This window comes from Panthera pardus, unplaced genomic scaffold, assembly GCF_024362965.1.
Source record: "Panthera pardus isolate Hobbes unplaced genomic scaffold, ASM2436296v1 HiC_scaffold_16, whole genome shotgun sequence".
In the NCBI taxonomy this organism is placed as follows: domain Eukaryota; kingdom Metazoa; phylum Chordata; class Mammalia; order Carnivora; family Felidae; genus Panthera; species Panthera pardus.
The window spans coordinates 47,188,994-47,746,120 of record NW_026526721.1 but is presented as its reverse complement, the minus strand read 5'-3'; the positions used below and the strand labels follow the sequence as shown (position 1 = coordinate 47,746,120).

The 557,127-nt window shown below is 38.1% G+C and overlaps 5 protein-coding genes and 1 non-coding gene across 11 annotated transcripts; 1 reads left to right on the top strand and 5 right to left on the bottom strand.

Moving 5' to 3' along the window:
• Positions 1–8,067: 8,067 nt before the first annotated feature.
• On the bottom strand, positions 8,068–29,225 carry NIT2 (nitrilase family member 2). The gene is made up of 10 exons (XM_053903255.1): positions 28,554–29,225; positions 25,136–25,254; positions 23,522–23,642; positions 22,377–22,465; positions 15,922–16,015; positions 15,330–15,404; positions 14,183–14,261; positions 12,338–12,436; positions 10,139–10,194; positions 8,068–9,790 (listed from the first exon to the last, which is right to left on the bottom strand). Exons 1-10 carry the CDS (start codon positions 28,579–28,581, stop codon positions 9,699–9,701), a joined length of 852 nt encoding a protein of 283 aa, XP_053759230.1. The 5' UTR covers positions 28,582–29,225; the 3' UTR covers positions 8,068–9,698.
• A 3,589-nt stretch (positions 29,226–32,814) lies between these two features.
• Positions 32,815–90,776, bottom strand: TBC1D23 (TBC1 domain family member 23). Of its 2 annotated transcripts, XM_019448166.2 has the most exons (19): positions 90,515–90,776; positions 68,938–69,049; positions 67,470–67,575; positions 66,244–66,448; positions 62,207–62,330; positions 59,014–59,138; positions 58,874–58,920; positions 57,945–58,048; positions 56,217–56,339; positions 54,603–54,695; positions 50,875–51,045; positions 48,574–48,616; positions 46,761–46,870; positions 44,563–44,702; positions 43,126–43,170; positions 39,500–39,588; positions 37,030–37,165; positions 35,303–35,497; positions 32,815–34,484 (listed from the first exon to the last, which is right to left on the bottom strand). In XM_019448166.2, exons 1-19 carry the CDS (start codon positions 90,565–90,567, stop codon positions 34,403–34,405), a joined length of 2,103 nt encoding a protein of 700 aa, XP_019303711.1. In that variant the 5' UTR covers positions 90,568–90,776; the 3' UTR covers positions 32,815–34,402. The 2 variants fall into 2 exon arrangements, with proteins under 2 accessions (XP_019303711.1, XP_019303712.1); XM_019448167.2 differs by lacking the exon at positions 43,126–43,170 and having other exon boundaries at positions 90,515–90,748.
• Positions 90,777–126,579: 35,803 nt separating this feature from the next.
• On the bottom strand, positions 126,580–160,254 carry LOC109266309 (cell cycle control protein 50C-like). 2 transcript variants are annotated; one of them, XM_019448158.2, is made up of 8 exons: positions 158,908–160,254; positions 157,138–157,336; positions 153,200–153,310; positions 144,855–144,956; positions 143,778–143,865; positions 143,245–143,385; positions 129,699–129,908; positions 126,580–126,936 (listed from the first exon to the last, which is right to left on the bottom strand). In XM_019448158.2, coding segments are annotated over exons 1-8 (1,044 nt in total). In that variant the 5' UTR covers positions 158,910–160,254; the 3' UTR covers positions 126,580–126,745. The 2 variants fall into 2 exon arrangements, with proteins under 2 accessions (XP_019303703.1, XP_019303704.1); XM_019448159.2 differs by having other exon boundaries at positions 158,932–160,254.
• Positions 160,255–160,329: 75 nt separating this feature from the next.
• On the bottom strand, positions 160,330–539,908 carry CMSS1 (cms1 ribosomal small subunit homolog). Of its 3 annotated transcripts, none has more exons than XM_053903253.1 (11): positions 539,701–539,908; positions 388,175–388,276; positions 193,436–193,524; positions 177,670–177,741; positions 175,758–175,887; positions 172,251–172,310; positions 171,023–171,125; positions 167,818–167,878; positions 167,296–167,383; positions 162,020–162,108; positions 160,330–160,625 (listed from the first exon to the last, which is right to left on the bottom strand). In XM_053903253.1, exons 1-11 carry the CDS (start codon positions 539,762–539,764, stop codon positions 160,542–160,544), a joined length of 942 nt encoding a protein of 313 aa, XP_053759228.1. In that variant the 5' UTR covers positions 539,765–539,908; the 3' UTR covers positions 160,330–160,541. The 3 variants fall into 3 exon arrangements, with proteins under 3 accessions (XP_053759228.1, XP_053759229.1, XP_019303706.1); XM_053903254.1 differs by having other exon boundaries at positions 175,758–175,884; XM_019448161.1 differs by lacking the exon at positions 388,175–388,276.
• FILIP1L (filamin A interacting protein 1 like) lies at positions 232,620–533,987 on the top strand. Of its 2 annotated transcripts, XM_019448154.2 has the most exons (6): positions 232,620–233,071; positions 418,410–418,662; positions 419,390–419,563; positions 429,179–429,357; positions 508,841–511,616; positions 529,262–533,987. In XM_019448154.2, exons 2-6 carry the CDS (start codon positions 418,420–418,422, stop codon positions 529,451–529,453), a joined length of 3,564 nt encoding a protein of 1,187 aa, XP_019303699.1. In that variant the 5' UTR covers positions 232,620–233,071; positions 418,410–418,419; the 3' UTR covers positions 529,454–533,987. The 2 variants fall into 2 exon arrangements, with proteins under 2 accessions (XP_019303699.1, XP_019303702.1); XM_019448157.2 differs by lacking the exons at positions 232,620–233,071; positions 418,410–418,662; positions 419,390–419,563; positions 429,179–429,357 and adding an exon at positions 480,228–480,371.
• Positions 320,248–320,320, bottom strand: TRNAK-CUU (transfer RNA lysine (anticodon CUU)). The gene has a single exon. It is a non-coding gene; the product is annotated as a tRNA-Lys (tRNA).
• Positions 539,909–557,127: the final 17,219 nt, after the last annotated feature.

The following is a 557,127-nucleotide window of genomic DNA, read 5'->3' as shown; positions in this document are numbered from 1 at the left end:
CCATTTACTACCAAAACACACCCCACAGTGCTTAGGAGGCAACATAAAAGACATAAAAACTACTGTTAGTAGAGCAGATCATTGATCCTGAAACCTCAACTCTTTGTCTAAACCTTTTTTCACTTGGTAGACCTTGCACAGACCTAATTCTTGGTGGCAGCAAGAAGTCTTTCCCTAAACACCCACTTGATGTCACAATCTGACTAGTAGTCAGTTTAAACCCTGTAATGTTAGTAATTTACTCATTTGCGACCAATGCAAAACCCATTCTCTGTTAGCTCTCAGCTTTAAAAAGCTAGGCCAATGTTTAGGGCCACTTTCATGACTACCAGTATATCCTAGCTTATTTCAAAAAAGGACATAATTTTTGTAAGGGAGTCACTTCGATTAGTTAAGTGTGTTGCCTTATCTAAACTGCAGAAGAGACAGCCTAGGAAAATTGCCAGGAAATGGAGAATGACTACTAATGTGTATGCAATTTCTCTTTGGTGTGATTAAAATGTTCGAAAATTGACTGTGGCGATTGCCACACAATTCTATGAATATACTAAAACCACTGAATTGCAAACTTTAAAAAAATAAACTGCAGGAGAAAGACTGCAACATATGATAGCAGACTTCAAAGTATCATGCAAAAAAAGTATTACTGCCTAACTCAACAAAAAGTGAGGGATTACGGGGAATGACCTTTGAACAAAACATTTCATGGCCTTGAACTGCAGTGTTCTACTGTTTCAAGCAGACCAAATCCTGGGTTCATTTTGATCAGTATCACTTTATTAAAGGTAGAATCTGGGGCCATGTCACCACATACTGTATGAGAATAAAATGTAACACACTAATGTAGATGTCTACTTTATTCATTTACTTCACAGTCTTCGAATGCACCAGAAGGCAGGATCACCCAATATAACACCAAAAGGACAAGATGACTTGCATTTAATGAAATACAAAAACAAGTTCTAGTATCCACATGCTTTATCTGATATAGGAATGCTACATAAAGATAAAGTGTCCTTCCTTCTAGAGCTTCAACTAGATAGTTAAGTTGGCTTGTCCATTGGTTTCCAAACTATTCTGAGCTCTTTGGAGGAAATACCATAAGGTGTTTTTTGGGGACTAAGGGAATCCAAGGCAGAGGGCTCCTAGGCTCTCCACACCCACATCAGCCAGATCATTCTTTCATTATTGTTACAGACATAAGGTTTACTGCAAGATTTTCTATTAAAAAACTGTTGCAGGGCCACCTGGGTGGTTCAGTTAAGCATCCGACTCTGGATTTCAACTCACTGATTCATGAGCTTGAGGCCTGAGTCGGGCTCTGTGGAGGCTGCGTAACATTCTCTCTCCCTCTCTGCCCCTCCCTTGCTCACGCACTCATGCTCTCTCAAACTTTAAAAAATTTTTAAAATAAAATAAAAAATTGATCACACTAAAATTATAATGTTTACATTTTTTTAATGTTTATTTATTTTTGAGAGAGAAAGTGGGAGGGGCAGAGAGGAGGATAGAGGATTTGAAGCTGGCTCCGTGCTGAGAGCAGACAGCCCAATGTTGGGCTCAAACTCACAAACTGTGAGATCATGACTTGAGCTGAAGTCAGACACTTAACCAACTGAGCCACCCAGGTGCCCCTAAAACTACAAAGTTTAAATATTTGCCTGTGGGCCTACCAGGATACACAGCAGTGATTCTCAAAGTGTAGCTCACACTTACCTGAAAGTTTTGACATCCTTTAAAAGAATCTTTTAAAGTATTTAAAAATACTTTAAGTAAGCCTTTTAAAGTATTTTTTATAATATTATGAAGTTATTTGGGAACTTCTACTTCAGGCCAAGATGGAGTTACAGGGATCAGATTTACCCTCCCCTCCAAAATAGCTAAAGAAAAGACTATGTATGAAACAGTAGTTTTCAGACATCAGACCTCAGGACAGTGATCCTAAGAGAAGGTAAACAAAAGAAGTGAACCCTCTAATTGCTCTAGCTTATTAAGTTTCCAGGTTGTAGCACAGGGAACATGGCTGGAGGTTTAACAGTTTCCCTGAGTTGAGGAGGGAAAGTTGGCAGCCTTAGGAAGCAAAGATGGTAACAGTTCACAGGGCAGAGGTACTGGAGAGGAGAGAGTTGCATAAAGAGGAGGTTCAAGAGATCTGCAGAGAGCTGTGTTCACATCTTCAGCTAAGTACTGATCAGCACATGGATATGAGGAAACTACCTGAAGCACAGGCAGGAACCACTTGACAGTAACAAAGAAAAGACAGATACTGATATATCAGACACCAATAAAGAAAAAAATACACTGAAGACCCAGACACTAGCCAAAAGGAAGTATCAGGAAAAAGACTGGGTGGTGGGGGGCAGAGAGGAAGGGAACAATAGCATCATTGTTGATGGGACAGTTCCAAGAACCCTGATGTATGCATAATTAAGAAGGGTTCCTAATATTTTAAGAAATCATAGCTGATGTTCTAAATTGGATGAAAATTATAAAACCAAGGATGTAAGAATAGTAAAGAACTTCTAAGTACAAGATAACAACAACAAAAACTGCACTAAAGCACATCACAACAAGTTGTATAGAATTAATGATGAAGAGAAAAATCTTAAAAGCAGAGGAAAAAAAGGCATTATAGAGAGGGAGAAAGGATAATAATGACAGTACACTTTGCCTCTAGAATGCAAGCCAGAAAACAGTGTAGAAGCAAATTTAAAGCATTCAAAGGGGGGGAAATGGTGAATTCTATTATCAGCAAAACTATATTTTAAAAAATTAAAGCAGGGGCACCTGGGTGGCTCAGTAACTGAAGCATCCACTTCAGCTCAGGTCATGATCTTGTAGTTTCTGAGTTCGAGCCCTGTGTCGGGCTCTGTGCTGACAGTTCAGAGCCTGGAGCCTGGTTTGGATTCTGTGTCTCCCTTTCTCTCTGTCTCTCCCCCTCTTGTGCTCTCTCTCAAAAATAAACTTTAAAAAAATCTTTAAAAAATGAAAGCAAAATAAGAAATTTTCAGACACACAAAAGCTAAAAGAATAAATCACCAGCAGAGCTACACTACCGAAAATGTTAAAGTGGTTCAAGCAGAAAGAAAATGGATCTACGCTAAGGAAGAATATCAGAAATGGTAAATATGCTGGTAAACAAAAGATGTTTACGTGCTTTTTAAGTATCTTCAATAATTACTGGGTATTTAAAACAAAAATAGCAATGCATTGTGGGATTCATACATGTTGAAGTACAACGTATGACAATACAAAGGGAGGGGTAAAATGAAGTATAGTACTTTAAGATTCTTATATATCAAGTGGCATATTACTGTATAAATGTTGATTGTGATGTTAAAAATGTACACTATAAACCACAGAGCAACAAGTAAAATAACACAACAAAGAATTATAACTTGTAATCCAACAAAGGAGATAAAGTGAATCACAGAACAATATTTACTTAATCCAAGAGGAAGAAGAATAGGAGGAAAAAGTAAACAAAGAACAAATGGGATACAAAATAAAAAAGATGGTAGATTTAAATACAACCATATCAATAATCATAACAAATATAAATGGCCTAAATACCCCAATTAAAAGGCAGGGATTGTCAAACTGGATAAAAATGCATGACCCAGCTATATGCTGCTTAACAGAAACTCACTTTAAACATGAAGACACAAATAGGTTAAAATTAAAAGGTAAAATGGGCAAAAAACAGATACTTCAAATGGAAAAAGGGTCAATTCAGCAAGATGATATAACAGCCCTAAATATTTATGCACCTAATAAGAGACCTTCAAAAAACATGAAGCAAAAACTGATAGAAGTATAAAAATAGACAAATCCATAATTATACTGAAATATCAACACCTCTGTTGATACAAAAATTAGAAAATCAGTATAGACAGAGAAGACTATGTCACATTATCACCCAATGTGATTTAATTGACATCTATAGAATACTCTAAACCTAAAATTAAAATATACAATCTTTTTTAATTTTTTTTTAATTTATTTTTGAGAGAGACAGAGCATGAGCAGGGGAGAGGTAGGGGTAGACAGAGAGAGAGAGACACACAGAATCTGAAGCAGGCTCCAGGCTCTGAGCTGTCAGCACAGAGCCCAATGCAGGGATCAAACTCATAAACTGTGAGATCATGACCTGAGCTGAAGTCGCTTAACTGACTGAGCTACCCAGCTGCCCCAACATACACTCTTTTCAACTTCACATGGAACATTTACTAAGATAAAGCATACTCTGACCCATAAAACAGTCTCAATAAATTTAAAAGGATTCAAATTATACAAAGTATGTTATCTGGCCACAGTGGGATCAAATTAGAAATCAGTAACAGAAAGATTTGGAAAAATCCCCAAATCTTTAAAAACTAAATAACACACTGGGGTGCCTGGGTGGCTCAGTTGGTTAAGCGTCTGACTTTGACTCAGGTCATGATCTCACCGTTCCTGAGTTCAAGCCCCACATTGGGCTCTGTGCTGATAGTTCAGAGCTTAGAGCCTGCTTGGAATTCTGTATCTCCCTCTCTCTCTTCTTCTCCCCTGCTCATGTGCTCTTTCTCTCTCTCTCTCACTCAAAAATGAATAAACATTAAAAAAAAAAGATAAAAACTAAATAACACAAACAACCCTTGGATCACAGAAGATGACTAAGAAAAGTCAGTATTTTTTTATAATTGTTTTCATGTTTATTTTTGAGAGAGAGAGAGAGAGAAAGAGAGGACATGAGAGAATGAGCAGGGGAGGGGCGGAGAGAGAGAAGGAGACACAGTATCTGAACTAGGCTCCAGGCTCTGAGCTGTCAGCACAGAGCCTGACATGGGTCCTGAACTCCTCAGCTGTGAGATCATAACCTGAGCTGAAGTCCAATGCCTAACCAACTGAGCCACCCAGGCACCCCTAGAGGTTATTGAATGACAATGAAAACACAACATATCAAAGGTTGGGCATGCAATTAAAGCAATCCTGGGCCATTTATAGCACTAAACTAACCTATATTGGAAAGAAGGAAAGGTCTCCAATCAAAGATACTCAGCACACACTTTAAGAAAGTAGAAAAATAAGAGCAAATGAAACCAAAAGTAAGCAGAAGAAAATAAATGAGCAGAAATTGATGATATATCAAATCTGAAAAAAAAGGTTAAAAAAAATCAACGGAATAGGGGCAGCTGGGTGGCTCAGTCAGTTAAACATCCAACTTCGGCTCAGGTCATGATCTCGAAGTTCATGAGTTCGAGCCCCACAATGGGCTCTCTGCTGGCAGCTTGGAGCCTGGAGGCTGCCTCAGATTCTGTGTCTGCCTCTCTCTCTCTCTGCCCTCCCCTGCTTGTGCTCTGTCTCTCTCTCTCTTAAAAATAAACATTAAAAAAATTTAAAAAAACAAATCAATGGAATCAAAAAATGGTTCTATGAAAAAATCAATAAAATTGATAAACCTCCAATCAGAATAATCAAAATTAAGAGACAAGGTGCATATTATCACACAATTCTTAGACCACTAAAGAGAAGGAAATACTTCTCAAGTCATTTTATGAGGACAGCAGACTCTGGTACATAAACCAGAAAGAGGTATTACAAGAAAACAACAGACCAAACTCCCTTATGAACAGAGATGCAAAACTTCTTAAAACATTAGCAAATTAAATTTAACAATATATAACAAAGGACTTTAATTCATTATGGTCAAGTGAAGTTTATCCAAAGAATGGAAGGTTTTACACCTTCAAAATCAATCAATGTAATTCACAATATAAACAGTCTAAAGAAGAAAAAAAAGACATGTTTGTCTCAATGAAGACTGGAAAGGCATTTAAAAAATTCCAGCATCCTATCCTGATAAAAACTCTCCACACATAGCAATAAAAGGGAATTTCCCCAACCTGATAGATGGCATCTATGAAAGGTTACATGTTTTAACATCAGGACCAATACAACTTATGTCCACTCACTATTTCTACTCAACATTGTTCTGGAACTTCTAGCCAATGCCATAGGCCATAATTAAATGAAAGAAAGAATGAATAAATGAATAAATTATTTAATGAATAAATAAATATATAAATGAATGAATGAATAAATAGGAACCAGATTGGAAAGGAACAAGCCTATTTATTTTACAAACTGTCTTCATTTGCAGACATGATCATCTATGTAAAAAAAAAAAAACAAAAAAAAAAAAAACAAAAAGCATGCAAAATCTACCCCCAAAATGTTGCTAGAGTGAGTTTAGTGAGGTTGCAATATGTAAGATCAAATACAGGAATAAATTATATTTTTACTAGCTATGAAAAATTGGAAATTGAAGTTTCTAAAACAATACTATAGCATCAAAAATATGTAGTCCCTGTCGATAAATCTGACAAAAGATATATATTACCTTTACACTGAAACAAACAATCATTGCTAAGACAAATTAAAGGCCTAAATAAGGGAGAACATAGCTCACGTTCATGGGTTGATATTAAGATGTCAATTTTCCACAAAACTGTTCTATGGATTCAACATAATCCCAATCAAGATGCCAACAAGCTTTTCTTCTGTAGAAATTTACACTCTCATTCTGAAATTTATATGGGAATGTAAAAGACTTAAAATAGTCAAAACAAAAAAAGAGCTGGAAGACCAATACTTCCAGACTTTAGTATTTATTATAAAGCTACAATAATCAACAGTTATTTGTGTAAAAATAGATGAATAGATTGATGAAACAGGAGAACACAGAAGTAGATCAAGATAAATACAGCCAATTCTTTTTCCATAAAGCTGCCAAGGCAATTCAATGAGAATAAAATAATCTTTTCAACAAATGGTGCTGGACCAGCTGGATAGTTGGGGACGGGGGGTGGGGAGGGATGGGAAAGAAAGAAAAGAATCTTGACTCTTCACTCACACCATATATAGAAAACTAACTATTCAAAATGGATCATAGGACGCCTGGGTGGCTCAGTTGGTTAAGTGACCAACTCTTGATTTCAGCTCAGATCAGGGTCTCTGGTTAATGGGATCGAGCCCCAAGTCGGGCTCTGTGCTGGCAGTACAGAAACCTGCTTGATATTCTCTCTCCCCTCTCTCTGCCCTTCCCCCATTTGTGCTGTCTCACAAAATAAACTTAAAAAAAATGGATCATAGGCCCAAATGTAAGAGCTAAAAGTATAAAACTTTCAAAAGAAAACATAGGAAGTTAGTGACATCTAGTTTGGCAATTTCTTAAATACAACATTTTTTAAAAATAATTTATTGTCAAGTTAGCTAACATACAGTGTAAACAGTGTGCTCGTGGTTTCAGGGGTAGATTCCTGTGATTCATCGCTTACATACAACACCCAGTGCTCATCCCAACAAGTGCCCTCCTCAATGCCCATCCGTCAATTTACGCCTCTCCCCCCACTCCCCCCGCCATCAATCTTCAGTTTGGTCTCTGTATTTAAGCATCTCTTATGGTTTGCTTCCCTCCCTCTCTGTTTGTAACTATTTTTTCCTCTTCCCTTCCCCCATGGCCTTCTGTTTTCTCAACATAAAAAAGACAAACTGCAAAAGAAGAAAAAGCAATTAACTAGCCTTCACTGGTAATTAAAAACTTTTGCTCTGTAAACAATACTTTTTAAAAAAATGAAGACTTTTTTTTTTCTCAGACTTGGAGAATATATTTGTAAAACATGATATGCGACAGATGGTTTTTAACTAGAGTATATAAAGAACTGTTACTGATCAATACAAGGATAAATAACTGAACCAAAACAAGGGGAAAAGATATGAAGGGACACCTCACTGAAAAGGATACAGGAAAAGCAAAGGAAAAGATGACCAACACTATTAATCATCAGGAGAATACAAAGTAAAACCACAATGAAATCACATCACATGCACATTAAAAGAGCTAAAATCAAATTATCACACCAAATATTGGTGAGGACGCGGAGCAACCGGGACACTGACAGACGGATGGCAAGAAATAAAATGGCACAGTCACTTTGGAAAATAGTTTGGCAGTGAAATACACATAGGCCCCTGCCATTCCACTCCTAGATATTTACTCAAGAAAAATGAACAATTTGTGCAAAATGTTTTCTAGCAGCTTTATTTCTAATAGCCAAAAACTAAAAAGTCGAATGTCTATCAACAGGTGAACAGATAAATACAGTGGACTACCATTCAGCAATAAAAAAGAAATGAGTGATACACACAGGAATGAGTCCCCCAGTAATTACGATGAGTGAAAGAAGATGTAAAAAAGTATACATATGGCATGATTCCACTTTTGGGTTATTATAGAAAATTCAAACTAATCTACAGTGACAAAGCTGATCAGTGATCGCCTGGGGAGAAGAGTGGCTGAAGGGATTATATAACAGCTTAAGAAAACACCAGGGGAGGGTTCATTATCTTGATGAGAGCGCTTTCATGGATGTATACATGTGTCAAATTTTACCAAATTGTAGACTTAATTTTAAAACGTCATTTGCCTTTTTCACTCCTGTACTCCTCTGGGTATACAATGCCGGTTTCCAAGGGTTAAATGACACATGATGATATCATCACTCTTATAGCTAATAGAATGTGTGCTTGTGTATTATTTTAAGGTTTTGTTTTATTTTCCAGGATGATAAATATCTCTACATATGTAAACAGTGGTGTGCGAGAGCAGGATTACACCAGCTCACAAGTGCCCACTGTGCATCTATTTCCAACTCTGTGTTTAGAGGGGTCATGTTGATAGTCTGTACTTGGCCACAGTGAAAGTATTTATACCAAGGAAATTGGCAAATACTACTGCCAACTACTGCAAAATCAGGGCCTTTTTTTTTTTTTTTTTTTTTGGACAGCTGGTTGTTAAATGTTTATTAGCCCACCACCAACTGTAACATACATAAAAACAAAGTTCATTGGAATCGTTAATTTTTAATTGTGCAAAAGGATTCTGAAAACCACTAGGCTAAAACCACTAGCTTGCCTTCATCAAGCTAGAAAGTGTTACTAGGGAGAAAAGCAAAAAGACAAAGATATTTTCAGACACTCACCCCATCAGGAAAATCTTTTACAGAGACTCATACTTTAGTTGCCTTGACCAAATGCCACTGCTGCCATTCTTCCACAGGACTCCCTGTTGATACTGCCTTTTCTCTAAGACCAGGAGGGTCTGGGGTTGATTCATTGGCTCCTTCTTGAATTTGAAGAGCCCCAAGGCTGCCGGGAAGGGATGGGACTGCCATCTCCTCTAGCAAACACCAAGGGTCCATAACCTTGCTTTCCATAGCTACTCACAGACTAAAAATATAAACTTCAACGTCCTACTCAAAAGAGAGTGGCACCAGACCAAATTTTCTACGTAATGGATTCCAACCCCAGCAGTGAGATAAGCGGTATGTGACATAAATCTATTGGTACCAGGTGAAGCAACCACCAGGATACCAAGATCTGATACTTTCACCAACTGCTATGAAGCAACTTAGTATGGGAGTTACAGCCATCTCCTTTTCCTTCTGCTCGCAAGGCCAGCCTGAGCCCTTTTTAACTATCTAATATGGTGTGAAAAATATCATGTGCTGATGCTCCATCATCTCAATAGAGAGTTCCCAAGAAAGGAAAAGTCTGAAATTAGAAAAAGAAAAAATCTCCTTAAAGAATTCAACAGGGAGTTGATTACATTGCAGAAACATCATCCTGTTTTTCATGACATGTTAGAAGCATAAACCTTAGGGCTTTTTCGCCTCCACTGCATAAAGGTCTGATCGCTTCTGGCTAAAAATGGGGATTTGCTGGCGTATTTCAGCCAACCTCTTCAGGTCTGCAAAAACAGGAAAGTGTACTATTAATAGGATGTAACTCCTCACTAACCAATGAGAATTTCTTCCCCAAACAGTATAAAAACCACCAGAGGCTCGGCAAGTAACTCAGGAATATAGAGGCCTTGTCCAAAGGCACCGGGTGACCTGGCGGTCCCGCTGGAGTTATTTCAAACCAAACCAAGAAAACTCAACCAGAGTTATAGCCCCCAGGGTTTGGCCAGAGAACCAAGGATAAACGAGAAGGTGGCACAAGGGAGCCCCTCCAAGCGACAGGAGCTTCACAGCTAGGAATCACCTCAGACCAATGGGGATGCCAGAGACCTCAACCGTGCCGCAGCAGATCTTACCTATGTCTGAATACACGATGGTCTCTTCAGTGCCAGCCTTGGCAAGGACATCTCCCCTGAAAGAGATTTGTTAGGGAGTAGGTCACTAATGTTTGTGGGTATCAGGATCCCTATTCTTGTCCCACCTCGAAGGCCTCAGGGGAAGGAATCTGAGATTAAAGACAAGAAAGGAGGGGCATAAATTCCTGTTCCACCATTTAAGTAGCCATTTGGCCTTGTGCCAAGTCACCTGTACTCTCCATTTCCTAGTCTATAAAGTGGAAATCAGAGCTCTGTGAGGACTTAGATTAGATTACGGAGTATGTTCTGTAAACTGCCAACTGCTAGGAAGTGGTAGTTCCTCCATGATTATAAACCTCTGAAAACAGAGCTACCTGTAAGCAGCGGGAAGCTCTGTCCTGTCCCTTCATGAGTGCAGATCAGAAAGACCCCTTTCGGGAGGGTGGTCTGGCTCTGCTCCTTCCATGTTTTCCAAGGCAGGGGATGGTAAGGTTGGGTCTGAGCACAGCCCTGCACTGCCTGGATCTCCAGTCTTGTGCCTGTGGTCCCTGGGTCCCTATGTTATTGGGTTTCAGTTTTTGAAGGAAAGGTTTCAGCCTGGGGTCTGGATAGAAGTGGTGTGTAAAGCACACCCCAATAGGAGAGAAGCCTCACACTTAGAAACAGGAACACTCCTTCCCAAATCTGGGGAAAGGCTGATGTGGAAAAGATTCCAGTGCTGAGTCTCTTGGCCCAAAGCAGGGCTTCAAAAACATCTAGTGAAATGAAATTTCTCCAAAGCACAAAATAATCTGACCTAACAAACAATCTGATACAGTAATTGGTTCCATTTCCCAGATGGCCACAAACAAATTTTTGGCACAAATGAGCTACAAACATCATCATTAATGCCACTTAACTGAATTCATTTTTATTCTTTTCTATTTCTTCCCCATTTGCTCTGGCATTCAAAGATCTCCCTCTCTGGGTTAACCCCAGGCAGCCATTCCTGATGTCAATATAAGACCGAGGGCCCCAAGTCCTACAGATAGAATTCTGAAAAGAATAAAGTACAACTACTTTGTGTCAGAAGCAGCCAGCCTGATCAGCAATGAAGTTCATCAGGAGAACCCTAGCAGGGAAGCAGAGCTGCCCAGAAGGCCAGGAAGCCTGTCACTAACAAATGAACAGAGGAACTTGAACCAAGTTTAAGAAAATGTTCAAGACAACTTAATCCTTCCAGTCTGCCAGTGCCTTCCAAACCTAATATGCAGGAGGCTCCCTGGAATCTCTCACTGGTCTTATCTTCCAAGGCCTTCCCCTATCACATTCTTTCATCTTTGGGGCCTAGAAGGTCAGAAGAGAGAATTTCAGACACACCCCAGTGATATATAACCCTTCTCGGCCTTGTTACTGGCATATTTATCCTGAAATTATGTAAATACACAGCAGTATGTGTGTAATCATACAGATGTGTGAGTGGTATGGAATAAATCCGAGTTCTAAAGTCAGAAGTCCTGAATCTGAACACCAGTTCTGGCTATTTTATCCCACGAACTTCAATTCTACCATCTATAAACTGAGCTTAACATAGGAAAAGTCTCATTCACATGGAGGCCATGTGTGTGAAAGTGCTGTGGAAACCATTCAAGTACAGACCATGAGTTACGTACAGTAACATACAACTGGGTGTGCAGGTGGGAGAACTCCCATGCTGGCTTCTCTAAGACAATGCTTTACACTCTCACAGAGGACAAGGTCACAGTTTTGCTTAAATGAACCCATCCTCCCCCATCCTCTAATCATTATGCAGGGAGCAAAATCCTCACCCTATAACCCATTTCTGCTCTACAACTAATCACCTAGCTTAAATTTTAACCAAAAGCCAACAATCTGAGAGCCTCTTTTACTAAAATCACCCACCCATGACTGCTGTCGTGCTTCCCCCATGTGATCAAAGTCTGACTGATAACAAAAGCTACTGAGAAGCTCAGAAGAGGGCTAAGGTCAAATGCTCAATCAAGAAAGACAGCAGGCCCCGATTCTTTCTCACGTGGTTTCCAAGTGCAAGTGTCTCTCGCAGACGAAGTGGAGACCGAGGAGGTATGTGAGGATGAAGGGCTGGGAAGGGGCAGGGCTGGTGGGGAATCAGACAACCCACCCCCCCAGTGCAATCTCTCCCAAGCTCCTGGAGAGCCTTTCCCTGCTTAGCCAACTCACCAAGGACTCACAACAGTGCTGTGTCCCCAGGCAACATAGGAGGCCTGATCATCCCGGGCAGGAGATGCCGTGGCCACATATACCTGATTATCAACAGCCCTGTTGTCAACAGACAGAAAAGAGGTAATTCATATATTATAGATTGGCAACATTTTTCTATCCCAAGGGTACAGATCCTTCTTTTAAAAACTGGGACGGAGTGGGGGGTGCCTGGGTGGCTCAGTTCATTAAGCATCGGACTTCGGCTCAGGTCATGCTCTCACAGTTTCTGAGTTTGAGCCCCGTGTTGGACTCTGTACTGACAGCTCACAGCCTGGAGGCTGCTTCAGATTCTGTGTCTCCCTATCTGCCCCTCCCCTGCTCACGCACGCATGCTCTCTTTCTCTCTCTCTCTGAAAAATAAATAAACATTTAAAAAAGTCTTTTAAATAAAATAAAATAAAATAAAATAAAATAAAATAAAATAAAATAAAATAAAATAAAATAAAATAAAAACTGGGACAGGATAGGCTGGCTCAGACATGGAAGGGAACAAACGAAGCCATGAAACCCTCTCTTCTAAAAGTATACTTAATGCATAAGCCACTTCTCAACTGGGAGTGATTTTGCCCAGTAGGGCCATTTGCCAATGTCTGAAGACACTGACTCTGACTTTTTGACTTTCATGATGGGGGTTGCTATTGGCACCCGGAGGGTAGAGGTCAGGGATGCTACTAAACATCCTACAGTGCACAGAACAGCCCCTATAACAAAGAATGAGCTAGTCTAAAATGTTAATACTGCCACAGTTGAGATCCTGGCCTGAGCCAACCTTTTACCATATAAACGAGCAGATCCTCTCTGGTTAATCAAGTCAAGGTGGCCAGAGAGACTGGACTGGACTTGCTGGGGCCAAACACTTTGCAGGGCTGTGTGGCATCTCCATGCCTCCAGTGGCCACAGCCCCATCATCTCAAATTAGGTAAGAATTTCAGGTGGCAGGCTGGGTACATCAAGCCACCTCACCTGGGAGCATCCTGGGCTCAACCAACAGGTCCATGCCAGGCCATTCCGATATCTCCCAAGCTTTTCCTGCTCCCTACAAGACTGCATTAATTAATATTCATGGTATCAGACACCCCTACCCCATCTTCCACCAAGCAACCAACCAAACACCTCTGCTTCCTCCTCCAATAAAAATTGCCAACCTCTTTAGAAGTGAGAATAGTGGCCATATCTGGGCAAAGGAGAGGGTAGACGGAAGGAGCAAAGGGGAGCATTCTAGAGATCCGGAAGTGTTCTATATTGACCGCGGCCAGAGGTGCATACACATGTAAAAACTTCCCAACCTACAGACTTAAAATCAGTGTACTTTCCTCTAAGTATAGGATACCTCAACTAACAGAACTGTAACGGAGAGAGCCAGTGTCTCTGACCAATATTTCATGGTTTTCAGCACACTTTACACAGACACACAAGTCACACTCCTTTCCCCTTCCATATTACATCCACCTCAGCCATCTACCCTTCACCACTCACTCCTCAGCCTCAGGGACCCAGGTAACAGCTACTGGGACATGCCAAAGACACTATGCAATGCCTGGGATTCGCAGAATAGAAAAACAGTGTCTCGGCAGGGTATTCTAGGACTAGCAGAATGAGGTAAGGGCTGGGGTAGGAGAAGCATCGCGATCCAAGCAACATAGTCAACAGGGTGATTCATCCTTTCCCACTGCATCTGGATGTCAGGGCACCTGAGTCAGGGGCAGCATCCTGTATCAGGAAGGTTGGTTCTTCCCCCAGACTGGAAATCTCTGCAACAAGGCAACACTGACATTTGAAGGTGTGCCTGAGATGCTTTCTTACCGGCCTCGTTGAAGCAACTCCCAGTGGGCTGGTCCAGTGGTCAAATTAAAAGCTCCAGGATATACCAACAGCTGGCAGCCTTGAGACAGAACGGCCAGAGAAGAATGGGTGCAGGTTGACACCACCCCACACTCAGTCCCCATTTTGGTCCTTACCCAGTGGGGAACAAACTCAAACTCTCCCAAACCTAAAAAAAAAGATGTCCGCCAAGGTAGGATTCCTTTGGGGACACACACACGCTGCACATAGACATAGAAGAACAGTGCTATTGATGACCGAAACCACTGTATGTGACTTCACAGATTTCTGTCAGCACCATATGGCCAGCTCTGCGTGGCCAAGGACCACATTTTGTAATGCTTTTCAAATGAAATGAGGGGCAGAGTAGGTGCTCTAACACTTACTGACAGAAGTCAACAGAAACCGCCAACACAGAGCCTGTGCACCCCCCACCTGTTTTGCTGACCAGGCAGTCACAACGCCTGCACCCATTCCACTTGAAGTGACAGTCAAGTCCAAATCAGAGTAGCTTGGACAGTCTAGTGGGATGCTCCTATTTGTTGACTACCACATAAAGAGCTTTCTAAGCTCTCCTTCCTTAATCTCCACCCCATGCCTATGAAAAAATGGAGATCCATGCTGCTGTAAAGATTAAATAATTTACTCAAAGTATCATGTCCATTAAGGGAAAGAGCTGGAACCAGAACCCAGATCTTGTGACTTGGCTCCGTGCTCTTCCAGGACAGCAAGGACACTTGTTCTCTGGACCAGAATGTCACTGACTACATTTCTACTGTGCCCAACCTGCAGGACCACTGAGTGTGAAATCATGACAGGCACTATAGACCACATCCTCACTTCTAGCGGGCTCCAAGCTACTCTTTCCAAACACAGTAGCAAGAAGGGTTCGAGGGGCAGAGAAGATTTAGGAGCATGGCTCCTGCTTAGCTCCACGGTGTGCTGAAATGCAACCTCCAAACAGCTGTGCTGTCCACGTGCAGCAACGTCTGAGCAGCCGGGATGAGGGTGGACAGAGTAAGGCTTCTCCTCCGGTTTTTCTGACCAAGGGCTCCCTCCCTCTACCCACGAAGACCAGGCCGGAACCAAAGCTGGAAGCACCTCCACAGCACAACCTCGGTGATCTCACCTCTCTGCGCATAGATTTGTGCGAGCTCTGCGAAGCGGATGTCATAGCAAATGCCCAGGCCCACTCTGCAGTAAGCTGTTTTTCAAACAGAAAATGCACAAATGAAAAGTTAACCTCTTTTGCAACATGGCGTGGCAGGGTAAAGCCTCCATTTGAGATCACCAAACAATGAAGGTAATACATTACCCAGGGCCCATGGATGGAGAAAATGTACAAGCTTATGCCTGCTTGGATTTTCCCTCACGAAGACATCATTTATGTCAGCAGATTAGAAATAAGAAGTTCATTCTAATTGAATGCTTATTTCTATGTGGGAAGTATTCAATCACAGCCTGACAGATAAACTCTGGAAGTGATCATACGAATAGTCTGTGACCAAATGGCAGAGCAAAATCATGACAAACCCGTAGTTCTCCATTCAGCCCACTATTTCTAGATCTCTGGCCATTCTATACCCTTCTCATTTCTGGTCTTATAGTCAGGGTATGTAAAGAAGTCGGGGAGGAACATAAGAGAAAAAAAAAAAAGAAAAGAAAAGAACGCCTGGCCCTCGTCTACTGAGACTGCTGAAACAGGTGAACTTAGTACTTACGAGTATCAAATGTGGAGAAACTATCACCGGGACTCAACGTTTCAGATTCGTGAAATGTAATTTTCCCCGGAACGTCAATATCAAACAGATGGAGCTGCATCACAAGTAATGGATTTGGTTACCTCTTTTCCAGCAGGGTTCACGGCAGCAATTTACAAACGTCCTTCCATGCCCAGAAATAGGGATGCTCTAAGATCAACTATACGAATAGTAACCCCAACCTGCCCACAACCCAACCCACAAGCTGACATCTTATCAAAATGAGCTCTAATATACAAAACTGGAAAAAATCCACAAAGCAGTAGTTTTATGACACTTCTTTCCTATGTAGTACGCAAGGTGATATCTAGGTTTCTTACGGAAGGCAGCTAATGTGTTACTTTCTTATTCAGTATAAATGCTTACTGAAGTCTTCATCACAGAATCATAATCAAACTGACACATTGGCAGGAGAGGTGGAGAGTGGGTAATTAAAAATCGGTACAATTTTCCCAACTAAATGCAGCAATATATAAAAAGTGCAACACATCATCTGAAATTGGATTTATTCAAGGAAAGCACGTGTTAACATGAGGAAATCAATGTAATTTACTACAAATAGCTAACAAAATAAAGGAGAAAAGTCATATGAACATCTTAAGAGGTACATAATGAGCATTTGGCAAACTTCTAAATCCATTCATATTTTCAAAACAGAAGAAAAAAACTCTTCTGGGAAGGGTATTCCCTTACTCTGACATAGCATCTGCAAAAGTAAAAAAGGAAGGAACATCATACTTAACAGTGAAACATTAAAAGCCTTTTCATACTGAGATCAGGAACAAGACAAGGACTCCTCCTATTCAGAGGATCTCAGAGATCCTAACCCAAGCAACAAGGCAACAGAAAGGAATAAAAACCATGAGGATGAGAAAGATAAAATTAACTCTGTAATTATTCTCAGATGATATAACAATGTACCTACAAACTCCAAAAGAAATCTACAGCTGAATTATTGAAATTAAGGAGTTTAGCAAGGTTACAACATACAAGGTCAGTACTTTTAAAATTAGTTGTACTTCTATATACTAGCAAGAAACAGAAAATGAAAGGGCATCAAAAACCACCAATTAGGAATAAATCTAGCAAATGATATACAAGACTGTACCCAAAGCACTATAAAAACAATTCAAGAGAGGGGTGCCTGGGTGGCTCAGTCGGTTAAGCCTCCGACTTCAGCTCAGGTCACGATCTCACAGTCTGTGAGTTCGAGCCCCGCATCGGGCTCTGTGCTGACAGCTCAGAGCCTGGATCCTGCTTCAGATTCTGTGTCTCCCTCTCTCTCTGCCTCTCCCCTGCTCATGCTCTGTCCCTCTCTGTCTCAAAAGTAAATAAAAACATTTAAAAAAATTTTTTTAAAAAATTAAAAAAATTAAAAAAAAAACATTTCAAGAGAAATTTTTAAAAGCTTGAATGAACGGTGGGATATACACATTCATGGACTGGAAAACTCAATACTAAAAATATGCACTTCAAACAGTGAGGTTACTAGCACAAAAAGCTAGTTGTTTAGCCCCAAAGCTAACAACTTTAGATAGAACAGAGCAGCTGAGGGGTGCCTGGGTGGCTCAGTCGGTTAAACACTGGACTTCATCTCAGATCATGATCTTGTGGTGAGCCCCACGTTGGGCTCTGTGCTGACAGCTCAGAGCCTGGAACCTGTTTGGATTTGGATTTTGTGTCTCCTTCTCTCTCTGCCCCTCCCTCACTCATGCATGCACACGTGCTCTCTCTCAAAAGTAAACATTAAAAAAAAAAAAAAAAAAAAGAATGGAGAACCTGAAGTTACTGCCTACCTCACAAAGGAAAAAGAGTATGGTGTTTGAGTACAATGAAGTTAACTACTTACTAAAACAAAAAAATTCAACCCTTTTCAGAGTAATATAATAGAAGCTGGAATCTCAACAACATAGAATCTAATATGCAATCCAAAATTACTAGACACACAAATAAGAAAATGTTACCTAACTTTAAAGAAAACGTAATAATCAATGAAGCAGACCCCAGCCTGAGTCAGATGTGATAATTACCAAAAAGGAGCTATTAAACTAGGCTCAAGGGTATAAGGAGAAATATGCTCTTAATGAATAGACAAATAGGATATAATTAGTAGAGAAATAAAAGTTTATCTGAAATTTTAAAAGATTTCACTGGGATGGCACACAGGAGACTAGGGATTACAGAAGAAAGACTCTGAGAACTTGAAGACAGATGAATGGAAACTGTCCAAGCTGAAGAAGATAGAGGAAAAAGGTTGGAAAAACAAAAAACTGGAGTCTTGGAAACCTGGTTTGGTAGAACAGTATCAAAATTGAAGTCCAATAAGAGAATGGAACAGAAAGGCATTTAACAAAATAATGCCCCAACAGGACGAAAGAGTTAAATTTACAGATTAAAGAAGCACAAAGCAGGGCTCTGGGTGGCTCAGTCAGGCGTCTGACTTCAGGCTCAGGTCATGATCTCACAGTTTATGAGTTCGAGCCCTACATTGGGCTCTGTGCTGACAGCTCAGAGCCTGGAGCCTGCTTCAGATTCTGTGTCTCCCTCTCTCTCTGACCCTCACCTGCTCACACTATCTCTCTCTCAAAAATAAGTTTAAAAAATTTTTTTAAAAATAATAAATAAGCACAAAGCAAGAGAAATAAAAAGAAAACTATATCTACATAGGCACATCAGAGTCAAAACACTGAGAACTAAAGATTATGGAAAACATTTTGAAGGCAGACAGAAAAAAACCACGAATTACATACAGAACAACAATACAAATCACCACCGAATTCTTATCAGAAAAATGCTTAAAAAGAGGCTAGGAAATACATGAAAAACATTGCTCAAATTGCTAGGAGAGAAAAGAAAACTGTCAACCCAGAATTCTATTCCACCAAAAATATCTTTCAAGAATGAAGACAAAATAAAGATATATTCATAAACCAAAACTAAGAGCATTCCTACCTACCAGATCCTCACTACAAAAATTCTAAAGGAGGTCTTTCTGTTTGAAGGCAGATACCAGACAGAACTAGGATCTTTAGAAAGAAAAATACAAAGAAGCTAAATATTTCAGCAAACAAAATAATTTTATCTAAATTTCTTTACATACAAATGATTACTTAAAAACTTAGTGTTTTGTGGGATTTATTATGCAATACGTATGACAACTATAACAGAAAGAGGGGAGAAGGAAGGAAATTGATCTATATAATTGTGAAGTTCTTAAATTTCATATGAAATAGTAGGATATTAATTCTAAGTAGACTATGAAAAGATAGGGTGCGTATGGTAATCCTTAGGACAACAACTTAAAAAAAAAGCAACGAGGGGCGCCTGGGTGGCTCAGTCGGTTGGGCGGCCGTCTTCGGCTCAGGTCATGATCTCAGGGTCCGTGAGTTCAAGCCCCGCGTCGGGCTCTGAGCTGACAGCTCGGAGCCCGGAGCCTGCTTCAGATTCTGTGTCTCCCTCTCTCTCTGCCCCTCCCCCGCTCATGCTCTGTCTCTCTCTGTCTCAAAAAATAAATAAACATTAAAAAATACTTTAAAAAAAAAAAAAAAAAAAAGCAACGAGGTATAACTAAAAGCCAATAGTTAAATTAAAATGGAATTCTAAAAAATACTCAACTAAACCAAAAGAATGCTGGAAAGAGGAACAAAGAAAAAAAACACTAAAATGTCTAATGCCTAAATCAAACCATATCAAAAATTAAATATAAGTGAAGTCAGTGCTCCAGCTAAGAGGCAGAAATTGTCAAAATGAATAAAACAACAAGACCCAACTGTATGCTAGCTACAAGAGAATCATTTTAATTATAAAGATACACTGGACTTCAAGCTGTATTACAAAGCTGTAATCATCAAGACAGTATGGTACTGGCACAAAATCAGACACTCAGATCAATGGAACAGAAGAGAGAACCAAGAAATGGACCCACAAACGTATGGCCAACTAATCTTTGACAAAAGCAGGAAAGAATATCCAATGGAATCAAGACAGCTCTTCAGCAAGTGGTGCTGGGAAAACTGGACAGCGACATGCAGAAAAATGAACCTGGACCACCTTCTTACACCATACACAAATATAAACTCAAAACAGATGAAAGACCTAAATGTAAGACAGGAAGCCATCAAAATCCTCAAGGAGAAAGCACACAAAAACCTCTTTGACCTTGGCCACAGCAACTTCTTACTCAACATGTCTCCAGAGGCAAGGGAAACAAAAGCAAAAATGAACTATTGGGACTTCATCAAAATACAAAGGAAACACACAGCAAAGGAAACAATTAGCAAAACTAAAAGGCAACTGACAGAATGGGAGAAGATATTTGCAAAGGACATATCAGATAAAGGGTTAGTATCCAAAATCTATAAAGAACTTATCAAAATTAACACCCAAAAAACAAAGAATCCAGTGAAGAAATGGGCAAAAGACACGAATAGACACTTCTCAAAAGACAACATCCAGATGGCCAACCGACACATGAAAAAATGCTCAATATCACTCATCATCAGAGAAATACAAATCAAAACCACAATGAGATACCACCTCACACCTGTCAAAATGGCTAACATTAACAACTCAGGCAACAACAGATGTTGGCAAGGATGCGGAGAAAAAGGACCTCTTTGGCACTGCTGGTGGGAATGCAAACTGGTGCAGCCACTCTGGAAAACAGTATGGAGGTTCCTCAAAACATTAAAAATAGAACTACCCTATGACCCAGCAATTGCTCTACTAGGTATTTATCCAAGGGATACGGGTGTGCTGTTTCGAAGGGACACATGCACCCCAACGTTTATAGCAGAACTATCAACAATAGCCAAAGTATGGAAAGAGCCCAAATGTCCATCGACTGATGAATGGATAAAGTAGAAGTGGTGTGTGTATATATATACAATGGAGTATTATTCGGCAATCAAAAAGAATGAAATCTTGTCATTTGCAACGACGTGGATGGAATTAAAGGGTATTATGCTAAGCGAAATTAGTCGGAGAAAGACAAGTATCATATGACTTTACTCATATGATGACTTTTAAGATACAAAACAAATGAACATAAGGGAAGGGAAGCAAAAATAATATAAAAACAGGGAGGGGGACAAAACATAAGAGACTCAAATATGGAGAACAGAGGGTTACTGAAAGGGTTGCAGGAGGGGGGATGGGCTAAATGGGCAAGAGGCATTAAGGAATCTACCCCTGAAATCACTGTTGCACTATATGCTAACTAATTTGGATGTAAATTTAAAAAATAAATTAAATACACCTGCTAAAATAAATAAATAAATAAATAAAATACAAAGATACATTCAGGTTGAAAGTAAGGAATTAGAAAAAAAATGTACCATACAACAGTAAGTATAAGATTAGAATGGCCATGGCAATATCAGAGATAAACTTCAAGACAAAGATTATTGTGAGAAAGAAAGGGATTTCACAACAATAAAAGGATCAATACCCAAAGTATTTAACAATCTTCAATGTATTTGCATTTACCAAATGTCAACTGTTCCCAAAGTGATCTCTATTTTCAATGCAATTCTTTTTTTTTTTATCATTCTAAGTATTCGCTTTATTTATTTATTTTTAATTTAAATCCAAGTTAGTTAACATTTAGTGTAATTACGATTTCAGGAATAGAATTTAGTGATTCATCACTTACATATAATACCCAGTGCTCACCCCAACAAGTGCCCTCCTTAATGACCATCACCCATTTAGCCATCCCCCACCAACCTCCCCTCCAGCAACCCTTAGTTTGTTCTCTGTATTTAAGAGTCTCTTATGGTTTGTCTTCCTCTCTGTTTTTATCTTATTTTCGCTTCCCTTCTCTTATGTTCATCTGTTTTGTATCTTAAATTCCACATACAAGTGAAGTCATATGTTTGTTTTTCTCTGACTTATTTTGCTTAGCATCATACACCCTAGTTCCATCCACCTTGTTGCAAATGGCAAGATTTCATTCTTTTTGATCACTGAGTAATATTACATTGTATGTATGTGTGTATACATATGTATATATATATACATGTGTATATATATATATGTGTGTGTATATATATATACACATATATATATATAGTTACAGATATAGATATAAATATATTGATATATACACATATACCACATCTTCTTTACCCATTCATTAGTCGATAGACATTCGGGCTCTTTCCATACTTTGGCTATTGTCAATAGTGCACTATAAACACTGGGCAATTCTAATCAAAATTCCTACAGATTTTTCCTTTGCTGAAACTGACAGGCTAAGTCTAAAATTTATATCAAAATGCCAACAGCCAAGATTCGACAAGTTGACTATACCAACTAGTCAAACGCCCCACATGTGTAAAATTTGATGAGAGGAACTAGGGGATTTCACAGCAAATTCTCAAGAGGTAATGAGGCTTGCCACATTCCCTACTTACCTTTCTGTACTTTATCAGTAAAGTTCCATCAGGCCCAAACACAGCACAGGTGTTATAGAATTTCCCAGCATCCTCTTCAGGAACAGAACCTTTCATTGAGAAGAGAAACACAGGAGCAAAGAAAATATTCTGAATAAAGCACTCTTGTATGATAACAGGACAAACACTTGACAAACTGTCACTTGGGTCCAACAATAAAGCATACTATCTTCTAAGGGTTATTTAATTATGTTCTTTTTTGTCTTCTTTAATATGATGTTTCAGAGACAAACTCCAGAGTAGAGACGAAATGTAATTAAGTCAGATGCCAAAGACAGGTTCAAAAATAACCAAACTGGTTCTGAATTCTGCTTTGATCTTGAGCTACAAGATCTGTTAATCTATAACACTAGAGAAACACAGAGAATTCACTGTTGCTCAACTTCAAATCACCACGTCCTGCAAAGTAACTGTATCCCCATTAGGCCTCCTGATGGGAATGGAAGCCAATCCTGCCATCACTGAATGTAGTTCCCGCATTTCTTTTTTATTGCTTGTCTTTTCTTCACCTCTCATCTGTTTCTAATTCCAACATGTCATAACAGAGAATAATTTTGTTTGCTAGATCTATTGAACAGCTTTACTGTACTGATTTTTATTTAAGCAAATACATTTTAAAAATTTATTTTGAAACCACATTTATTTCAAAACCATACTTATAAAGCTACCTTGATATATGTGGCCTCTTTATGAGAAAACAAAATTTCCTAACATTGTATTAGTATAATGAAAGACACTCCAATACAGTGTTTTCTTTCCACATTTCCACCTGCCCTGTATTCCCATTCCTTCTCCAGGGAAAAGTCATCATTATCAGTTTGGTGCGTCTTTATACAATACTTACTATGTGCTACATATACAAACACATACAAAAATATATAACCTTTTGTGGCAGGGATTAATCTGAGAGTGCCTGTTCATATCATACGGAACGTGCTTCTTCCACATAACTGTGTCTTGAACATTCTTCCACATTATTACGTAAGATCCACCTCATTCTTTCAATGTCTGACTTACATGCTTTGTATTTCATTGTTTAAATGAAACAAAAATTATTTGGATGTTTCTCATGTTTAGGTCATTATACCTTGAGGGTAGGAAGTTACCTCCAATGAGATATATGCTGCACTCCTTTGCTACTTCAGAAAGCTTCTGTGTAGATTCACCAGGAATTTTCTCAGCATATTGGGGAAAATATTTCGTGCCATATGGACAATTAAAGCATTCCTAGAATAATGTTGGCAGAGAAAAGGGGGGGGGGGGGGGAAACCGTGAAAATAGCCCACCCATTTTAAACTTAAACTCAGAAGACACAGCTGCCTCCCTTAGCCCTGCTCTCAAAAGGGTAAAACACAGCCGATAAGAAAAACACTGGCATCCTAGGGCTAAAGAGCCTGTGGCCTCGAGCCGAACTTGACAGCTGGCTCAGGTTGGGCCAGAGGACACAAGTCATGTGTGCTCTCTCAGATCCCTGTCACCCCAGCTAATCCGCCTCTCCCTCGGTGTCCGCAGAACTCTGAGTTCCCACCCTGGGCACCTGAGCCCCATGACAACTGGGTTTAATCATAGGACTTCGGGTGTTAGAATGAATCCATTGGCTCAAAACTATATTATTAACTACGTAAAGCAATAAAGCCTGTGTTTGAAAAAATACAGAAATTTCTCATTTTCCAGGATATGCTATCTGCCGCAGCTCTGTGAGAAAAGAAAAGCAAAAACTAGACTTTGATTCTAATTCATCATTCACTGAGACTGTGCACCAGGCACTGTGCTAGCAAACTCAAACCTGAGGATCATCAGCTTACACAACACACGTTAGAGAGGACACATGCAGAATTAGGTGCTTTCATTCTCGCTCCTGGCAACTTAAAGCAACAAGTGACCGTGATCAGGCTACAGGCGAGTCCCATAACTGTGGCCATAAGGAAGACTGGATTCACATTAAGATCTCAAGCTCCCTTGTTAAAGATTCTGACTCACTGGCCACATCTGTGATGGACTGGAGCCTAAAACATAAGGTGGCCCTGAAAATTCTCTAGTCAATCTAAGCAGGGTTTACAAAGGGCCACCTCCTCCCCACAGCGCAAAAGGGAAAGTGGAAGAGGGGGCTGCCTGGAATAGTTCAACCACTGATCCCAGTAGTCCTTTGACCCAAAATGCAGTATAGGCGTGTCTTAGCATGAGCAGAACCCAGCTCTGAGCCAACACTACACCTGCTGACAAGCAAATGTGGTGCAACCTTTACCTGGTTCTGTTCTAAAAGCAATCACCTAGAAATACATGCAGAGCCCTACTGGCTTACTACAGGCTACCATATTTAGGAAGATACTGCAGGCTTCCTAAATGTCTCTAGTAATTTCCAGTTTTCAACCATTTGCTAAAAATGTTGGAGCCTTAGCACTACAATCAGTTATGTGTGCCATAGTCCTGGAAAGACTTACTTATACAAGGAAAGAAGGTAAGTATCCAAGGCACTGAGTATTCTATCTTTAAGTAAGCCACACAACTTACCAGGATTCTGAACATGATAGATGATCCCAAAGAGCTGTAAACACGCTGGCACATCCTATCACAAAGACCCTTAAACATGGAACAATCCTGGGGACCCACAAGACCCTGCTGGACCCCAGGACACAAGAAGACAACGAGAGGTAGCAGCCAGTATGCTACTGGATCAGAAGTTCCCAGAGGGCAGCGGCCACCTCCGCCTCCATACTTACTGGCAGAGAAACTATTTTGGCTCCTTGTGTTGCTGCCTCCCGCACGAGGCCACAAGCTCGAGTGAGGTTATCTGATTTGACGGAAGAAACCTGAAGCTGGATGAGGGCCAAGCGGAAAGCTGAGGACGAAGATACAAGAAAACAGCTGTCAGAAGACCTGACTCCTGGATCAAAGCAACTCTCAACCAGAGACAGATTCTGCACCCCCTCCCCAAGACATCTGACAACGTCACCACCGTTGGGGTGCCAGTAGCTTCTGGTGCGTAGGCATCAGGGACATTGCTAAACACGCCACAGTACACAACAGTCCTTCACAACAAAGAATTATCCAACCCACAAGGTGAATGATGTGGAGGCTGAGAAACCTGGGGATAGAGCAACATCTCTGGGCGAGGCCCCACGCCAGCACAAGAGCCTCAAGCAAAGCAGGCAGGGCCAGCTTCTTACATACTACTGACAACACGGCTTGAAGGAAGAATGAACTTGAAGATGGAACTGTCCCTCACAATTTGTTCTTGGGACTCAAGCTACCCCTGTTCCAGATACAGAGTGCATCTCAGTGCAGGTGAAATCCCTTGGAAACTACCCAGTGACCTGGGGCAGCCAGCCCAATGGAAGGGGAGTTGCCTGCCTCCACCTCCCCACCACCAGCTGGGGCAGGGCGCAAAGGTCCAGCGGCTGGAGGGAGGGAAGCCTGGCGGCTAAGGAGCTGCACATGTGCTTAGTCATTGGGCAGGGCCCCCGGCCACCTGTGAGGTTTTGCACTGGCGCCATGAATATTCCTGTGCCCCCAAAGAGCACAATATTAAGTGGCAAATAACACCACGAGAGGTTGCAAGGGAGACTGTTAGAAAAAGCTAACAGTGCTTTTTCCTGTTACTCGAGTAAGAGGCTCCATATTTTTATCAGGGACTGAGTCCCACAGAGCCAACAAGATTTGCCATCAGCCAAGAAGGTCAGGGGTTCTTCCAGGCTTATTCCTTCTTTGAGCTAATAACCACACCCTATATGTGCTTTTCCTATATTCTCTAGAGTTCTCTTGTAACTCTTATAGTCATCACCCACTGGTTAATAATTTTTTATATACAATTTCCCGTGTTCAAGTGACTGGTGTGGTTTCTACGTCCTGCCTGGACCCTGATTGATGCATAGTTTTTGCTCCTGGTCTGACGGGAGGCTACATTAAAGGATCAAAAGCACGTGGCAACCTATGAAGCTCTGCAAAACTTCAGGAATCTTCAGTAAAGGCCTTCCCTAGCTTCCCTCCCCCACCGCTGCTCTAGAAAAAACTAAGCTCTAGAACCTGAAAACCATTAGAGTTCTCCCTCTGGGTATCTGCTGTACTGGTGCAAATGTCCCCAGAAGAGGCAACACCGACAGACCCCGACCTCTGATGGCCTGTTTGGCCCACTGTGAACCCTAAAAGTAGGAAAACTCAGATGCTCCATTCCTTGGTGTATCTTAAAAACAGTGAGAAGAGCTAAATGTAACCCTGAATGTAGCTTGTTGAATAGTTTCAGAATCTGAATGAATACAAAGGAATCTAAAACAAGAAACGAAAGCTGGGATAACTTTGGAGCAAATTTTAGCTGTCACCAGAACATCACACAGACCTACTAAAAGTCTCCACGGTAACTCAGGAGCTGGGCTTTGTCTCTGCTCTGGAGGGATTAAAAGATGAATACACCATGGCTATGCTGAGAGTTTCCTCTCTCCCTCATCCTATCCAGAAAGTCCTGATCCAAGCTTGGGACTGTCTGACATTCTGCAGATTACCCACTCCACACAGGGGCTGAGACACGGAAAGGCTACCATCGGGAAGTTTCTTGATGTGGAAAACAATACTAGTCAATTCATCTCCTCAGCTGTAAAGTGAAAATTACAATGACTTTTAAGGTTCCTGGCTGCCCTAATATTCATCATCATCTAACAATGAAAGACTTACCAAAGGGGATTAAAAAAAAAAAAAAAAAAAAAGGATAAAACATAGTAAAGTGAAGGGACCAATGTGGGAAAAGCATACGGAATGTGCCAGGCCCTCTATACATGCAAACATCTGTGAAGCGTCATTAACACTATTTGGTAGATGAGGAAATTGCAGGGGGGAGGGAAGCTGCACAAAATCAGTGAACAAAGTCAGTGAGACAATCCAAGCCAAAATCTGGAACTGTAAAGCAGGACTGGAACCGCATTTGTTTGTTTCTGGGTGGGCCGGGGAGAGGTCATGTAACTTGAAAACACTCCTCAAGGAAATCAGACACCATCCTCAACACCATCACGAGCCACATCTCTCAAGCCCACCAGCCTCAGTCTCGTCCTGGCTCTTCAGAGACAGCAGGCACATCCAGAGGCAGGTGTGTAAAAGGACTTCCATACCCCGATCCTAACATTCAGTCAGCCACTGACTTGCTCCGAGCACTGGCAGGTTAAAATGAAAACCAGAGCACTTGCACAAACCTTAGCATCTAGTGGGGGCCTCGCAAGACCTCAGGAGGGGCAGTTGATGTCCAGGAAACTGAGGTTCAGAAAGATTAAATGACCTGTTGCCACGGACTGAGGCAAAACTGTATTAATCCAGGTCTCCAGACTAGGGGTCCAGGACACTCCAAAACCTCATGTAAAAGGATCGGGCAAAGACCTGGGGACAAAGAAAGATGGCTGGAAACGCCCCCTGGGGCTGATCCAGGATAGACTTGTGTAACATGTAATACCTAACCCGAAAGCTCAATGTCCAGGTGCAGAAACAGCTCGTCCAGTTTTTTCTGTTTGGGAAGAGAGCATTCTCCACTGGGTGTGACGGGCGGTGCAACATGGGGCAAGTTAATCAGGCCTCTTACCATACAGCCCAAATCAGAGAAAAACGATGCTTCATTTTCACATGACGGGGTTCAAAACACAAATAATTAGGATACATGCTTTTGCAAAACTCAAGTTAAAAAATCAATCTAAGGTGAATACAGTGAACGCGACACCCCTGGATAGTCTCGCTTTCTCATGCAAAACCTAACAGCCTCCAAGAATCCCACAAGGCAGAGGTTCCCACACTCGAGTAAGTCTCCTAATTACTGAAGGTGCAGTCTTCCGGTCGGGACGGGGAGAAGGGGGCGCGGAACTTGTGTGCACCCGTCTCCCTCCTCTTCCGGCGCAGGTGAATTTGCAGCCGGCGGTGCCGAAACGCAGCTAGAGGCACGGGACTCAGGAGGAGCCCTGCAGGGAGCAAGACGCGGGCCCTTCCGGTCGCGAGGCCTGGCGCTCCCGAAAGCCTGGACTCCCCGGGAGTGCGCCGGGCCGCGCTCCGCCACCCGAGACCTCAACCCCGCGGGCGCCGGGTCAGGAAAGGCCCGGGACGCGGCGGGGACACAAGCGGAGGCGAGGGGCTGAGCCGGCGATCCCTCCCCCGGGCCGCCGCGCTACTTACTGGCCATGGCTCTCTCGAGCAGCACCATGGGCGGCGCGGCCTGACCCGGTTCCCTGCGCGGAGAGCGGCGGCCCGGCGAGAGGCGGCGCAGAGCCGCACGCAGGACTTGGTGCGGCCGAGGCTCCGCCTCCGGACCGCCTCCCAGTCCCGCGGCTCTAGGGAGAGCGTGTGGTCTTTCCCGCGCTCCAACACCTGTTTAGGTGTCCGCTGTTGGCGCTACCAAGGAGCAAACCATGGACCAAGGAGAACCGACGAATAACAACACCACGCTCCAGTAAAAGGAATGCCTCGCAAGGCAAAGGGGTACATTGGAGTGGTGTTTAACAATTGGCCAGCGAAAGGATTGAACCTCTTGCTGGTTAGAGCACCTCTAGCCGGCAATAATACCGTATATGCTGATTGCCTTGGACTCCTTGAACAAGTCGCTCTGACTACTGGGGATGGAATGGGATGGAATGACCTACCATGGTTTAGTCACGCAAGACATCAGTGGGATCTGACCAGAAAGCTGCTAGGTCATGGGGGAGAGGAAAAGAGCGACAAACATTGTATCCTCAAAAATTCAGACCTCTTACATACTGAAATATGCTAATATTGTGTGAGGACTTTTGCATTTGTATTTTTTAGGATTGTTTGTGTGTGTGTGTCTCATGTCTTTGTGCTTTTTGTTGTCAGGTTTGGGGATCAAAAATCACAAAACTAATAAAATCTTGCCTTTTTTTTTTTTTTTTTTTAATGCTCTGTCCTGGTTTTTAAAAGGATACTCTAGAAGAGCCTGAGTAGCTCAGTCGGTTGAATTTCCCACTCTTGATTTAGGCTTGGGTCATGATCTCACAGTTTATGAGATCGGCCTGCGGGCAGCCTGCTTGGGATTCTCTCTCCCTCTGCCCTTCTTCCCTGTTTTCTCTGTCTCTCAAAAATAAATAAAAGGATACCCTTAAAACATTTTTGGAATAATTAGGGATATTTATGAACTGGATATTTGATGCTTTAATGAATTGTGTGATGATGACATTGTCATTATGCCAGACAATATCTTTACTCTGAGAAGTATTTGCTGAAGTATTTAAGGGTGAAATGTCAGAAAATCTGACTTGAACGTAAAAAGAAAATATGTGCTTATACAGAGACAAAGCAAAGGTGGCAAATTTAACAGGAGAAAATATAGCTGTTCATGTACTACTTTAAGACGTTTTTAAAAGTTTTTAAAACTTTCTTAAGCTGGGAGGAAATACATAGCAATTACACGTTCTATTTTTTTGAAGATTCAACAATCTGGACCTGGCTTTGTAGCAGGAAGATAATAATCTGTTAATTTCTGCTATGTTTAATTAGCCCGCTGAGATTCCTGCGTCAATACTGGCCACTTACAACCTGTCAAAAAAAAGGTCACCCATTTCATTTAGATTTGCAAGTTCACTGGCATAAAGTTGTATGTAACAGTGGTACCAAACATGGCTGGGCATGTTATTGGAACATCGAAGCGGAGACACCCAGTAGGCAGTTGGTCCTAAGCCTCAAACTCCCATATGCAGGCTGGAGGCTGATTTAGGAGTCATCAGCAATTTAAACTAAGACAAAACTCTGAATATGGGTGACAAGTTGCAAGTGGACTATGAAAGGCACAGGTATAAGAGGGGCCTGTGAAACCTGATAAGGGGCCACCTGAGAGGTAGGAAAACCAGGAGAGAAAGGGCCTTCAAGACCAAGAGTCTGTGGGCACTGTCTTCCCTACGTCGCATGCACGGAAGCCAGTGACTTGGATTCTAGGGAGGGAATGGTAAGAAACAATACAAACTGTTCTTGAACTTTCCTTTAGAACTTTATGGGCATAATGGAACCGTTAGTCACGGTTCCAGTTCTGGCTCTGACACTGATGTGATGTTAATACCTAAGGCAAATCATCTCATTCCCAGGAACTTTTCATCATCTGTAACACAAGAGGATTCAGAGGCAGAAGGTGAGAGGCTGGATGACCGAGTTTGCACAGTCCTCCTGTCACTTCACTCCGACTCTTCAACCACACAGCTCTGTCTTCACGTTTCCATATTCTCTTTTATCTGCCACTTGAAAAGTAGCCAAAGAATTAAACGACTACACTAAATGAATCTCCAGAGCCCAGATCAAAAGCTGGAAGTGCCAACCAAGTCTCACAGTTTTAATAACCATTGCCAGGCTGGTACTGATCAGATTTCTACTTTTACTCCAGAGGATCTATTCCAGCATCTCCAGCTGCCCAAAAGCCATCTGTTTACACGTCTTGACATCAATTTAAACTCAACCATCTGAAACTAATTTTATCATCTCTAAAAGAGCTTCTCCCAGGGACACCTGGGTGGATCAGTCGGTTAGGCCTCTGACTTCGGCTCAGGTCATGATCTCAGAATCTGTGACTTCAAGCCCCACGTCGGGCTCTGTGCTGACAGCTCGGAGCCTGGAGCCTGCCTCGGATTCTGTGTCTCCCTCTCTCTCTGCTCCTCCCCCACTCATGCTGTCTCTGTCTCTCACAAATAAAATTAGAAAAAAATAAAAAAAATAAAAGAGCTTCTCCCAGCTTTCCTCCTACATATAGGCACCACCATTTATGCTGTTTTCCAATTCTCCTAACTCCTCATGCCCTCCCCTGGAAAATCTAAATCACTTCTGTATCATTCTTTTTTCCTCCACCTCTGGTTAAGAACAGGGCCCTTCTTACTTTCCTGCAGTACCCCTTGATTGCTGCCTCCTTTTCTGTCCTTGTGACCACCATTCATGGCTAGGCCTTTCTCATTTTGGGGAGACTGCTTTTAGGCAACTTAACTGGCCTCCTTTCCCTCAGCATCTTATCCTCCAATCACTCTTCATATAGAAGTCAGTCTGGGGGGGCCTAAGTTCAATTTTTCAGGGTGAGGTAGTTACACAAATGACTAATATAGATGAAGGGCTGAAAATTAGAATTGGAATCATCTCCACAATAAGAACAGAAACTATCAAAGTGGATGAGATCTTAGGGGAATGTATGGTACTCCAAACAAAAGATCAAACTTCGGAATTACCAAATTGGGCTTAGAGCTTTGCACAAATGTCCATCGAGTGATGAATGGATAAATAAAATGTGATATATCCATACAATGGAATATTCTTCAGCCTTAAAAAGGAACGAAATTCTGACACATGCTACAACATGGATGATGCTTGAAAACATCATGCTAAGTGAAATAAGCCAGACACAAAAGCTACTTCTTGTAATGATTCCTTTTATCATGAAATGTCCAGAAGAGGCAAATCCACAAAGACAGACAGGAAATTAGCAGCTGCCAAGGACTGGAGGGAAAAGGGGAGTAACTGCTAACAGGTAGGAGGTTCTTTTTTGAGCAACCAAATGTTCTGAAATTAAATAATTGTGATGATTGCACAACTCTGAATTTGCTAAAAAGCACTTTGTAGACCCTTCAAAAAGGTGAACTTTATGGTATGTAGGTTATATTTCAACAATTTTTTAATGTTTATTTCTTTTTGAAAGAGAGCACACTAGCAAGTGGGGGAGGGACAGAGAGAGAAGGAGATACAGAATCTGAAGCAGGCTCTGAGCTGTCAGCAGAAAGTCTGATGCAGGACTGGGAACTTGTGAACCGTGAGATCATGACCTGAGCCAAAGTCAGACACTTAACTGACTGAGCCACCCAGGTGCCCTGAAGTGATTCGTTATCTTAAGTGATAATTCTCAGGGAGTAGGGAGGGAAGAGGGGATACCTTCCCTTTTCATTAACTCAATTTCTTTCAGCCTTGGTTTTCTAATCTTGGAAATACAGGAAATAGTAACAATCTCATAAAGTTGCAAACTCTGCAATCCTTGAGAGTCAGTAAGAGGTGAGTATCCCATAGTGAATTCTAGTTCTGTACTTAGTGGGCCAGTTAAGGAAGGATGAGCAGCCTTGTAAGTGCCTAGTACAATCAACAAAATGTATTTTTATTTCATACTCATGATTAGTAACTGTGATGTTATTTCAGAAGAAGAAACTAAAGTTCTGAGAATTTAAGTGGTTAAAGGTAGTAATTTATTCATGTGGAATTTAATGTCATTAGTTTTAAACTAACTCTTTCCCCCTCCCTATACAGATGAACACAAACAGGAATCTAATACTTTCAAACTTAAAACCTGAACATTAAATTCCACTGAAGGATAGTCCTCAAATTTCTGATTTTGTGTTATCTACACAGATTTGCAAATGGGGGCGGGGGGAGGGAGGGAGAGGGAGAGAGATTGTCATTAAGAACAAAGTTCTGAGCAAATTGTATTGGTTTATTTACAATTGTAATTTTATAAACAGTAACACAAACATCTTTACATTAATATTATGAAAAAAGTCCCATGGCTGAAATGGGCAAAAAATGGAGACTTCACGGCATTTGTAAAGGGGGCACCAAAAAGAAAGAAAAAAAGAAAAGAAAAAGAAAGCAACACAACCGTTGTGGGTAAAGTCATAAATATAGTATGCACCAGGTGCAATTTCACGCAAATGTCTTCAACCACTCAAGAAACCGCTTTTATTTAGATATTAGAATAAAATATCTTGAACTATGTTGCCTGTTATGTGCTTGATTTCCATTAAGTAAATTAAAATAACTGGCTATAAACAGTGTACATCTAAATATTTTTTCCTATAAACCCCTTAGAGATAATCCATTGCATTTTAGGACACAGCAGATTGTTAGGATTTGCTACTTCCCAAAAACACTTTATAAGGAGTCCTTCCATAGCCCCAAACACGTTCCCGATTTCTCTCACCAGATGTGTCTAATATAGACCTCAATAAATTAAATTGAGAAAGCTGCAAAGTAAAGCAGATCACTTTTTAGTTCTGTCAGATTAAGAACATAAAAATAGTTTCGAACCACTGGAACAGAAGACAAAAACCAAAGAAGAGTAAGAAATTTCAGAAAGAGCTGATAAAACAATTGTAGTTTATATAGCTCTCTGGTTATTTGGCTTTTATTTAAGTGGATATTCGTTGTGGTCACAGACCATAATCTCAGTAAGGATAAATCAATGTGTGCACAACAGCTGTTCTGAAATATCCCAAATCAAATATTCCACTTGTAATAAAGACCAATGACATTTTTATAGATACAACTCTGTCCCCCAAATGTTTATTTTAATCTTAATACGCCTACCTACTTATAATTTTAACCGCTCCTTAGAAACCAGTAGGATGAAGTTTAAGATCTGAAGCACTCAGTGTTCAAATCATTAGCTAATGGGAAGAGATGATTTAGAAACTGATACTCCAACATTTCACTAGCTGGACTGCATTTCTGGGTTGGCTGGAATCTTTATCTGCTTCGTTAAAAACATTTCACATTTTTTAAGAACAGAAACAGCAAGCTAATTATTAATCTATGTAATACTTTCAGTTTCTGATACTGCCAAGTGGATAAAACTAAATGTAGCAATTAAAGGGGTCTCTTCAACTAATTCTATCTCTAATTTTCAGTGAAGACATTGCAAGTATATATGTGCATGGATGTTTTTAAATCTGAAAGTGATGCATATTCCCTTTTAAAACACAGCTCTTCAAAACAGAACTGCATTCTGTACCCTTAGTTCACAAGGGTAGAGGGTCAGTTACCTCAAAGTCATTTAATAACTGACCTTTATAAATCATTTTACAAAACCGAAAATGCAAAAGAAAATTTAAGTAAAATTTTAGCTGTCTAGAAATTGATTATAATAATTTACACTTAGACCTGCAACTCAAGCACCCCCATGAGCAAATGAAAGGTCTTCTGTTAGTACGCAATCAGGAAAGTATGTCCATGTTTCTTTCTCTTGGTTGCCTCAATTTCTTTTGAAATAATTCTCTCTTATATTAACTTTCCAAAGCATCCAAAACTTTCATGATCTGTTGTTTAATGGCTTTAGTAGCGTCTCCTGCATTTGGAATCAAATACCTAAGGGGGAAAAAATATACATATATATTAACATAAATTGTTTTCCCTTCAGGCCTCAGCTTAGGTGACACTTCCAATGCAAAGCTTCCCCTAACCTACAAAGCCAGCAGACATACCTTCATATTTACTCCCCATAACTTATTTCAATACATACATGAAAGCATATTTGAAAGAAAGAAAATCTAAGTGTGCAAGCTGGTGACTCTTCATAGCCAAATGGAAGGAACCAGAGATCTGGAGTCAGGACAGCTCCATTTGGTCCTGTCACAAGCAAGGTGTGAGGATTTGGAAGTCATTCAACTCCTCTGGGCTTCACATTTTTACAGGATTATAAAAATGGTTTAGTTTCCAGATAAGTGAGGTCCTATGGCCCTTGATGCCCATCCATGAACTGTTTTGTCACTGGTCCACAATAAGATAAGGAGTTTGTGCCAGATTGTAAATTAAATATAACACTCAGCACGTTGCTTACTTCATGGATACTTTTTCAAAAGAATTTTTTGATGAACGGAAGTAGAAACACTGACTTATATTCTGAGACAAGCTTCTTATTTGATAAACCAGCATTTAGTGCAGCAATAGTATAAGGACCCTTCTGTCAAAAAGTTAATGAAATTAGCTACGAAACTTACTGAAACCATGTGTTAATAACTAATTGACATATGATTAAGGGTACGGAAGAAAAAGATAAGCAAAGAATACTAATTAAAAGTGGCTCAAGTCGCCTATGCCACCATCTATTCTCCAAAAGAGAGAAACAGTGTTTAATAATGAACTAATTCAATAATTCAGATAATACCATTCTAAGAAAATCTTACCTTTCAATTGCCAAGATTTCTATTCCTGAAGCACTGCTATTTCCGTACTTGAAAGTAATTAGCTCAGGATGCTTTTTTTTAGATGTAATTTTAACTACAGAATTTAGTGCTTGTCGAGACTGTATATAAGCCAATCCTTTCCGTGAAAGAATCTCCCTTAAACAGTACATGTGTGTTGCAGTAACCAACAGATGACTTAAGAGGCAAAAAAAACATTAAACAACAAAAAGAATTTTAGACACGTCATGCAAAACAGCTGTTACTTCAACCAAAAAAATATTCAACTCCAGATGAAATTACTTTTGAATTAAAATGAATCATCTATAAACAAATAAACTACCCAATAAAAGTTCTTAATTTTCCTTTAGTTGTATGGAAAATTAACATTTTATTAATAGGAAATCCTGTAACCGTTTAAGAGCAAAGTTTCTATTTTATGTAATAAAAAGTACAATACTATTAGAAATCATTAAAATAATATTTTTAGAATCTATTCTATATGGTATATGGAATACAGTCCTTTTCAAACTTTTTCACAATACTGCCTATATTCATAAACTACTCTCAGTCACTATACCATAGTGTATACTTTTCATCAAAGACCACTAAGCAATAGTTGGGCTGCCTTACATATTTTATAATATTCTGTAACTGGATCTTGAAGGTAAAATGGGCATGGTGTTATTAACACACCCCCTCCCTGTGTCTTAGCTCACTTTTAATGTAAGGCAATGATATACTCATACACATTTATGTAATACGGTAAAATCTTGGATTGTAACTTGTTCAGTCAGTGTCCCAGAAGATGAGCAAACCTTTCTAATACATTTTAACTTGATAAATGAGCGATGTCTTATGAGTAGTACATGATGCCAAACATCACATGATCGCAACTGAGCCAATGGTTCCTGAAATTCACTTTGATACACGAGTGCTCTGGATTACAAACTTGTTAGCAGAACGAATTATGCTCGCAAACCAAGGTTTTACTGTGCAGTAAAACTATAAAAGTCCAAAACGCAGGACACTCTGCAGAATACACAGCCTAGCCTCAAAAGAGTCATTCATCATGCAGAAAAGGGGAGGTGGTGGTAAAGGCAGAAGTACTGCTGCACACCGGCTGAAACTAAAGAGACTGACAGGCAAATACAATGCAGGAACCCTGACTAGCTATTGGATCAAAAAGGAAAAAAACGACTATAAATAATACTTTGGGGGCACCCTGAAAAATCTGAGTGTCACATGTATGTTGAATGATGTTCATTTTAAAGTTTTTAAAGAGTGATAATGCTATTTTAAAAACAGTCATAATGCTATTGAAGTTGTATAAGAGAATGCTCATATTCTTGGGAGATTTACACTAAAGCATTTTTGGGGGTTAAGGGTCATATCTGTAAGATTCTTCTGAATGGCTTGACAATAGAGAACTGTATGTGTATGTGTGTCTATAAATAGATATATAAATAGATTGGAAAAACACAAAAAGAAATTAAAATCTGGTGAATTGAGAGAGGCTTATAAAGATGTTCAATGTACTGTTTCTTCAACTTTTTAGAATATTTCAAAATAAAAAATTACATCAAAAATATTTTAAAAATCAAGACACATAATACAAGTTGACAAAGGAAAATTATATCTTATTGTACTTAAAGAAAATTTCTCCTGTGGTTAAGTTTTTTATTCCCCAAATTTAATTTTACTTCTGAAGAAGGCATTTAAAAAAGTACCTAGGAAACATGTGTCCACTTTCTTTCACTTCTTTACAAGGAAAATGATGCTTGACGTCTGGCTTGTTTATCCAAGTCTGAATGTTTACAACCTCTTTTCTGTCATCATCTGACATTGAAGAGCTGTCAATTTCATCTGAAAGAGTTTAAAGTGTTAAAAGTGGGAATTACCAACTTTAAAAATGAGACATTCCTTAATAGCCGGGAAAAAAAATTGAGTATTTTAAGCATACAGGTTGGGGGAAAAGAAAAAAACAATTCAAATCCTGTTACTATGTTTCCTTATGCCAATGGCATAATACAGAAATATTATTATGAAGCATTAGGCTACATGGTAAGAAAGGTGAAAATACTAAGAATACCCCGTAACACTGTGTGTCAACTATACTTAAATAAAAAATAAATAGGGGAGCCTGGGTGGCTCAGTCAGTTAAGCATCCGATTTCAGCTCAGGTCATGATCACATGGTTTGTCGGTTCGGGCCCTGCGTTGGGCTCTGTGCTGGCAGCTTGAGCCTGGAGCCTGCTTCAGATTCTGTGTCTCCCTCTCTTTCTGCCCCTCCCCTGCTCATACTCTGTCTCTCTCTTTCTCGAAAATGAATATTTAAAAAATTTTTTTAAATAATAAATAAATTAAGTAAGTAAGTAAGTAAGCAGGTAAGTAAGTGCGCCTAGATGGCTCCGTCAGTTAAGCACCCGAATTCAGCTCAGATCATGATCTCACAGTCCATTAGTTGGAGCCCCACGTCGGGCTCTGTGCTGACAGCCCAGAGCCTGGAGCCTGCTTTGGATCCTGTGTCTCCCTCTCTCTCTCTCTGCCCTTCCCCTACTCATGCTCTGTCTCTCTTTCTCTGTCAAAGATTTAAAAAAAAAAAACAAAAAATAAATAATGTAAATAAATTTTTTAAAGACTACACTGCCTGAGGAATTTCAACTTTTTTGCTTTATGTAACATGACTCTAATCTATGTCTAGACTATAGAAAGATGGCTAAATTGTCCAATAATAAGCATCTATCTTGAGGGCAAAGATGTTAGAGTTCTTTTTCTCTTGCTGTTTTTTGACTTTAAGAAAAACAACAAAAATCCATCCTTGGATAAATAAGTAAAAATCTCTACAGTAGCAGTAACATTTATATAAATAGTAGACCTTTCAACTGTATTCTTCTGCAACTGCTTCTTCACTCTGAACAGTGTAAAATTTATACATGTTGATACACGTAGCTCTAGTATTCTCATTTTCATTACTGTACAATTTCCCAAATACAAATATATGCATAAATATATGACACATGTATGTATACTATAGTTTATCCATCCATTTGCCTCTTGGGAATTAAAAGAGTTGAAATGAAAGTTATTAAAGAAAGGAGCCGAAATATTCAGGGACAGACTGATAAATAACAGGAAGATAGCAACAAAAATAGAAGGGAGAGGAGAAAAAGAAACAATGAGAAATAGCACACAGAAAATTTCATTTACTTCATTCAATGCAAGTTTTTAGGAAGGTGATTTTGTAAATATTTATTAAAATGTCAAATGTGGCTCCCTATAATCTATTAATCTTACTGCTAAGAATATAGCCTCTGTGTGTACTTACAAAAGTTCAGATAGTTATGTATAAAAATATCTATTGCCATTTGAAACAAACAAAAAACCTGAAAAACTACCAGTGTGAATTTTGAAAGACTGATTAAATAAATTATGGTGTGTTTATGTGATAGAAAGAGAACTAAGGTGGAATATGGGCTGAGATGGAAAATATACAGCATGTATTACTAAGTAGAAAAAACAAGGAGAAATTTGGGAAGGTTTTTTTTTATTTGCTACATTGATTTACTGCTTTATTTTTTCTAACCCAATACACATACTAACATTCATTATTATTACTTAACCAGGGTAATCTTGGCAGCAGCATTATGAAGCAAAGTAATAAATCATTTTTAAAAATATAAAGACAACCACAGACGATGATACAATTTGCCTGGTACAATATCCCCACCTTGTGGCCTTTTAGGATATTACCTCGAATTTAAAAAGGCTCTTTCCAGATGTCTCCATTTTGGAATTCCCTGAACTTTAGTCCCACAGCTCTCAATCACCCAGGTGGGTGGATCAAGGGGATTTAAATAAAATCCCATGGATTTAAATACTATTTCAACACGGATAATTCCCAGATCAGCACCACGTTATTAGACCTTCTCTCTTCATCTAAAGACTCCTATAATCAAATGCATACTCAGCATTTCTGCTTGAATTCTAACAGGCATAACTTAAGAGGTCTAAAACCAAACTCTTAGGAAAAAAACTAGAAAAAACTCTTAGGAAAAAAGAACAGACTCCCCAATCTCATCTACAGAATTTCATTGTGTCTTTTTTTTTTTTTTTTTAAAGTTCAGCTAGTCTCAGAATGATCTCTATAGTCATTCCTGGTGCCTAAGGAAAGCATCTACAGATAAGTTTATTACTACACCTGTGTCGTATTCTTCTTCATCCCCAATGCTGAAAACAGGCTTTACACCACGGTAAGGCTTGCCCACTCTGTCACTGCTGCTCACATGCCTATATTCAAAGAATTTTAGAGGGGAAATTATCACTTAAGAAGTTAACCGAAGATTTTTACCAAGTATCATTTGAATATTTATACAAAATGTATACATTCTTTGTTCCTCACCCCCATATACCACCCAGCTTTAGAACAGCTATCTATGTTAAGGAAACTGTAACAAGATAGGAAATTATGTTAGCAAAAGTGGCATAATGTCTTGACAGGCTGAATGTTTTCAATCTGTAAAAATTAAATTTTAAAACAATTTTATTATTCATATTAGAACTAGTGCTTAGATCTGTGTAGCTTTAGGGAAGTCATTTAACCTCTCTGATTCTATTTTCATATCTGTAAAGTGGTAGTTAACAACAGTACCTACCCTTCAAGGTTACTGTGAGAATTAAATTAGTTAATATTTTGTAAAGCTCTTAGAACAATGCCTGGCATCTAGATAGTACTATGCACATGCCTGTTAGGTAAAATAGATTATGGAACTGAATACTCCAATTCTAGGAGGGTTGTTAAGGTTTTCTTATATGGGGGCAAATATTTTTGGGGGATTTTGGGTGGATATAAAATGGGATTTTTCCTCCCATTTTTTTAAATCATAGTTTCAGTTGTACAATATGATTCAACAATTCTATATATTACCCAATGCTCACATTATAATCCTCCTTTTTTTTTTACTATTACTTTTGCTTTAATAGAAACTAACATGCTACTAGTTCTTTTACATAAATGTAAATAAACCATGAAAATTAATCTGCCTTTCTTTTTCAAGTGGCAGAAGCATAAACAATAAACTTGATTAGTTCTTGCAGGAAGTATAACCTCTCTCTTTTTTACTATAAAAATTTATAACTCAGTACTTTTCAGGTAATCTCAAACAAACCAAGAAGAAAAATTAAAATATTTCAACAAAATACATGTTGTTGTGGAAAAAGCACTGTATATTTGTAAGATAAAGGTTCCATCAAGATTATCTACAATGAAGAAAAACTGGCTTATTTTTATTTATTGATTGATTGATCATATATCAAGAGATAGTCCAACATGGAAAAAATTGGGGTTACACGTCTTTAATCTTAAATTCAATTTTTCCAGAATATAGAGATCGAATATGTATTTTAAATAATACATATCATCAATCAAAATCTTAATCATAACCTAATTTTGTTCAATGAGGCTTACTTAAATCCTTACTTCTCCCAGAACATTCCTCAATGGAACACTTACTAGAAAAACCAATGAGAGCTAAATGTATAACATTCTTTGGGAATTATAAGCTAATCAATACATAATTTACAGTTTAAGTTAAATCATAAAATCATTTTATTTTATGTTAAAACATATCTAATGTAAAGTTATCCAGTAAATTATCAAACTATACTCATTAGATAAAGTGAAATAAATAATTCAAATACCTATGAAACTCAGAATCAGCCTACTTATAAAAGACAAAGATAATACAGTTTTGTCTAAAAATACTTTAGTGCCATCTAGATTACAAAAATTTATGATTAAATTATTGGTTCTCTCCTGACATTAAAGCATAATTAAACTGATGTAACGTCGAAAGTAACAAGGATAATGTTTATAGTAAATGCATGAACCAGAATTCAAGTATGCAAAGTGAAAAGTTTTAAAAAAACTAATCATTATTGATCTACATTTATAATGCAAGGCAGTTTTTATAAAGATTGCTAAAGATTACTGGGTTATTAGTTCTTAAGTATTGGCTAAAAATTAATGAAATTTGGGGCGCCTGGGTGGCTCAGTCCGTTAAGCGCCAACTTCAGCTCAGGTCATGATCTGGCAGTTCGTGGGGTTCAAGCCCCATTTCAGGCTCTGTGCTGACAGCTAGGAGCCTGGAGCCTGCTTTGGATTCTGTGTCTCCCTCTCTCTCTCTGCCTCTCCCCCACTTGTACTCGGTCTCTCTCTCTCTCTCTCTTTCTCTCTCAAAAATAAACATTTAAAACAATTTAAAAATTAATGAAATTCACTGGACTTTTTAAAAAGCAGTATATTTATACTTTTTTAGTTGAAGTAATAACAGAAACATCTATAACATATTTTGACCAGGTTCTAATTTATTTACTGAGCTCAGAAAGAAACCCAATTCTAACTTTTCACTAAATTCTATTTTCAAAATAAATATATTTACCTGTAGATCAGAGAAAATAAGTTAAATTTTTATAAATTTAAGAATTTGGGAGAAAACCTGGGAGTTAAAATTAGACTAATTCAATGGTCCTATAACAAGAAAAGGTAGAAAGATGATTCACAAACAGATTATAATTTTAAAAGAAGCAAATGCCTTTAAAATAGTCTCAGGTAAAACTGTAATAGAAGCTCTGTAATTGGCATTGTGCAGGAATAGTTACAGTAAATAAAAACTCTTACCACTAAGTTAAGAGTGAACTAGTGCTTTTAAAAATGTTACTTCTAGTCACTGAAAACATTGAAATGACCAAAGAAAAATTCAACTCCATAATTCCAAAGCTTAATTTATATTTAAAATACAACTAGAATTTCTTTTAAAATCTCCATAGATATTGCTGTAATTGATATTCTAATTTAAACTGCTTAATGGGGCACTTTGGTCGCTCAGTTGGTTAGGTGTCTGATTCTTGATTTGGCTCAGGTCATGATCTCATGGTTCTTGGGATTGAGCCCCACGATGGGCTCTGCACTGACGGCATGGAACCTGCTTGGGATTCTCTCTCTCTCTCTCTCCCTCTCTCTCTCTCTTTCAGAATAAACTTAAAAAAAAAATAAACTGCAGAAAAATGCTGTAGGTATAAAAACTACAAAGCTATATAAAGGTATTAAGTTAGTAGAGTTCTTCTGTGCACCCTAATTGAAGATTCAGTAGATTTTTAAACTTTAGACTTCTATAATCTAATGACAAGTACCACATGTTACTAGGGACAGAGAAGGGATGGATTATACATTAACATGTCCACCATGACCTAATTTCTTTTATGGAAAACTAAAGAACTGTGGTTCTTTGGAACTGATTTAGATATGTGAAGTCACCAACCTAAATATACAAATCTAATTAAGAAAAGTCTTTTAAAAAATCATAAAATTACATAATATACTTGAATTAACAACAATTTTGAACTATGAACAATGCCCTTTGTTAGGTGCGATAATACTCTATACTGTTAGTGCAGGAAATAGAAATACATGATCTCCAACGCTAACACTCTGCCAACTCTGAGACTAATTATTTTCTTTGTTTCACTCCTCTCTTTCAGAATAAAAACGGCAGGTTTTATGAAGTTCTTGGATTTGAATGTACTTGATTTTCATCTGAGGAATGGAGATATAAAGAAGCATGCAAGGAAAAAAAATTAAAATGATCAAGCCAAAAAACAAATACAGCTCAATCAATATCACACACTCCTAAAAGCAGAATAAGAAAAATTCAGCATTTGAAAACAGCTGCATCAAATTTAAGCCAAGACAGTGTGAGGCTTATAGACAGCATGAGGCATGCTAAAGAAAAGGATGGTCCCGTAAAGCTGCTCTACTCATTGGCTTACCGCTCTGTACATGCTCTGTCTGGCCAAGGAAGATTGAAAGACATTCTATAGCAAATTGAGGTAGAGGACAGAACAAAATGATTATTAAAAACACAACAGCTTTAAAACAAAAATACAGTATAATCACTTTTTCTAACCCAGAGCATACATTATAAAGAAAATGTTTTGATCATCCCAAGTACAAAGAAAAATGAAGAAAAGCCACTTTCAAGTCAGAGTTATCACTTGTTCATTTTAAAATAAAATGTTAAATGTTCATGCTACCAAATGTAGCAATAGTACTCTAACTCAGAATGCACTGAAAGTAAAAAAGTTATAGGCTTTTGAGAACAGACATAATTTTAATGAGCAAAGAAGACTTTCAGGCTTGATAAAACACTTTAATATTATTTATGAGTTGACCATTTTAGACAGGTACAATTTTTTTGGATTTGTGAAAATAATCCATTCTTCCTTGCTATTTACTAAATGGGGGAAAATGTACTTTTGTATGCATAGGTACTATAACTAATAAAGTAACAACAGTAAATTCCTAACATTCAATTCTTAAAGTCAAAATATTTCAACTTTCCTAGGATACTGCAAAATAAGAAAGTGAAATTAATATCACACATTTTCAAGACCAGGTCTGCTTAAAAATAAATTCTATGCTGGAATTATTATGTTAGTTTTGAACTGTACAACAAGAAAGATGAATTAGACTAATACGTGGAGGAGAAAACATTGTGGACTCACAGTTCCAATAAGAAACACTGTAGCAGACATTCTTAAATTTATCAAACTGTGTCCTTCATTTGTAATTCGTGGGAAAACAGATGTCACTTATATTCTGTGGACAAAATTCTATGAAGAGCTAAACTCTTAAATTTAAGAAAATGGGTTTCTGGGGCAACTGGCTGGCTCAGTCAGTGGAGCAAGCATCCAGGTTGTGAGTTCGAGTCCCATGTTGGGTGTAGAGATTACTTTAAAAATGAATTAATTGATTAATTTTAAAAAAGAAAGAAAGAAAATAGGTTTCTGCTTTATTTAGCATGAACAAATTTTCTAGGTTATAAATTCCTGGAGGAGGAGAAGAGTTTCCTGCTTTGAGATTACTGCATTTAGTAGATGATTCCCATCCATTTGACATGTGGGAAACAGCTACTATATGAAGAATAATGCATATAATGGCATCTTAATATTTTTTTTAATGAATGGCATAAAAGGGCAGAATCATTATTTGAGTTTTATTCTGGCAGTAGGGGAAGAGAAATCTTTGCAGTCAAATGTTATAGCAATAAAGGACATCTTTGCAATTACAATGAAAACTGAAATTATCCAATTAAAAAATGTACTTTATGATTCTTTTCTAGAACATATTCAATTCAACCATCATTTACTATTAAGACACATGTCTTTAGTTACCCATCATAAACTCATACCAAATAAGCAACTCACCGGTCCACAGGAGTTGATGTGTTCTCAATAAAACTGATAACTTTTTCCCTGACATTAACAGATTTCGTCTTCAAAGCAACAGTCATTTTATTTACTAGTGATTTCATTCCTCTATCATTTGAGCCATTAGAAGATTCACCCTGAAAAAAAAAAAAAAAAAAAAGAACTTACTAATGAATTAACTGTTCTCCTAATGACTATCAGGCACACTACTGCTAAAGGTTATCTAGAGGTTATGGACTGAATTGTGTCCATATGTTAAAGTTCTAACTCCTAGTTCACCTTAGATAAAGACTGTACTCAGAGATATTAAACTAAGGCTGAGGTCATACAGGTGGGACCTAATCCAGTATGACTGGTGTCCTTACAAGAAGAGAAGGAGACCACATACACAGGACCATGTATATCCAGACAGACCAAAAAGGCAGTCATCTGCAAGCCAAAGAGAGAGGCCTGAGGATACATAATCAAACCTGCCAACCCTATGATTCCAGATCTGCAGCCTCCAGAACTAAACAAAATAGACCTCTGTGATTTAAGCCAACTACTTGGTTGTATTTCGTTATGGCAGCCTTAACCGACCTATATACTAGGTAAAACCATTTTAGGGATGGGAATTAGAAATGAAAAATGCGGATGTATGTTGTACATACAAACGTGTAAAGTCTGAAAATACCCTCCTTACTCAATAAAAAATTAAGTTACTGACCTTTTCTTAACTTCAATCATAAAATGTAAATCAGCAAATGTATAATCAGAATATCATTCATGTAGCTAAATTTTTAAACATTTATTCCTTGTAAAATTTTGCTGTTTAAATATTTTCACTTAGACTTTTAATTTTCTCAAGAAAACTATCCTTATGTACCTAATATAACAGATATGAGTATAATTCTTAAAATGTTTCATGGAATTGCTCCCATATTCGTTAGAGGGCAAACTGGCAATAGGTGTCAGTTTAAAAGTGTGCCTATCTTTTTTTTTATTTATATTTTTAGAGAGAAAGAGAGTGCACCCATTCGAGCAGGGGAGGGGTAGAGAGGAGAGAGAGAAACCCAAGCAGGCTCTGTGCTGTTAGTGCAGAGCTCAATGCAGGGCTTGACATCAGAACGGTGAGATGATGACCTGAGCCAAGATCAAGAGTCAGATGCTTAACCAACTGAGCCACCCAGGCGCCCCAAAAAGTATGCCTATCTTTTGCCCATTAATTCTTCTTCAGAACTTAAGAGAAAGAAATAATTAGAAAGCACTCTAGGACTTCAGTACTGTTGGATAGAAATTTATATAAATTTTAAAAAAATGCTTTAAAAATTTTTTTTAAGTTTTTATTTTACTTCTAGTTAGTTAACATATAGTGTAATATTAGATTCTGGTGGACAATACAGTGATTCAATACTTCCCATACAACACCCAGTGCTCATCATGACAAGTGTATTCCTTAATCCCCATTAAAATGTTAGAAAAAGCGGTGAGAAAAAGCAGAAAATAAATCTATATGTACACTCTGATCACCATTTTTAAAATAAAACACTAAAATACATATGCATTAAAAATATTTGAAGGAAATATTTCAAAGTATGAAAATATGAATAGCAGTTGTTTTCTTAGATCTTTCATATTTACATATGATGCTAAAATAAACATGTCATTTTCATTGTCATGTCATTTTCATTTTTAAGTGAAATAAATCATTAACTAACACAAAAACCACATTTCTATTTCCATATCCAAATTTGAAATCAAATTAAACTGAATATAGAAATTAAATTATTTGGTATTTTTCAATATAACACATCTTTAAGACAGTTTCTTTAACAGCCTCAATCATTGTTTTTTAAATCTGAAGAAACAAACTTGAACAGAATTACTTTCTACATTGTGGGTGGCAATATAAATTAGAAGAATGTTGTTTTTAAGGGCCATTGATATTTAAGCTGGGGCAGAAAACTGTCACTAGATGACACCGAGCTGCAGCTGGACAGGGAGAAATTTGAATTCAGCAAGTGGACCTCCAGAACTCCTGGCTAGTTTAGCTGTGCAGGCCTGTTCCATATAACATTAACCATGCAATAACACGACTCCTCACTATATGTGTTTGAAATATTTTGACTCCATTTCTGTTACAGTGAGCTTAATAGTTAGTCACATTTTCTGGGCATTTATCCAAATATGGTGACACATTCTACACATACACTTACATCAACAGAAGAATTGATACTGCTCCTTGAGCCTGAGGTACTAGCAATCCAATGGCCATATCCATTTTCTGGTCCATCCACATTAATATCTGCCAGGTGCTGTTGCAGTGCTTAAAATAAACAAGGGGAAAAAAACAACTCACGTATCAACCCCCTTTGGAAAGATTCATTACCAGAGAATATAATAAACATGTCATGGCTGAATGAAAGAGGATACAAAGACGTAATTACAGGTATTTTTTTCTGCACTTCAGTAATGAAGGACTCTAAGCTACAGAAAGCCGCCTTCTTCTCCTTCTAAAGCCCTCTGTACAACTACAGTTTTTCTTAATTGACAATAACTATATATAAATTTGATGCTTTCCTCTCTGGAAGTATTAAGAGATAATCTCAGCAACATTTTTATGATATAAAAAATTAAAAGAAAACCTATGGTGGCTTTTGTTTTACCATAAAGAGATATCAATTAATCTTTCCCATAATAAAGAAGGCATTAACTGCTATGGAAAGAGAGGTTATTCTTGGAAAAGAAATAATTCATAATTAGAAAAAAGCTTCTGGAACCTAGACTATACCATAAAAGACTGCTTTTCAGATACTTTTGATAGTAAGCTTAATAACCAAGTTCTGTATCACTGTCAAAATTCCTAATAAATACTGGGCCTAAAGGCCAATACTTGCTTAACACTATTAAAACAACCCCATTTGTAGATCACTCTGGGTATGAGCCCCAAAGATTGTGAGTTATCAGGCCATGATATACAGGAAATCATCATAATCCTTGTTAATATCGACAAAGAGGAAAAAGATCCTAATCTGTAAAAATTCTAAGTTATAAAACAAGAAGATTATATTAGGTCAGAACTTAATCCTTATGAGACTCTCATGATTCAAACTCAATTCTATTACTCAACAAATATTAATTTGATTTTATTATTAAAGGCTCTTTATTTCTTGATTGAAATATATTTGACCTATAACACTATGTAAACTTAAGGTGTTTAACATGTTGATTTACATACTGTAATATAATTTCCATTTCAGCAACAGTTAGTACCTCTATCAGATCAGATAATTACCATTTCTTCATGGTGGGAATAATTAAGATTTAGTCTCTTTGCAAGTTTGGTTATGATAATACTGTTGTCTACGTTCACTACACTTACAGTACTCTAGGACTTACTCATCTTTTAGTCACAAGTTTGTACCCTTAAATAATACAATTTGCAAAAAAGACAGGCTCTTTTTAAATCTTTTTATCCTGACCTAATCCTTCATAAATTCTCAAATACTTGCTTGCAGAGATTTTCTGTTATTTTACCATCCTGGATTGTCAGATATTGGTCTGAAGATTTGAAAACATCAGCTTATTTGTTTTATTCCATTCAGCCAATATTTTTTTAGCAGCTAATACTTTCAAGTATTTCAAAAACAAAATAACGATGAAACAAAAAAGCAAAGAGTATGAAAAATATTCCTCTTACCCATTTCCCAGTCCTATCTATTGCACCTTCTCCATAAAGACAAATCATGTGGACAGTTTTTCATGCCTCTTTACAAAAATGCTTTTTACAAATACAAGCTCATTAAACATATCTACTGAATTAGTCTTCCATTAAATATTTGCTCATTTCAATTGTCTATTATGTTTATCTGTTATCTATATGTGCTGCTGGCTTTCCCTTTTCTGAAAATACAGAATGTCTGAAGAGAGAGTTTATCCACTAACTAATCTGGTCACTCCCAATCAGCTCTGGTGATATAATTTCCTCTGAGAAATGGAAGCAAAGCAACAAATAAATTAAATCCTTACCCATAAAGCCTCCACTGGCAATGCTTACATATTCTTTGTTTTTCTGTAGCAAAAATAGAATTTAAATTATTCCAAAATGCAATTTAATCAAAACCTCTATAGCCCTATAAACACTGACACATGTTATATATAGTTATATATTAAGTTTCTGGACTTTTTGTTTTCTTTGACATCTGGGACTCTGGTATAGAGAGATACATACATTTACCTTGTATATTGTAAGGTCTGGCGCTTGGTGGAAAGAAGGAGACAACTTCATGACTACTATCAAGACTGTGATTTTATCTGTATTATAGTTCCAATAATATAATAACGAGTCAAACTAAAATCAGTTAATTGTATTTTTAGATATAATTAGAGTGATTTTTAAAAGATTTCAAAATATGTTGTATCTTTTATAAAAAGGAAATATAAAAACAATTATTCTAGCTAATTATGAATAAGAAATAATAGAATGTTACCATTTTACAAACTACTATAAAAATTAATGGATCTAAAGTGCACTGACAGAGAAAGAGACAAAAAAGAAAGATATGGGCAGTACATACCTCCTGACCAAAGTTCACACCACCCAGGACTTCCTGTCCGCCCCCGCTCCCAAAAAAGTAATCTGATCAAGTCTCTAGATCTAATTACCAACTTAGAGGAAATACCAGGGACATAACCTGATAAACACCACCATGTGAATGTAATTAGCAAAATCTAGTATGTGGGGGACCTGCTATAAGATAACGTAACCAGTTTTTCCAACAAATATCTGCAAGGAAAAAAAATTAGGAAAGGGAACCTATACATTAAAAGAGACTTAAAGGATGTCAACCAAGCAGAATGTCTTGTTTTGGATCCTGGGAAAATCAGAGAAACTTGAACAATAGTTAGGTATTTTTATAATAAAGTATAACGATAATGTGGTTTCATGTCTTTATAAAGAGTTTATAGGGTTCAACTCTATGTACTCTTGATTTTGTTTGAAAATTTCCATGATAAAAGTTGGGGGAAAACTTTCTAAAACCACATCAAGAACTTGAGTTATAAAAAATAAGTTCACAATATTTCAAATTCTTGCCATGTGATATGTTAATGTTCACAATCTATAGTTTATACCAGAGCATTTTTAAAATAGGCCAATTAAATTTGTAAGTAAAATGAGTCTGAGACCCTATTTTTGTTATTTTGTGTAAGTTTCTAAAATCTCTCCTTTAATAAGGTATAAAATTATCTTACAACCCTTCCCCCATATACCTTGTTCCTTCTCGTGTTTTGTCTTTTAAGGATTCTTTCCTTTAGACTTACTTTCTCAAAGCAGATTCCCAGTAAAGTACAACATGAACAGAAATGGATCCAAATTTAGTAGCTAGTGCAACACCATGCCTATGGTCTTGCTAATTCCGTAAGTCAGGGTCATATAAAATGAAGACTTTAATGTATAAAATACCAAAGAATACCTAACAAACAATTATTTTTATGAAGAAAGAGCCATCACTGAGAGAGGTTTTGTAGAGAAGATAGAGGAACAGGCTGCATAAAATCACTGATACAAATTAGACAACATTCAAACACAAAAAGGAAAGATGGCCAAGTATAATGAATAAATATACATGTATATTTATTCTATTTCAAAGTAAATATATTAAACTGAATTATGCAGTTACTGTAAAAAGTACTAGGGAATGAACAGACATAAACAGCAACGCAATAGAATAATACAGAAATAGATCCTGATGCACTGAGGAATTAAAAAGGTGGTATTTCGGGGCGCCTGGGTGGGTGGCTCAGTCAGTTAAGCATCCAATTTTGGCTCAGATCATGATTGCATGGTTCATGAGTTCGAGCCCCATGTCGGGCTCTGTGCTGACAGCTCAGAGCCTGGAGCCTGCTTCAGATTCTGTGTCTCCCTCTCTCTCTGCCCCTCCCCCACTTGTGTTCTGTCTCTGTCTCTGTCTCTGTCTGTCTCTCTCTCAAAAGTAAACGTTAAAAAAAATTTTTTTAAGGTGCTATTTCAAAGTGATAGCACAACTGGTTAGCTATCTGGGAAAATATTTTTTTTTTTTTATTCCTACCTCACTTATTACACAAAAATAAATTCCAGACGATTCAACACTTAAGCATAAAAAGTAAATCATAGAAACATGTAAGAAAAATCTCAAGAAGTCCTTTCTTGGCAAGACAGAAAACCTGTAAGCTGTAAAGAAAAACTTCATATAAATTTGACAATATAGATAACAGTACAAATTAACCTATGAGAACTTCCTAAAGATGATAGCAATAACCAAGCAAAACTGAAATAATCTGTCAACATACCTGTAAAAAGTGTGCCAGGACCATGTTCATGTACATGTCTTCTTCCTCTCTACCACTGCCCATAAAACAGAGGTGCTCCCCACCAGCAATGGAGCCGGATTCGATGGACTGCTTCTGTGCTTCCAGCAAAGATTTTACTGACTGTGCAAACTCAGACGGATTCTGGAGCATCTAGACAATTTTTAAAAACTAAAAATGTGGTAAACTTGTGTTTCACATACATTTCCAAATTTGAAATATTCTTCCAGACAGAAAATATTTACATAGCTACCATGAAAACAAAGGAAAAAAAGGCTTGGAAACAATCAGCAAAACTAAAAGGCAACCGACAGAATGGGAGAAGATATTTGCAAATGACATATCAGATAAAGGGTTAGTATCCAAAATCTATAAAGAACTTATCAAACTCAACACCCAGAAAGAATCCAGTGAAGAAATGGACAAAAGACATGAATAGACACTTCTCCAAAGAAGACATCCAGATGGCCAACCGACACATGAAAAAATGCTCAACATCACTCATCATCAGGGAAATACAAATCAAAACCACAATGAGATACCACCTCACACCTGTCCGAATGGCTAACATTAACAACTCAGGCAACAACAGATGTTGGCGAGGATGCGAAGAAAGGGGATCTCTTTGGCAATGCTGGTGGGAATGCAAGCTGGTGCCCCCACTCTGGGAAATAGTATGGAGGTTCCTCAAAAAACTAAAAATAGAACTACCCTACAACCCAGCAATGTCACTACTAGTCATTTATCCACGGGATACAGGTGTGCTGTTTCAAAGGGACACATGCACCCCCATGTTTATAGCAGCACCATCAACAATAGCCAAAGTATGGAAAGAGCCCAAATGTCCATCGACGGGTGAATGGATAAAGATGTGGTATATATATATATATATATATATATATATATATATATATATATATATATATACACACAATGGAGTATTACTCGGCAATCAAAAAGAATGAAATCTTGCCATCTGCAACTATGTGGATGGAACTGGAGGTAATTATGCTAAGTGAAATTAGTCAGAGAAAGACAAAAATCATATGAATTCACTCATATGAGGACTTTAAGAGACAAAACAGATGAACATAAGGGATGGGAAACAAAAAGAATATAAAAACAGGGAGGGGGACAAAACAGAAGAGACTCATAAATATGGAGAACAAACTGAGGGTTGTTAGAGGGGTTGTGGGAGGCGGGATGGGCTAAATGGGTAAGGGGCATTAAGGAATCTACTCCTGAAATCATTGCTTCACTATATGCTAACTAATTTGGATGTAAATTTTAAAAAATAAAAAATAAAATTAAGAAAAAAAAAAAGGGAAAAAGGCTCTTGTAAATAAAATCCCTGGGATAAGAGAAAATAAATGCATATAAATGTACCTATAATACATTAGAACAAAAGTTGAAGATTAAGAGAAAGATGAAACATGCAAAGAAAATATGCTAAGAAAAAATCTGGTTTGTTTCTTAAACAAGCTATGGTGTCATTAGGTATCATGACAAGAAAAGTTTAACACTGAGTGAAAGGGTCCATAGCTAAAAACAATACATTGAAACAAGGTATATTTTTTAGTTTCCACTTATATGGCAAACGATATACTTCTTAGAAGGCAGTCAGAAATAGTAGAAGCCAATTTATTTATTAGCACTACTCCAGGTACAAGAGTTAAAAGGACAAAAAAAGTTAATTTCTTTCCTTCAAGGAAACAGATATGCCAATAACTTCAAAAATTTGTTACAATGTTACAACAGGGCTACATAAAAAGCACAGTGACGCTGCTCCTGAGCGACTTGTCAGTTAGGTGTCTGACTTCGGTTTGGGTCATGATCTCATAGTTCACAGGTTTCAGCCCCACATTGGGCTCTCTGCTGTCAGTGCAGAGCCTACTTTGGATCCTCTGTCCTCCTCTCTCTGCTCCTCCCACTCTCTCTCTCTCAAAAATAAGTAAACAAAAAAAATACAGTGAAAATCCGAGAGAAAAACCGACAAACCACAGAAAAGCAATTTGTAGAAACAAAAAACAAAACAAAAAAAAGTAAACAGTGTACTTGCAAAAAGACGCTCAACATTACTAGTAATTACCACCTTGTAATTACTAACCTCAATGATGGTTTTTCACCCATCATTACTGTAAAATAAAATGTGCTATAATGCAATGTTGAAACATTCTCACTTAGTTATAAAGTGTAAGCTGGTTCAGTCTCTTTAAAGGGTGATAAAGCATTTCTAGTAATGTTTTATATACTCAACCCTCAAACCAACAGTTCTACTTTTAGTAGTCTATTTTATAGAAGTATTTGTACAAGTTCACAAAACATGTATAAGGATCTAACTGCAGCATTGTTCATTACAAGAAAACTGAAAATAACCCAAATGTACATCAATTGGGCAATAAATTATGGTATACCCGTACCATGGTCCACTATACAGTCATTAAAAAGAATGCACTTAGGAGCAATTGGCTGGTTCAGTCAGTAGAGCATGCAACTCTTGATCTTGGGGTCATGAGTTCAAGCCCCACGTTGGAGCTTACTTAAAAATAAATAAATAAATAAATAAATAAATAAATAAATAAATAAATAAATAAAGTGGGGATATTAAAAAAAGAATGTACTGAATGGACAGATCTCTAAGAAACAGTTTGGTGAAAAAATAAGTGAACGGTTAACTGAAAAATCAAGTAAAAAGAAAAAGGAAGCAAGAAATATATAAATATATACTAAAGGTCTGGAAGCTTAAACAAGCTGATAATAGCTCTGGAGACATTCTTTGAGTTTTCTGAAGAAAAAAATCAAGTTTTCCTGAATCACTTGAGCAAATTATTAAATAAGCATAAAAGAAAAACTAGGCCCTCCTAGGCAAACCAAGGATGAGAAAGGCTCAGGTTCACTTTCAGGATGCAAACAAGCTTGGATTACCTTCCTTAAAGCACCCAAAACTCTTTGAGTTGTTCTACCTCTATTTTCCCTAAGTTTCCTCTCAATACCACCTAAATTCCCCTCCATGCCTTTTCAGGCCTTAGCATCACCTTTTTCAGATGAGCTGGATGAAAGGCAGACTGCATAGTTAGCAAAAGGGCTTACTCCTCTTTCTTTCTTCCCTAATCTCTGAGGCTCTTATAACCAGAATGGGTTAAATGATGTCAGTCCTACTTCTACCAACTGCTCTAAGTATTCCTGACAATATTTAATTATTTACTTCACCTTCTCCTGTAAGTAAAGTGACCCTTGTATAAAAATTTTAACAAGTGAGCACTTGTATGCCACATACTATGCTTATTAAGTATTAGTTTATGCTTACGTACTCATGATGGAAAAAAAGGCTTATAGTAAAAATTTCTAGAATAATTACCCAGTTATAGAAAGAGCTTATATTTATAGAGTACTTACTAGATGCAAGGCACTATGCTAAGTGCTACATCAGACAATTCACAGTAAGAACTTTAGAATTTACTGACATAACAATGGTAAGCAATAGTAAGCCATACCTAACAGTGTTTGCATCTACCCTCATCATACCAAAAGAGTGTCCTGGGTGAAAAGGAAACCTGAGAACACTTTTGTTATAAGGGCAGAGACTCCCTCCTTAAGCAGAAAGAAAATGTCCCCAATCTAGTACATGTATATTTATTTCTGAGCTAAAGAAGAAAAACCTATTTATTCTCTTACTTTACTAAAAAATTTTAACTAGCATTTATACTAACCAGATCTGAATCTAAGTGGAAAGCAGTTGACAAATGCCCAGCATTATACTGTTCTGCAGGACGGCAATCCACCACAAAGAACCGGACTCCTTCCTAAGAGAAAACAACATGTGACAGACATACTGCAATTTGCCATGAGGGTTACATTTGACACAATATAGTATTACAATTAAGCAAAGAAGAGGGAATAGGTTTATTAAAAAAATGGATCTCACAGAATTAGGAGGACCCAATTAGCAGAGATACAGGAAAATAACCTCAAGATCTTTAAATAACTATATTTGTTTTGAACACTTTGTATATACCGTTCCTGACTAGAAAGTCTTAAAATATGTAGCAGGAGAATGTCATTTTGAGCTATAAAACTATACTGGAATTTAAAATTTTAATGTGTATGTTAAACGTATATTTTAAAACTATATAGTTATAAACACAGATATGGATATAATTCCTATTTCTGCAAATAAGTTTACAAAGTTGCCAACAATTAAATTCATAGAAGAACATCTTTTGGGGGTGAGAGGAGGTTCTGGAATGCCAGTTTGAACTGAGGAAGTTCACATGAGGATCTTTAAACTGGATTACAGGTTTTCATTTGTCTTTAATACTAGTTCTAATAAGAAAAACATGTGAAATGTTTGTTTTCAAAAGATCTATTGTAAAACACCTGTCTTTCCATGGCTGTTCTTCTTTCCTCCATCTTTGAAATACACCCCACCTTCCAAATACACATACTCATGGTTAACTGTTGCACTACTAGTAATAAACATATTGAAAAAAACTGGCTCATTAGATTTTTATGAAGATAGGAGACAGAGAATTATGGTATATCCTCAATTCTTTGTCAGATGCTTTATGGCATTAGACCATGTAATTCAATTAGCTGTATAATCACCCAGAATTTAATAAATGCTAAATTCACCCTTTTAAGTACTTTATACAATATTCTGTTGCTTTGCTAAAAGCAAAAGATTTGGCAATTTACAAAAACAGTTGTCAAGAATAATTCATTATTGACAATTAAAATCACATACAAGCTGGCAGTTTTAAAATAAGGATGTGGGGGGCGCCTGGGTGGCGCAGTCGGTTAAGCGTCCGACTTCAGCCAGGTCACGATCTCACGGTCCGTGAGTTCGAGCCCCGCGTCAGGCTCTGGGCTGATGGCTCAGAGCCTGGAGCCTGTTTCCGATTCTGTGTCTCCCTCTCTCTCTGTCCCTCCCCCGTTCATGCTCTGTCTCTCTCTGTCCCAAAAATAAACAAACGTTGAAAAAAAAAAAAAAAATAAGGATGTGGGAGCACCTGGATGGCTCAGTCAGTTGAGTGTCTGACTCGATTCCAGCTCAAGTCATGATCCCAGGGTCATGGATTGAGCCCCATGTTGGGCTCCGTGCTGAGCGTGGAGCCTGCTTGAATCTCTCTTCCTTCTGCCCCTAGTACCAAGTAATGCACACACCCTCCCTCTCTCTCTCTCTCTCTCAAATAAAAAATTTAAAAAATGAACATGTGGACAGAAGATTAAGCACATTAATCACTCACAACAAACAGGGAGGAAATGTTGGTTTTTGCATTTAAAAGGGACATTCCTCCAACAAACTGTGGGTTTTCTTTATTTACCCCTTGAAGCTGATTTGCTTGAAGGATCTCTGACACCGAGATGGCCAGACAAAGAGCCTGACTCAGGTCTGCATCGTCATCCTTAATTCCCAACAAACTACTACCAAATAGATGGTGATTATCCTGTTTGTAGAGAAATTTTTAAAACATTATGAAGAAAAAACAAAATCAATCTTTCTTTCAAAAAATATTCTTAATAAACCATGATGAAAAGAAAATAATTATATAACACCCTTGAGTCATGTGATTTTTAAAATTTAATATTGTATCATCTCAAATCTTATAGGCTAATGGCTACAAAAAGGCTATACAGAAAAAGTCCTTGTCAGAGTTCATACAAAATAAAAGGCGATGAAAAACTAAAACATTCTACATAGTTGTTTCCTATAATATCACCTATATACTATTAAACTATTTAATATCACCTATAAACTATCTAAAAATATTAAATTTTTAAATGGTTACTCACAACTTTTCATATTTTAACATAATAAAAACAAAAATAAGGCATAAGTTATGCAATATACTGATCTACAGCCTGGTTTAATTAGCAACTGCTAGTGCAGATTATTTACTAGGTCTGAAGAATAAAAGCTGTTCCTCTTACAAGACTGAAAAGAGTAAAACTTCTTTTTCATCCAGCATCCTAAACCACTACGCCATCATCTGAGTTGTCCCACTTTGTTAGCAGCTGAGGTGGTCTACATAAGGCAATTATTAAAATAGCTGAAATTAGTCCCTAGAAACAAATCTCTTTTTTAATTAATTAGTTTCAGGGGAAATGTTCTTAAAAGATTTTTCTTTTCTGCCTTTTGACACATATTATACTGAACATAATTTAACCTCATCTTGCTATTTCAGCGACATGACCACCAACTAGCAATTATTATTATAGAATGCCTAAAAACAAATAAATAAAAGACAATACTGCTCTCATGGGCACCTGAGGTCATAGACAAATCTGCTTATTTTATAAATGGTAATTCTGTGCCTCCTCCACTATTAGCTTTTGCTTCTTGGAGTTTTACTTTCTAGGACTCACACCACTCGTGTTTCTAATCTGGTGTCCTTTCATTTGAAAGCATTTGTCTGGCCTGAGAAAGGTTCTAAGTCTCTATGTGACTAAAGGACCTTTTGGTCACAACTCTGCATCATTAAAACTGTGCAAAGCTGAACTCCAGATAAAGGAGACATAATTATACATCCTCCATCAGATTTCTGTAATATTTAAAGTCAAGAAAGCACTAGCGTAAGAAATCTCTCCATTTTCTCACGATCAGAAATAATTAATAATCAGAGTGAGGTGAAATGGTTCTTAGCATATGTGTATGCTCTCTTTTCAATCTGTCCCTCCACTGGGGCAAGTATTTATAGTGAAAAATCACATAAAACTGCAACATAGATGACAGAAAAGAGGGGCACCTAGGTGGCCTAGTCAGTTAAGTGCCCAACTCTTGATTTCGGCTCAGGTCATGATTTCAAGGTTCATGAGATCAAGCCCCACCTAGGGCTCCACACTGACAGAACAGAGCCAGCTTGGGATTCTCTCTCTCCCTCTCTCTCTCTGCCCTTCCCTGCTCATGCATGCTCTCTCTCTCTCTCAAAATAAGTATTAAAAAAAAAAAAAAAGAATGACAATCTAGAGTATTTTAACTGAAGTGGACACAACATGAACAATAAAACAATGTACAAAATGTGAAATACTGAAGCTGGTAATTTGTCTTATACCTTCCTAAATGAAGCTGGTGTTTTACTGCAATAATACTGAGCCAGAGAGAAAAGGTCTTCTATATCTTCTAGATTCAAACTGAATGGAGTATTTTCTAAGAACTCTGAAAAACAATTACAGATATGAGAACATTTTTAAAAATTGTGGAAAATACAATCATGAACATTATTTATGTAGCAAAGCTAGAATATCTTCAACATAATAAAAACTACATAAATGGAATGTCAATAGTGAAGCCTTTAAAACTGCTTGAGGAGCAGTGGAGTTTCCCAAAGGAGCTGAGACTATTAATGCAATTCTGCTGTTAGTGAAAGATCGTTTCAGGCAATCAAATCATATTCATTAGCCTTGATTGCAGCACTGTGATTTATTTAACAAACACATGTTAAGTGCCAGGGCCCCTGGAAACAAAAAGTGACTAAGAAATAATTCCTGACTTAAGGAATTCTGTCTTGTGTGAGAAATGTGAAAATTAACCACTATAATGTTGTGAGATAAACATTATAATACAAATAATACAAAGTGGCAGTACAAAGAGGAAGTAATAACTAAATCTGTGTGAGGGCTAGAATGGCGAAAACCCAAAAAAAGTACCAAATTTCCACAATGAAAGTAATTATGAAATCTGAGTATTCAAAGGTAAATTAAGAAGGAAGAGGGGAGAAAGAGGAGGGCATCTGGTATGAACAATGAAACGTAAGAAACAGTATATGAAAAGGAACTGAAAGACTGAAAAAAACATGGAAGAAATGAATGAGGACGGCAAAATCAAGGGAAAATAGGCCTTAAGGTCTGTACCTACAGAGTGTATATGAGTTGAATGAAACCTCAGAGTTCTGTAGACTAATCTCTGAAATATACAGATGAGAAAACTGAGTTTTAGAAAATTAAGTGACGTGAAATATTTTCTCTACAGTAAGTTACTTACGGATAACTTCTTCTTTGCTATCAGACTCCTGTGCTAAAATAACTTCTCTGTAAAAGAGAAACAAATGAATTTGAGTTAAATATTAACAGAACATCCTGAGACTAGAAAGGCAAAAAAAATCTAAGCAACTTGATACTTACTTTGCATTAACAAGGATTATTAACATTAAGAAATAAATAAAAAATGGATCTGCTTGTTGTAGATATCCATCCCATATTGCCTGAGTGACTTCAATGGAACAGTAACATGCAAAAAGGCTTCCGAGCTGTAATCAGGAAATGAAATGAGACATAAACCACTGGAAATGACCTGTTCTTTTAAAAGTATGAAAACAAATGTGTAACATTATATCCAATTATCTGCACCTGATACTTAATGTGTAGCTTAATTTTAATGTATGTAATGCAAAGGCAGAATATGTAGATTCAAGGCATAATGACACCACTTACTAGCTGTGTGACTTAGGGCATATTACTTAACCTCTAAAACTCCCATTTCTACTTAAAAAGCGGGGGGTGGGGAGAATACCGCTACCTTTCTTCTACCATTGTTGTGGAGAGATAATTAACCTAGAGTATCTAAAGTCACTAATACATATATGCCATAACATAATAACTGGCATAACTACCACTATAAGGGTACCCAGCATAATTATTATGGTTCTTCACCTACAAGGTAACTGTAAGGATCAAACATGGTTAGTTAAGAACACAGAGTCAACTTTCAATGACAAGCAAGGTGACTTGCTGCCAAAGCTTACATGTCCATCATCTGAAATACATGAGACATTTATATCCCTGTGTTTCAGGAGCTCTGTGGTCTTCTCTCTTAAATAAAAGAGCTGTTTAATAAGTTTCTCTAGAGCCTGTGTTTTAAACTGCATAAACTCAGTGATATGTTTATTCAATTTTCATTAGCTACAGAAACAATTCCATTTAAGGGTTTAAATTGAAAACATTTTTAATGGCTAATGGGAACATATACATTGGTGCATATTTTGTGCCAGTACTAAACTACTGTCACATATCCTTTATTATCTCTTATTTAAAATAGTCTCACAACAGTCCTTCAACGTTGACATTTTTCTCCCCATTTTACATGTGAGGAAATAAACTGGTGTTAAACAACCTTCCCAAGCTCAAAGAGATAGTGAGTGGCAGTATTTACACTAGAAAAATGACCTGAGATTCCACAGCCCAAGCTAACTGCCATTACACTTCACCACAAAGCTTTTAAGTATAAAATGTTACTAATGTTTTTTTGTTGTTTTAAAAATTACTATTACAAATAAGATTACTATTACAAATACCAGGGGCACTTAGGTGGCTCAGTCAGTCGGTTAAGTGTCCGACTTTGGTTCAGGTTATGGTCTTGCAGTTTGTGAGTTCAAGTCCCCCATCGGGGTCTCTGCTGTCAGCACAGAGCCTGCTTCAGATCCTCTGTCCACCCCCCCGCCACCGGCCCCTTCCCCATTCTCTCTCTCAAAAATAAGTAAACTTTGAAAGAAAAAAAGGTTACTATTACAAATCCCAAAGATGTAAATACAAATAGAACTGCAATATATGCATACATGCAATATATGGCCATCATTAAAGTCACATAGCCAAACTACAGCTATCATTGCATTGCTCACAGTTGTAGGTCCCTCAAGGTTTAAGAATTAGCTTTAATGGTTTCATCTCATGATTAAAAAAAAAAAAAAAAAAAAAAAGACTCCATTCCATAGACATGATACTAATAGCAAGAACTAGTTGTGGCATTGACTGAAGAGAAACCAGTTGTTTTAGTACTTGGTAAAATCTACTACCAGAACTGAGGACTAATTCAGAGTTGTGGCAACAGAAAGAGCATTTCTGAGGCATGATGTGACAGCAGAGACCTCTAAAAGGCATCAGAATGCTTAGTTTTTTACTTGAATACAAATAAGTATGAATGGCAATATATGAATCTCAGTGAAACTACAATTTTATAGGTGTTTTATGATTTCAACTCAAAGTGATAAGACTGTGGCTGACACTAAAGAGTAGGCTGCTGCAGTCTGAGATTTAATATGACAGTTGAAACCAGTTAGGATTCTCTTAAGTATCTTTTCCTGATTGTTTACTCATCTCATCCCCTCTGAGGTAGGTATTATTATTATTCCCATTTTACAGATAAAGAAATTGAAGCTCAGAGGCTAAGTGTTTTAAATCACACAGTTAATAAGTGGAAGAAAGGAATCCTTTCTGAAGAAAGCTAGGTTAAGACATGATCAAAGAGTATGTTTAATTTCTGAATATATATTCTTCCAGGACTCAATCACTGTTTTAGAAAGATCTTCAAGTTAATTGAGAAGAGCAGTTCTCAAAGTGTAGTCTGAGGAGCCCTAGACATCCCCAAGAGTATTTTTTACAGGGGAGTCCACGAGGTCAAACTATTTTCATAATAACACGTGAACTTTAATTGCCTTTTTCATACTCGTTCTCTCACAAGTGAACAATACTTTTCCAAAGGCTACATGAATTGTGGTACCATCACAGACTGAATAAAGAAGCAGGTATGAGAATCTACCTATTTGTGATCAGCCGAATATTGAGATTTGCAAAAATATAAAACAATGTAACTATTCTGATTTTCTTTTGGAAAATACAGTTATTTTGCATTAGAAAAATAGGCTATTAATGTTAACATGTAATGGATTTATCACTACTTCTAAATGAATATTTAAATTTCTTAGTTTTAATTTCTAACCATCATAATCTGTATAAACTAGAGATCCTCAATAAACATGGGGTATAAAAAGTCCTGACACCAAAGGGTCTGAGAACCACTGACCCAGAATAATAAAACTTCCCATTCAAAATATATAGAATAACACAGCATTGAGATGTACTTCGTATTTCTTTATATTGATCATTTCTTACTGATCAATATAATCTTAAGTCATTTTCCTCATGTTTGGATATCAATTCTTATACACACCATCAACAATTTAATCACACAAAGTTTTAAAGTGAACTGATACATACCACATATTTACATATATTACATGCCTATATTAGCACATATTGCATACATATATCTCACAAATATTACATATGAATGTACTATCTATGCAATATGAGATACATGTAAAACAACAAAAGGCTAAACTTCATTTTAAATAATCTGAACTAACATGGTGAAGAACTAAAAAACCTATTTTGGAAGTAGCAATAATTTTACTCCTTTGGTTTAAGTAGTAACGGTCTATAATTTAGTACTTTTCTTTCTCTTCCTTGGGGGAAAATAAACCTAACTATAGTTTTATAGAAAGCTATTTTTCATTAAGTGTTCCTACTTTCACTTTATTACCCAGTTGAGTGCATAGGAGTCTGGAGTAATTTTCTTTGTATCAAGAAAAGAACAAAGCTCAGGCTCATGGTATTGGATGAGTAATCGGAAAAGATGAAATGGTCTTCCCTTCAGAGAACAATCCCTAAAAGACAAGAGAAGCAAGGTTTGCATTAATGGATCAGAAATGATCATATCAGTAACTAGTCCTCTTGCAACACCCACCTCCTTCTCCCCACCCCCCAAAATGCCTGAACACCACAGCATTCACAGAAAGCCTACATGATACATCAGCCAGAAATCTCTTGCTAACACCTAATATCCCTGATTTGACAGAAAGTTTGTAGAAACAGCAGGTCTACAGCCAACTCTAAGGAGATTCTCTCCAGCTCAACCCAGACAGCACTCAAAAGAAAGAACTACAGGGACCACTGGAAAGAGTGAGACCATTTAGGTTATTTTGACAAGTTCTACATCCCAAAAGGAGAACTATAGAGGTCTTAAAAAAAAAAAAAAAAAAAAAAAAAAAAAAAAATCCAGCTCTCTTCTTCCCCTCCAAATACAAGGAAACTCCTAGGAAGGCTTTAGGTTAGCTCCATAGTTAACATACTCAATTAGGAATGTCCTTTAGCAGAGGTAAAAGTCTAAAATGGCCACAGGTAACAAAATACTGGATCAAGAGCCTTAGTTGAAGTGGCCTGGGTACTAGTGCTCAGAATGAATCCCAAGAGGTACAAAACACTTTATTAAACAAGTATACTACTTCTTGCCTTCTTCCCTTGTGTCTAATGAATCAATAAAAATGTAAACAGCTCAAGGACAGGTGATCTCAATAAAAGTCAATATTTACTGAGAAAATATCACATGCCAGACACTGTAACAGGCACTTTACAAAGTTATCTAATTTTATCTTGACAAGCAACCCAATGAAACAGTTACTATTATTCTCCTCATTTTACAGATGAGAAAACTGAAGCTTAGCTGTGGGCAAGTAACTCACCCAAGGTCACATAGTTTAAAAAGTCAGCTAAGAGCTGTACACAAAAACTGTGCATTAAACTATCATGCCATACGACTCTTCTCTATATATAATTCAGTATTTCAACAAGCGGTATTTTGGTAGAAGCACAGTCTCTAAAAAAGCAAATTGTAAAGAAATTGAAATGAAGCAAAAGGCTTCATGTGAAAAAGCTAATGAAATGAATGTCACAGTTTTAACATAAAAGCACTGATAAAGAATATTGTCAAATGCTATTTAAGTAGGAACAATGAAAAACAATTTCTGCAAAACCAAGATCTGAGATCAATGCCAGGATTTGGTATGACTCTCTATCTACTTTTTTTTTTTTATATTGTAGATAACAGGGAAATTTTGTAGAGAAGGCCCTAGGCTGTTAATTCAGAAGCCCAGAGACAGAACTGGATTCATACTGGCAAGATTACCTCTTCCTTCATCTGAATACTTTCCCCACTCTAATAAATGCAAGGCAATTGACTGTTAAGGCAAGACACGGAAACCTTAGAGTAGGGACATAAAATTGTAGGAACCATTGCCTAGTATGTGTCCCTAGCAGGACATCTCAGGGAGTTAGCTACTGCAACAGCATCTATTCATTTAATAGCTCTGTACTGCAAAGCTACTCTCCACTGCAAGGCACTGTGCTCGACTTGACAGGATTCTACCCATGTTACACTGGATCTGTAATGAGAAGATACATTATAATGGAATTCTTCTAGCAGCATTTTGTGGGGCTGTATTCTATCCAGAGGCATTAATGCTGACCCTGCCTGGAGTGTTGTATTACATGTGGAACTCATAGAAACAGTACCTGGAGGAACCCAACAAGATAGTGTACTATACAACTCAGGGTAAAGCCCCCTCCCCTACTATTACTAACTACCACTACCAACATAGTCTCTAGAGAAAAAGTTGGAGCATCATGTCCCTTGCCATCACTAGCTCTGTTACACCAAGCAGTGGTAAAATACAAGCAGTTGAGAAACCTAGTGCAACTGAATGATTCGTAAGTATGAATTCCAGTCTTGCTCTACCACGACCACAGTCCTGATTCCCGGCATCTCTGGGTCTGTTTTATGTATATGAAGCACTGTGGCTTCAAGGTAGCAAAGAGGTTCTCTACCCTGGGGAGTTTTTAAAAAATATGCCTAAGCTCTACCTAGTGCACTTATAGTTGAAACTTCAAGGACCCACATGTTTTAAAAGTTCTTGGGCTAAACAGACATTTCCCCAAAGAAGATACACACACTGCCAGAAAGCACATGAAAGATGCTAAACATCACTGACTATCACAGAAATGCAAAGCAAAACCATAATGAGATATCACTTCACACTCATTAGTTTGGCTATAATAATTTTTTTTTTAATGTTGATAGTGGAAAAAGTGGGATCTTCATTCACTACTGGTGGAAATGTAAAATGATATACTTATGGAAAAGGCTGGCAATTCCTCAAAAGGTTAAACATAGAGTCACAATATAACTCAGCAATTTCACTTCTAGGTACATACCCAAGAGAAATGAAATACATGTCTACACAAAAACTTGTACACAAATGTTCATAGCAGCATTATTCATAACCAAAATGAATATAATCCAAATGTCCAACTGTTGTTGAAAATAATCCAAATGTCCAACTGTTGAATGAGTAAATAAAATGTGATATAGTCATGCAATGCATGTAAATTCACAGACACAGAATGATTGCCTCAGGAAAGTGGTTGCTTCAGGCTGACAGTGTTGGGGGAAAATGGAGAGTTGACTACTAATGGGTACAGGATTCCTTCTTGGAGATGAAAATGTTCTAAAAAATTTTGTGGTTATGGCTGCACAATCCTGTGACTATACTAAAAAACAATGAGCTATACACACACTAAAAGGATAAATTTTACGATCTGAAAATGGTATCTTGAGCTATTAAAGAAAAAGCTATTCAGTGGTTTCTAACAAGCAACCAGGGTGGAAAACTGTATTAGTTAAAACACAGGTGGCCATCCAAACTTAGGTTCAAATCTTGACTCAGACATACACCAGACGTGTAATCATGAGTAAGTCTTTAATCTCTTTCTTTGCCTCAGTTTTTGTACTTGTATATCAGAGATACCTACCCTTTAGCGGTCATAGTTTAAATAAGAAAACACACAAAGCACCTGCATTTAGTATAGTGTGTATCACAGAAAGCAGTAAAGAATGGTAGTCATTTAACTACCAAGCTCCAGAATAGCAGAGTTCTCTACTTTGGCTGCACATTGCAGTCAACTGAGAAGCTCTAAAAAAAACAATGATGTCTGGGTGCCCTTCTCAGAGATTTGATTTGATAGTCAGATATACAAATACGCATCAGGATTTTTAAGAGCTCCCTCAAAGACTCCAGTGTGCATCCAAAATTCCCTGTGCAGATTATGTCAAAAGTTCCTCTTCACTCTGAAATCCTGACTACCTAATCGGTAGCACAGGGAACTACAAGAATTCCTTCTGGCCTCATGGATGCAGCCCCTGCACTACCTCTCCTCTGGCCCTCCACACCTGCAACCATCTAAACATCTACCTATCTAGTCTCAGCCTAAGGGTCACTTGCCCAGGGAAGTCATCTCTGACCTCCAGGACAAGTTAGGTCGCCCCCACTGAATATGCCCTTAGCATTCTATATTTCATCTTCCTAATACTCAGCACACTCCTAATTACTCATTCAGTGCCTGCATATATAGGATTACTTTTCAAGCTGTAATGCTAGCACCTCACTTAAGGCAGCACTCCAAAAATTTTACTTTTCGTATAGACACTATAATGGTATTTTTATTTTATAAGGAAAGAAATTATAATAGGGATACTACCAAAAGATTGTACCAACTTTACAAGCATAAATTCTTAACCAAAGAACCCTTTAAAAAACGTTTACAACCACAGAAATAAAGTCAAATAACAGTTAAGATTCAAATACTTGAACCTTTTACTTTACCACCAAAGTAAATCTAACTTTAGTTCAAAACAAATCAGACTTTTATTCATTTAAAAACTATTATTACTAAAACGTGTTTTACCTGGGGATGTACTTATTCATGATAGCATAAAAGCAGTTGTATAAATCGCTGCGTGGCAACTGAAGATGCACCAATGGTTTCAGTAGATGTATCCAGCTGAGGGATGTGCTGTAGTTAATGTTACGTGATTTACAGTAAAAGGTGATTACGGATTCAATATCCAAAAGTAATTCTGTTGCTTTCTCTTGTGGCACTGAAAGCTGTTCTAGAAAATAAGTGTCAAAATTAAGTTACCAAGGGCCCGTTAGAGACTCAGTTATTGCAAGTAACACTTGTTTTCAAACACACAATACTTCCTTAGTGTACTCAGAGCATGACAAGGGCAAAAGAAAACTACGCAAAAGCATGTTTCCTTTTATTTAGTATTTACTAGCTATTCAGTATTTAACTCAATAATACTTGACCTATATATATGTTAAACATAAAAATGGGCAATCCGAGGTAGAGAGGTAGGAAAGATGCTTAACCCATATTCCTGGAAAGCAAAAAGGTGTTTTCTAAACAAAAGATTATCATCTACCCAATGATGGGCAGCTGTCACTATAGCTTTGTCAGAGAAGGTTATTAATTCTCTACCAATAAATTCCCTTTCCTTTGAATACACTAGCAATAATGTTTCTGTTGTGGTTAGTACACAAAAGCCTATCTAGTAAAATTTAAATTGTAATAAAAAGAAAAACAAAAAGACACTAAGGACTATAGATGAATTTAAAAATACAAACTAAATTCATTTAAGCTTGAAAAGACCTTGTGGAGTGACAGGAAACCTTTTCATCCATGACTTAAAATAGTTTTGTGGTTTTTTTTTTTATTATTACAGATCATTACCTATGATCTGCAAAAGTTTATAGGTAAACTTTTAGAACACAGACCCCTTTAATGTGAAGACTAAAGATCATACAGACCTTTTCACAAAAAAACAATTTTAAAACTGCAACAAAACTATAAAGGTACCAGAAGAACTGAACATATAAGCCAAAAAACAAAAAAAAAACAAAAAAAAAACAAAAAAAAAAACCCTACACTAAAAATTGGGCTCTCTTTCTTATAAATACTAGATATTACTTCATAAGAATTTCCAAAGAGAAGTCCTACGACTGTTTACTAGCCGTTCACAAATTTAACATATCCCAAACTGTAACAAGATGATTCTATTAAAGAGTAACTCTTCTACCTCAAAATATTATTTTCAAAATTTTTCAGTTTGAAACAATTATTAAACTTACCAATAAACTCTACACAATCTTTGTGAATGGCATTCTGTTCTGGCAAGTCTAAAATACCATCCCATGATGCCAAACTATCACCTTTTCCTGCAACATTTAGAGCAATCTGGAAAAAAGATAAAAGCAATTAGCTTTGTATGTCATGTCTCATTTTTAGAAAATATACTGTAATAATGGAAAGTCCTGAATTTTGAAATAATAATACATACTTCAAAGATTACAAAGTAATGTATTTACACTCCACCAAATGCTGATCCCTTCAGTCATATCATAATGAACACAATTATTTTAAATCTCCCTACATTAAATTTTACTACTTCATGTCAATCCAGTGAATAGCATACACAAATTTATTTCAGCAAACATCATCAATGTTATAGACTGAATGTTTGTGTCCTCCCACAAAATTCAGATGTTGAAACCTAATCCCCAATGCGATGTTATTTAGAGGTGAGGCCTTTGGGAGGTGATTAGGTCATGAGGGTGGAGCCCTCATAATGGAATTAGTGCCTTCATAAAAGAGACCCCAGAGAGCCCCTATCCCTTCAGCCATGTGAGGACACATTAAGGAATTATTATTTTTTTTAGTTTAATGGTATTATGCTTATTTTAAAAGTCTTTATCTTTTAGACTTTTGTACTAAAGTATTTTAGTGTGCTACCAAGGATTTGCTTTAAAATAATCCAGTGGGTGAGACAGGGAGGAAAGGATAGAGATATTAATCACACAAGACTGGCCAAATATTAACAGTTAAAACTAAGTGATGGGTCATGGGGGTTCATTATGTAAGTCTACTTTTGTATGTGTTTTAAATTTCTACAATAAAACATTCAGAATGCTATGTACAGTTATTATTCCATTTCTGTTACAGATATATGTGCAGAGAAGAAAAAATAAAAAGATATATACCAAGACATTATTATGTGTTTTACCCATAGGTGATAGACAGCAGATAGTTTTTATCTTATCTGCTGCTTGTATGTTTTAACAAACAGTATTTCTTTTGTAATCATAACAAAATCTTAATTTAAAATTAAAAAGTGACACATGCACTACAGAACAGATGAAGAGGAAAATAAAGCAAAGTAAAATGTCCTATAATTCCAACACACAGAGAGACCTATGTCCTCTCCCCACCTTGTCTTTAATATAGCTGAGATAATTCCATGTCTGCAATTATAAATCCTATTTTACTCATTGGTTGCATTTTCCCATTTCATTAAACAATCTTTATAAACACCATTTGTAATGACTACAAAAGAAAAAGCATTGCCCTTCAAAACCTGTATTATTAAATAACCAAACATGACAGAAACACACCATTTAAGTTGCTCTGTTTGATAAATTCTCTAGATGCAACATGGTCAGAAGATGATGAAGTTTTCTGCAACTTAGACAAATGAACATAAAAATTCTCAAATGTTATTCTTAAGTGATGACATTTTGCTTTAGTTTTCAGTTACTTTACCTTCCAAACTTTGGCCCTCAGATTAGCAGGTAGTGGTCTTCCCTGAATTATATTTCTCAAAGTTTCAAGATCACAACCTCCTGCTTCCAGAGCTTCTGCAAGATCTTTTTCCCTAAAAAACAAGTCCTTAATAGATCAATTCTACTTATTTTTTTCTTATTGAAGATTAATTTATAACCATGGCCTATTAAAGGCTGTGTGTGTCTACGAAGAAAAGGTTCTCAGCAGCCAAAATGTAATGCCAAGGCATACACAGCATTTTGTTTCCTTGGAAGGGAATCTAGGGTTTCATGCAATTTACTCTTATTTTGCACTTAGTTCTAACAAGCTCAGTTATGTTTTCTAAAATTAAAGAAATTTAAAAAGAGAAGACAGCACAAGCAGGATGACAGCACTTAAAAGTCACAGTAATATTACTATTCATGGTAGTAGTACTGACTCACACTTTATAGAGCACTATCTTTGTGCCAGGCAGTGTTCCAAATACTGTCCAGGTGTTATTTTGATTCTCACAACAACCCTATGAAGTAACCACAATCATCACTGGCCCCAGTTTACATATGCAAAAGTTGAAGCAAAGAGGGGTTATATAGTTTATGAACACTCATCTAGTAAGTATTCTAGCCAAGATTCCAATTTTAACAGTCTGGTTCCAGAATTTATGCTCCTGATATTATGCTAAATAGTGGCAAAGAGGAGAAATCATAAGATTCTGCCAAGAATTCAGTGCTGTATGGGAATACTTAGTACATAACTCACACAGGTATCATGCCTAGAGCTGTGCCTAGCTTACAGTAAGTGTCCAATAAATGTCAGATGAACAAAAAAAGTTCTAATGGCATCACCATTTTATATATATTATATATATATATATATAATATATATATTCTTTTAAAAAGAATACATCATTGAGTACATCAGCAAGCAGTTATGTACAGTCTGCTAGGTTTAAGGAGGAAATTAAACATGAAATAAATTTTATTTTTGTTTGTATATGGTTAAAAAGAATATATTTTTCAAAAACTTTCACAAACATTATGAATTGTTTTTTAGCCATGAAATAACCACTTAAAATAAGTAATTCTCTCAGAATTCTCAAAAGCTGAGTTTTAGTCATTGTTTATAATTTTAATGTACAATACATAAGAAATCTATATAAATAAAAATCCATAACTCAGCCAGACAATTTCTAAAAATCTTTGAAGCAGGCTGAAAGAGTCTCCCACTACAATCAGGAAACCAAGATTTTGTCACACTGGGGGTGGGGGTGAGGGGGGTGGGAAGATGGTTTTGAGGAAAATAATTTACTACCATTTCACATTCTCTTAATAAGATAATGTAAATCTCCCCTACTGACAGGATTCCAAGAATATTAGTTTAAATGGGTAAATTTACTAAAGTGTTACCCTCTTAAGGGAATGGAATTAAACGAAATATATATAATCACTTGGGATCATATTCAAAACAAAAGTAGTGATCAAATTTTAGCTACTACAAATTCATAAGAACAAGAATATAACTAGTAACCACGCAAGAAACATTTTTTTTTCCTTTTGCTATGTGGTCACCAAAGTGTTGGACAAGAAAGTGAGGGAAAAAGATTTCAAGTCCACTGTTCAGAAATGCTTCAGGCCTATAGTTGATAAAGAATGGGGTTTATCTCTTCTCATCTGGTCAAAATGTACAAGAGAGCCTGTTAGAATGTGAAAGGTTGTTTGTAACCATAAAACAAAGAAAATTTAATGTGATCTTTGAGAAATAAATACCATATTTTTAATGATTAAATATGTAAATGAACTGTAAATACCATCATATGAGATAGAATTCTTCTACCAAATAAATGAAGAACTAGAATTTTTCTATTTTTCAGGGCAAAAATCCTTGGTTTCTTTTTGAAGTAACTTTGCCAAATCCCTTACTTTTCCAGACAACAAAGTCGGTATTCTAGGGCAAAATGCCCAACCCTCGACATACTTTTTAAATCATAATAATGTACAAGCACATCCCTGTTGATACAGCTGCTGTTGTAGTCTTTGATGCTGCCCCCAGGGAACCACAAACATGGTCTCCAACAGTACAACCATGAGCAAGAAACCAGAATACGCTCCAACTTAAGTAGTAAAAGGCATCTCTCACAAACTAAATTAATGTTATCTTCTGAACAAAGTATTCAAAAGTTCAGTTATAAGACCTTCAACATTACAAATGCACTTGTAAAAAGTAGCAAAACAGCTGAAAATAGTGAAGTTAAATAATTCACGTAAGGGTCAAGTTCCTATCGAGAGATAGGAACTCTATGGCACTTAGCTCTCAAATAGAACTTTCCTTCCCCCTAAACCAAGTTTCCTTCTACTTTTGAGCAAGCAATACCTAACATTCAAAATCAAGACACATGTCTGGTGGGATATGATGGGGGGGGGGGGGGAGTTTATGTTTTTTTAAATCTTCTTTGAGGTGAGAATATTTAAAGTCAGAGCGGCTACAATGAACAAATTAGGACACTATAGACGCTGGAGAGGATGTGGAGAAACAGGAACCCTCTTGCACTGTTGGTGGGAAGGCAAACTGGTGCAGCCACTTTGGAAAACAGTGTGGAGGTTCCTCAAAAAATTAAAAATAGATCTACCCTATAACCCAGCAATAGCACTGCTAGGAATTTACCCAAGGGATACAGGAGTGCTGATGCATAGGGGCACCTGTACCCCAATGTTTATAGCAGCACTTTCAACAATAGCCAAATTATGGAAAAAGACTAAATGTCCATCAACTGATGAATGGATATAGAAGTTGTGGTTTATATACACAATGGAATACTACTTGGCAATGAGAAAGAATGAAATATGGCCTTTGGTAGCAACGTGGATGGAACTGGAGAGTGTTATGTTAAGTGAACAAGTCATACAGAGAAAGACAGATACCATATGTTTTCACTCTAATGTGGATCCTGAGAAACTTAACAGAAGACCATGGGGGAGGGGAAGGGGAAAAAAAAGTTACAGAGAGGGAAGGAGGCAAACCCTAAGAAACTCTTAAAAACAGAATAAACTGAGGGTTGATGGGGGGTGGGAGGGAGGGGAAAGTGGGTGATGGGCATTGAGGAGGGCACCTGTTGCGATGAGCACTGGGTGTTGTATGGAAACCAACTGACAACAAATGTCAAAATCAATCAATCAATCAATCAATCTTCTTTCATTATGGTGGCTTCTTACTAACCTCACAAGCCAAAGGTTGGTAGAAACGTACTGGGGATTCAGATAGCTCTTAAAATAGGAAAGTATAGGTCTTGTCCATTTATCCTAGTTAAATCTGGAAAATAAGTAACTGTCTACTTTGCTAGAAGGTTCAACACAAAGCAAATCCAAAGCTTTGGGGTTGCCAAGTAACAGAAATGCATCTCTTCCTAATTCTATGACATTGAAAACCGTACTATTTGTTAGTACGACACTACAGGTTATTGTTGATGATCTATCAAGGACACATTTTCAAAGCCTAAATAAAACAACAGAATTTCCCCTCAGCTGATGGTTTGTGGCAACATCACCTAAACACTGTAACCCAAGTTGCTTTAGAACTATAGCAAGGCAAACAATGTGACTAAATTCATATGAAGTTAATGTTTATTCAAACTAGCAACTGAATTTTTCTTCTTCAACCAAATGGTGAGTAACTTCTAGCATATGGAAGCATTTGCACAATGCAAGTTAAAGGGGTATGATGGGGGGGGGGGACATGAATTTTTAAGCACTACCAAATTAAATACAGATTTCTAAATGCTTCTAGGATTAATAAATTCAATTTAAATTTTTGTACATAATTATTTTCTGAATATACTGAATCCATTCAAAATTATCATTTTTAAAAGCAACTAGGATTATGCATGTTGTGTTCCTAAAAGTCAAAAAGTCAGAGAAAATCTGCCACCGAAACAAAAAAAAACTGTTTATTTCACTTTTTTCTAAATTGTTTTGCCCATAACCACATTCTAAAAATCTTCTTTTCCCTATAATTTCAAAATTTATTAAAACTTTAGCTGTACACACTCCAAACAGGAGGTGAAAACGCTTAGTTTATCTCTTATTTTTTTACATGTGTCTTTCTGCACTTAAACTCTACATCCATTATCAGCCATTCCACTCCTCCCCACCCTACTCCCAGCCTCTGGCAACCACTGATTTACTTTCTGTCCCTACACACTTACCTATTCTGGACATTTTATTTTTTAAAGTTTATTTATTTTTAAGTAATCTCTACACCCAATGTGGGGCTCAAATTCACAACCTCAAGATCAAGAGTCTCATGCTCTCCTAACTGAGCCAGTTAGGTGCCCCAATTCTGGACAGTTTATATATGGAATTTTATTTATGCAGTCTTTGTGTCTGGTTTCTTAGCATAATGTTTTCAAAGTCTATCTATGTTATAGCATGTATCAGTACATGTTTTTTATTGCCAAATAATATTCCACTGCATGTTATACTACATTTTATTTATCCATTCATCAGTTAATAAATATTAGAGTTGTTTTAACTTTTTAGCTATATGTCTCCTAATTTTGAAAATATGTACCAACAGTTCAACTACTTAAGTGTATGATGCATATGCATCATTTATTATTTATTCTTCTTAAGAAGGTCTGGAAGAATTTAAAAATCAATTCTATTAAAACTTCACACCTCAGAGTAGCAGAAGCATCTCCACACTTGGAGGGAGAGAGCCTGGCAGAATCAAGGTGTGTGTATGTGAACTGGGGGAGATAAAATGGCATAGACACGGAGGGGAAAGAACACTTTCTGTGGAGAGACAAAAGGGAGAGAAAGAAAGAGGGGTTGTGAAAGTGCAGCATCCAGTTAGCACAAAAGGAAAAACCTCTCTGGACCCTGGACAGGGGAAAGAGATATACAAAAGTACCAGTTTTTTGAGGGTTTTGTTTGTTTGCAAACAGCCTTTGGAGCTGAAATTTGGAGGTTTCATAAGTGACTGACTTTCTCTGGAGCGGAGCCAGGAGCCCTAGCACACGCTCCTGGGGAGAAGGGAGCCGGCCGAAGTGCACAGCCCGGTGTAGCGATCTCAGGGCACGCTAGGAGAGAATAGTCCCCTCTTCCAGAGTACTCTGGGAAGAGGGTTTATTGCCTCCCCAAGGACAAAAGACCCCGAGGGTACCAGCCAAAAAGCCTTTTATCAGCAGGACCGTGAGGCCCTACTCTGGAACAGGGGAGAGGAGCCACACAGAGCTGGGTCCTTTAAGACTCAAAGTTTTGAATCCCAACTGAGTGCCTAGAAGGAGCAGGAGAACTGTAGAGCAGGGAAAACTGACTGCCCTCGCTATTCTGAGGGCTGCCTGAACAGCGTGGGTTGAGACACCTGGGGTGGGGAGGAAAGAATGGGGTGTTTCCATTTTCCCCCCAACACCAACATGGTGGGACTTCAGAGAGCAGCACAGCAGCCCCCAGTGGAGGCAGGACACGCTTACACCAAACCCCGCCCCTCTGTGCCTGGTAACTGGTTGTTTATTGGAGCAAGACTGGCTGACCCAAAGCAGCTGGCCTCTCCTTCAGACCAGCACAGCCACCTGTCCCAGGCACCAACAGACATCTCTTTCTTTTTCTTTCCTTTTCTTTTTCTTTCCTCCCTCTTCTTCTTTTTTTCTTTTGGAATCAGGCTCATAGTTTCTGATTTGTTATGGTCAAACCAAACATACATACATATATACATATATATATATATATATATATATTTATAAATATATATTTTTATATTTATATATATTTATAAATATATATGAATTCTTATTTTATACATTTTTAATTATTTATATTTATATTATTTATTATATAATAATTTATATATAATATATATATTTTTTGATTAGGCATTTTTATTCTATTCTTTTATCATATTTTCTCTTTGTCTTCTTATTTTCCTTCCTCTTTCTCTGGAATTAGACTTATAGTTTTTTGATTCTCTATTTGGTTTTCTTTTCCCCCTTCATTTTTCTCTTTTTATGGAATTAGGCTCCCCGCCCCCGCGCTTTTTTTCCCCAGAGTTACTTCAACAACAAATCAAAGCACACCTAGTTAAAGGTCCAAACACTGCACCATTACAAGCTAGGAGGAGCTCTGCAGAGGACTGACCAGTGGGACAGAGCAGCCAAATGCAATAAAAGAGTACATGCAACATATGCCAAAAACACTTCCTGGAGTGCCAGGCCCCAGGCAGCATATGACTCCTTTTAAATATAGTAGTACTCAAAGGTGCAAGACACATAATAAGCTCTTAAAACACACAAAAGACAGAAACAGCCACAATGACAAAATGGAGGAATTCTCCCCAGAAGAAAGGTCAAGAAGAAATCAAAGCCAGAACATTACCCAAAACAGATATAAACAATATATGTGAACATACATTAGAAGAACAGTCATAAGATTAATAACCGGGCTTGAAAAAAAGCATACAAGACACCAGAGAAACTCTTGCTGTGGAGATCAAAGACCTAAGAACTAGTCAGGATGAATTTTAAAATGTTATAACTGAGATCCAAAATAAACTAGATACAGTGACAGTGAGGATGGAAAAAGCAGAGGAGATAATAGATAAAACAGAAGATAAAACCATGGAAAATAATGAAGCTGAAAAAAAGAGGGAAAGGAAATTACTAGATCATCAGAGGAGAATTAGAGAACTAAGTAATTCCATGAAACAAAACAATATCCGTATCATAGGAGCCCCAGGAGAAGAAGAGCAAGAGAAAGGGGCAGAAGGTTTATTTGAACAAATTATAGCTGAGAACTTCCCTAATCTGGGGAAGGAAACAGGCATCCAAATCCAAGAGGTACAGTGAACTCCCTTCCAAATCAACAAAAACAGGTCAACACCATGACGTATCATAATGAAACTGGCAAAATACATAGATAAAGAGAGAATTCTGAAAGCAGCTAGGGACAAAAGGTTCTTAACCTTCAAGAGTAGACACATAAGGTTAGTAGCAGACCTGCCCACTGAAACTTGGCAGGCCAGAAGTGAGTGGCAGGAAATATTCAATGTGCTGAATAGGAAAAGTGTGCAGCCAAGAATCCTTTATCCAGCAAGGCTGTCATTCAGAGTAGAAGGAGAGATAAAAGCTTTCCCAGACAAACAAAAACTAAAGGAGTTCATGATCACTAAACTAGCCCTGCAGGAGATCCTAAGGGGGACTCTGTGAGTGGAAACAGCAAAGACTACAAAGGACCAGAGGCATCACAACAAACATGAAATCTACAGATAACACAATGGCAATAAATTTGTATCTTTCAATAATCACTCTGAATGTAAATGGATTAAATGTCCCAATCAAAAGACATAGATATCAGAATGGATACAAAAAGTAAGATCTATCTCTATGCTGCCCATAGGAGACTCATTTTAGACCTAAGGACACCTGCAGATTGAAAGGGGGGGGGAGGGCTGGGTGGCTCAGTCAGTTAAGCATCCAACTTTGGCTCAGGTCATGATCTCGCGGTTTATGAGTTCGAGACCTGTGTTGCGCTCTGTGCTGACAGCTCGGAGCCTGGAGCCTGCTTTGGATTCTGTGTCTCCTCCTCTCTCTGCCCCTCCCATGCTCATGCTCTGCCTCTCTCTGTCTCTTAATAATAAATAAACATTAAAAAAAAAAAAGTGAGGGGATGGAAAACAATCTATCATGCTAATGGATATCAAAAGAAAGCCAGAGTAGCCATATTTGTATCAAACTAGATTTTAAAATAAAGACTGTAACAAGAGATGAAGAAAGGTATTAAATCATAATTAAGGGGTCTATCCATCAAGAAGAGCTAACAATTATAAATATTTATGCCCCCAACATAGAAGCACTCAAATATAAAAATCAATTAGTCACAAACATAAGCAAACATTGATAATAATACAATAATTGCAGGAGACTTTAATACTCCACTCACAACAATGGACAGATTATCTAGGCAGAAAATCAATAAGAAAACAATGGCTCTGAATGACACATTGGACCAGATGGACTTAACAGGTATATTTAGAACATTTCATCCTAAAGCAACATAATACACACTCTTATAGAGTGCATATGGAACATTCTCCAAAGTAGATCACATACTGGGTTACAAAACAGCCCTCAACAGGTACAAAAAGATTGAGATCATATCATGCATATTTTCAGATCACAATGTTATGAAACTTGAAATCAACAAGAAAAAAATAGAAAAACCCCCAAACACATGGAGGTTAAAACTTCACATCTATTAGAATGGCTATTATCAAAAAAAAGAAAGAAAGAAAGAAAGAAAGAAAGAAAGAAAGAACAAAAGAAAGAAAGAAAGAAGAAAAGAAAAGAAAAGGAAAGAAAAGAAAAGTGTTGGTGACAATGTGGAGAAAGTGAAACCTTGGGCACTACTGGTGGGAATGTAAAATGGTGTAGCCACCATGGAAAACAGTATGCCTATTCCCCCCAAAATTAAAATATAAAAATACTGTATGATCCAGCAATTCCACTTCTGGTTATATACCCAAAAGAAGTGAAAGCAGGGACTCAAACAGATATTTGTGGACCCACATTCATAACAGCATTTTTCATAGTACCCAAAGGTGGAGCGAACGCAAATATCCTTCAGTGGATAAATGAAATGGGATACACACACACACACACACACACACACACACACACACACACAAATATCCTTCAGTGGATAAATGAAATGGGATACACACACACACACACACACACACACAAATATCCTTCAGTGGATAAATTAAATGGCATACACACACACACACACAGAGGAATATTATTCAGTCTCAGAAAGGAAAGAAATTCTGACACATCTACAACGTGGATAAATCTTGCATACTTTATGCTAAGTGAAATAAGCCGGTCACAAAAACACAAATACTGTACTTATTTGAGGTATTTAGAATAGTCAAAATCACAGAGACAGAAAAAAAACAGTAGTTGTTAGGGACCGGAGGTGGGTCCGGGGTATGGCAATATCCATTAGAAAAAGAAACAAAATTGTGAAAGGTGGCTACTTCAGAGAAATGAGATGGGAAGGACATTTACTTTGCACATAGCATTAGTCAGTAAAGCATTAGTTAGTATATACATATGTATATGTATATATTAGGTTTATTTATTTTGAAACAGAGAGACAGAGAGAACAGGGGAGGGGCAGAGAGAGAGGGAGAGAGAGAGAAAATCCCAAGCAGAGTTTGCACTGTCAACGCAGAGCTCAACGCAGGGCTCAAACCCACGAACCATGAGATCAAGACCTGAGCTGAAGTCAAGAGTCAGAAGCCTAACCATTGAGCCACCCAGGTGCCCCAAGCTTGAGTATATTTATAATATTGATTATATTTATATCAATATTGTATTGATTATATTTGTAGTGTTGAATAATTTAAATACTTATGGATTCCTTTTTAACATTTATACTCTTTCAGTCAACAAAAATTGAGAATGAGTAAAATGATTCAGCTAAAAGCATGTTCAAAGCAGTGCTTATTATAACCATGAAAACAATGTAGCTCTCTTAAAATGAGGAACTGATTTAAATCAGTAGATGGAATACCAGGCAACAATTTAAAATGCTGAAAAACAATTAATGACATGGAAAATGTTCAACATATTAACCACAGTGTAAAGTGTAAAGTTTAAAACTAAGGGCAGTTTTAAAGTTAACATACAGCATATATATTCAAAAGAAATAGTATACTATTCCTACTCCCCACCCACTCTTTCCCACACACACGGGGAAACTATTTTAAAAATAATAAGGGATGCTTGGGTGGCTCAGTTGGTTGAGTGTCTGACTTCAGCTCAGGTCATGATCTCGTGGTCTGGTCTGTGAGTTCGAGCCCCACATCAGGCTCTGTGCTGACAGCTCAAAGCCTGGAGCCTACTTCCAATTCTGTGTCTCCCTCTCTCTCTGCCTCTCCCCCTTTTACACTCTGTCTCTCTCTCAAAAATAAACATTAAAAAAACCCTTTTTTTTGAGGGGCCAAAAAAAGATTTTTTTAATGGTCTAAGGTATATTATTGTTTGATAAAAATAAAAATTTAAAAGCTGCACTACTGAGGAAATCATTAAAAACCCAAAGCCTGCTATGTAAACATCCTAAACATGCTATTTCTACTGCATAGGATATTACTCAAACTTCTGAGTCTAGTAGCATTATTAAACAGAGCCAAGAGATAAAATGGACTCAGAACTTCTTGCATTCACGGATGTAAAGAACAATATAGCCTGTGATGATTATTCTCCTTTCCTCAAACATTTTCACCACATTTGTTTATTCAACAGGCCCTATACATGACCTACTCCCTTTCAAAAAGTCATCTCTCGGGGCACCTGGGTGGCTCAGCGGTTAAGCATCCGACTGTTGGTTTCAGCTCGGGTCATGATCTCATAGTTCATAGGTTCGAGCCCTGCATCAGGCTCCACACTGACAGAGAGGGGCCTGGTTGGGATTCTCTCTCTCTCTCTCTCTCTCTCTCTCTCTCTCTCTGCCCCTACCCTCCTTACACTCTCTGTCTCAAAATAAATAAACTTGAAAGCAAACAGTTAACTCTCTCCTTCCTTTTACAATTCAATTTCCTGAAAACAGTAGTCACCATTCATCTCTAACTTACTCTCTCCCCATTCACTTAAACCCTTTATCCCTCTACGGAAACTGCTCCAAAAAGTCATCAGTCATCTCAGTCCTTGTCCTCTTTACATATCTGCAAAGTTAGATTCTCTCCTTAAAACACTCTCCTTCAGTTCCCAGTAACTTTCCTATATCTCTCTCTAACCCTTGTTCTGAATTCTTTCCTTCCTTCCCAAAAGTACTCTTTTCTTCAAACCTTCAATAAATTATATTGAGCACCACTACCTGCTGGCGACTGTGTGAGGCACTGGAGATCTAGCAGTGAACAAAAAGTCCTGCTCTCAGGGTGCCTGCGTGGCTCAGTTGGTTGAGCGTCTGACTTTGGCTCAGGTCATGATCTCACTACTCATAGGTTCGAGCCCCACACTGGGCTCTGTGCTGACAGCTCAAAGCTTGTAGTATGCTTCAGACTCTGTGCCTCCCTCTCTCCCTGTCCCTCCCTCGCTCAAGTTCTGTTTCTCTCTCTCAAAAATAAACATGAAAACAAATTTTTTTTCTTTAAAAAGTCATGCTTCATGTAGCCTACATTCTAGCTGGCTATTCCAAGGTTTTATCACAAGTCCTATTATCTAAAACCCACTCATCAAAAGCAGCTCCTTTCTGAAGCGTAGTCTGTTGGAATTTGTTTGGCACAAACCTGTGATCAGTTACTTAAAACTCAAAAATGACCACCAACAGACTGTGTAACAGTGTCAAGTTGCACATATTAAGTTGTGGTTTCATGACTTACTTTGTGTTATTTCTTAATGCCCAACTCATGAGACATCAGCATCAAAAGCTTTGTCTGAACTTATTTTGCTATTGTTGGCACACTGGTTACAAATTACTACCATACCAATACTCCTTAATTAGTTCCTAAATATTTTGTGACATTTGTTAGAAATAGAAATAAGACAACTTTGTTACACATTCACTTGTACAGTAGACATACAGATGAAGTTCAGTGACCATAAGGTATGCATAACTTATAACTGCATAACTTATTTTTATTTTTTTTCATTTTTTAAATGTATTTGAATCCAAGTTAGTTAACATATAGTGTAATAATGATTTCAGGAGTAGAATTTAGTGATTCATCACTTACATAGAACACCCAGTGCTCATCCCAACAAGTGCCCTCCTTAATGCTCATCACCTGTTTAGCCCATCCCCCCCACCCAACACCCCTCCAGCAACCCTCAGTTTGTTCTCTGTATTTAAGAGTCTCATATGGTTTGCCTCCTTCTCTTTTTTTACCTTATTTTTCCTTCCCTTCCTCTATGTTCATCTGTTTTGTTTCTTAAATTCAACATATGAGTGAAATCATGTGGTATTTATCTTTCTCTGACTTATTTTTTTTAAGTAAGCTCTATGCAGGGCTTGAATCATGACCCTGAGATCAAGAATCACATGCTCTACCAAATGAGCCAGCCCGGTGCTTCACGTGTAACTTATTTCTAAATACCAATTTCGGGGCGTCTGGGTGGCTCAGTCAGTTAAGCATCCGAATTCGGCTCAGGTCATGATCCCATGGCTCATGAGTTTGAGCCCCACATCAGGCTCTGTGCTAACAGCTCAGAGCCTGGAGCCTGTTTCAGATTCTGTCTCCCTCCCTCTCTGCTCCTCCCCTGCTCGTGCTCTGTCTCTCAAAAATAAATAAACATTAAAAAAAATAAATAAATAAATGAATACCAATCTCAAACCATCAAAACTTTCTAACAACAAATAGTATGAGACACATTAAGAAATGGCCACAACGCCTTACAATCTGAGAGCACAATCTGGTAACTGTGAAATCTTGAAGTTCTGGATTTTTGTCAGAATCAACATACTTTTTACAGCATTTTAACAAGTTGTATATTTGAATGCCAAGGGAAAAAAACATCTCACTCACCAGTTTTAAAAAAAATTAGTGAAACTTTGTATCAGGATCAGATCCACAAAAGCAGTTTTGGGAGATTCCCTTATCAAATAATGCAATCCTCTCCAGAATTTGTTTAAGCGGGATCTTGTGCCAAGTTAAGAAAAGTGTAAATTTAGTCCTCTATGCTTGACAAGCCAAACAAAAAAATTGTATCTACAGTATTTCAGCACTGTGCAACAGGCAAAGGAGACAGATCACAGAACGCTGCTCTGTAAACTACTAAAATTAACTACAAATGGAACAGATGCTTTAAATCTTCAGACTTATTTTTGATCCATAATCCATGTAGATCAAATTGCACCAATGGTACCTACGGGGTGTGCCCCTTTTGCTATGAAAAAACTCAGGAATTTTTGCCTCAGCCAAACAAAAAAAGAAGAAGAAGAAGAAGAAGAGGAAGAAGAAGAAGAAGAAGAAGAAGAAGAAGAAGAAGAAGGGGAGGAGGAGGGGGAGGAGGAGAAGGAGGAAGAAGCTGTTTGTCATAACTTTACTTTAGATGTGTAATGTTGCAATGCATTTGCTGTAAGACTTTGCTTACAAAATGGAAGAACATCTTCTCTACTAATGAGAAGCTGACTTTACAGACTGCTCTAAATCCTTTCCTCTTTCATGCTTCCTTAAAATAAAAAGTTCCTAACATACTGTTCTTTTCTATACATATGAGGCGACTTTCCAGGACTTTCAATGCACAAAGAAAGGCACCAGATTATTTTCCCCCAATCGAAGCAGTGGTTTATTTGGAAAATAGAGTATGTCCTTTGCCCAAGAGAAAGAACGGGATGAAAGCAGCACAAGTCAACACAAAACAGCACATTACCTGCTTCTATCACGAATTTCCAATTTATCCAAAATGTAATGAGAGAAGAAACACTACCAATATTCCTTTCCCTGAAACCATCATTTTATTTATTTTAATATATTAAATATAACTTATTGTCAAATTGGTTTCCATACAACACCCAGTGCTCATTCCAACAGGAAACTATCATTTCAGAAAATAAAGGAACACTACTACAAGTGAGGTGACAACACTTTACATCATTTGGCAAGTCTTTCCAAGGGTGCTTTACCAATGAAGATTAATTTGGCAAAGAAATACATAACAGATTTTTTTAAAGCCTGGATTCCAACCATCAATGATAATTTATTTGACTAAAGAGAGTCTCATTTACTTTCATGTCAGTGGTTACGTGTAAATAGAATCTACAATACAAAGCTCAAGAATTTCTGGTATTTAATTACAGACCTATATGAAATAAATACATTCTTCTATGGGTCACTTTTATACTTCAAAACAAAAGCTAGAAATTCCCAAAACGGGAAAGTAACCACAGAGAGTTATTTTAAAACTAGGTTTCTTATTTCTCCAATATCCCTGAATAAAAACAACAGAAAAATTACTGAGCTAATAAAGTTAGTAAGCTGTATAATTACTTATGTTTTCTAATTAAATATCACTACTATACTCTCACAAACTATAAATAATAATTCTATTTTATATATGATTTAGATATATGTAATATAATTATATTACTTATATAATATATATTTAACATATAATTTATCATACAAATACATTTAAATATACAACATATATTATATATGTATATATTATCTAGGTGTACTATATAACCATAATATTTCAAGTTCAAAAAACTAATCTATTTTTGGCAAGGCTATGAGAACACATTATGAAAACTAAGGTACAAAGCTATAGTATATAATGTTCTGTATCACTTCCCACCGTATCAATCATGAATTGTCCCTTCTTGTGTATATAACACAGACAAGGTATGCATATCCTTACAGCTTTATAGGTGCCACAAGTAACAAATATATATGTTCAACAACGTACATCTTGGAATATTGTGGCTTTCAAAACACAAGACTGATTGAATATAGGAATACCATATTTTTAATTGGGCTCTTTCTAGGTGTCTGTTCAACTATATGTGAAATACATAACATATATGCATTCAACTTTAGAAAGAGCACAGGGCTTAAAGAGATATAAGTTCTACTAACTGGGTTTGTCACCTGACCACCCTAAGCCTGTCCTCTCATCTCTAACAAGAAAACTACAATAATCCATAACTTCCACTTCTCATAGAATTGTTGTAAGAGCCAAATGAGACAGCATATATAAGCATTACATACAAGATAAAGCCCTACACAAACATATATTCTTATATCTTCTTGCTAAAATTATTAAATATCACCATACCAATTAGTTTATGTAACAACTGCTTTAAACCAAGAAAAACACAAACTACAGCATTCCCACCCAACTATGGAATGCCGTATCAGCTTAGGAATAAGAAAAACTCCTTTAACCCTCAAGAAAAAGAAAGAAGACTTGAAACAAGTGATTTAATTACTGATCATTTTCTCAGCTCAGGTCAAAGGTTAGACTCTTAAAAACAAATGTACATCAAATTTCAGGAAATAAGTTTCTTAATATTGACTCCTAACTTACTGCTCTTGCATTTCCACAAGAAACAATTTCTCTTGTAAGCCTAACATAAGGGACTGATTTATCTTCCACTTATAATTCTCAATATCTAAGTCACTTCAAGCACTGTCCCTTTTCAAGCTGTGTAATCCTATTCTACTCTGCTAGAGTGTATAACTTCCCAAAACACCAATATTTAGGTATCTTTAGAAGATATCTTCACATATTATTTGAATACTACGGCTAAAAAGATGAAAACATTGAAGTGCCCAAGCAAGACAGAACACTGCGAACTCTGGTTTTAAATCTGTCTCAGTTTTTTCCTAAAACACTACACAGTAGCTTGAATATAACCAGTATTTAGTTAGTGTTTGCTGAATGCCTTATAACTGCTTTGCTAAACTCTATTTTGCTTTTTGATACATGAGGGAAGCCACTGTTTTTGGTTTATACCAAGTAGAATCCACAGTTTAGCATAAGCACCAGAAATGATTTGCCAAGCATATTTTATCAACTCTGTTCAGGAGACAGAAGTTGGCTGTGTGCATATTGCAGTACACTTAACTTGGTGTGCCAGAATTACCTAAGTTGCCTCCAAGATGGGGAAGGCACCTGTACTCTCTACAGTAAAACTAAATGATATTGGATCCATTTTTTGGCATTCAAAAACCAATTATTAACTCTTACCTGTGGATATTAAAACATCCACAGATGCAAAATCCTAGAAGTTAATTATTATTTAGGAATTACCTTTAAAAACAGTAAAATCTGAATTATAAGAAAAACATGAATGTAAATAGTATAAACAAGTTAAGTCTTCTTAATTTCTAATTGTTTCCTGCACTATACTTACAGCTTACCAAATCAAATAGTTGTTATTTAAAAACACCTAATTCAGGGCACCTGGGTGCCTCAGTCAGTGAAGCATCCAACTTTGGCTCAGGTCATGATCTCACAGTTTGTGAGTTCGAGCCCCGCGTCAGGCTCTGTGCTGACCACTCAGAGCCTGGAGCCTGCTTCGGATTTTGTGTCTCCCTCTCTCTTTCTGCCCCTCCCCTGCTTGTGTGATTTCTCTCTCTCAAAAATAAACAAACATCAAAAAAAACCAAACACCTAATTCAAGACGAGGTTTTTCTTCCTCTTCATTTTTTGTAAGGTAATATCTAGTCTGCCCAGAACCACAAGCTGTCAATATTCACCTTAAATGAGTTCCATTCTCTTTCATATTAAATGTATTTCTTTATTGATTATATCATTTTTGAAATTGCAATCACCTACTCCTTAAATCTTTCCTCATATTTCAATGCCTATGAAATGGGAAGCACTGAAAGCACTATATACAAAGTGCACAAAACTTTGAAAAAGACCCTATTATTCTCAAAACAATTCTATTCACATTTCAAATTAAGAATAGAAGCTTCTTTATGAACTGATACTTTTATAATTTTAAGAAGAGTTTAGCAATAAATTAAAATCACGACTTTAACGTGGATATTGTACAAAAATTTTAAACTAAACAAACTCAGAATACCAACAGTTGTTGTAAAATTAATATCTATACAAAAAAAATGTTTTACTTATTTTTGAGAGAGAGAGGGAGACAGTGTGTGTGCACACTCAAAGAGAGTGAGTGGAGGGGAGAGAGAGAGAGAGAGAGAGAGAGCGAGCGAGAGAGAGAGAGAGAGAGAGAGAGAGAGAATCTTAAGAAGGCTCCACTCCCAGCACAGAGTCTGACGCAGGGCTCAATCATACAACTGTGAGATCATGACCTGAACCAAATTCAAGAGTCAGACACTTAACTGACGGAGTCTCCCAGGCACCCCCAGAAAACATTTTTTAAATCATGACTAGATCTTTAAGCATTATGTCAGGAAGAAAGCCTCAGAAAATGAGAAACATGTTCAAATCCAAGGCCAATTTCTTCAATACCGAGAAGAGTAATTATCAATCTTTGAACTATAAAAATTTAACATGGTTAATTTTTACAAATCTGTAGCTTGTTTAAATTTAAATAATTTCAAACTCGTTGTAAATATTTTTAAAGTATTTCTCCATATGCTCTGAGCTAATGTGGCTGCAGTTTCAGAAAGTGAGCTGAGTATTTTTTGATATCCATGGTTTTCCATAAAAGTTGAGCATTATACAAGCAGAGCATTACACAGTTCACAAAAACAATGAAGTTAGAAAATGTATATGAAATGACAGCTTGGTATGTTATTGCACATGATTTGACAAAAGTTATGCAGACAATAAACATTTATTGAGCCACCTGCTATCAGCCACTGCACTTGAGAAGTTCACTATGTAAATAGCAATGATAAAACATGTAATCAAATAAATTATAGCATAATGTGTTAGGTGACAAAATATAACAGATTATATAACATATAGAGATACATTCCTCTGGCCAACTCATTTTGAGTTGCACATCATCCAGAACCTTACTGAAGAATGTGGTCCATGAACCAGCAGAATTGCCATAACTTAGAAGCTAGTCAGTCAGAAATACAGAATCTCTGGGGATGCAAGCTGGTGCTGCCACTCTGGAAAACAGTATGGAGGTTCCTCAAAATATTAAAAATAGAACTACCCTGTGGCTCAGCAATCGCACTACTAGGTATTTACCCAAGGGATACAGGTGTGCTGTTTCGAAGGGGCATATGCACCCCAGTGTTTATAGCAGCACTATCAACATTAGCCAAAGTATGGAAAGAGTCCAAATGTCCATCGATGGATGAATGGATAAATAAGATGTGGTATATATATACAATGGAGTATTAATCGGCAATCAAAAATAATGAAATCTTGCCATTTACGACTATGTGGATGGAACTGGAGGGTATTATGCTAAGCAAAATTAGTCAGTCAGAGAAAGACAAATATCATACGACTTCACTCATATGAGGACTTTAAGAGACAAAACAGATGAACATAAGGGAAGGGAAACAAAAATAATATAAAAACAGGGAGGGGGACAAAACAGAAGAGACTCATAAATATGAACAATAAACAGAGGGTTACTGGAGGGGTTGTGGGAGGGGGGATGAGCTAAATGGATAAGGGGCACTAAGGAATCTACTCCTGAAATCATTGTTGCACTATAGGCTAACTAATTTGGATGTAAATTAAAAAAAATAAAATTAAAAAATAAATAAAAATAAATATAAAAATCATTAAAAAAAAAAAAAAGAAATACAGAATTTCAGGTCCCAAGCAAATGTACTGAATCAGAATCTACATTTCAACAAGATCCTCAGGTAATTCCAATGCACATTTAAATTTTGAGAAGCACTAACCTAGAACATAACTGAAGATCAGTAAATAAGTGTCATCTCATACTTTCAAGATCTTCAGTCCCCACCCCGAGCCTTTTTGCAAATTGATACATAATTTTAATGTGGTCAGCTACCCAGTTTCAGAGATTAAAAAAAAACAAAACAAAAAAACAAAAAACACTGGGAAATACCACTAACAACAAAGAAAGAAAACAGGGAATAAAATAAAAAGCAATTTCAAAAAGGGAAGGCTTTTGGGTCCATTTAACATAGCAACAATCTACCCTATCTGCCTAGATAGGTCTCACTATACTACAGAAGTATAACAGTAACTGACATTCTTAAATGTGCCTCCTCTAACTAGACCACAAATTCCTTGAGGACAGGGACCTAGTTTTATTCTTATACACTTACATCTGTAAACTGAATGGCTCTAAGTCACTGAGATAAGTTCAGGTTAGGCAATCGGATATATAACATATTTCAGAAACATTTCCAGCTGAAAAAGTTGCAATAAAAATATGACTTTTTAATTTTTTTATTTATTTTTTAACGTTTTATTTATTTTTGAGACAGGGAGAGACAGAGCATGAACAGGGGAGGGTCAGAGAGAGGGAGACACAGAATCTGAAATAGGCTCCAGGCTCTGAGCTGTCAGCACAGAGCCCAATGTGGGGCTCGAACTCACAGACTGAGAGATCATGACCTGAGCCGAAGTTGGCCGCTCAACCGACTGAGCCACCCAGGCGCCCCATGACTTTTTAAAAAAAGAGTAAATCCTTCCCATTCCATAACAACCCATTCACTAGTCTTAGAACAGAGGCTGTACCAAATCTATGGCTCCAAATCCAATGTCTTCTCTACATTCAAACTCACTCCTACAGGGCACCACTGAGTGCAGTGAGCATAGAAAATGGACAAAGATTACATGAGAACAGAAGGAGAGGAGAAATCATTGAACACCTCAGGGTTCCTCCATTCATGAAAATAAAAACAACAAAAATAGAAAGTCACACAAAAGACAGAGCAACCCTAGAAGAGAACAAATGCTACCTTTAACAACCATTAATTCCATGTTCCTTGCCTCTGTGAACAGACTCCTGTTCACAATCCTAAGAACTCCTCAAAGATACCTTAACTCTAGAAACACTTCTCCTCATGACCTCCAATAAGCTGATCAGAGCCAGTTAGATACAATACACACTTTCAAGACAGCCAATTTCATGAAGTTCTAGTCATTACTCTTCAAACAATCACTTCGTTTTCTTGCCCAAGCATGGTCATGCTATTACTCCATTCAAAGGCCTTTCCCATCTGTTAATCTGAATGCACTATCCAACATGTTAGCCACTAGCCATGTGTGGCTATTTAACATTTGAAATGTGGCTAGATCCAAATGAGATGTAGGGTAAAGGTAAGGAACACGTGAAAGTTTGAAGTCTTCGTATAAAAAAAAGATGTAAAACTATCTAACTGGCTTTTTTTTTTTTGAACAATCCTATGTTAAAATAATGTTTCAGATATAAATCAAAGAATTTAAACTGTTTCTTTTTAGTTTTTAATGTGGCTACTAGAAAATTTTACACTTCAGGGGCACCTGGCTTGCTCAGTCAATGGAGCATGCAACTCGTGATCTGGGGAGTGTGAGTTCGAGCCCCATGTTGGGTGTAGAAATTACTTTAAAAATCCTAGGGAAGGGGCGCCTGGGTGGCTCAGTTGGTTAAGCGTCCGACTTCAGCTCAGGTCATGATCTCACAGTCCGTGAGTTTGAGCCCCGTGTTGGGCTCTGTGCTGACAGCTCAGAGCCTGGAGCCTGCTTCAGATTCTATGTCTCCCTCTCTCTCTGCCCCTCCCCTGCTCATGCTCTGTCTCTCTCTGTCTCAAAAATAAATTTTTAAAAAAATTACAAAAATAAATAAATAAAAATCTTAGGGGGAAAAAAGAGAAAATTTTAAATTACATACACGTTATAGTTCTAGTGACAGCACTAGTCTAAAACCTATTGATTCTTCAAGGCCTAATTCAAACACCTTTCCTTCCATGAAGCCTTCTCTAATGACTGCAAGTGGAAGTGGTTTCTGTCCCCTGAAATCCCATAACACCTTCACATTCCCAAAGAACTGGATCAACTTTACCTTGTTACTGAGTTTACCTGTCACAGCTCCAACATAAGCAAATTGAGAAAAGAAACTCCATCTAGGTCACCAGTGAGTTTTCCTACTACACCTTGGAGAGTACATGCATGAACTTAGGTGATGCCAGACGTCTGCTGAGAACTGATTTTCTCAACTATTATATTATCTATCCCTTTCAATGATTTTCATTTCTTTCTCAAGTATTAAAAGTCCATGTGTAAAATGTCCTGTATTATTTTTAGGCAAACAACTTATTACATGAGCTACATACATGTCAGATGATGAAAAAGCAAATCTAAAACTAATACATGTGGTCGATATACTTAGGTTAAATATACAAACTCAACAAGCTTCTAAAGGTTCCATATATTTTTGTCTTAAAAATGTATTGTAAAGATTAACTATTTCAAAAGTAGGAGCCTTTCCCAAAGATTAACGACACTAAATGACTAAAGTCTACCAAAAAATTATTGGAAGTCCCCGCCCCCTCCACAGCTCCGAGTATAAGTCAGGTAAGCATGCAAAGGCTTGGGAGCAGCAAGAGCAATATCCACAAAACGTCCAAAAGCTGTGTAGATTGAGCGGTAGAAATAAAGAGACAGGAAAAAAAAAAAAAAAAAAAAGTCGACTTGTGTGAGACGAATGGTAGAAACGGTTGAAACGCAAAATAAGAAATAAAAACTAGAATATAAAAAATATCTCAACTCTGTGGGAGGGATCCTCCCTGGGGGTATCTCTCAACCTCTCCGGCAAACGTTGCGGTGCTAATTTCAAGTGTCTTCTTCAAATGGTATTCTAGTGCCTCAGCTCTAACTTCGTTCCCTACCAACCTACTCTAACGCCCCGGGCCAGGGACTCCTGCCAAACCCAGCCCTGAAGCCACCCTCTCCAGCAAGTTTTAGAAACCGGTGAACGAAACAGGAGGACCTAACTGAGGCCCAATACCTGGACGACACCCCTATCATTTGGAGTCCGGCCTTAGACCCTTCGATTTGATGGAGCCGGCTGAGAGGAGCTGGCCAGCAGAGGGGGCGGGGCAGGGCGCTGGACTCTGCCCAGGAAGGGGCTTCCCATTCCAGGTCGGAGCCTGCTGGTGCCTCAGGGACAGGCAGGATGGTGAGCAGAAAGAATAGAGAGGCAGAAAGAATCAGCCCTAGGCTTTCACTCACCAGCCGTCACCGCTCGACGTTGGCTGTGGCAGGACCTTTTCTCCTTCCGCCATTGCTGTTGACGTCCACGTCACTTTGCCGAAAAGTGGACCTGGCGCCCGGACCGACTCTGAGACCCAATGTCGTAAAAGGTTCTCGGAAGTCTGGGAGTGAGCTTCTGGAGAGGAAAAGAAAGAGGGAGGAGGCAAGAGACGGGAGCAACGCGACGTCCCGACGTCCCGACGGCGAAAGGCAGCTTGGGGGAGGAGACTCGGCCAAAGCAGCTGCCCCTTCAAAGACTACATGTCCCAGCATGCCGCGGGGACTGGGCGGATGGAGTGGGCGGAGCTTGATGAGGGAGCGTGACCTGGTAAAAGGCCCTTGAGAGCGTCGTTTCTTAGCGTCCGTTTGGCTTCTTCATTGCATCTTGGCGTCGTACTTAAAATCAGAATTGGGAGTCCTAACTAATGGAGAGAGTAGGAGAGGGGGGAATTCCATAGGGAAGGTGGGAGTAGGAGGATAGCCACATTTCAGTCATTTCCCACTAACAACTGGATTTGAGGAAACAGTTGGATGTAAGGAAAGATCACCGCCCACCCCTATTTGTGGGGCGCGGTCAGAAGCACAAATGGAAGTCCCCTACTTTTTCTGAACGCTTGAAAGTTGTTTGGGGGGAAAAAAAGGCGCTAAAAAGTAAAGGAAATATGCTCCAACCTCCCGCCTTTATATATATATGCGTGTGTGTATCGTGTGTGTGTATACACACACACACACACACACACACACACACACACACAGTCTTCCTAATAACCTGGAAGGTCAAATCCAAGTTTAGATTTCTAGAAATCTTGGAGTTCCAAACTGAGCTGCCACGTTTCTTCTCTTCCCACCCTACTTCTTGTTTGCTCCACATCTACGGTCACCTTGGCCTCCACATCCAAGCTCGGTCCACATCACCACCACCACCACCACACCATCAAAGCACTAGCCTCTTGTCTCCCCTTGACCATTCCTGGTGTGCACGGGCTCGGGAGGATGGACGTAGGGAAATGCTTTTGCAAGCCGTAGAACCAACACTGATGAAGTAGAGAAGCAGGTAACAGTATGAATAAATCTGAAAAATATGTTAAATGAACGAGAGATTGCAGAAGGATAGGTATAGTATGGTTTCATTTATATTTGGTGGTAAAAATAGGCAAGACAATATATTGTTTGTGAATAGATGCATAAGTGCTTTAAAAAAATAAAGGGAAATGATTAAAAAAATGGAATGGCAGTTCTTACACAGCCAGACATTAAAGCAGGGAAAACAGGTTTTATCCAGAAACTACTGACAGTAGGGGAAAGAGCAGAGCTCCATTCCAATTGGTGCAGAGGTGATTAGAGGTTTTAAAGGGAGAATAAGGGAGTGGAGAGAATGGGGGCTCATTAGAGTCATAGAAGTGAAAAATCACAAAGAGTTAGCCAGTGTGATTGTGATTGAGCCAGCTGTGTCTGCTAGCTGGCAATTTTTGTAGTTAGGATTCTATCCTCCCACAGACGCTGAGAGACAGTGGCCCTATCGTTCCTGATGATTACATTTCAAAGTAACGACTCTCAGGTCCTTGAGAAGGACACTTCTAAGTCATAAGAGAAACAATTCTAAGCTCTTTCTAATAAATGCTCCAAGAAAGAGAGGTCAGGAATCCATCATCAGGGTTGGCTAGAACAGAGTAAATTCTCTTGGCAGTTGAACTTTCTAAATCGGGCATTTTAATGAGGAGCTGGGTTTCCATGGGGGGCTAGAGTCCTCCTAGGGATTAAGTTGCTAGAAACCATGTTCGACTTTGGTCAAGTCTCAAGGTTTGGACAGAATTGTTACCCGTGGAAAGCTCTGCAGGTCTCAAAATTACATTTGGAGGAAGAGGGAGAAATGGCTTCAATTATATTTTTAATATTTTGTTTCTTAAGAGCTGAGAAGTTGTAGTCGAGTAGGTGTTCAATATTCCTTATAGAGTCTATACTTTGGTATACAGAATTTTTCATACTTCGAAACTATTTGATTAAAGAAGCACAAAACATAGTCCAGTCATTTCATTAACAACCAAAAACATGTTCACTCTCTTTCCAAAAGGGGAATAATCCAGAGCCACACATTATTGCACCACTTCCAAGCCCAGAATCTTTTCGTGCTGCTCAATCCTTCTGGGGGAAAATTTCTTTTAATGTGGAATGAGTGTTTTGATGGCAACCATTAAAAGAAAATAAAAGGCATGGATCTAGGTCAATTTACCATCCTAACTTCCAAGACCTCCCCTGTGGCCCGTCAATTGTCAGTGGGTTTTCAGAAGCTTTTCTAAAATAGTTTTAAAAACTATTAAGTCTGTGACTTGACAAGCAGCTGTTCATTGCTTAAGGTGTTTCTAATCCTCAACAGTAATTCATGTTTAGTACAATTTTTTTAAATTTTTTTAATGTTTATTTATTTTTGAGACAGAGAGAGACAGAGCATGAATGGGGGGAGGGTCAGAGAGAGAGGGAGACACAGAATCAGAACCAGGCTCCAGGTTCTGAGCTGTCAGCACAGAGCCCGACGCGGGGCTCGAACTCATGGACCGCGGGATCACGACCTGGGCCGAAGTCGGACGCTTAACCGACTGAGCCACCCAGGTGTCCCAGTACAATTTTTTTTAAAGCTTATTTTTTGAGAGAGTGAGTACAAGCAGGGGAGAGCAGATAGAGAGGGAGGGGGAGAATCCCAAGCAGGCTCCATTCTGTCAGCACAGAGCCCAACGTGAGACTCAAACTCCCAAACCGTGAGTTCATGACCTGAGCCGAAATCAAGGTCAGATGCTTAACTGACTGAGCCACCAGGTGCCCCCATGTTTAGTATAATTAAATCAATAATTGCTTTATACTCTATGTGGTAAAAATATTATTCCATTAAAAATATATCTCTTGACTTTCAAGCAGTTCTTCACTTCGTAGAAGACAAAACTTCTGTCTTCCACTCTTTTTAATAGGGCCAGAGTCAGCTTCATGGGCATGCAACTTGTGCCACCACACAAGACCCCATGCTTAGAAGGGCCCTACACTTGGTTTAGTGCTCTGCTATTACATCTTGAAATTCTTAATGATTTTAGAATAGGAGGTCTCTTGTTTTAATTTTGTGCTGGGCGCCCCACAAATTATGTAGCCAGTCCCAGATAGGGTCACTATGATATTAATGTATAACCCAACTGGGGACAGGATTTCACTTGAAATTATTTAATAATATTTTCTGGAATATCTATATCATTTGTCCTTTACTCATCAACCTGTTCTGTGTTCTGCTGAGTTCACTCTCAGTTCGTGGTATTCACCAAGACGACATCCTCTTCCACTGGTGGTAATTCTAGGAATCTGGTTATTAGGTGAAGTCCTTGAAATTTGGTATGCCTTTGGTTCCTCTGAATAGGTTCTACTGGTTTACTCTCCATGGTATTTTGTGTTTGCTCCTGTTTGGCTTGTTAACATCCAAGCTGCAGTTACTGCAGATCTCAGTGGTAGGTGAGTCCTCTGCCCATAAGCCCTGTCTTCTCTTTTTCTTTCTCTGGACCAGGATCATCCACACTTTCCCCTCACTTTGCCTGGTCTTCTGGAAGGACAAACACCACACTCAGTTGTTAATCTCCAAGCTGCTGAGTTAGTACTGACCTTCTGGTTGATGGGTTGTTTTTTGTTTATCTTTTATCATAAGCTCTTCTTGCTTTGAATCTGGTTTGTCCACATTTTCCCCCAACACACCTCACTTCCTGAGATGACAAGGACCATGCTGTGGCCACAGAACATTTTCTAGCTGGCTGCAAAATTTTTTGGGTATAACTTCTGAGTATTCTGTACTTTAAAACAAATCTCATGGTCCTGCCATTTGCCTCAATTGTTATGTGCTTTAAGAAAATAGTATGGGGGTAGCCTGGGTGGCTCAGTTGGTTAAGAATCTGATTCTGGGTGTTTGGCTCGGGTCGTGATCTCACAGTTCATAGGATCAAGCCCCATGTTGGGCTCTGCACTGACAGTGCAGAGCCTGCTTAGGACTCACTCTCTCTCTCTCTCTCTCTCTCTCTCTCTCTCTCTCTCTCTCTCTTCCCTTCCCCTGTTCATCCCCCCAACCTCAGGTTTACAAGTAGAATTTGTTAAATTCTAGTAGTGGATCTCTGCAGAAAGCAAGCAAGCCAGCCAGCCAGCCAGCCAGCCGTCCCTGGGGCACCTGAGTGGCTCAGTCAGTTGAGCATCCAAGTTTGACTTAAGTCGTGATCTCATAGTTCACGAGCCCCATGTCACACTTGCTGCTGTCAGCGCACAGCCCACTTCAGATCCTCTGTCCCCTTCTCTCTCTGCCCTCTGGCCCTCCCCTATTCATGCTCTCTCTCTCTCTCTCTCTCTCTCAAAAATAAATATTTTTAAAGCCCTTTTCAAGAGCTAGAGAAGACTTTATTATGAAATCATCAGTCTGTATTTTCTTACATTTCTCTTTTCTCCTAATTTTCAGATTTCATCAGTGATACTAGGAACTCTTTCTGTTCTTGTACTTCTTTATATCTCTCTGGAGCAGACAGACTTGGAATCTCTTTTTTTATAGACCTGATGCTGGGCTAAGGTGATGCTAATAGTGGTGACCATCTGGATCTGTGTACAGTAGTATAGCCATTCCAGGATGTGGAAGGCACACCCAGTCATCCACATAGGGTGTGTTACCTGCCTACATTTCTGCAGCTAATGGTATCCCCACACCCAAATAGGAAGGTGTAGAACTATGCCATATTATCCTTGGACAAAATCAAGTTGCAATTTTCACAAAAAGGAAACTTTAATTCTCTTGGTTTTAAATGAAACTATAAAAAACAAAAATATTTTTCATCTATTATGTGCTGTTCTATGCCATATAATTATGTAATTTATATTTTATTATGTGTACTTAATTCATATTTTGACACATAGTTTATCCTCAATAAATATTTGTTAAGTGAACTCAGGGTTTTGTGGGGCTTTTTTGAAGTGTTTTTGAATGGATGAAGTCATTCACCTATACAGCTGGTTGGGATCAGGGCAGGTAGAGATTGTGAACTGATCTGTGTGGTCGATTATTATATTAGTGTATAAGAGTTTATTTCACTTTTTTGTTATAATATTATAGCATTTTTTAAAGAAATGATTATAGCTCATCCTTTTATTCATATTTGAGCAATTTCTTATTGATTTTTTTTTTTTTTGCATTTTTAGGTGAGACCAAATAAATTGTATTAATCTACTGCTACTTTAAAAATTACCCCAAAACTCAGTGTCCCAAAACATTCATTACCTCACAATTCCAATGGGTCAGGAATTTAGAAACAGGTAAGTGGATGTTATGAGTCAGGGTGTCTTGAGGTTATTTGAAGGCTTCTGAAGTCATCTGAAGGCTTCACTGGGGCTAGAGGATCCGCTTCCATGTTGGCTCACTCACATGCCCAACAAGTTGGTGTTGGCTATTGGCAGGAGGCCCACAGTCCTCTCCAAATAAGTCTTTCCATGGGTTGCTTGAATGTCCTCTTAACATGGAGTCTGGCTTCCCCTAGAGTGAGAATTTAAGAGAGACAAAGATTGAAGCCACAATATTTTCTATGACCTAACCTCAAAAGTCACATACCCATCATTTCTGCAATATCCTATCAGTTACACAGGTCAGGTCTGTTCAACATGGAAGCGAACTACAAAAAGGCTTGAATAACCAAAGGCAAGAATCACTGAGAGCCTTTTTAGAACCTCATTGCTACTTGAAGTAATATTAAATCCTGTACATTCACCATTGTCCAACCAACTTGTTCCTCAGGTCCCTGTCCATATCATTTCAGCTCTCTTCCAGCTAGTATTCCTCTGAACTTGTGAAGGCCCCCTCATGTGGGTACTGAGTCATACAGCATCTTGCATTCTGTCACTCTGAGAATGACAACAATTTTTAAGTTCTTTTGTAGCCTCTTTTACACCAAATAAAGGACTGAAAGTATAGACGGTGTCCAGAAGTTCTTGTTGAATATCAAAATATTGATTTCTGTTTCAAAATAATGACTTTTGAGTTTCAGAATTCTAAACTTTCTTAGGAATTTTTCTTTTTATCTTACAAGGACAGATGTCTTCACAATTATCAGAATTACTTCAGTTATTTGTAACTTTAAAATCCCATTAGGACCTGCATTCCAAGATTCTTTAAACTACTGAAGCCTAACACTTAATTTAATGATGAACAAAACCAAGTTAATTCCCATTCACAGATGACAAGTCAACAGTTGGCAACAATTTCAACATCTGCTATTAATTCACTTAAAAGTGTTAAGTAAACAGTGCTTAAAAAAAAAGATCTGGAAACTATACTATTTCTCCATTATCCTTCTAGTTGTTGTCTTTGCTGATCGAAGTTGACTCTTAATAGGTTATGTAGATGGACCCAAAGTAAACATTTTGATGGGGATTGGCCTATTCCTGAGTCTGGGATGGTTATGCTTTAATGTGGGAGCCTGTTTCACCCCTTCCTCATTCCAAATTTGTTTTCAAATATTCCAAACAAAAGGCTCTTATTAGGGTTGAGTCAGTGCTGATTGGAAATAGGGATAGTAAACAATATGTTAGCTGGCATTAGCCTAAATTTTAAAAACTTACTGCTTTCTATGAGCTCACACACACAATCTGTAAACAGTATCCTTAGACAATGGCTGTGCTATTCATTACGTATGATCTGTCTCCATTCATCTCATACTCTTGGACTCACCCTTCCTTTTAGGTATCTGTCTTGCCAAATAAAAGAGTAAGGAACCATCTAAGGTCATTGAATTTAATTACATGATATATGCTTTTAATAATATGTGTAAAAAATGTAGGTATGTTACAATTTTTATGAGTATGTTATTTCCAGGCTGGTTTGCCGAGTACACATGCTAAATTGTACATTTTATCATTGTCATTTCTTCATGCCAAATTCACTTAAGAAGAATACAGAGTAGAAGAAAAAGAATTCTTAGGATATAATGAATGTGAAAATTACCACAGATATAAAAGCATTTTTTAAAATTTAGATTACAAAATATTTTCTCTATAATTTTCCCATACCTTCATTCTGTACAATATCAGCTACATCTCTGTTGTTATTTCCAACCTATAACCTGATAACTGCTATATCTGTATTTTTGTATTTTCTTTTGTACTTTCCATCTATAAATCTAGCCATGTACTGGGAGCTTACACTTGGATGACCCACAAACACTCCAAAGTCAGCATTTCTAAAACTGACTCATCATGTCTGCCTGGCTCCCCAGTCCCTACCATTTCTGTAGAGGTGATGGGTTTTATCATTATTTACCAGAAACTTTGGAATTATTCTAGCCTCTTTCCTTCTTCCTTTCCATAGGTCGGCAGGGTCTACGGATTTTTTCCTCCCTAAATATAGGTCAGGTTGGGTCCTTCACCTCTGCAGCTCTTCTCTTGCTTTTATTCCTTGTTATGTTTTACATGAAGGGATTCCTTAATTAGTCCCTACTTTCTTCCACTCTCCCCTAAGCAGTCAATAGTCTCTACACCAGGAGTTCAAACTGGCAGCGCTCAGACTGGATTTACTTAGCAGCTTTTATTTTGTTGTTATTTTTATTTTTTTTAAAGATTTTAGTTTTAAGTAATCTCCACACCCCATGTGGGGCTCGAACTCACAACTCTTGAGATCAAGAGTCGCATGCTGTACTGACTGAGCCAGCCAAGTTATTTTTAAATCACTTTTATGTCTTTACACACTTTTCAGTTTGTCTCCCCCACCATTTCCCATCACTAAACCATACCGCAGTTTACACATTTGTTAACTGCATGGTCCTCAGAGGTATTTGAATTTGTGCCTCTTGCTGCATATTTTATAAAATGGAAATCTACCTCAAATCCTTCAGTTGCTCACCATCCTCTATAAAGAATGTTCAAATTCTTTATCAATGATACAATACTCTCACAAACACAAGTACTCTCCCTTCTTCCTTTATAACATATACATCAGTCACTCTACAAGGCCTCAGATATACCCTGCTGCTCCATGAGTTTATGCCTTTGTGAAAGCTTATTCCCTCTACTTTGTTACATTCTACTAACCTCTCTCAACTGGTTATGCCTAGCCATAAGACTTGAGCATCATTTTCTCTGTAACCCTTTCTCTCAAGCATAATTATTCATTTCTGCCTTTTGTTACCACTTCCCCTTAAATACACCTCAATCATCACATTTATCACATTTTAATCATGTGTTTATAAATTTGTTTTCTCCACTAGGGATGAGATCTTTGGAAGCAGTTTAATATGTTTACATTTCCAGTGCCTGGCATAGTACTGGATACACAACTATAATTTGCTGTATGAATAAATGAATGAATGGAGAGTATATATACACATAACATTATTACAGCAAACTTATAGAGCATTTACTGTGTGTCAGGTAGTGTTCTAAGCACTTCTATTAGTTCATTTAATCTTCCCAACAACCCTATGAATTAGCAATGAATGAATATGAACTCTGAATTCAAGTTAAATAGGCAAGTGGTTTTCTGTCTTCATGATTTAAGAAGCACTTTAGAAGTAGAAATGATTGTCCTGTTTGTATTAAATGAGAAAATAAGATGAATAAGAAGGATGACATTACTTCAGGGTCCTTATTTATCACAGGTAGGTGTGATTGCTCAGCTGGATGTTTCTGCTTCAGCTTAATGAAATCCTTCCAAAGTGAGGCAAAAGCCTGTGCCATCATTTTAGCCCAAAGCAAAGAATTTCTTTTATTCTTTACCAGAAACTTTGGAATTATTCTAGCCTCTTTCCTTGGACTCACCCTAAATATTATTATTATTATTTTAAAATATTATTATTTTAAAAATTATTGACTTTACAAAAAGCATTTGATGATAATTTGTCATTAGAGACAAAGCCTATACTCCTACATAATGGTAATGCTCAAATTTTGCCTATAGTCTTTACAGTGTCTGATGAGCCTCTACATAATCTGAAACTCCAACATTCCCTTTATCTGGAAAGCTCTCTCCCCAGGTATCTTTATGGTTCATCTGGATAGATAGGGTTCAGGTAGGCCAAGATATGGGAAACACCTTGAGGGAGGGAATGATCTGATCAAATGCAGGAAAGCAACAGGCATGTTGGTGGTTGGAACGGCAAACCAGTGATGGGACAGACTGGATTCTGGACTCAGCCAGGATTTGGCAGGGAATAGAGACACTGAAGGTCCTCAAATAGGGGAGAACCTTGGAGAGGACTCTGAGGAAAGAGTTTCACAAAGATGAATGTAGACATGAGTTCATTGAAGGTGGAAGAAATTGGAGCTAGGCAGAAAGTAGTAAGACCCTAAGCGGGGATATTAGCCACAGAGCTGGAAGAAAAGTAATGCAAGTGGAAAGATTGTGGGAAGAGAAAGATTATGAGAGACAATGTGGGGAGGGGGGAGGGTGGTCCAGATGATAGATGATGGTCACAGCAGGACCAGAGCTCTTAGGAGGAGGCTGTGTTGGTGATAGAGGTTTGATGGAAATGGGGTATATTAGGCAGTTGTAAACAAAGCCATGGCCCAGAAAATTGGATTGAATTTGGTAAAATTCTGATTCTTGTTCTTCTTGTAAGATGAGAGGCAGCAATCAGGAGACAGAGAATGGCAATGGGCACTCTCTTATGCCACTATCAGAGGTGAATTGGTGCAACGTTTTTGGATGGGAATTTGGAAATATTCATTATCTAAAATATGCATACTCATTGAAACATTCCCTTTGGAATTTATCTTAATGAGATACTTGCACAATTGAGCAAGAGTATATACAAGGATGCTGACTGATGTATTGTTTTGTTTGTAATGGCAAAATAAACAAACAAACAATGGAGTCAACCTAACTGTCCATCATTGAATGGCACATCTATATGATGAAATAACATGCCACTGGAATCCTTTTAAATGTATATACGTATACCAAATTATCACCAGGTATACTTTAAATATATTCCAAATTTATTTGTGAATTATACCTAAATAAAGGTGAAAAAAATAATAAAAAATAAAGCTCTTAAATATTTCCTCCCAACCACTAACGATAGTCCATTGATGTGTGTTCTGGTTCTACATAGCCTTAAAAAGCTAGGTCAAACAGTAAGTCACTTCTCCTTGGGAATTGTGTTAAATATTTCATTATTTGGGTTTTTTAATTTTTTTAATGTTTATTTATTTTTGAGAGACAGAGAGAGACAAAGCACGAGTGGGGGAGGAGCAGATAGAGAGAGAGGGAGACACAGAATCCAAAGCAGGCTCCAGGCTTTGAGCTGTCAGCACAGAGCCTGATGAGGGGCTTGAAATCACTGACTGTGAGATAACAACCTGAGCTGAAGTCGGAGGCCCAACTGACCGAGCCACGCAGGCACCCCCTCATTATTTGTTTTTAAATAAAACAAGAGTTGGGGAAAAAGCAAGTTGCAGAATGGTGTGTCTGGTATTTTGCTTTTTCCAAAAAGTGGAGATATCCGTTTGGATGTGCACGTGGAAAAGTCTACACGAATATGTAAAATTGTTAACCATGATAGTTTTTGGTGGATAGGACTTGAGGGAACTTTCACTTTATACATCTATAAATTGTGAGAATTTTTTCCACGGAGTATGTACTGTGTTTAATAAGAATACAAGTTTGGAATTTTAGAAAAACATTTTCTTGAGGAGATCAGCAGTTCTTAAGGAGTATCAGTCACTGATACTAAAGGTGACATCATAAAAGTAGATCAAAGCAAGGAGAACATATGATGGACTTAATGCGTGAGAGAAAAGTGGTACGTGGCTTACAGGTATATGAAAACAAATGGACAAGGTCCTGCCTGGTTTGGCACCTCCTGAACATTCTAGTCCCTTCTCACACCACATTCTCCTCCCCCTCACACTGTCTTCCTCTGTGTTCCTTGAATAAGACTTCAACATATGGACTTTGCTCATGCTACCTTTGCCTTGAAAAATCCCCTCACACCCGCAAACGCACAGAGCCCAACATATGTACAACCTAGTCTTCACATCTCACCTTAATTGTCATTGCTCAGAGAAGCAAATGGGCAGCCTTTTGGAACATGGCCGGCCCCTTTAATTATATGTGTCTTTAGATACGCTATAGGTGACTTGAATGGGAGAAGCAAGAAATGAAAAATAGGACAGGGGAAACAAAGCAGAGGATGATGTATGTGTTAATAACATTTGTGTTTGAAGCATTTCCTTCTGCTCTATATTGTCTTGTCTACCTGCTTCTCCTACTTTTAGGTTTACCTGTGGTTCTTCACAGATGTTTCCTATGCAGGGTGCTAAGAGGATCCTGAAATTAGTAGACTGTGAACTCCATCAATATTATTATACCATTTCCTTTGAACAAGTTCCTTTCTGCAGCCATCTATTGAGACTTTCATATATACCCAGTTCTGTTCGAGACCCAGCGTGGAAGGAAGAGCTTATCTAGTTCCCACCTGTCCTACTTTTAGTTCTTCTATTCTCTTATTCAGTGCAAGCTTGGCCCATTACTGTGATTTTCAATCTTCTGAACATTGGAATAACCCAGGGCTAGCTTAACAAAAACCACACACAACAATGTGAGAACTTCGCCCCCAGGGATTCTGACTGTGCTGGTCTAGGGTCATACCCAAGCATAGAGGTGTCCTAAAAGTTCCTTTAGGTGATGCTAATGTGTATGCATCATTAAGAACCACTGGCCTAGATTAATCTTGAAACTGCTCTACTTGGAGAACCGGAAAACACCTGACTTCTGGAAATCAAAGCCTGAATGGTTCTAGTGGCACTGGTCTCTCAGATGGTGTCAGACCTGCTTCATTTGAAAAGCTAGAAGCTGAAGGCAGAAAGCCTGAAAGATGATAGTGGAGGCATCATCCCTGAATTAAGGCTGATGACTTCAAAGCACTTGCTTGCAGGAAATAATTTGATTACTTGTACAGCTGGATTATGGTCAGTCGGTCATGGAGGAGAGGAGCTGACTAAATGCCTATGGAGGCCCATACTAACTTTCAGATTCTGCTGTCACTAATTTGTCTCAAGACTTTAAGAACAAGGAAATTTTAATTTAGGAGTTTAATGCATGGGGCACCTGGGGCCGTGTGGAAGGTTGTGCTTTATTCTTTGGCACAGTCCAATTACCAGGACTCCTGACTCCCAAACTCCAAAGGTTACCACCAGTTGAAACTGTAAAGCAGGGTAACCGATTGCTAGGCCTGGCTCAGACACTAATCGAATAGATATAGCCTGCTTCAATCACCTCTGTGCTCAGGGCTTTGGTTTCCTCGGATCAGGGAAATTGAAGGTCTATCTAAGAGGTCTATCTAAGCCCCTTTCAGCTTTAACAAGTGACACTAGGTGGCACTCATGTAACTCCAATGGGAAGCAGCTGGTGCAAGTTGGCTGCCGGGCTCCTGTCCCTTAAAAGACCCAGGCACATGCTGGGTGCAACTTGGGAAATAATGCCATTTTAGGAAGATTGCTTGGGACTCCTTTTATTAAGAAGAGCTTTTGGTTCTGTGGGTGCCTGTTATATTTTACCAACTGCTTACACTAATTATGTACTTCTTATTTCATATTCCTTTTTTATCATCTCAAGTTTAGATATATTGTATAGAAAACTATTTCTGTGGTTTAGTTACATTTGTAACATTGTCCAGACACACATGTTGTGTGACATAAGAGCAAGTGGTATTATCTAAGCAAATACTTAGTTCTCTCAAATGCCTCTGCACAAGTGAACTTCAAGCAGATGGGATTCTTACCTGTGATGAGTCACCACTGGACAGAGTCACCTAGACACGGTTCTTGTTCAAAACCTTGCCCCAACCCCCCCCCCCCCCCCGCCCCCAGCTCGTTTGTCTTAGTGTTTCCAGGAGGTTCATTCTGTCCAGGTCATTTCAAGAATCCAGTCTGTTTCAACCTCGCTTCAGAACTGGAACTCAGAGGTGGGGGAGTTGGGGCCTTCATGATCAGATTATCGAAAGGTGATACTTTCTTCATTGGCAAAGGACATCCAAGTCATCTTTCAGATGCTTCCCTTCGATCAAGGACCACAGTGGTAGTATCTAAGGATTTAGCAAAAAAGTAAACATAAAGGAACTGAGTTTGAGGTCTAACTCTGTCAGATATAAAATATAAGAAGTTACATATTTTTAATTCATTTTGGGAATAAGAGGTAGATGTCAGTGACTTCATTACCCGTCAGTATAAGGGACCTTGGAATTGGATGAACTTCCTGGGTTAAAGCTATTTATAGTCACAACTTCTAGGATGTGGTGTAGTATTAAGTTTATGGTTAAGGGAATGAATGTACATGTGTGCACACTGGTAGAAGACTAAAAGGTCTAAAGCCAAAATGCACCAGTGGCATTATGAATGACCTTTATTGTCCTCTGTATACTTTTCTATATTTCTCAAATTGTATTTAATGCTCATGAATTTGTTTTATGTTTTGTCATTTCAAAATTCAAAAGAAAGAAGGAAAGAAAAATAAATGATCAGATTTCAGCAAAGGAAGCTATTTGTAAATTATGGCAATAATTTTATGCTTTATGGTAAAATAGCTAGTGTGATTTCAAAAGGGCATTGGACTACCTTCCTTAGAGATGGAAACTACTGGACTGGTCCAATCCACTGATGGCAAAGGAACACCTGAAAGACTCTTAATAATATTGTCATAAATACACACAAAAGGAACCCTTAAAATGAGACTGGGATAGAAATAAAATATTTTTATAATTTGCAATTCCCCTTTTTTTTCTTTTTTCCTTTTCCTTTTCTTTTCCTTTTTATTTTCTTTATTTCTTTCTTTGAGAGAGAGAGAGAGAGAGAGAGAGAGAGAGAGAGAGAGCATGTGTGAAGAGGGGAGGGACAGAAGGAGAGGGAGAGAGAGAATCTTGAGCAGGCTCCATGCCCAACGCTGGGCCCAACTTAGGGCTTGATCTTACAACCCTGGGATCATGACCTGAGCTGAAATCAAGAGTTAGATACTTAACCAACTGAGCCATCCAGGTCCCCCAATTCTCCTCCTCTTTAGTCAAAATGTAGTACTTTAAGTATGGGATTGGTTTTCTCTGCAATGATGTTTTTACATTTCAACCTCATGCTAATTCTACAAAGTTTGGCAGATACTCGACTATGGCTTCCTTTAGCGCTTTTTACTGCCATTCATTATTCTTAACATCTCCAAGGTAAAGAGCACTGGGATTGGATAAGATCTGGAGGAAATTTTGGCACAACTTTGGCACAACCTAGCAGTGTAAACACAGGTTATTTAAGTGTTCCTGGTTTCAGTTTTTCTATTTGTAAGGCAGAGCATGAGTACTGAGGTACCCCTACCACCTTGGTTATTATGAGGATAAACTAAGAATATATGCGGCAAGACTTTAAGGTTTATAGATCGGTTACTTTGGCAACACACGTTAAGGTGGACTTAGGAGTACAAAAGAGATCCTGAGTTCCCTTTCTCTGACCACAAGCTTCTGTCCTTTGATACTGTCTGCTCTCTCTGAGCACTGAACATGCTCCTCCTATCCTCCATCACCCCTATTCTTCTATCCCTTTCTGTCTTAACAGTCATCTCCTTCTGATTTCTCTTGCCTCTGCAGCAAGATTCATCAGCTTAGACAAGAGATGGACATGTTTCCTTCTCTTGTTCCTCTTGATCCTTTGACTGTCTCTCATGTTTGTCAGACTGATTTCTAAATTTGAGTCACCCCAAAGTCTGCTTTCTTCCAAAACCTGAGTGACGAATCTTATTGGAGAAATGCATGTAAATCTATTGAATGGCAAACGACACTTCCATGACAGCTAATTTGATCAAGGCATTTACTGCAGCAATACTTTCATGCAATTCTTTTTGTCTCTCTATTGCACTTATCTAACTTCTAGGAGATCACTTACATTTATCCAATACTTCCTTGTGCCAGAGATATCTATGTATTTGAAACACCGGCTTACACTCTTCTCCCTCCAACTGTTATATGGTAACCCTTGAGGGCTGGGTGATACTACCCTGACTTTTGTTCAATGCCCAGAATAGTGCCATAAACTTATTTGGCACTGAAAAAAAAGGAATGTGTAAATAATTGAATGAAGAAAAACTAAGCTTTTTATATGCCGATTGCATATGCTGATTGCATGCTAGGGCCAATATCAAATATCAAATATGCAAAAACCTGAATACAATTCACATGCCTTGTTTTTCATGACTTACATAATAATCCTTGCTCATCAATGTAACTCAGACTTGGAGGGAAGTTAGCAAACTACATGAATTCATCCACTCTTTTTTATTAACTCATCATTTCATCTACACGTTTAATAAAATGGTCATAATGTAACAAGAACTTCCAGTTAAAGGAAGAGGCATTTTCAGAAATGTTTTTCCTTATGTTTTTTTGCAAAAGTGGTGACAGAATTTCAAAACCCAGTTTTATATTCCACAGTTATAATTTTGTGCCATATTTATATGACTTATTTGGTACTAAAATAAAGCTGCTATTGTAACACCTTTCCATATCATAATGTCTTACATTCATACCATGCTTTAGAGTTTAACAAACTTACTTTTTCAGTTTTTAAATTTCCTGTCACATTTACCTTATTGGCTCCCCAAAATCCTCTCATCACTTCTTGAGTGCCTTGTCTCCTTGTCCCCTCATTCTCCATCTTTGATTCCCTCAGTGGCCCTGAGGAGAGAGCTTGGCAGATATTCTCATTCAGAGATGAGCAAAGCAAAACTCGGGGAAATGAGGTAAACAGCTGGTGGGTGATAATGCCTCAGATTACAATTTATATTATGTCTGTAAATTTCATTTGAATTAAGTGTTTGAATGAAAAGGAATCATTTGAGTAATTGAAAATGGAAATATGGCCAGGCACATAGCTACACAAGTATTTGTTGAGCGAATAAATGAACTTTAAAATTTTAATAGGACCTCATTTTTATAAGCTAGTTCTTTGGTACAATTCTTTTGCAAAACAATAAGGCAACGTACAGCAAGAGCCATAGGAATGTCTGTTGGATACTCTCAGACCTAAGAATTACACTTTAGTTTTTCATAAAGAAAAAATCCTATAGGAGTAACATCCTTGAAGATGTTCTCAAGGTTATTAATACCAACCAAGATACTGAAACAACCTCAAAGTTCAGGGTTTAGTATCTGCAATAGTATCAGGGTTTAGTATCTGCGGTCTCTTCCCTAATCACTTCCTCCATACCTCCTAAACATAGTGGTAGACACATAACCCAAGGTGACCAGATTACCCATCTCCACAGCCCACAGTGATTGGTTTAGGAATGAACTGTAAAAATACTTTCCTATGACTTTTCCTTTAGAATTGAGAAGATCTCCTCTTTAGTCTGTGGTTAAGGACTAGACAAATGAAATCCTAGCATTGTCAGACACATAGAGAAAGCCCAGCTAAGACCAACGAAGGCCAACACACAAGCAGAGGCAAGAGATGAAGAGAGACAGAGCTGACACATTCTTGAAAACTGTGTTTGAGCCCTGGGTCCAGTCGTACCTAACATCTCTTCCAGCCATGCCCACTCCAGTTATATGAACCATTAAGTCTCTCTATTTTTTTTTTTAACTAGTATAAGTTGGGTTCCTGATATAGTTAAGAGTCCTGATTACTACATGCACAGAAAAGAATGCTATGTAACCTTTAAAATAGCAATTATGCAACGCACCGGGGTGGGGGGGGCTCCATGGGTTGAGCTTCTGACTCTTGATTTTGGTTCAGGTCATGATCTCATAGTTTGTGGGATCAAGCCCCTACCTGAGCCTCCTCGCTGACAGCATGGACCCTCTTGGGATTCTCTCTCTCTCTCTCTCTCTCCTTCTCTGCCCCTCCTCCATCTCTTAAAATAAATAAATAAACATTTCTTTAAAAATAGCAATTATGCAGAAACATGGGAAAATGTTTACAACAAAATGTTAAGTGGTAGCAACAAAAGACAAACTAGTAGGTGTGAACGTATACAAGGAAAAAGGTGGATGTGTTAACAGTACCTACTCCCAAATGGGAGTGAAAAGGTACACTTTTCCTTTTCCTTTATATACTTCTATTACTCGCAAATATTTCAGGGAGCGTGTATGATACTGGTATTGTCATTTAAAAAGAAATGTCCCTGGGTGGCTGGGTGGCTCGGTGGGTTAAGCTTCTGACTCTTGATTTCGGCTCAGGTCATGATCTCACAGTTTATGAGTTCAAGCCCTGAGTTGGGCTCTGCACTGAGTGTGAGGCCTGCTTGGAATTCTCTCTCTCTCCCTCTTTCTCTGCCCCTTCCCCACTCTTGCTTTCTCTCAAAATAAATAAATAAATAAATAAATAAATAAATAAATAAACTTAAAAAATAAATAAATAGAAATGTCACCCAAAAAGTACATACCTTAGGATTACCATAATATAAATACACTTAATCACCTGGAAGATAATATGAAAATAGTTATGGGGCACCTGGGGAGCTCAGAAGGTAGAGCCTCCAACTCTTGATTTCTGCTCAGGTCATCATATCATGGTTTGTGAGATGGAGCCCCACCTCGGGCTCCATGCAGAGCATGAAGCCTGCTTGGGAATCTCTCTCTCTCTCTCTCTCTCTCTGACTCTTCCCTGCTCACACCCACTCTCTCACTCAAACTAAATAAACTTGTTTTTTTAAAAAGAAAATAGTTATTATGCTAAAAATTGTGATTTTAGGAATGCCTGGGTGGCTCAGTCGGGTAAGCATCTGACTTCAGCTCAGGCCATGATCTCACCACTCCTGAGTTTGAGCTGCGTCTGGCTCTGTGCTGACAGCTCAGAGCCTGGAGCCTGCTTCAGATTCTGTATCTCCCTCTCTTTCTCTGCCCCCCCCCCCACTTTCTCTCTTTCTCTCTCAAAAATAAACATCAAAAATTTTTTTTGAGTAAAAAAGTTGTGATTTTAGTTTTTAAAAAATTTTTCAAAAACCTCTCAAGATGATTTTAATTATTTATTGGCTTTTCATCAAGAAAAAAAGACATTTTAAAGAATATAATGCATGAACTCTGTCATAACTTCATCTTCTTTTAAAGTTTATTTATTTATTTTGAGAGGGAGAGAGAGACAGAGAGAGACAGACAGGGAGAGAGAGAGAGAGAGAGAGAGCAAGCAGGGGAGGGGCAGAGATAGATGGAGAGAATCCTAAGCAGTCTCTGCACTATCAGTTTGGAGCCCAGCTCAGACTCTCCCATGAAACATGAAATCATGACCTGAGCAGAAATCAAGAGTCAGCCGCTTAACTGACTGAGCCACCCAAGCACCCCAACTCTGTCATAACTTTAAAGATTAAGACTAACAAAGGATAAGAGTAATCTCATTTACTGCGAGTTTGTTTATAAATTAGAATTCCATTGTCAAGTTAATATTTTACTTTTACTTTAACTTTACATTACTTGTGAGGTCATTCAGTAGTAGATTCTTTGGCTTTCCTGGTCATTTCCTAACTCCTAGGAATTTTTCCTAACTCCTTTCAATGATTGGAAAATTTGTTCAAGTTGATTCATACTAAGACTAGGTGTGGAGGAATCATCTTTTCTTTTGCTTTATGTTAGTATTAGCCCTGTTAGTTAATTCCATATAAGATATTTCAGCTCTCTCCTAGTCAGATTTCCTCACCTAGAAGATGAGTTTAGGTATACAATTTTATATATAAAATACAGATTTTATCCAGAGATGTGGCTGCTTTTTTTGGTTTGGTTTATTTAGTTTTGCTTATAATAAAAATTTTCCAGTGAATATTTTTAAATGGTCATCTCTTTTGGTAAATTTAGAGTAATAAATTTCTACATAGTTACATCTACTAAGAGAGGTGATATATACCTATATTCCATTCTTTCTACCTCATATTGGGGTATATGAGATGATTGGATAATTCATAACATTCAATTGTAAAGTGCTGTTTCCTACAAAGAGGGAATAAAAACACAATTAATACAAGGCACAACATTTCTTCACCTTCAATGTAATAAAGCACAGTTTTAGTCCTGGCCAAGAAAGTGAGAAGTAACTTAAACACTTTGAAAATGTCATTTATCTTCTTTTTGTCTCATTTTTTTTAATTTATAAAATTGAAACATAATAAAACTTCCTTGACAATTTCCTAGGATTTGTGTGTCAATTGATACTAAAACTCTTATTGGAGCATGTAATAGAGAAAAGTGCACACATGAGAAGTCTACAGCTTGATGAATCTTCACAAACTGAACATGTTCATGTAGGACTAGAGACAGAATGCCACCATACCCTAGAAACACCCCTCATACCCCTTCAAGTCACTGTTCCTCTGACAAAAGAGCATTTGCTATCCTGATCTCTCATATTACAGATTTTGCCTGTGCTCGAACTCTGTATAAAAGGACTCATACAGTATGAACTCTTTTATGCCTGACTTGTCTCACTTAACATTATATTAATGAGATTCATCCATACTGTGTGCAGTTATGGATCATTCCCTTTCCTAGCTGTATGGTATTCAGTTTTATGAAAATACTGCAACTTATTTATACATTTTCTGTTGATGGACATTTGGATAGTTTTACCATCTGGTTTTCTGCATTGGAAAACAAATATAATCCTTTTTGTTGGGTATGTAACTACAACTGGGATTGCTTGGTCATAGCTTGTATGTATGTTTGGTTTTAGTAGATAAGCCAAACAATATTCAAAAATAATTGATCCAGTTAACACTCCCACAAGTAATTTATGAGACATCGGGTTGCTACACACCTTTGCCAACACTTGGTATTTTCTCTTTTGAGGTTTAATATAAATCAAATAATTTCATAAACCATAAGTCTCCTTCAAGTGCAAGACGTTTCCCAATTTTATTTTACTCATTTGTCTTGTTCCAAAGTAATTTAAGGTGACTTGAAGGTAACACTGTAAATGCCCCTTCATTACAGCTTCTCTTTAGACTGTTACTGCTCTCTGGGGCGGCCTTAATTAAGCTATGCCTTTGTTAGGGCAAATAAAAGCAAGCTCAATAACCAATCTAGATTAAACTCTTCTAATTTTACTTGGGCATTTCTCAGAAATGCTAATTACAACCCCTTAATTCTACTGACAACAGAAACTAATTTCTCCCAGTTTGTAAAACCTGGAAGAGCTCAATTGTATACCATAGGTCAGGAAAATTTAGCACACAGCAAATAACTTGAAATGCAAATCTAATTTCCTACACAAAGTTAGTAACTCAAACACTAGGAACAGAATTCATCTGATTTCTTTTATGTCTACTTCTCTACTTTTCTACATCTGATTTGTGGGCTCTTTTGAGTAGTTCCACTAGAGATGTTTTTGGTTTTGTTTTTTGTGAGAATAAGAGCAATGTTAGAGGAGAGGAAGAAAAAAGCCTAATCTTAGCAATGGCTATAGTTATTAGCAGAGCAAGCACCACTATGGGTCTATTCTGTGATCTGACAAAACACTCAAGCTCTGGGAACACCATTGACCAATTGCCATCTTCCTCCTCAGTTTTTGCAGGCTCTGGCCCTAACCTTCCTCAGTTTTCCCCTCCACTTGCTTTAAATAAATGAGGTTTTGCTCTGTTAACTCTCATTTATACAACCCCACTTCCAAAGAAGTATTTACAAAATACCTTCTGTTTCCCTGACACTAAGAACCCAGAGATAAATAAGAGCCTTTAAATAGTGGACAGCCTAGTGAAGGAGACAGGTACACAGCTGGCTGTGCTGAAATAACAATAATAGAGTATGTGTAAATATACAAGGACCTTACTTTGTTACACAAGCCAAGGGGGGTCAAATGAGGAAGATCATTTGTTCTTCCTCCTTCTCACTTCCATTTACATTGTTACCTCAGTCTTAGGTTGCAATTACAGTAATTTATTCCAGTGGAAAGAAAACAATCTGGCCAATACAGTTGACCCTTGAACAACGTAAGTTTGAACTGCACATGTCTATTTGTAGTGCAGATTTGTTTACAGTATAAATGTAATTTCCTTCTTTTGTTAATATTTTCTTTTCTCTAACTGATTTTATTAAAAGAATCCAGGATATAATACATATACAAAATGTGTTAATTGATTGTTTATTAGCAATAATAAACAGTAGGCTATTCGTATTTAAGTTTTGAGATTGTCAAAAGTTATACACGGATTTTTGACCATGTAGGATGAGGGGAAATTGTTGTTCCTAACTTCCACATTGTTCAAGGGTCAGATATATATGAATGTAACATCTGTAATGGAAAATGCTCATCTTCCATCTTCTTGTTTATTTTGGGTTTTTGTTTTGGTTTAGGTTTTTTGTTTTTTTTGTTTTTTTTTTTTTTTTTTTTTTTTTAAGGAGGGCGGTTGGTGCCTTCATAAGTATTCCTGGAAATCACTTGACTCAAAGCTCATGAGTTGTCTTCCACTGGGTCATTTCTGATTAACACAGGCTGACAAGCTTCTCCAAACAGACTGTCCATCAGCCTCATCTTGTGTCCATCTCACTCTTTCCCTCTCCAGCCCCATTATTCATAAGCTTGTTACATATATTTGATAAGAATTTAGTAGATATCTTCTCTTTATTACTCCATATGTATAAAAATAAAAAAATAGAAGATTGTTACAGCGTACACTAATGGAACCCAAGCCTTAAAGTGCATAGCAATCCTGGAGTGTTCTAAATGCAGACTTCCAGGTCTGACTCCAAGAGACTTTGACTCAGTAGTCTGACGCGGGGCCCAGGAACCTGCATTTAACAATCAACCTGGTTGATTTGGATGGAGGTGGTTCTTGGACCTTATTTGAGAAATGTCACTTTGGCTCCCATTTAACAATGATGCAAATGCTCTCTGTGACTGAGAGGATGCAAATCTCTCTCTGGCCCCTGTCTTCATGCAAACAGCTATTGGCACCTCTTTCATCAACAGCTCTCTCTCTCTCTCTTTTTTAATAGACTTTACTTTTTAGAGAAATTTCAGATTTACAGAAAAATAAAGCAGAAAGTACAGAGAGTCCCAAAGACCTCCTGAAAATCCCCTGGGTGCTCTACCTATTTATCCCACCTTCCCTTTCTCAAACTCTTGGCAACCATTAACTTTTTACTGTCTATATTTGATATTGTCTGTGTATTTTAGCCATTCAAAGAAGTATGTAGTGGCATTTCATTGTTGTTTTAATTTGCAATTCCCTAATGACATATCGATATTGAACATCCTTTCATATGCATAAACTTGCCATCTGTATATGTAATTGCTAATATCATCTACTCTCACTCTGTTTAAATATCTCCATGGGGCTGATGTCTCTTAATTCTTTCCAATCCCAGGTTGCTGTTGGCTTCAGACCATCCCCAATAGTCATCTTCTTCCTTACATCCTCTTTATTCCTATACTTCATTAGAACTGAGGGCCCTGGATTTTTCAAACAGTATACCAGTTCCTCTGGAGGCTTTGATTTGGGCTGCTGACAAAGAAATCTTTATTAAATCCTTGAAAATGATATTATTCAAGAGACACACAAGGGAAGTAAGTGATGAGAAGAGGAGGTACTAATATGAAAGTGGCCCCAGGACATTAGGTTTATCACAAAATCCTTTCTATGAGTCAGTTCATCTTTTCCATTCTAGTTTCAGGAAGGATATTTGACCCTATGGAATTAGAAGTCCTTTCCTATTTCTGCCAAACTGCTAACGCCAATGAATATTCAAGTGAAACTTTACCCAAATTTGGGGCTCTGCTGACCACAGAGGACCCTCTGCCTGAGTTATGGCTCCTGAAACTTTCACACAGCTGTCTCTGGAGACAACAGAATGGAGGCCAAGTTTCTTGGATGAGCTGCAGTTTTCCAAGGATGTGGTTGATTCCAGAAAATGCACAGCTAATTTATAAGGGACTAGGAAGAAGGCAGCTGCCTTGAGAATAACATATTGAGGATTCCAGAGGTCAAGGATTGACCTCGTCCATATGGGAAACTCTCACTGGTGTAAACTGAAGAAGCTTGCATGAAGCTATAGGCCATCTAAAACCTCTGACAATGCTATTTTATGTTTTATGTTTAGAAAGAGGTCAAAGATGCAAATCTTGAAATACAGACTTTGTCTCTGCATTGGCTGGAGATTGATGGTATCTGAGCTGGCTGGAAGGAGGCTGGAGAGTCAGAAACTCCTCCTTTATCCCAGTGCTAGTCTTAATCCTTGGATTTAACTATTATTTTCAGTTTAACAGAGTCCAACAGGTCTATATATTTTAATCCTATAGGAGAATTTTTCCACAGTCTTTCGAGTCTCTAGAAGGCAACAAATCACATTAAAAGAGTCCCAGAATATCTGTCTTCCTTCTTCTTAATGCCTCTGCAAGATCATGCATTGTCTCACAGGATTGGTATGTGACAGATTCTATTTTGGGTCTTCCGATGATTCTTTCAGTCTTTCTTGAGAACCAAAGTTCAAAAGAATCTGTGCAACTGGAAGCCGGCCTCAGTCCCCTGGATCTTGCAGTCCTATTTTCAAAGAGGTCAGTGTCTTCTTAAGGGTCATGTGGAGGCTCCAGTGTATTCCTAGGAGAATGCATTCCTTGTGTTAAGTTATCTACAGAGCATCTTAGACAGAGTTCTGTTTGGTGATGTAGTGACATAAGATGTCTGTGGCTGAAGAATTTTCTGGGAGTTGTCAAATAATGGGACTATTTCAGTGAACCCAGTAAACCCTAGTTAATAAAATTCCCCATTGATGTGGAAACTGTTCATTTCCAATGAAACTAGCAAGACAGGAACCTCACACAACAAGCACGTTGTCCTAACTCTTTGGAAGACACTGCAGCTAAAAGCTACAGCCATCATCACTCCATCTCTTTTTGATATTTGGCTTGTTCAAATGCTTAGCACACATGTAAAAGTCACTCAAAAAGGGTTTTTAGGATCTACTATTCTAAATTCCAAGCACGGCACGCTGACCTTGAGATTTTTTTTGGTTGTGATGGTAAAATATGCATACAATTTACCATTTTAGCCATTTTTAAGTGTACAGTTCGGTGCCATCAAGTACATGAACATTGTTGTGCTACCATCACCACTATCCATCTCCAGAACTTCCTCCCTCCCCCAGCCCTGGTTACCATTCCACTCTCTGTCTCCATGAGTTTGATGACTCTAGAGATCTCAAGAAGTGGAATCATACAAATTTCTTTTTGTGACTGGCTTATTTGATGTAGCACAATGTCTTCTAGATCTATCTGTATCGTAGCATGTATTAGAATTACATTGCTTTTTTATAAATTTTTTTTTATTAAAAAAAATTTTTTTTAACATTTATTTTGAGACAGAGAGAGACAGAGCGTGAATAGGGGAGGGTCAGAGAGAGAGGGAGACACAGAATCTGAAACAGGCTCCAGGCTCTGAGCTGTCAGCACAGAGCCCGACGCGGGGCTCGAACTCATGGACCGTGAGATCATGACCTAAGCCAAAGTCAGACGCTTAACCGACTGAGCCACCCAGGCGCCCCGAATTACATTGCTTTTAAGGCTATTATAGTATTTACAGTTATGTACTATAGCGTATTATTATACGCTATAATGTGTGTATATATATATATATTATATATAATATAATAATATATATATATTATTGTTCTTTTAGGTATATACCCAGAAGCAGAATTGCTGGATCATATTGTAATTCTTCTTCTATTTTCTTGAAAAATTACCATACCATTTTCCACAGTTGCTGCACCATTTTACATTTCCACCAGCAATGAGTTCCACTTTTTCATCCTTGCCAAAGAACTATTGAAATTCTTTGCCCATCTTATTTTTTAAATTATTTTTAATGTTTATTTATTTATTTTGAGAGAGAGAGAGAGCGAGAGAGCATATTAGCACTTGTGCAAGCAGGGGAGGGGCAGAGGGCGTGAGAGAGAATCCTAAGCAGTCTCGGCGATATTAGCACACAGCCCAACATGGAGCTAAATCTCAGGAACGGTGAGATTGTGACCTAAGCTGAAATCAAGAGTCAGAGGCTTAATTGACTCATCCCCCCAAATGCCCAATCTTTGCCCATTTTAATTTGGATTTTTTGTTGCTGAGTTGTAATTAAAAAAACACATATTCTGGATATTAATCACTTATCATATACATGATTTGTGAATATTTTCTCTCATTCTGGGGGTTACCTTTTCACTCTGTAAATAGTCTTTCTGTGCAAAAAAGTTCTTAATTTTGATGAAGTCCTATTTATCTATTTTTCTTTTCTTGCCTGTGTTTTTGGTGTCATATCCAAGAAATGTATAATTTGTATAATTTTTATAAGTGGTGGAAGGTAAGCATCCAACTTTATTTTTTTGCATGTGGAGATCCAGTTTTCCTAACACCATTTGTTGAAAAGACTGTCGTTTCCCCATTGGAAGGTCTTGGTACCCTTACTGAAAATCATTCGACCATACACAGGGTCCCCAACTTACAGCTTTTCATTTTTATAATGGTGTGAAAATAATATTCATTCAGTAGAAATTCTACTTTGAATTTTGATATTTTTCTGGGCTAGCAATATGTGGTACAATACTGTCATGATGCTAGGCAGTGGCAATGAACCACTGCTCCTACTCAGCCACATGATCACAAGGGTAAACAACTGATACACTTATAACCATTCTGTGTCCATACCACCATTGCTTTCTCACTTTCAGTACAGTATTCAATAAATTAGATGAGATATTCAACACTTCATTATAAAATAGGTTTTGTATTAGATGACTTTGCCCAATTGAAAGCTAATATAAGTGTTCTAAGCATAGTTAAGGTAGGTTATGCTAGGCTATGATATTTGGTGGGCTAGGTGTCTTAAATGCATTTTTTAACTTACTGTATTTTCAACTTAAGATGGGTTTATTGAGGCATAACCCCATGAGAAGTCAAAGAAGCTCTGAATATGTGAGGGCTTAATCCTGGGTTCTCTATTCTGTTTGACTTTATGACAGTATCATGCTGTTTTGACTGCGCTAGCATTGTAGTAGGTTTTGAAATCAGGAGTGTAAGACCTCCAACTTTGTCCTTTTTCAAGATTGTTTTGACTCTTTGGGGTCCCTTGAGATTCCATATGAATTTTAGGATGGATTTTCTATTTCTGCAAAAAAAAAAAAAATGTTGAGATTTTCATAAGGATTGCATTAAACCTGTAGACAACTTTGGATAATATCAACATCTTAAAAATGTTAAGCCTTCAAGTGAAGATGGGATGTCTTTCAATTTATTGATGTCTTTAATTTCTTCAAGCAACATTTTGCAGATTTTAGTGTATGAATCTTTCACCTTTTTGGTTAGGTTTATTCCAAAGTACTTTATTTTTTTTTGATGCTACTGTAAATTGTTTTCTTAATCTCCTTTTGTATTGTTCATTGTTAGTGTATAGAAACACAACTGATTTTTGTTAGTTGATTTTGTATCCTGTGCATGTGTGTGTGTGTGTGTGTGTGTGAAATTTTTACGATTTCCCACAAATAAGATCTTGTCACTCGTGAACAGAGATAATTTTATCTCTTCCTGTCCAATTTGTATGCCATTTATTTCTTTTCTTGCCTAATTGCTCTGGCTAGAAATTCTAGTACTATGTTGAATAGAAGTGGTGAATTTCACAGTGGACATCCTTATCTTGTCCCTGATCTTAGAGGAAAAGGTTTCATTTTTCACTATTGAGTATGATGTTAGTTGTGGGTTTTCTTTCTTTCTTTTTTTCCCATTTTTAAGTTTATTTATTTATTTATTTATTTAGAGAGAGAGAAGAGGGGAGGGGCACAGAGAGAGGGAGAGAGAGAGAATCCTAAGCAGGTTCTGTGATGTCAGTGTGGAGCTTGATGTGGAGCCCAAAATTCACTAACTGTGAGATCATGACCTGATCTGAAATCAAGAGTCAGATGCTTAACCTACTGAGCCATCCAGGCACCCCAGCTATGGGTTTTTCATATACAGATTTTTTTAATGTTGAGGTAATTTCTAGTTTGTTTAGTGTTTCATTATGAAAGGTGTTGAATTTTGTCAAATGCTTTTTCTACATCAGTTGAGATCATGGACCCTGAGATTTGATAACCAAGGAAATGGTTCTGATTCTTATCCCAAAAGATATTGGGAGAGGCCTCAGCAATTAAAAAATAACAGTTTGGGGGCGCCTGGGTGGCTTAATTGGTCAAGTGTCCAATTCTTCATTTCGGTTCAGGTCATGATGTCACAATTCATGAGACTGAGACCTGCACTGACAGCATGGATCCTACATTGGATTCTCTCTCTCCCTCTTTCTCTGCCCCTTCCCCACTCATGCGTGAGTGTATGCACACATTCTCTCTCTCTCTCTCCTAAAATAAATAAACTTTAAAAAATTACAATTTTATTTCATAGAATGTTCTTTCAACCACTATTTTTAGTTGCATCAATCAGGTAGAGATTTCCATTTCCTTGACTTGGCTACTGTTTTCTTAAGCCCAGATATAGCTAACTATATCACCCCCTCTTTCTTGGTAGCAATTAGAAGAAAAAGTAAATCAGTTTAGACTTATCATAGAATGACTGGCTATAAACCATTTTTATCAGATAAATTTAATTTTTAAATTACCATACAGTAAAATTGAACTTTTTGGTAGTATAGAGTTCCATGAGTAAACAGATCCATGATCTGTACATCAGATTCATATGACTACCGTAAAATCAGGATATAGAAGTGTTCCACTACCTCTGGCATTCTATCCCTTTACTGTCACATCCTCCCCCTATCTTGAATTCCTGGCAACCACTAACCTTCTTCACTAGTATAATTTTGTCTTTTTGAGACTGCTGTACAGTATGTAACATGTTATATCTGTGAGTAGAAGCTTAAATGTGACTGATAACTTTGCTAGCAATCATTTTGAACAGACGTATCTTAAACCATGAGCCTGGTATCATCATTATGGTAGGAGACCATTATTACAGATTCAGTATGTTGTATCAGCCTCAGAGCATCAGCCTCTGAGCTTCTATCAGTCTGCGGGGGAAAATGTTAGCCAAATAATAAGCATAATGGTTGAGGACTGGGACCAATCTTTCAGCAAGTAGGTCACAAGAAATAATAGGAAGCAAAGTTACCATCTGTGGTACATGCTCATTTTAAGGACTGCTACATGTCATCATCCACCCATGAAGGGCAGTGAGGAGAAAATGTATTAAGCTGAAAACTACAGGACTGCACAAAAGATAATTTCTAACAGATTATAAAGCAATTATGTTTTGTTTCCACTGCAATGGCCAGTGAATTAATTTTTTGGTCTGTTGGATGAAACACATCTAGTAGAGTAAAATGGAAATAGTCATATTTTATTCATTAACATGGTTTTGGCTGAAAGTAACAGAATACCCAGCTAAAAGTGGCTGAAATAATAAAGGACTTTCTTATCTCACATAAAAAGTTCTCTAGAAGTAGGTGGCTCCAGGCCACTGAATCAATGGTCTCAACAATATCATGAAAAATCCAGTTCTTTCCATCCTTCATTCCACTATCCTCAGTATGAAAAACTTTCAGTCCTCAACATTTTTGCCTCTTGGTTGCAAGATGGCATCATGTCCTCATATAACTGCATTCATATGTAGGAAGCAGGGGGCAGGTAAGGTGAAAAGAGATCTTTTCATGATCATGTATGCTTCTTTTTTTGCTTTGGAGGAAAATCTTTTCCTAAATCCCCCCATGAGATTTTCTCTTAAGTCCTATAGTTAGAACTGAGTCTCATTACCGAAGGCAAAGTATGTGTCTACCCTTTTAATATTTATCATGTAAAGTGGGCTTTGACAAGATGCAAGAAGGGTAAGGGGAAAACCTTGTGGGAATTTTTGTGAGGATTGAATGCACTAATGTATCTAATGAGGCTGGACACTTAAAGGGCTCCATCGTCATTTGTTTCATTTCTCCCTTTCTCCCTTTCAGATTTCCTTCCTCATTTTCCAGCTTCAGAAGAAAGGTGGAAATCCAGAAGCTTTGCTCACGTTTCCCAAACAAAGGCACTGCTTCTCTCTTCCACCCCAACCTACTTTTTGGAGTTCTGCAGTTCTAATTTTCACAGAGTTTTTGGAATCTCCCTGACCTCTCAAGGAAGTTTCTGACCTCAGACTGAGGAATACATTTTTATGGCCAGCTCATGGATGTTGATTATAAAAAAGAAACTGAGATGTCAACTATATTTCAATAAAAAAAAGAAACTGAGAAATCTTTATACAATAAAAAAGAAAAACCCAAAAGAGTATGAGTTATTTCTACAATGTTAGTCTGTACTAAAAATCATCTGTTTCAGTGGAGTGAAGCTCTTTCTATCAACAAAAAAGGAGCAAAAGGTACCCCTGTGCCTATCTGTACCGAATACTCGGTCTGCGAGCACCATGAGATGTTTCTGGCCATCAGAGCAACGACTTCAGTTTTTCCATTCCAACTGAGGTGAAAATGAATAAGAAAACTGGATTCTGCCTCTGGAAGCAGGATACAGGCTCTACACTAATCAAAAAAGGAAGATTCATTATAAAACAATATTTCACCATCCACGTTCTGAATCATTTCATGGACCGCCACAGGATTAGAATGGGAATATTGTACAAGCCTGACCCTCAGAGGAAAGTTGTTTTTTCCTAAATGAGCTCCTCTTGCTGCTTTTTGAGTCACTGCAATCCAAATATTACAATCTCCCCTCCTTTTCTTCTAATCATATTACTAGATAGCTATTTTAGGGGGGCATGGTGGTTAAAAAAGGAGCCATGGCTCATCTGAAAATGCATTAACTAAGAAATTTCAGTGAAATACTGGCCCTGTAAACAAGTAAAAGGAGAGTGAAGTTTTTAGAAACCTGGTCAGTAGTGATAAAGGCTTCAAAGGACTGGGCCCTATTTGCCAAACCAAGGTTAATTTAACAATGGACTCGTGAACCAGTCCTGACGAGAGGCATTCTGAGCTGGGTACCTGAGCTATTGCTCTGGCTCCAAGAAGGAAGAGTGGGATTCTTTGTTTTGTACCCATTGGCAAAGCCAGATGAAAGCTGGTCTGCAGTTCTATCATTCATGAACATTCATAGACAAAAAATGTTGACAGCCACAGACCAGGCTGCTGAGGGATTCTATTGGATACACAGCAAAGGAAAACCACCAGCAGCTGGTGGCTGGGTTTCTGTTAGTAACATATGGTTTAATAGAGCCTCTACCATGAAACAAACCAGATGAAAAACCAGCCTTCATTAGGAAAGACTTAGTGAAGGCTGGGATAGATTATGTTGTGACCAAGTCAGGAGGTTTTCATCAACTTGAACACTGCTCTGTGCCCAGCATGGACTTAGGTGCTCTGGGATCATACATAGGGAGTTGGAAGCCAGGTATTGCCCTGTGGGAGCATACTCTGTCTTCGTTCAGGGTGTGTGGGGAACAGATTGACATTCAGGAAACTTGAAAGTTATGTGAGTGTGGGATTCATGCTCAATTGTGTGAATGGATTCAAAAGGACACAAAAATCCATGTGAGATGAGTCCCTTGAGAGCAAGAGCCCCAACTGGCTCATTTTGGTATCTTTAGCATTGTTAATTTGTCACACAAGGTAGAGGTTTAATTGGTAAATTTTAAATAAGGGTCAACTCTCTACTTTTATTTTCCCATAATTTCAATCCTATGCAATTTTGTTCTCTGCATATTCACTTAGAATATGCACCTAAATAAAAGCACCTCAAAACCCCAATATGGTTTCTAAACAGTTCACACTCTCACACATGTACAAACACACACACTCACAAGCTCTCATGATTCTCACTGTTGTTCTTGTCTCTTTTGATCTTTGCTCACTTTTTCTCACTCCAGAACTGTTTCCAGGAGTTGAAGAAAGAGTAGAGTAGCACCTAGTTTTTCCAAGCCTTCACCAAACAGTTCACAAAAGCACAAGGATGAAAAATTAGAAAAGTAGAGAAAGAAGACAAAAGCTTGATGACGGGGAGAGAAGAGAAAGAATAGGAGAGAAAGAAAACCAGGAAGGTCAATCTTCCTGTTGTTAGTAGGGAGTTAATTGTAAATGATGATGCTTTTACCCTAATAAGGAGAAGGAGGATGGCCCCTAGATTTTTTTTCTTTAGAAGTTTTTTTTTAACATTTATTCATGTTGAGAGAGAGAGAGAGAGAGAGAGAGAGAGAGAGACACCACACATGTGCATGCATGCATGAGTGGTAGACGGACAGAGAGAAGGAAAGAGAAAATCCCAAGCAGGCTCCATTCTGTCAGCACGGAGCCCAACATGGAGCTTGATCTCACAAGCCCATGAGATTATGATCTGAACCGAAATCAAGAGTTGGACACTTAACCAACTGAGCCACCCAGGTGCCCCTGGTCCCCCATATTTTATAGCAGGGTGGGAGTGTTGCAAAGACTAGCTGTTTTGGGCTTGTTGACTTGTGGAGAAGCAGAAATAAGGAAGTACACATATCCATTCTGTCAAAAAGTGCAGTGACTTATATTTCTCGAACAGTTTAGTTTCTCATGGACAGACTTAGGTTTGCCTAGGTCTTTTCCATTGAGTCAACTCTAGTGCAAAGTGAAATAAAGAGTGCTTTTAAAAAAAAAAAACCTCTTGATTACTCAGTGAATGCAGATGCCTTCTGTGGTGATTAATTTTATGTCGTTGATTGAGCCATAGTGCCAGATATTTGGTCAAACATTATTTTGGATGTTTCTGGAAGGGTGTTTTTGGATGAAACTTAACATTTAAATTGGTAGATCAACAGGTAATCTATGACAAAGGGGGCAGGAATATACAGCAAATAAAAAAGAGTCTCTTGAATAAATGGTGTTGAGAAACCAGAGAGCTACATGAAAAGAATGAAACTGGACCACTTTCTAACACACACACACACACACACACACACACACACACCTTAAAACGGATTAAAGACCTAAAAGTGAGACCTAAAACCATAAAACCCCTAGAAGAGAATACAGGCAATAATTTCTTTGACACTGGCAATAGCAACATTTTTCTAGATATGATTCCTAAAGAGCAAAAGCAAAAATAAGCTATTGGGATGATATCAAAATAAAAAGCTTTTGCACAGTGAAGGAAACGATCAACAAGACAAAAAGGAAACCGTCAACAAGACATAAAGGCAACCTACTGAATGGGATAAGAGATTTGCAAATGATAGATCCAAAAAGGAGTTAATATCCAAAAATATATAAAGAACTTCTATAACTCCAGCATAGATGGACTTGGAGGGTATTATACTAAGTGAAATAAGTCATTCTGAGAAAGACAAATACTATATGATTTCATTCATATGTGGAATCTAAAAAACAAAACAAATGAATAAACAAACAAATGAAGAACAGAATCAGACCTATGAATACAGAGAGCAAACTGATGTTTGCCAGAGGGAAGGGTGGTGGGTGGATGGGAGAAATGGAGGAACGGGAGTAGGAGATACAGGCTTCCAGTTATGGAATGAATAAATTACGGAAATAAAAGGCACAGCAAAGGGAATATAGTCAATGACATTGTAACAGTGTTGTATGTTGACAGATGGTAGGTACACTTGTGGTGAACACTGCATATCATATAGAGACGTTGAGTCACTATGTTGTACACAATGTTAATGTACCATTGTGTGTCAACTATACTCAAAATTTTTTTAATGACACTAAAAGACAATAAAATTTAAATAGCTAGAACACATAATATTTTTTGTTTGTTTATTTTTGAATATGTTCATCTAATATCTGGTTTAACATAAAACAGTGATATTTCCAGAAACAATTTTTTTTACGTTTTTTTTCTTAAGTAGTCTCGACACCCAACATGGGGCTCAAACTCACAACCCCACGATCAACTGTCCCACACTCCACTGAGTTGAGCCAACCAGGTGCTCCCCCCACAAAAAAAAATGTAACTAAAAAAATTGATAGATGGAGTAAAGCAGACTGCCCTCTATAATGTGAGTAGTCTCATCCAAAACAGTTGAAAGCCTGAAGAGAAAAAAAGACTAACCTCTCCTGAACACACAGACTTTAGGATTCATCTGCAATATTCACTCTTCTTGATTTCTCCAGTGGGTTGTCTTTTGGCTTGAACTGTTAACTCTTTCCTGAATGTTCAGGCTGCCAGCCTCCTGCATTAGATATTGCATTTTCCGAGCCTCCTTAAAATAACACACACACACACACACACACACACACACGGTTCTGTTTCTCTGGAGAACCCTGACAAATACAGCATTCTGTATGCTGACAAACGAAGTTGAGAAGCAACGAATGTGTTCATGACTTTTTTGAGCCAGCACCATAACTGAGGACTGTGGACTAGAGGGCAAGAACCCAGGATCTGAAGTCTCTGGCCTGGTTCAGGTGTAAGCTCCATTCTTTCTTAGCCGTCTGCCCTGGATCATTCACCTAAATTGAGACACAATTGCTCTGGGGACTAGAGCATAGCCAAACCCTAGTATGTTCCTTTTCTATGACTGCTGTAACAAATTACCACACACTCGGTGCTTAGAACAACATAAATTTATTCTCTTACAGTTCTGGGGGTCAGAAGTCTCAAGATGTCAAGAGGACTTCAGGAGGCTTCAGGGGAGAATGTTTCTCTTTTTTTTCGGCACCTTGAGGCTGCCTGCATTCTTTGGATCACAGTGCTTTCCTTGCATCCCTCCCATCTCCAATCTCTTGCTTCCATTGCCACATTCCTGCTATTCTTCTGATCTCCTGCATCTCCTATAAGGACTGGGCCCACCCAGGTAATCCAGGATAATCTCCCCATACCATAACACCCTTAATTTAATCACATCTGAAAAGTCTCTTGACATCTAAGGTAATGTTCACTAGTTCTGGGATGAGGCCATGGGTATCTTTGGGGTGAGAGGTAAGGTATTATCTGGCCTACTACACCTGGACACCAGAGGCTACTGGTTACAGTTCAAAGGTGACATAGGGGAGGGATTCTGAGATTTCAGAGTTGGAACTTGAAATTTTGTGGTGTTTTTTTTTTTTTTTTTTTGGAAAAGTACTCAACTATTTGCTGAATGCAGAAAGTTGCAACAAAGAAATGCTTTCTTAGCTGCCAAAGAGACAAACATGTGTTGGTACTGTATTTTTCTTTAAAATACTCCTAGAGTCATCACAGAATAAAGCTTCCCCTGCGTTAAAAAATAAATGTAGGGGTGCCTGGGTGGTTCAGTGGGTTAAGCATCTGAGTTCAGCTTATGTTATGATCTTGTGGTTCGTGAGTTTGAGCCCTACATCTGGCTCTGAGCTCACAGCTTGCAGCCTGGAGCCTGCTTAGGATTCTGTGTCTCCCTCTCTCTCTGCCCCTCCCCCGCTCCTCTCTCACTCTCTCTCTCTCTCTCAAAATTAAACATTAAAAGGTTTTTTTAGGGGCGCCTGGGTGGCTCAGTTGGTTGAGCGTCCAACTTCGGCTCAGGTCATGATCTCGCGGTCTGTGAGTTGGAGCCCCGCGTCGGGCTCTCTGCTGACAGCTCAGAGCCTGGAGCCTCTTTCAGATTCTATGTCTCCCTCTCTCTCTGACCCTCCCCCATTCATGCTCTGTCTCTCTCTGTCTCAAAAATAAATAAACGTCAAAAAAATTAAAAATTAAAGGTTTTTCAAAATAAAAATAATAATAAAATAAACATAAACATGTTTTTACAAGTTAATATTAGATCTAGGTATACAAGTCTATGGGGATTCTTGCTCTGCAGCTTTACTAAGTACTTCATTCAGTCTTCTTTAAGTTACCTTCAGCAAGGGGGTGCCTGGGTGGCTTAGTCGGTTAAGTGATGACTCTTAATTTCATTTAAGGTCATGGTCTCATGGTTCTTGAGTTGGAGCCCCACATCAAGCTCAGCACTGCAGTGTGGAGCCTGCTTAGAATTCTCTCTTTCTCCCTCTCTCTCTCTGCCCTTCTTCGGCTTGCTCTCTCAAAATAAATAAATAAACATTTTATATATATATATATATATATATATATGTATATATATACACACACATACATATATATATACACACACATACATATATATTTATATATATTTAATATATATTATTTATATATTTAATATATATATTTAATAATTATATATATTTAATATATATTAATATAATATATTATATATATATTTAAGTTACATTTAGTAGGTATTTAAAACTTTTAAGATGGACCCTGAGAAGCTCCCTCAACACATATAATTCAAGTATTATAAATACATATCATTTGCTTTCCAGGATATATCATCTAATATAAGTTCTAGAATTGTTTTGTGTCCTTAAATGCTGAATACAACTTTTGAGAGAATCTACAACTTTCAGTGCTTCCTTCTTAGCTACATGGATAGCTTTAGGAAACCCTCCAGCCTTTCTTTTTGGTGTATTGCTATATATTGGGTGGTCAGAGCACTGCCATAATCTTTGCTAGGTATATACTTAGCAGAGAAAACTGAGTTTTGAATCCCTAGAAAGGAGAGAACATTGAATAAATGTTTTTAAAAATCATCCTGATTGCTAAATTCACTGCTCAGCAATTGTTAGAAAGTCTGTAATTTCTACTAGGCAATGAAGACTCATGGTCTGAGACTGAGGTTAAAAGTCTTTGGGACCCCAGACTTACTTACTTATGTCTGCTGATGGCATTCTTTCCTAGGCATTCACTGGCCTTTGGCACAGGGCTTCAAATAAACACCTGAGACTTGGTTTAGAACTCAAGGATGGGGGCACCTGGGTGGCTCAGTCGGTTAAGTGTCCAACTCTTGATTTCGGTTCAGGTCATGGCCTCACGGTTTGAGTTTGAGCCCGGCATTGGGCTCTGTGCAGACAGTATGGACCCTGCTTGGGATTCTCTCTCTTTCCCTCTCTCTCTGTTCCTGCCCTACTTGTGTACTCTCTCTGTCTCTCTGCCTTTCAAAATAAATAGATAAATTTAAAACATTAAAAGAAAAGAACTCAAGGATGACTTATCTTTCCCATTCCAAGGACATTTTACTATATACATAATTATGCTGTTCCATCCTTCCTCCTCCACCGCTTTCTCCCCCACTTCTTCCTCTTCTTCACCCTGAAACTCTCAGTATTTTTCTTTCTGGGATTGCACTTGGTTGGTCAATCCAGTTCCCCTTGATGAAACATCCCAGTCATTTCAAGCCTTGTCAGAAATCATTGGCTCTGTTAGTTGCTTCATTGTCCATTTCTGTGTTTTCTTGTTTTCTTTTTAAAACTTGACTTTACCGCTCGATGAAGAGCGTTCTCTTTTCTTTCAGCATCAAGTGGATTGCCATCATGGAAAAGGCAGCCAACCATGTCACAGCTCCTGTCACTGTGTAGGCGAGACCTAAGAAAAGGCTACTGCCTCCACTCCATGTCAGGGTGGAAAGAACAACTGATTTTTCTCCTTTGAACCTGGTTACAGGAAAATCTAAAACAAGAAGACCTGTTAAGGACCTATTTCAACACTGTCAGCTCTACCACTGTATATCCTCAATATAGTACCAATATAGTATCCTCAATATCTGAACCACATAAATTTGTTGTTTTGTAGGTTAAAAGAATGGTTGAATATTCAATGTCATATTGTCTAATGTTTACCAAGCAGTGTGGTGTATCTTGCTGGAATGAAATTAAGTAAAAAGAAGCCTTCTCTCACCATAGCTCTAGTCTGTAAAAGAACTTCTGACACAAATACATCAGAATGGCTTACGGACAACTAAATTATGAACAAATATATTTAATTTCCTTTGGCAGACCCAAGGAAATGAAAAGAATACAGATGGGTTTTACAGCAAGCCTAAATTTATGTTTATGAATCAGGAGACCCAACGTAGGCTAAAGTCCTTCATAGACTGTTTGAATTTCTACCTGAGGGAAAATTCTTCAAGACCAGTGAAGAAGCAAAAATAATGAGATAGACGGCAAAACATTTTTGGTGGGAAAGCTAAAGGTGGTGCATCCATTTGGGTTTTGAAAAAGCAAACATCCCTCACTGCCGGGGAGAAAATATTTGAAGTGGGTTTGCTATCATTAGCATTTTAATGATGTCATTTTGATTATGCATGTGGCCTGAGGTTTTTAAACATCTGGTGCCTTTTGTAAACCAAACTAATAAACAAATAAAGGCTTCTCATAGCAACGGCACAGGACAGAAGCATTTCCCAGCAAAGCTCTTAAAAGGCCTCGAATCACTTGGCAATATGCGATTTAAAGGCACAAGGAAATTAACCAGTTTCCTAACAAGGAAACAAGTTCTCTCTCTTTCTTTTCCATCAGAATTCTTCACTGTCACAGGTCCTTGAGTGCCACCTTCACCCACCTGCCTGTTTTCTTTCCTCAGTTCCATTAAGATCATTTCCTTGCACAAAGAACATCTTTTTCCCCTTAGGAGTGGTAGGTGTTTGCTGCAGCTTACATATAGCTGTTCTCCTTGCATAGCAGCCAGGCCGTGAGGCAGGCTGGGTACCGCTCACATCAGGGCTCAGCATGGTGAGCACAAGTATAGGACTGAAACTCAGGATCTAGGTTCTGCTTGCTAGATTTACACTTGAGAGTCATCAGCATTAAAATATGACTCTGAGCGAAGTCACCTGAGGAGAGCTTGTCTCCAGAGGAGAAACAGAGTGTCTCCTTTGTTTGGAACCCATGCTTCTCCTCAACTTGAAACTCCTTATCATGCATTGTGAGGACATGATTGATTTTTTTCTTCCTGTTTTGTGATTGCTACTGTAACTGGTAAGGCAGCCATAGACAAAGTTGGTGGCACCGGAAGATCTAATTTGAGAGACCACTGTCAAGCAACTTTCAATCTCAAATTTTGGGGGGGGGGGCGTTGCTAAAATCCTATTAAAAAGGTAATAGTCTTTGGCTTACTCTTTGATGTGTATGGATAATGCTGCATAAGAGAAATCAGTTTGTGGCTTTCATTTTCATTTTGGGAGACATGAAAATGAACAAACTGAAGGCAAACTGTACTCCTCATCAGTGAACAAAAAGGAGGCAACAGGGCTGAGAAGTAGAGACTGTGTCACGTCGGTAGGGGCGTCTTTGACTGAGGAAGGTCCCCCTCCCCTGTCAGGATGGAGATATCCACAGTCCAGGATAGAAGAGAAGATGGAGCTGGGAACTGGAGCACATGCAGTCAATTCACTTATTCTCAAGTATTTCTCATTCAAGCTCCCTGAGAGGTATAGAAACTAAGGAGGGAGACAGCTTTGTGTTAAGATCCTCTGGCCTGCCACGGGCCCCAAGACCCAAGAACAATCCCTAGTCAGTAGCCCTGAGATGCTACTGGAAGTGCTGATGCTTATTTGGGCTGATGTCCCAAAGTTTTTACAAGCCTTGGAAAGTTTCAGCTTCAAGGAGAATTAGGAAGAAACTTTAAAGTCTGATGATGACAGTGAGTATAAATTGCTTATAAATGTATATATTTTTTAAAAAACAGTGTTTGGTGTCATTTTGAAATTAAGTCTTCTTGTTTTTAGATCAAGAGTTACATTTGTATTTTTGAACTAAGTAAAAAATTCAGAATCTCATATGAAAGCATGTATCTCCTAACTTGGACCTTATGTCTGTAACCAAGGCACTGACCCCTACTAGCTGGCTTTGTGCCAAAGGAGGGAAGAATAGCGTCTTCAGAGCACAGCTTACAGCACACATCACATGGGTTGGATGAACCCGACCTGCTTCTTGAGTCCGGGGCTCCCTTGGTCTATAGTTTTGCCTAGAATAAAAGGCTCTACAGTCTCAGTTTTCATTATTTTTAGCTCATTTTCTACATTTACTTCTTATCAAATTGCTCTCTCTTCATTACTATGGTCCTCCAAACTCATCCCATCTTACATAGCAGTCTTCTCCTCTCTGTTAAAGATCTCAAGGCTCCGTGGTACTTAATCTTTCTTGGAGGATAGAAATATCCCTCCTTACTTACCCATATCTACTTACCTGATACTGCTTTACTGTTATTCCTAAAAAACCTATTGTACACATTTGATTACATAAGGTGTAGAAAAACAGCTATATGGTGGCAAGTGAAAGTATTACCTATGAGAGAACTATATATTTCTTCTTCATATAGATAGATTAGATTGTAGAATAGAAAAGTAAAAAATGAAATAATTCAACAACTAGTGCCCAGATAGACACTGATTTTCCTTCATCCCCAGGAGCAAAAGTGGTATAAAAGGATACTGTAGGTAATGTTGAAACTGTAGTTACCAGCAGGCAAGCCTTCAATAAAATACTGTACTCGATTGAGTCGACGGTATAGTTTTTTGAAAGTGGGAAAGGCAGCTGTCCGCATCCACACAATGAAGTCATCATTGAGGAAGCCATTGTTTTCTGTATCCTCTAAATCCAGTTCATAGACAGATTTAGACCAGAATGGGGGCTTTGCGGTTCCTGTGGGAAGAAAATAATGGACATGGTTGAAAGAAATCATCTATACCCATTCAGTTTTCCTTAGAATGTAGAGAATGAAAAAACTTTTGCATTCTTAAGAGAAATAAAAATTAAGACTTTAAAAAAAGTGTGTGTGTGTGTGTGTGTGTGTGAGCATGTGTGTGAGCTCTCTGAATACATAACCACTAAAAATAATGGATTAAAAAGACTCTAGAGAAATGTAGGGGAAATAATGATGATTTGTCATAGGGTTAAAAAAGAACAGAGTATCAAATTATATGTATATTATGTGTTCAACTACATTAAATGCATATAAAACACTGAGAAAAAACAGGTAGAGAAAATTATAATAGTGGTTGTATTCAGTGATATCATCATAGGTTCTGTATTTTCTTTAACTTCATTAGTAATTTAAAGAGAGAAAATTAAAACAAGATATGATCATTTCACCTAACTTGGTTAATTGGTAAAGAGAACAAGAGTGACAACCCTTGATGATGCAATGGAAATGGGAACTCTTGAACAGAGCAGAGAAATGTGTGGATTAATAACACCTCTGGCAATCTAGGAATGTGCATCAAAAAGTTTGATAAGGGTGCCTGGGTGGCTCAGTTGGTTAAGTGTCTGACTCTTGATTTTGGTTCAGATCATGATCTCACAGTCTGTGGGTTCGAGCCCTGCATCGGGCTCTGCGCTGACAGTGCAGAGCCTACTTGGGATTCTCTCTCTCCCTCTCTCTTTGCCCCTACCCCTGTCTCTCTCTTGCTCTCTCTCTCTCTCTCAAAATAAATAAACTTTTTTTAAAAAAAGGTTTAATTATATTTTGGTCTAGAAATTCTACTTCTAGAAATGTAATCTAAGGAAATTATCATGTCTGTGCATGAAGATCGTGTTAAACAGAGATTCTCTGCAATAGTGTGCCTAAGAGCTAAAGGCTGGAAGTGAGGAGGAACTGGTAGATGGGAGGAGGTGAAGAGCAAAGGTACTGCAAGCCTCTTCTAAATCCAGGAGGCCTAGTCGGTTTGGGTGCTGTGGGAATGTTGGAAGCACAGGAGGGAGGGCCAGTGCCAGGAAATGAGTCTGTTGAGTTTAGTCTCATTCTCATACTTCCCACTTTAGGGCCCATGGTGGGCATGTCTGCCTCTCCCACTCTACAGCAGACTCTTGAGTACAATGTCTTCCTCATCTTTTTTCTGCTGGCATTTAGTCTAGTGCCTGGCACATAGTAGGTATTCAATATATGCTCAATAAAGGAATGAGTGGTTCTAATTAAAGCTGACAGAAGTTGATCCTAAAAACTATATTGAATTTTAAAGAATGAGTTAATAATGGAAAATTGTTTAGTGAACTTTTTAGTTCCAGACAATTGGTCCTAGTATTTGTAGAATACAAAATGAAAAAGGGAAAACCACTCTTTCTCAACTCTGACAATTAACTAAACTATTTTCTCTTAAAAGAAACCCAGTCGTGTTTTCTAAGCATGGGGTGTGGTGCTGGTAAAAGTGAGTGCTGTGTTTGGTTGGATTAATCTGTTGAAGTATGTTTGTATTCTTAAACACTTCCTCAGGAAATAATCCTTTGCTGGAGAAACTTCCTCTGCAAATTTTGTGGAGCTCACCTATTTTGACCCTTCCCAAAACTTCAATCACTGTTGCCAGAAGAATTTTGATAAAAATTGAAATTGCCTTTGGTACCCATACTGTGGACCTCACCCTCTGTCTACTTTAGCCAGAGACATGCCCTAAGACAATGTGTCCTATGGGCATATTGACACCCAAGTCACCCAAGGAGCTTGTTAAAAATGTAGGTTCAAGCATGCCTTCTCCTACCAACCCCCGCTCCCACTCCATCCCACTACTGAAGAGTATAAGAAGTGTGGTTTAAGAGGCACCACTTTTCTTCATTTTCCAAGTTGGGTCATTTACTTTTATCCATTCATTCAACAATAAGCTTTTCTTGATTGCTCACTATGTATGAAGGAACAGGGATATAAAACTTCCTAATTTCCTCAGGGAATTCACAGACTTGAAGTGGGGATGACAAGTATTCAAATAGATAATTACAAGATAACGTGGTAACTCTTACAGTAAAGGTAAGAACAAAGTATAGCAGGAGATGAAAGCCAAGGCCCCTTTGTGTTATAGGCCTGTGGTTATGTGGGAAGACAAAACTATAGAATGCTGCCAAGTTCCTTTCAAACAGTAGGAAGTCAGTCAGAGATAAAGTGACCATACATGCCCGTTTGCCTAAAGTAGTTCCAGCTGATGTCTGTTGTCTGTTATCCCAACTGACTTAGCATTTACCCCAAACAAATAATATGTTTATAACTCCATCCCTCCACCTTCCAGGTCTTAACGGGTAGTGTGTAAAATACCAATGTGCAGTGAATGGAGTACTTACTTTAATGTGTAATTAGTGAAAGATAACCAGAGACCCTTTCAATCAAAACACTACATATTCCTGTGACCTCTGCCAGCTGTTTGACACTCCAACTGATTAGGTCATAACCTCACTCTTGGCCTGTGAGATGCATGAAGATGCCAGTCTATAAGCCAGTGGGATCAGTGGGAAACATGGGAAATTATAGGTTACATTATACATACATGATATATGTGGGAAATAGATGCTGAACGGTCTTGCTGAGAGTCATCTGAACTCCCCTGCAACTGTGGTTTTATTATTTATTATATGGTGCAAATATGTAACTATTTTATTGTTTGGTACCAGTTTTTATTTGCTAGTAAGTCCCTGTAGCTGTGAAGAGTTAAAAAGGGAACACATATGTTTAATATAAAATTAAGTACAGTTTCTTGAGAAAGTTGATGAATGTGAAACTTGCAGTGTTAGTTGACATTTACCCCACAACAGGGGAATCATTGTGATGTCAGTGACTGAGTGAAAATTAAAAGACATAAATCTGCTGAAGAACATCAGAATCTACTTTAGAAGTTTGTGGCTATTTTTAAAAGAGTGTATCCAAAGACAATGCTTTACCTCAGATAGCTACAGAAGGTCTATTTATATCTAATAATGTGAGCACGACCTTGACTTGTCATTTAGATCAAGTGAGCTTCCTTCTCCTTTCATTTAGAGGGTTTGTTGTTGTTGTTGTTGTTACCAAAAAAGAAAAAAAAAAAAGCTTTCATGTTTTGCCTCCATTAGCACAAAAAAACACTTTGTAAACAGTTAAATGAGGCAAGTTTTACATTAGTGTCTTCAGATGTTTCAAACAGAAACATCAGACAAGTTAATTATAATGCTGGTCTGATTTTTTGGGTTTGATTTTTCATGGAATCAAAGCAAGGCTTTTAGATATTCAGTCTTGAAAGATAAAGCCTCTAATATTATAATAAATTTATTCTAAATTCAGTTAAAAAATTCAAACAGCAAGTGTAAATTTTTGGCTTTGTAGTGATAACATAAATACAAACGTGGTAGAGCACAATATCAGAACAAAGATAATGTTCTTAATAAATTGAGAAATTTACACAACAGTGTTCTTAAATTGGTTGTAGTACATACATAATTTATAATTATATCCAAACAAGCTACACTATTTTACCAATCAAAAGAAGAGCTGTAGTTGTGCAAATTTAAATATTTTTGAAACTGAACTGCAAAATTTTTACAGTAATAGGGATGCTAAATTAAGGAAATACATCAGCATGGTATGTGGCCTGTCTTTGTTATATATCATCAACCAGAAATTTAGAAATGTTTGAGCCTTTGAAGAACTATTTTATATACCAAAAGATGTGTCCTACAATGATCTCAAATTTTTTGGTAAATAAGCCCTCTAACTTTTGGTTGAATTTAATTCAAAAGAGTTGAAAAATTTTAAACAAAGTATCCAAAATATGGAATATCAAAAAACTTCAGTTTTTGATTTAATGAATTATAGTTATTGAAAGCCAAGCTTACAAACAAGAAGATATTAAAATTTACCCCCCAAAAAGCAGGAAATTATTGAACATATTACATAATAAGAGTTCAAAATGTGTACAAATTTAAATTTTTAATTCTATGATTGTGGGGCACCTGGGTGGCTCAGTTGGTTAAGTGTCTAACTTGGGTTCAGATCATGATCTCACAGCCCGTGGGTTTGAGCCGTTGTCAGGCTCTGTCCTGACAGCTCAGAACCTGGAGCCTGCTTCAGATTTTGTGTCTCCGTCTTTCTGTGCCCCTCCCTCACGTTCTGTCTCTCTCTTTCTCAAAAATAAATAAACATTTAAAAACAAATTCTATAATTCTGGGGCGCCTGGTTGGCGCAGTCGGTTAAGCGTCCGACTTCAGCCAGGTCACGATCTCGCGGTCCGTGAGTTCGAGCCCCGCGTCAGGCTCTGGGCTGATGGCTCAGAGCCTGGAGCCTGTTTCCGATTCTGTGTCTCCCTCTCTCTCTGCCCCTCCCCCGTTCATGCTCTGTCTCTCTCTGTCCCAAAAATAAATAAAAAAAAAAAACGTTGAAAAAAAAAAAATTCTATAATTCTGTTCTGGATATTTCAATTTATGTAAAAACTCTTTTGATGGAGCTCCTATTTTATTTATTTATTAATTATTTTGTTTATTTCATTTCATTGTCTTTTCTTTTTTTTTATTTATTTATTTTTTATTTATTTTTTTTTTAATTTTTTAATATATGAAATTTACTGTCAAATTGGTTTCCATACAACACCCAGTGCTCATCCCAAAAGGTGCCCTCCTCAATACCCATCACCCACCCTGCCCTCCCTCCCACCCCCCATCAACCCTCAGTTTGTTCTCAGTTTTTAACAGTCTCTTATGCTTTGGCTCTCTCCCACTCTAACCTCTTTTTTTTTTTTTTTTTTTTTTCCTTCCCCTCCCCCATGGGTTTCTGTTATGTTTCTCAGGATCCACATAAGAGTGAAACCATATGGTATCTGTCTTTCTCTGTATGGCTTATTTCACTTAGCATCACACTCTCCAGTTCCATCCATGTTGCTACAAAAGGCCATATTTCATTTTTTCTCATTGCCACGTAGTATTCCATTGTGTATATAAACCACAATTTCTTTATCCATTCATCAGTTGATGGACATTTAGGCTCTTTCCATAATTTGGCTATTGTTGAGAGTGCCGCTATAAACATTGGGGTACAGGTGCCCCTATGCATCAGTACTCCTGTATCCCTTGGATAAATTCCTAGCAGTGCTATTGCTGGGTCATAGGGTAGGTCTATTTTTAATTTTCTGAGGAACCTCCACACTGCTTTCCAGAGCGGCTGCACCAATTTGCATTCCCACCAACAGTGCAAGAGGGTTCCTGTTTCTCCACATCCTCTCCAGCATCTATAGTCTCCTGATTTCTTCATTTTGGCCACTCTGACTGGCGTGAGGTGATATCTGAGTGTGGTTTTGATTTGTATTTCCCTGATAAGGAGCGACGTTGAACATCTTTTCATGTGCCTGTTGGCCATCCGGATGTCTTCTTTAGAGAAGTGTCTATTCATGTTTTCTGCCCATTTCTTCACTGGGTTATTTGTTTTTCGGGTGTGGAGTTTGATGAGCTCTTTATAGATTTTGGATACTAGCCCTTTGTCCGACGTGTCATTTGCAAATATCTTTTCCCATTCCGTTGGTTGCCTTTTAGTTTTGTTGGTTGTTTCCTTTGCTGTGCAGAAGCTTTTTATCTTCATAAGGTCCCAGTAATTCACTTTTGCTTTTAATTCCCTTGCCTTTGGGGATGTGCCGAGTAAGAGATTGCTACGGCTGAGGTCAGAGAGGTCTTTTCCTGCTTTCTCCTCTAAGGTTTTGATGGTTTCCCGTCTCACATTCAGGTCCTTTATCCATTTTGAGTTTATTTTTGTGAATGGTGTGAGAAAGTGGTCTAGTTTCAACCTTCTGCATGTTGCTGTCCAGTTCTCCCAGCACCATTTGTTAAAGAGACTGTCTTTTTTCCATTGGATGTTCTTTCCTGCTTTGTCAAAGATGAGTTGGCCATACGTTTGTGGGTCTAGTTCTGGGGTTTCTATTCTATTCCATTGGTCTATGTGTCTGTTTTTATGCCAATACCATGCTGTCTTGATGATGACAGCTTTGTAGTAGAGGTTAAAGTCTGGGATTGTGATGCCTCCTGCTTTGGTCTTCTTCTTCAAAATTACTTTGGCTATTCGGGGCCTTTTGTGGTTCCATATGAATTTTAGGATTGCTTGTTCTAGTTTTGAGAAGAATGCTGGTGCAATTTTGATTGGGATTGCATTGAATGTGTAGATAGCTTTGGGTAGTATTGACATTTTGACAATATTTATTCTTCCAATCCATGAGCAGGGAATGTCTTTCCATTTCTTTATATCTTCTTCAATTACCTGCATAAGCTTTCTATAGTTTTCAGCATACAGATCTTTTACATCTTTGGTTAGATTTATTCCTAGGTATTTTATGCTTCTTGGTGCAATTGTGAATGGGATCAGTTTCTTCATTTGTCTTTCTGTTGCTTCATTGTTAGTGTATAAGAATGCAACTGATTTCTGCACATTGATTTTGTATCCTGAAACTTTGCTGAATTCATGGATCAGTTCTAGCAGACTTTTGGTGGAGTCTATCGGATTTTCCATGTATAATATCATGTCATCTGCAAAAAGCGAAAGCTTGACTTCATCTTTGCCAATTTTGATGCCTTTGATTTCCTTTTGTTGTCTGATTGCTGATGCTAGAACTTCCAGCACTATATTAAACAGCAGCGGTGACAGTGGGCATCCCTGTCGTGTTCCTGATCTCAGGGAAAAAGCTCTCAGTTTTTCCCCGTTGAGGATGATGTTAGCTGTGGGCTTTTCATAAATGGCCTTTATGATCTTTAAGTATGTTCCTTCTATCCCGACTTTCTCAAGGGTTTTTATTAAGAAACGGTGCTGGATTTTGTCAAAGGCCTTTTCTGCATCGATTGACAGGATCATATGGTTCTTCTCTTTTTTTTTGTTAATGTGATGTATCACGTTGATCGATTTGCGAATGTTGAACCAGCCCTGCATCCCAGGAATGAATCCCACTTGATCATGGTGAATAATTCTTTTTATATGCTGTTGAATTCGATTTGCTAGTATCTTATTAAGAATTTTTGCATCCATATTCATCAGGGATATTGGCCTGTAGTTCTCTTTTTTTACTGGGTCTCTGTCTGGTTTAGGAATCAAAGTAATACTGGCTTCATAGAATGAGTCTGGAAGTTTTCCTTCCCTTTCTATTTCTTGGAATAGCTTGAGAAGGATAGGTATTATCTCTGCTTTAAATGTCTGGTAGAACTCCCCTGGGAAGCCATCTGGTCCTGGACTCTTATTTGTTGGGAGATTTTTGATAACCGATTCAATTTCTTCGCTGGTTATGGGTCTGTTCAAGCTTTCTATTTCCTCCTGATTGAGTTTTGGAAGAGTGTGGGTGTTTAGAAATTTGTCCATTTCTTCCAGGTTGTCCAATTTGCTGGCATATAATTTTTCATAGTATTCCCTGATAATTGTTTGTATCTCTGAGGGATTGGTTGTAATCATTCCATTTTCATTCATGATTTTATCTATTTGGGTCATCTCCCTTTTCTTTTTGAGAAGCCTGGCTAGAGGTTTGTCAATTTTGTTTATTTTTTCAAAAAACCAACTCTTGGTTTCGTTGATCTGCTCTACAGTTTTTTTAGATTCTATATTGTTTATTTCTGCTCTGATCTTTATTATTTCTCTTCTTCTGCTGGGTTTAGGCTGTCTTTGCTGTTCTGCTTCTATTTCCTTTAGGTGTGCTGTTAGATTTTGTATTTGGGATTTTTCTTGTTTCTTGAGATAGGCCTGGATTGCAATGTATTTTCCTCTCAGGACTGCCTTCGCTGCATCCCAAAGCGTTTGGATTGTTGTATTTTCATTTTCGTTTGTTTCCATATATGTTTTAATTTCTTCTCTAATTGCCTGGTTGACCCACTCATTCGTTAGTAGGGTGTTCTTTAACCTCCATGCTTTTGGAGGTTTTCCAGACTTTTTCCTGTGGTTGATTTCAAGCTTCATAGCATTGTGGTCTGAAAGTATGCATGGTATAATTTCAATTCTTGTAAACTTATGAAGGGCTGTTTTGTGACCCAGTATATGATCTATCTTGGAGAATGTTCCATGTGCACTCGAGAAGAAAGTATATTCTGTTGCTTTGGGATGCAGAGTTCTAAATATATCTGTCAAGTCCATCTGATCCAATGTATCGTTCAGGGCCCTTGTTTCTTTATTGACTGTGTGTCTAGATGATCTATCCATTTCTGTAAGTGGGGTGTTAAAGTCCCCTGCAATGACCACATTCTTATCAATAAGGTTGCTTATGTTTATGAGTAATTGTTTTATATATCTGGGGGCTCGGGTATTTGGCGCATAGACATTTATAATAGTTAGCTCTTCCTGGTGGATAGACCCTGTGATTATTATATAATGCCCTTCTTCATCTCTTGTTACAGCCTTTAATTTAAAGTCTAGTTTGTCTGATATAAGTATGGCTACTCCAGCTTTCTTTTGGCTTCCAGGAGCATGATAAATAGTTCTCCATCCCCTCACTCTCAATCTAAAGGTGTCCTCAGATCTAAAATGAGTCTCTTGTAGACAGCAAATAGATGGGTCTTGTTTTTTTATCCATTCTGATACCCTATGTCTTTTAGTTGGCGCATTTAATCCATTTACATTCAGTGTTATTATAGAAAGATATGGGTTTAGAGTCATTGTGATGTCTGTATGTTTTATGCTTGTAGTGATGTCTCTGGTACTTTGTCTCACAGGATCCCCCTTAGGATCTCTTGTAGGGCTGGTTTCGTGGTGACAAATTCCTTCAGTTTTTGTTTGTTTGGGAAGACCTTTATCTCTCCTTCTATTCTAAATGACAGACTTGCTGGATAAAGGATTCTCGGCTGCATATTTTTTCTGTTTAGCACACTGTAGATATCGTGCCAAGCCTTTCTGGCCTGCCAAGTTTCAAAGGAGAGATCAGTCACGAGTCTTATAGGTCTCCCTTTATATGTGAGGGCACGTTTATCCCTTGCTGCTTTCAGAATTTTCTCTTTATCCTTGTATTTTGCCAGTTTCACTATGATATGTCGTGCAGAAGATCGATTCAAGTTACGTCTGAAGGGAGTTCTCTGTGCCTCTTGGATTTCAATGCCTTTTTCCTTCCCCAGTTCAGGGAAGTTCTCAGCTATAATTTGTTCAAGTACCCCTTCAGCACCCTTCCCTCTCTCTTCCTCCTCTGGGATACCAATTATGCGTATATTATTTTTTTTTAGTGTATCACTTAGTTCTCTAATTTTCCCCTCATACTCCTGGATTTTTTTATCTCTCTTTCTTTCAGCTTCCTCTTTCTCCATAACTTTATCTTCTAGTTCACCTATTCTCTCCTCTGCCTCTTCAAGCCGAGCCATCGTGGAATCCATTTTGTTTTGCAATTCGTTTAAAGCGTTTTTCAACTCCTCGTGACTGTTCCTTAGTCCCTCGATCTTTGTGGCAAGAGATTCTCTGCTGTCCTGTATACTGTTTTCAAGCCCAGCGATTAATTTTATGACTATTATTCTAAATTCACTTTCTGTTATATTATTTAAATCCTTTTTGATCAGTTCATTAGCTGTTGTTATTTCCTGGAGATTCTTCTGAGGGGAATTCTTCCGTTTGGTCATTTTGGAGAGTCCCTGGCGTGGTGAGGACCTGCAGTGCACTTCCCCTGTGCTGTGGTGTATAACTGGAGTTAGTGGGCGGGGCCGCAGTCCGACCCGATGTCTGCCCCCAGCCCACTGCTGGGGCCACAGTCAGACTGGTGTGTGCCTTCTCTTCCCCTCTCCTAGGGGCGGGATTCACTGTGGGGTGGCGTGTCCCGTCTGGGCTACTTGCACACTGCCAGGCTTGTGTTGCTGGGGATCTGGCGTATTAGCTGGGGTGGGTAGGCAAGGTGCACGGGGGCTGGAGGGGCAGGCTTAGCTCGCTTCTCCTTAGGTGATCCACTTCAGGAGGAGCCCTGTGGCAGCGGGAGGGAGTCAGATCCGCTGCCGGAGGTTTGGCTCCGCAGAAGCACAGAGTTGGGTGTTTGCGCGGAGCGAGCAAGTTCCCTGGCAGGAACTGGTTCCCTTTGGGATTTTGGCTGGGGGATGGGCGGGGGAGATGGCGCTGGTGAGCGCCTTTGTTCCCCGCCAAGCTGAGCTCTGCCGTCCGGGGGCTCAGCAGCTCTCCCTCCCTTTGTCCTCCAGCCTTCCCGCTTTCCGAGCGGAGCTGTTAACTTCTGACCTCCCAGACGCTAAGTCGCGCTTGCTGTCGGAACACAGTCCGTCCGGCCCCTCCGCTTTTGCCAGCCAGACTCGGGGGCTCTGCTTGGCCGGCGAGCCGCCCCTCCGCCCCGGCTCCCTCCCGCCAGTCCGTGGAGCGCGCACCGCCTCGCCGCCCTTCCTACCCTCTTCCGTGGGCCTCTGGTCTGCGCTTGACTCCGGAGACTCCCTTCTGCTAATCCTCTGGCGGTTTTCTGGGTTCTTTAGGCAGGTGTAGGTGGAATCTAAGTGATCGGCAGGACGCGCTGTGAGCCCCGCGTCCTCCTACGCCGCCATCTTCCGGAACCCCCCCTCTTTTTTTTTTAAAGTAGGCTTCGTGCCCAGTGCAAAACCCAACACAGAACATGAACTCATGACCCTGAGATCAAGAGTCAGACGCTTAACTGACTGAGCCACCCAGGCACCCTGGAACTCTTATTTTTAACTGAATAAAAAATGTTTTTCTCTTCCAGAATTAAATGATATCAAGAAAGTTTAATATTGTATAGCATCTGGAGGAGGGGCCAAAAATGGCAGAACAGCATGGAAATTTTTTTTTGCATCTCTTATCCCTGAAATGCAGCCTGATCAACACTAAATCATCTCACACACCTAGAAAACTGATTTCAGGATTAACACAACAATCTGCACAACCCAAACCACAGAACTCAGCAGGTACATGGTGCAGAGAGGTGAACTGGGGGAGAGAGAAGCTGTGGAGGGCAGGGAACTGTATTTGCTTGTGGAGAGAGGACAGAGATGGGGGAAGAGTACTGGAAAATCAGCCCCCCACCCCAAAAAAAAGCAGCTGGAGAGAAAGTGGAAAAGTGGAATCAGTCACAGGGACGGAACAAAAAAAAAGGGAGAAGGGAGAAAGGAGAGGGTTTAAGTTCCATTAAGACTCTATAAACAGGGGAAGCGCAGAGTCTGAAACTCTGCAGCTTGATACCTGGAAGTGCTCTGGTGGGAAGGGCAAATCCCCAGGAGCAGAAAGCGAGGTCACACGGGAGAGGTGGTTCCCCTGCTGGGAGGACATTTGGTAGAGGCTGTGTGGCCTCCCCACAGGCAAAGGCCCCAGCGGACCCTGGAGAACAGCCACATTGGCTGGTGCTGGAACAAGGACATTAAGGGGAAGCCTGTTGCCAGATGTGTGTTGTGATTTTCCATAAACCCTGAAACACTGCTGCTACAAGATCACGTGAACTGTTTTTGGAGTAGACTGGCACCCAGCTGCAGTCTCTGGGCATCAGCAGCAGCAGTCTCCCAAACAATCCTGGGGGTGGGTCGGCACCCAGCCATTGCTCAACAAGACCCTCCTCCAGAAGGTCTGAGCAGGTCAGAGCTGCAGTCCCTCAGAAGTCAGGGGTTGGGAAACACAGCCCCATCTGAGTCAGGTGCCGCCTGGCAACCTGACTGCTTGGTCACAGACAGTGTAAAAGCGGGTAGTGGACAGAAGCCCAAGACAAAGGAAGGGTGCTTGATTGCCAGTCACAGAGAGCACAGAGTTCTGATACTAGAGACTGGGTAGCTGGGTGACACCACTTTCAGCCCTTCTGCACATGGGCATACACACCTACATACGCCACAACAATCCACCCCAGAAAGCTAAGCAGCACCATCTAGTGGAGAACAGACCTTTACACTAAACCCTGCCTAACTGGGCCAACAGTGCTCTTGACAAACACGTCTCTCCCCCTGCTTAGTTTATGGACTACAAAGTGCTTCATAGCTTCACTTCTATGGGAAACCAGATGTAATTTCAATGGTACTTCATTCTATTCGCTGGACCTTTTATTCAATTTTTTTTCTTTTCTTATTCTTGAATACAGAAAAAGAAAAAATCTATTTTTATTTTCTATTTTTATTAAAAAGATTTTTCTTTAACTTTTTCTACTATATTTTTTACATTTTTAAAATTTTAAAAATTCTATTTGACTTTCATCATTTTACTTTATCCTATTCAAAGCATTTTCCTTTTTTACCTCTTTTTTCCTTTTCTAATTTTTTCCTTTTATTCTCTAATCTGTCAAGCTTTTTGGGGTAGTATTGACATTTTAACAATATTTATTCTTCCAATCCATGAGTATGAACTGTTTTTCCATTTCTTCATGTCTTCTTCAATTTCTTTCATAAACTTTCTATAGTTTTCAGCGCACTGATCATTTACCTTTCTGATTAGGTTTATTCCTAGGTACCTTATGGTTTTTGGTGCAAAATATTTCAATAAAATGTTTTTAAAATAATAGAACAGATTCATTAGAAAAATAAAGAGGCATGTGGGTTCCCTGGGTGGCTCAGTTGGTTAAGCATCTGACTTCAGCTTAGGTCATGATCTCACAGTTCATGAGTTTGAGCCCCACATCAGGCTCTGCGCTCGTAGCTCAGAGCCTGGAGCCTGCTTTAGGTTCTGTGTTTCCCTCTCTCTCTGCCCCTCCCCTGCTTGTGCTCCCTCTTTCTCTCTCAAAAATAAATAAATGTTAAAAAAACTATAAGAAAAAATAAAAATACAGAGGCATGTAATGAAGACAGATATGGCCAAGAAACTGATTAAAGTATGTGACTATCCAGAATAATTATTCTGCTTATGTTATTTTTAATATTCTAATAATAAAGTAGTTTTTTTAGGTTGTTTTAATATACACAGATATGTCATTTTAAGTTTTGAAAGAATTGCATTTTAAAATAGTTTGTATAGAATTATTTTACAGGCCCACCAATAGGGTAATGTCAATTTATTGATAAATAAATACAAATTTCAAACAAACATATGACTTGACTTATTCTAGTGCCCCTTTTTACTCTCAAAAGTGCACCAGGTTGGACAATAAATTACATGGTGACCCTAATTACAGATGAAGCAACACGTTTTTTAAAACATTGCCTTTTTCCAAATGATAAACTGAAAGAACCAGGGCACCAATCATTTCATGTTTCTGATAGGTATGTGATGGAGGTGCCTGCAGGTAGGCAAAGAGCAAAACAGAGGTCAACAAAAAGTAAAGAAGGAGGTATCATAAACATTTCCCCATATATAAAAATCAATGTTTCTGTAAAGAGGTAAAAATATTTAACATATGTATCTTACCTGTAAATGCACTAGAAAGATTAATGGCAGTTGGATTCCGAAACTTGACATACTTATCTGTCCACCATGTAATTCCGCTCCTTAGCATTGGGACTTCCATATGTATAGATGAATTAAGGTTGTAGGAAAGAATGATGGTATCTGTAAGGAAATTAAAATTGTCAGAGATATAAGCAAGCATTTTTGCCCCACTTCAAAGTACAAAACCAGACACAGATGAAAAATAAACTAGGGTTTCAGTAGACTCTCAACATGCCTACATGCAATAGGTGTTGGAATTATAAGACTATTCTTTTTCTTGCCAAAGCCTCAAATATTGGAAAATACTGTCAAGCTCCATTTAGCTCATGTTCCCTAACTACTTCAAATCTCTGGTAAGGGAGAACTTATTTGCAAATGAAATACCATAAGTCAATGGATAATGCATACAAAAATTTTTCTTGAACTGCCAGTTGCAGAGTTGATCTTCTGGACATTTAGGTTATTACACGCTTATGAAAAGGCACACCATGGAGACAGGAAAAGTCACCTACCATTGAATATGCTGTTGGCAATAGCACCACAAGGAGCGATGGGGGTCCCATTGTGGGACTTGCTAAATGGAGCACAGTTTCCAACATCCTGGATGCAAGATGATACAGTAAAGAGAAATGCTTTGGTAAACTCTCTTAGAATGTTAAAAGTGACAACAATGGCAATGTAAATCAACCCACAGTAATTTATTCACACATAACAAGATTATGGACTGCTACCAACTTTTCCCAGACTTCTGGCTCACTTAGACTCAGAAATTTTTGTGTTTTGGAGACACGTGTGTGTGTGTGTGTGTGTGTGTGTGTAGTTTTTTCCCCCTTATTAACAATATGTAACATACCAATATATCTGCAGAAAGGAACTTAACTTGCTGGCTGTGCTAAATATCACACTAAGCTACACTGAAATACATTTTTAAACCCCTTTTTTTGTCAAAATGTAACTCATATTCTGAAACTATACAAACGGTGGGTTTATATAGCTAGATGACTTATCACAGGGAATCCATACAGCTAACTACCAGAATGTATCTAAAAAGAGTGGTTGCTAAAAAATCATTTGATTATCACTTGCATATAATAATCTCAGTATGGAAAAGGTTTCCTTCTAGCTTTTTTTGCTAGCGTGGTGAGTATCATTTATCAAGAATAAAATTTTGTGTTCTAGGTGAGAAAGGGTATTTAATTAAACCAAAGTCTTTTAATCAATCAAGTAGGGCTGAATTTCCTTAAACTGGTCTGGAGTGAAGGTCCCAGTTATTGGAAGAACAATGGTAGGTATACAGGGAACTGGATTGAGACCAACCACTCAGAGTTACTACCAAAGTGGTTGGTGCAGGAAAGTATAACCATTTAATTGGACAAGATACACATTACTGTTTTGAAGAGAGAAACCATGCCTCTCAATAGCAATTATACTGAAAACCCAGCTCCTTCAATTTATGCAAGAATGAAATGAGCATTCCTGCCTTGTAAAACTTTACGTTTTTAGTTTATTTTCCAAACTCTCTTTTAGACTGAAAGATCCACCTGGTTTTTAAAAAAAGGAGTATTATACCAAATTAAATAAAGTCTTACCTTTAAATCTGTACCCACCAGTTGGCTATTACTTCTGGATAGAATATATCGATAAAGATTCTGATAGAAGCCATATAACTTGTAGTACAAATAAACATTGCCCTGTAAAGGAGAAAAGCAAGAAGAGGAGAGTTAGAAGAATTAACTAGAATATTAATAAACACAGACAGGATTTCTGTAATAAAAAGTACCACAGAAAAAAATTGATGGGAACTGAAAATTTCTTTCTTAAAATTTTTTTCAAATTTTATTTTACAGAAAGAGAGCAAGCGAGCACAAGTGGAGCAGGGACAGAGGGAGAGAGAATCTTAAGTAGGCCCCATTTTCAGCCCTGAGCCCCACGCAGGGCTTGATCCCACAACCCTGGGATCATGAGCTGAGCTGAATTCATGAGTGTGATGCTTAATGGACTGAGCTACCCAGGTGCCCTGGGAACTGTAAGTTTCTTTATATCAAACAGAAACCCAAGAAATCATTTTAAAAACTCAGTGATGGAAAATCCTCATTTACACAGAATTATTAAAATAACCAAGTAATTTATTTGAGATGATTTTGTAAGGGCTACTGTGTTTCTGCCACGAAAAGATTTTAAAACCAGGCTTTTGTATTCTCAATATATAAAATTGATGTAACAAATATTGTTGTTTCCTAGCAATAGTAGGAAAAATGCTTTGCCTAGGAGTTGTGGTAGGCATCAAAGCCAATGATTTCAAAGCAAATCCTTGAACATATTTGAAGCTGGAACCACCAAGCATATTTGGGTGCATGTGAAAGGCATGAGATTAGCCCTGTGTGGTCTGTCTGGCTCTAGGGGTTTTGTCTTTGTATCCCTAGGATCTAACACAGTACCTGGCACACAGCACTTGCTCAAGAAATGGTGAACCATTCATTATGGACAAAAAAGGGGAATAGAATAACTCATGGTTCTGAAAGAAAGGTGATTTTCACCTTAGTGATAAGTCACCTTGTTGCCATGAGAGATGGTCCTTTTCATGTATGCTGTCCTATGAGGCTGCCTCATCACAGGCTACCAGCATGCTTATCTTTATAGTGACATACCCAAATTCTCCAGCAGACTTGATACAGATTTTACTAACAGCATATATGATGCAAATGGAAATGACCAATGTGGCTGTTTATAATTAATATACTACCTACCTCCAAAATAATGAAGGCCTGCATCCAAAAATATGAAGGCCTTTATTAAGTGCTCTCCATATGTTAGATGCTATATTCAGTGCTAGAAATACAAATATATTCCTTTACAATCTCCTGAGTCAATTGATTCTCTTATACTATGGAAAAATGGCATTTTGGAAAGGCTTCTGGTCTCACCCCAAGGACACTTATGTGGGTGAGTATGGAAAATGTGAGCTGGTACTCAGGGCAGGCTGGAAATAAGGGTCATGGTAACTGTGGCCAGTTACAGAAAACAACAAAGGCTGAAGAGCTCAGTCCACTTGTAAGAGAAAAGTGTCTGGAACACCAAGAAAGGGGAGGCTCTGAGTCACGACAGAGAGGTAGGCTGCAATACCATAAACAGAGAGCGTGTAAGGCGAGCGAGCCAGGCATAGCAAGAATGACTGATCACCTTTCCTCACCCAACAAGCGAACCTCTATTGTTGACCCATAACTATAGAAAATATGAAACCCACAGAGTGGAATTTACCATACATTTTCTTGGAAGCTAAAAAGAGAATTCCACTTACCCAAAGTTATATGTTCATATAAAGGACAAAATAAACAGGCAAAGAACACTCACCACACCAGGGACAGAAGTGTTTCAATAACCTTTTTTCAATGATTCTTTGTCCAAGATTTAACTTAACAAAGCCTCCCAGATCATCATCTTTTTTATTGGTCCTAGAGGCATAAGGTACTTTATGGTGTTGCTTCTCTTTAAATTCAGTGGCACTTTGTGTAGGATTCCTAGTTTAAGGCACTCTTCTGTGAATTTACTGACTAGCATGTGTAATGTGTGCTAACTGGTGAACCGAAGGCCCTGTTGTTGCCCTAACTGGTTTGGTTGGATTTTTATGAGAACGTCTTTGCCTGGAAAGGAATGGTTAGCAACTGGTAACATTTATTTGACTTAAAGGTTTCAAAGGACACAGACAGATGGAAACTAAAGCCCTTTAAGAATTTATCTTTTTGAATTTTTTCTTCAAAAATTTAAGTACTCTGAGACTCCAGGAAGGAATCAACCCTGCTGACACCTTGATTTCAGACTTTTGACTTCCAGAACTGTGAGAGAATGGTTTTCCATTGTTTTAAGCAACCCTCCTGCCCTGCCAGTTAAGCAACACTAACTTTTTTTTTTTCAATTGAAGTATAGTTGATACCCGATGTTATATGAGCTTCAGGTGTACAACATAATGATTTGACAAGTCTACACATTATGCTATACTTACAATTGTAGCTATCATCTGTTACCATACAATGCTGTAACAACACCATTGACTATATTGCCTATGATACACCTTTTTCCCTGTGACTTATTCATTATATAAATGGAAGCCTGTATCTCTCATTCCCCTTCACCTATTTTGCCCATGCCCCTACTTCCTCCCTCTGTCCACCACCAGCTGGTTCTGTGTTTATGAGTCTGTTTCTGCTTTTTAAGCAACACTTTAAAAAAAAAGTTTATTTATTTTGGGAGAGACAGAGAGACAGAGACAGAGAGAGAGGGAATGAGTGGGGAGGGGCAGAAAGAGAGGGAAAGAGAGAATCCCAAGCAGGATCTGTGCTGTCAGCATGGAGCCTGACATGGGGCTCCATCCCACGAACCATGAGATCATGACCTGAGCCAAAAACCAAGAGTCAGACACTCACCTAACTGAGCCACTCAGGTGCCCCATAAACAATACTTTTACTTTGGGGAAGCAGCATGGTGAGTTGAGGAAGGCAAGAGAGGGCATAGCTGTAGAGAACTAGGATTCCGATCTATAAAAACACATATGTAAAACTTCCCTCACTGACTGCAAATATCGCTTAACCCAAGTAAAACTCAGTAATTTCCTTACAGTTTATATCTGACTTACCTAAAAAATTGATTAGGGGTGCCTGGGTGGCTCAGTTGGTTAAGTGTTCAACTCTTGATTTTGGCTCAGCTCATGATCTCAGGTTTGTGGGATCGAGCCCCCAGTGAGGCTCTATGCTGGCAGCGCACAGCCTGCTTGGGATTCTCTCTCTCCCTCTCTGTCTGCCCCTTCCTTGCTTGCATGTGCACTTTCTCTCAAATAATAAATATATAAACTTAAAAAAGTTGATTAACACTAGCCATAATCAATATAGATGTATTCAGAATATTACTAATGCCAACATGCTTTCATTTGGGATCATAGGGGAAATAAAGGGTCACATAAAACCAAAGCTTCCTAGGACATAAAGCCATACAACTTAGGACTTTATATTTCCTGCATTCATTTAGTCTTTCAACAAACATTTTCCGAGCATCTAACACATAAAATAGACTGTGCTGGGTACTGTGGAGGAAGCAAAGATTCATATGTTCATTCAATAAACATTAATTGAGCACCTATAGTGTGCCAGGTAACTTATAGGTGCTTGGGACACAACAGTGAGAAATGGACAATAAACAATACTATATCACAAACTATTAATTTATATGGCAAGTTAGAAGGTGATAAGTACTAATGGAAAAAATTAAAATTACAGCAAGTTAACAAAGATCAGGAGTATTACAGGGGTGAGTTGAGTAGATATGTTGCAGTGTGAAATAGGATGGCCAGTGTAGACCTTACTGGGGAGAGGGTTGAGTCAAGACCTGAAGGAGGTAGGGCAATTAGCCAAGTGTATGTCAGGTACAGGGACAAGGCAAGAGAATGCCTGACTTATTTGAGGAGTAAGGGGTCCATTGTGGTGAGAGTGGGGTTGGGGGAAGAGAATGGAGGGATTGATTAGGTCAGAGAGGAAATAAGATGACAAATCATGTAAGGCCTTGTAAGAACTTAAGATTTCACTGGGTAGAAAGAGGAGCCATACGGGGATTTTTTTTTTTTAAGTTTGTTTACTTATAATTTTTATACCCAACATGAGGCTCAAACTCATGACCCTAAGATTAAGACTCATGTGCCCTTCCAACTGAGCCAGTGAGGTGCCTCCACTGCAGGGATTTTTTTGAACGAAGGAATAACATAGGTCTTAGGATTTAAATTCTCACTCTGGCTGCTATATTGAAACATGAATATAAGCAAGGAGACCTATTAGGAGGCTATTTCAGAAATCCAAGTAAGAGGTGGAATGGCATGGAGCTAGGTGGTAGCACAAGGGGTGGGAGAAGTGGACAGATCCTGAATATATTTTGAAGGTAGAGCCAACAGGATGGATTGGGTGTGAAATATCAGAGAATAAAGGGAGTCACAAATCACTCCTAGGCTTTTGGCCTGAGCACCAGAAGAATGGAGCTATTTTCAACTGAGATTGAGAAGTCTTTGGATGGGTTAGGGGTTTTTGTTTTTGCTTTTTTTTGGTGGGGGAAGAGGGGTGCAGTGGATAAGGGGAGAAGTGGAAACCAGGAATTCAGTTTTAGAAATGTTGACTTCAGATATCGATTAGACATCCACATGGTGACATTAGGAAGGCAGCTGGAAATACAATTGTGGATTTGGAAGAGATATTTGGGATAGAGATATAAAATGGTGTTGGCAATAGATGGCATCTAAAGTCTGGAGATAGATGACATTTCCAAAAAAGTGAATGCAGTTAGAGAGGAGAAGACTGAAGACTGGGACTAAAGCCCTGTGGATCTCAACATAAAGAGTTTGGGGAAAAGGAAGAACAGCAAAGGAACCCAAGAAGGGCAACGAGAGGGCTAGGAGGAAAACCAAGACAGTATGGGATCCTGAATGCCAAGAGAATAAAGTATGTCGAGGATGAGGGGGTGGTCACCTGTGTCCAGTGAGTGATAAGGTACTAAGGACTGACTGCTGGATTTATCAACATAGAAAGTCATCGGTTTCCTCACAATTTCACTGAGTGTTAGGGGTAAAAACCTAATTGGACTGGGTTTAAGAGAGAATGAGTAGAGAGGAATTAGAAGTAGCCAAGATAGACAACTCTTTTGAGGAGTTTTTCTGCTAACGGGAAGAAAGAAATGGGACAATAGCTGGTAGGGAAATTGGGAGAACAGAAGAGTAGTTTGTTTATCTGAAGAGAAGTGAAATAATATGTTTTGTATGGTGGGGATGATTGAGGACAAAGAAAAGCTGGCGATATATCAGAGGACAGAACTGCTGAATTAAGTCCTTATAGAGGCAAGAAAAATGGCCTCTATGCACAAGTGGAGGCAAGACTTCAAGACTGGAACGGGGATAGTGTATCTACGGTAACAGGAGGGAAGGTTGAGCGTGTGGTGCAGACACTTGCAAGTGGGTAGCTGTGGTGTGACATGCAGAGCATGATCCTTTAAGTGGGGGAAATGCGTCCACAGGATATCACACAAGTGATTATAGGTTCATCAGAAGAATGAAAGCAGTGCTCCCAGGAAACAAATGTGGGCAAACTGTTTCTGGAGACATGAGTGAAAAGGAGGCTCAAGGAAGGCTTATGAATGTTAGGCATCTAAAACAAGTGGCAGTGAGTGGGGAGATTTTCCAGGCAAATTAACAGCAGAAACATAGAGTTCTATCAGGCAAAAGCAAGTTGGCCAGTTGGCAGAAGTACAAGGTCTCCTTCCTCCTTTACCTTTTTATGAAAAGGTAGCTGGGCCTCAGGTGGTCAAAGAGCAACCTGAAACAGTGCTTTTTTGGGGGGCAGGGAGGACAGTGAACTGAGTTTACGTGGTTTAAAGTAGGGAAAACCAAAGGCTGGGAGTGCAATTAGGTATCTCTGATAAGGGACCAGGAGGTCTGAGCTGAGGCAACGCCTAAATAATGGAGGGGACAGAGTGGTTGGAGAGATGGATTGAAGAAAAGTGCCTACACATCAGAGGCTTAGATGAAAAAGGAGCAGGCAGGGTAAAGTCACAGAGGAAAGTTTAGAGCCTTGGTGATGAGATCTTTACCAGAAAGGGAAGTGATGAGGGTTTTTCAGGAGAGGATGGTGAGTCTGGTTTGGGACCAGCTGAGTTGGAGGTGGAAGCAGGGCCTTGCGGTGGGTAGCTAAAGGGGACTGCTCAGTGGGAAGCTCAAGAGAAGACCTGCCTATACTTAGATCCTTCCATGCAGAATCATCTATGAAGAGGAGGGAGAAGGATCAACCAGGTCAGGGAGGAGGACGCCATTGGTGGAGGGGTGTGGAGTCCAGAGCACAGGACAGGACCTTTGAGGAGTTCAAGGGAATATAGTTTTTTCATTTCTTGAGTATCAGGTAAGATAAAGGATGCCTCTGGGATCTGCTAATACAGGGACAGTAATTGAGGGATGACCCCAGCTGTCATGCTCTGAAATCATCCTGTGTTTACACCAAGGCCATGATGTCCCTGACTGCTCCCAATGGCTGAGCACAGTGGAGATACTGAGGCAGACTTCTTTAGGGACTCTCTTTTGGCCTTGCTGAAACTTTCTAAAGAGTACACTGCAGTCTAACACATTTCTCCCTCACTTCCTTCCTCCTTTCCCTCCTTCTCTTTCTCCTCTCCTGTGCCTTTTCCCCTCCTTCCTTCTCCCCTTCCCTTTTCTTCACAGGGGTCAGAGTTGTGTTGTGGTCTGACAGCTGTCTCAGTCTCTTCTGGCTCTCTCCCCATTTTCCCTCACAGGCAGTCCCTCCAATAAATCTCTTGCATGTCTAATCCCGTCTTGGCATCTGCTTCTTGGAGGACCCAGACTAACACAAGACTTTAATCAGACCAAGAGCAGGAACTTCTCTTAATATTTCTTTGGCACTTCTCAGTGCCTGACAGTGAGCGAGGCCAAGAGTTGCCTTAGGGATTAGAAAATTGTATATGTAGACGGGAATGCAAGCTGGTGCAGCCACTCTGGAAAACAGTATAGAGGTTCCTCAAAAAACTAAAAATAGAACTACCCTACAACCCAGCAATGTCACTACTAGTCATTTATCCAAGGGATACAGGTGTGCTGTTTCGAAGGGACACATGCAACCCCATGTTTATAGCAGCACTATCAACAATAGCCAAAGTATGGAAAGAGCCCAAATATCCACTGATGGATGAATGTATAAAGAAGACGTGGTATATATATACAATGGAGTATTATTTGGCAATCAAAAAAAATGAAATCTTGCCATTTGCAACTACGTGGATGTAACTGGAGGGTATTATGCTAAGTGAAATTAGTCAGTCAGAGAAAGACCATAATCATATGACTTACATCATAAGAGGACTTTAAGAGACCAAACTCATGAACATAAGGGAAGGGAAACAAAAATAATATAAAAACACGGAGGGGGACAAAACTGAAGAGACTCATAAATATGGAGAACAAACTGAGGGTTAATGGAGGGGGTTGTGGGAGGGGGGATGGGCTAAATGGGTAAGGGGCACTAAGGAATCTACTCCTGAAATCATTGTTGCACTATATGCTAACTAATTTGGATTTAAATTAAAAAAAGAAAAAAAAAAAAAGATCAGTGGAGGGGTAAACTTTAAAAGATAGTAATTTTTATGGGAAAAATTTTGAAATCATTTTGAATTCCTCAACTTCCTGTAATTAAAGACTAGTAAAAATTGGATCCAAATCTTAGGAGCTTACTCTTCCTAAGGAGAGTCTCTCTCCTTCTTGAACTTGTCTTCGGCACCATCGTAGTAGTTATAAAACATATTTCTGGGAAAACATTACTCCTTGTATACATGTAACTGTTTGCATCTTTGTACCTACCTTTCAAATAGGGAAGTAAAGTGATGTGCCTTTGTGCAAAAAAAAAAAAAAAAAAGAAAGAAAATTGTATATGTAGAATGACTTAGGGGTGGGGTGGGGGCGGGGGGGGGGAAGGAAGGAGAGTCCCAGCAGGTGTGTGACCCCTCACACTAACTCACTGTGTGACCTTGGCCAAGTCATTTAGCCTCTCAGCCCTAATTTTCTCACTATAAAATGAGTGGTTAGACTCAAAGATCTCTATAGTCCCCTCTTGTGTTGACATTTGGAATAAAGTCTGTCTCATTGATGTTAAGAATTATGTTAGAAAGTTGGACAGGTAAAGAGTCTAGAAACTTAGACAAAGGAGAAGAATAGCATTCCAAAGGAAAAAGGTAGGGGAAGAGTTGTGCATGAACTCAACACTTTATAAGATCCCTCACCCCCACCCTGTTTTATTTTTTGTGTTTTCAGATTTGGAAAGCACTTGGTGGAAATCATGAACTTACTGCCAAGTGTGAAATAGGAGTAGATCTGTGTACAGCCAGTTGAAGGCTCTTGAATTTCACTTACCTGCATTGTCTCTGAAAGGTAAAAGGGAATAGAGCAGGTGCATTCTTTGTCAAAATTAATAGCATCTTCTCGCAGTTCTGCACAATTTGCACATATTTTTGTGTATTTAATCTATCAGACAGGGAAAATAACAATTATTAATTAAAAAGTTACATGAGTACATCTCTTAAAAATCAAGTCCTGAGTCCACCACCTAGGCCTTCAAGCTCTCTGGGTCAAGGGCATGGATGCTGGGACATGACTGAAAAACAACCTACAGTAGGGGACAAAAGTGTTTCTGCAGATGCTTGGGAAGAGTGGGCCCTCTCACAGTCTTTCACTTTGGGACCTGGCAGCATTTTGCCACTGACCTGGAATTCAGTGTTTCTACTGCATATTTACGTAACCAGTTGTGATAAAGGCTCATGTCTTGATCATAAAGAGGTGTCATTAGGAAAATATTCGTCAATGACTCACAAGAACTGGGCCTACAGCTTGAGGCTAATCAGCTTTATGGGGAAGTCACTTCACTGTGTTTCCATTCTATTGTATGGAAAATATTTATACTAATGAATTTTTCTACATGACATCTAGAGGAAGTTATTAAAAAGGACCAAAAACAGAAAAAGAAACGCTTCCAAAATGTAGGGTTATTTATATACGTGGAATAATTCTGCTTTAAATGTTATCACATTCTGTTTTTTAAAAGTCAAATTCTGTGAAAAATGGTATAGTGGACTCTTTAAAAAAGGGCGGTGTGTTTCAAATGAACAAATCCTATGAGCTCTGGCTGAGAGCCTCAGTTATGTAAAGATACAGCTGGAAGAAGCCTAAGGAAGGGAGGCTCACAGAGAGGCCACTGAGGCTGTGCATTTCCCTTCTGTTTCTTCCTCATTGTGCTGAAGAATAATTGGAAGATTATGGGAATGGGGAAGAGCAAGCAAGCAAGGGTGTGGCCTTCTCCTTGGTAAACTGCCAATGGGATTTAAGATTCTTTGGGAGGGAAGACCAACAAGAAAGACTGGATTTTTTAATCCTTGCAAACCACTGGAGTTTTGAAGCCAAAACTAAATTAAAAATTAGCCAAAAGGCTACTTAATTGTACCTAGATGCTTATATTTACTTAAATCTTTAATTAATTATTAAATCATTCTTTAAATACACAGGAAGGCTTGAGCTATTATTTTGGAAAATATTGATGCCCTTTCTGTCTGTGAAACTGCATTCTGATTTTTAAAAAGCTTTAAAGAACAGGGCTCTCTCAGAACTGACAGCACACTAAACTGTGACTGAGGAAACTGGGGTTCAGTTCAGCCAATCTCTGACCTTGAGTTAAATACTTAACCTCCAGGGCCCACACTTTGTTCATTAGCATTATTTTATCTATCAATTAATCTGTGACCCTGTTGTAGTAGTATACATTTTGCTCCCTGCATTCTTGAGCCCTATTAATGCAGAATTAGAAAAAAATGATGATCTTTGAGTAGATGATATCTAAGGTGCTTTCTAGCTCTAAAAACTTTATGAGGTAGCCAAACCAAGGAAGCAGCCTAAATGTCCATCACAACTGATGAATGGATAAAGAAGATGTGGTATATATACAATATAGCCATAAAAGAGAATGAAATCTTGCCATTTGCTACAATGTGGATGGAGCTAGGGAGCATAATGCTAATAAGAGAAATAAGTCAGTCAGAGAAAGACAAAAACTATATGATTTCACTTATATGTGGAATTTAAGAAACAAATGAGCAGAGGAATAAGAGAGAGAGAAACAAACCAAGAAACAGACTCTTAACGATAGAGAACAATCTGATGGTTACCGGAGGGTAAGTCGGGGGCGGGGGGAGAGTGAAATAGGTGATTAAAGAATACACTTATCGTGATGAAAAAAATAATAAAATAAAAAAAATTATGAGGAAAACATATCTCTGACCTACTGTCTCAAATGGCCTTATAAATCTATAACTCTAAAATGACAGCAAAGACCACAGTCTGCTCCTTATATAATTTTGGAGAGGCAGGAATGATCACTCTTGCTTAAAGTGAATTGGAAAAAGGTCACTTCCTTGTTGTCGCACAGGGCTAAGTGAGAAGAGGAAAGCCACTCAGAACTCTTCCACTGGGTCTGTACTTGATCACATTGGCCTGGGATATGTACTCCATCTTATCACCCAATATAATGAAATACATCCATGTGCAAAAGAGGATCTCACTGTCACAGCAGTTTCTGGTTTTCTTGTATAAAGAAAAAAAAATGTTAGAAATAGTCCTATCTGAAGTGATTTTTAAAAAAGTCAATTGGAAAATCTCCTTAACATGATAAAAATAATTCTGTTGAAAGTTGTTTGCGGAATGGCTTTAGTGAACCATGGGGTGAGGTTCCCTTCACATGCATAGGGTGACAGCATTTAGCAATGGTGGCCTCTTAATGGAGGCTGCACTTCATAGTGGGTTGGGGTGGATAACCAGAAAGGAAGCAAGGAGGATATGGGAAAAGCAGAAGAACCAGAAAGGGGCTGGTGAAGAAGAAAATAGAAAAGTAAGTAGGATGAGCTGTTTGTGGAAATAAGTATCATCAACCTTGTAAGCCAGTTACTTTGCCTTCCACGAGGCAAGTATAATTTTCTCCTGCCATTTTGCATCTGCCCCTGGTGAGGCCTGGTGGTTTACATCTTACACCAGAGAACTCAAAAGGACTTAATGGTATTTAGTTCCTGGGGAGATAAATTGCTGGGAGCAGAAAATAGAAGGGGAAAGGCATTAAAACAGTGTGGTTTGGAAGGAAGACTGGGGCCTGAAACGGTGTTTTCCTCTTTGAAGTCCTCACCATTTGCCCTAATCCATTCCTTCAAGAGTTTGTTCCTATTATGTACTGACAGTGTGCAAGGAAGTGGCTGTGGATGTGTTGAACAAGGCAACCATGGCTGAGCTCTCTGTTCTTCACACACACTACCTTACCTGCTTTACCATTAGCTCATTGAGGGCAGGTATCAACTTACTTATCTTTACTCATTTGCAAACCCAGCAGAACTCTTAGCACCTTCGGACACTCATAAATGTTAAGTCAATGTTGACAGACTTGGCGTTCATACTTTTGTTGTTAGCCATTATCAGGAGAGGGAATAGATCAGCTTTCCAAGGCTGCCTTCAGAGTGGAGGTCATAGTCTGGAGATGTCTGGTAATCTGCTCAAAGCTGATCTGAATGAAACATTTGCTTACTTTGTTAGACTGAACTGAATGTGGGCATGGCTGATCTAACCGACCAACTCTTATGTCCCCTTCTCAGACCAGCTTCTCAGATTCTCATCCTCCAACAGTTTGTTAATCACATTGACAAAGGCTTGCCATGGGGTGGGAAGTGGTGTGCCCTTAGTTTCAATTTTTCTCAATCTTGAGTAGAATTTGGTTAATTTTTCTAGGTATCCTTAAGAGGCCAGAAAGATTTGGGTTCTTGCCTTTCTTAAATTAATGATCTCAGAGGGAGTTCACTTGCAAAGGGAAAGACACAATGCTTGAAAGCGGGACAAAATTGAAGACTTCTATCTCTGTCTCTTCATTTTTTATCAGCGTGACTCATGGGCATCTGGCAGTCATGTGGCCCTGCCTCTCCTTCTCCTACCTCTATGAATCCTTGGTCAGCACTCTGCCAGCTGAAAAAGCTTCTGCTTTGCCAGGTGCCTGTAAACAAATGGCTGAGATGACCAATGTGAGAGTGACTGTCCTCAAGAAGGAGTAGGAATGAATAAAGCCAACATACAGAGGCTGCCATCATCTGCACCAGCTGAGAAAGGGATGTTCCAGTGTCCTCTATTTCCAGTCTCATCTATTGAGGGGCTCTGTTCTCATACTGACTGCTCACTCATTTATAGTTCTAAAGCTGAAAATTCTTAGAACCTGCCTTAAAAATGTAATGCTCTAAAAATGTAATGCCTTAAAATTGTAAGACGGGACAAACCTCTATTTCCTTGATACTCTTTGCAGACAATATAAGGATGATGCCCACACCAAGGCAGAATGCTCCTGTGGCAAAAAAGCCAGAGAGGACTCCAGTGGCTGAGAGCTGTAACCGGTAGGCGGGCAATTGCTGCTGCTTCAAGGCAGTGTTGTCTGGCAGTTTGGATTGGCAGATCTGGGATGCCTTCTTCATTTTGGTCCTGCAGGTGATGGGGTTGTACTTTTGAGACATTTATAACATTGCTACTCATAGTAATACTGCATAATGATAATACTAAGTTAAGAATTATATGAACCTTCCTCTGTAGTTGCCGTCTTTCTTCTTCCCAGAATTATTCAACTGAACCTGATATTCAGCAGGAACACAGCTCTCTTCAATCAGCCATTGCTAGGTGTATTTTACTTTAGGCTCAAAACAAAAACAAAAACAAAACAATCCACCCCCTCCCCCCCAACAACTTGTGCTAAATGCCATGCCTAAAAGGAATAGTCCCCAGCAGGGGACTAAACCAACATCTGGTGACCTTGGGAAGCAGTTATAACAGGCTATTTTTGGTATGTGGTGACTAATTCAGGGCAAGCCCTTCCTGAGAGGGGGAAAATGGATTTATCTTTAAGAACTTGCCTAAAGTCTTGGAGATTAATACAAAAAATAATAGGGCTATCAGGTTTTTTACAAACATGGCTGCCTCTCACATAAATATAAACTAAGTTGGAAAAATGTTCTCAAATTACAGCTAGCTTTGCTATTTGTGATAATGACGAAGAGGGAAGAAAACAGGGATTGTGGAACACAGATGTCTAATCTCAATAACTGCCAATTTTTTCATCCATAAGAAAGACTCAGGTAGAAAACGTACATAAAAACATCTAAACTTCTCCCAAGCATGTGCTTTGGAGTAGCTCAAATGAGGCAAGAGAAAGGAAGAGGAACATAGATAATCGGTTAAATGTTCAATATTGCCATACAGTAGAATTGGTTTGGTTTGGGGTTTTTCTCATTTATCAGAAATCTCCTAACATCATTTTTATTAGGCTGTTAATAATTACTTCCTCTTCTTTAAGATGTATTTAAGATACAGAATTAGAATTAAAAAAAATGAGTTTCTAATCTTCCTTTTTAAATTAGCATTAGGCAGAGAAGCCATGCTGGACTATTTTTACATTAAAGAAGGCAACAACTTTGGCAGGTGTAGCTAGTTGAAAAGAATACAAAATAAATGCAAATGCTTACACTAGGCGTGTAAAAGTCAGAGTCAAAGCTTCCCACTTGCAAACTGGGAAAAGCATAATACCAGTGGGAACTTCTCAGCAAGTCACTTGAATCTGACTTGGAGACGGTGAAGAATATGGCTGCCAGTATCAGCCTTGTGTGAGAAGATGGCAGCAAACACTTAACTAATTCATATCTACCATTTATTTCACTAAGTAAACATGGTCAAGAACTTGGGATTAAAAGGCAGTAACAGCCTACAAGATTAGATTATATGTGCATGGTTGGTGCAGAAAATAATCAGGTCTGTCTGCCATCTACGTACTTGGTCCAACATTGGGTGGGATTATACTACACAGATAACACCTAGCAAACGGGTCATCACAGTATCAAATCTGTAAGAACAGAATTTTTTAGACTTTTTATAAAATAACAAAACCAAACTAACCAAAACCCCAAACCAAAAAACCTTTACATTAGTATATAGTCAGGGCTCTCCAGAGAAACAGAATTAATCAGAGGTATATAAAGAGATTTTGTTATAAGGAATTGGCTCACATGTTATGGAGGAGGCTGGCAAACCTGAACTCTGTAGAACTGATGTCTCAGGTTGAGTCTGAAGGCCAAAAGGTGGTGTAGAACCAGGTGCTGAGGTCCCAGTTTGAAGGCTATCCAGCAGGAATAGCTGATGTTTCAGTTGGAATCAGAATTCTCTCTTCTTGGAGGTGGGGGTGGTTTGGGGGGTGTGTGTGGGAGGTGGACAGGTCTATTTAGGCTTTCAACTGACAGGTTGAGGCCAACCTACAGTAAGGAGGGCAACCTGCTTTACTCAAGCCCACTCATTTAAATGTTAATCTCTTCCAAAAACATCCTCACAGAAACACTCACAATAATATTTGATCAACTGTTTGGGCACCCTATGGCCCAGTCAAGTTGACACATAACATTAACCATCACAGTAGTAAGTGAACACATATCTGGGACAATGTTCTTGAAATAGCCAGATCTTACCTTATGGGAACTTTTTTAAAAAAATTAATTTATTTAAATTCAAGTTAAGTAACATACAATGTAGTATTGGTTTCAGGAGTAGAACCCAGTGATTCATCTACAGGCACTTTTATATTTACATATTTTTCTTCTAAATAAACCTACTCCAAGCATACAAATATACTTCATATACTCTGCTTTTCAAATTTCTAGAACTGGGTTCCTTAACTTCAGTAACTTCCTTAACTGATTAGTATTTTGGGCCAGATATTTCTTTATTGTGGGGCTGTCCTGTAGGATGGTAGAATGTTGAGCAGTATCCTTGGCTTGTACCTGCTTAATGCCAGTCATAACCCCCCCACTATGTGCTAGAAGTTTCCCCCCAGTTGTGACATCCAAACATGTCTCCAGACAGTGCAAATGGCCCTGGGGGGGAAAAATGCCCTGGCTGAGACACACATTTCTAGATTGATATGGATATGACAATTTGTTAGCAGCTGTTATACTGTGGTATCATCAGACATTTCAGACGGTGATTTTTTTTAAGCCCTTGCTTTCAGTTCTCTTTAACTGCTAAGCAGATAGCTTCCCCAGGCATTACAGACATTTTCTGTAAATCTGAAATTATTTTAAAATAAAAAGTTAAACAATAATTAAGACAATTGTAGTTACACTGTTGTCTCTCATACGTTTGCAAAGTGCCACAAAAACACTTCCAGCTCTTTCAACCACTACTGCGGCCACCCTTCACCTTGAGACCAGGCTTTAGTTTAGAAATCTGTTCCATGAGTACCATCACATGGAATCCTCAACAGTCCTCAGAGACATCATTCCCATTTTGAGGCTGATGAAACTGAGGCTCAGAGAGGGAAGGGGCTTGTCTAAGGTTTGCCCAACTGCTCTTTCCCTGCTCCTGCACAGTAACATCAGAGCCCAGTGGGTGGAAAAAAAACTCAGTCTGCTCAAAAAACAAACAAAAAAAATCACACACAAGCTGGTGATACTTTATTATACAGAGAGGTTGGCAAAGGACAGCTTCAGTTTTGTCAAAGAATCTCCATCAAAAATTTCTAGTGATTCATCTGGTGATGCAGTTAACATAATAAAACAATAGCTGATATTTACTGAGTGCTTGCAATATTCCAGAGCTATTAAACGAGATGCAAATCCCATAAAAACTGGAATTTTCATAGGACCCAGACTTAGAAAAGGCCCAGCTTCAAAGATTCTGACTTGCACAGACTGAGGACTCCCATTTCCAGAAGTTCAAAAACCTCCTTTCTTATCTAAAAGAGAAACAAGAGGGGGAAAAAGAGGTTAAGATCAAGAAAAGATGGTCTTGGTGAATAAATTCAACCATCTGGACATCCTGGTATTTAGATAGCTGTTATGGAGGGCAAAAATCCTAACCTGTGTTTTATTCAGAGTTGAAATATTTACTTAAGTAAAGGAAGAGATACTATATAAAACATCAGTTTCATTAAAGTGCCCTTTTGTTACCATTCAAAATAAAATCTCATTAAAAAAAATCTTATACAAAGATGTTTCAAAGCACCCAAAGTATGCCTAGATTACACACATATTTCAATATAGGATAACTGATAAGAATGACATCAACATAATAAAAATAACTATGGATAAAAAGGTGGTTTTTTGACACAATTTCTTATAATTAGAAAACTCATGGTGGATTACTCAGATTTAATATTATAACTGAAATAATTAAATATGGCCTCATGTGCCTAACATCAAATTTGTTAAACTGGTTTTAAAAAAACCCAGTCAGTTCAGGGGACAGGATGTGTGTGTGTATAGGAAACTGAGAAAGTTGTCTTTTAACTTGTACTGATATCTGATATAACTCACTGATTAATCATAATCAGGTTTGGTCATTCTGGGGCTATATATAGTTTTATGTGGTAAATTAATTCATTCAGCACATTTGGAGAATTAATTTCAAATTCTTTGATAGTTACTGCCATGATGGTTGGTGACTGGCAGTCATGTTAATTATTGCACAAACCCTTTTCTCTCCAACAGATACTTCTAAACATCAGGCTAGCTTGAAAAATTAGCTCCATGGTACACAGTAGGTGGAAAATCAATTTTTCATATTTTGATGATACTAGATTACTTTCATAAATATATAATAAGCTAATGCTTATGTGGCCACAAAGGCATTCAACCAGTTTTAATTCACTGAGACAGCAAAATAATTTCCCTACCCCAAACCAAAATAGCCCTCTATATTAAGTGAGTGAGGTTTTGGGTATGGGAGATGCAGGCCATGAGGCAAGTTTGTGCCCCCACTCCCTAGCGCATCTGTAAAGATGAAAGACAAAGATGACTATGTCTCTAAAGCAAGGCACACAAAAATATGCCAAGTCCTCCAGAGCTTCCTGTTTCTCAAAGGTACAGTACAGATGTGGTCCCCAGTGGGGCAGAAGCCATTGGTCATTTAATGAAGAAACAAAGCTGATTCCTACAAAAGACATGGAAAGGATACAGTTAGGTCTAAGGGGTGAGATGGACTTTATAACTGCAGTTACTTCAGAGTTAAAAGACAGAAAGAATTTCAATGGCCAGAATTTGCTGGCTCCCGATGTCAATGACTTTATTACTGTGTTTGAACTTAAACTCAAGCTGAAGAAAAAAAGATTAAAGGCTGGTTACACGGTACCTCGGGAATGTCCATCATCCTCCTCAACTTCTGATCTCTCCAGTTCCAGTCAAAAACCAGAAATTTTAAGGGGTTCAAATTAAGGCCACCTGAAAGAGACAGAGAGAGAGAGAGAGTTGCTACAGCAAAACCTTATGATAGAAGCTTATCCAAATGACTTTTTAGTCTCCAGGTTGCTTTTTGCTTCATTTGCTGTCCTCTCCCCCAGCAACTAATCTCTGCACACTAAGTGCAGCCCTCGCCTGATGGAAAACAAATGCAGAACTCGGAGATTGCTTTCCTTATAATCTTATCACTGATTCTGAGGGAAGCAGAGAAGCTGCTAAGCTCGTCAACTGCTCAAATCCTGGCAGAGAATCAATCCCAAGACTCTGTTTCATGAAGCCCCAGAGGGTGAGGTCTCATTCCTGACAGGAATTTGATAAGATGGATCCTGCAATCTAGGTGTGGCCTTTCAGAGGAATTGAATCCAATGGAGTCTGAATGACTCTGAGAAGGTGAATGGACAGAAGGATGAGGCTGGTGTTTGAGGTTTAATTTTAGGCAGAAAAGGAGGTAAATATGAATGGGTTCTATGCAAAGTGTGCTACCCTTTGAGAAGACTAGCAAACCACTTAAGGACTCCATTTCTGTCTTCCTATCTATCTAGAGACAATTATGGAATGTGGGGCTGGAGGGGACTTCAGCTATTGTCTGTTCCTCAGAGGTCTCAGAGTTGGTCACAGTTAGTTTTTCCCACTACCCCAAGCTGTTTCATGTGACATGTGGAAACATAACTGAAGCCTTCCTCTGCAGCGCTTCCCCTCAACTCTTCTCTGTGATTATTTCAGTATTTCCCCTTCTGTCCAAAAGACTTTTTCATTCTTCTTATAATTATAATGACTCCTATTTAAATTTCCCTCTGCAAAATTAAAAATGATAAATTGAGAAGGACAATGGGTTGGTAGTCTACCCTTAAAAATAACTTACTGTTGGTGGGAGAGCAAACAGATAGTCTCTCAGGAAGGCACTACAGCATTATATAATAGAAGCTTAAAATGCTTACTATTTGATGAAATAATTTTCTTTCTATGACATATCACTATAAAAACATCAGAAACTTAAATGTAGTTAATGGGCACCAGCATAGCTCTGTTGGTAGAGTATGTGACTCTTGATCTTGGGGTTTTAAGTATGAGCCCCACATTAGGTATAGAGATTACTTAAAAACAAAATCTTTTTTTTAAAAAAAGAAATAAACTTAAATATAGTTACTTGCAAAGATGATCATTGCAGTATTATTTATAATAGCAAAAATTTAGAAATAATCCAGGTATCCTATCTAATTACTAAAAATCAATATAACTTGGGGTTAATATCCAAAATATATAAAGAACTTATGCAAATCAGCAGCAAAAAACACCAATTAATCTGATTTAAAAATGGACAGAGGAAATGAATAGATACTTTTCCAATAAAGACATTCAAATGGCCAATAGATACATGAAAAAGTGCTCAACATCACTAATCATCAATCATATTATCAAAAACCCCCACAAGAGATAATAAGTGCTGGTGAGGATGTGGAGAAAAGGGACCTATTGTGCACTGTTGGTGGGAATGTAAATTGATACAGTCACTATGGAAAACAGCATGGAAGGACGCTCAAGAAATTGAAAATAAAACTACCATATGATCCAGCAATTCTACTTCTGGGTATATACCCAAAAGAAACGAACTCACTATCTCAAAAAGGTATCTGCACCACTATGTTTATTGCAGCGTTATTTACAATAGCCAAGACATGGAAACAACCCGTAGTATTCATCAATGAATGAATAAAGAAAATTCACACACACACACACACACACACACACACACACACACACAGACACAGGGGAATATTATTCAGCCATAAAAAGGAAGAAAATCCTGTCATTTGTGACAACAGGAATGGACCTTGGGGGTATTATGTTAAGTGAAATAAGTCAGACAGAGGAAGACAAATACTGTATGATCTCACTTATATGTCAAATCTAAAAAAACCTAACTCATACAGAACACACTGGTGGATGCCAAAGGGAGAGGGTGGGGAAAATGGATGAAGATGGTCAAAAGGTAAAAACTTCCAGTTGTAAAGTAAATAAGGTCTGGGGATGTAACGTACAGCACAGTGACTGTAGTTAATACTGTACTGTATATTTGAAAGGTGCTAAGTCAGTATATCTTAAGAGTTCTCATCACAAGAAAAAAATTTATAATTATTTGAGGTGATTGATGTTAACTAAATTTATTGTAGTAATCATTTCGCTATATATGTATAAAGTCATTCCATTGTACACACTGGACTAATACAATGTTATATGTTAATCATATCTCGATAAAACTGTAAAAACAAGTTGAATATTATGTACATATTATACAGCCATTAAAAATTAAAAATTAAAGGGGCACCTGGGGGGCTCAGTTGGTTGAGCGTCCAACTTCAGCTCAGGTCATGATCTCACAGCTCGTGAGTTTGAGCCCTGTGTCGGGCTCTGTGCTGACAGCTCAGAGCCTGGAGCCTGCTTCAGATTCTGTGTCTCCCTCTCTCTCTGCCCCCCTCCTACTCTCTGTGTTTCTATCTCAAAAACAAATAAAAAAATTTAAAAAAATTAAAAATTAAGACTATTTCATGATGAGGAAAGTCCTCATAAGATATGCTAAGTGGAAAAGGCAAGTTATAAAATTATGATATATAGCATGATCTCCACTTACAAAAATAAGTATATAAATGCATAGAAAAAAGACTAAAGGAAATACATTCAGTATTATCTAACAAGTGATTTTCTCTAAAGTGATATATTTTCTTTTCTGTACTTTTTTGCATTTTTGAAAGGCTCTTATAGTCAGAAAATCTGCTTTATTATTAGATTAAAACAATATACTTCTGTCTATAATTGTACAGATTCCATGTCATGGGATATCTTTTGAAGTCTGGAAACTTTCCTTAATATATTTTACATATAAACATCTTAAGTCATAAACAGCTACATAAAACGAGTTATGTGCCATTGCTTTGTTACATTTCCAGTTTCTAGAGGGCTGGGATTGGTCTCTTTAAATGCTTTGTATGTAGCCTAACACCTGTGGCTAATGAATATTAAATCATGCATCCAATCAGAATCAGAAGTAAAAGTTATTTTCATTAGTATTATAAAAAATCAATAGATCCTTAAATGATTTTTTCACCCCTTAAATGAAATAAGCTTTCACACTGAGTCCTCACTACTCTCCAGAAATCAAATCTCAACAATATGTATGTAGAGTTTCATTTTCTCTTTCTCCCTCTCTCTCTCTCTCTTTTAAATATGGAGAAGAGTGGCCCTATTGCATGGGGTTCCTGGTGACATACAGACAACCATCTGGATTCGAGGTGGGGGAGTGAGGTGAATCTTTGGCTAAGAGCTGTGCGAGAGGCAGGGTCCATCCCTGGACCCTCCTGCTGCCCAACCAATCTCTCCCAACGGTCTCACAGGTAGGGTATGAGTGCCTCTCATCTGTTCCTTCACTACAATGCCCTCCTATGTCTACAAGACAAAAATCCAAACTCTTCAACTTAGTGTTCAAAGTCCTCCCTCCACAATCTGACTTCCTTTCGAGTTCAATCACCAGCTACTAAAGCCCACAAAGTTTCCAACCAAGGAAGTTATTCTCTTTAATGAAAATAATAACTAGCATTTATTGAGTCCTTAGGGTGTGAAATTCTTTATTGGCACTTTGTTATCATATCAATCCCAGGAGGAAGATACTATCACTATCCCTCATCTGAATACAGAAAAAGATTTAGAGAGGTTAAGTAACTTGCCAAGGTCACAGAGCTGGTCAGTTGCTGGATCTGGGATTTGACTCTGAAGGTCTGAATCCATGAGAGCTTAACACTGTATCTCAGTCATGTGTATCTGCCTGCCCTCTTCTGATTCAGTGATTCTCCTATTCCTGTTTTTCTCACATTTTCATACTTCAAAGATCCTATTTTAATCCTCCTTATACTTCAAAGATCAGTTAAAGACCCTTTTCTCTGTAAAGCCTTCCATACAGATTCAGCCTCCATAATAATCTATTTCCACTCTTATAGGACTTGGAGGTGCTCATTTGGCCCTTGGCATTTAGTGCCTCATTTTGTCAATCTCATTCTATGTATATTTATCTTTTCAAGGATCAGGAGCTCTTTGAGGGGGAAAGCCTCTAGAACTAGGAACGCCTAGACTAAGAGACTGTGGGATAGCCACTTAATCCTTCAGAGCTTCAGAGTTTTCTCTTCTATGAAAAAAAAAAAGCTAGCATGCAAGGGTGCCATGAATATTTACTGAGATACATAGGAGTGTGTGGCATAGCACCAGTGCAAGTAGGAACTCAAAAACTGTGCTTCCCTTCCTTGTCTGGGGTTGGCAAGTCTGTCACTTCTTTGTAATTGCACAGACCTTTGTACATAGTGGGTTCATTTAACCCTGGATGATTTTCATCTGGAAAGAGACACTAGTATTTTAAGCTTTTGTTTGCTTCTTGGCAAATGACCATCTCTATATTAGTTATTACATTGATGAACATATTACTTTTAGATATATTAAAAAATCTAGGATTAGTTCCAATTGTAACAGAGTTCTATTAGTATATTAAATAAGTAATTTGGAAGTGAGTATTGAAAAGAAATCTTTAATCAGTCTGGCAGGTAAAACAGGTAATAAGATCATCAGCAGATTAACAAGTTTTAGGCTACTGACTTTGAGAGAGCCAACAAATTATAAAAACCCAGCGGTGGATGTTGTCTGGAATACTTTCTGGGTAAAATACTAAAAGAGAAATGAATTTGGGAGAAACACTCTAGAATACCCGTATTTCATCCATAGAAACCTCATTTTAGTTTCAACATGTTTTATATATAAGCCCTCAACTGAAATGGAAGTCTTGGGGAACCAAGATTCAATTAATTAAGAGAGAAATAATCAACTCATCTAGCTCTACAAATTCTAGAGGCTGCAAACTGGTGGAAATTGTGGATCCACTAACCTGCTTAAAGCAAGTGGAATCTGACTGTGTGTAGGTAGGCACATGTACTGAAGTTTGCCACAATCCTTACCATTCCCTACTGCTTCACACCTGCTTGCTAGCTCTACCGACACAAAGCTAAGTTTCCAACTCCCCAAGCAACACAGAAGTCTGGTTTCATTATATCACAAATGTGGTTTCCTAAACTCACATGGGGGGTAAGGCAAACTCCCAGTACTAAGTAGGCATATCAGCGCCTCTTTTCATACCTTGTTTAATGAGTTCTTTAATCCTTCCTGGAGTTCCTACACCCAGGTGCACAACACGCTTCTCCAGCAACTTTACCTGCTCCTGGACCTATTTATTGCAAGACAGAAGAGAGGAAAGAAGAGTCTTTAGAAAGTGCAAATCATAGGCCAATTTAGAGCACTTTATCCAAAAGTTAAGGAAGTAAAAAAGCAAATGGGCTACTCTTGTTTAGGCTCAGCATCCAGGGCAATGAAAGTTAAAGTCAAGATAGAAAAGCATTGCCCTATAAAACTGGGGAATCTTCAGAGAATGCAGGGGTCAGCTCTCAGCTTCTGTAGAAAAATCTTGGCGCACAGAGGAGTTGTGACTGTTGTGGGGGCAGGTGGGCATGCAGAAGCAGGGAATGCAAAGAACACCAGAATAGTCGTTAAATATGTTATATAAGAACAAAGAAAATATCAGCTAAGGAGATAAGAAAAAGCTGGGAGTGGCCTTTAAGGATAACTTACATCGCCCATCAGGAACCACAGGCCCTTGCTTACCTTTATGTGTTTTGCAAATAATTTCATAACTTTGCTGTCTCCTCTGAATGCTGTCATCGACCTAATGAAAAAAAACCCACATTATTGCCTAAGAAAACTTACCCATTGCAGGCCACTTTGACTACTAAAGTATTATGTTTTGCTTTATTCAAAAGAATATGGCATTTCTGTGTTTAACTATGAGCACATGTGTGTGTGTGTGTGTGTGTGTGTGTGTGTGTGTGTGTGTACACAAAAAAATTCCAAGATTTTCAAGTCAGCCCCACTCTGGAAGGAAAGTGAGGAAGTTTTTTATTCAGGATGTATCTGGGTTGCTTCTAACTCTCATACACAAGGTTAGCTTTACTTAGGTTTCTTTGATAATTGAAAAATATGGATCTGCTCTTCACTTGTTAATACAGAATGTCTATATTTTAGGTCCCTGGCAGAGAGTTTATCTTTAAACTCTGCAGTATAGTTCTCATTCAAAATTTAGTTGCAACCAATATCATAGAACAGTGATCTCAGACTGTGCTCTGTGGAGCCCAAGGGCATCTAACAAAAGGCTGTATGTGGCTGCTGTGGCAGATTGCTGGGAATGAGCTGGCAGGGAGGAGAAGGCTTATCTTTCAATCAGAGCAGCCCCCCCACCTTCTACTTTGCAGAGTGAAACTTTTGTGAAAATTTTACATGGTCTCAACGGGTATAAAAGTATAAAAGAACGATCTTTTAATTGATGTTTGGTAATAGACCTAACAAGGGAATACTGCTCAGCAATATTATTTTCCTTTATATATCATGATTATGTTTTGAGAAATATTATTGACCAGTAGGAATACATGAGTTTGCAAGATAGTGAATTATGCTATACACGTTCTGTTGTGCTTGATTTTTACTCACACATAAGCTTTCTCCATGGCAAGGTTAACTAGGAAGATAGTTTAGGGGACATATTTAATGTTAATTCATGGTCCTCAAGAGAACAGATATTCTTAGAAAAGCTAGAATTATTCACCATTAGTCTTTATGAATAGGGCTTGTTGTGCTAGCTCAGAAATCACTTTTTGCAAATCACCTAACCTTGAAGTATATCATAGTATTATGAACGACACAGAAGAACACAGGATTGGTAAATGAAGTGTGACAACATAGTGCTTTTATGCCCTTCAGAAAAGTATTTATGTGCAGTAAAAGCTCAAATCAATTTGACGGTTTGTTTTTAGGTCATCTCCAGGCCAACCTCTTTTGCCATCAACGTCTGAATCTGAAATGAATTCTGTGGTGGTAGTTTTTAGAACACTGAAAAGTCAGTATGAACTAATATGATTTCAGAACCAGCAAGCACTGCCCCAGAAGCAGGTGGAGTCTTGAAGATCAATTGTGTTTAGAGCAGATATGTCACAAGAAACACTTGTTTTATTGAGAGGGTGTGTGATGCAAGTTAATGTGTGTGTCTTGTGGGGAAAGGAGAATTGGAAGAACTTAAAAACTACTTTTCTAAATTCATAATCAGATTAGTTCATTTAGAAAAATAGATGCTAAATAGCTACTGAGCGTCTACATTTGCACCTCACTTTATTTTTCTCCAGGACTTGGATTTTCCTTTGTTTTATCTCCTGTCAAAGTCTGGTACAGAGCCTGGCCCTGGAAGAGGGCTAGTCCCAGTAAACCCCTTTTAACTCTGATGGCTCTTTTCCGAAAGCTCAATGTTACCACCGATCCAGTGGAAGGAGCCCTTTTTGTTTTTTCTACAAGAATGCAGTAAATGAAAAGGTATGTGAAAGCACTTAGTAAAGTACTGACAAATTATCTTTAAAACATAATTTTTATATATAAATTTTCAGTCCATTTGGAATTTATCTTGGTATGAGAGGCGAGATATGGATCCAAAGTTACTTTTCCAGATGGCTACGTAGTTGTTCCAACACCATTTATTAAATAATCCATCTTTCCTTACTGATTTGTCACCTTTGCCACACGCTACATTTTCAAATGCATATGGGCCTGTTTCTAAACTTCCAATTATGTTCCACTGGTCTGATTTATCACGCATATGCCAGTTCCATACTGTTTTGATTAGTGAGACTCTGTAATATATATCCATTGGTAATCTGATAGATACTATAGGCATAGTATCCTCTCACTAATATTCTTTATCAGAATTTCCCCAGATCTTTTTTATTCTGTATTTTCTCTTATGAACTTAGAACTATAGCTTATCTTTAAACTTTGAACTTTAGCTTATCTAGTTAAAAAAAACAATTCTATTGCAGTTTCACTGGCAATCTGTGAAATCTGTAGATTAGTCTATGTAACACAGATATCTTTATAACATCAACTCTTCCTATTCAACAATATAGTATACCCTTTTGTCTGTTCCAGATCTTCTGAGTGGCTTGTGTAATATTTACTTTATATAGATTTTGGTAAGCTTATTCTCTGGTGTTCCATTCTTGTTATTATTTTTTTATTTTATTAAAAATTTTTTTTTGATGTTTACGTATTTTTGAGACAGAGAGAGAGAGACAGACAGACAGAATATGAGCAGGGGAGGAGGAAAGAGAGAGGGAGACACAGAACCCGAAGCAGGCTCCGGTCTCTGAGCTGTCAACACAGAGCCCCACACAGCTTGAACTTGTGAATCGTGAGATGATGACCTGAACTGAAGTCAGACGCTTAACCAACTGAGCCACCCAGGCGCCCCTCTTGTTATTATTTTAAATTAGGTCTTTTTTTCCATTATTTCTTCCAACCGGTTATTGCTCGTATTATTTCCTTGCTTTGACTCTTGCCCTCTACAATGCGTGTTCTCCACAAAGCAGCCAAAGTGATCCTTTAGAATGATTATTCAGATCATGTGACTCCCCTGCTCAAAATCTTTCGGTAACATTGCGTCCCAGCGCCTTTTGTGCTTCCTGTTCACTCTGTCTGGAATGCTCTTCTTCCAGACATCTGCTTGGCTTTCTCCTTCACTTTGTTCATGTCTCTGCTCAAATGTCATTCTCCTTGGAAAAGCCTCCCGTGACAACACTTTTAAAAGTAGCCCCCCACTCCCTTCTATCCCTTCGCTATGCTTTATTTTGTCTTATATAACTTGACACTACCTGACATTATGATGTATATTTATTTGTTCATTGTTACATCTCTAGCATACAGAGCGTATCAGCTTGACACGTATCAGTTATTCAAAAAAACATTTATGAAATGAATGGGTGAAGCATCCAACCTAATAAGCTCCAGGGCCCGGAGGGCAGAGCTGCAGATGATCAGCATCAGGACCGATTTCTTCTCATTATGATTTTTCCGAAGTTTTACCCACTTAGGGCAGACTGAAAAAAGACCATTAGAAAAATATTACTCTAAATACAACAAAATAGGGCCCCCAAAGTTGCGTATTCTCCAATTATTCTTTGTTAGTATTTAATTAAAGTAAAATATAATGAGTACCATGTAGATTCTGTTATCTGGTTATTCTAGATATTAGATTAAAATGAAAAATCATTAACTTATAACACAAAGCACACAATATGCCAAGTTAGCTAAATATGATTAGTGAAATGTTAAATCTTTATGTGTAAACTATTTCATTGTCAGCCACAAATAGATGACTACCTAATATGAATAATCTAGCTTATTACTGGCTATCCACAATACATGTTGAAAAGATGAAATTAGATTGTGCAATAGCCATGATCTGAGTTCTGAGCATGTGAACAGAATTTCACAATTTCACAATTTCACAGCTAGAATAGACATCACATGTCCAACTTCCTTATCTTTCAGATAACAAAATCAAGTCCCAGAGGAATACACAGTGACTTGTCCCAGGTCAAACAGCAGGGAGCTGGTACTAGAATACCAAGTACTAGAATACCAAGTATTCTAATACCAAGTCCTAGAATACCAAGTATTCTCTGGATTCCTAGACCAATACTAATATTAATTTATTATAAACCAAAAATGAGACCAAAACCCAAATTCTCAAAGCCAGAGAAAAACAGGAATAAACATAAATAAACAGAAATTAGTACCAAGATGGACCTTAAGAGATGGACCTTAAAATGTATTTCAAATCCATTTTAGGTAGAAAGTTTTGCTTTTAAAGGTAGTTTTAGAAGTTTTTAAAGAGATGGATCTTGAGCACCTAGGTGGTTCAGTCATTAAGCATCTGACTTTGGCTCAGATCATGATCTCATGGCTAATGAGTTCGAGTCCCACATTGGGTGAGCTCAAGCCCCACTTCAGATAAAACATGAGCCCCACTTCAGGTGGGCCCTGCTTCTCTTTCTCTCTCTGCCCCTCATAGGATTCTCTCTCTCTCTCTCTCTCTCTCTCTCTCTGCCTCCCAGTCATGCCCTCTCTCTCTCTTTCTCTCAAAAAGAGAAGTAATGAAGTATTTAATGAAGTAATAACAACTTGGTGAATAACTTAAAAGAAAATCATAGTTTACTTACTTTCTTTTAGGTATGATGAAAGACTATGAGTCAAATCATTGGCTTTGAGGAAACAGGAGTCTAGAATATGACAAACATGCTTTGTAGAGGATTTTGCCAACACACACATGATCAAAACAGATTAAATGAATAAGGATGTAAAACATTAGTGAATGGGGGCTCATTATATATTTTAAAGTGTTGTCCAGTATTTAAAACAACAGCAGCAACAAGAACAAGTAAACTTTAACCTTTAAACTTTAATCTTTAAGCCATAATTTCTTAGAGTAGTGAAACAGACTAATGAAGTATGTTTATTTTTCAAATCTATGGAATAAGCAATACACAAAGGTAAAGGGGAAATAGCTAACACATCTATGTAGAGATGCTCAAACTCACTAGTCATCATAGAAGTGCCTATTAGTGCAATGATGAGATAATACTTTACACACACATTAGAATGGGAATGATTAGATGGATAATACCAAGTATTGTCAAGGATGTAGGGTGATAAAACTCTTGTGAAATATAGGTGGAGGTATAAACTGGTAATAGCTATTCTGGAAAGTACTAAAATTAAGTTGTATACACCCTATGACCCCATGATCACATTCCTGAGTAAATGATGGAAAGAAATTCTTATGCGGTCTATAAGGGGACATACACAAGTATATTTCTCCTAGCATTGTGATAGCATTTGTGATAGTGGGGAGCACAAGGCAACCCAGGTGTCTGTATCTAAGAAAATGGATGACCAATATGTGGTAGATAAAATCATTGGAATACTATGTAGCATTTAGAAGCAATGAACTTGATGTACATAAAGCCAGATAGGCATATCTCAAAAAAGGTCTCAGTGAGAAAAAAAAACAAAATGAGAAGTTCAGCACATCATTTAGATAAATTGTAAAATGAACACACATACAATGACATGACATTTTACAAGCATATATACACATTTAAAAACATGTATTAACACATTAGACTGAATGCTATGGGGAATGTAAAAAGGAGTGTGGATTGGGGAAGAGTGGGAATAATGCATCAAAATACAACACAGCACCACAGTAAAAGACAATATAACACTTAAATAAAATATAGGGGTCTTGCTCAACCAAGGACTATCATGGTCTAGCAACTATGTAGCATTATTAACTCTGTACCTGAGATGTATAAATAAAAAAGGAAAATCATGTTTATCATTTTAATTCTTTCTACAGGAAAAAGGTTTTCGATAAACACTGAAGAGTGCCAAGGAGTAAACTATTACTTAATTAAATGACATTTATATTGTGACCCAGCATATATAACTCATATTATGTAATTAACTTCAAAGATATTGCTTCCTATACAACTGTAGAGCCTTTCATGGTCTTTAAAACTGTAATTTCCCAAGCCTGGATATGATCAGACTCACCCTAAGAGCTTTATAAAAGATATAGATTCCTGGGATGGACTCCTTTTGTTAGTAAGTCAGAATTCCTTGGGAGTGGGCTTGGGGATTTGCTTTTTAAGTTCTTGGGTGATTCAGTTGCTGCTAGCCTACAGGCATTTAGCACTGATCTAAACCACACTGCAGCCCTCAGGAGGTCAGCTGAGTTAACTCCAAGAGATTCCTGCCTCGAAACTAATTAAGTGCCCATGTGTATGACATTTGCAATGTACAGTGAACAATATTAATTGAAAAGACATGTTCCTGCCCTACAGACACAAATAACCTCAAATCAAAACCCTTAGACACTCAGCAAACAAATAGGAACAATCCTTTATGATCTATATCCATTTATATTTATGCCCCTGACTGGAGCCTGTTCCAAATAACCCACAGTGTGTCCCTCCTTTTACCTATCGTGGACTTCCTCTCGGTCCTTGGTCGCATAAGTGTACCTACTGGGATCTTCTCCCCTGAACGTTCTTACAATGCCTTATTCACTGTGTCTCAGAATGGCCTAATTTCTTAACTGAAAATGAAAACCTGTTCTTTTTATCTATAAAAGTATTTTTAACATTTTCCTTCCTTCCTAAACCGAGCCATGGCCACACATTCTTGCTTAACTACACAACTGAACTGTAATATAGTAATAATATAATGTAAACTCACTATGCAACTCAAATGACTCTTAAAGGTTTCTTCTGACCTCTGATTCTCTACAATACTAGAAAACTAAGATTTATGATGTCCCATAAGTATACAGAGTAGCAGTGACCCCACTATCTCACAAATTCTTCTGAAGTTGAAGGTATACTCTAACAAAGAACTATAAGGAAAAAGACCATTGAGGCAAACTTCAGTTAAGCTTGGAAAGGAGGCTTTGTTATAACACTTGTACCTGCGAAACAGCAGTCAGGACGTAGCTCTCCTCAAAAGAACTATACCCAGAGAGAAGTGGTTTCTAACTGCTGTTGGAGCCGTTGGGGTTTTGTGGGTCTAAAACTCCAGATCTCCCTCATGTGGAAATGCACTCCTTAAATTTCCTAAAGCGTATTCCTTTTGGAAAAGAGGCAGGGGGCACTCCTGTCTCTAAATTCAATGTGCATTTTGTTTTCAAAAGCACATCACAAAGGAATTATAAAAATTCAGGGCATGGGAAGTTTTTCAGCTTCTTAAGTCTCTAGAAAGCATAAAGTTGTAATGGAAAAGGGAAATCAAGCTACCCTTGACCTTTTCCAATAGCAGTAATTAGATGTCCCTAGTAATCTAAAAATAGCTCATCTGAAACAGTGGCACCCAAACCTTGTGTGATTTTTATAACATCTCTTTTCTTTAATCTCCACCCAAAAGAGTTCCAGGATGTATCAGAAATTTCTAAATTAATTAAAATTAGTTGTTTCAAGAATTCTGCAATATCTTTAACTTAATTATAAATATTCTAAGGCAGTAGATCTCAAACAACAGTAGAGAATCAGCTTGGGTGAGGGGTCAGCTTTGCTAAAAATGCAGAATTTTATCCCTATCTTTAGATAGTTTGCTTGAAAGTCTGGCCTGGAACCCAAAACACTACCATAAACACAAAACTGTAACTAGAAATCTGTGATAAGAACAACAACAACAAAACTAAAAGCTTATTGAAGCTAAAGTTCTTGTCTATAAAAGATGAGTAAATTAACGTTTCATATCTATACTTTTAAATATGTGCTTTATCTTTATTTTAATTTAACTTCTATACCCAGTAGGGATTCTTACTCCTTGAAGAATGCTAAAAAAATGCACACTCAACAGTAGCCTTTTGAAAAAAATGCAATTACAAATCTTTCTATTAGATTGAACAAATGCCATTTAGCATCTTAATAAAGGAACCATTCAACAGTTAAAACTATTAGGTTGAGGAAAGGAGTATTAGCATGTGGAAAATACATCAAATTCAATGGCTGAGATGTAGCCATGAACCTTTTTGCTCCTCCTCATCAGGAAAATTGATATCAATAACACTGAGTCTTGCTACATGACTAACCTCAGAACAGTACAGAAAAAAAAAAAAAAAAAAAAAAAAAAAAGAAGGGAAAAAAACCAAACAAGTCTGGCTGTACCTGGTAGGTTTAGTTCCTCTAACTCAATCACTGAGCGATTGCTGCTGTAATAGTCCTTCATCAGCTTCTGTAGGTCTTCAGGAGTCCCTGGTTTTGGCTCTGATTTTGCAAGAACATCAGTAATCTTCTTCTAAGACATGAGAAGGAAGAAAGAAAAAAAAAAAACCCAGGAAGAGAGATTTTAAAATGGCATTAGCTTAGAATAGGTTGATTCCTCTGGTATTTAAACTGCACATAAATTTTGGTGAAAGCTGAGTATGAATGTGAGTTCTAATAAATACGCTTGAAAAAACTTAATACTTTTTGTATGTAACTACTGCTTTCAAAAATGAATGGGCGATCTAAAAGGCTCCTTGTAGTTCTTGGTCTATGGCTTCCAGGAGAACTGAAATTTCTGTGGGAGTCTCCATAATAGGGCTCTATTATTTTCTATCACAAGTCAAGAAATCTTGTTGCTGTGGAAATTTCTCTTTAATCTTTAGGTGGTTTTTATTCCTGGGAGAGAAGAGTTTTGAGAATTTTTTGCTACCTGATTTTTAAGGCCGCGAGTCTCCATTTGGATTTCTGGGATTAAAGTAAAACCTACAGGGGTAATCTGAGCATTGGAGCCCACTGCAAAGGGGGACTTTAGACTCTGAATCCTCAGGTCTTGGGAGAGAATCTTGAAGTGGCCCCACGAAAAGCAGAGCAGGAAAGACTTTACAGCATCTATTTTGATTTGGACTCATTTGTGTAGCATTTACTGAGTGCCTGCAATGTACTAGGAACACACAGTTGTTCAGTTAATTTTCATCATAAACTTCCCTTCTCATTTCCTTCTAATATTTCACCAAAGATCCACAAAGAGCCATTCCCCACCCCTACTCCAGCCCTTTCTCCTCTTTCCACAACATCCTCATCTCTATACCACTGCCAAGAATGGTCAGTTCTGTCAAATGAGTTAACTTTTAAAAATATGTCACCAGTAGGCACATTTTAGCATGACTTCAGCCAAAGCTAAACTATCTAGCTACAGTTTTGACCTTGAGCCACCAAGAACTTAACACTCCTGAAGGCCATTAGTGTATAAGCTATCAAAGAGAAGTTAAAGTCACTTCTTTAAGGACTTGCCAAATCTCAGCCAATTTGGCATCGCCCATCTTTCTGTTTTGTCATTTGTGAGCAAAGAAAACATATGCACACCCCCCCTCAGTTTTCTAAAAGCTTGCTGTTAAGGAATTGGTTTGAATCCATCTTCTTTCCTCTAATCCCCGTCATATTTCCTCTGCTGAATTCTGCAGGAGACCTTCTTGGCAGGGAGAGAATTACACTGCTGTTTTCACAACTGTGGTGGAAGGTCAAAGCGAACTATGCTTTCTCCAAGGCTGAGCCATGAGAAAGTCTGTACAGGAGCAGTACAGCCTTCCATGTACTCAGAGGCAAGCATTAAAATGAAAGGACAGCTTTTTGCTTTATGTTTCCAAATTAAGAGTCAGAAATCCCTTATACTACCTTCATCTAGTTATTATTTTCTTTTTATTAGTATTTCAGGATGTAAGGTTTTAAAAACTGAAATAGATATGAAAAGGAAGTTGGTAAATTTCTTTTCTCGGGCAGAGCCAGCGAGCAGGACAGCTTTGGGATCCTTCTAGATTTAGAAATCCATGTCTGTCTACTAAAAACAATGAAAACAAAGGTGGGGAACAAAGATGTATGGTGCCTCCACAAGACTGAAACAGGAATCTGAAGAATTTATTTTAACCTCCACAGAAAGACTTAATACTAACCACCTTAGGAAAGTCACCAAACCTCACTAAATCTTACAATCTCTAAAGTGGGAATTACAATAATTGCCTCATCAAAGTACACTATATAGAAATGTGAGGTAAATCACCTGGGGTTGTAAGACATTGTAAGAAAATATTAATAATACCTTTCTTCTCTTCCTTGTCTTGGTGGCATTTTCTTTTGTTTCCTTTGGTTGTACTAAGAAACATTCTTTAGGCTGTAAAGAGATACAGATGAGGAAATTTTCATCTTAGCAGCATGAGGTGTCAACTAATGGTAGGTGCCCCAAAGTACCCAGGCCGTGAACGTATTCTTCAGAGTATCTTGGTAATACTGGGCTGAGAGAATTTGAGAAAATCGGAAAGTGCAGATGACTTGAGATTGGAAAAATCTTTGAACAAAGGTCAAAATGTGTGAGTGAGTGTATATGTATGTTTGAAGTGGTGGTTCAGGGTATTAAAGATTGAAGACAGTGGCCAGGTTTGTAAAACACTGGCAGAAACAGATGTGATTAAAATTAAGATGTGGTAAGAAAGTCTTTGACTAGTGTGACTGGCATTTTCCACGAACTAGCAAAGTGTGAGCCTGTATTTCCAAGTCATTGGTTTATTATTTTGTTACCCATTCCTTTCCTCTTTCAGTAAGCATTGAAAAACTGAAGTAGGACACGTTTACTTATACTTTTATAAAAACAGCTGCACCAAATGCCTTATCTATAGTGACTACAAAATGAATGTTTCTGCTGATGGTCTGACAAAAGTCTCAGCACAATGGCATTCTGAGTAATCAATTTTGTCTGTTGTCTTGACCCCTGAGTACCCTACACAGTTTAGTGCTATTTTTACCCTGAGGTTTGTGTGTGTGTGTGTGTGTGTGTGTGTGTGTGTGTGTGTGTGTGTAATGTAGAAAAGCAGGAGATTTGGATCAAGACTTTGATTTATAAAATAGAATGCCTCAGATTCCATATTTATTAATCATAAGCAGGAATATAAAATGTTTCCTGTGCTGGTTCTTTTATGCAACATTTTCAAACAAGTTGCCAAGTAAGATATAAAATATAAGTGAAAACTTATTTTGAGTTTTTCCTGGATTAAGTTTCCATTCTAACTAGAAAGTACTCAGTTTAAGCTGGTAAGCTACTAACTCAAACAATCTTGTCTCCACTGGCTCTGTTTAAAATGATTACAGATGAAGCTTTCTATTAAAGTTTGCAGACAGCCTGCAGATTAAGAATGCCTATGGCCTGAATCCAGATGTATATATGTATATATGCATGTATGTGTGTATGTGTGTGTGTGTATATATATATATATATATATATATATATATATATATATAATTTCTTCAAGACGTGGGGCCTGGACAAGCAAGCAGTTTCTAGACTGTTGCAGTTAGTAGAAAAGTAGATTCAAAAGGTTCAGGAATAAAGTAAGAAGGGAATCTTGAAATTTTAGCTTCTTCTCAGTTAAAACAAAAAGACCTGCCAAAAGCAATTGCATCATAGCTGAAGAAAAGAAAGCTATTATGACCTCTCTTATTTAGACAGTTAAGCTGTCTTGTGGATACAGATACATGCCAGTTTGATGCTGGTACATGCCAATTAGAAACTGGGCCAAGGCCACTAATATGTCACAGAAGCTGCCAGATGGTCATAAGAGTCCAATTACAGACTAGCCAACATTCAGCTCATGCTCCTAAGGCAAAGGCCTGGATATGATTAGCAGATCCCTCAAGGCTTACTGTAGTATCTTGTCACTAGTATCAAGGCTTTTGGGAAGCAGATGTAGAAACCTGTTTCATTTTGTTATCTAGCAAATGATAGCGCTAAGAGCATGTTCAATGTGATGGGTTGTATTTATGCTAGATTTACAAAGCTAATTAACTCTAGCATGACATAAATTAAGTCTGGAAATAAGCTCGGTTATAAGGATATGGACTGTCCAATTCTGGAAGAAAAAATAAAAACTTAATTCCAAATCATGCACAGGAAAAAAGAAAAATGACTGATGAACTGCTTTAGTTAACATACTGTGTCAGGTTTAAATGTTAGGTTCAAATTCTTAGATCATCCTAAAGGAAATGCACTATACTATTTGTTTTCTGGGAGCAGTCACCTTATGTGGTTGATGTTGGGCACTAATGAAGAAGCCAAATTGATGGTCAATTTCCACAGAGATGAGGTGGCTTTATGAATAAGTACAAGCCCATTGTATTAAAAATTCCTAAATTTAACCAGCTGCCTTAGAAATACTGATGTTTACCCTCAGAGGGACTAGGTAAAAAGACACACAAGACTCAGGCCAGACTAACTAACCACTTCTGGAAACCAGTTTCAACAGTATATGTCTTTGACAGTTGGTAAGTAATGCCATTTCTTCATATGAAATCTAGTGATTTTTTAAAAATGTAGCTTAAATATATAGTTTAAATATTTAGAAATACATATGAAAAAATTAATCTTTAAGTGAAGCATGTGAGGCATATTTTCAGTTCCTTAAAGTGTCAAAAATTATATCCTTTAAGAATGACACTTCTGGTTAAACATGACAAATCAGCCTCAAAAATGCCACTAAACCAGAAGTAAGGAAACTGAAAAGTGTATAAATTTATGAAGACCATGAAATTGGGAGAGCACAACAGTAGTAGAGAGATTTCAACAACATTTTGGAAAATGGAAAATCGTTGAAAGTGGATAGAAGTAATTAGCAGAAAGACAGAGCTAGCCCTTAGGTTTCTGCAGAGGTGAAAGCTAACAACAGGGGAGGTTGTTTGGCTTATTGGACTCTGAGAAAGTTCAGTAGTTGGAAGCACAAGGTAGTATAGAGAGTGAGGGTTTAAAAGAAGGACATTGGTTGAAAGTTTATATTTAGAATGATTAGCCTCATTCCTGCCTCCCACTGGGCTATATCTCCTGCCCAGACAGCCAAGCAACTATCCGATTACTGCTTCCTCTCATCTTGCTCTTTCTGGCAGCAGACTGAAGGTTTATTCTCTGGAGAGAAGAAGAGCACAAAGAAATTTGGCACAGGGAAGATAGGACAGAAGTTGAGACTCACTTCCTTTTCCTGTCCCTTTTTTGGAATGTCTTGAGCCAGACTTACATATTGTATGCAAGAGACTACTGAACTTTTCTCTGGAAAAATAAAATGGCCTGTGAGAAATGCCAAAAGAGAGTGACATTTGGGGAAGAGCATAGTAAATACAGCTTGCTATCCTGTTAACTTACTCTGAAGTCCACTAATCAACAGGCCTCACTTATGCACAAAAATATTCTGTAAATTTTTTAGTGTATCTCTTTTCAATATGAATACACAGTTAAGTGTCCACATTAAGAGCAAATAAACAAAAGATAAAAAGTTCAAAATAATTATAATTAATATTCTCAGACACCTAAGGGAAGAATTTGCTGCCATGAAACAAAAAAAGAAAATAAATAAGAAATATGGAATAAAAATGTAGGAGGAAGTCTTGAAGATAAAGGAAATCTTCCAGAAAGATGAAAAATGGTAAGAAAATTAGATGGAGAATCAGTCCAAGAGATTCAACATCCCAGTAAAAGGTATTACAGAAAAAGGGACCACATAAAACAGTGAAGAAGGAGTGCTCAAAGAAATAATGCAGGAAGAACTTTCCAGAACTGAAGGAAACTTTCTAGTACATGAAACTAAATTGAAAACCCATTACGTATATATATTATGTATATGAAAGATACCCACACTAAGGAGCATCAATGTGAAATTTCAGATCATTATGGACAAACAAAAGACTACAATTTTCCAAAAAGAGAAACAATAACATACAAAATACAAAGAATCCAGAAAAAGAATTGTGTCAAATTCTGCAACAGCAATAATGGATGCTAGGGCTTAATGGAAGAATGCCTTCAAAATTACGAGGAAAATTTATTTGCAAATTAGACTTTTATACCCAGCCAAACTATCAGACAAGTTAAGAGTAAAATAAAGGTATTTTCAGGTATTTAAGGTCTCAAAAAATGGACTTCCTACCCATAGATACTAAAAGCTGTATTCTAGCAAGATAAAGGGCTAAATCAAAAAAAGAGAAAGATATGGGATTCAGCAAATAAAGAAATTAATCCAGGACAGTGTTGAAGGGGCAGTAAAGACAAATCTCAATTGCTCACCAGACCAAGAGAATAACCTATTCAGAGTGGAATAGGAGTATAGAGGTCTGCAGGAAAGAACAATGAGTGATCTATTTGAGCATATGGAAAATATTCATGGACATGTGGAAAACATATTGGAATATATGGAAACAATTAACAGTAGGAACACAACAAGCTGGGCAAATGAAGAAATGAGGTAAATATCAATGCCATGAAAACAAAGAGTTGTATATATAAGAAAGGAGGAATGATTATAGTCTTTTCCCTCTCAGCACTGAAACGGTAGTTCCATGGTCATAACTGTGAGATAATGACAATGGTTTTAACCACAATTTGATATTGTGTTAGCAGGGGAATTAACAATTAGAGAGGGAGTATGGGGTAGATGGCAGAGATGTGTCCTCATATGCTACCTCAGGAAATTAAAAGATCATGTCAGGAGCTGATATAAATGAAAAAACCAGCAGTATAAACTATATGTTAGCAAATAAGGAAAACAGCTAAAAGCTGAGGGTAGTTGCCTCTGAAGAAAGACCTAGGATAAGAGTAGGAAAGGTGATGCTGCTTTTTTATGAAAGACTTTTAATAGTGTTTGCTTATCACTTTGGTAAAAATAAAAAAAATAATAATTACCATTTTACAACAAAAACAAGCACGTTCACTGTAAAAATTAAAACCAAATTTAGAACTGCTGTTTTAGTTTCTTTTGGGTTTGGTCAAAGTTATTTGGTACACACCCATCAAAATGTCCAAAATTAAAAGAGTGATAATTCCAAATATATAGGATGGTGGGAATACAAAAACGATACATTGGTTTTGGAAAAAAAGTCGGTCGGTTTTTAGAAAACTAAACATGATTCAGCAATTCTACTCCTATATATTTACTTAAGAGAAATAAAAATATACATTCAGAAAAATACTTGTATATGAATGTTTGTGGCAGATTTATTCATAATAGTCCCAAATAGGAAGTAGCCCCAGGTATCCATCAATAGAAAAACAGAGGTGCCTGGGTGGCTCAGTCGGTTAAGCATCTGACTTCAGCTCAGGTCATGATCTCACAGTTTGTGGGTTTGAGCCCTGTGTCTAGCTCTGTGATGACAGCTCAGAGCCTGCTTTAGATTCTGTGTCTCTCTCTGTCTTTCTGCCCCTCCCCTCCTTGTGCTCTCTCTCTCTCAAAAATCAATAAACATTAAAAAAAAAAAAAGGAAAAATAAACTGTGGGGTATTCATATAATTTAATATTTTGAAATGTTATGAAATGAATTTTACCCACCTCCCTCCCATTCAAATTTTGAAGCCCTAATACCCAATGTGACTGTATTTGGAGACATTCACTTTAAAGAGGTAATAAAGTTAAAGGAGGTCCTAAGGTAGGATCCTAATCCAGTAGGACTGGTGTCTTTATATGAGGAGGAAGAGACACTCACAGAGGAAAGAGCATGTGAGGACACAGTGAGAAGGTGATCATCTGCAAGCCAAGGAGAGGGGCCTCAGGAGAAACCAAACCTGTTGACGCTTTGATCTTGGGTTTCCAGGCTTCAGAGCTGTGAGAAATAAATTTCTGTTGTTTAAGTCACCCAGTCTGTGGTATTTTGCTATGGCAGCCCTAGCAGACTAATGTACTCAGCAATAAGAAAAATGAAACACCATGCATCAGCATGGATGAATCTAAAAAACACTGTACCAAATAAAAGAAGCTTTGACCAAAAGAGCATATGCTATATGATTTCACTTACATGACATCAGAACAGTGGTTGGTCCTGGGGCATGGACTGTGGAATAGTGATATGGAGGTGGTGTGGGAGGATTTTGAGGTGATGATAATCTGTAGGGGGTTTTGTTACAAAATTGTATGAATTTGTCAAAACTCTGTGAATGATACCTTTGACATTTGCATTTTACTGTATGTTAACTTTACCTTGAAAGGAAAAAAAGAAGATCTTTCAATACTGAACTTCAGTTAATGATATGCATGCTGAAGTGTCTGGGAGGAGTGTACTGATTTTGTTAATTACTTTGAAATGTGTCAAAACTCAGGTGACTGAATGGATGAATAGTGTTTCCGAACACATTGCCTGTAAAATTTGGACTTTGAGGACACTGAGAGTGTAGGCCTGCAGAAAGTGAGGAAAATCTGGGCCACTTAGGTGGCTCGGTCAGTTAAGGGTGCATCTCTTGATCTCAGCTCGGGTCTTGAACTCAGAGTTGTGAGTTTGAGCCCTGTGTTGGGCTCCATGCCCAGTGTGGAGCCTACTTATAAATAGATAGATAGATAGGGAGGAAAATCTTATTGGAAACTGGAGTCATACAAAGTTATGTAGTCATACAAAGTTTAGTGGCACAAAGTAGTGTTGTCTGCAGCTATGTGGAAAATAGAAAATGTGTCCAATACTATGGGTAATCCAGCAAAGGAGATCCAAATAGCATTGAATGTGTCACCTAATTTCTTCTTGTGGCTTACAGTAAAATTCGAAGGAAGAAATTAAATTGAAAGAAGGACTATCAAAGAAGTCAAGGTATAGGAGTGCAAATCCATTTGTTAAGACCTCAGAAAGAACAAACGTGGTACCAAACCAATTTGACAATAAATTTCATATATTTAAAAAATAAATAAATAAATAAAATAAAAATTAAAAAAAAAAAAAGAACAAAGGTGGTACCTCAGAGTACTATTCAGTCTCGTAAGATCTCTTTAAAGAAATCAAAGATGTATCTCACAGATCATCTCAAACATGCCTCTAGGAAGCTTAAGAGTTACTGTCCCTCAATTCTCTCAACAGGGGCCCAAGATTGAGAAAAGTTTATTTTGAAAAGATTTGTGGGTGTGACTTCTGCCCAATCAAGTAAACCCAAGAAGAACCACAGAAGACTCACAAAATTCTTAAAGGAGTTATATATTCAGAAATAAGTGTAGTTTGAGTTGAGAAGCTGAGAGACGGAATAAAATGAGGCGAGGTCTTTAAACCCTCAGAATTCCACCGTCAAGAAGGCCGAAAGAGCTTTTCCATTGCAAATCTATGCTAGCTTTCATTTTAAAAGAAAAGGTGGAAGGATGACTCAGAGGGCAACACAAAGATACCCAAAAGCAGAGCTGAGAACCATGGAAGAACCTAAGGAACCTGGGCCTTAAAACTTAATAAAGAAACTCCCAACATTTTCAAATGCTCTGGACCAATGACCCCTGTGTCAACTACTTGAATAGAAATGCCTATAAAGGTTATTCTATGCCTGTATTTCCTTAGTTTAATAGGTTGAGAAGAAATGTTCTTAAGAAGCCTTATTTAGGGAACTAAACCCAAGGACCCTTAAATGTCCCTGCACCTGATTTAGACAATGAAATTCTAGGCACTGAGCTTAAGCTGTAAAGGGAGAGGGCTTTTGCTTTCTTTGTGAGGAGTGAATACATTTTGCATATGGGAGGGATATAAATCACTGAGGCCAGAGGGTAGATTCCAGGAGAGCTACTGGTGATCACTATCTCCAGGTCTTCATTCCCACTTTTTGAATTACTGACTTGATTCTAACAGAATAAGGTAGAAGGGATTAGAGGTCAGCTCTGAGATCAAATATAACATAAAAAAGACTGGTTTCTGTGTTGAGTGCTCTTGCTTGCTTCTGCTTGGGTCACTTAGCCTGAGGGAAGCCAGTGGCAATGTTCTGCGGTAGCCCTGTGCAGAGGCTCACATGGTCAAGAATTGAGGCTTACCAATAAGGAGGTCAAGCCCTTCAACTCCAGCCCGCAATCTGACTGGCACCTGATAAGAGATGGATAGCCAGAGAGACTGAGCTAAGCCATGCCTGTGGGATATCAGAAACTCTGATATAATTTATTTTTCTGTTTTAAGCTATTAACTTCTGTGGTAATTTGTTAGGCAATAGTAGATTAATACAAAGAGGAAAAGAATTGAGGCAGTTGCAAGGAAGAAGGTAAATCATTGGGTGGATAGGACATAGTCCTCTTTTAAAATAGTCAAGAATAATCTTGAAGATGAAGAGTGGGAGAGATATGAAATTATCAATGCTCAAATAAGTAAATATTAAGAAAATACAACAGTGAGAAAGATGAATAGAGAGGGAAAGGGATAAGTACTCTTACTGAGGAGTCCTTTATGATCTGAGGAGATAAACAGATTAGGCTACTGTTAAAAAAAATGTGGTCTTTGAGGGAGAGAGGATGGGTTATGGAACCATGGCGGCTGACATCATGGAGGCATCTATGAAAAGTCACAAAACCCCTCATAAGGAATTATATTCTGGGAACCATAATTACAAAGTCACTAGGGCTGGCTCTGAAGTGACTGATGTTGAGGAGGGAAGAGGATGATGCAATCTCTAGAAGTAAGGAAATTCATCATTTTTTTGGAAGCAATATCTGGAAAAAAAGAAGTGTTGGCAAATCTTTATACTAACATTATTAAGGAGGCCAAGGATGATTATTTAGATGTGAAATGGTTGCTAGAGATGATGTAGTTGCATGGGTAAAAAACTTTTATAAAGTTATAAATCTACTGCTGGAAATACTGGACAGATGGGAGGCATGGACTCAGTAAGAGGAATGTGAGGCCCAGGGATGGCAAAGGAGGGAACATGATCTAACTCAACAGACACTCTTACCTGGTGATATTTAAGCCTAAATGTATATTACAGCTGGCAGCATAATGCCAGGAAGTTCCTATACAAGTATAAAAAAAGCCTAAAGAACAGTAAAGCAACTAAGCAAATTTGAAAAAAAATTCAAAACTTAAACATAGCACAAAAGAATTTATTTTTTCTTTTGTTTTGACCCAGGGGAGGAATGTAATAATTACTATTAAAAAACAAATACTCTGTTACAACTGCCAAATGAGTCCAGTGCCTAGCACTGTGATAGGTACTACAGTGAACACAAAAGAAACCTTGGCCCCCAAGGTGCTTATGAACTGATTGGAGACTTAAGCCCTATGTACAGAAGCAACTATAGAAGGATTCAAGAAAGGACAGCCTATCCATAAGAAGGTCATCCTTGTGATAGTGTGATGATTTCCAGAGGGAGAAGAGTAGCTGGAGAGAGAGCATGGGGAACCCAGAGAGGAGCCAGAGGGACTGTTTGGGCAGTCAGGGGTGGCAGAGGAGGGATTCCAGCTCTGAATGTCAAAGTGGGAGAGTCTTTCAAGGAAGGGGCTGGAAGAGGGACATTGGGTCACCTACTTCTGCAGATAGCAGATGGCTCACAAGTAGAGACACAATGAGCTGAGATTGGAAGAGTGGTGAGAAAACTAGGATCTTGGTATAGGCACCTTTTCTTTCATTTCACAAATAATAAGTGTCAATTTTGGGTGAGGTTCTGTGCTAGGTGCTGTGGAGATGCACAGTTAAACTCTGTCCTGGAGGTATACAGCTTGGTGGGGGAACCAGGAGCTAGATGAAGAGCACTCATATGAGGCAGAGGGCACAAGAAGATTTCCCTGTGAGTTCTCTGGCCAGAGAAATGAGGATAGACATAGAGAAAGGGGATAGGGCATTCTGTCAGTCTAAGACTTGGATTCTTTAAAGTAATTTGGTAGTGAAAGAAATTAGAGCAAGAGAAAGGTGGTTAAAATGGGCAGTACAATCTTAAACTTTCATAATTCTTTTTTCTTAGCAGAAAATAGCAATGGCATGTGGCCAAGAAAGCATATGAGGACATGGTAAATCTGATTTTCCTAAATTGAAAGAGAAAGGACAGGTGAAAAGGGAGATGGTAGCAGCAGCATCCTCAGCACCTGGCTCACAGCCAGACAAGTGGGGCATGACTCCCAGAACCCATCTCTGTGAGTCCCAGGTAATTTGTAAAATGGGGTACCCCCTATCTCATAGGGCACAGGGTACCCCTTACTTTACAGTATCATCTGAGTCATGGTATCTTGCACAGTGCCTATAGTGAGTGCTCAATAAGTGATCTTTATTATTGTTAAAACCTAGGTTGACAAAAGATAGATGAATGCTCACAGAAATGGAGAATGTATTTCACTTTCTCCTCTCCCATTTTTCCTTGTTCTTCCTATGATTCTCTGCCATTTACCTAACTTAATAGTTGTGGGAAAAGAAGAGTCAAGGAAGAAGGAGCTAAAATAAAAGGTGGAAATTTAGTAAAGTGGCTAAAAAGACAATAAAAAGAAGTAAAGGTAGAGGCTTGGGCAAATTTAGTCTTTCTGCACTGAGTCCTGAAAAAGTGAGAAACAAGCAAGAAGAAAATCAAGAAAGAAAGGAAAAAGAAAGTCAATGGAGTCTAAAGAAAGATATTTGGAAACAAGTTCTGTAGGTAGGCACTACAGAGGCAAAGGTCAAAGAAGCATGAATATGGTGTGGTCAGTGGGATAAGCCAAGGTAAAATTAAACTCCACCTTGGTGAAATAAATGAAAAGGCTAAGGATGTTAGCCCGTAGGCCTCTGAAGGAATAGTTAAAACTAAACCTGAGGGGAGAGTCTGGGAAGATGGCAGAGTAGGAGGATCCTAAGCTCACTTTGTCCCATGGCTACATCCAGATAGCAGCCACATCAGCGCAATGAATGCAGAAAATGCCAAAGAAAGATTAAAATCATATTATGCATCTTTTCTGATTAAAATGGTATGAAACTAGAAATTAATCACAAGAAAAAATGTGGGAAAACCCACAAATACATGAAGGTTATGTAACATGCTACTAAACAATGAATGAGTCAACCAAGAAATCAAAGAGGAAGTCAAAAAAAATACAGGGAGACAAATGAAAGTGAAAACACAACCATCCAAAATCTTTGGGATGGAGCAAAGCACTGAGGAGGGAAGTTTATAGCAATACAAGCTTACCTCAAGAAGCAAGAAAAATCTCAAATAAACAACCTAACCTTAGACCTAAAGAAGTTATAAAAAGAACAAACAAAGCCCAAAGCCAATAGAAGAAAATACATTATAAAGACTAGGTCAGAAATAAATGAAATAAAGACTAAAAAAACAGCAAAATGGATCAATGAACCCGAGGCTAGTTATTTGAAAAGATCAACAAAACTGATAAACCATTACTCAGACTCATCAAAAATGAGAAGACACAAATCAAGTCAGAAATAAGAGGTGAAATAACAACAGACACCAGAGAAATACAAAGGATCATAAGAGAATATTCTCAAAAATTCTATGCCAACAACTGGGACAATGTAGAAGAAATGGATAAATTCCTAGAAACATATAATTTCCCAAAAGTAAATCAGGAAGAAATGGAAAATTCGAACAGACTGAACAGCAATGAAATTAAATCAGTAATAGAAAAATTCCCAACAAACAAAAGTCTCGGACCAGACAACTTCACAGGTGAATTCTATCAAACATTTAAAGAAGAGTTAATACCTTTTCTTCTCAAACTATTCCAAAAACTAGAAGAGGAAGGAATGCTTCCAAATTCATTCTATGAGTCCAGCATTACCCACATACCAAAACCAGATAAAGATACACAAAAAAAGAGACACGTAGGCCAATATCTCTGATGAACATTGATACAAGAATCCTCAACAAAATATTAGCAAACCAAATCCAACAGTACATCAAAAAAAAATCACCACGGGGCGCCTGGGTGGCGCAGTCGGTTAAGCGTCCGACTTCAGCCAGGTCACGATCTCGCGGTCCGTGAGTTCGAGCCCCGCATCAGGCTCTGGGCTGATGGCTCAGAGCCTGGAGCCTGTTTCCGATTCTGTGTCTCCCTCTCTCTCTGCCCCTCCCCCGTTCATGCTCTGTCTCTCTCTGTCCCAAAAATAAATAAAAAACGTTGAAAAAAAAAAATTAAAAAAAAAATCACCACAATCAAGTGGGATTTATTCCTGGAATGCAAGGGTGGTTGAATATTATCAAGTCAATCAATGTGATATATTACATCAACAAGAGAAAGATAAAAAGCATATGATCATTTCAGTGGATGCATAAAAAGTGTTTGACAAAGTACAACATCCATTCATGATAAAAACTCTCAACAAAGTGGGTTTAGAGGGAACATACCTCTCTACATAATAAAGCCCAGATATGAAAAGCCCACATCTAACATTATACTCAATCATGAAAAACTGGGAACTTTTCCTCTAAGACCAGGAACAAGACAAGGATGCTCACTCTCACCAATTCTATTCAACATAGTACTGGAAGTCCTAGCCACAGCAATTGGACAAGGAAAAATAAATAAAAGGCATTCAAATTGGTAAGAAAACTTTCACTATTTGCAGATATCATGATACTATATACAGAGAATCTTGAAGACTCCACCAAAAGTCATAGGATACAAAATTAATATAAATAGTATTTTTTTTGCATTTCTATACACTAATAATAAAGAAGCAGGAAGAGAAATTAAGAAAACAATCCCACTTATAATTGCACCAAAAATAATAAAACACCCAGGAATAAACTTAACCAGGAAGGTGAAAGACTTGTCCTCTGAAAACTATGAAACACTGATCAAAGAATTGAAGATGACACAAACAAGTGGTAACATATTCCATATTCATGGAATGGGAGAACCAATATTGTTAAAATTTCCATTAATTTCCCCAAGCAATCTACAGATTTAATGCAATCCCTATGAAAATATCAACAACATTTTCCACAAAACTAGAACAAATAATCTTAAAATTTGTGTGGTACCACAAAAGACCCTGAATACCCATAGCAATCTTGAAAAAGAAGAAAAAAATGGGGAGTATTGCAATCCCAGATCTCAAGATACACTACGCAGTTATGGTAATCAAAAGAGTATGGTACTGGCACAAAAACAGACACAAAGATCAATGGAACAGAATAGAGAGCCCAGAAAAAACCTATGCTTTTATCCAATTAATCGACAACAAAGGAGGCAAGAATATACAATGTGAAAATGATAGTCTCCTTAACAAATGGTGTTGGGAAAACTGGACAGCTATGTAATTAGCGATACACATGAAAAAGAATAATATTGGACCACTTTTTTACTCCAATGGACCACTTATTTATACTCCACAAAAATAAACTCAAAATGGATTAAAGACTTAAATGTAAGACTTGAAAGCACAAAATTCCTAGAGGGAAAGAAAAAAAAGGCAGAATCTCTTTGACATCAGCTATAGAAACATGTTTCTAGATATGTCTTCTTTGGCTAGGGAAACAAAAGCAAAATCAAACTATTGGGACTACACCAAAATAAAAAGGCTTTTGCACAGAGAAGGAAATCATCAACAAAACAAAAAGACAACCTACTGAATGATAGATGTTTGCAAATGATACACCAAAAAAAGAGTTCATATTCAAAATATGTAAAGAACCTACACAATCCAACACCAAAACCTCCAAATAATCCAAGCAAAAATGAGCAGAGGACATTTTTCCAAAGTAGACATACAGATGGTCAACAGACACATGAAAAGATGCTCAACGTCACTAATCATCAAGAAAATGTAAATCAAAACCATAATGAGATATCACCTCACACCTGTCAGAATGGCTAAAATAAAACACACAAGAAGTAACAAGTGTTGATGAAGATGTAAAGAAAAAGGAACCCTCTTCCCGCACTGTTGGTAAGAATGTAAGCTGGTGCAGCCACTGTGAAAAATAGTATGGATGTTCCTCCAAAAATTAAAAGCAGAATTACCATAAGATTTAGTAATTCCACTACTGGGTATTTATCCAAAGAAAACAAAAACACTAATTCAAAAAGATACATGAACCACTATGTTCACTGCTGCATTATGTACAATAGCCAACATATGGAAGCAACCCAAGTGTCCACCCATAGATGAGTGGAAAAAGAAGGTGTGATACACACACACACACACACACACACACACACACACACACGAATATTAGTCAGCCATAAAAAAGAATTAAGTCTTACCATTTGTAACAACATGAATGAACCTATAGGGTATAATGCTAAGTGAAGTAAGTCAGTCAGAGAAAGAACAATACCATATGATTTCACTCATATGTAGAATGTAAGAAACAAAACAAAGGAACAAAGGGGAAAAAAGAGACAAACCAGAAAACAAACTCTTAACTACAGAGAACAAACTGGTGATTGCCAAAGGAGAGGTGGGTGGAGGAATGGGTAAAATAGGTGAAGGGGATTACGAGTACACTTATCATGGTGAGCAGTGAATAATGCATTGAATTTTTGAATTATTATATTGTACACATGAAACTAATATAACACTCTATGTTAATTATAGTTGAATTAAAAAAGTAAGATAAAATGGGGCTCCTGGGTGGCTCAGTTGGTTAAGCCTCTGACTTTGGCTCAGGTCATGATCTCGTGGTTTATAGGTTCAAGCCCCATGTCGGGCTTTGCACTGACAGCTCAGAGCCTAGAGCCTGCTTTGAATTCTGTGTCTCCCTCTCTCTCCCCCCTCCCCCCTCACATTCTGTTTCTCTCTCCTTCAAAAATAAATAAACATAAGAAAAAAATTTTTTAAAAAGTAAGATAAAATAACAGCAAAAAGAAAAAAAAAAACCAAAACCTGATATAGGACCTTGGAGCAAAATATTTAATGGCTGGAGAGAAAACCAAGATGATACATATTAAATATGCATATCTTTCCATATTCTCCCATCCCTCAAAGAAAAAAATAACAAAATAAAAAAGATGAAGTGTTATTCACTATAATAATGATCACTTTGGTGTTTACTCTTTGCCAACCACTGTTTGAAGTACTTAACAAGTATTAGTTATTTAATCTCTACTGCAACTCTGTGAGGAAAATATATTTATTATCATCATTTTACCAATAAGAAGACTGAGGCACAGAGAGTTTAACTTGCTCAATATCTCACAGATTGGAGGTAGGTCACCAGTATGCTAAACTGCTTCCCACAATTATCTGAGCCTGGTTACAAACTGGGTAGAGTCACCCTCTCATGGAATGAGTTTAGGGCCACTTACAATAAGACCACAAATCATTACTGTGAAGAAGATGATAATTTTAGTTTGATAGCAGATAATCCTTTAAAAAAATCCCACATAGTTGGGGCACCTGGGTGGCTCAGTAGGTTATGTGTTGACTTCAGCTCAGGTCATGATCTCATGGTTTGTGGGATTGAGCCCCATGTTGGGCTCTGTGCTGACAGCTCAGAGCCTGGAGCCTGCTTCAGATTCTGTCTTCATCTCTCTCTCAGCCCCTCTCCTGCTGGCACTCTGTCTCTCTCTCTCAAAAATAAATAAACATTAAAAAATTTAAGAAAAAAATCACACATGGTTACCAATCCGGTTTGAGAGACACATAATGTGAAAAAGCTGCAAATGGATGTGAGTGGCCAATAGGAAGATTAAAAAGGAAATAAAAGGTCATAAATCCAGGGAGCGAAATATATCAAAAGGCCCCTTTTGGTAATATTGAAGGCAGAAATCCCTTGATAAATATTCATACAATGGACCATAATGCTAGGTAGACATGAGACCCTGGGACCTGCTGGCAGCATGGCATGGTACTGTAATCATGCACTGGTGTGCAGGGTAATCTTGCATGTCTTTATGCTATTTGTCTTTTCCTAGGAACTGTACCAAAAAAAGTAATACTGGATTTTTGGTAAACATGTGGTACAAGAATCTAAGATACCATTATTGTAAAATATATTTATATTATAAAAAAAATTTAGGGGGAAAAATAGACCTTGCTGGTTTATAATTAATGAAAACATGGGTGCTTACAAAGGCAAAGAAGATCTAGGCTTCCTCAAACCCCACTAACTGATGTTAAAGAACAGGGAATGCTGTAGAGGGGTAGAAGATGATTCTAGAATCCAACAGTTGTGACTCTCCCACAGTACGGTCACCTGTCTGGTTTTCTTTGACAGAGCCGGAACTGGAGCTGTCTCCTGCTGCATCATTTCTGTGTCTCCTCTTCCTTCACCATCTGATGCCTCTAGGAAATATAAAGTTTAACAATTAGAAAAGCATCTCTCTCTCTCTCTCTTTCCCATTGCTAGTGCAATCTTGGTACTCCCTTTCTAGAAGTTTCTATCATTGACTCAATAATTCTAAGAAGCTGAATTCAAGGAAATGATCCAAAATGTAGAGATTTAAACACCAAGATATCAGTCTTTTCTATAAAACTGCAAAAGTGCAGACTATCCAGATGCCTAAGATTTGAAAATGTTTACTTATGGAGCACTTATACTGATCTTACAGATATGAAACATGTCATATTCAGATAAGAAAGTTGCTGTTTAGAGGGGTAAAGCAATTTGCCCCAGGTCACACACCCAGATCTATTTGAGTCCAAAGTCTTCTCTGCAAGCGATATTGCCTGCCCTGAAAACCAGCAGCTCTAGATACCTTGGCACTGGCCCCGGGGGAATGTTAAGAGACTGTGACAAAAGTATTATAGACCATGAGAAATACTTATTTTGAATATTTCAAATCTTTTGACAATGGGAAAAATTAATTCTTACTCTAAGAGTCATGAAAAATGTAAGTTTTAACAGTTTCCCTGTTTATAAAGCTCTACTGAAGAAACACAGCAACTATAAATTTCTCATTTCCCATAATGCCATACTGCATTCCAGATTTTAGCAGTTGCTCTCTTTAAACACATTTTTTGAATCTTTGAAAGGTTTTACTCACTTTCTTTGAATTTCTCTATGTATCTCAAAGTCAAGCCAAAATGTGAATTTGTGAGCAACCTTGGTTAGAATTCATATTTAAGTTCAAATTAACCAATCTGGTAGTCCTAAGCTTTTAAATGTTTGCATATTATGGTGGTTAGTTTCATATGACAACTTGATTGGGCCATGGGGTACCCAGATATTTGGTCAAACATTATTCTGGGTGTTTCTATGAGGACTTTTGGGATGAGATTAATCTTTGAATGGTAGACTGAATAAAGCAGATTGCCTTCCCTAATGTGGGTGGACCTCATTAGATGAAGGTCTGAGTAGAACAAAAAGGCTGACCTTCTGCTGAGTAAGAATTTTTTCTGCCTTTGGACTTGAACTGAAGTATCAGTTCCTTCTGCATCTAGAGCCTGTCAGCTTTCAGACTAGAACTACACCATCAGCTCTCTTAGTTCTCAGGCCTTCTGACCAGGATTGGAACCTGGGTTTCAGCTGGCCACTTCACAGTACAGATGTTGGGACTTGCTGGCCTCAACGACCGCACAGGTCAATTTCTTATTTTATATATGGACAGATATAGATAGAAAAAGATACAGATATAGATCTCCTATTGGTTTTGTTTTTACAGAGAAGTGAAGACACATATTTCTAATTAGCTGTATAGCATGAAAAAAAGGATTCTACCCATAGAGTATTAGCAGGTAGAAGATTAATAGGGCTTCTAAATGAGTGATTACGTTGGCATTAATAGCACTTATAGAACTTCTGCTTCTGGAAAGATAGTAATAGTAGGAATAGTAGTATTTTTCACTCTTCCTCCTGCTAAGTACAGCTAAAACTCCTGGACATTATGTATAAAACAAACATAGAAAGTCTAAAAGTAGAGAGAAGAAGGCACTTTGGGACTTTGGGGTATAAATGACATCACAGTAGTTAGTTTTCTGGGTTTTCTTTTTGCCTCATTATCTCAGGCTTGGAGCTAAATAAGCCAGCAACTTGGAAATGCCAATGGGAGCAGACAAAAAAAGCCCTACCAAACATCTGTTCTATTTAACAAAATGACCAGGAAAAAGAAAACACAGTAAGATGGAAAATGTTTAGACAATAACTATTTGACTCCAAACACCACCAAAAAAACCCAACCAAACAAACAAAAAAACCAAACTGGCTCCGCCCACATCAGCAAAGGCTGAGTGGGGAGCCTAGACTTCCACTCTTGCCAAGCCGTAATGAGGTACCCCAACACCTCCTCCACTTTCCACCAGGGTGTTATCAGAGATGGTCAAGCAGGGAATGAAACCCTAAAGGGATTTTCATCCCTTAAGGGTAGTAACAAACCCCTGTTCCCTCCTCCCATCACTACCACCACCATTGCAGTATCAATAGAGACCATATGGTGAGCCTTGAATTCCACTTCCTCTGGGCAGTAATGAAGTGCACCTCTCCCTCCCCACTAGGATGGTATTAGAGGAGGCCTGGTAAAGTGTCAGCACTTTCCATATGGCAAAGTGGTAACAAGGTCACACTCACCCTAGTGGTTTTAACAACCACTAAAAAAGCTATACAAAGGGATACACTCAAAAACACATAAATAAATAAAAATAGAATTTTGAAAATGTTCAAGGAACAAAAAGGAAAGAGAAAATAGAGAAACTAAAAACAGCAAACAGATAAAAAAAAAACAGAATAAAATGGAAGATTTAATCCTTACATATCAATAATTACATAAATGTAAATGGCCTAAAAATGCAAATTTAAAGATAGAGATCGACAGAATAGATTAAAAAATATGCCATTTACAAGAAACTTTCCTCAAATGTAATAAGATATACAAGTTGAAAGCAAAATGATGGGGAAAATGTAACATAGAAATACTGATCAAAAGAAAGCAGAGTGGGTATATTAATATCAGATGAGTGGCTTCAGAGTAAAGAAAATTACCACAGAAAGAGAAAAATTACCATTCTGTAATGATAAAAGTGTGGCTGTATCAAGGAGATATAGAAATCCTTAATGTGTATGCACCACATACAGGAAGGAAATGCAGGAAGGAAAAACTGATAGAAATGAAAGAAGAAATAGACAAAAGTATAGTTCAGTGGCAAACTTCAAGAGTTCTCTTTCAAAAAATGAGTGAATTACTAAACATAAAATCAGCAAGAATATAGAAGAATGAAGTGACAACAATTAACCGATAGGATCTGATCAACATTTGTACTCAATACTCCACTCAACAGAACATAGTCTTTTCAAGTGTTGTGGAACATAGCCTAAGATACAGCATATTCTAGGCCATAAGACATCAACAAATTTAAAAGGAATTGATAAACACCATGTATAAAAGACTTACAGTATACATTATACTTAATAATGAAAGGCAGAATGCTTTCTCCCTGATTGGGAACAAGGCATAGATGTCTGTTCTGACCGGAATTATTCAACATAGTGCTAGAACTTTTCATCAGTGCAATAAGGCAAGAAAGGAAAGGAAAGGCATATACGTCAGAAAGGAAGACAAACTGTCCCCATTTGCAAATGACATGATTGTTTACATAGAAAATCCCAAGAAATCTAAAAAAAGTCTACCCCCAAACTGTGCTAGAAGTAATAAGGGAGTTTAGCTAAGCTGTAGAATAAAAGATAAACATGTAAAAATTTTATTTCTATATATTAAGCAACAAACATGAACACAAAAATTAAAAATGCAATGCCGTTTACAATTGCTGAAAAAAACTTAAAATACTTAGGTGTAAATTTAACAGAACATGTACGGGACATGCATGCCGAAGACTACAAAACACCAATGGAAGAAATCAAAGAAGACCTAAATAGAGGTGCCTGGGTGGCTCAGTCAGTTAAGCATCTGACTCTTGATTTTGCCTCAGGTCATGATCTCATGGTTCATGGGACAGAACCCACCATCAGGCTCTGCACTGTCAGCAGAACCTGCTTGGAATTCTCTCTCCCTCTCTCTCTGAAATCAAGAGTTGGATGTTCAGTAGACTGAGCCACGCAGGCACCCCTACCCAATTGATTTTTAACAGCAGCAATTCAAGAGAGGAAAAGTAACCTTTTCAACAAATTGGGGAAAAAATCCATAGGCAAAAAAATGAAGACTTACCTAAGTTTTACACCTTATACAAAATTTACCTCAAAAATGGATCACAAATGTAAAGGTAAAATGTAAAACTATAAAACCTTTAGAAAAAAAGGAGAAATCTTTAGGATCTAGGGTTAGGCAAAGTTCTTAGTTTTGACACTGAAAGTACAATCAATAAAAGGGATAATAGATAAGTTAGACTTTACCAAAATCGAAAACTTCTGCTTGGCAAAGACCATGTTAAGGGGGTAGAAAAACAGGGTACCGAGTGGGAGAAATATTTGCAAACCACATGTCTAACAAAGGACAGACCGGTATCTAGACAAAATAAAGAATTCTCAAAATTGGACACTAAAAAACTAGGCAACAGAATTAGGAAATGGCAAAAGACATGAACAGACATTTCACTGAAAAGTAAATAAGTACAGGAAGATATGTTCCATATCATTAACCACTACAGAAATGCTAATTAAAGCCACAAAATATCAGTACAAATCTACCAATGGCTAACATTAAAAACAGCGTCAACACCAAATGCTGATGAGGATGCGGACAAACTGGATTTTCATTCACTGCAAGTGGGAATGGAAAATAGCACAGCCACTTCATTCCGCAAATGGAAAAAAGTTTGGCAGTTCCTTAAACATACAGGGGCCTGGGTTTCTCTGTTGGTTAAGTATCCGACTCTTGATTTTGGTTCAGGTTACAAAATCCCAGTTGTGAAATGGAGCCCCATCTCCCATGTGAAATGGAGCCCATGAATTCCCCTGCTTGGGATTCTTCTCCCCCTGTCTCTCTCTCTGTGCTTCCCCCACTTGAGCTCTATCAACAACAACCAAAAACATGAGACATGCAACTACTATACAACACAGCAATTGCACTCCTGGGCACTTATCCCAGAGAAACAAAAACTTAAGTTTAAACAACAAATTGTCCAGAAATGTTACAGCAACTTTATTTATTATTTATAATAGCCCCAAACTAGAAAAAAACCCAGATGTCCTTCAATAGGTGACTGGTTAGACAAACTGTGATATATGCATACTATAGAATACTAATCAACAATAAAAAGAAATAAACTATTAATACATAAAACCTAAGATAAATTTCCAGAGAATTATGCTTACTGAAAAAAGCCAAGCCCCAAAGGTTACACACTGTGTGATTCCATGTATACATCATTCTCGAAATGACAAAATTCTAGAAATGGAGAACAGAATAGTGGTCTCAAGGAGTTAAGGAAGGAGTAGGGTTGGGGGAGGGGGGATTAGGTATGGCTACAAGAGAGCAACAGAAGAAGGATTCTTGTGGGGATGGAAATGTTCTGTATCTCAACTGAATCAGTCTCAAAATCTTTGTTGTTACAATTTACATATACATATAGCTTTGCAATTTGTTACTATTGGGGGAATGTGGGTAAAGGGTATATGTGATCTCTCTGTATACTGTTTCCTACAATTACATGTGGATCTATGATGATTTCACAATTAAAAAGTTTAATTTAAAAAGTGTTTAAAGGAAATCTATCTTCTTCTTCAGGAAGCCCAAAATTATCATGCTGCAAAGGCAACAGGTGTGTGGTACCAGAGTCCCATCCTGCTGCTGGGCTACCCCTGTCACTGCTGTCCTGATTAGGAGAGCCAGAAAGGCAGCAGAATTCAGAAATAAATTCAACCCAGGGAGGCCATGATGAGTCTTCAGAAATAAAAGCCTCCAGGGTAAGGTTGCCACAATAAATACAAAAATATGAAAATTATTGAATAATTTTTTAGTATAAGTATGTCCCAAATATTATATGGGAATATCTATATGGTATTAAAAATTATTCATCATTTATCTTAAAGTTGAATTTAAAGAGGAGCCATGTATTTTTATTTGCTAAATCCGGTAACCCTACCTGGGGAATTTCTTTCCCCATCAAAGCCACCTTTAGTGCTGTGAAATTTCTCATACTGGCTTCCCTTCACAGATCCTCCTTTCTCTTAACATCCTCCAACCCATCTTCATCTGGGATCTTTCAGGGAAGCCTTGGCTGACCACACAGCCCTCCTTCTTTCTGTTGTCTCTGTACTTCTAAACTTACCTTATAAATCAGCATATAATTTTATCCTTCTATATAGTGTGCTGCTATTGCATAAATGTTAGGCTTTCTCTCTGCTGACCCATAAATACTGTGAGGGTATCCATTAGTGTCCCAAGTATTTAGCCCAGTATTGATTAAAAGTAATGTGGCACCTGGGTGGCACAGTCAGTTGAACATCCCACTCTTGATTTCAGTTCACGTCATGATCTCATGGTTCGTGCTGACAGCTTGGAGCCTGCTTGGGATTCTCTCTCTTTCTCTCTCTCTCTCCTCCTCCCCCAACCTGTGCGTATGCAAGCTCTCTCTCCCAAAATAAATAAATAAACTTAAAAAAAGGAAAAAGCACTCCCCCATACCTATTGCTTCATTTGTATTTCTATTATAAAAGTAATATACATTCTACATGTATAACATTAAACCACTTATACAAATCTTCCTTTATTAACTTTAAAAGCTATTTCAAGATAAAGTGGATAAAATGCAAATAAGTAAATAAATGTCAGAATCAAACACCAAAACTTTTAAAACTCATATAATGCTTTAAAAAATTTTTCTGGGGGCGCCTGGGTGGCATAGTCAGTTAAGCGTCCGACTCTTGATTTTGGCTAAGGTCATCATCTCACTGTTCATGAGTTTGAGCCGCACTTTGGGCTCTGCACTGATGGCAAGGATCCTGCTTGGAATTCTCTCTCTCCTTCTCTCTGCTCCTTGCCTGCTTGTTCTCTCTCTCTCAACATAAATAAATAAACTTTAAAAAATTAAAAATCTGAATTATGTATTCCTCCATTGCCCAGAATCGGATAACTGAAGAGTACAGTCTGTATTTTAAGAAGTTTAGTTGAAAATAACACATTTTTAAAGGTATGTGACTCTTATGCAACAAAAACCCATGAGAAATATTTAAAATACCTTGTTAACCAAATGCTCTAAATCTGAGTTACTTTCTGAGCCAAAAAATTATTTCATCTGAAACCTTTTAACATATAAAATGAGATCATCTCATGTCACTGTAGGTTGAATAAATTAGTTGTTTCTTTAGTCTGCAATGTTTTTTGGTTCCAAAAGAGAAAACTGCTTTTCTGAAATAAAGATGCTAGCCCTGTGATTTCCATTAAGAGAGTATTAAAAGAAAAGTATGGGACCCAACCTAGCCAGCCTGGTTCCAGCTCCCAGCTTCCTCTAGAACTGCTGGCCTTTGAGGAGGTTAGGCCAGGTCTCTGCTAATTAGTCCCAGTGTCTGACTGGGTCTCTCGAGTGGAGTCAACAAGATGGGGCAGCTGCATTTCCTACTCCCTGAGAGTATACTGGAAAGAAAGAAAGGAAGGAAGAAAGGGAAAGAAAGAAAGAAAGAAAGAAAGAAAGAAAGAAAGAAAGAAAGAAAGAAGGAAAGAAAGAAAGAAAGAGAAAGAAAGAAAGAAAGAAAGAAAGAGAAAGAAAGAAAGAAAGAAAAAGAAAGGAAGAAAGAAAGAAAGAAAGAAAGAAAGAAAGAGAAAGGAAGGAAGGAAGGAAGGAAGGAAGGAAGAAAAAAAGATACCACTAGATGGAACTGGTTGAATTCTTCCAATACAGGAGTCAAGTATACTGTCCCTTTCCAACCCAAGGCAAAAAGGGTATGCAAAATTAAAAAGTTGTACATATTTTCTCTTTCCCTCAGAGATTGTAGACCATGGCACAAACACACCTGTAGCACCCTTCCCTAGAACTATAGGGAAAGTAGAGGAGAAACCAGGTATGGGATGTATGAAACAAAAAACTAGTCAGTGGAAAATCCTTCCAATCATCAAAAATATAAAACTCTAAGAGAATTAGATTCCCATTTTTGTCTATTCAAAATGAAAGGCCTTTCCTGTAGGAACACAGTAGATGGTACATTTTATATAGTTTTCAAGAAACAATATATATTTTGTTCTTATTTTATGGGGATGAGTAAAATAAAAACTTTCAGAATTCTTGTGTTTACAGCAGTACTGTTGTTATTTCTTATTTAAAACAACTACTTTCATGCCTAATTTTATATCAGTAATTTTATATTCTTTTTCTAAGAGAGGGCCCCTTATATTGAAAAGCTCAGGTCTCATGGGGTGCCTTGGTGGCTCAGTCAGTTAAGTGTCTGACTTTGGCTCAGGTCATGATCTCACAGTTCATGAGTTCGAACCTGGCATCAGGCTCTCTGCTGTCAGTATAGAGCCTGCTTTGGATCCTCTCTTCCCCTCTCTCTCTGCCCCACCCCAGCTCATGCTCTCTCTCCCTCTCTCTCTCAAAAATAAATATTAAAAAAAAAATCTCAGGTCTCATAAAAACCTTGATGTGCACTGGCTCATAACCTGCTGAACTCCACTAGTTCTCAGTTTCTCAACAAAACAAACTACTAAAACACACAACAGTAATGGATAAATTTCAAAGGCATGATGCTAAGTTAAAGACACACAAGATTCAAGAGGATACATAATGTGTGATTCCATTTATTTAACATTCTGGAAAAGGCAAATTATAGGGACAAAAACCAAATGAGTAGTTACTGGGGACAGATATGGAAGACTTCTCAGGGATGACAGAAATGTATCTTAACTGTGTTGGTGGTTACACAACTGTATTCATCTGTTAAAATTCATTGAACTGCACACAAAAAGGGTAATTATACTAAATGTAAATTAATCCTCAAGCAACCCAACTTTAAAAAATAATAGACCCTAACTTTCATTAAACAATATGTAACACTTATGCAATGTCACACAACTAATATTGTGACAGAGCTGGGATTTAAATCCAAGAGTCCATGATTTTAACAGCCACAGTGATTTTGCCTGAAAAGATGCTGCTTACAGTTTAATGATGTTTCCTTCTATTCCTTGATTACTAAGAGTTTATTGTGTTTTTTTAAATGTTTATTTGTTTTTGAGAGACAGAAGGGGAAGGAGCAGAGAGACAGGGACCGAAGATCTCAAGGGGGCTCTGCACTGACAGCAGCAAGCCTGAGGTGGGGCTTGAACTCACCAACCATGAGATCATGATCTGAGCCGAAGTTGGACGCTCAACTGACTGAGCAACCCAGGCGCCTCAAGTTAGTTAGTTACTTATTTTTGAGACACAGAGAGAGTGTAAGCAGGGCAGAGGGGGAGAGGGAGAGAGAAAGAATCTCAAGCAGGCTCCTCGCTCAGCGCAGAGCCTAATGTGGGGCTTAATCCCACAACTCTGGGATCATGACCTGAACTGAAATCAAAAGTCAGATGCTCAACCAGCCGAGCCACCCAGGCGCCCTTTTTCTATTGGTAAGTGACATTTTTCTAGGTAATTGGAGATTTTACCCAACTGATCAAATTTATTGGACTTGATCACTGTATGTAGCTATGTTTCCTTTTTCGTTTCTCCCTTTTTTTTTTTTTATTTGTACCTTGTTTTTTCTTGTTCAACTTTGGAGAGGTCTTTAAAAAACAATAACAACCAGGTTCTGTATTTATAGATGTTTTCTATTATATTTCTGATTTTTACCACACTAATGTTCTTTACTTTCTTTGGGTTTACTTTACTAATTTTCTCACTTTTGTACCTGGATAGCTAGCCCACTAAGTTTTTCTTTTTCTGATGTAAGCATTAGGCTATATATATTCTCTAAATATAACTGAAGTTGAATACCATAGGTTTTAATGTTATAGCATTTTCATAATCACTTAATTCTAAATAGTTTTAAAGTTCCACAACGATTTTTCGTTGATGAGTTATCTGGAAGTATATTTTTAAATTTCCCAAACAGATTTTTTTCGTTATCTTTTTTCAGTATTGTGGTTAGAAAAGTGGTTTGCATATTAATTATTTGATGTTTATTAAGACTTACTTTATTTTCTAGCACAGGGACCAGCGAACTTTTTAGGTAAAGGGCCATATAGCAAATAGGTGGAGTGTCTGGAGAGCCATAAGCTCTCTGTGAGTAACTACTCAAATCGCCGTTGTGCAAAAGCAGCCCTAGACACTGTATAAATGAATGGGCATGGCTGTGGTTCTGATAAACTGTATTTACAGAAACACATCCTGGCTGAATTGGGTTCATAGGCCACAGTTTGCCAGGCCCTGGCCTAGTCCGTAAGCAATTAAAAAATCTGTCAGTGTTTTTGAATAAAATGTATAATTTCTAATTATTAGGTACAGAGTTCTACATATGATCATAGATAAACTTGTTACTTATGTTTTTTTTAAGTTAATTATGTTTTTTAAATCCGTTATATGTGTATAAATTTTTTAAATATATTTTTCTTAAGTTTATTTATTTACTTTGAGACAGAGAGACAGACAGACAGACTGTGAGTGGGGGAGGGGCAGAGAGAGGCGGGGACAGAGGATCTGAAGAAGCGGGCTCAGCAGAGATCCTGATGTGGGGCTTGAACTCACAAACCATGAGATCATGACCTGAGCCGAAGTCGGATTCTTAACCGACTGAGCCACCCAGGTGCCTCTGTGTGTAGAAATTTTTATGTCTTATTTATCAATGACTGACATATGCATTAACATCTCCCACTCTTATTTTGAATTAGTCCATGTTTTCTAGCTATTCTACCAATTTTTATTTACACATCTCATAAGTATATTAGGTGCGTGCAAATTTAGAATCATTACAGCTTCTTATTGGTTGAATTGTTCCTTTTATCACTATGTTGTGACTCAGTTTTTAAAAATCCATCTTGTTTAATTTAGTTTAATTTCACTTGTTTGAGGGGGTGCTCTATATTTCTAGAGGGGTCAGCTGTTCTCTGGGAAATCTAACTATACATGCTGACAACTAATACTGGAGGCACAGCTGTACTTCAACAGTCTAAAGTGTTTTGCTAAAATTACTCATCCCTAAGAGCCAGAATGTTTTATTTGGCCAGGAGAAGGAGGACTGGGAACTATTCTTCAAGAACCTTGTTCCCAGCTCATTAAGGGACTCCCACCAGCATCACTGAGAAAGAACACAATTCCCACATCCAAAGAACATGACCCTGTGAAGAGAGAACTCAGTGAAGGCCCTAAAGGCCATACTGGCAAAACAGAAGCCAGGGGAGGTGAGGGGGAGAGAAGAGGAGGGGAGGGGAAGGGAAGGACAAACAGTGAAAAGCACATCCAATGAAAGAAGGGGCTCTCAATTCTGACTCCACTTATACCAACAGTCGTCATGCTCCATCCTTTATTGCTTTGTATACTTTTCAAAATAATTACTCATGCCTGAAAAATAAGTACTTATCATCAAGGAGGCCACACCAGAAAATAATTATACTGTCTGTAAGTGTATCCCTCATTTACTCCAACTGTCCAGAATGCTAGCCCTCCCTTTGTCCTTGTTATCTCTGCTTTTCTATCAAAATCTTACCCCTGTCCTCCAAAATTCATCCTCTGAAAGTAAAAACAAGACTATTTTAGGGCTCTAATCTAGCAAGTAGTTGCAATTTTAACTGAGAAAGGAAAATGTGGGGCAAAGGAGAACAGAAATGAAGAATTCAGTGGTAGGCTGCAGAAGGAGCAGGAAACCCAAGCCTGTGGCACCCAATCCAGGGCCCTTGGTGGCTTTGGGAGGGGCTGCTCAGAGAAGCTCCGGCAGGTTCAGCCTTTAGTGTCCTGGTCTTTTCTGGCCATCCAGTCCCAGGTCCAGGTGCAGGGACACTGGCCCGCTCAAAGTCTCCCACAGGTCTGTACTGGCTTTATGTTTTACCTGGCATATGCCTCTCCAGTTTCGTTCTGTTTTTCCTAGCTACCGTCCTTCCCTTTTTGCCTTCTCACTTTCATATACTGCAAGAAGCTGGCCATGATTTACCCTTTTCTTCTCTCAGGTTCTTTTCCTTCTCTCCAAAAGATTCCACAAATGTTTAGAAACAAATGTTTCTAAATGTAAGTCCCTGTGAGTTGGCTCTATCAGAAGTTTTCTTGTCATTCTGCACTGGAAGGAGGAATGTGGGAGGGGGGTCCCTTTTCCCCTTTCATTTTGCCATCTCTGGTGGCAACTGCTACAAGCCTCCTCTACATTCCAGTAATGTATTGTTTTCATAGCTGAAGATGTCCCTAGCAACAGATCCAAGCTCTGCTTGCAAAATATGTTGCCAGTTCACACAGAAAATTTTAGAGTTAGAAAATTTGGAATGACATGGTTTGCAAAACTCTGAACCGGAGTTGCTTAATGGGTTCTGAAACTCTGAAAGAAAAAGTAGAGAAAAAGTACTTTACCCTGAAAGAAAATTACTAAGACCAATAAGGTCCTCTCAAAAATGTATAAGAAAAAAATGTTTCACTTTCTCTTTGTGGAGATCTTAAATGTTACCAAGTTTCTGTTACCATTTCCATGTCAGCAGAACTAAATTTTAAAGGTTATTTTTAAAAATTTTTACTGGTCCAGGTTAGTAAGCCTTCCCTCGCCTCCCCCCTCCCCTCCCCTTCTTCCCCTTCCCTTCTCCTCCCCTCCCCTCCTTCCTTTCCCTTCCCTTCCCTTCCCTTCCCTTCCCTTCCCTTCCCTTCCCTTCCCTTCCCTTCTCTCCCCTCCCCTCCCCTCCCCTCCCCTCCCCTCCCCTCCCCTGCCCTCCCTTCTGCACACAGGGTTCCTCAGTAACCACCAGCCCACGTCAGGCGCAAAGCATTCAGAGCCACCAGAACTTGACCTTTTGTGTGAACTCTCAGACTGAAGCCTGGCCACAGTGACAGAGAAAGGGACCTTTACGGTAAAAAATCAGGATGCCACAGGACCTTTCCTACCTTTAAATTACAAAAACGCAGTGAAGATTATGCAGATATCAGAGGACAACTCTGCAGGCAGAATAGCTACCTGCCTTTTGTCTGTCCATCAATAAGGCATTTAAAAAATCTCATTTTCTTTTAACTTAAGGAAAAAACTAGTTAAGTCAGCTTGGGCAAGATGACCTAACGTTAGTCTTGAATGTTAGAGCTCCATCTTTCTTCTAATTTAAATGTTAGTACACTTATATGTTTGGGGGGTGGTTTTCAAACTATGAGTAATTTCAATTTAATCTTTTTCTGGTCAACTTTTGTAGCCAGAGTTAGGTAAGTAGAACCATGGGTACTGGCAGTGGCATTCTGGGTCTTAATAGAATTATTACATTTATTGGATGAGCATGTTTGATACATGGGGAAGCACTGTTATATAAATCCTCAGTTCCTGGAATAGAAGCTAATAATAAAGGAACTCTTACATAGTCCTTATTTTGTGCAAGACACTGCTGTAAATGCTCTACAAACATTAACTCATTGAATCTGCATATCAACCTTATGGGATGGGTGCTGTTATTATCATCTCTTTTACAGAGGTGGAAACTGAGGCACTTGCCCAAGGTTAAAGACAGAGCCAGGATTTGGATCTAGGCAGTCCTAAATTCAGAGTCTGCTCCTCATGCAATACTGCTCCTCTAACTTGAAAAGCAAACTTAGAAGCTCTCTGGTGGTACTAGTCCCTAAGTAGGGTATTGGATTCCATGGGGCTTTGTGGGTAAGCCCAGTTTAACATAATGTTTTCTGTTCGTAAAATTTGCACACACTCATCTAACTGGGGCAGAAGCTGAGGCATGTAGTGAGCAGCTCCCCTTCTCCAAAATAAAACCAATACCAGAAATACCCAATTAGTACAGATTATCTGTCAGTAACTTTCCCTCACCATCTCTGCTTCTAGCCTACATTTGAGCTGGGGAGAAAATATATCCTGGTTTGCCTAGGCTACTTCTGGTTTATGCTTTTCTTTCCCACTTCCCTTCTGGTTCAGTATCTGTCTTATTGCAGGGATTCTTTAATATATTAGTATGCATTAGTATTCTCCAAGTGTGGGAATGGAAATGAGGTCATCCTTAGGCTTATTTCACCCCTGAACTCTGCTCTTTGCAGCACAACTGTTAATAGCTCCCAGAACAGTGCACTGCACATTTTGGGAAGCATCACTGTAAAGGAGTGATGGAAGAGGTCCTAGAAAGCTTACACTCTAGTTCCAACTTTTGTGATCTTGGGAAAATCACTTACTTTATGCCAGTTTTCTCATTTGTAGACTGATGAAGTCATACTGCTGTGATTTATGATTCTCCTCTGGTTCAGGCCAATTTCTATTACGAATGCTATATACCCTGGACATGTCAAAATTTCCAGAGTGAGGTAGAATGTTGAAGTATAGAGGGATAGGGTAACATTTAAAAAAATATAGGTGAACATGGCTTGTTATATGGGTATGTGAGTTACATCATGTCCCCCGAACAGAAATTTCATAAGGAAAAAGCCTATGAGGCTGCTGCTAGACCTGCTACCCACTCACCCTCATTATAAAGTGTGATCCCAAGAAAGAGAAATGTTACAATGTAAAAAGCACACTGTTTCTGTAAAGACTACCCTATAGCCTTTAGAGACTTCAAGTACCTATTAGATTACTTAATGTATGCTCTTAATATACATCTTGTGAATCATTAAAGGTGGGTGTAATGTTCACGTGACCTGCTTCAGAACGCTTAACTTTCTTACCCAGCTTTTCAATGGAGAAAGCCAGAAATTATCTGCCTTTTTGGGTAGTTTAGAATAAGGAAATTTATTTGCATCATCCTTGTAGTTTCCTACTGGTAAAGTAGACTTAAGGATATTAACTTATATGAGAACTACAACTACATGGGAAATATACAGAAGGATTTGTATCTGGCATGATTCTTAAGAACCATAATTCTGAGGTTTTACATGACAGTCTGGGACAAAACTGAGATGTAACCGTCTTGTGGGGTGAATAAATAAAATAGGCTAAAGCACGACTTGATTTTGTCAATTCTATACTACCAATTTGATGAAGTCAATATTAAAAATTTTTTTTTACCCCTTTCCTTGTTATAAAAATAATAGAGACTAACTGTGGAGATTTCAGAAAATCTGGTACCACTATAAAAAGATGGCATCACTAGAACAAAAGATCCACTACTATGATTTTGAAACATTCACTTCCACCTTTTGTTCTGTCTCGGTGTGTATATGAGTATATGTATGTATATACACACACATGCACACAAGTTTACATATCTGGAATTACATATCTTATATAGGTACTGTGTCTCTTAAAAAAATTATTTTAGAGAGAGAAAGAGAGGGGGGGGAGGGAAGGAGAAGGAGAGGGTTAGAGAATCTTAGGCAGCCTCCATGCTTAGCATGGGGCTCAATACCACGAGCCTGGGATCACGATCTGAGCCGAAATCAAGAATCAATCAACTGAGCCACCCAGTCACCCCTGTATCTTTTAATATTATATCATGAGCAGTTTCCCATGTCAGTAGTCTTGAAAAACATTTTTTATTGCCTATATAACAAACATTTGTTTGCCTACACTTTGTTATTCTATCATTACTTAGATTATTTCCAATATTTTGCCTTTGCAATATATTTTTAAGATTTTACGTATTTCTGATTAGATTTTTTGTATTCCTAGTTAGAATAGATTTCTAGAAGGGAAATTACATTGTAAAAGGTATGCATGTTTTTTAAGGGTCTTAACTGTTTTCCAGAAGGTTTTGGGTCAATTTTTAAGTCATCAACATCTATTTAAAAAAATCTCGTTTCATCGCACTCCAGCAAGTACTGAATTTTTAAATATTGCCAATAGGTAAAAATGATATTGCAGTTTAATTTGCATTCATTTGGTTATGACTGAGGGCATATTTTACTCTTTTTATAATCCATGTATATTTCTTATATGAGTTGAATAGTTTTAACCTTTATTTATTTGTCAAGAAGGGTTTTGATGTTTTCCTTATCAATTTGTATATGTCTTTTAATGTTGGGATTAGTTTTTAAAGGTGTTATATCTTTTTTTTTTTATAATTGAAGTATAGTTGACATACAGTATTAAACTAATTTTAGGTGTGCAACATAGTGACTTGGCCTTTATATACATTATGAAATGATCACCATGATTAGGCTAGTTACCATCGATACCATACAAAGTTACTGAAATATTATTGATTATATTCCCTATGCTGTACTTTACATGTCTGTGACTTCTTATTTTATAACTGAAAGTTTGTACCTCTTAATCCCTTTTACCTACCTCACCCATCCCCCAACCCCCTCCCTCTGGCAACCACCAGTTTGTTCTCTGCATCTATGAGCTTGTTTTATTAATTTGTTTTGTTTTATAAATTCCACATACAAGTGAAATCATATGGTATTTGTCTGTCTCTGACTTATTTCACTTAGCACAATACCCTTTACCTCCAACTATGTTGGCAAGATCTTTTTTATGGCTTAATAATATTCCACTTTGTATATGTATACCACACCTTCTTTACCCATTCACTTAATAATAGACACTTAGGTTGCTTCCATACCTTTTGTAAACAATGCTGTGATATACATAAGGGTGCATATGTCTTTTCAAATTGGTATTTTTGTTCTCTTTGACTAAACAGGCAGAAGAGGAGTTACTACATCATATGGCATTTTTTTTTTTTTTTTTAAATTTTTGAGGAATCTCCATACTGTTTTCCATAGTGGCTGCACCAATTTACATTCTCACCAACAGGGCATGGGGGGTTCTCTTTTCTCTATATCTTTGCCAACACTTGTTATATCTTCTCTTTTTGATACAGGCCATTTTGATGGGTGTGAGATGGTATCTCATTATAGTTTTGATGTGCATTTTCATGATGATTAGTGAAAGGAAAGCATCCTTTCAGGTGTCTGTTGGCCATCTGCATATCTTCTTTGAAAAAATGTGAATTCAGGCCCTCAACTTATTTTCAAATTGAATTAGTCATTTTTTGGGGTGTTTTCTAGTATGAGTTCTTTATATATTTACTGCTTACGTTTTCTTTAAGAGTTTTATGGTTTCAGGTTGTACATTGAGATCTTTAAACAATTCTGAGTTTATTTTTGTATATTGTGTAAGAAAGTGATCCAGTTTCATTTTTTTGCATGTAGCTGTCCAGTTTTCCCAATATCATTTATTAAAGAGACTGCCTTTTCTCTACTATATATCCTTTGTTTAATGGTTTCATTTCTGGGGTCTCTATTCTATTCCATTGATTTATGTGTGTTTTGTGCCATACTGTTTTGATTGTGATAACTTTAAAGTATGCTTGGAAATCTGGAAGCATGATACCTCCTGCTTCGTTCTTCTTTCTCAGGATTGCTTTGGCTTATTCGAGGTCTCTTGTTCTAGTCCTGTGAAAAATGCTATTGTATTTTGATAAGGGCTGCACTGAATCTATAGAGTGCTCTGTGTAGTAAGGATATTTTAACAACATTAATTTTTCTAATCCATGAGCACGGTATTTCTTTCCACTCATTTGTGTCATCTTCAATTTCTTTCATCAATGTCCTATGGCTTTCAGAATACACTTGAAAATTTCACCTCCTTGGTTAAACTTATTCCTAGATATTTTTTCTTTTTATGAATTGTAAATGTGATTGTTTTATTTATTTCTCTTTTTTGGTAGTTCATTGTTAGTGTGTAGTTTTTTTGTGTGTGTGTGTGTGAGGTGTTTCTATACGTGAGGTGTCATCTACAAATAGTGACAGTTTTATTTTTTTCTTACTAATTTAGATGCCTTTCATTTCTTTTTCTTGTTTGATTGGTGTGGCTAGGACTTCCAGTACTATGTTGAGCAAAAGTGGTGAGAGTAAGCGTCTATATCTTGATCCTGATCTTGGAAGAAAAGCTTTCTACTTCTCACTACTGAGTATGATGTTAGCTGTGGGTTCTTTTCTATATGGCCTTTATTATGTTGAGGTATGCTCTCTCTATACTTTATTGAGTTTGTAAATAAATGTTGAACTTTGTCAAATGTTTTTTCTGGATCTTTTGAGGTGATGATATGATTTTTATCTTTTACTTTGTGAATCTGGTGTATCGTGTTGATTGATTTATAGATATTGAACCATCCCTGCATCCCTAGAATAAATCTTACTTGATCATGGTGTATGATCCTTTCGATGCATTGTTGAATTAGATTCGCTAATATTTTGTTGAGGATTTTGCTTCTTTGTTCACCAAGGATATTGGCCTGTAATTTCTTTTTTTTCATAGTGTCTGTCTAGTTTTGTTATCAGGGTAGTGCTGGCCTTGTAGAACGAATTTGGAAGCATTCCTTCTCTTTGATTTTTTGGAATAGGTTGAGAAGAATAAGTATTAACTCTTGTTTCATTTCTGATTTTATTAACTTGGGCCCTCTTTTTTTCTTGATGAGTCTGATTTTCTTGATGAGTCAAAAGGTTTATCAATCTTGCATATCCTTTCAAATGACCAGTTTCATGGATTTTTTTGGTTGTTTGTTTATATTTCATTCATTTCTGTCCTGATTTTTATTCCCTTCCTTCTACTAACTTTCAGTTTTGTTTGTTCTTTTTCTAGTTCATTTAGGTGTAAGGTTAAATTCTTTTAGATTTTTCTTGTTTCTTGAGGTAGGCTTGTGTTGGTATAAACTTCCATCTTAGAAGTTTATCTTCTAAGTTTATCTTCTGTGTCCTACAGATTTTAGAATATTATATTTCCATTTTAATTTGTCTCAAGTTATTTTTTTTTATTTCCTCTGAGTTTTTATTGACCCATCAGTAGTTTAGTAGCATATTGTTCAGCCTCTATATGTTGTGTTTTATGTGTTTTTTCCCTTGCAATTGATTTCTAGTTTCATATTATTGTGGTCAGAAAAAATACTTGATAGGATTTCAATCTTCTTAATTTATTAAGACTTGTTTTGTGCCCTAACTTGTGACCTATCCTGGAGAATGTTCCATGTGTCCTTGAAAAGAATGTGTGTTCTGCTGTTTTTGGATGAAATGATTTGTAGATATCTATTTTGTCCATCTGGTCTAATGTGTCAATTAAAGCCTCTATATCCTTATTAGTTTTCTGTCTGAATGATCTATCCATTGATATAAGGGGGGTGTTAAAGTTCCCTACTATTATTGTAGCACTGTAAATTTCCTTTTTCATGTCTGTTATATTTACCTATGTTAGGGGCATAGAAATTTGCAATTGTTATATCCTTTTATCCCGTTATCATTATGTAATGCCCTTCTTTGTCTCTTGTTACAGTCTTTGTTTTAAAGTTTGTTTTGTCCGAAACACGTACTGCTACCCCAGCTTTATTTTTATTTCCATTTGCATGGCATATGTTTTTCCATCCCTTCACTTTAATTCTGTATGTATCTTTAGGTCTGAAGTGAGTCCCCCATGGGCAGCATATCGATGGTTTTTAAAAATCCATTCAGACATACTATGTCTTTTGATTGGAGCACTTAGTCCATTCATGCTTCAAGTAATTATTGACAGGTATGCACTTACTGCCATTTTGTTAATTGTTTCCTGGTTGTTTTTATAGTTCTTCTGTTCCTTTCTTCTTCTCTTGCTTTCTTCCCTTGTGATTTCATGACTCTCTTTAGTGTTAAGTTTGGATTCCTTTCTGTGTGTTTTTTGTGTGTGTGTGTGCGTATCTATTCCAGATTTTTGGTTTGTGGTCACCATAAGATACATATATAACAATGTATGTATATAGCAGTCTATTTTATTTATTTTAAGTTGACAGTTGGCTAAGATCGAACACCTTCTTAAAGCACTACATCCCTCTACCCCCCGTTTTTTGTTTTTGATGTCATATTTTTTAAAAATATGTGACATCATCATTTGATGTCACATCTTTTTAAGAGATTTTATGTACCATTAAGTAATTATTTTAGATACAGTGGATTTTATGATTTTTGTCTTTTAAAAAAATATTCATTTATTTATTCTGAGAGAATGAGAGCAGGGGAGGAGCAGAGAGACAATCCTAACCACCGAACCAATGCAGGGCTTGATTTTATGAACTGTGAGTTATGACCTGAGCCAAAATGAAGAGTCAGATGCTTAACCAACTGAGCTGCCCATGTGCCCCTGATTTTGGTCTTTTAACCTTCACACTAGTTTTATAAGTGCTTGATCCACTACCTTTACCATATGTTTGCTTTTACCAGATTTTTTTCTTTCATAATTTTCCTACTTCTAGTTATGGTCTTTTCTTTTCCACTTAAGGAAGTCCCTTTAGCATTTCTTATAAAGCTGGTTTAGTGGTGATGAACTCCTTTAACTTTTGTTTGTCTGGAAACTCTTTACCTCTCCTTCAATTCTGAATGATAACCTTGCCAGGCACAGTATTCCTGGTTGTAGGCTTTTTCTTTTCAGCCCTTTGAGTATATCATGCCACTCCTTTCTGTCCTGCAAAGCTTCTGCTGAAAAATCAGCTGATAGTCTTATGGTATTCCCTTGTAACTAGTTGTTTCTCTCTTGCTGTTTTTAGGATTCTCTCCTTATCTTTAATTTTTGACATCTTAGTTAGGATTTGCCTTGATGAAATTCTTTCAGTTCATCTTGTTTGAGGCTCTGTACTTCTTGGACCTGAATGTCTGTTTCCGTCCCCAGGTTAGTTACTTTTTCAGCTATTATTTCTTCACATAAGTTTTCTGTTCCTTTCTCTCTCTCTTCTCTTTCTGGGACTCCTATCATGTGAATGTTAGCATGTTTGATGTTGTCCCAAGGGTCTCTTAAAATATCCTCATTTTAAAAAATCCTTTTCTTTCTGTTGTTCAGCTTGGATTATTTCCACTACCCTCTTCCAGGTCACTGATCCATTCTTGTGCATCCTTTAATCTGCTGTCATTTCTCTCTGGTGTATTTTTCATTTCAGTTATTGTAGTCTTTGCCTCTGATTGTTAAAATATTTTCTATCTCTGTTGAAGTTCTCACTATGCTCATCTGTTCTTTTCCCAAGTTGAGAGAGAATGTATATGACCATTACTTTAGACTCTTTATCATGTAGATTGCTTATCTCTGCTTCACTTAGTTCTTTATCTGAGGTTTTGTCTTATTCTTTTTTGGAACAAGTTCCTTTGTTTCCTTATTTTGCCTGACTCTCTCTTTCTACATATTAGGTTGATCAGCGATGTCTCTTGGTCTTGACGGAGTGGACTTATGCAGAATGTCTTGTGGGGCCTGGAAGCACAATCCCTGGCCTCTGGTCACCAAAACTAGGCACTCTAGGGGTGTCTCATGTGGGCTGCATGTGCCCTCCTGTTGTGGCTAGGCCACCAGCCTGGGTACCCACCCCTTTGTGGGGGAAACCAGTGTTGGGTGAGGCCACCCAGAGAGTGTGGTGGGGTAGAAGCTGCTTTGGCAGGGTGCCAGTCTGGCCATGACCACTGCTGGGTGTGGTAGGGCAGGAGCTGTTTTGGAGGGGTATCTGCTAGAGTGGGTGGGTTGAGTAGGGCAGGTCTGCAGGGAAATGCCAGGGCAGGACAAGTGATGCTAGCAATGTAGATGGAGAGTGTCAGAATGAGCATCTACCAGTGTCAGGCCAGCTAGGCAGAAAAAGGGCAAGAAAAATCGTGCCAGCCAGTGCTTCTCTTCACAGAGAAAGTTCCTACAGATCCCTCCTCCTCTGGCACACACTCTAAAATTAGTCAAAAAATCTCCTTCATTTATGTGCCAGGTGCTTATCAAATTGCTGCCTCTGATATGGGTCTTAGGTCGAGTGAGTTTGTGCACAGACCCTATAAGAAAAAGAGTTTTGGTTTTCTATGGCCCTCTAGTTCTTCCAGAGGTAAGTCCTATTTTTTTTTCAAAACTAGATGTTATGGGGGCTCATCTTCCCAGTGCAGGTCCTCAAGGCAGGGGGTGGGTAGCCAGCGTGGGGCTTGAACCCCTTGCTCCCCAGGGAGAACCTCCATCATGCCTGTGATATCCCTCCAGCTTGTGAGTCACTATATCAACGTTATGGGTCTTGACCAGACCATGTTACTGCCACTCCTATTTGTCAATGTGGCTTTTTCTTTATAAGTTAAGCTGTGGAAGAGCTATTCTGCTTGTCTTCAGGGTGTTCTCAGAGAGTCACTCTATATGTAGTAGGAACCTTGGTGTGTACATGGAAAGAAGTGAGCTCAGGATTCTCCTCCTCTGCCATCTTAATTGTGATTCCAGATTGTCTCATCTTTTAATTTTTAAAATTATAATTTTTTTATAGAGAGAACACTCATGCATGCAAGTGGGGGAGGGGCAGGGAGAGAGAGGGAGAGAATCTTAAGCAGGCTCCACACCCCGCATGGAGCCCGACATGGGACCTGATCTCACGACCTGAGCTGAAATTGAAAGTCAGACGCTGAACCAACTGAGCCACCCAGGCGCCTCTAAAATTATTTTTGATCTACAGATGTCTTAAATGAGATCAAATATGTCATATTTTTTCATTGAGCTTATGCTTTGAAAAGTTCTCCTCACCTCAAAGTACATACTTTGATCTAATCTTTTTGTATGGCTTAATCTTTTTTTTTAATGCATTTAATTTATATACTATGGAGTAGATTTTTGTTGTATAATATAAAGTGAAACTCCAAGTGTCTTTTCAAATCTTTAATCAATTGTCCTAATATCATCCTGAATGATTCTTCCCTTCCTCACTGTCTTGTTATAGTATTTATCTTTAATCATAATATAAATCATACATATGCAAGGGTCTAGTTCTATTGATCTGTTTGTGAATCTTCTGTGGGTATGACACCATAATATTATTTAACAAAACAAACTAAGCTTTCTTCTTTTGTTCTGTTTTCCTAAATTGCCATCCTATTCGGGTGCAGGGAGCACCAAGAGAGGGAGCTCCAGATTCAGGCCAAAGCCTGAGAGCACTGAGAAAGGGCCAAGGATGAATGGGAGGTCAGTAAGGATACAGGGTCAGCTGTTTCTCTCCAGAATGTCACATCACACCTTTGTAACCCAACAGCCTCTTGTCTTTGGGCATGTTAATTCACATTTTTGTACTGTTGTTTCCTTATATATAAAATAAAGTTGTTGAGAGGATTAAATGAATTAGTGTAAAACACTTAAAATGATGCACAGCCCATGGTAAACATTGTCCCTTATTTGAAGCTATCTTCCACCTGTATCATGCCACTGAAATTATTATTGCTAGGGACACCAATGATTTTCTAACTGTCAAACTGATATGGCACAGGGATTAAAATTACAGGCTCTCTAGAATCTGGCACCCTGGAGTAGAATCCTACCTCTGCCATTTAAAGCTGTGTGGCCTTAGAAAAGTTACTTGTTCATTCTGTGCCTTAGTTTCCTCATCTATAAAGTGGGGATATTAAGGGTGCCTACCTTTTAGGATTGTTACATGGAGTCCTGACATAATGAACGTAAAGTGCTTAGCACACAGTCTGGCATACAAATAAGCTCTCATAAAATGGTCATGATAACCATCATTTTACTTGATTCTGCTGAGGCATTTGACACTGATGTTAGCTTTCAACTTTTTGACACTGTTTTGTTTTCTGGCATACTATGGTTTGGTTCTCAGCCCATCTCTTCATGTACTCTCTTCTTGTACCTAGCCCTTAAAATGCTAGCATCCTCCAAGGTGTTCTCCATGACCTGATTCTTTGCACCCATACACTTTCTTGATGTTCCTTCTTCTAAGCCAGGAGTTGGCAAATTTTTTATTACAGGAAAAGGTAGTTCATACTTTAGGCTTGTGGGTCATATGATCTCTGTCACGACTACACTCTGAATCACGAAAGCATCCATTGAAAATATGTATATGAGTAGGCATGCTTATGTTACAACAAAACTTTATATATAAAAACAGGAAGCCATTCCAGGCCATAGTTTGTCAACTCCTCCTTTAAGTAGTTACAGCTCAGGTATACCTTGATTGGAACAATCATCACATTGCATCTGTCCTCCCTACTAGACTGTGGGCTACCTGACTGACAGCAGGATGTCCTTTCATCCTTGCTTGCTCTACAGGTAGAATAGAATCTGCAGATATATTCAGTAAACATCTGCTGAAACACTGAATGAGATGACCACATAATATCAATCTTAACAGTTCAAAACTTTGTTGTAGTATTAGGAAGAAGGCATTTATTCTATATGAGATCTTCAGTAGCTACCAAAATAAATGACAGAGAAGACCTCATGGCCTGTATAACACAATGAAACAACGAGTAGAATTAATCTTTCTTTCCCAAATGTGAGAGGGAAAATTCAGATCCAGGAAATTCACAATTTCAAGGACCAAGTAATATTGCAGACATCAAAATAGAGCTGCTCAGCATGATCTATAAAACAGGACATACTTTATAGGAATTGAGAAACAGCTGTTTCCCCATTTCTGTTTTAAAAGAGGTAATAGGCTATGGGGCTCAGGAGTATTTTCTAAGCATATGGAGAACATTTATTTGCTTAAAGAAATGTGACATGAAACTGGCAAAGGGCTCAATTTGTAAGAGATAATGTCCTGATGGGTGAAACTAAGAGGATAAGAAGGATATATAGAGAGTCATTTCAGTATTGTGATTAATGAAAAAGGAAACACCAAGAAGCACTGAAGGGAAAAAAAGGAAAAGTTGAAGCTGAAAAGAACTAAATATGCTCTAGGGAAGGCACTAGCTACAAGGACCAAGTATCACTTGCAATATTAATGGCTTTAGTAAAACAAATTTTAGATAAAGATGACACTGGTTTAGGGAAAAATATGGAAACTGAAACCCCAGTCAAAAGTAACAGTGTGAATATTGAGTTTCACTAAATATAGTGTAGGATCCTTATAGAGCTAAGAATACCTGGAAAATATATTAGAAACTCTGGGGGAGAATTTTAGACTTCTGGTATATAGAAATAGGTAATAGACAAAGAAACATGCTTAACTTTTTCCTTTTAATTTCCATGTTCAAACTTACCAGCAGTAATATTTTTAGTACAATTAAACATTTGCTGAACTCATTTTATGGGAGATTACTCATTTTGTGTGACTCAATGTATTCTCTCAAGGGGCAATCACCAGACAGCACTTTTTAGAATTTCTTAAAATCATAAAATCACTATTTCTGTGAAAAAAGTGATTCTTTTTCACACTAAGATTTGCTTTAAAAGAATGAAGTTAATATTGGTTTTCTTCAGCTTCCTATTTTCCTTCTCTCCTAAGAGTTACGAAAGGATTCATTATGCAGCTACATGGGCATTAAGCCATTCATCCTTCAAAAATTTAATGAGCACCTGCTATGTACCAGCTACTGTGCTAAGCTTAGAGGAGACAAGATGAATAAGATATCGTCTTTATTCTGAGAAGTTGACCATATAGGGAGAACAACAGACATGGATAAGCAATTAAAATGCAATGTGATGCTCTAGTGATGGAGACCATATATGAAGTCATTAGGGACCTGGGGTTGGGGGATATGGGACTATAAAGGAATAGCGCTAGGGAGTTTTCTAAGGTGACAGAATATCTGCATATTGATTGTGGTGGTGGTCACACAAGTCTGTATGTGTGTTAAAATTCATAGACTTGTATGCCAAAAGAAAAAAAGGCTAATTTTACTGTATGGTAATTTAAAAATTAAAAGAAAAAACACAACGTGATAGATGCCACCAACAGGAATCATTTAAATAAATTTTTGGTACATTTATATGATGGAATACTACTGAACAATGAAAGCAATGGACTACTGATAAATGCCGACAACATGGACGAGTCTCAAAAGCATTACTGAGTGAAAGAAGCAGGATACAACAAAGTACGTCGTGTATGATTCCATTTATGTGAACTTCCAGAGTAGGCAACATTAACATAGAATGACAGAAATCAGATCAGTGGTTGCTTCTATGTGATAGGATGGGGTGGAGTACTGACTAGAAAGGGCCCTCAGGGAATTTTCACGTGTGACTTAAGTGTACTAGGTCTTGGTCAAAACTGATTGAACAGGACACTTTAAGATCTGAGTACTTCAGTGAGTGTAAATTACACCTCAATAAAAAATACGCATTTAGCTGTCTTGGCTGGTCTTTCACAACATACCATTTCTAATGGTGTTTACAGTTGTAAAAAACATTAACAGCCTCTCTACCATAGGCTATTATTGTCTTTTTAAGATAAATCGGAATTTCTTTTGTTCTTTAATTGACATAAACGTAATACCCAATAGTAAATCTTATATAAACAATGAAAATGCAATGCAGAGTATGCAGCAGTAGGAGGACAAGGAGGACGGAGCTCTACATCCTGTTCATGTGAGGATTTGCTGGTGCATATTGGGGAAGGTATTCAGAAAGAAGTGAATCTCATCTGAATGTGGAAGAGTAGGAGTTCAGTGCACAGACCAGAAAAGGAAGAGCATTCCAGAACAACATGTGCAAAGTCACAGAGAGGAGGGGGCTGGAGGAGGTCCTTCTGGGTAAGGTACACACAGGGGTACTGGGGGAAATGAAGCTCTAAAAGGAGGCTGGGCCCAGATTTACATGTACAGTTTAACCTGACCATCAGAATCTCCATTTTTCAGAGCCAGGGTTTGGCAAGGTGTGGGTTCTTGCCCAGACCCCTCAGCCACCGTGCAAGAGAGCCAGCACTGCTACCCAGATAGCTCAGGCTCTCTCGTCCTCTAGAGTGCACTGCCTGTTCTCTGCCACGCTGGAGAGTCTGGCCTTGATTATGATGCTGACGAGGATCTATGGGAAGCTTTACCTACCCAGAATCTACTTTAATAATCTACTTTATCCTCTGACAAGAATGGATCATTTGGGCTGTGTTTCTGTCTTTTTCCTGCCTCAGTTTGCTTGAAAGCAGATCTATGTCTAACAAGCCCATTAATAACAATGGCGAGGCAGTGATCACCAAAAGCGGTCCTCCATTCCATAAATCTCTCCATGCCATAATGTTCTCATTTTGGGATTAAGTCAGCAATGAGATGATGGTTCTATAAGTTTCTAAGTGGGAGATGGGGCACTCTTGGGGTCCCCAAATCTAAAAGAGAACACATATGCAGTGGTGGGACCTGTACTGTGGAGTTTTGTGCAGATGCCCACACAAACCATCCCAGAGGATGCTGAGACACTGCGGTAAACAGGATTTGCTGGCCAGAATTTTCCAGGCCTTGATCTAAGTTTTCTGGTCCCTTGAATGAAGGGCTCAGGTACGGAACTCTGTCAGGCTTAGAGGTTTCAGAGCCATCCTTGAAGAGAAGCTATTTCCTCTCACTGGAGGAGACCCCAAGAAGACTCAGAAGAGCCTGGGCTCTGTTCTCAGAATTGACACTTCCTAGTGAAGGTCCTTTTACTGATTGGAAACGAGGATTAGGTCAACAGCTTGGGACTACATAATTGCCTTAATTAATAATGGCTTTAAAATAATCACAATAAAGCTGTACAGAGCTCTGTCATCTATGAGGCATGTTCACAATAGGTATCTAAAAATAATTTTGAGCCCCAAAGAAATTCTGGAGGTCAGTATTTTACAGATAAGGAGGCTGAGATTTAGGGAGGTTAAGTTGCCGACATCAGTATAGTTTGCCTGCTGTTTTTTTTTTTTTTTTTTTTCCCTTGGTTCTCTCCTTCCCTCTCTGCCAATCTCTTTAGTTTTAAAAAATACCTGGTCCACTGTGGTCCATCTTATTCTAGAAAAGATTTAAGCCAGTTTACAAGGTTACAAAAAGTAAGGCAGTATAAATTGGAAGTGGGAGTGAACATGAGAAAAATAAGTATTAGACCTGAAATCAATCAAGAGGTATAATAAAAATGCTATAATGACCTGTGTATTTGCTATTGACTGAGCACAAATTTGATTCTAAGTTTCTAGGAGCTAATGTGAAAAAGGAGACCTTTTCACTCACAGTATTCACAATAGCCATAGGCTAAAACAGTAACAATAACAAAACAATTATTTACTCAGGAGAAGTACAACCATTTCTGGTTCTTAATAATAGCAACACAGGTGTGCCTGTGCCATGGCTTGTGGGTCAGTCAGTTGAGTGTCCGACTCTTGATTTCTGCTTAGGTCATGATCCCAGGGTCATGGGATTGAGTACCCCATTGGGCTCCATGCTGAATGTGGGGCCTACTTAAGATTCTCCCTCTTGCTCTCTCTCTCCCCCCACCCCCCCCCCCCCCCCCCGGCTCTGTCCCTCTCCCCTGCTCACACTCTCTCTCTAAAAAAAATAAATAAATAAAATTGAGTTAAAAAAACCACAAAAACACAAGTTATAATGCGCAGCAATTTTCTTTGATAATTTACCAGCTTTGAACTAGGCCTCAAAATGCAATTTTGGTTTTCGCACTATCTTTTTAGTAGACACGAAAACCTACCATGTCATGTTTTAAAGAACATGAAAAGTACACAGTCTCTCTGAACTTAGGTAGCAAACTCCTTTTACGGACATCAAAGCAGGAGATCTCAGTGAACAACTCATTGGTTGCTGAAACAGTTTCAGGACCCGTGGAGATGAGCAGGGTGACTATTTCTACACTTGCTCCAGGGGAAGAGATAAAACCTCACCCTCCACGATACAGAAATAAATGAGTCTTCATAGAGATGTTTTATCTTATTTAATAAATTGTTTCAACTTCATGATGAGGACTTGATGGCAAATATTAACATGACCTTTTACATCTTACATCCCTTACGATGGCTGGTTTTCATACAGAAAAGCCTTATTTCTGAATGCCATTCTCTATGCTGTACATCTTGTTGCACTCAGCCCCAGGGCCAGCGTTTATTTATACTGGCTATTTCATACTTTCCTTACTCAACTCTCCAGCTTCCCTTGCTTTTATGCCAAGGAATGGACACAGAGCTTTTCCTTTTCATAATTTATATATGCAGAAAATACATACAAGTCAGGACTGCCCCTTTCATCCACAGGAAGAGTCTGGGGCCACCTGACTCATCGACACAACAAGCCCAGAAATAGAAAAACCAATCTGGCTGAAAGGGAGAGAGGAGTGGAAATTCCTAAGCTAGCACACAGCTAAGGTGCTATGTCATATGAAGTTAATTCTCTGAGGTCAGCAATTAGAGTCAGGTTACAGCCCAAACATAATTCTGCCTGCTAATTATTTGACCCATTACAATATTTATTTCATTGAGAGAGATGCCTAGCCATACGTTCCAAGGGTGGGCTTGGGGGCATATGGAAGGAAGCAGACTGCCAGAGAAATAGCAACTCCTTTTGCAAATAGATGTGCTTCCCAGCTCCCTAATTGAAATGATTATTTCCTGCCCGACTGAGGGATCAGATGTGCCATGCCCCGCCCTTTCCAGCAAAATGAGGCACCAGAGACCACAGAGCTCTTTAGCAAAGTGCAAAAGATGACTGAAGAAATTAACTGAGTTATGTTCTGTTCTGAGAAGGCCTGCGGTGAGACGGTAACAAAACTACTCCTCGTATGGGGAAGAGGAAGAAGGCAGGGCATGAACTATGTGGCTAGAATGACACTTGTAGGTATGTGCCTTTGGACTTCTGAAGATTTATCTCCCAGATAAAGACATTTGAAGTGGCAATAAGAAGGTATGCCAATTACCAGATGCAGATGTTGGAAAAACAAGAGTGCCATGAACAGGAATGACTCTAAAATACAGGAATAAGTTAGGACAACAGCTCTTATGAAAGGGGGTATCAAGCAGTGTCTGAAGGTTGGTGACGGTGAGGAACAGAGTGGAGAGATGAGGCTGAAAGCTGATATCCGGCAATGTGAGACACCTATACATCTAATCAATTTATAAATCACTGCCATCAATAATAAAAATAGCGGTAGCAGCTGCGGTCACCATATGTTGAGTGATTCTGCTCTGTGCAGGTACTACACCAAGAGTTTGATATCCATGACCTCACTGAGGACTGCTGTCCCCTTCCTTCCCACATGGATTCCAGGTGGCCCTTTGCCATTTGGGGACGTGTTTCCCCCTTCTGGGATGTCCTTGACATTCCAGCAAGCAAATGGCACCTGAATAACAACACTGGGTGGTGAAGACTGTGAGGACCAGGAGAGATCCATCTTATGACTAGTTTGCTGCAGGCCTTTGATCACAAGAGGTTGCTGAGAAGGTCAAGGTCACCAGCTGTGACTGTGGGCAATGGGAAGGCCCGAGCTCCCCAACCTCTCGCTTCTCCCATCGTTCTCATTTCTGCTCCCAGATCAACACATAGTTGAAAGAAAAGAAGGGAAAAACTGGTGCCTGTAGCTGAAGTGTGCAGTTTAATGGCCAGAAACCAGACTTGTCACATGTAATCAGATCATCATAGTGTTGGTGACAGAGTTAAGACAGTTGAAAAAACACTTGCTATTCCAACTTCCAATTTTCAAGTTATTGTTGGGGCTGGAATTTCTCTCACCTCAAGAGTTTTATTTTGGAAAATCTCCAAAGCACATTTTTAGCCAAATCTGAGTAACTGAAACATGAAAGAAATAGTGATTTTTTTCAGCCACATTAAACTCTAACCAGATGCACTTAAAAAAAAGCTTTTTGCATGTACACAGCACCTTTTATTCTAGCAGAGAATCATTTTAGTCCTCCCTGAACTGTATCCACCATAGACTGAAAATACTGTTTAAGAGCCATGGTAACCCATTGATACATACCATCTTCAGAGAGGAAGTAGAGGACCCCGTTGGCCTTCCTAATTCTCCCTCTCTATTCATACCACTGGGAGTCCAAGTCAAATCAATTTAGCAAACATTTATTGAATCCTTTCTGTGTACCAGGAACAAAGCTCAAGAACAGTGATCAGACGGCATAAATTTCACGAACTTGCAAAGTGAAAATGACATCTAGGATTCCAACGAAACAGCATTAGGACCAGGACCCTACCTGAATGGCTCACCTCACTGTTTTGCTTTTGGCAAAGGACAGTGCTCCTGGCATCTTTTCTTTTACTAATCACCAGGTAAAGAAATGATCTGGGCGTTTAGAGGGAAAGCAGTGAAGAAAAAGTAATGACAAGTTGCCTAGAGTCCATGAATTCCTTGGGATGATCCCGGAGCATCATCTGGCAGACGTTTGTCCCCCTGTAACCATTCTGTCCCCCCGTAACCCTATCTTCATCAGGCAGTGTTTGTCCCTGTAACCATTCTGTCCCCCTGTAACCATATCTTCCTCAGGCAGTGTTTGTCCCCCTGTAACCACTCTCTCTCCACTTTCCACATGAGAGACAGAAAGATCTTTTAAAAATGTAGGTAGGATTATGTAACCCTCCAGATTAAGAATCCATAGCAGCTTGCTTATATACTAATACCCACACTCCTTACCACAAACCACAAGCCTCCCTGCTGCCCCCCACCCCCCGCCCGACTAGGCCTCCACTTAACCCTATAGTCTCCCCCTGTTCTCCCTGGCCCACTATACCCCAGCCACACCGACATCCTGGGGTTCCTAGCACATACCCACTCCTTTCTCCCCTCAGAGCCTTTATGCCTATTGTTCTCATATCTGGATTACTACTTCTGGTCTAGCTCCTTCCCATTGCTCAGGTCTCAGCTTAAATATCCCCTCATCAAAAGTCTCCTCTGACATATCAAGTAGGCCCTCACTCTCTCTTCATTCTCTGTCCCAATTGTCTCTTACTTTCTATCATAGCACTATCACAAGTTGTCATTATCTGATTTGTTAACTTCTCTTTATTTGATAAATAGACTTGATCAAATAAATTCAGTATATGATAAAAATTTTAAAAATCAATTTAAAATAAATAAATAAAAATAATACTTTATTTTTATTTTATAAATAGACCCATGGCCTTTAAATTCCAAGATGGCAGGAACCAATAAAATCTGCTTTTTATTATTTATTTATTTATTTATTTATTTAACTTTATTGATTTTGAGAGAGAGAGAGAGAGAATGCACGCATGAGCTGGTATGTGTGTGGGAGAGAGAGAGAGAGAGAGAGGGAATATCATAAGCAGGCTCCACATTGTCAGCATGGAGCCCGACGTGGCACTTAATCTTACAAACCATGAACTGAAATCCAGCACCGGTCACTTAACCAACTGAGCCACCCAGGCACCACAATATCTGCTTTTTAAATATCACTTTTAAAATAGCACTCAAGATACTGTTTGGACATAGACATACAATAAGTAACTGTTGAGGAAATGAATGAATACAATAGCAATTAGTAAATTTTTAAAAAAATGACATAACAGGGACATCTTTTCATTTTATTTTACGATTTTACTACCATAAATACTATATTACTGTAAATCTTGGGTTTCTGTTGGAAGTTTCTCATTCATTTTAATGAGGACCACCCTGGCCGAACTTGAGAGGCTGAGAGAATGGAGAACTAACTTATGGCTACAATTAGAAAGCTTCAAAATGATTGTTTTAAAACACCAGGTTTGGCACACAATGCATTTTGAATAAGGGGAAGATTAGCCTTTCTCATTTTAAGATATTTGTGGTTGAAAGCAGAGTTGCTATTATATATGTAGCATGGTGTTTCTTAAGCAAAATTACAAAAGAACCTTAAAATCAAGCACCAGAACACTGAGAATGAATAGCACAATGTATTCCTGCGAAGCTATTGTTATAGCTGGTCCCAGCGGAACACCTTTGTCTCCCTGTCATTTGGCTGTGGCCTGAAATACCAAACCATGGAATTGTCTGGAAATTCAGAAGTACCTGAGAGCTAGTCCCTACTTCCCCAACTCTGCCCAGGGGTTAAAAGGGAAGATCTTGAGTCTTTAAGCTGTGTCCTGCCTGTCCTCTGAGAACCAAGTCTGATAAGCTAGCAGGAGCCTGGGCACGCTAGAAAAAAGATGCCTAGAGATGCTCTCTGGAGGGCCCAGAGCGGCACTGGGTACTTGCCTACTGGATGAACAGCAGCCTTCCTTCCTTCAGTCACCTCCTGATCTGCTCAACCCTTAGGAACAGTCCCCCCGCCCATCTGGTTTCCTCATATATTTTGACTTCTCTGCTAGGACTATAGCTCTGCTCAGCACCTAGTTTATTTGGATGGGGTTCAGTTTCCTTGCATAATTCTCATCTTTCCATGTCTTCTGCTCCCCATTCCACAACTCTGCTTGGGATCTGCCCCTCCCCCGCCCCCAGCAACTCACTTGGAATGATGTTGCAGCTACCTGTCCAGATTCTCCCTGCTGGGCTGAAACACCCTGTTGTAATATATGTCACTGGTCCCCAGGCTACAGCAGCCTCCCCTATTCCTCATTCCCTCCTTTAGGCTGGCCTCTGAGGTCCCAGCAGCTTCTTCAGTAAAAATGCATATAGGTGACACTCATGACCCCTTCAGGGCACAGGGATAACCTTGTTTAAACCCAGGGATTACTCTGGGGAAGCTGCTAGCGTAGAAGTTTCTCTTAAGCTTTCTGTCAAGTAGAGGGCACCAAGTGGTGTGAAATTTCAAGCTGGGTCACACAATTTTCATGAGTAAAACAAGCAGCTAAAATTAGATGAGCTCTAAGTTCCTTTTCAGGTGAAACAGTCCAGAGTCCCAGAAAAAGACTTCTGGTTCCAAATCCTGTGGATTTCCCACTGTACTTCCCTGTCTATAATTTTCTGCTAAAATGCCACTGGTGGCTCCTCACTGTCTACAGAGTAGTTTTAACATCTAGCATCAAAGGCCCTTAGGATTCTGGACCAAATAAAGATTCCACTTCACACAGTATGAAACTGGACACCACAACCCTGTCCTCCAGGCATGGGAGCGACTCATCACTGCTGAGCCCCTCATGTGCTTTCCTGCTACTGCGCCTGTGCTCACATCATGTCCTCTCCCTAGAATGCCCTCCTTCTTACCCTTGCCCTGGGAGAAACCAGCTACTCCCCTGCCAACGTGTCCAGTTCAAATAGCCCCACCACCTGCCTTCACCCTGTGCACCCTCCCTGACCTCCAGTTTAGGAAGACTCAGACAGCATTATCTTTAGCCCTCTGTTATAATGCTTAGCCCACTAAAATTAGGATTTTGACATGTGCCTCTCCTACTAGACTGTGAGTATCTGAAGGGCAGGGACAGGGCAACGGTGTTATCTTTATGGTACCAAGGCCTGGCACAGTGCACAGCATGTTACGGCACTCAGGAAATACCTCTTGAAGTGAACTGGAAATTGTGCTTATGGACATGTACGCCTGTCCTTTGGGCTATCAGAGACACAGTAATGAAGGCAAAATTTGAGCTGAAAAATTAAACAAGTTGTCTGCTGATACAATATGTCTATAAGATGTGCAGTTAGTAAGGAAAACAAGACTAGGATGAAATGACATTTTTAAAGAAAAGAAGGGCTGAGAAGGGAGAAAAACTTCTAACTCATGTGTTTTTCTATTCACAAAGGATCTTTCTAGCCAAGGGGAAAACATTGTTCCAATTTGAGATGTCGCTGGAATTGTTTCTTCTCTCCTTTTCCTCTAGTTTTCAGAGAACCAGTACCCATTTGGAAAAGTAATATGGATGCAAAAGTGAAGAGAGCTATGCAGTGCTATACCTCAACAAGGCCATTGAGTGATGAGAGCCGTGCGAAGAGAAAAGCATTATATAATGACATGAAAACAGGACACTTGAGGAATGTCTTAGAGCTAAAACAGCTGCTACCTGGTATTTGGCATTTGTAACGTATACGAAGAAAGAGCCCCTGGAAACTGAAGAGTACAAACAACTCTTTGCAACAACAAAATTCAGAACTCAAGAACATGTTTTCCTTGTCTTTCTTTTTTGAAAGTTAACCTATTAGTATCATTTCCACTTTACAAAAATGTGAAACCCTGAAACACGTATAATTCCAAAACACTGTCCACAGGTCGATTTCAAAGGAAGCGAGGAGTACCTTTCATTATACTAGGTTTTCCTAATCAGACTTGTTTACTTGAAGATACTTTACTACTTTTTGATTATCCAGACCTGTGATTTTTACATGTAAATCATTAATTCAATCCTTAGGGAACATGAAGGCAAGGATAATGTGTTGAAATTTACATCCAGCAATTTTGCTGCTGGTAAAATGTCTATTAGGAAAAAGGTTTCAAATCCTGGAATTGAAAATCACTGATGGTTTTAATATGTGTGCTTTTCTGATTTCTTTACCATTCAGCTCACTGAGATGCTGTTCTAAAGTTGCTTTATTCTAGAGCTGCTTCTCTCCCTTGTCCACTTGGCCAAGGTGGGTGGTGATGTTTCCTCCATCCAATACATATTTATTGTGTATTGACTGCATCCTAGGGGTGGGGGCTACAATGCTGAAGGGGGCAGTCTGTATTCCAGGAACACCCAGCCTAGAATGGGAGAGACAAATACGTTGGCAATTATAATAACGTGGGTTGAGAGTAAGGTGCAGGTATGCCCTTGGGAGCACCATGGAAGAATATAATCCACTGGGACTTAGAACAGTGGGAAGGATGGGATCTGTTATCTGAGTCAAGAAAAAGTGAAGCATGCCCAGGGAATACTGCCTCTGATATCCTGTGAGCCATCTCTGCTACGGAGAACCCCACATTTCTTTTACAATTCATAGAAACAAACAGAAAAAATGAATGAGCAAATTAGTTTAAACCTCACCATATTTTTGAGAACCAGTACTTTACATCTCTCTCAACACCTTGAAGACATCAGTAGTACTAACTGTTAGGAAGAGTCTAGCAAAAAGTATAGGGTTGGGGTTTGCTGGATCATTTTTAAGTCATCAGTTCACAGACTCACAGAATGTTAGTGCCACAACAGTATGAAGATCTCATCTTTGTCAATGCCAAACCTTCACAGAGGAGTAAACCGAAGCTCAGAGTCCATGAAAAAAAAAATGACCACTGAAAGATTACAAGTAATTTTTTCCTGCTGTTTCTCTTCTATATTTAGCTGGTAGGTCACCTGAGAAGAGTGGGAATATGACACCTTTAGAGGATCCGTTCTGCTTATGTACACATGTACTCATAATTTCTTTACTTATCTGTTTGGACTGAGTCAGCTGAAAACTCTCCTCTGTTTCCTCTCTATGTAGATACCCATTTTCAGTGGACACTGTGACAGGAAAGCCACAGGAAGGGGACAGAGTGTCCGTCTTTGGGGATCAATTTTTGAAATTTAATTGACAGACTAGTATCAATTCCATGGACCCAAGGAAATGTCAACAGAGATGGAACTTACAGAAATTATATTTCAGGATATGAACAAGCAGAGACAATTGTGTTTGTGCTGGAATAGATGCCCAATGGATAGTATGCAAATGGAATATTAAGAATTATTACAACAACAAATAGCTATTATTTCATAAAGTTACTTATATTTCAAAGATCTATGCTGCCAATATAGATTTTAAGTGAGAAGTGTCCTTCTTTAACTCTTTCAAAGCTGATGGAACAGAAGGCAAAAAGTCTAATTTAGGCCCATTCTGGTATGTCAGAATCTCCTAAATATGACACATGAAAAAGGAAAGTGTGATAAGTAATTATTTTTTCTGTATTCATAATATGATACTATAGCAATGATGTCTAATAGAGATATAATACAAACCATGTATGTAATGTTACATTTTCTAGTAGTCACATTTAAAAAGTAAAAAGAAATGGTAAAAATCATTTTTTAAATGTTTACTTATTTTTGAGAGAGAGAGACAGAGTGCAAGCTGAGGAGGGGCAGAGAGAGAGAGGGGGAGACACAGAATCTGAAGCAGGCTCCAGGCTCCCAGCTGTCAGCACAAAGCCTGATGCGGGGCTTGAACTCGTGAATCGAGAGATCATGATTTGAGCCAAAGTCGGACACTTAACCGACCAAGCCACCCAGACGTCCCAGTAAAAATACATTCACAAGCACAAGGACTGTATCTGTCTTTAACAATGTGCCTGACACATAGTGAACACAAAAACAGCTAAATGAATTAATAATTGAACTCTTCCCTTAGCCATTATATACTTGTTTCCATGACAGCTGCACACAAGAGAACATGATGATCTGCCATGAAAATAGATGCTACAAGGCATAGAAAGAGTATGGGATTCTTACATTCTTCCTTTTCCCTTTCTTTTTTATTAAAAAACACTTTTTCCCTTCCATTTCCATGAGAGATTAGGGTTGACGAAGTCAACAAGATTGGAATGGCTGAGGAAGTAGATTGTTTACACACAGGGGCAAGGAGCAACTAAGTAAATGGTTTGAGGATAATAGGAACCAGGCTATCCCCACTGTTGGGTAAGGGAGTTATAAACATGGGAACAGTAAAAGCTAGAATAACCCCTATGTTGGAATGGGACTGGAGCTATCACTGTGATCTAGTATTTAATACAAAGTGAGAGACAGAGAGAGAGGGGGGAAGAGGGAGAACCGAGAAACCATGAACATACCTAGTCCATTGAGTGCACCCAATGCCCAGATCTCGGTTTCTATATACCATTTTCCATTATGGACCCAGATCTCCTTGAAGATATGGTGAGTTCCAGGGCTGGGTAGAATAAATATAAGATGCATACGCTACATTTTTTTGTGCCTAAAAGTGAGGAAGTACTCAAAAAATGATGCGGACTTGTCAAAAGAACACAAGAGCCAGCTTGAAGGGTCTTCCACTGGCCAAATTGAGATCATCTTGGTATCGAGATAATGATATTAATGGATTATAACCCACTGAATAAAATAGAAATCTGTAAGTGCATATTGATATAAATGAACACAAAAATAGGTAGGGGGTACTTTGAGAATATATAAGTATATTGCTCCTAACTAAACTTTCTACTTTAAGGAAGTTTAGTTAGGAGCAATATACTTACATATTCTCAAAGTATCTTCCCACAAAATATTTATTTTTTACAAACTGGAAAAGTGTAACTTCACAGTGGAGATATCTGGCAGACACCACCTTCACCAAGTGGTGCAGGTCCTGGTATGGACAAACTCTGCTTATGTATCCCCTGATTTGATTATGAGAAGAATAGAGCATTGCTCCTGTGATATACCTGCCCCAAAATGCACACATTCAGTCTTGTAATGAGAAAACATCACACACTCCTAGATTGAGGAACATTTTACAAAACTTACTCTTCAAAATGTCACATGGCAAAACATAAAAGGAAAGATCAAAGAACTGCTCAAGCCTGAAGGAGAAACATGACAACTAAATGCGATATATAATCCTATCCAAAAGAAAAAAAGAATTTTTTCCCTTTTAAAGGATATTAATGAGACATTTGGTGAAAAGATGAAGGGAACTACAGATTAGAAAGTAATACTGTACGTTGAAGGGAACTATGGATTAGAAAGTAATATCATTTTAGTGTTAGTTTACTGAATTTGACTGTTATAATGTGGTTATGTATAACAGTGTCCTCAAATCATGCTGCACACCCAAAACTAATATAATGTTACATGTCAATTATATCTCAATAAAAGAAAAGAAGAAAAGAGCACTTGTCTTTTAGGATAATCACACTAAAGTGTATGAATTGATTCAGAAACAATATACACACATAAGCACATGGAAGGGAGAGGAGGAGGGGGAGGGCCAAGGAAGGGGAAGAGGAAGACAGCAAATGTGGTAAAATGTTAAAAGCTGGGAAAACCTGGGTGAAAGTATACGTGAACTCCTTATTATTCTATTATCTTTTCTGTAAGTTTGAAGTTACTTGTATCTTAAAGATAAAGAGCATGGGTTATGGAGTGACTCAAATCCAATTCTGAGAGCCTGGGGAAGTTACTTAATTATTTTCAGCTTTGGTCTTTTCATTTGATCACCAATACAGGACTTGGAGGGATGTTGTGACGATTTAATGATGTGCAGATTGAGTATCTGGCCGGTGGTGGGCTTATCTGGTAGAGGACCTGATACCTAATGGGTGACGCAATACATACTTGCTAAACAAATGAACAAGCTCCTTCTTCCTGCCCCTCCTCCTTCAACAGAAACAAGCGATACCACTTACAGAAAATTAGATTCTGCAAATTTTAGCAATCTAAGGTATGAGATTTCTCTTAACAACCGAATATAAAATAAAGAACTTGATTAATAATAATAAATACCATCCTACACTAAGATGTTGCTCTGGAGCTTCCTCAGCACTTTGTACTCACATCTCATCTCATATGACACTGAATGGAACAGGCAGGCATTCAAGTTAAAGTTCAACATTGCGTTAATAATAGCGAAACTCTACAGAGCCTTGGGTTACAACTGTCAAAGAAGAGGTCATGCCCTTGTTACTTAAATCCCCAAACAAGGCTTGCATCAGTTCATGGTTGCAGGGTACAGAATGAGGTGCAATTTAATGTCCATTTGGACATTTATTTCTAAGATGCTGGCACCGTTGATTGTCTGTGGTTCACACTGTATTTGGGGCAGTGACAAGGCAGAGAAAGGGACTCAGGTTGTCCTGGGAGGATTCTTCTCTCAGCCAAGATGTGCATGTGAATTTGGAATTACCCAAGAGGGTGTTTCAGAGCTGCCTGCCAAAGAGTGGTGTCTTCTAATCTCGAGAGCAGCTGCCGGGCACAGGCATGCAAACGCACACACATACACACAGACACACTCACAGAGCCTCTACCTGCCTCTACTTGTCTGTTCTGGGCAGATGGCTCTCGGTTTTTGGGTCGCCTCATCCTGCAGCCCACTTCAGTTAGACCCTTTCTTCTGTGGAGACTGGCAAGCCGTGGGGTGAAGGATTCGGCAAAGTTGCCTGTCTTCAGAGTATGAAGGACGCTTTCCAGAGAGGAAAGAGGGTTATATTCAGTGTTTGGGCCCAGTCAGTATTGGGCTCCCCACTGCCTATCCTTTGCAGAACTGTCAGTGGCCTCTGGTTGCAAACTCTCCGTGGCTTTGAAGCCCACAAAACAAAAACTGAAAGAGTATCCAAGAAGAAGAGAAGAAAACGTTGTTGGTCCCTGGATTCCACTATTGGATTTTGGTGGGGATGAGAAGAGAGAACTGCTGGGCATAATCAAGCCAAGGTACATGCACATTAAGGTAAGTGTCTCTGTCACTGCTCAGAAGAAGCTTTAGGGTGATGTTTCTGTATTATCCAACATCCAGGAGCAGGATCTTATGGATATTAAACAAGGGGATGTAGTAAATCTCAGGTATGATCAAGAGCTTATAACAGATGAGCAACTTTTAGGCTAATGTGTGTAAGAGCCACTTGCAAAATAGAGAAACTGTCTTGACAGTAGATACGTTTTGCTAAATTGGTAGGGATGAGAGAAAACCAAAATGAAATTTTAAATTGCTATCCTCTAAGAGTAAGACAAATGGTCAAAAATTAAAAAAAAAAATAGGTTTGGGAAAATGACTTTCCTTGTAACAGCTTGTTCTTGTAAGCTGCTGTGAATGATCAATATATAACTTCAAAATCATCACAATGTTATGAAAATGGAGAAATACACTGGATTGGAGAGAAGGAATTCTCTTCATGGAAAAACAGAAGAAACCATCAACCTAACATGGCAACTAGATTGCATTTTTTTCTTTGCCTTCGTTCACATTTTTTGGATGACTGTAAGAGAATAGAAGGATATTTTTGAGGTAAGGTTTTTAGAAGATTTGGGGGAAATACCTATCAATTCAAAGAATATGACTGGATATCTATGGACACATCTCACTGTCAATGGGAAATGATGCTAGATTGCTGCCAAATGATGCCAGAGAAAGTTCTGCTCACTGTACTTGCTCTATGGGAATATTATTTATTCAATATTTAGGGTGACTACATAGTTTTGAATATAGGAGCTCCATTCAGCATAGATACATATTCATCTAAAATGATTATAATATAGTCAATTATTCCTTTTCTCTTAATGACAACTGATGATCACATGTCTTTTCAGTATCTATGCAACTCTTGGGAAGATTATAAGAAGTATAATACAAATATTGTTTGACAACACAACCATATTCCATCTGTGTATTAGGATTTTATAAAGTAGGACACAGAGTGGCATGCTACTGGAGAGAATTCTTTCAATTTATGCCAGTGTTCCTCCAGCTATAATTAAAAATGCTTTCCCTATGATGACACCAATATATCAATCTTCTGTCCCTTAAAAACAAATATTCCAAGTAAATATATCTCTACAATTATCAGTTAACATTATTATGAAATTCCCATTAGGCTTAGTTAAAAATAAGGATAAACACTTTAAGAGCTCTTTGCTATTGAATATTTCTAAAGACAGCAATAATTTTCATGGGCTATTCCCACTTCTTTAAAACAAATATGTAAGGCAATTAAGACATGTCACTCTGATGAGAATTTTCCAAATGATTTCCCAAAAGAATGTAGGGTTTGGGTTCTTATGATAACCAACACAAAATTATGCTATAAAAGTTCTGGGGCAAAGACAACTACTCTTATTAGCAAAGTTACACACTTTTTTAATTGTCTAGCTTCTGTTCATGTGTCATTATCTTTTTTGCTTAAACTGTTATTGAATCAAAGAATTTGTTAGCGAAGAATTGGTCTTAGTTAGGTGGCATTGTCACTGGAGATGGAAATACTTCACTGTGTTTTCAAACTGATGGTGCATTTGATAGAGCACTATTGTAGGAAACTGATACTGCAACTTGCCAAGAATTGGGAAAGATGAGAAAAAAACAACAGTAAAGGGCCTTGTGTGCTTTTCTTCAGAACAGAGTCCATATTATTGTCTTAACCTAAAGCAAAATTTTCATTATCACTGAAATACATGCCTCACCTCTCCAATATGTTATATTAAAAAACATTTAAAGAAACGTTAGTTCCTTTTATTTTCCTTAGAACAGAACTAGTGACCATCAGCATTAAATAACCATTCATGATGAGCACAGAACACTATTTGTTTCATTATAATTAGGGGAAACATTTTCATAGTAAAGGGCTTAATTTGCTCATTTGTTCATTCAGCAAATATTTTAGAGTGCCTTATAGGCACTTACAGCAAATTTTTAGAGTCCCTCACAGGTCTTACTACGTGCCTACTATGGGCTGGGTTACTGGGGATACAGCAGTGAATAAGGCAAATACGGCTTTTATAAGTGCTGAGTATAGGGATCTTCACAGAGGGGCTGATTACTAGTGATCTGAACCTGCATACAATGCATGCTTTTTTACCATGGTAAGTATTTTATCCTTCATTTCTGATTAAAAGTTAAGGACCAGAAAACTTTTTCCCTACTTTAAAAAGGGTTATTTAGTGTCTGCAAGGTATGGAGGCAATTCCAGAGACCAACTCAGCATCAATCAAATAACCAGGTTCATATATACATTTTAGTAGAAATACTTGAGCCTTCTTTGAAGGATGTTGACATTTCTGTTGAAGCTACAGATGTTAAACATAAAAGGCTCACATATTGATAGTGTTTGCTCCTTCAGAATTGGGTCAGACAGGAAGTCTCTAAGGAAGACATCAGAACAAAATCTGCATTATAGCCTCATAGCTATCTGGGGTTCAAATCTGACAGAAGATCAAGATATTTCTGTCTACTCTGACAAAGACAGTACATCATTGGAAGCTACATATGAAAGAACAGCAGTACCATTTTTCTCACCCTGAGGAGACTTTTTATGATAGCCTTAATCATAACAACGTCATTTTAGCCCTCCAGGTGTTTTACATTGTTAACATAATTCAAGTATCAGTCACTCACTTGATCCTATAGTGGCCCTGTGCGATAGAAAAGGCAGGTATTATCCCCTATTCAGCAGATGGAAAAACCAGGTTTTAGACATCTAAGGGACTAGCTCAGCTAATTTTCTCTCTAATGCACAGTCTCATTAAGTAATTTCTCAAATGAAAGAATAGAAAAAGTCTGAGTTTTCTGGGGAGCCTGAGTGGCTCAGTTGGTTGAGCATATGGCTCTTGATCTCAGCTCAGGTCACGATCTCACCATTCGTTGAGTTTGAGCCCTGTGTCGGGATTCTCTCTCTCTCTGCTCCTCCTCCACTTGCACACTTTCTTTCTCTCTCAATAAGTAAACATTTAAAAAAATAAATAAAATAATAAAAGAAAAAGTCTGAGTTTTCAACATGAGAAGTCATAGCTGCAACCAATACTGTTTAAAGGTGATAGCGGCCAACTGGCCTATGCTGACAGAGGAGAGCTTCAGGCCTTCCCCAACCCTATCCTCTTCCTGCCTTCATCTCCCTTCTAGGTACTCACCCCACAGTTCTCTCCTCTGGCTCTTGAAAAATCAGTTTAGTTGCTAAAAGAACTATAAGCCACTGCTTTCTTCTTTTTAGTACAGGAACAGTATAGTATATCAGTATATTCACCTACATGTGAATGCAAATGGAATTTTAAACTGCTGGTTAATGCCACCACCAGCCTGGCAACATAAAACACTGTGTCATCAGATCATACCAATTATCCGCCAATCCAGATCCTGCTTTTGGTAGAAGCATAAGTGGGCCCTTGAGAGAAGCAGTTCATCATGAGGAAGAGAGAACAGCACAGGAAAAAATATTCTCTATGTGGAAATACAGTAAACATGGTTAACTGAGAGTTATAGCAAGATAAGTGGAGCTGAAAAGAACAGTCTTAAGTCAATGAAGAATATCTTTCTGATGAATTTTGAGAAAGCTCACTGATCTGCTGATAACTAAGCTACTGAAGGTAGCAGTGTATAATATACCACATGTAACTATTACTGTTACCACCTATGATTGATTAAATACGCAAGACTTCTTTTCTTTCTTAAAATTTTCCTCAAATTTATTATATACCTATTTAAGGTTTTTGGAAACTTTTAACTATTTTCCTGTCATGTTAGTGGCTTGGAATGAATGTCACTGGTCTTCGTGACGGATCTAGGGACAACCCCTTGACTAGGAAAGTAGAATTCAGGGGATGATAGCAGTGTGGATAAAGCAGAGGCTGATTCTGTGCTTCTCCTTAGAGCTGTTGCTCCTGGGCCTGAAACAGAAAGACAGGGCAGCTGCCTCTGAGCCATGGTATTAAGCTGCCAGGTTGTAAGTAGGGACACCAACATCTTGGTTTTCAGCTGCTCTGAACATCTTCACACGAAGCTATTTTAAGAACTGTTTGCATTTGATCAGGGAGCATGTGGGGTTAAGCCTTGAGTTTTCCATTTCAGTTTTAGATCCTAAGCAGGTGCAGTTTGTAGTTCAGAATTTAAAATCTTATTATTGTATTTTCCCCCAGCTAATTCAAAAATGGCTTTTTTTGGAGGACAAAAGCCTGTGATTGAGAAGGAGACTGGTTTCTCAAATAAATTATAAGTGCTTAGTACTTGAATTAAAAAAAAATTCACTGAGATTTTTCATCATAATTCTTGTTTGGCACATTTTGGTTAAAATATGAAAGAATAAATAAAACCATTTGGCTAGAGTTAGAACAATATATAACTATTTCTGCTAAGGCCCATTAATGGAGCTCTATATTCTACTCAGTTTGCTTGGAATATTGCTGACAAGGATACTATTGTGTATTAGGGACATGTAGGATTGTCAGACAATATCACACTGTGATTTACCACTTGAACTCTGACAATTAGAGAAAGGTATCCCCTAAGACTCATTCTATTTCCTGGAGGTTCATAGAATTAAAACAAAAGTAAAAGCAACACAAAACAAAAATCCTTTCTTTTAAAAATGTTTTAAGCTAAGTATCTGCAAATTCCTCTACAAGTTATATAGATCTTCCCTGGTCTGTTGAAACTTTATTCCTAATAGTCCACCATACATTCATGCATCTGAACCAGAACTGTATTCTTAGTTTAAAAAATACACTTGGGGGTGCATGGGTGGTTCAGTTAGTTAAGCATCTGGCTCTTGATTTTGGCTCAGGTCCTATTCTCACAGTTCCTGAGACTGAGCCCTGAGTTGGGCTCTGCCCTGACAGTGTGGAGCCTGCTTGAGGTTCTCTGTCTCCCACTCCCTCTGCCCCTCCCTGCTCACACATGGACACTCTCGCTCAAAATAAATAAATAAACATTAAAAAATACATTGGTATGGTTTAGGAGATTCAACAAGCAGAGGTGTTAGACTCTGCTGTTGGATCCAACTCTGGGAATATAAGGGAGGTAGGATAACCAATTTTCCAGGTACACTTGGGAATCGGTGGGGGGCTTCCAAGAATGCAGGACTGTCAGTGCTAAAACCAGGACTGTGCTGGGAAAACCTGGTGGTGGGTCACTGTAAATGGAGAACACACACCTGGAATGACCAAACTATAGATGTTTACTGGTGTAGAGGAATGGGGTATAAGAAACCAACTGCCATAATCCTCAGTCTGGCACACTGTACACATGGAAGGCTTCTTGTTTAGGGAAAGGGTGGGGCAGTGAGATAGGGGTTTGGTCACAAGAATGATCTATTTATAAACTTTCATCCTTCCTAACACAAGAGAATATTTGAAGCACAATAACAAAGCATCATCTTGAAGCTCGAGGAGTTCAAGTTTCCCAGTGGGTCTGCCTGGCTTCCCACTGAAAACAACCAAAACCAAGACTCCAAGATTATAGAGATATTCCATTGTTAGGGAATGTGGGCTATGAGATGTTTTAGCTCCAGTCTTCAAGTTCCCCAAACTATCAGAGGTCTATTCGTGACTTTATTTATCTTGGCACTAACTCCACTTTGGATGACATATCCTCCTATTTCCTCTCCAAACAAGAAGAGTAAAAATGGCTACTGCTGTAGTCTGAATGTGTCCCCACCAAATCCATATGTTGAAATCCTAACACCCAAAGGTGGTGGAATTAGTAGACAGAAACTTTGGGAGGTGTTTAAGTCATGAGCCCTCATGAATGTCCTTATAAAAGAGACCCTAGAGAACTCGTTAGCTCCTTCCACCTTGTGAGAAAACAAGACATCTGTAACCTGGAAGAGGGCCCTTACCTGACCACCCTGATCTCACACGTCTAACCTTCATAACTTTGAGCAATAAATTTCTGCTATTTATAAGCTACTCAATCTATGGCTAAGGCAGCTTAGCTACAGCTAAGACAGTTACCAACATTTTGAAGGGTGGGCAGGGGTAAAGAAGTTACTAAGGACTCTATCTTGGATTTGGGGGGATGGGATCATAATGACACATATTTGCACATGGAGATTATGGTGTCTATGTCTTCCCTCAATGATTCTTGAACTGATGCTTTCTAAAATGACTTAACAGCTAATTGACACATTGTTAACCTTAAAATGTGTTAAGCAGGTGCCTAGGTGGCTCAGTTGGTTAAGTGTACAGCTCTTGGTTTTGGTTCAGGTCATGATCTCACATTTTGTGAGTTCAAGCCCCGAGTCGGGTTCTGTCACTTACAAAGTGGTGCCTGTTTGGGATCCTCTCTTCCCCTCTCTCTCTGCCCTTCCCCCACTCACTCTGTCTCTCTCAAAATAAATAAGTAAACTTAAAAAAAAAAAGTTAAACAACAATATTAACAGTGGCTTCATTTATAATTGCCCCAAACTGGGATAAATCCAAATATCCTTCAACTAGTGTATGAATAATTATACATTATCCATTATATAATAAATTCATACAATGAATTACTACTCAGCAACATTAATGATACATACAACAATATGGATGAACTTCAGATGTGTTATGCTATGTAAAAGAACTCAGACTCAGAAAGGTAAATAGTGAATGAGTCCATTTACATGACAGTGTTGAAAATGAAAAACTAAAGAGACATAAAACAGATCAGTGGTTGCCAGCAGCTGGTCCTCAGGGGAGAGGCTGAGTCTTAGAAAGGGGTGAGAGAAAATGTTTAGGGTGATGGTACTGCTCAATATCTTGACTGTAACTGTGGTTACATGATTGGATGAGTTGTTGAAATGTGCAGGATTGTATACTATAAAGTGAATTTTACTGCGTGTAAATCATACTTTAATAAAATAAATGGGGGAAAAAAAAGATGTTAGGGATCACCATCTGTGAGGCTCTACATTCAAGCCTTCTACTCTAAACTTCAACCAGCATGCTCTACTTTGAGATTGATGTACTGGAGTTCTTGTAGGTTTCCAGTGGGGAGGAAGAGAAAGAAAGAAAGAAAGAAAGAAAGAAAGAAAGAAAGAAAGAAAGAAAGAAAGAAAGAATGGATTAATTAATTAATTACAGGGTACTAAAATAAAGGAAAAGGAAACCCTGAAAAACAACTGATAGAATTGAACCCCCTCATTTTATAGATAAAACACATCAATGTCTGAGGAAGCTTTTCCAAAGTCTCTGAACTAGTCAGAGGCAGAAGACATATGCTTGTTTTCAAGAGATTGGTAAACAATGATCAATCTATAGAAGTTCAACTCTCTAACTACTCTTGTACACTGACTGTTAAAATTGTATCGTCTAATGAAAAAAGCCATGGGGCAAAAAACTATGCAAAAAATTTCAAGTAGCTGCCTTCCAAGTGTTGTGTTGAGAAACTGGCCAAAGGACTGTTGGCTTCCAACAAATATGCAATTACAAGGGAATATCAGCTGACTTTAGGAGTCAGTAGACATTACTGCATGCCCTGTATCTGTCAAAAGCAACTCTACTGCTGTAGGAGTGTAGTAGTAGTAGTATACTACTATATATAGTACTACTATAGTAGTACTACTACTTTTGACAGTAGCTTTTGACAGATATAGTAGTAGTATATAGTAGTACTACATATAGTAGCATACTACTATAATAGTATACTATACTATTGGGTAGTATACTATACTATATATAGTAGTAGTAGTATAGTAGTATAACAGTATAGCATACAGTATAGTAGTAGTAGTATACTACTACCAACTATATCCAGTATGGAGGGGAATCACAAAAACCAAAGACGACCCAGGCCATGTTTGGTAAGGATACTCATGTGTTTGTTTACTTATTTATGTCAAAACAAATGCCAAACACTTTCCTGGGTCCCACAATCTAATGTTGAGCTCAGAATTATAATGTTTATTTTTGAGAGAAAGATTGAGAGTGCAAGCAGAGGAGGGCCAGAGAGAGAGAGAGAGAGAGAGAGAGAGGGAGACACAGAATCCGAAGCAGGCTCCAGACTCTGAGCTCTCAGCACAGAGCCCAACAAGGGCCTTGAACCCACGAACCATGAGATCATGACCTGAGCCAAAGTCGGATGCCTAACTGACTGAGCCACCTGGGTGCCCCAATCTCAGAATTATAGTAGTATCTAGATAAGAAGGAATGCCCAATCACTAGAACAGAGTAAGGGGCTGTCTGAACTGAATATATTATTCCTAAACAAAACACCATTTAGAACTAAACCAATAAACAGATGTGTTTCTTATCATAATGCATAATGCCTACGAGTGTGGACTTTCCCAGATGCCATCATAGGTCTTAATTCCAGTTTTGTGCAATCTTCAACAAATAACTTAACCTCTCAAAAGCCTTAGGTTTCCTCAATCATAAAATGGAGATAATAACTGTACTTGCCTTGTTGGGAGCACTAAATTATAAATTTAAAGTATTAAGTACAGTTAGTGGCACACAGTAAGTGTTCAATAATCAGGAGCTATCATCATCATTATAATTAACATAGAAAACTCACACCATGGTGTTACAGATTAGGTTTAACAAAATTCAGGCTTGAAAATGTGGTGTGCCAGGTCCTTCTGAGAAACTGATAAATGCTACAAGACTCAGAAAACATACAGACATGAAACTTTGGATCTCTTGGAGTAAATTAAGAAGTCTTGGGCTAGAAACACCTAGAAACCCAGGGAATTGGTATTGAATGATGTGTTTTCTTTAGGACCCTAAGAATCACCGCTCTAGACACTACACACAGGTATGAATGTAAAATACCAAATTTTGTGGTTTTGGCATTAAAAAAACCCAGAAAGCTGATTATTATTAAAGGCAAATAATAAATTTCCTTGATCTATGTTAAAGAAGTAGAAATATCCTTTTCCCTTCCCTGAGATTCTCTAGCCATAAGCAAGTAGCTATTTTTTTTCTTTCAATTCTCTTGCTCTTTCCTCCCATAAAATTTAAATCATGTATGGAAGTTACATACTCAAAATGTGATAATTCATGGGCCTATAGCCCAGAGGATTCTAAGGAGACAATGGAATTCCTAAATGTGTGCAAATTATTCCAGAATGGGAAATGATTCTTCATGTGTAGCAGTAGTTATTAATGTAATACTACCTTGGGAGAATGTTAACAGTAGAGTACTGAATTACTCCTTTTAAAACGAGGAACTTATCTGTTCTTTCCTAATTTGGAAAGACAGCATTTATACACAGAAAACAGCAAGTTTTACTATCCTATTGTTAAGTGGCTAGGTCAAGTTTCAGAAAGACTGTACTGATGCTATACCCGCCAAATGGAAGTGGAAGGAAGGCTCCAGTTCAAACCATTACACAGTTGTGGATCCATCACCCTTGAAGTAAGCAAAGTGACTGGAAATTCCACTACCAACAAAGTGCCAAGAGGCCATAATGCCTACTGAAGGGAGAAAAACTTTAGTTTACCTCAAATTCACATGCACTTAGTAATTTTCCCAGATGGTGTTATAAAACTGCAATCATGACCTAAATAATCTAGTTATTTTGGCACATAATTTTATTATTATGTTCCCTTCCACATCTGGATAGTTCATTTGTACAAGGCAATTTTGGTTGAAAAGAGGACTCGAAAGGTCCAGCTAGGTCTAGTGGAACTAATCTGTATATAAACAAGGATTTTTTTTTTTTTAAACAGTATGTAAGAACATAAAGATTTTCACCTGTACTTGAAGCACTAAAACAGTAGTTCAGTTTACACTGGTAGCTACAAATTTATATCTTTTGGCTCTGGCACAAAATCGACAAGGATCTTATGCTTTTAGAGTTAGATCAGATACGTTAGTGGCAAAATGCCAGTTACCATTTTAATGGGACTTCTGCATTTCTACCCTTTGCCCTAGTGACCAGAAAACATTTTTCTTAGAGTTTCCTTTAGCACATTTGTCCTACCTTATTAATTTTCAGTAGTTTTTATTCTTTTTAAGTAGTAAAATAACCTCTGGTATTTAAAATTTTCCAAACATGTGAAAATATACTACAGGAATCACAGTATTGGCATGAAATTAGTAGAACAACCAGTCAGACACCGCTTGAGTGAATCGGATGGAGTTTAACTTATCTGAAGGATTCCAAAAGAAGCTTTCATTCCCAGTGGCAAGGTGAGCAACATACCCTGGCACAGGCAAGGGTGCAAGCTTTTGGATCCCAAAACTCTTCCCAGGGAAACATAATTATAGAAGATGATGCACATGCATGAAGGCAGATCTCCTTTTTCAACTAAGAATCATCCTCCAGCTCTCAACTATTCTTTGGGTAAAGAGGCAGAGTGGGGTTTCTTGGTACAATCCTTTCACTACATGGCTTTAGATCTTCTGCCACCATTTTGCTCTATCTCTACCAGAGTCCTTGCTTCAGAGGTCATACGCTGTCTTGCATAATCCCGAGATTAATTAATCTGGCCAGATGGGAGGATTGTTGGAACAGATCTAGATTAGCCCACATGCAGAATGGGTGCAGCTTAGGCTGGCCTGGAGGAGGACTGAGCTCCCACAAAGTCTGACATCATCATCTGCAAGTGTACATCCCTGGGGGTGTGCCACAGTCTGGAAGCCTGGACTTCTGCTTATTAATGGTATCCTGATTATACCAACTTGTTTCTGTGCCCTTCAGATGAGTCCACCTCTTCTGACTTGCTGAAGTGGTATCTAGCTCTGACTGTTCCATCAATCCCAGCCTTCCCTTGACAATAATTTCATATTTTCCTCATATCATATGTATGGCACACATAGATATTTATCTCATGAAACCCATAGGAGCTATATTCTGACTGCCTTGGTTTTTTATAGTCTAGATTCCCAAGCACAACTCTATCTAAACCAATAAAATGCATTTGATGGCAAGAAGCTATGCAAAATGAATGACTTCCAAGATGGTTTTAGGTAAGAGTGAGAAGAGGAAGCTCATTGATAAAAAGGGTTTTGTTTGGCAGAAGGAGAGATTACAAGGCATTTTCAAATGCTTAATTGCATCCCAGGAGGTTGAAAACCTGAGTCTGAGGTATGCTATGTGGAGAAGGGAGGGTGAGAACAGTAGTAACCATGGGCTTCTGAAAAGGGAACTAATCTTCTGAAACATCTCCTGGGATTGCATCACCTTGACCTAGCAGTTGTTTTTCATTTCTGCTTTCTAAACTACCTTTGTGTAAGGATTAATGACCCTCCCTCAGCCCATTAACTCAGACTGTCATTAATCTCCAGGAAATACCTTGTCAGTACTACTTAAAGGGTACATGAGAAATGCTATGTTTTAGGTTAAAAATGGTTAATCTTACAGCCCTTTAACTACCCTCTTCAATGATTAGAGTCTTCCTGGAATTCCCTTTGTCCCAGACTTAGTTAACATTTTAATCACAGTATTACATGTAAGCTATGAAGTTGTTTGATTGACATTGCAATTGATCCAAAAGAAATGTTTTCCTGGAGTGTAAGCGGAGTTTTAGAAAACATGTCCAAAAAAGACATTACTAGTCTAAATTCCTATTAATACGTATGTATTTTGTGTACTTGGAAACTGAATGTTGCTTCCCCAATATCATTATTATAGGTCAGCTTCAATTATACACTATTTTAATTTTGATCACTGGCAGGCAAATATATTATCTACTAAATCAGCTTTGTAAATAGGCTAGAAAAACTGACAGAGGCATAAATATTTGTATGCTTTTAGAGGAATGTCTGTGAGACTTAAACACTTCTTGTGAGGTGTTCATGTGAACACTGCCTAGACAAGGCTGAAAGAACAATAGCTAGAACCAACTATAGCAGACAAAACAACTCGTAAATGAAGTTTCTTATAAACGTAAATTGTTTCAGGAGAAGAAAGTTAGTTAAAGGCAGATATTTTAATAGAAAAATCAGAATGAAAGCACAGTTGAGGTTTTTGGCTGTTACAGAGAGAAGTGACTATAAAGGTATAAAATATGAAAGGGAAGAAACATGGATGGCAATGCCTGGGCAATGAACAAGATATGCTAAAAATGGCAGTGACTTGGCTGGCCAGTCTCTGGGGTAAGGAGAAATAACAGAGGTAACTGTTTTCATCCCCACTTTTCCTGAATTTCTCTTCCAGTTGAAGAGAGCTAACAAGCTGAGGGCATTGGTGTAAATCACCAAAACAACAAGGCCAAATTCACTGCTACTCCTGCAAAATGGTAAGGGAACCTCAACCCTAACCTTTGGATTCCTGGGTTTTACAAAAACTGGCCTTGGTCAGCCAGCTCTGCATTCGATTCTTCTCTGTCTTGGTCACTGTCCTCTGGGTCTTGCTAAGGCAGGCCTGTGCTCCAAACCATTGTTCTTTAAACAAAGTTGTAAACTGCTAACAGTTTTGTTTAAAAGTTTGTAAAATGGTAACTACATTGCTATATCTCTCTGGAGTATCTCAAAACGTGGTTCAAATTTCTTGTTTCAAAAAAAAAAAAAAAAAAAAAGAAGCCAAGTTCTTTAATAAACAAAGACAACCAATGCAGTTAATAGGTTTTGTGTAACCACAGCTATGTCATCTTGGTCTTCTGTTTCTTGCTTTGGGCAGAGGTCAGAGTGAGCCATGCAGTGAAGTGGCATCCAACCAGTCCATCTGGATGCTCTGCCTGAGCAAGTTTCTATGTAGTCCCCACCCTGCAACTTAGGTTCACCATAGGCTGCTCTTTCCAACCCAAACACACATAGATAGCCGTTGTCTTCATCTCAGGGAAATGAGAAGTCACCTCTCCTCAGAGCATGACTAGGAGCTCAAATTTGGTGACCTGGCCTCTGGATCTACAAACAAATAGGGTGAAAATGGACAATTCTCCTAATTGAAAACTTCTGCAGCTGATTAAAGAAGCTACAGGGAATCTTGGCAGGGCAGTCCATGCTCTGTAGGGGTTGATCTTTATGTAAAAATAAGCTCTTCCATTTATAATGTCTCCAACATTCAGGGTACAAAGACTCTTTTCTTTAGGGTAGAAGAAACAGATTCATCTTAATGCAACACTTTATTTGAACAAACACACTTATTGCAAAGCCAGTCAGGTCAAACCAAAATGTTTCCTGTTTATATTTCCCAGGGGGGCAGTCTGTACTAGCCACTGGAAGTGACCATTCTAGGGCTTCCAACATAGTTCATGCCAGCAGCCAACATGCACCTCCCCATCCTTCACTGTCCAAGCCTCCTCTGCTCCACACTCACAATAATTAATGTTACCTGCCCAATCAGTGCTTCCAACTTTCCAAGGAAAACCAAACTCAAGATTTGAGTAACACACCCCTAAAGACTCACAGAGAGGGACTCATGCTTAGGTAGATTTTGCAAAATTAAAAAACAGCTACTATGTCACTGGTTTTGCTTCATGCCAGTACCTGTGTAGCAGCCCCCAGAGGAGCGACAGCAGCCTTCAGAATGGGGATGTTCTGCTCAGGACTCAGGGTACCACATGTGTTTTTCTGGCCAACTGCTAATCATTCCCACTGAGCTGCTGCCTTCTTCACCATCGGAGGGGGCCACTCTTAAAGGGCCATTCTGCTTATGTTGTGAGACTTCTTATCACAAATTCCCTTTTAAAGACTCCTGGCATAGGATCTCAGAGTACAGAGGAATATATAAAAGTTGGGGAAGGTATTTTACAAAGTCTAAATCTATGCACCCCTGTTTAGTTGGTTGGCTCCATTTTTATAGGGTGTAGCATCCCAAGCATCAACTACCATACATTTTCCTCCTCCAATGGCACCCACACAGCCATGAGCAGAAGGCAATACATTGCTTTTTCCTCTGAACTACCCCTGCCAATCTGTTCTGCCCTGGCAGAATTTGGAGGTAGATGGAAGGCCTATTTTTGATGAGAGGGCTTAGCAACATTCTCTAAACAGAAAGTACTTCTCTTACACATTCAAAGCATTATAAAACACTTTGAAAATACTTTAGTCCCTGATCCCAAAAAAAGGGATGAAAAAAAAGGGATCCCAAAAGCTGGCTTTGCAAGGGGGTGTCTCTGGTAGCTAAGTAAAGAGATAACAAATTCAGAGGAATCATAGTATCCTTAGACTACCCAGAACACTGAATAGCTACTGAAGGCAAAGCATTGTGGGGGATATGGAATGGAATTGGCACTATCCTTGCCCTTGAGGAATTATCAGTTTAGTAGAAGTAGGAAAAACATAAAAATTATTAAACAGCGTGCAATACAAAATGCGTCATAAGAGCGGTGCAGATAAAGTGCAGGCATGGTGCAAAAGAAAGACAGAATTCCTACCTGCAGAGATGCAAAAATCACATTTACAGTAAGGATCCAATTTCTACAAGCATCTTATGCAAAGTGAAGGTTCTTAAGGCTACTTCCCCTTCTTTTTCTATATTATCCCCTTTCCAAGGACATTTATTTATGCTCTCATTGCTCCAATCACTGCTGTGTTGGACAGGATCAGATGGCACATGTGTTACTTTGAATGGCATATTTACTTTCATGGCAATCAACAATTCCAATGGATGGCCTTTAGTGAAAGCAAAGTTGTGAGAGTCGTAACTTTTCTTCAGTTGCTCACCCTCAGTTGCCTCTGCCCTGAGGCCACTCTTACCTAGCTACAGAGCTGGACTACTTCACTCCCCAAGGATCAAAGCTTGCTTCCAGAAAAGTCTCTAGTCCTTGCCTGTGCCCATAGTCAATGCACTACCTCTCTGCATGGGCCATGGTAGCAGTAAGTGTCCCTTAGTAAAGGAATGTGGGACATTATCTGTGCCTGGATGGCAGAAATATTTCCTTCCCCAGTCTCTGTTATAAAGCTGTCTTGGACAGTAACTGGTAAACTGCCACCTGGAAAAGGCTGATACATGTGTTTGCATTTCACCATAGTCTAATGAAAATTCCAGTTTGCACCACACAGCTCCAGATGTCCCCAAGTACAAAGAAGCCAAGGTTCCTCAAAATCTAGTTGGCTCCCACCCTACATGCAAGTGAGAGGCCAGCAACAGCCCACATTTCCTTCTCTGCTCTCCATTACCTGTGTTAAAAGACTGACTACTGATACCTCAGGAAACTAAGCCTCTTCAGAAAGCACCCCACTCCCACCCACTTCACTAACTGCCTGGGAGAATTCTCTTCTGAAGACACCCAGACACCTTCAAGGCAGTGTTCCATCTGAACCTGCAGCAAGAAAGTTGTTAAGCTCACCAGGTCTCAGACTCCACTAGAGGGCTTAGCAACTCCAGTCCTCACAGCTCTGGCATTCTCATCCACCAGTAAAAATACAAGCATCTCTGCTCAGTAGTATTCTCTTCTATTGCATTTCCATTCCCATTTAGTTGTTTCCTCCCTTGGGTTCTTGCCATCCTCTCTGACTTCCCTCCAAATCCTTCCCATGGTGCTCTCTCTGAAGGCATGTGGAACAGTGCAAAAGCAGAGCTTTACACTTAGGTAGATCCGGGTTCAGTGATCCTAATGTAGACTTGCTGTGTGACCCTAACCGATGCATATAATCTCTCTTACGCCTATGCCCTCATCAGTAAAATGCTGATAATAGTAATTAGTTTGTAGAGTCCTGTGAGGAATAAATGCATAAAAACAGCCAAGTACAGTACCTGGCATATCCTAGGTGCTCAATAAATGACATACACTGCTGTTATTGGAACCCCCCCATCCTTACCCTTCTCACAGCTCCTTCTCCCTCCTCCTGTTCCACCTTCCTCCAGGACATACAACTTCTCAGACTCTTAAGAGAAGACTGTTCATGCTTTCACAGCCCAAGCAACAAGCCTGGGATAGTACCATTCACCAGGCCCCACAGCATTACTTCCAGGCCATTCCTTTCAACTATCATATCAAACCTCTTCCTCTAGAGGCTCGTGTTATTGGTCCATGCCACACCTGTCCAGTTCCTAGTTCTGCCACTTTCTGACCTCTCCTCATCATTCCACCTATTTAATAATGACTGTGGTAATTGGGTCAAACTTTTTTATTCTAACTTCCTCCCCATGCCCTCCTAATGTTGCCTCAACTTGAACATGGATGATCTTTACAACAATGTAGCTTTAGTTTCTCGACTCCAAAACCCTGTGCACAGTCCATCTCAGCAATCCAACTCTATGGTAACATCTGGAACATTCTCCATCTGAACCTATGATAATTTACCATACTTAACTGGCTCACAAGTCTGTATTCCCTTGGTGAGCTGTTATTTCCTCACTGCTAGAGACATATCTTGTTTGACTTTTTATCCTTCTCCCTAGGACAAACTCTGGTATACAGTGAATGTTTAATAAATATTTATGGAGTGGATAACATGGTACATTTGTATAGTTTTTTAGAGCTTAACAACATTCTTCTCTATCATTTTATTTAATGATCACTTTAGGAAGCTATAAACATTATTACAATCAAGGTTACATGGTTACACCACAACAAACACCTGTAAGTTATATCATCTACCGGCCAGCTAGGGCTTTCTTATCATCCCAGCTACAATAGCCTTCTTCTTCCCCTAACTTCCTCACCCTTGTATACTTGTGTTTTGTTTGTGTGTGTGTGTGTGTGTGTGTGTGTGTGTGTGTGTGTGTGTGAAAACTGAAAAGAAAATTTGGAAAGATGATAGCTTATTCATCTTATGCACGTATGAGTAGTTCTGAGAGGATTATGCATCTCTGTGCTCCCAAGGGTCTTCTGCCATTAGACTACCCATTAAACTCTCAGGATCTTCTTAAAAGAATTATGTAATGTTATATTTCATTGCCCCCAGTGTGAACACTAATATGATAAATGTTCAGTCTATTAGCCACATTAAGTAGATTTCAAAAGTGGAAAATGCAGAAACTGAATCTTGCATTCTCTGATTAGTTCAATCCTGGACTTAAACTTCCTGATAAAGCCTGCAAAATGACAATTCAAAACTCCTCTGGGTTACCAATGAAAAATAATCATTGGCAGAAATTTGAAAACTCTCTTTTAATATATAAAGAAGAATTCTGCAATTGGCAAAACAAAAATTGCTTTCTGAACCACTCCATGCCACATCCTCTACATGGCAAAATCCAGTACATTCTTAACTGGAATTTGATTCACAGCCCTAAACTGTGAAGTGTCTAGTTTCAGGCAGTGAATAAAAAGTCTTATCTACATCATTTGTGATCTTTAAAATGTTTTCCTACTTTAAGTAAACCATTTAAAAAAAAAAGGATTATAGTTAATAGTTTCTTTTCATGGTAAGTTTCCACCCCTGTATATGGCAATAATTTTTGTGAAATTCAACATTCTTTAGGAAAAGTACTGTTGTGCTAGATGCCAAGGGATACAAAGTTTTTAGGGTTCTAGTCACTTATACAATACACATTATATAGCAATGAAGAAAGAGCTGCACAAAAATATCCATAGTACGAGAAAGCTTCCTTTGCATTACTGACATTTATGGGCAGCAAGAGCTAAAGTTCAATTATTATTTTAAAAATAAATAACACTGATAGCTAACATTTATTAAGTACTTGTTGCATGTCAGCTGAATACTTTCATGCAGTAACTTATTTAATCCTAAGAACGTTGTTAGGTAGGTATTATGATTACCTTACAAGATGTTACAGATGAGGACTCTTAGCCCTGAGAGATTCAGTAACTTGCCTAAGGTCAAAGAGCTGTTTAAATGGTAGAACTGGGATTCAAATACAGAGTTTTTTGGCTCTAAAACAGTGCTGGTTCCAAGCCATTATGTCCTTCTACTGAAGCATCTCATCACCAAAATAAAAATCACTTTACTTTTCTTACCTATTGTCAGTGTCCATGCTGAGGGACACACAGGTGGGCTTTCAAAGCTGGCTATGCTGCAGCTAGCAAAGAAGAGGCCAATGGCTTCTTTTTACTAGATTTTTCAAATAGCAATGTAGCAAATATAATTATGTATAGCTAACATTAAAAATTATTATTATCTGGCCAGATATGCCATGGTTGATAAAATTTTAAGACTCAACAAATTCACTGAAAAGGTTTCTACTGCGTAAAAATATTACACAAAGCTATTCAGAAAAAAAGTGCAATAAAGCCACTACAACTTAGAAGGTAGCAAGTATATAAACTGGACATTTTGTTGAAATGGAGCCCTCAATGCTGGGTTAGGTAAAAATGTAAAAATCCAGTAATAAATCTTTGTGACATTAGCTAAATAATTAAGAATATTAAAACCCGGAACTAATTATTAGACTCAATTAAAAATTATGTTGAAAATCAGTTAATGATTTGGAAAATGTTTATAATATACACTTTTATGAAAAAGCTGGTTTGAAACAGTGTGATCCCACTTTCACATGTAAGTCTAACAAAACATGTACAGTACTTGTATGCTGATAAGTATAAAATGCTGATGAAATATTTCAAAGGTCTAAATAACTAGAGAGACATACTATGTTCATGGATTGAAACACTTAACATAGGAAATATGTTGATTTACCCCAAATTGATATACAGGTTTAATGCATTCTAATAAAAATTCCAGCAAATTTTTTTTTTTTTGGAAATATAGACAAGATATAAAATTTATATGGGAAGGCAAAGGAACTAGAATAGCTAAAACAATGTTGAAAAAGAAGAAAAAAGTGGTGGAATCAGTATACCTAATTTCAAGATTAAGAGGTATAATAATCAAGACTGTGTGTATTGGTGGAGGGATAGACACACAGATCAATGGAACAGAACAGAGAATCCAGATTTAGACTCATGCAAATATGCCTGACTGGTTTAGGACAAAAGCTCCAAAGCAACTCATTCAATAAAGGATAAGCCTTTTAAACAAGTGGTGTTAGAGCAGTTAGACATCCAGAGAAGAAAAAAAAAAAAAAAAAATGAACCTCAATCTAAGTCTAACACTTTGAGAAAAAAATTAACTCTAAATGGATCAGAGACTTAAATGTAAATATAAACTATAAAACTCTTAGAAAAGGGATGTCTGGGTGGCTCAGTTGGTTAAGCACCTGACTCTTGATTTTGGCTCAGGTCATGATCTCACGGTTTGTGAGTTCAAGCCCCATGTCTGTGCTGTCAGCACCAAGCCTGCTTGAAATTCTCTCTCTGCCTCTACTCCTCTCCTGTTCATGTTCTCTTTTCCCCAAAATAAATACATAAACATTAAAAAAAAACTTTAGGAAAAAAACCAAGAAAGTCTTTGGAATCTAGGTCTAGGCAGAGTTGTCCATACTTGACACCAAAAACAAAATCCATAAAAGGAAAAATGGATAAATTAGATTTAATTAAAATGAAAAACTTTAACTCTGTGAAAGACACTTTGAAGAGGATGAAAAGACATTCTTGAGATTGGGAAAAAATGTTTGCAAACCACATACCTGACAAAGGACAACTACCTAGAATATATAAATTTTATAGTAAAATTTAAGAGTGAAAAAAAACCCAATCCAAGTAGAAAATGGGCAAAAGGTATGAACAGACATTGCACTAAAGTCAATATACAGATGGCAAACCAGCACATGAAAAAAATATTCCATATCATTAACCATTAGGGAAATGCAAATTAAAACCAAAATGAGATATCACTAAATGCCTATCAGAATGGCTAAAATTAAAACAACAACAACAACAACAACAACAACAACTTTTAACAACAACAAATGCTGGTAAGGATTTGGAGAACCTAGATCACTCATACATTGCTGGTAGGAAAGTAAACTGATGCAGTCACTCTGGAAAGGTTTGGCAGCTTCTTAAAAAACTAAAATATGACCACGTAATTGTACTTCTGGACATTTATCCTAGAGAAAGCAAAACTTTTCTTCAAATAACAACCCATATACAAATGTTTATGGCAGCTTTATTTGTAATAGCCCTAAACCAGAAACAACCCAGAGGCTGTTTAATGGTGAATAGTATGGTTATACCCATATGTAGAAATTACTCAGCAAATAAAAGGAACAAAATATTGATACAGACATCAACCTAGATGAATCTCCAGAGAATTATGCTGAGTGGAAAAAGTCAATCCCAAAAGACTATGTACTATATGTTTCCATTTATAAAACATTATTGAAATGATAAAATTATAGGAATGGAGAACAGAATAGTGGTTGCTAGGGTTTAAGGAGGTGGTGGAGGTAGGAGGGGAATGGTTGTGGCTCTAAAAAGGCACCATTCTTGTGGTGATAGAAATGTTTTGTATCTTGACTGCATCAGTGTTAACATCCTGGTTGTGATATTGTACTATACAGTTTTGTGAGATAATGCCATTGGGGGAAACTGGGTAAAGGATACAGGGATCTCTTCATATTATTTCTTTTCTTTCATGTGAATCTATAATTATCTCAAAGTGAAAAGTTAAAAAAATCAAAAGTATATATTTTGGTTTTTATATTAAAAAAAGAGTGAGAAAACTGTATCAGAATCTTTACCTGTAGATAGTAGTGAATCAGTGACTTTTATTTTCTTCTTCTGGATTATCTGATTTTTCAGCAATTAAAAAGTTAAGGGAGACATCAGTTCTAAGCACAGAACTAAGTTCTGATGACATAAACTGTCTAACTCAGCATACTTGGTTACATGCTAGGTGAGGGGGTCTCTGTCTTGATTTTGATATTTTAAAGGGTCCGGTGGCTAGTGCAAAAAGTGTTTAAAATGAGCTATCCCTTCCTTTTTAAGCTTTGCATTTTAATTCTTTCCATTCTGTATGCCATTTCTTCAGTTATCCAGTAACTTCTAATCTCTCAGGGTACTTATGAAATCACACAGATACCCAAAATATGGGACAATTTAGCTTAAGGCTGGATCCATACATAAAGTTATGTGTATCCAAGAGAGTGATGTATTTATGGACAGCCAAATTAAATGGAATTTAACCAGAAAGTTCCAGCAGTTATCCTTGGAGTGCGTTTGTCTCATGAGAAGAATAGAACTATGATTCTAATACTAATGTAACAATTTTTTCTGATACTTAGTCACTTAAAGGATGCTAAATGCAGACAGGTAAGTCCTGAGGACAAGGTATGAAGTCAAAGTATGTATGCATAATTCTTTCTGAAGGGGGGGGGGTGTCTAAAAATAATGACAATAACTTACTTTTGCTCAATGCTTCTTTCATCCCCAAAATTGTTCTAAGAGCTCTACATGTATTGACTCGTCTAATTAGTGGTCCTCAAATGGATATGTGTACTGAGTATGCAAATATTTTGTAAGATATGCACATGCAAGGGTATTTTAAGGAAATTAGTCTCCAGATCTTAGCTTTCATTTGTGCTCTATTTTTTACCTCCTTGAAAACCCACCTGCATTCACATCAGCTCTTTTACCTTACTAAAAGGCAAATTCTTTATCTAAGACAAATTTTATTATAGTTCATTGTCCTGTACTCTGTTGTCTTTGGGGTATACAAACTTCCTGGAACTCAAAACATGTGATTCATAAACACTGTGAAACTGGTTTCATAGTGTTGAGATGTTCTGAATTCTTTTTTTTTTTTAAGTTTATTTATTTAAGCAATCTCTACACCCAATGTGGGGCTCGAGGTCACGACCCCAAGATTTAGAGTCCCACGCTCCTCAACTGAGCCAGTGAGGCACCCCAAGATGTTGTCAATTTTTAACAAAAGTCAAACTAGAACAGGGTAAAGATGCTCTTTCACATATTATGTGCATGTGTTCCAGGAATGCTAAATTACTCAAAATACATACCTAAAACATAAAACTTTTTCCATGATTTCTTTCTAATTCTCTTTCAGTTATTCAACAAGGTAGGTAAAACTAATTTTTTTCAAATCATGTCAGCTATGTCAGCCACACCAATTCTCATCTTATCTCATGTTATACAATATTTACTCCTTTCTTTTACCAAAATAAACTTTGAAACCAATGATGAAAAGTTCTAGATTTCAACTTAAAATGTGTGAGGAAGTATATAGTTTTTTCTACCTTATTTTGGGAGTATATTTTTGAAGATCACTGCTCATGACAACCCTATGAGGCAGATAATAATAGCTTACCCTCGTCTCACAGATATGGTACAAATGAGGCCCAGAGAGGTTAAGCAACTTGCCCTAGAACACACACTGTTAAAGGTCAGAGTTAAGATTCTACTGACGATCTGGGCCCAAAAGCTGAGCTCTTGACCATCATACTACATTGTCTTCAGAATTTCAGGGTGGAATCAGAGCAACGTACCTGTGATTTATGAAAGGAGATATCAAACAAAGTATTTTGTTTTAAGGAAGTGTTGGAAAATGTCTACAAAAAGCTTAGCTTGTGCCTAATGATACAATTAGGTAGACAATTGTGAGCTTTCCAATATTATTATTATTATTTTTAACCTTTATTTATTTTTTTTTGAGAGACAGAGACAGAGCTTGAGAGGGGGAGGGGCAGAGAGAGGGAGACAGAATCTGAAGCAGGCTCCAGGCTCTGAGCTGTCAGCACAGAGCCCAATGTGGGCCTCGAACTCACAAACTGTGACATCATGATCTGAGCGGAAATCAGACGCTTAACCGACTGAGCTACCCAGGCGCCCCCTCCAGTTTTATTTTTATTCTCTTTCCAGAGGTGGAAGAAACAGGGATTTAGGATGCTCAAGCGGATTCAAATACAAGAATCATCTGGAAAACTGAGGAGCTAGTATGTTTTTTAAAACATATCAGGCATTTAAGTCATAACATATTTATACTTCTAGTGACAGAATAAATTACGATGCTATTGGGAAATATGGTAGATACTGCTAAGTATCTTTAAAACTGGATGCTTTTTCCTTGTTCCATAATTTCCCACACTGTGCTTCTTCCCCTATAAAACATGAGCTCTTTCCAGTCAGGTTCCACACAGCTAATTTATTAAAGCATTTTGTTTTGGGGAAAGGACACACATATACACATACACCCCTTAACGATAGGGTTCCAAGAACGACATTTTCCAAATGACTTTAGGTTAAAATTACTCAAAAAAAAATTTTTTTAATGTTTATCTATTTTTTAATAGAGAGAGAGAGAGACAGAATGCGAGGAGGGGAAGTGCAGAGAGAGAGACACACAGAGTCCGAAGCAGGCTCCAGGCTCTGAGCTGTCAGCACAGAGCCCGACATGGGGCTACAACCCACAAACTGTGAGATCATGACGCGAGCCAAAGTTGGACGCTTAACCCACTGAGCCATCCAGGTGCCCCGGGTTAAAATTACTTCTTTTGAAAATGTTTGCTTTGAAAATGTTTAAACCTCTACATCAAGTTTAAGTTTTCTTAAAGTATACTTTAGACTACCTGGGATGGAATGAAGCAGGCCAGCTCTGGGAAGGGCTGGAGAAACCATATTCCAGGGGGGAGCCTGGCGTGGCACACTGGCACACCTGCAGAGAGCTCCCCGGAGAGTGCTAGTGAGACAAACTGTACAGCTCCTTTGGAGAAGTTCTCAGCATTCGAGTGGGCTAAGTTATGTAGCTCTCATTCTTCCCTTTGACAAAACTCATGCTGAGAGTGAGGCAGGGGAGGCAACAGGAAATTCTAGTGAGAACAGGACTGCAACCCCAGGATAGTCTATGTGGCTTTCGAAAGACTGAGTCAGGTAAAGCCGAGAAAGAGCCCGGGTAGGGAATCCTGTAACAGCGTCACAACCTACCATCCTGGAGACCCTGGGGAAGTCACACCATCTCTGTTGGTCTGTCTTGGTCTGAAAGTCTATGACTCAGAAAATCTGAGGTGAAACTGCTTTCTCAAAATTTATTATAAAATGGTATAAAGTAGAAAAAAAGAAAATGTTACAGAGAAATAATCTCTTCCCTGAAATACCCCGATGAGCATGACTGAATGTCATGCTTGCATTCCCAGCTGCACTTTTCCAAAAGGTGTTTTCAATTATTTTCAGTGAGCTAATGTTCCCTTGACTATCTTAAAGACTTAAAGAGCAGGACAATTAAACTTGAATCTTGAAGAAAACAATAGCAAACAGCTGCACAGTGGACCCAAGCTGACAGAAATGCCCGGGGCTTTACTAGAAGTGGCTCTCAGGACTTCAAAGTCGCAGGAGCGACTGCCCAGGAGCAAGTCCTCCACGGAAGGGGCTCAACTGGGGCAACCACAAAGATGGAACAGTGGCAAAGAACTTGGAGAAAATGTGAATAAGGTTTTCTGTGGCTACATACCCACTTCTCATGAGAAAAACTGGCTGGCTCTGGGGTGGGGTGGGGAGGATAAGTGTGTGACCTCTACCCTCCTCGAATTTTGTTTTGAACTGAGACTTTAGAGATCATTTAATTCAACCCTTACATTTCACAGTAGAGGAAATGTAAAATGAAAAGCTAGCTGACTTGCTCTAGGTCAGCTGGCTAGCTAGTTAGTAAGTAGCAAAATGGAAACTGGAACTCAGCTGTTTCTACTGCATGTGCTACTTAAAAAGCCTGTCCAAATCTTCCTCAGTTATGCCCTGGGTGTCTTCTCTTCCAGATTACTAAGGAACAGTGAATTCTTACCTTATACAAATGCCTAATGAAATTGGTATTTATATTAAAATACTTCTATACCAATGTATTTTTCCCCTGAAAGGTATCAATAAAACAATTCAGTCCCTGAAAGACCATATAAAGGACCATAATTAAGAAAGCTTAATTCCATTGTGTTAAACTAAAGCATGATTATTTGGAAATGTTTCCAGCTTCATATGCTTTTTGCCTGACATAAAAGACTTTGACCTATGGGGGAATACAGAAAAATCTTCACAGCTCTATCTCTTCTTCAAGGCTTTTAATTAGTTAAATCCATTATTTGTATAAAGTTAGAAAAACTAAAGAAATTTAATTTTCAAGAAAGTAGCCATTATTATGTAGGAAAGAATTATAAAGCCATGTAAATTTCCTGGATAGTTTAGCTTGTGGATATGCGTGTAGTAGTATTAGGAAAATGCAACTGAAGCCCAGTACATAAAATAATTCCTGTAGGGCAAATATAGCCAAAAAATTTGAAGGCACATCAATAAAATTACTAAATTTCTTTAAGCCACTGAAAACAAGAGCTAGATATTAAAATTCATTAACAAAGTAGCCATGTCTGGACACCTAATGTTAACTATACAGAGTTATTTATTTATTTATTTATTTAAAATATAATTTATTGTCAAATTGCCTAACAGTGTGTGTAAAGTGTGCTCTTGGTTTTTGGGGTAGATTCCTGTGGTTCATCGCTTACGTACAACACCCAGTGCTCATCCCAACATATACAGACCAATGTTGAACTTGAGACACTTTGCTAGCAGGAAATGGATAAAATGGTCTTAATGGTGCTTTGTAATACTAATACTTTTAATACAGGGCAGAGGCAGGAAACTTCTTTATTTCATCAAGGTTATTTCCTCTCAGCAGAGTGTCAAGATTCACACACATGTGAACAGTGACTTAATTGGTGCTTTAAAAAAAACTGAGTTGGGGTGCCTGGGTGGCTCAGTTAAGCATCCAACTCTTGACTTTGGCTCAGGTCATGATCTCATAGTTCCTGATTTTAAGTCCTGCATGGGGCTCTGAGCTAGCAGCAGGGAGTCTGCTTGGGATTCTGTCTCCCTCTCTCTCTGCCCCTCCCCTGCTTGCTCTCTATCTCTCTCTCAAAATAAATAAAAATAAGATAATAAAAAAAAAAAACTGAGTTAGAGGCCAAAAAAATTCAAGTTTAAAGTTTAAATGACAAAAGGGAAGAAAAGACCTCATTTAATAACTACTACTTAGAGAAAAGAAACTTTCTCCACACTGTAATGAATTAGGGGGTTTAAAAGATGGAGAATAGAAAGAAAAATAGAAAAAGAAATTTCAGGGCAAAAAGGGCATGAAGATAAGTCAGGATTAGAAAGAGAAACAGAAGATGAGTGGGAGTAATGAAGAGAGAAAAAGAAAGTTCTACAGAGGAGAGAAAGGGAAGAACAAGAACTTGGTACTTATGTAAGACTTTGGGACACTGGTATGGTCCCAAAACTTTGAAAATGTAACCATTTTATCAGCAGTTTATTGTGAACTATCAATGTATAAAATATTTATTTCTCAAAAAAATTAATATTTTGGGTATGTGTAATGGAATGACTTAGGTTTTAGAAATTTATCTTGAAACCAGAAAGCTATCTGCCAGTGTATGAGCTATGCCTTGATGTATTTCTTTTGATAATTAAGAACATACTCCATTGCATTATTTTTTTAAATTTATTTTTTAAATGTTTATTTATTTTTGAGAGAGAGAGAGAGAGAGAGAGAGAGAGTGTGAGCAGGTGGGGGAGGGGCAGAGAGGGAGGGAGACACAGAATCCGAAGCAGGCTCCAGGCTCCGAGGTGTCAGCACAGAGCCTGAAGCAGGGCTTGAGAACTCATCAACCACAAGATCATGACCTGAGCTGAAGTCAGATGCTTAACTGAGCCACTCAGGTGCCTTTCCATTGCATTGTTTTTAATTTTGAGGGCCCCATTCCATAATGTCTGAAGGCTATAGTAGAAACCTATATTAATTTCAGTTATGAGACTGTTTTTTCCATATCAAATGAAGCTTTTGATTTAGTTAGATGTTCTGGAAATTTACATAATGAAGACTTATCCTCTTTTGCTACCTCCTCTATCCCAACAAGCTCTCAAATTTAACTGCAAAAACCTACAGGAGTAATTCTTCAAAATTTCCAGTTGAAAGAGGAGAAAATCTTTGTGATCTTGGGTTCAGTAAAATTTCGTAGGTATAATACCAAAAGCACAATCCATAAAAGAAAACAATGATGAACTGGACTTCATCAAAATTAAAAGCTTCTCCTCTGTGGAAAGATACTGTTCAGAAAAGCAAAAGGCAAGCCACAGACTGGGGAATAAATTTTTGCAAATCATTTATCTGAAAAAGATTTCAGGGTATATAAATGTTTCATTTTTTTGTTTCAAGTTTTTATTTAAACTCTAGTTGGTTAACATATAGTGTAATATTAATTTCAGGAGTAGAATTTAGTGATTCATGACTTACATATAACATTCAAAAGTATACAAATAAGTTTTGAAACCCAATAATAAGAAAACAAACAGTGCAATTTAAAAACGGGCAAAAGATTTAAACAGATGTTTCATTAAAGAATATACATGAATAACAAATAAGTATGTGAAAAGACGCTCCACATCATTAGTTATTAGAAAAATGCAAATAAAAAAACCCCCACACACAAGGAGATAAGAATAGCTAAAAGATAAGAATGGTTAAAAAAAAAACAAAAGAAAACTAATAAAACCCACCAACCAAACAACAACCCAGACAGTACCAACTGCTGGTGATGCAGAGCAATGGGCATTCTAATGCACTGCTTGTGGGAACTGAAAATAGTACAGCCACTTTGGAAAACAGTCTGGCACTCCCTTAGGAGATGTTAAACAGACTTCACAATAAAGTGCAGTCATCTCACTCCCAGAGAAGCACCCCAGAGAAATACAGTTAACTTCACTTAAAACCTGTCTGTGAACATTTACATTGGTTTTATTCATAATTCTCCCTAACAGAAAAGAATCCAAACATCCTTCATCTGGTGAGGAGATTAGCAAACTGGTACATCTATATGATCGACTACTGCACAGCAGCAAAAAGAACAACAATTGGACAATGTGGTACACACAACAATTTGAACAAATCTCAAATATGTCGTGCCAAGTGAAAAAAGAACAGATTAAAAATTAAACAGATTTTATTCACATCAGACTCAGGAAAAGGTGAAAAAAAGGAGGAGAAATCAAAGTGATTGCCAGGAGCTGAGAGTGGGGAGAGGGGCTAATTAAAAAGCCAGCAAGAGGGAACTTTCTGGGGTAATGAAAGTATTCTGTACTGTGATTGTAATGATGGTTACATCATTGTAAATCACAGAATGTTACACAAAAAAGTGAGTTTTACTGTGCGTAAATTTTTAAAAAGTGAAAAAAATGGGTCAACCATTGCTCCCAACTCTCCAGTGATTTTATTAAAAATTTATAGAGGTTTTACACCAAATGGTTGTAGTGATCCATAGGAATAGGCACCATATTTTGGACTTTAGCCTGGTGAATAGTTTTTAAAAACTTAAGAATTGTTTAAGTTTTAAAGAAGTATTGAGTGTTAACTGAAATCAGGTACCGGGATAAGTGATAAAAAAATACAGGCATGAGTGGAGCTTGTTTGGGGCTCTAGGCGGTGTTAGAACTAAAAGGGCTGTGCAAGTGGGGAAGCTGAATCAAAGGTATTTCTCAGTAGCTGCACTTGAAATGATATAATCAATGACGGTGATGTACAAAGCACAGCTTTGTGACTTTTTTGTACCTTTATCTGTGGTGCTGAAAATGACTTCAAATTATTCTGCTTCGTCAGCTCAACAGGTTAACTGTTTGAGACTGCATAAAATGAAGCAGCCTGTGGCAGATCAAAGATTTCCTATCACTTCCAGGAAGGAAATGCAACTATGCTATGTGCTTTATGCAGGTTTGCTGCTGAAAGGTACATGTTTATTTTATTAAAAGTTCTTTTATTACCTGGGGGAAACCAAATGTCAAGTTTAGCTCTCTAACAGAAATCATATTTTATCCAAATGCAGATGTACTTTTGAACTACAGCAGCCATTTGATTAACTCATCCAATGACTAAACTCATGACCCCTCTATATTAAAAGTAGTGACCCTTATGCCAAAGAATATAACCTGGAGCTAAATTATCCATTAAAATCCAACCTGGGAGTATGTTACTCTTCATGGAAAAGTAACCACCTCCATTCCTGCTAGTGGAGGCCTCCAGAGAAACAGTGAATGAATAAAAGACATATGTAATTTATTTGGCCACTTAGGAAGGAGGTCATCAACATGCATAGCTCTGACTCTCAGATGACAGACAAAAATGACAGAACGCTGAGGTGGCTGAAGAGTACTTCAGAAACATTTCAGCTGGAGGAAACATACTTAGTTTCCTCATGAGATTTGGAAAGCCTATGTTTGAGGATGTTATTTGCCCACATCTTAGGGCTGTGCTGACATCCAGGATGGAAAAGGACCACAGAGGTGTCTTGGTGATAAGAGAAGAAGGAATGGGAACATTTTTGCTTCTGAGAAAAAAAGAAAAAGAAACTTTGATTTGACATGCAGTTTTGAGAAATTACAGTGTTTAGAAAAAGCATAGCCCCAAATGGGCAACATATGTACAAAAAGACTCTGCTATACAGTAAGAATTATTCATTTTTTCCTAAATTAGAAAACATAGTAAGGAATGAATTCTTAACGGAGGGGGAAGACACAAAACACCAGTGGTCTTTATGTGAAATACTCTCATTAATTTATAGTCACACTATGTACTATACAATAAGCTGTCCAAAAGTATTAATGTTCTCTTTAGGTATATGATTATCAACTCTGCCTCCACAGTAGAATCACCTTAAGCAATTTTAAATCAATTCCAACCCCAGTGACTCTAATTCCATTGATCAGGGTTGTGTCCAGGCATCAACATTTTTAAACAGTTTTAAAAGTTCCTCTTATGATTCTGTTGAGTAGCCTGGGCTGTGAAGCACAGCTTCAGGGGATAGGATTTAGCTGGAAGGATCACCTGAGACCTTAAACCACACATACATATTTAAAAGTGTGCCACAATTCAGCAAACTTGACAGAAAAATCTGAAGCTAAAGAGATGGACAGGGGATTAAGTAGTACACTATAAAATAATTCCTAGATTCATTCTTTAAAAGTAGCTCTTTAAATAGTGGCTGCTTTAATAATTCATTAACTTGACGCTAAGCTGGGGTTAACTGGGAATAGGCATTTTAGTAGCCATATTCCACCTTGACTAGTAAAAGGGAACATCTAGAACCTCTGAGAAGATGATATGAGCCAACTGAAAACTATGATTTGATTTATAAATATTCTGTTTTCATTTGACATTTCAGAAACACATGTAAGTGGAAAAAGTGAGGTCCACCTGTATATCATATGCTTGTGCTTATATACATAAGTAATTTTTTTCTAATTTATGTTTTTATGGTCCAATCCCTTGCATATATAGAATAAAACCACAGCAGTTCCTGTTTATAAAGCTACCCTGAGTAGACACAGCCATCATAAGGTTCTTACTTTTCAGGATATCATATTTTCTTCCAGGTTTTAGTGGATGCTCCTTTTACAGAAACCTTTGACAAACCTTACTAATTCTTTTTCAGTTTTTCTATGTATCTCAAAGTGTGCCCAAAACATGAACCTACAAGCAGCCTTGATCAGAATTCCTAATTGGTACTAAAATGACCAGTTAGGTTGACCTGAGCTTATAAATATCTGAATAATTTTAAGTGTGTAACTCCCTCCCCCTCCACCAAAATCTCTCCCCAATGGGGTAGTGAAAAAATAACTGGTGGGATACCAAGAGGACATTTTAAATGAGCCATTCAAAAGGATGGCATTAAAACTATTTTTACATGTGCATTAAATAACAATATGGAGTTTTTGGTTAAATGAGGTACACAAGAGGAATCTAGAAGCACAGACATGTAGTGAATGAGGTGGGTCTCACAGTCCAAGGTTTTCCTTTAAAACTGAGTACCCTTCTGTTGGCATGCACATAGCAAGGTACCTAGAATCTTAATGCAAGCATTGCTATTATTATTATTATTATTATTATTATTATTACTATTAAATTTCTTTAGTTTTTTTTAAGTTTTTATTTAAGTTCCAGTTAGTTAACATACAGTGTAACATTAGTTTCAGGGGTCCAATTTAATGATTCAACACTTACATATAATACCTCACGCTCATCACAAGCGCCCTCCTTAATCCCCATCACCTGTTTCAACCATCCTCCCACTACCCTCCCCTCTGGTAACCATAGTTTGTACCCTATTATTATTTTATGAAAGAAAGAAACAGCACACAAATTACCTATAACTTGGTGAAATGTTCTTTCTAAATCAGTTGTAAATTGCAGCATACATAATTTTAATTTTGATAATTATGCTCATAACCTTAATATTTGTGATGTACTGTAGATTATCTATGGCAAGAATAAAAAAATGATGACGTTAAAAAATTTTTACCAACTTAAAAACAGAACTCAGAAATCAGTTAAGACTGATTATTCTAGGGGTGCCTGGGTGGCTCAGTTGGCTGAGGCTCAGGTCATGATCTCATCGTTTGTGAGTTTGAGCCCCATATTGGGCTTTCTGCTGCTGTCAGCACAGGGCCCACTTTAGATTTTCTGTCTCCCCCTCTCTTTGCCCCTCCCCCACAGTCTCATTCTCAGAATAAATAACCTTTTCTAAAAAATGACTGATTATTCTAGTACTTTTTAAAAAATGTGACAGTAAATGTACACTTCATATTTCCAAGGAGATAAAGAAGTATGCTTTTAAGCAAGTAGTATTTTTTGTTAGCAAAAATCATCAGAGACAACCATCAGAATCAGGCCGGAAAAAAAGTCACAATGATTATGATAGTCTGTGACAGTGGTTCTCAAATTTTGGTGTGCATCAGAAGTACCTGGAGAGCTTGTTAAAATACAGGTTTATGGGCTGCACTCCCAAAGTTTCTGGGGCTGGACCCCCAATTTTTCATTTCTAACAAGTTCCCAGGTGATGCTAATGTCACCGTGCCAGGAAATATACTTTGAGAAAACAAACTCTGAGAACTGCCCATCTAAAATAATCATTTGGCAATTAACTAGTTGGTAAAGACTTAGAGAGAGAGAGAGAGAGATAGAGAGAGAGAGACAGAGAGACAGAGAGAGAGAGAGACAGAGAGAGAGAAGCTACAGGTTCAAGCACTCTTGAGATTCTGTAAAAATTCTTTGAATCATTTTCTAGACAACTTTGACCCTCTCAGATACTGACTGCCAGCATGTCTGACCCTGAACAATAAAACCCACACATAACTTTTCAGAGGTTTAAATTGCTAAAGAATTATAATTTCATAAATATAGCCAGTCAAAGATATACATTCTAAATTACTAGATTAAACTTGAACTTTTCTAAACATTAAATAAAACCACAAGGGCATGACTTCTCCATTTATTCTTCTTTCAAAACCACAGGCAAGCTAATTCTATAGAATTTGGAATGTACAATATAGGTTATTCTCACAAAATAAACCACAAGGGGTGAATTATATCTCTTCAAACTAGGTGGTGTCTTAAGTCAACAAGGTTAAGTCTTTGACTGTCATGCTGACAAGCAGATTTTGTGACATTTATGGACCTCACAGAAACAGAAACATGTAACAATAAATTTAAGCAAGAGTATAAAAAATGGGTATGTTTGTGCGGTGTCTATAAAGTCTCTCTAAAGAAAATTTGTTGGAGCTTGACTATGTAACTACAAAGTAGCTATCCTGGGGGACTCTTTCCTAGGGCTGCATTCTTCTGACCAGAAATCTGGATGCCATGCTGCTGTGAAGGGCCTCCATAGCTGGCTCATGCCTCACACAGATACTATGGGCCATCTTCTCCAAGACATTTCTGGAAATAAATAATACCTTACGATAGGAAAGAATATGAGAATATGTACCATTAACTAATTGCCAGCCTTAAGCTATAGGTTTGATGAATGAATTTTCTCATCTATAATTTTTTTTCTCCCTAATAGCATAGGAGAGCTCCTTTCAGTTTTTGCTGTACTGTATTTACAAATTCTTGCCTATGAGTTATGTAAGTAGTAATATTTATTTTTTACATGTGCAGTTTCAGAACATTAAACAACATAGATACCATTCTTTGAACTGTACATAGCATACTTTATTCTGTAGGACTCCTTAGTTTAACAATAACTTCCTTGGCTTGTTATAAACAACACAATGAAGAATCAAGAGGCTCTTGTATTTTGCAACTCCATTCTAAAGATTCAGTATAACTAAAAATGTGTATCCAGAAGCTTGCCAGTCCTGTGTAGTTATACTTTCAGAATGTTATTAGTATTTTTGCAAAGATGGAGAGGGAACATCATAAGATATCGGGACAGTTCTTTTTCAAATAGTCTTAAGTCTAAATATGTCATGCCTCATACTCTAAAATGGTTCACAACCAGGTGATTTTGTCCCTGGGGGGCATTTGGCAATGTATAGAGACATTCTTAATTGTCACAGTGTGAGTATGTTGCTGTCATTTAGTGGGGAGAGGCCAGAGATGATGCTAAACATCCTACATCTGTTGTACAGGACAACCCTGCCATAACTAAGACTTATCCAGCACAAAATGTCATTAGTGCTGCTGCTGTGAAGAGCTGCTCTACAGCAGTGAAAAGAGAATATTAATAATAAAAATAATAAAAAACCATGATATAATATAGTAACACCAGTTTGACTACCTTGGTAACATTCTATGATTTTCTTGTGTTAACGTATACAAAAATTCACCTTCTAGAGAACTTTCTGTGATGGTCACACTAATAAAATCAAATTACACTGGGATGTAGGCTTCAAAGAGGCAACAGTTAGGGTGCAGAGGCCAATATACAAGAGTATCTCAGCCCCAATCAGGACCTTCATGAGTTGTTAATCCCTAAACTACCTACAGATAGACCATTCTACACAAATATACATGGAAGATATGGGGTGCCAAGTACATTCAGACTCTTTTAAGTGGCTGGCATTGAGAGATAACATTAAAGTCCACCCAAGAGCATGGCAATGGGTTTTCAATGAATGCTGTTAGGTTTCCAAGGACATAAATCAACCATCAGTATATTGGCTGGTTAATAATAAATGGTGGTATACAACCTGTTTTATATGAAAGGTGATTCACTGTTCTCCATCTTTACTGCTAACAACAAAAAGAAAGTCTTCTTTAATTGCATCATTGTTGATTAAGATTAGGTTGGAGATAAGTAGGGATTATGAAAAATGTCAGATTGTAAACTACTAAAGAATCTTCATTTCTTGAAAATGTTAAGACCAGAAGGACTCTTGGGGAACCTCAATCCTGAGAGATGTGAAGCCCCATCCTGAGAGAGGATTATGGGCCATGGAAGGGGTCTGGAATCCTACAACTCTTTTCTAAGATTAGGGAGCCTCAACTGAGGGGCTAGAATATCAGCAAGACTAACAGATATAACATTAGCTGTTGACAGTGCCTAGAACAATGCCTTCCTCATACAAGATGCTCCACACACATTTCTTGAGTGAATGAATGACAAAAGATATGTAAATAGACCTAAAACCAATTTATATTCTAAACTCATACTTTAGGATAGCAGTTGAGGCCGGTTTCAAATGGATTGCTTCAGTAATCATAGTAGGAAAACATTCCAAAATTGGACCAAGCAAGGAAATTCAGTCCCTGCCTTATTTGGGTAAAAACTGATGAAAAGTGGGAACATTCCATATCTATTCTCACAAGCCTTCTAGCTCCAATGCAAATAATTAGCTGATATTGCCCAAGAAATGACATCAATTCTAGTTTATTCCTGAAGCCATATAGTGTCTTCTTGCTACCTCCATTGCTTCTTGCCAATGGGGAAATAGGACAAGGCATTTAGTTTTCAGACCTTACCAATTTCAGCCTATCTACGATTGGCAGAAGGAGATCTAAATTGGGTTTCTCAAAACGTGGGCTACAAAATTATGGAAAGAGCCTAAATGTCCATCAACTGATGAATGGATAAAGAAATTGTGGTTTATATACACAATGGAATACTATGTGGCAATGAGAAAAAATGAAATATGGCCTTTTGTAGCAACATGGATGGAACTGGAGAGTGTGATGCTAAGTGAAATAAGCCATACAGAGAAAGACAGATACCATATGGTTTCACTCTTATGTGGATCCTGAGAAACATAACAGAAACCCATGGGGGAGGGGAAGGAAAAAAAAAAAAAAAAAAAAGAGGTTAGAGTGGGAGAGAGCCAAAGCATTAGAGACTGTTAAAAGCTGAGAACAAACTGAGGGTTGATGGGGGTGGGAGGGAGGGCAGGGTGGGTGATGGGTATTGAGGAGGGCACCTTTTGGGATGAGCACTGGGTGTTGTATGGAAACCAATTTGACAGTAAATTTCATATATTAAAAAATAATAAAAAAAAAAAAAAAAAGAAAAAAAAAAACAAACAAAAAAACGTGGGCTACAGATGACCTCTGTCTGTGTCATTCATGGCACTACACTCACACATTTGAGCTCTACCCCTCACTATAGGATTGGAAATGTCCAGTGGTACTTCTAAGAATCTGCATTTTAACATGTTCTCTGGATGATTTTTGATGAAAAAAATATTAAAGAAAAAAAAAAAAGAATACTGGCTAGCTTATTTCCTGGCAGCAGGATGGAGTAAAAGCTAAAAGAGGCTGTGGAAGACCAAAGTTGAGACAGTGTTAATTTTTTGATGGATTTAATTTCTCACATGGTGAATTTGGGGTGTGCGATCCGTCTCCTCCAGCTTCTACTCCGTTTCTCAACATGTCACAGGAAACTTTGATACAGATTACATTACTCCATATGAGAATTCATTATACTTTAGTAAAATAAAAAGAAAGATAGGGGCGCCTGGGTGGCTTGGTCGGTTAAGCGTCCGACTTCGGCTCAGGTCATGATCTCACGGTCTGTGAGTTCGAGCCCCGCGTCGGGCTCTGTGCTGACAGCTCAGAGCCTGGAGCATGTTTCAGATTCTGTGTCTCCCTCTCTCTCTGCCCCTCCTCTGTTCATGCTCTGTCTCTCTCTGTCTCAAAAATAAATAAACGTTAAAAAAAAAAAAAAAAAAAAGAAAGATAAAAACAATCCTATATCTATGTCTATTTTATTGTGTGAATTCTTTTTAAGTAATGGAGAGACCAAACCTTGATTTATTTTTTAGGTTACCGTAAGAGCAAAAAGCCATAGAATTTGTAAAATGGCAGTAACCCCTCCGATGTGTGCTTTATTGTGGAGTTAACTTTTATTCTGAAATGTGAATAGTATTTTGGGAATTCACACAATATCATATAAAATAATAGAACCCCACAATGAAGAGAAAATCAGAAGGGTTTGGAAGGCTGTTCTCACATCTCTCATTAGAATTCTAATAACCGTATGTGATATTGGCTGTATCTACTCAAAAATAAAAAATCTACGTTTTTGCTGACATAGGAAAATATTTCTTTTGATATCTCATGAACTATAAAATAAACCTGTCTACAAAGTAGCAACATAAGTATCATTTCAACCACAATCAAGGGCATAAAAAAACTTCTGATGCAATATTCATGTATCAGTCAACAAATATTTACCAATCAACTACGTGGTAAATTAAAGATGGCCACAAATTCTTTGTCATTCTTCCTGTCAAGAGGTGTTGGTTATTTCCTCTCCTCTTGGATCTAAGCTGGCCTTGTAACTGCTTTGACCAACAGAAAGTGTCAAAAATGACCCTGTGTCACTTCTAGGTGTAAGTTAGCTTTAAAATGGACTGGCACCTTTCACTTTTGTATTCTTGGAAGGAGTCATGCTGCAGAGAAGTCTGCTCTAGACTGCTGGATGCTGGGAGGATTATGGAGAGAGGCTTAGTAGATGAGGGGCCACATTGTACATCTCTGCCTCAGCTGAACTCCCAGATGAATGCTGACGCATAAGACTTTGGCTACGCCATGTTGAGGAGAAGACCCACTTAACTGCACCCAGTCAATAAATGGTAAATTGCTGTTGTTTTAAACTACTACATTTTGGAGGGGTTTGTTATGAAGCAATAGAGAACTGAAGCAACCACTATGTATTTTACTAGTTGCTGTTTGAAGTTTTAGGACAGAAAAATGTAGACAAAGTTTCTCTATTTACTCTGGATTAATCGACTGTGTGCTAAAATACAAAGCTGCATTTAGGTTGATACCTTTAGGTTGCTATTAAAAGCTGTATTTCTGGTGGACATTTTGGTTCAATAATTTTGTTTATTTAAAACAATTTTTCAATGTTTATTCTTGAGAGAGAGAAAGAGAGAGACAGAGTGCGAGTGGGAAGAGACAGAGGGAGACACAGAATCCCAAGCAGGTTCCAGGCTCCAAGATGTCAGCACAGAGCCCAATGCAGGGCTTGAACCTGCAAACTGTGAGATAATGACTTGAGCCGAAGTCAGACACTTAACTGACAGAGCCACCCAGGAGCCCCTCAATAATTTTATTTTCTCTCCAATATGCATTGAGACTTTGAAACTTCATTTATGTTCTTTCTTTAGTTGTGCCAACTGAGAACAAGGACCAAACGGGAACTACCAGTATGATGTCTGTATCCTAAACGACTGAGATGAAATTATTATCAAATTAGTGTGTATCATTATCTTTTTCTCTTAAAATATTTTTTAATACAATTTTTTGTTTATTTTTGAGAGGAGACAGAGACACAGAGAGAAAGAGAGAGAGATAGAACGTGAGTGGTAGAGGGGCAGAGAGAGAAACAGAGACACAAAATCCAAAACAAGCTCCAAGCTCTGAGCTGTCAGCACAGAGCCTGATATGGGGCTCGAACCCACAAACCGCGAGATCATGACCTGAGCTGAGGTTGGACACTTAACTGATTGAGCGACCCAGGTGTTCCTATTACTATCTTTTTAAAAAGCCCAATTCTAAACTATAAATAGAATAACCTAATACTATTTGTGTAATTAACAATCTTTTACCTGACCATTATACTATCAACATTCTGTTTTAGAATTTGAATAAATGAAACTGGGTTTCCCCAATCTCTAATAACTCCTTATGATTCCTTTAAAAAAATTCTCAATATTTACAAATCAATCAACATGATATAGCACATGAACAAGGGAAAGGATAAAAATCATGTGAACATCTCAGCAGATGAAGAAAAAGCATGTAGCAAAGTACAATGTCCATTCATGATAAAAAACTCTCAACAAAGTAGGTTTATTGTTCTTAATGAAGTTATTTCATTCTGTTATTGACATTCCAAGTTAACTCTCAGGGATGACGGTTAGCTTATATGTAATTCTTTTACCTGGAGTGCTATTCTTCTTCTCCCTCCATTTACCTAAATCCTCTATCTTGAATACACACTGACTTGCATTAACTTTTTATGCTATAAACTCCTTGAAGGCTTAATCCAGCCTACTTGTTGTTTAAGTGTCCTTAGTTTTTGAATCTGGTTGCTGCCCCCAAAACACTTTAAGAGAGGTTACAAACATTACTGTTTCTCAGATTGTAAGAAAGAGAAGACTTTGGTCCTTTCCTCAGACTCTACTTAAGAATAACATGCATCACTGGGCACTCACCGGGATAATGGCAGAGTCTGCATAATGGTGTGATGTCATTTGATTGAAACCTATGAACAATGTGTGAAGGTCTGTTTTTCCCAAGGTCTTGGCATGTCAATTAAGAACCATTCCAGCATCCACTCTTCTTTCAAAGGACACAAATTTTAAAACACAGCTGTCTGTGACCTTGGCAGACCTAACCAGAATTTGCAAACAAGCTTATGTAAGCATCCTCTGGCCACCCTTGTAAAGGCCTCTCTAAGTAAATGAGTGTTTTGATTTCTCACATGGAACAGCAAGGGGTCTTCTGGGAAGAGACATCTTCTGCTTAAACTGTAATTTGAAAAGTGTTCTTTGTCTGTATTGTGTTCTTAATTGTATAGGATGCAATGCCCTGTAACAAACAATAGCAGAGCTCTAACACACTACATCTGCATAATGCCTGGCAAGAAAAAAGCTTGGAGAAACTTGAGAAGACATTACATTAATAAGTTCCTCCGATGGCACTAAATGTGGAGATGGTAGAAGAGACAGAAGTGAGCCCAAACAATATTAATAGATCTGTGGAGATTAGGAAAATTTGGATAGAAGAGTACACACTGAATTCAGTCTGGCAAAATATAATAAAGCGCAAGCATCCAGGAAAAAAAATTACTCAGAAGATGGACACTCACTGGATGGAACCTCAAAAGCATGTCAAAAGCAACAGGATAGATATTTTAACCCATAGAATAGATGGATTTTGCAATGCAACAGAAATAGCAAAACATAAAGTCTATGTCAAGCTACCTGTCAGAGGGCTTCAGCAAATGCTGACAGTGGTTTAAATAAAGAAGGTGAGTTAAAACAACTCAGTTCTTGGGTCCAAGAGTAGGAGCACCTGGATTCTGCCTTGGGTTTCAACAGTCTTTAGAAACGGAACAGCTCTTGAAAGACCTTTAGGAGGAAAAAAAAATTTAATGGAAGTAGGCATATGGTGAGAGATTCAAGGAATGAAAGAGATAAAACTTTGCTGAGTAATGACAAAAAGAGGTATTTAGTTCTAATCAAAATTATTGTTGGGGCACCTGGTGGGCTCAGTAGGAACAGAATATGACAGAGCCTTGATCTTGGGGTTATGAGTTGATGCCCTATGTTGGGCATAGAGATTACTGAAAAAATAAATTAATTTTAAAAATGTTTACATTTGTTTTGTTTTGTTTTTAAGTTTATTTACTTTTTTTTTGGTAATCTCTATAGCCAATGTGGGGTTTGAACTCATGACCCCAAGATCAAGAGTTGCATGCTTTTCTGACTCAGCCAGCTAGGCACCCCTGATTACATTTTAAGGGCATTCCAGACAACATAATCAACAAATACATCATTTAGTTATACATATGACAGGTGAAAAGGTGAATTTCTTGGAAGCATCAGCCTTTTGCAAAGCCATGTAGTCGAAAGAAAACTTAACGATCATAATATTTTAGAGAAGGAGGGATCTTTGAGATGACCTACTTTTGTGTCTTCAGAATAAGATCTGAGGGCTAGCTAATTCAGAACTGTTTGGAGAGCTTATTAAAAAAGATTTCTCAGCTTCTACTAGTAAACCCCTTCTGAATCCTAATACCCAAGGGGGAATGGCCTGAGAAGCTTGCTGAGTTTAAGGATGTCTTTCTATAGATAAGGAAACTGAAGACCAGAGAGATAGGATGCCCAAGGCCAGGCACTGATAAGTCTTGGTTCCTGGTCTAAGGCTGTTACCACCAGTTTGGAATGAAACTCTTCCCAAATCTATAAATTGCCTTTATTATCTTATTGCATATTAAAAAAATGTTTATTTATTTTTGACAGAGGGAGAGAGAGGGAGGGGGGGGAGAGAGAGAGAGAGAGAGAGAGAGAGAGAGAGAGAGAGAGAGAGAAAGCATGTGTGCTAGCAGAGGAGGGGCAGAGAGAGGGGCACAGAGGATCTGAAGTGGGCTCTGCGCTGACAGCAGAAAGTCCAATGCGGGGCTTGAACCCACAAACTGTGAGATCATGACCTGAGCCCAAGTCAGATGCTTAACTAACTAAGCCACCCAGGCACCCCATACTGTACATTTTTTTGAGAATTCAATTCAATTAAAAACACTGCTTCATTTAATTTGTGGGTAATAAGGAGTGGAAAGTGAAAACAAAGAACAAAGATTAGGTAGGAAGTAGAAAGGAAAAACTCAGGCAGGACTCAGAAATCACTAGCTTCTGATGTAAGATGACATAACATTTACATCCATTAAGTTAAATCACAGTCTAAACAGAAAGGCCTTCAGTCCATTGCACTATCTTCCTCATCCCCACCTGCCAAAAACCACTCAGACACTCAGAAGAAAAAAAAAACAAAACAGAGAAAGTGGCCCTAACAGGAACCTGAGGCTAATAAATGGGTTTGGCTTAATCCCCCGGGCCTTGTCCAAGTTCATCTTAAAAGAGTGGCCAGGTGGTTTTAGGCATCGTTGTGCCTCCCTTGGGAGGCACTTCTGAATCTGCCATCTTGGAAGAGAGGGACATAAGATGTGTAAATGGAAAGGTTTCCTCTGGGCCACCACTGTGATGGTACCATGAAGATCCACTTTCCAAATCCTAAAGTATTTCCTTTTTTTTTTTTTTTAATTAAAAAAAATTTTTGGTAATGTTTATTTTTTTTTGAGAGAGAGAAAGAGACAGATTGCGAGTGGAGGAGGGGCAGAGAGAGGAGACACAGAATCTGAAGCAGGCTCTGGGCACTACGTGGGGCTCAAAGTAACAAACCTGAGATCATGACCTGAGTGGAAGTCAGACGCTTAACTGAGTGAACCACCCAGAGGCCCCCTAAATTATTTCTGAATATAAGTGCCATGTAAAGAAGAGAAAGAGAGAACCACAGGATGTTTTGCATTCAAAGGTTTTCAACTCTCATAGACTTAATGTTTCAATAACTCAAGAACCACTACTCAGGGTTTTAAAGAAATTAAACTGAACATCTCATCCTCATACCCCAAATTGTGTGACAGTTTTAGAATTTTACTACTTTTTAGATTCTCTGGTTTATAATGGATTTAACTTCTTTCTTCTTTTACTTTGACTATCAGATAAAGAAATAATCTAAACAAGTATAATAAAGCTTCCATGGAAAGAGAATTTAGAAAAGGAAAATAGGCTCCAAGGTTAAATTTTGGTCCTTCTTAATATTGAAGTTTCCTTCAAAATGTGAAATCTCTGCCTCATTATCATAAACCTTCTGTTCTTATAAGGTAAAATACAGGGATGAGAAGCAGACGATAGCTAGTCTCAGTAACTATTTTGTGGCAGTGATTGGCATGTTCTGGATAGTTCTCTCATCTCTTTAAGAGTTTGTTATTTGAAAAACAGTCATGTTGCACTCATATGGCCTCTGTTAGAAAGAACTGGCTGCTGTGTTTCAGGTCGGCCATTTCTGGTTTGACAGTTTCTAATCCCATAATGCGAATATGGGTTTGCCCTCAAGGCAAACCAAAACAAAAAAGAATTAAATAATTCATGAAAAATATAACAGGTTAAAATAGCCTTACATAAATAAAGCTTTATTTAAAAAAACATTATTATAAAAGAGAACCTATGTTTGACATGCAAAGAAAACTAGATGATTAAAAAAAAAAGAAATTGGGGATGGAACTTCAAAAGAAAGATGTATTCCCAAAGCACCACTTTTTACTAGTTTTTTTAGAAAAATGAAAGCTCATTTTATTACAATTTGTCAAACTTACTGACTATAGAATGGACTTCAAAAGGATTTCTGGAACATGATAAAAGATCCATAGAGAAAAGAATAGAAGGAAGATTATGCATTCGAGTTACATTTTAGAGTGCAAAGGCCTCTGGAAAACAGATTTCAAAGAACAAGTTAATATAAAGGAAGAAGGCCCCTGATTTCTTACAAAGTCACAACGTGGACATTGTGTCTGTTCCCAGAGTGCAGAGAGCAGATTCAGTAGCAGAAATCTTTGCCTTGCATTTTGGAGCAGCCTTGGGAGAGCAGCAAAGAGCTCTCTGCAGTCTGCCTGGAGGGCCCAGAGGGGGGCTTTCTGATTTAAGAGCTGTGGTACTCCTCTGCAGGATAAACAGCTCTGGATTCCTCTTTAATGACAACAGCATATCAGCTCCTTTTGAGGTTACAGCATATATAAACAGGATCTGTCTCATATTTTCCAGTTGTGGAGGAGGAAAGGCGAACAAAAAAAAAAAAGGAGCCCCCACAAATCTTTTCCTGCAGTTAACTGTGAAGAAAATTTGCTTTTAGTCACATGCAAGACTGAAAAAAGGAAAGGAGAACCATAGCACGCAAAATGTCCCCTGAAAGAAAACAGGAAAACCACTACTTCCTCTGTGTGTGAGAACATCGGTGGGCAATCAAAGGGAAGAAAGGGAATGCTGAACTCTAGGATTTTAAAAGAAAAAGGATGCAAGCCTAAGAAAAATGAGCAGAAAGGTTCTTAATAGTCTCCCTGGTGCCCAAATCCAGAGATACCAAGAGAGGTCTTGCCCAGCAGGCACTCTGCTCTCCACTTTAAATGTTAAAGTGGACACTGGCTGTCATGTTAGTAGGGATACCAGAAGGTTATTTCCCAGGATGCCTTGAGGTCAGCACTTGGCAGTGAAAATTTTCTGGCCTTTGAGACGCCCTAACAAAATGCACCAAATGAAGATATTTACTCATAGTATCCACATTCTTATATGATGGATCCAATTTGGACTAAAGGTCTAAAGGAAAACCTCAAAGTTTCTATTTTGTCCCTCACCCTCATCTCTCCTATCCCAGTATTTCCCAGGAATCTGCAGATAAAAATTACTTCATTTGTATTAAATATGCACATTAGTGATTTGAAAGCTTGCTTCATGTTGCTATCAGTAGGGGTCAGCAAACTTTTTCTGAGTTGATAAAACACTGAGTTGATAAAATCAAAGTCACAAGAGAAAATCAGAAACCAGTTAGGAACACAGGTAGAGGAGAAGCCTGGAAGCCAGCCAGAGGCAACTCTGTTATTTGAGTCTCAACTTTGATTCCCAGGGAGCTCTCAGAGCCATGCTCTAGTTAGTCTGGATTTGGAAATGCAGGGAACCAACTGCGGCAGGTGGCCATTGAGAAAATTGTCTTCATCAATTCTACGCACATTCCATCCCTGGCTGAATAATTCATGGGGTGGAGAAATAAGAGCTGAAGGATCCTGGCCCATGAGATTTGAAGTGAAGATCAGTGGACCTTTATTCAGAGCTTAATGCCTAATGCTTTGTCCTAAAATATGTTCCATGTAACTCTCAAGGGAGTGGTAAATACCACTTGTTCATGTGGAAGAATGACAGTCCGTAAGGTCACAGGAGGGGAGTTTTACCCTGACGTGTGCTAATTAGCTTGCCATAGGGAAAAATAGTCCTGTGAACCTCTGCAGCTAGGAGTTCTCTGTATTTCAGTTTTAGTCTGTGGATCAAGATATCAAATTATAAAAATGTAATTAATTAGCTGACATGGTAAAGCCCCCTTGAAGACATTTGATTGACAGATCATTAGTTCACACCTAAATAATAATGCAGTTGGGCACCCAATGAATGTGCACCTTGAGAGCTTTAGTCACTGCTCCAGGTTGAAGTTGTCAGAGCAACTTTCTTCTGGAGGAAACCAAGAGCCAGAGGCAGCTAATAGGAAAAGAGACTAGGGCAGGAAAAAGAGGATAACAAGAGTTGAGGTTAGAAGGGAAAGCTAGACATGGTCCATTTGGGGGGAAACAGTCTTGGCCAGGAAGGGGCAATTTTGAAACATTTTTTTAATGTTTATTTTTGAGGGAGGGAGAGAGAGAGAAAGAAGAGAGAGAGAGAGAGAGAGAGAGAGAGAGAGAGAGAGAGAATGCAAAGCAGGCTCCAGGCTCTAAGCTGTCAGCACAGAGCCCGACACGGAGCTTGGACCCACAAACCATGAGATCATGACCCGAGCTGAAGTCAGATGCTTAACCGAGTGAGCTACCCAGGCACCTCAGGAAAAGGCAATTTTGAAGCAGAGTGAGAAAAAGGCCTATGCATGGGCCAAGAAAGATCTGTCTAGGATTGGCCTCCAACTCCAGCTCTAGGACGTCAAAGATGGCACAAGGCTCTGACTGGAATCAGGAGTATGGGAGACTCAAACCCTTGGGCTTTTCTGAACCTCCCCTATTTCTTTTTCCAAGTAAATCTTAGTGAATGCTTTGAAACAGGGTGGGCTTAGGAAGAGGACAGTATCTACTCAAACTGCTTTTCTCAGGTTGGGGCCAGGTACAGCAAGGTGGGAGAGGCTGACATCTTAGCAGGGACTGAACATGTACTGAGGCAGTTCCCTCCAGGGAACAGATCATAATCCCTGTTCTGATTTTCTTCTTGACATATGTTTCTCCATTATATCCAGGTAGTTGTGTAGCAAATGCAGGTGTTTAATTAAAAGATGGAATGGCTGAGAGAAAAATCAAGATAAAACTGGCTTCTCTTCCCACTTCTCCAACATAAATCAAGTGATATGTCTGAAATAGGGGCAATTATAAAGACTTGACATAAAAAATACATTTGGAAGTGCTAGTCCAACCAATAAAGAGTAGCTTCTCTTTAAAAACAAATGAAAGTTTTTTTTCTTTAATTAAAAATAGGGCACCACATAGGAGTTTGATAAAAACAATCAGACAGAAAGAAAACCACAATATTGCTGATATAAAATCTTTACTCACAGTGACTTTTGATAGGTTTGGGGCAATACCTTACTACAACCTCCTAGATTCTAATAGATTCTACTCCTAAATTGGCACAAGGTTTATCTATAAGTTCTGCACCTTGCAATGTACTTAGGCTGAAGCTTAAACCGATTAGGAAAGTAAAGCTATATAATTTAAAACTCTAGTCCTAAGAAAAAGCAAAGTATTCAAAATCAGCACTAGTGTGAAAATGTATTTTGAATTCACTGGTTAGAAGAGAGCAATCATTTCCAAAATCTCTTATCACTTCTATTTTTATTACATTCTTTGAGTATCATGGTGACCAACTTCTTTCAAAAACTTGCAAGGGAGAAACAGCTGACACCCGCTCACCCCCACCTCTCAGAACTAATTCCAATCAATGTCCTAGAGCAACATTCAATGTTCTCATATTCATGGGATGCATATCAGTGCTCTGGCCATATTAGGAGTAAGCAAAGAGCATCTATTGTTAGCCGCTTGGTAATAATTATCCAAAGCCACAGCCTCCTGGGGTGCCTGGTTGGTTTAGTCGGTAGAGCATGAGATTCTTTCTCTAGGGGTTGTGGGTTCAAGCCTTACACTGGATATAGAGATTACTTAAAAAACAAACAAAAACAAAGCCATGGCCTTTTCTGCATATGTATGGCAATGCCACATGTATATCCATAATCAAATGTTAATTTTTAATGCATGAGTTTTATACTTGAGGATCAAAAGAGCTAAGAATTGTGTTTGAAATGAGAAGAAAAGAAAAATCTTTCAATGTACCATAGACTTGAATTGCTCTATCAAACCATATATATATATATATTGAAAGTTTGTCTAAATGAGCTGGAATTCCTTTATGGCTTTAGAACGCTCTATATTTCATGACCAGGGCAGGTATCACCTCCTTCTCTTATGGCAAATCCACGAATTTTCCTTACGCCTTCACAAATGGACTGGCTTGCCACCCCTCTCCCCCCATTATGAAATTTCTGGCAGAAAAGAGATCTGTCAAAACAGGTTACTTGTATTTTTATTGGTTCCTCCAGACCATGACGACATTTCCTGAAAGGCAGTGCCAGGAAACTATTAATGTCTGTGAAAAAGAAGTGAAAGTTCTTATGAGCATAAACTGTCTGGTACCCCCAGAGACTGCAGCCTGAAGGAATCACTAGTCTTTAGACTATAACACTGGTTCAATTGCCTGCTATGTTAGAACTCTGAAACATGGCTATCAGAGGAGAGAAGAGCAAAGTATCTTCCCAAAAAGAAAGGTATGAGAGACACAACTGGCTAGTTCTTCCCTTTCTCTTAATTATTTGCTCGCCCAGAGTTAAAGTAGCTGAACAGGCTGCTAATGGCTGGCTCACTTAAGGTGGTCCCACAAACTAGTTAATTCATTCAAGTAGTTAATGGATTCTTTCCCAAACAGGAGGGGCAATAAGGCCAACACCTGGAAGAGGAGAGTGTAACCTTCCTCATAAATGGGAAAAAAAGAATCCATTCTAACATCCAGGTGTAGAAAAAGAATTTCAATTTTATAATGGACTATAGTGATTCCGCTAATGCTAGAGTCATAGTGTGTGAGTACTTGACAATGCTGATCGTAAAGGAAGCTGGAACTTTACAGAAGACTGGAAATTAAATTAAACAAAACTTGTCTGAGGCACTGGACCTTTAGGAGACTTTCAAATATTTCAACTGATATATATTAAGTGCCAAAATCATGTGGGTACTTGCTAAGGTTATACTGGGTCTGTGGAGCAGAAAGGCAGCTCCTGCAATGTCCTATCCCTCTATTGCACAGCGCCACCTGCTGGGTGAGGGTGGAGAGAGCTGAACTTTGTTTCTTGGACTGATAATCTATGAATTCAAAGAAAAAAGGAAGGTCGTCACTGTTCCCAGTGGACACAGAATATTGAGAAACGGGGCTCTCTATGCTGGCAGTTTCACACAAAAAGGGACAGCCTTGCTCTCCTTTGCTACTGTCATAGCTATCCAGTGATAAGTGTCCAGTGATAAGTGTTTCTTTTGAAATGTCCAAACAGGAAATATAAGCATTAAAACAAAGAACATAAAATATGGTCCTTGCATGCTGACTACCTATATGTCCATCTTAATAGCCAGGGCATCTGAATCATGACCTCTAAAAGCTGGGTGGTTTTTTCATTGTCTTTAAGAGAACACTGTAAATGACCCTTCTACATGAAGTTGAATCTATTCTCATAATTAATCCTCTTCAGGAGAACATTTAATATCTAGCCCCAACATAGTAAACATCAAACTAGAGGCAGCAAAGAAAAAAGTGTGGCTAAAGAAACATTTACTGTCAACAAAAAGCACTAGGTTCTCTCCCTGGAATGTTAAAAGGAAATTAATCTGTATTCTAAGCACTGTTCATTTTACACTGAAAAGATATGTTGATTTCTCCTTGCTGGAGAAGAAGCTATAGGCCCAAAATGCCTCATCAGAAGTTCCTGGGTCAAATGTGTTGCAGAATTTTTCAAATTTTAGAAAGGTGAAATGATACAAACATTAAGCATTATATAAAACCCACTAATTAAACATTAATATTCTTTCAATAGGATATATGCATTTTCACACTAAATGGTTACACTTGTGTCAGTTCAGATCAAGTTTAGTTGTCAAATGAGTTTGTATAAAACTTCATAAACTTGTGCTTTTGGATTTCAGTATTGAACATAAGGGATTATGCACAAGTCATTCTTGATTTTAATGAAATAGAGACAAAGCAGTAACCGGCACAGAATTCTTTAACAGGCTGAAACACTGGTATCTGTCTTGGTTGTTTGACTTTTGGGGAAGTTACTTAAAATTTTTAGCCACAGTTTTCTTACTGGTTGCATTGGGGTGAGGATGGTGGTGGGAGTGGCAGTGGATGGGGGTTCTAAGTGTAGGTGGAAGGGAATAAGCAGTGTTTATCCAATGCAGATAAAGTTTCAGCCCTATGCTGCTTCTAGTTCTTGAGTATTATAAACAATAGAGTGATAAACAGCCAAGTGGCTAAATCTTTATACATGTCTCTTACGACGTATTTGAGATAAATACCTTAACATGTAATTGCTGGGTCAAAAGATATGCTATCTATAACTGTTTTTCAATACACCCTCCCATCCATTTAGCTTTATGATACCATTGCAAAATGGTTTTAAAGGAAATTTACACTTCTAGAAACAGTGTGGAGAAGCACCTATTTCCCTGTACCTTTGTCAACATCAGGTATGATCATTAACAAAATCTGCCAATTTAATATGTGAAAAATGGTATTTCTTTGACGAAACTTATTTCTCTAGTGGCCTTGGATTTTTATATCGGCCCCATTTAATTGTCCACAATTTTATGAAGTAGTTATTCCTGAATTCCCATCATTAGTGGTAGAGCCATGTCTGTTTGACTTTAGAGCTTATCCTCCCTCTAGAACCCCTTGTGACTTTTGAATTCTGTTGTGGAGGGCGCTGAGGGATCCTTGGTGAGGGCTTGGGTCTGTGGAATAGAGAGCGACACAAGGGCACAAATGAGTTGTAGCATGTAGGGACAGCTTTGGTGGTGTTTACTGTATTGTGGTTCTATACAGTGCCTCTCTATTGTACTAAACTCAGAGGCTTCCTAGATGGCTAATGAAGCCTCTTTGAAATAGCAGCTCATATGGTTTAGGGCTTGCGCAGAGGCTACAAGTATTTTAAATTACTATTCATCTCCTACTCAGTGCATAGTACACAGTTTTTAAACTAGGTAATCACTGCTCAGTTTATTATACAAACTGGTATACTGCTGTGTTGGATAGCTTAGATAGTCATGAATTCTACGTGTTCTTCCCTTAGCATCTGAGCTTATATTAGCTTTAAAAACAACAACAACATGTATTTCAATAAGATAGCTGCAAAATTCAGATGATCTTACAGCATTTTAGATGAAGTGACTTTAGGTCAGACTTCACCTGCAAATCAGTTATCTCAGTTACAGATGGCCAGTGGAGGAATGCAATGAAGCAGAGCCCAGAATTCAACAGATATTACAAAAGCCTTGACCTTTCTTACACATTAAAACCCTCACCCAGGGTGCTTAGTTAGTAGCTCTCCAAGGTGAAAAGTGTCACACACATTCTCTCTGTACTCTCAGTACACATTCTCTCTGTACTCTTACCTGCCCCACAGGAGCCTGCCCCTAAATAACTTGAGAGAATGGGCAAGAAGGGAAAAGGTTAGTAAAATTCACTCTGACTAGGGATCCCCTAATTTGGGTCAACCATGAGCACTAGAAAAGTTCTGATGTGATTTCACAAATGAGATTTGAAAATGTAGGCAGGGCCACAGAGGGGTAAAGCTCCAACACTCTATGTGACTGGTGCTTCTAGAGCGTGCATTTACTGACCCTGTCAGATAACTGAATCACAGTTTGCTCTTGCTCTTCTGTTTAAAAAGCACATGTTGAGCAGGCAATCCATGTGGAATACACATTTTCAGATGTCTCTCTAAAGAAGACAGATTTATCCTGAAACAGAATACTCTGAGAGAAAACAAGGAATAGCTGGCTGTAAGTGCAGTCACACAAAAATCCTTAAACTGACCCAGAATTTCAGGCATTGGTCTGGGCCTGGGTTGTTGAAGAAGCACAGCCTTCTGCATTATCCTTGCTTTAACCACAACTGTCCATGACATCACTATCTAAACCATTTATTTAGTCTGTTTTCAAGCTCCCCTTATGGCAAATGACTGCCTGTATAAACAAAAGAATTCAGATCTATAAGAATTCTTTGCAATTGAGACCCCTGGAGAGAGAAAAAAATGTAATTGCCATCTGAAACATGCTGAAATTTCTGTTAAGTGGTTTTATGTGAGTGATTGACTTTCATTAAAAGAGGAAGAAAGAAAACCCACAAAGAACTATGGGAGGCATTTCTGAATCTTTCAGACACAGTAAAACAAAATTATGAAACCCCTGATCAGCTCTTAGCTATTAGAAACCCCAGTCTGAATTCAGCTTCTGACAGGTGGGCAAGATACAACTGATGATAATCCTTTAGGTGTAAAGACCATGTCTCTAAATTCTCATGCCCCTCACAGCAGTGATTCTTAAACTTTAGTATGCATTAGAATCATCTGGATGACTTTTAAAAATAGACTACTAGACTTTATCCCCAGAATTCCTGACTCAGAAAGTCAGGAATGGGTGGGGCCTGATAACATGTGTATCTAACAAGTTGCCACATGATTCTGCTGGTCCAGGAAACACATTCTGAGCACCACAGCCTTGTAGGACAGAGCACAATGTTAGGCAAATAGTAGTTGGATAGTAAATACTTATTGGTTAAATTGAATTCAACTTCAAAAATTACGTTTTCTTCCCCTCCCCAAATCTGAATACATACTGACATGCTGGTGGACTGATTAAGAACAAGAACATAATCACTGGTGATATCAAGTGACCATACGATGATGACATGGCAAGGAAGACAAACCCAAAGTGTCAACTGAACCTCAGCATCACAATGGTAATGGCTATGGGACAGTATAGCAGTGTTAAAATTATTAAAGTGAGTACCGTTTTAGTTAGGGAGAAAGAGTAACATGAAAAATTGAAAACTAAGATGGAAACCTTTAGAAAAATGGCTTTTATGGTTGATAATTTCTAGGATGAGATAGCCGGGGTAGAAGAAGGAGTATAGAGTTTATGAATTGGTTCAACAGAACTGGGTGAATCTAGACTGCCATAATGTTAGCAGGATGACTTTTAGCAAAGTTAATCTCTCTGACTTTCCACTTCCTCACTTGTCACTTGGATGATAATGTCTACCATGAGGATTGGAATGGTTTGGGAACTGTGGTTTAGAACAGTGGTTCTCGAACTTGAGTGGCAGAAGAATTAGTTGAGAGATTGTTAAAACATAAAATTCTCTTGAGACACTGAGTGCTGGGTCACAGCCCTGGAGATCTGAATTCAGTAAGTCTGGGGTGGGGCCTGAGAATCCTCAGATCTGATGCGGATGCAGCTAGTTCTCAGACTATATTCTGAGTAGCAGTGGGCCAGTAATCCCCATCTACCTGCCACTAACACATCACACCAAGTACACTCTTCAATGTATAGATCAGTTATATCAATGTCAATATTCTACCTTATGTCATTTGGGCTCATGGTGTTCAATCCTATCAGACTTACCCTAAAGCAAGAACTGTGTTTTGTTTCTCCTTATATCACACATAATGCCTAGCATAGCATTCTGCTATGCATATGTTGGTAGACTGATATACCCTGCATATATGGGCAGTGATAGCAATACATGTTTGTTTACTTACTTTTTTTCTCAAATCTGCTCTCTACCAAATCTATTTACTGTGTACAAATCTAACTGCTGAATTTCTTTAAAAAATTGCTGTTTGGCAAATAAATTTTATGTAGTAGATGGCAACATGGAACTTATTAAAAATTCCTATGTATGAGTATGATTTCCCAAAATGCCCTCAATGAATATGAGGCTAAAGAAAATCAGCAAGTGGAAATCACAAGTTCCGTTAGGACTGTAAACATTTTCCAAGCCCTCTGCCAGTCTCCCTTCCTTCCCTCCAGGGGCTTCTATCCTCTGGAGAGCCAAGCAGTCTTTAACTTATCCTTACTTAATATTGGGCTTCATTTGTTAAAACGTTAAGAAAAGAAAAATGGCTTATACAATAAATTAAGCCAATAAATTACAGCATACTTAATCTAGGGTGGTGTTTGCAAACACATGCACCAGTCTCACATCTGATGAGTGGCTTTAATGTAAAAAAAAAAAAAAAAAAAAAAAAAAAGTGTGTGTGTGTGTGTGTTGGGGGGTGGATAGTTGGATAAAGAGGGGCAGTGGGGCTGGGGAACTAGTGACAAATTTGTCCTTTAAGACATACAGGAAATACTCAGAGGTTTTGTCTACTTTGTAAATTAAACTGCAAAGCAGAAGCTCATAAAATGTTTACTTTGATACATCCTCTGTCTTTCCAATCCACCATATCCCAATAACATTCTCAAGAAAATCCTGTAGCTCTAGAAAGAAATTTAACGGGCTCGTTAAGGTTTATAGCAGACTCAAACTCACTTCCAAAATGTCCATTCCTCTAAGATTTATGAAATCAGAAGCAACAAAATAAAAACAAAACAAAATAAAACAAAGGTTCAAGAAGGTTCAGGATGTTGAATTTGAGAGGAGGCCTAGAAGAAGCACCCTTCCAATCTAAGGTGTGAGCATTCAGTACTGGCAATAGCTATGGTCAACAGCATTTATTTGTGATAGCCTAGGGGGAAAACATGCGGAAAGATTTTAGCATTTGATTAGGTTACTTATCCATACTTCAAATAACAGGAAAATCAGTTTATCTCTTTATTTGGAGCCCTCTTTCCAGAGAGAAGAAATGAGATGCTTTTAAAAATTAGTTTTCCTCTGTGCCTTGAGGTCCAGAGTTTTGATGAGGTTTTATGTAGGCTGACTTCTTTTCTTGTGACCTTATAAAACTGAAAAAAAACAACAACAAAAACCCAAAACCCAAAACAAAATCAAAACTAAAAAACTAACTGGTCAACTTGTTTTTTAAAGATGAAAAGTTAAAAAAAGAAAAAAAAGTCAAGTCCCCCAATTACAATAAACCTTAAAATATTTTCTAAAAGACTGTGAAACTCTGGACAAGAAAGTATTCATCTCTGCACTTTGGTTGCTAATTGTTCAGGGTGGGATAGAAGTTCAGGAGTCTTGAAACTTGTTTTATAAACCTCCTTTTAGTATACATATGTAAGAAAATTAAGGTCACCATTCTTTTAATTGTAGTAGTAAGCTATTCAGATAAAGCATTAATAATTACACTCTCAGAAATAATATAGCTGTTCAGATATAAAGTAGTAAGCACATTCACATCTTTAATGGTTTGTTGAAATCATTATTAATGATGGCCAATTGTTAAATTTTCTGTTAAATTTTCTTAAAACTGGGGAGAAAGGGAAAAAGGAGAAGAAATACTGTGAGCTATTAGGGAGCAACTAGAACAGAGTATTGGGGTGAAAATGTTTTAGATGGCCAACAAGTAGCAGGTGAGGGTACTGGTACCTCAGCAGTAAAGAGAACAAGAAGCCAAGTGGTAAAATAATGACAAAGAAATAATGACAAGTCTATCTTAAGTTCTTTTCATTTTAGCAGCAATGACCCCCAAATTCCATCTTGAGGATGTCTGAGAATTCCTAGAATCTGTTTAATGAATCAAAAGGAAACTTATCTATTTCTATGCTCCTCTCCTATTGAACAAAAGGTCTACTGGCTCTGAGAGACTTGACAAGCTGCTCAAGATTATAGGTTTCGTGATGTCCAGTATGGAGAACAGGGAGACCAGTTATGACAGTAATCTAGGCTGGAAGGGATGAGGTGTGGAGTACAATGGTGGTAGGGTGAATACCGTGGAACTAAAACAAAGCTACTTCACAGTGACGTATGTATCAGCCTGGAAGACTGGATTTCCTCAAGCCTAAGTCAGATACATGACTATTAAACTTTTATAGTGTTAAGATTTTTGAGATTTGGATGCATGTTAGAATCAACATCAAAAGAGACCCAGAAGAGGTGATGCAGCTGTCATTGCCCGTGCAGGTGCCAACACACAAATATCTGGGAAGAGACAGTAGCATGTTGAAGCTTCAACAGGCTGGTGTGACTGTGTCAGGGACAGGCGGTGGCACACATGACAAGTGGAGAATAAGGGATGCCAAGACTGAAAAAAATATTAAATTGTCTGTGCTAAAAGAAGACAGAATCACCACAAACAGTGAACATTTCCAGATCTTTAAGTACTACTGGGGAGGAAATATAGAGTGGTATTTAAAAATGAAGTCTCTTAATTTGAGGAGATGAAAAAGTTTTGGAGACGGGATAGTGGTGTTGGTTGTACAGCAATGTAAATGGACTTAATGCCACTAGATTTCATAGTTAAAAGCAGTTAAAATAATAAATTTATGTCATATATATATATATATATATATATATATATATATATATATATATTTCACCCCCCAAAAAAAAGTGAAGGCTCCAGAGTTAGTCTTCTTGAGTTCAAATACTGCCTCTGATCCTTCTAAATTGTGGGACATTAGGTAAATATAATAATATTTTTGTGGTTTAGTTTTAACAGCTCAAAATCAGAAAGATAATGGCATGTACCTTATACAGTTGGTGAGGACTAAAGGAATTAATATGTGTAAGACCTTTAGGCAGTGCCTGGAATGTAATAAATGTTTAAGAAATGTTAGCTGTTGCTACTTGTATTGTAATTATGATTACTGCTTTTATTATGAGGTTAAAATGATTTTTTAAAAACCAGCTCTGGCTTTTTTCTCTTTCTCTTCTCGTTCTCTGGCAGAGTACTGATTAGAAATAAAATGATGAAAATGTAAGTAGAAAGAGAAGAATAAGTAAAACAAGGGCCTAGAAAATTAATACCCTGCATAATCAGATCTGGAATAACTAACAATTGCCTATATCAGCCAAATATGGTCTTTAAGCACAATCATGGTAGGGTCCTGAACCACGCGTGAAGATTTTCAAAAGTCCATGTGTTTGGCCCCACCTTAGACTAACCAACTCCCACTGTCCAGAGGTGGGGCCCAGGTAACAAGGTGAGTCCATCATCTCACAAACACACTCAACTGGGTCTTAGGGATGACTCATTTTTGGTACTTTTAGGTGTATCTGGAAGATTGCTATATATTATATAATACCTAATATTTTGTGTCCTTTCTTTCTTTTTTTCTAATAGTGTCCTTCTGCTTTGATTGAAAAGAAAGGCCACTTTCTCTATGCACATCTATTGGCTCCTTAAGAAAACTTTGCTAATAAATGTTAGGGCAAAGTGTGTATGTGGTTTCTGACTCTGGGTGCTGCTGAACTCTGCTGAATAACTCATGTACCTAATGAGAATGTAGTTCTGCACCTTCACATCCCCATTTTAGAGCTACATAGATCTGTGGCTTCTCCTAGATAGATCTTGTTTATTATATAGGTCTGTATGGCTCAAAGAGATACTCTATTTCTTTTTTAAACAGTGGTTTTCACTCAGTGAGAGGTGGCAGCTAAGGTTTTTTTCCCCCCCTTTGGGTCAGGGGTGGCACTCTAACTTGGTCTGATTTCATTTTACTGTTCTGGTTTAGGGCACTGGCATACTTCAAAGCTACCCTGCTACAGGGAGGCTTCTTTCTTAGAAGTGCCTAGGTGGAAAGTTTTGGGATATGCTATAGAGGGGTGTAAGAGACAGAGGAAAACACTGTGGGAAGAGTCTCCTGATGGTTTCTCCTTGCATGCTACTTTGCCCCTTTACCCACCAACAGATTTTATTTTACTTTCTAAAATTGCAGATTAGCCAATCCTCAGTGGTTCCCCATGACACAGAAGGTAAAGTCCAGCCTCTGCAGTCTGGCCTTGGAGGCCGTCTACCACCTGACCTCAGTGGGTCAACCAAATTCCTAACACATACCCTCCAGCTTCCTCACTGCCCCTCAACATATCCAGCACAGCTGGGGCTGGAGCACCTGGTGCCCATCATCCTCCCATCTCCCCAGTCCTCCTTTTCCTTTCTCTGAACTCTAGCAGGAATGGTCTGTGTCATTCATTATGATTCTTAGCCATATGGGCTGCATTTTAAATTAATGATTTCATACATGTGTGATTTACCTCACTAACCAGACCAGAACTCCCTAAATTGGAGGACCATGGGTTGAAATCAGCCCAGATACATGTTTTGTTTGGCCTACACAATGTTTTTGAAGAATCTGAATTAGTTGCCAGCATAAAAAAAAAAAAAAATCTGGAGATGGCACATAATAAAAATCTGGATTTCTGACTTCTCTTGACAAACTGGAAGCTCTGACTTCTGGGTCAGCATTCCAGGATGGTTTCAATAAGCTGGGGCTGCATAATGACTGATCCCTTCAGAAGTGCTGTGTCCCTTCTGCTATGGCATGGTCCCAATCACCTCTCTGTCCTGGACCTGGCCTCTTCCCACTCCCTTGCACACCTCTCTGTCTCCCCCAGCTGTTCAAACATGCAGCCTCAGAACCACACCTTAAGTCCTTGGAGGACAAGGCCTTTGTCTTCACCTCCTCACTTCCTGGGTGCCTACACAGTGCAATTTACGTAACCGGTGCTGAAAAATACTTCTTGAATAGAAGGAAGAAAGGCCACAATGAAAAAGCAGATGATAGTGATGGATCAGGGAGATGAGGATAAAAGGAGGTGAGGGTAAAGACACGTGAGCGAAGGGTTTTTCAATACCTCAAAAAGAATGAAATGGAAGATCTTGTTCTTTAATAGTGTTAAATGGCAGTGCTTTATAAAGCTCTTTTAGAAACTTATAAGAGGTATTTTGTTTTTAAAATGATGGCTTCCCAGAAGGTGGACAACAGAAACAACTTAGATTATCTGGAGGCTCGTCAACTCTGAGTATACTGTACTGTGTCAATAGTGAAATGAGTCAGTATGACTTTTTTAAAGGAAAACCATGAAATTTTTGAGCCTTAACTTTGTACTGCTGATTAGGGAAAAGAGAAATTACCCTAAAGGCAGTCTTCATTTAATGTCCATCTACAAAGTCTGAAAAGAAATACACAGTAAGAGCTGCATATTACCAAGAGCTTTTTCCTGTACTTGTACCAAATGTCTTCTGCATGCATCCAAGCTTCCCCTTTCCGCTCAAGTGTGGATGAAGTTCACAAGGTCAGGAAGAACAGAGTTCCAGAATACTAAACACATTGCTCAATGATTAAACTTTAGGTTAAACTTCACAGATGAAACTGTGGCTCCAGGGGACAAATCAAGCTTAACTCAGTGTTCTAATGAGGGAGGTTTTATGGTTTCCCCCTTCTACTGAAATGCCTCTGCGGTTTTACTGCTGAGCAGATCAGGAAAAATTGGTCTGACTGATCTGTTGATGCCTCTGGGTTTGAGGATATAAAGTGAACTAAGTTGACGGTGAGGTGTTGGGGGATTCAGAGAAGAAAAGAAGTGGAGAGACTTTCAATTTGTCCACTATGAGAGTTTGTATTTGAACTAGAAGTTTGAGGAACTAAAGCTGAGCAAAGCTTTAGATTTAGGATGTATCTCAAACTGCTGGGGCAAAGAGGAGGTTACAAATGGGAAACTTGCAGAAGCATCCAAGAATAGACATCTGCCTCACTTGACTGTTTGTTAGGTTTCCTCTGAGAAAAGAGGTGACCTCATTTTTCATTTCAAGAAATTACAACTTAAAACCCATATGCCTTATCAGCATGTGTTGTAGCAAGTTTCATTCCATAGTTAGGAGCTTATCACAGCTTCTAAAATCCCAAACTGTGCAGTTTGGTGAGAGAGGGAGTAGAGGAGAGTGGGTCAGAGCATACATAGGCTCTGGGGTCAGACACACTTAGACTGGAGCCTTGGCTTTGCCAGTCAGTGGATTTGGGACAGATAACTTCTTCCAGCCATGTTTTCCTCACCAGCAAAAGAAGAATAAAAACAGTACATATTGCATGGGATTACTCTGAGGTGTGAGTGAGAGATTGCATGCAGAATACTTAGCACAGCACCTGTCAGAGAGCCTCCAATAACAAGCTATTTTCATCAGAGTCTTTCAAAATGTAGAAAGATTTATATGGTCATTTGGGTGAAAGGTCATCATGATCTTCAAGGAATACATAAATTGGCTTGGCATTGTGCTCATAGTTGGTAATTCTAAACAAGGTTGACGTCAGTGACCTTTGCCAGAAGAACATGGGCTCTGAGTGATTTTCCAGTAGGAGGAATAGGTTATGCTGAGCCAGCCATACCCACACCTCTGTCCTCTGTGGTCAAATGCACGCATTTCTGAACCAGTTGGGTGAGTGGGGGCTGCTCTGCATGAAGCCAACTGTCCCATATGGAGACTGATCCCACAGCCTTGGATTTTAACCAACGGAGCTAACTGGTAACAGATAACCAAAGGCATGTTCCCTGCTTGCAGGAGGCCAGCAGACTTTTACAGGGACACATCACGAAAACTTTAACAAGATGCAGCACATAAAATGCATTTTAGTAATACCCAAGAACATGAGTTTGGAAAAACCGCAGCTACTCTGTCCATTCCAATTTATAAGTAGATTCTACAGCCTGAGAAGTCTAGGCTTTTATTGGCCTTTTTCCCTGATGATGTAATGAGTATCTGAAACTGACATGCCTAAGGCTGGACAAGAAGCTCAGTACTAGAGATCACGTCATCTTTCCTTAAAGTAATATCTCACTGCATTCTTGGTTTCCTGTAGAACAATCAGACACACTTGGAGAATGCAAAATTGCAGAATATTAGAAGTTCAGGAGTCTTCAGAGTTTATCTAGTTTACTGGAGAAGTAAAGAAAGCATATGATATGCAAAAATTATAACAGCTAAATGTTGGCTCTGCCAGTACCAGTCTTCCTGGCTCCAGGTCCAGAGCTTTCCATTACAATCTGCCACCCCGAGAAATCCAATCATCACTTCTTCTTACAGAGCTACTCCAAAGTTATGGGCAAATCACCTGTTCATTTTTTGTAATGGTCTGGTGCTGTCACCTGATTGTACAGATGTCCAGTGGAATGAGACAAATGAGATTTGTTTACAACTGCCTATACACTCAACATTAACTGTGTTAATTACATTATAACACCATTGTTAATCGCTAGCACATAAGCCAGCAAGTGCTAAAAGCACTTCTCACCTAGATGTTAAAATGTTGGAATGGTATCTCTATTTAGCTCAACTAGAATATGTTATGAACTTTCCTTATTTTTTGCATCATCAGCTAGTAAGCATTCAATAACCGCAATTAATTTATTTTAATATTGATTTACCCTGGTTTAATATAGAGATTTCTAGGTTATTAAATAAAAGTTTCTAAAAAGCTTCTCATAAAAATTTTAAAAGGTAAATGTTAGGTCTAGAGTATTTAACAATATTTATGGAATGATGTATCGGAGGTTTGTCAGTTCATCAGCTGAAAATGTTGTGAGGAAATCCCAGAGCTGAGAGTCAGACTTGGTTTCCAGCCAGGGTCTTGCTACATTCTCAGTCAGCAATAATTCTTGGTACCCTAACACTTTTCCATTGTAAAATATACCTAAATAGCTTTCTTCTTTGTTGCCTATCTTTTCCTCCCTTTCAAGCCCTAGCTTAAGATCTTGGTCTGTCATAGTTGACACTCATGACTTTGGGTAAGCATGAACCTTCTTTTATCTGTGTCTTATAGTCACAACTAGATCGGTCAGGATCTTCTTCCTTGAATGCTGTCTTAGTTTGGGCTCCTATAATAGACTACCACAGACGGAGAGGCTTACAAAGAACAGAAATTTGTCACAGTTCTGGAGGCTGAAAGTCCAAGATCAGGGTGTCAGCATGGTCAGGTTCTGGTGACGGCCCTCTTCCAAATGCAGACTGCTGACTTCTCTATCCTCACATAGTGGAGAGCCAAGAGAGGAAGCAATCTCTCTTATGATTTTTATAAGGCACTAATCCCATTCATGAGGACTCCACCTTCATGACTTCATTTAATCCTAATTATCTCCTACCGGCTCCACCTCCTAATACTATCACATTGGGAGGAGATGGAGGGTTTCAACATATGAATTTGGGGTGACAAGGTACACAATTCAGTCCATAAGAAAAGCCTAAGCCAGGGCTCTGTACACATGGGTTGCCCATGATACAATCTATCATATCAGAAAAATGAGAGGATTATAGAGATAATCTTTGGATTCTTTGGGGGTAATGATAAAAAAAAATCCAATGTTTATCATATTGTAGAAGGCTAAATAATTTAACATAAAACAAGCAGGAATGTGTACAATATTGAGAACATTATGAAATGTTAACACTAGAATTTTCTTGGGTTATAGAACTCTTTTCTAAATTTTTGGGATAGTCACAAAAATTACCCTTCTCTCAAGAGTGTTTGAGAACTGAAGAGTTGGGACAGGGAGAGATTAAAATGTAAATGTGAAAATGAACATATCAAGATGTTAACAGTAGTTGTCTCTATATGGTATAGTTATAGGTAATTTTTATTTTTATCTTACTATCTTTGTGTATTTTCTACATTCTCTACAATGAACATGTTACTTTTATAATCATAAATCCCATGAAGCTTTAAAATAAAGGTAAAGATGGGGCTTTTAGGATTTATAAATATTCAAGGAGACACAAATTAGGGTTTTCCTACCATCACATGGGGAATGTTCTAACATGATAATATGTCCTGCGAATTCTGAAAAGGACCATGTAGCCACATCGGTCATACAGTGAATATAATACTCCATGGGATGAATTAATTGGGTGTGCCAATGGCACTGGGGATAATGAAAAAATAAGAGGGTTTTTAGTGATACTAATGATTCCAAGAAAAGCTAGAGAGGCACTGTTCAGGATACCAAAGTCAGTGCTTGAGGTGACAGCCCTCTCAGGAAACACTATGAGTGTAAGAAACACATCACTGATGTGATGAGAACAGGACAGGGAGAATTGGGAGACCCTAAGCCCAGGATAAGGGTTGCCCAGAGATGTTCTATAGAGCAAGACCAGTGTCTACAGGGAAGACACTGGTAAGAGTCTAGACATGAGACTTCCAGAAAAACGATTCTAATCTGAAGTCAAAATAGTGTGGGCCAAGAGGTAAATGGTGGAATGTGGAAGCAGAAAGGATAAGTTAAAGGGCCAAAGAGGTTCCACAGGCTAGCAAAGCACAAAAGTTTCGGGAAGGGCATGTGCTGTGATTAATGAAATCCAACCTCAACAGAGTAACTGGAGATTGAGTTTGAAATTACCTTCCACGTTTGAAAATTTCAATTCTTGCATTTGAACTCAACCGTAACACCTGAGATAGTGACAGAAAAAGGGAGGAAAGGCTCTCGAGTCCAGATGCACTGTGACTGAAGGTGTGCATCTTATCCCTGAGCTGGGGGGTGTTGGTGGAAATCTGCCTAAAGACAGTATAAACCAGGAGGAAGGGAAACCAATGATGTGCTCTCCTTTGCCCCAGTGTGTTCAATATAGTTTATTTGAGCCACATTAGGAAGAAAATTAAGGTTGAATTCCTAAGTTTTGGGCCAGGGGTGGATAGCTCAAACGCCACCAACAGCCAGACAGGTAACATAAATCAATGAAATGGTTTAGTCTAGATTGGCCCACAGTGCAGGTGAGAGCCCATAATCTGTCTGAAGGGATAGCTGCCGAAATGTGAACCCAAATTTGCCAGATCTTCTGAGTTTTCAAGAAAAGCCAGATACCTGGATTTCTTTGTGATACCTGCTCTCGTTTGCAACGAATTCAATTTCTTTAAAACCCCACCATGCAGGTGAAAGAAAACATATCTGGGAAGGTATGTTGTGTCTGAGCTAGTTGGTGACTTTTACCCTGGGCCCCCTCTTTAGTATAATTGCAACTTTGGTTACGGAGGGGGATTTAAACACTATATGCTATCTTGAAAGCATGCAAATATTTGACCTTTGGCCAGCCTTTAGCATAATAGGGAAACTGAAGTGGTAAAAGAAGCTGGGATAATGCAGCTCTTCACAGTTCATGCCTTGGGGAGAATATTACATAAGTTTAAGTAAGTCTAATGTCCAGATGTACAAAGAAGAAAGTATAGAATTTGGGAAGAAGTGTGGGCCAGAGTCCATGCTTGAAAACACTTGCATGCAATTTACTTTGATTTTAGTAGGAAGTTGCATATGAATACTGGAGAACAAAACTGGGCCCTGAGGGGCAATTTTATAAAATGATACAGCTCAGCATATGCTATATGGCAGTGACCAAAGAATTGATCAGTTAAGGTTTTTGTGGCTTTGGATAGATTTCCAGGTAAGAGACAGTGGATGGAAAGCTCAAGGATGCTTTGTTTGAGACTAGACAAGTAAAAGTGCTAAAGTGAAGACTGCTAAATGCTCAGGGAGGTGAGAGAATTTAACAAGATTCTTACTACCTATATCAGGTGTGTGTCTCCCACCCCCCTCCCCCCATTAGTGTTTACTGGGAACCTGTGAATGTGACTTTATTTGGAAATACGGCCTTTGTAGATGTAAACAAGTTAAGATGAGGTCCTAGTGGATAAGGGTGGGCCCTAACCAATGATTTGTGTCCTTATAAGAAGAGAGAATTTGGACACTGACACACTGAAAGAAGACAACCATGCGAAGATAGAGGCAGATTTTGGAGTTACTACTACCACCACTACCACCCAAGGGCTGCTGACAACCCACAGACATTACAAGAGGCAAGGAAGGATTCTTCCAGAACCTTTGGAGAGAACAAGGCCCTGTTGGCACCTTGATTTCAGCCTTCTAGCCTCCAGAACTGTGAGAGAATAAATTCTGCTGTTATAAGCCATTCAATTTGTGGTAATTTGTTATAGCAGCCCTAGGAAACTATGTCTTTTCAAGCCACTTCTGTCTGGGATGGAAGTCTTGCTATGGTGAATTACACAATGACTTACAATTATGGCCCAAATTGGAGCAATATGTAGGGTATAAGAGATAAAGGCACAGGAAGCATATGGTCAACGGAGCATGAAAACCCTCATTTCTGAAGAGAATAGAAATGAGGAATAATGACTGGTAACCAAATGGAGAGCAGGAGAACTCCAACTCCAGCGGTGTTACACATAGCATTTATCCCAGAGTTGAACTGAATTTAATTTCACTTACAGGAAATTACCCATTGCAGATTTAAAAAATTCCAGGCATCTTATTCTTGCCCAACCTAGTTTCCTTTCTGTGAAAAAAACCAAGCCATAGAAAATAAATACAAGGCATTTTAAGTTCTTTATAAATGTAAAGAACAAGATTAAATATTAATTTATTTATAATTTTGTCCTCTTCCAAATGCAGAAAGTTTTCCTTATATAATATAAACTCAAAAACAAGTTTATATTATTGTTGGAAGGGAAGGTCTTAATTTTTGCTTTTGTAAAATTTTTAAATATAATTATTTTTTATTTTGGCTGTAGAAAGAAACACAGCATTAATTTATCCATGGGTCTTCAGTGTTAACACTTTTTCTTTTGGTTTTGTCTTCATGTCTTAGATTACCTTTTTCTATACTAGCCTGGAATTTCTAATTTAAGCCCAGAGAGAGGGAGGAGAGGCTTTATTAGTCTCACTTAGAGGTTCAGTTAACAAAGTGAGAATAACACAAATGATGCCATAAGGCCCATCTATCAACTGGATGCACTGAGTTTTAGTAGGATACATACACATAGCCACACATCACCACCAGCCACCATTACCACCACCACCTACCTAGACCTTGGACCAAAAGCTCCTCCTGCAATTCTGGGGCACATAAATGAATGTCTTAAATGCGCCATTCATTAGGAAGGGTATTGTTCTGTATCAATCTCTGGTTGATTTCTGGAATGTGGATGTCTGCTCACATAAAACTGCAAAGAAGTACATTACTACAGCACATGTGTGCCATAGTCAATTACACATCGAGAAAAGATTCGACAATATCCGCTCATTGTAAGCGTATATCATTGGGTCCCAGTCAGCTCTGTACGAGCTGGACTCTCAGACCACAAGTTATGGTCATTGGTTGCCTAAAAAATGTCACAAAAAAATTATCATAACACATAGGTCATGATAATAATTTAAAGGTGTATTGGTAAGTTGTGTTTACCTCTTGTGTGACATTTTATATTTATTATACATTTCTAATATTTATTTATATACAAATATGTAAAGTACTTTATAATATATTTCATGTTATGAATATATGATTTAACATAAAATATAAATTTATAAATTTATGATAATTAAATATATTAAAGTATACATTTGTAATACATAAAATGTACAATGTATGTTTGAGCAATGTGAGCAATTAGTTTTAATTTGTTATTCAATTTTGAAATAAAATCATTTATGACTTTTTTTTAAGATTCTGAATTAGTCTAATTGCATAGCATATACTGAAGTATCAAAATGAATTTTATTTTTTTATTTTTATTTGTATTTAAAAAATTTTTTTTAATTTATTTTTATTTTTTTAAATTTTTTTAAATGTTTATTTATTTTTGAGACAGAGAGAGACAGAGCATGAACGGGGGAGGGTCAGAGAGAGGGAGACACAGAATCCGAAACAGGCTCCAGGCTCTGAGCTGTCGGCACAGCTGTCAGCACAGAGCCTGACGCGGGGCTCGAACCCACGGACCGCGATATCATGACCTGAGCTGAAGTCGGCCGCTCAACCGACTGAGCCACCCAGGCGCCCCAATTTTTTTTTAATGTTTATTTATTTCTGAGACAGAGAGAGACAGAGCATGAGTGGGGGAGGGGCAGAGAGAGAGAGGGAGACACAGAATCGGAAGCAGGTTCCAGGCTCTGAGCTGTCAGCACAGAGCCCGATACAGGGCTTGAACTCACAAACCGTGAGATCATGACCTGAGCTGAAGTCGGTCGCTCAACCGACTGAGCCACCCAGGTGCCCCTCAAAATGAATTTTAAAAACTGCAACAAAACAGAATGTGGAAAAAAATAAGATGCTGAGGTCAACAGAAAACAGTTTCATCCATTCAAATTTATGATTTATGGAAAGGGTTTCATTGGTCTCAATGACTATCTTGATAGTAAATAAATATATGACAATTTAAAAGTAAATTTACACTAACAAAATATCACTTACACGTGTTTTCTATTTTGAAGGTGGGCATAAGAAAATTTGCAAGAAGGGATCTGCCTGCCTAAATATTTGAAAACAATGAGTTTTGTCCAGTGCATTCCAGAACTGCTTCTGGACCAAATTCTGACTCTGAAGACACCATCCACAGGGAGCTACTTTTGTGCTTTAAGAAAAATGTACTCACACAGTCACGTTCCAAGGTCACAGGTGATAATTTAGTGAGACCTGGGGTATTTTACAGAGACTTCTCTAAAAAAGAAAATCATGAAAATGTGTCTGATGTAATTTGGATTTGCTCATAGACAGATAAACATTCCATTTTATCATTAAAACATGGTTAAAATCAATTTTAAGAGATTCTACATTTTCATACAGAGCACTTCAGATCTAATCCTTTCTCTGGTATTGCCCAAGGTCTCTGTCAATATAAGCTCCCAGATATATTAGAAGGTGCTCAAGAAATAAATGTTGGTAAATGGATAAACAAATAAAAAACCATTTGCCCCTGAACACTGCTCATGATGCCAGTCTGGGTGGTTAAGAGCATGTCCCTTTTAATTTAGGCCACTAGAAAGTTTGGAGCTAAATTTGTGATTAACTTCTATAACTATAAAAGACTAGAGAGTATATATTTCTGTTTCCCGCTCCTATCTCTGGCTTTATATTCCAATTAGTCCAATTCTGTCAATTAATTACTTCATTCTTCTGTATTACATGTTATTTGGAAGTGAGGTACATATAGATTAATAAATAAAAAGAAGAAACTTTCTTAAAAACATAACACTATAGTACCTTATTAACCTACAACACTGAGTTATTTTTTTAAAAAGTCCTCCCCAAACTGACTCTTCCACCTTTGGCAAGTTCTGGAAAACCCTAAGGTTTCATGGGAAAGTTAGAAAAGTGAAGACCTAACCTCTGATCTTTATCAGGTCTGTCTGTCCCTCAAAAGAGATGATACTCCTCTGAAGTAGTACTATATGAATCTAGACATTTGTTTGCTGCCATGGCTCACACTTGCCACTTGGCTATAATGTAGAGAAGACACATATTCTCAAAGGCTTAACTTCAAATGCTAGGTTGAGAAGGGAAAAGAAATAGAAAGAGGAAAGAGAAAAGAGAACTGCCTGTCAGTGTCAGGCAAATTTCTATAGTTCTTTCCAGTTGAATTTAGACATTTTGGCCTAAAAAATTCATGTTTTTTTTTTTTTTTTTGCTATGCTCTTTTATTCCCTTTAAGACATAATTCATTTAGGTTTGAAAATAGACTATTGTGTATGTGGTAACTTTCATTCCATGACACAAACAAAAGTACTTTTCAACAATTGTCCAAGTCCATATTTAAGCAATTAGTTTAGACCATCATGTCAAGCCTTATACAATTCTGCACAACAGATTTTCTCTAAAGAGTAAAATACAATTTAAGAAGTTGAAAGTAAATTTAACTAGGAGAAAACCCTGGGGCTCGACAGGAATGCTCGAATCCCAGTCTTTGTCCATGTACAGGAGCTGAGTAACATAAAACCCACCTGGACTTGACTATTTTCTTTAGCTGAGGTGTCAACAGAGTAGAAAAAATTCCTGAACTGGTTTTGTTTTCCCTCTTTAAATGGAGGTCCAAAAAGTAGTGTAAGAATCATCTGGCACCTCCGTTGCCATGAGCAGTTTCTCCCTTCACACCCCATGGTGGGATGTGTCACAATAACTTTGCACCCACAGATATGGCTTCAGGGTGGCCCCTGAAATGGAGTGAGCTGTCTGTGTAGGCAGCTTGCTTTGGTTAACTACAGCTGCAGGGAAGAGCTGGCTCCACTCTCCCTTCTTCCTCTTCCCCCACCCACCCCAAACAAATGTTCCAGGCAGCTGCCACACTTGAGTGGTGGCAGAGCCCAAGGCTCTGAGGGTGAGGGAAGGGGGCTCTCTAACTAAAACATAACCAATTTCTTGGATGACTAAGTGAGCTAACTTTAACTCTGTTGCTAGTTTTCCTGGTAAAATAGAGACCATGGAAGAAGGTATGTGGTCCAGACTTGTCTGTCTCCTTCCATAATGGCTGTTCAGCAAACCTTGGGATCTTGTCATTTGAGAGGAAGATGGACAAGAATGTTGGAAGACAATGCAAGCCAAAGTTGACCTGGATTGTGGCTAGAAGCTCCATATATCCCAATTTGCCTGAGACAATCCTGTATTATTAACTATGTCTCCTTTTACTCTCAAAAGCTCTAGTCCAGTGTTTCTTAGGAGGGCATATTTATGATGCAGGGGGACAATGTTTCCTTTCATGAGTCTGCTTTGCTCACTGTAGAAAATTTAGCAGACCTACCTTTGCCCACTAAATGCTAGCAATATACCTCCACCCTATCATTTTTTGCCCACCCTGTCATTTTGACAACAAAGAATGCCTTCCCTCTTTTCAAATGCCTTCTGGAGACAGCTGTAAAGCCCTGATGGATAGCTACTGAATGCTTAGTTAAGAAAGCTGAAGAGGCTAAGGGAGGTGAAATGGTTTGATCACGGCCACAGTAGACAGTAGCTAAGGTATTGTTTCTTGACTTCATATGCAGTGCTCTTTCAAGGACAATTCTATTGTCCCATGACAGACAACTGTAGTTGAATCACTGTTTGTAGAGGCACCAACTTCAGGGAAAGAATTTACATGTGGTAATACCAGTGTTTTATTTGTGACCACTTAATCATATGCAGTCGGTAACTTCATAAGCCTTGCTGCCTTCAGAGGCTATTAATAATAATGGTATTTTTCAAGGAAGACCTCATACTTTAGATTTTAAACACACAAAATATGAAGACAAGTCGCAAAAACTTTCCAGAGATGGAGTGGAGGATTGTCGTTATTTTTTTAAATAAATATACCTTTAAAGAGGGATTAACAGCAATTAACAACAATAGCACCAATACATACGCTTTTGAAGGACCTTTTCTTTAAAGAATTAAAAATCCTCTTTCTTCTAAAAACGTTTAAGGATATAGTATTCTCAAAAGAAGCCAATAACAACACCTTACCTCCTATGGTTCTTATTAGTTTCTCTTCCATAGTAGGTTTTAGTCCTGAAAATAATCCTAGGAGGTAGGCAGAGAAAGTGTTATTATCCACTTTACCAATGAGGAAATTGAGGTTAAGAAATTTTAGTGGCCTGCCAAAGGGTGAGGTTTTAGACCTTCAGTCCAGTACTCTTTACGCTGTATCTTGAAAACTCACGTCAGGAGCACTGTTGAGAGGCAGCTATTAGATTTATTAGCTTTCAGCCTCTTTCTCCAGCATTTAGGAGAAAATATTATTTTTTCCTCCACATAATTACTCATGGTCATTTGTACTTGCTAACAGCAGAAGTCTTCAACCGTGGGTAATGGGGCACACTGGCTCACTCACACACTCACCACTTGTGGAGCGCTTTCTGTCAGGCCTGGCTGAGGCACGGAGGACACAAAGGCTAATCAAACATGGCCCTTCCTCTGAAGAGTTCAAAAACATCTTGAAAGCATCTTTAGTATTTCTCCTATTTGATCAGAGTTGACTCATTTCCTTTACCTTGCGCAGATATGGCCAAATGGCTGATTGTGACTGGCTGGGTGTGCTAAGCCAGGGTCTTACCTTGGAATGACAAAGTGACCCCTCTTTGGTAAGCCCTCCCCTCAACAACAACCAACTATAACAACCCCAAACCCTAAGGACATATAGTTTTTATGCATACAAGTATACAAGTTCTAGATAAACCCATGGTGCACCAGTTGGACTACTACTGGTAATGTAAAAAAAGGCTGTTTAATTGTTTTTGGTGACAACATTGAGAATTAGATGAAGAATGATCTGATGCCTTTAATTACATTGCCAAAGGAACAATAATTCTGAATTTCTCTTTTTAAGACACATTTGAGGCAGAAGGAGGAGTGGACTGTCTAGAATTGGGCTCTTAAACAACTCTAGAGTAGTTACTGGGATTTAGATTGCTGGAATATCCTTCTCTGAGGAGTTTCAAATTTCCAGAGATAAGAATTCATAGGGTTATCAGTGTCTTGGAGATTTGATTACCCAGTTACTGTGTATACAGATAACTGTACAGCTTTGGGAGGAAACCAAGCTGTCACCATATTACAGTTCCTCACTATCCCCTTGCCTCTCCATTCCCTGTTTTTAAAAAATAAATTAATTAAGCAAGCATGTGGCAAATATGCTTCTATTTTTCCACCAAGAATGCAGACATGACAGTTTCTTCCCCTTCTCTTCTCTCATTCTCTTCAGCTCCATTTCTCCCCTCCCCACCAAATGACCTCATCCCTGCGCAGAAAGGACACCAGCTGTAGGGAGGGTCTGCCTCTACCAAACGGGATCATTATCATCATTAGTAATGCCAAGGAGCCCAGACAGCCTTGTCAACATGTGCAATGTGTTACAGTTCTGTGGTCTCCTCACATTCACAACCAAGCTGCTGTCTGGAAATGTAAAGGCTTCGCCTTCCTAAAAATAATGTTACCAAAAGAACATTTAGATATTTCTTAACAAATCCATCAGTGACTGTAGCAACAATGATGAAAACCTGCCAAGATGATGAACCTGATGGTAGCTTCACAAGTCATTTGGGCACAAGAGCCTCACTTAAGAAAAATGAAGACCCCTGATTTTTCATGGGGAGAATTATAGGCACTTGTTTGCAAGAGGAGGGCTGCCTAGAAAATAAAAATTGGAAAAAAAATTAAAACACTGGCACAATAGAAGCTAATGTTTTGATCTCAATGTTTATAGACATACCCCTATAGATTCATGTTCATTTCTTCATGCTTTTATTTACTTCATGCTCCACTCTCCCCTCTGTCAATTAGTCCCAACTCATTCAAGAGAATGAGGATGTGAGAATTTACCAGACATAGTAATAATAGCAATTACCATATACTACTGACTGCTGACTATGAGCTGGACATAGGGCTAATAAACTGTATGCATGTGTCTCAACTTCTTGTACAGAGATATCATTACTTCCATGTTTTAGATGAAACAACTGAGGCTCAGAGAGGCACTCTGGGCTCTCCTCTGAAAACATGCCTCTTCTTAGGTTATCTTATCCATACTCATGGCTTCAAATATTATTTATAAGGTGTTACTCAATTTATATCTCCAGCCTAGATAGCTCTTCTGAGCTCCAAATCTGTTTTTACAAATACCTGTGTGACATCTCCACTTGGGTGAATCATAACCATCCCAGATCAAACTTGGGGTCTATCCCTACTCCCCATCCCACCCCACCCGTAGTCTAGGCACTCCTCCAAAAGTTTTCACATCAGGAAACAGCATCTCATATTAGAAAACTGGGAATCATCAGTGACACTCTCCTGTAATGCCACCAATCCAAGCAGCCACCAAGTCTTGTAAATTCTACCTTCCAAATCTGTCTCGAAACCATACACTTCTCCACTGACCACTATGATCATTTCTCACTTGGAAAATGGCATTAGTCCCACTGGTTTCCTTCTTGCACTCCTCTAATTGATTCTTTGATGAGATACAACAGAGTGACTCAAGCAGAAACATCATGTTCAAATCATGTCTCCCCCGCCTCCCCCCCTCCCTGCCCAAATGTTTCAGTGGCTACTCACTGCTCTTAGAAAAGGCCAGAATTCTTGTCAGTGCCTACAAGGCCCTGCTTAATCTTGGCTCCTCTACTTCTGAATTTTTCCACTTTCCTTTCAGTCATTGGGCTCCAGTCTAAGCTCAGCTTTTCTCATCCCCTCTTTGTATCAAGCTCTTTCCTGACTTTGGGTATTAAAACTGGATGCCCTTCAACCTGTGATGCTCTTACATTTCTCCTTTTTTAGGCTATTCTTTGAACCTCAGCTTATACGTTATTTCACAAAATAGTTTTCCCTGCTCCATTGACTCAGATTCCCCCAGTGTTTCTTCTTATGTTTACTGTGAGTGAAATACTTATTTAAATATTTGCTTTTCTTTGACTATCCTAACCAGGGTATAAACTTGATACAGTGAAAGACCTTGTCTGTCTTGTAAACAAGAGTATTCATTCTCTTTTAAAATCCTGCAAAGCAGAAGAGCTCTGTATAAATTCAACATAGCATAATCAGTTTCAGGGATGTAAATTTCCCAAGTCTCAAAGCCCTTGGTGACTCAAATGGCTGGATGGATGAATAGATAGTTGAAAGGAATGGGGTTTGGGAGTATAGTGGGATTGGGAAAAACCTGTCTCCCATAGCCTATGTGACATAACAAACACCCACTGGCTTGCACAAGCAGTCATAATAAAGAACTGATGTGGCTGAGAGAGAGAAGACTTCAGAGACTGTGGAGTTGCTATGAGCTTGAATAAAATGAGATTTAAGACCAAGGAAATAGGAGTGAGAGACTCTTGATACCAGGGTTTTAAGTTTGAGCCCCAGGTTGGGTGTAGAGGACACTTAAAAATAATTTAAAAATTAAAAACTAAAAACCAAGGAAACAAATTTTTAATATAGTTGAAAAGAACAAAGGCAGAGAGATTTTGAAAAGATAAAATATGATCTTCTAAGGAGAAAGAAAACTTACTGGATGTGGTTTTCTGTATACATCTCTCTTCTCCTTCCTAAGTGTGTATACTGTGTGTGTTGAGGGTGCAGTACAGATAATGCAGAATGGGGTAAAGAACGGGCTACTAGAAATGCCTGGAAAAAAGCCTGTCTGAGGTGTGAAGTCTGGGGATTGACTGTTTTCCATGTGACACCTAGGATGTTTGCCTCTATCAGCACTACTCGAAAAATATTCTCTGCTGGGTGGTCTGTCACTGACTCTGGTGGAGGTGAGGAGGTGAGCACAGGTTTGGACTAGCACAGACTACATTAGGACCTTATCTCCATAGTTCTGTTCAGGCAGTCAAGTTTTCTTCTAAAACAGGGCAGAACACCCCATTTTTCAATAACAAAAGTGGACTTGTTATATTTGCCCTAGTTGTTAAGGTCTGGGAACTCTGGCTTTGTTCCTCTCCTTCCGTCCATTTCTTTTCTGAAATGTCCCAGCTTCTCACAAGAAACACACAATTATTAGGAACTTTAAAAAGTTTATTTCTCATGTTTCTGTTCCTTTGTGTGGATGAAATGGTCATCACAACTGGGTTATCAGCTTTTTGACAAAAGAAAAAACAACCTGCTCTCCATTTTCCCTTCATGTTCTCCATAAAAGACAACAAAAATCTTCAGTAAATTCAGTATCCTCCAACATGGCTGGAATTGCTCTGATTAATTACATACTCTGGTTAATAGTGTCTGAACCACATAAGGAGTACCATCTTTCAAAGAATTAAGGTAAAATACACTTAGTGCATTAGTGATACAGGCCCATAATATCACCTTTCTTTGATTAGTCAGAAGGGGTTGGCTAATAAAGCCGTTAGGTAACAGGGGCATCTGGGTGGCTCGGTTGGTTGGTTGAGTGTCCGACTCAATTTTGGCTCATGATCTCACAGGTCATGATCTCACAGTTTGTGAGTTTGAGCCCCGCTGAGAGTGCAAAGCCTGGTTGGGATTCTCTTTCTCACCCTCTCTCTCTCTGCCCTTCTTGTGCTCTCTCATGCACACACACACTCTTTCTCTCAAATAAATAAACTTAAAAAACAAAGCATTAGACAACAGAGTTTACGTATCTATTATTGGCTGGTCATGGAGCCAGTATTGTTACTGTATTTGTTAGTGACTGATTTTCTCATTAGAATACAAGAAAATGAAGCTTCACTTTGAGTTTGACATTTATGGTACAAAGTTCTGTGATTAGATAATTCTCTTTGTATAGGAGCTTTGGGGGCTCTTTATAATTCAGTGACTAATTTTTTCCTCCAGTGTCATTATTTTTGACCTTTTCATATCCTTCAATATTTAATAATAACTTTAAATACAAAGTCTAGCATTTTTATTGATCTGACAATGTTTTAGGGAAGGACCAAGATCTTGAACTTATGGCAAAAGACAAAAGGACGGAGATGGGGACCTCTGTTAGAGGAAGAGGAGGTGACAAAGACTTTGTGACAGAGAGGAAGGAATGGCTAATGGCTGAAACATTTCATGAGTTGCAGGCTGTGTCTTTCTATTGTATCTTTCTGTTGCCATTATTTTTTAAATTTTTATTTTATATTTTTTAAATGTTTGTTTATTTTTGAGAGAACACAGCAGGGGAGGGATAGAGGGGGACAGAGGATCTGAGGTGGGCTCTGTGGTGACAGTAGCGAGCCTGATGTGGGGCTCAAACTCACAAACCACGAGATCATTATCTGAGCCAAAGTTGGACGCTCAACTGACTGAGCCACCCAGGCACCCCTGCTGCCATTATTTTTTTAATCAAATTGTAGCTGGGGTCTGCATGATATATTTTCATTCTGAAAAAAGAAAAAGTTGAGAGAAACCAAGGCACAAAGTGAGTTATTCTTAAGGTTTAAAAGATCCCTAGTCGATCTAAAACCATGCTATGTTGGCATGAAATAACCCATTTCACCCCATGTCTAGGCTGTCTGCACTCAGTCCCTGCTCCCAAAACAAAATACATACAACTTATTCTATTTTTTTGGTAGGGCAATTGTTGATTAATGAATCATCTTTCCTGTAATTTTTATTTTTTGTAGACTTAGTTTGGCTAGGTTCCCTGGCATTCCTGTTGAGGTATGTAATGGAAAATTTGACCTCACACTCTTTGCTTTTTTGTAACATCACAAAACACTGATAAAACAGGGCTACAAAAAGTAGCTTGGAGTTGAAGGGATGCAAAGAAAGAAAAAGCTCAGTGTGGAAAGGAACAAAGATACATTAAATCATCTGGAAAGTAAATATTTAGCTTCAAAGACATGAAGTTACATTTATCTTCAAGAACAGCTCATTTGTTACAGCTTAGGATGTTACAGTGTTTCCATCATAATTCTGCTTTTCTAAAGAGACTGTAAACCAGACATAAAGAGCCATTCTCAAAATTAACTTGGAACATAGGCAGACCATTTTGGAGATCCTATAACTTTTTTCCCAAAATGGTGATTTAGGGTGGGATAGGCAGAATAAAGGTGTCAGTAAGTGATTTCTTGCATTTAGTTATATCTGAGTTGAAATAAAACTTTGGCAATCATCCTTCTGTGATCACATCCAATTGTCTATGGAAAATGTAACAGCTCACACAAAGTCAACTTTGGTAACAGTGAAACTTGGGATTTGCCAGCAGACATGCTTTAGGATAGGTCTTTCAGCAAAATTCATAGAGGAATGAGTGAAATGGTTATTAAAACTGTCTTCTGACTTTTTAAGATAATGAGACTATACTCTCTTCCCTAAGGCAAATAAATTACTTCTTTAAATGCATAATACAGATTTGAGGGGACACTTATCCAGCCACTGACAATATGACCTGAGAAAATACCAACTTGACTATGATGTCAAGAGACCCATACAACTCCCAGCACCAGCCTCTCAAAATGCCACAGCCCCCTGGTATAGAGGCATCCAATGAGGTGTTTCATGATAACACTGGGTGATGCTGTATATTGTCAACCTTTATAGTCCCCGTGGCTGTCAGAATGCATGTAAAGAATGTTCAGTTTATTAATCATCTAGATGTGCTGAAAAAAGGAAGGGGGAAAGGAGCATATGTGGAGAAGGTGGTACAAAACACTACTTAGTCACTACTCAGGCTGCTGGAAAAATGTACAGCTGTTTCTGGATGCTGCCTAAGTTCTTTCTAAAACCACTGTCACATCTGTGTATCTTCCCTATAAAAATGCACCGTTATTAACTGGAACCATATAAATAATTCTCAGTGGAGAGAGCTTTAATATACCACCTATGGGCTGGATGAGCAGTTTTAATTTGAATAATAATTATTTTCTTATTTTATAAAGAAGGAGTTAAACAGGAGAACCGTAAAATATGCAAATAAGCCACAAGAGAAGACTTTCTTTGTTGAATTTTATGTTGTAAGTGGTAACAGATGGTTACCTGTACCAGAGACTGTCTTAGGTTCCTACTTCTCACTGAGTTTGGCAGATGCAGGAAGAAAAAGGAGCATTCAGACAGCTTGGAGTGATTCTATTTATCCACTTATAAAATGCAGGTGGATGGAGAAAGAAAGCGTTAACTACAAAAGAGAACCATTAGGGAAAAAATTACTATGTGCCATTTAATATCCTGTTTAAGGGAAGTATGAGATCTTGGTGATATATTAAAATATCGACTCCAGGGAAGATGGTCTTTTAGATTCCATTGGATCTCTAAAAATTTCCTAGGACTTTCTTATTTGGTTTCTGGCTTTCCTGAGATACTCCTGGTATTCCACATATTAAAGGAATGCTAAATCTTAAACTATCTAATTTGAAAGAAGTATTATCCTACCACTTCTCATGGGGTATTAAATAAAACTGGTATTTTGATAGAACTCCACTGAGATCAGCTTCATACTTTTCAGCTCTTTAATATTCTTATAGCAGGTGAGTCTTTTTTTTAAGTTGATTTATTTATTTTTGAGAGAGAGCGAGCGAGGATGAGGTGGGGACAGAGAGAGAGAGGGGGGGGGGGAGAGAGAGAGAGAGAGAGAGAGAGAGAGAGAGAGAGAAAATCCCATGCAGGCTCCACACCATCAGCACAGAGCCCAGTGTGGGCCTGGATCCCACCAACTGTGAGATCATGACCTGAGCTGAAATCAAGAGTTGGACGCTTAACCAGCTGAGCCACCCAGGCACCCATAGTAGGTGAGTCATCTATTCATTCATAGGATGTACTCCTGTAACCAAGGACACTTAAGAAAAAATGTTGACAAATTCTTTGAGTTCAAATTAATAAGTGAACCAGACTGACTCAATCAGATAAAATGCATAATAGTTTTCATCATTACAGTGAAAGGTCTGGGAGCATCTTTGTGTTTATGAAATATCATTATAGAACAGTAATTTCTACAGCAATAAAACAGGGATAAAAGTATAATTTTCTATTTTTTTCTATATAAGCATTAAATTTAGGAGTTTTTCAATTGTATTAATGCGGAAATTAATGAACATGTTCCCCAACATCAAATTATCATCTCTTCAGGCAAACAATTTTGTGTGCATATATATCTTTTAGAGACATTTTATACATAGGCAGACAAATATGTGTATATTCTTTTTTAAAGAATTTTTTTTTACATGTATTTATTTTTGAGAGACAGAGAGACACAGTATGAGCAGGGGAGGAGCAGAGAGAGAGGGAGACACAGAATCCGAAGCAGGCTCCAGGCTCTGAGTTGTTAGCACAGAGCCCAATGAGGGGCTCGAACTCATGACCATGAGATCATGACCTGAGCCAAAGTCAGATGCTTAATTGACTGAGCCACCCAGGTGCCCCAAATATGTGTATATCCTTTAATCCTTTTATTATATGCAAATGGTAGCATTCAATATAGACTGTTTTGTACTGTGTTTTTTGGACTTAACAATATACTTTGGGGATCTTTCCATATCAATACATAGAGACCATCCAGTCTTTGTTTATGGAAACACTGTATTCCACCAGTATTAACTAGTACTGTGGAAGTACATTTAAGTTATTTCCAATATTTTGCCATTACAGATAGCATCTGTTGACTTTAAAATTATATGAAACTGGGGCACCTGGTTGGCTGAGTCAGTTGATGGTCCGACTTTGTCTCGGGTAGTCTTCTTGCGGTTCGTGAGTTCGAGCCCCACATGGGCTCACTCCTGGCAGCCTGTCAGTGCAGAGCCTGCTTTGGATCCTCTGTCCCCCTCTCTCTGCCCCTCCCCTGCTTGCGCTATTCCAAAAATAAATAAATATTACAAAAATAATACCAAACTATTTATTAAAAAACCAGATTTGACTGACCAGTTTTGCTTATTTCTCCTTCCTATGCCAATTCTCTGTGAGTAGCAAAATGGTAGAAAAAGGGAAGAAAAAGGAAAGATGCAGTCTCAGCTAATCAGCTTTTAGATAACTGAATATCTTCCTCTTTTTTGTGTGTGTGATTAGTAAAGCAATAATTTCTGGGTAGGCTCAAAATAATAGACTCATTACATCATTACTATTTTTATTATTCCTATAAAAGTTATATTTTAGTGAGAGGAAAAGAGGAAAAGGAAAAAAGCCCAAGAGGTACAGAGTTAGTTGGTGGAAGGAGCAGATCTAAAATCTGGTTTTGTTTTAAAAAAAAAATGTTTTTTTTTTAAGGTTTATTTATTTTTGAGACAGAGAGAGACAGAGCATGAACAGGGGAGGGTCTGAGAGAGGGAGATACAGAATCTGAAACAGGCTCCAGGTTCTGAGCTGTCAGCATAGAGCCCGATGCGGGGCTCGAACTCATGGACCGCGAGATCATGACTGGAGCCGAAGTTGGCTGCTTAACCGACTGAGCCACCCAGGCGCCCCTAAAATCTGGTTTTATGTGGCCTGAAAAACTACTCACGTAATCAGAAGAGAGAAATCTGAAGTCGAGCCCCAGGTCTGCACAGGCCTTAATCTGTATGTTGAAGGAGACCACCATCATTTTCTGTGACAACATTTAAGCATGCACTCATACACAGCTCTATGTAAGAAGATTCCCAAAGCAAGCCAGATGGATACAGCGACTCTTACCAGGACAGAGATAAAGCAAATGCAAATTGAGATATACCTTAATTTACAAATGGGGGTTTGGTAAACTGTGTTTTAATGTTTATTAAATTTTTATAAATTGTATAATTTTACATGAAGATTTGTTGGGAGAAAACAATTTTATATTCCTTAGTTTACTTTTGGGTATGACCTTCAGATTTCTATATTTTCAGCTGGCTTTATTTAAAGTGAGAATAACTGTGGGGGCACCTGGATAACTCAGTGGGTTCAATGTCCGACTCTTGATTTCAGCCCAGATCATGATCTCACGATGGTTCGTGAGTTTTAACCTCACGTCGGGGTCCATGCTGACAGTGTGGAGCCTGCTTGGGATTCTCTCTCTCAACCCCCCTCCCCATCTCTTCCCCTGCCCTGCATGCTCTCTTTCTCTCTCAAAAATAAATAAATTTTTTTTAAAAAATCTTAAAAAAATAAAGTCAAGATAATTGTGTGTGTATGCACATGTGTATATTTGCTTTGTCTTATTACTTTAAATTTAATTTTGAAATAACTTCAAACTTGAGAAAATTTGCAAGAACAGCAAAAAAACTTTTCTATGCACTAGTGATTTACCAATTGTCAAAATTTTGCTACTTTTGTATTTTATTATATATATATATGTATATATATACACATATATATGTATACGTATATACATATATATGTGTATATATATACCTCATTTGTTTTTCTAAACCATCTGATTAAGTTGTAGACATCTTTTGTCTCTAAATATTACCAATGTATAGTTCCTAAGAACAAAGATAATCACTTACCTAATGGCAGTGCAATGATCAAAATCAGGAAACTTACATAGTAACATTATTATTATTTAATCCATAACCTAACTCATATATTTCCAATTGTCCCAATAATGTTCTTTCTGCATTATATTTCCTAGTTCAGGATCCAGGATGACATACACATTTAGTTTTTACATCTCTCTGGTTTTCTTTAATCTGAAACAGCTCCTCAGCTTTCCTTTGTTTTTCTGGACGCTGCCATTTTTTAACACTATCTTTTAGTTTGGGTTTGTCTGATATTTCCTTAATATTAAATTAATTATGCATTTTGAGGGGCAAGAATATTGCAGATGTCTTTCTCAGTGCATAACATCAGAGGCACATGCTGTCATTTTGTTCGATTATTGGTGATGGTAATTTTGATCACTTGGTTCAGGTGTTACTACCAGGCCTCTCCCCTCTAACGTGACTATTTCCCATGGCTATTAATAAGTAATCTATGGAGAAATTCTCTGAGATATATAAATACCCTATTCCTCACTAACTTTCACTTTCTAGTTTTAGCAACCATTGATACTTCTAGCCTGAATCAATGTAACCACAATGGTTGCAAATGATGATTTTCTAATCTAGCATTCATCCTCATTCATTAATTGCCATTCTACTGTAAAAAGAGCTTTTCCTTCTTATTCATGTAGAATCTATTTATTTATTGCCACTATGAACTCACTCACAGATTCTTATTTATTTTATTCTTTTAAAGTTTACTTATTTATTTTGAGAGAGTAAGCATGAGTTGGGGAGGGGCAGAGAAACGGAGAGAGAGAGAATTCCAAGCAGGCCCTGCACTGTTAGTACAGAGCCTGAAATGGGGCTTGAACCCACAAACCGTGAGATCACAAACACATGAACCTGAGCCAAAGTTCACAAGCTTAACCAACTGAACCACCCAGGAGCCCCAGATTCTTATTTTAATACGAGTTGTATTTCATTATTATTACTAGTTACTCTGTTGCTCAAATTGTACTACAGTTGGCCAGTGGGAGTCCTTTCAAGCTGGTTCCTGGGTCCTTCTGACATGTCCCTATCATTTTTTTGAGCACTTCATAATATGCTGGCAGGAAAAGATGTTTCAAGGCTCATCTTGTTTTTCCTCCACCAGCCCTGAAGTCAGTCAGCCATTTGTTCAAGGAGTACTGTTTCCTTTTAGTAGGAAAAGAGATTCAGAAGCCAAAATCTTGGTGCCATATGTGCTCATTGCTACTGGGTGCCATTGCTTCAAGGCCCTTATAATGAATGGAACTAGAAAATCTTTCATGCTTTAAAAAATTCTTCATAAAAATGGTCCCAGGGACTTATATCATAAAGTTATTCCTTTTATGTCAGGTTTTGCTATGTTGAGAACTGGTTCAGGTGTTTTAGCATTTGGGTCTATGTTACACTTGATTTATATTATAATTATATTGACTACTAAACATTATTACCCCAGATAGATTTGATAAAATCTCTGAGAAAAAAGGTCATATTTTATTTATTCATTTTAGCCTCAAAGCCCATCAATGCTCAAATCACATAATAGACAATCTTTGAAAATTATATGACATCTGGGATTTGCTTCCCAAGAATCCACCATGGGGGAAAGGAATATAGATGTAATAAAGATGGCCATGAGTTGATGACTCTGGTAGCTGTCACAGGGGTTCTTTTTTTCTCTACTTTTCTCTATATTTGAAATTTTGCATAATAATAATTTTTTTAAATATTTATTTTTGAGACAGAGACAGAGCATGAATGGGGGAGGGTCAGAGAGACAGGGAGACACAGAATCCGAAGCAGGCTCCAGGCTCTGAGCTGTCAGCACAGAGCCCAACGTGGGGCTCGAACTCACGGACTGTGAGATCATGACCTGAGCCAAAGTCAGATACTCAACCGACTGAGCCACCCAGGGGCTCCGATAATGAGATAATTTAAATGGTTATCAGGACAACATGGATCCTTCTCTAGGGCATTATGCTAAGTGAAATCAGTCAGACAGAAAAAGACAAATAGTATGTAATCTCTCTTATATGTAGAATTTTAAAAAAACAAAACAAAACAAGCTCATATATACAGAGTGGTGGTTGCTAGAGGCTAGGGTGGGAGAAATGAGAGAAAGGGTGGAAAGGTTAAAAATACACACACACATATGTAAATAAATAAATAAATGCAGAAAGTTCAAATCTGTTCCTTAAACATAATAAGCACATGGAAATTTCAGTTGATGTTCATATTTTAATTTATTCTCACATACAAGTGGCTTGAGAATACTGCTCTAGTTCTATGTCAGGTTTTCCTAGATACCCTTGGCCTCAGACATAATGGAAAATTAATGACCATAATGCTACGCTGTTCTAAAATCTGTTTCTAGAAGCTCAGTCTTCTAGTTATTTTTTCTGGAATCCCAACAGATGACCCCAAATATAATAAGAAATTCCAATCTCTGGCTACCTTGTTCTAAGTACATGTGACAGGAATAGGGCAGGTTGTCATTCCCAGAAATACATACAATAATTCCTTTCCATCCTGTAGTAGCTAACAGAGTGGGGGAAATGTCCAACAAATTCACATTTATTCAGCATGATATTTTGATTAAGAGATTAATAGATGTTTAGCTCCTGAGTGAAAAGAATCCATGCTTTTTATAGGAAGGTTTCAATATATCCCTAGAATATGGGAGCAAGGACTAAAAATTATTCTGAAGAATATGGCCATGATCTTCCCTTGGCATTTCATTTCAATTTGGTTACCCTAAATTAAAAAATTCACTTTAACCCCATAAACATAACTGAGGCTTTACAAATGTTGTGATCATATAAAAATTCTCCTCTGACTTTATGGCTGTTAGAATAATTTTCCGGTTTACTTAAATCTCTCTAGTTTTATAAACATGTTTTTCTGAAGGAAGTTAATAACACTGTTGGTCCATATCCTTCTAGATATCATGGTCTAGAGCTGCACCTTCTAATAGGATAGTCATTGGTCATATGTGGTATTGAGCACTTGAAGTAGCACTTGCTGATTCACGTTAAGATATTCTCCAAGCATAGGGGCACCTGGGTGGCTTAGTTGGTTGAGCGTCTGACTTTGGCTCAGGTCATGATCTCGCAGTTTGTGAGTTTGAGCCCCGCGTCTGGCTCTGTGCTGACAGCTCAGAGCCTGGAGCCTGCTTTGGATTCTGTGTCTCCCTCTCAGTCTCTCAAATTAAATAAACATTAAAAAATTTTTTTTAAAAAGATATTCTCCAAGTATAAAATACACAGCAAAATTCAAAGAATAGAAAAAGAATAAAATATGTCATTAACAGTTTTCTAGAACTGACTACATGTTGAAATTATAGTATTTTGATATAATAGATGAAATAAATATAATATTAAAATGGATAGAAAAGAAGAGATTATAAAATAGTTTTCTTGGAAAGCTATTACATAACAGTGATATGGAAAAAAAAAAAAAAGAAACCATTTAAAGGCAACCAAGAAATATTCCCTTAACTGAATGAAACAAGTTTCTGCCTCCCCTATGGCAAAATTTCTTCATTGGTTTGGTGGCATGGAAAAAACTCATGGTACTTGGATTACCAGGAACCAGAGGGTTGTATAAGGTTCATGTGAATGCCTCTTCATTTAAAATTTAAGAAAAAAAATGCTTATAGAATGCTCATTTATTTATGAATTTAATTTTTCAATACATTTTGTCTAAGGGACTTGAAAATATCCATGGCTTTAACTGCCACACCACTAATCTAATCATCTTAGAAGCACTAACTTGAGACACACACAAAAATCTGGATAGTCATTCTGAATATACACTTATGATATCAGAACAACTCCTAAAAAGTTAAATAAGATAAATAGGCCTTAAAGCTTCTTGGACAAAGACAAACCCCAGTATTTTGCTTAAGAAATATATGAAGATGACTTTCCTCAACAGCTGAAGTTGCTTTCTGATACTTAAATAACTGACAGTCACAATAAAAAAATGGCAAAGTACAAAGCTGCAGTCATTGAGATATCCTACTTTGGGGGAAAAACCCCACTTCAGACAGATATATTTACATGCACACACTACTCACAGATGACAATGGACATTCTCCTGAGGCTGTTTATTTAATAGAAAGTCTTGGCTTATAAAGCATGCCCCTCCTTCTCATTAGGAAAACTGACACTGATATTCTTTATCAACAGTATTTTAAGAAAGTCTTTTTTGAATTATGAGGGTTTCCCCACCATACATCTGAGCTCACTATCTTACCTAAGTAGTAGATATTTTCTGTCATGTTTAAAAAGCATGTGTCTGCTCAGTTTTACTGATAAGGAAATATGCTAAAGTGACCAAAAGCGGTCAATTTAGATGGGATTTAAGGCCCCAAATAATTGTTTCCATAATTTAGGCACCAGAAAGAATCTTTGGGATTACTGGATATAAATGACAACCTTTTAACTAGTGTTGATTCCAAAGGTGCATTCCTTACTAATGCTAGTGTGAAAATGCTAGTGAATTCTTTTCTATTACATCTGGGCACAATCAGAATGCTAACATTCTGCAGCCTGTACATTATAAATAAATAACAGACCAAATAACTTCTTCCTGCTGCCATGTGCATATATTTTCTCCAGACAAGAAGTGGTGCATTAGCACATATTTGTCTTTTGGCTGCAGCCTTTTTTCTGAGTTCCTGGACATACTGGTGGGACAGTCAAAAAAAAAAAAAAAAAAAAAAAAATCAATGTTGTGACCACCAGGAAATTATCTCTTGATGGAGCCTTGTGTCTGTAATCACGAGCATCCAGTCTTGCCAATTTCACTGGATGATGATGCAAATTTACTTTTTTCTTAAAATGTATTAATGAGTCATTAATGTAAGCAAAAGAAAGCATGGCAGGGTGAATAATAGCCACCATATTTCTTCAATCAAACATCCATACTTTGTGCCTGTTTGTGGTTTCAAAGATCTGGATTAAGTAACATGATTCACATCTGAAAAGGCTGCTAAAAACTGGATTTTGGTTATCATTCGGTCACACATAAAACAGCTACTTTTGCACTACATTCCCACATTTAGAAAAAAATGAAATTGCTTCCTCTGAGACAGGTATATTGCATACTTGACTTCTGAATCCTAAAAGCAATTCATGGAAAGAATAAAATTTAGATGGATAAGAACAGGGCTAAGTCACCTCATAATTCTCAATATATCAGGGATTTTCATTTAATTCTGATCTGTCAAAGAGGCACTTTCTGAAATTCATTAAGCTTTCCAGTTTTCCTGTGGACTATTTAGAATGCTCCTATCCTAATATTTGCTTTCTATATTATGGGGTAAGAATTTAGGGTAGGGCAGCTGAGGGGCAGTAAAGGTTTTGGTGTAGGTAAGTTACCATTAGAGCTCAACTTAGGAATTTAGGTCTTGTAGACAGTGTTTGCTGTGGAAGTTTTACAAGTATTAGTCATGACCTTCAAGCAGATAACAGCAAGCTCTGTGATTTTCAAAGGGGATGTGGGAATGAGGGTTTTGATGGAAGCTTTCCAGAGCTGCAGCTGCTGTACTTGTGGGTTTTTCATTGGTTGTCACTTGATAGAGGTAGGGCGGGAGGAACAATTCTTTGAGGGCAAGTTCAGACAGCGAATAGTTCAAGGCTGCAGGCTGCCTAGAAACTGCAAGCAATGAATGAACACACAAACCGCAAATATTAAAAGACACAATTGGTGTGAGTTTTCACGGTTTTAGGGTACTGAAATTATTCTGTTACTGTACAATAACCACACAGAGTAAAATGAACATAAAGTATGGATAGTCAGCAACATACTTGAGGATGGGTTTTCCAAATTCGGTTTTGTTTTGTTTTGCTAACATTTCTTACCATGGCAATGGTACAGTGGAGACAGCATAAACTTTCATGTCAGGGAGACATAGGTTTGGCCCTGCTACTTTGTGTGTATGTGACTAGGCCTCAATATCATCTTCAAGGAGAATAATAGCGACCTTGCAGGGCTGCTGTGGGAATGAATGGGATTATAGATGTTAGGTGGCAGCAGATAGTGGCTGTTCAAAAAATGTTTATTATATTATCATTATCATAATAATTAAGACTCCTTTGTTATAAGTAACCACACTACCAGTTATGCAATTATTATAGGTGAGTTGACCTACGAAACAACAAAAGCTTTATTCAACTGCATGTAAATCATTCACACTGTTTTAATAAATGGCCCTTTATGATTTTGAGTTTATGGGAGTTTAAAAATTTTACCAATATAGCTTTTATGTCTTAAAAACAGATTTTTATGGGTTCTTTCACCACGCAGAAGACATATTCTATGAGAGCTTTACAACGACATGAAATAGTTTGTGCTAAGGAGGAATATGGCTAACTGCCTCCTCCCTGATTCAGACAAGCTTCTCAATGATTCACTGATAACGAAAACCACCAGCTGCCATTACTAATAAAATGTCCTATTGGTTCTGCATACCATATGGGAAACTCCAAGTCACATGTCCTTTTCTAATTTTTGCTTTTCTTCTCAAAGGCCAGCTAAAACCTGCCTTTCATAAATTTTAGGACAGTAAATCAAAATAGAGAATGTAGAATTTGACCTAGTACCAACTCAGCTTACCTAAAATAGAATCAAGAGTCAGGGCATCATCCATCTACTCTCCCTGCATACACATACCCATCAGTCATTTCCCCTACCACATTTAAATCATCTGTCCTCAGGTATCATATTCTGTGTCTTCACGTTTTAACACCTATGGTCTTCTCAGATTTATTCCTCTAGGGCAGGGGTTAGCACACTATGGCCAGTGGGTCAAAATGTGGTCTACAGTCTATTTTTGTATAGCCCATGAGAATTATTTTTACATTTTTAAAGAGTTGGGAAAAAAAATAAAAATTAGAGTAATTTTTCATGATACATGAGAAATAAAATTTAAATTTCAGTGCTCATAGTTTTATGAGAACACAGCCCTGTTCATTTGTTCATGTATTTCCTATGGCTGCTTTTGTGTTATAATGATAGAGCTGACTAGCTGCTATAGAGACCGCAAGGCTGGCAAAGCCTAAAATACTTACTATCTGACCTTTTACAGAAGTTTGTCAACACTGTCCTAGGGGGTCTTTCTCTTAGGATAAAATAAGGCAAATACACAAAAGATACACTGCCTAATCTCTCTATCGAGCCAGCTTTGGAAAGGAAAGAACCCAGTTTGGCTTTTCAGTAGGGGTGGAATGAGACCATAAAAGAAAGTTAATTCACACAGGATATAGGAGAAGTGGGTCTCAGGTTTTGTTTTTATGTTGGTTCTAGTCCTGTAACGTGGCTTCTCTCTTGTTGGGCTTTCAGTTTCCTTCATGTTTGAAAAAAAGGCTCCTTCACTGCCTTAACTGGATCACTATTATAATACATGAAACCCTCCTGCCATCTCCGCCCTTACTCCACGTCCCAAATCAATCCAGGGCCAGTGCAAACGAGGGGAATGAGGATACTGGAAACTTTCCCATAGGACTTCAGGATGAAGTGTGAAACCCAGTTTTAACCTTTGGAGATGGGTCCCCAGTGTGACCACATATCTACTATAATAAATAATTCATCCTAGTCTCCACTGGAGAAATGGGGTACCTTAAGGCATATGAGACTGAATCACTTGTTTTCTGGAAATTCCCTATTATAAATATGACTGTTAAGCACATAGTTTAAAACTGTTTTTTTGTCTGGTACATTACCTTTTAAATTATAGCAGAAAAAAATAAGCTCTAAAATTGGACAATGGGTGGAGATGGGATGGACCAAGAGATAATTTTCAAAATACAGTAGTATGCAGAGATTTTCTATGCACACAGATATTACCAGTTGGCAAATAAGTTTCTTTCTTTCTTTCTTTTTTTTTTTAGAGAGAGAGAGAGACAGCCCATGAACATGGGAGAGGGGCAAGGGGAGAGAGAATCTTTTTTTTCTTTTTTTAAATTAATTGATTTATTTTGAGAGAGAGAATGACAGCACGAGTGAGCAAGGGAGAGGCAAAGAGACAGGGAAAGAGAGAGAATACCAAGAAGGCTCCATGCTTTCAGCACGGAGTCTGTCTTGGGGCTCAGTATCACAAACCAAACTGTGAGATCGTGACCTGAGCCAAAATTAAGAGTCAGATGCTTAACTGACTGAGCTACCCAGGTGCCACAAGAGAGAGAATCTTAAGCAGGTTCCATGTTCAGGCAGAGCCTGATGCAGGGCTTGATAGATCCAACAACCCTGGGATCATGACCTGAGCTGAAATTGAGAGTTGGACGCTTAACTGACTGAGCCATACCAGTATTGCAGCAAATACATGTCTAATTAGAGTTACTATCTCATGCATTTAATAATGTAATACTAACCTATAAATTCTCATTTCTCAGCTAACAATAGGCTATATATAATTGCACGGTAAAGAAATTTTATCATGATTTACATTAAAAATAATTTAGCCCTTACTGGGTTGCAGATTAACCAAATACTTTTAACATTCCGAGTCCTTGCTGTATAGTAGGAAAGCTGACTGATTTCGATATCATGGATCTCCCTTTCACTATGTAGCTAATTTGTATTTGTGTGGTCATGGAAGACTAGTTATTGGGTTTCTGTCTAGTGTAGAAGGTTAAATTGCCTATGGGTACAATGATTACTCATCATTCCAAGAGGTGAACAGAGCTTGGAGTCTTGGCCTGCTTTTTGGTCATACTGAATTACTAATGCACCTTTGGAACAGGTGTTCTCAGAGGGAAAACAGGTTCTGAGAAAAGACTAGAGTGGATAACACATGCATGAATGAGAGTGAACAGTAATTTTTGTAAGTAGAGAGGACAAATAGCTGATTACAACTGTAATGAAAGGCATCCAAACTCATTAAAATTAGAGCTGGTAAAACCCTTAGAGAACTCTTGAGTACAAGTTTCCTTCATGGAAAATCAGCATGCATGTCAGGTAGCCATTGTACAGCTTTTGCCTGGTCACTCACTCATTTCTGGTGGCAGAGAGCTCCCTTCTTCACCCAGGCCAGCTTACTCCATTGTGGTACAACTCCAATGACTACAGTCAACAAAATGCCCAAGAAAGTATGGAAAAGAATATTTAGCTAGAAAATAGGAGTTCCAAATCCCAACTCAGTCCTACATTAATTCTAGTTGTGTGACATTGAAAAAGTCTTTGGTATCCTCTGGGCTCAGTTTCCTCATCTGTAAAATAGGGTCTCTACGGTCCTTTCCAGTTCTGACTTTTCTTCTTCTCCTCCTCCTCCTCCTCCTTCTTTTTTTTAAAGATTTTATTTTTAAGTAATTTTCACACCCAACATGGGACTTGAACTCATAGCCCTGAGATCAAGAGTCTCATGCTCTCCCAACTGAGCCAGCCAGGTGTCCCTGAATTTCTCTACTTCTATAATTTCCACTTAATGCTACTGAAAATCAGTTGTGAGAAAGCTGCAAAGAGCTGTGAAGTTTTTCTTCTTACAAATTCTCACTTATGTCACAGTGTACTGCCTCTGAATGTTCCAGGACTTTCTAAACTTAGACCTAACACTTGGTCTTTACCTCAGCTTTCCAGATTACTTACAGCTTGATTATGTTGGGCTATTCATATATCAAATATTATCATGTCCCAGAATCTGCCTATTTAGTCACCAGATGGCCAAGGTCAAGCTACAAAATCCCTCTAAGTGGCTCAGTTTGGATTGCCCAATTCTGGGCAAATCTCAGTAATGTTTTACTGTTCTCGTATGCTGAACTAAAAAAGCCTTGCTCTATCTTCTACAGAATGTTAGTAAACTGCTCAACATTTGATTCCTTTTTATGATTAGAATACATAGGCCAGAATAAACCATGAGCTCAAGGACAAGTTACACCTATCATAAAAACTGCAATTAGTGTACCTTTGGTATAGTCTAAGTATATATAATTATTTTTTTAGAAGCAAATGCTATACATTTCAATGTGATAGTAACTTGGCAAAGTTGCAAATGCAACAGTAAAATGAATGACCATTTAGCATTTAATGTATGTAACTAAAGTGGATACAATTAAAAAGACTGAATGTCCCTGGGGAACATTACTTTATTAAACAGTCCTCATAACCAAAATCTGTAGTGTTATGTAACTAAAACAAAACTTATTTCCTGTACAAATAAATACATTTAGTTATTTTATTAAGATATTTTAAAATAAACTTACATTTTAGTTTTAAATATGAAAATAAACTAGTTTTTTCCCAGTCATTTAAGCACCTCTAACCCCCCACTTTTTTTTAACAAAAGGAAGGCAGTCTGGGTGCTGAAATAACTGCTAACAAAAGACTGACTTGGTTGAAGAACATCCCCAGGATGTATATATGTCAGACTTGAGTAAAAAATTATATGAAAAAAATTACCACTACAAATAGTTCATAGTAATGATTCCTGAGTCTTCCATTGGATTTTAATAACATCCAAACTCCTTACCTTGGTCTGAAACATTTGGCCCTGTTTACCCCTCCAACGTCTTTTCCTACCACCTTCCCCCCTTTCTCACTACTCTAGTTTCACTTGCTCTTTTCCAAGGTGGACAGGTTTTTTCCACCTGAGTGTCTTTACATATGCTTTTCTCTCTCCTTGTATGCTCTTCCTCTTCCTCATTGCTTATCTAACTCTAAACCCTGTGTTGGGGAGAAAGCAAATCATACTGTTTAAAGGTTTCCTACTTTTCAGAGGTTTAGAAGTTCGCTCAGGAGGCTGAACTAATTTAAATAACATTTTCCATATTCAAAACATCAATATACTGGAAAAACTGTGTTGTGGCATAAAACAATAAGCATACACTAAAGTTCAGCAGAGTGAAGTAGAAGGAGCCAGTGTGTAGGAGTGGAGTGGAAGAGTTCTTCAATGGTTTCCTGAGCAGGGCAGGTGTAATGATGCAGCCACGTGCTTGTCTCCAAGCTGCTAGGTACAGCTGGGGAGGTGCTTACTCTTCTTTTTGACCCTAGGTCAAAGAGGGTATAGGATGGATTTGGCCCATTGAAGAGTTCTGTTCAGTCCAAAGTTGAAAAATTGTTTTTTTTTTTTTAATGATTTATTTATTAAGTATTTATTGAGCACCTACTATGTGTGAGGCACATTTCTAGATTCTAAGTATATACAGCAATGAAGAAATATACAAAAACATTTGGAACCTATATTATAATGTGGAAGATAGGTAGCAAACAAGAAAAATATGTAGCATATAAGATTTTGGTATGTGGTGAACAGAAAACAAAGTCGAGAAGGGCAGAGGAAGGGTAGTGTATGCATGTGTGTATGGCTACCAGCTTAGATAGTGTGGCTAAGGAAGGCCTCATGGAGAAGATGACATTTGAGCAAGGGGTTGAAGGGGGTGATTGGGTCTTAGAGATACCTGAGAAAGATCATTCCTAGCAAGGGAAGAGCAAAGGCAAGCGTCATGATGAAGAAATGAACAGGTGAATCCAAGGAACAGACAGGAGGCCACTGTGGCTGCAGAGATGAGGTCAGAGGGCCTTTATGGGACATTGGGAAGACTTTGGACTTTGCTGAGTGAGATGGGAAGCCTTTGGAGGGTTATGAAAAGAGGAGCAACACGAACTGGCTTATGCTTCAATAATATCCCTCTGACTGCAGGAGAGAAAGCATGGAAGGGAGACCAACTGGGAAGCTACTGCAGCAATCCTGGAGAGAGAGAACAGTGGTTTGGGCTATAGTAGCACAAAAGAGATCTGTAAAAAGTGGTCAGATTCTGAATATATATGAATATATATGGAGGGTAGATCCAATAGGATTTCCAGATGGACTAGATGTAGGTTTTGAAAGGAAGAGATCAGTCAAGGGCAACTCCAAGGTTTATAGTTTCACGTGTAAGAAAGAAGTTGCTAACATTTAAAATCAGGAGACTTAATAACCGAGACTTCCAGCTTCTCCTAAAACACTAGAAGATATGGTCAAATGTATACTTGTATTTTTCACAAGACAAAAATCAGCTGGAGATGGGAAGCAGCTTCCCCCTGGAGATAGGACACTGGCCCTTTGGAGCGCTCTCCCTGCTGTCTTATACCTGGCCTTTTAGGTAGTAGACAGCTGTCTATCACTGCTGCCTGATTGCCATAGGGCAGCTTGAGTTTAAGACCCCTGCCCAAAGTTCTCTCATAAATTCACTGTCTTACAATACAACATAAACATACCCATAAATTCTGACTAAAGAAAGGAGGGTTTTGACAAAGTATTTGTTTCTAAACGAGTATAATAAGGGCACCTATTATTCTAGTTTTCCCCTCCATAGTGATTTGACAACAATCTGAGACAGAGGTCCACCCTCTGTCCTCCTTCTCAGTGAAAAGAGAAACCCTAGAAGAAAACCCCCTTCTGCATATTCTGACTTCATCAGGTCTAAATCCCACTCACTTGACAGTCTGTGTCCCCACTGCCCAATAGTGACGTATGGCACCTGGACCATATCGAGTCCAGCACCATTTCTCTCTATACCCATGATCTGTAAACAAGGGTGCTCTGAGATCTAAGTCGGTACCAAGGGACACTGGCTCCAGGCTGGTGGTATCACCAGCAAGATCGGTGACTGGCAAATTACTTCTTTTCTCTGGGCTTCTGTTCCCCATCAACCAAGAATGGAATTGGACTATAGTAAGGTTTCTCCAGATCTAATGTGTGAACAATTACCTTGCTCTAGGTGGTTATTCAGCTTCACTTACATAAGGCTCATTGGCTTAGAATAAAGTGCTTGGTAATATTATCCCTGTAGAAGATCTGTTTCCCTTCAGCAAATAAAAATAATGTATACCCAAATATCTTTTCTGTTGTCTGTAAGGAGCTCAGTTAAATGCAATGTTCAATAATAACAAAACTTTTTACGTCAGGGATTTAAGTATAGCATTTCCCCCCTTCTTTCATATTCATCCTAATGGTTTTGATTTTATTTTTAACTGCCCAGTTGTAGGTGTATTTTGACTCTAAACAACATCAAATATTTTCTGAAAGGGGGTGAGGCAAGAGGTAAGCACTGGACGGATGGGGCAAGATAAGGAAAGTGATTAAAAAAATCTTTCCAACTTGATACTAGAAAAGTCAGCACATATGGTTTGTGAAAGAGATCATATAAATATAAACCTTACAGTGCTGCCTCAACCTAAAAGCGACTTTGTCTGAGGTCCACACCCTTTAACAATTTGTTTTTAGAGGGACAAAAGCAGCTATGAACAGTATGGGGCTGTGGATGGATAAGGAGGACAAGGCCTACTGAAAAATTCTTCCATGCAGCATCTCTCTTTCTTATTAATTATGGTCATTTAAAGACAAAAGTGATAGATTTCATAACCTACATTAACTCCTTCTAATAAAGAAGGATCAGTTTTGATATCAAGAGGAATTTAAAGACAGACGTGCGTTAATTAGTAACATAAAAACTATGGATAAAGTATCTCTATATATTTGCATTCATAAAGGGCCAGGGTATCAGTGCTCCTCTGGTACCATAGGAAAACTCTGGCTTGAGAGTGAGGACACCCAGCTTGGCTACCAACCGGTCTGACAACCTTGGGCAAGTCATGTAACCACCCTGGGTCTCATTTGCAAAATGAAGAAAATGATGAGAGTACAGATTCAGAAGTTCTCGTAACTGAGCTCCACCTACCCAATTCTGTCCTTTTGTTTAGCTCAGGACTGAGCCCACACATACTGAATCCTAGAGGCCAGAAGGCTATTCTCTAGTGTGCACCATGCACTTCTTCCAACTGCTTCAATTATGTTTGTTCCCAAACCTGTTTATGCCCGTTGGACTTGTTATTGTAATCATATAATTTAATCAAATACTATATAGAGTGATGAAATATGACAGTGAAAGGCAGGAGTTGTTTGCATGTAAAAACATTGAGCAGTTTGAGAAGAACTGATAAATGCAAAACCCTTAAAACAGCTATCAAGGCAGGTACAAGTTAGATAAAGTCTAAAAAGAATGGAAAATAAATTGTTGAAATCTAGAAAGATTCCTTCTAACGTCTTAATGCTACTTTAACAACGTTGAAAACCATAGAAAATGCAATCATTAAGGTATAATTAATGCAAGAAAAATGTTAGGAAATTATAATCAGCAGACCTATAATCAAAGAAAAGGCCTTGGCCCCACATCAAGGCTTCTACTGTAATGGGAGGGAAGTGAGAACCACAGTAAAATGTCACAGAGGCCCCATGCTCTTATTTAAAACCAGATGAAACAGGCAATGATGACACTGAAAGAACTTCCCAGGAAGAAGCTAGGGAAGGAGAGGGAAAGTGGAGGATGGGGTTAGGGTTGTGGGAAGGACAGGCAGACAGACACACAGATATCACTTTTGACAGTCTGGCTTGCCCCTGCCAGTCTGTCAGCAGAAGGGAGAATGAATCCATTTCTGCGGAGGATTACAGGCTGGTCTCAAAGTTCCTAAGAGGTAAACGTTTCTTTAACTACTAGAGTTAGTAGTTAAACTCTGCCCCTGCCTCCTCAGAGTGTGTGTGTGTGTGTGTGTGTGTGTGTGTATATATGTATACATATACATATACACACACACACACACACACACACACACACATATACACATATATGTATTATATACACAATTGACAAATTGTTTAATGAGTAATAGTATATGTTGAATTTACCTGGGCAAAAGACATTGAAAATGAGAACACAGGATGCTCTGATTCCGTGAGAGTAAGACATACAGAGCATGAATAGTCCCAGGTAGAAATAATAGTTTTCAATGGCAAGACCAGGCCTGTAATTTTCTGCAGCACACCATGACATCATGGTTTATATGAGGCCAACTCCATAAATCAAGCTTTACCTAATTAAAGATTCTTCTGGAGATCTACATTATTAGAGCAAATAATTAAAACTGCCTAGGCAATAATACAAGCCAGATCTGTTTACAAAAGTGTTCTCCCTATCCCCAACTCTTTTAGTCTCACTACCACTTAAAGATCTTTCACATTTAGTAAATTATAGACTTAGAGCATTTCTTTTAGTCTGACTTCACTTTCAAGGAATTCTTCAATTAACTTTACGTTGCTTTAAGCTGTTCATCCAACGAGAAAACAATCTGTGGTTTCTGACTCCTTCGCGTGCCAATGGCTGCCATCCATGTTTGACTTTCAGACACACTGTCTCTTGAGAGCCAGGCTCTGTTTTCATAAAACCAGCCAGTTGTCATAGCATTTTGACAAGCACTATAGAAAACAAGGAACAATACTCCGTGGTGGCTAAACTGAATTACCACTGCAAGGGTGACACCGCACTGGGGCGTACATGACACCCACACCCAGCCGCCTGGCCTGAGCCAGAAGGTAACACATACTCCACTTTCATCTGTGACCTTTCCATTTTCAGGCACCATCTCTTCACCACCAATTCCTTTCTTTCCCCCTGCCCTCTTTTTCCCAAATGGCTAAAACACCCACAACTCGTGGAAAGGTGTGGCTACTCTTAACAACAGGCAAAAATGCCAGTGAAAATCTAGGAAGCCAGAGATTACACTGCCTTTGCAACGGTTACAGTGCATCTAGTATCAGATCTTCAGCCAAATACAGTGTAATGAAAAAGCATGAGCTCAGAGGTGGGACCTCAGTTCAAAACCGAACTTTCTCAGAATCTGGTGTAGCACCTCAGTTCTCTGCTTCTTCAGGCTCACGCACTGATTTCTGAAGAAGTGCAAATAATAACGGGGCAGTGGAAAATAACAATGAGAATTAATGGTGGAAATGAATGATGCGTTTGGATGAAATATATTTTTAGATTTTCTATCTATTATCCCTGGGTCAGACAGAATGGAATTTCTCTCCCTTTCCTTTCACCTTTGCTTAGCCAGTTTCTGAGTGTCCCTCACCTAAGTCCATCCTGTGGAAGCACCTGTGAACTCAACAGAACAATAAACTGAGAATGATATTTTGAAGGCCTCTTGGATACTCAAGCCCCAATATAAAATGCATATGCAGGTTTTCAAAATTCATGCTTATTGCTATTCCTGTTATGGGTGTGCAACTGTTGAAAACACAGGCCTTTCCAAAACAATGGAATGAACACTGGCAAAGCCATGGCATAAGCATGCAGGCAGAGCTAGGGGAACTAGAACGAATGCACAGGCTGGGTGAGCCCAAAGGCTGACAGTGGACTTGGCACTGGTTCAATATGGGCTGGCAATGAAAGGGGGACCAATGGAAGACCTGCTCTTAGAACAGAACTGTGCCTTGACTCCCCTCTTAATGCTGGTACTGCACCTGAATCAAAAGATCTGTAGGATTCTTGAGAGATCCAAAGTTACTCTAATATCATTCTTTTCCCTTGATCTTCCTCTCTATTTTATTTAAAATACCTATATGGATTTGATTATATGCTTTGTTCCCAAGCTATTGCACATTTTATGTGGAAAAAGAAAATAGTATTACTATGTTTATCTTGTGTCTCCTCCCTTCTTCTCTCCCTTCCTTTTTCATTCTCTGTCTCAGACAGACAGACAGACAGACAGACAGACAGGCACATACACGGGTGTAGCATGCAGGCTATTCTTCCTTCTCCATTAAAAAGATCAGAATTTCATAAAGTATCGTTCTTTCTTTAAACTGCACATCACTGTTTACACCGACCTATCTTTATGTCTATTCTCAGACTTAAAAAAGACTAGCAACCAAGATACGTAATATAAAATTTACTAATTTCTTCAAAACATTGCTTTATGGAGGGCCATAATGGGGTCATAATGCTGATCTTGCTTCCAACTCAGAGCTCAAGACGGCTCTTCTCCTGCCTCTTTGTTCTCTCTGGGCCTTAGATTCTCTGAATAAAACAAAATGTTATAGAAATTTTTTCTCCAATGAGGCAGTTTTGAAATTCTGGGAGGAGTTCTTTCTCTCCTGAAGCTTTTTGCATAATCCTGTGTACTATTAGTTTATTTCTTGATGTATAGGTAGTAAAGATGCCTAAGTTGGAAGGAAACAAGGAACCAAGAAGAATATAGTTGAGGACACAAAAACTTAAGTTTCACTTCTTAGCAACTCCAAAGAATGAGCTTATTATGTATAATGAGAGTTCTGGAATGTGTCACCAGAAACGCAAGTGCTTTTAACAGTTTGTTTGATGCCCAGAATGGCAGTGACACTGAAATGACTATGTTCTCTAATTTTCTGGTGAGAATGGCAAGCTGGGGAATCCTGCATTAGGATTTGAGGTCTAGGCAATGAAGAAAGATCAAAATTATTCATTATTAAAAAAAAAAAGCCCTTTTTTAAAAAAGATTTTTTTAAAGTAATCTCCACATCCAGTGTAGACCTCGAACTCATGACCCTGAGATCAAGAGTCTTATGCTCTACTGACTAAGCCAGCCAGCCTGCCCTAAAATAGTTCTTAGTAATAAGTAAATAGCAACATGCTTACTGGCTTTGTAAACTTTAAATTAAATCATTAGAAATAAATGTTTTAAAAAACTTTAAGACTATTTGAAAACATATTATCAGTCATTATTAATTTTTAACCTGCTGTTCCTTCTGGTGAGAGTAGCATCAGAAAGGCTACCTTCCTGTCAATTTATAGCTCTGTCTTTTAGGCCTTGGCAAAAGATTGTACCCTATCTGTAGCCCTCAGAGAAGAACGGCCCAGAGCAATGCTGGATCTCATGTGATCTATTTCAGACCTTCAAAATACCTAGAACCTAATGAATTGATTGTTTCTAAGCCCATAGCATCTATCATCTTTTGGAAGTTCAGTGATTACAGAGAGAATATTTTGGTTTTCTAGCGTAAACTTGTACAGATTTTGAACTTGGGGAACTTACAGCTTCTGGCTGTAAACTTGTCTTCTACTAAGAAACCACAGCACTAGACCATAAGTGAGAGGATCCAGCTTTTAGGAAATCTGCAACTGATTTATTTGCAGAATAACAAAGTGAATTGCAAAGAATGACATGAAATAGAAAATGGTGTGGGAGTAATAAAATATATGAAGATACAAAGGTTTTAAAAGATTGCAAGGAAATGAAGAAGACATTAAATGCCACAAAATTTTAGAAAACAAAATTATAAGGTATATGATATGCCAGAAAAATTGTTGATTATAGTAAGGCTTTCCAGGGAGTAAAAAAACTTGCATGGCTAATTTCCCGAGTGATTACTGAATCAGAGATATTAATTAGAAAATAAAATTGCAGACGTGCCTGGGTGGCTCAGTTGGTTGGGCATCCGATTCTTGGTTTCAGCTCAGGTCATGATCTCATGGTTCATGGGGTTGGGCCCTGCATCGGGCTTTGCACTGACAGTGTGGAGCCTGTTTGGAATGCTCCCTCTCCCTCTCTCTCTCTGCCCCTCCCTTCTGCCCCCCCCCCCACTCACTATCTCAAATAAATAAGTTAAAAAAAAGAAAGAAAATAAAACTGCATATAATATATAGAGATTTCAAGTCAGTTTTCTTGTGCCACACTCCTCCTAACCTCAATCTCATGGTAGCCACTTCCTCTAAAAAACAAAGAACTACTGCAGCTTTCCAGAATTCTCTTCCATAAATTCCAGGTGAATAAAAAAAATTAAATGAAAATAAGCCATGAAGTTAGATGACAATATAAGGAAAATTCTTATTCCTTAATGTTGTGATAACAGCTTGAAGGAAAGATTATAGAGTGAATCACACTCTTAGGAAAAGATACATCAGCTTACATTTATATACAGTTTAAAGAGAGAAGACTTTTAAATAGAAAAGGGAAAGAGTCTTTTAAAAGACTCTTTTAAACGGAAAGAGTAATTAGCTATATTCAAGGATTCTAGAAATAATTTTAGAGAAAAAAAGATCTCATACTGTCTTTATAAGGAGACCAAAATACCACAATTTAACTTTTAATGGTAGATAACCCAAGGATTCTCGTTTCTTCATCAACTGACTCTTCAAAAAAGATGTCAGTGTACATGCTGCTGGTAATACAAAGTGCATACAGAGGAATTTCGTTCTTTGGTTACTATGGTGCTTCCTCTTACTTTTATTTGGTAAGATGGATGCCAGGTAGATTTAGTACATAAATAGGACATAAATAGTACATAAATAGTACATAAATAGGGTTGAAGAGGCTAAAAAGGTGTTGAAAGGTGTGAAAGGATGTGATGAGCTAACTAACAGTTGCTAATGGTGGTACAGGTATGATTAACATGGTCTTGGGAGGTGCTAAAAACCTCATCCAGCTTTACTGCTCTAACCGGTACCACAGCCTTGGACATCTTTGCTCATCTAACACATGAGTTCTTACAGCTCTGTACTGCATACACCCTGGGTCACACTTCTCTCCAGCACTGAATTCATTTTCAGCTAAATTGAAAATTAGAGCCATATAATTTAACAAATATTTTATAAATGCTAATTTTTAATGATAGACATTTTTAGGACACATCATTTGACAAAGGAGAATATCAAAATGAGCCTGCTATAGAAGTTTCTACTAAGAATTCTATGGTATATTTTCACAAACTGAATTTGAAAAATTAATAAAAATCCATTATAGGTCAAAATTAAACCAAATCTCAAGCAAATGTAAAATGGTTCATAAGAAAGCTATGGACTATAATTAGATGGAAAATTGCTGATTAGTATTTCAAGACAAAACTAACTCTCACTTGGTCATTGGATAACATAGACTGAGGTGTTACAAAATCTGAATCTGTTTCTAGAAGGATTATTAGAAGGACTAAAGAAGGACTATTAAGAAAAGGGATAAAGGAAATGTCTGCTTCATAAGTTTATAGCAACATTTCATTTATCTAAAATGTTAGAAGAATTCAAGAGATTTAAAAAATTTTTTTTTTTCAACGTTTTTTATTTATTTTTGGGACAGAGAGAGACAGAGCATGAACGGGGGAGGGGCAGAGAGAGAGAGGGAGACACAGAATCGGAAACAGGCTCCAGGCTCCGAGCCATCAGCCCAGAGCCTGACGCGGGGCTCGAACTCACGGACCGCGAGATCGTGACCTGGCTGAAGTCGGACGCTTAACCGACTGCGCCACCCAGGCGCCCCTCAAGAGATTTTAGAAATAAGCAAAAGGATAAAAATGACTCTTGAGCGGCCAAAATCTACAAATTTCACAGACTTCACATAAGAGCTTCCTAGTGTGCTCTTATTTGAATGTGTATCCATAAGGCTAGTTGTTTTAGTTCCCTGCTCACAGAAGAGGGTGAGGGAGGGTCAGCGGGACATACTCACAGGAGTTTGCCAGTCCTCACAGCTAGGAAATCAGAAAAACTATAAAAAGCTGACCCAAGAGTCCCAAAACACAGCAGTCAGCAGCTGTTTAGTACAGTGGTAAAGAGATGGTGAAGTATCCAAAAGGGCCTGAGAGGATCATCACATACAAGAGGTGCTAAATAAACACTTGCTGAAAGGAAGTGAACTCAATGATGACCTGGGGTCATCAAAAAAGTTTAAATTATGATCAGCATGTTCTTTAAAAGAAAAGAAATGGAAATATTTTAGAACAATGTTCATCTAAAATAATATATATTTTTAAAGTTTTGGAGATTGTGACAGTATTAGGGGAAAAGCCTCCATGTATTGAGAAAATTTTATTGTCTAAAACCAACAGGGAGTCTGGGTGGTACAGTCTGTTAAGCGTCTGACTTTGGTTCAGGTCATGATCTCGCAGTTTTTGAGTTTCCGCTGTGTGTTGGGCTCCGCACTGGCAGTGCAAAACCTGCTTGGGATTCTCTCTCTCCCTCTTTCTCTGCCCTTCCCCTGCTCACGTGCTCTCTCTCTCTCTCTCAAAATAAATAAATAAACTTAAAAAAAATAAAATAATCTTCAAAGATTCTACAGAGTGGAGGTTTTCCTACAGTACAAGTATCATCATAACTTATTTTTCTGAGTATATTTAAACTTTTAAACTTAATCATAAAGTGGAAGTATGATAAAACAATAGCTATATATGTATACTATGTATATATGTATACACACACACACACACATATATACATAATTTAAAGTAAAAGAAATTCTTCCAATACAGATTTTAACTCCATTAACTACAGGACATACTTCCTCCTCAAGTAATCATTTAAAAAAAATTTTTTTTAATGTTTTAATTTTATTTTTGAGAGAGAGAGAGACAGAGAGAGACAGAGTGCAAGTGGGGGAGGGGAAGAGAGAGAGGGAGACACAGAATCGGAAGCAGGCTACAGGCTCCGAGCTGTCAGCACAGAGCCCGACGCAGGGCTCGAACCCACTAATCATTAGATCGTGACCTGAGCTGAAGTCGGAGGCTTAACCAACTGAGCCCGTCAGGCACCCCTCAAGTAATCATTTTTGCTTGCTATAGAATCAAAATAAAAATATTGTGTATTTAATTATATAATGTAACACAATTTAATAAAATTTGCTATAAGTATTAACACATTTTATCATATTGGTATAAAGTTTTAAAGTACATAAGGACTACACAATAGTTCTGTATAGACAAATAAACAAGACAAACAGACACACACAGACACAGACAGACAGACAGACACACACACACACACACACACACACACACACACACACACACACACACACACATTTCCTTCCTTCCTTTTCCCCCCTCCTTTCTTCCATACAGCTTTCTTATCAGGGGTTGGGGATAGCACAGAGGAAGAGCAGAACAGAATGATTAAGAATACTTAATTTCACAGGGTCTAGAAAGAGAAATGGAAAGAAAATTAAAAATAATAAAATGAGAAAATTATAACCTTCTAAAGATGTCACTACTGTTGTTAGTTTTCCCTAAAGTGTATTCTGAATTAAGTTAGTTCAGCAAAGCTAAACTTGTTTCTTTGTGTAGGATACTTTAGAGCTTTTACCAGATTAATCTTCTTTGCACTGTGGTTCTTCAAAAGATTGCTATTTTTCTTCAACTTACTTGACTTTTGATAGTACATCTCTCAGAATTGGTGTTACACAAAACACAAGTTGGGAAACACTGATGGGCACCATAGCAGGGTTTTCAAAGGCTGTGACTCTCACTCTCATCCTTGTTCTGAGGACTGCACTCTAGGATACAGGGAGAACCTCTGATTTTGATTTTATAACTTACAACTGGTTATGACTCATGTCTTGTTGGGATCACAACTCAGGATGCCCACACACTAGACATTTAATACATATTTATGGACATTGACAGTACTAAAAAAGTATCACATTTGCCCTCATATCAGTGATTCCTGATCACCAGTGGGTACTGTTTTCCATTAAAAAAAAAAAAAGACACATTGGTAGAAAGTGCAAAGTAGACTTCAAGATCAAAATAAATCTAACCAAAAAACAAATCTAAACTGAAGATGGCTGGGAGATGGCAGCGTAATAAAAAGATGAGTGAGTATAGGTGGCCAAAGGTGTTAGGGCTCTCACAGATTAAGAGAAAGCAAACTGGGCTATAAAACCTTGTTAGTTTATCTAGAAATATCAAAGGAAGTTATAATTTGGATAGAAACCTTAGAATGAAGAAAGGGACTTATCAGCCTGTTTTAATTTATTCCTTTATTATCATGTTATGTTCAAACAATTTCTGGGGTGTAATTAGTTGCCTTACATACAACTGATTAATAACAGAGTGGCACTAAAGGATATAAACAGCTCTAGCTCTCAAATCAGGTAGAAGAGGTCATCCACTTCAAATTAACAGGGCTGTTCTGGTGTGCAAGATAGTCTTTTTGGGGTAAACTTGGTTAGCATGAATCAGCTTAAAAAACAACTACTTTTCAGTACTTATGTTTGGGATATACACACATGCGCGCGCATGCACACACACATTTGCACAACATCTCATTATTATGTATAATGCTCACATGTGGTTGAGATTTATACATTTGAGGGTGCCTCCCCTAATTAACCAGATACTAAATGAGTACCTACTATATACCAGGCAATATGGCAAAAGTGACAGCTACAAAAATGAGCAAAAACAGACAGTCTCTAAATTCATGGGGCTTTCAGTCAGGTGGAGGCAAACAGAAGAGGACACTGAGGCACGGAGAATTTAAGAGCCATGTTTCTTTTCTGTATTGTCAGTCATAGCTATAATAACTTTTACCTCAATAACCACAGCATTCAGTTTCAAGCACCATGAGAATTCTAGAAGCAATGAACCTGAGATTGAGATTATTAAAAAAAAAAAATCATTCAACAGCTTAGAAGGAACTTATTTTAGAAAAGAAACAAAAAATATGGTCATTCCATTTTCTATTAAATTTAATTTCAGAGACTCTCAGCATACTTTATCTAATACAATTTACTGGCCTTGAAATGAAACTGCTGTTAGAATATGCTTAGTGGGTCCAGCAATCAGTCCATCACTGGTCTTAGTCTTGATACGTACTCATTTTATAACTGAGGAAACCACATGTGTCTGCCTTTTCTGATGACAGTTTAGCTGAACTGAAGCTAAACTGAGTGTATGCAATACTTAATTTGGCATGGGTGGGAGGGTCTAAATTCTTCTGTAAGCATCAGAACTACCCTCAGTTTTTATAATATTAGGGAGGATTCTTAGTCTCATATGCTCCTACAATTTACCAAGTGACATGTGTTCAAGAAGTTCTTGATTTTCTCCAAAGTTATAAAATACAATACCAGAATGCTGGACTTCTCTTTGGATAGGCAATTTCTAGGGAAATACAAAAAAACATTTTGTTTGGTTTTGGTCTTTCAATGACATTAATGAGAGAGCTAGAGAGATTCTCAGGAAAGAAAGAAAAATCAGCATTGAAATTAACTTATTTTTATATAATTCATAAAATTTATAAAATTCATTTTATATAATTCATAGCAGAATTTACATCTACCAATTTCCTTCCTAGGAAGGAAGTAGGAAGGAAGGAAGTAAAGATATAAAAAAGTAGAATTTTTAGATATTTTATCCTTTTGGAATATAAAAACAGACGAAGGTGTCAGAAATCCTATCATGTTTATTTATTTTTAATTTTTTTTTTGAATACTTTGAGTTAAAGGATACCATTCATCCCTTGCTTCTCACCAGCCACTGCCTTCACAAAGGTTTTTAAAAGAAATCAAATTTATGTACATGATGATTAATATGGGAATTATCAGAATCTCAGTATGAGAAAGCATCCCTACAATATCATACGTTGCCAAACACAAGGTAATTGTCATTAAAATGGTAGATTCTTCATTTAAAAATATCTCTAATATTAAAATATTCACACTCTCATTTAAAAAGTCATCTATCCATTCATTCACTCAGTCAGAAGCAGAATGCTTTACAGAGCAGAAGTTGTTTCTACCCACGTGCTCTTGGACTTATGGGGTGGGGCCTATTGTTGGGTAGATATGGGATAGCTTTCTGATCTATAAGGAACTTTGTTTCAGCCATAAACTTTCTGAGTAGAATGCCAATGTCATCCTATCACTATTTCATCCAATATCCAAGGACTGTCAGGCCTCTCAGTCAGCAACAATAAATGCCAATTTTCCAAGGTCTCAACAGGATTGGCAGCTATGAACACCAGGTATTTAGTTTAAACAAATAAGGAGGCGGAGAGGGAAGAGACAACGGAGTAGCAGAATCAAAGGAATATGGCGTACAACTGGTTCTCTGGGTATTTTAAGCTATGTCTTTTTACCAAGTTAATCTCTAGAAGAAAACAAAATTTCCAGTCAAGAAACACTGGGAAAGGTATGATGCTGGGAGTAGAGTTTTCAGGCCCTACTCAATAGATCTACTCAATGGATCAATATGTGCCTGGTTCTATGGAGAAAGAAACATTCCCTGAAGGAAAACAAATTGCTAGGATTCATAATTCACCTACCTTTGCAGAAAGTGTACCAAATATAGACATTCTTCTTATTAGTGAAAAGATCCAGAACAACAGGGAAAAAGCCATCTGATGTTATGATGTGCCCTTTTGTCCCTCTTATTATACTCACTCTTAGAGGCTTCAATCTTCCCTTATTACGGACTACAAACCCTGGTACCATCTCTGTGCCACAGAATCTTGGTTTCGTACTTCCAAAATTATGTATTTTGTTCCTATCTAATAACTGTGTTTAAAATGAACAAATACCTGAACACTTAAAACTACGATTCCAAAGAAACGCTCTCTGATGATTTAGAATGCTTTTCCCAAAATGGAGAGCAACCTTTTGAGGAATGTCAGGTTTTCGCCAAATATAACTGGAAAGCCAGTACTCTAAACTTATTCTTTGAAATAAGCCCAATCCTTTTTAAAATACAATTACATATACAGCAGTCTCTTCTTATCCACAGGGGATATGTTCCAAGACCCCCAATGGGTGTTTGAAATCGTTGATAGTACCGAACCTATATATACTGTTTTTTCCTAAACATATATACCCATCATAAAGTTTAATTTATAAATTAGGCACCGTAAGAGATTAACAATAATAACTGATAATAAAATAGAACAATTATAAAAATATATTATAATGAAAGTTATGTAATGTGGTCTCTTTTTCTCTCTCACAAAGTATCTTATCGTACTATACTCATCCTTCTTCTTGTGATGCTGTCAGATGAAAAAACGCCTATATGATGAGATGAAGTAAGGTGAATGATGTAGGCATGGTGATGTAGTGTTAGGCTACTCTTGCCTTTCTGAGGATATGTCAGAAGGAACTTCATCTGCTTTTGGACCTGTGGCTGACCACAGGTAACTGAAACCACAGAAAGGGAAATTGCAGCTAAGGGGGGACCGCTGTAATAACTCCTCTACTTCCTGAAATTCTAAAAGACTAAATTCACAAAAATAGATATGAAAAGGTAGGTTTCTTTTTTTCTTCTTTTAAAAGAGTGTTTATGTATTATTTTAAGAGAGAGAGAGTACAGAGTGCGTGTGTGAGTAGGGGAGGGGCAGAGAGAGAGAGAGAGAGACAGAGAGAGAATCCCAAGTAGGCTCTGTGCTGTCCGTGCAGAGCCTGGAGTGGAGCTTGATTTTACAACTGTGAGATCATGACCTGCGCCGAAATCAAGAGTCAGATGTTCAACTGGCTGAGCCACCAAGGTGCTCCAGGTTTCTTCAATAATGTTTTTTTGACAGATAGATATATTTAGTTCTATGTCTTTTCTCTTGTTTCCCAGCCCTCTTTCTCTCTCTCTCTCTCTTTTGTGCATGCTCTTTGCCTTTTAGGTAGAGTATACTATGGAGGACAGTGTTGTGGGAAAATACAGACAGGGAAATCACAAAGACGAAAGTTTACATCATTTGATAAAAAAAAGTAATACTTTACCAAATGGAAAATTCCATCAAATGAAATGTCACCCCAGTGAGATAACTTACCTAAAAACAAGAGGTAGAAGTGAGAACCTGGTATCATGTTCAATTCTTGATATACTAGATTCCAGAAGACGTGACAAGTATCTTAACAACCGATGGGCTATCCAAAACAAACAGAAACTATACCAAGGCAGGAAACACCAATTCCTTCAGAAACGGTAATTAAGGTTAGAAAGGAAATGGCAAACAGGGAGCAAAAGCAATGGGGAAAGGAAGTGGTATTTACTTTCAAATCACTTGATTCTCATATATATTTTAACAGGCCAGTTTTGGAAAATGTAGACACATATGTGTATAAAGGCCGTAGGTATCTGCGGCAGTATGTGCATATGCATACCATTTTCTCTCCCAAAACCTCTGGCTACTGTCTTAAAGAGACTGTCAAAGCTGCAAACTCTCAAATATCTTCACCTCCTATGACTCAAGAAAAAGGTGCCACTGTATCAAGTACTACTGTAATTTCCTCTGTTGATTTTCTTTCCTCCTTAACACTTAAATGTTTTGGCTGTTTGCTTCCCCCCCCCCCCCCAAAGTGAACACTGATGTTCATGAAAGGTGCCAGATTAACAACCTGGAGAAAATACGAGCTTGCTCTATCAAGAGAAATGGCTCAGTGTAGTGGAGGTGATGAAAGTTTCTCCTATACTGTACTTGACTATATACCTTAGCTCTGACCCACGGTCACCCCAGCTCTCCAGTTTTCATGGTCCATTAATGCCTTTGACTGCTCAGGTTGCTAACATGGGCAAGCAAGCAATCTTGTTCCTGTTTTTAATGCTATCACTATTATTACTACTACTGTGAGCTCTAATTTCCTCAGAGAAATTATTTGGAAATTTTTACTAGCTGTTAGTTTGTTTCAGGACAACAAGAGAATAAACAACAGAAGATTCTTAAGTAATTTTTTTTTTTTAAATCCATTAATTTCTTTAAATAGGAGTAAAGTCTTGAGTAGTCAAGTTGAAACAGGCCTTGCTTAATTTAGTCCCTACACGCAATCTGAATTCGCATTCAGGGACAGTCAAATATTTAATAGCCATTGGTCTTTCATTTTTCTTTTTGAGTATTCCATAAGCCAGTCAATTTTATTATTCATTAGCAACTATAGTAAAAGTTTGGTGGATGTTGAAGCTAAAACTATCATAAATGAGATCTGAAAATCACTGTCAGTCAAATGGACAAAAATATCTCTTTCTAGGTTTATGAAAGGTCTGAGCACTTTGTAATTATTATTTAAAACTTTTTTTAAACATTTATTTATTTTTGGCAGAGACAGACAGAGTGCAAGTGGGGGAGAGGCAGAGAGAGAGGGAAACACAGAATCTGTAGCAGGCTCCAGGCTCTGAGCTGTCAGCATAGAGCCCAACGCAGGGCTTGAACTCACAAACCTTGCAATCATGACCTGAGCCGAAGTCAGATGCTTAACTGACTGAGCCACCCAGATGCCCCAGCAACTAGTAATTATTAATCATTAATTAATTGCTCCTATGCTCAGGGAACTATGAAATAATTTTGCTTCAACTAGTCAGATTCTCAACAAATATTTAATGTTGCCACTTCCTTTCTGTGCTATGCTACTTATAAGTGCCCAAGCAAGACAATAATCCTTTTCCCATCTAGAATTTGTAACACTAAGGGAAGCAATGCTAGCAAACACATGCTAAATATTAATGGAACAGTTAGGTAGACACTGAATCCTGCTGACTAACAGACGAATAATTACTTCGTAATCATTTGGAAGGATCACAGTATCAATCTCACAATTGTTCCCTGTCTTTGCCATTGTATTTCTTTTTGTCAAAGACAAAAGTCTCAGCAGCTAGAGTAAATTTCCATCTTGAAATGGCTGGCACTTCTTGTAATTTCTAATCTCTAGAAGTGCTGGAGAATGAGAATTGCAGGGTACCAATGACTTCAGCGACACATGGTAACAATTACATGAAGGGTGCCCTGGCTGCATCTCATATGGAAATCTTGGAAAATTTTAGTTTGGGAACTTTGGCTGTTTTTTTCTTTGCCATGCATAGCCTTTATCAAGTGAATCCTTATGGTATTAAAACATTTGGCACTGGCTCAAGTCTATGCTATTGCTGGCAGGGGATCTAATTGGGAAGCAAGGGTGGAGTAGTTACCTTTATCAGGAAAGACCTTAACTTTATGGAAAGGCTCTTTCCTCCCCACGGCTTAAGCAGCTTTACTGAAAGACTTAAACCCAGACGTGAGAAGAGAGATTATCTTGAAGAGCAGCAACAATTTATTGTAATTATGTTAGTACAAAGATCAAGAAGGTGGAAAATATTATGCTAACTTAGTAGATGAGAAGGGCAACACCCTTTATATAGGTCCCATGGCCAGGCTGTGCTGGGGAAACCAACGCCAACCCCTAATCCCCAAGGAGATCTCAGTTTCCCAAACTGCAAGAAAATTGAGCCTCACTACTTAGAAAACTAATAATCCCATGCTATGCCGTAACCAATGAGTGGGAAGCCATAAGAATCTGCTCACCAACAGATACCAACAGACATTTGCCTCCACTCCCTCAGTGGCCAGCTCTTGCCAATTCCTTTTTATCACCAGATGACTAATATATCTTTTCCAATGATTCCTGTCAGTCCTATATTACAATTCATAACAGTGGCAGTCAGAGCAACAAGGCCCATTTTGCCTATACAACACTCTAGCTCCCATCAGTGGAGTATTCATTTGTCTGATTTAAAGCACTTTCAAGGTTGGCCTTGAATTGCAACTATAGCAATATCTGTATATGTTCTGGGCCAATTCTAGGCTTCCCTGTGCCTCAGCCACCCAACTCAAAGTATATTTTTTCCCCTAACTCCCTTCTTCATTGCATAATGGATTTCTTATTGATTTCTCCTAACTGGACTATTGTATCCTTTGTCATTTGGTTTCTCTCACTGCACTATCTTTTTATGGCAGGAGATGTATACGCATGGATCTACAGAATTTGATATTGCATACAAAATGGGTCAGTGAATGTGGCAAAAATAATTTTGTGGACATGCCACTGAGGCTCTGTTCTACATGGCGTTCTAGTCAAACGAACATTTTAAACAGTAAGATATTTTTATCTCAGTAAATAAAAGATAAAAAGGCTAAATCTGAGAGATTCAACTCATTGACTCTCATGGTCATGAAGAGAAAATAGGAAAAATAATACAGGCCTTTAGAGCAGAAAATGACCGGTGATTTCTCCTTTTCTTCGCATTTCAAACATGTGACAATAGGCTAATGAATGCCAAGGATACAAGAAACATGGCAAATAAGGGAAAATTATAGGCCACAAGATGGTGTAAACCTCATATAAAAAACACCAGCTAAGGCACTAAGAAAGCCAGTAAATAAATATTGAAAGAATTATGAAGATGAATATGCTCAGATTTTGGATAAAGAGTACACAAAACAAGACCAAACAAAAATACTTAAAAAACCAGTTTTTTGGGGAGCCTAGGGTGGCTTAGTCGGTTAAGCATCTGGCTCTTGATTTCGGCTCAGGTCGTGATCTCGCAGCTTATGGAACTGAGTCCGAGCTCAGGACAGTGTGGAGTCAGCTTGGGATTCTCTCTCCCTGCCCCTCCCCTGCTCATGTGTGCACAGTCTCTCTCTCAAAATAAATAAACATTTTTTAAAAACCAATTTTTTTGGTTTTTTTTTTTTAACCCTCACATAGATTAGAGAAGCTCAGTTTTAAGAGCTTGCAAGGGTTTAGTAATCCAACAGCTCGAGGCAACACATCATGGTCTACACCTATCAAGAATGCTTGCTTAGTTTGGCTGACATGGTACAATTATTAATTTGGTTATCTGATTGAATAGAGTCAGGTACATTTGCTCTTAGCTTTAATTTCTTAACTTAAGCAGCAAACTCAAGGAGTCACTCTGCTAAGGGCTGAGTGCATCCCAAGTTGGACTTTTCTTACAGGAAGAGAAGACATAAAATAAACAAGCTGGATTCTCATCATTCCAAAGCTGAGTTTTAATAATATAAAAAGAGTAAAACTAAAACGTCTGGAATTTGAATGATGGATTCCATGACTATGTAGAGAAAATATCTTTTTAAAAGGAGCCCTTAGAGTACAAAATTACAGATGATACCTCATGAAAAGGGGTGAAAGGTGGGACTCAAATTTATCCCTCTGTGGGTACTAGTGATGATTATGGGGAAGGTGGAAAGGAGTGCGTTGACGAAACATACTCAAAAGAAGCACATAAAAGTTCGTACCACGAAGAAATTTTGGGATTATTTAGGAAATGACTTATACAAAGAGAGCAATTCAAAGACAACAAAAATAAAATTTAAATAAGAGCCAGAGGACAGATGAGGGCTGGGGGAGAGATTAGTTTGGGTTAGTTTCTGAAGTTATTTCAACAGGGGCAGTGGAACTGGAGCCAGTCTCTCTTACTGCTCTTACCCCTTAATTTCCCAAATACACCTACATCCCACACAGTTGATAACTGCAACAAATGATTTCACCCAGAGAGCTATGGCTAAAGGCTTTCTGGTCTAAGGCGTTAGGCCTTTTCAGAACCCAGTAAATTTGTCTCCCTCTTTTCTGTAAAACTTCAACTCTATATCATATCAAATTGCTTTTCTCTTTTCTACTATTCTCCAGTCTAGTTCTGGCATATAAAGGTTGCAAAGCAGTAGTGGAGTGGGAATGCATGAGACACAGCTGGCCTGTGGCAAAGGGACTGTGAGTAGGAAGCAGCTGCATTTTGAGGCAAGTAGAACAAAGGATTAGGATCTTCAAAGCCAAGGAAAGCTTCTGTGTTCTTCCCTCCTTTTACCTCTTCCTCTTCTTGGCAAAGGAAAGAAATTTCATAAAACACACAGCCTTTCTGAATTCATAACAATTTCCTTTTTTTCATATTCAAAGGTGTTTATTACCTACTGCTAACAATTTGCATGTAACTTGTGTTTATATTTTTCTCCTAAGAGTTTCAAAGAGGTTCACAAATTTTCATTAAAACAAATATGCCTGGCCATATTTATATCAGTAAACTTAACTTTTCTAGGATTTGGTTTATTACACCATATACACATTTCCTAATCCAGTGGCTTTTAACTTTTATTTTATTTTATTTTGTTATTATTTTTAATATAATTTAATGTCAAACTGGCTTCCATACAACACTCAGTGCTCATCCCAACAATTTCAGGGGTGCGTGAGTGGCTCAGTCAGTTGAGCATCCTTCTTCGCCTCAGGTCATGGTCTCATGGCTCATGAGTTCAAGCCCCACATCAGGTTCTGTGCTGACAGCTCAGAGCCAGGAGCCTACTTCCGATTCTGTGTCTCACTCTCTCTGCCCCTCTCCCACTCACACTCTGTCTCCTCTCTCTCAAAAATAAACAGTAAAAAAAATTTAAATTTTAGGCTTCATAAGAATCTTCAAGAGTGTTTACTAATATGCATATTCTTTAGCCACATTCGATCATGGATTTATATTTAGTCTAAGGTGGTGCTGTGAGGCCTACATTTTTCATAAGCACCCAAGGGAATTCTTATACATATACAGTGGGAATAAAGGGACCCTGCTGTGAGATTCTGTCCTAATCTGAGCACCTTAGCCTCCCAGGTTCAACTTCTCCAAGGCAGCCTATTTCTTAGTGACAGTAGTCAGGCGGTCTCCTGTAGTTCACATTGAATAGTAAGTCAAAAACACAAAGTGAGCAATCTGAGAGAAAGAAAATTATCATCAACAGGATTTCACTTTTAACAATGCAAGGTGCTGCTAGCCACACAAATACAGGAAAGAAAGGGAGGTGCCTTGGTTTTCACTCCATTTCCTTGAATATGATGAGGTTTGGTATTATGAATGAGTCAATTTTTCTGTTCATGAGAGTTGAACCTCTACTGGCTCTCCATGTATGAACCCTGACCTCTGGCACCCTCTTCTGCAACCCAATGACAGCCTTGCAGAGCCAGCCTTGATTTCCCAAATTGGGAGAAAATTAGAACATAACTACGTAGAAAAGTAACAACAGCATAAAATCCAACATGCTAAGGGTAGGATGATATGAGAAGCTGTTTGCCACAAGACATCAATAATTCTCCTGCCTCTCCTCCCTCAGAGGCTGGATCTTCTCCACCAGCACCCCTGGGGGAATTGCAGACAAACTCAGAAGCCAGAATTCTTCTTGATAACAACATGTGCTTCTGCTTTTAACCTCCAAATCCTACCTTTTATGTACTACCTTCACCAACCCCTTGTCCTCAGATCTCAATTCCCAGGCATCTCTTCCCACTGCCCCTTTTTTGGATTCATGATATCCTGCTGACTACTCTGATCTGATTTTAGATGTGCTTGTGTCTTGCTCTCTGTGTCTTGCTTCTGACTTTATGCTTGATTATGAGTATCCTCTCAAAGATCACCTGCGACTATATCCAACGGGGCTTTCTTAATCCTCTACTTCTCCCTATTACCCTGTTGGGTGATCGCATCACTCTTTTCCTCCTGTTGGTTCGCCTCCCTTGGTGTCAGTAACAACACAGTTTTCTTATGGACATAATGAGTATTTGATCTCCTTGGTATTAGTCCTTCCAACCTGGCACAACAATGGAAAATGGAAGACATGTTTAGCAACCAATATACACAAGGTTGTTGGGCCTAAGGCAGCTTCGGTTCAACCTAAACAAAATTTCCCTGCCTGATTTACACAAGCCAATGTTAACCTACAGCAGCTGCATTTTACTTGAGTTCTTGGCTTTTCAAAAAACACGTAAGGAAAAAAATCAAGTTGTGCCAAAGTTACCTTAAAAATCCGCGAGGAAGGCTCTAAGCTGGATGCCAGCATACTATATCTCTCAGTAGGTACAACCCAGGTGGGCTTTTCTTCTGGGACTGGTATAATTACTACGTCTTTGGTTGAACACAAGAAGAAATAGCTGCCTTGTGTTTAGGATGCATGCTGTACAAAAACAGCACACTGGGCAAGGTGAGATGCTTACCCTGAGAGTGAATGCAGAACAGACCCGGGTTGAGAAAAATCAATATGCAGCCCCTATCTCAGGTTCACTCCTAGGTATGGATTTATCGAATATAACCAGAATAGACTTGTTTGCACAATGTAAATTATTATTCCTTCTCTTTTTATATTCATTTTCTGAGCAGGTGTAGTTGAACTTATGCAAATTTAGTGTTTGAATGATACAACTCTACCACAGAACTTGAGTGGTTATTATTCGATAAACATACACATGCTCTTCTCTGGACTTGTAGCGCCCCAAGGATAAACAAAGAGCTGATGCAGGTGCTATACCAAATACGAAGAATGAACATTTTTCTTGCAAAAATTCCTTGAGTATATAAATCAAAGACATTTGTGAGGTAGTGGAAAAAGTACTAGACTTGGTGTCAAGAGACCAGGATTCCAGTCCCAATTCTGACACATATTAGCTAAGGGAACTGGATCAGTGTCTTTACCTCTAAAATGGGTACAAGTAGTAACTGTTTTGAGGCTTACAAGGAAAAGAGCACGTGAAGGCTTGTGTGCCATAGTCACTGATACAGATAGGCACTTGCTATAGGTTTTGCTGTCAGCTGTTAAACTAAAGCTGAGAGACAAATTAGCCATATAAGGAAGAAGACTATCAGCAGTGACAGAACAGAGTACACAACAGGTCCTATGTGTTTACTGAAGTTAAGAGAGACATCAAGTTGATTTATCAAGTCAGTATGTAATTTTCTTGTTCTAATATTACTTTATTTTCTCCACATGGTCACTGGTATAAAGTCCACTTATGGCTTCATAAACATTTGCTTAAAACAAAAGTGCTTCTAATCAGATTTGGCAAGAAAAGGAGAGAAACATCGAGTGAGGTAAGTGTGAGGCTACAGTGCTGAATAACAGGGATGGCGGTGCCTCAGTGCATGAGTCACACAGACACGGAGCAGTACACAGCTAGAGATAATTTGCAGGTAAATGCTGCACTAGCCATTACGTCATCTCTCCTCTGCCCTTTCTTCATCAATCATGTCGCCTGCAATCTGATGCAATCCAGCAAGAATGTCTGATTTGCAGACAGCAGAGAGAGCCTCAGAACACACACATACTCATCAGAGAAAGCAATATGAGCCCAAACTGGAATGTCCTTTTGTTTAAATTGCCCTTTAGAGGGGAAGTATTATGGGTGGGATGTGTAACTATAGATTAAGCCTTTTATCTAAAGGCCTAAAGGACCAGGCTTTATCATTTTGAACAAGTCATTCCAGTTCTATAAGCCCCTTCTACATCTACACAATTAGATGATCTTCAAGGTCCCTCTCAGTTCTGCAATTTCATCATTAAAAATTCAAGTCAATCACACTGATACAATAGGCAGCTAAACATTTAGCTGTACAAGTCAGACAAAAAATTTTATTTGTTCTCAGTTATATAGATCATTCAAATTTTTGGCTACCTCCATCCCCACTCTGAATGACTAGGACGGTGTGTAGCTGTATACGAATCTTATGAAAGCAAGAAAAAAGTGGCAGGTAGGAACTGGCAGTTCTAGAAAATGTGAATGTTCACACCTGAGATTCTAGGGAATTCTAAATCACACAAGCTTAAAAGCAAATACCCATCGGAATATAATATATTAACACTTACTTTCAATAGGGGCAATGGTTTAAACACGGAGTTTCAAGGGATGCAAAAAAGAAAGACAGGGAAGAGAGGCACTCCAATCTCCAAATAATTCACACCTTAAGAGGGATGTTGTAAACCAAATTCAGGGTCAGTCTGTACATGACTTACCCAAGAGATAGCAATATGTGAATTCACCTAACACCAGTTCCACAGGAAGGAGGCACTCAGTAGAGACCAATACTGGGCAAAGAGGAGGTTGTTGGCCCCTAGCAAGCCTGACCTGCCATAATGCTTTCCCCCTGCTATGGCACCACACCTTTCCAAAGCTGACTAATGCAAACACTCAGAGAGACCGATCACTGGAAGATTTGCCATGCAATCTCCAGAGAGGGGTGTTTCCAACAAAATTTGGGATTGGGGGAGAATAGATAAGCCAAATGGAGATGAAAACCAAATGTCTTGTGGTGCCTCTCTCATAGCCATCACTATGTGGGGTCCCCACCTTGCATGCTGAATGGTGGGGGGAGCAGGTGTCATCCCAATGCACCTGGAGCAGCATTCAACAAGGTGCCCAGCCCTTTAATTGTTCAGCCAAATGATATATAAAGCTTGGCAGCCAAGACAGGGCAGACTGGTTTCAATTCAAAGGATCCAACCTATAGGTATTCTGAAAATCTTGGCCACATCTTAATTGAGCACTGTTCTCCTTGGGAGGGAGAATAGAAAGGGGGAAGATGTGACCTGCCTGACAGGAAAATGGGACCCAGCTAGATGGAACATGCCTTCCCACTCCTTCCTCCACCATCACTTACCAAGGCTTTGGCCTACTTCCTTCCTATGAAAAGCAATCAGATAAGTACAGTCCACTCTTTCTTTAGCTAGTAATGTAAAATCCCAGAACCACCAACACATTCTCATACACTGGGCTCAGTTGGTTTGTTCTGACTGTTTACTGATGGTTTAATTTCTTTGATCAATTAGGGTAGGAATCAGCCACCTTTTCCCCTTGAGAACTAGATAGTAGACATTTTAGATTTTTGGACTATATGGTTTCTGTTGCAACTACTCAACACTACAGTTATGGCGTACAGGCAGCTATAGACGTTATAGAAATAAATAAGTATAGCTATGTTGCAATAAAACTATTTATAAAGACAGGTAAAGGGTTGGATTTGGTCTACATAACTTGCTGACTTTGAACTAGTATGTTTCCGAGTAGCTGCACTGTGATAAAGAAGGTACTACCAAATTTATCACTATTTAAAACAACTTAAATCTAAGCCTCAATTTGGGGAGGAGAGCTAACCTCTAAAATAACTAACCTTCAGGGGCACCTGGGTGGCTCAGTCAGTTAAAATCTGACTTCAGCTCAGGTCATGATATCATGGTTTGTGGGTGTGAGCCCTGTGTCGTGCCTTGTGCTGCCAGCTCAGAGCCTGAAGCCTGCTTTGGATTCTGTGTCTCCCTCTCTCTCTGCCCCTCTTCCACTTGTGTTCTCTCTTTCAAAAACAGATAAACATTAAAAAATAAAATAAAATAACTAACCTTCATTAATAGGTACAATAAGAATTCATTTTTGGAACGTCTGTGCGTGTGTGTGTGTGTGTGTGTGTGTGTGTAAAATACTGGGTGATTCAAAAGAAATTGAACACTTAAAAAAAAACCTATCTCAGTAACTAGATTATCTTATGAAAATGTAGTTTGCACTAAATCATCAAGTTACCCTTACAGGTGTCCTGCCACAGGGCAACTCTAGGCTTTGACTACATGTTTATGTATAACTTAGTTATTGAGAAATACATTTTTTAAAGTGTGTGATTCTGTTTTAACCAACCTATATATTACTTGTGTACACATTATAAAATACTTTAAATGATAAACACTAAAGTGTAATTAATAGGTTATTCTTGGAGAATGGGGTGGGGGTGTTAGAAGTTTCACTTTCAGCAGTGTTTTATTTGAATTTTTTACAAGCATATATTACTTAGTGAATAAAAAATGTGTTTTGTTTTTCGGCCGTAAAGAAGTGTTATGGGTAGGTAATCTGTGGCACTGTAATTTAGAACTATGCCTTGACTTGACTCATCTACTGAGGCATTCTGTAATTCTCTCCTAAATACAGAATTCCTTGGTTTCAAACTTTCACCTGCTTTTTACTCTTTCAACTCCCTTTTCCTCTCTGTTGATTCAGTCTACGAGCAGTCATACATATTCTTAGATTTACAGCTCACATTCACTCAACAGCAGATGCCAGTAAATACCTTATGAAGTTCCTAACCTAGTAGGAGGGGCAGATAATAAACCAGAAAAGCCTAAATACCCAAGTGATTTTCAGATTGTGGTAAATTCTCTGAGCCACAGGGTAATGGGTGAAGCCCTACTGAGAAAGTTACATTTAGGTACAGACCTCAAGGATAAGAAGGAAGCGGTCTTGTAAAGTAAATTCCAGGCTAAGTGTAAAGTATTCTGATCTTGATTCTTCTTAGTCACTGTTTTCAAATCCTGGTTACACATTAAAATCAACCGGGGTACTTTCAAAGAAGAATACTGATGCTCGGGCCCTGCTAGAAGCCAGTAACTCTCTGAGGGTGGAGTCTGGTGTTGCTTTTCCTTTTCCTTTCCTTTTTTTTTTTTTAAAGCCAAGACTGAGAACCACTGTTCTAGAGTCTAGACACTTTTATATCAGCATAAACAGAGTCCTTCAGAGATCAGGGGGATGCAACTATGGGGGAAACCAAACTGTAAAGTTTTAGAGTGTGTGGGGCTTTTTTTGTTATAATCTAATAGGACCAACTGAATGCATTGTTTGGTGAAGTGATGAAGCCCGGGGGATTTTCCCCTTAGTGCTGAGCAAGAGACCACAGAAACACATAGATCTTTTAATTGGGACCTTTTGCCTGAGCCTCTGGCAAACTGTAAAGCAAATGAACCATCAATTGACAGACTTCTTTGATGTATCTAGCAAAGGGCTTACTGAAAAGGCTAGGCCCTGAGCTCCTCCCTGAAGGCTAACAGATTCAAAACTGGCTGAACCGCAAACAGAAGTTCCCATGGCAGATTCAGCCTATACAGTGTTGTAAGGGTATACATGTTCTCATATTCATATAAGTGATAAGTAAGGGTCCCTGGAATTATTGGTAATCTTCTAATAATTTTGGGCAGTTGTTGCAATTTCTTCTCATCCATCCATCCATCCAACATACACCTACCACTGCACACCTCCTCTGTACTTCCTGTTGTGGTACATGGGATATACATGCTTCCCATTCCAGTGGGAGAGAAACACAAGTAATAGTCACATTAGAATCTCATATGTGCTATGAGACAATGTTCCTCTTCTTCTTCCCTATTATCTCTGTACCTTGCACTCTTTTCTACTCTGTAGAGCTTATTACACTTTCTATAGTTTGCTTAAATACGCTTTTCAACTAGAGGTCCTTAAAACACAAGGACTGTCAAACTTTGTATCTTCAATACCAAATACAATTAATGGCATAAAAAATTCCACAACTATATATTGAATCAAATAACAGATACATATGAGGAATACAGATATATAGTGGAAGAAGGTCTATGGGACCCAGGGAAGGCTTCAAAAAGGAGTGATATCTGAGATGAATGCATCTTACAAGATGAACCCGAAATCTGATGGAGGTTTCCTCTGGGTGTGTGCTTGGACTTTGCCCCAAAGGCAGTGGAGAACTACTCTAAGTTTCTAAACTGAAGGGGAAGGTGTTGTGATAGAATCAGATTTTGGTTTAAGAATCATCTCTTTGGAAGCATTATGGGAAGTGAATGGGAGGGTGGGAAAGCAGTAAGTCTGGGGGCAGAGAGGGTGCATAGGGTGCATAGGGAGGCTGTGATACTACATTGCTGGCAAAGATGGGTCCAGAGCAATTCAGGATGTTAAGTTAACTGACAGGATGTAGCTGGCTGGACTTCATGGCATGTGTTTTGCACACTCATCTCACTTCTGAGTTCATCTATTTTTCTTGTGCTTCTTTCTTCCTTCCTTCCTTCCTTCCTTCCTTCCTTCCTTCCTTCCTTCCCAGATCCCCTCCTTTAGTATCACTGTGAGAGAAATTATTCTGTCCTTTCCTATCATATGTACTTTTGGGATAACTTAAATCTTTTATGAAACAAGGTGGAGATGTAAATACATCCCAATCAGTTAGATACAATGGTCCAGAGAGAGAAGTTTTGGCTTCCTACAAGGATGACAGGAGGGAGAATGGTGGGGTCATTAGCCAAAGCATGGACTAGTGCAGAAGAAGGCTGCTTTGGAAGAAGAAAATGAGTTTCATTTGGGGATTCAAGAGGAGCTGGCCAGAAATCATTTGGAAATATTGGCTGGAGCTCAGAAAGTGTGAGATGCAGGTTTGAGAACTGGCAGCATTTATGTCATTACTAAAGCCAGTGGTGTGCTATTAAGCTAGCTCATAGGAAAAAAAAAAAACAAATAAAAACAAAAAACCTAAGCCTCCCTGATTTGCTGATTTCTGTGGCACAAATACTCCCACCTTGGCCAATTTCAAGCTATCATGATGACGGTCAATGAACAGAGATGAGAAGAGATGTGCATAACTGGTCCTTAGGAGCTGACTCCAACAAAACCACTTGCAGAAGCCAAGAATGAACACAATTATCCAGGGACAACATGAAGAGCAAGAGAGCTGGGAATAAAACTCTGAGAAGCATGGACAGAAGATGAGCCAGGAAAGGGGTTTCAGAAAAAGTAGTCATAGAAGTAGAGAGCAAAAGGGGGTCACTGAAGGCAAAGAAAGAAATAATTCAAGATGGATAGAGTGATCTATAGTGTTAAATGTTGTTGAAAGGTGAAGATAAATGAAGGTAGAAAGTATACTCTGGGTGTGACTATGAGGATGTTAGTAGTGACCTTTGTGGTGGAAGCCCAAATGTGGGTTGAAGAATAAATGGGATGTGGACAGGGAACAGATCCTATTGGAAGAAGGGAAGGGCAAATATAGAGAAGGGGCTAGAGGACACATTGGGTGTGAGGAGGTGGAGGGTTAAGGGAGCTTTCTCCTTATCACTGCTCTTGTTAAGATAGAAAAGTGAACATGTTTTTACAGGAGTGGAAAGAAATGGTGGAGAGAAAAGGGTAGGCTGAAGATACATAGGAGGGAGGATCAACTTGAAGGTGTTTGTCCTAGACTAAATCAGCAGTCATGGAATTAAGAATATAGATTACAGATGAAGTGGACTCACCTTGGGTAGAAGCAGGAACTCTTCTTTCTCTGGAAATGGGATACTAAGCGATTATTAAGAAGATTAATAGCTTTGAATTTTCTGTTTCATTAGCTCAAAGAAATCTCATTAACTTAAGTGATCAAAAGGCATCTAGGAGAGAAGAGGAATAGGAGGATAACCAAAGGTCTATACAAGTTATAAAAGAACTAAGCTCTGGGGTGCTGGGGTGGCTCAGTTGGTTAAGTGCCCAACTCTTGATTTAGGCGCAGGTCATGATCTCACAGTTCATGAGATGGAGCCCCCTATCTTTGATAGTGCAGAGCCTGCTTAGGATTCTCTCTCTCTGCTCCTCCCCTTCTCATGGCGGCACTCATGTGCTCCCTCTCTCTCTCTCAAAAATAAACTTAAAAGAAAAAAGAACTAAGCTCTACAAAACTGAATAGGCTGCATTTTTCTCTTAGAAAAGTGGCACCACCCACAAATCTTACTTCCCCTGGTAGCTGTGTTTAGTAAATGTCTAATTCCAAAAATGCACATTCTTTGGATTTGTATATATAAATATAGCTCCTACTTTCCATTCATAAAATGTTGGTACACATGCATTTAAACACATGCAAAATGGATTAAAACTTATCCTATTTAAAGATGTTTTCAGTAGGCTACCCTGTAATTAGAAAACATCCCAAGAAAATACTTTCAGATCCTAAATCTAGGAAAGATTTACCCTTCACAAGTATGTCTTGTTTTATGGAACTAAGAAGTAATTTTTCAGATGGTAACAGATTCTGCTTACATTAAATACTCTTGGATGGGTCCAAAATGTTATCCCTAAATCTTAAAATACAGCACACATTTCTGCGATAGATATGAAAATACTCTTCCAGTAATGTAGTATGATTGAGTTTCCATACAACATTAATTGGCTTCAATTGTATAATCTAGCAAGAAATTGGAATGGCTCTTCTGAAAAATTTTATTCAACTTGATTTTAACTCTGATGTAGAAAGTCCAAGCCCACATTTTCAAAGTAATTTTCTTCAGAATACATTATATTTAATTTACATTTTAATAAGGCTGTGTAATAAGAGTGGCTTATGAGTTAGGTTACCAGATAATGGCATTTATGGATTATCAAAACTGTTATCTCATACAATTTTATGTTTTCATAAATATTCTCTAGTTTCATAGTTGTGTAGAAAGTTTAACTATTAACAAATTTATTCTTCAGAAGAGGTGACAGTAAGGATTACTGAAAAATTATTTTTTGGGGGAAGCACCTGTATTGTTTCCTTGCTGCCAAAACCCCCTTAACCTCCCCCTCTTCCCTCCACCTATTATAACAACTACTGGTGAACTGAGTCCTGACAATTTTGAAAAGTTCACTAGGTATTCTGGCATGTTGCTAAGATTGAGAAACATTTCGGTATAAAAAAAAGCAATGAACTTAGAAGACTTAAACTCAAAACTTGCATTTGTCACTTCAAAGTGATATGTGATTCATGTTCTCAATAACATACTTGGGAGGATTAAATAAGGTAATATGTAAACCACCTCATATATTTTTAATGGGAATATTTTTTGGAATAATTATTATATTCCTAAAAATCTCACTGGGGACATTCACTGACTGCTCTAAGCCTTTGGAGAGGTGTATGTCCCTGCAAGTAGGTATCACAATTCATGAACAGATGGATCTGTCGTTTGAAATAGTCATATTTCTATTTGTTTTTAAATGTTTATATATTTTTTAGAGAGAGAGAGAGAGAGAGAGAGAGAGCGAGAGAGAGCGAGCATGTGGGGCCAAATGAGACAGGGACAGAAGATCCAAAGTGGGCTCTATACTGACAGCAGAGAGCCTGATTTGGGGCTCAAACTCATGACTGTGAGATCATAACCTCAGCCAATGTCAGACACTCAACAGACTGAGCCACCCACCAATCCTGGTCATACTTCTTTCTCATGAGACTATCCTCTCCTTAAATAAGAAATGGTCTGCTTCTTTGTAGAGGAATGCAAATTTTCTGCTGCAAAACCAGTGTCTATATAACTGCTTTATTGAGTGTTAACATGGGGTGAATGATTTTCTTGGTTTTCCCTCAGAAAAGTCCCTGACTTTCAAGTGTCCTTTGTCCTTATGGGAATTTATAGACTAAATTTTGCATGTCTTTTGACATTTGGGGATATTTCTTGAGAACTCTTACATTTTCAATTCTCTAGTCTCTCTGCCTTTTATTTCTAACCATAGTTTAAGCTCCTGGAGGGAAGGGATATGCTTTAAACCTTTTCCAATTCCCCTCTGCTCATAGAAGGAGTTAACACTTATTTGGTAGATAAAAATATGAAGGGAAAAGTGTTTACTCCTCCTCCCCTTCTTTATGGAATTTCAGAAACATAGTATCTTCTATAAACATGGATGCATGATTGAATTTTCTTTTTCTTACTTTTCTGGTATTTTTCTCCCTTTGGGCCTCTGATGGAAATGGGTTTTCAACTCTGGCTGTATATCAGAATCATACCAGAAAGTTTTGGAAAAGTATCAATGCCAGGATATCACTCTCAAAATTCTGATTTAATTGGTCTTAAGTGGACCATAAGTGTTGGTATTTTTAAAAGGCTATCCAGTAATTCTAATTGTAGCCAGGACTAAAAATCTGTTGAGGCACATAACATCCAGGTTTTCAATAAATATTTGTTGATTTGAATTTGAGAAGGTACGATTGGGATTAGGGGGTTGAACACTCCGTTTACTTCATCTATCTTCTATTTTTAAAGTTTGTTTATTTATTTGTTTGTTTATTTATTTATTTATTTATTTACAGTGTGCACACATGGGGGAGGGGTAGAGAGAGAGGAAGAGTGAGAGTTCCAAGCAGGCTCTGTGCTGTCAGTGTGGAGTCCAACACCACAACCATGAGATCATGACCTGAGCCGAAATCAAGAGTCAGACACTTAACTGACTGAGCCACCCAGGTGCCCCCATTTACTTATTTTCAAAAAGAAAGTTTTATTTGAGTAACTTAACTGACTGAGCCACCCAGGTGCCCCCCATTTACTTATTTTTAAAAAGAAAATTTTATTTGAGTATGGTTGACATACAATGTTACATCAGTTTCAGGTTTATAACACAGTGATTCAACTTTTCTATACATTATTCTCACCACAAGTGTAGCTATCATCTGCCACCATATGATGCTATTATAATATCCTTGATTATATTCCCTGTTCTGTGCCTTGTTTTTTCCCAGACTAATTCATTACATAACTGGAAGGCTATACCTCCTACTCCTCTTCACCCATTTTGCCCATCCCTTCCCGTTTACTTAGTTATCTCTCCAGTTCTTAACAAGTGCCTGAAGGTTCTCACTGTAAGTCTGGTGGGATGGTGAGTGGGTGGGTGAATGAATCAAAGTTAAGTTCTCTGATGTGCCATGGTTCAGTTGTGGTTGCTAGTTCAAATTCTGATATGGAAACATGATGTCTATATCTGGGTTTGCCTTTATCTTCTCTCTTGACCACCTTACCCACCTCCCAGTGGAAATGCCAGTAAGGCTGGAACTTTCTGTTTTGTTCATCACTGTACATCTAGTGCTTAAAGTAGCATCTGGTATATGATAGATGTTCAGAACAATATTAGTTCAATATATTTCTTTCTCACATCCAAACATACAAATGCAAATACAGAATTGCAAAAATAATCATTTTATGAGATTTTAAGACTTAGCCTTCTTTTTAAGTTTATTTACTTATTTTGAGAGGGAGGGAGGGAGGGAGAGAGAGAGAGAGAGGGAGAGAGAGAGTATGTATGCCCAAGTGGGGGGAAGGTCAGAGAGAGAGAGAGAGAGAGAGAGAGGGAGGGAGGGAGGGAGAGAGAGAGAGAGAGAGAGAGAGAGAGAATGTATGCCCAAATGGGGGGAAGGGCAGAGAGAGAGAGAGAGAGAGAGAGAATGTATGCCCAAGTGGGGGTAAGGGCAGAGAGACAGGGAGAGAGAAAATCCCAAGCAGGCTCCATGCTGTCAGTGTAGAGCCCCACGCGGAGTTTGATCCCACAGAGCTGGATCACATGAACCATGAGATCATGACCTGAGACGAAATCAAGAGTCAGATACTTAACCAACTGAGCCATCCAGGTATCCCAAGTCTTAGCCTTCTTAATATTACATCTAGCAATAAAACAGTGACATTATTGCTCTTGATGGGTATGATGCACTCTTCTACTAGTAAGCAGGTACTGAGTGCAATAGAACTAGCTTCTTTATCCAACGGGACTCCTAACATTAACTATGTATAGAAATGAGTTTTGGTAAAACCAGTCTGAATAAGTAAAGCCTGTTAGTTCCACTTTCCTTTCTATCACACTGATGCCTAACTTCTAATATTAATATATCAATAACATACTATCATATTAAAACATGATTACCGTAATCTTTGTACCTTAAACGTTTTTCTGCAGGAAAAGGAGGAGGCTACATTGATGAAATTTCTTAAAAACTGCTTTGACTATAACACTTCCACCACTTAAAAGTGTTTCTTTATGGGGTGCCTGGGTGGCTCAATCAGTTAAGCATCCAACTTTGGCTCAGGTCATGATCTCATGGTTGGTGAGTTCAAGCCCCACATCAGGCTCTCCACTTCACATCCTTGTCTCCCTCTGTCTCTGCCCCTCGCTCTCACGGTCTCAAAAATAAACAAACATTTAAAGAAAGAAAGAAATAAAAATGTTTCTTTATAAAGACAGAGCAGCTTGCAGGAGCAGTAAAATGCAGGATTTAGAGAGGATTAAGAGAACAGGGTCACAGCTTGGACTGAGGAAAGGAGTCAAGAGCTGGAGTCAACTGGGGAAACTGGCCAGAACACAAGTGTGGTACTGGGGCTCCAGAAAAATGGGGGAGGGGAACAGTAAATGGGTTATTGGATAGGAAGACAGTCTTCCTATCTGGAGGTTTTTCTCTGTTTCCTCCCTCAGGTCCCCCTCCCACCCCCATGTATGCCACCCAGAGTCCTAATCACGTGGCCCGGAGTCCCTGAGAATGCAGAGCAGAACTAGGAAATGGAGCACATAAAGCAGGAATCAGAACACCTGGCTGTTAACTTCCAGAGGCTCATTTTGGATTTTGTGGGCTTTGGAGTCATAAACATCACTGAAATTTACAGTTCATTTATCTCCAAGATAATAATAATACTCCCTGCAAACAGTTATTGTGAGATCCAAACAAGATAATGTATATGAAAGTGTTCTATGAAGTATGAATCACTACCTAAATGTTAAGCTAGTTTACTCTCATTTTTGACTAAAGAATTTGTTGAGAGAGAAAAAAAAAAACCCAATTTTTCCTTTGTAGTCCATGAGAAAATGTACCTGCTCTAAAGGTATAAACAAAGTTATACTACACTTCTAACAATTCCACATAGATATTTGGAAACACAGGAAGTTCCCATGTGCTCTGAAACATGTTTTAATATAAATCAAGATAAAAGCCAGGAGAATGAAGGCACCTGCCAGATTTAGGATGAAGGCACAAATCACAAAATGGAAGAACTGGTCCCAGGAACAACTGGCCAATGGTGGGAGTTAATGTGTTATTATAACAGGTGTTTCTGTGAAAAGTATACAAGCAATCCAGACAATTCCACTTTTCCATGTTTAGAGGGAAGCAATAGAAGGAATTTTTTTTTTGTTTTGTTTATACCATGTAGCTGCCAGTCAGAACTGCACTAAAAAAATGTACATTACAACTTTTAAATGGCTTTTAAAACAAAGGTTTTCTTATAAGAAAAAATCAGAAAATTGAAATTTCAGACATTCTAAAAAAAAGTATCATTTGGATTAAAATGAAAGCTCTCATACTAATTCATTTAGTTTTATTCATTTATTGTCTAATAAAAAAGTTGTTGAAATAGAACAATAGTAAAAACAAGATTCTTATGAAGCATATATTGACCAACAATTAAATTACAGCTCATCTCTGCATTCTGGTATACCAGCTCTCTTTCATTTGGATTTGGTTAGCAAAAAGAGAGCTATTCCTCAGAAACAGGATAATGGCCTGGAAGAATACCAGCCTCAAAATCTTTTAAGAATCCAACAGGATGAGAGATTGGCAGCTCTGTTTTAAAACTATGTGCATTATTGTTTGCCAGATCAAGTTAATGAAATGTTTACTGCTAGAGTGTTATTTTTAAGTTAACAAAAGCATTTTTGCTGACTTGCTCATTGGACATATGCATGCAATTTAAAATGGAATTTCAAAATACTTTTATTACATGTACCCATGAAGAAAATAACTAAGGTCTTAAGATGTTACTAAAGCAATTCTGACATTTTTAAAAAAAGTAATCTCTACACCCAACACAGGGCTTGAACTTACAACCTGGAGATCAAGAGTCACATGCTCTACTGTCTGAGCGAGGCATGAGCTCTAATTCTGACTTTTGATTCATGTTAATAACAAAGCTGTTGGAATTATCAGACACGTGGCTTTCTATTTCAATAATATTAAGGCCATAGGGTTCAAGTTTCTTCAATTTAAATCTCCTGTACCTACATATTTCTTTGTACAGTCCCCCAATATATTCTTACTCTCTCATCTAGATCAGGATTTCTTAACCATGGCAGTATACACATTTTGGACTGGCTAATCCTCTATTGTGGGGGCTGTCCTGTGCATTATTAGGATGTTTAGCAGCATCCCCAGCCTCTCTACTCACCCGATGCCAGAGCACCAACCAACCCTGTTGTGACAACAAAACTGTCACCAGGGTTGTCAGATGTACTCTGGAGGGCAAAGGTATTCCCCATTGACAACCACGTAACTAGAGGAAGAACTGTTCTCCTCCTCGCTATTTGAGTTCTTGGGCCCATACCCATCACCACTTCATTTTATCTCAATTTCTCTCCCTCTCCATCTGCTATCTATAATTCCTCTATTTGACAAACATACATCTCATTTCTCACCATTAAAAAAAATAATAAACACACCAATCCACCAAACTCAAGTAAGTTCTAACAACTCATACAGCTACTATCCTCTTTGTTTTCTTTCACTAGGAACTTTTAGAAAGACTAACTTTCACAAGCACTTCTCAAATTGTGTTATTAAAAATAATCAGTGTTGAAAAAAAAAATAAATAAGATCTTTGCTTTGAAAAAAAAAATAAAATAAATAAATAAAAAATAAAAATAATCAGTGTTGGGGTGCCTGGGTGGCTCAGTCGGTTAAGCATCCAACTTTGGCTCAGGTCATGATCTCATGGCTCGTGAGTTCAAACCCCGCATCGGGCTGTGTGTTGACATATTGGAACCTGGAGACTGTTGCGGATTCTGTGCCTCTTCTTCTCTCTCTGCTCCTCCCTGGCTCTCACTGTCTCTCTCTCAAAAATAAATAAACATTAAAAAAAATGATCAGTGATGGTGATAGACTTTTCTTTATAAAGGTACAAAACCCACCAAACACACATATATTATTATTATTCTCTTTATTTTATTATGGTATATCTTTATGGCCATGGAATCGAGGGCCATATATTTAAGATAGTAAGCTTCATGAAAAACCATCTGATAAAGATATATCACAACCAATTTATATACTGAAGGATGGCACCATTTATCAACCATCCTGTTGATGTAAGTTACATCTTAGAATTTCAATACATTTGGGATATTTGGTTCTTATTAAAATAAAAGTGATTTAAATTTTCCACCCTGTAGACCCTTAAACACCTATGAAAAAAATTCTAATGTCTTATAGCAATTAATTCATCTGTGAATACACCGCTTGCTGTGGACTTTGGCCCATGTGCAAACTGTATCTCATGAGGTCATATTAGAACCAAAGTGTTGTGATATAAATGAATTCTGTGGTCACAATGGTTTTGACTTTCAATATGCTTCATGGATATATGCAACAGGACTTTAGAAATGGCCTCTGAAACAGAGCTCTTCCTATGATTATAAGAGAAAATTCAGATTTATTTTAAAAAGTATGGTTTGGCTACATCACTTTCCTGAGACTGATTATGTTACTAGACAAATGATTCCATTTTTAGAGCTCTTTAAATGTTCTAAAACAGTGTTTCTCAACCTTGTTTTGAAACTATGACCTCCCTTAGGATGATTTCTCACTTAATCCTCTCTTTAATTAACCCAAGTCTTACTGAGCTTTTGGTACCCTATGTTTTTAAAGAAAAAGACATAATGAATTTGCTACTTTTAACTACATTATGTCCTGCATCTCCTCCTCCTCTATACCTTCCTCATGGCAAACCCTTTAAATATTTTTATCTAAAAAGATTTACCTTGTTCCCACCAAACCTTTTCTTCCAAGAGCAATATCCCATTTGTCCAAATTCCTTATCACTGTGGTCATTTGTTAATATTCCTTTTAAGATATGGTATCCAGATCTAAATTCATTATTTCACAAATGCAGAGAATTATGGGAAAATTTTAATTTTTATCCTGTACACTGTGCTTTGGGGGCTGGTTTTGGCAACACAGAATGTCCTCAATAAGGATTAGCTCTATATATGATTCTTGATTTTGTCATATACTTAGCTTTTTGATCAGGGCAGCATTCTGAGTAAGAACCAGGTTTTTCTATTCCTACCACACAACTCTTTCTTTTCTACATGAAGGGATCCCTCCCCCATAGTGGTTAAAGTGGTTGGCCTGAGAGGAGGTTTAGTTTATTTGGCAAAGGTGCTCATTCTTTCTAAAAAGCACCCTAAGGGGAAAATTCTTGGCAAAGATCCCCTGAGAATAGAAGCCCCTTGGCAGTGTGCAGAATGACTCGCAATGACCAGGGAAAGAGGACAACTGACCACATCAGAAATTTATCAGAAAGCTAATGCAAGTGATAGAATTTCACAAACATTTAGAGTTCACAAAAAACTTATACAGGGCTCATGAGCTAATGCAGACTAACTGGTGCCTTCTGTTTCTGCTCTGCCATTATCTATCAGTAATAAATGGTTTAATCCTAAAAATATATTATGTGGTTTTCATTCTTGGCTCTAGATTGCTTGTGGAAAAGACAAAATATAACCTTTAATTTGGTTTGACAAGACATCCTACATAATAAATAAATGAATTGCTGGTAGTAAAGTTGTACTCAAAGAATGCATTTTTGGCTCACAAACAATCACATTCCAATTTCACTTAAAAAAAAGTCTGTTTAAGCCAATTTGTGATGTACTTCCAGAAAAATGGATCAATTATTTCATACCTGAGTATATGTTATAAGTCAGTTTTATTTTACTGTGTGTTTTATATATGATCGCACATACACACACACACGTCCTTTTTTCATGCTGGTTAACATGTCACAGAGGTCAAGAGATTAACCAATAGCAAAAGAAAATCTATTAGGTAACTGACTTATATCATGTAGTGCAGGTTTTGTTTTGTTTTCCTCTTCTCACCTTCTCCAGTCTGTTTTTAGGCCAAACCCATATTCTTACTTCTTTTGGCACGTTATTCTACATTCTAAACTCATTTCATCAGATAGTCTATTTTTCTTTGCTCTCATCCTCTGATTTTACTTTTCTCAGGAACTACTGTAGAATTATGTGGAATACTGGTTTGAACAGTTGTAAATGGAGATTCTAGGTAGACAATGTGATGCTTCGATTTCTCTATCTCAATGCCAGAGACATTTTTCTTGGTTACTTCAATAATTCAGAGAAATTACAGAACAATGCCCATGAGAAATTCTTTTCAAAAGGTGCTAAAGGCAAGTGAGATAGTGGCTATACAGAAGCTCTGATTCCTCTGAAAGAAAAGCATTCTTGATATGTTCATTATTGTGTTTATCATTCCTGAGGGACATAGAACAGTATCCTCCCTCATATTCATAGACTGGGTACCAAAGCACAGCTAATGTGGGGGTACTTCAAAAAAAGTCTGTGCAACACATTCTTAAACAGCACTGTATATAATACTTTGATGTAAAAAACATGCTTAACACAGCTGCCTTTAGCTACAAGCCCACAATACATGGATTTATTTATTTTTTATTGCTGTATAAATTACCATTTCATAGGGTTGGGCTGTTCAATTGTCATCACAAATTTTATAAGCACATTTTTGAAAAATGAGGAAGGATCATTCTGTGAAATACTATATATGGCATTAACAAGAGTCATGCAAATGAACAGTGCTCTGGTTGCTTCCATGATTAAACATTTCAATGATTCAGAATGGTTTTAACAATTACCTGAATGAAATTTTGCATTGACTAATAAACACACAGCCTCAGATTAAATTAGTGGATGCAAAATGTATAACTAAGACTGGCATAAGAAAAGACATCATGGTATAGCAAAGAAATGGGAAAATGTGCACTTGCACATAATATTATTAAAGGGCATAGATTAAAGTACATATACCAGAATACTTCTATGAAGTTCTACCCCAGTTTCTACATTCTTCATAGGCATAGAATCTTTCCAACTATACATCAAGTATTACCAAGTAGTACTAGAATAAAACATGGAGAATTATTTGATCTGAATTCTGATAAAGTATGAAGTATCCTGGATTCCAGAATGAATAGAATATCCACACAACAAAAGGTCTACATTAACTATGATGCACTTAGTGCAGGATACTATATGATCAGATATGAAACATATTTCACATATTTTCTAGGCAAACTCTTTAGTTTCCATGTAATAAGTTCCTAACAGTAGCAGGTTCAGAAACATACAGGGCCAATGAGTTGTCTTTTCAACGAAAATGTAAAATATCTGCAACTCTAAATAATTGTTGAGTTCACGAAACAATAAAAAATTCATTAGCTCATACAAATTTACTAAATAAGGAGATGACAAGGTCTCAATTAACCAGCCAGAAAACTGTATTCAGAACTCTTCTGTAACATTTTCATTCGTTTGACAAATTTCTATTGAATGCGTACATGCTGGGCACTTCTCTAGGTGCTTCGTGTACATCTTCATGTACATGATGAACAACATGTACAAGAAAGAAAAGGGATGTGTCAATGAACAAAAAAAGATAAAGCTCCCACCTCCATGGAGGTGATATTCCAGTAGGAGAACCAGACAATAAATAACATAATAAGCAACTAAATATTACAAATTAGAAGGTGGTTAAGTGTTGTGGGGAAAAAAAGGAAGAGCAGTCTAAGAGAGGACTGGAAATGCAGAAGTGGGATGGTCAGGTAGACTTCACTGAAATTATCAGCCCTGAGCAAAACTACAAGGAGTTCAGAATATTAGCTCAGTGGCTCTTGGGGGACAGCATTCTAGGCAGAGTATGAGCAATTGGTCCAGAGGCCTGAAAGTGGAATATACCCAGCATGTGTGAGGTTTTTTTTTTTCTTGTTTTTAAGATAAGACAATTACACCAAAATATGTATTGAAGGTACAAATCTCCTATTTAATTTCTGGAAATATCCCACTTATGTATCCCATAAGTGGGAAATATCCCACTTATGTAAATTGTAAACATAGGTCTATAATGCATGAGAAATACCTAGAATGAAGCTCATTATTTCTGGATAGCGGATTTTGGGTGATTTTTACCAACTTCTTTCTATTTCTCTGTATTATTAGTGTTTTAAGCCAATGATCATTATTAGATTTACATATACAATATATTTAAAGACCAAAAAAAGTCAACTTCTGTTTATACAAATTTACAAATGACTGAAGGAGCACACTGTGTTAGAAAAATACAAAACAAAAATCATTTATGTTTGGAGCTTCACTAGTATTTATTCCCTGTGCATGTGTAAATAAATACCTACGTACGTTTTTTCTTCCTTTAGGAGGAAGATGAGAAAATAACATGGACTTTGGAATTAGGCAGACCTGGTTTAACTCTCAATTCCAACTAAACTGCACAGTGTTGGACATGCTATCAAAATACCAAATTCTCCACTTGTAAAATGGGGATTCACATATTCATTAAATCTCTATTAAATGACCCCTAAATATCATTGTGGGTGCTAGGAATACTAATGAGAATGAGTAGGGAGACAGAATACATAGATGAGGAGATACAGCAACCTATGAATGCTGTGACAGATACCAGTGCCAAATTAATTTACGGAAGGATTAATTAATTCACCCTAAGGATTAAGTTGGAGTTTACCAGGAGGCTAGGGTTGGGGCACTGAAGGGAGCACAATTAAATGTAAGGAGATATGAAAGAACTAGTGTCAGGTATCAAAAAACTACCACAAGCACCACACCTCAGCACAGAGTTCCTGTGAGGCTTACCAATACAACACATGGGGCAATGATTTGACAGTGTGGGGTGTATGTACCCACATAAAATAGAAGTCATTTGTTCTTGAATCCTTGGGATCATCTTTGTCTCCTCCCTAGCCCTATATCTCAGTAGCTCTTCTTTTTCACTATTCTACCAAAGTTCATTATACCTCATTTGGCTGGACGGATCCAAACATAGTACTTAACCAGTATTGAATCCTTTCTATTACATGACTCTTGTCTAGCATGGTGTAAGCATTCGCCTGAGCAATTCCCATCCTGGTCTACTGCCCTATTGCTAGAGACATTGGACATGTCACTTACTCTCTCAAGCCACTTGTACCTAACAATGCAAAAAGAATAACAATGAATACTTTCCAAGTGCCAGGCATGGTACAAGCCCCACACATATATTGTCACGTTTGCATCTCATAACAATCTTACAAGAATGGTACTACTGTGGGCCCCAATCCCTTACATACAATTTCAAAATCTACTGAAAAAGTACTGAAAGCCAGTAGTTTTAAAAATAAGTTTGTAACAAATTCACCAGATAAAACCTGAACTGAATGCATATAAGAGTATATATCATTTTTATTTCACTTCTAAATTCTCATATCACTTGCTATGGAAATACAAATGCGTTGTTTATGAGGCACTGCCTCAGACCTTGTTGGGGCGGTTGTCTAACACATCTGATTACTATACAACATAATCTTTCTAAAAGCTGAAAAAGTCTAAATTTCAAGAAACCAATGTAAGAGTTTCAGATATCATGGATGAGCAAGCTGAGAGAGTTTAAATAACTTGTTCAAAGTCACGTAGCTAAACTTTAGTCTAAAATTTAGGTCTCAAACCCAGGCGATTTGGTTCTAGCTCCTTGATTCTTAACTATCTAGCTAAACTTGCTCTGAGTGTCCAATAAATGCCAAAGATCTCCAAAGCTCTAGGGCACTGTCTCACTTAACTACCCTTCCTGCTTCAACTGAAGGAGACTTCTCATCATTTCGAAGACATATCCCCAGCTTTCCAACTTCGAAATGATCTTTGCTCAGAATTCCCTATCTTCCGATGCTGCTTTAACAATTCCTACCTATCTTTTCAAGCTCCGTTTAAATGTCATTATCTTCAAGATAATGTTCCAGATTTTCTCAATCACAAATGAGTTTTCTACCTCACTATTTATAGTACTTTATATCTCTTTGGGGGGGAGGCACTAGACAAATTCAATTTCTTATTATAGTTATTTGTGAACTTGTCTCCTAACTGAACTGTGCCTTCTTTCAGGGCTGCGAAGGACCACATTCCATTCATCTTTATATCCCCAGAGCAATAGAACAGTGCTATGAATATCATCATTGTTCCATAAATGTTGGTTGCAAGAATAAAGAGCTAACAGTATTTGAATGACTTTTGTAGTGATGTATATAGGTGATATTTAACTCTCAAACAATGACAAGTTTAATCTTTCCCTTTATAAAACATTACCATTTTCAAGAGGAATTTTCATAAAGAAAGGATTTTCTCTTGTTTCTCATGAGATTAAGCTTAAAAAAAGACTGGGAAAGAAAAACAAACCACTTCTATTTATGAACAACTAGACTCTAATGCTGGCTCATCACCTTGAACTTTAGTTCCCACACAGAAATTATCCTAGTAGAAAAGTGAACATCATAGACTCTTTTAACTCTGATAAATTTAGTTAGCATCTTTATATTTGAGCCATATATCAAGAGCTTTTTTAGTGTTTCCTCAAAAGATGGCCATAAAGAGAGAACACAGTGGAATTTCAGGTCCTTCTTATTTTTTCTAATCTTAAATAGTTTCTAAGAAATTATTAGACTTGCAAATTTTATTTTGTTCCTACAAGGGTATTGTTGAAGATGACATTTTATACTGATATATTATTCTGAATATACAAATTCTAAATGCTTTACTATAAAGAATTTATTTCTAATATTTTCCAGAGGTAGGTTTAAAAAAAGTGTTTTCTTTTGAAATGTCCATTTCTTATTTTATGTAATGAACGACTTTAGGTGGAATTATGAAGGACTTCAAAATGAAATACTAATCTTAAAGAGGACCAGCTGACATAATAATTTGCACATGGAAAGTTTGGCCTCTATTTTTCTTGCAGTTTTTTTTTTCTTTTAGGTTAATGATGTATATATGCATATTATGCGCTTTGAACTGGCTTTCTAGTGATGGTTTCCTCCTTATTCTACCCACATTTGCAAATGACTGGCTAGGATTAGGCCATCAAACGAAACATGTTAACTGGTCGATAAAGAAACCCATCCAACAGTCCTGATCTCAGCAGTGTCATGCTCCATTCAAAAGCTCTATTATTTTTCTGAGTTAAATAGCTTGGTTAACATGTTTTATTATTTTTGCTACACACTTTAGGGTCTCTATGTTAAAATCACCTATTTTTGTTGTTGTTGTTGTTGAAATGTATTCTGTGGAGACACCAAAGAAGAATTTTATTCCTTTCAAAGGCCCATGAGAACAAATCATTTAGGCATATTTACAACCTTTCTTCATATTTCTCATATTCAATCCATCCAACTCCTCTCTGACTTCCTTTGCATGGCCTATAGGCCCTCCTATTATACTGAACCATTGCAACATATCTTTAATTTGTTTCTCCTGCCTCAGATCTCTCTAATTTACCCTCCTGTCAACTGTTAGAAAGACCTTTCAAAAACCTTTCAAAATGGCGAAGCCATTAATGTTACTTCCTGGTTCAAATCTCTTCTCTGGCTTCCTGCTGTCTCTGGGATGGTCAGGAGCATTGTGTGACAGACTTTCTTTCCATGCTATGCTGATGCCTGCTCCTCTAGCCCTATGGTCCTAACAATAGAACTGGGTACAGTTCATGCCAGGTTGCTTCATCCCTCCATGCCAGTGCCCAAGCTGTTCTATCAAGAACACAAGAAATAGCAGAAAATCTCAACATTTAACTATTTCTCTTGACATTTGTTGGTTGGGGCAAAAGGTGTGGAATGGCTGGTAAACATTTAATCTAAACTCAGGAGACCAGTCTCTGCCTTTCCTGGACTCAGGTCATCATGCTAACTTACACTGGTCTCTTCTTCACCTGCAAGCTCATTAGGATCACTTTCATTAGTGCTCTCAAACCAGGCACTTAATTAGAAAATGACTTTTGGGAGAAGTTCACCAGAAATTCTATGTATACTGCTTTTACCTCAAATGGACACAGGTTTTAGTGCTTAGCACTAGTAATGCTGAAGTGCTCTACAGTAACAAGTCACACTATCATAAAAATATTCACATTTTTCATTCATTTAACAAGGTTGAACAATGTGGTTAGGCTTCTCTATCATTATTTGGAGAAAAAAATTCAGCAAAACTTGCCTATGGAAAGTGTTAGCCAACAAAGAGGCATAAAAATAGTCAAATTATGAATAAAGGAGTTTCTTTAAAAAAATTTTTTTTTTAAACGTTTATTTATTTTTGAGGGAGAGAGAAACAGAGCATGAATGGGGGAGGGTCAGAGAGAGAGGGAGACACCAAATCCAAAACAGGCTCCAGGCTCTGAGCTGTCAGCATAGAGCCCGACGCGGGGCTCGAACTCACGGACCGCGAGATCATGACCTGAGCCGAAGTCGGATGCTCACCTGACTGAGCCACCCAGGCACCCCAGGAGTTTCTTAAATCTGTGTAGAGAATGGTTTCAATTTATGCTGTATATACAAATAATACGGGCCAGTCTTTGAAAGAAATATGACTACTCTAAGTTATATATTTATGTTTAATACTACCATCTGGGGGTGCCTGGAAGGCTCAGTTGGTGGAGCAGAAGACTTGATCTCAGGGTTACAGGCTTGAGCCCCATGTTGGGTGTAAAGATTAAAAATAAAATCTTAAAACAAAAATTACCATCTAATCTTTAAGAACTTCAAGTTTACATATCTAGTCTCCTAAGATGGGAAAAAATTTCAAATGTGTTTTCTGCAAAATATGGCTTTCTAGGGAGGTGTCCATTTTTGACTATTTTGTATTGTTTTATATCTGGGTAGACCACCAGGTGACTTTTAGAATGAAGATAACTGTAACTAGAGTGTTCTACATGACAGCATTAGATAAATTTGGCTTTCTTTCCTTTTCATTCTTCCATGTTTAGCCAAAATAAAACCAATAGGCATACCTCAAAAGGGAATAATTTTAAAGTCTTTTCAAGTTCCAGTTACTAAGGGTTTGATTTAATAAGATTCTCAATGACTTGACTTTTCTAAAATGTTGCTTTACCTAACAAATAAGTTGCTTTGTTTACGTTCTTCATCCTAGAAATATTATTTTTTTTATTAAAAAAAGTCCAAGCCCCAACCAATAATTATTAAAATTAAATACTATTCTTTAGGGGCTTTTCTTTCAAAGCAAAGATTTTGACTGTCACTTAAGCACATACTACACCTCAACTGTGAGCACCAACACCTGTGACCTGGGCAGAGAATGCCTACAAGTGGGGGACCATGTCTTAAGCTACTTATTTAATTTTCCAGTCCTTACCACTCAGTGCCTCTGGCACCTACAGAATGTTCAGTGAGAGTCTGTTCAATGAAGACTGAATGAAATGTCCACAAGTAGCAAGTGGAGGTAGTAGAATGAATAAGATTGTTGATCTATAAAATACCTTAAATTCACTCAAAAAAAAAAAAAAAAAAAAGAAGGAACAGACCAAACCCCAGCTGCTTTCAACAATTATGCTACAGTTGTTTGTGCTTTACTTTCTAACCATAACAGTACTTCTAAAAGTAGTTAACTTATTAAGTTATCACTGTATCCTGAAGGGTAACTGACACATTTATCACTTAATCTACAAGTGGAGAAACTGAAATATAGCTAGAGAAAAGGAGAGAAACTGAGAAACAGAGATGGGGGTAGTGGGGTGAAAAGGAGAGAAAGAGAAAGATTTATTGTACAGGAAAAGGAATATTTCACAATGAATTCAGACTTCCATTTTCACATTCACCTGGTACAGTTCATGATTCATGGTTAGAACCCATGCTGTGGAACCAGACTGCCTAGGTTTGACTCCTGGGTCTGTTATTTACTAATAGTGTGATCTCACAAACACCATGTGCCTGTTTCCCTTAACTGACTAGTGGTGATCATAATAATACCTACTTCATTGGGTTGGTCAAAGGATTAAATTAAATAATATATATGTAAAATTCTTACAACATTATGTAAATCACTGGAAGTTCTGTTTAAGTGTTTGCCATTATTATTATTATTATTATTATTATTATTATTCTTTCAACTAAGCCAGCGAAAACGAAATTTATTTTGGGGGTTAGAGTGGGGGCATGTGTATTATGTGGAATTCTTTTTTGAAAACCGAACATTATGTAGAACCTATTTATTTAAAACAGATAAAAGCCGTTTTCACTTTTAAAAAAATTAATGCTTTTAAAAACTTTTTTTAAATGTTGGGGCACCTGGATGGCTCAGTCGGTTAAGCATCTGACTTCAGCTCAGGTCATGACCTCATGGATCATGGGTTCAAGTCCCGCATTGGGCTCTGTGCTGACAGCTCAGAGCCCGGAGCCTGCTTCAGATTCTGTGTCTCCCCCGCTCCCACCCACCCCTCCCCTGCTTATGCTCTGTTTTCCTCTGTCTCTCAATAATAAATAAACATTAAAAAAAAATTAAAAAAAATCTTTTAATGTTTATTTATTATTGAGAGAGAGAGGAAGAGACAGAGTGTGAGGTGGGGGGAGGAGCAGAGAGAGGAAGACACAGAATCCTAAGCAGGATCCAGGCTCTGAGCTGTCAGCACAGAGCCTGACACAGGGCTCGAACTCATGAACCATGAGATCATGACCTGAGCCGAAGCCAGACGTTTAACCAACTAAGCCACCCAGGTGTCCCATAAAAAAATTAAAGCTTTCTTTAAAAAGCCAACCTAATTAATCAAAAGGCTTGAAACAGATATAGCAACACTTTTTGTCTCAAAGTAGAATTATTACAAATATGAGAAAACTGCTTATATTTACATAAGTATAAATCCAGAAAAGAACAATATGTGCTAATATTTTGACGTCATGATGCAGCATACTAGCCCTTCACTTGTTACTACACAAGTAACTGGTGTGCTGTGAAGACACTGACATTTAACTGACTGCTGTGTATTTGTAGTTGCAAAGAGTGACCCCTGTTTTTGCAATTTTACATGTGTGGACACACACAGGGCTGCATTTGGGTATGCAGAGCCATACCCTTCCTATTCAAGTTTATGCTGGTATTAAAGTTTAAAGATAATGTGACGTAGTGGCAGACTTCATGAGGTCTAAAAAAACCCCAACAAAATAAACTAACAGAACAACATAGTTATTTAAGTTGGTAACTCTCCAATGTGATGACTTTGGTATGTAAGTCATTTTAGTGATTTATTAAAATTCCTAGACAGGTAAAATATTCATAAAATAAAATTTGAATCATATGTTTGTGGAACTCCTGAAGAGCACAGAGTAGAACCATTTAAAAACCACTGGACTGGAATTCTGATTCCACCTAGCATATAGAAAGCAGAAAAGAATGTCACACCCTAAAAAGAGGAAAAAGCTGAACAAAATATAAAACATAACACTCCTTGAGCCCAGAGAGCTGAGGTCACAGGGTAAATAGCCTGAAGTCTAAGAAAGGACAGGATCCTCCAAGGAAATTTAGAACCTGTGGACTGGCTCACCTGTGGCAGAACACACAGCAAGAGACATCAGGCACTACAAGCAACCAAGAATTCTGCTATATATTTAAGATATTGCTAAAGGACAATTACAGGTTGGAGCAAGAATCCAGGACTCTTGGGAGCCTCAATTACAAGGGTGTTCAAACCCACTTCTCAGAGTTCCCACCAGGTTCTCACGAGAAAGATTGAAATGGTTGGAAACCAGAGAAAGCTTCTGAGCAGAAGAGAACAAGACAGAAGAAATGTTTGAAAGGACAATGGTCACAATTTTTCCAAAAAACAATTAAAGACTTCAAACCACAGGTCCAAGAAACCCAGAGAATCGTAAGTAGGATAAACAACAATAAAATCATGTCATATTCAAACTGTTGAAAACTAAAAATAAAGAGGAAATCTTGAAGACAGCTAGGAAAAGAAAAGACTCATTACATAAAGAAGAATAAAGAATTGTAGCAGACTTTTTGCCACAAGCTGTGCAAGCCAGAAATATGAAGTAATATCTTTAAAGTGTTAAAAGAAAACCACTGGGCTTAGACTGTTAATTTTTAGAGTAAAGCCTAGACCTAGCAATCTAGCAATCTGGCTGCAGTTCCCTTGTGGAGTTACTGTTCCTAAGTTCATGGTGTCAATATGTTTGTTTCAGACATGGCTTGATAATTTACCCACAACACTCAATAAAAAGGCATCACCATATTATCATCCAATTCTATCCTGTATGCATGATTTCTGTATAACTGTTGTTTAGTTATAAGCAGGAATGTGTAGCATATGTAGGTCACCGTATCTTTTTCCTCTCTTCAAATAGACCAATAGTACCACACACTTATAACGCCTTACTATGCTCTACTCTCTAAGTGCTTTATATCCATTAAACGTAAGACATTGTAGGGGCACCTGGGTGGCTCAGTCGGTTAAGTGTCCAACTTCAGTTCAGGTCATGATCTCGTGGTCCGTGAGTTTGAGCCCCATGTCAGGCTCTGTGCTGACAGCTTAGAGCCTGGAGCCTGCTTTGGATTTTGGATCTCCTTCTCTCTCTGACCCTCTCCCATTTGCACTCTTGCCTCTCTCTCTCTCAAAAGTAAAATAAACATTAAAAAAGAAGTTTTTTTAAAGTAAGACACTGTATTACTGTTTGCTTGCTACCCAGAGAACATAGGCAAAAATGTATATTGTTGATTTTTTTTTTTTAAACTTTCTTTCTATAATCCACTGAGTATTTGGTATGAAATGACACAAATATACTCAGGATTGTTGAAATGCTTCTCTCCCCAGACTATTCTACCTAAAATAGAACTCTCTCTTCCTCCAGGTCCCCTAGTACTGGGGTCACTTTCTAACTGCTTGTTCTAGTTTATTTTTTAATAGCACTCATTACTATATGAAATATTGTATTTATTTATTTGCCTGTCCCTTATTAGTCTCCTGACTAGAATGTACAACAGAAGGGACTTTGTTTCTCTTGGTCACTCACTGCTGTATCTCCGGCACTTAGAATGGTTCCTGGAACTAGAAGGAATTCATTATGTATTTGTTGAATAGATGCACAAACGGATAAGTGAATACGTGAACAAATAAGAGAAATCCCTTTCACCTAAGGAATCTGGTAAAGTTGGGATGGGGAAAAGCAGAAGCAGGTGGAAGTTGAAAGCCTGCTAGGTAGAAAGTGCTTCACTGGCTTAACTGAGATCATGTAATAAGATGCTCAGCACACAGTCCCTGGAACGTTAGCAGACAGACAATATTACTTATTGCAACTACTGATTGTTGTTCTTATCTCATGAGCTTGTCTTAAGAAACCATTGAGGATTCCCTTTCGAAAAGGTTAAACAACACACTCATGTTTCCAGACGTAGGAAGTGGTAGACCCAGGTATGGCAGACACCAGAGTCCATGCCCAGAGGTGGGAAAGAGAACACTGAAATTTTCATTATCTATCTCTTTGAAGCTTGCTTCATGTACTCATTTTTCTTCTTGCCTCCTGAGGGCTAAATTATAATCTTCAGTTTAATATAATGAATGAATTTTAATTACATGTCCTAAAACTATAAGCTCTTTCTTCCTAATTGCGTTTTAATTCTTGCTTTCTCTCTTTTAAAGTTTATTTATATTGAGAGAGAGAGTGCACATACAAGTGAGGGTGGGCAGAGACAGAGGGACAGAGACAGAATCTCAAGCAGGCTCCGCCTTGTCAGCACAGAGCCCGACGTGGGGCTCGATCACACGAACTATGAGATCATGACTTGAGCCAGAATCAAGAGTCAGACTCAACTGACTGAGCCACCCAGGTGCCCCTATTCTTGCTTTCTAACTTGTTTGACTTGACAGACTTAAAGTCAACAAGGTTTAAAAAAAAAAAAGCTTTACTAAAATTACAAAGAAATATCAGCTTTTTGAAGCCCACTAAAAACTGCAGGTCCACATCATAATAAATCAACCTGTGCTTGAAAGTACAAACTGTATATACTGGCACCCAATTCAGCTAAGATAAAAATGACAAGTCTTTCAATGATAAATTGTCCTCTCCATATTATCCAATGGAAATATTCATATTGTCCAATACCTACAAGCAATTAGAAGGATTGAGTTTAACTTTCAAATTAAAAGACCATTAAAATAGAGCAATCTGTCTCTGAAAATTCAGAGAACCTTCTTGGTCTTAAGCTTGGAAGGAATATGGTACATAGTTTCAGATTTCCTTTTATCACAGAACAATCCAGCTAGCTATTTGGAACTGAAGACTGCAAAAAACTGGGATAAAATACAATTGTAAGCTATGTAGGGTCTTTTACAAGTTACTTATGAATTATACATTATCAATCAAGGACAGCTAAACTTTAGACCAAATCTGTCCCACCCCCCTCACCCAGACCCCAAATACTAGGCCTAGGAAAAGAGGTACCGAACATTTGACAGGATGCCTACATCCAAAATTTCTACCTTGCTCACTGCTACCTAAACCACTGTTTACATGCAAATACATTTCTCTCTCATCAAGTGTGTAGTGTGTCCGTTATCCTCCTAACCATGATGGGGGTGGGGAGGATTTGCTTTCAGTCTACTACTTACCTACAGGATGTGAGGATGAATTCTATAAGACTGGGGACAGAGATATTGGTATGTTCCATATAATTAAGCAGACATTAAATGTCTACCAATAAAATCTGGCAATACAATTAAAAATGTCAAAATAACACCTGAGGAGCACCTGGGTAGCTGAGTCAGTTAAATGTCCAACTCTTGATTTCAGCTCAGGTCATGATCTCACAGTCGTAGGATGAAACCCTGTGTCACGTTCTGTGCTGAGCATGGGGTCTGTTTGGGATTCTCCCTCAATCTCTCTCTCTTCCCCTTTGCTCTCCCCCTTTCAAATACCCACTCCCAAACCAAAATAAAAAACCAAGTAACACCTGAAACTAATCTAACATTGTGAGTCAACTATACTCAAATAAATAAAATTAAAAAAAATAAAAAGTCAAAATAGGCAAAAAATAAAAAAATAATTTGCATATGTATTTAGACCCGTATATTTTAGATTAGTTTCATATGAGTATATAGTTCAATATTTGGAAAGAGACTCAATTAACACTCGTATTGAGATGGGATTTATAGAATTAAGGTATTAAAACAAACCAGCTTTTGAAATGTGTTACTTTGCATACACACACAAAAAAAATCAGTGTTTACTTACTGACCTCTTATTAAAAATGAATTCTCAAACCAGTATTTAAGAGTTTTTAACACATCCACTAATTCCTTATAGAGATCACAGGAAAAGAAAGAGACAGAGAAATATTTTCATTTATTTCCTTTATGCCATGAGTACATAATGTTCCTAATTTCTCACCAAATTCACTGAGTTCTAAAACAGATCTTGAAATCTAAATTTCAGCTTTTTTTTTTCATCCAGGTAGCCTCATTTTGCCCTTCATCTTTCTTAAAAATTGTCATTCCATCCATTACTCTTATAGTTCTGCACCTAATTTTGTGACTAGATAAAAGGAAAGCTCTTAGTGGTTTCTGCTCCAAATTCTCTGGCCTGTTTCTGGCTCTTGGCTTTTATTGCCATAGCTGTGAAGATCAAAAGATGCTCTTTGCTGAAGTGTTTACTGCCTGTAACATACCCTCTCACAACAAAGGAGTTCATTATTTACATCTAACATGAAAGAAAAAGTTCTAAAGTAAAAGGCCTGCATTAGACAGATGCAAGTGATAGAATTTTCTTGCCCCACACTCATGGAAATTCACATCATTAACACCCAGTCAATCTAAATGTCTTCAAGAGCAAAAAAACATCTTAGGGAGGGGGTTGTAACTCTGGCTTTCTTATGCAGTTCCCTGGCTTTACTGGTACCTTCAATCTTCCCCAAAACGGTGGTGACATGGGCTTATTTCACAAGCATAGAAAGATCTCGCGACAGCCTGTGGAAACATGAACCATTATTTACACTGGAAAGAATGACTGGGAGCAGCTGTGCCCAGAAGTAGACAGCAGTAGAGGTAGAAAATGGGACTGTGTCGCCAATCTGTTATTATTGTAATAACTAATGGAAAGGAATAAAATGGATTACCAGTGCTAAATCAAACTGGGAGGTTTCCGATGCTGCTGCTGGACACTGGCTTCTCACGGTTTATGATATCATCAGACTTCTTGATGAATTTACAGTCTGGTAATCCTACCATGGCATTAGTTTTCCACATGCAAATCCCTGGAATCTAAGTAAAGTTCAGCAAATGAAGAGGACTAGAGTACTCCATTGGGTCAAGTTTATTTCAACATAAGGGAAGGCAAAGACTGGTTTTCCTCCTACTCCTTATCAAATTTATTAAGCCTAGGAAAAGATTTGTTTGAATGACATCTTTTTCTATACTTTGCATATTTGTCTATACCTTTTTGTCTCTGCAATATTATTATCCTTTTCCTATCAGAACCAGATCCTCTCATTAATAATATTTGTACTGATTCACTTACTGTTTAGCCAGACTTCATTACTGATATTTAACCACTTTACCCATTTGTTGAATATACTCCCTGTCAGTGTGCTAATTATGTGCCTAATGCAGGTTTTTCACTTAGGCTACATATACTAGGCGAGGAGCTAGGGCTATGAAATTCTACCTATACAAGACCCACCAGAAGGCTGTGCAGGTGGCTTTTTAGGATGATCTGAATGCAGAGGACCCAACGTGATCATTCGTTCATTCATTCATTCACGCTAGAAAGCTACTCTGCTCCCTTTTATGGGAGTGATATTGCAGGCAGAGGGCTGCTCTCAGCAGCTGGAGAGTCAGGGAGTACCTGAGACCTACCCCAGATCTTCCTATTACTCCACAGAGTATGGCCCTGCTCAAGAACCTGGCTCAAAGCTATAGCCCACCGAGATCTCAGTTCTCACACTCTCATAGTAACTTAGATTAGGAGTGGCTATAGGACAGACACTGACGGGGGAAGTGGCAATTTTAGAAGTGAGGTTCAGATACACCAAGCGATGCCAACATATTTTCATCTGTATCTCCTATGAGGCCTGGTTCCTGAATCCAAGACCTATATTTCTACCTAGATTCTACAGACATATTCAACATATAGAAAAAGAAGACTCCTCATCTCTCCTTCCAAATCAACTTTCTTTTCTTGTGTGGTGATCTGAGTTATTGGTTCCAGTAATCCACACTCTTAGACACCAAAACCTGCCAATGCCTGCTGTTAAATATCCTGTGAATACACCCCCTCCTCCTCAGTCACATGGCTAGGACCACTGCTAAGCATATATTCCTTCACATGGATGACCACAACAGCTTCCTAACTCATCTTTGTGCCTCTAATCTTTTCCCCTTTTAATTGCATCCTTGCTGACATTTATCTATAATCTGTTCATGCTTAAAATCTTTCAGCATATCTTTCTACGCTTTCAACTACAGCATAGAGGATGATGTTTAAGTTTTTTAAAGTGGTAAAAAGTCCTCCAAGACTCACCCCAGCTTCAGACTTTCCTTCTATCACTCTTTCTTGGAAACTTGACTTCTACCATTCTGATTCATGTCCCACATACAGAATGTCTTGTCGTTTTCTGAATGAACTGTGTTCCTTGCTCTTTTCCAAACTCCTGTTACCCTGTACGTGCAATGTCTAGAATTCCTTCCCCTGCTTGTCCACTAGTAAACTCCTACAAGGAAACCAGGGACATGCTAGGTTTCAATTAGGCAAGGAGGTGGAGAAAGTGTTCTGCCACAAGGAAATTTGGGAGTAAAGGGAAACACACAGAGAAAGGGGTGGGGAAGCACAAAGCATGTATGTATGAGACTTCAGAAATAACTAGGGAACCATGTTCATCTCCTTTATGGCATTTACCTCAGTTTATTATATAAGCAAGAGGAGGTCAGTGTCACACACCTTATACACTGCAAGGCGTAAAGGGTTGTGGGGGTAGGGTAGGTATTCCCTACTTAGAGAGATTGCAGCCTCTGGAGTGATACTACCAAGTCTGAAACTGGGCTCTACTACTTAGGAGATGACGGTGGGCAAGTTACTTATTTCTATGCTTCTGCTTCTTTAGCTGCTAAGTGGCAATTTACTTCAGAAGGTAGCTGTGAGAAAAAATGAGTTAATATGTATAAAGTATGATGCTGAACAACATGAAATTGCCATTTTTATAGGTCAAAATGCTCAAATATCAGCAAATTCTTATAGTCCAACCAAACATTTATCATTATTATTATTATTATTATTATTATTATTATTATTATTATCATAGAGAATGTGAGTGGGGGAGAGGGGGCTAGGGAGAGAGAGACAATCTAAGCAGGCTGCATGCTTAGCATGGAGCCAAGTGTGGGGCTTGATCTCATGACCCTGGGATCATGACCTGAGCTGAAATCAAGAGTTGGATCCTCAAGCAACTGAGCCACCCAAGCATCCCCCAAACATTTAAAACAAAGCTTAACAAATAGCAGACACTCAAAAAGTTGTTATGTCTTCCACTAGGTGTTTCTGAACATTACTCCCTAATGCCCCTGGTGTAACAGCCCCTTGTTTGTTGAAGTTTATATCACACTGATGTCCTCTTACTAATCTCCTGGTCCCTTTACAATATTTACTCAAGACTAGAGCACCTGGCTATTACCTTTAACGTCTCCCTTGTTCTCTCACCATAATGGGTGACATTACCATCCATCTAAACAATCCATCCAATTCCTTACCTTCCTTACAGCCAGGATAACCCACATCCAAGGTCATGTCCTGGAACTGATTATCAAGTGGAATTGCTTCCCATGTAATATCTGAAGATGACCACAATCACTGACCTTTCCAGTTCTCTCATTCTTTTGTTCTCACCACCTTTGCTCTTCAATCTCAGGAAAACCATAGTTTCTGGACCTCTTTCTTAGCCTCACTGCTATATCCAGCTGGGACAGTAATGGCTCATCACCAGACCACTTTCTCACTAATATCTTCGTATCTTCATATACGTTGGACCTCTGACCTTTTGTTTCCCTTGTTCCAAAAACCTCATTACAGGATCAACAGGATCCATTCAAAATACACTTTCTATATTTCTATGACATAGTTGTTGAGCATAGTTGGAGAAAATCAGCTTTCGCATTGGTGCCACTATAAATTTGAACCCTTAATCTCAAGTAGGCCATCAATTCTGCTCAATTTCTTACTCATCCTTGCTTAGCTTGCTCTTATTTCATTCAGTAATGTTTTCAAACTGTCACCAAGCTCAAAACCCCAACTGATACCACATCCTTCTCAGCAGATGACATCATATTCTACTTCACTGAGACAATTTATACATACTTAATTTCCATATCCTGAAATGCCCTACCTGATGAACATGTATCAAATTTCTCTTCTATTTTTTCTTATTTCTCTGACTTTTCCTTTTCAGACTCCCTCATGGGTTTCTCTTCTTTTGTTTGCCCCTTGAATGTTTGTATTCCTCAAGGTTTTACCCTTGGTACTTTGCTTTGTTCATTTTACTTATACGATCTCATTTGTTCTGGATTTTATACACCATTGATATGGGGTGACTTCCTAATCTGTATTTCCAGCCCAGATTCTCTCCCAATGCCTGACATATTTACTTGGATGGCCCACAGGGACTTAAATCCAACATATTCATTCATTGGTTATTTTTTCCCCCCCAAACAGTATTTATTAATGACCTACATGCAGGACAAGTCCTATCTTAAGACTTACTTCTCACTACTAGCCCAATTAAACTTTAGGCTATAGTAATACCAAACTTTCTATAGTTTGTCATTTCCTATTGGAAAACAAACAAACTAAACACTGAGGGTCTTTGGACATGCTAATTTTCCAGCTTGTAATTACCTTCCCATGTTCATTTCAATTTTTAAGACTTTATGAGAAGTCTTGCTTTCCAAGAAGCCTTTCTAAATTTCCATGCAGGGCTAAGTACCTTTGATTACTGCATTGACTAGGATATGCTAAAACTACCTATTTGTACATGTCTTTTCTACCAGATCTCCAGAGCAGGGATTAGGGTCTCTCCAATGAACAGGAGACTGCTTGGCACATGGGTAATAAATGCTTATGATTACTCAGCTAGATGTAATCTTTCCTCTCTTTAAACACTTAAAATCCTGTAGTACTTTTCTAACTTTCTCCAGTAATGTCACATATATCTATTTGTAAATTTCATTTCCCTTGTTTTGTTAATGTCAGTTTAGATTTCTGTGCACGCTATGCCTCTTTCATCACATCCCTCAAAATCATATATATGATAGGCAATCAAGAAATATTGGTTGAATCGAGCTGAAATTAACAGAGAAAACACTCCCATATTTACATTTTCTATCTCTGGAATTCTTCAGTGGGGTTCTGTAGTTCAGCGCTAAGATTTCCCAGGTGTCTTTATGCTATAATCGAGGTCCAAAAGAATGTGATCAGAGATGTTCTGACTATTATTCAAGCTCCCGATGTGTCATGAGAGACCACTCTAATGACATATGTAGGATGTCCCATCCATGTATATGGACTCACTGTATTTCCTCAATTCATAAAACAAGGAGGAAAGTTGGGACTCTTAGAATAAAAATTAATTCGACCCAGTGGATCACTGTGTACCACATGTCCTCCTGCAATGTGTTAAATCTAAGCTCTTATGACCTAAGTTTATTTCCAAAAAAATAAATACTTATATTCATTTCTCATAAGAAGTTTCAATCTCAGTGTATATAGAATGCTTTGAGCTCTCTGTGAAAGGAATGATGTAAACATTAAGACATTAATACTAACATTATCCTCTAGATAACCTCATGAGGTAAGTATTCATGTCAGAGGGAATATTATTTTACAGGCAGAGAAGTGAGCTGATTTGCTCAAAGTCAGAGGTAATGGGAAAAGCCAAGAACATACTCCAAGAGTCCTGAGCTTGTATTCATAGCCAAATCTAAGCCAAGCTTTTCAGTCTTTCTGGGGGTGTGAAGAGAGTCTAAGAACTTTATCCTTCCTTTTTTTGGTCTGTTCTTGTCCCATCCCTCCTTCCTCATCAATTTTTCCTACTCAAAAGGGAACCAAAAGAGAATGCAATGGGCACCTAGCAGCCAACTAAAGCCCTCCCTGTGCAGCATCTGGGGTAGTACCGAAGTTCAGTCAGGCATATTCCATGTAACTTCTATTCAGGGCTCTCATTCAAGGCAGCCCAGAGCTCTTGCAGCCTGAGTTAATTCAGTTCTAGTAAGCTGCTGTGTCATCCAACTATAGCATGCTCCACCGAATTCATTCTCTTTGGTCACATCTAGTACAGGTGGTCCATTTAACTTAACAGAGATCCCACTCTCCAAATAGTTTTTCCCTTTTTTTTTTTTTTAAAGTTTATTTATTTTGAGAGAGAGCGAGCATGTGCACAGGTGAGGGGCAGAGAGTGAGGGAGAGAGAGAATCCCAAGCGGGCTCTGCACTGATAGTGTTATGGGGCCTGATCCCATAAATCATGAGATCATGACCTGAACCAAAATCAAGAGCTGGACACTTAACTGACTGAGCCACCCAGGAGCCCCTCCAAATAGTTTTTCAAATATAACACACTACATTTATTAGGACAATTCTAAGTCTCCAATTTTTTTGATGGGCCCTGCATAACAATCATTCAGGAGAAACAGAAATCTGCTAGACTCAATTATATCTAGTTTCATGCCCTAAAATTTTATATAACAGCAACAACAACAAAATCACAGTTATCTGGAAAGATTCAGGACTTAGACTGGGAAGAAGAGGAAGGGAAAAGAGAGTAAGAAAATGGAGAAGGTAAAGAAGTAAAGGAAAATGAGGGGGAGCAAAACTTCGCTTTGCAAAAAAACCTGGTAACTTGTTTCCTATATTTAAGGAGAGGTGCAGAAGTTTGTCAAGGTACTACGGCTGATGTTTGTTATGTGTGGATTCTATGGGAAGGGCATACCACATAATTTATTAATAATTGATAAAGGACTGAATGTACAGTATGCACTGGGGATTTAAAGATGAATAGAAATGTAAACTATCACAATTTGCTGAAATGATAGCTTTAATTGCTAGTAGGCATATATGCAATGGAGACAGAGGGGAGGAAATTTGCAAATTCATTAGGTCTTTGATTTGTCTTAACCTCAGTCCAGGTAGGCAGCAAAGAGTAGGATGAAGATTTATAACATAGAAACGACAGACTGAGTTTTAGTAAGATAAAAACCACATTTGTATGCCCCACTGGTTGGCACATAATCAGAATCTTCAGTGGTGTACTAGTAAATGGTTAACAACTGGCTTTCTGAGAAAAAAAAATCCTGATAGAGCATCTGATTTCCAAGATGCAAAATATTCCCATGATGGCTAATTTCAAGCTACCAAAATGACATAACTCAACATGGAGCTGGGAAGAGAACAGACATAAATAACCTCAAGAGCACAATGTACTAAAATAATTAGGAAGTGATGAGTTCTGAACACTTGTTATCTTTGTTTTCAAGAACTTGTTTATTTAATAGCAATTACAAGAATTTAATTTTTAATAATGACTGTGTGTAATATAAATAGTTCAAAGTTTTTGAAAATTTAACAGTCATGAGACAGTAAGGACCAGCTCAAACACACCACTGGACTCACACCCTAGTCATGACAGGGGAGGGGGTAGTAACCCATACCCGTGTTTATTTAAAAAAACTGTTCCTCATTTTACTTCCTGCTGTCCTCTTCCTGTGTTATCCTACACTTAAGATCAGAAACAACTATTCCAGGCTCATTGTATCCCTCTCTTTGCCCTCTTCTCTACCTCCAGTGACCCTCAGTAACTGATCCAGCCCTCTATCAGGAAGAGTAACCATGCAGCCTAGTGCTGAAATCTGACAGACTGGGCTTCCTGATCACTACTAACTTTATAAACATTTGATAAATGATGCTACTATTATTACTGTTACTCAATGCCCTGCCCTCCATAACTATATTTTAGATGCCACCACATTCAAATGGCATTTTGAAGCTTCAAAAATCTGTATCATCAGATTTTCAGGCTGTGTGGGATGGGAGGCACAGAAAGGAAGAACTGGTGGTAGGGGGAGTCTACTTCACTGTGGGAGATCTCTCCAGAGTCTACCATTTCAGCTCCCCGTTCGTCCTTTCAACCTCCCAACCTATGCAGTCTGCTTAGGTGTCTTCCCAACCTATTCCCAAATAAAGAAACAATTTCTCTGAGGACTTACTTTACCTATAAATTGTGATTCTTTATCTGTTTTAAGAGATATTGTGAGAGTTATCCCTATAAATATCAATTTCTCCGTTAAAATACAAACAAAATCCAGACAAATACCTGGGAGAAACTCAGAGTTACAACTTAATTATTTATCTCAACTCTAAACGTCTGGAAAATCAACCATGACCTTGAGAGACCATGGTGCTATTTCCGCAGGAAACAAAGTGCTGGCAGGAACACATGCCACAGCACCTGACAGAGCAATACAGTTAAATATGACAGTCTGCCTGACAAAAACTTATTCCAACCTTTCATCCTTGATCAAAAATTACACAACTCCCATATATATTAAGAACACAAGAAAGAAGGTCATGAACTACTTAGTGTCAAAAGAAACACACCTGACTAATGTATTTGTTGTTTCACAATTTATTAAGTTCATATCCTTTATCTCACACTGGGGACTAAGTGACATGTTTGACTAGTAGGATTTAAATCTGCTGAGAAAATATATTCTCTTGGACCAGAGTAATCTTTCAAGGTAATTACTAGAAAATACATTTAGTTACAAAGCAATTTTATAAATTTATAATTTATCATAATTTACAGATCTAGATTTTTATAAATGTATTAAGTACTCCAATAAATACAATAAAGAAGGTCACGTTTCTTTTTTGTTTGAAGAGCAATGTTCATACACAAGGTCTTCAGCCAGGGAAGTTATTGTGTCTGCGCACTACGGACTGACTTAATGCTAACTTAGGGAAGTGTTTTCTAGTTGTTGTTGGAAATGCAGTGGATGAATGGTATATGAAGATATAATCCCCTAGGCAGCCTGGCAATGCCTGGGGCTACTATTCTCAGGGACTCTTTGCTTCAACTGCCCTCTAAAATGATCTTCTGTTTACCTGATTGTCCTAAACAAATATCACCATTTTCTCTGAGTCATATCAGGAAACACAGGTTGGGGAGCATTAGTTTAGGGAACACTTCATTTTGGGGCCTGACACACATACAGAAGATCACTGCCAAAATCCTGACTCAGTGAGCTGCATCGACAAGATATGGTACAAAGAAAAGAGGTAGGAATTTGGGTGTGGCTCAGGTTTCCTCACTAATCTAGCCCCGAATCCTTAGCAGATCACTTTACTGTCAGGTCCTCTGATTGCCTCATCTGTAACATAAGTGGATTGTCCTTGATCTTCTTGAAGTGTTGAGCCAACAAGACACCCCCTAGATCTATGAGCTCCATATACCTCATATAGGGCTATACACTGTAAGGGAAACTTAGAGATAGACACAGACACTGCCTCTATTCTCAAGGAACTTGTAATCCAGCAAAAGATAGGATTATTAATGAAGATACACAGTAATGGGTAAATATAAAATCTAACTGAATTGTAATGAGTTAGAGGACTGAGAATTGTGTATAACTCTTAGATGGTACCTCCTACTGGGCATATAAATCTACGGTGTGAATTTGCATCACAGAACTAGTCTATGATCTCTGCTTTCATTTAATCATGCAACAGAATAATCAGCATGTTCAAATACTGAAGATTATTTGAAGATTATCTGAAGATTATAAAATCATGTGTAATGAAGAGATTGGCTTCACCTGCTTGGTTTTACCTAGGTTTAAAGTTTTCGTTATCACACATTTCAATTAAGTCACAAACACACTGATGCATATTCAGAGAACACTGACCAAGGAAAGGAGTGCTAAGCATATTCCTTTGAAAAAAAATTAAAATTCCCACTTGCTCAACATTCTTTGCTACCTTTCCAATGCTTTCATACAACTGTCCCACCTCATTTCTCCTTGGACCCACAGAGACCCTAAACTCTTTATTCCTCTGTTACATCCTTATGCATCAATGCACTCCTACTTTCACTTCTTTTCCTATTTAGCAGCACAGGGTCATCACTCCATGGATCACTACTTCAACCTCTCTGAGCTATCTTTACCCCTTCTGTCCCTAGGAAGCACTTGCCTGTACACCCTTAAAACGTAATCAATCAACCCTAGAGAAAAATCACACGTGCTTGAAAGCTGGGGCAACCGTACATTCATGGCTGCCAGCAATAACTGGCCTGGCTTGGTAACACTGCTAGGCAATTCTGTTTCCCTAGAAGTAAGGATATTTCAAACCTTGCCTTGTTACCCTAGTTTTCCTATCCTCTTTAGGCAGGCTAAACTCTCCATGACAGCGGCAGGAGGCAGGGAGATCAACCGAAGCTGCAGGCAGCCACAACTGCTAGTAAAACTCAGGCCAACTCCTGAAAGCCATCAGGAGTGGGATCTCTTCTAAACAGTGATGCCTGTGGGTAAGGCATGAAACGTGGATTGGTGAATATCTGCTTTTTCACTGATCATGACCACACCAGTGAGTATGTGGTTGTGACCATCAACAGTAGGCAGGAGCCATTTGTAAAGATCTCTAATTTTGCAGGCTCAGTAAATTTCTTTTATCTATAACCTAAATCTTTCCTTACATATTCTTAGGGCCTAGAATCAAATACAAGCTCTGCCACTTAGCTTTCTGACCTATGGTAAGTTATTTAAGCTCTCTATCTGGGGAAAATAGAGGTATTTGCTTCATGTGGGCGTTAAATTTGTTAGTATAGCAGGGCCAGTTCCAGTGTGCTGTAGAAGTGTTTACTATTATTATTATCACTGCTGTTGTTCCATGTATGGAAGTAACCCAAATATTCTCACAGTTATAAAAATGTTAAAACTGTATTATCACTTTCTTCCTCTTGTTTCTCCAAATACATTGTTGGGGAGATGGCCTTGTTACTGAATGAACCATGTCTGTCTAACCCTAATTAAGGACTGAATACATTCTTTCCCTAACAATACAACATAATATGCAAAGTATTTCCAAACCTGTATGATCTCATACAGAACTTGCTATGTTTCCCATAGTTATTGCATAATCAAGAGAACAATAAATACCATTCCTAATCAGGACTATCTATCATTCTCTACTTTCTTGTAATGTCTGACCTCATCTCCCCACCCCACCACCTGTCAGTCCTGCTTTCTGCTCCAGTACTTCTGCTGGTGAGTAGGGATAAAGATCCCCATACAGTATCTCACCCAGGCAGAACCACTCTCACTTCCCTGAACTCCCCATGTACTCTCTCACCTTCAGCCTTTCCAACAGGCTTGTCCTTCTACCTAGAATACCCTCCTTCCTTCATTTATCCTGCTCCCTGGGGTGGCTCACAGTACTCTTCTGGACTTTGATTATATGGTGTGTCCTCCAGAAACCTTCCCTTGACACCCTCAATCCCCAACCACCAAGGCTGATTTGGTGCCTCTCTATAGCCCTTATCATTCTGTTATTAATTACATCAGAAATTCCCCAAATGCAGGGATCACAGCCAACTTTGTTCTCAATGCTTCCCTAGTCTCTAGCTGTGTCTCATATACGCAAAGTTTGTACCCTACAAATAGACAAATGAATTAGGACATAAGAAAATAGTCTGATAGATCTAAAGATGTTTAATACCTACATAGGGGGCATGGCAAGATCACTGTCATTGTCTTCAAACATCTTCAAATATCATGGAAGAAGAATATTTATTCTATGTAGCTTTAAAAACAGGCACCAGGACCAGTGGTGTAGGCTCTGGGGAACTACATTTCAATACAATGTGATGAACAACATTCTAAAATGTAGAGCAAAAGATATGCTGGCCAGTATTCAGCTGCATATAATCGGAGGGGTTCACACAGGGCCTGGCAAAAAAGAACTGGGTGATAACCCAGTCTCCTTGCAAAGTTAAGATTCTATGACTAATAAAATTCTACTTCTGGGTACCTGAGTATGCATATGTAGGGTAAGAGTTGCCCCACATGCATAAGAGAGAAGATCAAAGGTCACATATTAATGCTGCCATGGGCCTACCACACCATGGGGCACTGGGGCAAAAGAACAGTAAGAGGTTTTTTAAAAAAAACAAAGTAATCCAACCCCAAACCCAGCATTCCAACATAGGGGACAAGACCAGAAAGAAGCAAATCCAGGTCCCCTGGGGCATTCTCCACACTACCTCCCCTCATCCTGAAGGAGGCAATTTAACTTTACAACTTTCAAGCAACTTCCCATTAAAGTGGTTTCAACTTCAGATTTATTGCATTTTCCAAGGTTACCTCATTCGGGCTGTGCATAATCCAGAGGGACTCAAGGGGCCACACTGTAAACTGTTACAATAAATATTAACGAATATCGTGCCTGATAAAACCTGCAATCTGCAGACACACACATGCACCCACACAAAAAGGGACTTTTCACCTTATATGGTTACTTAAAAAAACCAACTCTTTTTACATTCCACTTTGTTGGTCTGCCAAACACGCAGAGTACATCTACTTTAAAAACACCAATTAAAAATATTAACAACACAAAAATATATAAATGTGGTTCAGAGCCAAGGGCACATAAATTGACATGGATTCAGACAGTAAGCAAACATAAAATAAGAAACAGAAACGACTACATCATCCAAAAGGAAGCATGAACAATAGCCCTAAATGTGAAAGTGATCCTCCCCTCCCCCATTCCAGTTCCTTAACTCCTCCACCTCTGAGGGCACGCTAGTGATTAGGAAGCAGGCAAAATGATTGAAACAGAGAGGGATAGAGGAAAGGGCCCAAGAATGATCTGGGAAAGATCTGCAGGAGATGGGAGGAGTGGGAGGCAGTCTCATTTCACACTGTAACTTGGGGTAGCCACAGGGCTTTTATATTCCTTACCAGAAATGCCACATCCACAGGTGTCCAAATATCTCAAATACCTGGGCTGCATTACTGAGGAGCAGCTGTGGAAAGAGGGCTGGGCTTGGAGTTATAGTCTTTGAATTGACATTATTATTATTATTATTATTATTATCATCATCATCATCATCATCATCATCATCTAGGTCCTGGCACTTAACTTCTCCGACATCATCATCATCTAGGTCCTGGCACTTAACTTCTCCGAGCCTTAGTTTCCTCAATCTGTAAAATGGGGATCCTAAAACCTACCTCCATAGCATTACTGAGAGGAATAACTAAAACGAGGTGTGCAAAAGTGACTATCTAGCTAGAAAAACACACAGAAAATCTCAATGATTTTGTTTGGAGAGAAAAGAACTGCTTGCCTTGGTACCTAGCAGGCTGAGTTATCACTATTTTTCTGAAGTTGAATTTAGCCCAGGCTGTGGGGCAGCCCATCAGTAATAACAAGAGGCATGACGCTGTGCACACTGTAAGAAATTAGTGTATAAAAGAAGGAGGGAGGCAGGAAAAAATGAAAGATGAAAGAACTAGGGATAATCCCAACATTCTTTCTGCAAGAGGCACAGACTTGTTGTACCCTCCATGCCGTTCCTTTGCACCTCTTACCTTATTCCTACCATAGTAAATGAGCTTGGGGTCTCAGCCAGGGTCCCATGCTCATAATCACATTGCTGGGTAGTTCTAAAAAAAATTACATTAGTACAATCCTTTCCATTAATTGTTCTCTACACAATTATCCCATATCTTCTGGAAGCTGCTTTGATAATTCATTGGAGACCCTCTATTGCTCTATCTTTGGAGTCTATTAAAAATAAAGTGTCTTTATTACAACTAATTTTGTTTCTAATTTTTCCAAGACCTCTTTATGGGATGTAGCATTTTGGTCTATGGATTACTAAATTCAACTTGTCAGTCCGCAAAAAAAACAAAACAAAACAAAACAAAACAAAACAAAACAAAAAACCTGGAAAACCAAGATTCAGTAAATCCAGAGAACTGATGCAACCCATAGAATGAATTAGAACCAGATAAGAACGAAATAAACTAATTCTTCTTCATTCTTTTTATATTTATACAGAACTTAGAATATTTAAAGTTTGAGGTAAATGCAAACTGCTTGAATATTTATACAATTGTGTGTGTGTGTGTGTGTGTGTGTGTGTGTGTGTGTATTTAAAGTAGGCTTCATGCCCAGTATGGAGACCAACGTGGGGCTTGAACTCATGACCCTGAGATCAAGACCTGAGCTGAGATCAATAGTTGGGACGCTCAACTGACTAAGCCACCCAGATGCCCCTATATGATAATATTTTTTAAAACATTATGACTCATCATAAAAACTCAGTAATCCAAGCTCATTATCCCCACCTTTCAGCTAAAAAAAGACTTGTTTAGAAACATCTGATGGCTTCCCACTACCTTAAGCATAAAGTAAAAACCTCTTAGGAAGCTAGATGAATCCCAGTATGGCTCTCTCTCTAGTTCATACTGATGTCTTCCCCATCCCTTCTCTGCCTCCTTTATAACATCACAATCCTCACTACAACCTCAAGCTCTAGACCCACATTCTGTTCTGCAGGTCTCCAAACAGGCTTTGCTGGTTCATGCCTCTATTCCTCACTATACCCACTCTGCCCCCAGCTCTCTTTCTGCCCGCATTAACACTGAGATTTGAATCAACCTTCACTTCAAGTATTTTCTGAAATGCTAAGCTTACTCATTGTTCGCCACTTATCTCCTGGGACTCCTCCTACTGTGTGGTACATACAGCATGGCACAATTCTTCTTGGTTCCCAAACATGTCCTTTCTCTGTAAGTTCTGTGAAAGGTAGGATCAAGTCCTATGTCAGCACTTTTCCTGATGCGCCTCCGTAACATACCACTTCTTCATGGTCAATGACAAGCCCTAGTTCTAATCTTCATGGCTCTGCTCAAGTAGGGGTAAGTAAAATGGACTTTGGGTAGCTGATTACTTTCCCCTTCTCTTACTATTCCTTAAATTCAAATTAAACATTCTTTATTCTATTTAAAAAAAAAAAGCCAAATTCACAGAGTTGGGGCAAACCAGATCAAGGGGGCAGATGGCTCAGTTTTATAAAGGAAGACTGACTATAGCAGCTTAACTTCCAGACTTAGGGTGGAACCACTCTGCAGATGTTCACAGAAGGTCCCAGAAGGGGGAAAATCCCAATTATATACAGTACTGAAGAAGTGATTAAAAACACTGCTTTGTTCCTTTAAAGACTTCTGATATTACCACACAGAAACATAATTAGAATCCTGTATACATACGTAAATAGTAAATTTTGTGTTAGCATTTCAAAAAAACTGTCATAACCATTTGTGAAAAACCAGAACATTCTGGCTCCAAGTCTTGATTTGGTTGGTCTTTCTTCAACTAGATACTTTTATTAGTGCTTAGAATGTGCGGAAATCAGACCTTTTAAGAATAGGCTGCTCCATACAATACATGTGGTTCATTCACTACTTTTACTATTTTCCATATTTTCTCACTGGCTTGGCCTTTTGCTTGTACCAACATCAAACTGCCAAATCAGAATGCCCTGATGAATGTTTTCAAATCACTCTGCTGCTTTATACAGCATCTTTTGTATACCATGTAAAAATAAACTTACAAATATAAACACAAGTATTTTTATTCTTACGTAGGGCAGTATGTTAGGAAGGGAGTGGGGACTGGAAAATGGCACCAAGATTTCTAGCCTGGATAGCTGGGAAAAAGATGGAATTCTTAAATCCATGGCCAGGAACATGAAAACCAAGAAGTTCCTAAAATTGGAAATTAGGAAACCAATGGCGAGGGCAGATGCTGAAGTACAAATAGGGGACAGGAAGTTAAAAGACTAACAGTATGGGATCACTGGGGGGCCCAGTTGGTTAAGCGTTCGATTCTTGGTTTCGACTCAGATTATGATCTCACGGTGTCATGGGTATGAGCTTCACGTCGGGCTCTGTGCTAGCAGCAAGGAGCCTGCCTAGGATTCTGTCTCCTCTCTCTCTCTGCCCCTCCCCCACTCGCACTATCTCTCTCAAAATTAATAAACTTAAAAAAAAAAAAAAGACTAACAGTATGAATTCAGGCAATGTGAACTAGGGAGAGAAACTGGCAATTAGTGGGGAAAGTCATGAAAGTAAAGATTTTATTAGAAAATGGGATGTTTGGACATGTTATGAAGTTACAGAAAAAAAATTGGTATGAAAAAGAAACTAAAGACACACAGGGGAAGGAGGTATCTGATACGGCAAGATTCCACAGAAGATGCCTATGATCTAACGTTCAGATGAGCACAGATCCTTTTAAGACAGGAAGAGAGGAAAATGTTTAAAGAGGGGAGAGGTTTTGAAGGAGGTGGTTTAGGGAGGGGCGGAACAAAGGATGCTAATTTGTGAAGGCCAAGAGGCCTGTGGGAACGGGAACAGCGCAAAAGGTTTAGAATGATGGTTTAGGAGGCAGAGGCAAGGAGGGATGAATGAAACTATTATTGATAGTCAGGGCCCATTCGAAACTGGAAGCTTAAAGATATGTTCTTTACATTGGTCAATCATTTGGTCAATAAACATTTACTAAGCAACTCTGAAATTCTAGGCACTGTGCAGCCCTAGTAAAGGATTCCAGAGTCTAGTCAGGAAGTCAGGCAAGTAAACAAAACATAAGGCAATGCAGCAAGCTCTATGTTAAACGTCTACAATAGGATACACAAGAAAAGGGAGAAGATGCATTTAGTTCAGGGGTGAGAAGGGGTGCAGTTTCCTGGCAAGGGCGTTGCTTAAGGTATTAACAGTCCTATCTGTAAACTGAGAATGAAGAACGGGGCAATTGGGAACTCCATGTCATTCATTACTTTCTAGGCTACACTAATGAGGATCTTGACCATCAGTGCTCGAAGATGTAATTTTTATGATCACCAGTTAGGCAGACACAACTAACAGAGCTCCAGGGGAACATAACAGAAACAAAAAAATTTCAAGGGGTGCCCGGGTGGCTCAGCAGGTTAAGCATCCGACTTCAGCTCAGGTCATGATCTTCCGTTGGTGAGTTTGAGCCCTGACTGGGCTCTCTATGGTCAGTGTGGAGCCCACTTCAGATCCTCTGTCCTGCTTTCTCTGCCCCTCCCCTGCTTGTGCGCACACACGCTCTCTCTCTAAAATAAACATTAAGAAAAATGTGCAGACTTTCAGCCACTGTTTAAAAAAAAAAAACCTTTCACATACTTTCACAAGCAACACACCTTCTGACTGTGGCATACGCCTTGTTAGAGTCTTCAAATGTTTCTGGGAACTATTCTGGCAAACTAGTTTCCTGACTTAAATTGGGCCACTAATTCCAGTTTAATAACGACTTGTATTCTATTATCCCCGGCACCAAGCACAAAACAAATATTTTCTTAGATGCCTTTGCTAATAAAATCAATTATCTGGGCTTTGTCTTCCATCATAAGAATGCTGTAGGTATCTTATCTTTCCATGAGAAATAAATACTCCAAAGGCTTCACTGTTTATACTCCTTGTCATTTACCCTCTGAAAAATCAAAGTCTGCACTCAGCTTTGCTAATGGGCTCTGTTTTGTCCTCGGTATGAGCATACCACTTCATTACTGTAGAGAGGATTTGAGTTCTGAGTTAAGATTTAATAGAAAAAATAGCTCTCCATCACTAGAATGGTACAGTCACAGAATTGGAAGGGGCCTTGAAGCTACTTATGTAATAGTTTAGTGATGAAGGACAAATTACCCAGCACTTGATCTAACTTTTTGTTTTAAGTGAGAGAAGATACCCTTTCATTTACTATTGATATATCACAATCTTTGTAAGAGTCAAATAAAATAGTGGAATTGCAGGATTTTTTGTATTCAAAGTGATTTTGCCTTAGCTATGCTGTACTAACCACAGCTAACATTTACTGAGGGCTTATGATGTGCCAGGCACTGTGCTAAGCACTTTATAAGGATTATTTCATTTTGTCCTTGCAATAATCCTAACAGATTGGTTCCATTATTATTCTCATTCTACACTGAGGAAAGTGAGGCTTAGAAAAGTTGATAGCCAAGTAGCCTGTGAGTTCCTGTTCTGATTCTGCCATTTACTGATGTATGGCCACCATCAATAGGTTACTTAATTTCACATGTCTGTGTGTAAACTGAGAACAACTACAATGCCTACCTCACAGGGTAGATGAAAAGATTACATGAGATACTGGCTCAAAGCACATCTGCCATGAAATCTGTTTTTTGTTCTTGAGGGTGCCATAAGGTACTAGAAAGAATCTGGGCTGTGGAATCAGATGATGTGGGCAAAAAGCCTGGCTCTAATACTTGTCAGTTATGTGATGTTGGGCACGTACATCACCTCTCTGAGCTTCAATTTCTTCACCTATAAAATATGAAGACCAATACCTATACTCCCAGAGTTAGTGAGATGATTCCTCATAAAGAGCTTACTTAGCTTAAGGCTGCTACAAACCAAGATGCCAGCTCCTATTCCTCTGAGGATCACATGATAATTCTCTTAAGAGTACAACAAAAATATGGAATGTGAGTTCTAAGAAGACTTCAGGGGAAGACTGTGTGAGAAAGGAGGTAATGGTTAACTAGAGAGCAGGTCAGTGTGGGAGGTATGCCTTATTGCTTTCTGATTCCAGCATGGGCAGATGATTTGGGCATCAAAAAGACAAGTCCTCATAAAAGGGAATAACTGAACAAGTTAGCCAATTGCTCATGTAGATGGCTGCTTGAGGCAATTCTTGATCATTATTAACTGAATTCCTAGGAAGGCTATCACTGTAGTTTCATATCTGTGAAAAGTACCCTCCTGTAGAAGTGATGAGTAAGAAGTGTTTCAAAGATATTTATAGCACCCTCCCATGAGCAGGACAATGGGGGAGAGCCCTTACAAGATACTAATAAAGTCCTCTTCGAAGAGGCAGGTTGGATTTATTCTTTTCAATGTGGAGATTTAGGACCTCACTCAAAGGTAAGATGGTCCATGGTGTCATGAAATAGAGAGAGGTCAACCTTTCTGGGACACAATTTTTATACAATTTCAGTTCAGACAAAACCAGGTAAAAGCACTTATACCTCAAATGGCTCTCTCAAAACCTCCACACTAACAACACTACTTCACACCTTAGAACCTCATTGTGCATGATACATCTAGAAGCAAAAACTAGAAATAGGGTCTGAGGTAGAAGCAGGTAAGAGGAGCAAATAAATGATTAGTTATAATTTGACATAGAGGTAGAAAACAAAATACAAAAAGATATTATTTAGTATCTCAAATGTGTCCATATACACAACATTGAACTTTAAATAGGAAGTACGAATTACTTTAAAATATCCATCAAAATGGTTAAAAAAAAAAAGTTCTGGCACAAGAAACACAGCCGTTGCTGGAAAATCTGCCTTCACAGACCACCCAATTCAATAACAACACTGAATTAATACAATGTTATTCTGGATTATTCCCAAATCTACTTACAATTCTATTGCCCATTTTGGGGTATACTTTTATAGTATTTTCTTTGTCACTTCCCAGCAGAAAAACAATTCAAAATGTAAAGATTAACATTCTCAACCACCTCAACTTTTTCTAATTCAATACATGAGAAAGTTTCTTATGTTTCCTCTTAGGAATATTAATGCACAATTTAATAAAAAACCTAAGTGTTTCTTTCTTCTTCACTCAAAATTAGTAAACAGAAAACAAACCAGTAAACATAGACATTATAAGGAACCCTGGGGTGGGAAGAGGAAATGGGCACTTCCTGTATAGTTCTATGTGTTTAAAAGCTATGTATCTATTTCTAGAAGAACCATATCACAGCCTTTTCTAGCACTGTAACTCTAATAAACTGAGAATATAAATGATCCATTCCAAGTGGCTTCTGTTCCAGAATGACCAAGCTAGCCAGCATCCACACAGATTCTGAATTGTTTTTTCAGGTCCTGAATTCTTTAAACAGGTTCTAAGAGTTGGAAATTTCTGGGTTGGGGTACAATCAGCAAGAGAAGACCTTTTTTCCTGGATTTGAACAGACAAAATGCTGAAGAACAGTTGAGGAAAATATCTGAATTCCTCAGTGTAATACCATAATTTGCTAATTATAAAAATAATTTAGACACCTAGCTAAAGCTAAAAATAATTCCACTGAAACTGCCCTAGTTTGATTTAGGACACAAATTCTGTAATCAGAGACATCAGATGTCAAAGAGGAGTTGCTCCTTAATCCCCTTATTAAATCAATGAAGATATCACATCTACAGGAGACTGAGGTCTATGTAACATCACAGCTCTCATAGCCCTTAGTGGTGCCTGTGCCACATCTATCTCTTCTATTTAATTTTTATTCAACAGCTTTAGAGTGGACACTAGGTCTTATGCACAATTATACACACCCCTCTGGAATAAATAATGACTTTGTAAACATCCAGAGGTGTGGGGAATCTCTTTTTCAGATCAATTTATTCCATAGCATCCCTCATAAATGTTTCATAGCAACATCTAAGGCAAGGGTCAGCAAAATATGGTTATTTTGGTAAATAAAGTCTTACTGGAACATAGTCATGCCATTCATTTGTGCATTGTTCTATGGGTGCTTTCTGGCAAGACAGAGTAAGTAGTCGTGACAGAAACTGAATGGCCCACAAAGCCTAAAAAATGTACTATCTGGCTCTTTCCAGAAAAAGTTTGCTGGCTCCTGATCTAAGGGCACCTGCTGGATCAATCAGTCAATGAGTATCTACAAATATTGGATATAAACATTATATCCAACATTACATCCATTATATCCATTGAATGTCTAATATCCAACAGCTTTGCAAACACATAAGTTCTGCTGAGTTAAGGCCACATGAATTTTGTCAGGGATACTGGACTAAAACAAAATCTGGCCATTTGATGATGAGACAAACTCAATGAGTGATTGATTTCTTCATTCATTCAACAGACCGATTACACACTATGTACAAAGTACCAGCAACCTAATTGTGAGCAGAGTATGTATTGCACTCATGGAATTAACAGTCCAGTGGGGGAAGCTGAAATTCTTTAGATAATACAGACATATGTAAAATTGCTGCTGTATGTGGTGTAAAAAAGAGGTCATGGGGTCACCAGAGTGTAAAATGGGGTTATGACCTAGTCAAAAAGGTCAGGGAAGATTTCTCAAGGGTGTGTCTCTAGAGCTGAGGGTTGAGGGCTGAGTGGGAGGAGTTAGCCAAGTAAAGAAGAGAGGGAAGAGGTCTAAGCACCAAGCACAACATGGACAAAGGCCCAGGGATGGTTGGAGGCGTGGGTGAGGGGTCAGGGTGGGGGTGACAGGGAGAAAGGCAGGTATAAGCTACTAAATGCAAGCCAGCACATTTGGAGCAGAAAGAGTGAAGAAGGGAGAGGTATGAGGTGAAATTCTGAGCCAGATCAAGTATGGCCTTGAAAGTCCTATTAATAAGTTTTTAGTTTTCTATGGGCAGAGTTACACTTAGTAATAATCCCTGGCTGACAGTCTTTCCCCCTCAGGCCACTATTATCTTCATGATCAGCTCTTTTCATTCTTTCCTTCTAAAATTCTGAGTCAAAACACAGCTTTGTTCTGAATATTCACCTAAGTCTTCATCATTCTATTCAATGAGGGGGAAAAAAAAGGAAAACAAGATAATAAAGAATTTACTTATACATCTTAAACAAATATAGTAAGTCTATTATATCTCAAAACTGGGAAAAATAATAAAATAAGCTAAAAAGCAAAAAACAAAAGGATTTACTAAGCAGCTTTTTGTGATTGTATTAAACATGTATAAAGAGAATTATCTGGGCTGCTTCTATCCCTCTTTCTGTCAGGGGAGGTGGATATCAGGAATCCTGTTAAGGAGGAAGATTCACACAGCTGTGGGCTGTCTCCTGCTGGGAACGGTAAAATTGTAAGCTGTAATTATACTATTTGATGAATAGCATTTTGTAGCTGAAAGGCAAGGGAAGGAACTGGGGGAGACTATTGAAAACAGGAGGTAATAAAGAGAAGTGAGAAAGTCCCAAGAACAAGACACATAAAGCATGGCTAACCACTTCTTAACTGTGTGACCTTGGGCAAGTTACTTAAGTTTTCTGAGTTCTAGTTTTCCCATTTGTAAAAATGAGAATAATCAGATGTCTACCAAAGAGTTGTCAGGAGAACTCAATAAGATGATGTTCAAGTTCCTAAAATCTAGCAGGAATTCTGATCCTGTTTTCTTCCTTTCCAGTAAGACAGTCTATTTCGGATGTATATTATGAAACAGGTAAACGAGGAAAACCAGCAATAGAAGATTTAGATAAGGAAGTAAAGGTGGAGAAAGTCTTATCTGCAATTATAGTAGGTACCTCCTTGTTGGTTTATAGTGCTTTGTAAACTTCACCAACTTTTGTTCTCTAACCTAATGGCCCAATGACTAACACCTTAAAATGACCTTAACCCCAATCTTCCTAAGCTGGTAACAAAAATACGTAAGTCAAAGGTAGAATCATACCTTTGATTATGGAATAAAAAAGCTATTCCGGATAATATTTAATGACATATTTAAGAACATTTATAAATTAAAAAACAGCAACAACCAAAGTCAGCCTGACACCTGCCCCTCTTCCCAGCAAGTGGGCATATGGTGCATACCCACTGCTAAGTGTGTCATTAGTAATCACTGTGATTTGTTTGTGGAGGGCGAGATTGCCAATACCAAAGGAAGTAATTATTTCTACAGACGCAATTAAAAAAAAGTAAAAATTATACTTTAGCTACAGAATGGCTTACAGAACCACTGCAAATGTATTGTATAACTCTAATCAAATTTTGAGTATATCATTATGCCTTTCTGATTAGGAAATACTAACTTCAGCACCATATACTCCTTAGTACCTTTTTAGTAAAACATTAAGTACTTTAAAAATGTAGCCATGTGAGTACTCCCAGAAGGAGCCCAAGGTTGCTATTGGATTGTTTATTTTTCCTTCTTTCAACTGATAAAAGGCACTGAGGGTGAAGTGGCCTATTTAAAGTAGTATTATAGGTAAAAATACAGACAAGTCATGGATTCCTGGCTTCCCTAAATGAAGAATCAAGCCATGCTATATAACTAAGCATTTGGGAAAAATTGAAGGCCAAAAACCTAAAGCACATTTAAATAATCAAGCAAGAAGCTAGTTACCAATTATGAAAAACAGAAATAGTACTAATACATCAAAATAGAGTTTGGGGATACAGTCTAAGGTTTCTTCGTAGGCCCAGCCTCAGTACTTCTAGAACCAGGAGCTTAAAATGGGAAAACTCTGTTTAGTTGTACGCTTAATGATAAGTCACTCTGATCATTTGTTCAGTTTGGGGAGAGAATTTTTCCTTGCTTTCATATGTAGGAAATCTTCCCAAGTCTTTGAAATTTACTCACCATAATTTATATTATCAGATGGCATTCAATTAATAACAGCATCCTGGGAGATAAAATGGCAAAAGAATTTGGGACACATCTTAAAAGAACTAGTCAAAATTTTAAGACCATACAGTTATGAAAAATGAGTGTTCATAGAGCAGATGTGTGTTTGTCAGAGAGCTTGTACAAAGAAGGTGCTCCTGCCCCAGTGCCTGCTGGGAAGAAGCTAGGCAAACCCATCTCCAGGCTCTTCCAACTCTGATGATGTTTTATGATTCTTAGACTGTTTTCTGAGCCAATTTGGTCCTTCTCTGCACATCCTAAGCTCATGTAACAATTTAGCTTTTGGTACATTGCTTGGTAACTATGTTTTACACACAAAGTACTATCTTTTGGTAACAAAGGAATATTAAAATGATGACACAGTCACTCTAGAGATTGGAAACAGAAAGCTGTTACCTTAAAAGTTAAAAATATTTATCTTAACACCACCAATGTCTATACAGCTTTGCTTTTACTTTTGTCTGAAACATATTCTCCAAGTCCGATTCTCATTTTTTGAATTAAAGTCTACACAATGAAGTAATCTGTAAATGTAATAGCAGTCTCTTGCATGAAGAGAAAAACATTTGTGAAAATAAATGTCCTTCTACCGTTAAAGATGAATTACTTGGGTACGTTTTCCAATTCCAATTTCATTTCCAAATTCTCAACTTTCAGGGCTTCAAGAGGAGGTACATGGTCTACTCTAACAGTCTCTTATGATTTCTATATTTATATTTTTTACCTTCTTTTTTCCCCAGTTTTATTGGGGAATAACTGAAATATATGACTGTATAAGTTTAAGGCATACAGCATGATGGTTTGATTTACATGTATTGTGAAAATTTTTACCTTTTAAAAAGTGTTCAAAACAATTTCATATTTTTAATTTGGTAGGAGTGAAAGAATTTAGAGAGGAGATAGAATAGCAATTACGAGTTGTGATTAAATCCTGCTGAGGCTAAAATCATGACTTTAAAACAACAAATAGATATTGTTCTGAACCAAGGACAGTTTTCATGGATTCTAGCCAGTTAAAGTCTAGATAAGTGGTTAAGGTTCCTTGTTAGCTCTGGATCCCTTCTAGATTGATAGGGGACAGGCCTCTAAAGTAAAAGTGGGGGGAGAAGAGAGGGGAGGATCTGGAAGATGATTAAATATTCAGTAATAGGACAATGATTAATAATTGCACCATCATACAATGAAGTACTATGCAGCTATTAAAAATTGTGGCATGGAAGAATAATGATGATGGATAATGTTCCAAAAACAACATGCACATTATAAAGGACACAGAAAAGAAGAAAGCCTACAAGACACTACAGAAAAAGATGAAAAGTAGAAACGTCAGCATGGCTGGATTAAGGATACATTTTAAAAAATATTTATTTTAGAGACAGAGAGTGAGCACATGTGCACATGGGGGAGAGAGACAGAGAGAGACAGAGAATCTTAAGCAGGCTCCATGCTTAGCACAGAACCCTACATAGGGCTCAATCCCAGAACCTTGGGATCATGACCTGAATCCAAATCAAGAGTTGGATGCTCAACCAACTGAGCTATCCAGGTGCCCCAAGGATACATTTTAAAAATTTTATTCTTTATGATTACTTGGCCATTTTCAGTGCTTCACACATATTACTTTTTATATAAGAAAAAATTTTTTTTAAAACAACAGTGATAATGCACTCATAGCAGAAGGCAGGCAAGTGTGAGCACCTGTGCAATGAATCACCTGTATTCCCCTGACGGAAAAAGTGCCCACACTTGGCAATTCAGTGCTTTACATTACTTCTATTGAAAAACTATAGCCAATGGGGCACCAGCGTGGTTCAGTTGGTTAAACGGCTGACTTTGGCTCAGGTCATGATCTTGCGGTCTGTGAGTTCAAGCCCCACATGGGGCTCTGTGCTGACAACTCAGAGCCTGGAGCCTGCTTTGGATTCTGTGTCTCCCTCTCTCTACCCTTCCCCTGCTTGTACTCTGTCTCTCTCTCTCTCTCCCTCAAAATTAAATAAACATTAAAAAAACCAGAAAATCCCAATTTAAAACAAAAAACTATAGCCAATGTGCTAGAGCAGCAGTCTCTACTGAAGGTTAAAAAAGAGAATACTCTGGGTGCAGGCCTCATCATGAGGCCCCAACTAAGTCAAACTGCAATAGTTTCTCACCTGAAAGTAATCATGTTGTATGGCAACCTGTACCAAAGAGAATAGGCTGGCTACATGAAGGCTCTTATGGCACTAATTAAAAACAACAACAACAAACAAACAAACAAACAAACAAAAAAACCACCCTTAATGTTTAAGATCAACAGTCTATAAGGCCAAATGCCTTCAGCTACTCCTCAGCTGCTACTGCAACTAACAGGGAGTTCTGATCCAGACCCAAAACCATTTGGATCAGGAAAATCATAGCACTTAAAAGTTCAATAACAAGAAAACAGGTTAGTCTCCCATTTAGCTGCTATAACAAAACAATCTTTATCCATCCTTTCCAGGATGAGAATTCCTTTTCCATAACAAAAATCTTCCTAATTTCCCATTGGTAGTACTTGTAGCCTTTCCTATTCAGACTGAAAAAAAGCTCTAACTATGAAAGCCTACAACAAATTCATAAAATATTTAAATGGCTAAATATAGTCATAAAATATTTATTGGCTATCACACAACATTATCCATAGCTATTCTGGGAACACATTAATATTCAGTTGTTTAGGGGCACCTGGGTGGCTCGGTTAGTTAAATGTCCGACTCTTCATTTTGGCTCATGTCATGATCCCATGGTTCATGAGTTTGAGCCCCACACTGGGCTCCGTGCTGACAGCATGGAACCTGCTTGGGATCCTCTCTCTTCCTCTCTCTCTACCCCTCCCCTGTTTGTGTTCTCTCTCTCTCTCTCTCAAAAAAAAAAAAAAAAACAAAACAAAACAACCCCCCCCCCCCAAAAAAAAAAAAAACCCAACAACCTCAGTTGCTTACAATGCTTTTGGAATACAGACTGGAAGACCTCTTTGACAATTTTGAAAGCTCCCAGGGGTTCCAGGTTGACAGGTTGAGAACCATTACTGCAAACCATATATTTTATCATGGATCAAGGCCACAATTTCAAGAACTTTATCTATCCAAGGTTATCACTTGAAATAAAACCATCAACTATCTGCACACACACACTCACAAAAGAAATACGCAATTTCATGGTGAAGTGCTAAGCAGAAGAAATGAAAATAGTTGTGAATGAGTCACAAGCTGTGGGCACTGAAGTGAATATGGCACTTCTGAGCCTAGGGGTTTCTTCTGTTGGCTCTGTTACAGAGGTTTAGCATAGTAGGTAGGGACATGAGAACCCTGATGGGGGATGATGGGTTCTTTTCTAAAAAGTATGGGATAAAGTTGCCTTCTCCTTCCTTATAAAGCCTTCTTGTGTCAGCAGGCTGCCCACCCCCAACCCCAACGAAAACAGGGGCAGCCCCTAAATGCCAAAAGAATAATTGTCTGAGCTTTGCATACTGAAATTGAGTTGGCAAGCTCTCCTCCTTGTAAAGAACACAAAGAACTTAGTTTAGTCTGTGTGTAAATGCTTCACAATCATTACCAAAACATCCAAAGCAACATGTTCAAGGGAGGGTAATGAAGCTTTGTTTCTCTCCCTTAGTTGTAAGCTTCTGACATTCATTTACTTACTTATAGTTCTTAGCAGCAGCCAACCTTCTTGGTCAACATGTACTCTTGGCTATCTTGGGCACTTTCTTTCTAACAAAGGGCTATATGGAACCATACATGGTGGGTAAAATCCCCAAGCTCAATATATCTAAGACCCATGGACTCTGGAGCATCTGAAGTCCGGATCTATTCAACTGAGCTGGAAAAGGGGTTCTCCAATAATTAAAGAACACCAAAAAGTACTCCTCCATACAGATGAATGGGACTAGGGGCTTCAGAGAGGGCTTGGTTGACCCTTGAAAGCAGAGAACATGAGAAGAACCCTGATGTCAGTTTGAAGAATCCTGAAGGCAGTGTGACCCAAACTTACAGGGTGCAGCCAAAGACACACTACCCTTGATGCATTCTGATGCTCCTTGGTGCTTTTTGACTTAAGCAGGCCTCCTGCCTTATAACAACTTCTTTCCTACCACCTAGAATAAGTGGAATAATGGAGAGCAGTGAAGGAGCAGGACCTTAATTCACACTGTGCCCTCATCTGAGACCTAGCCCAGACAGTTTTCTTTCTCCCTGGTGGTTTCTATGTTCTTCTGTCCTATCATCATGTCATGATGCAGGTCTTTGGTGAAAGAGCACTAGGCTTTTCGATTTTGCTGACACAGTCAAAACTGTACATGAATGCTGAGAAGATGTGTCTCCCATCTTTAAACAGATCATTATTCCAAATGAGAATGAATTCAGGCAATAGACCATAGGCTTACAAAGACTAGGGGGGGCTCTGAAGCCAACTGGAATTCCTGCTGTGCCACTTACCAGTTCTGTGGCTCGAAGCAGACTGACTTAACCTCTTTCAATTCTGGTTTTCCCATGAAGCACAGATTAATAGTATCTGCCTGATAGTGCATGCAAAAAAAGAGAATGAGTGTAAAGTGCTTTAGCACAGTGCCTGGCCAGAAAGATAGTAAAGCTTGTGCTGCTGTGTTAGAAGAGGTATGCTAACGAGAACCTGGGTAAGCATACCTTTTTGAATCAGTGCTCTTCATCATCTTGTGTGGGACAGTTATGGCTAGTTGGGACCAAGAAGCCAGTCACTTTATGTTAAGTCCCTCCAAACCGCCAGGATCATAATTCCCTATCTCTCTCTCTCCTGAATAATAGGCACCGGTTCCTGGCCAAATCCAATTTCTCCAGCTTGCCACTCTCCATCTTGGCAAGGCACAAAATAACTCACTCTCTGAAAATACCAGTTTAACACCGATTAAAAGAATACCCTTGTTCAGCGAGGTAGAGCACTGAGTAATATACTCTACTCATGATGCTAAAATCCAATAGTTATTTCTTATCTCACTCATCACAAGAGGGAAGTCATGTCTGATGAACTAAGAGACAAAACTGTATCATTATATCTCCACCAGGATGAGTTATGCATTCCTGTCATGTGCCAGGCACTGGACACAGTACTTCACACACATGATGCTGAATCTTCCCAACAACACTGCAAGACACTGAGTCCTAAAGAAATGAAGTAACTTGCCCCAAACTGAGCAGCATATGGTGATACAGGAAGAGTTGTAACTCAGTATGGCTGGCCCCAGAGACTGCACTCTTTCTCCTGCCATACACCATGTTGTTTCCTACTTCTTTGCTTATATTGGGATTCTACAAAACAAACAGAAGTTGTAGCACACCAAAGATTTGATATGTAACTAAAGTAGATGGAATACTAAAAACAAACAGGGGCACTTGGATGGGTCAGTAGGTTAAGCATCTGACTCTTGATTTCAGCTCAGGTCATGATTTCATGGTCGTGAGGTTGAGTCCTGAGTCAGGCTCCGTGCTGAGCATGGAGCCTGCTTGGGATTCTCTCTCACTCAAAATAAATAAATAAATGAGTATTAAAAAAAAAAAAAAAAAAAAAAAAGAATACAACAAAAGCTCTAAGTTGTAAATTCAAACATGTCATTTGTCAAAGGTTTTCCTTTATAAAATTTATTCTAAAAGAGTGTCATGGTTGACATACACTGGAAATGTCTTCAAAACCCTTTCAAAGGCCACATACAAAAAAGCTAATCCCATTATTTTAGGGTCACAATTGGGTCTTTGACCAAAAACAATATTAGCTGACCCAACTCTAACTTGATTCACTAGATTTGGTTTCAGTAACTTTTCCCCATGGTCAGAATTCACTTTCAATGGACCAGAATCTGCCATGGCTGAGGGATATTCCAAAATAGAAAACTCAAAAGTGGAGTTCTAGAACTGTTGTGACCAGTGGCAATACTGTTAAAAATAAGGTCACAGCAACTTTCTGCTCCTTGAAATGATTTTCACTCTTGGTTCCTAGGATACAGCTCACTTTTTGGCTTCTCTGTCTCTGCTTAACGCTCAAACCGTAGTGCCTTCTTTCTTTCTCCACCTTACACTCTTTTTTTCCTTTTTATAAAGAACTATTTAAAATGTTTATCCATCTAATACTGTGTGTCCCTGGTGCTTTCTTTTAAAATCTTTTCTTACGAACATTTCCAAATACACCAAAAGTAGAAGAATGTAAGAAAGTCCATGTACCCATCCTTCATCTTCAATAATCCTCAACACTTTGCCATATATTTACTTCATTTTACCCCATACTTTTATTTTTTCTGGAGTATTTAAAAATAAAGCCCAGGGCATCATGACATTTCACACTTGGATACCTCATTATGTTATCTGGAAAAATAAAACAGACATTCTCTCATTTAAACACAATGCCATCAACACATGTAATAAAATTAACAGTAACTCTATAACATCATCTAATACAATGTCCACATTCAAATTTCCTTGGTCTTTTTTTCTCATACCCCAGGGACAATCACATCAGCTACTAATAAGATAACCTTCTATTGCCTTGTTAATGACTTTCAAGGCTTCAACTTACTTATCCTTGTCTCTCTTCTGAAAAAAGGCCCCAAAATGTGAAAGCATGTGTGACTGGATGTTAGTGTCTTCTTACCAAAAAAACCAAAACCAAACAAACAAAACCAATTTACTTATCATCACATATTGAAAATACTTTCTCATATTATTAAATATTCTTTAGGGTACCTGGGTGGCTCAGCCAGTTGAGTGTCTGATTTCGGCTCAGGTCGTGATCTCACTATCCGTGAGTCTCAGCCCCACGTTGGGCTTTGTGCTGACAAAGGCTTTTGAGCCTGCTTCGGATTCTGTGTGTGTGTCTCTCTCTCTGCCCCTCCCCCACTTGTGCTCTGTCTCTTTCTCTCTCTCTTTCAAAAATAAATAAATATTAAAAAAAATATTCTTTGAAAACTTGACTTTTGCTGTTGGCCTAACTGGCCAGTACTACATATTCCATGTATTTATTTAATTATTCCTTATTATTTGTTACATACTTAGGTGTTTCACCTTCATTATTATGAACAGCCCTGTGATGAGCAGCCTTATCCATGCCTATGGCTCACCTTTCTATCTTAATTTAACCCCCGAACACCTCTGTGGCTTCAGCCATAATGATGATTTGGTATTTGTCACATGCTGTGTTTTTCATCTATCTTCAAACTGTACATATGACTTGGACACTCTGATCCTCCAAGGCCCAACTTCTCTCTCAGGTGCTTTTACTTAGCTCCTGTGGCAGGTTAGTCATTTCCTTTCAAATGTTCCCCAAACACTTTCTACATTGGACATGATTTATTTATTGGTATTTTGTATTTAATCTTGAACCTACATTTTTACCACACTGACTTGTGAGCTTCTCAACACCTCACTTTTTTTTTTTTTAATCTGTAAAATAAAGAGAATAATACTAACTCCATGTGTCTGAATTTTAAAAAAGAGATAAGAAAAAGTGTGAATCATATCATCTGGCAGAGAATTCGAGTTTTACAAAAGTCATTTTCCTTCTTTTCCTCTAATAAGAGAAATTGTAAATGTATGCCTGGGAGGCAAGGAGTTAAACTTTCCCCCAGTTATAGGAAGATAAACTGAGCACAGGGAAATGCTGGGAAAGGGGAAGTAAAATGGTTGCAAAGTCCAGTACAGCCCAGGGACTTTACCAGTTGCAACATTTTCTCTGTAACAATGTTGCTATGTCACAGGTCCTTAGATAACAGAAAGAAAAGAAGTCATGTTAAAATCTGCAGATGGGAACCCTTGATCTCTGAACCTCTTTCTCACCTCTGAGCTCTTCATTGTGCTGGGTTGGTCTGGCCAAGAGGAGGCCTAAAGGCATTCTCAGGCCTATAATCACCTAGTGGGTAAGGAAAAAGCCCAGAAAAATTACATTTGTGGGAGACTTTGGGTACTCTCAAAGGTGCATTTGTATCTTTTAGGTTTCGTATCTTTCCAGAAACAGGAGTTGGTCTCTGAAAATGCACTGTTGCTGAGGAAACATCAACAGGGCTGTAGGCAAGATCTAGATTCTGGTGCTGGCTGTAGGCATGACCATGGGCACATCAGTTAACCTCCCTGGGCCTCAGTTGCAGAATAAAGGGATCTGACAAAACTGGTTCCAAGAGCCAAAGGGACAAAAATTCAAAGAGAATAGAAAGGTTAAATGACTGGCTCAATATCATCATACTTCTAAGAAAAAACAGAGAGCAGAGTTGGAAAAACTATGAAAAGTGATGTAGTTTGAAAACTGTTAAAAGAATTATATGATTTTGAAGAGCTCTGACCTAGTGCTGTGAGAGTGGCATTTAGAAATGCATTTAAAGCTAATTTGGACTATATGAAAATAATTTTCTGTTCTATTCCACAAAGATCTGGAAAATATTCCCAGCCCTGTGTCAACCTTAAATGAGAAAAGAATCTTTAAAGAGCCACTGATTTGTAATGGAAAATTTGGATAAATCAACTATTTATACTCTGGGAGATTTTTATATTTCTTTTTGTCCTTTCTTCAGAACACATAGCTAAGAAAAGCCATGATGTAAGTCAGCTCTATTAGGCCTCATTGGCAGGCTGTTTGTTCTGTATCTACAGTGTGGCAGCTTCTCTGACTACAGCACTTAGTGGACAGGCAACCAAAGAACACATACAAGCTTAAAAAACAAAACAAAACAAAACAAAACAAAACAAAAAAACATGTGAGCTTGGATTAATCTAGCATGAGCCTAGAGAGAAAGAATGTCAGAACACCTACGTTTTCATCATTTTTGGTCCAAGGTTTATTAGCCAAAGTTATCCAAGCTTTCTGAATCTCACATTTCTCATCCTGAAAAACAGGGCAAACAATTACCTATCTGCTGATGCATCAAGCGACGTACATATGAAAGTATCATTATAAGCACCGACCTGATAAGCTGAACTGGGAATAAGTCTTCCTTAAATGTCTACTATCAAATTTCTGGATCTACACCTAAAATTCCACCTGAAATCCAATATCAGAAGAAGTACTGAGACCCTCCCTAAATACATACTTTCACCAATTCACTGTTTTAGTTGTGTTTAATATCTGGGAAATTATGCCCAACTCCATGCATTTCTTTAAGAAGCAACCTAGCCTAGGGGTGCCTGGGTGGCTCAGTCGGTTAAGCGGCCGACTTCAGCTTAGGTCATGATCTCGCGGTCCGTGAGGGCTGTGAGTTTGAGCCCCGCGTCGGGCTCTGTGCTGACAGCTCAGAGCCTGGAGCCTGTTTCAGATTCTGTGTCTCCCTCTCTCTTACCCTCCCCTGTTCATGCTCTGTCTCTCTGTGTCTCAAAAATAAATAAATGTTAAAAAAAAAAAAAAAAATTAAAAAAAAAAAAAAAAAAGAAGCAACCTAGCCTAATGAAGAGTAGTCAGGTCTAAACAGGTATAATCAAAATGTGTGTGAGGAGTCACTGAGGAAGCTGAGAATGTTTCATTTGGAATAAAGAATAGAGCCCTTCCCACTGAAGGACTACAGTGTGGCTCAAAGAGTAGCCTTATTTGATTTAGCTCTGGAAGAAGAAGCAGGATAAATGAACGAAGTTCCTGGGAGCTGAATTCAGCTCACAAGGAAGTACTTTTTTTCTAACAGCGGAACAGTGAGTAACAGAAAACACTGATTGCTGGTCCTGTGGGGGATGGATGAAATAACTACTACACTGCCTTCTAAACCTTACATTTGATTCTTCTCTTTCTGTCCCTTTGACTTTCTCTGAGGACACAGAATTGTTAGGAATATAACCTGAAGCACACCCTCCCTCCCACCCCCTCCAACTTTCATTCCCCTCTCTGAAGCCTTGTCCATGCTCTCCCTACAAGGAAAAATACCATTAAGGAAATGTTTCAATGATTTTTGCTGAAAATAGAAGAAAAAAAAATAAAGGTGGCCAATGCTAAATTAGGTTATCTGGTTTTCAATGTGTCTTTTTTTAGTCATCAGATAGCTTTACTGCAGTTGGCTGAGTTTAGTGTCTTCAAGTGTGGGTGGTTAGGGCAATAAAAGGAAAGACATTTTTTATTTTTTTATTTTAAGAGAAACCAAATAAAATCCTCAACAAGATTTTTTTCCCTAATGTGGCCATGCTAGTACAACCTGGCTGTTTTGCTGGGCACTATTAACATCTATTTATAGCCAGTATTTTCATAGATGAATCACATTTACCATGAGACAGTTAATATTAAGGGCTCAACCAGCTCTGCTGAGAACCCCATAATCTTACTACATCTCTTTCCATTCCCCTTGGAGGGAACTAAGTTATAGCTTAATAGTTCCATGTAGAAAGATGGGTAAACCCAAGTGGAAATGTAAAGGTAGCAGACAGCCTGCTCCCTAAATTCAGCAAAGTATGGGATGTTAAACACATTCAAATTTTAGGCCCTGGCTCACCGCCAGCTTTGTCCCTTAGAGATGAGCATCCTACAGTCAGCACAGACTCCCTATGCATTGTGCAGCCATCTCGCCATCAGAATAATTCACCTCTCCATTTTCCTACCAAACCAAGTTTAAATGACACCACTGTATAAAATGCCACATACATAAAAACAGCTTTAATGATTGTTAAATGTGCTGTCAAATAAAAAGGAGGTGGGTAGAGGATGTTCAGTTCATTTTACGTGTGTATGTGGGGGTAAGGTCAGGGTATACATGATCAAATATTTTCAAGATCAGTGATACTAACTGGAGGTTTCTGATAAATCCTGGGGATCTAGAGTCACTTCTCTCCACAGCGTGTGCACATACACACACACTCTCTGAACTTTGTAGAGGCACCAGCACTACCCTGATACTGATAGCCATTTGTCTTTGACATTTCCTATGAGAGTCTCCACCCTTAATTTATCTTTACCAAGACTTTTCTTAACAGTCTTTACTTCGGGCTAAAACTCTTTAAGATTAAATAAGATAATATAAAACACTTAAAACAGCACTTTGCCTATGGTAAGAGGTTTATACATACCAGCTACTTCTATTAGTAGTTTCTCAGTACAGGCATACTTCAGATATATTGCAGGTTCAGTTCCAGACTACCCCAATGAAGTGAATGTTGCAATAAAGTGAGTAAAATAAATTTTTTGGTTTCCCAGTATATATAAAGTTAGGATTATACTATACTGTGGTCTATTTTTTTTTTTTCCCCGAGAGAGAGTGTGTGTGCATGTGCACAAGGGGGGGAGGGGGTAGAGAGAGAGAGAATCCCAAGCAGGCTTCGGGGTTGTCGGCGCAGAGCCTGATTCAGGGCTCAATCCCATGAACCATGAGATCATGACCCAAGCTGAAATCAAGAGTTGGACACTTAAGTGACTGAGCCACCCAAGTGCCCCTATATTGTATATAGTCTATTAACTGTGCAACAGCATTATGTCTAAAAAAGTAACATACATACCTTAATTAAAAAATACTTTATTGGTAAAAAAAGGCTAACCATATCTGTCAGCTTTAAACAAATTGTCATCTTTTTGCTGGTAGGAGGTCTTGCCTTGATGTTGATGACTGATCAGTGTGGTGGTTGCCGAAGTCTAGGATGGTTGTGGCAATTTCTTAAAATAAGACAACAATGTTATCACATTGATGGACTCTTCCTTTCACAAAGGAATTCTCTGTAGCAAGTGATGCTGTTTGACAGCATTTACAGTAAAATTTCTTTCAAAATTGGAGTCAAGCCTCTCAAACCCAGCCACTGCTTTATCAACTAAGTTTATGAAATATTCTAAATCCTTTGTTGTCATTTCAACAATCTTCACACCATCTTCACCAGGGGTAGGTTTTATCTCTAGAAACCACTTTCTTTGATTATCTATAAGAAGCAACTTGTCTGCAGTTAAAGTTTTTTCATGAGGTTGCAGCAATTCAGTCACATCTTCAGGCTCCACTTCTAATTCTACTTCTCTTGCTTATTTCTACCACATCTGCAGTTACTTTCACTACTAAAGTCTCAAACCTCTCAAAGTCATCCATGAGGGTTGTAATCAACTTCTTCCAAACTCTTGTTAATGTTGACGACCTCTTCTCATCAATCATGAATGTTCTTTTTTTAAATTTTTTTAATGTTTATTTATTTCTGAAAAGTGAGAGAGAGAGAGAGAGAGGGAGAGAAAGAGAGGCAGAGACAGAGGGAGACACAAAATCTGAAGCAGGCTCCAGGCTCTGAGCTGTCAGCACAGAGCCCGACGCGGGGCTCGAAACCATGAACCATGAGATCATGAGCTGAGCAAAAGTCGACGCTTAACTGACTGAGCCACTCAGGTGCCCCAATGATGAATGTTCTTAATGGTGTCTAGAAACCTTTTCAGAAGGTTTCAATGTACTTTGCCCATATTCATCAGTGGAATCACTAAATATGGCAGCTAAAGCCTTATAAAATCTGTATCTTAATAAGATTTGAAAGTCAAAATTACTCTTTGATCCATGGGCTGCAGAATGGATGCCGTGTTAGCAAGCATGAAAGCAATGATCATCTCATTACATATCTCCATCAGAGCTCTTGGATGACCAGGTACATTGTCAATGAGAAGTTATATTTTGAAAGGAATCTTTTTTTATAAGCAGTAGGTCTCAACAGTGGGCTTAAAGTATTCAGTAAACCATGTTGTCAACAGATGTGCTATCATCCAGGCTTTCTTGTTGCATTTGTAGCATAATTCTTAAGGGCCCCAGGAATTTCTGGAATGGTAAATGAGCACTGACTTCAACTTAAAGTCACCAGCTGCATTAGCCCTAACAGGAGAGTCAGGTTGCCCTCTGAAGCTTTAGAATCAGGCACCGACTTCTCCTCCCCACCTATGAAAGCCCTAGATGGCATCTTCTGCCAATAGAAGGCTGTTTCATCTCCACTGCAAATCTGTTGTTTAGTGTATTCACCTTCATTAGCGATCTTGGCTAGATCCTCTGGAGAACTTGCTGCAGCTTCTACATCAGCACTTGCTGTTGCACCTTGCACTTTTACCATACAGAGATGCCTTCTTTCCTTAAATCTTATGAACCAACCTCTGCTAGCTTCCAATTTTTGTTCTGCAGCTTCCTCACCTCTCTCAGTCTTTATACAAATGAAGCAAGTTAGGGCCTTTCTCTGGATAATGCTTTGGCATAAGGGAAGGGTGTGGCTGATGTGACCATCTATCTAGACCACTAAAACTTTCTCCATATCAGCAATAAGGCTGTTTTGCTTTCTTACCATTCTTGTGTTCAATATGACACATTAAATTTCCTTCACAAACTTTTCTTTTGCTTTCACAACTTGGCTGTTTGGTATAGGGGTCTAGCTTTCAGCCTTTCAGCTTTTGACATGCCTTCCTCACTAAGCTTAATCATTTTTACTGAGATATGTGCAACTCTTCCTCTCACTTGAACACTCAGAGGCCACTGTAGGGTTACTCACTGGATTAGTTTTAATATTGTGCCTCTGGGAATAGGGAGGCCTGAGGACAGGGAGAGATACAGACAAATGGTTGGTCAGCGGAGCAGTTAGGGCACACAAAACATTTACTGATTAAGTTTGTTGTCTTAAATGGGTCCAGTTAGTGCTACCCAAAATAATTACAAGAGTAATAGCACTGACTACAGGTCACCATAACAATATAATACTAATGAAAAGTCCTGAAATATTGCAAGAATTACCAAAATGTGACCAAGAGACATAAAGTGAGGAGCGCTGTTGGAAAAATGGTGCTGACAGACTTTCTTGACAGATCTGCCACAACCTTGAATTTGTAAAGAGCGCAGTATCTGCAAAGCATAATAAATGAAATGCAATAAAATGAGGTACACCTGATACCATTCTTCTAAATTTCTAGCCAGATGAATCATCTTTACAATGAAGTAGTTCCTACTCAGAGCCAACCAGCTCTGCTGAGGATTTCATGATTTGATCAATCAGTGAATCCTTGCTGATGCCCAAATCTGTTGGGCACTGGGGATACAGACATAAACAGGGGGTCTTTGCTCACAAAGCATGAACAATAAATCTATTACCAGGTACCATTACTTTCATTTTACATTTGAAGGCTCAGGGAGATTTAGTAACTATGTGTGGTCCACAGCCACAGAGCTAACATACTGGAGCTGTGATTTAAGCCCAGATCTAACTGCACAATCTCATAATCCTTTTATTATGCTATGCCTATGCCACACCCAAGCCTAAAAATAAGCTAGAACAAATCACCTAGCACAATACCTGGATAGCAGGAGTTCATAAATGTTTGTGAATAACTTAATGTTGAACTAGGATTTTTCCTTTACTATGTATGCTTTCTTATAAGATCCTAAGTAGATATAGCATAGTAATGTGCTGGACACTTTGGATCCAGGCTGCCCAAGTTGGGATGTACTACTTGCTAGTAGTATGACCTTCAGCAAGTTACTAAACAGCTACAAGCCTCAGTTTCCTTCTCTGCAAAATGGGGATGAATAACAGTTTTGTGAACATTAAATGAGCTGATCAAAGGAAAGCATTTAGAACAGGCCTATATTTGTTAAGTATGGAATAAATGTAAGCTACAACTATTACTAATATTTTCTTCCCTAAATCGGAGTTTTGCTCAGCTAATTCAATATAGTAAGTGATCAAGACCAAAAACAATTTCTTTTATTGAGGCTTTTCCAGGTTCCTGTATACAAGTTAAATATCCTCTTCTCCAACATTCAGACAAGAAAATAAACAGGTACATGGAGACTAAACTATCCAAACAGCACCCAAGTATGTATAGTATGCAACTTTTGATATATAAAATTAATAAAGAATGATTAAGAAAATGTAACTTATATAGTATAGTAAGGAGTTGACTAGAAGTTTGTGTGTGTTGAAGGGAGGTGGTAGATTGAATAGGTCACTATTTATATTTATCCATTTCTTTAAATTAAGTAAATAGCTGCAAATTCTTTACTTGTCCTTCTCCTGCAAGGACACATCTTTACCAAGACCCACCATGATTTCAACCAGCTTAAACCCAAGAAAAACTGACCGAGGTCACCACACAGGAAAACAAAACAGAATCTGCTTCTCAGGGCCAAATGAACTGTATTTGTATCCATAGATACAAGACAACAGAGAATCACATAATTCTAAAGTGGGAAGCCCCAGGACCTCAGAGATCATCTAGTCTCAGGCCCAAATCCTGCTGTCAGGGGATCTGTTAGGGGGTGAGGAACAGGATAGAAGTCAAGGAAAAGAATCCCTGGTCCTTGTTGCATCCTGAGTGACCTCTTAGGGCCAACCTATCCCAATGTCTTCACTTTATAAGTGACAACCCAGAATCTGGTTATTTAAAATAGAGCTGAGATCGGAAGCCAGGTTTCCTGAATCCCAGTCTATCACTCTCTTACACTCCTGAGGGCTGCCATTCTACAGCTATGATAATCACAGATAACAATGCATTGGGCTGTGTTAAACTGGCAACTAAGCAGGATTTCTCCTTGCAAAACCATCAGGCATTAGGTCACTGCCAGCACTTTATGAAAAGAGTAAGGCATCATTATTTGGTATAAACAAAAGCAACTTTCCATTCGGGTTTTTTTTTTTTTTTTAACCTGAAAATCCCAAACCACTGTTGCTATTACAAAATTTTTCTTTTCCTCAGTACACACCCCTGGGCCAAGCACAGATGCATTAAAATTTTGCCAAGAGAAACAATGAAGTCACTGATAATACAAAGCATGAAGTATCATGAAATTCATGTCTTTGTTTTCTTCCTCTTGATACTTAATTACTTCTCATTACTGATCATTTTGTGGTTGTTGGCAGAAGGGCAAGGAAACTCCACCACTGTAAACATGCGGAGACATATAACACCTCAGTAGACCAGAAGTCTGCTCATGATGGGTCTGTTCACAAATGCAATGTGTGTGCCATCAAGAACACTGATGCTACCAGCTCCGGCCCCCAAAGAGGATTAGCAGTTTTTGAAAAACCCTAATCACTTTAAAAAGAATAAACAAAGTGTCAATATATTTCAGGTCATTTCATGTTTATCACTTATAAATGTCATCACTGCCAAAGGATTTGTGGTCTCCTGGCAGATTTCACTTAACTCACCTTAAAAGTGAGGCAAGGGAAGCTGGGATGTGTACAAACTTTTAATCAAGTTTTCTGCAGCAGCTTGGCTTGCCTTAAACTCAAAGGGTACTCATGAGCAATGGTTAGCAAACTACTCTGCTAAGCATTGCTTAAGCTTATGCTAAGCATAAAATGCGATTATAGAAACTTCTATAATGGAATTCTGGAAGGCATACCTTGGATAAAATCTGGAGAAATCCTTACTGATTAGCAGCAGAATACAAGTTGATGCTTATCAATAGGCTATTGTTCCACATATGAATATGTGGGTAAGAGAAAGCACAGGAACGCATCATAAAAATAATTAAAAAACAAACAAACAAACAAACCCAAAACCTCCACAAAACCTTAGCTTCTGAGAAACTAAAAGAACTAAATAGATTTTACTTCTTTAAAACTAGACATTTATTCAATTTTCTCAAAAATCTGGATCTGTAAGTGTTGTAGACCTACAGTTTTTAAAACATGGCTGTAGTTTACTTTTCCCATTCCTCTGCAATGTAACCTTACAGCTGCAACCATCAAGAGGTGAAATCTACTACTCCACTTCTTAAATTGGGGCTGGCCTTTGTGATGCTGTCTCACCAATAAAAACGAGACCTTAAAGTTTCAGCTCTCATACTTTTGGAATGCTGCCCTGAGACCACCATGTGGAGAAATCTGGTCTAGCCTACCAGAGCTTGAGAGCCCAGTGGAGCAGGAGTAGAGATAAGATGATCCAGCTGAGGTCTACTAGCCCAACTGGCTGACAGACAGATATGTGAATAAGGTCATCTTAGACCATCCAAGCCCAGTTGAGCTGCAAGATGACTTAAGCCACAGAATGACCCACAGAATTTTGAACTATTGTTGTTTAGCCGCTAAGTTTTGGGGTAGGCCACAAAGTGGAAGAAGCAAACCAGTCACCTTGTGGAATACCCATTATGTATGAAGCACCAGGTCAGATACCCCATGGGAGATGCCAATGGAGATTAATAATATTGGACAGAAGACATGGATGGTCCTGTCCTTCATGTGTGAGTAAATCTATAAATAAAGTGGCACTTAATTATCTATTTTATCAATTTTTTAGTGCATGTGCTGTTGAAGCCAGTACAATATTTATTTGTTTTAAATAGATCTAGTCTATGTTAAGAACCTTCCATTATTCCTATAGGCCAGAGCAAGGGTTCTCCTGGGATGTTTAAGACAACTCAATGGGGTAGGAGAAAATAATTAGATATATAATTTTTAACTGATACTTTTCATTTTTATTTTTGAATGTTTTCAAAAGGTACATTATATACCAGTTTTCATAAGGTACATAGCACATACTATGCTAATGTATATACATTATTTATAAACACATACATATAATGGGGTTTTCCACAGTCATATCTCCCACAGAACCTCAACCTTCCATCCCTACACAAAAATATACTTCTCTATGCTTTGCTTTTCTCAAATAAATGAATTCTTTCTTGGCTATCTAGGGAAGAATCTGTGGTTACTACTACCCCAGATGATTGTTCATCTGTACTGTAATTACTTAGCAAGGCTATAAGTATGTTTCAGATAGGGTGTCTATATTCATTCCACAAAGTATCTGTAACTGTTTGCCTTTGGCAGTACAGCATAATGGCATTATGGCATGAATTTTATGAGTACAGGTTCTGCAGCCAGGTTGCCTGGATTCAAATCGCAGTTCTGCCAGGTACTAGCTGTGCAACCTTCAGTAAGTTAGCTGTGCCTCCATTTCTTTACCATAAATGGAGAGAAGAATCTTACCTACTCCATAGAGTTGCTGCAAGAACTGAATGAGTTATGTAAAATGCTTAGAAGAATACCTGGCATGTAGTAAGTGTTCAATAAGTATTAGCTATCATCATTACCACCACCACCATCTTTCAATTTCCAATGTCTAATAGAGTGAATGTGTGATAGAGGGAAGTGAGAATGATAACTTGTAGAGAAAACACATTATGTGACTCGTAAAAATTTGAAAGTGAATGTTTCAAACTGCAACTTCGAAGCAAAGTGTTTCACTAGTTATCAGCTGACTTTGGCCTACTGCTGACAAAACATATAATAATATGTATATATATGTATAATATGTATACATATTATATATATTACATATATATAATATATATAACACATAATATATATATCATATATATTAACAATATAATATATATTATATATCATATATATTAACAATATAATATATATAATACATATATTATATATATAATATATATAATATATATATAAACATATAAATATGTATATTTATTATATAAATAATAAACACGTAAGACAATAAACACCTTCAAGTTCTGCTTTTATAGCTTGATTGTTATGGGGAGGCTTAAAAAACAAATTCTCAGCTGAAAATTCTTACTGGGATTATTTCCTTAAGGACTGTCTTCTAACTGTAATCTCTTTCTTTTGGAAATTATCATCCCCTGTAGCATTTAGATTTCTGTGGATTTCTGTAAGACGCAGATCCACAAATCTGTCTCTTCTAAATATACTACTGATAGCCTATGCTAGAAGAAAGGCACACTGGCAAGAATTGTTATATACTATAGGGGAAAGGGGTCATAGAGATCACCTCCCCATCTCCCTCACTTCACAAATAAGGACACTGGGCTTACAGAGGGTCAATGTTTTAACTAAGTCCCACAGGTGATTTGTGAATAAATTCTTTTCTTTTTAAAAAAATGTTTATTTATTTTGAGAGAGAGAGGGAGAGTGTGAGTGGGGAAAGGGCAGAGAGAGATGGAGAAAAAGAGAATGTCAAGCAGGCTCTGTGCTGCCAGTGCTAGAGCCCAACACAGGGTTCAAACCCACAAGTGGTGAGATCATGACCTGAGCCAACATCAAGAATCAGATGCTTAACCAACTGAGCCATCTGGGTGCCTCATGAAATAATTCTTTTCATTTAACTTCTTGTTCAGTGCACTTCTCATGATCCCGGTTTTAGGAACTATTTCTATAAACTTTTAAGTAAAAGTGTATCATTTGTATTAAGGGAAGCAAGAAAGCCACACCATAAATAACCAACAAAGCACATGACACACTTTCAGTAAATGCTTGTTGAAGGATGGATGAGGGATGAACAAGGCCTAGCTGGCTGGCTCTGAAGTCCTCAAGGTTTCTAAACTATTCTGACACTCAGGTCTCTCAAGTGGTGCCAGCAAATTGAGGCTGGTGAGAATTATTTTTCTTTTCTTTTAATTTTTAATGTTTATTTTATTTTTGAGACAGAGAAAGAAACAGAGTGCAAGAGGGGAAGGGGCGGAGAGAGAGGGAGACACAGAATCCGAAGCAGGCTCCAGGTTTTGAGCTGTCAGCACAGAGCCCGACGTGGGGCTCCAACTCACAGACCTCGAGATAATGACCTGAGCTGAAGTCAGGCACCCAACTGACTAAGCCACCCAGGCTCCCCTAAATTTTTAATTTTTTTTTTTTTAATATTTGTTTATTTTTGAAAGAGAAAGAGAGACAGAGTGCAAGTGGGGGAGGGGCAGAGAGCGAGGGAGACACAGAATCGGAAGCAGGCTCCAGGCTTCCAGCTGTTAGCAGAACCTGATGCAGGGCTCGGACTCACAAACTGATATCATGAGCTGAGCTGAGCTGAGCTGCGCTGAAGTAGGACGCTTAACTGACAAAGTCACCCAGGCATCTGGAGATTTTTTTTTTTTTTTTTAATGTTTATTTATTTTTTGAGAGACAGACAGAGTGTGAGCAGGGGAGGAGCAGAGAGACAGGGAGACACAGAATCCGAAGCAGGCTCCAGGCTCTGAGCTGTCAGCACAGAGCCTGACGTAGGGCTCAAACCCACAAGCTGTGAGATCATGACCTGAGCCAAAGTCAGACGTTTAACTGACTGAGCCACCCAGGCGCCCCCCACCCCCGAGAATTATTTCTTAAACAGAGTACCCAGCAAAGACACAAAGCTATTCTTGTAATCTTTTCTTCCCCCTTCTGTATTCATACCTCACACCTCATTAGATGACAGAGATAATCAAATATACTTGCTTTTCTTCTTGAAATTTTTTCCTAACTATAAAGGCATATAGACTCACTGTACAATTTGGGGAAATAAAAATAAAGTTAATAATAATATTAATAATAAAAGCTAATGTTTATTTAGAGTGCCAATTTTCTACCAGGCATGTTGCAAACATCTGATGTGTGCGGACATGTAACCCTCACAGCAACTTTAGGTTACAAACATTCTATCATTGTCATTCTACAGATGATAAAAGTGAGGCACAGAGGTATTAAGTAACTTCCCCAAAGTTTTACAGCCAACAAATAATGGAGTAGGGATTTGAACTCAGGCAGTGTGGTCCCAGAGTCCACGGTCTTCACACTCTTTTCTACTGTCACTGATCAAGTTTTGGTGTCTAATGCAAATTATAAGGAAAAAAAATTAATTTAAAAATTGACAAATTCGACTAAATGTAGAGAGAACATACACTGTGCACCCCCAAAATCCCACTCCTATACCCTAAAGGAGAAATGTACACAGGAAAAAAAATGTAATATTCACTGTAGCATTTTTTCTAAAACTGAAAAAAATGCAAACTGTCTTTTCATTAAAAACCTCAAAGCTGGAACAATTTTTCTTGCTATTATAATTTGGATAATAATATAATCAGATGTGAGCTAATGTGTCCCTCAAATATGCATTTATTTTATATTTTCCATATTGGCCAACTACTATAGGCAGCATTGTCTCTTGTTTTGGAGATAAGTGTCCTAACAATAAATCCTTGACGTATCCAAGGATAGATCTGGGATTTTAGCAGAATGTCAGGGATACAGCCAGAGACCAAGGCTTCATTCCTTTAATATTGGACTTCCTTGTCAAAACAATGTAACCCAAAGTATTTTCTAGCAGTAATTCTGATGCTTCTATCTTAAAGCACCAAAGATTAAGAAATTTCAAAAATTTTTAAAGCTTCCAAAGGAAATACTATAATGTGAATCTGCAGAAACTTAGAACAATTAGCAAATTTACTATTTTACAATTGTGTTAAGTACATCTTAACTCCAGTAAACACTTGGGCTGTGGTTAGAGGCATGACCTGGATCCCGGAGATGAAATACTTGGTGGATGAAGTTCAAATATAGTCTGTTTACCCATGGACATAAGTGGCCTTAATCAAAGCAGAACACCTTTTTAAAATGTTGGTTTTAAAAACAGAAGTGTAAATAAAACTGTGATTTATGAATCTGCTAATGCCATTCTCTGCTGTAGACTTCAGAAAGATCAAGTCTTTGGCTGAGGTAAATAGAGCAAGAGTGCAGACCTGTTAAAGCAGTAATAGGTGCCCTTATTAAAACTCCACTTCCATTAGGAGTTACAAATTGTTTTCCTTCTTTTCAGGCTTTAAAGAATGCGTTCCAGAAGCAGTGACACAGAGGGCTCAGTCCCAAAGCAGTTTCCAAGACATAGTAAAGGCCATGGTTTCCAAGGGCCTGAGGACATGAAGCAGAGACAGCAAGACAAAGACCCCACCAGTGAGTCGGAGGCAATTCTTCCCTGTCCTAAGTCACACGGTGGTATCGGTCACCAAGGAGAGGACCTCTCAAGAGATGATCTATTATTTCTTCTGAGCATTCTGGAAGGAGAACTACAGGTCAGCTGGCTTACAATTATCCCTACATTCAAGGAGAAGGCTGCTTGTGAATTTGGTGTGTATGCTGCCACGGAAATAGATGATCTGTGGTTCATACCTGTATGTACATGAAAGAAAGTACATATACACATAATTCTCTTCTGCCAACTGGAAGGGCAATTAATCCTACGTAAAAGGGCTCTCATTATGACATGCAATTGGCAAGCAACACGTGAAAGATCACATCCTTTGTCCGTGCTGCTCATGAGCTTCAGTGCACAGGCATGTATGAATAATACCAGACGACTTCTGGATTGCTTTAAATAACAAAAGGCACTTTTATACCCCATGTGAACTGGCTCCTAGACTTGCCCTAGCATTATTAACCTGCATAAAAAATTAAAAACAGCTACTATACATATAGGAGAATCTTATTTCTTACCCTTGAAAATGTTACATGTCAGCCCATAGAAAGAGTATCATGTTATCTGCTTGTCAAACAGTAAAAAATGTTGAGTCTCCCCCATGTTGCACAGTGATCACTTTTCAAATATTATTAACGTATAATTAGATTATAAGAAGGATGAAGGGACATAGTTTTGCTACCTTTTGTAAAAGGCAATATAAACAAATATGATTTGTTTATATTTGAAATAGAAGAAAAAAGCACTCAATTCTCACAAGAGATCACTTTCAGAGACTGCTGGTAGATAAAGCAAGCTTTCTGAAATGGCTTTTGTTCCTACAGGCTCGAGATGAAGTCATAGGCATTTTAAAGGCTGAAAAAATGGACTTGGCTTTGCTGGAAGCTCAGTATGGGTTTGTCACTCCAAAAAAGGTGTTAGAGGCTCTCCAGCGAGATGCTTTTCAAGCAAAATCTGCCCCTTGGCAGGAGGACATCTATGAAAAACCAATGAATGAGGTATGTATCACATCGGGGTGTGCACCTGGAAGGTGGAAAAGTTCACTAGCCAGCCAAGCACTAGGCCTGGCAGGTGAGCATGACATATAATTCTTTTTTGATTATTTACAGTTTTGTGTTCTAACACATTTAAAATCTTCCCAACTAGATAAATACTACATGTTCTACAGGAAAGAAAAGGAGAATAAATCATACAGGATGTTTCCAGTAGGTTTGTTCCCTGACATGAGACTGAAAGCTGACAAATGCAAGAGAATTTCTCTCTCTCTCACACACACACACTCACATAGAGACACAAACACCCAGACACATACACACACACACACACACACACACACACACGGGATGGCACTTGTGGGAACTTGAAGGCTATACAGGCTATAATAAAAAACAGATAAAGCTCAAGCACAGAGGTTAATTTCTTTGAAAACACTGAGGTATTATGTCATAGAAATTCTGAGCATGAATGGAAATGATCTGAAGAACTGTCCAAGAAATGGAGTTTTAGAAAGCATGTATTTTAGATGAGTGCTATCCTCTTTTTCCTTCAAAAGTTTAATAACAGCAAAGATCTTCCCCTATCAAGAGTGCCCAGCAATGACAATGGCAGAGAGGAAAAGTCCCAACATGGCCACCACTACATGAAGATGTGGTACTGCTTGCTCTTTTCCTTGCTGACATTTCTAAAACTCTTTGGCATCCTTATTTTATTCTTCTATTTTCCTCCGAGACCTCAATGGAAAATTTCATAATTTTTCATTTTTATAAAAGGGAAACAACTAGGAGCATGAGTTAAGGCTGGAGAGAGTGAAAGCAAGTTTTGGACAAATTTCCCCCACATAAGCTCTGGCAACCTACCTCAGGACTGACCTCCAATGTCCTTGCTATTCTTGTCTTGGGTGTCTCATGAGAGAAGACTACTGTCTTGCCAAATTGTGAAGGAGTTTGGTCATGTGGATTTGCTTCTCTGAGGGGTGAAGGTGAGACCACCCAAAGTCTGTTGACTTGCACTTTAACCCAAATTTGAGAAAGAGGAGCTGAAGCTTCATTCAAGTCAAGAGTGTTAAAACCGTATCCTGGCTCCCAACATAGTGACTGTGAAACAGCATTGGGCACAAATTCCCCAACCCATATAAGCGCAAATGCAAACTGATGATCGCTGAAAATATCCTTAAAAAACTCCAAAAATGGGACAACCCCTCAATACTTCAGTGTGAAATGAATGGAATGATTCCAAACTTACACTGAAATGACTAGGAAAAGCTTTAGTTTCAAAATAATTCTATTAAACACATGCAAAGTTGGAAATAACCTCTCTACAAATGCTTGTCCCTGAAAGTTATCTATAATTTAGCCCTTTACAAATCCAACTGTATTTGATTACTCCCAAAACACATACACATATATACTCCCCTATGTATACACACTTCTCACATTCTCACTTCCATGATTTGCCCACTTTTCTTCTCTTGTCTTCTACTGCTGCCTTATAGGTTTCTCCCTCCTCAGTTATCAGTCTATCCATCATCCCTTGAAGCCCACATAAGTCTAGTTACCCAACAGTTCAGCTGTCTGCCCTCTTTTTCTATCGAGACGTAATGAGGCAAGGGGAAGTATCCAGAGAATAAACAATATGGGGGAATTTTAAGTAGGATTCCCTAGGCAGCTTTCTCACCAAGACCATCCATGGCTGTACCTGAATTATTGCAGAATAAGGATCTGCATGCTGAATAATTATTCTTCTTTCGCTTTTTCCCATCCTGGGGTGTTAACATCCCATGACCTTTTATTTTCTTCACAACACTCTTTTTGAAAAATGTAACAATCTTAACCAAACTAAAGGGGATTCATCTATTCTTAAGGCAAAATTGCTTAGAACTCACTGCTCTCAGTTACGTCACATGGTAGGAACAATGACTTAAGATGAAAGACTGGTAGAGGCATGTGAGCTAGAAGAACAGGAATGGAGTGACAGGATAGCTGGGCTCTCAAGAGAAAGAGAAGACATAAGAACTCAGAGTCTATAACACTTTTTACCTCCTATTCCTTTCCAAACTAGGGTTCTATATTAGAAGTTCCCTTAAAAAAAAAGATATTGAAGTTAATTGCCTAACATATTCTTAGTTCTTCCAAAAAAGATATCAAGAAAAATATATTTTGGATTTATCAGGGTACTGTAATAAAATAATCTGCATATCTTGTTAGCAACACCTTAGGACAGTTCTTAAACTACTTGTTTTAAGCAACTGTATAATTTAGCTTTTAAATTTCATTTTATTCTTTTATTTAATATTTACTGAAGAGTTGGGCTCCTGGATGGCTCAGTCAGTTAAGCGTTTGACTCTTCATATTGGCTCAGGTCACGATCTCACAGTTCATGATTTTGAGCCTCATGTTTCAGCTCCACGCGCTGAAAGCATGGAGCCTGCTTGGGATTCTGTCTCTCCCTCTCTTTGCCCCACCTCCACTCATGTGTCCTCTCTCACTCTCTCAAAATAAATAAATAAACTTAAAAAAATTTTACTGAATAGTTGACGTATAAAAATAGTTGTGCTTCTTGTCTTTGGCATATTTAATGTCTAAGAGAGTGACAGAAAGTAAGTATACAACTATATATAATATTGATTTCTATGGTGAAAACCACAAAGCACTATCAGAGAGTATAATGGAAGATAAAATTAAGATAGAAGAATCAGGCAACCCAAGATCCAGAGGAAGAGTATGAATTAGTCATGTAGAACATAAAGAAATTCCATTTCAGTAACATTGTGGACTACATATCCTTTGAAATTAGATTACTAAAAAGTACAGAAAAATGTTAAATTAACTAACATACTCTTCAACACATGGATGGGCTTACATGAAAGTAAAAAGCTTACTTAGAAGCAGAAATTCTGAAGCCAGGAACTGAAAGGGAAATTTTCATTGACTGACTAGCTTTTGGCTCCAGATATTTTGAAACTTTCTTCTTTCAATCCATAAACTTCCAGTGCTGGGAACCAAAGGACATATTCATTTTGGGATATAATCTTTGGCCTTTCATCTTTATTTGACAATGGCTGGGTGAGGCGGCACAGTGGCCAATAAATTTCTGGAAGCCTTTCCTATGCCAAGATGTCTAGCAACAGCTTGACTATACATAAAAGTGACTGTGAAACCAAATGAATTTCCTGTTAGTAAGACCCCCAAAACATCCAGTCCTTCCAAAACTACCTGACATGAAAAGAAGCATGATGGAGGCTTAAGTAAAAATGGTAAAAAGCCAAAGGTCTTTAAAATATATATTTTTTAATTTAAGTATAGTTGGCATACAATGTTACAATAGTTTCTGTTGCACAACAGAGTGATTCAAAATCTCCTTACGTTATACTATGCTCACCACAAGTGTAGCTACCATTTGCCACCATACAACACTATTGCCATATCATTGACTGTATTTCCTATGTTGTGCCTTTTATTCCCATCCCTTCTCCATTCCATAACTGGAAGCCTGTATCGCCCATCCCTCTTCACCCATTTTGCCTATCCCCCTACCACGCTTTCCTCTGGCAACCATCAGTTTATTCTGTTTTTATAGGTTTGATTCTGCTTTTTGTTATTCATTTGCTTTGTTTTTTAGATTTCACATATGAGTGAAATTATAAAGTATTTGTCTTTCTCAGTCTGACTTATTCTCCTTAGCATAATACCCTCCAGGTCCATCTATATTGTTGTAAAGGATGAATATCTCAGCACTTTTTATGGCTGCATAATATTCCATTGTGTATTATATATACAACACCTTCTTTATCCATTTATCTCTCAATAGACACTTAGGCTGCTTCCATATCTTTGCTACAAAGAATAGTAAACAATACTGCAATAAACATAGGGGTGCATATATTCTCCCGAATTAGTTTTCCCAGTAATGGAAATATTGGATCACATGGTATTTCAATTTATAATTTCTCGAGAAAGATCCATGCTGTATTCCGCAGTGTCTGTACCAATTTACATTCCCACCAGCAGTGTACGAGAGTTCCTTTTTCTTTACATCCTCCTCAACAGTTGTTATTCTTGTCTTTTTGATTTTAGCCATTCTGACAGGTGTAATGTGATCGCTCATTGTGGTTTTGATTTGCATTTCCCAGTTGATTAGTGATGTTGAGCATCATTTCATGTGTCTCTGGGCCATTTCAATGGCTTCTTTGGAAAAATGTCTATTCAGGTCCTCTGCTTATTTTTCAATGTGATTGACTTTTGGGGGGGGGGTGTTGAGCTGTATATTTTGAATATTCACCCCTTATCAAATATCATTTGTAAATATTTTCTCCCATTCAGTAGGCTGCCTTCCTGTTTTGTTCATGCTTTCCTTCAATGTGCAAAAGCTTTTTATTTTGATGTAATCCCAATAGTTTATTTTGCTTTTGTTTCCCTTGCCTTAAAAGACATATCTAGAAAAATGTTGCTACAGCTGATGTCAAAAAATTACTGCCTGTGTTCTCTTCTAGGGGTTTTATGGTTTCAGGTCTCACACTTAGGTCTTTAATTCATTTTGAGTTGTGTGTGTGTGTGTGTGTGTGTGTGTGTGTGTGTTGTATACATGTGTATGGTGTTAGCAAGTGGTTTAGTTTCATTCTTTTGCATATACCTCTCCAGTTTTCCCAACACTATATGTTGAAGAGACTGTCTTTTCCCCATTGTCTGTTATTGCCTCCTTTGTCATACATTAACTGACCCTATAAGTTTCAATATATTTCTGGGATCTCTATTCTGTTCACTGATCTATTACATCTATGTTTGTGCCTGTAGTACTATACTGTTTTGATTACTACAGCTTTGTAGTATATCTTGAAACCTGAAATTATATCTCCAGCTTTGTTCTTCTTTCTCTGAATTGCTGTGGTTATTTGGGGTCTTTTGTGGTTCCATAAATATTTTAGAATTATTTATTCTAGTTCTGTGAAAAATGCTATTGAGATTTTGACAAGGATGGCTTTGATAGTATAAACATTTTAATGATATTAATTCTTACAATCCATAAGCATGAAATATTTTTCCATTTGTGTCATCTTCAATTTCTTTCATCAAAGTTTTATAGTTTTCAGAGTACAGGTTTTTCACTTCCTTCGTTAAGTTTATTCCTAAGTATTTTATTTTATTTTTTGGTGCCATAGCAAATTAAGTTGTTTTCTTTTCTTTTTTCTTTTTTTTTTCAAATAAAATTTATTTATTTATTTTGAGAGAGGGGAGGGGCAGACAGAGGGGGAGAAAGAGAGAATCTCAAGCTCTCAATCTCTGTGCACTGTCAGCACAGAGCCTAATATGGAGCTCAAACTCATGAACTGCAAGATCATGACCTGAACCAAAATCAAGAGTTGGATGCTTAACCAACTGAGCCACCCAGGTACTCCCAGACATCCATATTTTTAAAAAATATTTTTTTTAATTCAGGAATAGAATTTAGCGATTCATTACTTACATATAACACCCAATGCTCATCTCAACAAGTGCCCTCTTTAATGCCCATCACCCATTTAGCCCATCCCCCCGCACAATGCCCCGCCAACAAACCCTCAGTTTTTTCTCTGTATTTAAGAGTCTCTTATGGTTTGTCTTCCTCTCTGTTTTTATCTTATTTTTGCTTCCCTTTCCCTACATTCATCTGATTTGTTTTTTTTTAAATTCCACATGAGTGAAATCATATATTTGTCTTTCTCTGACTTATTTCACTTAGCATAATACACTCTAGTTCCATCCACGTTGTTGTAAATGGCAAAATTTCATTCTTTTGGATCACTGAGTAATATTCCATTGTATGTATGTATATATGTATAGGTATATATATATACACACACATATACCCCACATCTTCTTTATCCATTCATCAGTCGATGGACATCTGGGCTCTTTCCATACTTTGTCAATAGTGCTGTTATAAACACTGGGGTGCATGTGATCCTTAGAATCAGCATTTTTGTATCCTTTGGGTAAATACCTAGTAATGCAATTGCTGAATTATAGGGTAGTTCTATTTTTAATTTTTTGATGACCCCCCCATACTGTTTTCCAGAGTGTCTGCACCAGTTTGCATTCCCACCAGCAGTGCAAAGGGGTTCCTCTTTCTCCACATCCTTGCCAACATCTGTTGTTGCAGGAGTTGTTAATTTTAGCCATTCTGACAGGTATGAGGTGGCATCTCATTGTGGCTTTGATTTCTATTTCCCTGATGAGTGATGCTGAGCATCTCTTCATGTGTCTGTTAGCCATCTGGATGTCTTCTTTGGAAAAGTGTCTGTTCCTGTCTTTGGCCCATTTATTCATTGGGTTATTTGTTCTTTGGGTGTTGGGTTTGATATGCTCTTTATAGATTTTGGATACTAACCCTCTATCTAATATGTCATTTGCAAACATCTTCTCCAATTCTGTCGGTTGCCTTTTAATTTTGCTGATTGTTTCCTTTGCTGTGAAGAAGCTTTTTATCTTGATCAGATCCCAATAGTTCATTTTTGCTTTTGTTTCCCTTGCCTCTGGAGAGACAGACATCCATATGTTTAATAAACTCTCAGGGTGATTCATCTGATGCAGGTGGTCAGCCTGCCACACTTTGAAAAATACTGCCATTGTTGAACCTCCTTTAGAAGTAAGCTTTAAGTTTTGGGTGCCTTGCTGGGCTAGGGGTAGGACACAATATCAGGGAAGCTAAAATGATAAGCAGAAAGCTTGCCATTGCACAGTAAACATTAAAGAGCCACCTTTTCTATCATTCTGCCCTGGGCATTCCCTGAAATGATGGATAAGTCTTCCTGTTTCTTCTCCAGGCATTATTCAACCTGCAAGTAGGGATAAAGAAAAAAAGGGGCAATGGTTCTCTAGTAGTCCCTTAGTACTTAATGATGTACCACCTTATACTGCTCCTAATTGTTTCATGTGTGTGTCTTATCTTCCAAGTAGGAGTATACCCACTGAGACTTCAAACTTCTCTTGTATTCCCCATAGCAACTACCACCGTACTTTAGTACATATAGCATAATAGGCACTTAAAAAACACTTCCTTCCTTGAGAAAATTGTGGCACTGGAATTGATCTGAGAAGTCCAACCTCTTAATGTATAAATGAAGAACCTGAAGTACAAAAAGGTTAGGTGGGTTGGCTAAACACACACACACAAGTAATGGGAAATGTAATGAATTCAGGGAGGATGAGGTCCATCATTTGATCTGTCAGGTATGTATTAGAAACTGAATTGAAAACAACTGGCTATTTCCCAAGAGGCATTCTAGGCATGGAGAAATTAAGGCACAGAATAAAACTTCAACTGTAAGCTAAAAGGCCTCTGGAATCAGTGACTCTTTGGGAGCTTTTGCTCTGTAAGGTCACTACTTGATAGCTTTGCAATTACTCCTATTGCAAATATAAGCTCCTTAGTGGCTGCACTGAACAGCATGTAGTAATGCCCATCACCCACTTTCCCCTCCCTCCCACCCCCATCAACCCTTAGTTTATTCTCAGTTTAATGTTTTTCTAAGTCAACTGACAACTTTCCTAAAGTAAGGCTGATCCTATCACTATTTCACTCTCAAATTCGAAAAGCATTTAATTTGAATTTCCTTTATAATCCACTCTAATGTTTGGAGAACTGTGAGAAATTTTCAGAGGGCTATTGTGGCTTGAGACCTGGGACAAATGAGCACTACAACCTGCCTCTCAGAAGATGGTCATTAGTTAACAGTGACTCTGCCAGCAGGCTAATACAAGTTAGCAATTTCAGCTTCCACAAAAGTACTGGTTATATTTATTAAAAACCATCAACACCTGTTTGGCATAATGAAGTATTCTGTGAGCGTGTGTGTGTTAAAGCACCTCATAAACCTATATTAGAAAACTAGACAACCAGCCTAAGCGTTTATAGGTTCGAGGGAATTAGTTGGGTTCTATATGCTGGTATACCTTTGTTCTATTCTTTTTCTGAAATAACTTGACCATTTTGTGCCTCGGATCCTAGTCATGTATGTGCTTTTTAAAGATATACAATTTAAACTGGCTTCAAATTCAGAGTCACAATTTTTCAATATTTTACAATAAAGGCAGAGGGCAAAATCAAATAATACTACCAACTATAGCACCTACTATTTAATCTAGAAAGTCACATGCTTTCTAAACTACATATATATATTTTTTTCTTTTCTTTTCTTTTTTTTTTTTTTTAGAGAAAGCGAGTGAGTAGGGGAAAGGGGCAGAGGGAGAGAGAGAGAATCTTAAGCAAGCTCCATGGTCAACGCAGAGCCTGACATGGGCTTGATCCTACTACCCTAGGATCATGACCTGAGCCAAAATCCAGAGCTGGATGCTTAATTGACTGAGCCACCCAGGCACCCCCCAAACCACATTCTTAATTGGATCTTAATTTATCACTGGCTAAAGATCCTGAGCCACTTCTGTTTTAATCAGTCTCCTCTCCTCGTGTTGTTTTTTTTTTTCTTGATTCCTTGTTTGCTTGTTTTGTTTTCAATCTTTAAACATATATCATTTTACACCTATTATAAGCAAGGCATTGTCAGATCCTAAGAATTTTTTTAAAAATTTTAATTCCAGTATAGTTAACATACAGTGCTATATTAGTTTCAAGTGTATAATACAGTTACCCAACGGTTCCATATATTACTCAGAGCTCATCAAGACAAGTGTAATCCTAATCCCCTTCACCTATTCCACTCATCCCTCCCCCCAACCACCTTCCCTCTGGTAACCCTATCTTTGTTCTCTTAAAAGTCTGTTTCTTGGTTTGTCTCTTTTTATTTTTTCTTTTTTAAATTCGTTCTGTTTCTTAAATTCCACATGAGTGAAATCATACCATATTTGTCTTTCTCCTACTAACTTATTTTGCTTAGCATTATATTTTCTAGATCTATCCATGTTGTTGCAAATGGAAAGATTTGATTCTTTTTGATGTAGATGCTAAGAATTTTTTAAAAATTCAACGTAGGCCCTGCGTTTAGTGAGTTCACAGTCTAGTAGGGAAGACAAACACATAAATCAGGCATAGGGTGATCATTTTATAACACAGCTATAAGTAGGCCACAGAAACCAGAGAGGACTTGGTGTTAACATCTGTTCACATTAACACTACATAACCAACACAGAATTGATTAACAAGAATTCTTAAAATATGTAAACACCTTGAAGCAAAATTCAGTGAATAATGGACCACGGGATCCAACAGGCCTACTAAAGGGAGGGAGGGCTGGGGCAGGAGAGCAGCTAGGCTGCTTCAGAATCAAACATTATCTAAGGATTTCTTTACTTTACATCATTCCTCTGACAAAGTTTTTCCGGAGAGAGGAGGAAGTGTCAGAAAATGGGTTTGGGTAAATTATTCTGATATCTACAGAGGCACCAATTATTCTGTCTGAGAAAAAACAAAAAACTATGACAGTAAAAAGATTACATTTGTGTTGAAATGCATCAAAAAGTATCAGTTAACAACGGTAATGATAAAAACCAAACAAAAATATCAGAAACCCATTGCCAAATTAATTAGTCAAAACTTAGACATTTCTAAAAGAGTGAATGAAAGATGGCAGTATTATGAAGGATTTACAGTTAACACATTATAAATGCATTTTCTTTTTGTAGTTGGACAAAGTCATGGAAAAACATAAAGAATCTCATAGACGAATCCTGGAACAGCTTTTAATGGCAGAAAAATCTCACAGGCAAACCATATTGGAGTTGGAGGAAGAAAAGAGAAAACATAAAGAATACATGGAGAAGAGTGATGAATTCATAAGCTTACTAGAACAGGAATGTGAAAGGTAAGGCCTCTTTGGAAAGACAAAGATCCACTCTACAAACTCTTACAACCTCTCACTATGGAGTTGGCATTTATACCAGGGATATAGGAATACAAGATGCATAGGACACAGCTTCTGCTCTGAAAGGTCTCATGGTCTGGAGTGAGGAAAGGGATATGTTTAAAGATAATTTCAATATAATGCAAGAATAACCAGCTATGATAAAAACTGTGGAAACATAAATGCTGGACACCTAATTCTGCAATGGAGTGCCCTGTGAAAGCTGCACAGAGGAGGTAACAGGGGTCTAGTCCTATGTAAATAAGAATGGAAACTATAGACCAGGCAGGGGCAGAAATAAGTATCACAGCATAGAGGTAAGAAAATAGTATGAAAAGTGAGGGAACTCAAGCTTTCTGGAAACATGGCTACAGCACAAGGTGTAATTTCAGGATGAGAAAAGCAAAGGCTAGCCACAAGCAGTTGGATTTTATATTGTTGGCAAGAAGGCATAAATAACAAACTGTGAGAAGAATGAGTTGATCAGGTATGCTTTCTTAAAGAGCCATTGAGGCAATATGGAGTAAAGATAAGAACTTTAGACTGGGGGAAGATTTATATTCCCATGGTTATTGGGTTAGAGACATCAGGGTGTGAACAAGAAATATTTATGACGTATAGTCAATACTAATGAATGACTAATGAGACTGGAGAGCAGAGGAAGACATACATAGAGGTTTGTTTTTTTTTTTAATGTTTACTTATTTATTTAGAGAGGGAGAGTGTGTGCACGTGCACACAGTGGGGGAGAAGAAGAGAGAGAGGGAGAGAGACAGAATCCCAAGCAGACTCTGTGCTCAGCGTGGAGCCCCAGGTGGGGCTCGATCTCACAACATTGAGATCACGACCTGAGCTGATATCAAGAGTCTGACTTAATTGACTGAGCCACCCAGGTGCCCTGAAATATAGGGAGTTTTGAGAAACACTCCTGGCTATTCACCAAGGTACAAAATATAGAAATGGTGCACAGGTTTTTGTTGTTGCAGGATTTTGGTGAAGGAGATAGTTCAAAAGTGGGGGAATGAGCAGTCAAATAGCACCAAATAATACAAAAAAGGAGAAGAAAATGTCCCAGGATTGGCAACCAGGAAGACAGGAAAACTTAATGAGCCCTTTTAATAAAGTGAAGGCAGAAGCCAAATCACAATGCTTTGACAGATAAATAAGACATCAGAATGTAGAAGCTTAAAGTGTGAACTATTATTTTGAGAAGTTTGGCTGCAAAAAAGGAGATTGGTTGGTAAAAATTTTATAACCATATGAAGGGCAGATTATTTTGATCCATTTTGCCCGTCTGTTCTGAGCCACCTTAGAAAGTATGAGCCTCCATTTGAAATGGAAAGGACAATTAAGGCTCTATATTAATAATACAAAGATAGGAAATAACCAATCTTTGCAAAGTCAAGTTTTTACTGAACTGTCCTTTCACTTTAGTTATTCCATGTGTACTTCATGATGCTGTATTCTAACAATCACAGAAAAATATAATTACTTATGAGCTCTCTATTCTAAAATATTAATAGTCTCAGCTACTTTATCTAACTACTTACAATTCATATTTTATCTAGGTAAATGAAGTTACACAATAGCTAGGTTAATGGCAGACTTCCATTTCTTTTCAGTGCACATCATGGTAGACACTTGGTCAGATTCCCAGAGAATCCATGGCCCTCACACCCATTCACTTCTTTCCACATTCATCAGGTTTGTTTCCTACTCACTACCTAGAAGGGGGTCTTGTTACCTTGCCCCTTATGAACTTGAAATATCTTGAAGGAAAGATAAAAGGAGTACAGAGAAGTCTGGCACCAAGGGAAGACTTGACTCAGACATTACAATATGAGATTTGTTATTCAATGAGACAATATTATATTAAATATTATTTCGAACCCCTGTGGTTTGGCACCCGTGGCCTCATTTGGCCTCCACACTTATTTGGCACTAACTTGCTGAACACAGACACTTCCTTTCATCTTTCATTTTTATGAAAATGTACTGACCATGGTTGAAGTGCTGTCTGCCATAGAACATAGAGGCACTGCTTGCTCCTGCCCAGGGGGCTTCCCACATTAACAGAGAAGGCAAGATGATGCAGATTTAGGGTAGGACTGTGGAGGGCTGTCTGAGGTACAGTTTTAAAATTCACTGTTGTATCTCAAGTATCTGCTGGTGGAAGGCTTAGGAGAAGTTTTAACACTGTAATTTTGGGAGGCAGATGATGAAGATTATTTAAACCACAAGAGAGCAAAGAGAACAACACTGAGAAATGGGAACAAAAATTCAGTGGGAATAAAGGCCATGTGCTAGAGGAAAAGGAAAACAGTGCGTTGAATGTAAATTGTACACCATTGAATCAGTATATTAAGAATGCCATTTCTACATATATAGAAGAGGTTTAAGAGGAAGAATTTAAAAGATCATATATTTTAACCTTAGACACAAAGCTTCTCTGTCTTAAAGAATAATGAAAGTGAATATACCATTACCAAAAAATAGGAAAAAGTGACTGGAGTGACTCTTATTCCCTATGTAGCAGCCATTCCAGAAGATATGAGAATATTCACCTATTTCTGTTTGCCAAGGAACAGCTTCCAGATGGAACTCTTTGGATATGAGAATGTTAAACCTATTTTCAACTCACATGATATGCAGACAATTCTTCCCCTGCCTAGCACACCCAACAACACAACTCCCATATCCTGGCACTCTTGTGGCATTGGTGCTCCCTGCTCCCTTGCCTCCAACAGGGAGACCGTGGGTCTCAGGACTTATACCTGCTTTAAGGCCATGCGCATCAACATATTAAATGAAACCCATCTAACAAAACAGCAAGTGGGAGAACTCTAATAATTTCTGGTAAATATACACAGAGAAGGGGCTTACACAAGAGTGAAATACCACTCCTTTGTTTCATTCCCCAGTGACAAGTGACAAAACACGCGCAACATTACGGAGTCCTTCTAACTTCAGTGAGAGTACTTCCCCTGAGCACACAGCCACTCTTCACAAAAGCAAGACAAACTTGTCCTAAGGGGTCAAAGCATAATGTTTACTTTCTACCTCAAAGTGATGGAAGCCACTCCCAAATCAGTGACCCTCAGGACACAGAAACAAAGAAAGATATCATAACCCCCATAAAAAGGGAACTGGGTGAGGATAACCATAAAGGACTATTGGATTGAAACTCCACTGTGAATGTTTAGCACTTATTAATGTTGGATAATATCTACTTACAAATAAAATAAAAATTAAGAAATACATGATTAAGTTAAAGAGACCTTAAAGGGTATAAAAATGGATTTCAAATTTACGTTCAATTTCTGTGTTTTCTTTGGAGAATTTGTTTTATGTGGAAAACCCTAAAGGAGACTGATATCACTGAGTTTAGGCCAAAATGTTTGCCAAGTGATGTCTTTGTCTTAATCACTAAACAACTGGCTTTCCCACTGAGGGAGGGTGGGGGCAGGGATCAACTCAGGAAACCTTTCCCAAGCATGTTAATGCAAAGTTTCCTTTGTTGTAATCTGTACAACTTGGTCTATCCATAAGGTAATATTATATCCTCATTTCATGACTACTTTCTGTTCACTGACCAGCTCCAATGTATGGATATGTGTGTCACCGATGACCTGAATTATGTACTTGGCTGAATTACAAGTGGAGTCTATGTGAAATGTTTCATACAAAAGCAATGCCAGTAATTTTTGACCTTTCTGGATGGCTTCACAGGAAAGCCAAAACAAAAATCACTTTTAGTCAGTACAGTTTTGCAAAATTTTCCCATAAGTGAAATGCCAAATTTGTCTGCACCTTCAAAAAAGCTTGCATAATTTCTTTTTCCTTTTTCAGTTTCAGTGGGGGAAAGGCTGTGAAGAAAAAAAAAAGTTTCCCTTTTTTTTGAAACCATGCATACTTTTTCAGAACACAAAACAAACCATGTATATTAACCATATGTATTACTGCATTTTGGGCCTTGAAGTAACCAGTAAAGTGAGAAACAAACATTGTTATGACAAGTCTGTATAAAAATGTGGCTTCAACCATGGGTTTTTTTTTTTAAAGCCTTAAATTACTTTTCATAATATCTTGGCCAAATAGGTTAGCATTGATACTATGACTTTATAAAGTAAGAGTTCAAATGGTAGCTTCTCAAAAGCCACATAGAAAGGAGTTACAGGTAGAATTAACTTCTTGTTCCTGTCCTGCCCAATGTTACTAGATAGAACAGTGGCTCAGTGGGCAGAGAGGCCTTTGAAGGAAAGTCATCAGGGACCCAGCCTCAAGGGTTGCTCCCTCGACCATACTTTGGGCTAAGTCTTTTGGTGTTCGGGTTTTAGTAAAGAACAAAGCACTTCTACCTCTCCTTTGGCTGAGGGAACTTTATAAAGAACAATTTCCATCATCAACCCTTCTCTACTATGACAGACCTATTTTGCAGGTTGGCATCAGACAAGTGAATAAAAAGCTGAGCCATATTGACTTTCCTGTTAACTGAGGGTATTTGAGTCCTTTTTAAAAGTTTATTTATTTAAGTAATCTCTACACCCAACATGGAACTCGAACTCAGGACCCCAAGATCAAGAATCACATAATCCTCCAAGTGAGCCAGCCAGGTGTCCCTGAATTTGACTACTTTTAAAGGCTGTTGTCAAAAACATCAAATCTTCCTTTCAGAGGCTTTGGATACTTCCTCAAATATATATAAATGCATGAGTATATTAATTTATACATTTTTTAAAAATTAAACTAGTTAGCTAGTTAGGGCTGCATGCCATTCATTCATTTATTCACTCAAAAAGAAAAAAATAACCCAAAACAACAATTAATTAAATGTCTGTTACATACAGGCCAGGTCCTGTGGAAGATACTCGGTGAAGGAGGTAGATGTGGTCTCTACCTATATAAAACCCTGACTAATTTGTGTATGTATAAAACCGAGACACTATTGAAGACTTTAAGACTTGATACTGATGATTCTAAGGCACTATGAGATCATGATGGGTAGGGAAAAAAGGCACCATTATGATAAAATGACATAATAACATGAAATGCTCATGAAAACAGAACATTCAGGAGAAACCAACAAACACATTACACTAGAGTACTTTACTGGAAAATTCAATATCTTGCAATCATTGCCATTAGGTTTTTTAGTTTCTTTGGTCTTAAATCTTGCCTTTTAACACTATCCCATAAAGTATGACACAATGGGTATGTTTTAAAAAATAAATAAACTAAATCTACTTTTAAAAAATCATATTTAGAAAGCCAGCAGTTTTAAATTTCATGCACACTAAAGTATTGTTGCAGAATACATTGTACTCAAATGCAATCATTTCCTTTCAGTTTTCTGGCAAGGAGTTATATGTATTACATATTCTTGAGACTATGTCTTGCAAGTAGTGAAACAGATGCCAGATCTCCGTTTGACCTTTGTCATGGGTAACCAGTTCTTTTGTCAGAATAAAATGGAGACCCGACACAAACATTTATTTCGGTATCATAACTCTATAGAAAATCACAATGTCATCAGCCTACTGTTCATATACACCAGACCTAACACAGGATCTGGGTAGGTAAGGATGCGAGATTAATTACCTCATGAAGGTACCAAAAACAATTTAGGACTGTATACCATAACTTAGCTCTCAATATATGCCACAAAATTATACCTTTTAACTGCACAATTCAGTGTTTTTCATAGAACACCATTTCATTACAGAGATCAAAATTCAGATACAGTAATGACACTGTATTTTGATTGCTTTTCTTTCCCAGAAAGTTACACCAAATTTTAACAAATAATGTTGGGTGTGTACTTGGACATATAATGATTAGTGAATTTTGCTCACAAAAGAATATTACAGATGTTAAAAAGCAGTCAAAGTAGAAACTTAACAAACACAGTAAGGGATGAACCAGGAACCTGGAGATAGGGGACTCTGGTCTGCAGACTAGATCTGTAACTACTATGTAAGTCTGGGCAAATTCCATTTCTCCAACTTGTATATAGGACAAACAGGACAGGCCATATGATATGTATGTCTCTTTCAGATCTAAAAATCTGTGGTTATGTGACTGTTATAAGTATTTTGTACCTTAAGTCTATGACTGTCACACTATCGAAAGAGGTCAGTGAGAATGATAGTACTTCTATCAACTTCAAATCCCACTCTGTATTTCCATTCTTTTTAAAAAAAAATTTTTAATGCTTATTTATTTTTGAGAGAGAGAGAAAGAGAGACAGAGAGAAAGAGAGACAGAGCATGAGCTGGGAGGAGCAGAGAGAGAGAGGGAGACACAGAATCCAAAGCAAGCTCCAGGCTCTGAGTTGCCAGCACAGAGCCTGAAGTGGGGCTCAAACCCGTGAACTGTAAGATCATGACCTGAGCTGAAGTCGGATGCTCAACCAGCTGAACCAACCAGCCACCCATGTATTTCCATTCTTAAAGGATATCTATATGTAGGTACACCCTATCACTTCTCAAATGTCACATATTCAAAACTGAACTTAGCATCATCTTTGTAAATCCAGGTCAATTTATGACCTTTCTATTCCTGTGAATGCTGCTACAAAGAATTGATCAATCAAATAACTGCAAAAAAAACCTACAAAGGTCTCTGAATCCCGAATTTAAGCTAGAAAAGACTTATCAAGACCAACCTTCTGATTTTTGAATTGAGAAAAGTGAGGCCCATTGAGTCCTAGCTAAGAAAGCACAAAATCTTGCTGCTAAATAGTAGTGGTGCCAGACCAGAAGCTAGCTCTCCTGATAACATATTTGGTGCTGTCCTCCCTAGAATCATTACTATATACTCGAGTTTTATGGTTGGTGTTGTGGGAGGTCCAGAAGAAATTTAAGACAATAATATAGTTCAAAAAACAAGACACTCACAAATAATCTGTAAATGATTCAAAGAAGATTCAAGGGTTCATTCTGTGGTACTGACATTACTGTTGCAACAATATGGAAGGTCAGACAAAAAGAATACTAAGGACTATAATTATCTAACAGCCAGCACAGCCCTAGGAGAATGGAGGACTTACAGTAAGCACTGGATAAACACATCCTCCTGGCTTACAGCTACTAGTTTAAGAGCCCTTTAGAACAGGAAGCCAAAGACTGAATGTGGCAACCTTAAACTTCTGTTCCATCTGACTATAAAATACAAAGAGAAAGAAGAGTCATTACACCATGTCAAAATAGAAGTTTTGCCTCATAAATGGAAAGTAAGGTGGAACATTAGAATGAAACTGTATCTTGAATTTGCAACTTGCAGGTAAATTTTCCAGGCAAGTGTATTATTCTCTCATGAGAGGATAAAGCCAAAGAGTTTTGGCCAGCTATGAGGATGCAGATGCCTGGCATAGATCATGAGTAAATTAGAAGTAAACATCACTGCACAAAAAAGGTATTAGGAGTTAAAAAAAATATAGACTCTGGAGTTAGGATAACAAATCTGAGCCATGGTCCCATCTTCTCACTAGCTATTTGACCTTGAACAAAGTACTTAATCTATTTAATCTGTTTCACCATCCATTGAAAAATGATACGGATCTCAGAGGTCCTTGCAATTGCTAAACTATAAAATGCATATAAAGTGTTAAGTATGGTGTCTAACACACAAGAAGCACTCAGTAAGCATTAGCATCTTTCTTCAGATTTGCCTTTCTTTAAAGTATTTTATTTATATACTCAGTGCCACACTGGGCATTTTTTGGATTGCCAGGAAGGCATTTAATTAGACCCTGTACTGCGTGGTAAGGATGTGATGATGAACAGGAGCTTTCAAGGGGGCATACCCTTCAGTATAGGAGAGACAGATATGAAAACAAGTGCAATGTGTTGCAGGTATGATGACAACAGAGAATATAGAGAAGGCACAAAGGAGGATCATTCTCTAGGGCTGGTTATATCTTATTTCCTTCAGAGTAGGGGTATTGCCAAACGTCCTAATGATCTAACAATGTAACACTGAGCTGAGCACTATAGTGCTCAATGATTTTTTTTTTTTTCTTTTAAACCATGGAGACCTATTTCCCCCTTTTGGAAATCATTTTACTTAGAAAAAACAGAAACATTAATGCAACAGTTATTATAAAGAGCACAGCCTACCACGTATGCAAAATTAAGAATCATACAACATGGCAGTTTTTAAGTGCACTGAAAGATTCCATGGCTCCTCTGGTCTGCCAATGTCATAAGATCTCCACACTAATCACACCTTTTGGCCTAAAATGATTGTGAAAAATCAGATATTTCTACTATCACATTAGGGGGCCTACATTTGTTTTGTTTTGTTCACAGTTCCTCCTGTAGGGTCCAGAGCATGGAGAAGTGAAAGAAATGATCCTAAAAGGGGATTTTAACTTTCTCAATTTGTACTTTGTACAGTTTTTGTATCCTATTTCTATTCACTCAGAAAAACATCACGAACATTCTCCTAAATCACCAACTCCTCCTCTGTACCATAATTTTTAAGAGTATGAATTCTAATGTATCATACAGATATAATTTATTTAACAAATTCCCTATTGTGGGCATTTAGATCCCTTCCACTTTTTCACTAATATAAGGAACACTATGATGAGCAGCCTCATACTCCAATTCTTACACCTTCGTAATTGTAGCCTTAGAATAATAAATCCTTACATGTGGGTCAAAAGTTATGAACCGTTTAAGGATTTTAAAAACTGTAGCTAATTTGTGCTCTACAAATAGATTATTTATACTATTACTAGCAATGAAGGAAAGTACCCATTTCTTAGTTTATAATTTTGCCTGGGACTAATCTTGAATCTGACCTCATTTTAAACATGATATGATGTTAAAAAGTATGTAAAGTGGATGTTAGTAACATGATTCAGACTTTCCCACTGACTTGGGTTGGGCTTTTATTTTAGAGATGTGTTATTTCTGAAGAAAAAAAAAATCTAACATATCATTAAAAACATAATCCTAACATTTTCTTGAAAGAGTATTTTGCTGTTGTCAATGTAATTTCACTATATTTCCTCTTCCCTATCAAATTCAGATTCTGATGGCCTAGCATCATTGATCTTCCAAAGACTGCTTCTGTTTCTTCTCTAAAAGGTCTGAACCCTCCTCTCTCCATACAATCCCATACCAATTAGAGTCCAAATCCAGGATGCTAGCTCACCTTTCTCACCACATGACAGATTCAACAATAGTTTATTACACTTACAGCACGTGCCTTATATGGTCCTGACAATTTTGATTTGTTTAACACCGCAGAATCTAAAATTCACTTTGTCAAATTCTGCCTCTAAAAATTCAGTTGATTTGTTGGAGTGTGTGAGAATTTCAAACCAATTTTTCTAATCTAACTCAATTTCTACTTGTCAATTCTCACTTCCTCACGTTTCCTATTTATCATGCACATACATTTATGCCCACAGAATTTTCCCATTTATTTCAATGAATTTCCCAGTAGCAGCTTAAAATATCTGAGATGCCTGGAGAACTGGTCATTTGTGTATCTTCAGAAGATGTTTCAGAACAAACACGTTAGCAAAATTTAGGAGGATGAGTATGTGTTTTCTTAAAAATAAGTAATTTCCAATTTACACTTTTGTCACTTTATATCATGCATTTTTTTTTTGTTGTTTTGTTTTGAGTAACAATGACATTCAAGGCATGTGATGCCATAATAAACACTGGAATACATATACTAAAGGAAAAATACAGGAAAAAGAGAATCACATGTGGCTGCCACAACACTAGTTAGTGAACATATCCTTCAAAGATATCAGAGATCTCAAAATTGAATATTTACCAGTGGTGTCAACAGTGAGCACTCAATATAAATGGTAATTAAAAAGAAAACAAACATTTCCCTGTGGAGCACATCTGTCATTTGCTTTATGACAAATTACTCCTTTTCTAAATAGATTTGTTGACTAATCAAAACTCAAGCTAAACATCTCCTCAAGAACATACCAGTTGTTCTATAGCCATACTCTCAAACATGATTGCACTGAGCTGTTAGGACAGATTTAGATTAAATGAATGGTCTTTTTATGTGTTTATTTGCGGAGACACAGATGGAGAACTCCCGTGGCTTCTTCATGCAGAAGAATTCAGTGGCTTATTCTCACCACTGCTTTGAAGGCTAAAATTTTTATCAATAAACAAAGTAAGAGGCACAGAATAACAAAAATGTTAGAAGAAAAAAAAAATCACTCCTTAGTGTTCATGTGTGTTGAATTCTAAGTGAGTCATGCCTCAATAATAACAAAGCAGAGCAAATCAGATAAAACTTCATCCCCAAAAACCTCTGGATGGCAGGAACTGAATTCTAAACTGGAAGAGTTTAATCCTGAAACATGCTTCCCTGTCTCCTTTAAATAGGCCTGTATTTTTTCAGACAGATTTTATTGTGTTTGTTAGGGAAACATGTAGCACAGTCACTTAGTTCCCACTTTCAGCTCCAGAAAGAAACCTCAGGAATCCAAGGAGATTTGTGGTTTCATAACAAACTTCTCTTGCACCATGGCTTAGTCCTCATAACCCACCGAACCATGCAAAGGATCCAAAAAAAGTTGGTAAGTTTCTTTGTGCTTCAGATATATATCAAAGATGAGGATGTGAGGGAAGTACAAACATACAAACAGATAATTCAGATGAATCCTTACTCCAAAATATTTCAGAAATAATGCTCAAATTCTGCTTTTATTAAATTGATGGTAGCCCATTCAGACTTCCTTATAGATGCTACATTCACTAATAATTATTTTCATCTAAAATATATCTGAAACATAAAAGGGCAAGGCAGGGGCAGCCTTCAACCTCAAATGCCTTCAGGGGCCAGCAGGGTAAGGTAAATGAGAGGAGCAGGCTGGACCTTTGCAATAGGGAATGGTGGAGATTTTGAAAACCTGTGAGGGGCAAGTCCATCTAGTCAGAATAATCATTTCAGTATCACCAGTAAAGAGGAAACAGGCCCTACAACATAGCTGATCCAGAAATGGAGAAGCCAGACTGGTGAAGTCCAGCTCTGAAGAACAGGATATGTGTGACGAGCAAAGAGGACAGATATTCTTTGGACCCTGTAACAGAAGATGTGTACTGAATAAGAGGATAAGCACTGGACACAATACTAGGAAGTGCAGACAAGATGAACAAGCCTGTTTATCATGGCTTCTTGTTTGTCTTCTCTTCCCCACTTCTCTTCCACACTCACACACTTGTATGTAAGCTCCACAAGAGCAGGCACACCTTGTTTTGTTTATCTCTGTAGCCCTAGCACCTCACAGAGAATGCCCAGTTGGTATTTACAGGATAAGTAAATGTATAACTCTCTTCAAGCATAGTCACTAACATGAGCACTGTAATTGGTAGTAGCAGCTATAGGGACTTCAAAGGAGCTGTTGGTTTTAGTGGAGACCTCTCCCTAAAGGTCCCTTACTCTTTGATGGCAAGAATAGAAATGTTGTTCTTCTTTGTGCTTCTAAATGTTTTTATATTGATCCAAAGATATGAACTTCCTTCCACCTTTTCTACATTGCTGAATGAGTACAGAAACATTACATTTCTTCAAAATCAAATATATATATACAAATGTATGTAAATATATATATATATATATATATATATATATATATATATAAACACAATAAAATGACAACACAGGGATGTAACCAGCAAAATCAATACTGTGAGAATTCCATGTAAGAAGTGACCTAGTTCCATTAATAAATAATGTGAATAATGTGCAAGGGTAAAATACCAAGGGGAAATTTCTAAGTTAAAAGAAATTTAGGCATTTCCATAAAGTGCAGTGCAAGATCTTATTTGAATCTTGATTTGAAGACACTATAGAAAGGGGTGGAGAAAAACAGGAAAATGTGAACACTGTAATATTTCACAATATGAAGGAATTATTTCTAATATGTATTAATGGTGTTGTGATGTATATTTTAAAAAATCCTTATCTTTCAGAAATATAGTCTGAAAATATTTTTAAAAGAAATGATAGAATGTTTGGAATTTGCTTCAGAATAGTGTATGTAGTGGGGAGCATAATGAAGGGGAGGAAAAAGTAATTTCCCCTCTATCCTTCTGCGTTCTTGGCTGAGACCCCTGTAATGAAAGATAGATTAAAAAGAGAAAAACAAAACTGAAGTTTATTAACATGTATACCTCATGTATATACATGGGAAATACCCAGGGAAAATGAGTAACTCTGCAAGAGGACTTAAGCTAGCACCTTAAATACCATCATCAGCTAAAAAAGAAAGACAGGTGGGATGGGGGAGGGGCAGCTAGTTATGGGAAGTTACCAGAAGTTGGAGCCTTCTCCACTGATAAGATTCTCTTGTGATTTACTCATCCTTCTCTTGCTGGTACTGAGAGGGAGATACCCTTACAAATAGAGTTCCTCCATAAATGTAAATTTCTCTTACAAAAGGTTAACTCTACTCTTATTTTCAGAACTTCTGCATCTGCTGTTTCTCAAAATAATTAACTCAAAATAATCCTTATGCCAAAGAGGCAATATTTTGGAGTGGTATATTCTGCTACCCTTCAGCAGGGTGGTACAGAAGAAACAAGACTGGCTAAGAGTTGATAATTATTGAAGCTGCATGAGGAACACATGGGGGTTTATTATCCTATGATCTCTCCTTTTATATAAGTGTTTGAAATAACTAAAAAAAAAATAAGTGAACAAATAATAACACTTGAAAACAGAAAATTTAAATGAACAGAAAAGTATAAAATGAAAATTAAAACTTTCCTTTCATTTCACTTCCTACTCCCCAAAGTAATCCACAGTTAACAGCTTCCTGTGCATTTTTCTAAAAAAATCATTGTAAGCCTACATCAGCAATTCATGAAAGAGACCATACTATATTCTTCTACCTTTTTTTTAAGTGGCTGCGTATTATTTCATTTTATAGATGCAGTTCATTTAGCCAGGCCCCATTTACAGGCTTTAGATTACATATATATATATATATATATATATATATATATATATATATATTTTTTTTTTTTTTTTTTTTTTTTTTTTTTTTTTAAACTATTAAACATTGTCAGGGAATTGGTTCTCAATGACTTCAGATGACTCTTAATTCCAATTTTCTTTCAGAAATAAGTTAGCCATTGGTAACTTTATGTTTTTTGCTCTTTGCATAATGAGGAACGAAAACCCGCAAGGAAGGAAGTCTTTATGCAGACCCTGAAGACATCACAGAAGACTGTAGTGACGATGGGAGGAGGCGGACAGCACTGAGACACTTCCAGAGTCAGGTTTATAGATCCCACCCATGTACTTGTTAGCACCTTCCTCAGAGGCCTGCAGATCTCTTAGCAGAACAGGGCTGTAAAAGCAGCAGAAGCAGGGATTTGATCCAAGAGCAGCAGTTCCTGCAGTTCAAATGAAATTTATACTTATCTGCAGCAGTCACTTGATGAAGTGAACAAAATGACCCCTGAGGAATCAAAGTAGCACAATTCTAAAAGCAAAGAGGGCATATGCTTTCTTTATGTTTCCCCAAACAAGGGATGATGCTTATTTTGGACAGGGTACTGCCATTGAGGTGAACAAGACATTATCCATGAACTCCATATTGCCACCAGATATTTTCTAGAGAATCAGAAATAAAGCAAAATAAAAGGTATATTATTATGAACTTGCCAGTTACTGTCCATCTACGGCCACTTTTTTCTTTCAGAGAAAATTATATAGATAACTTTTTTCTTTTCTAAACTACTCTAAATTTTATAGTAAGACTATAGATCTCAACAGATAGTAATTTTGATATGCTAATGTAGTTAATAGATGAAATAAAGTTTGTCTTCAAAATATCAAATTAAGATAGAAGATATAAATATTTAAAGTAGCACATGAAATCATCACAAAACTTTGATCCAGGCACAGATAAAATAGCTAACGTACAATCCTACAAAATAAAATCAATGCTTTGCCTTTTAGGAAAGATAAACAATCTCCACATATCTTTTGCTTTGGAAATTAAACTAATACAATGATAATACTAATGATAATAACTGGATCCTAAGAAATCTACTAAAACTAATAAATAAGCTCAGCATAGCTGCAGTATACAAGATCAATATACCAAAATCACTGGTATTTCTATACAGTAGCAATGAGCAAACAAAAAATTAAATTAAGAAAACAATTCCACTGGGGTGCCTAGGTGGCTCAGTCGGTTAAGCGTCTGACTTCGGCTTAGGTCATGATCTCATGGTTCCTGAGTTCAAGCCCCGCATTGAGCTCTGTGCTGACAGCTCAGAGCCTGGAGCCTGCTTCAGATTCTGTCTCCCTCTCTCTCTCTGCCCCTCCCCAGCTTGCTCTCTCTCTCTCTCTCTTTCAAAAATAAATAAAAACATTAAAAAAAAAAAAAGAAAACAATTCCATTTATAATAGCAGCAAAAAGAAAAAAAACACTTGGGAATAAATTAAACGAAAGAAGCTTAAGACTTGCACTTTGGAACCTACAAAACAACGTTGACAGAAGTTAAAGAAGACCTAATAAATGGCAAGACATCCCATGTTTATGGACCAAAACACTTAATATTGTACAAATGGTAATAATATCTGCCAAATTGATCTAGAGATTCAACACAATCTCTGTCAACTTGTATCCTTTCAGTTTGTTCAGCCATAAGAAAGATAAAACTATTAATGATAATGGATGTTTCTCATGAGATATAGGTTAGCTATTTTCTTAAAACTTTATAAAGTAAGATCCTTTAATGCCAGCTCATACTCAGGAACCAAAGGATAGAGACTTAGAAATAGGCATCTGGGTATATCCCAAGGGGAAATGATCAAAGGCAAATGATTATCTGTCGGGGGGGGGGGGGGGGGGGCGGAGGAGAAAGAGTATTTTTGTTCTAGATGAGAAAAAAGAAAAAAGGGGTTATCTGTCATCCATTAATTCACTCACTAACATCCATTTAACCTAACACTATGCATGACACTTAGAACAGTGGGGGGGCGGGAAGAATAACATGCAGATCATGTCTTTGAGGCCCCAGTAGAAAACAGTAGTAGCATGAGGCAATTAAATGTGGCTGCAACTGAAGCATATACAGAGTGCTCACAGATCCCATAGATGGATTGATTAGTTCTTCATGGAGGGAATGGGAAGGCATCCCAGCCCTAGGGGGGCTTTAGCTTGATGGCTGAGTAACACTCTAACAGGCAGAGAAGAGGGGAAAGTTTATTCTAGGCAGAAAATTGCACGCATAAGTACAAAGGAATGAAAAGACAAGTTTGTAGAATTAAGTCCCTGTCGAGGATGAGTAGGTTAGGGCTAGACTGTGCAGACTGTGTGCCACTACCCCAGGCTTCCTCTTTATCTTGAGCCCAAGAGAAATGTGTTGTGCAGAAAGATCACAACTTGCCATCGGGAATTTTTCAGAGCACCTATAGCATACACAAAGCAGTGTGTTAGGTGTGTGTCTGGAGTCAAATTTGGAAAAAGCATAATAATAATAATAATAATAATAATAATAATAATAATAAATAATAGCAATAACAACAACAACAACAACCAGAAAACTACTATTATAAGCAAAACACCATAGGGGATAAGACCTACAGAAGTACAATTTCCTGATAAAGACTTACTTCATAGCAAAATGGGATTGTACAAGTATGTGTTCATTTGGCTAGAGTAAATGGAAAAACTCATTCCATCCTAAATCCCAGAAAAGGAGGTGTGGGTGTGCAATATGCTACCTAATCTCTTTTGCCTGGCCTAAAATTAGTTAATTACAGCAACATGTGAACAAATGGCAATGAGATATAACTAACTGGAAAAGAGAAAGGAACAGGAGTGTCTATTTATTTTGACTGTACTCTCAACTCTGCCAAGACATTCCAATCTCCATCCCTTTGTCCTTGAAAAGAGCTACTCAGCAAACTTTACTTTCAGAGTATCATAGGCTTAGAGAATATCACTCTCTTTGGACATCTTTGGAATTTGCCTTCAAATGTACTGAGCAAATTGATAAAAAAAAAATAGCTTGAGTTCTATACTGATGTTTTAATCTTCAAAATGGGCAGAAATATTCTTGCTATCTACCTTCCTTGCACAAGGGCTAACTGAAAAGAATGTGAATAACTATTTGGGCAAAGAATTTGAGATCTAAGGATCAAAAGTGAAATGCAAACCCAATAAAAAGTTTATTTACATATGGGGATAATATCTAGAATTGTAGAGCATTACCTTTATCAACCCAAGGGCTAATTACCAATATTTCCCAGATTATCTTTAACAATTATTTCCTTTAAGAGTTGGAAGCGGTGCCATTTGTGACGACATGGATGGACCTCGAGGGTATTATGCTAAGTGAAGTAAGTCAGACAGAGAAAGACCAATACCACTTGAGTCCATTTACACGTGGAATCCAAAACACGAAACAAACAAAACAAAACACAGAGTCATAGATATAGAGAACAGACTGATGGTCAAGGATTGGAGGGTAAATGGATGACGGGGATCAAGAAGTATGAACTCCCAGTTATAAAGTAAGTACATCATGCATATGTAATATACAGCATGAAGGAATATGGCCAATAATATTGTATTAACTTTGTACTGTGATGGGCGGTAACTAGATTTATTAAAGTTACCATTTTGCAATGTATACAAAAGTTAAAACACTATGTTGTACACCTGAAACTAATATAACATTGTATGTTAATTATACTTCAATAAAAAAGTAAATAGACAAATTAGGGAAGAAGACCTAAGTTCAAAGTCAACTGACTGACAGTGGCACAGGGTATTGGATATAGTAGTAGGCCTATGCCACCTCACAGTACCTAACAACTGTGAAGACATGTGTTTATTTTGAAAGCTCTCAGTGATAGGAAGATTTATTAGAGAAATGAAACACTTCACCTCTAAAAGCCCACAGAACTCTGTTTTTGTTGCATTAGTCTCGCCAGGAGAATTCTGAATGTGTTTGCATTCTATCAGTCCACAGTGTGAGTCAGCCTGTCCCAAACCGGTTTTCTAACCAGAAAACTGAGAAGTTTGATGACACATTTAGGTAAACATGCTCACTGGATGAAGTTATTTAAAATTTTATACCTTTTTAATCCTCTCTAAGCCTCTGAAATCCATACAGGTTTTTAGAGAAGATTTAGGTTCATATGAGTCAAAGAGTAGAAATTATATGTAAACCAACTCTATGTAAGAACTCCATGAGTTCTGAATAACTAAGAATGTCTAATACCTGAAAGAGCAAAGAGGGTAACCTGACCCCAAAATGAAGCCCTTAACTAGTCAACCTTATTTCTAATTGAAATTTCAGCTCTAAATACTCTTCTTGCCCCGAGAACTGAAATTTCTCATCCATTCCGGCCAGATGAGGACAGCTCTTTGTTGAGAAAGATAAATGAACTCTGACTGTGAAGGGCTCACTGAAGTGTTAAACTTGTAGACTATTGACTCTCATCCCCTACTTTCTAAGCAATTTGAGAATTCAATAGTCAGTGGAATGCAAATATAATCAAATTGTGGCAAAGTACAAGTCAGAGTTATTCAAATTAAGTAGAACTGATAGCAGCTATAAGTTATTATAAGAGCTAACTAAAATTTACAGTATTATGGACTTTTCAATCCATGCAGATGAAAGGCATACAACACATGGAGGCAAAGGTCTTTTTTTGACACCCTATTCTTAGTGATAGTATTACTTCTTTATGCAAAGAAGACTCTTCAAGGGAATCCACCCATTCTCTGGGCCTGTTAGACAGTTTTTAAAGAGTTTCTGCTTTACCTAAAAGAAATCTTGCCCCTGTCATGAAAGAGTATTTCTGCTCCAAAATTTAACTTTTCATTATTTACTGTTACCTTTTGGAGTAAATTCATAACAAATAACTGAGGTACAAGGGAGTGGCTCTAAAACCTTTGGGATACCATGACTCTCCCTATTCCCAGTTCCTCCCTCCTGCCCCAAGGATTCCACATCACTCTTCCTTGAATACATGAAACACAACACACATCAAAACTCAGTTTACTTTGTTGGTAGCACCACCAAATCCTAGCTCAGATTACCTCAGTTCCATTCTCTGACACTGAAGCACACAAAAAAATTTTAATAAGAGACCAGAACTTGAAAGGTGGTTCTCAGCATTTGTCTTACCCACAGTCTCAATTCCAGTCCCTAAATTATGACATTTTAACTATCTAATTGTTTGAGAAATGCTGCAATAGAACATTCAGTTCTTAACATTTCAGGTAAGTACCTCTTTGTAATACCCTCCCAGCACTCACAGGTACAAACACGGAGTAACAGTTCCTCAAATGAAAAAAAAAAAAAAGCATATAATGGCTACTCGGTAAATTATTAAGGAAAAGGAAGTGGGGTCAGAGTAATCCCACACAGAATTTTAATTAAACACCTAAAACAAAGAACTCATTAAGAGAACGATCACACACACCCACACACAACATGAATCCTTTCTTTGTAGAGACAGTAGATTCTATTTTGTACATTCTAAACAAAAACAATACAAAGAAAGATCTCTTATAGAGAATTTGATAATTAGTAATAATAATATTAGCAATGATAGTTACCTGGTTTTACCATTTTACCTGAATGTTTACTATAGAACACTGTACTAAACATATCAAATGGATGATCTCATTTAATTCTCATGACATTCTTTTAAAGTAGGTACTGTTACGGTCCGCATAATATTCAGATAATCAAACCGAACCTTGAAGATACTATGTAACTTTCCCAAAGTTATTGATAGTAACTATAGAGAAGAATTAGGACTCTTGAATCTGAGCTCTTGATACTTCTCCACTGATTTCCCAAATTAAGTAAGTTATCATTAGAGTTGCCAGGGAACTATTTAAAAATGCAGATTTCTGGCCCCAATCCCAAACATACTGAATCAGAATCTCCAAATGTAGCATTTGAAGGTAGGAACACAACGGCATCTCAAATATGGTTCAAATGTTCTTTTAAGATGCCAAGAGAACCCGAGTGAGGCCAGTTGTCACATAGTTGTCTAAGTCAAATCATTTGCTTCAAATAGAAAACAGCATCGCTTTTTCCATGTGAGCCTCTTCTCACTATATAGCAGTCAAAAGGACCTGTGTGTTGAAAGGTCAAATGAGGTCATGGTCACACTATGTCAGCAATTAGGACCAAGATACCCAGGTGCATGAGCTGTGTTACAGAAGATGAAAGTGATACAGCACAGTAAATCTGCTGATTCAGAACTGCTTAGTCAGAACCTCACTGCAGAGAAGGCACAGAACCAATGTGGAAATAGAACTTCTCAAACTACATTCACGCATGACTAGATCAACAGTTCTTAATATTAAAAATGCAGTTTAAGCTTCTGAAAAATTAACTTATCATCTAGTTTATTAATTTATTATTAATTTATTTCAAAATGCTTACCCAGTACCTATCATGTGCAAAGCAGTAGACCAAAAAATGTTCCCTGTCCTCAGGGGCAGAAAACATTCAGGCAGTGGGAAAAAAAGGTGAATACTAATTAGGGGATCAGGAATAGCTTGAAGGAAAAGGTAGCATCTGAGCCACCTTTTTATTGAAATAATTTTAAGTATTATTTAAATAAATGTAAATGAGTTCTGTTCCAAGGGACCATCCAGAATGTTGTCTTCATCTACATGATCAGAGCTGCAACCCTATTATGTGTATGTTACAGTACACTAGGGGGCAGTTGGTGGTGAAGAGGGTGGAGGGAAGGGTAAAATACATGAAAGGTATCTTGCTTTCAAGTTGAAGATTACCATCTCTTCTATTTATATTCCATTGATCCAATCCAAACTCAACATAGCCACTTCCCAATACAGGGCAAGCTAGAAATGACTGGCTGAACAGCCATATATGTCCAGGAAGAAAGAGCCAATTGACATTTTAAAGACAACCAACAGCCTGCCACAACCTTAGTGCCAACCACTTAACCTCTCCAAGCTTTAGTTTATCTTCATAATCTTGAAGAAGGTAAAGATTTCTTGAAAAGGATAGAAAAAGCAACAAGCATGAAAGATTAATAAACTGTACCTTATGAAAATTAATAACTTCTGTTAATCAAAAATACAACGATAATCAGATGAAAAGGCAAGCCACAGATATGGAGAAGATATCTGCATATGTATAACCAACAAAAGACTGACACTCAGGATATATAAAGAACTCTAAATCAATTAAAAAAAAATGACTGACAGTCCAATATAAAAAAGGAAAAGAATTAAGAGATATTTCATGAAAGAGGATATCCAAATAAGCATCTGAAAAGAAAGTTCAATATTATTTATTAATCATCAGACAAAAGCAAATTAAAACTATAATGAGATACCACTACAACCCTACCAAAAGGGCTAAAACTAAGAGGAGAATATCAGGTGTTGATGAGTAAGTGGACCAAGTGGAACTTGCCTATATTTCTGATAGCAATATAAAATTCCATTTATCTGAAGTTGAATTTCCATTAATATGAGAATCCATTCAGATGAAGTTCAAAACAGACATAATTAATCTATGGTAATAGAGGTCAAAATGGTAGTTGCCTCCTGGGAAGAAAGTAGTTACCAATTGGAAGGTGGCACACAGGAAGTCTGCTGAGAAGTTGGACACATTCTATATTCTGGTCTGGATAGAGTTTACACAGGTATATACCTATGTAAAAACTCATCTATGTGTATACTTAATGTTTGTGCACATTACTAAATATAAATTATATCTCAATAAAAGAGAAAAATGGAAAGATAATGCTTAGAAGCTGTAAAATGAGGTATGTTACACAATCTGAAGATGCAAAAGGTATAAACGACCGGACTCAATAAGTCTTAAAATAATAACTCTTTTTTTTTGTTTTGTTTTTTCAATATATGAAGTTTATTGTCAAATTGGTTTCCATTGCTCATCCCAAAAGGTGCCCTCCTCAATACCCATCACCCACCCTCCCCTCCCAAACTCCACACCCGAAAAACAAATAACCCAGTGAAGAAATGGGCAGAAAACATGAATAGACACTTCTCTAAAGAAGACATCCGGATGGCCAACAGGCACATGAAAGGATGCTCAACGTCGCTCCTCATCAGGGAAATACAAATCAAAACCACACTCAGATATCACCTCACGCCAGTCAGAGTGGTTAAAATAATAACTCTTAAAAAATAATAACTCTTAAAAGTCTGGGTGACAAGAAGATTGGTCCTAATAACAGCAATTAAAAGACTGGGAGAGGCAGCTTTGGAATGCTGTGCTTGAGAAAATGGTGAGACATCTAGAAGTAACTGCACAGGCTAGAGGGAAGTCAGACAAGCAGTGGCTAACGATAAAGATGTGGAATTGTAGCGTAGAGAGGAAAGTTGAAACTGTAGGAATAGATTAGAGTGCCAAGGAGGAAGTAGTATAGAAAGCAAAGGGCTGGATTGTCTGGGCAAAGGTTTGCATTTAGAGAATGAGAAAAGGAGAATAAGCTATCAAGGAAATTAGAAAAGAAGCAGAATACGATATAGAAAAAGAATTTGGGAGAGTTCAGTGTCTTGGAAACCAAAGAGAAAATTTCAAGGGGTGAGTAAGCAGGTAGCTGTGTTAAGTGGGATAATGAAGTCACAGAGGAAGCTAAAGGATGAAGTATAATAGAATATAGCCTGTTGGATCTGATGATGAAGTCACCAATGACCTCTGAAAGTAACAATTCCATCAGAATGGCAGGTGATGAAACCAGATTTCAAGGATCCAAAGAGGGTGGTGAGTACTGAGTATGATAGTATTCTTTCAAGAAGCTTGTCAGAGACTGAGAGGGAAGAGAGAGGGTGGTCACTTGTAGAAACAATGAAATGGAGGGAAATGAGCCAACTGAGACAGAGGACACTAGAATAACAAGAGGATGAGTACTACCAAGTTCCAAAGAAGACAAGTGGGCATGGGAGGCAAGGAGGAGGTAGTCATTACAGACAGTGATGGGACTTAAAATAAGCCTGAATTTCAGGTTGACTGAGAAGCAATGAGCAGCCATAAAGACAGAAAAAAAAATGCAAAAGAAAAGTAAGAAAAACCTTTAGGCTTCCAAGGTTGTAACAGAAAGATGTCAAACTAACAAAAAATAATGTTTGGGAGGCTCTTTGACCTCATGTTAATGGGATATCCTATTTTAAAGGAGCATGTTAAATATCTTTTTAAAGATTCTATTTTAATTTGTTCATTGAAAAAACAATGTCAAAAAAACTGCCCTGATATAGAAACGGAATACATTTTTACTAGGCAGGTTCTACTACTTAAAGTAGTTATAAATATTTGATTGCAAAGCAGTTTTTCTCTGTCACTACTGAAAGATCTACTCCAAGATTAGGAACAAAATACTAGCGAATGATGGAAATAACAAAATAACCACATTGCAATGGTGAAACAATCTAGTCTATGGTCCTTACAGACCTTTGTTTATAGTGAGAATAAAAACGACACACTTATCACTAAGAGCAACAATAACAAAAACATTCAGCACACTCACTGCTGCCAGAAATGTAAAGTGGTTGTATGAAAAGTGGGCAATTCAAACAAGGTAAATGAATTAAGGCCCACTCAGATTCTAAAGTAGGAGCATTTGCTTAGAAAAACAAGATGCATATCTCAGTAGTTACTTTTGCTGGCTGAAGATCTTGCTTAACTTAATTAGCTTGGGCTTGTTTCTATTACTTGAAGTCATCCTTTTCTATTACCAAATGAAGAGTTTTTCATTTAGGACAAATTAGTACAAGCAAATGAAGCAGCAGGGGACTATAGTTTTATCATTTCATTGTTTCAGCCTGGGAAATAAGAAAGCAGCATTGCATAGTTTTCTGTGTGAAGCATCTTAGTAAAAACAGAAACAAATACTTTTTTGGGTCAGGTCACTGATCCAATCAAACCAGGGTCCCTGTCCCTGAGAGTGGCAGCCAAGGAAGCCATGCTGGGGCCTATGAAGATGAAACCTTAAAAGATAAGTTACCCTTCATAGCCAATTTTGGATTTCTTCCATAAGTCTATCAAATTCTTCTAAACCTATTTCTTTTATGGCCCACCCAAACAATATTCCAAATGCTTTAAAACATGCACATGTGTAAATACACACACACACACACACACACACACACACACACACACACACACACACACAGAGTGTTTACTATATGCCAGCTACTATTTTAAGTGCTTTTCACCTAATCCTTAATTTTCATAACATCGCTACAAAATAGGTCCTACTATTAGCAGCACTTAACAGATGAAGGAGCTGAGGCTGGGGAAGATAAATAACATGCTTAATGGCAAGAGCTAGATATGGGCAGGAAGATAAACAGAATGCAGCAGTTTGACCAGTTTATCCTATATATTATTTTTTTTAGAAAGAATTTTTAGGTTTATTTTTTTATTTTGAGAGAGTGTGTGCATGCAAATAGGGGAGGGGCAGAGAGAGAGAGGGAGAGAGAGAACCCCAAGCAGACTGATGCCAGGCGCAGTCTCATGAACCATGAAATCATGACCTGAGCAGAGATCAAGAATTGGATGCTTAACCAATTATGTCACCCAGATACCCCTGAACTATAGTTTTCAAATCCAACTTGAATTACCATTCTTCACACCATTTTCCATCTCAAAACAGGCTGAAAGCTAGATACTTATGTATCAGGATAACTTCATTAGGGATGATATCTATCACCATGTTACAGAATCACTCTGAAGTCATTTAATTTTCATTACCTTTTTCCATGTTCTTTCATGGAACTGCATCTGAAGAAATTGATTCTTATAGAATAAGAGATGAGTATGAGTAGAACATCAATTCAACAAGTATCTACTGAGCACCTATTCTTTCCCAGATGTGATACAAATGGTCTTAAGCGGCCCCATACTTTTGGTTGCCAGGAGACCATGTCCCCACCTGCCTACTCAAAAAGCGTCAGATGGTACTATGAATGTTTTGGTTACTACTACTAAGAGTTCATTATACTGATAAAGGTGTTTCTTAACAATATCCAATCTAATATATATATATATATATATATATATATATATATATATATATATATATATATAGCCTAACATTGTAAATACCCTCATTACTTAGGAAGTTACTGAAAGCAAGCCAGTCATTTAAGTATTTTGTTCCTGAAAAATAAAATGTAGTTGAGCTTTTGAAAATGCTTATTTTTGAGACAGAAAGAGAGAGAGCGTGTGCACACGCATTAGCAGGGGAGGAGCAGAGAGAGAGAGGGAGACAGAGGACCTGTAGCAGGTTCTGTACTGTTAGCATAGATGCAGGGCTCGAACCCATGGACCATGAGATCATGACTTGAACCGAAATTGCCCAGGCACCCCAACACTGATTTTTAAAAGACTTCATACAGTACTGACAGACCATAGGGAATTATACGCTACCGTTTATGTTTTATTTGTTGGTATCATTATTATCAATAACACACAAAGTTTGTGTATCTGCTACATGCAAAACACTATGGTGAGCTCTACTGGGGACAAGATATATGGTTGTGCTTACAAGGAAACAAATGTATAAATCTTAAAATACATTTATATAATAACTATTCTTTAGCTTGTTGGAATCTGTGCTATTTATCAACAAGATAATGCAGACAAAAATATCTTTTCCATTAGCTATATCCTGTCCAGAGTTGAACAAAGAAAAAATCACTTGGCGGAGAGTAGAGTTAACACAAATTGTTTATCAAAAAGACTGAGCTTTGTTTGACTATTTAACTTTACAATACACACCGCTGGTACTGAAGCAGCATAAACTATGTAGTATCATTGTCAGCACAATTCACAGGTCTTGATGTGTAGTGAGTTTTCCCAAAGAACTTCTGGCTAATAGCCAAGCAAAAGTACATAATTTAAAACACTCAATCAATTTCATTCTGAGGCATTTTGTTTAGTGTTTAATAGCTTCCCCAGAGACAGGCAAATTACAAAAGCGCATTGTTTTGACATGAGCTAAAATGAGTCATCGCTCGTCACTACATTTTTGAGGATTTGGCATTAATCTTCTGAGATGATAAACCATAAACATTTGAAATAAATACCAATTTTCCTAAACAGTTTAGTAAAGTCAGGCTACTCTTCTCATTGGAGCAATAAACCGGTAACCCTAAAGGAAGGCACTACCCTATTCCTGCTTGTAGCCATTTTGCTTCTCCAAATTTTCAATAGCCATGTAGGGCCCCAAGACTATAACAATGCTAAAACTTACTTGATTAAAAAAAAAAAAAAGTGCATTTATTCTGAGAGTGACAGAGAGAGACAGAGAGAGTGCGTGTGCACAGGGCAGAGAGAATCCCAAGCAGGCTTCATGCTGTCAGTGCGGAGGCCGGCACAGGGCTTGATCTCAAGAACGGTGAGATGATGACCTGAGCCAAAATCAAGAGTCGGATGCTAAACCAACCTACTTGATTTTTTAAAAATAACAAATTAAAAGAATAATATATACAATTTAATCCCTGGGTGAATTGTGAATCCACTATCACCTGGAATTTCCAACCAGTATTTCTTGCATGCAAAGGAAACGATTCTCAACAAGAAACAATGCAAACTGGCTTGAATTTCAACTCCTGGATGCTCAAGGATCCAGAGCCTACTATTTCATGTCCTAACCCCTCAGGAGTGCTCTAGGGCTCACACCAATTTCATTTTCGTTTAGACAAATGGACTAAAACTGTGCTGAGTATATTAGAATCACCAGGAGAGCTTTTAAAAATTCTGATATCCAGCGTGCACCAATTAAGCCAGAATCTCTAAGACCTAAGCATCAAAAGTACTGGGAGCCTCCCCAGGTAATTCAATTGTGCAGCCCAGTTTGAGTACCAGTGCTGTAGACTTGTGCGGGAGAGCAGAAAGAGGGAGGGACAGGCAGTGATTAGCACTTTTGGTACTGTATGGTTGTTTTGATGAACATTAAGTAGGGAAAACAAGGTTGGACTAAATAACTGTAATGAAATTATAGCTTGTTTATCACAAAGAGTTAAGAGCATAGATTCTGGAGCCAAACTTCCTGGGTTTGAATCCTGGTTATTTATAAACTCTCAGACTTAAGTTCTTCATCTATTCAATGGGGATAACAGTAGTACCTATCTTATAGGTTGCTGTAAAGATCAAATGAATTAATCTATATACATATAAAGTGTTTAGAATAGTATTTCACTCACAGTAAATGCCAAGTATATATTTGCTGTTATTAATATCCTCATCATCACCATCTTTGTTTTTCATACCTCATTAACACAGATTCGAATTAAATGATCTCTCCTAAATCTAAGAATTGAATGGCTTTGATTTGAGTATTTAGTCAGGAATTTTAAGAATGACATCACCATTATATGGGTATAATATTTTTAATTTTTTAATTCATTAATTCTTTGAATATTTACGGAGTACCTCCTGTGTGCCAACACTGTTCTAGATGGGTGTTACATCCTAAATTTCCAAAAAGTTTTCATGCACATTTACATTTATTTCATCCTAAAATAATGTCAATTTGATTCTGACTATGGAGTTAGAGGGTTTCGAAGATCCAATACAAACAGGACACCATAGATGGCATCTTAGGAATGTATAATAAGAGCTAAGTAGTTGAATTCTTAGTATGTATAAGTGCTTCTTTAAGTACTTCCAGGCCACAACTCATTTAATACTCACAACAAGTAAATGAGCAAGGTACTTACTCCCATTATCCCTATTTTATAGATGAGGAAACAAAGGCACAGAGAGATTACGTAACTGGTGAATGGAGAGCTCAAGACCCAAGCAGGGAGTCTGACTCCAGAGCCTTGCTTATCATCCCTGGGATGTTAATGTGCACTGAGGAAACATGCCTTGAAGGTGGGCCATAGTGGAGTCACACTCAAGATGGAAGTAGGAGTACAAATTGTCCATTGTAGCAATTTCAGGAACAATTTCAGGAATTTCAGGTGCAGGAACAGTGCACCTTTAGTGTTATTCCTCACACTTTATCTTAGAAATATTTCGTTGAAGAATACAATAGGGACTGGGAAATTGCTAGAAAAGAAGCAACAGCAGTAATCACAACAGCTACCACACAGATTCCACAAATACCTGAACACTTTATATATAACAACTTCTAATTATTTTAGTTATACAGTCAACATAATTCACGGACAACTTCTTTGTAGAAAGAATTAGATGGAATATTTCCTGTATGATCTTAAAATATGTGATCTCCATTTTTAACACTAGGGCATCAGTAATGCTCATTAAAGCTAAAGGGATGTATCACGGTCAAAACTGTCCAAAACACCTACAAAGTGTACTAATTTGGTACCAGAAGCCAGCAATCTTCTTTTGAAAACTATAATCAAATGTTATGTTCAAAATAAAATTGAACAGACTTTTTATATGCTACAAAATAAAGATCAACGAACACCAGAAACTAGTTTCTCTCTCTTTTTAAATGTTTATTTACTTTTGAAAGAGAAAGAGCGCGAGCAAGAGAGGGGCAGAGAGAGAGGAGACACAGCATCTGCAGCAGGTTCCAAGCTCCAAACTGTCAGCACAGAGCCCAACACCGGGCTCAAACCGACAAGCAGTGAGATCATGACCTGAGCCGCAGTCAGACGCTTAAATGACTTGAGCCACCCGGGTGTCCCACTACTTTCTCTTAAATTGCTATTTTCAGATGGAAAAAACCAAGTTCCTCTAAATAAATGCACACATAATATCGCCATCTAATATAATCAAAGCACATCTACTGTAGCTGTCTCTAAGGCCCTAAATAAAAAGAGAAATTGATTATATTTTTTTCTTTATGTGTGTTCAGCCTTTTTCAAGTGATTTGAAATACCAACAGAAATCTGATCCTTTTTAATATTAACTCATCTTACAACAGAGTAGCTTTAAATGTACCTAACTTCTATGAGAGTTTCAGACTCAAAGCCTCAGACTCACTCTTCATGGAATATATCTCATTTAATTGTACCTTTTTCTGATATTCTTGTGTGATAGACAAAAACACATTAAAATAAAAAAACTACTAGGATGATGTGAAAAATGTACATAGATTTTCATGTATAAGTGTATGTATGTCAAAAGTCCATCTGTTATTAATTTATCACTACAAAAGAAAAATTTTGTTAGCTGACCTTTCTAGGTTTTCATTTTTAAAAGGAAAGATTTTGGAAAAAGATAAGATTAGACATAAAGAATCAGAGCAAACATAGCCTCCAGGCATTGTGTAATTCCATGTGAAATAATAGATTTGTAATATTTTTCATTCCATATACCCACAACACACCTCAAAAAATAATGCTATCTAATATGGAAATACAGCTTCTTTTTCTTAATAATCTTTTAAAAATGTTTAAATATGCAACAAAATAATAATAATGTATCACATCTAAACTCTCAAATAAGCAACATTTAAACCAAGACTGTTTTTGAGAGTCTGATAAATTAGACTAAGTCTATTTAGAAATACGTTTTGACGGCTAATTCAAGAAATAAAAAAAAAGAAAACAGAATATTAAATCAAATATTAATATGAGGAATCCATACTGGAGGTAGGATATCTTTTCTTAATACAGTCAGTCCTCAATTATTCAAGGTGATTAGGTTCAAGGAAAACTTCACTTAGTCATGAGCACTAGATATTTTCATGGTGGTATGTTTTGCCATATGCACTTAAGCAAAAAAATTTGACACATAATGGAGGAGGTGGGGGCTCTCTTACAATCCCATAATCCTCAACACTCATCCTGGATATCCTCCTTCTGGGCAAGATAGAATAAGAGAAGGTGATATGACAAGAAAATAGAAAACTAAATATCACCAGTTTAGAACCTCATCACCTCCCATCAGTCTCAGAAACAAAATTTTGTCTTCCTATCTTCTCTATTTAGATTTTCCCTCAAATATAGCGTATCATTTTAGTACTCCATCAAAAGGTATCCACTGTCTTGGCGATAATATTAATCTTCAGATATTATAAATTATTCAAGATTTTTTAAAAAGTACAGAAAATCAAAATTTGGTTCAGACAAATGAACACAAATTAGTGGAGATATATAAAAGTAAACATGTGGTTGCCTTTTGTCCACTTTGTTTTACTCTGTAAAAAGGTATAGAATAGTGGTCAGCAAACTTTTTCACAAAGGGCCAGGTGGTAAATATTTTAGGTTTTGCAGGCCAGATAGTCTTGCTGCAACTACTCAATTCTGCTGTTATAGCAGGAATGTAGCCCACATATTACAGATAATATGTAAACAAATGGATGTGGCTGTGTTCCAATTAAACTTTACAGACACTTAAAATTTAAATTTCAGGTAATTTTCACTATTTTGACATTTTTCAACTATTTAAAAATGTACAAACCATTCTTAGCTTGTGAGTAGTACAAAAATTGGTAGTGGGCAGGGTATAAAACTTTATCATGTCTTCATTCTGCCATGTCCTGCTTTATTTTACATGTATATATACTGTTGACCCTTGAACAACTTGTGTTTAAACTGCGGAGGTCCACTTATATGTGGATATTTTTCCCAATAAATACAGTATGGTACTGAAAATATATTTTCTCTTCTTTATGATTTTCTCTCTTTCGTTTTTAAAGATTTTATTCTTAAGTAATTTCTACACCCAATGTGGGGCTCAAACTTACAACCCCGAGATCAGGAGTAGCACATTCCACTGACTAAACCAGCCAGTCGACTCCATGAGTTTTTTTAGTAACACTTTCTTTTCTAGCTTTACTGTAAGAATGCAGTATATAATACACATAACATAAACAGTATGTGTTAATCAATGTTTATGTTATCGATAAGGCTTCCCATCAACAGTAGACTATTAGTAGTTAAATTTGGGGGGAGTCAAAAGTTATATGTGGATTTTTGACTGTGCAGGCAGGTGCCCTAACCCTTGCCTTGTTCAAGGGTCAACTGTATAGTATATATAGAAATTTATACTATGTAGTATAGTATATAGACATTTCTGACTACAAATGAAACATTTTGTTTAGCTTAACTTTTTAGGTATCCATTTTTAAAGCATGAGACCAGACATAAAAAAGCATGCCAATTATGCCAATCATAATAAAGCAGGATATTGTGAGACAAGATACAGAATAGTTGGGTTTTACAGGATTGACACATGTTTAAATCATATTTGCAGATATATACATATTAATAAGTCATCAATTAATAAGTCCATTAATGTTCATGCTACCATTATTCATTGTCAAGTCCCAAATCAATAACACCAATTGATTTTTCCCCACAATCTGAACAACAAAAATCTTATTAGTTAACTAAATCTTAGAAACACAAATACTAATGATATTGTCATAATCATTTCTCAGCAAACAGAACAAAACAAAAATTTGTTCTGAGAAACAAATTATGTTTCTTTCCAACACTTGTCTCCAATATAACACTAAGCCATGATAAAGTTTTAAAGGCTGAAAACACATTTCCTAACTATTAGCCTTGTATGACATACAACTGGAAATGGGCTTCAGGGCCTTTAGCATCCATTGATATTTTCTGGTAAGAAAATTATTTTTTCAAAGTAAATTGCTGTGCTTTCACAATGTGTAACAAAACATCAAACCTGTGCCCTTTAAGGTAACTTATGGAATCTTAACACATTGCAAGGGTTTACTTGCTATGGCAACAAGTGAATCATAAACATTGCCAATGTAGAATTTTTTAAAAGACAAGCATGCTTGAAGACGAAATTTGGGGCCCATTTCTCTGTTCTTTGCCCTTCAAAGTAATTGTTCTTAAGTGCTTCCCCACTTTTTGTTTTTACTACTTTAATAAAGGGTCCTATTTCCTGACTAGATTCTGTCTTCCCCCTTTGAGAACCTTTCTCTCAAGACCTCTGTATGGAGTTTCAATAGCTTAATGTGACAGCCATTCATGAAAAAAACAAAACAAACCTAGAAAATATATACATTCCACACACAGAAATGCTGTACTAATGGGGCATGCAGACTTTTTAAAGTAAAACAGCCCTTCTATAGAAGAGCATACCAATTATGTGGCTAACATTAGGGCAACAAATTTTCCCTTGCCTTCCTATTGCCATATGCCTGTCATTTTCTCCCTATAGTTTCCATTCACTGTTTCAAACATATGTTGCCACTTATTTGCCAGGAAAGAATCTCTGAACTACCCTTTATGTATGATGAAATGGCAGACGGAACGGAGCCAGAGAGAGCACCATTAGCAGCTATTCACACTTCTGTTTTCTCTTAACTTCCTGTTCTCTAAAGTATATTTCTCATACGCTGGGAGGGATGTGTAATCATAAAGACATCTGTGACTCATGGTTTAGAATATGGAACTGCAACAATTTACTATAGAAGCAAATGGTTCTCTCTTCTACTGAGCCGCATGCCTCCTCTACAAAAAGCCTATCTTAAAGCTTAAAGCTTTGTCAAACATAGGTGAGAGGCTCCTTTGTCAAACCTTCAGCAAATATCAGCATTCTTTCCTTTTCTAGCAATCACTGCTAGAGTTTACCCAACATTTAACCACATTCTTTTAACAAGGCACCTGTTCAATGGGCTCAGGTTGCTTGGGGATTGATTGCCCTGTGTCAAGTAAAGACCATGGAGATTAGTTAAGAGGAAGGGGTTTCCCACCAAAGATGAAAGAGATTTACGGAGATAAAATGTGGAAGTCTGGTGTTATACTATATTATATATTTTGTTATATACTAACAAAAAACAAATGCTTACTTCATTCTACACTGATTATCCTCTTTTGGCTTACTCAAACCCAACCATAGGTCAAGAAATATTGCCATGAATATTATGTTATTGTTGAACTAAATTCCTTAAACTATACCTGGCAGACACTACCAGGATCTTGGCCTCTTCTGGAAAAGGAGATGGCCCCAAATATAAGCTCTTGTCCATGAGCAGGAAGGAAATAGAGTATTTTGAAGAACCCACAAATATTACCAATCATGTTGCAGGATACATTAAAAAACAAAACAAAACAAAACAAAACAAAAAACTGCTGAGCAATAGCTCACTAAATCTATAAAGCCAACTGCAAACCTACTTGAATTATGATTCATCCTTTATTTAAAGGGGAATGTTTTCAGCTTTTCCAGTCATGAACATGGGTAACTGCAAGTTGCCTAAAAGATCATGCTGTCATGCTTGAACCTGGAAGAATTAAGAATAAAATATATTAAGTTTAACCCTTCTGGCCACATAAAATACATATAGGCATTCTCTGGGTTATGAACACCTGACTTGTGAATGTTACCTCTCTATAAAAAGCCAGCCCACATTCTGCTCAAAAGGATGACACCTGGAGGGCAAAAGTATTTGCAGAGCTACTTAATTTTCTTCAGGCTAGTTGGCCAAGGGCTGCCATGGATATGGCAGGGAGGTATTCACCTGGAATCCAAAGTGGGAACCTGGAACACATTTGCTAATAAATATCATGTTTTATGTAAAACATAGGCTCCCGGCTAGTTTACAAAAAGTTAGCTACACATTAGAGTTTAAAATACAGTTTAAACTCTACACATTTGCACGAATATTGTTCTCCCCTGCATGCTGTAATAGTCACAGTATGTATAAATCTTGTGAGCTATGATATTACTGTTCTACAATATCACCATACCACTGCAGCTACCTAAATACAGATTTTTGGCTTTATTATGGATTTAGTAAGCTTCCATGTGCTAGTGTAGGATTCAACTCTCTACTTAGTAACACTGTTTCTCTGGGGAAATATTTTACAAATGAAAGTCTTTTTGCAAAATGGGGGAACCTCCTACATTCTGAAGATTTAAAGTACGGTATTCACTTTTTGCTGGAAGAATGTAAATTGCCCTAAGATCTATCTAAATTCAGCATTATCACGTTTCTTCCATGAGCAAAAGAAACCATAAGCAACAGACTTTAAAAGCATAAAAAACAAATAACAAGAAATGGTTATTCATGGAATGAGAACAGGACACCAACACACAAGAGTAATGTGACCTGTGAAAATCTGCCATACCCCACTGCCCCCACCTCCATGCCCTATTCAGACCTGACACCAGACTAGTTCCTTCTTGACTGTACTTACTTAGCATCCACAACAGAGGAGCAAATGGGGCAGAACTTTACCTCAACTGTTAAGTGCCACCTTCTCTCATACCTTTCCAGATGTAGAATTTCTTCTTCTGCATGGAAAGGGTACTTTATGCACTTTGTATAATTCACTTAGTTTTTAACCAGCTATCTCCTCTCCCATATTAACACCTCTCCAACCAACCCGAGGTGTAAATTCCTTGAAGCATGGGATCTGTCCCCTTATTTTCAACCATATAGCACAAAACTTTGAATATAACTACAGAGAGGAAAGGAACTAAGTTTACTTAAGACCATTATATGCTGGTTCTATGTTAAATGGCTTTCTTCCCATCAAATATGTCTCATTTAATGTAGTAGGTACTTAATAAATGAATGCTGAATGTCTAGTCACCCAGCTTCAATAAAAAGAAAGCTATAAAGAAGTTAATAGAAACATTTATGGATTGGGCAAAGAGGGAGTCAGAATTTTTACCTTCAAAATGCCTTTGGGGTTGGTGGTGAAATCTAATTTTATTTTAAAGTATCTATGTATTCTATAAAGGGCTGTTGGTAAATAAAAATCGTTTTCAATTATCACAGAACTCTACTTCTATTTAAGTATAAATCAGTTATCTATAAAGAGTAAAGGATTCCACATAGAGATTAAAGCAGTTGGCGGTTACTGTACAAAGACAGCCAACTCTGATAATTTCACTAAAAGAATTGGCTATCTGCTTTCATCAAACAAACTACATAATTCTTAAATGTCTATTATGATAGAAAAAAAAATCCTAAAACCTCATACCTTAGAAAGCTAAGATCTAGTCTTAGATTGAGAGAAGGCTTGAAATTCTACAAAATGTACAGTATTTTTGAGTTTACCAAACTCATCTTAGTTTTGAAGATTAATAAATTCAAAAATACCTAGATTCCAAAATATCGTTACTGGAGATGGAGATAAGTGAAAGCAAAAGATGAGTCCTGATAGTCCCCAGATTTCCTCATAGGAACACCCTGAGAGAACAGATACACAGATCCTGCATTCATCTAAGCAAGGCATTGCCAGTTCTAGGCCACAGTCACTATTGCAGCCCTACACTTCTTCTTTGGGAACAGCCTGCAGGCTTTGTTGTTATGAAAGCTGACCAAGTCAAGAGACACAAAGACCTGAGGGCTGTACACCTATTCACCCTATTGTTAAAAATGTTCAAGTCATTCCCTCTTGAAAATCATCTTCAGGACCTCATTCGCCCAACTCCTAGTTGAAGATAAAGCAACTGCAATACAGTTCTAAGGTGCGCGCACACACACACACACACACACACACACACGTAATGTAACAAACACTTGTACACACATACACACACTCACATTTATCTAATTACTGAACAAAGGTGATGAATAAAAACACGTGAACAGAAATAATGGTTTCTGTGATATTTACAACAAATTTAGTCACCAAATCACATCAAAAAAAGCCATGATCTGACAATAAAATATGGTAACATCCCAATAAACAACCTTAGGCAGGTGACTTGTTTCTTCCAACTAGAAAGTTTAGGCTTTAGCAAATTCAGTAAAAAATTGCCAGCAGAACACTTAATAACATTTCTTTCCATTGAATCTCTTCAGATTTGTTACTACTTTGATTCTATTCTAAAACTAATTTCCATTTTCTCAGGCTAAAGGAATGATAGTGAATTAAGAGCAAGAACAGTCTGGGGAGAATGCAAATAAGTAAGCTATTACATGAACTTCTAAGTCAGAACTGTATATATGAAACATGAGCTAGTAGGTCAGCATAATGATTAATTTCATCATTACTTATAGCTAAGATTCTTTTTTTATGTTTATTTGTTTTGACAGAGAGAGAGTGTGTGTGTGCACATGGGGGAAGGGCAGAGAGAGAGAGAGAGAGGGAGAGACAATCCCAAGTAGGCTCCACACTGCCAGTGCAGAGCCCCATGAGGGGCTAAATCCTATGAAGATCCCATGTGAGATCATGACCTGAGCCAAAATCAAGAGTCGGGCGCTCAACCAACTGAGCCACCCCAGGCGCTCCATATAACTGAGATTCTTAAGTAGCACTAACACCATATCCTCAAAGTTCATGAACCATTACATTAACCCTAAAATTAGAGATATAATGTTCTTCACATTAGCTAAATAATTTTCCACATGTAGTATTAATGGAGTCAATAGAGTTAAAGAGATCTAAATTCACTTTGTCAAACAGATTTAATATTCTATGAGAACAGAACAAATTTAGCCCAGAGAAAAATGCTATATTATGTCCAAAGAAAAAGATCAACAAATGACACAATATTAACATTCACTTCTTTTTAAATTTTATTTATTTCTTTTGAGATAGAGATAGAAATAGAGAGGGAGAAGGAGAAGGAGAGTGAGAGGGGGAGAGAGAGGGAGAGAGAGAGGGAAAGAAAGAGAGGGAGGGAGGGAGGGAGGCAGGGAGGGAGAGGGAGAGAGAGAGAGAGAGAGAGAGAGAGAGAGGGAGAGGGAGGGAGGGGCAGAGAGAGAGAGAAAGAGAGGGGAGGGGCAGAGAGAGAGGGCAGTGGGAATGGTTATGAGCAGTTTCCTGGCTCCTTAGGAGAACCCAGAAGAGATGGTCCCTATTCTACCTCTAGGTGATGCATGTGGATCTATCTCTGGATGTGATGCCTGGAACTGCTAATGCCATTTTGCTACCAGGGTGATGATGAAGTCCCCTGGGGGAAAAGGCCAGAACTACAAAAGCCAGAGAAGCATAAGCAACATGGCATGTCTGGAGCCTGCCCAAGTTTGGATTTTTTGTTGTAAGATGATATATTTTGCCATTGTTTGAGCCAAAGGGAGTCCAGGTTTTCTGTTGACTGCAGCTGGAAGCATCCTAGCTAATATATCATTTCCTTTGGGTTACTCACATTCTAGACTACGTGGAGGACCTGGGGCACTATTTTCAGGATACTTCTCAATGGAGGCAAACAAAATCACCATATCTTCGGAGCTCTTCCAAGATGAAAAGCCATCTTACATTACATGTTATTCTATACCAAATTAGAGACTGTGAAAAGCTCCTGAATGTAAGATGGGCTACCTTCTTGAAAGTGGAATCATTCCCTAAGAATTATTTCCTTCTGAAGCACCTGGAATGAGACTTCAATAATATCTGATTTCTCACAGTTGTTCGGTAAAAGTATAGAGGAAGCTCCCTTTAACTCTCTAAGACTGCCTCTCTTTACACTGGGCTCTAATATGTGTTTGCCTAAACTAAGGAGTAATAACTGTGAAAAATCAAGAAAATAATTACATTTATATAAATGTAACTAATAAGTGCGAGTGGATCATAGCTATCCTAGACAGCAGACCTATGTTCCCATTAACAAACAGACCTAAAAAAGACTAAAAGTTAAAAAGTTTTGCTAATAATTGAGCTTATATTTGAGACAATGTTTATATTATTTGACATCTGAAAATTGCTAGTAGCCGATTAGGACACTGAACAATGAATAGAAATGATGAGTTAAGCTAAAACTCCATTTCTTAGCATAAAGGAGCAAACAAGTGGCTCTAACATATTAATCTGAAATATTTCCTACACAGGTTGTTTTTCACTATTAGATTATATTGTGCTAATGTCCAATTTCAATGCTGAAACTGATTAGCTACTCTAAGCTCATCTCACTAAAAAAAACCTCTAAAACACCACCACTACCAAAAACAAACAAAAAACACATAAAGTGCTAAATGAATATATAAAATATTTTAAAATACACATCGTTGAGACAGCAAGTTACTAAGGAATGTTCAATGGTTAAAGACTAAATAAAAGTGAAAACCCAGCAAGTAAGGTGGCTACTGCTTTAGAACATTTTTTGAACTCTGTGAACTTATATATATTTTAGCATCAGAGGGCACAGAGGACAAAACCCAGCATCCCCCCAACCCTACATAAAGCTGGATTGCAAAGAGCTAAACCATGAGTGTAAAGATGACTTAGAAACAAAATCAATCTCTAGGAACAGTAAGGAAAACTGTTTTCCTTGAACTATGGCATTTGGAGTAAGGGGAGAAATAAACTCCACAAAAAATTTATCATAACAAGACAGCCCAAATGAGAATTGGCAGCCCAAATTTGTACTAACTGGGTGGTCCAAAACCAAAAACCAAAAAAACCTGGGTCTAGAGATTCTGGGCTGAAAACATCTCCTGGCATCTGGCAAAATCAAACATAAGTCCTCTCTAGAGAAAGCAATCTGCAACCCAGGGTTCAAAGAATTCTCACATATAGAGTTCTAATATACAGGAGTTCATATTAAAAAATCTGAAAACAAACCAAAACATAATGCACACTGACTGATAGACAGAGAGGTGACAATGGAATCAGAGCTGCTGATATTTAAAGATCCCAGATATTTAAATTATCAGACAGCACATAAAACATACTCAATATGATAAAGGTAAAAAAGGAATTGACATTTCTTATTAAATCAGTAACAGACTATAAAAGGCCAAATCAGGAAAAAAGTGTAACTTTTAGAAATGAAAAATATAACTACATATCAGCAATGAGAATTGGTGAACTAGAAAAAAAATCTGAAGAAATTATAAAATGTAGCCTGAAGAACTAAAGAGATAAAAACAACTGAAAGAGCAATTAAGGGATATAAAGAACAGAGTAAGATGGTCTAACGTGTCTTAGTTTTAAAAGGTAAAGAAAGAAAAAAATATTCAGAAGCTATATTTGACAAGTTAATATCGGCTGACAATTTTCCAGAACTAAAGAAAGACCCCGAGTCCACAGATTCAGATTCTCAATGAAAGCCCAAAGGGACAAAAGAAAGCTATACTTAAGTGCATCACAATGAAATTGCAGAATATCAAAGATGAAGGGAAAATTAAAAAAACAGCCAGAAAGAATAGGAATGACTTGTAGATCAATGACTGACTTTTCAACACTAACATGAGAAGCCCGAAGTAAGAGGAATAATATCTTCAATGTCCTGACAAAACAGTATCAACCTAGAAGTCTATACTCAGTAAAAATCTTCCTAAGAACAAGGGTAAAGTAAAGACATTCAAATAAATAAAAAGAATGTGCAAAGAGCGGACGTCCACTAGAGGAACTTCAGAAGTATGCATTATCTATTGAAGGAAAGTGATCCCAGAAGAAACTCTAGAATAAAAGAAGGAATGATGAGGAAAGAAAGTGGCAAACATGTTGGCACATCTAAACCAACATTGACTAAAAGAACAATTATAGATAATGGTAACATCTTGTGGAATTAAAAGAAACTAAAATATAAGAGACAACATAAGACAAATAATATGTAAATTGGGAGGGTGTACTCAAGAGTTAAAAATGTTCTGAAACCACTAAAGTTTTTGGAGGAGGATTAAAATACTGATCAGCTTTAGACTGCTAATTTAACTTGTGAGGTAGAATTTATAGGCCAATTAATTCCTAACACAACAGGAATAGTGTGTAACTTCCAAAATAGAGAGGGAGAAAATGAATAAAAATAAAATTCAAAAGAAACTAAGAAATGAAATATAACAACAATAGCAAAAAAAAAATAGGTGGTTAAAAAATAGAACCATCAAATAAGATAGCAAAAGTAAATCCAAATACATCAATAATCACTGTAATATAAACTAAATGGTCATGTTAAAAGACAATGACTGTCAGACTGGATTGAAACAATTCTAACAATAATGATCCCCAGGTATGTTGTTTATAAGTGACTCACTAGAATATAAGAATACAGTAAAGCCAAAAAGAGAAGGTTGGAAAAAAAATATCATCAGGCAACTACTAACCAAAAGAAAGGTTACACAGCTATGTTAATATGACACAGAAGGGACTTTAAGGTGGAAAGCATCTATGGAGTCATTACATAAAGGTGAAGAAATTCCATTTCTGAGAAATAGTTTGAACTTACATGCATATAAAAATACGGTCTCAAGTATGTGAAGCAAGAATTGACAGAAACACAAGGACAGACTAATCCATCATCACAGTGGAGGATTCTAACACACCTCTCGAAGCCATTCCTAAATCTAGAAGCCAAAAATCAGTAAGGTTACAGAAGATTTTAACAAAAAAGTAATAAGCAATCTTTATCTGTAGAGAACACTGCTCTTAACTCCTACAGAATATGCACTCTCTTCAAGCAGATAGGGAACTTGTATAAAAACTAAGCACAGGGGCGCCTGGGTGGCTTAGTCGGTTAAGCGGCCTACTTCAGCTCAGGTCACGATCTCACGGTCTGTGAGTCCGTGAGTTCGAGCCCCGCGTCGGGCTCTGGGCTGATGGCTCAGAGCCTGGAGCCTGCTTCCGATTCTGTGTCTCCCTCTCTCTCTGCCCCTCCCCCGTTCGTGCTCTGTCTCTCTCTGTCTCAAAAATAAATAAACGTTAAAAAAAAATTAAAAAAAAAAACAAAAACAACAACAACAACAAAAAAAAACTAAGCACATAACCAAAACTAAGCATAAACCAAATCTTAACAAACTTCAAAAGGTAGATAACATACTGACTATATTTTCTGACTATACTGTAATCAATGTTAAAAAGATCTCTCCTTCTACTCAAAAATACATGTTTAAAAATTAAGAAGCAATTCTAGGGGTGCCTCAGTGGTTCAGTCTGTTAAGTGTCCGACTCGTGGTTTTGGTTCAGATCATCTCATGGTTGCAGAGACAGAGCCCTGCATCAGGCTCTGTGCTGATAGCATACAGCCTGCTTGGGATTCTCTCTCTCCCTTTCTCTCTGCCCACCCCCAACACATGCACGCATGCTCTCTCAAATAAATAAACTTAAAAAAATAAATAAAAAATAAATTAAAAATTTCCAGTAGAGGCTGCTCCATACCCTCAGCTCTCCCAAGATTGTACCTAAAAGAAGCATTAATATATGACTCAACTGCTCAAAGCTGCCAATGGCAACTTATTGTCTACAACATTGTTAAAATCCAAACCACGCTGCTTGAATGATAAGACCCATGTACAGTCTGGGCCCACCCTATGTGACCACCCTCTCCTCCAGGGCTGCAATGTCTACCACCTGGCACAACTGCCTGTAGAGGGTCAGCACTGCTCAACAAGAGTCAATCAATGACTCCATTCCATCCAGGGTTCCTTTGCCATGCTACTCTTCTTCCTGGAATTCTATAATTCCCCTTCAAGGTCCAGATGAACTTTAACTTCTGTTATGAAGACCTCCCAGATACTTATAGGCCTGATGCTTTTACAAAAATTTTTCCTTCACCAAACTCAGCATCCCAATTTAAACATTAATTGGTTTTTGGCTTTTGTTCATTTGTTTATCTACTCATCAAAATCTGGGTAGAGTCATACTTTATACTCTCTGCCTCCCCTGCCATGAACTCAGAATCGTAATACATAGACACAGAAGATGCTCAAAAAATAGTTGCTGAGTGTCTGTCTCTTCAAAGAACATAGAAGATGGAGTCTAGGCCTAACTCTTATATAAGTCATCACACACACACACAGACACACACACAGACACACACACACCACAGTATTCCCTTTGAATATTCCACTTCCCTCAACTAACAAGGGAAAATATTGTATCTTTTTTACCCACTGAATTCCACTGCAATAAGAAAACATTATAAACATACGTGTTTCTTTCCCAGGGAATTTTAATAATATTTTCTCATTGTCACTACCTAATTGAAGAATACAAACCCTTTTATTCTCTCGAGAGCATGAAAAATTTTAAATGTTGTGCATGTAGAAGCCATGCATCAAAGTCAATCACCCTCCCACCCATCCTACTACTAATATAGTGGTATAAATGACTGCTGATAATCCTCACACACAAAAAGTGCTATTAGTTATTGAAGGTCCCCATGAGTAGATGAAAAGATACTGCTTTTAGCCTTTTGGAAGTAGATTCCCATTTCTAATCTAAACAGTTGAATTCCACTGTTTTTAATTTCCTCTTGTAATTGTTGGTGAGTGTACATATGAAAGCCTGCATATGTACTTGTGTAATGTGTATGTGTTTTAAGCAGAGAGGAGGGAAGACAGAAGAAGAGAGTTAGACATCTGTTCTGTAAGTTTTTAGTAAATGATAGCCATAGATAGAGGACAAATGGATAGATAGATGGATGGATAAATGGATGGATGGATGGATGGATGGATGGAGACTGTTTTTAACAAGAAGTCAGCAACTTTCAGAGGTGAAGTGACACATACACCACTTTCATACTTTGAGTCTATGATATATTAAAATAAGAAAGAAATGCCAAATGTAAGTTTATGAACTCATGTAAATTTTAAATCCTCGCATTTAACTAAGAACTCATAATTTCTGCAAAACAAAAAAAAAGGTAAGATGATGAAATGGGATTGAGTTACTCATAAGATAATAAGATTTACTTAAAAATTAATTTATAGCAAACTGTAAGTGGCATAGTGTAGTAGTGACACAAATTAGCAATCAATCATATAAGCTTGTACTTCCGTCTTATCAGAAAATATCAGCATTTGAATAAAAATCTCAGAGTCTAAATTTGAGGTCACTGACAGTCAGCATCAGTGATTCTTCAGGTTTCCAGTGCTAATAAGTGGGTTGGGCCATAGACATTCTGGCATCACTAGGGTAGTAGCCATTCTGGGTAACTGAAAGTTGATTCTATGTGTTTCAAAAGCCAACTGGAGCAGTATTCATTGGAATTGATTATGTTTAAAAAGTAATCAGCACTTTTTTAAGTTACGATTTGGCAAGAAGCCACTGTTAGGCCACAGTTGACTGTTTGAGAAGGGATTTTGCTCTTGAAGTTTTTATTCCTCAAGTTCTTGGGCCGTCAAAGCAGTATCATGACAAAGTTTTTCCCATTTGCATGGTTTAATATACTCCAAGGGGAAATTTGCTTAGCAAATTTCAAGAGAATTAAAGAAATTTGAATAAATGAAAGTAAGAAAAGTTTCTGGTCAAGACTTAATCAGTATTCAGTTGATTTAAAAGTATAAGGACAGGGGCGCCTGGGTGGCTTAGTCAGTTAGGCGTCCGACTTCAGCTCAGGTCATGATCTCACGGTTCATGAGTTCAGGCCCCGCATTGGGCTCTGTGCTGGCAGCTCTGAGCCTGGAGCCTGCTTCGGATTCTGTGTCTCCCTCTCTCTCTGCTCCTCCCCACTCATGCTCTGTCTCTCTCTCTCTCTCTCAAAAATAAACACTAAAAAATAATTAAAAGAAAAAGTACAAGGGCAAAATCACTGTAAATAGCATCCCATAGCATCTTGCACACATATTTGCCTCAATGGAGCTATGCAATAAACGGCACATAAAATGAATCAAAAGCTAAAAGTCAATGAATGGAAGTAGTCAGGCAATGAATGATCATTACCTCTTTTTCCTGCTGGATTCAGAACACTCTCTTCCATTAATCCTCACTCCTTAGGTTGTGTGTGATATTGTGTTAGCCCTCATACCAAATCCCAAAAAGCAAGAAGGAGATTGGAAATATCAAGGCAGAGGGCAAGGAAGAGTGACTAGCACACAGTAGGCTCTCAATAAATGACAGCAATTCCTTTCCCTTCCTATCCCTTCCTGTTCCCTGGATCTTCTTTATATAAGTGGCATACCTGAGCTGTGAAACTTACATCAGAGGATTAAGAATATATTAAATAGAAGTCTTATATATATGTCATAATCTAAAAAGATAAAGAACTTACAGATTCAGAAGTTGGCAGTAAATGAAAAAGTTTAAAACATGATGTGATAGGATTTTCAATGTGGTTTCTATGAATGTTATTGTTGTTTTAATACTTATAGTGCCATAAATAGAGAGGAAGGAAGGAAGGAAGGAAGGAAGGAAGGAAGGAAGGAAGGGAGGAAGGAAGGGAGGGTAGGAGGGAGGGAGGAAAGAGGAGCAGATAAGAGAAAAACTGTACAAAGCAGAAATACTTCAGAGTTCTATAGTAGAAAAGGCACCATATTCTGGCCTGAGCTCTGCCCCATCTGTGTATCCCTGAACAGAATACTGCACAGCTTACCCTGTAGTAATGTAAACTGTAAGATGAGGGAAGCAGATTCTCTCCAAGATCTATTCTCTATCATCACTTACAAAGTTATATGCCTCTACGTTTATCCCCTAAGTCCAAATCCTACTACAAAACACTGAATATTATTTCTACCAGAGGTTGCTGAAGTCTCTCTGCAACTCAAAACCTGGTGCCACTATTTACTAGCTCTGTGGTCTTGGACAGGTTACTTAATCTCTCTGTTCCTCAGTTGTGTTTCCCACAGGGTCATTATGTGGATCGAAGTTGATATTATATGTAAAGCATATATTACATGGCATCCATTAAACATTAAATGTGTCGTCCATTATTGTTGTTATTGTAACAAAGATGTAATATAAACAAAACCAGCATAGGATAGAAAGGATTAACCTGTATTACAGAAGCAGTACATGATGAAAATACATAGGTATGTAGTTGATCAGTAGGAGGCTGGTGATCAGTAAGCACAATGACATAGCAGTCTGATGTGGTTACCTGAAATGCTAAGAAAATTTATGTTTACACACACATACAAAAGACTTTACAAAGTCTGTAAAGGGGAAGATAATCCTGATATACTGAAGTAATTTGTTCATTCTGAGCACAAACGCTTAGAAACAGGGTATGAAAAGGCTCAAATTATAAAAATACAAATAGTTTAAGATTCAGAACAAGCTGTCTTCAAATATTTAAAAAACTGTCATGTCAAAGCAATGTATTTATTCAATATAACTCCCTAGAAAGACCAGGAATAGCCAGTAGAAGTGAGAGGAAGGCAGTTTTCAGTTTGGAATGGAATGGACTTGTTGGGGAGTAAAAAATCCCTGGAGCTATTCAGCACTAACTAATGACAACAGCATTTCTCATGTACTGAATGAGCATTTGGCAAGCATGCAAGACAACGGTGTTAAATGATAGAACAGAATTAATATTAAAAGTTCAGATTGCTCCATTAAATTTTTGGCTGGAGTTGTCAATCCATGGCCTATCTTAGTGGCTTGATTCGATTACCAGCAATACAGAGATCTTCAATTTAAAATAAATGGAACAAAAATATTGCATTTTTCACCCATAAAGTGGATAACTAGTTCATTAATGCTTCAAATTATTTCTGTAGTTACTACAGACCTAGATAAATTATTCTAACTTTAATTATAATTTCAGATATATTCTTTCTGACAGTTCTAATGACATTATTTAATTAAGCCATTTTTGATTTTTCATGTTTCCGAAAAAGAGATATGCAGGCCCATAAAACATAGTGGCTGGGTCACCAATTTGCTTTTGACCTCAGGACAAGTCCTTTCACTTCTCTGAGGTCCAATTTTCTCATCTATTTAAAAAGGGGGAACAAGGGATGGCAATAAATAGAGTAGATATTTTGTAAGGTCTTTTATACTCTAAAATGTGATTTAATGAAATGATCACTCTTCAAAATAAAACTCAAAGCACATTTCTTAATTTGTTCATCATTTTTCCCAGTGAAGACATCTTTAATTATAATATAGGGAATTGAAGCATTTAGTCTGTAACACCACCACTGACTGCTCTATGAGACAGTTTTATGCTGTCCTTCTGGGGTTTGGAAGAAGTTATTTGACTGAGGGAGGGGATTTTACAACTGGAAGCCATCTTCACATCAAGCAATAATTAACTGTAAATAAAGGACAATGCAGAATTGAGGACAGTAGGGAGATTACAGGATGTCTCTTTCATAAATCTAATCTTAGAATGAACCATTTACTCTACTTCCTAAACACTTTATTTCCTCAGGCCTTCTAGACCCATTTCAGTGAGTTTATACGATTAAAAGTTTATCCTGTTTTTCTATAATTGAGTTTCCAATGATAAAAGAAAACACATAAAGTAACTTACCCAGCTGTTTTTTACCCTTAGCCAACTATTCCAATGACATCCTAAACTATACCAATGACTTCCAACTAATAAAACCTGTTCAACTGTACTTTGAACCCAGAGATCTTTCTCTACAAATATTTAGCCTGAAATCAAAGTCCACAACTATATTCTGTTGACTATTTTCTTTAAAAATGCACTACTTAAAAAAGATATGGGGTAAAACTTTTTGACAAGGTCTCTTTAAAGAGGGACTGGACAAAGCACTGAGAACAATCTGTACTGGCAAGGGACAAAAAAGATGACCTAATAGGTCTTTTCTGTCTCTAATTTCTGTGATTCGAGGATTTTTTTACTCTTGCAGTAATACTTGTGAGTTCAACAGTTTCTCAAAACTATTATTAGTTACCAAGGAAACACAAACTGTTTGCAGAAATAAATAAGCAAATGAACTGGACCTAAATAGCAGGCTTTTCCAGCTTCCCATTTAATAATCTTATGGTGGTGTCATCTTATCAATTCTTCTTTCTCCTCAAGTCATTCTGCTCACCTATCGGCACGCTCACTGGAGTCCCAAAACCAACTCATAGTATCCCACGTAAACCAAGAACAGGAGGTCCCTGGATCAACAGGAGATTATCTCTTAAATGTAGACTTTGTTGTTTCACTTGTTGAAGAACAAAAACTATAGCACTGTCAGTGGGACAGCAGGTAGTGGTTGGTTTTACGAGTATCATTTCTAGAGAAAGTATGCAAATATATGCTTTTAAATGACCCACTATCTACAGAAAAGCAATGAACATGATTAAAATATATAAATAACGATAAAAAGACACAATACACACATATGGCCCACAGTGTAAAAACAAAGATGTTTTACAAATGTTTATAAAAAGACTAAAAGGAAACATAGAGTGGTTGACTCTTGAACAATGTGGGGATCAAGGGCACCAAGCCCTGTGCAGTCAAAAATCTGTGTACAAATTTGCCTCCCCCCAAAAAAAACTACTTATAATTTGCTGTTGAACAGAGGCCTTACTAATAATATAATTAACACATATTTTGTATATGTATTATATACTGTATTCTTACAATAAAGTATGCTAGAGAAAAAATATTAAGAAAATCAATAGAATAATACGTTTATAGGACTACACTGTAAAAAGTCTGCATATAAGTAGACCTATGCAGTTCAAACCTGTGTTTAAGGGTCAACTGTACATCAAATTGTTAATAGTTGGCAGTATTCATGTGGTATGACTAGATGTAAAATGTCTTTCTAGTTTTCTGCATTTTCCAAATTATCATGGGCACTGAACTGTTTTAAAATTAATTTTTAAAGCCACAGAAAATCATGTTACTAACAGGCTTCCCATTCCCTAACATTACTACTGTATTACCACTGACATTGTTGCTATAATCAGCCTGAGTTTGCTTTCAAGGGTATAAATCCCTGTTATAAAATCAAAGTCAGCTAAAGTATGAACAGGAATAGTTGAAGAGCCTCTGGAAACTTCAAGGACTATGGAGGACAGGAGATCTGGGTTGCAGATAAGAATGAGAGGGTCTCTCTGTAAATCCAGGTTCACTGTAGCCCACTATTTGTGAAGGGCCATAGGCACACAGTGCAAGTGCTTGCTGCCTGGGGATGTGGTATATTTTTTGTGGGCACTTATGTGTACAGAACTAGTCAAAAGACACCTGGGGAATAGGAAGAAGAGGGAAAGGAACAGGTCAGTTAGAAAACTAATTGTTCAGGGTGGTTGGTTGGCTCAGTGGATAGAATGTGCAACTCTGATCTCAGGGTTGTGATTTCAAGCCCCATGATGGGCATGGAGCATACTGAAAAAGTAAAATGCTATTTAAAAAAAAAGAAGAAGAAGAAGAAGAAGAAGAAGAAGAAGAAGAAGAAGAAGAAGAAGAAGAAAGAAAACTGATTGTTCTTGGCATGGAGAGAAGGTGCTTTTGCCCTCAAACTTCCCTTCTGGCTTTACATTCTATAGCTGCCCACTTGTGGTGCTCAATCCATTCCTCTGAGGTTGTACAGCAGCAGAGGAGAGATCAGCACCAGATACATGGCAGGCTAGCCCAATGCTCAGAGACAAAGCTGCTTTGCAAGAAGCCTGACAGTGAGGTGTCAGAATGTTCCCTGAGATAGAAATACTTTAGTGCCAAAGGGTCACACTCTGGCCAATCCAACTGCAGCCTAATGCAATGTAAAACCACAGAACTCTGCCTCCATCTCATGCCATCCTGGATCTGTCTCCACTATACTCAGCTTCTCAACAGAACAATGCCTGTGATAAGAATTGTTGTTTTTCTTTGTATGTTACAATGTTTCCATGTATACTATTTTATAGAGGAGGCAAAAGAGCAAACATTATCACATTCAAAGTTAATGTTACCACCCCACAGATTCCAACAGTGCAGTGACCCCTTAACTGATGAAAGAAGCAGTAATGAAAATTGTGGGCAGCTGTAAGAAAGGTGCATTATGAATACTGCTTCTCTTGCACTTATTTGGATGACTAGAAGACTTCACCAGTCACAAGTAGAAACAAAGGCAGGGAGACAAGACATGAAAGAAAGTAAGAGTAGTGATTTCACAAAGAGAAACTGGATTTGACATGCTTAGTAACACATTAATGGTATTTTTAAACATTTGTGGACATTGCTAATAACATCGGTTGCCGTGGTCACTGTATTAAACTCCTGGCATTAGCTTGAACCAGGGGAAATTGCTGATACTGAACTGTTTTTGACTATCTAACAAGGTGATTCATACAGTTCAACTGAATTGATACATCCTAGTTTCCACCCTTGCTGCCTACAAACCCCTCTTCCTCATTAGAAAGCAATTAGATCGGTAGAAAAATTCCTTAGTACCCTTTCCAAATCACAACTTAAAGCTACTGCTGATTTAGATCATAAATTTAAATTACTTATTATAGAAATGCCTTTAATTTGTAGCTATACTTATTTGTAGGAAATTTTGCCTTATAAAATGAGAAGGGTCATACAGCAACTGGGCAGGAAATTTTTCAGTAAAAAAAGTAAAAGTTTTCTTAGCCAAGACTGAGGCACCGTGCTCACAACACTATTCTTTTGATAATGAATACACGTCAGAAGCCAAGAAAACAAAAACTACATCTCAAAGAGAATGTTCATAGGAAAGGAGAGGGAAATAAAAGTCTACTTGTCGATTCATGTGGCCAGTGCAGTACATTACTAATGGCTGGCTGGAGTTAGCAATACAAGACCCAGGGTTCTCGAATCAGTTTGATAAAGATACCCTCCTACTCAAGACCCTGGACTTTCATCTGTAGCGAAATGTCATAATATTCTGATTTTATTAGAACAAGACTTGTCAACATCCTCGAAAATGTTGTCTTAATAAATATGCAAATCTATGATGTTTCCAATGTGAATGACTTCCCTAGGGTTATTCAGTGCATAATTAGGGTGGTTCTGGTGGGGAGGGGGGGGGGCTGCAAAGGTCAGTTTTGGTTTTCCTAGTTTAACATTCAGTCTGGAAACATAGAAACTTCTCAGTTAAATCTGAACATTTCTTTACCAACACTTCTGAGAGATTCTGAGCAAACCATTAAGAGGAGACTAAGGCTGTATATATAAACACTGGTTCAAATCTCCGCATTTGTTACCTTAACAGCCGTCTGACTTTGGTCAAGCCATTTTACTCTTCCAAATGTGTTTCTTCATCTGAAAAGTATGAATAATACCACCTTACGATGTGTTATGCAAATAAAATGATGGAGTGCATGTAGAACACTAAGCATGGTGGCTAGCATGAACTAAAAGCACAACAAATGTTATTATTGGTTCCTGAAGAGAATGGGTCTACACCATGATCTCAGCCGGAATGCTGAGTCATAGCTGGGTCAGAGATCACTGCTTCAGAAAGTAACAGGGCACCAGGCAAGGCACACAAAGAGGAGAAGTCCTGATCCTCTCTTCTCTGGCTTCATAACCAGAGGCAAGTCTTATATCCACTTAACTTCTCTGTTCTTCAGCTACTGCAGCTAAAGAAAAGGAGGAAATAATGTTGACAGATTTTATAGGGGAAGTGGGAAGTCAAAAATATGAAAATAAATGCAAAACATGAGTATAAAAAATGTGGCAAGGAAATAAAAGATGGTGTCCAATGTTAGGAAACCTCTGTACCTATGAGGGGAAAGGGGGCAAAATCGGTTACAAAAATGCTGGCTTTGGGTAAAGATCTTTTATGTTAGTAGTCTGCAACTGAGATTCAGGTGTTTATGCGACTTTCACAGCAGTCATTTTATCTCATTTGAAATAAATCAAATCTAGCATAAAAGTCTCAAAAACATGGTTAATAAGTACAAGGCAAGCACAGGAGCCTAAAAAGATTCAAATACACTCCACAACTATAAGGTCGAGTAACAAAACTCACAAACCAATATCTAAAATGTTAATATGAAAATACAAATCAAATATTGAATTTTAAGCTCAGCTGAAGGGTATGGTCATTAGCTTCTTAAAACAGTATATATAAAAAGCAGGAGTAGTTTAACAGGCTTCTCTGTAGGCAGAGTGATCTAGAAGAACTATTAAAGTGAGCCCACAGTTTAACAAAGATGACACACATTCTGTGCCCTGTATCTTTTTTCACCGTTTTCACTAACTATACATTCTATGCAACCAGGCATTCTCTACTCCAAACTAAGGAAAAGATACAAGCTATTTTCATTACTCCTGTTTGACAATTCTATAGACATATGTATGTCATAACAGGAAACAATCCTATTTTACTGTTTATTTAAAAAGAGTTAAATAGACTCAAAATTTTACTCAATTCATTTGAAGCTTGCAAATAAGACAGCCACATCCCTAATTTACTTAGCAGATTCATATAATTGGCTAGGACTTTCAGAGATTACTTCTCTTATTGATGTGCAAAATAATTGGGAACATAATTCTCATTTCCCAGAAAAAGAATTTATAAAAGTAAAATCTGCCCCACACTAGGTAACATGCTTAATTCGGTCATATTTGGTCAGTTTCTTTTTTCTTCTCTTGTCTTTGTTTGCTGGTGGCAGGGAACAAATGGCTTAAAACTTGTTCTAAAGTTCTATTTTTATACTTTGTCTTGAAAGTGCAGCACAACACATTTATCTTTACTTTTAATAAATATTTTTCTCTGCCAAATAAACTGATTAGTTTTAACTACTTTCGTTAAACACAGGCATGCAGAAATGAGGAACTAGGAGGTTCTTTCAGGAAAAACACTGAAAAAAAAAAAAAAGATTTCATCTGGCCTTCCCATCATCACTTCAAGAATTGTTTGGTAGTTACATCATCAGGAAATAAAATACTATCCTCTGAGGACCCCTACTCTTTACAAAAAGGAAGGAGAAGGTTTGAAGTCTCAATCACCTCGGGATGTCTCAAAAAAAAAAAAACAAAAAAACCAACAAAACTTCTGGCTCCCTCTCCTACCTCCCCCCAGCAACCAAAAAACAAATGTAACAAAAATGTATTTACAAAAGTTTAAATAAGAATAACAGGATGTGCATTTAAGAATCTGAGGCAATAACAGAAGCTTTAGAGCCCCGGAGGGAGAAAAGTTACTAACGGATCGACCATGACCCCCAATGACTTGGTTAGCCAGGCAGGAGGGCGCCGGCGTCCCGGGCCCGCCGCCCACTCCCCTCCTCGGGGAGCCGGGGACCGACAGTCCGTTCACACGGTCGGAGCGTCAGCGGAGCTGAGGCGCATTGCTGCCGCGCCGCCGCCGCCGCCGCTGCGGATCTGGTTGTCACCGGCGCCCCCGCCGCCCGCGCCGCACATGCGAAGCGCCTTATAAGGCAGCGCAGTGACGTAACGCCCTTAGGCCGGGCGCGCTCGGCGCCCCGCTCGCATTGTTCGGGCGACTCCCGGAGCGCGCACAGCCCGCTCGCAGCGCCGCCAGACAGCGGCCCCCGCCCGGCCCCCCGCCCGGCCCCCCGCCCGGCCCCGGCGCAGGCAGCTCAGGTAAGCCCGGGAGAGCCGCTCGACTCCAGCAAGGGGCACTGCTGTCAGACAGCCAGGCTGACTGTAGGTGGCTTTTAAAGTTACCAGCATCACGAACTGCAGACAGGTTTCGAAAAGCGCGTCCAATGAACTCTGGGTTCAAAACCTTTTAAAACTCACACAAAACTTAGAAAGTTTACTCACACGGAGAAAACGGATTTCAGATTTGATTTTAAATGAGGAGAGCTGGGGAATGACTATATATTACATTCTCCAAGCGAGCCGCACACCGAATCCTGCCTGTATGGAGAAATCTTTGGGAATGGGGGCGGGGGCGGGAGGGGGGAGGGAGTATATTGTAATACCACAACTCTATCTCCTGATCTTCTCTCTCCTCGGACTTAAATTCCCTTATGTCTGACAAGAGCAGAGTGCGAAACACTGCCACATGGTAGTGATTTATTAGTGCCGTTTCTCACCCCCTCCCCTTTGTGAATCTTCATACAAAACACCAGAAAATCCCTGTTAGAAATATAGCTTGTAATTAGGAGGACTCTAACTTAAAAAGTTGAGCTTTTTAAGCTTCAAAAAAATCTTACGAGCAAAAGCATATGGCAGTCTGTGTCAGACGTAACTCATAATTTTGAGTTCCAACTTTTTACTTCAACTCCAGTAAATGGATAAGTGACAAACTGAAAAAGATAACGCTAGCTTCTCTAGAGTAATATTTTTGGACACAGTTTGTTGTGTTATGTAGAAACACTAATTTAAAAGGTAAAGCCTATAGAAGAATTTTGTCAATCAGTGGCATTTTGAACTTACATCTGAACCCTGAATAGGTTATTGCTATAAATGAACTTTTACCATCTGATAATTGAACACCTGGATGAAAATCACATTTCAGAATAAAAATTAGCAGAAGAATTAAAAAATAAAATACACCATGTCACATTTAAAACACTGGAATAGGAAATTAAAAAATCATGTATCACTCAAACTGTATTTGGTCTGAACATACATTGTAAAATAAAACTTAAGAAATGTCTGACAATTATTTTTCTTTTTAAATAGCATCTATATTTTATTTATCATTTGAAACAGCATTTGTTTATATGCCCCAGATTGGGGATTTATCTTTGTTTCTAGTAATTCCTGTGGTTGAGTATTTTAAAGCATATAATATTGGTGCCTACTACTTTTGCTTCATAGTTCTGTTTAGTTTGCTAATTTTGTTTGCAGCAATGCAAGATTTTGGTTTTAGTATTCTAAAAGAAAAATTATATGTTATTTGGTTTGAAGATAGGCTATATGAACTGCAGGTTAGTACTGAAAAGTAGGATTTCTCCAAAACTATTATTTTAAATCTAGGGAAGCCTACCATAAGAAAGAGGGGCCAACACCCAGGTCATTGTGGAGAAGTACAAAATATGCACAGAAAAGTTGTTTATTTCATATAGGCTGTAATTGGAAACGGAAAAATTCTTCCTTTGGTAAAAAGGTATTCCACTCTTCTGAATCTGATAGAGGAGGAGGGAAACAGAAACCATCAATTACTGTTTCAGCTATACCCAAAGTGCCATCTGTACCATAAACTATAGCTCATCTGTTGAAAATCATAACCTCTATTAAATCTCTAACAGCTGTGTTTCCCAGGGTCTGCATTTTATTTTATTATTATTATTATTTTTTTTTTTTTACAAAAGGCAAGCACCACTTTTTACTCTGTAAATGACACACTCCAATATTCCACACTTTTTTTCCATTTACTAACTATAAAGCATCGTTCAAAAACAAATCATCCATTGAGACCCCTTTTAAAACTGAAAGTTAAACAAGATTTGTTGTAGATACATTATCACACAGTGGACTCTCTGAATGAGCATTTATTAGTCCTGGGGACACTCTATATGATGGAAAAAATGTTTTAGATAGATGGAATATAAATTTTTGCATTTCCAAATAAAGCACATACAAATTTTATGCTTAATAAATTAATTTGCCTTTTATGGCAATTGACCTTAAATGTGAAGCACTTGTATTTTTGTTATATTTTCCTAATGCTGTGAGGGAATCTATAGAAAGAGGCAATATGAAAACACAAACCAAGCTTTGAACTTTATTTTCAAGTCTACTTGCAATTCCCATAAATTTGCCTTCTCAAAAGGCTGTGCACTTTGTTTTAGGTTTCTCTGTCTCGCCTTCCTCCCCCCAAAAATGACTTTGGTAATAAATGGATTTTGAGGTAAAAAGTGAAAATGGAGCACCAAGAATAAAATTCCATTTTCTTCTTAAGTCATGTTCTGTCCATATCTAATGCTTCAGAGCAAAGTGAATGCTTTTACAAGGTGAACAGAGAAAAAAATACAGCCTCCTATTTGAGGGGAAAAGGAAGGTGGGAGCAGGAAGAGGACTGTTTATAAAAGACTGGATATTGTGGCATAATATGTGATGTAAACCAATATTGGTCTCAACCTGCTTCATGTACTGAAATCTGTTGTTCACACAGCCAGTCATTATCTCTGAAAAATTTAACACATCCTACCTTATCCTCTTGGGAGTATCATTAATTTTAACTTTTTTTAAAAGTTTATTTAATTTGTTTTTGACTATGGATGTAGCTTCAATTTAATCTGATTGTTTAGTTTCTGTAAATTATGTTTTAAGTAAGGATTTAAAGATGAAGGGACACTGCATATGCAGCCAGCATCACACACTTTCAAAGAAACTTTTCTGTGGCTGCTTCTGCCATCACTACAGTATTTATGGGCCCACCAACCCCATCACTTATGTTTAATATGTGCTGGGTCAGTTTCTACTTTGAATGTTAGATGCACTAATTCCTAGCAGATCATCACCAACACTGTTGTAAGCCCTCCTGCATCCTTCTTTTTCTTAAAAAGCAGAGTTAAAATTATCTCTCCCCTGACTTTCTTCTATTCTGACATTACCTCTGACTGGAAAAGCTGAGAAAAACAAAAGTGGGAAGGCTCTCCAAGGAAAGTCCCTTGGTTCTTTTTCAGATATGGAGAAGCATTCCCTTTTCATGCTGTTTCTCTCAGAAGCTTGAGCACACTAAGATACGACAGCAGCAATTTTAATTCTGAGCCCAAGAACAGAATAACACATTAGCAGTGTTCTTTCTCCACTTAGACCATCCTCACATTCCTATTCCCTATTGGTTCCAAAATAAGATTAACTCTTAAAGACACTATTATTTTTTAACGACAAGCTTGAGGAATTGGGGGGGGGGGGCGGTATGTGGATAAGAAGGTATGTAGAGCCATAGGTATGTAAGTGTACCATTAAGGCAGGTAAAGGTGTAGCCAGACATACACTCACCTTCTTGTTTTTGTCTGTAACTACGGATTCTAGCCTAAAGGACAGTTTTATCAGTAAAAGAGATCACATCTTACATCAGAATAGCAAACACACAACTCCATAGATGGGAATTTGAGAAGAAACTTGATCATAAGTTTTTTCATATGAACAATGGGATGCCCTAGGCCCCAGAGAAGCGCGCTCTCTCTCTCTCTCTCTCTCTGGCAAGGAATATCCACAGAGCTTTATAGCTAGAAGAGGCCTTGGAGGCCATCTGATCCAAATGCCTCACCTTACAGAAGAAACTGAAGTTCACAGCGTGACTTGGCTCAGAGACACAAAATTACTCAGAGGCAGAGCCAGGGCCCCCTGCATTCTTGGGCTATAGCTTTTGGTTTCCCCTTAAATTAGTGCTAGGAAGAGATGAAGGCAGAAGCCCCAGAAGAAGCCCTGGCACTAGAGGTGTTAATTTGGATACAAAATCCATTAAAAAAGAAAACAGAAAGGTTCAAAGTTCTTGTTAATGAGTATAAGTAGTAAGAAGGCAAGGCAAAGGAGGGAGGTAAAAACCAATAGAGTTAAACCAGGCTACTACAATGGAGGGGGGTGATAAAAGAAAGACAAAGGAAACAAATAATAACTGTACTTAAAGGTCTTCTGGGTGGCAAAGCTCACTCTGCTTAAAAGTTGAGTGGTTCCCTAGGAAGAATGTATATATGCTCTATGTCAAAGACATTTAGGTCTGAACCTCTAATTTGACAACTGACTACTTCTCAGCATCTTCCAACGAAGCATTCTACACTCTCCAGACCTCCCTAGCTAGCAGGGTCCCATTCAAAACTCACAATGACCCAATATCTTTAAAACAACTGAGAACTTCCCTGAAAACTGCAGAGGAAGTAACTAATGAAGGCTGTGAGCTCCTGGTGATACTTACCCTGCTTTACTTCCCTTCACACAGTGCACTGCTACATGACACTAAATTACACATTAGCGGCTTATTTGTTTATTGTCTTTCTCCTGGACTATAAACTCCCTGAGGGTCAATTTTGCAACCAACTTTATTCCTAGTGCCTGGCAAAGTACCTCGCTATAGTTAGTAAGCATGTCCCTGGGACAAGAAGGGTGCTGAATAAATGTACCAACAAATAAATTACAACCTAGAAGCTCCTTACTTGGTAAGAAAACTATGGGCTAGGAAAGGCCCCTTCTTTGAGATTCTGTTCAGGAGCCCAAAACAAATCTCTGCCACTATCTGAAGTAACCACATTGAACTGATACAAGCACAAAAACCAGAAAACAAATCAGGCTCAGATGAAATCAATGCAGTAAAATGTACTTCGTACTACACAGTATGGGGCATGGAATGGGTGGGAAACAAAATATGGATGAGCAGAATGTAGTGGTTTTTGTCTTTAAGGAAGTGTAGGTACCTTTGTTTTTCCTAATCTCTGTGCCTCATATGAAGACCTAGAAGATGCAGTCATTGGACCCAAACAGCTTGTCCTTGCCATAAAGAGAAACCAGCAGATTGCCTTTTCCTAAGCATACACTTTGACTCTCAAGTTTCTATGGGTCATTCAGTGCATCTGCCAGGTTTTACAGAAAAGGAGTGAATTTTCTATAGTTTCAGTTAGGTAATTCCAATGTCAATCATTGAAGCCAGCCTAGGGCTTGTAACTCAGCAGCAAACATTTACTTAATATCTTCCAGGCACTGTGCTAAGCACCAGGCAGGCCAGCAACTAAGTTCTCTACACACTATACGATGTCATTAACCCAGCTACACCTACTAAAACTGATTGGCACCATATTGGTGACAGTGACTAAGATCACCAGCAGCTCTTGCACAATGGCCCTGTCTCTGCTCTTTTTTTAATGGACTGATAAAGCAATATAGGTAAAACAGGTCAGCGTACATAAAAATTAAGCGAAGGTAAACAGTGTGGGGCTGTTTAACAAAAAAACCCAACTAACCAGAATATAGTTATAATCTCCAAGCTTCCTTGCTTACTTACTAATAACACTAAGTTGGCATGGACAAATAGTGTTTATCTCAACAGTACAACTAATTAGTAGGAATAAAGGTTCATAAATCCAAGTTCCATTCTTCTTGTCTCTACCATCTATTCCCTGGGTAAGCCTCCTATAGCCTTGGCTTCCACATACCTAACAACAACAACAAAAAAAAAAACCCCAAAAAAAGAAACACTGTCATCCACCACAAGCATCTTTCAATACTGGGGAAGGACAGAATAATGAGCAGTAACCCTTGAGGGTAGGTACACCGATCAAGCAGAACTGAAGACTATATAAAAATAAAAGCTACTGATCATATCATTACAGAAAAATTAGCTTAAGAGAATGAAAGGGATGTGAGGAAAAAGTCTCTTAAGCACAGAGAAAAGATTAACAACTATAGTACTGGAGCCTGTGAGAACTCCAGATCACTGTACCAAGTACAGCCTCAAAGATGAGGTCAGCCCTTCAAGATGGGCGGAGCAGACAGAAGCAAATCTGCCAGATTTACTGTATCTCATGGCCCACCAGGGTTGGAACAAAAGTTTAAAGGTGAACTAAGTTTTTCTCCCTCTTTTTAAAATTCTTTTTTAAGTGAACCAAAACAGAAAACAAATCTGAGCAGAAATCATAAAAGGAATGTGAAACATTCATCACATTTGGGTTGACAAGACTTAAGTGACTGCTGCTGTTACATCTGAAGAAAAGGAAGGAGCTGCTTAGCCTAGAAGCTTGAGAAGAGCAGGAGAAAGTTCCTTCTTGCTAAAGACAAAGGGCCACGCAGTGAGATGGTAAGCAAGTCCCTTAGCCTTAGTTTGTTAGTCTGTCAATTTGAAATGGCAGAGGAGGTAAATCACTCTGGAGTCTTGTGAAAAGTAATCCTTTGCTGCTAAAGGAAAGATTATCTATTCTTTAAAAATAATATTGATTCACTTATTATCAAGATAGTTAGACACTCATATTATTACAAGAAATACATTATGTTTGAAGTTGCATATTATCCTTCAGGTTTTCATACAACTGGATACATGGGGCAGGCAGATCTTTCAGATAAAGGTGAGAACAATTTTGTTAAGTGATTTGGCATTCCACTCATCTCCACTAGAATTATGCCTTGCAAGATTCTTCTTAAAATTCCATAAAATTCACTGGGCTGGTAAAGATGCAAAGAATCAGAGGCAAGGTTAAGATTCTATGGTGGAACTTCCCTCATCTGGACTTTATTTAAATTTGTCTTCAGGTGCATTCCTCATTTCACTAAAGGTTTGTCCCTCCTCAGAAATGACAGAAACAAGAGGAACAAAGCTTTACTTCTTCTTCTGCTTTAATAATAAGAGCAAATCCTGAGATCTTTAGGTATTATTCAGCCCAGGAGGGAGTTATGCTCCCCTAAGAAGTGGCTCTTCTCACGTCTCAGTCAGTCAAGTACATACTAAGTTCAAACCCATGTGGGGGATACAGAGGTATCAAATTCTTCATGGAACTTAGAGTTTGTTCAAGAGCAAAACTATTATACACAAAGTTAGAAAGTGGTATAAAACAACATTATAAAGTATTTGTGTCACAAAACTGTAAGGGCTGTGCGGACTCACAAAGGGAGACCCAGCCAGACAAGGTAGGGAACAAACATTCGTAGAAAAGATGGGAACTGAAGTGTAAATGGAAGCTATTGAATGGAGTGTTCAAAAAATGATGGCAGATGTATCCCTTGGAAGTTTACTATGAAAAGGGAATCTGAGGTTAAAAGAGAAGGCTTGAAACAGCATCTGAACACCCAAACTTTGGTTTTTAAACCCATTATTTGGACTTCTGTAGAATAGATTTCAATCCTTAAAGTGAAGATTTTAAATGTCACAAAAACAGTTGGCACAGTGCTGGACCCATAGCAGGCACTCAGTAAATATATTATTCTTCTTAGTTATGTTAAGGGCTATATATAGGGTTCCACCAGGCTGAGGCACAAGAGGTTGCCTCAGCACCAAAGAGGAGGTGCTTGCTTTGTAAGGATGCAGTCTGGAAGAGCTCATGTTCTTAACACCCAGCCCTAAAGTGAAGTAAAGGATTAAGCCTTCTGGAGAAAATCCATGTGTCTAGTGCCTAAATTCAGCTACTCTGAAAAGTGATGTTATCTTTTATCCTGAGTTCCCTGCTAGAAGGGAATCCCTCTTATGAGAACATGGGCTTTCCAATGGGTTTTTTAGTCACCTGAAATAAGAAACAAGTTACTGAGTAGTTAAAGGACCAAAGAGCAAAAGGCTTAAAAGCTGGCCTGGAATCTCCCTGTTTTACCTTGAAAGTCCTACCATGCCTGGGAGGCACACAAAACAAACGGGTAAGACAAATCTTACCACATGGGCTAAAGAGCTTATATCACATCCTACCCATAGACAATAAAGAATTCTTTTCAGAAACTCCCAGTCTAAACACTTCTTCCTAGGTGTTAATTTTACAGTTTCAGTGTACTTTCTACTTAGTGTAACATTTTAAGTGTCAGACACTGAAAAGATTTCTTGAAATACAATACTTGATGTATAAAGAACCAAAAATAAAGTTGAATCCCATGAAATACCCGTGTATTAAGGTCCCATGTAGTTAAGGTCCCATTAATGTCCCGTGTAGTTATGAACCATTAAGACCTTGACGAGTCACAAAATTTGTTCTGATGGAACAAAATATACATTTTTTGACGTGTGAATTTGTACAAAATGCTATACAAAAAAGAAGGGAGGGAAGGAGTCTAAAGGTTGGTGGAATTTTTATTCTGTGGAACTGAGATCTGAGAATCATCAAAGGCTTTGTAAACCCTAGAGATGAAATCCAAAGCTTCCCCGTTTTGCAACTGAGGGGACAGGCAGATGAGGTGGAGTCAGAGAGCTAAGTCAGTAGCACAGTGGTCCAGCATTCCCTGACCATTAGATACATGGCTGTTGTTTGAGAAATGGGGTTTTGCTTTTTTTCTTTGTTTTTAACTGTGAATGAGTGAACTTTAAAAGTGAAGAATAGAGAGGCGCCTGGGTGGCTTAGTCAGTTAAGCATCTGACTTCGCCTCAGGTCATGATCTCTTGTTTCTTGAGTTCAAGCCCCTTGAGTTCAAGCCCCACATCGGGTTCTGTGCTGACAGCTCGGAGCCTGAAGCCTGCTTCAGATTCTGTGTCTCCCTCTCTCTCTGTCCCTTCCTAGCTCGTACTCTGTCCCTGTCTCTCTCAAAAATAAACAAACATTTAAAAAAAAAAAAAGTGAAGAATAGTGAAGTCAGTGCTTTCTTCAAAAACACTTCTTTCAACTACTGCAGATCTGAAATAGTTTGCCCTCTCTTAAAAAATTCAAATCATGAGGTAAGATATGGTCAGAGCAGAAATGGATGGGTATTCATATAGTATATACACAAGGTGTACTATAGCCTTTTCTTTAACTCTGCCACACAGATTTATCACAGAGATAAACATAACTAAATGGGTGAGCCTGAACCTTGCTCAGGGACAAAATCAGCAGCAGACCCAGAGCCAAGGGAAGTAGAGTATAATGTCACTACTTTCACCTCTAGCAGATCCATTGCTAACCACCGTAACATCTTGATGGAACTGCTCCTTACAACATAAGGTTAATATTCTCTAGAACACATTCATCTGAAAGGAACCCAACCTGGGGAAGAGAAAATAGGATCAAACTGTGTGTTCATGTATTCTGTCTTCTCAGTGCTCGGCAGAAAAGGAAAATCTAATCCAAATGCTCTGAACTGTCAGGGAAAAATTAAACAAAATTTTAAATTAAAAAAAAAAATTTTTTTTTAAACGTTTATTTATTTTTGAGACAGAGAGAGACAGAGCATGAATGGGGGAGGGTCAGAGAGAGGGAGACACAGAATCTGAAACAGGCTCCAGGCTCTGAGCTGTCAGCACAGAGCCCGACGTGGGGCTCGAACTCACAGACCGTGAGATCGTGACCTGAGCCGAAGTCGGCCGCTTAACCGACTGAGCCACCCAGGCGCCCCAAAATTTTAATTTTTATAATGCACACAAGGGGACACAAATGCAGACTACAAGAAAAATGGTCACTCACATTCTAAGGGATTCTAGATTAAAACATTCCCACCTAATTAAACTTTACATAAGGCTCATACTCCAGCTCTCTAAAACATCCTGGAGGAAGACAGAAACCAGTCATCCTCAGGAACTAGGAAAAGTGGATAAGGGTAGATGGAAGATGTTCACAGTGGTTCATGATCTGATTGTTAATCAGCAGGAAGCCAAGCCAAGCAACAACCTTCATCCTGCAATTGCCCTGACCTGTGAGTGAATCCTATTCAGTGCTATTAAATGTTACTAGTTCCTTTGCCTCTTTTTTACAGATTTGCTATAGCTAAAATGGAGGGGGGAGGAGGATTCTCTAGAGGTCAAAATGTTTCACATTTTACATTCTGATGGCTCCTATTTAGCCTGTTTCTTGTGGCAAACTGTGTGACTTCAAGAGTCACGATAAAACATAAGCCTCTGTTGTTGTGGTTTCTAAATTTCTGAAGTTTTAATTTCCCACTAACAAGTTAGGAAACGTTTGGTTTCCCAAGCATACCACGGTAGCCACTGCCTCTGTAAAGGCAGCCAGAATACAAGGAGGTGAAAACCAGTGAACTTATCCACTCTGGCGCATGACTGCTCCCTGCTTTGGCCTTTTATGTTAAATCTGACAAACTGAGAACCAGTGAATTAACGTAAGAAAGCCAAATAAAAGAGGAAAGGCTTTTTTTTTTCTTCTTTCTTTAAGAGTTAACAGGAACTAGGGGCTTAAAATTTTTTTGGGGGGGGGGAGGGCTCAGAATAAGATTTGGAAGAGGATATACTCTTTGTAACTTTTTAAAGAGGAGAAAATACAAGAAAGAAAAGTGACCTACCAAAGAGTGTTAAGAGAAAGGAATTAAACTAATCCTCCAAAATACCTATTTACAATATCTGAATGAAAATAACCTGTGATCTGGGAAGAGAAAAAAGGGACTAATGGAGATTAAAAACAAAGAAAATTCTGCAGCTACCTTAGAATGCTCTTCTAAAGAATCCATGTCTGTTTACCTCAATCCATTAAGACACAAAAGAAGCATCTAAATATAAACGGATTTTGAGCAATAAGAGAAATACATATAAATATTCTTAACAAGATAAAGCACATACACCCACACTCTTAAGGGTATGTAGTAGTATGCCCTTGAAGTCTCCCTGAGAAAAGGCTGCCTGTTAGAAATATTTTCCGAGAACTTTAAGTTCCTTGAAATGTTCAACGGAAATGGTATTTATGACAAACCCACCTCCTCTGGGGAACATGAGATGTTATTACTGGCAAAGTCAGTTTTTTAAACCATCCAAAAATGTTTATGAATTTATGCCAAATGACTAAACTTGCTTTATTATTACAGTGATTAAGAGAAGAGAATATCTGTTAATGTCTCATCATCAAGGCTCAAAGTAATCACAAACCTACAAAAAACTATGACAAAACAGAGGATTGTAAGTGGTAGTGATTTCTGTGCCTTTGACAGGCAGAATATTACAACACATTTATTCACTGGAGAGCCTGGTACATGAGATACATAAGATAGGAGGTGTGGATATATGTCATAGTGGTGAAAAACAGGATTTGGAGTAAGAACTGTATTGGCATTCTGGTTCTGTCCATTATCCAGTAGAAACTTTGGCAAATAATCTAACTTCTCTGAGCCTCAGTTGCTTTTTTGTGAAATGAGGACACTACTTGCCTCCAATGACTGTTTCCAGGACTAGCAATGGTACATGGCATATAATAATTGCTTAGTAAATGTTAACTGTTATTCACAGACTATAGAGGGAAGGAACGAACTACTTATCATGTGTCTACTGCTTACAGTTACACCCTTAATCTTTAACATAGTACTTAAGTAGAATAACATAGTTCAAAAGTAGAATAGGTGTTTGTTCAAATATTTATTGAATACCAATTAAGTACCAAGCTAAAAATACAGCATGGAATAAAACTGGCCAGTAATTGACCATTCAGTAAATAAAATACACACACACACCCCTACCCACTCGCATTAAGTTTATGTTCTAATAGGAAAGACAATGATCAAATAAGTAAAATACAGTATACCAGATGGTACTATGACATGAGGGGATGAGGTTCCCTGGGAAGGGAACCAGTACAAAAAACACAGACCCTGTTGTGGTCAGAGAAAAACATATGTATATTAAAAGGTAAACTGTGAGTGTTTAGCTTTAGGAAGGTGGTATGGCTGGCAGAATGAGCAAAGGTAGAAGGAATCAGGGAGTCAAGGGGGTGGGGGCGGAGAGTATAGAAATGAACAAATGAACACTAAAAACATGGGATGGGAGAAAGAGGAAATTCTTTTGAGGTCAGTACTCTGGGCTTTCTAGCATGTACTCTGGTTAAGTGGGAAGAACACACACTTGGCAGTCAGTGAATTTTTATTCTGGTTCGGTTATTTGTGCTGTTTGGTAATTATTTGACCTGTCTATATTTTAGTTTTTTTGATTCTTACCCTTATCTATAAAATGGAAATAATACCTCATAACATTGTTATAAGGATTAAATTAGATCAAGTGGCAAAGAGTAGACCTTCAATATGCTTGTCTCTTTCTATAAGCTAAATCCTGCACTGGATCATAGCTGGGAACTGGAGTCTGTTCCAGATCCAGGGTTACTGTAACAGTGGCTTTGAATGTTATTTAATCTGCCTGGGCTTCAGTTTCTCAAGTAAGAAATTGCAGATGCTACATGCAGACATTTTAAAGACAGGTATACAATAATCATGGTGCTGTTATAAAAATTATAATCAAATAATATTACTATTACAACTTATCTTAAAATTGTCTTTTATGTAAAATTTATCTTAAAAGTTTTAAAACAGCAAAAGTATATGCTCCCTCTATATTGATTAAAAAAGTCCTACAAATTTTAATTTCTTTAGCATGAAGTTGTAAAGATTTTATTTAGCAGTCATGCTGATTTTTATTCCTTTTTCCTACCCCTGCTTGGAAAGATCTCCAAGACAATGTTTAACTGTAAAAATCAAGGTGACAGATGAACAGTTACAGTAAGCTATATTTTACATAAAGAAGGGAGATAATAAGAATCTTTATTTGTATTTGCCTACTTACTCATTAAGACATTCTAGAAGTGTATATGTGAAATAATATGTACAGTGGTTACTGGTTCGGAAAGGAGAATGGGTAGATGAAGGATGAGGCGGAAGAAAGACACTCGCAGTTTACCTTTTAATATACATATTTTTAAACATGTATTATATATTTAGGAGTGCTAATCGCTCTAGCCACAGATGAGGGCTAAGTCAGGAGCCTGACCGGGGACACCCAGGAACCTGGTACCTGAGGGAGCCCCCGTCCATCAAAGCACATCAATGACATTTGATTGCCTTTTCTGCTTTTTCTACTTTGTAACATCCTTTGCTTTTCAAATAAAGATGTCATCAATCCGCCCCCCCCCCCACAAAAAAAGGAATGCTAATCTACAATCCAAAACTGACTTGCTTGAAGAGTTAAAATTGAGCAAAATAATTACAAAATTAATTATACAACAATATGAAAACCTCAAATGACTGGTTTCTCAGACAATGTGGGTATTCTTCAACCTGTTACTTTATATTTTTTTCTGAAGTGCTCAGTGAAAAACATTCTAAAACATCCTCAGTAGTCTTCTCCATATTTTTCACTGGGGAAACCACACGTGGCAGTAAGCAGCATATACAGAAAAAGACTGTTCCCTCCAGGTCTACACCAAATCAGTCAGCCCATGCTGCCTCTGAATACCCAAGTAGACAAGTCTAAGAGCATCTGATCCCAGCAAAGAAAATACATGTTCACACTTAAGGAATGAAGAATAGGGGTAAGATGAGCAGATCATTGGAGAGGCTTTGGGAAGGTCACTATTAGCATCCATTGTGATATGCTGGCATTTCACTGAATAATGCACATTCACATTATTCTTTTCCAGAAAGGGAGAAGAGCTGTGGTATAGATCTATAAATCAAAGAGAAATGGAAAATAATGGCTAATCCCAAATACAGTGGAGCAGCAGATAATGAAAAAGAGCTATGAATATTAGAGACAACTAACACAAAGAGGTCTAATAGAAGTTTTCCAAAAAATTACCTATGCCCTAAAATGGTGGTTCTCCCTAAAGATGATTTTTGTCCCCAGGGTTTTTGCAATGTTGGGAGATAGTTTGGTTGTGACACCGGAATTGGGGGTTACTGGGTTACTTCTGGCATTCACTAGGAAGAGGCCAGGGATGCTGCTAAACATCCTACAATGCACAGGACAGTCCCAAAACAAAGAATTATTCAGCACCAAACGTCAATGGTGTCAAGGCTGAGAATCTCTGGCCTAAAATGACAATCAACATGGCTAACCATGTGCACGGCTGAAAAGATGCATGAATGGCCTGAAACAGTAAACAAATTATGTAATCATATCTTTCCTTCTAGTGTTCACTCTGACTCTGTCTCATAGGTGACCCCTACTTTAGGCCAGCCCATTGTGGCTGAGGTGCTCTTCTGTGTTGCTTCACCTTCAGTTTCCCACTTCTAATAGTAATTGATACGTCCTGTGCCAGGTAATAAATATGTTAGGAGCTTTAATGTGGATTGTTTGGCCTAATCCTTAGAACAGCCCTATTATAAGGGAGTCGCCAGTATTATCCCCATTATACAAATGAAGACAGTGAGACCCATAGAGGTTAAAACTGCTCACTCGGTCACACTAGGTAGAAGTGGGGAAGCCATGACTCAGCTCTGAAAATTGATATCCAGGATCTGAATTTCTCCCCTAGCACTACCCTACCTCCTATAGTGTTTTATTGCCTTTTTTCCATTGGTGCTGCAGTGAGTGTACTTACATCCTGTCTGTTTATCCTGCCTGCCCCTTGCCACTCATATGCCTGCAGTGTTTTCTGCCATCTACTGCTGAGTCAGTATGGGATGGGCAGTAGGGAGAACATCAGCCCTTTCCCTAAGAAGGCTACCTTGGGGCAAATGGATAAGATACAGAAGAACACAAATCCACAAATTAGAGTACAAAATCAACTAGAGAAAGGAGGAGGAAGGAATGGAAAGAATGATAAACTATTAAAGTGCTGGGAACCTGGGGACAAGCCCATTACCACCACCATCACCAACTCAAAGACAGCTCCGCATGCTCTGTCCCAAGGCAAGGCGCTCTCAGGAATGAATACAGGAGCACACACATCTCTCTGACAATCCAAGACATCACATGCTGGGTAGCTTTCTGAATGCTTCTCCCTAGAGAGAGACAAGGCAGTAAGGGAAAGAAAGGCATCATAACTGTGATTGGCCCAAGTAGACCTTAAAAAATCAGGGAGATGTCCACCTAAAACTCCCAGTCAGCCAAGGACCTGAAGCCTCAATCTGATGAAAGACAGGCTAGGGTTTTTTTGTTTTGTTTTGTTTTTGGCATAGTAGCATTCAAAAAGAAAGTCTGGAAAAGAGAAAATGTTAAAATGTTCATATGAAAGATCTTTTTCAAGTAATTAAAAACCTCATTCAGAGTGTGTGAGAGGCTAAAAACACAAAAGAGTAGGCTCTTTAGCAAAGCAGTGTATTCGCAGTAATTTTTTTTAAACTCCTCCTTTGTAGCTATAATATATTCAAAACAAGCCAAAAAAAAAAAAAAAACCCATCTGAGTAAATGGGGAAAAAAATCTATTTGAGTAGATATTTTTTAACATGAATAATTAAAATGGGGGATGGAGAGGCATAAGCTTAGTGGTAATGAACATCCATCATCCTATGGTTCTTTCTAGAAAGCTCCTTAACTGACTATAGCACTGAAGAGATAACACATAATTCAAGCTTTAAGTAATTATCCTAGATTTACATGTACTATTCTTATTGTCACTTCTGTATCAGTTCCTGTTTCCTTTCCTAGGCCTTAACTGTGCACCTTTTCCAGTTTCCACTTAGCCCTTTGATCAGTAATGGAGAGTCTCTTCTAGCCCAGATTCCATGGTCTTATAATGAGAATATTCTCCTTGTAGCCTTACTCCCCAAACTCTGTGCCTGTGAGCTCTCAGAGTGGTCTTTTTCTGGTTCTAAAACCACACTTTTCAGCAGTTTTTCTTCCCAGGAGACCCTTAGTCTCAGTCAGTTTGTTTTCTTTTTTCCATTCAGTTGTTTTTTGTTTTGCTTTTAAGAAAGAGATTTGCCCCAACCCCTGTCCCTCTGTTCAATTTGAGGGTTTTTATAGGCTCCTGTAAGGATCCTATTTTTATGCTAAAAGTTTCCAAGCTCCTTAAAATTAATAGGTCATTGACTATTTGCATATCTTATAATTTCACTTCCCCTAATCCCTGGGGACCCAAACAAAATTGTTCAGATAATGAAAAGTCCTAACTCAAGGTGCCCCATTTTTATAATATATTCCTTCTGACACCAACCAAAACCTCCTCTGTCACTTCATGCCCCAATTCTTGTTTCACAGTGAAGGAAAAGTAGTAACTCAGCTTGCCGGATATGGACCCATTTATGGTGTGTCTAAATGATCTCAGTGATGATGACAGGATCTTCAATAACAAGGACATAAAGCAGACACAGATGTACACTCATATTCAGCTAGCAGATGCCAAAAAAAGTGTTACTGTTCTTCTAGATCTTGCTGACCAAGTCAAATGAATTGAGCATTACATTATGACTATGGTATGCTGTAGCTGTAATTTTAAAAAACCTTTGACTTGTGAGAGAAATAAAAGGAAGCAGCACACATTGAATAAAAAAGACTGGTCATAGCTATTTTTATGAGTGCTCCTAAAAATCAGACTAAACAGTGAAAAGTCCCATTGAATAAGGGAGTAGAGCAAAAAAACACTAATTACAGGCCTGATCATCAAGAACTATCTCAAACTAAGGAAACTTTCCAAAAATTGCTTGTAATTACTCTGCAAACTGCTTAGAGTTCTGTGGTTATTTAACTATGAATGTAGCTGCTATCAATGCAGTGCAACAATTAGAATTATATATTAGATAAGAATTGCTAAAAGAAATGGTGGAATATAATAACCACACTATCAAAGTCTAGCCATGGGAAGAGATATGAAAATGAATAAAGCAGTGTAATGTGTGTAGTTTCTGCTTAGTGATTAACATTTTAAATCAGGAAGAAAAAGTAATGTATTAACTAGCTCTGGAAGAATAAAAGCAAATGTAGAAATTGAGGCCCTTCAAAATGAAGTTTCACACTTAGAATGAGAGATATAATATTTCATGTATCTTAAGAACAAACAATTTGGTATGATCGCACTATGTACTTGTTGATGGGAAACTATTATAAGTTATGATCAGAGCTATGCAAGTATATAGGCTGGTTTTGACAGAAAAAGGTAAACTGACAAATAACAAGCACAGTATCTTGTACATGGTAGGTGTTCACTGTAACTGCTTCAAAAAAATATGAAATGAATCAAATGTCAGCTGATATGCACAGCACTGTGGATGGATGCATTTTAAAAATGAGGCAGCTTTGTTATTTCCATGACCTTATTTCAAATTATGGTTTCAAATAAAACACAGTGTCTAATGGAGACAGTTTTGTCATTTAGGATTTTTCTGAGAACTGGAAGACAGGTATTAAAGGCAGAGAATCTTCCACCTTTCTGAGATAGGGAACAAAAAACTAGTTTTATTAATGATGGAAACACTGGAGCAGTGACTAGGTCAGTGGATGAAGCTGCTTTGGATGAAGGAAAGGGCTCACTCAGTGATAGCGTGCAGAAGGTGACAGCCCAAACTAGAGGCTTTTTCAGAGAAGGACATATTTGTCATTTATGCTTCAGACTGTCTATCCTTGAGAGAAGTGGTTCTCAAAGTGTAGTCCCTTTCAAGAGCTCTGCAAGTTCAAAGTTATTTTCATAGTAACACTATCTTTTTCACTCTCATTCTCTTAAAACTATACATGGAGTTTTCCAGAGGCTACATGAGGTGTTGTGATGTCACTGCTCTGACAAAGCCAGACATTGGAATTTGCAGAAACAGGAAACAATGCAAATCTTCCCACTTACTTTTTTGGTTTGAAAAAGTTATTTTTCATACAATGTGTTGATATACAATGGCTTATTATTTTTAATAAATACATAAACATTTAAAAATTTTTGTCTTGAGTTTCTAATATGGTAAATACTGATAGATATAAATATAATAAAAAGCTCTTTAGAATCCTCAATAATTTTTAAGAGTATAAATGAGTCATCAGACCAAAAAGTTTGAGAATCAATGCTCTAGAATCTTTACTGAATTGCATTGGAACTATCTGCTCATTCTTTCCCAAAAGCCTACGGATGCTTTGAGAACAGGAACGCTCCCCCTGTTCATCTCAGTATAGCCCCAGTACTAAGTAATTCTTTTGTTGTTTGCAAATTAAATGAACAAGTCTTGCCATATTCATAACAACAAAAACTTAGATTCAGGATCCATATAATAGATACAATGGAGTAGGTGTCTCCTAAAAATGACAGATGAGAAGGTAAGCTGACTCTGAAGTTCCCTACATACAGATTGATTTCTACAGCTAAGAGAAACAACACAGTGCCATTAATGGTTTGTGGAATTGGTTTTACTGCTTGATAATTACCCTACATTTATTTATATGGGCTAGGTGTCAAATAAAGTGGAAAAAAATCTGGAAAAGTAGAAACATAATTGATGTATTAGGGTGGTCAGATTATAGATGAATATTCCTTTTCAATTTCATTTGCTGTTGATTAATGTTACTTGTGTAATGAACATATTTGTCCAATAGAGCTCTGGACTGTAAGGAAAAAAATAAAAGAATCACTCCTTTGTTTGCAGAGATGAAATAACCAAAAGAGACTAAGGGCCTAGGATGTGGACATTTACCACCAATCTCCCTTCTCAAACAAGCAAGCACATATAATTTAATGCAGGAATCTGAAGAAGGAAAAAGAAATATTGCAACAGTCTTGATTCTTTCAAAAATCCAACAATGTACTTGGAGAACACCAATGGGAAAGCCATTTACACCTCATTTTTTAAAAATACTTAAAACTGTGTACATAGTAAACATGAGAGCATCTTCTTTTAAAGCTGAATAAAATTATTCAGGTCAGTGCTACGGTATTTTCCACAGGAAGGCATATTTGTTCATTCCTTCAAAAAACATTCATTTTGGTAAACAAATAAAAAAACATTTGATACTCTCCACATGTAAGGGTATGTAGTAGACATATTTGTAGAAGAAACAAATGAGTCAGACATGTGCCCGATTCTTAAGAAGCTTGTATTTTAGTGGGGTTGATTGTAATGCACATAAATAAGACATAATAAAAAGTGGTGAAAATTATGAATTACTATGGGTATGACTGGCATTAGAACATTTAGACAAACCATCTGTTTCATATGTGTTATATGATGAATATTACTAACTGTCTCACAAAGAGGAGATAAAATATAGTCACACATGTGTGCTGACATATGTATGTGTAAATAAAAACTAAAAAGACCCTCTGAATGTATAATTTGTAGTAAAGAACCAGCTTCATGGTTAGTACCAAAGAACATTCAAGATGACAGATGTGATATTTTTGAAAAAACAAGGAACTAGTATTGCACATAATAGTGATAAACCACAGTAAGTTACAACAATTCTAAGCCATAATAGAAACTCTAAAGAAAAAGCTGTAACAAGACACTGCTTTAAGCCAGTTTGGATTTAACTACCTCAGTTTGTGTCCATGAAACCAGCTTCCACAACCTGTTTTTATTGGACAGGATTCAGTGTATAATCCTATAATCCTGTGCTATCAGTACTTGAACATGAATATGAGTACTCTCCAAGATGGCAGTCTTCAGACTGGGGTACACATACCCCTGAGGGTACACAAAAACTTTCCAGAGTTATAAGCATGGAAAACATTAAAGGAGTCAATGTCTACATCCGCAATCCACACACATATGCTTTCTAAAACCGATCTACCAGAAAAAGGGCTTGCACTGAGTTCTCCAGCAATCCTTTCAAAACAGTCTTCTAATTTAAAAAAATTTTACCAAATACATCTTCCTGGGCTGGAAAATTCTCTGGGACACAGAACAAAGGTACAACTATAGAAAGACACCCGAGAGAGTCCTATGAGCGCAGAGCAGCAAGAACTTCAGAACCACTGGCGGAAGCAGTGCTTGTGTCTTCATCTAGGAACAACTTGGGGCAAGCTGCTATGCCTCATCTCTTTTAGAAGTAAAATGGTTGCCAAAGAGATGGATATTTACATATTTACCTAAGTTGAAAAATGAAGTCAGACTTTCCTTGAATGTCTGATTTGGGTGACTGGTTTGCCAATGGGGACTTTTAGATTATATGGCAAATGTTAATATATATCGTTTGCGGTTATTTAAACCTTGAGTAAGAATTTTTGGATGGCGGCTTTAAAATGTGTGAAGAGGTACTTAGTTTTTAAAAATCCTTTTATTTTTTTTATTTTTTTAAGTTTATTTATTTATTTAGAGAAAGAGACAGTGCGAGTGGGAGAGGGGCACAGAGAGAGGGAGAAAGAGAGTCCCAAGCAAGCTCTGCACTGCCAGCACAGAGTCCAATGCAAGGCTCAAACCCATGCAGCTGTGAGACCATGACCTGAGCTAAAACCAAGACTCAGACACTTAACTGACTGAGCCACCCAGGCGCCCCTGTTTTTGTTTTTGTTTTTTTAAGTTTATTCATTTTGAGAGAATGCAGAAGCAGGGGAGGGTCACAGAGCGAGGAGAGAGAGAGAATCCCAACCAGGCTCCGCACTGCAGTGTCAGCACAGAGCCCAGCATGGGGCTTGATCTCACGAACCACAAGATCATGACCTGAGCTGGAATCAAGACTCAGACACTTAACTGACTGAGCCACCCAGGTGCTCCTAAAAATCCTTTTCGAACTATTAGATTATTGGATTAGAAAGATGAACTAGGAAATAATCCCATTTATAATACCAAGAAAATGAATAAAATACTTAGAAATAAATTTAACCAAGGAAGATCTACACAGTGAAAACTGTGAAACACTAATGAAATAAACTGAGGAAGACACAAATAAATGGAAAGATATTCAATGTTCAGATTGTAACAATTAATATTACTTTTCAAAACAACCTATAAATTCAATGTGATCCCTATCAAAATCCTAATGGCATTTTTCATAGAAATACAAAAAGCAGTCCTAAAATGTATATGTAAGCACAAAAACCCCTGACTATCCAAAACAATCTTGAGAAAGAACACAGCTGGGGGGGCATCATGATCCTTGATTTCACACTATATTACAAAGCTGTAGTAGTCAAAACAGTATGGTATTTGCATAAAAAACAGACACATAGACCAGTGGAAGAAAAAAGAGAGCCCAGCGGGGGGTGGGTGGGGTGGACATCCTAATATGTCCAATTAATTTTCAACAAAGGAGCCAAGAATATACAGTAGGAAAGGATGGTCTCTTCAGTAAATGGTTCTGGGAAAACTGAATATACACATGAAAAAGAATAAACTGGATCACTATTTTACACACAAAAATCAACTGGGAATGGATTAAAGATTTGAACATAAGACCTGAAACTACAAAACTCCTAGAAGAAAATATAGGGGCTAAGCTCCTCAGTATTTGTCTTAACAATGTCTTTTTGGATTTTATGTCAATAGCAAAGGAGTTGAAAGACCTGTACTCCAAAATTATATAACATTAATGAAAGAAATAGAAGATGATACAAAAAATGGAAAGATATTTCATGCTTATGGATTAGAAGAACAAATATTGTTAAAATGTCCATACTACCCAAAGCAATCTACAGATTTAATGCAATACCTATCAAACAACATTTTTCACAGAACTAGAACAAATAATACTAAAATTTGTATGGAACCACAAAAGGCCCTGAAAAGCCAAAGCAGTCTTGAGAAAGAACAATAGAGCTGGAGGTATCACAATCCCAGATTCCAAGATATACTGCAAACCTGTAGTAATCAAAACAGTATGATACAGACACAAAAATAGACATGCAGATCAGTGGAACAGAATAGACCAGAAATAAACCCAGGCTTATATGGTCAATTAATCTGTGACAAAAGAAGCAACAATATACAATGGGGGAAAGACAGTTTCTTCAATAAATGGTGCTAGGAAAACTGGATAGCTACATGCAAAAGAATGAAACTGGACTGCTTTCTTATACCATACACAAAAATAAACAAAATGGATTAAAGACCTAAATGTAAGCCATGAAACCATAAAACTCCTAGAAGAAAACATAGGCAGTAATTTCTTTGACATCAGCCATGAAACATTTTTCTAGATAGTCTCCACAGGCAAGGGAAACAAAAGCAAAAATAAACAATGAAACTCCATCAAACTGAAAACCTTTTTTCTACATAGCAAGGAAACTATCAACAAAATGAAAAGGTAATCTATGGGATGGGAGAAGAGACTTGCAAATGATATATACATTCAATAAGGGGTTAATATCCAAAATATATAAGGAACTCCTAAAACTCAATAGCAAAAAAAAACACAAAAAAGACACAAAAAAAACCCAAAAAAACAAATAAATTAAAAAATGGACAAGGAACCTGAATAGACATTTTTCCAAAGAAGACATACATAGGGGCGTCTGGTTGGCTCAGTCACTTAAGCATCTGACTTCGGCTCAGGTCATGATCTCCACAGTTTGTGGGTTCAAGCCCCACATTGGGCGCTGTGCTCACAGCTCAGAGCCTGAAGCCTGCTTTGGATTCCATATGTCCCTCTCTCTCTGTCCCTCCCTCTCTGTCCCTCCCCTGCTTGTGCTCTGTCTCTCTCTCTTAAAAATAAAAAATAAACATTAAAAATATCTTCAAACAAACAAAAACAAAGAAGACACATATATGGCTAACGGGTACATGAAAAAGGTACTTGATATTGCTAGTCATCAGGAAAATGAAATGCAAAGGAAAACCACAATGAAATCTCACACCTGTTAGGATGTCTACTATCAAAAAGAGAAGCGATAACAAATGCTAGCAAACATATGAAGAAAAGGGAAACTCCTGTACACTGTTGGTGAGAATGTAAACAGGTTCAGTCACTATGCAACATAATATAGAGGTTCTTCAGAAAATTTTTTAAAAACTACCACATGATCTAGCAATCCCATTTCTGAGTGTATGCCCAAAGGTTATGAAATCACTATCTTGAAGAGATATCTGAACTCTCATGTTCACTGCAGCGTTATTCACAATAGTCAAGGTATGGAAATAACCTACGTGTCTGACAACAGATGAACAGATAAAGAAAATGTGATGTGATATATGTGATGGAATATTATTCAGCCTTAAAAAAGAAGGAAATCCTGGTGTTTGCAAAAACATAGATGAACCTGGAGGGCATTACAGTAAATGAAATAAGCCAGACCATTTATATGTGGAGTCTTAAAAAAATAAAAAGTTGAATTTTATAAACAGAAAGTAGAGTGGAGACGGCTAGGGGTTGGGAGTGGAAGGTGGGAGCAGGAAACAGGAAGTAAAAGGGTACAAATTTTTAGTTATAAAGATGAAATAAGGTCTGTGGATCTAATATACACCATGGTGACTACAGTTGATAATACTGTATATTTGCTAAGCAAGTAGAACTTCAGCATTCTCACACACACAAAAGGTGAATATGTGAGGTGATGGACATGTTAACTTGGTGGGAGTCCTTTCACAATGTATATATACCAAATCATCAGGTCATATAGTTTATATATCTTACAGTTTTATTTAATTATGCCTCAAAACAAGCTGAAAAAAGGTAGATGATACTTGCTAAGGGAAGTTCTATGACTATTCTTTATATGAACAAACTAGTTGTACATAATAAAAAATTATTTTAGGAGACAGAAGAGTAAACATTTAAAAACCACTGCTCTATGAGATATGAACTAAAAAGAATACAAGCACAATGACAAAGAGAATTTTTCCTTAGGTTAATAGTTTCTCCAACACACAGAATTTTTTTGGGAAAGACACTGTATGTGGAGCAGGTTGAGGTAATAAGTCTGTGTTCTTTGTTGGAGAGGCAATGTGATACTGGGCTTTGCACCTTCCTGACCTATCTCAGCTTAAATTTTCATTGCTGTAAAACAGAGATAATAATCCCAAACCCTATAAGCTTACCATGAGAATTAGAACCAACACATGCATAGACTTATTTCAGTGCTTGGCAGAACCTCATTGGCACTAAATAAAGAATGGTAGCTACTATACAGTCTCCTGTTTTTTAAGTCTTTGGGCTGGGTGAGGAGAATCACAAATTGGAACTGGAATTATTTACTGCCTTCTTTAGGTGAAAACTGAGCTACTGAACCACCACCTATGATATGTATATTGAGTCATTTTTTCTAGTAGTTTGGATGATATTCAGCGATTTTAGTCATGGTCTCCTACCTGGTGTTCTCTGTGAAAAAAATGGATGGCCTTGTAGGTCAGGAATACAGGCAATGTTCACAGATTGGGGTATGATCGATAACAAACAACTGGCTGAGTTAATATTCATCAGAGTACCATTTTTGCAAAACATCTAACGTGTAAATAGTAAAGCCTTCCTACCCATAGTCAATCCTGGCATCACCTGGGAGCTTCATATAATGCAAAATTTGAGGCCTATCCCCATCTACTAAATGGGAAGCTGCAATTTAACAAAATTCTTAGATGATTCACATGCATCTTAAACTATGACAAGCACTGGTAAAGAACAGGCCATTTGCAGGGAAGATATAATCACCAGGTATATATATATCTCAGGTGGGAACTTTCTGTTGCACCTGCTTAATTAAAGCTGAGTAAGGTGGAATGATGGAGAATCTAACTCTAATGACAGACTGACATATATAAATGTCCATAAGGACACACATTCACTGATAACTGGTTCTCATCTAGGGGTGATTTTGTGCCCTGCACCCCCCACCCTGCCAGGAGACATTGGGCAAATAATGTCTAGAGATATTTTTTGTTGTCACAACTGGGAAGGGCTGCTACTGGCATCTAGCGAGGCAAGCCACAGATGCTGCTAAACATCTTACAATGCACAGCACAGCCCCCCACAACAAAGAATCATTTGGCTCAAAATGCCAATAGTTCTGAGGTTAGAGAAACCCTAGCATAGATTATACAAACATCCCTGCATACAGGTGTCTTAATTGGAACTATTCATGAAAAAAGGAGCAATAATTTGACTACACAGCTCTGAGGGTGTGAATTTTGTATCTGGGCATTCTGCATCACAAAGTCTGTGCTGCTTTCAACACTGTGAGTACCCTGGTTAAAAGCTCTCAGAATCATTTATCTGCTTTTGCCAGCAAACCCAGAGTCAGTGATAATCTGTATCAGCATATAAAGTCAGTCAGCATCAATGCCTAAAACCCATTATGAAGCAAAGAAAAATAATGGAAATAGAAAATTAAGGTACTATTTCATTTCAAACCCAATCCAACTGAAGAAGAAAGCAGGCTCAACTTTCTTGAGGACCCTCAACTCCACACCTTCCTTAACCCAAAGACACTAACAGTCTATACCTTCATTTTCAAACATCCACAATCCCTTGTCTGCAATTTTAAAAATATAAGAACACTTTTTTTTTTCCTAAATTGTGGCAGAATTTCTTATCTGAACTCCTCTGGCAGCAAAGCCTGAAGAGATGTAAGGCTATTTATTATCTCAGTTATCGCATGGTTCACCACAGAAGTATTAGGAGGTGGTGCCACAGGCTTGGTGGGAGCTGTTCTATATGACAGATGTTCTTTAGTGCCTTTCTAAAATTTGAAAAACTACAACTTCGAAAATATTTGGCTTCAAAAGTTTTGGATATGTTAATTGTAGACCTCAAATGACTAAACTACAGTCAATAGCAAATATCTGCTAAAAGTTTTCATATATATTTGAAAGAAAAAAGATACACACACACACACACACACACACACACACACACACACACACAACCTGCATTAGTAATTAGCAGTATAAAAATTAGCTTTCTTATTTAGGGCATTGTGTACAACCAGCCGGACTTGCAGCTTCAAATCCTATAAGGACTCGCTAACTTTGCACAGAAACATCTTTCTTCAAGTCCATAAACTAACCTCAATCTCAACCTTCAAATACTTCTGGATATACGACAAGAAATAGTGAATGATTTAGGGTAAGCCCTTTCACTCTACCAAAAGTGCTAATTCCAATTCAGTAGTATAATCAACCTCTCTCAATCTCTCAATCTCTCTCTCTCTCTTTCACACTCACACACACACACACACACACACACACACACACACACACACACACACACACACACAATGTGCAATAGCAGTACTGGCACCCAACTGGCTCTGAGAAGGTTCCATCAGGGCCTCTCTTCTATCCTCAATTCTCACTGGTTGCTGGCCCTACGCTCCTGCCTGAGTTGATGGTTGGGGGTATAATTCCTTCTGCATATAAACTCCTATTTCTCTCCCTGACAGGTCTTACCTGACCAGCCTGTTGACTGTCTTATATGTGCTCATGGGATTGGCCGAGGGAAATAGCAGGTTGTTAGGAAACAAGTAGTAAGGAATTACTGAAAGCAAATGTATTCAAATTATCAGTTTTATGTGCCTACCTTGTAAGGTAAGGCTTGGGAACAGAAGGGGATGCCAATTGATTTCCAGAAAGCATGAAAAAGATACATGACCTTGCAACCATGATGAAAAAGATGCATCATGCTTACTGTCAAAAACAATGAACACAATGGAAACAATTTAAATTTCTTCAAAATCTTTTTTTTGCCAGTTACAGCTCTGCCAAGATTCACTAATCACCAGTTTTAATGCTTTTTTCACTGCACTGCAAAATAATCTTCCCTCTTTTATATACTAAGAAAATACATGCCCTTCTCATGAAAATTATATCACACATGGTATTATTTAATAAGTTAAAACAAATCCTGAAAAGTTTTTTTTGTGAAACTATTCTTTAATAAAACTCTAAGAACTGTGATGTAAAGAGGGGAAAATACTTCACTGCAATTATGCTCAGAGCATTGTTAAATATGATTCTAATGCTAAGGGTGGGAGGAAGAAGTGCTTTGCCAAAGTTTCTGTAACTATTTCACCACCAAAGCAGTTTGCCCATGGACTTTACTACAGGGTTGTGAAGTACCATGACCATTCAGGAAGGAGACGCCATGTTTCTCAGGTTCCCAGGTGTCTCAAATTGAGAGTGGGAAAGGGCGAGAAGCCATGGGCAAGCCTCCTTGCCAAGACTGTGGATGAAATCATCATCAACTCCACCCCAGCATCCAGCTCAGCTTCTTCAGAATTTCACAGGCTACAGCCCTCGAGCCAGCCTCCTGTTAGGTTCTCAAAACAGAAAAAATAAAAGTGGATCCTCCCCACAAAACAGTTGGGAATCCTTACATTATACAATTACTTTAAACATGTTCTTCTTGTGTAGTTTAATTAAAGAGTAGATTAGGATCTTAAGAAAGACTTTTCCACAAAGACTCTTCCAAATTAATTTCCTTTTAAAATGTCCTTTCAAACCCTTAAACAGCTTTAAAAAAGAAAGTTTTATGGCAAGGATTAAAGACCTGCATTGGATAATTAACTCATTCTTAACAGAAAAGATATAGTAAATTATGAACTCTTTATGCTTGATCAGAAAACAAATATTTATAACTTTTCATCCACGACAAGTCCTTTAGTTCAATTCTTCAGGGATTCCATTCTGTATTAGCTTCTGTATAACAATACTGCAAAGCTGTAATGACATCCTCTATAATCAGCCCATTCTCAATGTAATTAAGAGTGCCACAAATTTAAAACTGTGACCTCACTGCTGAGGAGAAAGGTGTGTGGAAGAGATAATTTATATTGCATGTAAAATGACATCCTGTTATGCCAACAAATTTAAAAAGTAAAAGAAAAAAGTAACATTATAATAGTCATCATTTAAGAGGGAGTTATTATGTTCCTGATTGTAGAGTTTTTCCTCCATCATTTCTACCATCTGACTCTAATTGATAAACTCTTTCCTATCACACTGTATGTTCTTCCCACGTTACAAAAATTCTAAACCCCTTCAGATGCCTCTCAATTCCCCTCATTCAACTACCAGCCACTATGGGGATAAAGATATATATGAAGTGGGTGATTCCTGGCAAAATGTCATGCTAGTGTAAACCAAGTTTTAATTGGCAGAGAGGTCCATCAGTGAAGCACATAACTTCTAGGCAATGTGAATAAAATTTTATCTCAATTTTATCTCTCTTTATCAAGAAATTGAACACCAAATATAATGTATACATACTATAATGGTTCAAGCAAACCATTTTATCAATATAACAATAACCACATTAATAAAAAAGAACATCAATAACACTACCAAATGCTTATTATTATGCACCAGCACTATGAGACTCTTAGATGAATTATCTCATTAAATTTTCACAAATGGCTGCTGAGATAATACAATTATTGCCTCCATTTTCCAGATGGGGAAACTGATGATCAAGGATGCTAAATAACAGCTCAGGTTAATTAGCTGGTAGAGGAGGGCCAATATTGAAGCCAGGTCAACTTGAACCTCAAACTTGTATCTATTTTTACAGCTTTCAGGCTAGACGGTCTACTAGTTCTGTTCCACAAGCTAGCTAGCTATGTATGTATGTATGTATGTATGTATGTTTATTTTGAGAGAGAGAGAGAGAGAGAGAGAGAGAGGATTTCCCAAGCAGTCTCTGCACTGTCAGCACAGAGCCCCATGCAGGCTCATGAACCGTGAGATCATGACGTGAGCCGAAGTCTGATGCTTAAGTGACTGAGCCACCCAGGTGCTCCATACACGCAATTTAAACCAACTATTTTTGCCTTTACTCTTCCACCAAGGCTCCTGGTGAGCTACAACTGTTACCAATCAGCAAGGGGGTGGGGGCAAACCACCTTGTAAAAGCAAAACAGAGCTGTTTATCAAGATTCTCCTTGCCAGTCAAGTACAGGAATTCCTTTCCATATTCTGTATAGCTGATAAATCTTTCTAAATTACATAAATGTTTAGTCACAGCTGGGAAGTTGCTGAAGTACCAATCACAAAACAGAATGCACTCTTGTATTTTGCAGATTAAAGAAGCTAATTGACCAAGAAACTGAGTCCCAGGAGAAGAAGGAGCAAGAAAAGGAAAAGAAGGTCACCGCCCTGAAAGTGGAGCTGACCAAACTGAAGTCTTTTGCTTTGATGGTGGTGGACGAACAACAAAGGCTGACGGCACAGCTTGCCCTTCAAAGACAGAAAATCCAAGACCTAACCACAAGTGCGAAGGAAACACATGCTAAACTAGCCCTCACTGAAACCAGAGTTCAGGAAGAAGAGCAGAAGGCGACCAGACTAGAGAAAGAACTGCAAACACAAACCACAAGGTTTCACCAGAACCAAGAAACAATTATGGCAAAGCTCACCAATGAGGACAGCCAAAATCGCCAGCTTCGACAAAAATTGGCAGCACTCAGCCGTCAAATTGATGAATTAGAGGAGACAAACAGGTCTTTACGAAAAGCAGAAGAGGAGCTACAAGATATAAAAGAAAAAATCAACAAGGGAGAATATGGAAACTGTGGTATCATGGCTGAAGTAGAGGAGCTCAGAAAACGTGTGCTAGAAATGGAAGGGAAGGATGAAGAACTCATAAAAATGGAGGAGCAGTGCAGAGATCTCAATAAGAGGCTCGAAAAGGAAACATCACAGAGTAAAGACTTTAAACTTGAGGTTGAAAAACTCAATAAAAGGATTATGGCTTTGGAAAGATTAGAAGATGCCTTCAACAAGAGCAAACAAGAATGTTATTCCCTGAAATGCAATTTAGAAAAAGAAAGGATGACCACAAAGCAGTTGTCACAAGAACTGGAGAGTTTAAAAGTAAGGATCAAAGAGCTAGAAGTCATTGAAAGTCGGCTGGAAAAGACAGAATTTACCCTAAAAGAGGACTTAACTAAATTGAAAACGTTAACTGTGATGCTGGTAGATGAAAGAAAAACAATGAGTGAAAAATTAAAGCAAACTGAAGATAAGTTGCAAGCTGCTTCTTCTCAGCTTCAAATGGAGCAAAATAAAGTGACGACGGTTACTGAGAAGTTAATTGAGGAAACAAAAAGGGCACTAAAGTCCAAAACTGACGTGGAAGAAAAAATGTACAGTGTCACCAAGGAGAGAGATGATCTAAAAAACAAACTGAAAGCAGAAGAAGAGAAAGGAAATGATCTCCTGTCCAAAGTTAATATGTTGAAAAATAGGCTTCAATCATTGGAAGCAATTGAGAAAGATTTCCTAAAAAACAAATTAAATCAAGATTCTAGTAAGTCCACCACAGCATTACACCAAGAAAACAATAAGATTAAAGAGCTCTCTCAAGAAGTGGAAAGACTGAGACTGAAGTTAAAGGATATGAAAGCCATTGAGGATGACCTTATGAAAACAGAAGATGAGTACGAGACTCTAGAACGTAGGTATGCTACTGAACGAGATAAAGCTCAATTTTTATCTGAAGAGCTGGAACGAGTTAAAATGGAACTTGACAAGTACAAGTTAGCAGAAAAGACAGAGTCCAGCCATGAACAATGGCTTTTCAAAAGGCTTCAAGAAGAAGAAGCTAAATCGGGACACCTCTCAAGAGAAGTAGATGCATTGAAAGAGAAAATTCATGAATACATGGCAACTGAGGACCTGATATGTCATCTCCAGGGAGATCATTCAGTTCTGCAAAAGAAACTCCATCAACAAGAAAACAGGAACAGAGATTTAGGAAGAGAGATTGAAAACCTCACTAAAGAGTTAGAGAGGTATCGGCATTTCAGTAAGAGCCTCCGGCCTAGCCTCAATGGAAGAATCATCTCTGACCCGCAAGTATTTTCTAAAGAAGTTCAGACAGAAGTAGTAGACAATGAGCCACCCGATTACAAGAGTCTCATTCCTCTGGAACGAGCAGTCATCAATGGTCAGTTATATGAGGAGAATGAGGACCAGGATGAGGACCCTAATGATGAGGAATCAGTGCTGTCCTTCAAATGCAATTCATCTACCCCCTGTCCTGTTAACAGGAAACTATGGATTCCTTGGATGAAATCTAAGGAGGGCCATCCTCAGAATGGAAAAATACAAACTAAACCCAATGGCAACTTCATGCAACCTGGAGATCTAGTCCTAAGCCACACACCTGGGCAGCCACTTCATATAAAGGTTACTCCAGACCATGTCCAAAACACAGCCACTCTTGAAATCACAAGTCCAACCACAGAGAGTCCTCATTCTTACACAAGCACTGCAGTGATTCCAAACTGTGGCACCCCAAAGCAAAGGATAACCATCCTCCAAAATGCCTCCATAACACCGGTGAAATCCAAAACTTCTGCTGAAGGCCTCATGAACTTAGAGCAAAGCATGTCCCCAATTACCATGGCAACCTTTGCCAGAGCGCAGACCCCAGAGTCTTGTGGTTCTATAACTCCAGAAAGGACAATGTCACCTATTCAGGTTTTGGCCGTGACTGGTTCAGCAGGCTCTCCTGAGCAGGGACGTTCCCCAGAGCCGATAGAAATCAGTGCCAAGCATGCGATTTTCAGAGTCTCTCCTGACCGGCAGTCATCATGGCAGTTTCAACGTTCAAACAGCAACAGTTCAAGTGTGATAACTACTGAGGATAATAAAATCCACATTCACTTAGGAAGTCCTTACATGCAAGCTGTGGCCAGCCCCGTGAGACCTGCCAGCCCTTCAACACCACCACAGGATAACCGAACTCAAGGCTTAACTAATGGGGCACTAAACAAAACAAGCAATAAAGTCACCAGCAGTATTACTATCACACCAACAGCCACAACTCTTCCTCGACAATCACAAATTACAGTAAGTAATATATATAACTGACGACTCTCACCCTCATCCAGTCCATAGTGATATTATTGCAAGGAACTCAGTCCTTTTTAATTATCCCTCCACATCCCCCAAAAGACTGACTGAACTTGTACTTTGGGAAGGTTTGTGCATGAACTATCCAAGAGTATCTGAAACTAACTAAGTGTTGCCTGCATAGTCCTATCAAGTGTGCACTTACTGTATATCTTTTCATTTACATACCTGTATGGAAAATATTTACTCTGCACTTGTATAAATACATCTTTATGTATTTCATTTTCCATAACTCACATTAATTTGACTGCAACTTGTCTTGATGAAATACTTTAACATTTTAAAGCAGTAAATAATTTGTTATTTTTACCATTGCTTGCTGATTTTTTTTTTTTTGGTCATTTTGTGTTATATTTTTGCATGTATAGTATTTTATTTTCTGTTCAAAAGGTTTATTCATTCTTCCTTAAAAACAAACAGCACCTACTTCCCATTTACAGTCAACTTCTGATCACATGTTATTAGAGGAAGAGGAAGTGGTTCAAATAAATAAAGTTTATGTCTCTTTCATTGAAAAGTGAACTATAAGATCTCTCAGGAGCAAACTTAACTTCCTTCTTGAGATGTATCTCAATATCCATGATGACCAGTAAAGTGCTTAGCACATATTAAGAACTTGATAAATGTTTACTGACAGTAAGTGAATTATATAATATTAATTTGCTTTTATAAGCACATATGAGCTGATAGTGAAAGTAAAAAAGCTTTGAAATGTGATAGAAAACCAGAAAAAGCACATTGGAAAATACAAGTTACCTTGACAATCAAGAGTTGACTGTATTTCTTCTACATATGAAAACCCCCATAAAACATATATATATATATATATATTTGCATCCACATCTGAAATCAGCCACTATGATATATACTCTTGAACACTGCTTCAAAGCAAAAGTGTCATTCTTGTCCTTCTTTCCCATCCCATCTTTTCCCATCTTTCTGTTCCTAAAATAGTTTGGATTATTTAAGATATGTGCTTCCTACCTTGTTTGTAAGTCAGCTGTACTCAGAAGCTTACAATGTAATTGCATTTCTCCCCAACCTCTAAACAAGCAAATAAAAGCCAAAGACAGCTACAAACACAAGTTATAGAAAAGGCATATTTTAAAAAAAATCATACATTATGTTAGTTAAGGAAAGTTTCCTCTATGATTATTGTTATGCCATTCACAAGGTAAGTGAGAAAAACTCAGCCAAAGCATCCTAAGAATTCTGATACCTACCTTATAGGACTCTTTGAGCATGTTCTGTATTTCCATAGTAGAGAACAACAGTTTTCAGAGGAATGTTTTAAATTATAAATCTGGTCTCTATGTCACATTCAAAAAAAAAAAAAAAAAAGTTTCAGACAAGGTAGCTCGTTACCATTTTCCCTTTTCCAACCTCATAATGGTCTAATTTACTTTGGTCAATTTTATTGCCAGTTACTGATTTTAAACACAATCCATTTAGACACCCAGGCAAACTGTGAAGTTCTTTAGAAGTAAAAGAAATCTTCCATGATTATCATCCGTTTCCCTGCAAAATCAATTTCATGATAGCAAAGCGAGGATTTGTTGACAGAAACACTTCCATGGTGATGAACTGCAACACCAATGCTGTGGGCTTGCATCATCATTAAATAAGTTTGGATGAAAGCTGAGACTGGTGATGAATGAGAAAGCTTCTGTTTAAACACATTTATCTTGGGAATCGGCAGTGACCCAACTATATTACAAAATACATGATGGTCTAAATGGTTTTCAAAACTACTTTTATTTTTAAGTCACCTTGGGCTAGAACTTTAGAAGGAATGACATACTTAATTTTACATCTTTCAAAGTAGACATTGATAATCCTGCTGCATAAGATGTTTTTCTAGATAATAATCAAGAGAGGGTACATGTAACATTTTGGAGGGTGACAAAAACTAGGAAGAATTAAAGAACAAAGTCTTTGCAGTACTTCCCAACCTTTGTCAGATAATGGCACAAAAAGAAAATATGCTTCCGCAGCACTGGATACAATGGAGAGGTAGAAATGAGCAACCTATAGGTTCCTGTTGGCTGCCCTAAGTGCTGAGGGGAAAGATCCATTTCTGGCACACCTATAACTAACAGAGTTTGACAACTCTGGGCTATTCAATAGTTCATCCATTTGGTAAGGATTCAATTTCTTATGTGAGCCAGAACAATTCTCTACAATAATGTTAACACCACAGGATCTGTGCTTCATGATTATAATGAACAAATTCTCATTTCATCACATGCTCTACATATTAACTATTAATAGGCACCTGAAATGTAACATTACCAGAAGTTTACTAGACCTCAAGGAACCGAACTTCTCTTAGAGGTTCCTCTACTGGGAGGATTATTTTAGTATAATAATTCATATCAGCATCAAAATTTAGAAATACTGTCATACTCATAACATATATAATTAAAAGTGTTACTAATTAAAATTTATGGTAAAGACAGCATCATTTCTGATAGAAAACATCTTCCTTTTTCCATAAAATCTCACATTTAAAAAAAGCATCTTCCCATTCATACGTTCTAGATCTTTTGTCCTTAATTTCAAAATTAAATTTTTCTATCTATGTGTATGTTTGAAAGGTTACAGAACTTTCTTTTTAACTCATATATACTCACAGAAGAACCTTGAAAAGTAGGAGAAAGGAAGTGACATTGGAAAATCTTCATATGAAATATGTGAGAGTGAAGGTTTGTATTCTTAGAATAGGTCCATGGGAATCTCACAGAAGATAGTTTTTATAAACATCTGATAAAATCATATCTTCCTTTCATTTCATTTCATCTAAAGTCCCAGCTTCAGAACCAATTTTCATTTTACTCAGTACCTCCAATTCTTTAACCTTTTAAGCTGCAGCATCCTATCATAGATTTAAAAGACTTCACCATATTCTTCTGTCCTTTTAAGAACAGTGGCAAAACTTTCCTTTAGGATGCCTCCGTTCTCCGGGGGCACTGGCAAAAATAAAATCATCACCCTTGCTAGGACAATGTGCATCACTGTAACTGGATCTTTACATATAAAGGAAGATCTCTCTATATATGTTCAAGATGATGAAAGGATTACATAAATCTACTCAAGAGGTCTCTGCAATTACATCTCACATTGCCAAGACATCAGGCATAGGTCTTCATGACACTCAAAGGATAAAATTAGGTTGCATTGTAAGATGGTCATAAAGGGGATATTTCATTAAAAATTATTAGGCTTGAAGCCTAAGGATTTGATGATCTTTATTGACTGAGGTAGAACTCCAGACAAAAGCATGGTTTTGGTAGCTTCTTTGATTCTGAACCTTTATAAAGTGAGTTTCTTTTGAAACTTGTTTGACAAAGGCAAGAAAAGATCTTTAACAACATTCTAGTTTACCTATACCTGGTTTCTATTATTGTTTTTTCGCCAAAAATCATTTTGCTTTGTAATCCTAAGAGAAAACATAATCAGGCAAAAATGCATGCCCAAAACATTAAGATCTGTGTTTCTCAAAGTAAATACAAGATACATGTTTGAGACTCCCAGTGTCCCACCCAGAGATTCAAATTGGAATCTGTGAGGGTATGGCCCAGGAAGCTACACTTTTAACAAATTACTCTGCTGATTAGTATGCATCCTAAAGTAGTAATTTCATTATTTTAGAAATTCCTATATTGATAAACATTAGCAAATGTGTTCTGACTATAGTCCTGTTCAGTCAAAATAAATTACCCCTGTCCAAGGAAGTGTGACTGTTCCGCCCTCTGGTGGCTAGCATGACAAACAGCTCATTCCTCAGGTTTTCTTTTTATTCAGAAAAAAGCTTAATAAAAACTACCATTTTATAAGGTGGGAAGGTTCTTAGGTTTATAACTGTAGCAAAGCATAGATGCCTGAATCTTCAGTTGAGCAGTAGCAGGCTGTCTGACACCTACAAGCTGTTTCTCCCTGAGATCCCAGGCCCTCAATAACCCTACGGCATTTCTTGGGAATTGTCCAGAACACACATTAAAGAGAGCTGTTTGGATGAACCAAAACAAAGGACTCCATTTACCTTAGAGCACAGTGAGGCAAATGCCAAGAAAGAGCAAGGAAGATAAGTGGTTCAATAAAGTCCCCAACCCTAAACCGCCTTAAATTCATTTTCATTTAGATTACACTCCAAATCCTTTCCTTTCCAACTGATGGAACTTCCACTGTGCAGTGAAATATATCCCCCAAGGGCAACACACTAAGGGTAAGGAATCCTTGGGGAGTCTAGCCAGTTAACTGGCCAACATTTCTAAGTACTTTATCATTTGATAATGAATTAACACGGTTCATATGGCAGCACATTTAAATCTGTCAACATTCTATCAGGATACCAGTTTTTATACTTAAAATAGGGCTATAAAAATGTACTCTGGGCTAACCTTTGGCATAGCAATCAGCTATCCTAGGGATAATCTTCTTTTCTTTACTTGTGGCTTCATTTTAAAATTTCACTTATTTTTTAATGAAATTATTATCAGAGAAATAAAATTTGATTAATTGAGGAAGTTTTTGAAAGCTTTTTTACTTTTATTTTAGTAAGTTCCTTTCTCCCTTATAGCCAAATGGTCCTATATGATATTTCTGTAACATTACCTAGGATTTTTTTTTTTTTTTTTTTTTTTTTTTTTTTTTGCCTCTGAGTTTTGTTTTGCTTTTGAAAGCCTTGTCATCTTTGCATAACTAACAATGTATACAGGCCCTAGACCTACAAAGGCTGTCTCACTCTGTGCTATTCCTTAGGACTCTGGAAAGGTGGAATGGGTTCACTGACAAACCACTCATATGTCTCAGTGACATGCAGGATATCTTCTCTTCAAAGCACCACATGGATACAACTGGTTAATACACTGATCATGACACACTGAACTGCCTACCTTCTATCCAACATTGGGGCAGATATGAAGATAAAAGATTCACTGTCCCTGAAGAGCTTATTATTCTGAGCAAGGAAAGGAGACAAGAAACAAGAGTATGAGACAACATTTAATCAAGTGGCAAACTAAATACACTCAATAAACTAGAGATTAAGCAGGACTACAGTAGACAAGACTTCACAGAGCAAATGAGACTTGAAACTGGTCAAGGAAAGATTTAGATAAGTGGAGTAACTGGTTGGGAGGGAGCATTTGAGGCTGGCAAACAGAAGATCAGGTTAGTTCATGCCTTTCCCAGTCAGCAATGCAGCTCTAAAAAAGTCATTTAGTTTTTGTGAAATAAAGACAACTGGACTTGGTGATCTCTATGATCATATCTAGTTCTAACTTCCAATGATTTCTGAATTCTTTCCAAGTCTCAACACCCTCTTTTAACCACTTAAAATTCCTTTGAGAAATAAGTTTGAGCATAAATAAACAAACCAATTATCTACATGAGTTTCCTTTCAGCCATTAAATTTCTCCTTCCTCATTTTCCCACTTATAGGTGTCCTAACTACTAGATTTGTTTTCTTCTTTAAGATTCTATGAATTAGCCTTTTAATCCTCAACACATCAGCTCTTTTCTCATTAGAGCAAAGTTTTGCAACCTCAGGACTATTAACAGTATGGGTCTGGTGATTCTTTGTTGTGGAAGGATGTCCTGCGCACTGTAGGACCTCTAGGAGCATTCCTGGCTTCCACTAGATGCCAAGTAGCATCTCCCAACTGTGACAAACAAAAATGGCTCCTGACATGGCTAAATCTTCTCTGCAGTGTAAAATCACCTCCATTTGAGAACCACTGCATGAGAGAGATGGACTACCTCTATAAGCCAGTTCCTCTTTTACATGACTTGCTGTGGGAAAAATCTGACAGCTCATTTGAAAACTCTTGTGTCTGGTATGTAGAGATGAAAATCTTGAATCTGACTAACTATAAGCCTCAAAACAACTTTAAAAATCTGCACTGAAGAGTTTAGTTGCATAAGGATTGTTTCCACTAATCTGACAGATTGGCTCAAGGCATATGTGTATTTGAATATTTGTATTTGTGTTAATACCCTGTACCTTTGTTTCAATACCAGATATAAACTAATGTTTTCAGATAAGCTTCCATTTCTCACATGCCTTCAGGAGAAATAAAAGTCTAGACAACCAACCACATTTGCCTTAGTGGGAAAAAATGGGTTTCAGGAGGATTCCTAAGAACTTAAGAGATAACCCTTTACTGTTTAGACCTTTCCAAAGAGTCCTCTTTCAGAAATTTCATCTCCTTCTATAGTAGCTTATAACCACCAGAGGCACAAATGTCTATTAGAATACAAGCTTTCTTCATTCTTCAACAAATCACCTATAAGAATGAACCAACAAATATATTTATGAAGCACCTAATTTTACCCAGTGCTATGTGAGGCAGTTATGGAAGTATAAGATTTAGAATCTAGGGTGGGAGTTGAGGACTACCTTAAAAGGTAATTAAGAGCACAACACAGAGAAGGAATTCTATAGAGAGTAAATACTACAGGAATTTGGAAGAGGAGCAGGTTACTCCGGGGACAAGGTTCAGGGGTTAGGTTTCAGACATAGATGAGATTTGAGCAGGGGCTGGGAGATGAGGAAGACTAAGATAAACAGAGGACAAAAGGTGTTCCAGGGTACTGTCAAGTGACACCAATGAGACAAGAATGAGACAAAAGCAGAGATGTGAGGCCAAGCAAGAGAGGAGAAAACCAGAGTTCAAGGAACAATGAGCAGGGTAGTGTGGCTTCAGCTCAGATGGTTGGGGTAGGGGTAGGCTTGAAGGGCCTAGTCCTGTCAGACTGTGAAGAGCCTTGAATACAATGGCAGGGAGCACTCTGTGTCTTCAGTGAAGACTTCTGGGTAGTGAGATAATGGAAATAACTAATCCTTTATACACTATCATTTCATTTCACAACAACCCTATATATCACCACAATTTTAAAGATAAAAAATGTTTAATTCTGAGATGCAAGGAAAATTGCTTCAGGTTGTTGTATTAGTATGTGACATGAGAAAGGTATAACACAAATTTAATTCTGTTGTCCCATTCTCTTTCCATGGCAACATACTGAGAAGCTACCTCAGTGCAAGTGGGAAGCATAATAAATTGCCTTTGATCCTCTCCATTACTTAAGAGCATAGACGGGATGTCTAACATTACATTCCTGCACTCTGTCTCACAAGTCTGCCACTTTATCCAGAACACTCAGAATTCCCCTAAAGATACACAGGGCTTTCTCCTACCCCTTCCCAGCTGTTCCACATGGATAATTTTCTCTTCTCTCATCACGTGATCCACACTGAAAGATCTGGCTCAAGCCTTACCTTTTCTGAAAACTTCCATGATCACCACAGTCCAGAGTGATCTGGCTCCCCTTCCAACTCCTCCCATCTCCCTGAGGTTATTGTTTGGGGAACAAAAGATCATGAATGTGAGAGGCTGAGCCTCATATAAATGGGGAGGCATGGGGAAGACTGACAGGATGGTGCTGTGGATAGGACATGGGAGAAAGCAAGACCAAGGAGAAGCGCAATTCCTCATCATCAGGAGACTGTTCTCAGGGAGCACTGGGGTGGTGGTTAAAGTCCACTCTATCCTAAAGCAGGGTTCTATAAGCAAAGGCACAAATGCAGGGCATGCAGAATGAGCTTGGAGGAGGTACCTGATGGGCCTCAGAGGTGGCTGGAGGAAAGGCATCAGAAGTGAGTAAAAATGATCCACAAAAAGAACATCATGACCATGCACATCAAAACTTATAAATAGCAGCTGCCTTGACAGTCCTGATAGTCATCCAACACCTCCAGAAAAGGCAATCAAAGGATCAAGGTGTAGCCACCATAAAGACAAAAACCACCAACTTAGCCCATGGGTAGTGGCACTTCAGCCTTTGCAGAAGACTAGAAAATCTTCCTGGATGATATACCCTAATTTAGAGTTTCCATTTCTCAAGCAACACCATAACTTATTAGGAAAGAATGATGGTCCCAAAATCACCTTAAAGAAAAAGAAAAAGAAAAAGAAAGAAAGAAAGAAAGAAAGAAAGAAAGAAAGAAAGAAAGAAAGAAAAAAAAGCGTTGTGTATTTTCCCAGCTCAGGGGGAAAGTGTTAGCGTTCAGCTTTGTCAGTCTCTAAATTCTGCTTCCAATTCAGAATTAAGCATCACAAATAAAACTGACACTTCAGAGGAAAATCTTCAAGTTGGTCTCCAATATATCTCTCAGAAACAATTAAATGCATAAAAAAACTTGCTTCAATGCAGCCACTCTTCAAACAATTCACAGCAATTCCTCAAGAGTAAATTGCTATCATTCACTATTAGTAAGTTGGCTGCTTTTCTCCTTCTTCTCTTAAAAAAAAAAAAAAAAGAAAAGAGCTATTCCTTTTCCATTCTTTGCCTTTTAATGGTGTTCTTGACTGAATTCATGGATATTAGTTTTGAGGCTGCAGAAAATTACAGTTTATAGAGAGAGGGGTTAACTAAAAATTTCAACAGATCCCCAAAAGGTCCATAAAACATTAGAAAAATTTAAACAACTTCAGGGCAACAAGGAGGGGGTAAATGGGTAGGGATCTCAGTGAAGAAGGATGGCATCTCTCACAGTGACAGGCATAAGCAGCACAGTTTTTTTTATATAAAACTTTTTTCTGATTATAAGAGTAATACCTATTTATAACACAAATTTTGGAAGATACAAATGCCAGAGCCACTGACTTTAGCTTCTATGAAGAGTAATGAGAGGACTAGGGAGAACAATGGACAATTATTACTATTTTTTTAGGCCAACTTATCAACTATGGCCCTATTCCAGGTTTTCTCAGACTGCCAATGTGGAAGGAAATGTGCTCTGGGGGGGTTATCCTGTAATTACCGAATGCCCCTGTGCCAAGGAGTGGCAGACCCCCCCCCCCACACACACACACACAGAGTACAAGTTGATGTAATCTGTCTGTTCAGCCCAGACACAATGGCAGAGGGGCCAGTGTGGTCACTGGAGGAGAGGGGCAGGATTTCCTTTCCTCCCTGCTAGCCAATCAGTGCTTGGATAATGATTCAACACTAAGCATTGTTCAAGTACTGGGAAGAAATATCTCCTTGGGGGCTCCTTTCAGAACTAGTTACACTCTTATCAGTAAGATTGGTGGACTTGTGGCAGGGTGGGTGTGGGGGATGGAGAGGTGCATGTGGGCAAAGAATAGGGCCCAACAAAACTCACCTCTCAAACTATGGGAAAGGAATCTAGAAGTATCTATCATAGAAGAAGAGAGTGGAAGATGAAGAGGAACTATATTTTCCCCTTGTGCTCTCAGTCACTTGAATGGTATCAACTATTTCTCTATGATGATTCTCAAAGCCAGATCTCCAAGTTTTCAATGCCTACCAAACAGTTCCACATGGAAGGTCCAGTTACACTTCATACTTGGCATGTGCCCACACCCCAGTGCACTGCTGCTTTTGGGTTCCTTTTTGTCTCACTTCTGGTGATGGTCCACCACCTTCCTTGTTGCCAGGGTTCAATATCTGGGAGCCATTCTCCACTTTTCTGTTCATGCCCCAGATTTAGTCAGCCACTCTGCCCTGGTATTTCTTTTTCTGCCCTCCCTCTTTTATTTGTGCTACTACTCCCCACATCCAGACCTCAGTACAGATGGTACTATAAAATAGTTAATCTATTACATTTAACCCCTCACCTCTCTAATCCAACCTTTGCTCATGTTGCTGGTGATCTTTCTACAATACTGTCCTGATCATGGCAATTCTCCAGTCCTCTCCACCCCCCACCCACCCAAAAGAGCACTTACTTCGCACTTACATCACTGAGTATATCACAAAGTCCAAACCTTCTAGATTAGTCCTCCATCTCTTGCCTCATCTCCTTTTGAAACTGGACGAACTGTATCCTCCTCACCAGAACACAGTATTGACCATCCTCCCACATACAACTGAGCTTTCTTACCTCACACCTTGTTCACGCTGTTCCTAAGGATAGAATACTCTTGTCTCTTTGTTCGTTCTATTGAAATCTTACTCCTATCTCAAGGCCAATACCTCTGGAAAACCTTCCTATTCTTCACAGTCTTCCTCCAAGTTTCCAAAATGCTTCTGTTTGTACCTCTATTATAGCACTTCATTTTGCCTCTTTTTATGCTTATGTGTTATCCCTCCTATACCATAATCTCTTGAGAGGAAGAATCTGCTATCATTTATTTTTAAAACTCATATCAATGTTTCTCAAATGCAGTCACTGATCGCCCTTATAAGAATCACTCAGGACTCCACAGATTTCCATGTGCCTAGACCTCTGGAAACCAATGCTGGAAATCTGCATTTAAACAACCTGCCTGCTTTATTCTTGGGCTTATAAAGTTTAAAAGCCACTGTACTACATTACCCAGAATGTAAATACTGCTGGTGGTTAGGTGTTCAACAAAGGCTCATGTGGCTAACAACATACCAGGTGGGCACAGCGGGCTTGCATTTGTTCTTTTCATAGACTCACAGAATGTCAGGGCCAAAGGACTTTACAGGTGCTGTAACTGCTTCATTTTTTCAATTAAGAGATAAGAAAAGAAGAAAGAGTAGAAAATAGTATCTTTTCAGGTAAACTCTAAAAAAGAAAGACTCATAACAATCACACCAAGTAGGATAAAGAAGGAAAAGAATGTGTGAAGGGGCAGATTGTGTGAAGGGACAATTGTGGGTCAGATTGGTTAGAAACATGGCCCAGTAAACATCATTGCTTGTCAGCTTCCTCAACTCCTATGTTTGGGAACATGTCTCCAATAATTAATTAGAGAGGGGGAAAACAAGGGGTAAAGCAGAAAAGTAAGAAAGTTAAAATAACCAAAGAAAATAAGTTATGATGATTATCAAGAAATAGGCATCTTAAGAGATATAAGGAAGAAGACAAACTTCATAACATTAACATTGTTAACAGCAAACACTTATCTGGAACTTTGATGTGCCATAGGTCTCCCCCCGCCCGCCCCCCCCCCCCCAAGAACGTGCAAGTAGGTACTCTAATCTCCAGATAAGGATTACAGATGAGGAAGCTGAAGTCTGCAAGTCTGAAGTCTTGCCTGAGGACACACAGCTAGTTGATGCCAGAAATGGAATGCAATCCCAAGTCTATCTGGCACCAGAGCCTCTGCTCTAGCCACTAACCCAAGGCTGTTGTAAACTGTCAGCCTGTGAATGATCAAAAAAAACCTTAAATGGTTGCAAATGAAGATATGAGGAGGAGAGAGTGGGAAGAGTACCAAAAAAGAAAAAAATATCTGAGGTAAAAAATCTGACAATGAATAACAAGAAAGGGGACATGTGCCTGGCTGGATCAGTTGATGGAGTGTGCAACTCTTGATCTTGGGGCTCTAAGTTCAAGCCCCATGTTGGGTATAGAGGTTACTTAAAAATAAAATCTTAAAACAACAACAACAACAACAACAAAGGGGACAAACAAAGAAGACAAAAGTTCAAGGTTAGTGTATTTATTTTAGCATACTATTTCTACATGAGATGCTATGTGTCTGGGCACCAAATGGAAGCAACTGGGTTAGGAAGGATTTTTGAAAACTATATTTCAATGTTTATTCTCAGACTCCCTCACTGCCCATGGTGTAATTACCACAGAGAGATTGGGATGTGACTAGGTACAACCACAAACCATGTTACATTATAAAATAAAGGCATCAATTTCCTCCAACTTCCTCAGAAATCGGACAACTCTTTAACGTAAATCATAGTGCTGCAACTCTATTTAAAACCAAGTGCTCTCTTGCAGGAGGTTAACAGGAATGAGCTAATCCAACTGCAGAATTTCCTTTTGAAAGACCTCTTACCATATAAAACTGTAAAATGTTTAGTGATAAAGTTTTATTGCATAATGAGAAAGTTCGGAGAAAGTCAAGAAAAAAAAAAAAAGCCAAAGCAGCATATGAAACTCTGGGCTATCTGCCATATTCATTATCTATTATTTCCACTTTTTTTCTTTATACAAATTAGTAGTGATTTACCAAACAATACAAAACACACACACACACACACACACACACACACACACACACACACACAAAGGCAATAATATTTCAAAGATGTTTTTTCTAGTTTATCATTTCCTCCCTTTCATCACCACATATATCATAAATACTTGTGTCCTTTCCCATTAAAAAGAGATAAAAACCAAAATACTAAATATTGTCATTCTGATAACACAGCTGGGTCCCCAAGGGAGTCAGGCAGCCCTGAATCTGCCCCTCACTGCGTCACCCCAAAAACCACAAATGATAGGAAGTCTCTGGGAGCCTTCATCCTTTCAACCTCCACAGCTAAAGGTGTAATGAGAGGTCTGCAGTCCTTGTAGTCAGGAACACTCCTGAGACAACACTGCTTTCTTAGACAATATGTTGCCAATGCAACACCAAAAAGTTCAAAGCACTTACAAAAGAATTTCATTTAGAGAAAGGGAAACATCCTGACTCCAGCTGTCTAACAAGGATCTAATAGCTCCCCCATAAATGCTGATTCTGACCTGGTATACTTTTAGATGTTTGCCCTCTATGATAATATGAAAAAGCACAAGGATCAGGTAGAAATTGGGCTATTGAATTATGACTTCAAATAAAAGAAAATATTTTCACCTTTCTGTACTTCCTTTGGTCACAAAGTCTCACTGCCATTTGATGACTTACTGAAACTAGGGTGTCTTGTAGACCACTTGGTTTCTTTTAAGAAATCATGGACCAAATAAGCCAACATTTTAAGAATTTAGTGAATACATTCCACACATATACTCCTTTTCTTTCTACTGCTCCCTAGATAAAACCAATGCCGCTGCCTTACTGAACTTGGCATCCTTCAGACCTGTAATCTATTCCAAATCCCAATCTCCATGTTGAACTGAGTTAAAACATTAAAACATCTTTTCTTCTGTGAATGAGTTTTCCAACTTGCTTAATCTCCTCCAAGACATCTGCTTTCTGATGAAACCCAGGAGCCTACAACTCTGAGTAGAATGTTCACTGTGTGGTCTTAAAACAGACATATGCATGGATTCCTCTTGCAATATGCACTCCAAATTTGGATAAAACTTTCTTGGAACTATTTGACATAATGTTCTATAAAAATTATCCAAGAGATGACACATTTTGAAGTTCCATACCTCATTTACTGAAATACATCCAAGAATAAAATTCATATGGAGGGAAAAAAACCCACAGCATCATTTTTTAAAGATTTGGTTATTACATCTAGGACTGTTCTAATAAAATAACTATCCTTTGCTGCCATCTAGAGGTAAAAACTATGTAGTGAAAATGAGAGTTATTTAAGTTATTAAGAAAACAAAATTAACTCGCACTATTCATGGCCTAGAAACAATGGGAACCCAGTAACTTTCCAGCAACTAAGCCTACAATGACCATCATCCCAAGCCACATTGTCTTCACCAAAGCATACCAGTATAGCTTAAAAGAAGCTGTACCATATTGTGTTCCATACCAATTGGTTTATCAGGTACATTTAAGTTCTAAGTAATCTGTGGTGCTCATTAAAAATTCACATGCCCATACCCTACTCCTAGACAATCGGAGTCAGGAGGTTCTAAAATGGGATGCAGACATCTGCAGTGTTTTAAAAAGAACCCTACAGGTGGTTTTGATGAACACCTAGAAAATGCTGGGGCCATGAAGCCCTGGCCCTTCACAGTGTTGAACTTCCCACACCCAGGCAAGACAGGGTTCCAGTGAAAAAAAAACTTCTTTTTTTATTTTTAAGTAATCTCTATTGATACCCAATGAGGGGCTCAAACTTACAACCCTGAGATCAAGAGTCACATGCTCCACTGAGCAAGCCAGCAAGGCACCCTAAAACTTAAAGCTTACTTCTAAAGGAGGTTCAACTATGGCAGTGTTTTTCAAAGTGTAGCAGGCTGACCACCTGCATCAGATGAATCACTGAGAGTGTACTAAAAATGTGGATGTCTGGGGGCACCTGGGTGGCTCAGTTGGTTAAGCATCCAACTCTTGATTTTGGCTCAGGTCATGATCTCACAGTTCATCAGATGCAGCCCCGCATGGGGCTCTGAGCTCACACTGCAAAGCCTGCTTGGGATTCTCTCTCTCCCTCTTTGCCCCTCCCCCTATTCATGAGCCTGCATGCACGTGCACAAAAGCACACACTCTCTCATTCTCTCAAAATAAATAAATAATTTTAAAAAATGTGGATGTCTGGGCACATCAACAGACAAATGAATTACAATTTCTAGGGGTAAGGCCCAGGAATCAACAATTTAAATGGGATTCCAACATAGATTTTTGTACACTAAGTAGGAGAACCAATCTAAATCTTGACAAAGCTAAAGGATATCACAGAAACCTATCTTGGAAAGACTATTAATGCTATGGCAACAAGATCAGCCAACTTGAATTAGTCCATCACTCATTTCAGTTGCAGCTGCCACTGCTTGTTCATGGTTTGGACAATATGGTTGATGTTCACATAGTATTCTGATTTCTGAAGTGTTTCCTTCCTTTTTTATCTCTTAATATAACTTGGTGTTGTTTTTTCCTAGTTGCACACTTATTATAGAAAACGTAGAGAATACAGAAAATAGAAGAAAAATAAAAAGCACCTATAACTCCACTAACCAGAATTACCCCCTAACAGCACTGGTATATTTTCTCCTAGTATTTTCTCTTCAAACATACAGAGTTCAAACATGTATATAGTTTTTAATCTGTCGGAAACTATGAGTCTGGAGTTCTCTCTTGTCTAGCAAGACAGTGGATGCAGAATTGAATATGAGAGAGGCTAATGTCTGGGAGGAGATAAGAGCCACGAACAAGGGTTTTTCATGTCCTTATTTATTGAGCTCAAAAGATATTACCTATGTGGTGAACATAAAGAAAACAAGATCTTACACATGTGAACATGGAGAAAACAATCAGACAGTACTCATTAACTTGCGTAATAAGCAAAGGGTCTAAGGGGCAAGTGGAGGTTGTGATCTAAGTACAATAGTATAATGGCATCAGATGGAAAGTAATTTCCTGCAGGTGATATAACAAGTTACTTGTGATCCCATTACAATAATTTGCTAGCTAACCCCAAGAGCTTTTGCCCCTTGGTGGCAGCTTTCCGCCCTAAACTTTTTTCTAAGCCTTTTTTCTGGATTAGAAAAGTTCTACTTATGTATGTAAGTAGAACCTATTCCCCCACGTTAATCCTGTTTTTAACATTTCTGAATAAACATTTTCCTATATCTTCAAAAGCATCATTATTTAAAGATAGTATAATACTTTCACATGATTATAATGTAATAAATAGTGTAAACTTTTGTTATAAATAATGCACAAATGAATAGCCTTGCTATTTATAATGCATCTGTAATTCATCTCTGATTATTTCCTAGAAAAGATTCCTAGCAATAAAATGAGTGAGTCACAGGATGTGAGTTTTAGGGATCTTGATACATGCTACCAAACTACTATCCCAGTCATTGCTGAGGCCACCCATCTCACCAAATCCTTACTGGGCACTGAGTTTTATTATTTAAAAAACAAACAAACAAACAAAAAAGATTCTGCCTATTTGAGAGGTAAAAATATTGAGTGAGTATTCTGGCACCAGAGACCATGAGGACAGGATGAAAGGAAGGAATACGAATACCATTTACAAAATGAGGAGAGTGATATCAGAGTATTAGCATATCTTTGCTATGTTTAGGATTAAGTATCAAAAAAATGTCAATAAGATGGGGCACCTGGGTGGCAAAGTTGCTTAAGTGTCTGACTCTTGACTTCAGCTTAAGTCATGATCTCCCGGTTTATGGGATCAAGGCTGGCATCGGGCTCTGCAATGACAGAGCAGAGCCTGCTTGGGATTCTCTCCTTCTCTTTCTGCTCCACCACTTCTTGTGCACTCTCTCGTGTGCTCGCTCTCTCTCAAAATAAATATATAAACTTAAAAAAACATAAAAGTAATTTTTTTTAAATGTTAGTAAGAACACTAAGGTGCAAAAACTCTTCTAGCAGCTAGGCATACAGAAGATTGACTAAATGTACCAAAAGAAAGCATATGAAGCATATTCACCATATAGTTATGCTTAATTGAAGGATTCATATTTTTAGCTAAGTCCATGTAATGTTTATTTGAAAATCTAAATATGGTTGCTATAAAAGTTAGATGGCATTTCAAGTGTTTATACAAAACAAAAAGACTTTACTGTATTTTACCAGTATAATAAAAACATGGAAACAAATTTCTATAGAATGGAAAACAATATAAGAAGGATTCCCATACAATCAGTATTAGAAATCTATGATGAAACCGCAATGCATTTTAAAAGATTTATATATTTTTTTAACTTTTAAAAATATTTATTTATTTTGAGAGAGACAGAGAGAGAGAGAGACAGTGTGCATGAGCAAGCAAGGGGCAGAGAGAGACTGGGACAGAGGATCTGAAATGAGGTTTGTGCTGACAGCAGAAAGCCTGATGCGGTGTTTGAACTCACAAACCATGCGATCATGACCTGAGTGAAGTCGTACGCTTAACCAACTGAGCCACCCAGGCATCCCTAAAAGATTTATATTTTTCAGCTCATAGTAAAGAAAGGATGATGCAACCAAAGAGGGAGAAAATAATCATCATCACCAAATATGGATTACAATGGGAGAACTACAGTTAGCTGAGATATTTTTCCCATCTTTTTTACAAGTATTTTTATCCAAGAGTATTTTTCCCTAATAGATGAAAATAAGAGTATATCTCTGAGTATGAACTCAATCAAGCCTTTACTCTTTCACACTCCACAACTCACTCTCCCACTCAAGATCATTCAACATATCTGTGACTCTTCCCTCACTCCTTATATATTAACAGAGAACAAATATTAATACAATTCTACCTCCACCATGTGTCTTCCCCCAGACTTTGTCCTTCCTATCCACTCCATACCACCCCCCTCCCCCAACACATAGAGTTTGTAGAATCACATACAATTTTCCCTATCTAGGCCTGTCTACAGTCCGATTTTGCCTGTCGAATACAACCTAATTTGAAGTCACTCCATTTCTCAACTGGGCCCAATTTCCTACTTCAGTGACACTGCCAAAAATATTCTCTCATCCCGGTGCCAAAAGTATTCCTTTACTCTAGAATACCCTCCCATTCCTGCTATTAAAAATTCCTGCTATTAAAATTACCCTCCCATTCCTGCTTTTAGAGACTCAAGTCAAATGCTACTTTCTTCATGAAGCTCTCTTAGACCCGTCGGTTGAAATTAATATTTCCCTGACAATCTCATGACCCTTTGAGATTAATTTGGGCACTACTCTTGCTTATCTCCCACTACACTACGATTGCCAAAAAGCAAGAAACAACCAATTTATCTCTATATTTAGTACCATCTACTATTGAGGTCCTTGCACACAGCACACTCAACACATGCTGGCAGAATTGCTTTAGTAAATATTTTTCTTCAACTTGACAGTCTTTAATCTGATGTGTCCCCAGAATCTAGTGTTTCCAAAGAAGTCAAATCCCAGGCTGACTCTATGTCCTGTACAATGTCTGGTTCTCCACCAGCTGTACCATTAACTACCTTTTGTTCTTCTGTTTAATTCAAGATCAAGGAGGTATGCAAGCAGAGAATCCCAACACGGATCCCCAAACCAAAATCTACAGGCAACACTAAGCTTTTCCCTAAAGCTCCCCCAGGGCCTATGGATAAGTCCATTCACCACACTGGCTGTGGGAAGCTACACATCATAAGGACTGTCACCTCTAACACTTTCCTCCACATGGGAGGGAAAAGGTAAGTCATACCAATGCACTGTCTGGATACATCCATCTACAGAAATATCTGGAAAGCTAAAATTACCAGTATGAAGGCCAAAGAGGAAAGGCCATCTCTCTAAGAAATGGTGAAGCGGCAAAATGACAAATAGTGCATTCACAGGTTGCTGGACCCGGTAAACAGGATCCTAAAAGAGCAGCGCATCTACGATTGTATTACCAGTAGTGTGTATTTTTATATACACACAAACAGGAGTACATGGCCCAAATTCTTCCAATTCCTCATTCTATTTGTAATCCACTCCAAAGTTGGACCTTTTATCATTACCATGGGGTATGACTGATTTCATTAGAATGGTTCGAAAGTTTTCTGGTGAACTCAGAAGTAACTCTTTCATTTCACAGAACTTTACTGGATATTTTGCTAAGAGGATATGCTAGCAAGAATTCCTAATCTGCTTCAACTAAGTCAGATTATTTCCATCAAAATGGCAGCACAATTAAAATCATACTTTAAGGTCTAGAACTATGATTTCTTTACAACCAGGAGGAGAAAAAAACGTGGTAATTCTTAGTTACAAAGAAGAAAGCAACAACAAAAATGAGTAACTATTGAATACATCCTTTGTGTCGGACCTGATAATCACTGGTGTAATACACACACTTGACTACTGGCAGTTAGTCTTCTGTCCATTTTTTCTAGTAAGTTGCCCTTTCTATATATGCCCGGCCATAGAATCACTTTGCAAGACTTATAAGGAAATCCATTTTAAATCGGCATTTCTGCTTTCTAAAGCAATCAGGACATTTGAGAGTCAAAGGTCACCAATACTGAGATCTTTTAGGGAGATACAAATCACTGTCCTGGGTGTTTAAAAAAAGGCAACAATTTATCATCCCATCAGACATTCTTCAATCACATCACTTCCCCAATCAGTGCTATAGAAAAACACAGTCAACTCAGCAAGACTCAAATTCCAATCCTAATTTTTTACTCATTTGACAATGAGCTTGGCATTCATCATTGTAGGCCTTGAGTTTCTTGTATGTAAAACAAAAAAGCTGAATAATTCTTTAGGTACCTTGCAGTTCTGATAACCCATGAATACGTCCAACTAAGAATGTTGAATTCCACCAGTCATCTACAAGGCGAGACTCACTCCCCTGGCAGTAGTAAGCTAAAGTAATTCTTTCATCACATTTAAAACTCTTTACTCAATTAAGAGAAAGGTGTGTATAATTCAGTGTGGACAGAGCAACACAATAATGTTACAAGACAAGGCATTTTAAAAAATATTTATTTTTGAGAGAGACAGAGAGGGAGCTAGAATGAGAGGGGAGGGGCAGAGAGAGAGGGAGACAGAGGATCCGAAGGAGGCTCTGCACTGACAGCAGAGAGCCTGATGTGGGGCTCGAACTCAGGAACCACAAGATCATGAATTGAGCTGAAGTTGGAAGCTCAACCGACTGAGCCCCCAGGTGCCCAGACAAATAAGGCATTTTTGACATGAGAGACAGAGGTATATTGCACTAAGCGGCAGTCAGGAAAAAAAATTCTATGAAGAGCATGATGCAAGGATCTCTGTGATTTTGCACCAAGAACTGGAGACATGATCCTGGAAGAAATCCTGAAGGACAGCGCTTTAACCTTCTATCCTGAGATGGAGCCAGGAAAGCAGGAGCAAAGGAACTACCATTCTCCACACTCATCCAGCCAAGCCTGCTTCAATGTGCTCATGTCACTGTACAAACACCCCTGGCCCACTCCAATTTCAATGAGGAGGAACAGGAAATTTGGGTAGCATTGAGCTATGCAAGCTAGAGAGAGAGATGATGTGCAGCAGTCCCAGCAGGCAAGTGGCAGAGGGAGAATGCAGAGGAGGTCAGGTGAATTAAAAGCCTAAAGCAGAAAAGCCTAAGTTGAAAAGCCGTAAGAGACTAGTGGAAGGGAGTAGACTACAAAAGAAGGTGATGAAGCTCTAACATAAAAATAAGAGAGAAACAGTTCAAAAGGAAGTGCAGAGTAATAACAGGTGGATGTTGCAATGGGAAAATGTGTAGAGTGCTTAGTGCCATGCCTGCATTATGCAGGTAATGTTAAGTGAACAGAGAATGAATGAATGAAGGAGAGAAGGGCCATTCAGTCAACATATAAGTGAGAAAATGTGCTAAGAGATGATAATGGTATATGATAGGGTCTGGAAAAGCAATTATGCCAGGTGACATTCAATACTGATAATTATGCTAAAGGAAATAAAAAAACAGATTGAAACTGAACAGATTGAAAAGAAGCATAAAACAGGAAAAACAAGCACCAGAAATATTCCCAGAAAAGCAAAAGACCCTGGGAACGTTTTTACCTTGTAGAGGAGCACAAAATATGTTGCATGTTGGATATTTCTAAATGGTTTTCTCCTAGGTTAGGAGACTCCTTAAAGTGCCATGCCAACCTGCCATAAATTAAAGAGAAGCAAGAAAAGAAAGACAAGATACTGTACAAAGTACTAAAAAAGAGTTGGAAAATAGTGACACTTCTATGGCAAGCACTAGAATCCTGTATTTAAATGGTAACAGTTCTAATCCAATTAAGACAAAAGTCTTTAAAATAACAAAGTCTATTTCAACAAAAGGATCACAAACCGAAAACCAAGCTAATTAAAAAAAATTTTTTTTTATGTTTATTTATTTTTGAGAGAGCGAGGGACAGAGCGTGAACGATGGAGGGGCAGAAAGAGAGGGAGAGGGAGACACAGAATCCGAAGCAGGCTCCAGGCTCCAAGCTGTCAGCACAGAGCCTGATGGGGGGCTCGAACTCATGAAATGCGAGATCATGACCTGAGCTGAAGTCAGACACTAACTGACTGAGCCACCCAGGCACCCCAAACCGTGCTTATTTTACAGCAATACGTGACACAATAAAAATGCATAAGCAGCTTACAACTGGGAATACTATTTGGAGTTCAACAAAATGGTGTTTGATCTGTAACACAACTGAAACATGAAGAATCTTGTCTCCTGAACATAATCCTATTTCTGCAGAAATGTGGACCCTCTGAAAAACAATAAAAATAAAAGAATGTATCCTAATATAAATTTTAAGTTAAATTTTTAAAAGAAAGCAGATAAAAACCGAAGTGAATAAAAACAAATCCAATTTGTAACAAGAATTTTAATAACCTGAAACTTTTGTGCTGGAGTCCTTCCTCAGCCCTTCATTTGTTTAGCTTCAGTGATTTCTGAACTAATTCCCTTTTAATTATTTGGAATATAGTATCTGTTTTAATAAGAATGTGACTAATCTAATATATGACTGATAATAATGGACTAAGTAATGGAGTAACTGATGTAAAATGCAATCCTCTCTGGAATATGTTTCAAATTCCTATTTTAAGGAACATGTGACATACAACTCAGGTTCTGACACTGAATTTGGGGCAGGGGTATGCAAACTGCAGCCCACAAGTCAAATGTGGCCATAAACATCTGTTTATGTATGCCCTGCAAGTTAAGAATAGTTTTTACATTTTCAAATAGTAAAAAAAAAAAAAAAGAAGAAGAAGATGAATATTTTACAAGACGTGAAAATTACGTGAAATTCAAATTTCATTGTCCATAGATAAAGTTTTACTGGAACACAGCCACACTCATCTGTTTACATATTTATTATGTATGACTGCTTTTATGCTACAATGGCAGAGTTGAGTAGTTGTGACAGTGACTGCACAGCAAAGCCTAAAATATTTACAATCTGGCTTTTTACAAAGAGGGTTTCTGACCTCTGGTCTAGTGTGATTTAAACTAGCAAGGAACTCAATAAGAGCTTAAATAATTTAATCAACTAATTTTTAAAAGAAATACTAGTAATTTAAGAATTCAATTAAGAATTCTGTGAAAGCTGATGAAAATAGGGAAACTATATTTCAAGCTGTTTGTGATATTTAGTAAAATGTATAAAATCTATGAATGCATTACAGTGTTCAACTAAAGAACATAAGATAAGAACAGGTCAAAGGATTTGTGCCACAAAATACTTTACGGTGTTGTTTTGAATCTGAGAGGGGAAATGGAAGTATTTTTAGGCCTTCCAAATTCCTGGTATTTTTCAAGAGATTCAGAGATAGTTTGCAAAATTATAGAACTACTATGCATGTAATTGGAGAAAGATGTATAAATTTGTATCTTTAAATGCTCACAATTGTTGTCAAGAACCACTTGTTTAATCACTTGTAAGAACCATGGAAATTGTATACAGTAAAGTAAAACTAGCCCATGAAGGTTCTCTGTGGGTCCATTTGTTATATAATCTTTAAGTACAGAACATTGATTGTTAATGTAGCACATGCTCTCTTCTCTTTCCTTCCTCTCAGCTTTTAAAATGTATCCTGTCCCTGTTTTTTGCCCTTGAACATTTGTCTTAAAATAATAACACTTGTATTTTGGTTGAACCATATCAATGTATAAATTCCATAATGTAAGCAGATGTTTTACCCTCTAATTCCACCACAGTGTCTAAAATAGGGCCAAGCATGAGAGCTCAATAAATGATTTTGACATTGATTCTCTGTTGTGTGTTATCAAAATCTACTGCAATTATTCCAAGTCTAAATTCTACATGTGGAAGCAATGTTTTACAACATCTACTCTGCATGGCTGCTTATAGATAAAATCAATACTGTAAAGGTCTAACTTCAGTGTGAGAAGAAGAAAAAAAAAAATCAAACACTTGAATTATTCAGGTTTAAAAGATCCAAGGTGTTCCCCTACTTCTTCATCTCTTGGAGGAATTCACAGATAAAGCAATGATTTGAAGGCAATGCTATAAAATGGTAATACAACAACAAAAATTACAATGCTAGTTTCAGCATTCTCAAACAAAATGAACAGTCACATTGATTCTAGGTAACAAAAGGAATTATCAGTTTATTGTTACTTTTTAAGTTTGTTTATTTATTTTGAGAGAGACAGAGCATGAGAGGAGGAGTGGCAGAGAGAAAAGGTGAATCTCAAGCAGTCTCCACACTGTCAGTGCACAGAGCTTGACATGGGGCTTGAACTCACAAAACCACGAGATCATGACCTGAGCCAAAATCAAGGGTCAGACTTAATTGACTGAGCCACCCAAGTGCCCTGAAATTATCAGATTATAAAGCAAAATTCTGTTTTCTCCTTTCAAAACAAAATTTATAAAACTAAATACAAATATGATTAGAATAAAAGGTTAGTAGACACGGCTATACACAAGGATTTTCAATGTGTTTTCAGAAAGAGAGAACTAGAATCTACCAAATCTGTCAAACGCCTGGGCAAGATTTTGATAATTCTTCCAGTGGATTAAATTTCTTTAGATGTGGAACTCCCGTGCTGAGGTCTTCAAGATGTGGCTATGAAATGAGTGCTACTCTAGGCACCAGATACTACTGGTACCAGGACCCAGATACTACTCTAGGACCCAGATACTAATGTAGGCACTGAGGATACAGCAAAGAACAAGGTAAACAAATCCCTGCTCACAGGGAGCTCATATTCTAGTGTGGGATCACACCAGAATGTAATAATTTAATAAGAAAATGTAATATACTAACAAATGTAATAATTTAACAAGGAAAATAATAGTTGGTGGTAAGTGCTCTGCTGAGAATTACCATAACATGATAATGTAATAGAACAACTAGATGGCTATTTTAGACTGGCTGACCAGGAAATGTTTCTCTTTTGGTGATGTCTGAACTGAGGTCTTAATGTTCTAAGAAAAGGCCAGTCATCAGAAATACAGGAAGAAAGAAAAAGGAATAGCTATTGCAAAGAGCCAAGACAGAATGAGCTTGGCCTACTGAGGCACAAAATAAAGGCTGGTGTGGGTAGAAGAGCACAAACTAGAGGGGAGTAAGTAGTAGAATATCTTGGCAGATACCAGTCATGTACGTAACCTGGGTTGTATTGTGTGGGTCAGAGGGAAGCCAGTGGAGGGTTTAGGCAGGAATGAGATCTGATCACTCTGGTCACTCTGGCCGCGAATTACAGAACAGTCCATAGAAGGACAAGACAGAACTGGGAGCCCTGTTAGTTTATTGCAGTGGTTAAGGCGCATGATGACCATAGATAACATGTATTCTGAGGGAGTTAGGAGAAAAATGGAAAAAAAGGGATTTATGATGTCTTAGAGGCAAAGACAAGACTTGATAGATCAGACATGAGGGGTGAAAGAAAAAAATAAATGAATAAATCAGGATATTCTAGGCTTTTGTTTGTGAAATTGGGTAACTGGTAATTTAATTTACTGAGAGAGAAGTCTGAAGAAAAAGCAACTAATTCAGTAGATGGCTCTCATTTTCATTTGACATTGCTATTAAATAAGCAAAGACTTGAAGAAGACAGCCAGGTGTGTGAGTCTTGAGCTCTAGGATCAAGTTAGACTTCCTGGCAAAGATTGTTCTCAAAGCCCAATGATACAACCTACTTATCTGTATCTCTGAGAAGTCAATGTTCTTTAAAAGAATAAACTTTGGGAGAGTAGGAGTTAATAGACACAATTTGATAATGATGCATATAAACTAAAGGGTTTGTAAACTATGAGCCTCTTGTAATTGATAAAGGATTGTTATTTTAGAGATGAGATTCTTACCACTGATAATTAGAATAATTATAAGAAATTTAAGTGCACAGACTGGTTTCAGATTGCCTGCCTATGAATCACAGCCTTCCAACTTAACCAACTAAATAAACAACATTGGAGAAACCACTTAACCACCTAGTGCCTCAATTTCCTCACCTATAAAACAGGGATAATAGTAACTACATCATTGTATACATGTGAAGATTAAATGAGCTAGTACACATAAAGCAGTCAACACAGTATCTGGCACATAAAAACCACTCAACAAATTAAGTTAGTATTATTATCTATAGTCTCCCTATACTGTATATAGAAGTGTGTTTACACTTGAGTTTTCTAGTTAGATGCTTGGTAAAAAGTAGCACTGAAGATTCAGAATGAGCTAGGGAAGCATATGAAAAGCACTCCTCAAAAAAATAGGGGCTGAGAATTTGGAAAATTGCTAAAATATCCTCTTTAAAAGTAGCTATACATGTGCCAGTCATTCCTAAATCTCTAACTCTAGACCTGACCCAACCCAGGAGCTCCAGACTCGTATACTGAGATGCCTGCTGGACACTTGACTTGGTAATTTAATAGGCAAGTTTTGGGGATAAAAAGGGAAAACGATCAATGTTCCCTTCAGTAATTGAACAATCACATGACCAATTCCAACTGCAGAAACTCTTGGCTCTGCTCCTTGAGTCCCAGATCCATGCTGGGAATGACATTCTCAGTTTTCAGCTTCATACTGAGAAAGTGCAGTTTGGTCAACTACATGAAACCTCAGGCGTTTTACCTGTTCACTTTAGCATTAATGTTTGGAAATTATGATTCTAATACATGTACTGTATACTATAAATCACTTCAAATAATTTCTTAAGGTGGACAGGAAGGAAGGAAATAAGTACAAGGAAATAAAATGAAATGTCAGATGCCATTAGATGACTCTTAGGTTCTGTTGTGTGAAGCAGACTGGCTGCACACTCTGCAGCAGAGGCAATTCTCGGTTGTCTTATTCTGGACCATGACTCCAACCACCAACAATAATGTCAAAAGGATGACATCCCAGGTGGACTAGGACAGTCCCAGCAAAATTCTAATAGCATGGCCTGTTGTTCTCAAAAATGTTTAACTGGGTGAGAAACTATACGTCTATCTATATACATGATCACTAAGAACTCTATAGCATCCAGCAGGCATGTGTGCACTTATTCAGCTAACATCTCCCTAACACCAGGTGCTAGGTCCCATGCTGGTCTCCAGTGCAATGCAGGATTCTAGCAAAAAGGTCCTGAATAGGCCTTAAGATGTATGCAAAAAGGGTGATAAACAGATCGAGAGCTTCAGTAAAAGCCTCTCACTTACCACATCTAAGAAGACATGAGACCAGCAAAAATAGTAGATTTCCTTAGACAATAAGCAGATAACTGGATATGTTAGACAGATGTCATCCACAGTGTGTGTCAGTGTTTGGGAATCTGCATAGTTGGCTCTTGGAAAACATGCATAAATAAGAATTCATGTCTGTGAATGTTGAGCTTTTGTTCTAGATGTAGATTATTGAGTGAATGACTAAATGCTTCTTGCTACCACAGTGTGAATGGAAAACAGATCATAAGGAAATAGGTTTACTTTTATAAGCAAGTAGCAGAGCACACAACGGAATAAAGGCATCATTGCAACTATCTTTCCTTTCTCTGACTTAAGGCACTATTTCCCCTTTGACCTTCAAAACAAAATATAGTTCACACATTTTAGGATGACACCATTAATGTAGTAGAATAAGGAAATCTGAGTTGGTTCAGTTGTGATTTCTTCTGATTTAGAAATACAATACAGATTACTTAGGCAAATCACCAGTAAAAAATCAAGCAGATCTCAAGGAAGCTTAAATGCTCACTATGCTTAAAAGCAGTTAACTAAGCAAATGCCCCTGAAACGCTTCAAGTCAACAATTTTCAAACCTTAATCATACAACTAGAAGGAATCTGAGGTGCAGGGTGATTCTAACTTACTACCTTGATGGGAATTCTGGCAACCTAGATGACGGAGGCTGCAGCACTTTATAATTCTAACTAGATCCAATGTTTACAACTGTTGGTTGATTAAAACCCTTAAAAACATGATCTCTAAGGACCCCTCAATTTACATATCATGATACTGAGGCTCGGCAAAGCCACATAGTAATAGGGGATAAAGTGTGACTTGGAAACTCAGGCACACTTGCATAACTTCATCCCAGACCTCTTCCTTGCTGTATGTTTCCAAGAACATTACTGAACTTTTCTTAGATTCTCATCCATAAAATTGAAAGTAACACTTATCTTTTAAGCATATTATGAAGATTAAATTAATTTGTATTTATGAAAATATCTGGCACATAATAAACACTCAATACACATTAATTTCTTTCCTTCTAAAGGGTGACTAACTTGAGAGACATACAGCTGGTAAGGGGCAAGAGGCAAGGCTAGAACCAAGAAATAGGATCCCCTTCACCACTCAAAAGGAATTCAATTTCTTAACAGACCTCTATACTTAAATCACACCATAAAATATAGCTTTAAACGCCTCAGTTGAGGGGGTGGGGGGAAGGGTTATTAAAGTAAATATGGAACACTACAGCCTGCAAAGAAGAGTGTTTGTACCTTTAAGCACAGAATGATATTTCCTAGAAACAAGTTGCAAAAGAGAAAGTTTAATGAAGTATTACACTGGCTACCTTTTTAAGAATGACATCTGCTCAGTCTGTACCTGAGGGATGCCCTTCTGGAAACAATGCTGTAGAACTTTGCATTTTTTAATGGATATTTCACAACACATAATTTCAAAATTAATATTTGCAGCATATATGGATCAAGTGTCAATCATGTACACTGCCCAGTGGACTGTACACATGAATCAGATTTTGGTTTTGTCCTAAAAAATCTTAGAATCTAGTAGAGAAGAGAGGCAGACTTTGGAGAATGATTAAAAAAGGTAACTGTATATTAACCCTTATGGAATCTGAAAAGTGCAGTCAGTAACCTGACATCTTTAGGTCTCATGTTCCTCTTCTATAAAATGGTTGAGTTCACAGGATGATCTCTATCTAAACCTCCTTCAGGGTCTAACAGTCCAAATAACATGATGATGATAGCAAGAAAAAACACAGTATATATTTACCTCGCACATATTAGGTGCCAAGTACTGCGCTAAAGTGCACCATTTGTATTATCTTTATTTAATCTTCACAACAATCTTTGCAATTAGCATTATTATCCTTCACGTACAGATGAGGAAAAGGAGACAAAACAGTCTAAGAGAGCTAGAGTTGCGATTTGAACAGAAGCAGTCTGAATCTAGGAGTTACCCTTAACCAATACACCCAAACTCCCTGTATTCACGAAAAATCTCTTATGTGTTAAATATGTAAAAGGAAGAGCTTGGGAAAAAGGTCCTTCCTTCCTGACTGGCGGGCAGAACTGAGTTAATGTCACACGGCTTCACGTTGTAATAAAGCTCTCGCACCACTTCCTCTGCGGTGCTCCTGCACTCCCACAGGTAGGCACCTCACCGCGGGGACAAACGCTTTGACCGCCAGAGGCGGACGGGGGCAGAGGCTTATCGAAGCACTTGGGGTGGGGCGGAGGGAGCTCAGAGGAGGCCCCGCAGCAGGGTGGGCAGAGCGGGTACCTGGGCTGCTGGCTGCTCCTGCAGGCTGGTTCTCCCACCACTCGTCTCCAAGATCGTCTGCCATCTTCAGGCGGGACTAGGTGTGGGTGGACCACCAAGGGAAAGCGGACAGCGTCTGGTCTTCTAGCAGCTTCCAAGCCGGGAGGCCAGCGTTGGCAGCACGCGCCGAGTCTCTTCAGACACCGTCGCCTCCGCCCCGTGGCGATGACGTCACACACCGCCCCGCCTCCCCAGGGCAGGCCTCCCCGCCCATCTTGTCGCAGTTTCCACACAAGTACTGATGGGCAAGATCTGTCTGGTAACTCACCCTCAGAAAAGCATAAAGACAAGAAAGCACATAACTCCAAAATAGATTATTATCTTTTTAAATAACTTAAAAAAAACTTTCTTAGTTTTTTTTTCTTTCTTTTTTTTTTCCCCCTCTTGAAAATCTATTGACGAAAGTGTGAAACAGGATGCTAAGACAATTTTTCCCTGTTCCGTTTCAAAGAACTTGTGCAGCGGGAAAAAAAATCAGCACGTGGGTATGTTTTCGTTTGTGTGTCTGTGTTTGGGCGCCTGTGTTTGTATAGTTTGCTCTTAGGAAACGTGCACAAGCATTCATGATCATGAATGTTGGGCCTTTGCTGTAGATTGGTGTACTGCTCTTTTTTTACTATATGAGTTAAGAAAATATTGACTGGTCCGGAAGGGCTCACCCACGAAAAGACACAAGTGGTCCGGAGAGTTGAGTCGTCCGTCTCCCTTACGCCCTGTTCCATTAAGTTTGTTACCGCGTTTTGTGAAACAAAAGAAGGGAGTCCGTTACTGTTTAACTACAGGTAAGAGACTAGTACTTCTTAAGTCACCTCCGATGTGAACTGGCAGAGATGGACAGGAAATAGCTGCTGAGTGCTGAGGCCTCCTGTAAAGGAAGTGTGGACAATATTTTTTCAGAATGGTCTGCGTACACAAAAATCATTCGAAATTGTGTGAAATACACCCACAGAGCTTGGAATAGTGGTTTAAAGATGAGTAGGCTATGAGCCTCCTTCCAGATGTCACCAACAAGAGTACAGGAGATAGAATTTGTAAGAATAAAGATCTAAAGGAATGATTGGATAGATCCTTGGAAATGACAAGGACAGAGGATCTTAATCATAAGGATAGGGTTAGCCATACGTGAAAAAATTACCCCAAATCCACCTAATAGGTGGCTTATAAATGCGTTACTGATTAGACTTTATCCGTATGCCTTAAGTATGCCTTAAATGCCCTGAAAGGGAAGATATTAGGTATAAATGTGGGGAATATAAAATAATCTGTAATCATCAAAAGTAATGTGCCTTTAATGAGAAAATGTAGATGGCAGAAGATTTCGATGATTGATGGGTTATTGAAAAGGAAAGTTAAATAAGAAATACTAGTGTGGAAGAGGAAGTGTGGTGACCAATAAACTTATGAAATGACACTGGGAAATAAAAAAGAGACCACAATAGGATACTTTTTTTTATGCAGAAATTGACAAAATTAAAAAAAGTCAGACACTGGGGCTCCTGGGTGACTCAGTGGGTTAAGCACCTGACTTCAGCTCAGGTCATGCATGATCTGGGGGTTCCTCGGTTGGAGCTCTGCCTCTGGCTCTGTGCTGACAGCTCAGAGCCTGGAGCCTGCTTCCGATTCTGTGTCTCCCTCTGCCCCTCCCCCATTCATGCTCTGTCCCTCTCTCTCTCCAAAATAAACATTAAAATTTCTTTTAAAAATCAGACATTACCAAATTCTAGAGAGTATGTGCATCAGTGGGAATTCTTAGACCTGACTGTTGTGAGTGTGAATTGGTAATAACCACTTGGAAAAGCAATTAGGCACAACCCTGTAAAGGTAAACCTACATACCTGATGGTTCAGCAGTTTCCACTGCTAAATAGATATACTTGGGAAACTTTTGAACACTATAGAATATTCACAGCAGCACTGTTAGTAATAGCAAAAAAGCAGAAACAACCCAAATGTGTTTCTATAGGAAAATGGATAGCTATATTATAGCATCATCATTCAATTAAGCATAGGAAATGAATTAACGCACGGAATTATATGGATATATTTTTGGAAACATAATGCTGAGTTAAATGCCAAGTTTTAGATGCTATTTTGACATTCAAATACAGGGAAAACCAAAAACTGTTGAGACCAAAAAATACATATGTGATTTTAAGGAACTGGTAAACACAAAATTTAGGATGTGGAGTGGCCAGGAGATAGGATTAAGAAGAACAAAAGTAAATGTAAGTTATTGGCACAGGTAAAAGATAAGGGAAAAATCCACTTATACAAAATAGGTATTTTCAGTAGAGTTAAATTAGGTGCTATTTAAGAACTCACTAAGAATTCCAATTCACGACCCCAAATCTCAAATGACACAGCTTCCAGACAGTTCTGCTGCCTTTCCCATGTGAGTTCACTTTCCCACTGTCCCTGATCTTTTCCCAGGATCAGTCTTCCTCTTGTGCCCTGGATTCTAACCCCTTTCACCTAACCTTTTCCACTTCAGTAAGTGGCAGCATCGCCCTCTTGGTTGCTTTGTCATCTGATTCATTGGTAAGTTTGTTGGGATCAATCTTCAAAATATATCCTAAATCTAACCCTTTAACTAACCTTCTCATCACTTCCACCACTCAACCTTGGTCTGAGCCACTGTAATAGTCTTGTAACCAATTCCCCTGCCTTTTCTCTTTCCTCAGTCTTGCTTCCACACAAAAGGAGTGGAATCATTATCTCACTCCTCTTAAATGCCTTAGTTACCTCTTACCACACACCCACTCCCCTATCACCTCTCTGGATTAGAATTTCATCTCTCCTATTCACCACTGTGGCCCTAGGACCACTACAGTACCTGGCATTAATAGATACTCAAAATCTACAGACTGCCTCACTGAATTTGAACTTCCTTTACTCTGATTGTTTTATTTACCAAACAACCTGATAAGTTTGTTTCCCAAGTCAGCTTTCTGATCCATTTGCTTCAGGTTGAGGGTAGCTCATCTCTTCATTCCAGTGTTGAATATAGCCGTTTTCTTTTCTTTTCTTCTTCTTCTTTTTTAAAATATTGCCATTTTCTATGGGTGCCATGATGTAAAAAGGCTGGGAAAGACTGAGTTAGAAGGGAAGAAAAAAGTTTAAAGACTGGCTTGTGAAGGCTCACCATATGATGAAAAGAACTTAATTGAAGGCTGAGGTTCTTTGTTTTTGAACCCAGTCTATACATGTACTTTAGGGAGTCCATGAACCCCTCATAATGTATTTAAACTTTTGAATCATATGGATGATAATAACAGCAACAACAGCATGTTTCAGGTACTTTTCTAAGTACTTTATATCTTAATCATCTAATCATCTTAACTCCATGAGATACTATGCTGGACTGGATATTTTCCATTTACCATTCTCTACATTTCCATTTCTTAGAAGGCTGATGTAAATCTACCCTAAGCTCTGATTTCATATTTAGGTTCAGCAAGTTGGAGGCATCAGGAAGAAATCAAAAGATGAGAGAAAAATGACACCCTACGTTGTCCTCTTTTCAAGGCTGGGACTAGGGTGCCGCAAGCAGAGGCCTAATATGCAAAATGTAAAGGGGCACTCACTCACAGGCTGGCACTTGAATAAATGTGAGAGCAAGTGCCTCCTAAACGTTCTTCTGGAGGTACCTGCTTGCCTCATACTCGTCCTGGCACTTATCCTTCCACTGGAGGCCAAGGCTCCCTCAGACTTAGGGGTAGTAACAGGTTCCCACTCTTACTAGTTCTTGGGTTCTATGCCATCTGTTGTTTACCTAACCCTACCTCATCTTCATAAATACTTTTACTAAATTTTTTTAAATTGTACAACTTAAAGGGTTTGTTTTTGTTTGTTTCTTTGTTTGTTTCTTTGTTTTTTTCCCTGCCTGGACCCTAACTGATAGATTTACTACTTTAGTTTAGGGTCTCCTAAAAACAGGCATGGATGCAAGTAGTTTATTTGGGATGTGATCGGGTGAGGGGGAGGGAGGGGGCAGGAATAAAGGCAGGGAGAAGGAGATAAGGAAGGAAGGATGAATATTAAACTGGTTATATAACTGGTTTTTTATCCTCTTGAGAATCCTCTGAGAAACAATGTAGACTCTGCCTCAGAATTATCTTCAGGAAGGTGAAGTCTAGGACATTTATCCACTGACTGCCATCCACCATTGGTTAAGGGTTGTCACCAGGAATTTGAATTTCCAGATACTTCCCAGGCTATGCTGCCACTGGAGAAAGTCCTGAGGCAGAAGAGCAGAATTACGTAACTCATCATGCTTGAGGTGGAATGCTAGCAACTTCCCAGAACTTTGTCCCATTGCTGGGCTGATTTCAAAGTGGGCTGAGGGGCACAAAAAGCATCTTCTCCATGTTTGTATTGTTATTCTCTCTATTTTATAGATGGTGAAACTAAGGCACAAGGAATTAAGTTAACTTGCTCTAGTCACCCATCCAGTAGGTGGTTTCCCATTTGCCTATCGCTTTCATAACAAAAATGACCCGCGTCCACTGGAATAGGGAAAAAACAGTATAGAAAAAAGGAAGAACTGAATTGAAGATCATCACCATCAGTTTGTTACTATGGTTTGGAAATAAAATGGTGAGGAAAAGAGAACCAAGAAATCATTTCAAGTCCTAAAAAATGAAAGTATGATATCATCTTTGATGAAACTAGCACAACAAAAATGAGGGAACATTTTAGGGGTGAAATGGTGAACTTGCTCTTAGAGGAGGTGGAAACAGACAACAAACAAATCAATAGGTAATTTCAAATGATAAAAGTACTGTAAGGGAAATAAGCTGCACTTGTGACCTGGGTGGAAAGGTTAGTGGAGGAACATGGCAAGACAGGAGGATGGAAAGGGAGGCAGGGCCAGACCTGGAAAGGCTTCTTAGCCATGGTAAGGATTTCAATGAGGAGGCCATGGGGGACTTTTAGGCTGGGAGATGTGCTTGAATTTTCAAAGCTGCCTAGTGTGCAGGAACAGTAGAAGCAAGAAGACCAGGTTGGAGACTGTGGCAGTTACCCAAGTAAGAGAGCAGTTGCTTGCAATATGATGGTAGATGTAGAATGGAAGAGAAGTGAGACTGGATGAAATCACTTAGACAATGCGGAGAAGAGGAAAGGGTTCCTGGGTGCAGTGTACTGACTATATCCCACCTCCTACCCCACCCCCAAATTCATGTTGAAATCCTAATGCTAGTGTGATGGTATTTGGAGATGGAGCCTTTAGGAGGTAGTTAGATGATGAGGGTGGAGCCCTCGTGAGTGGATTTAGTGCCCTTATAAGAGGCCAGGGAGCTAGCTAGTTCTTTTCTAGCATGTGTGGACAGCAAGAAAATGGCCCTCTCTAAATCAGGAAGAGGGCCCTCACCAAGAACCTGACCATGCCAGCACCATGAACTTGGGACTTCCAGCCTCCTGAATTGTGAGAAAGCTAGCCAGTCAATGGTAAAGCATATGGCAGCCTGAAATGACTAAGATACTGAGTGTCCACTATTCTGACATCAGATAGAGGAAACCTGAGCCCAGGGGGGGATGGCTAGAGAGGGAAGAGAAGAACCAGGCAGATGTGATGTCATGGAAGCAAGGAAGAAGAGTGGTCCCCAAACAAACGTGTGCTACTAAGAGTCAAGAAAGAGAGGGGATAATTATAGGAATCAGGTTCTTACAGAGAGAAACAGTTGGAGATCCAGAGCCAAGGGAGAGATGCAATATGATGGGAGCAGGGCCACTTGGTTGCAACCAGATTTGATGGCATTCCTGTCTTGTTTTTTATTTTTTGTAATTTTATTTTTTATTTTGAGAGAGAGCGTGCAAGAGCATGAGTGGGGGAGGGTTAGGGAGAAAGGGAGAGAGAATCCTGAGCAGGCTCCGCACTGCCACTCAGAGTCCGACTTGGGACTTAAAGTCACAAACCAAGAGATCATGATGACCTGAGCAGAGATCAAGAGTTGGATGCTTAACCAACTGAGCCACCCAGGCGCCCCAATGGCATTCCTGTCTTGTAGCTTCTATTTTCTCAATGAATTCTGAGATCTAATAATGATCTGGGACAGTGGTTCCCAATTCTGGCTCTATGGTGGAATTTCCTGGAAAGATTTATTAAAAATTCAAACTCCTAGGTACTGCCTCCCAGAGGTTCTGATTGAATAAGTCCTAGTTGGGGCCTGAGAATTCAGTTTAAGAATGCTCTGGAGATCTGATGTGTTGCCAGTTTGGGGAATGACAGATCTCTGGCATTAAGTGACATTTTAATGGCAAAAATGATAGGGGAGAAATGAATCAGGTAGGTTGCCATGATATCTTTCTGCTAGTGTGTTTTTCTTATCAAGTGACCCTTTACAGTGATTTTGTCCACAATAAATAACCACTGACACACCCTCTCTCTTCCCCACCACACACCATCTTTGACATCTGTGTGAAACCAGGGATTCCCTTGAAATTTATTCTTTACCATGGTATTTGGATTTGATTTGTGTAGATGGTATTAGGGTTGAATCCAATTTCACTTTTTCTTCTGGAAAAGCAGTAGTCCTAGCACCATTCATTTAAACTGTCTTTCCTTTCTTCCATAACCTGCAATGTAGCTCTGTCATAGACCCAAGTGACCGTGTGTTTGTGGGATAGTTTTAGCACCTCATGTTCTGCTCTACTGGTCATTTCTATCAATATTCTGATGCCACAGTGTGTTCATTAGCCTTTTAATATTTTCCATACTGTCATCTCTGTTTTTACCTTCCGGGTAAAATTGCTAGTTCACTAACTGTCTCTTCAGTTATAACAATATGCAGTGCTAAACCCAGTAGATTCAGAATAGATTGTATATATTCCGGGAAAAACACTCTTGTATTTTTCCTTTGCTCTTACACTAATATCACACTCACTGGGCATCTGATACAAGGTGTGTGGGTTTCCACATATCAAACAATTCTCTGACACCACACCAGTGAGGTATCCTATAATGCAATTCAGTTCTGACACTAACCAGAGTTAGCACAGACCCCAGAGATTAAGAGCTCAGTCTTGTAAGACAGCCCACCTTCCACCTCGTATTGTCAGGTTGTCATCTGTGCTTCCAACATACTGGCTATAATCAGAGCTTCCCATGACCTCTTTGTTGGGTTTGATCGTTTGCTAGAACAGCTCACAGAACTGAGAAATACTCATGGTTATCAGTTTATTCTATAAAGGATACAGATAAACAGGAAGATGAAAATATGCATAAGGTCCAGAATGGTCTCAAGTGCAGGAGTTGGGATATGCCACCCTCCACATGTGTGAATGTGTTCACCAACCCGGAATCTCTCTGAATGCCATACTTTTGGGATATTTACGGAGACTTTATTACATAGGCATGACTCATTAACTTAATTTCCAACTCCTTTCCCCTTCCTGGAAGAGTGGGGAGTGGGGCTGAAAGTTACAAGCTTTGAATTATGACTTGGTCTTTCTGGTAACCAGCCCCACTCCAGGAGCCCATCAAGTGACATTTTATTAGAAAAAAAGACTCTCCTATCATGCAGGAAATTCTAAGGAATTTAGAAGTTCTGTGGGTCAAGAGCCCGGGTCAAAAACCAAATCTTAGAACAAAAGATGCTCCTCATGCCCTTATCACTTAGGAAATTCCTAGGGTTTTAGAAGTTAGTACCAGGAATGGGGGGCAGAGACATTGTCCTTTTATTCAAACCACACTCTTTTTTCATTATTCACTATTATTTTGAAGCAATACTGTGAATACCCTGCTCCATTTTCCCTTGGCCCATGTCTAAGCTTCCTTGCAATTATGGTAGACCATTTCCATCATGCTGACAGCTTCTCCCCCTGAGCATCCCTACTGTCTGCTTCTCTGGCACCATGGGAGCTTGCTGAGCCCAAGATTTAAAGAAGTTAAGGCTCCCAAGGGCAACTAAAGGGAAACAGGCACTAGTAGATAATTGCTCCAGGTTCTCTGTCCTTCAGTGGGACAATTCTGAGATGCACTTTACACAGCTTCTTAAAGTGTCCCAAGATGGACACTTTATCACCTTTTCTGTATTTCTGTATTTCTGTATTCTGTATTTCTGTATTTCCCAACTCTTTCTCTTTTCCCAACTCTCTTACTTGTGCTTCCTGAGATCATCTCCCACATAATCTACCTGCACCCAAGTCTGTCATAGGGTCTGCTTTGGAAACAACCTAAACTAAGATAGTTAGAATTAGAAATACCCTAGAAAGCAGACCCTCAAGACAAAATTTTGGTATCTTTTTACTACACTGATTAGATGGCGGCAAAGATGTGATTGGTAGTGGTGAAAAAGAGTGGTAAAAACCTCTGGTGTACTGTAGCATCACATCTACTAAGACACAGTCACTTTACCTGTGGCAGATTAGGATGAGGTACAGATTGAAGGGAAAACTTGTGTCGTGTGTAATAACTTCAGCACTTAAAAAGTATGGGGCAATTGTAATTATAAAGATTGTGGAGTTGGCTGGGTGTTGTTAACTGCTCTAACAGCTTTGGGGAAAGAGAATGATAGGTTCTTATCAACTCTGAACATGTTAAGAAAGCCAGAAATTCTTCTTCCTGTAATTAGAGGCCATACTGTACTTACCATTCAGCCAAAAATTTGATTCAAAGGTGGCAGAATTATAAAGAGATTGAATGCTCTGGTTGACATGTTTCCTGTGCTAATGTCAAGTCCCAAAAAAGGAAGGAGAGAGACTCTGAGATTGAGATGGGGACATTTGGGCAGATGTGCTTGAGATCTCTGAGCCTCTGAATTTCTGAGCCTTCTGGGAATTCAGAGAAGGGTCTTTTCCCCCTTGCTGGAAGAAAGTGGCCTTCCATTACCTAGAGATCATTTAAGGTCTCATCTTGGTTGCCTCACAAGATCATGTTTGAGCCCTCACCTCCCCTCATTGCTTCTTCACCAATAACTACAATTAGATTTTAGCACAGACAGTAAAAAGTGTAGTCTCTATTTATTCACAAGAAAATTATTTATTCACAAGAAAAGCTACAGATTAATATATGTGTCAATAGGAACCAAGAATTTCATAAGGTAATGGATCTTGAGAGTACTAGACTAGCAGTGTGTAAAGCTGGGTAGAAGAGAGGTTATTGATATAGGGACACTGCAGTGACTAATGATTTAATGTCTCAGTAAGTCCTAACACCCTTTAAGAATGGCAGCATGAAGCTTAGACATGCTGGTAATCTATAGTAAAGGAGATGTCAGAATTACTTTGGCAGATTATTAAGGATAGGGTCAGGAGGCTCAGAGTAGTGGGCTTCTTAGAATGGTTTTATTTTGTATGACCAGAGAACCTACCAGCTGACTGTTCCCTGAGAGAGCCTAGAGGACATCCTTTCATTAAAGCAGTAAGATTGCAATAGTGAGTAGGTATTGACATAGTTGACGGGCTCAATGGTAACTGTCCTGTGCAGGCCAGAGATGACAGTAGGAGATGCCATAATGTCAGTGAGTGAGTGATAGAGTTTCAGAACAGCAAAGGCAGTTGGCAACACTTAACCATCAAAAGCAAATGTAATTATCAGTCAGGGATCCTTAAAATGTAGGGTATCTATGATATTCTATAGACCATGGATATTCCTAAGGGCAAGATAGATCAGAAGTTAATGAGGTCTTGATTGACCTATGTAACAACAATGGAAACAACACAATTAAGAACTGGTGAGCACAAGGCAGATGTCAACTGCCAAAATGGAAAAACACGGTCTCTGGACCTGTTTCCAGATATGAGCCAGTTCTCAAATCCAGAGCCCATTGATTAAAGGAAATATGAGTCCTTCTGAAGAAGTTCTCTGCAATGCCACCAGTGTATGCACTGCGTACTCATACGTTTTCCAAGGTAACCTGTGGCCTTTCTTCAGAGTAATGGTACATTGAAAAAATGGAAAATACCCAGCTCTTTATTTTTTTTTATAAATTTTTTTTAACGTTTATTTATTTTTGAGACAGGGAGAGACAGCATGAACGGGGGAGGGTCAGAGGGAGAGGGAGACACAGAATCTGAAACAGGCTCCAGGCTCTGAGCTGTCAGCACAGAGCCTGACACGGGGCTCGAACTCACGGACCACGAGATCATGACCTGAGCCAAAGTCAGATGCTTAACCGACTGAGCCACCCAGGCACCCCAATACCCAGCTCTTTAAAGGGCTGTTGAATACAGGGTGAACTGCATTGATGCAGGAAATCCTATAACCTCCCATTAGAGTAGGCATATAGTTGCAAAGTGATAAAATCCTGGCCCAAATCTGTGCCGTGGTGACTCCAATTAACTTATGGTCATCTCTCCAGTTGCTGAGTGCATAAGTGAAATGGATATATTTAGCAACTGGTAGAACCATCACACTGATTCTCAGATCTATGAAGTAAGAACCATTAGTGTAGGAAAAACCAAGTGGAAGTCCCTGAAACTGCCTCCCTCCACCCGACTCCTGAGCAAAGATAGTAAATTGGAAACCCTATCTCACACCAGTGGAAATGCAGAGATTAATGTCCGCCTAAAAGACTTAAAGGCTGCAGGGGGTTGATGATCCTAAGCCAGATGGACCATGAGAAATGATGGGCTATCAAAATTAAACGGTATATGTAATCATAGAGTATAGATACCAGGTGTTGTTATCTTTGATTGAATCTATCAACATAGCTTCTAGTACTTGCTATGTGATTTAGCTCAGAGCCTGGAGCCTGCTTTGATTCTGTCTCCCTCACTCTCTGCCCCTCCCCCACTCATGCTTGCTCTCTCTCTTTCTCTCTCTCTCAAAAATAAATAAATGTTAAAAAATTAAAAAAAAAATCCTCAGCAGGAAAGAAAATCAAAAGCAATTTGCATTCACTTGGGAAGATTGAGTTCATATTTACTCAAAACTGTGAATGCTTTCCTATATACACTCCCAAGGTTGATCAGCTCTCTTGCTCTTTGTCATAATATAATTCAAAAGGACTTTATTTTTCCTCAGAGTATCACATTGATCCATTGTATTGATGATATCATATTAGTTGGATCTAGGGAGCAGGAAATGGCAAGTATTCTAAGTGCCCTAGTAAAATACATGTATGCCCAAGGCTGAGATAAGTTACAGATGTTTAAGAGCCTGCAACATTGATCAATCACATTTTTAGGAGTGTGGGTACCTGAGGTATGATATATGGATATCTGGATATCTGGATCCATGCCTGGATATCTCCTTCAAGATAAAGGAAAAGTTCTTGCATCTTTCATCTCCTACCACTAAGAATAGAAATGGTATTTGATGCACTTCTGGATTTTATAGGTAGCCACTTATAAACACTGCTCTAACCCATTTATCAAGTGACCTCAAAAGGCATTTATTGGATGCCAGTTAAGTCAACTGACTCAAAATACTACCAGTTTTTTTTAAACATTTTTTTTAATGTTTATTTATTCTTGAGAGAGAGACAGAATGTGAGTGGGGGAAGGGTAGAGAGAGAGGGAGACACAGAATCTGAAGCAGGCTCCAAAGCTCCAAGCTGTCAGCACAGAGCCCAACACAGGGCTTGAACTCACCAAATGTGAGATCATGACCTGATCATGACCTGAGCCGAAGTCAGTTGCTTAACCAACTGAGCCACCCAGGCACCCCTGAAGGCTACTAGTTTTGAGAAGAGAGGGCTCAGCAGCAGTTCCAAGCTGTGATACAAACTGCTTTTCCACTCAGATCCTAATGATGTGGCTGATCCCAAGGTGCTAGGTGAAAGATAATGATGCTGTGTAGAATCTGGCTAGACCTAAAAGGAGAATCACAGCACAGACTCCGAAGGTTCTAGAGTAAGGCCATGCCTTCTATAGCTCGACCATTCAAAAAGCAACTACTGGAATGATATGAAGCTCTAGTAGAAACTGAACATTTGAAAATGGAACATAAATTATTTTATGAACAGAGCTGCCCTTCAGGACCTGGGTTTGATAAAGTCGGGTGCACACATCAGTAATTCACTGAACAATAGAAATGGTTTACATGAGATCACATTTAAGCAGGCCCAGAAGTCATCAATAAATACATGAACAAATGGCCCAGGTCTCCATGTCATTTGTATTCCTCAGCTCACACCTATGGCCTCATGGGGTTTTCCCTATGACCAGCTGATGTTAGAGGAAAATATTCAAGACTGGTTCAAGCTTGGCATGTTGGTAGAACTGAAAATGCACTGCTACTGTACTACCATCCTCCTTGGGGAGGGGCCATAAAGAACAGTGGTAAGGACAATGGACAGAGCTTCAAGATGTACATTTAATCATTTCCTTTGAATAGAAAGAGAAGGTGTCTGAGATCAAGATAAACAGTCTTTATTTTTTTTATATTTTTAGAGAGAGAGAGTGTGTGAGATGGGGAGGGGATAGAGGGAGAGAGACAGAGAGAGGGAGGGAGAATTTTAAGCAGGCTCCATGCTCAGCGCAGAGCCTAATGCAGGGTTTGATCCCATGACCCTGGAATCATGACCTGAGCTGAGATCAAGAGTTGGATGCTCAACTGACTGAGCCACCTGGGCGCCAAGGATGAACAGTCTTGAGCAATAGTGATTGGTGTGGTTGAGTGGGTCAAGGGCCTGATATACAATATTTGAAGTTCAGCAGCAGAGAGAGCTGGGAAGAGGCAGGTGGAGGGACCTAAGGGAGTGGGCAAAAATGTGTGGGTCTTTGTGTCCCAATCTAAGTCCACCAAAGCATATCTACCACAGTCAAGACACTGGACAACCAGGAAGACATGGCACATTGTATTTTCTAGAGATAGCCACTAATATTTCCCATCCTGTGTACTTTCCTTACAGTGTGACCTTTCCTTACAATGTGACACTCCTACCTTGGCTCCTACCTTGGTTCACTTGGAACCCAGGTGTCATGCTTTGAGAAAGCCCAAAGTAGCCCACACAGATAAGCAACATGAAAATAACATATGGAGGTTCCTATCTATAGTGCAGCTGAGGTCTCTGCTGACAACCAGTATCAATAGCCAGACCTGTAAATGAAGGTACCTCTTGGTGATTTTAGGCCCTGGTTGTTGATTCACCCTCTGCTGTAGTCCTAGACATCACAGAGCAGAGAGAAACCATCCCCACTATGTTCTCTACAAATTCCTGACCCACTGAATTCATGGTAGAAAAATATCTGCGAGTGGAGCTGCTTTTCCTCTTTCAGCCATGAGAGGGAGCTCTTGTTCCTCGGTGACCTGTAAATTGCTCAACCATGCTCACTTCCTTTCTAACTGAAGCGAGGTATCTGCCTATGGTGGCAGTGAGGTGGCTTTCTTTCTGGTGAAGTCAGGTGGCTGAAGCAAAACTTACTTTTGTTTCTCTCATATCTTGAGTATATATAGGCTCTATAAAGATCCCCTTATTATAGGATGAAAAACCCTACCTTTAATTTCACCTTTGGAATCATAAAATTGGCATGCAGATTTCATGTTTATGCTTGAAGAAGAAAGGAAACTCAATTCTAGTTTGCATTTTGGGGCCACTGGGTGAAGGTGGACTGTCTGGCAGTCAGGTCTGAAGGTCCTGGGAAGGTAACATTCATTGAAGTAGAGAGGGTGCAGTGAGTGGCAGTCCCCATAGCGGTCTGCAGACCTGCCATGGCAGAGGGTGGGACTTGTAGCTTCTGGACCACCACAGTGGTGCTGCTTAGATTCCTTACCCATTTGGTGAACACTGTGGTGAACTGAGTGGTAAGGGAAGCTGCTGGAGTCATTTCCAGTTATCTTCTACGTCATGGACTATTCCTATTAACAGGTAGTTTTCCTTCTAGTTTTTTTTTTTTAATTTTTAAAATTGTGGTAAAATGTACATAACATAATGTTTACCATCTTAACCATTTTTAAAGTGTACAGTTTAGTGGCATTAAATACATACACATTGTTAGGCAACCATGACCACCACTGATGACCAGAACTCTGTCTTGCAAAATTGAATCTCTATATCAATTAAGCAATAACTCCCCATTCCCACCTTCCTCCAGCTCCTGGAAACCATCCTTCTATTTTATGTCTATAAATATGACTAGGTACCTTATATAAGTGGAATCATACAATATTTGTCCTTTTGTGATTGGCTTATTTCTCTTAGCATAATGACCTCTAGTTTCATCCATGTTGTGGCAGATGTCACAGTTCCTATTTTCTTTTTTTTTTTTTTTTTTAAGTTTATTAATTTTGAGAGAGAGACAGAGAGAAAGAGCATGGCTGGGTGGGGGATGGCAGAAAGAGAATCCCAAGCAGGCTCTGCACTGTCAGCGCAAAGCCCTGCACAGGGCTCAGACTGATGAACCATGAGGTCATGACCTAGCCTAAAGCAAGAGTCAGATGTTTAGCTGACTGAACCACCCAGGCGCCCCCCCCCCCCCTTTTTCTTTTATAATGCTGAATAATATTCCATTGCACATGTATACCACATTGTGTTTATCCATTTGTCCATTAATGGACATTTGGATAACTTCCACCTTTTAGGTATTATGAATAACGTTGCTATGAACATGAATGGACAAATATCTGTTGAATCCTTTTAATTCTTTCGGGTATATACCCAGAAGTGGAAATGCTCAATTATATGGTGGTTTTACTTATTTTTTGAGGATCCACCATACTGTTTTTCATAGTGGTTGCCTAATTTTACATTCCCATCAGCGGTTTAATTTTTAAAGCCACATATAGGGGCGCCTGGGTGGCTCAGTTGGCTAAGCATCTGACTCTTGATTTCAGCTCAGGTCATGATCTCACAATCATGAGATGGAGCCCCAAGCCCAGTTCTGTGCTGACAACGTGGAGCCTGCTTGGGATTTTCTCTTCTCTCTCTCCGCTGCTCCCCTGCTCATATGTGTACTCTCTCTCACTCTCTCTCTCTCAAAATATATAAATAAACATTAAAAATAAATAAATAAAGCCACGTATATCTGCACTCTTATCTCCTAAGATTCACCAGAATCTGTCAATATAGTCCTCTGGTAGTTGGCTATTTCTACTGTCTCTGGTAATGCCAATAACTAAGAAATAACTTCAGAACTTGGTTATCTCTCTTTCTTTTCTGAGGCAAGCTACTATTCTGAACCTTCAATGGTAGTTACTTAGATAGCTGAGAAGTTTTATCTTCTGCCTTGAGGCAATATGGTGTAATAGCTCAGAATGTGGACTATGAAGCCAGATGCTTGGGTTAAAATCCTGGCATTGTCATTTATTAGCTCTCAGACAAGTTACTATGGCACAATTTCTTTAGCTATGAGGAGTAACTAAGTTAATACATAAAAACAAAGTGGTTTTTGGTACATGGTTTGGCACTCAGTCAATGATAACAATTTTTACCTCTCTGTACCATACCCTACTACTTCATCCGTTCTTCCAACTATTGTAAAAGATAGTTATTATTATTACTTACTATTTTACAGGTGCAAAAGCTAAAGTTTAGAGAGGTTAAATAATTGATTCAAGGTGACCATCCAGTAAATAGAAGAGTTGAGATTTGTTCTCTGAGTCTGACCCCAGAGACCTTTCCTAACATGTTCTATATTGATGACTCTGGTTTGGTAAAGCAAATGACAAGGACAGATTCATCTTTGATGTCAAAAGGCAACTATTATTACTAGTAGACAATTGGAGACTGGTAGAGTAAGCATTCCATCAACTTTCCCTCTTGTATCTCTCATCCCATGAATAAAGTGCAGATGTGCACATGCTGCCAGTTTGTTAGATGAAAAGTGACTTGGCCATACTCATTATAAAATTAACTTTTAGGTCTTTCAAGGCATGTGAAATGTAAGCCTCCCAGACTTCATAAACTTTAATTTAGAACTGCTTTTGATTCTAATAAAAATCTATTTTTACTTGCAGTAAGATAGCAAAGAAAAAAAAAATCTCTGGAAAAGTTCTGGATGCCTCAATGGAAGATTTGATTAGATGGTTCTGTGTTTCAGTAACACACATGAGAAACTTCTGAATACCTTGTTAAAATGGAATGATATACCCCACTTTTGATTTAAATTCCATTACATTTATCTCCAGGAATTAGCAAAAAAAATTTTTTTTTGATAATAAAAATCATTAAGAGCTATTTGATATCATAAAAAATAACTTGTTTGAAGATAAAATTTACCCTGATATAAATACTGGTTTTGAAAGTGAAAGAAACCATCAGAAATTTTCTGTAACTCTTTGCTAAAAGAAGGATAACCCTAAATCTTACTCCATAGATATTTTTCTTCTTCATGATAGGGAATGACATGAACATTTGTATTTTTAGAGTCACAAACCATTAAGAAGAAAACTTTTCTGAAATACAGTAAAATATGATTGATTTGCATTCTTTTTTTGGCCCTGTGTACTTAGAATTCATTGTAATTACATATGGATTGGGATGATATCTATCTTTGCTGTCTCTATTATGAAGGATTTGTTAAATAAATTCCTGCAATAAGTAAAGAAAGATATTTTAAAGCAATTTAATGTCTTTTTTTTATCTGCAAACGGTGCTACTAATTTCAAGTTGGCCTTTTTCTCCCTTATTACAATAGACCATAGGTCTCTCTCCAGTCTCGTGGATCTACCTTTCATCTTCCTACTAAATGCATTTTCATCCCACTATCAGGGAAATCCCACAAGCCTGTAAGTAAACTGAGTTGTCTTCTCATTTCCCTGCTTGGAGTGGGCTTTGCCAGTGGACAACCTGTGTCTGTCTATGATAGGGCACCATCCCTGTCTTCCAGGTGTATCGATGAGAAGAAACCACCTTTGGGACAAGCTTCCTTTTCCTTCATAAAGCCATCCTAGGATTGTCCCCAAGTTCGCCTTAGTCTTTCAACTGTTTCTTCAATTTTCAATTCTTCTTTGTTTTATTTCCTCACCCTTGAACTAGCTCCATTGTTTTGTATTCCTTAAATCCTGACACCTGACCTGACATGTGACCTTTACTCATGAGACTTGTTTGGGACTATTCACCACCAACCTACCATCCCATTTCTGGATTGAAGCGGTTCTGATTTCCTCATTAGTTTTACTACTTGTAATTCATCTTCTTCATAGAATCATCAAGGTAACTTTTCTAAAATACTTATTTTCATACCATTTTCCCACTTAAGGACCTACAATGTATTCTTACTGCATATTTGATAAAGTATAAATGCCTCTTTCCTATATGTAAAGCCCGATATCATTTGACCCTTCTTTGGTTATTAGTTTCCTTTACTAGTGCTTGGGTAGATCCTCCAATCTAGTGAGGCTATTTCCATTATCCCAAATTGCCTTGTTCACCACCTGCCCCAAAACACACACACACACACACACACACACACACACACAGTCACTCGCTCACTCACAAAAATACCAGTTTCCTCCTCTCTATTAGAGGAATAGAACCTTTTCCTCTTGGGATGTCCCTATGCT

What these genes read in the sequence shown, in the direction of transcription:
- CMSS1 (XM_053903253.1), bottom strand. Translation starts at nt 539,764, where the DNA reads ATGGCAGACGATCTTGGAGACGAGTGGTGGGAGAACCAGCCTGCAGGA. An exon ending in AGACAAGGAAGAGAAGAAAG is followed by an intron (nt 175,888 to 177,669) that starts GTATTATTAATA and finishes CTCATGTCTTAG; the next exon opens with AAGAAGATTACTGATGTTCT. An exon ending in GGATGATGGACATTCCCGAG is followed by an intron (nt 160,626 to 162,019) that starts GTACCGTGTAAC and finishes TTTCTCTTTTAG; the next exon opens with ATAAGAAAGGAGGTTTTTGA.
- TBC1D23 (XM_019448166.2), bottom strand. Translation starts at nt 90,567, where the DNA reads ATGGCGGAAGGAGAAAAGGTCCTGCCACAGCCAACGTCGAGCGGTGAC. An exon ending in ATAATCCTTGTTAATGCAAA is followed by an intron (nt 58,921 to 59,013) that starts GTAAGTATCAAG and finishes TCTCTTTTACAG; the next exon opens with AGAAGTTATTTTAGCACAGG. An exon ending in GAAATCTTGGCAATTGAAAG is followed by an intron (nt 34,485 to 35,302) that starts GTAAGATTTTCT and finishes TTTCCCCCTTAG; the next exon opens with GTATTTGATTCCAAATGCAG.
- LOC109266309 (XM_019448158.2), bottom strand. An exon ending in AGAGTATCAAGGAAATAGAG is followed by an intron (nt 153,311 to 157,137) that starts GTTTGTCCCGTC and finishes CCTGTCTGATAG; the next exon opens with ATTAAATACACAAAAATATG. An exon ending in TGGTGGGTACAGATTTAAAG is followed by an intron (nt 143,866 to 144,854) that starts GTAAGACTTTAT and finishes TCTTGCATCCAG; the next exon opens with GATGTTGGAAACTGTGCTCC.
- FILIP1L (XM_019448154.2), top strand. Translation starts at nt 418,420, where the DNA reads ATGCGTTCCAGAAGCAGTGACACAGAGGGCTCAGTCCCAAAGCAGTTT. An exon ending in TTCTGGAAGGAGAACTACAG is followed by an intron (nt 418,663 to 419,389) that starts GTCAGCTGGCTT and finishes TTGTTCCTACAG; the next exon opens with GCTCGAGATGAAGTCATAGG. An exon ending in ATGAAAAACCAATGAATGAG is followed by an intron (nt 419,564 to 429,178) that starts GTATGTATCACA and finishes TTCTTTTTGTAG; the next exon opens with TTGGACAAAGTCATGGAAAA.
- NIT2 (XM_053903255.1), bottom strand. Translation starts at nt 28,581, where the DNA reads ATGGTGCTGCTCGAGAGAGCCATGGCCA. An exon ending in GCTCGAGAGAGCCATGGCCA is followed by an intron (nt 25,255 to 28,553) that starts GTAAGTAGCGCG and finishes CTTCGTCCTCAG; the next exon opens with CTTTCCGCTTGGCCCTCATC. An exon ending in ACAAATCTATGCGCAGAGAG is followed by an intron (nt 14,262 to 15,329) that starts GTGAGATCACCG and finishes TTCTGTCTCAAG; the next exon opens with GCTGCCAGCTGTTGGTATAT.